This window comes from Condylostylus longicornis, unplaced genomic scaffold, assembly GCF_029603195.1.
Source record: "Condylostylus longicornis isolate FDR11 unplaced genomic scaffold, ASM2960319v2 ptg000030l, whole genome shotgun sequence".
Lineage (NCBI taxonomy): Eukaryota > Metazoa > Arthropoda > Insecta > Diptera > Dolichopodidae > Condylostylus > Condylostylus longicornis.
Genome location: NW_026577999.1, coordinates 10040470 through 10615022, shown reverse-complemented (window position 1 = coordinate 10615022; position 574553 = coordinate 10040470). Strand labels below are relative to the sequence as shown.

The 574553-nt window shown below is 23.0% G+C and overlaps 12 protein-coding genes and 1 non-coding gene across 34 annotated transcripts; 6 read left to right on the top strand and 7 right to left on the bottom strand.

Moving 5' to 3' along the window:
* Positions 1 to 48492: 48492 nt before the first annotated feature.
* Positions 48493 to 49870, bottom strand: LOC129608070 (secernin-2). The gene is made up of 4 exons (XM_055519387.1): positions 49641 to 49870; positions 49438 to 49574; positions 49100 to 49376; positions 48493 to 49039 (listed from the first exon to the last, which is right to left on the bottom strand). The coding sequence occupies exons 1-4, from the start codon at positions 49758 to 49760 to the stop codon at positions 48557 to 48559; spliced, it is 1017 nt and encodes a 338-aa protein (XP_055375362.1). The 5' UTR covers positions 49761 to 49870; the 3' UTR covers positions 48493 to 48556.
* An 891-nt stretch (positions 49871 to 50761) lies between these two features.
* Positions 50762 to 89627, top strand: LOC129608068 (uncharacterized protein DDB_G0283357). 6 transcript variants are annotated; one of them, XM_055519382.1, is made up of 14 exons: positions 50765 to 50901; positions 51230 to 51387; positions 53342 to 53910; positions 53991 to 54809; positions 54876 to 55008; positions 55064 to 55166; positions 79198 to 79690; positions 80159 to 80543; positions 81809 to 84800; positions 84862 to 85039; positions 85150 to 85302; positions 86054 to 86321; positions 87845 to 88367; positions 89487 to 89624. In XM_055519382.1, the coding sequence occupies exons 3-14, from the start codon at positions 53556 to 53558 to the stop codon at positions 89520 to 89522; spliced, it is 6438 nt and encodes a 2145-aa protein (XP_055375357.1). In that variant the 5' UTR covers positions 50765 to 50901; positions 51230 to 51387; positions 53342 to 53555; the 3' UTR covers positions 89523 to 89624. The 6 variants fall into 6 exon arrangements, with proteins under 6 accessions (XP_055375356.1, XP_055375358.1, XP_055375359.1 ...); XM_055519381.1 differs by having other exon boundaries at positions 50762 to 51387; XM_055519383.1 differs by lacking the exon at positions 87845 to 88367 and having other exon boundaries at positions 50762 to 51387; positions 89487 to 89627.
* A 6277-nt stretch (positions 89628 to 95904) lies between these two features.
* Positions 95905 to 97513, bottom strand: LOC129608014 (ELMO domain-containing protein 2). The gene is made up of 3 exons (XM_055519313.1): positions 97039 to 97513; positions 96570 to 96973; positions 95905 to 96507 (listed from the first exon to the last, which is right to left on the bottom strand). Exons 1-3 carry the CDS (start codon positions 97154 to 97156, stop codon positions 96085 to 96087), a joined length of 945 nt encoding a protein of 314 aa, XP_055375288.1. The 5' UTR covers positions 97157 to 97513; the 3' UTR covers positions 95905 to 96084.
* Positions 97514 to 102467: 4954 nt separating this feature from the next.
* LOC129608041 (pancreas transcription factor 1 subunit alpha) lies at positions 102468 to 110684 on the top strand. Its single transcript, XM_055519347.1, has 3 exons — positions 102468 to 102722; positions 103594 to 103901; positions 110156 to 110684. The coding sequence occupies exons 1-3, from the start codon at positions 102538 to 102540 to the stop codon at positions 110380 to 110382; spliced, it is 720 nt and encodes a 239-aa protein (XP_055375322.1). The 5' UTR covers positions 102468 to 102537; the 3' UTR covers positions 110383 to 110684.
* Positions 110685 to 130462: 19778 nt separating this feature from the next.
* Positions 130463 to 132371, top strand: LOC129607975 (uncharacterized). The gene is made up of 4 exons (XM_055519257.1): positions 130463 to 130707; positions 130833 to 130885; positions 131561 to 131752; positions 131819 to 132371. The coding sequence occupies exons 1-4, from the start codon at positions 130665 to 130667 to the stop codon at positions 132302 to 132304; spliced, it is 774 nt and encodes a 257-aa protein (XP_055375232.1). The 5' UTR covers positions 130463 to 130664; the 3' UTR covers positions 132305 to 132371.
* A 219-nt stretch (positions 132372 to 132590) lies between these two features.
* On the bottom strand, positions 132591 to 136057 carry LOC129607976 (uncharacterized). The gene is made up of 4 exons (XM_055519258.1): positions 135906 to 136057; positions 133976 to 134028; positions 133543 to 133731; positions 132591 to 133469 (listed from the first exon to the last, which is right to left on the bottom strand). Exons 1-4 carry the CDS (start codon positions 135946 to 135948, stop codon positions 132990 to 132992), a joined length of 765 nt encoding a protein of 254 aa, XP_055375233.1. The 5' UTR covers positions 135949 to 136057; the 3' UTR covers positions 132591 to 132989.
* Positions 136058 to 138242: 2185 nt separating this feature from the next.
* On the top strand, positions 138243 to 140472 carry LOC129607968 (solute carrier family 35 member B1 homolog). Its single transcript, XM_055519249.1, has 2 exons — positions 138243 to 139120; positions 139186 to 140472. Exons 1-2 carry the CDS (start codon positions 138454 to 138456, stop codon positions 139539 to 139541), a joined length of 1023 nt encoding a protein of 340 aa, XP_055375224.1. The 5' UTR covers positions 138243 to 138453; the 3' UTR covers positions 139542 to 140472.
* A 30930-nt stretch (positions 140473 to 171402) lies between these two features.
* LOC129607987 (uncharacterized protein MAL13P1.304) lies at positions 171403 to 407958 on the top strand. Of its 2 annotated transcripts, none has more exons than XM_055519279.1 (12): positions 171403 to 171504; positions 239242 to 241820; positions 261413 to 261522; positions 263928 to 264423; positions 264486 to 264608; positions 298756 to 298792; positions 389887 to 390017; positions 398739 to 398787; positions 404875 to 405165; positions 405243 to 405421; positions 406273 to 406476; positions 406556 to 407958. In XM_055519279.1, exons 2-12 carry the CDS (start codon positions 239874 to 239876, stop codon positions 407426 to 407428), a joined length of 4440 nt encoding a protein of 1479 aa, XP_055375254.1. In that variant the 5' UTR covers positions 171403 to 171504; positions 239242 to 239873; the 3' UTR covers positions 407429 to 407958. The 2 variants fall into 2 exon arrangements, with proteins under 2 accessions (XP_055375254.1, XP_055375253.1); XM_055519278.1 differs by lacking the exon at positions 171403 to 171504 and adding an exon at positions 181749 to 181886.
* On the bottom strand, positions 390647 to 390835 carry LOC129608192 (U11 spliceosomal RNA). The gene has a single exon (XR_008696874.1). It is a non-coding gene; the product is annotated as a U11 spliceosomal RNA (small nuclear RNA).
* A 17052-nt stretch (positions 407959 to 425010) lies between the features above and the next one.
* On the bottom strand, positions 425011 to 511356 carry LOC129608167 (RIMS-binding protein 2). Of its 13 annotated transcripts, none has more exons than XM_055519504.1 (23): positions 511285 to 511356; positions 510801 to 511069; positions 510155 to 510313; positions 489921 to 490105; positions 486849 to 486956; positions 486130 to 486216; positions 477595 to 477837; positions 474296 to 474850; positions 471830 to 472298; positions 471642 to 471759; positions 471428 to 471573; positions 471158 to 471361; positions 469203 to 469393; positions 468717 to 469118; positions 468361 to 468622; positions 468053 to 468291; positions 464355 to 464423; positions 461006 to 461431; positions 457131 to 457556; positions 456744 to 457016; positions 454748 to 455045; positions 448073 to 448140; positions 425011 to 426818 (listed from the first exon to the last, which is right to left on the bottom strand). In XM_055519504.1, exons 5-23 carry the CDS (start codon positions 486951 to 486953, stop codon positions 425985 to 425987), a joined length of 5415 nt encoding a protein of 1804 aa, XP_055375479.1. In that variant the 5' UTR covers positions 486954 to 486956; positions 489921 to 490105; positions 510155 to 510313; positions 510801 to 511069; positions 511285 to 511356; the 3' UTR covers positions 425011 to 425984. The 13 variants fall into 13 exon arrangements, with proteins under 13 accessions (XP_055375479.1, XP_055375485.1, XP_055375481.1 ...); XM_055519510.1 differs by having other exon boundaries at positions 474296 to 474579; positions 474646 to 474850; positions 510801 to 511340; XM_055519506.1 differs by lacking the exon at positions 510801 to 511069 and having other exon boundaries at positions 511285 to 511345.
* Positions 511357 to 527308: 15952 nt separating this feature from the next.
* Positions 527309 to 546049, bottom strand: LOC129607953 (uncharacterized). The gene is made up of 6 exons (XM_055519226.1): positions 545906 to 546049; positions 528774 to 528895; positions 528518 to 528709; positions 528277 to 528422; positions 527915 to 528189; positions 527309 to 527709 (listed from the first exon to the last, which is right to left on the bottom strand). Exons 2-6 carry the CDS (start codon positions 528863 to 528865, stop codon positions 527422 to 527424), a joined length of 993 nt encoding a protein of 330 aa, XP_055375201.1. The 5' UTR covers positions 528866 to 528895; positions 545906 to 546049; the 3' UTR covers positions 527309 to 527421.
* On the top strand, positions 538121 to 567165 carry LOC129607954 (alpha-tocopherol transfer protein-like). Of its 4 annotated transcripts, none has more exons than XM_055519230.1 (7): positions 538121 to 538188; positions 562504 to 562633; positions 564853 to 565001; positions 565095 to 565219; positions 565350 to 565495; positions 565555 to 565647; positions 565704 to 567165. In XM_055519230.1, exons 2-7 carry the CDS (start codon positions 562505 to 562507, stop codon positions 565887 to 565889), a joined length of 828 nt encoding a protein of 275 aa, XP_055375205.1. In that variant the 5' UTR covers positions 538121 to 538188; position 562504; the 3' UTR covers positions 565890 to 567165. The 4 variants fall into 4 exon arrangements, with proteins under 4 accessions (XP_055375205.1, XP_055375204.1, XP_055375203.1 ...); XM_055519229.1 differs by lacking the exon at positions 538121 to 538188 and adding an exon at positions 538491 to 538564; XM_055519228.1 differs by lacking the exon at positions 538121 to 538188 and adding an exon at positions 551956 to 552063.
* Positions 567166 to 568004: 839 nt separating this feature from the next.
* Positions 568005 to 573178, bottom strand: LOC129608017 (c-Myc-binding protein homolog). The gene is made up of 2 exons (XM_055519316.1): positions 573038 to 573178; positions 568005 to 569250 (listed from the first exon to the last, which is right to left on the bottom strand). Exons 1-2 carry the CDS (start codon positions 573047 to 573049, stop codon positions 568489 to 568491), a joined length of 774 nt encoding a protein of 257 aa, XP_055375291.1. The 5' UTR covers positions 573050 to 573178; the 3' UTR covers positions 568005 to 568488.
* Between the last annotated feature and the right edge of the window lie 1375 nt (positions 573179 to 574553).

Below are 574553 nucleotides of genomic sequence, written 5' to 3'. Positions count from 1 at the left end.
TAGTTTACCGACACCATAGCAAAATTAAAGAAATTCTTTATACTATGTTATAATGATAAGGTCGAGCTTTTATCATTTTAATTTAAGATTTATGTTTTTTTTAAATATCTTCAAATTTATTTTACTTCAATTTTGTTGATGTTGTTTTTTTTTTGTCGTCAAAATTACTTCAATTTTAACTTCAACTGTCACGTAATCTGGCCAGCTGGGAGAGGATTCGTTGAAAAAGTTTCGATTTAGGTTGGTGGATATGGAAATTGCATTTACTTTCTATTTTCAAAAAATTTTTGTATTTAACAATTACAAATGAGTTAGTATTAGTGATTTAAGAGAAAAATTACTAATATTCGTTACTTAGCCAACTCCTATACTCACACAGGTATAACCAAAATTAAATAAATATACGGATAACGTCAACACGTGGACAGACATAACGGTAACAATACATTAAAATATCCATAATAATATAATAGAACTTGAACATGTGTTTAATAATTGTAAATAAATAAAAAAAATAATTATATTATCAGATCGAATTTCGAAATTTGTCTAATTTCAATTACAACACTTATGACGTCTACAAAATTCACCTTAATATTTTGATGAAATTAAAAGTATTCTTAAAAAATCGTATCAGAATCATAATTATATGCATTAAATCTTATAAACTTAAAGATGAAAATGTTTCCTAATAAATTTATACTATAAAATTACTTAGGTGTAAAAAATTTCTTTCGTCGATTTTGAGAGATCATTCGACACAGCAAGGCGAGAGGCCATATGGAGAGTATTAACTAGCAGAGGAATATCACAAAAAATAACGAACCTTATACAAGCTCTATACAAAGATGTCGAAGTTAGAGTCCTCCATAATGGTAAATTGGGTGAGCTACTACGCATCGAAGCCGGTGTAAAACAGGGGTGTCTACTCTCTTCGCTACTAATCAACATAGCCCTAGACGAAATAATGCGGAAGTCAACAAGGGGTATACCACTCTAAGGGGTATACAATGGACTTTAACGAACCGCCTGGAGGATTTGGAATACGCAGATGACATCGCTCTGCTGTCCCACACACATTCAGATATGCAAGCAAAATTGAATGAGCGGTATATAAAAGCACGATCGTTCTGAAAATATATATAAGAAAAACCAAATCACTTCGAATCAACGCAGCAAACACTCTCCCCTTCGTTATAAATACAGCCGCTATACAAGATGTTGAACAATTCAACTACCTTGGCAGTATAATATCGAGAACCGAAGGGGTCAAAGAAGACGTTGAAAACAGACTAAAGCTTGCTAAGGCGGCATTCGGCAGATTATGGACCATATGTAGGTCCTCACACTTATCCAGGAATACAAAGCTGAGAATATTCAACACAAAGCAAAGGCAAAGAACAATAAAGAAAGAAATCGCCACGGCTAACATGACATAGGTGGAAGTAAAAAAAATGGCCCCTAACAGAGCTCATTGGAGAAGCTTTGTGGAAGCCCTATGCTCCCAAGGGGAGTAAAGCAGGAATAAAAACAAAGAAAAATTTCTACTTATAAGACAAAAATTCAACTATACTTAAATTCCCTACATTAATTTTGATTGAAACTTCTTAGTATATAAAATGAATTTGTATTTATGTAAACACATAAATTTTAGTATTCGTAACACTTAATATTGAACACCAACAGCACTATGTATATATGTATAACTCGGGTTGTATATATTAATTTTGATTTATAATTCAATTTCAGGGTACAAATAGTTACACTTATTGTCTGATATAATCGAAATAATGCATATGCAATATTTCAAATTTAAAATACTTGATGATGGTTATACAAGTAACATGCTCATGTATGTCATACATAATAATGTTGACAATGTATACTCGTACATGTAAATATATATATATAAATTGGAATGAAACTACAAAGATGTCATCATATGAAATTAGATTAAACTAAAACGCTATAACAATTGAATTATAGCGATTATATTTATTTTAGGAGAATTTATTGTACATTATAATTTTACAAAAGAAAAACATTTTTTTTGATATTATAGAAAAGATAAGAAAAAAACTTTAATTGGATTTTGTAAGTGAAAATTTATTTTTATTATTTTTTTTTTTTCTGAACTATTTGCCTTTTCTGGATATTTATGTACAGTTAGCTAGTTGCAAGTATAATTATATTATATAATAGAGAAACTTTTTAAATATTTTAGCGTTAAATTGTGACATTAACTTGATAAGAACTTTAATTACTTTTTCTATCAAGAGAACAAGAAAAAAATATTTTCGGAATTTTTTTTCAAATATTCTTCTATATTTTATAAAAACAATGAATTTAGCGGTGAATATTTTGCTAAATTCACATTTATACATACATACGTTAAATTAGAAAAGTTTTGTTGATATGCGGTCATTTAAATACGTACGAAAAGAAAAAATAATGAAAATAAATGTGTTGGAAAAATTCATGACGTAAGCGCACTACACTTGCAATATAATAGGCATATAATAGAACTCATGATTTTATTGAAAATTATATACTTTTAATATTACACACGTATTCAACAATAATTATTAAATCAGAAAAGTTAATATAGGAAAGTACTAGAAAACAGGAAAGTACTAATTCGAACTATTTTATATAAACATTAACTTATGATTTTTAATACTTTATTCTTGCGTTCATCATCCAACTAATTTTGGCTTTTATGTGAAGAAATTTTCTTTTTACATTGAAAACAATTTATACAATCAAAATTTATGAAGGAGAGTATAGAAAACGTATTCCAGATAAATATAAATCATACAATTTTGAAGAAATTTAAGAATATAGTTCCACTTGCCTATCACTCTGGGTATAGTCTAAGAGCATTAAAATAAAATGGTTATCTGTAATAACTAAAATTAACTTCAACTACCAAAATGAACAACTAATAAAATAAACTTGAAAATTATATGGTTTTTATGTTATTTAAGCTTTCGAAAAAATAATTTTTAAATTTCGTGTTATTTACACTTGCATGTATGTATGACATAATTATGTATGTATATGAATATTTGCTTAAACAAAACAGTAGCTTGCAAATATTTTTTATTTTTATTTGGTTAAAAAATTACGTCAAGAAATTAAATAATTACAACAAAAATTTTGTGTTTATAAAAATCTTAATTTTTACTTTATTACTTAATTTAACGAATGCCTTGTGAATACATTAAAAAACTCGGTAAATTTAAGACTAAGAAAATCCATTTTATCTCCGCACTTCATAAATATTAAAAATATTTTATTTTTTATTTTTTTTTTGTTTTCATTTTTTGGTTATTTAAATTAATTTTAAAGTACAGCACATGTACCAATTAGAAAAATTGCAATGGAAAATTTCCAAGATTTATTTGCTTAATTAGACAAAATAGTACTAAATATAATGTCAGCCTGTAAATATGCTAATTTGATTTTGGTAATATTCTATACATAAATACATACATAAGTAAATTTTGCATGTACTGATAAAATTTTATGTACAATCGAATTCTGCAACTTCATCCAGTATGCTTGATCTATAGTTTATAGAAATTAATTATGTAAGATTTTTAACTAAATTTGGTTGATAAAATCAAAAAGAAACATCATTCTATTTGTAACAGTACACCGCGACCACGTACAAGAATCCATTGTGCCCCCAACTCTGAACTTGTGGCATAGACCACAACTCTGCCGCCGAGAGCATCACACTCCATCAGAAGGTGTACTAAGAAGGTGTACATCTTCTCAAGAGAATCTGCAAGTGTTTTCATTTTCCAGGCTCAGTCTATACTGAGCTGCCTCTTAAGTCCACACCTGATTCTTGCTCAACCTTATAATCTTCTTAATACGCTTCCGGTCATAATCTCCCAGAAGCTCATTGGCCTGCCACAGTCCCGGAACACTTCTTCAGCGCTCCGACCGCCCCCTCACTGATTCTAAGATCGCAACAAAGAGTTTTATTTACTACAATAATTTATTTTCAGAAAATTTTTAATTTTTTTTTTCAAAAAATTCAAATCAATTTGATAGTTTCTTTTTTACATATAGCAAGTGTTATAATTATTGAATTTTCCTTCATATAGTTCTTTAAAAAAAAAAGCTTATGTAAAATTTTCAAATAAGGACAATGATTAATTATTTCATTAAATATTGATTGTATCTTCAATATTAAAATTGTTGTTACAACCATTTGTAACCTAACATGTATATAACACTTTAAATTGGTTGGTTCATTTTCAAAAACAAAAATTTCATGAAAAACAAATAAAAATAGAAATATTTTCATAATTAAAATTAACAAAAAGAATATAGAAAATTAGAGCAAAGTCTTTTGCATTACTCATCAATATGTTTAAATAATAAATATATATGTATTTATATATATATATATATATACATAGTAACTATTTACTCTGAGAAACGTACATATATCAAAATTATTTTTTCAAAATTTTTGATTAAAATTTTTTTTACAAAGCTAAGCAAAATTCCATTTCTTCTACGTATATGCTACCACAGTATATTATTCTAATAAAATGGAAATCGATTCCTTAAATCATTTTTGAATACAATATTGAGAAAAAAAACAGATATTTTATATCACAAATCATCATACTCAATTCCTTCTCATGTTACAAGCACATAAAATGGTATCATATACATATTTTGTCATTCTATAATTTCCATCACATATCCTTTACTTCCTTTTTATATGAAGAAAAAGAATCACATGCTTTCAATATTTATGACAATATATATACAACGTAGTATAAAAAAATATCAGGAAAAAATTACATACACATACGTATATATCCCTTTAAAGTGTCTGGGTCATAACAAGATAGAGAATATATCGATTTATCAGATAATAATTATTTATTAAAGTGATAGTGTAGTATATATAGTAATGTTACTTGTTACACATCCATATAATATACGAATATATTTTTAAATTTATACAATAATATTACATATAGAGTGTCTCCAAGTTTTGTTATTTTTTGATTTTTATATAACAAAATAAAATATTAAATAAATAAAATTCTTAATTACAAAACAAATATATTAAAAATTAAGTTCACATATAAAATAAACTTAATAGATATTTGAATAAGAGGCGGCCTTAAATATTTGTATAGCAAGAGGAAATCATTAAAACAAATATTTTGATTAACTGACTAGAATTTCACATTAATATATTGAATACAATTTTTAAGGAAAAATTTTATTGATCACCATAAAGCCTATATGAATAAAAATTCAGAAAATGGCGTTGCGGCACCATTCTTACTTCATACCACTATAAACAGTCATATTTGACACCATTCGGCTGCCTTATACTACATATGTCTTATATGCTATATATTTAAGAAAAATTTTAATAGAAATTTTATTACAAATCCAATATATTGCATCATATAAAACAATGCCTTGAAAACAAAAATTTAAGAAATTATTGTAAGATTTTAAATTAACATTTGTATTACAGCAATGGTTAAAATAATTGAAAACAATTTAGTAATTTTAAATAATTAAAAATGTTAAAATTGCATCTAAAAATCTGGCAATTACAAACTATATTCACGGTAATCACATCAATGTCATAATATTTCTAATATTTTAATTATTAAACTTTTAAGTTCTGTAAAAATACAATATACTAGTTTTAGTCAATTCCGAACAATTTAATACTGCTCTCACACAATTTAAATAAATTTCTATATAGTTGTTTAGTGGTACAGAGTTCTTAGAAAATTCTTAGAATTTGTTTAGTGACATAGAGTTCTTATAGTGTGTTAATTATTTCCATGCGCTAACATAATGTGTAAATTGTGTTAACCTTGTTAGGATTCAATATTTAACATCATTTTCATTGCATATATGTGATTGAAGTCTCTAAATTTACACTCTGTACTTACATGATTACTGTAAAAAAAATTTTAATGCTTCTTTTTAAACTATGCTATCATCACATGAATGATTAGATATCATTTTTTTTTTTTAACAAAGAAAAATTTTATAAGAATAAGAAAGAAATTTAAAAATTAATTTATACATGCATAGTAAAATTTCAAAAGAAAATTCTACAGTGTATGATTCAATAATATTGCTTCTCTCATCAATTTAAAGAAGAGGGCAAAAATTAAGTATAAAAATTCATTTTGCACTTTAAGATTAAAAAACAAACTTGAAAATTGCTTTATTTAAATTTAAGAATTTTTAAAAATTTTTGTATTCAGCAATCCAAAATCATAGTAAATCTTGTTTAATTTTCTAAAGATTTTTATTTTTCTAAAAATAGTTTTAAAAAACTCATAGCTATTTTCATGATACAATTACGAATAGTAACATTACTGAACTCATTTAAAGTTAAAAATTCATAATTTTAACTTCATCCAATTAAAATTCTTGCAAAAATCTAAAATTTCATTATATTTTTTTCATTAAAATTGTGGATTTCTGTCTTACATCCTTAGACGTCACACACTCCCATTAAATGACGAAAAACGACAATTTGATAAATCTTAGCTAATTTTTCTAGTTGAAAACTCTAATATTGTTTTAAATACTTATGAAATTGAACACTAATTAAATCTACATACGTTACGTAAATTTGTATATCACTTTTTTTAAATCTTCCATTCTGCTACAAGAAAAATGAATACGTATGAAATTCAATACGTAATTTACTTATTTTTATAATATGATCGTAGGTTGTGTATTCCATAATGAGTTTTAACCTCCTTCTGATCATCAGGTCACTTTTGTTCTATTGTCGCAGCATAAGTTGAAATTGGTCTTCAAATAGGTTATCAATTAGAATAGAACATAAAAATTAAAAGATTAAATTAAAAATTATAAACAAACATACAAAAACATTCCTTGAATTATTACAGTGCTACATTATTTCTAAAAATACACTAAATAGTGATTTTGCACTCCATAGCAGAAAAGATTGCCTCAAAATTAAAAATATAGAAAATTTTCATCTTAAATCTTTAAAATAGAATAAATCGGCAAAACAATTTTATATAAGAGAACGAATATTCGTGTATAAAAATAATAAATTCCGTTTTAGAAAAGTATAGAACATTAAGACCTAAACGCAATATAATTTTATTTCAACAATCGGAAGAGGAAGGTTTAAAAAAAAAATGTTAACACCTCATTTGGATTTTAATAAAATACTCGTAAATTGTAACACGTATGTACTCTGATATATTTTAAGTTTAAAAAGGAAATCTTTTCATATGATATACGAGTACATTTTTACAAATATTGTAAGAGATTTCTGAGAAAGTAATACAATTATCTTTTAGTTGTCTTGTTCCACCTTTATTTATGCAAAAATATTCTATTGCGCCAACATTTATTTGTATTGTGAAGAAGAAGAAGTAAATGCATACATTTTTTATTAAATGACGTATTTTATACCATATTATATGATAATGATACATAGATGGGTATATGTATTTTGGCACACCTTTGGGATATCATACCGAAGTTCATAATTGAAAATAGCAAAATATTTAAAATTTAAGAAAGGTGTTCATTTTTTCTTTTAGTTCGTTTATAATTGTAATAAGATTTCGTTTGTTAGTTAATTTGATTAACTTTCCTATATAATTTACATATTTGCTTTTTGTTAATTAAAAAAACCTTGGAGAAAACAAGAAATCTTATTGAAGGAAATTCAAGGAAACATGAAAAATATTTCATTGAAACTTCACAGCATGGAACTCGCAAATATGAGGGCTTTACAAGTGACTTTATACAATTTTGAACATAAATAAATAGTAATACAGAATACTTATAAAATATTAACATATTGCATACAACTGAGGAAGCAGTAGAAGTATGACTGAGAACACATCCATTTGAAAAGGCTTGCTGCAATGCAACAAGTTAAACTCCACACAAGATCACGACATTTTTCATGAATTGTTCTAAACTTCCAAAAGGAAATTTGCCCAAAAATTTCCTCTCATTCCCGTACATCCAAATTTTAATATTTTTGTTTTGAAAATTTATGCAACAATATCCTATGGTTTTCCAGCACAATCTTCATTTTTTTTTTGTACAAGTTTTTTTCTTGTTACTCGTGTTCGTTTTGTTTCCTTTATTGACCTACAAAATTTAATTGACATTGAAAATTTTCCTATTTTATTTTTATTATTAACACATTATGACATTTATAAGGAATTAAAAAGGAATTCTATCACGGGAAATTTTATATAATATTCACATATCCTGTAAAGGATCTAGGATTCTATTGAAAATTTAAGAAAATAAATTAAAATTTCTGTTATCGACAATAAATATAACACTTCTGTTTTTTTAATTATTTTACGTTTTCTAACGAATTAAGCAATTAAAAAAATTGCTAAGAAAAATATTGTATATAATTAATGAATATTAAAAAAAAAATATTTCCTTTATATTAAATTTCAGAAAAAGAAAACGCAATTAAAAAATAACCGGATATTTTTCTAATTAATCATTTTGTATAATTTGGAATAAATTGAAATGAAAAATTTTTTAATGAATGTTAGAGAAATTCATCTGTTTAAAAATTTTCAAAAAGTTTCTTTAAATATTTTCATAATAGTAATTCATTTGGGTTCAGGTAAATTTTTCGACGGTAAATTGATCGCTCATAACCATTATATCACCATTTTGATGCCGAAACGCTGTCAAACTTATTTGCTCTGTGAATTTTTTTTTCTATTAACTATATATTAATGAACAGGGTACTTCACCGACAAGTTAGGAGCCGTATACCACCGGGTAGAGGGTCGAAAATGGCTAAAATTTTTGTCCGGAACATAATGTTAAATCGGAACTGTTTTCGAGCTACAAAGATTTTAAAGAAATTTTGAAAAATACTTAAGTTTTATTTGCTTGCAACTTCCGTTCCAAAAAAGATAGAAATTGAAAACAAATAGTTCTTGAAAGATGTTTAAGAGGGTTTTAAATAAAGGACAGTGGATTATTTGGTTTTACATGTTTCTTCAGAAATAAAATCATTCGAACTTTGGGAAAATTCTAATTTTCCTCATCTTTTATTTTTTTAAATTTTTTTTTATCTCGACAATTTCTCATGAATTTTTTTGAAACTTTCCAAGTCCCCTTTACATAATTTTGCCCAAAATCAAAAAAGTGGGAACATTTTTATGAAAATTTAAGATGAATTCAAAGCATTCATAAAATATTAATTTACCGCAATTCAATGATTTTACGGGCGATTAATTAATCGCACATTTTACCTCCTGTTAATTTTAACAAATTTTCCTCTAAAATTTCAATCTACATCAAATTAATTTAAATAATTTTGAATTGTGTGTAATTTATTCTTATTTTATATACATTAAAAGCAATTATATATAAGCTACTGAAATATATTAAAAAATTAATATTTGCTTTCTTTATAAATCTATTGAGTAAATAGCTGACCCAATTTTATGCGCCATTTTTTTTCGAACAATACAAATCAATAAATTCAATAAATAAAAAAGAAAATTTTTTAATATTATGTAATTGAAATTTTCTAGACTTTATTTAAAATTTTTTTTTGGAAAATAACAAAAGAATTAAATTATTAAAGCCATATTGTACAATAATAATTGCCAGAATATTTCAAAAAAAAAAAATCTCATTTAAATTTTCTTCGAAAATGAAATTTAATCCTTTAAAGGATACATATTTTAACAAAATGTTATTTATACAATATAATCGTTAGTATTTAAAGGCCAGACAAAATAAACATTAAAAAAATATTGTTATATTTTTTATAGTTGTTTATATGAAGAGCAAAACAAAAGAAGAGTCAAACTTTTCACCCATATTATTCCATCATTAATTTGTACTTATATATATCAAATACACACTCAAATAAACATAAATATGTACATTGCATACATAATTTTTAATATCGCATTAAATACTCTAATAAAATTATTTAAAGACTAGAACACAAGAAGAAAATGAACAATTTTCTTTGATAATAAAAGAACCTTTCTCGTTATTCTTGTGTGTTTTAAGTAGAAAAAAAAATCACTTCAATTTTAATCAATCACCTTCCATATCATAACGGATATTTTCACTCTTGAATAGCATACATAAGACGTACATATATATAATATATAAATATGACCTTACATTCCCAAAAATTCATTTACTTAGTAATGACCGTGTCTTTCAGTCCCAAAAATTCATTTCATTGCATTCATTTTCTTATATTACAAAATTAATAAAGAAAATTTTATATAAGTTTCTTTTTTATATCTTTCATGTTTTTTTTTTGCTTTATTCAAAAGCTCATCGTTATATACATATGTACGTTATACCCATTTCAATAACAAAATGGTGAGCCTTTTATTTTTAATGGATACTAACATTTGTTTACAAATAAAATGAGAGTATAGCAAGAAAATGAAATTGTGAATTCATAAAATGTAATTTTCCTCAACTTTCTTGAAGTTCATAAAATGTTTTTTAAAAGTACATATGTTGTTCTTATTATAATATTTCTTCTTCTAAGTTTTAGAAACTTAGTCCATAAAGACTCCTTTAAAAGTCAATTAAGAGAATTATATACGAAATTTCCGAATAATTTTTCTTTTTGTACAAATTTATGTTGCATAGTTTATTCTATGTAGTGTCGAAAAAAAATCATACTCAATAAAATAAAAAGATTAAGACTGTTTAAATTTAAATACAATTTTAATAATCGTCTAAAAGTTATACAGTGGAACTTTCACATAAACAACCATTTGAATCTAAATTTGTTCGTAATATAGAGAAGATAACAAAATATGGGAAAATAAAATGAAATAGTAAATTTGCTGAAGCCATAAAAATTGTTCATTAATGGGGAGAATTCCATTTTATAGATGGTTCGATGTATGAAAGTTTTAATGTATAACAAAATAATTCGTGTTCCGTTTTCAAGGCATTGGCACATTGTGCACTTATTTATCATATGTGATATTCGTTCGGTTCCGTTTTGTGAAGCATTGATGAGGGCTTTTGGATTTTGTAGTCTTTCGAGGCCTAGGTTCGAGATATCTTAGTAACAGTTTGAGAGCCGCGAAATCAGTTGTTGCCTTTGCACTGTTACAATGTGTCAACCTTCTTGGCTTGTGTACTAACAGCACTAGTTTTAGTGCCCTAACAATAAATTATAGTTTTGAATTGTATGCATTTTTGTTTATTGTTCCTACTGTATATTGATTATATTGAACTTAACTTACTGTTTTTTAACTTACTGTTTATTTTATTCTTCATGCTTGTATTAAGAATTTCCCAAGATCCTATCCTTTCTCCGAAACTAATCAACTTTCTTAACATATGCTAATACTATTTTGTATTATGACAGATGTTGAAGTTTTCTCTCACACACTTACTTATTTAAGTTTTGAAATTTATTTTAAAGGTGAAACTGCGCCATGGCCTTAGAAAAAGTTTACATACCTTAATGTAAACTTACATAAGTTTATATACCTTAATGTTAACAGAAAAGTCAATCCCAGTCTCCTTATTTTATAAGAGACTGGAATTGAAAACGAGTCATTTAGGCTACTATACATACAAAGTGTGGCCTTAATCACACTTGAATAAATAATTCAGAAGGAAAAATAAATAAATTTAAAATTTCTTACAAAAATATTGAGCGTATGTTAGCAAATGACTTAAAACAATACTTAATGGTCCAAGATAATTATTGTACATAAACAACTATATAAATAAACTGACAGATAAACGATGGTCTTAATATAATGAAAAATTATAGGTGGTTTATTTGCCAAAAATATAAATTTAAACAATTTATGGGAAAAACGTTTCCAAATGAGAGAAATTTCAAATGAATTCAAAACCAAAGTGGAGAAAGGAAATTAAAAAAAAAAAATTTTTGTTTTGTGTTTTTATTGTATTGAACCTTCTAAAATTTTGACCTTTCTTAATGATTCAAAGTTCAAAAATCAAATTCCATAAATATTCTTGTACTTTATTAAGACTTAAAAGAATTTATTTTTAATTTATATTTGAATTAAAAAGTTAACAAAAATCAACATCTCTTTTTTTTCTAACCAAAATTAACACTTAACTTAAAGAAATAATGGACGTATGACTTGTATAAGTTACAAGTTACAAATTCTTTAATTAACCATATACTAAAAAAAAAAGGAAGTTTTGTATTTTCAATGCCTTCTAACATAAAACTTTTCTTTTAGGTTTTAATTTTATTATGACCCAAAATAAATAGAGCAAAAATTTAACCTTAATTTGGAAATATAAGGATATTAGAGGGGGAAAAAAATATATGAGCAGGTCATTTGGAAAAATTGAAAATTCATTTGATTTTAGTTTTTCCTCTTCCTATTATAAAAAAATTTGCCCCAAAAAAAAGTAAAATATTTTGTTTAATTCTTTTGTTTTTAAACTAAATCTAAGAAAAAGGTAAAATATTGACAAGGTTGTCCTTAATTATAAATTTGCTTACGTCTTCAATAAACAAAAGTTTAAATTCAACTTGGAATGAAAAAATATGTGAATAAAATAATTTATTACATATGGAGGTTTCTTGTAACCAAACATAAAATCTGTTCAGTAAATGATAAGATCTTAAAAAATTAACTTTAATTACTGAAGTAGACAACAAAAACTAGCTCCACGTAACATCGAATTATATAGATGAAAAAAATTTTATGTGGTTTTGATATTTAAGAACTGGAATTCATCGATAGCTCTTATCGATTCGCCGTTATTAAATTAATTGCAAATTATATCAATATTAAATTCTTAAATGCTCTATATATGTTCCCTTAATGCTCTATACATACTACTACCCTAACATTATTTAATCGTCTTTTGAAATAATTTTATTTCTACATTAAAGCTCATCCAAAAATCAAGAAGGAAAACTTAACGCTTTCATGCTTTCACACTTTCAATAATATGAAGTTTTATTTTTTACTTCAGTAATTTGAACCAAAAATATTTACCACCATACAAAATTTTTATATATATTTATTTGGATACGGATACAATACAATATCTAGAAGGATGAAGTATTAATAATAAAAATACCGATTTTAATCCCATAATAAAAATTTATTGTTAAACCTCTTTTATACTTTAATATTGAAACATAAAATTTTTATTTATGAATTTCTTGCTAAAGCTAAATATATACTTATCTTGGATAAATCTTTAAAAATATTTGGAGGAAAATTATGGAAACTTTTAATAAATTATATTTTCCACTTCTCGCTTGGAATACTTAAATTTCTCTTAATAAAGTATCTCTAATCGTGGTAGGCACATTAGTTCATTTTATACAATGCAATTGATTATCTAATTTTTATTAATATTCTTAGAATTACCATGTGGTTTTTTAAGTGAAAGAGCAACAATTAAAATCCAAAATAATCAGCCAATCATTATTAGTTTCAATGTCACATCAATGATAAAATTAAGAATTAATAACATTTCAATTAATACTTTCACAATTAATTACAATAGAGCACGTGCTTTATACGCTTAGCTTAGAACAATTTTTAAAATAATTTTTAATGCACTAGAAAATTCAGAAATGCAACGCACTGTTAAATCTGATCAACTTGATACTAAGAGTATTGTATGATTTTACATCTTATTGTCATATTAATTAAAATAACTTATTTGCGCAAGCAGCATGCCTGCAATATTATGTATAATGATAAATTATCTTAAAATATTAACAATAAGATTTTTTTCTCTAAATTTGTCAGATGCGTTAATGCTAATAATTATGTTGAAAAACTTCAGTTAAAACAGATTTGTCAAATACAGAACAAAACAGCATAATACAGACGCAAAAAGCTTTAAGAAACATTAGTTTGCTCTTGAAAAAATAGACTTCGAGTATTAATTTTCTCTTCGAGTATTGATTGACGGCATCATAAAACAAGGTAATATTATAATTATTACAGTTACGTTAATGCTATGTAGTATAATAAACTTAAATATGCAAAAAATAAAACAATAATAATCAAAATTTTGTTTTCAACTAAATTTATGAATGGAAAATACATTTCTAACCGGTATTAACTGAAGAAGAAAATATTGATATCAGGTGTAAAATATATCATTAATGTACGTAATACAAAATAATAAAAATACGCAAAATTGGGATCTACTTTACACAAGCTGGCATTAAAAATATTTCCGTCAAAACATCATCGTCGAATACTGCCTGCTGTGTATTACTAACTCTTGTATATAAATGATCTACTCTATATGTAGCCTTGCTTGACATCTCTTAATTAAGCCAACTGAAATCCATAAAACAGATTATTATTTACAAAGTTATTTAAGATTTAAAAAATATTTTCACAAAATCCCATCAAATAATTGCATATGCTGATGATATAGAAATCATATCAAAAAATTACAGAACTTTACTGAATACATTTGTGACATTAGAAGAAAAATCAAAAAAAATTCGGACTATTTTCATTTATTATGAAAAGAAAACAAAATATCTGAAAATATCGAAACAAGAATATAGAAGAACCGCCTAAAATATCACCATCAACAGACACAATTTTGAAGGTGTTAAAAATTTTACATACTTGGGAGCATTAATAAAAAATGGCAATAGTATGCACTCAAGCATAAAAGACAGAATAATAATTGGAAATAGAAGTTATTTTACAAATAAGAAATTATTACAATCGAAATTACTTACAATATATAAGACCATTATACGTCCAATTGTAACTTATGGATGTGAGTGCTGTAATCTTACTGTAAAAGACGAAAATAATTTACGTATATTTGAAAGAAAAATACTCCGCAAAATATTTGGTGCAAAAAGACTAGATAATGGCGAATACCAAAGAAGAACAAATGAAGAATTAAATAATATAATGAAAAACGAAGACATTCGTAAGATTTTTAAAAGCACAACGATTATGTGTGGGCAGGTTATCTAACACGTATGAATGAAAATCGAGCGCAAATTAAAATATTCAACGCGAAACCATTATATAGCCGAGCTAAAGCCAGGCCGAGAGTAAGGTGGAAAAACAATATTGAGGATGAAACCAAAAAAATTTGTATACAAAACTGGCAACATTGTGTAAAGGATCGAATTATCAAGAGAAATATTGTGAAGAAGGCTAAAGCTCACAACGAGCTGTAACGCTGAATGATGATGATGATTTACAAAGTAAATGAAAGTACATACATCTATTTCCAAAACTTCTTTAAAAGAAATAATGGTCTTCCATTTTCGATCAAACAAAAATTCCATCATTTTAATTTATTTCAAATTATTTTTTAATGATGAAAATAATCTTTAATCATTTATAAAACCACAACTTCTTTATAATATTTTTAATTTAATTAAATTATTACAAAATAATTAATATTAAATTAAAATCTCTCATTAAATCTCTTAATAAAATTCTTAAATCCTTTTATAGATATAGCTCATTTATTATCCTTTAAAGAATTAATCTAACACTTTTCTTTTCTGATTTCTTTAATATCCTTTAACAATATATTTTAATCTTCAATTTAATATTTCACTAAAAATACACAATGAAACTGTTATATATAATAAATCATTTTTTTAAATTTTCCTGTCGCCTCAAGTATCCTCTTCTGTCGCATTTTTTTTTTTTGCATTCTTATATATAGTCACATAATGCGTATAATAAAAAAAAAAATAATACATACATATATAAAAGAAAAAATGTATTAGTGACGAAATCTTTGAACCGTTTCAAAAACTATTTAATAAAATATTTTCTCATGAGCATTAAAGTTATTGTAAATAAAATATAAATTTAAAGTTTATAAAAAAAGAGATTGTAAGAGTTGGAAATACCAATATTAGGATACCAAATTTAAGTGTTCCGATGAGAGAAATTATAATTAAGTTAATCATTAGGTCAAAAGAAATTCCAAGAAAGCGGGGGAAAAATTCAAAAATTCCAATCTTGTAGAATACATTTGAAATTCTTTGCGCTCAAACTCATTTCGTTTTATATATGCTTTCAAAAGCCCTTCATATGTGTTAGATGTACAGTATACTTAGGTTAGGTTAGGTCAGTATACTTAAATATTATCACAAAAATTTAAACATAATTTTTACCCCTAAATTTTATTTTCCTTTATATTGCCTCAGATTTTTTTTTATGTATATCTACGTAGCTATAGTAAATTTCCTGAAATTATAATAAAAGTGAAATCTCTGGAACGCCTTTAAATTACAATAATAAGATCGAAATAATTAAAAATTCTATACGTGATCATCGTTTGCAATCAACCCTAACAATTAAACTAAATTTTTATATTCGATTACACACATTATGCTTTGCATCCTTGTTTTATATAAACAAATGGTTAATAATGACAATGGAAATGATTTTTTAATATCCTGTTTTCGAAAATAGTTAATTTATATATAAATTTCCTCCTTCTCTTCCTTTCTCTCTCTTTTGCTCTTGAAATATCATGAACGTAACAAAGAAAATATTTAGGCTATTCACATAAAATGAGAATCTCTTATAATAGAAAATTTCTATATGGATGCATGTACATATACATGTATGAAAAAAAGAACCTTTTTTTAAATGTGCATTTTACTGTTTTTGATTTTTATATTGTTTTGGTTTTAAACCACAAAAAGCTAGTTTATTGCATTTTGCTTCCCATATTTACGATAATCTTTTGTTACTTAGATATGATGTTGTTGTCCTTAAAAAGGAAAAAGCAAATTCAGCATTATATAATAACCGAGAAATACATTTTTTGTCGTCCTCTTTATTTCATTTTTTACCGACCGTATTGTGTATACAATAGGTAGGTTATGTGATGGCAACAAATTTTGCATATCGAGTTTTCGGTGGGAACGTACTTCTCCATAGTAGGGAAGTGTAAATAAACTATTTTTAGCAACCTGTCGGTCTGTCGGTCTGTCGGTCTGTCGGTCTGTCCGTCTGTCGGTCTGTGTGTGCACGCGTGTATCTCAAGTTCGGCTGAACCGATTTTGATGAAATTTTATATGCAAGTTTGTTTCCACCATGGCACGGATCGATCAACTTTTGGTATATATCAGGCCTCGGGAACTGCACTTTTTAGCGGGCCTGTTTTACATTTTTGAACATTTTGAAGAAAATATTCAACCGATTTACTTGAAATTTTATATATAAGCTGAGCTCGACCGTCCGCAAAAATTCGTATGTTTTGGAAGAAATCAGGCATCGGCAACTAGACGTTTACTACGGGCCAAATATACATTTTTGTGTATATAAAGAGAAATAATCAACCGATTTCATTGAAATTTAATATATGAACTCCTCGTATTAAAACAATGAACATATAAATTTTTTGGAAAGATCAGGGCTCGAGAACGGATTTGCGGGCCGATTTTACATTTTTCACCATTTTGAAGAAAGTATTCAACCGATTTACTTGAAATTTCATATATAAGCTTTGCTCGATCATACGCAAAAATTCCTAACTTTTGGAAGAAATCAGGCATCAGCAACTGGGCGTTTACTACGGGCCAAATATACATTTTTGTGTATATAAAGAGAAATAATCAACCGATTTCATTGAAATTTAATATATGAATTCCCCGTATTAAAACAATGAACATGTAAATTTTTTGGAAAGATCAGGCATCGGCAACTAGACGTTTACTACGGGCCAAATATACATTTTTGAAAATATAAAGAGAAATAATCAACCTATTTCATTCAAATTTAATATATGAATTCCTCGTATTGAAACAATGAACATATAACTTTTTTGGAGAGATCAGGGCTCGAGAACTGATTTGCGGGCCGATTTTACATTTTTCGCCATATCCACAGAACAAATTGATGGAATTTCTTGAAATTTGATATTTGAGTTCTGGTTGTTACCGAAACTAACTGGCGAGCATTTCAGGGAATTCGGGTAGCACAAAGCGAAACTCTACTAAGAGCCAAATTTACATATTTCTAGGTATGTTAACTATAAACTTACTAATGTCCTAAAAATTGGAAAGGAGTATTTAACAGACATTTTTATAATATTCTGTAACACTTTCATTTAACTAGACAATACACAATGCGGTCGGTTATGTGCTGGCCACATCAGATTTTTTTTTATTTTGCTTTCTTTAAAGTTATCCATATACAAATTATTCCATATTGTAGCTGCTGACATTCTCTCAACACAATGCAATTTAGTATGTATAAATAAATGTATGTATGCATGTAGATGCAAAAATTCAAGTTGTTTGCAATAAAAAAGACATTTATTTTCTCCTAAAAACTATTTTATGATGCGATAGGATACCACCCAAATCGTCGTTTTCATTGCACACAAAAATATAAAAGAAACAAAAAGAGAAAGTAAAATTAAAGCAGTAAACTAAGAAGTCCTTACACAAGAAAAATAAAACAAATAACATAAAGGAAGTAACACAAAATAGAGAGAAAAAAAAAATGAATCCTCTTGCTCCAACAAAAAAAAAAAATTCTCTTTTTGTATGTGAAGCAGTTAAGTCAGAAAAAATATTTGGAAGCTTTCAATTTTTTTATCATCAAAAACACAAAAAACTACCACAATGTTTTGTTGCATAATGCAAAAACAAATCTGAGTATGAAAACAAAATCATCGACCTGACATGGTTCTTTTTCTAATAATACGATATTTAAAAATTCTTAACATTAAATTTTAATTTCCAGAAACTACTTCTTATTTGTAAATCTACATAGCCATTAGGCGATTAGTTAATTAGTTACTTAAATTTAAACCTGTTAATTTTTTTTTAAATATCAACTACGTTCAAAGTAAAGACTTTATCAAAAATGCATACTTAAGGTCTAACATAAACCTTTTATTAAAGTTTAAATAAAGAAATCATTATGTAATTACATTTTTCCGACCGGCAGAGCTCATATAGGAAATTCATTGATACCTGTAAGTAATTTTCTTTTACAATTAATCTAGTGCTAAAAAAATCATATTTTTTTCAAAGTATTTAATTTAATATTAATTATAAGTCAGAAAACAATACCTCTAATATTGGACTGTATTCTGAGATGGGAATTACCAAAGCCTTTTTGATGTTTAGTCATTTAAATTCTTATTATCACGTCAGTTCCATTATCATTATAAATAAATTTTTGCCTTCATTATTTTAATCGGTTTATTATTCTATTCATTCTAATATTATACCATTGGTATTACTTTCATGCAACTAATTTAACCCTTTTCTTTCTGTTATACATTTCAATCGTAATATTAGATAAGAAATATTCTTGTTGGTTGTAGTCTACCCATTTATCCTTACGTCGTTTTTCAAAACTATATGAAACGGCAAAGGTTCTCTTATCAAACAACATAAGAAATAACATTAATTGATTTATTTAATCATATAATTCCTACAATTTCTCCTAAATGTATGCAATTTTATGATATTAAGAAAAAATTATAGTGTATAGTATTATTAATTTATTAGAGGAAAGTGTGCTTCTTCAAAAACCATTAATTTGATTCGAGTTTTTTAACATTTATGTTCGCATTACAATATTGATATTAAGTTAGATATTATGCTATTCTATTTTATGTATTCTATGATTCTATGTGATGACATTTAAAGTTGAATACTCATAGTTGTTCTTTCTTTTGTTCTATATATTGAAATAAAACGAATAATATATAAAAAAAATGAAAATCACTTCATAATGACATACACTTGTAGTTTACAGAAGATCCTTTTTTTTTATCTGCAAATAAAAAATAGGGCAAAAATACTAAAATATAAAATAAAATATATCTAGAAAAATATATGTAGATAATAGGACAAATATATGTGTATGTGGTTGTAAACATGTTCCGATATGAAAAAAAAACACTTACACTATATCCTTCAACTTTAAATAATTTTAAAGGTCATTATATTTAAGCATATAGAAAAAAATTTCTGTACTAAAAATACTTCTTTAATAAAATGATTAAATTATTTAAGTAAAAATATGTTTGAAATGCTAAAAATAAAAATTAAATTAAATTTAAAATGTTGAATATTTCATTTCACTTAAAAGACATAGAATTCTGGAATTAATCTGGAAATCTCTATAGATAACGTAGATATTTTATGAAATATAGTATAAAGAAATAAGAACATTGTTAATATTATTTATATTGTGGAATTATTCTTGAAATTTTCTAATTCTAATTCAAATTTTTTATTAAATCATCCATTGAAATTGTGTAAAATCATTATTATTATTAAGTTATAAATTTCTATTAAGTTATAAATTTCTATTTCATATTTTAAATAATGGCTGTATGTAAACCATATTTATTTTATTTTATTGAAATATTATGCTTGGTTATAAAGCATAAAAACTAAAAAACTATATAGATGGTCTGTTGCAATTCACTAAAAGCAAATTTTCATATTATTTCTAAGAAAAAATTGTAGTTTAAAAATTATTGTTACATATGTAGACAATATAATATAATATGTTTCCTAAACTTAAAGCAGATACACGAAACAGTGAGTCAATGGAAACACAAATTCATATTTATTTACAAGAAATATAATTATAGCTCGTAAGGAGTGGTTCCCAATAAATTCGCTCTCTAAATTTTTCAAACTTTTTCCTGTACTCTTCAAACGAAATCCTTGCTTTTATCGTTATATTAAAACAAATCGTTGTTAATGATCCCTATATACTGTTAAACTACACGAGGTTCTATAGGCTAACTGAAAGATTAAAAAAAAAACATTTTTACTCGGTAAGTCGGTAGTATGCACGAAATAACATAAAAATAATTGTCGGAATTCTTGAACACTTATTTTGGAATTGAACTACAGAACCTTACTTATTTTAAAGCCTCACTTGAATCCAACCTCTTATTAATCTTAACTCCAATTGAGAATTAATGATAAAGATTTTCAAATTGCATTCCATATAATAATGATCTTTTTCGATGTTCTTCTCTCTCGAAAATGTAGTGGCATTCAACAGATCAATATAGGAAATTTACCAAAATTCGGCAATGTAATATAATGCAAATACCATTATTATACTTATAAGTTTACATGCCTGACTTTATTATACTTATAAGTTTACATGCCTGACTTAAAGAATAATGACATAAAATTTTAAGTATAAGAACTAAAATCTAATTTTAAAACAAAAAAGGAAAACAAAGAAATAAATAATTTTTTTTTTAAAAACAAAGTCATATGTTTTTCATAAAATGAAAATATTATTTTAACAGACTCTAAATCATAAACTAAGTTATAAAGTTGCAAAATCTTAAAATATTTTTTTTTTTTCGGTAAACAACAAGAACAAAACAAATTGCACACACGTATGTTAAAAAAATCCTTTGATACCTAATCATTTAAACACGAATAAATGTACATGCTTCACACAAAGGACCCACTAATATATTAATATCTACACATTGAAAGAACAAATTTTTAAGGATTCTTGTTAAACTAATACTTATATTTTATAATATTATAAATCAAATTTTTATTGTATACTTATTTAAAAATATAACAATATACATGTTGTCCCACCAACAAGTTTGGAAATATTGTATGAAATTTTTTAAAATTACATGAATTTGGTCTAAATCTCTAATAACCATTTGAACATTTTAGTAATAAAAATTACGGTCAAAGAAACTGTAAGCTGAACTCTTATTATTTAAGGCTGTATAGTAAATGAGCCTCAGAATATGAATATTATAATTTAAAATATTTATTAAAACATTTGTATAAGAAACGAACACAATTAAATTTAGAAAAAATATTACTCAAGTGTTCGCATGTGAGAAAACCAGATCATAGAGATAAGTGCGTAATCGTTAACGTTCTGTTCACAAGTAATTTTTGTAGCTGGCTGCAAATATTGAACCAAATTGCAGCTGTGCTCCGTAGTTTTTACCGTAAACGATTGAATCAAGACTTAAATTCAAACTACTGAACAAAGAGAATATTTTCTCACAATACGTTAGGTTTTATGCAAGTTTCTTCAATTTACTCACAGTTTATGCAATTTTTTATATTTACAGGACAATATGTATTTTTGAAATGAACAGAAGAACTAAAAACATATGCAATTTTTTTAAAAAGGAAAAAAATTTATTGCTTTATATAATTTTTATATTATTTAATTTTCTTTTTATTATTATTGTTATTATAATATAAATATTTTAATAATATAAAAAGAATATCCTTTTCATTTACTTATACTCTTTTATTCTATTTTATTTTCATATTTTTTTATTCACTATTATGCACCACATATATAATAATCCTCCTATATATGTACTCATATATTAGTCTAGAATAAAATCACAGCCGTCATCATTGTCACCATATTTCATAATGAAAAGGATTGTGTCCAGATTCAAAATTAAAACATACTATGTAACATATTGTATATACAAATGTATACATGTATAGAATAAGAAAAAAAGCATCATAGAAAAAGGACGAAAGTTAAAATTTAAACAAAAGAAGATCTTAACAACAATAACTATACTAATGCAAGTACCATCATGAGATATATGTATGTGTATTTGTATAACAATAATCACATAATTTATACATACACATATACTTACATACAATACTATTCTTATTTAATTTTATGATTTATACGAAAAATTTCTCTTTTATTTCTATTTAAAAAACTCTTAAAGTAATAAATGATTTAAGAGTTGACTTAAGTCTAATAACACCTTATTGGCAAATTTGATAACAATAACAAAAAACGAGAAAAAAAATTATGAATACCCGCAGACCCTTTTCAAAAAGAAAAATTTAAAAAAATATTTTTTTTTTCTTTAACTATTCAGAAGTTCGTTGAACGTGCAATATCACAATTTATTACCAAATTATTATTTTTTTCTAATATAAAATTTCAATATTATAAAATTTGAAATGCATCGATGATGGGTTCGATAGAATAATAAAAAAAAAAATTAATTTTTAATATTGGAATTTTGTATAAATTTGCAAATTATTATTAAAAATTTTGTATTAAAACGAGACGTTTGTTTCTAAAATAAAAATGTTATTGTTACAAATAGGGTTATTGGAGTTTATCGAGATTATTATAGAAAAAAATCTAACGAGAACATAACACGTAACTGGTTTTTGCACTGGAAAGGCGGATATTTTTTTGGGTCGCACTTCTTTATGCGAATTATGAACCTGACAAATATAAATACCAGGGATTTAAACCGATTTATAAAAGATTCGGGCTAGTTCACGTGAGGATGGCGATATGGAGATATATGAGGATGTGGTATAACAACGGGCCTGTCTGGCTTAAGTATATCTTCTAAGAGCCAAGTCAACTTACCTACCAACCTAACACATAACCGACCGCAATTAGCATTTTTTCATTAATGTCAAGAATAGTGTCTTTTTAATTATACAAGATTTGGAAAATCTCTTTTAAATCCTCAACATAATTAGAGTTTTTCTAGTAATGTTATACCACTAAAATAATAGAAAAAGTTCATTTTTTTGTGATCCGATTTAATAAGTTTTATTTTTTTGGTTGGTTTCTTTTGCGAACAGAGTTAACAATATAAAATTTCGAGAAATTTTTTCAATTAGTTCTTTAGCTATGGCGAAAAATTTTAAATCAACTAGTAGTATAATTTTAATTTTCGAGCTCTGATATTTTAAAAAAAAATATGCTAGTTCATTGTTACACCAAGCACAATTAAAATATTAAATTGCAAGGAAGTTCGTTGATTATCTTTTTATATACGATCAAAAATGTAAACTCGACTGGTAATAAAAGTCTAAACAGCCCATTTTATGTGCATCTACCATAAATTTAAATCTGAATGAAAAGAAGTTTGAAAAATATCAAGATCTAATATTAAGCCTCAATATTACTTAGAGACTATCAATTTTTGAAATGCTGTTATTTAATAAAACAAACCTTAAGCTAAAAACTATTTGATTTTAATTATTTTTATCTGTGAATCATCCGGAATTCAAACTTTAAAATTTCAAGTTCTCTTCCTTGTTTCATACTTACATATGTAGCTATATACCAATTGTATTGTATATGAGTATAATAATATAAATCATTCATATTTTCTATTCAAACCTTAAATCATTTGCGTATCTGCTATACCCAATTTAAATATTTAATTCAAACTTAATTGCATATGTACATTTGATTTGCTTCTGGCAATACAAAAAAAAAATTTAAATCGAATGTTCGATTAATCAATGTACATATATCGAATTCAAATTAAGTTATGTGTGAAAGGCATATCGAATCATATAAAACTTGTTCGAATGTAATAATTTCAAATGATTTATTAAAATCATTTAAAGAAGAGTAACATCTTTTTTGCAATATATTTAAGGCATACTAGTATAACAAAATTTATATTAAATACTAGTACGAGTAAATAGTTTGTAAATTGTGTTCAATAATGAAATTTAATTAATAATATTTTATTCTTGATTATTTATTACAAAAATTTAATTAAATACAAATTTTAAATAAAATTTTCTATATATTTTGTTTTGTTCTACGAGTATCTCTAGAAAAAGGAAAGGATCAATTTAGTAAAAAATCGAATTTTGAGAACGTTATTCTGCTATCAAATATAACTGCTTTAGGAAATTATTATCTTAAAATTAAAAATAAATCTTTTTGTTTTCTTATTCTTCTATTGAATTTGATTATTAATATCTAAATTTAATTGAAAATTTTTCAGTAATAAAAAACAAAACAACTCTGAATTTATAAAATTTAAATTCAAAAAATTTTCCTATGTACAATAAAATATAAAAATTAGAATAAAAATTTATGAATCCTTTTATACTTAAAATTTTCCCATCTATCATAGGATTCACAAATTATTTGCAAACTAACAAATTTTCAATAAAGGCTTGATTAGAACAATATCATATAATAAAACTGTTAATATTCTCTTATTGTGACATATAAACCAAAATTAATCGTAAATCTTGGGGAATTCCTGCTCTATATCAAAACCTCAAAATATTAATAAATCGATATATACTTCTGTATTACTAATTTAATATACATATACATAGGATTCTAAGTAGTAGAAAGGTAAAATTCAAAAATATTTTTCAACATTTACAAAGCATACATATGTAGGTACTTTCCCAGAACATTATCAATCTGGTAATGATGTCAATTACATCAATCACTTCCTTTTAAAAATGACAGTCTTATTTAAATAAAGCAACTCTTATCAGCTGGTGATTTTTGTGAATGCAGTAACATACGAATAAATCCAAGAAAAATTAAAAAATGAAAATCATTTGCATTAGCAGTGAAATCTGGAATTCATGATGCTAACGTCAAAAGAGTTCAAATGTCATTCTAGAAAAGTGTCTTGCCATATAAAGAAATTAGAAAGTAACAATATAACATACAATAAATCGTAAAAAGGTTTACATTTACATAATTAAGTAAAGTTGACAATGAAAATAATTCTAATAAAAAATATTAACTGGAGACAAAAGTAATACAAATTTAATTTTCGGAGCCTTCGCAAATTTGGTTCTTAGATTTACTTCTAAATATATTTTCACCAAAATATTTGTGAATATATATACCTCTCACCATCAATTATATCTGATCAGGACCGAAAATGGAGAGCAAATTATAAATTAATTTTCATAATATATTTTTGATAAATTACCCTTTCCCACTTTTTACCCTTCCTGGTTTCTATTGAAATTCCCATAATATTGGAAAAAATCCTTCAATATCACGAGCAATGAAACAGAAATCTTTTTTTTTAAATTAATTATAGGTATTCTAAATATTAAAAGTATTTTATTATTCCGAATATCCTACAATAATTTCTTTTGTATTTCTAAAATATTTTAATTGATTAACATTGAATGTATCTATACTATGATTAATTGGACTTACACCATCCTCTTAATATATTAACTTTGCAGCTTTATAATATCATTTCGTATTAATTTTTTTGAAATTTTGCTAAAATCAAATAGTATAATTACAATCCCTTTGGGTCTAAATATTTCCTGTTAATTTATACAATTTCTTATATTATATAACACATGTATACATACACATTGTACATATATTAGAAGTGTTTAGAACAAGTGCATATAGATTTTTAAAAATTTTTCTTAAAGGCAATTTAATTTTAAGTGAAAATGCACATGTTTATTGCTTCATACTACTTACTTACTTATATCAATGCCATACATGGTAAGATAAAATAAAAATATTTTTTATAAGAAATAAAAAATGCACATTAAATAGCAATCAGTTCATAAGAAGAAATAAAAAAAAAAATTAAATTAAACCACTTATGGAAAGTAAAGAAAACATTCAAAATATAAAAGATCAGTTTAGTTTGTTTCGAATCCATCTAAAATGGCATTTCGAATTTCTATACGACAGTCTGTTATATAATCGTTCTATACAGTTACACACAACTTGACAGAACATATAGTTATATTAAAGAATTGAGTAACATAAAATGTAAAGAAAAACAACATGTTCTATAATGTTGCAGGCAGGGTCTCTTATAATTTAACAAAACTCAATTAATGTTATAGAGAAAAATTCTGTAGATTGGTTTACATGGTATAAGGCTTGAATTTTTCTTGTATCAGTTCCATTATGTGCATGTCTATATGAATAAAATATATGTAATTTCTGTAAGCAATAGCGAGAGCATTTTTGAAGGCGTTAACAATTTTGTATTTCATTACAAAAATAGAAATAAATTTATTATAATTTTTTATATACCAATCTAATATTTATGAAGCAATACAGGTGATCATATATTAATATCATATGCCAATATCAAATCAAATTATAAATATCACCTGAAATTCATTTATATAGTAAATGTACTATACATATGTATACATATATATTCCATTCATGAATCGTCGAAAATAAATGGTTATTACAGATGAATTTATGCTGTTAATATTTTAATAATATACAAGTTTATTCAATTGTGTCTAGTTTCAGAAACTAATTGAAGTCCTATTAGATGGAAATCATAAAAACCAAATCGTCCTTAAATCTCTCATTTTCCAAAATATCTGCCAGGTTGTTAAAATATTTTGTTTGGATTTGTGTGTAGTAGTTTTACAAATTATCATTAAATTTTTTTCCTCTTTCACTTCCTTCCATAAACGCGACAAGAAATTTGTGGCCAAAGCTGGATTTACGTCGCAAAAGTGATCTGATCCCTCTCAGAAGTGAGGATATCAGTGCTGTGGTAGGGGTACTAACGGGCCTTTGTCTGATCGACGAACATGCAAGGAGAATTTGCCGCCCCGCAAACGATCTTTGTAGGAGTTGCTGTGACGAGGGGGAGGATTAAACGGTGACCCATCTTCTATGCTCATGTCCGGCACTGGCGAACTCCACTACGGACTTAGCGGATGTAAGCGTTAGGAATTTGAACCGATTTTTAAAGGTTCAGATGAGGGGCTGGTTCAGATGAGGAGCGGGAGGGCCAATGTGTACTCTTCGAAGAGCCACGACGTCCAACCTAACCTAACCTCGTTCCATAAAACTAATAAAAACGACACCTGTTGGAGTGCGTGAGCAATTTACCGTCACTTTTTTCTTTTGGTGGTCAATTCTACTGATCCTTGATTCGTAATCTCCCAAAGTTTTGTATTTATTATTCATCTGGGCCAATGCCCGTCACAAATAGCTTAATCAATTGATGTATGTATATTTTTGTAAGACTTAAACCTATTTCATCTAGTTGAATTCCTATAGTTTAATTTTTTATTCATAATATTACATGAATAAACATAAGATATTTTCGATTCCTACACCTCAAATTTCTTCGGTCAAGCAAAATTAAAAAATTTATTCGTTTATATATCCATATCCATAAATATCGGCAGCATCATTTCGAAATTTCGGAATTTAAACAAGTAAATCGGTTTTTGAATTAAACTTAAATGAAGCTTAGACTTGAACGGAATAGATTCTAATTCTGGTTGCTTTAGTCTTGGTCTTAGTAAGCGCGCTCTTAGGTCTATACTTTTTAAGTTATTTTATCAATGTTTAACTATAGGTTATATAACAGTAGTTTGCCGAATTTTCTGTCTCTAAACGAAGGTAGTTTTAATTTGTAGTTTTAATTTTTTGTGCAATGTTATTTTACCTGGTAGTTGACACTTAACCCAAGCAATTCGTCTGATAATAAATTAAATTTCAATAAAAATTGAATGTATACCATTCCATTAATTTTCAATAATGATTAAATATTTTCATTCATCATCCAAAAAAATAAATTAATTTTTCTTTAAAATATTAATAAAAAAAATTTTCAATAAAATCTTTTTTTGCTTCTAAAGTATAAAGTAGAACACACGGGTTAATAATAAATAAATATTTACAAAAAAAAAACAAAATGGGGTGTAACTAATTTAATAAATACATGAACTCTATGTTATTTCGACGAATATGCTTGTTATATATTTGATTTATTATGTAATTACATAAACATGCGTTTTTTAATTGGAGTAAATTATTTTAAATTTCATGATATCCTTAGGGTGAAATCATTTTGAAAAGTAATCAAAGCTAATCAACTTATAATATAAAAATTCCCAAGACATTAACATAACCGTTTGTATATGTACTTACTTTTATGTATATCCAAAAAAAAATCTATGTATGTAATTAATAAAATAATTATAAATTCGCATGTCATGCTTCTCAATTATTAAAACAATTTTTATTATTAATTTTAAATTTATTAAATTATTTTGTAAGAATAATGTTAGTGTAGTTTTGTCAAAATATTCATATACGTATGTATATTTATGTATATATGTACATATACTTCAAAACTTCAACAGTTAATTATTAAAATTTGAAATGAAAAATATTTTGAAGCAAGACTGTAGAAATATGTAATTGAATTTTAATAATTGGTTAAATTTTTAATTTAGGTAAAATCCATAAAATAATTGTTGTATCCTAACGTTACTCATGATTTTTAGTTCAAGAATATTGAATATGACTTCATGAAGGCGTTTTGGGGCAATTTTAAGATATTGTCTCATCTAAATATGATTATCGGTAAGTCTAATTCGAATCAGAGTTTTGTCATTAGATAGGCAAAATTGCTAATCGGAATCAGTGAAGTATTTACCATTTGTGAGGCCGACTTTAGGGTATGCTTGTCAAGTTTTTCACACCATAATTTTGAGGACGGGAATGCCTCGCTTGTTGAATCTATGTTAAAAAAAAAAACAGTTTTTGCAGTTTGCTTTGAGGAGTTTAAGTTGGTCTGGTACATATAGGTTGCCGTTGCAGGAATCCACGTTTTGGTTAATCGATTTACTGCCATATATTGATTTATATTCTGATATCTCTTTTTGTGCTCGTCATTTGATTTCAATTACCCTCCTATTCGCCCTTGTCAGTTCTCTATCTAATATAAATTTTTCCTAATATTTACCATCAAATAAAATATTTTTATTTCTTAAACATCTAATTTCAATATTACGTCTTTGTAATATAGGAATTCTATGGTTTAATATCATAAATTTTAGAAAAGTTCATGGAATCCACATACATATAATTAAGAATACGAATAATGTCCTTGGCTTTTACATTTTCACGTAAAACAAATAATTTTATGCGATCATTGGTCTCTTCTTTATATAAAACATAAGTACATAATACCGCGTTTAAGTTAAGAGGCGAAAATTATATTACTACACATTTACACATAATTAATAACGATATCAGAATAAAATTATGAGGAATATAAAGGCTTGAACAAAATTAATCATGCTATTCAAATTAATTATTATTCTAATATATTATATAATTTAGTTTAATATATTCACAATAAATGTTAAAAGAATTTCATGTCATTATACTATGTTCAAATATTTGCACATAGATTCGATAGAAAAGATTAGAATTTTTTATTTTTAGAAAAAACTATTTGTAATAAGAGAAAAATGTGAAAGCTATAAAAAAATTAAATATATAAGGAAGACATCAAAAACACCTCACAAAATTTTGTACGTGCTCAAATGTATACAATTTGGAAGAGGTCCGAAAATTTATTAAATTTGATGGTATAGATTAATACGTAAATCTGGAAGTATAACTGTGTATCCGTAATATAATGACAGTCATATGAAAATAGATGCAATGCAGAAGTTTTTTCCATGTATAATAGCACATGCTATGTTGTAAAAAAATTTTTTTATTAAATGAAATTTAAAATGTCTTGCGTTCGTACAAGAGGTGCTCCACCGTCTCGTCATCTTCTGAGCAAAGACGGCAGATCTCACTCTTTGCTTTTCCCATCCTCTTCAAATGAACTAACGGATACAGTATCCAGTGAATACACCTCAAATTCGGATGGCCTCAACAAATGGAGTCGCCACTTCTCTTTGGGCAAGCCAATCAGTTTTCTTGTTACCGTCGATGCCTTTTCGGTATCAAGGTTACTTTGTTGTGCTTAGCCAGGCCATCAACAGTTTCCTCCATCAATTCGGACCCCACAAAATCAGACGAAAGTTATATAACTTTCTGTATTAAAAATAACCAGAACGAAATCTACTAATAGAAGTGCATGAAACATAATTACAACCTGCCATAAATAACATAGATTCATCCGACCAATTTTCAAAATCTAATCTAAGATCTAATTAAAACCATATTTACTTTTTTTGATAAGAGGACATCATATATATACTAAAAAAGATGTGAAATAATTATAAAGAAGCATAGGAAAATTCCATGTATAGACCCTCCAATGTTAAATTTAAAATTAATATTTTATTTATTTGACATTTTACCAAACATCAATTACCTGTACTCTCAGCAATTATCATGCGACTAATCAGAGATATAAGTAGAAATTTTTAATAAAAAATTTTACAAGTCAATTGTTTCTTCAATTAATTCAAGAAAAACAATAATATTGCAATATCAATGAGAATATTGCTGCTTCACCTATTAAAATATTATAGAAAATTAATTCCGGGTAACACTCACTTAAATATATTACAAGTTTACTCAGAACGATAAACAACAACGTTTAAAAAAGTAAAAACGCAATTTATAAAACGAAAATCTATTAACATCGCAACGCAAAAAAAAATTAAATTTATTAATTTAATAATTTCCCTTTAAATTAAATATTATATAAGAAATATTGGAATTCTTAAACATTCTTATACACTTACTTACAATATGTAATGTAGGAGTAAACACATACGAGTACTGTTCAAATATTTCAATAAATATTATTATTTTTATTGATTTTTGAAATTTGATCTTAAAACTGTTTAATAACCAAGAAATTTTTTGTATATATGTGGAAGGGTTTTCTTAATAAAAGGATATTTAAGGAAGAAAATTTAAGAATTTTTTCTATATTGTGTACACAAACTTAGAGTAAAATTATATATAAATTAATATAAGTAGATAATATATGTACATATCTATTAACAAAAGATTTACGGCATCAATCCGATAATCTTGTTTTATTTAATACTTAAATTTTTGTATATAAATATAAGAAATAAATTAGAAAAAACAATTAATTTAATTTAATTTCGAACCACATAAAAATTTTTGCAAACGATACAAGAATCTCCTATATTTCGGCACATCTCTAGCAAATATTGTGTATCTTCTATATTATTATCATAAATAGTAAATTTATGGTTATACTCGTATGCGAGTACATTCAGAACATTTATTATGACATAGTCGTATTTCTTATTTAATTCTATATTTAGAATAAATATTTATTGCATATAGAATTTTATTAAATTGAAATTTTTTATTTCAGAATGATAAAGTTAAAAATAGTATTCTTAATGAATTCCATAAGACCGTAATGTTCATCGCTCATGTATTCATTTTATGCTACTCTTTCCTCTGTTCCTGTACTACTGGATTATAGCACTGAATCATTCAAATTTATTAAAACATATTTTTAGTATAACGTTGTATTTAATTTACTTCTTTAATTATTTGTACACGTGATTTTTTCTCTTGTAAGCATGGATTCTCCTATAATTTAGAATTCCTAATTTCTCTCAATTAATTTACTTTAATTCAATCTTTATAAATGTTGTTGTTTTAAGTTGAAATTAAAATTCAATTATAATTTATTATGTATAACATTTATTTGTATTACCTACAATATACAATTAAAATTCATTTTTAATGGTCCAATCAGGAATTGTAAATTTCAATTGCAAACCTTTTCTTATATATATCAAATAATAATATGTATACGAGTATGCAAAAATTCCTTTCCCCATTAAAAATTCTACAAATTCTACTTGTGTTATATTTTTTTACTTAATTATATACATATACATTTATTATGCTTGTATGTTTTAGACGAATTTCTTCTTAATTAATTATGTTATATGACGCTGCAAATTATTTTAATCAATGACATGTACATGAAGTTTTTTTGTACAGTCATTCATGGACTACATCAATTAGGGTCCAAAAATTGATTTAATTACAAAAGTAAAATAATAAGAAATTTATCATTAAGATATGTAACATAACCTACGATAATTTTAAGATAACCAACTTCTTTTAATAATAAAAAATAAATTAATTTCGGTTAATTCTCTTTAATCTATAAAGATTCTAAGAATAACTTAAATATTCCGATTCTGAGTGACAGGTAAATTTTTATTTGTGAAAGTCAATGCAATATCACAATATGGCTACGAACACGAGTAATTTTATAATATTATATTGCTTTTGGTATTTGAATTAAAGTACTATTTTTGAAATATAATAAATTTTGATTTTATGCTTAATATAATTAAATTTTTAAAATCTACTTCTACAAAAGTTAATATCGCACCTCAAATTTTATATATAACTTATCCGAATATGAAAACATTATTATTATAACCTATTATGCCATTAATGTATAATTTCCTTTATAGTCCTTAATTTAACTCTAACTCACAATATAATATTATGTATGCTGAGCAAATTCATATTTTTTTGTAAGAAAAGCAAAAAATGTTTAAAATACAGCTCAACTGTTATACATTCTCATGGTAAATAAAAAACAAAATTGTGCAACACTATGTATAAGCAACAATAATTTCTCTAAGTAAAATAAAAAAGAGAAGAGAATAAAAATAAAGAGTAATTGAAATTTATGTCTGAAGGAAATTTTTCTCTTAAAATAAATGAGAGAGAAAGTTTCTATGGTTAAAAGCTATAATATAGGTAAAAAATAATGTATAAAATTTAAACATGCACCATAGTAAATCTTCACTTTATAAATAATTTTTAATAATTTATAATTTATAAATAATTTTTTTGTTATTTATTGAATTTTCAATTAAAGAAAATCAAAGTACATAAACAGTTGTTTTAAAATTAACTGTTTCTATTTACAACCATATATAATTTTTGTAAATATAGTGAGTTTTTTGACAAAATTGAAAAATATAATCAAAATCCCCGATAATGCGCTTTTTTTTGACAAGGTCGGACTACGTTCAAAAAAGTATTTTTTGGATGGTCGGAGTGTGGTCAAAAACGAATTTTTATGAATAAATCGGAGTACATTAAAAAACATGTATTTTGACAAGGTCCGACCTTCTGACAAGGTACGTTTTAAAAGATTTTTTGTTTGACACGGTTGCGGTACATTCAAAAAAGCATTTTTTAACAAGGTCGGCGTATGTTTAAAAACACACTTTTTAATAAGGTTTGGTTACGGTCAGAAAGGCGTTTTTTTTTAACAAGGTGGTAATACGATCAAAATCTCTATTCTATTTGAAAACACGTATTTTTTTAAGATGTTTGAGCGAAAATTTAATTTTTCAATTTAACAGGAACAACTCAAAATTCTTGCTGTAAAATTGAAAAATTCAAGTTTCACTCAAAATTTTTCTTAAAAATTTGACACAATTTATTTATTTAAATTTACTTCCTATATAGATATAATTAATATTAATCAGTTAAAGAATGAAAAAAAAATTTTTATCCCGTGGTATAATTTAAATAATTAAATTATGAAATATTTACTTCATATTCTCATTCATTCCATTAAAATTCATACAAATCCTCAATTCTGAAGTGAAATAAAAAATTTTTAGAAATTTTCCCGAATTATTAAAAAAGGTACTTTAAAATAAAATTTGAATCTTTGATAAAAAGAAAAAAACAAAAAAAAATTTATTTCCCGTAGAGACGACCTGTGATTTGAATACCCCAAAGACCCATGATTTGAATACTGTGTTCCATAGTTCCAGCTTTACTTTTTGTTATTTAAATTTAATAATTTTTTACTGGTTATAATAAGCATTATTTTTAAGCTTCTAAATTTAATATTAGATTTTCTTCTTTACAAAAATTTGAAATAATTAATTTTCGAAAGCTGAAGTCAAACCAGTATTTTAATGTTTTCTAAGGATTACGATTTACCAACTTGGGTACAAAAGCTAAGACTTGGGAATAGCTAAGAATTACTGATAATTTCTTCATACATCTCTTGCTTAGTTAATTAATATAACTTCAGAATTTTCTCTAAAATTATGACCCCTTAGAATTTCATTTACGGGTAGTAATTGTATATTTTTACAGATATTTTTATACAACAATTCTACAATATCGAAACTTAATCATTAACTTCTTCACATTATGCTCGTAAAACTTCTCAAAGACCATTTAAAATTTCAAACCAGCTCTATAATATTCTCACACCTTTATTATTATATCGTAATTCAATAATTTCTTATATCCATATATGAGGATTTTTCTATATAGATTTCCTAAAATATCAAACATAACAAGAAATGATTAAATAAAAAAAAAACAAAAAAACAATCGTCACTAATCACATAACGATCAATATGCATTTATATGCGTACAATGTGTTCATTAATTCACCTATTACATATTAATGAAAATTCTTGGACTGTATCAAATAAAATTTGACATGACTGACTACATACCTTATCGCACCTTACTACAGAATATCAAAGAAAAAAAATAAATGATTTAATTTTTTTGTTTTTTTTTTTTTTTTTTAAGGAAATATCATCAATTATGGATGAGAAAATTAATTCTTTTAATATAAGATTCAGGAAAATAGAAATCAGGAAAATAAAACTGTAAAAATCATGTAAGCTTGTAAAATAACAGCGAATTCAAGTCGAAAGATCAGGAGAATTTGTTCGCATTTTAAAAAACAAGTGACATGAGTTTTGAAAAAATTCAAATGGAACGTAAATGATTTCCAAAGGCTCCACAAGTAAGGTGATATTTTAATTATAAAGATTTGAAGTGACGTAAATTTTTTCTAATTTTAGACGTTATTTAAAACAAGTATGTAAAAGCTTTATTAGCAAACACTCTACAATGATAAATGCACCTAAAAAGACCCGAAGTATTTCAATAAACTACAACAAACTTATCCGATTTAAATTGGCGTAGCTGATCCTCGTATAATAATTACTTTTTACACATATCTCAAAATCTATAATAAAATTAATAAAGTTATTAGTATAAAATTAAAAGACAGGAGCTCTAAATCTTAAATTTTAATAATACATATAATTTGGAATATAAGCAGCTCAATAATTATTATTGAGACAGAAACAGTAAACTAGATTTTTATAAAATAACATTTATTAAAAATTATATATTTTAGAAAATTTTTTTAAATACCTCAAACATATAAAAATAATCTTGAATCTCAATTGAATTTATACTAGAAAGTTTGTATTTTATAGAAAAAATCCAATGTTCGATTATTCGTAATAAAAAGTCTTCAATTGTAATCTCATAAATATATTAGTAGGTAATGCCATACCCCAATTACAAATAATCTATTTTAAAATACAACCAGCCTAGTATAGGATAATGTGAAATTTTTAATTCAATTCATTAAAATCTATTATATAGATTGAAATTGAAGTATATATAATAAATACGACAAACATTGAAGAACTACATTACACTACACTACACTATATTCGCATCTTTCATTATGGGACAAGTAGAATTATGAATATAGAAATGAGATTATAAGTAAGCAATTTGATTTAATATGGGTCTTAAATACCTCTAAATTATAACAATCAAAATCCAGATAGCATTATTAACCTTAAATGAACACAATTAAGCGCCTTTATATATTTAATGTATTAAAAAAATAATTCGAAATTTTTATTTCTAGTATACCAGAACCCAACTTATTTCTCTATAGTCTGACTATATAAATGATAATCAATATTGGTATTAAACTATAATTTTGTTTTTTTTTTATCTTTTTTGCTTAAGACCATAAAAAATATATTTAGTATTGCATTTTACCCATATTTGGATTTAATTGGAAGATTCTATAAAATTAAAATGGCACAAAAAAAAAAATCAAGAAAATGAAAATAACCAGTCATAAACTTTGGATTCATTTTTTAACTTGGATAAATTTAAAAAATCTGCAAAAATTGTCATAATTTTAAGAAGAAAAAATAAAAATTATAATAAATATTTTTAAGTTCAAATTTGTAATTCTAAAATACATAAATATGGTCCATATAGTGCGTTACATAAAATTTAAAAAATGCAATATTTATTTTATATGAAAAGAAAGAAAAAATCTCTTTTATTAAATGATCATTATACAAAATAAATTCAATTTCATACATAGATGTATTAAATATGATATAAGAATTTAATACACGAAATTTAATGAAATTCAAAATAATTGCATTAACAAAGTAAATTTGTATATAAAGTACCTTTTGTTTAAAAAAAATTTAATTATCAAGATGCATTAGAATAAGTACAGGCTTTCATAGAATTAATTCCATATAAGAAATAAAGAATCTAATGCAGCGTATACCTAACATAAATAAACCTAAATCACACAAAAAAACTTACAACCCGCAAAATAACAAAGTTAAGCTCTTAATTTTTATGACATAAAATAAAAAAAAAAGTTAATTTCTGTATGCGTATAGCTTTGAAATTTGGTCTTTGAGAATTCGAACTATACGACTTATGAATGAATGACAATTAGGAGATGTCCAAAGAACATGGTGAAAAATTTTATAAACGTTAGAACATTAAAAAATTTTTAAATAGACTATTTATTGCTCCAATATAACTTGATTTGAAGCTGACCATACTGCCCAACTAAGATCTACAATCCAATTTAATATATAGTCGACTCAATATCATTCAATTTCCCTTATATGTAGGGGAACTTCGGGTATTGTTGACAACCTTTTATATTTTGCCATTTCACAGTTCAAAAATGGTTTTTCTAATTTTGTAAATATTTATATATCCAATGATATTAATAAAATTTATTTAGTTCAGAATTTGCAGAAGTTATGAGAGAATAACTTGATGAAGTCCACAATGGCTACTTTTGATTTTGGAAGGGTAATGTGGACCATGTGTTCGGGTAATTTGAACTACTGGGTTTTTTTTTTAATATAATATGATAATTTCGTCTTAGTACTCGTATAAATATAATAATTTATAAATAGAATAATTCATGAAATTTAATCAATAATCTCGTCGCGTTAATTCAAAATATCGTGATTCCATCTCTTGGATGTATTCAATTAATTGTTTTTCTATTTCGATAGTATATACGGGTTCTTACGACCTAGTTGAAGCACAACAATAAAAAGGGATAGTTATTCTTTTACTTAAGAAATTTGCGAGAAGCATCTATTTTTTTGGTTCAACCATTATGTTTTGTCCTTGGGACAGCAAATGCTTTTGAATCTAGCAAAAATCACATTTATTCTTTTTTAACAGCTGTTGTTGCTTCTTATAATTTCGAAAAATCGAAGTTCTTATCTTCTTTAGCATTTTCCTAAAAAATTAAATAATTTTAGCATGATACGTTAACATTTCGAATAATATGGACTAGTTCTCCAAAATACCAAAATCGCTAGTAGTCTACATTACCCCCAAACTTCTTTTTTTACTATTTTGAAAAAAAAAAACACGAAAATGTGCCTCTTTGTTTTGTTTTGTTGTCTTGGAAAGAGAAAATTTAGGGATACTTGGAAATATAAACAAATACTCGCACAACAAAAACGCTAATGAAAGAATAGTGCAATACTCACACATTAAATTTTCTGAAAAATCACTTATTACTCCAAAATTTGTAACTAAACTGAATTAAAGAGAGAAATTAGTTTTAACCCATACAGTTGCACTTTTTTTCATATTTTGACGCGTTTAATTTAGTTGAACGAATGTTAATTACTGATAAACACTGGTGGTTCACTTTAGCTGACTGGTCCACGATACCCGAAGTTTCTCTATACATATTTACAGTTATAAAATACCTGAATCTTTAAAAATAATGATTTTTATTTTAAAACTTAATGACAAAAAAATTACAAAAAATTATCTAAATAAAATCAATATTCGAATAAAAATTATTGATATAAAATAAATTTAAAAAAAATCCAGTTTTAACAAAAGCATTTAATTTCCAATTCCAATGAAAATATTATATGAGAGGTAAAAGAAAAATGAAATTTTTTACTAAAAAGAAAAAAATTTTTATTCAACAGTCAAAAATTTGTTATTGATTTCTTTAAGAATATTTTACAGTGATAACGCCGATAACACAAAATATCCTTATACAATCCTGTTAACAATATTGTTACATTATTTATATAAATATATATATAAATAGTAAAAACATTTTTAACATTTCCGATGTGAACAACCTGATTTTTTTTTTTGTAAAAAAAGCAAATTTCTTTGATTGTACGTACGTACATACCCGCAGAAAACATATGAAATATTTACCGAAAAAATTCAGTGGCAAAATTTATTATTATTATGGTTTTCTTATCCTCAATTATATTGTTAACAATAAATTTTCTATACATGTACATAACAATATAACACATAATGTATATTTCATAGTACATAATATAAATTGTATTCTACCCATATATAAGTAAATAAAGGGAAAATAATAATAAGAAATGGTTCGTGGAACCGGAAATGCAAATAATATAAAATGAATGAAAGGAGAAAATATTTTTTTGTCATATATTTTAATAAAAAAAAAAAAAAAACACCATGTTTTCTAATTCTATTATTGTAAATACGAAATTCCTTCATTTTTTATTCTTTAAATTCAATTATGTAGAAAAAAAATAAAAAAGGATGTCAACAGAAAGAAAACTAAAAATTTTGAGATAGAAATATTTAAATAGAAATTGTATATATGTAAGTATTTTTATATATCATAGGCATTTCAAATAGATCCTTTTTTTTTTTTGTTAAATAAAAATATGTAAATAAAAATATAGGTAACCTAAGTACACAATGATTGAATATAAAATAATATTCCCTAGGGAATATTAAGAATTTTTTTTTTTTTTGCGTAGATATCATATATTTTTTGTGTCATAACAATTTACAAATAGTACATTTTGATTTCAGAGACATGAACAAAAAATGGACAAAAAAAAATTAAAAAAAAAAAACACTATCAGGGTTATTGTATTATTCAAAAAAAAAAAAAAAATATTAATAATGAAAAATGGTATTGATATACCGTATACGTAAAATACGTAAACAAATTCTTAAAGTACTTATACAATATTATTCACAACAGTATTAATATTAACAGTGCACAATACGTATATTCTCACATATGTATGTGTATGGATATGACAGTTAAAAATATTCACATAATAATATTACTAGCGTTATTTTCAATGAAACTAGAACAACAACAAAAAAAAATATGTTACCGACAAAACTATATTAGAGATAGAGCAAAATGTTATATAGGTCATAACTTTTAGCTCTCATTGCACCACAACAAAAAAAGAAAAATTTTCGAGACATTTTTAAAAAAAAATCTCATTTTGACGACCTTTATCTCAAAAAGTATGGCTCGATTCTAAATAATTAGAAAAACGAAAACAAAGAGCAGTCAATCATTAGCAAAACAAGCAGCTGATGGTTATACTATGCCAAATGTTTCCAAAAATAAAAACATTTATTTATATGCACTAAAAATCTGATACATTTTTTAAACAAACTGTAACTCGAAAACGAGCATATTTACACCCCCTGAAAATAAGTATATTTTAATTTAAATTAAGAAATTATGTAATTATAAAGAATGGTATATAAATTTATTAAAATTTTATTAGAAACATAAATTTTATTCAGCTTCCTCTTCTATACGATTTAATTTAAAATCGTAAATATTAATTTTTCATATTAAAACAATACTAAATTAGCATTAAGGCAGTACTAATTTGGATAAGAAAATAATTCAGTTTTTTTAATTTTTCTCAAATTTCAAATTTGTTTTTTGGTATAGGTAATCTACATAATTATATAATTTCAAATAATTATGTTGTCTAATAAATTAGGGATTTAATATTAAATCATTAGCTGATAATCATAAGCGGAAATTAAAACCAAATAAATTTTTTACAAAAATAATTTTAAATCAAACCTTAATAGTAATCAAACCTAATAGCTTCGGATTAGCTCCCATAAGGTGTATTATATCAAACTATTTTTTCAATTTAAAGTGCAATCATACTCATACACAATTTTTACTCAATACTCACCTTTAATGTTGCCTTACCACAGCTATATCACACATATCATATATACATATTATGCATACTCTTGTATTTTAAAAAAAATGGGATAAAAATTACTTGACTTTGAGCTAAAAAAATACTATTAAAATAATTATTATTGAGTAAAACAAAAGTCAAATACTTTTCAACTCACTTTTTTTGACAAACTCTTAATAATCTCTTTAACTTGATAAAAAAAAAATTTTATGTGATTATTTTTTAAAATTTTATAGATTGGGTAAAGTTTAACAGTTTATCAAAATCTAATTTAAAATTAATTTTTTAATAAAGTTTTCAAAATCAGATCACGTGCCAATTTTTATATAATAAATGCACTTATTATTTTCTCGAAAAATCTTGTTGCTCTATAAATGCTAAAACAAACGCACATATTTTCAATAATTTTTTTTTTATATTAAATATTTTACACTATCTTGATTTGTTAACAACTGCATTTATTATATTTTTCATGTTTAATAACAACTTAAGACAAAAATGTAAAAAAATGCTTATACAAAATAAATTGTGCTATATTTTAAGTCAATTAAAAATTATATTAGTTGTAATATGTCATGTTAGTCGAACCTTCCTTTTAAGTCAGACAGGTAGTTTTTGATTTATACCTTCATTTTACACGACATCTCAATTAGTTTTAAATTATTTAGTTCTAAACGGTTAATAATTAGTCTATATTCTGTTATAACATTTAGAGTTTCTTAATATAAGATTAAAATAGTTTTTAACAATTCTTGAGAATTTTTGCTACAGAAAATTGTTTTTGTTCATAATTTTTTTTTATATTTTTATAATAAAAATAATAAATTTTATAATAAAGACTAAAATTATGAAATTTTTTTAAATCAACACACGTTTTATAAATAATTTCGCCGCGATATATATTTAAACATTATTATAGTTGAAATATCTTTAAAATTATTGACAAAATAAATTTGAAAATGATGACCTGGTTCTCGTTCAAATAACTAAATTTTTAATTTTAAAATGAAATCTTTAAATTAATAAAAACTTCAATACTGTAGTAGATCGGTCAAAGGTAGTAGATCTTTTAAAATCCTTTTAGAAAATTAATTTTGTGTAAATTTTGGACTATATAATATAATTACATTTCTAAAATAAGAACGAATTCATGTAAGTTTTTCAATAAAATTTTCTTTTACATATTTAAATGTTCTACATACACATAAGTAATTGTGAATTATAAACCAGATTTAAAAAATAAAAAAAAATTATTTTTAAAGAATTAAAAGATTAAAATTAAAAGATTAACTCTTTCAACAAATTTTTATCATGAATTGAATATCAATTATACTAGTTGCATTTAATAATATTACTCATTAAATTAATAAAAAAAAAAATAAAATTTTAATTTATTTAATTATAAAGCAAAAACGCGTAAAACATAATGCGTTTTCTTTATAAAACTTACCTGTTTTCCGAAGTGTACACATTAGAAAGAGCCTCTTATATTGGAATTAGATCAGATATGTTGTATATACAGAGTGATTCCGAAAGTAATACAACAACATATACCATTGGTTAGAAGATCGAAAATGGGTAAAACTTTTGTTCCGGACTTGATGCCAAATCTCAAGAGTTTCCCTCAAGTGGTTCCGAGTTTTTGATTATAACTTCGGTGCTGAAAAAAATAGGAACTTCAAACAAACAATTTCAGAAAGACTTATTGAAGGACTTAAAATAGAAATGCTGCTTTACTAGGCCTTACAGAAACAGTTTGTTTGAAGTTCCTATCTTTTTCAGAATAGAAGTTATAATCCAAAAACCTTGAATAAATAAACATTTCGAGAAAATTCGTTAAAATCCCTGGAACTCGGAATTTTTACCCATTTTCGATCTTCTAACCAATAGCAAATGTTGTTGTATAACTTTCTGAACCACCCTGTAAATATGCATATATTATCCGTCGCCATCATTCATGTTGTTTGTTTTTTTCAATTCATCTTTTATAAATCTTGTTGAGATTATTGTAATCTTATGTTATCTTGCTTTTGATGTTGAATGACAATATCAAATACCATCAATTTTCTGTATAACAAAAATAATGTTTAGCATTAATGTATGTAGTATATCTGTCTGTATTTGTAAAATATAATGACACTTACTATGATTTTTTACATTTTATTTACAATATCTTTGTAATCACATCATTCATAAATTTTAATTTTTTATTATTTTATCCAATTGCTACTTCCTTACAATTTTCTTTATTGAATTCAATTTTTTATTGAATTTTTAAAATACATGTTAATATATATGTACATATATGTACATATGTATGTATTATGCACATAAGTAAATAAATTTAATATCGGTAATAAAAAATTTTTTAATCGTTTATATTATAATTTTTTTTATTGCAAATATTGACTGAATTGCAATCAATTTAGAAGAAATTAAACGCGTACCTGTTCTAGTAATAAAATGGAAAGACAGCAATTGTGAAAGAAATGCTTTTGTATATTCCACAAAAAAAAATAAAATTATAAATTGTAATTTTTAAAAATTTTTTATTAAAATAAAAGCATTTTTTTCAAAGTTAACTATATTCAGAAATTAAATATAATAAAAATATATTTGTTATAGCATTAAGAATAGCAATTAATATTTTACGGGACTCTTAGTTTTAATTAAACAGCACTCTTAATTAGTTTATAAAGGAATAAAATTATAATTGGTTTCTGAAAAAAATATTAAAATTAAAATATAATCAAAAAAAATTTAAAATTTTTGTATTTCAATTAATTTTCATAAGATTTCTCTTAACTTATTCTCTCAAGAGTTCTACGTTGTTAAAATCATCGCTTATAATTTTGGTTATGGTGACCCTAAATTATTTACATAACCATATCTAATCGGAAAATATTGAAATTTAAAAACTGACACGCTTCGAAATCATATTATTAATCTTCTAGTTAATTAAATCCCATAAAGTCGAATTAGAAGAAATTTAAGCTTTGACTAAAAGCAAAAATGACAGTTATTAAAAAGGCTCCTCGATTTTAATTTCTGACCAAAAGACTGCCAGAAAAAAACTTATATATGTACATATATCTAACTTAATTAAAAAAGTTGAAAAATCTGAAAATAGTTCAAAAAGCTGCCTACAGCAGCAATATTATGCTAAAGTTTACCATCAAATTTTATTAAGTTGCCAACGCAAGTTTCTATTTAATATCATTCAGTTGATACTTTCTTATTTTAAATTAATAATAATGTTGTAATTATAGTACTGAACACAATATTGGAATTTAAATGTAAAATTTTATAAAAATTCAAATCATCTCTCTTATTTAAAATGTTAAAATATTGTGTGATTTATAATTTTTTTTGTAAGAAAACCTAGTTTAATTGCATACATAATTATAACATATTGCTAATAAATCAACCTCATGTAATATATTTTTTTTTTTAATTTTTTACATATACTCGTATATTTAGCTGCATACCTAATATAGAAATTTTCACACAAATTTTTTTTTTGCTTGGTTTTTTTTGCTCATTATTTGGTTGATTATTGTTCTGTTCGTTCTTCGTTTAATAAAACACTTTATTTACCTTTATGTACTTACACGGACACTTTACACAACAAAAATAATAAACTTATAGCACAAAAAAAAAAAAATTGATTCATAATTTATTAATTGCACAATATATCAAATTTAATTAATATTTCATAAAGATATTTTATGTGTTAACAATAATGTTTAACGAGTTATTAAAAACATGATTTATATTTATCGTCATCATTATCATCATCATCATCACAATCATATAAAAATCGAAAGCTAACAAGACAAGTAAAACACGATGGGCTGAAGATTGAAGTAAAAAAACAATTGCTTATTTTGTAAAATAAAATAAATTGAATGATTCATTTAAGATGCATTTTCAATTCATTTAATATTTACGGCACGCGATGCAATGTATACAATATAATTATGATCGTGCTGTTGAAATATTAAAAATTAATTTTGTTATATTTAGCACATATTAATTTTTTATTTTTTGTGATAACAAAAAAAAAAACTATTGATTCAAATTAAAAGATTTAATGGTAATAAAAACCAAGATTTCTTATGAATCACGAGTTGAAAATCTTTAAAAGTTTATTAAAAAATTAGGTTTCATTTTTTTTTTTCCTCTTCAAAATTCATTGACCTTTATTCATATACATATGTACATTATGAAAAAATATATAGAGAACATAAAAAAATTAATCAGTACAACGCCGCCTAGTGCCGTCTATAATACAGTAAAATGCCGCCTAGTGCCGTCTATGGCTTCGACCGCCTAACAGCGTTTTGCTTCCTGTATAGTAAAAACTAAAAGAAAACTTCAATATTTCTTCATCAATAACAACAATCAATTAGCAATTCTTTCTAAACTAGGTTTATGTACAAGTCTAATATTCATAGAAGTCATTTTAAAGTTCGATTCTTACAAAAAAAATCTCATATAATCTATAATATAAAAACGATACTTCATGTCTCTTAAGTGTGTATTTAAGAACTTCTTTTGAAAAGAAATCATTATATTATTTCTTAAATTTCTCTATTTCAAATAAAGTTCTACATAAATGGTATACGATTTGAGCTATGAATTCTTGATGTCTTAAATTATCTGGTCCTCGTAAATTAAAGTAAATTATTAAAAGGTTTTCTCTTACATAATCTGACAACACGTATAATATTATTGTGAAAAGTAAAATTCTTACTTAAATCAAGGTCAAGACCTCTAAATTTTCTAGATCATAATGTGATTACGAGAAATCAAAAAAAAATAAAAGGAATTGACTGAATAAATAGAATAATTTATTTGATTAAAAAAGAGAAAAATAGCTTTAAATAAGGAAAATAAAAAACTTTAAGTCTAGGTGATGTCTTGTATATAATTATCATTATTTTTTTTTTTGTTTTTATTTTTAATATATTGATAAATCACATGCAATATATTTTGAGAACATTGTATCTTATATGCAAAGTAATATTGTATTATGTTTATTTAATTTACATATATGTATGTATTTTGAAATATATGTAATATAAATATATTTAATAATTTAATGAAATACGATAAACGTCATCAAACATATTATTTATGTTTTAACTTTAAAAGTTTGAAAAAAATTTGATATATTTATTTATTATGAGTTTTTGTTCTTTATTGCAATTCTAAATCAAAGAATAAAATATTAAAGGCAAATCCAATTTCTGAATCAACTAAAACATTTAAGTACCTTTTTATGAGTTATATTAACCCCCTATAATTTATTAAAAATAGTAAAAATTTAATTAAAATATTCTTAAAAATATTCACTTGGCATTTAGAACTAATTACGTTAGCTCTAAAATAACATAAAAATTTCTTCTTTTTTTTTTAATTATAATACTTAAGAACATAAATTATTTAGAAAATACAAAAATAGTTTCTTGATTTGAACATAAACTAGTCGAATCACGTATATTATCGTATTTCAAAATCATGTATTTCATTATATATTTTTTTTAATTTTGTTTTGTAATCAATATTAGACGATTAAATACTGACTGTTTTTAATTGTAGACATTTTAAAACTGTTTTTGTTGAACATTTTACACAAAAGCATATAAAATTTAAGCATTATTGTTTTTAACTTGGGTATTTTAAACTTAAATATTCGATTAAATAAATTTTTATTTTTTATTTTTTGAATAGATATGATCAAACCTCAGTAATTAAATTGATTATCTCTATTATATTTAAATGCACGTAAAAATATTAAGTTCAATAAATGTGAAATTTATAAAACACAATTTAGTAATTTTAAATAAAAAAATTTATAAAATATTTAATGATGATAATATAGAAACAAATAAAAATATAATCATCCTCATTATGTTAGTCGCATACACATTCTGTTAAATTGTATGTATACAATTTTTAATTTCGAAATTATTATTACTATTTAAAAATATTACTATTTTCGAAATTTTTAAATAAGAACCCATCATGACAAGTGATGCGAGTGAATAAAATATTTAGCACTTAAACGATTTTAAATTGTTGAGTCGATTATTTAAAACATATTAAATAATTTTTCTTAACTTTAAGATTAAACGAATACTGTATTGCCGAGCAATTCGGCAACTACTACAAAATACTGAGCCACACAATTAGTACTACCGCACAATTAGTACTACAGACTGTTATAAAATTTGAAGGCTCGTCCTCACAGTTATGTTATGACTAGTTATTAATTTGATCATATCTAATAAGAAAAAATCGGTTTTTTTTTTAATTAACATGAAAATTTTGTTAAAAATTTAAAAATTATTTTTTTTTTCTTTGTGATTATAATTTTAAGTTTTTAAGATGTGTTTTTGGAATGTCGTTATTATTAAATGTTGTGTTTTTCATTATATTTATATTATTTTTAATTCTAATTTTCTACTGAATTCAAATATTTTGCAATTTTTAAAAAAAATATTCAACATAATTGATATTCGTTCAGTGTTGATAAAACAAAAATATTATTTGAATTTTCGATATTTTTAATTATTTTTTGATATTTATATAATATACATAATATATAAAAAGTATTTTGTGCCCAAGTGATAAAAGCAAATAAAAGAAAACACAATAAATGCAAGTAGGTCTAAAAAACCAAAATGTGTAACTTATACCATAAAAATTTCGTATCATTAAATTTGCAAGTAGAGTTGTAATAGACTTTTTTTTTTATATTATTTTCGTAACTTATTCAAATTTTTAATTATGATTATTAATATGAATTATTCCACTTACAAATTTTTATTTACAAAACGTTCAAATAATCTTATACAACAACATGTTGTTAAAAGGAATATTAAAACCAACTTGCCAAAAAAATATCAAATTTCTGTTTTACAGTCTTTGTCAAAATTATATTTGGTAAGCTATGTTTAATATGATACTAATATAATAAATATCGAAATTTTCATTTTAAAGCATTGTTATTATATAAGAATTATCTGTATTTTAATCTTAAATATAAATATACATCGACAAGCAAATAAATAGATCTTTATAAATTATTAAATACTAAGCTTAAGAATAACTAAAGAGAGTAGTCTACTTTCTGTCATTCTAATAAAATTCTTCAGTTAATGTAAATTTAAATGTTTCGTCATCCTCAAATCAAAGTGATGATTAAGCTTTAAAACTATGTATAAACTTGAATTTTTGTGAAAATCTCAATTAAATTTCTTTTTCATTAATAAAATTATTAAATTAATTAATTTCAAAAATGATAATTTAAATGCTTACTGATTTTTTGTTAAGAATTTCATGTTTTGCTTTCACATTTAAAATTTGAAATTATAAATTTTTTGGATATTTTTTCACAAAAAGTCCAGCAATTAAAACATTAGAAAAAGCTTGAATATTAAAAAATTAAAAGTAAGGGAATGTATATACATACATCACTTTCGATTCTTCAAAAATCTACTTTTTAGTTTTAAATTAATAATTTAATTTCGATTATGGAAATAAATGATATCACAATTTATTTTTAAAAAAAAAAGAACTTAAAAATAAAATCCGTTAAATGCATTAATAAAATAAGTTTTAAAAACTCTTATGATCATGATCAGGATTTCGGTTTTGTTTTTTTTTTTTTTTTTAAATCAAATTTCGTTTCTTTTTGAAATTATTTAAGCATATATAGACAAGCCTTTTGCTTTCATAAGGCAACTTAAGTTTTTTCTTTTTTTTTTCTAATATTTATCTTTCTATTACATTAATCTTGAGATTTAGCAGCATAAAAAATCACATTAAATTATTCGTTTAGCGATAGAATTTTACTTCAGCTTCAACACAATCCTTCATTAATTCATCTAATTCTTGATTTGGTTCTGGATTTTCGCTTAAAAATTGATTAACTTCATCAATACAAGTTGATTCTAAAGATTTTAAAAGATCGCCAATTTTTTCCCAGTTCCGTTGAGAATGTAATTTTTGAAGCATAGTCATGGAGTCTCCGTTATCTACTTTTATGGTTAAAGGAGAAATTTTCGGTGCAGGCGAAAAAATGAATGGTTTATAAACCGATTCCGATGGATTTGGCGTAGCAGTATACCAATGGCAAGAGATACCAGATGGTGTTAAAATGGAAACACTACTAGATCCAGCATCATCATTAGCGGCTGAACGTAAAATATCTAACATATTACGAAGATTGAAAGTTCCATCATCAGTTGGATTTAAACCTTCAGGCCAATTTTCTTCATTAGGAATTGAAGAAAATGATTTAGCGAAATCTAAATCATCCTGAAATTAAGTATAAGAAATGAATATTTTACATTAAAACGAATCTTAATATCAATTTACATTTCCATCCCATAAACCCAAGTCTTTTAATTTATCTCCTAAATTTTCACTTGATTTATCTATTTTTGTTGTTACTGCCAATCCATTTGATGGAATTCTGCGAAATCCTTCGATTATCTCAGCGGCCCATAACTGACCACCGGTACTAATAAGCCATGCGCTTGATGTATCGCAAACAACGAAACTATACTTAGATTCAGAATTTCCTTTTGTTTCTATTAAATTACCAATATTTTGAACTGCTTCTTCTGCTGTCGAAGAATTCTGAAGAACGTTCCTTAAAAATTTCATTTTTACGTGATTCTTTTTAAACAATAATGTATTGTAAAATTCCTTACTTTACTATATCGGTAGACTTTAAATCGTCAGACTCATTTGTAGTCCAAACAAGTCCAACAGAAACATTTTTTGCATTAGCACCACTTTCACTTCCAGAATCAAAATGCTGACTTATTATCGGGATGTCACCATCATCCTGTTTATAAAAAAAAAAATAGTCTTTAAATTTTATGATGATTCATACTAGAGTATTCTGATTTACATGGAATGAAATTTTTTGAACCTCTCCCTTTGGTTCCAATGAATTCCGACCAAATACAATTGCATTATTTTCAGTATAAGGTGGCAAAATAACAAAACAATCAGCTTTAATATTTGCCATATTTTCAATAATTTCAATTTTAAGCACCGGTTACAATTAAAAAATCTTACTTCGACAAAAATTTTATATTTAAAAAAAAATTCGAAATCTCTGACCAAATCAATTCGTTTTAATGTCTGACACTGGAAGTCGATTGGAATATGCAACTATGCCAATTTTTTACAGCAGCGCCAATGCCAACAAAGCCATTTCGTCAAATGTGACATCTGGTGTCAATTAGAATAATTTAACAAAAGGTTTTTGTTATTTTGGAAAGAGACATCTGTTGTCAGATATTTTTTAAAAGCCTACAATGAACTAATATTAAAAAATTAAAATTATTAATTTATGTATGTCGATATAGTTTAAATATTCAATGAAAATGGTTTGACTTAAAATAACAAAGGTAATTTACACATATATGTACTACATACGTATATGTACTACATATATGTACTACATTATGTATATATGTATATATACTTACATATATGTACGTCTATTAAGCTCTTTTTACATGTACGTATATTGGTTTTATGTGTATATTGGTGTTGGCAATCCAAGTTTTGGCATCTAGGATTCTAGAAGTTTAATATAAAATTTTGTATCAATATAAATTATGGCAATCGCTTTTTATACGTCGCGTTTATATATGGACAGAACTTAAGTTTTAGTTTGAATTAGTTTTGGCCCTTAACGTAACACCTGAAGCAATTAGCATGAATGCAGTTATTCAACTTTTTTTTATTAATTTTGCTGTAAGCCTCAGAATTTCTTTTTTATTTTTTATTGCATTCGATATTGGTTCTTAACAATTTTATGTTGTATAACAGTTGTCAAACAATTACAGGGCTTCGAAATGTCAAATAATTTTAATATATAGTTTGATCTCTTTTGGTCATACGAATCAATAAAATTTAGAAAATTTTCAATTTCTTCCCTTTCATTCTAATGTATTGTTTTTATAGAGACAAAATGGCGTTTCTTTAATCGGTTTATTCTTTTCGATAATAAATAAAATTCTGAAGTTCTATACAAACAAAAAAATTTTAAATAAATATTTTTTTATAAAATTTTATTGTTTGCAATGAAATACAGTAAAAACTCAAATAAAATCTTATGGAAAGTGTTGGAAAAAAATAAATTAAGTATTTTTGCAAAGGTATAAGGAGGTTGAAAAAATTTTTCACACGAGGTCCTCCCAAAAAAATAAGCAAAATAAAAAATATTTACTCAATTTTAATAAAGAAAAAAGTTTCAAATTATAAAATTTTATACATTTCTAAATAAAATAATAATGTAAATTAAAATTAAAATAATGTAGAACTTTAATTTGAAAAAAAAAAATCGTAAAAGAATAAAAGTTCTTGTAAACAATTGAAAAAAAAAAAAATTCTAATTAGTGGTATCAGTGTGTATGTGGTGCTCCCATTTGGAGGCGCGCAAAAATTTTTTGTATTCTCCCTCATTCCATTTCAATTTTTATCTAGGTAGAGCACCATCAACTAATAAAAATAAACTTAAAAAATTTCAAAATAATAAAAAGCAAATGAAATATAAATTTATTTTAGAGCACGTGATTTTTATATTACTTGAAAATAATTTTTTATATTGATGATTTTTTATCAAAGGACAAATAATTTTTTAGGTAGGTAAAATCTAAAATAATATAGTGTGTATAATATATAAAAATTTGTATATTTTTCCTTTCTTTTTAATTAAGGCGCAGGCTGCATTATTAGGATGTGTAGACATATTTGGTTGTCCTCCATACCTAATTTAGAAAATTGTTCAAGATTTTTTTTTTTTTTTTTTGATTCTGAAACGAATTGAGTACTTATATAAATTTTCCTCAAATTTTGTAAAATAATTTAATCAAATTTAAACTCTAATTTAATTAGGTTTAATTTTACAAATAATTATAAAACATAAATAGATTCCTACAGATTGGCAGATTCTTGTATGTAGGCATACTATATTATGACATGGATTTTTATCAAATTATAACTAAGAAAAAATTCTAAAGTTTTGTAAGAGAATGTGATTTTTTTTATTGAAAATTTGCAAATTAAATTATTATTTATTACAAGTATTTGAAAAGTTTTACTTTTATTACGTAAAATCGATGCTAATTATCTCAAATATATATGTAGGCACATATCCACTTATTTTCTATTATGTTAGAAGTAAATTTGTATTCTATACATCCCTGGTATACTAACATACATAAATATTTATATTATTACAGAAATTTACCATTTTATCTTGATAGGCATAGGAAGACATCTGCCATTTATACGCATATATTGAACTTATCTATTAGGTATTACTTGTGCATGTCCATTTAATTTATTTTCAGAATTGAAAATGCTTGTTTAAGTGGTTTTTAAATACATAGCTACATAATATATATATTTATCAGTAGATAAATATTTGATTGGGAATTTCAAGGCCGATGTAAAATATATATATATACATATATATATACCTATTCTAATTAGAATTTTAAATTCTATAAAAATTAATATTTAATTAATTTTACAAGCAATAATTTTTTAATATTTTTGGTATAAAATAATCCTATCAATTATTTTTTTTCAATATAGTTTTTTATTCATATCCACTTAATTCAAAATAAAATGAATCAAGTTTGTGTTTATTTCTCCCATTATCCATATGATTTTCAACCGTTCTGTCACTTTTTTTTATTATTATTATTTTTTAATGGGGTCGTTAACCCCTTTGCGACTGAATTTACTATTGGGTTGGTGCGCTGCGGCTGTTTTTAATTTTTTTTTTTGTATTTTGTTGTTTTATTACGTTTTTTTTTGTGTTTTGATTTTATAATTGATACACTTGAACTTCACTTATATACATATGTACATATTATATTAAATAGCGTGAGGCGTTTGTTTATTTGAAATATTTGGGAAATATCTACGTAGGTAGTACCTATACGTTTTCATGTTATATTTATGTTATATGATACAATCAATTTAAAATTAAAATATAAATTTACATTTTTTTATTTAGAATAAGTAGAATTATCCAACAATCAATGGTGCGAATAGAAACTTTTATTTACAATAGAAAGAACCACTTTTTTCTTAAAATTTTCACAAAATTCTAACATAAAATAGGCATTAGTCCAATTTATAGTCAAATCTTGATTGTATTAACATTAGCAAGTAGTTAGCCATTCCATATTGAAAGTTACGATAAAGGCAATACCTACTAATAACGGAAAATAAATTAAAACAAAAAATTTATAAAAAGGATAATTAATTAATTGTAGGGTGATGCTTCGTTTTGAAAATTCATTATGTGTTTTATAATAATCAAATACCGAATTCTATTGTTTAAATATAATTAAATGCAGGTCTGCAATATACATTTTTAATTACATATATACAAATATATAAATCCTCCCATAATATCACGATATTAACAACATAGACGTGTTATACATAGAAAAATTACATTTAATTCTGATTTTTAAAACCGAAAATATTATGTAAAAAATTCTCAAAATTCAAAATATCCTATCTACATATATATGTAAACAAAATAATATAATTATATTTATTCCTTTCTATTTTCAGACACAAAAACATTTGATATTTCTACAATTAACAACTAAAAAACGAACAAAAGTGGATTTGACAATCCATCAATTGTCAACCTCATAAAAAATTTTTTTTTTTTTGATTTTTTTTTTTATACAAAAGGTTTCAATGTATTACACACAATGAGACATTAAATTAACATACAGTGTTATGAGGCGGTTGACTTAAATACCAATTACTGTTGGCCAGCATGAAGGAGATGGTCGGCGGTTGTTGTGTATGTTCTGACGAGCGGGGTTGGCCTGAAAACCCACTTGTTTATTGTGATGGCCAAAATTGTACAGTAGCTGTTCATCAAGCATGCTATGGTATTGTAACAGTACCAACAGGACCATGGTATTGCCGCAAATGTGAATCTCAAGAGAGATCAGCAAGAGTTCGATGTGAACTTTGCCCGTCCCGTGATGGAGCACTTAAAAAAACAGATAACGCTGGATGGGCGCATGTTGTTTGTGCTCTTTATATACCAGAAGTTCGTTTTGGTAATGTAACAACAATGGAGCCAATAATTTTACAGTTGATTCCGCCCGAACGATATGCAAAATGTATGATAATAAAATAATGGAATATATTTATGAAACACAACTTTTTCTAATGTATATAATTTATAATTTCCTCATTTTAGCTTGTTATATATGTCAAGACATTGGGAAGTCAAGTCGCGCCACTGTAGGGGCGTGCATGCAGTGCAATAAATCTGGTTGTAAGCAGCAATTTCATGTAACTTGTGCCCAAGCATTGGGACTATTATGTGAAGAAGCTGGAAATTATTTAGACAATGTCAAATACTGTGGATATTGTCAACATCATTATAGCAAATTAAAAAAAGGTGGAAATGTAAAAACAATTCCACCCTATAAACCTATTAGCCATGACACAGATTCATCATCTGGATCTTCACCAGAAAAAGATGTGGAAGCAAATATATCTTCATCTTCAACATTAACGACTTCAATTAAAATATCAAGTTCGAATGCTAATTCCTCTTCAGGTATAGCATCGTCGAATTCTCAATCTATTTCGTCGTCTAAACAAAGAAAGTCAAGTAGCGCAAAACCCTCTGCGAGTGGACAGTTCCCCGCGATAAATAGTGGAACCAGCGCTGGAAGTAATTCAATAAATCAAACTTCCAATTCAAGTTCAAGTAAAACAAGCTCAAGTACTTCTAAAGATAAAGAGAAACATAGCAGCAAAAGTACGAGTAAATTTTCTAGTTCAAGCAAAAGTCAAGACAGAGATGGCTTAAATATGAATTCGTCATCATCTACAAGAGAAAAGAGTAGCAGCAAATATTCAAGAAGCAGTAGCAATAAAGATTCTAGTGGAAATAATAATAGTAACAGCAATATCAGTAATTCAGAGCAAGGAGGAGCTAACATGTCGATCTCATCAACAAATACGCATTCAAGTAACACTATAGTAGCGAATTCTACGCCAAAAGACGGTACTTATTTAATGAAAAATTTCGCTAATATATTAATACATATTTTGATCTTAATTTTCATTTCAGGTTTTAGTAGCTTATCCAATGATACAAGTAATGTTAATACGTCTGGTTCGAGTACAAAAAGTGGTTCAACTTCAAAAAAGAGAAAAGCAGATTCTTTAAAAGTTTCTACTGTAGAAACTATAGAAGTTAACAGGTATAATTTCATCAAAAAAAATAAAAGAAACTTATTTAAATATTGTATTTTCTAGTGCATCATTTCGAGATATTATAAAAGATGTTTCAGTTACGTTAATACCTCTTCCTATTGATAAATCAGAAGGAGGAACTGAGTTTGAAAAGGGAACCAAGAGGGTAAGTTCTTAAATTTAATTAATACACATATACATGTTATATGCAAAAAGTTTCGGCTTGATCCGATACATGTTAATTTTGATAGATTGGTTGATATTATTTACGTGTTTATGATTCTCGCAATTCTATTTATAAATATAAAGTGACTTTGTGAAGACGTAACAAATTTTAGCTACGTTCCCTTTTTCTCAAAAATCCCTTAATTTTAACATGTTAATATACTTATATATACATATACACACAAATGTAAGTAATAAAACTATATTAATTTATTAAAACTCATATTTATGCAATAAAAAACAAGTTTATACCACTGAAAGTTAGGCTAAGTAGAACTCTTAAAAACTCTTATGGGAAAATAAAAGGCAAACAACAATAACAAATAAATTTTTTTATTATGTCAAACTAAAATTAAAAAAAAAATCATAAATCATTCTGTATTGTACAAAAATTTTTCCTAAATTTGGATTATATCAAGGTTACTTTAAATTTTATCCTTTAAATTTTAAAACAAAGAGTTTCAGGTACATGTGTGCGTACAAAGGTGTCTACTTTTAAATTTTTTAAAATAATATGTAAATTAAAACGTAACTCAATTTTATCTATAAAGATTCTGAAAATTAACAAAGTATTTTTCAAAATATGACAAAGAGAAGAAAAATGGGCAAAAATAATAATTTACATTGTCTGTTAGAAATGGTAACATTTTTCATGCATGTGGAAAGAGTTTGGACCGAAAAAAATTGTTTTCATTGTTTTAAAACGTTGACAATGTTTGAAACTAAATGTTAGGCCTAAAAACCTTTCAAAATAACTAACATGTCAAATATCTAACATTTAAATTAATACAATTAAAAGAAAAATATGTGTGTGAACGTTTTTAGCTTCTTGTTTTTGTTTTGTTACAATTGTATCATGGGAATGTATTTTTGCTTTTCATTTTTTTACATATCATAAATCAATTTGGAAACTTTCCAAAATATTTATACTTATTTAGTATGACGAATTTATCATTAATTTTATATCGTAGTAAAATGATTTTTTTTGTTTTTTTTTTTAGGCCTAAAAATGGAATAATTTTCGCCGAAATTGTACTTAAAGTTTTTTCAACTTTCTAAAATGATTCAACAATAATTTTTTGTTTTGTTTTGCTATTTGACTTTATGTTTCCTTCTTCAAACGACGTCCCTTCTTTTTTATAATATTTTCACAAGTGAAACTTCATTAATTTGAAACTATAATCTCGAAAATATTTTCGTAAACATAGCAAAAGAGATTTCTAAAATTTGTAATTCACTTTTTTTGCTTTATTTTTATTTATTATTATTATAGTGTGATTAAATTTTTTTTTGTACAATTATGCAATAACAATTTATTGTTTTTAAGGATGGAGTGAAAGAAAATCGTTTTTAGAAATAGATCAGTTGGCAATTAGAACATTAGAGAATTCCAATAATTTAAATTTAGATGCACTAATATAATTTTATATTCTTATCGTTAATGAAATTTTCTAATTAAATTAATTTTTAACATTATTCCAAAAAAAAAATTGGAAAAAGAAGTGCTTTTTAATTTTAATATGTCTGCGTTTTTGTTTACTAATCGTTAAAGAAGTCTACGACCATTTGAGATACAAAACTGTATTTTTATACACAATTACTTTACGAATTATGTTCCGTCAAAGTTCCAAAAATCATGTAACTGAAAAGAAGAAGAAGAGGCGTGAAAAATTCAGTTGTTTTTAGCTCCATTCTTTTTTATTATTAAGTTTTTTCTCTATCGAATCAACGAATCAACCTTTTATTTGAACTGTTCCACTAAAAGAGAAAAAGATGAATCTAAAAGAAAATTAAATATATTTATAAGAGTATCTATGTATATATGTTTTTGTATAAATTATCAGTTTCTTCTTTTTATATCAGTTTTAAAATATGTACAAGTATATAGTAATTATGTACATAAATGATATTTATTCTCAAAATTTCGTTTTATATTTATCAATATCATTATCGTTTATTTACTACACATTACTAAAATTATTAATCTTTCATCAAGCACTATTACCACTTCTAAACATTACAAAAAAACACAAGTTTCTGAAACATACCATCAAATCAATCCAAACTCTTTCTTTTTTCTCTTCATTTATTATCGTTTTTTTGTTTTATAATTTAATTTTACTCCAAATATCTTGTCTGTATTTTCATTTCATCTTCTATTGTCTCGTCTAGATTATTTCAATAGAATATTAATGCCAAACGAACAAGTAAAAACACAAAATTTTCTTAAAAACTAATTTTATATTTTTTTAAAACAAAACAAAAAAAATTTTAGTTTTTTTTTGTTTTTGTAGTAGAAATATGAATGGAATTAGGGGGCAACGAATGGAGTTAAAAAAAATGTTTTTGTTTTGTTTCTTAGAAATACTCAGAAATAAGAAGGAGAAAGCAAAAACTAAAGTAAAAAAAAATTGTTGTGTATCTTCTTGAAAATTGAAAGATTTTATACGATACTCTGAGTATATGCCTTATATAGGCATATTCGTTTATTTACTGCAACACTAATATAACTCGAAAAATAAGATTTCTTTTTATTTGTGAAAAAATGCCAAACTCTATACCTAGATTGGAAATTTTCGCTTACCATATATTATAAAATAATGCTAGAAGAACATATTAAATCAAAACCTTTAAAATTAGGTTTTGTCAAATGTTCAAATATTGAGTTGTTTCAGTGTTGTAGCAAACTAGTGATATTTTATATATTATATAAATTAATACATCTATGGACATAACACAAAAAACACAACTAATTATTGCACATAAAATAATATAATCGAGAATTTTATGTACGTATGTATGTATATGTATGTACACAAAATTATTATATTAATAGTACATAATAAATAATAACAATGTGAATCCGATTTTAAACATTAAATAATTTATAGATTTAAATAATTAATATGCACGTGAATATAATTATTCTGCATCTCATAAATATATGTATACATATTTATTTATTTGAGTACTACATTCATTTTCTAAAAAAAAAAAGTTAAAAAGTAGTATTTATTTTTTTTAGTAGAAATCATTCGTTCGAAACACTTGTAATACTCAATACGAGTTTTAATAAGAATATCTAACTAAATACTATTGTGTGTATCTTACTGTAAGAGTAAAAGCAACAGAAAGCAAGTTTCTTCGTTACCATTATTTCACATCGCTGTTATATCATCTGAATTGTTTTTGAATCTCTAACGTTCCCCGTATATATATATGTATATGTATATACATACATACATGCATATTCATATTGTAAAAATAAAAATTTATTTTATTGAATTGGAATTCTTTTTAACTTTTTCGAATTTTATTACGTCATATTTATATCCATGCATAATTTTTAAAATGCAATAAAATATTAAAATTTATTAATTTTTTTTAATAGTAGGAAATACTTTTGTTGGGGTATTAAAAATATTATTTTGAATTTTCGAATTCTTCTTCTTCGTCTGCTTATCTCTCCTTGTTCTGTGCGGTGTCCACTAGTGGCATTGTTTGTAGGCCAGTAGGTCGTGCAATACGCCTTTTGCCTTCTATTTTACCTTGCAGGATTAATTGCAGAATATGATATTTTTCGTTACACATTGGATGACCTAAGTATGTTGTGTAAGTATGCGAATTTTCGAATTGCATACATATAATATATTCTGTACTTAAATAGATTTTTCCTCAGATTCATATTTATTGTGTATATTTACCGGAAAATAGAAATATTATTTTGAAATATTAGGTATTATTTCAAATTGCCAATTTTTAGTTAAATGGAAATTCTAATTACAATTTCAGAAATTTATAATGAGTTAATAATACAATGTTAACAATAAATTAATTACAGAAATATTCAATAAATTTTATCAGTTACGCATTAAGTCGAATAAAAATATTTGTCAGATCTTTTGGAGATAAATAAATCTGCTTAATTTTTTCAATCTTATAGTTGCATTGTTTAAAGAAATAACTATGCTAAAAATCATGTTTTTTTAGGTTCCCAGTTCTTCTGTTTTCCTTCTTTTTTTTTTTTGTATAACCAGCACATTGTTGGTTTCCTTTCTTCTACCTTTGAATGTAATAAGAAGAAAAAAAACTTAATATTTCATATACTTACATATATACCGACATATTTACCTTACTCAAAGTTTAGGCACATTAAAATTTAAAAAGCACTGTGTAGACAGTGTTTTTTTTTTAAGTATACTGCTAATACAAGCTTAATAATATTTTAACTATACCAATAGAAACAACTTATAAATGTATTGGTGGTATTCGTTGCTTTTTTTATATACCCATCATGTACATACATAATTTTGTTTTAGACAAAAGTTTTTTTTCTTTAATTTGTTTATATTAAAAGAATTTGTTTTTGTTTTACCTGAGCACACACCGTTATACGTAATTATTTATTTTTCATTTTGTTTAACTCTACCTGATACTCTTTGAAAATTTTTGTTATTCTCTAACGAATATTGTTTTAAATTATGTATACCTATGTATTTTTTAATAGTAAGTATGGTAGCTTAAAAATTTACTTAAAACCTTCTATTTTTGTATTAAATTTATATAGAGTATTTTTAGTATTTCTTTTGTGTTAACTAAAAAATTAATACATAAGCGTATACCTACTAATATTATGAAGTGAATTAACTAATGCAAAAATATTTACTAATTACCTACATTATTAATTTCATTATTTTTAAATTATTAAATTTTGAAATTTGGTGATTTACAATTCACATTCTCTACATAAATTGCACGTAAAGAATGTGCTTAAATTTTATATTCTTGATAAATTTAATTACCACCCAAACGGATCAAAATTTGAATCAAATAGTTCAAAAGCGTAAATATAATTAAAATCATTGTTAAACTCTTGCAATCTTAAACGAATTATAGTTTGTTATGTAGATATGTACATAAGCTGTGTTCATTATTATTGTACACTTGCAATAATACTAATGCAATTTATTTAAAATTTCATCCAATTTTAAAGATGCCGTTCAGGTTTTCATAAGAATTTTAAATTATCATGTAAACAAAATATTTTTGACAATGTATGTATGTATGTATTATAACACTATCCATACATAAACGTGTTTTTAAATTTTATAATTCTAGTTTTTTTTTTTCTCTCTGTATTTCCCTAAAAATTTTTAACAAATGGGGTATCCCGAATTTGACGGTTATAAGATTATTTATTTTTAGTTTTGTTTTTGCTGTCCCTCGTTGCTTAATATGTTAAGAAGTTTTACAAGGTAGGGTAGGTATTCATCTTATATTATATTCAATATTTTTGATTTTTTTTTTTGTACGTCACGATATGATTCTTAACTTATTTAAATGCATACATACATAAGATACATATATGTAGCTACTTTTAAATATTTATTTTTTTTAATAGCAACAATCTTATTTAATATTTATCATATGAGTATATAATACAACATAACACACAATATAATGTTTTGGTATGTAAATGTAAGTATATTTATGTATGTATCTAAACAAAACTGAATATTATAGACGCATACATGTACGTTATTAAATTTCTCTCCAAAATGCTCTTTAAATTATTATTCATATTCGTATGTAACCCGTAATTTTATATCTATAGTTTTATAAATGCCGCCTGCTGTTTCTTGTACTACTCTTCATCACTGATGTTTCTCGTTATGTTTTTCAACTTTATTTTTTATAACAATATATTATTGTTGTCCTTGTTACTGCTTAGTATTTTCTATTTGTAATATTATTTTCGTTTCTCATTAATATTGAATAACTGAATTTTAAAATTTACTCACCTTAATCATTTTATACTCACTTTCTCATTCATTCATTCACTCATACTATCAGTTAATTCATAGTGTAGTATAGTAACTGCAGCTATAATAAATAACATAAACATTTGAATTATTTTTTTTTTGGAATTGCCAACTTGTATTTAATAAATATAATTTGATTTAAAACTATTCAAAAATTTTAGATAATTAGAGTAAAATTATTAAATTTATTTTTGTAATTAATTCAAAAAATAATTTAATTGATATTTTAAAAAAATTTTAAAGAAATAAATATTTTAAGAATTTTTAAAAATTTAGTAGGTACAAATGCAAATCAATAATTGCAATAAGGTTTGAGGGTAAAGTCATTGACTACAGTTTCTTTCTGCAAAATGCATCTATGTGTATACACTTTCATCAAGAAATTAATAGAAAAATAAAAAATATCTCTATTTGAACTCTGTCAATCAAAAAAATTTTTTCATACATTTCAAATTAATATTTGAAAAATAACTCAGTAAAACGCTTCTAAATCAAAAAAATTCTAAACGAATTTTGATCTATTGTATAATTTTCATATTAATTTCGTTTAATTATTATAAAGTTTATGATAAATGCTATTTTTTGAATAACACTAATTGTAAATGAGTTTACTTACCATAGAATTTTTACTATTTTTTCTTATAGCAGCGAAAATTAAAGAAACATTAAAAGAAAATATAACTATAATCTTTCTATAATCTGTAATGATTTTAAAACTAAAAATTTTAGTGTCTTTCTAACAGAACAATTTAAATTTTAAATTTCTTTTCTTTCTTCTCATTAAATTTATTAATTTTTGTCATCATTTACTGTAATTTTCCTTTAGATACTATTATTCAAATTAATTTTGTTATTATAACTAAATTTTTATAAAAATGTAAGATCATAAAGAGTAGTACAGAAGTAAAATATGTTTTTGGAAATTTTTTTCTTTCAAAATTTGAAAAAGAAACAAACATCTGGCAATCTATATATTAAGTAAAAAAATTTAAAGCTACAGTAAACTGTTATTACAATACTATTGCTGTTATTCTTGTTATTATTTCTGCTTCTCTTATTTTGTTATGTCGTTGCGCTGATATTGTGTTTTGTTGTTGTGTTGTTATATTACTCGATGGCGAGTATCTCCCTTTTGTAATTTAAAAATCTACAACACAAACATAGTTTAGTGTAGACGGTCGTTCATTTCGTTTGGGATTTTGGATGAAAATTTCATTTTCGTTTCATTTCATTTAAAATTCTTTTTTTTTTTTGTATTCTTTTAATTTTTTTTTTTAGTATTTAATTATTTTTTTGTTGTCTTATTCTTTTTTTTTTTACTAAAAGAAACGCGCGTGGTGATTTCAATACTATTCTTGAATAAAAAATTTTATATTAATTCTTTTTGTTCAAATCACATACACAAAAAAAAAATAAATAAATAAATCGAAATGAATTAAAAATTTTTTAATGGAAAAAAAAAATTAATTAATAAATTAAATGTAAAAAAATTAAAATTTTATAAAAGAAGAGAAAAAAAAAATAATTATGTATAAATATAAAAAAATATTAAGAATATTTTTTATTTAAAAAATAAAAGAAAAATTACATAGATTATTACTGTGATAATTAATTAAAAAACAAATTTCAAAAATATTTTATTAAAAGAATTTATTTAAAATAACATTTTTTGTTATTTTCAATTTTAATTCAAAATTAAGTTTTTTAAAATGGGTTCAACAGAACATAATAATAATGATATTGAAATGTTAGAAATCAAAGAGCATAAAAAACATAAAAAGAAGAAACATAAAGATAAAGAAAAGGATAAAGAATTAAGAAAATCATCATTTCCACATAATTTAAAAATAAAATTTTTACTTTCATCGGTAATTATATATTTCATATTTTTATAATAATAATTTAATATTAAAAAATATTTATTTACACTGAATTTATTCTCATAAATGAATTGTAGCTCATGTTACGCATACAATCTCAAAACAGATCAAAATCATATGTTAATTATATAAAATTTCCTATAATTAGCAATTAAATTATAATTTTAAACACAATCTCTGTCAAATGTTTATAATGTTATACAAGCAAATATATGGTAAATAATAAAAAGTATACCTTACAATTATTTACTTACTTACCTTGTATATGTATACTTACATATCTATTAAAAACTTGTTTACACGTAAAGAAGATTATATTAAATGAAAATAAGTAATCAAAATGAATTTTGATTATATTGGTGAATCATTCAATTTTAAGAAGTTTATATTTTTATTATGGAGCCATATTTGATAGTTTTCAATATTTTTATAATCAGATTTTTGTTTTTATACTTTTTATAAAAAATATTTATAAACAGTACTACTATAATTTTTTATAAAATACTGTTTATAAAAAATTATTGTTTAAAACGTGAATTTAATTACAAAATATTATACAATTCAGAATTTCAGACTGTTCTTGTTATTTCAAACTGTTCATGAATTTTAACCTGAATATTTTTTATTTGACGTACTTAAATCATAGTTCAAATTTGTTATATTTTGAAATCTTTATTGTCTCTTTAATCTAAAATCTCCTTTTCATATTCTACCTAATTTTGCAAAACAACTTATTTAAAAAAAAAATATGTATTTCAAATTTAATTTAATTTTATATGGAATTTGTACATAATCATTTTAAATAAAAATGTAATAAAGTTTAGTACATATTTACTAAAAGTAAAGATCTTAAGTTAATAATTGTTAAATAAGTGTGTACTACTTACCTAACTCTATAGTATCGACTAAGTAATTAAATACAAGTAGGTACCTATGTAAATATTTTCTAATATATATTTAATAAGTAATTTCGCTTCAAATTTCTTCGAAACAATATACTTATTTTTTTTTATAAAATGTAATTGTGAATGACTAAAATTAAATAATTTACACTACTTACAGTTTACAATAAAATTATTATATTATATTTAAAAACAAATCAACAATATTATTTTTTTGTTGTTTTTAATTTTAATTCATCAATATTCTTATAAAGTAGATTATTTAACATGTACTAATGTACACAATATATAAACATATAAGTATGTGAAATAAAAATAATTTAAATGAATTTCCATTTAGATATCTAGACAGCAGTAAAGTAAATTAAAGAGAAAGAATCAAAATGGTGCAAAAGTAGTGTAAAAAAAAGGGCAACGCTGCTAAATGAAATGTGTATAGTAGAAATTGTATACATAAATATATGTACATACATAAATATGTATGTAATGTACATGGGTATAATAAATTATAGGTATTGAAATACATATTTTATTTCTATACTATTTAGAACATAAAAATAAACAAAATATTTTATAAATACAAATTATTTTTTATAATGTTATTGAAATTTTGTTTGTATAGAAAATTCATCAATATTATTAATTTAAAGATGAAAATTTTAAAATAAAAGAAAAAATTTTATAATTTATTTTTGAATAACAAAAATGTACAAATTTATCCAAATGTCTGAAATATTTTTTTTTTTAAATTTGAAATACACACAGTCTTCCCATAATAAAATCCAAAATATTAAAAATAATAATATAAGAAATGTAAAATTTGTACATGTGTGTACGCGTAAGTTTATACCGTAAATATATTTATTTTCTTTTATATATAAAAATATGAATAAAGTAAAATTGATGAAAAGAGGAAAAAATATTAAATTAAAAGCAAAAAAAAAAAACAAAACAAAGCCTTATATTACAAAATGAAGTTATAACAAGTTATTATAATATGCATATTGTACATACATATATATAAATATACATATATATAGGCATAAGATATATATTTTTATGTATATAATATGCATTCTTATATGCATATATACAAACGTATGCAATAATGGTATAAGCACGATTAACTTCAATGGGATTGCAAAACATGTGAAGGAAGTTGAATGAAATGTGAATAACAATTGAACTAAAAAGTATTATAACTATAAATCTTTATATGTACGTATGTATATATTTATAAGAATTATACGTCTATAGAACCTACATATGTATATGAACTATTTAAAATAATTAGGATGATACGATCATAATATTTTTGTGATGATGTTTAACAATACCTACTTAATTTTCATTTTTTAAATAATTTACATATATATAAAATATTCGTGACTCTAAAATTTCCAAAAATTTAGCTTACACCTTAATAATTTAACTTAATCACTGAAATTTTGAGATGACAGTAGATTATACAATTTTTTTAAAATTCATAAACCATTCAGCTTACCCCAAAATTTCTTCCATAAATTAATTCCATTCTTAACTCTTAATTAATAAATAAATTATTCTAAGCTAAGGTTGAATTTTTTACCAAAATCTTATTCTTAATATATTAAATAAGAAACAACATGTTTACTTTAATGCAATCTCAAATCATTATAATTATATGTCAAAATTTGGAAATATAAAAATTAATGAATTTTCTTCAATAAACTCATGACGTGTCTATATAATTTAATAATATTTTATTATAGCTCAAAATTATTTAAAGAATTTTTTTATTTATACAAGCATTTTGTTTATTTTTTTATACATATCCATATGTATTTCTATTTTAAATGTTTTTTGCTTTGTGATTATTGCACAACTCTAAGTATACCTAAGCACCTAACTAATTTAAGCATTGCCATGTTGAATGTATCAGCTCTAATATACTTGTCCTACAAAATCATATTCTTTTTTTGAAATATTTTAAGTGATCTTATAGCAAAAATTATTTTACTATTGATCGAAAAATAAATCAATAAAAAACATAGCCAATATACATATATAAAAATTATTGCTTAAAAAAAGCTATTAAAATATCAAAAGAAAAAAAATCGGATGCCAATTCATTTTTTACAATGCCTACAATTTTATAACTTCCTGTTGTAAAATGTGTTTTAAAATCAAAATATAAACTCAAATAAAAGCAAAACAAAAATGTGTGTTTGTTGAATCATTATACAAACTTTAATAAATAAAACAAAAAAAAATAATTTTTGATTTAATTATAACATATTTACATAATATGCAGTATAAACACTTCAATAATATCGTTGAAGACTTAAATTTATTTTTAAATTTAAAATAAAATTAAAACGAAAAAAAACCAAAAAAGTCGAATAAATTAAATAAACAAGTATGAAATTCTTGTATCATCTAAAATAATAAATTCAAAATTTATGTAATTAAAGAATATGAAAATATTTTGAAATATTAAAAAAAAACATTAATTTATATTCTTTTTATTTTAAATGTTTTCCCAACATATTGTTATTGATTCAGTAAATATTTTAATCTGCTAGTTCAATCAAAACAATTGAAATTTGAGACCATAAGTTTGCATCGAAAATTCCAATTTTTTAACAAAATTTGACAAAAATTTGATAGGTACATAATATACATATTTAGTTTCGTTAAAGTCGTATCAAAGAATGTAGAAGAAGCTCACGAAGAAGAATTATTATTATAACCTAAATTTTATACAAGTTGCGAATAACACCGTACGGCTTTTGTATCACAAGGTTGAATACACAAAATTAACTGGTTATTTTCATTTCTTTCTTTTTTTTAGAAAGAACCGGTTTAACTACTTTATAGTAAATTCTATAAATTCAAATTGCGTCGCAACTTATCTGTTTTTTTGACAAACTATTAAAATATTGAATAATTTTAGTTTTATATATGTATAATATTAAATATTTGCATTATATTAAGAACTTGAGTAATATTCTTATTTAAAGATTAATCAAAGTAGATACTCTTATTTGAATCTATAGTTCTAATTTTATTTGAATAACTTTGAAAAATGAAAACCGGGAAACTACCGATATATGTACATATGTATTCAAAGCACATATGTATTTCATTTAATTAAAGCTTTGATTAATGTACTCGTAAATCTAAAAATATCGCAATTAAAATTTTCAAAACTTGGCTTAAAATGTTTCAAATTAAAAAAATATTTACGCATAAATTTTATTTTACATGTTTATAAAACAGTTAAATAATCCGTTGTTATTGACTATTTTATGATTTCCTATTATTTTTTTCTGGCTAAATTTTTCTTATTTAGATTTTGAATATTTTTCAAAATATCTTTTCTAAAAACATAACGCATTTGTCAATTTAAAGAAAATTGTATGTTCATATATATGTAAGTATGTTATACAAATAAATAAATTAAAAATTTCGTTTGAAATATTAACGTAAATTTAGTCATCTAAGTTCCCCAAAAAAAAATAGAAAATGGTAGCGATTTTGTTAATTTATTATGAAGTCAGATTAGAATGACCTTTAAATGTTCAAAAAATTTTATGTAAAAAACATGTTACGAATGGAAATACGAGTATACATTCATATATGTACATATGTATATAAGAAACGAATCAAAATGAATTTATGAGTTGTTATGTTATGCATACATGTATGTATGTGTTATTTGTTTAATTAAACACAATATAGTGTACATTAGTATGTATAACTAATAATATTAATCAAATCCAAAAATAAAAATTACCACAAATATTTTCGCTCAGAAATAAAATTCTACATAATGTACATACATATGTAAAATTCAAATGTTAATTAAAATTAAAATTAATAAATTTTAATGAACTGGGCAAAAAATAAATATTATTTTATATTATCCTTACCAATAAAATAACTAAGCTCATTCAGCTGATTAACAGCTGGAATATAAGTATTCGAACAAATAATTATTCAATATTTAATTATTTAACAGTAATTTTTATATCACACATGTTTGACAAGCACGTTTAAAACATTTTCCTTTTTTTTAACAATTTCTCATTAAATGCAATTCACACATAATTATTTTGTTGCATCAATCTAATAAACATTACCACATTGTTGTTGTATATTTTCAACCCATCAAAAGTACAATACATCAAAATATCAAAAAAAAAAACACAGAAAAAAAATGAGTTAAAAAGGCAGCTGCTAAAGAAACAATGTGGTTTAAAATGGGAAAAGGAAGAAAAAAAAAAGAGTAAAAATAATAAAAATAGTAAAAACATAACACAAATACATACACAAAACAAACCGGCAAAACATTAAAAAAAAAAAAAAATTCAGCCTGATGTCTGACAAAATTGATGAAAGGAAAAAAGTATTTTGCTGTTTGTTTGTTTTTCTTTTGCTTCTGTTGCTTTTTTTTTTCCGTACACCTATAATATAGTTTGAGACACAAAGTGTTATACATATAAAAGTGTATGTATGTATATAAGTAAGAAAACAGAAATCGGATAATTGTGGTTTAAAAAGGATATTTTTAAAATTAAAAAATTCGAAGAAACCCCGATGACATAAAATGATGTTATGGGAATAAAAAATTATTCTAGAATAAATATTTATATAACATATTTATGTATGTAGTATGTATAAATACTTATTTTTTTCTTAAAAATAATTTTGTCCCGATTTAATTTTAGATTTTATATGTATGTATGTATGTACAAAATCCGGATATTGTAAAAAACATGTGAATATAAGTTTTCAAGGATACTGCAATAATTATAAATGGCACATTCATACATGAACTATTACAACAATACTGTTAATTCTAGAAATATTTTATTGATTTAATAACAATATTTCATAGAGCTCATAGAACAATATTTCATAGAGCCAGTAAGGAATGAATTGAATTTAAAAAATATTATGTATATACATACATATATATGAATATAACATATTGTAGATTTATTGAAAACAGATGCTCAAAATTTTTATTTTTCTGATATTTATTTGCTCAAGGTAGCTATAACAAAACTATATATGTATATATTATATATTATTGTACACTTAACTACCACAAATATGAATCATTAAAATTATTGTATTCATTTAAATCACTTCTTGTTATTGAAATTTAAGTGTCATTCACTTATTTATTTTTCTAAAATCTTAAATGAAAATCAAATAAAATTAGTGAATGACCTTTACTTTTTAAGGCTAAAAATATTGAGTTCACGTGCCCGGTTTATTATCTATGATATTTTGTAAAACGATTGAATATTTAATGTAAATATAAAATATTTTCGTAAAATAAAATTAATATAAATTTAAGTTTTTTTAGATTAAGGAAATTATATTTCTATCTCACATCTGTTTAAATTTACATTCAATTGTTCCATATAGTATTTTTAATATTTCAAAAATATTCTTATAACCTCGGAAATTTAACTAATATAATCAGTTAAAAAAACTCATGTTAATGTTGATAACATTGATAAATTTTAAATAATTTAAACATATTTTTACCACAAAAAAAAAAAAAAAAACAAATTGATAAAAAAATATTATAAACCGCAAAATTTTATTTGAATATGCAAACATTATGAGAAAATTTACCATTGTTAAGGAAATAATTGCGACTGAAATAATTGATAAAAAATTACTTATCTCACATACGTAATAAGATTTTTTAATTATTTTTTTAATATTTTGTAATATCGACCGGACATTTGCTTAAATGAATTTACTTATCAATCTACAACAGATTTTTTAGTGTTTTGTTGCATTTAGAAAAACAGCTTTTCTGTATAATTTTTAAATTATTTTCTATGTCCAAAATCTATATTTTTCTTGATTTAAAACAATAAGACTTTTTATAAATGAAGGCAGTATTCTTTATTTAAATCAAAAACTAAATACAATGACACTGCAATTTCCAAACAAAAACAAAGATTTTTCCCTGCATTTCGGTATATAAATTTTAATATTTTGACGTTGTCATTTTTTTTTTTGAAATTGACATGACAAATAACGTGATAATAACATCGTTATTACCATCCCCCTTCAAATTTCCAGCCTATTGCTAATTTTCTACGTCAAAGTCAATGCAAAAATATAAAACTAGCTCTATATAACAACTTAAATAGTAACTAATGCATTGTAATGATGCACGATTTTCTTTTCTTTGCGTTTCGAAAAGAAATTTTATACAAAACGGAATGCATAATATTGTAAAATTGTTTTAAGATAAAATACGGAACGTGATACATCATCAAAATTGCAGTTTTTTCTACAATACGGAATACTACCATATGTTTGTATTTGTTGTTTTTAAAACTTTTCAACTTTTTGTAGTTTTGGAATTTAACAAAAAAAATATTAATTATTTAAAAATTTTTATGCAACAAAAAACAAACTATAAATATTTAATTTTTTTATGTAAATACATACATACATATGTATATTATTCAACTCATAATCAGTATTTTTACATTACAGTAATAATTATATAGCTCAAAAAAATTGTATGTATTAGACGTGTTTTGGATTAAATTTTAAAAATTAAACTTAAACATAGTATATGCACATGAAGAATATAAATATCAAGACATATTTTCGTACATTATCTCCATACAAGTTGGATATACATAAGCATGTCAAATACAGTATAAATATAATAAGATAATGCAATGATTTTTGAACCTATTAACCATAAAAACCTTATTAAATAGTTTTAATAAAAAATTATAAAATCAATGGTTTACTTTATGACATGATATCATTATTATAATCTCAAATCACCCTTGCTATTTTTATTAACGTAATTATTAAAATAATGTAGGCATATATACACCCATCTTCTGTTAGTCGCATTACATGACATGATAAGTTTTTATTTCAAATACTTTCGAGTTTTTTTTAGAAAAAATTTTGTAATTACAAATTTTATACTGGAAACTGTAATATTTTTCAATAATATCTCTATAATCTTAAATGATGTGGCTAACAATAAGTCACAAAGTGATGTGAATACACTTTTGTCAATTTAAAAAAAAAAAAAAACAGATGAAATTAATTTAAAGAAAATATAGAAAATATTCAAAATTTAATGTCAGACCAAATAATTTAACATTTGTATTATACACATATGCTAACCATTTAGTATTCATACTTACTTTACTTACAACATGTTACTTACAGCACTAGTGTAGCACATTTACTTTGCAATTTAATATTTCTAATGCATATGGGACAACGCATTAAAGTCGCCCATGAAATAATTAGTGTAAACACTTTTATATAAAATTATGAGTTCTTTTGAAGCTTCAATATTGGTTTTTTGTTTTTCTAATTGTGTTCAAAAGAAACGTTACATTTTTAATCCTTTTATATTTCTCTTTTACTTGATTCATCCTTTTCTTTTTTTATTTACATACCTCTTTTTATATTTTACCATTTGCTTGAAGCATCTGGTTTGACATTACCTGGTTAAGTTAATCATTCAGTCAACAAATTGTTTTGTATTGGCGCTTTTTTTTATTCTCTTATACACAACAAGTAAGCATAGTGTACATACTCGGTATATACATACAGTATTATTTTTTTGTTAAGTGTATTGGTGGTACATTGTATGTATATGAAGATATCTGTAATCTATTTACAAAATGCAAATGACTTCCTTTAAAAAGGATAATCGTAAAAAAAAATCATACACTTTTTTAGTTCATTGCAATAAGTACAATGAAAAAATTTGGAATTGAATTTAATTATATTTTTTAGAATTTATTTCCTTTTATAACGGATATTTGATCGAAAATTAAAGTACACGTCATTTCTTTCTCATATTGCCAGTTTTATTACGTTTTTGTTAGATATTCTTACTATGTGTATGTAGATATGTTTTTATGTATAGAATATTATAATTTTATTATAAAAAATATTTTTTCATCATTGACAACAAATATAATAAATTTTTACTGCTATATTAGGGTGATTCTTAGAACTTTTTTTTTCTTTGTTTTTTTTTTTTCAAAAATAATTGACTAGAAAGGAAAATATTTCTAGAAAATATGAAACCCTTGGATATATTTTTGTATTTGTAATATAGAATGTATGTACCTATGTATATAGAATTATAAAAACTTTCATAAAAGAAAGATGGTAACAAAAAATATAATTTAGTGGTAAAACAAAACAAAAAAAAAATAACAATCACATGCAGAAAATAAAAATTGAATTACCATTATTTTTATTGCAAAAATTCGCCATCGATAAATTTTTATCTTCCCCCATAAGAAAAATTAAAAAACAAATATTTTCACATACGTACATGCAAAAGGCACATTGTATATCATGAAATTTTTCCCGTTAATATGGGTATATATAATATGTACTTAGGTAAACATGCATACACAGTTGGTTACTTTTCTGTTAAATGAACACAATACAATATTAGAAATTTTGAAAACAATACGGAAAATTAACTGTATACAGTAATTTCGCGATCAAAACCGGACAACATTATTATTAGAATTTTGAAGAAACAAGAGTCAAAGATTTCAATAGAAATTTCCTTAGTATTCGAATATTGCTCTCCGTTACCAATAATCAAATAATGTTAGTATACTTTACTTAAAATGTGCTTTCAAAAATGTTAATATAAATTTGTTTACAATTTAAATCGAACATATTTTTAATTATATTTTATTTATAATTTTTAAATGCAATTTTTTTTTTGCTGAAAGTATATCAACTGTAATGAAACTTTGTTTTTAAGACGATTTTAATGTTATCGATTAGATAATTTGTTAATTTTTTCTTATAAACCATTAGACAAGCATCACAGATCTTTGAGCTTACAAATATGTGTACATACTTACGTTGTAATGAATCACTTCCCCAAATCTACCCCAATACTATTATGAAGTAACATTAACAAACTAAAGTGACAAGTTCAATGCAGTTTTGCGTACGTACATGCTTCTGAATGAAAAACCTGTTTTAAAATTATTATTTTCAAAATATGTATTCTTTATTTTGTTCTGTAGCATTACTACAATAGTAATGCAAACTCAAATCAACTTTACATAATATTAATATAAAATAAATTAGCATTTTTTTTATATATATGATTTATGTTAAATTGCAATTAATTAACTAAACAAACAATTGTATTGAAAAAATCAAATAAGCACATAAGTTTATTCTATTTAAGTAATCCCTATGTAGACAGGGTGATTCATAAAGGCATACAACAATATATAAGATTGGTTAGAGAAAAAATTTGGGCAAGTAAAAATTTTGCGAAAATTCCCAATATTTCGGAAACCCTTAATATTTTTCACCCATTCCGGAACAAAAATTTTACATACATATTTTCGACCTTCCAAACAATGTTTAATATTCCGGTATATCTTTCTGAATCAATTTATATAAAATAACTATGTACTTATACAAATGTTCAATTAAATTGCATGAAACACTGTATATACATACGAATGATAATTTTTATATTAAACAATGAACAAACTTTCCATGTATTCTCCTAATTTTTGCAAAATGTCAAAACAATTCTACGCCGCATACATAAATAAATAATATTGTATTTTCAGTGAATGCAACTTCACTGAAATAAAAAAAAAACAAGTGCCCTTAGGTAGTTTTCAATATGAATGACTTTTACTTAAATTATAATTTTTATGACATTTATTATTCCTTGTTAAAAGCCATAAAATTTAAGTTTGTTACAAAATTGGTATTTAAACCTTTATAAAAGAGATAAAAATTTGTTCCATAACCTCGTTCTGAAATCAATTTAACATGGATCATAAAAAAGAAAACGATCCATAAAATATAAGGTTAAACAAAACGGTTCGTACTGAATTTATAATTACAAGGAAAGATATAAAAAAAACGGATATTGTTTTTGGAAAACTTCTTAGAAATACACGTGAAAATCTACTATTTCTCAATTTTTTTTTGTTTTCGGTAAAACTCGCCTTATTAGCAGCATTTTATTACTTACATGTGTACCAATAGAATTGTTAAATATGATCGAATATTGTGTCATCAATTAACCTTTTGAAACTAAAAATATATAAGAAAATGGTGTATATGTTAAGAAGATTGTAAAACTTTCAGGGTTTTATAATTCATGCTAAAATATTTCGAATCTAAAAGGAGAAGTAATAAAACATAGAAGCTTATATGCTTAATTGTTTATTTTATGCATACATATTAATAAAACTAGAAAAAATTTCCATTTAAAATTTCTTACAATTTTAGGTATCGAATTTATTTCAATTGAAATCATATGCTGCATATATATGTACAATGTATGTATATACGATCTCTCTAAACATTTAAATATAGATCTGCGTATTAAGTAGGGAAAATCATATTTAAAAGTCAATTGAACCCACGTTAGCGAAATGTTTAAAATATAAATAGAATTCTATATTTAAAATAAAATTGTCTTAATAAATAATTTTACATTGTAAGAAAAAAATATGAATGGGGTGTCATTTAAATTCATTTGAAGACAATTTTTTTTAAAATATATATTATAAATACTGATGCATTTGTTTATAAGAATTCAAAATTTTATAATAATTAATAGATATTCAATATTTAACTCAAATTTAAGCAATATATAATATGATTGTATACTTAATAATAATGAGCCTTTTACGATATAGCATAATTGTTAACAATACGTTCAAAATTATGAAAAACAACCTAATTTGAAGGAAGTTGTTACATTTGTGAATCAACTAATTTTTAAAAATTTTGTTTAGTGAAACGACTTAAATCTACTGTAATATCGTAAATTTTGACATTTAAAAAATAATATAATTTTGAAGTCTAGCTTTTTGAAGTTGCATTTTTATGCTGCGCATCGTCATTCATTCTTACCATTTTACTCATCTTTCTAAATAACATATTGTATGTATGCAAATTGTGGTTTTCTTTAATTAATCAAGTATAAAATATTTCAAATCAAATTCAAACTTTCAAATACAACCTTGAGCATTTTATTTCATTTTCAAAATGCTCTTATAAAATAGGAAAAATTGATTGTGAATGAATAACATGACCAGTAGTAGCGAACAGTTCAATTAAAATGACATGAAATCAATGTTTTTAAATTTTAAGTATTATCGAAAGTAGAAATTTAAGAGCAATTCTCTAAGTATACAAACATACCTTTGTAAGTAATTACCTGTTTCATTAGTGCCGATTCTACATACAAGTGTTTGCAGTTATTTTGTATAATATTTTTTGTTTAATACTATTATACAAACATAAGTACATAAGCATGTAGTAAATACATTTATATATACGGATTTACAAAGAAATCGAAACCTTAACTAGAACAACGAGAAATTTAACACAACGAATAATTATAACAAATTTAAACAATAATATTAACTTACTACAACAGGAAAAAAAAGTTTGCTAACACTGGTACAACAAACAAAACTTTACAAGAAAAAATATTGTACATACTCCCCTTTTAGTTAAACTGTTTTAGCATAATTTAATACCTACATAAATGTTGTTATGTGTGTACAATATACTTATATCCATACGTACCTTCACGGAAAATATGTTTCTGATATTTGATTTTTATTATTTGCTTATTAATTATTTTTCTAACAGTAAACTACCACATGCATAGAAGTTCACAGAAATTATAAAATACTTACATAATTTTTGTTTTGTAAACTTTTTAATTCATACTGGTTTGTTTGTCGTTTTTTCTTAAAAAAAAAAATATGTATAAAAAATTTTCATGAAATTTAATTTACTATTTTTTTTTTGTTTTTTTTTTTTTCATCCATATCCAAATGAATGATATGTGTTACTGTTGCTATATAATATACATATAAAACAATACAAACACATTTTACATGTATATATACATATCTATATATTTTGTATACAAATTTATATGTATGTATGTACTTAAATAATATAAGTAATAATAATGCAATAAAATTTTGTATACATGCATACATACATATATATTTTCCTATTTAGAAGTAACTTCCTAAATTGAATTTCCGTTGAAGACGTTCCTATGTATGCACGTGGAAAGGTGAGCAAATTCAAAACATATGTATGTAGTATCTACATACATATGTATGTATATGAAAAGTGATAAAATTTTGTTATAATTAAATTTCTGTATGAAGTTTTGCAAGAAATTAATGTGTACCTAATTGAGAACAATTTAAGTATTGAGAATGCATCATTATGATGGCACACATTGAGTCAGGTGAACAGAAACTAATAAGACATACGTACATACATATATACCTACATCCATGCATATTTATCCTTACAAATGCGTTACATACTTCTACACTTATTTACATATTTTTTACGTACCTAAGTAGTTATTCATAGGTACTAGGTTTCAAACCAATTCGCATATTACTTATAAATTATATTGCACAAATTATTAAATTAATTTCAATTATGAAAATTTCTATATTTACACAAACATTATAAACATTTTTACACATTTCTACATTTATACATATATTATAAAATAATTTGTAAACTACATACTACAACGTTTGATATAAATATAAAAATCTCTCAAATTGTTGAAAGTGATAAACTCAAAAAGTAAGCATATTTAAAAAGCTTTAAGCTTCTACAAACTTTTTATTTTACTTAAATTAAATTTGAAAATCCGCCAAAATCATAATATTTATGCAAATGATTACATATATGTACATACTTACATGCACACCTACATAAGTATGTACATTAAATTCTATTAAAAAAAAAACTAAAAATTTATTGTGTCTGTAATGTTTAACAATACATATAGCTATCTCAAAAAAAAGAAAAAAATTATAAATTTTTTTAAATACCTACAATATGCACAAAGTCTGTTTAACCATAAAACTATCCACTATGAGGGAATATCATAGGATACGCCATAAGATAGCAAACAACGTCCTTTTATTAAGTGTACTCATTTAATTTAAGTAATACTTTTCATTTCCGTTATGTTTTCTAGATGCCAAATTTTTATACATATATATCAATATATACAAATATATATTTACTTTTATATTTAATAAGTTCCAACAAGTTCCAATAAGTTTAAATTACGCTAAAAGCATTAAATAATTTTGAATATTCATATTAATTTTTTATTATAATCACATAAAAATTTTTTATTATAATTATTATAATCACTGAAATTTCTATCCGGTTGTAGCGCTACGAAATTAAGGTTTGACATATGGACATTTACATATTCCTGCCCAGCGTCGAATTCTAATTCGAAAAAATAAATAAATATATTAATAAAAACGCCTATCGAAGACTGTGAGGAAATATTATTAAAAATTTTAAAATCGTACATTCGTAAGGGAATCTCATAGTTGATACGGTAAACTCTATCTTATTTATTATTGTCATTACTTTATATTTGATTAATATTTTTTATTAAGAATTTTATTGTTAAATATTTAATTAAAATAATAATAATTATAGGTATATACATACATATACTTATACTTATGGACAAACAAATGCATATTTAACAGCATAAACATTTGTGCATTTTGATGAAATAATTTTATTCTTAACATTTAGATTTTGCAATAAATTCAAAATAATATTTTATTGGAGTAAACACAAATAAACAAATAAAATCAAAAGGTTAAAAGTTTGTAAAGTTAAAAAGTTCAAATTAATAATATAAAAATTTTTTATATCAATTTATATATACGCAAACATACGCACATATACACACATATGCGTATAGATACATATTTAATAGTTATGCATAATATGGTGATCTGATTATTCATATAAAAACCGAAACCTTTGACTCTCCATAAATTCTAATGGCAATAACTTTAGCAATAGTTTTTCTAACTAAGTAAACAGCAAAACATTATCAAGTGATAATATTTTTCATATAAAATTTTTCTGCTGTGCTGTGGTCAAATTTTTCTACATTTCAACTCATTTCAATACTTATATTTTCCTTTTTTTTGTTTTGTACTTGTCTAATGTTTTTTTTTAAATACATACATACATATCTATGTACAATATAATATATACATATATTTACAATCGTCGTTATCAAAATTTTATATATAAATTTTTTCATTTGTTTATTTTTTCTTTTTTATACAAAGCTATCGTAATGCTTTTACATACTTCCCATGTGGTGTTTTATTTTTATCACTAATTTTAATAATATTACCTATCAGTTTATATTTATAGAAAAATATTTAACCCTACAGTGTTTTAACCGGAAACGCTATAGTGGTGACAATGAATTTAACAAAAAGAAAGATTCAATTCTCATAAATTTGATACATTTTTTATTTTATTAAAAAATATTGTAAGTTTGAAAAAATTATTTGACATGATTTCACCAAATTAAAAAAGAGCATGGCAAAATAAATAAAAAAAAATTATTTCAATTTAAAAAAGCTCCCTGTTAGCCTTAAAGTAAAATTTAAAGTACCTACACGCTTCGATCTTTTTTTGAAACGGAAGTTATAAACAAAAAGATTCAGGTATGTCAAAATATCGTCAAATTTTCTTAAGATCCCTGTGGCTCCAAAACAGTTATGATTAGACATTATGAGCCGAACAAAAAATTTTACTAATATTTTACGGTATTATCAAATTTTTTTACGAAAAGTTTTAAACCTCTGCTTCAATTGAACTCAAACTTAATAGAATTCTTAAATAAATAGATTTTGTGAAAATTTTGTAGACCCTAATAAGTTTTTGAGCTTTTTTGCATGACCGCACACAAACAAGGATGAATCTGCTCCGAATTTAATGTGAACTAATAATAAAGTGCTGTATTACAAATCGGTTTATTAATGGGAAAACAATAAAACATTAAAGGGGTTAATATATAAATTCAAGTTTGTTTTATTATTATATTTATGTACATACATATCTCTAACTGTCTGTAACAAAAAAGAAAAAAGGGAAATAAAAAAAAAAGCTTTCAAATGGTCAGTCAGTCGTCTACAATCAATCGTCCGTCTATATTGAAATTTTGTATATACTTTTCCAATAAAAATAAACTAGTATAATGTTGTTGTTGCTATTTTGTTTAGATCAAATGATAATATTTTTTTTTTGTTTTAAATAGATTAACGTAAATATTCAAGTGCTTAACTTTTTTACATTTTTAAATTTCATATTAAAAAGAAAAATGAAATTTAAAATTCCAATATTTATATCAATGGTATGCTAAATCAAGAAGAGATTTTTTTTTGTGAAAATTTCTGTTCTGTGCCATTTTTATACACATAATATAATTTAAAAAAATTTTTTTTTTGTCATTTTAGCCAAAAACAGATTCTGGAAGCCATTCAACCCACCAGACATCACATGATTTACAACAGCAACATCAATCGAGCACAACAGTTAGTAATTTAAGTTCATCATCTTCTTCCCACCTAAAGAATTCAAATTTAGTTATTAAAGATGATAGTCGTTTAAGAACCCAATCTCCCCATGGAAATAGTAATAGTAATACAATAGCAAATAACAATATATCAGGCAGTCAAATTAGCTCTAATAACAATCAATCGACAACACCGTCTATATCGTTACCTTCAACAGGACCGGCAACCGGAGTAACGTTATTATCATCTTCATCATCATCATCATCAACGTTATCATCTTCTGTACATAATTCGAATAATAGTACTAATATAAGCGGTAATAATAGTAGCAACAACAATAATAATTCTGGTTCAACACCGAGTTTATACGTGTCGGTGCCATTATCTACAGCAAATGTACCTGGCGTTAATATACCTTCAACTGCATCCAATGGTATGTTTTATTTTATTGAAAAAGAATTGAGAACCACGTTAATTTTTTTATATATGTTTTGTTAAACGTTTCAATATTTATTTTGTATATTTTATAGTTTAAAATTATTTTATAGATAATCGTTTTCATTTTGTGACGATTTGTTATTACGCAATCGTTAACACTTCATTTTAACATAAAATATACAATTCAAATAGATTGAATAGTGTTTTCACATTTTACAAATAAAATAGTTGAAAATTAATTTAGATAAAAAATTATCAAATATATACAGATACACATATATACTCGTAAATGTATATATGTATATATTTTTAAAATAATAATATATTTTTTAAATTAGTAAATTTCATTGTAATACAATAAAGTTTATCGCATAAGATATTATATTAAATATAATTTTAGCATTCCCTTAATATCTTAACAAAACGAATTAAAAATTTAAAAAAAATGTTACTATAATTTAAGGTTCAACCAGCGGGACTGGTGGGAGTGGTGTAAGTCTAAGTAGTGTATCTTCCAGCAGTATTAACAACAGTGGGAATAATGCTGGAGGGAAACAATCACCTAGAATTTCGGGAGGATTTCCTTCTTCAACGCAGCAATTACATAACACAAATAATTTGATTGCACCTGAGCATAGTAAATCTATAATTAGTGGAAGTAGCAGCAGTGCTGCGATTCAAAGTAACAGCAGTGTTATTCAACCGATCGTTTCACCGTTAGGTTCTACAAATTCAAATTTAAGCGCGTCAAATGAAAGTGTTAATCTAACAATTAAATATGAAAAACAACCAAACTTTAGGGTAGCCAAAGTTCAAGAACAGGAATCAGGTCCAGCGAGACGATCAAGGTGATTTTTATAGAAATACATAAATACAATAAAAGTTTCAATATATTCAAAATTAAACACAAGATCAGACAAAAATTAAATTAATATTTTTTAATTTTTGCGAGATTCTTAACTTTATGTAATTTTCTTAATTTAATTATTGTTCTTATAATTATTATAATTATTATTATTATTATTATTGTGTAAACTTTTAATTTTGTACCAATAGAATTATGTTGCATTGCATTTCATTTGGTGGTTTCATGACATTAATTAAAAAATGATTTAAAATTTTTAATTTTATTCTTAGATAAAATTGCATGAATTTATAAGTTTTGAATTATTTTGCCAAGGAAATACAAAAAATGAGGGGATTAAATATTTTACTTCAAGCTTATTTTCAAAGCAACTTAAAAGAAATCTAAGAAAGATTGCATAACACAAAATGAAAAGCTAACAACGCAACTTTAAGCTTAAAAATTTTGTGTTAAAACTAATATGTTACAATAAAAGATGTTTTTATTAGTTTGCTAATTGCAATCAATTAAAATATTTTGAGTTTTTCTTTGTATATAAGTTTTCATCGTATTTTTTCAATTAACAAAAGATATTGAGATATTTTGCTATTATCGAAACTGCTTTTTGGTGATCAATTGGGCACTAGATAAATTAAATACAATATTAATTAAATTTTGAATTTAAAACTGCTGCAATTTATACATAAATACCAAAAATATTAATTAGCGATTTCTCTTAATGTTTGGTTTCTTTATTTGAGGTGCTTATTAATCCGACGTCCCGTTTTTTTAACCTTAATTTATATACATAAGTTGATATAAGTTGCAATAACTTCTCTAGTTAAATAATAAATGTTAAAATAATTTAATTTTTGTTGATATTTTTAAAATGGAATGCACTTATATATATACATATATATATATATGGTTTAATTCTTTCTCGTAATCTTTTGCATGACTAATAAGAATTTTATAAACCCCATGTTAAACAAAATGAACACATTGACACAAATTTTAGTTTTTACAAAAAAATACTGTTAATAGTTTATAATAACCAGTTCCATTTTAATTAAATTTTTAATATCTTTATTTTTTTTTCGTTTTATTTTAATTATTATTTAAAAACTTTTTAAGTTCATTGCCATTTTTTTCAAATCAATTTTGTAATTTTTATCATGCTATTGCATTTTAACTCATACTTTGACCACTTTCTTTAAAATATTTGGAAATATTAAAAAGAAACAATATTTTGCTTCCTATATAAATTAGATCTCAATCGAATGAAAGTGGATCTGCAAATCATGGCAATAGCAGTTCAAATATTAATAGTAGTTCGGTTAACGTTAGCGGTAGTAGTCATTCAAGTAATTCTAGCAAATCGCGTTCAGGAAAGAAACGTTCTTCATCTAGTATTAGTTCATCTTCAATATCGACATCCTCATCTACATCAAGTTCAGTCCAACCAAACCAACAACAACAAATAGGTTCTTCGCAAAATTTGAACTCTCAATCGTTTTCTTCAAACACTCAACGCCGAACATCAATGTCGCCGCAAAATAGTAATAGTAATAATAAATCTTTGGAGTCAAGTTCACCTCCACCTAAACAATCAAGATCCAGTAAGTCATCACATCATCAAAATCAGCAACCACAAATAATATCACGTCCATTACCACCAAATGATATGCAAATAAATAATTCACAAAAAAATAATTCAGAATCTGCAGGATCGTACGGAAGCAGTTCCAGTTCAGAAAACTTAAATCGCAATAAAAACAGCAATAACAATAATAATAATAACAGTAATAGTAATAATAATAATAATAGTAACAGAAATAATACTAAAAATATTGCTAATAATGATAGTAATAATAATATTAACGATTTTAATAATTTGAATAAAAACGACAACAACAATAATAACAGTAACAAAAATAACAGCAGTAATGATAGTAAAATTAATATTGGTAATAATATTAACGATAATAATAATAATCATAATAATAATAATAATAATAATATTAATATTAATAACGATAATGAAGATATCAGTAATAACAGAAATATGAAAAATAATAACGACAAAAATAGCATCAATAATAATATGGACGATAAAAATAATAGCAAAAATAATAATGAGAAAAATGGTAATAACAGCAATAACAAACATAATGTAGATAAAAGCATTCCTAGCAACATCGAATATAATAGTAAAAAAAATATTAGCAGCAACAGTGAAAACAGCAATGATCCGAAAAATTGCGACAGCACTGTTAGCAAAATTGTGGGTAACACCAGTAGTAATAATGATAAAATCAATATTAACGCAAGTGACGGTAATGATAAAAGTACTAATAATGACAACAATAGTAATAAAAGTAAACATAATGCCAACAGTGATCTTGTTGATAATATAAATAGAGAAGCTAAGGGTCATAGTAGTAATAATAATATTAATGATAATAATAGTAATACCAACAACACTAACAGCAATAGCAATGACGCCAGTGTCAATAGCAAAAATAACAATTATAAAAATAAGCATATTAACAATAGCAATATTAAAAATAATGATACTAATAACAATAACTTAAATAAAAATAATAATAATTGCGATAATATTACTGAAAATAGTAATAAAAATGGTAATGATAATTCCAAAAATAACGATGTTTCTAACAACAAAAAAGTTAATAATAGTAACATTTGCAACACTAACAAAAATGTTAACAACGATAATAATGCCAATACTATAAGCAATAGTAACGGCAACAGCAACGATGGCGTTAGTAGCGCTGCTAATGATAATACTAATACCAGTAACAGCAGTAAAAACATAAGATATAATAAAAATAATAATAATGATAACAACAATAAAAGTAGTAATAATAATAAAAATGTTTCTAATAACGGTAACAGTAATAAAAGCGGCAACAATAAAAATTCTAGTAGTCATACTTCGCATAATACTTCAAATATAACTAACATAAAACATTCAGAAACATTAAATACAGTTAATAGGCCTAACAAAAAATCATTACGTGGTCAGCAGTCTGAGGCCAAAAAATTGACAGATTCATCAGCTTCTAGCTCCACAATTAATGTCACTTCGTCGAACAATAATAATAATAATATTAATAACAATAATAACAATAACAATAACGCTAATAATAACAGTAATAATAATAATAACGACAGCAACAACAACAAAAGTAGCAGTAATAATAGCAATAACATTAAAAATAATAATAATAATAATAATAATAATAATATTAATAGTAATAATAATAATAATAATAACAATACTAATAATAATACTAATAATAATAATAATAATAATAATAATAATAATAATAGCAGTAGTAGTAGTAATAATAATAATAATAATAATAATAATAATAATAATAATAATAGTAATAATAATAACAATAATAATAGCAATGGTAATAATAATACTAACAACAATAATAGTAATGGTAATAATAATAATAATAATAATAATAATAATAATAACAATAACAATAAAAACAATAACAAAAATTGTAATAGTACTAGTAATAATAAGAATAATAATAATAGTAATAATAATAATAATAGTAATAATAGTAACAATAAAAATAATAATAGCAACAACAATAATAATCATTCAAATTTAACGCAATGCACTAATGACGATAATGTAACAAATAATTCCAGAACACCTGATAGTGGTAATTACTCAAATACTAGTCTATCACAAGCGAGCCTGTCTACAAGTTCGAGTTCTTTAAACAATGGTGGTCTAAAATTTTCTTATGAACCTCAAATAAATAGTGGGACACAATCATCAGCTTTAAGTCCGCCCATAGTTGATACGAATATAGGAGCTGTTATTAAAGATTCTCCCCAAAGTTCTCCTAGTTCAGAGTCAGGCTCAACAGCAAGTCGAAAACGTGGGCGCAAGTCGGGTGAAATAAGAAATAGCGCGATGCCAGTGAATAGTGTTAACGGGCCCATACCAATGGTACTAGACAGTAAATCAGATGGTATTAAACAAGAAAATAAGATATTGCAAAATGGTACGAGTACAACAGCAACTGCCAATTCTTCAAGTTCTTCAAATAGTTTAAATACTGCTCATCACATGCTTGGTAATCAAATAAATCCAAGTAGTAGTATGGCACAAAAAATGAGTGATATGGTTCATATGGAAATACAAGACCATAGTATATATTCACAAGACAATGGACCTCAGTTAATTGGAGTGCCGTTTCCAGGAAAGGTATTAAGTTTGAGTTTTGAAAATTTTTCTATTTCAACTGACTGTTTGTCTTAATTTGCAGCGGGCAACTCCAACTAATCAAACCCAAAATTCCAGTACAAATCCATTAACTTCTATGTTAACTGGAACAGCTACCTCAACTCCAAGTGGCAATACACCACAAAGTTTAGAACAATTACTAGAACGACAATGGGAACAAGGCTCCCAATTTTTAATGGAACAAGCTCAACATTTTGATAGTAAATATTTATTTTTGAATACTTTTTTCTTTATCCGAAGACATCGAAATAATAAATAATTATAATGTCTTTTGTGTAACTTATTTCTTAAATTATTATATTATTTTTAGTTGCTTCACTTTTGTCATGTTTACATCAGTTACGTACGGAAAATATTCGCTTAGAAGAACATGTTAATAGTTTGATAGCAAGACGAGATCATTTACTAGCAGTCAATGCTAGACTGGCAATACCTCTGACATCAAACAATACGCAAAATCAAGGTAAGATTGGCTATAATAAAAATAAAAAAAAATTACTAATTTATATTAAGAATTGACGAATTTTTTTTCAAGTAATTAGTTTTTGCTATGTAATACTGTCGCTTATATTATTCTTTATTCTAAAATGTTGAGGATTAACTAAATTATGTAACTTTTAAAAAATCGCTTTTATTGTTTTGTTTTTTCGTTGTAAGTGATTTTTCTAAATAGGTGATTGGAAATTTGAAAAATGATGGCAATTATATAACTTATTTAATTTTTTAAATATAAGTATTGTTATATTAATTTTTCTAATTTTGCTGAACAACTTAGAAAAACCGATTTTATTTCAAATCATATCGCAATGGGCATCAAAAGTTTTTTGTAAAAAATTTAATTTTCAAAAATGTTCAGTAAAAAGCGAAAAACTTCGATTGGAGCTTATGCAAAATTATACTTAGTAGAAAATTTGGTGACTTGATATATATTTGAAGATCAATTTTTTTTAAATAATCTTTATTAATTATTATTTGAACAAAAAAAAAAGTCTGACAACATATTTGTTAATTTTATTTACTTTTTGGTTGTTATTTAATATTTTTCATTCGTAAAATCGTTGATGAAATCAACATTTCAGCATTTAATTTTTTATTACGAAATTCAATCCTTTAATTTTTAATATACATTGTATATACACTTATTATAAAGAAAAAAGAAACACTTAGAAAATTTTCGTAGAAATTAAAAAGAAATATTGAAATAAATTCAACAGGTGCAGATGTTGCACCAACAAACATGCCACCTACTGGTGGTCCTGGTGGAGGAGGTGGTGGTGGAGCTGGTTCATCATCATCAACTTCATCATCGTCATCTTCCAATCGAGGAACAAGAAATCCTCAATCTCAAACGCCACAACAACAGCTACAGGCCCAATCTGCATCGTCTCAACCACCACAAATAGTCGAAAATGGAATTGATTTTAGACATACCTCATCGCATACGAGTGGAGCGCCCTCAGTTGGCAGTTCGAGTGCGATAAGGTAAAAAAAAATTTTCAAATTAAAATAAAAATTTATATATACATATATTCATATGAAAAAGTTTCGGAAACATATTTCAATTCTTCTTAAATTAAAATATTACTTATTTTTAAATTTTTTAATTTATTTCTTTATAAAATTTACTTCCTATAAAATATTCACTCTTCGTCCAAAATTTTTTCTGTTAAAGACGGAATTTCACTTGTTATTTGTTTGGTCACTTTGCACTATTTATTATACTTATATAATTTTTAAAGCTGAACTATATTTCTGATCATTCCACACAAAAAGGCACTTTTTTTGGAATATTAAAGTGATAAAATTATTCATTTACAATTTTACGTTTTAGTATTATCTTTAGAAGAAGTTAAGCAAATTGTTATAGATTGTGTCTTAAGATGTAGTTATTACATGAAGTAAATTCAATATATTTTAATATTTGTAGTTTTAAATAACAGTAATAATTTAATGAATTTTTTTTTAAATTTTTTGAGCTATGTTTATCATTATTTATTAAATTAAGCATTGAGAGTATGTTAATAGATTGAACTTCATTTAAAACTATAGATAATGAGAAAAATTAAATCTAAAAAACTTTTGACAAACTCAAAAAAATTTGTTTTAGGGAATGAAAATATTAAAAAATCTAAGGAAAATAATTTTGTATTTTTGATTTTCATTAATTATTTAGAAACTATTTTCTAAATTAACATTTGGTATAGCTTTAATTAAAATCACAAAATTGAATTATGCAATTCAATTTGGAAAAGTAAACTTCCGTCTTAACCCTTTAAATTTAGCAAATTCCCGATATCTAATTTGTTTTTAGTTTCCTCACACTCATAACAACATTAAATTTTCATTTATTTTACTAAAATATTGATAAAATTATATTAAATATATTAAGCTGTTTGTTGTTTCATACTTTGTACAAAAATAAAACAATTTGGCAATCACAATTTTTACTTATTTTTGTCCTCTTTTTCTTGTAATTTTTTTGTTCTTTTTTTAATTTGTTTCTTTTTTTGTGTTCTCGTACATTGAAAAAAATTAAAAAAAAAAAACCCTAAAAAAATAAAACAATGGCCCAAAATTACTTCATTCATATGTTAAAATCCTTCACCGTCATTTAATAAAATAAATAAAATAAAATTTAGACATTCATCAATATATACTTCAAACTATTTAAATTCGTCTATTAATAATGCTATAAATAATAACAGTAATACTAATAATAATAATCAAAACAATATCAACAATATTAATAACAACAATGTTAATAATAATCGAAATAACAATAATCGTAATAACACTCATAATAATAGCAATTTTAGCAATAACAGTAATAGTCAAAATAATAATCGCAATTATAATAATGATAATAATAATGATAACAGCAATAATAGTAGCAACAATAATATTTCTAATACTGAAAATATGAATAATAATAATAACAATACCGATAACAATTATGATAATAGTAATATTATTAATAATAACAATAATAACATAAATATCGATAGTAACAGCAATAATGATAATAACAGCAAAAATAATATAGAAAATGTCAGTAAAAATAATAATTATAACAATGTAAATGTAAAAAATGATAACATGAATAGTAATAATATTCCATCATCATTGCTGCCACACCCTTTACATGTTAGTAGTGCTATCGGTGGCAGTAGTGTTGGTACTATTGGAGTCGGAGGATCTAACAATACTGGCATGAGCAACATTACAAATATAAATTCGAATAGCAATAACTCTATTAACATTTCTTCCGCATCTTCTTCAATAATTGGGCGAAGAGATCATCACCAAATAATGCAATCGAATTTATCATCAATAAATTTACAATCATCATCGCCAGAGCAATTGCTAATACGTAGTGGTCGAGCTACTGCCACTGGTATAACATCTAATATTAGCAGTAGCAATCTTAATGGTGGGCTTGGTGGTGGTAGTAGTAATGTTGACCGTTCAACTTCTTCCTATCATCATAACGCCGCCGCCTCACAGTCTCCATATAGCACTATACATCAGGTAGAATTATGTTTAGATATTTTTTTTTCAATAACTTTTTATTTAAATGTTTCTTTGTTATATTTAGTGTTGCTTTAGGAAAGTTTTGTAACATATAGCAATAAAACTAAAGTTTTGCTTGGTTTTTTCAATATAATTAGTTTCTTTTTTATTTGAAAAAATTACAGAAATTGTTTTAATATCATAATTAGTATTATATATTGGCTATTTTCACATATCGATTGTATGAATTTTATATAAATTCATTTACATATCTTGAGTTCCTTGATATAGTTGTATTTAATAATGTTTTAAGTGGAAAATATCAGTTTTTAAATAGAAAAACAATTTTGGTACCTATATAAAACATCTAAAGCAGAAGGAATCACTGATAAAGAAGGGGTTATTGTTAAAAAGTATTTATCTACTGAAAGCATTAAACTATGAGTTCTTTATAGTACGTATACGTTGTACATTATGATGAACTTTTTGATATATGATTTGATGTAGTAAATTTATATAATAAAGAAATATCCTATATGTAAGACATTTTTTCTTATTTTCTATTAAAAGTGGACAAATAAATAATAAGTCAGGGGATTAACTAATTATATTATAAAAATAATAAGCAAATTTTCATAAAAAATAAGGTACTAAATAGAAGCAAATAACAAAATTAAGTATGTATTTTTGATTGTTCTATATTACTTCACGCATATTAATTGTTTTGAACCATTTTATAAAATCATTGAATATATTTTTTTTTTACATTTACATCATTAAGTTGCATTAAATTCTCTTTGAAGGTTTCCCATTTTTTAATAAAATAAAGACCAGCATTTTTCCACATTACCTTTAACAAAATAATTGTGATATCATTGAATTATCACTATTTTGGCAAAATGAATAATTTTAAAATTCCATCAAGTACTACACAAGTTTTAAAGAAGCAGAATTGTTTGTTTGCCCATGAAAAAGAAAATTCAAAATATTTCTAGATAAGTTAATTTTTAATATCAATGCATAAAAAAGGACGCTTTAATTTTAATATTAATTGCTGTATATTTATTTCTATATTAAACCAAAAAAGAACTTATTACGAAAAACTCTTTTACTCAATATTCTTTTATATGATTTCAGTCACAACTAAGAAGAGACGATCATAAGAATAGCTGAAATTCATCATCAACTATTTTGATGCGACAAAATGAAATTGACAATTTGTCAAACAATTCCATGAATAACATTAGAAATAATAGTCAAGATGAAGGTGACATAAATGAATATGAAGATCATTATGAACAACATGGCAAGAAAAAACAACAAATTGCACTCGTAAATGTTTCACCTACATCTGTAACGTCATCTTCATTGCTATCATATAGGTATAATAAACCCCTAAAAAATGAGGAAAATTTTTTACAGAGAACTTATATTTTAAACGATAATTCAATAAAAGTATCAACATCATTTAACCATGAAATTCCGAATACAAATAAAGTTGATTCAAACATTCAAAAAGCAATGTCATCACTTAATTCCCACTTGAACAGAATGGCAACAGATAATAGTTATAGCTTAGAAAATGAAGAAATAGATACAAATAACTTTTCAAACTCAGAATTTTTTTTTGATTCAATGTTCGATTCGACAACAAAACCATTTAAATCAAATTTAGCAAATTCTATTACAAATATAACAACAAAAAAATCACCAAAGAATAATAACAAAACTACAATTAAAGGTAGTAGACCAGCAAAATTTTCTATTTCAACTAAATTTTTAAGGAAACCTAGATCAATGATTAACAAAAATTTGCAACAAAATCGTTTAAAATATTTAAAAAGTAATAATGGAATAGATATCAATGGGAATTGTTGTGATGATAACAGTTATAATGATGATGATGTTAATGCCAAATCAAAAGACTTCTCTATCGATTCACTTCTTCAGAAATGAAATTTTAAAATCTTTCAAAAAATTTGTAAAATCAGTTTAATCTTTGCAAAAAATTTATTTTATATTTATCAAAAATTTCTTAAAAATAATAATGTATATCAAAATATTTCATGTATTTAAAGAAATTATTATTAACCTCAAGTCTATTAATTTGATTTAAGATAATTTTATTTATAATTTTACTACAATTTTAAATGAAATCAAAAATCAGATCACTTATTTTTAATACTTTTCTTCTGACAAAAAAAATGTATTTTTAAAGCCAATTAAAATAATGTGCAAGTTGCCACAGGTTTTATGTCACAAGGCTGTAAAAAATTTTTTAACAATTTTCTCATATTTCGTTGAATGTTTTACATATATTTACATATTTCTCTTTAAAACAACAAAAACCAAAAGATTTTTCAATTTTAAAAAATTTAAATTTTATTTTTTATATCACAGATTTGAAAATATGATTCTTGAATATGATGTAAACATTTATTTTTAGTAAAAAAATATTTCTGAAGATATTATGAATCCGAAACTTACATCCTAATTATTATTTTTATATATATTTGGAAAAGTTTAGTAATATTTTTTCCTTTCATACTTTAAACCATATAATATGTACGTAATTAGTAAAACATACATAGAGTTTTACTATTCTAAAATTATATGTTGACTGATTTTCTTTTATCAAATGAAAATTTATATTTTTCAAAATTTAATAAATTAAAAATATTAAAAAAATTAGTATGTAAAATTTTAGCATCAATTTTTTTTGTCCTATAATTGATAAATTATATTTAATTATATAAGTAATTTAAAAAATTTAATTATATTTACGTGTATGCAATGCATTTATATAATTATGTGTGTACATACATAATTATATATATTACCTCTTAAATATTAATTTAAGTTGTATACTATTCTACTGAAATTAATTAGTTTAAGTTTTAATTTAAATAAATTAAGTAAAAAAAGGAAAAAAATTATTAGTAAGAAATTTAAAAATTATAAGTAAAGGTTAATAAAAAGTTGTATTTAAATAATTTTGTCGTTCAATACTATATGTATATATAGTATATAGTATATATACTATATACTATATATATATATATATATATATATAGTATATAGCATCTATATATATATCTATATATATATTAATATTATATACATATATTCATATATATATTATATACATATATACATATATGTGGATATTTGAAGTTGTTATATTGTTACGGTTGGAATAGAACAAAGACAGAAAATTTGACAAACTATACGGAACCGGGTTACAGTAAAAGCACTTTTTTATTCTGAGTTTGGGTAACGGTTTTTAATTTAATTATTGCTCTCTGAAATATTTTAATCAGTTTACACAACACAGGACAAAGTTTCACTTCTAAATGGTGGTAATTCAATTTCAAGTTCGTTTAAGCTTAAAGGAAAATTGAATATATTGAATAATGGTAGATTTTGTTGTATCAATCAACGCCTCTGAAGAGAATTCCTAATTTTTTTTCTAACTAATAATTTTGATAGGAGATATAGTACCAGGTTGACTTTATTCTATATAAGAAAAGTCAACATTGGGAGCTTGTTTATCAAAGCCCCTGACAACTCAAATATTCCTCCAGATCTTGATCTTGTTAACACCTTAGAATTCCTTCCGTTAAGAAATAAAACAATCACTCTAATAACATCTTTTCTAATACCACTGGCCACTTTGCCAGCTTCTTTTTCTTTTCAATACCGAAGTAACACTTTCTAAGTAGTTTTTTCGTAAAATTATATTGATCGCCATCCAATGGTCGAATAACTTGAAATTTAATATTTTAGTTTATAGAATTAACATTAAGTACAGCGGAAACTGAACACAATGCTTGTAATGCGTTATTACTAAAACTTCTTAGATTGAATCCAGGTTCTTCGATCTTTCAAAAAAAAAAGTCTTTAGGAATGTTACGATATTCAACTTGAATAATATTCTACACTCAAAATTCTCATTACTTACTTAAGCAAGCTGAATTCGTTAATGTTCTTTAAATCAAAGTGACCAAAATATTAAAAGAACTGCGTTAAAGAGAAAGGTAACATGATATGAAATAATTACGCTTTCCGAATAGAAGAATCAGTAGAGTATCCCACATATATCTACATATTTATATTTATATATATACGAGTATATAGTAATACAATAGAAAAATAAATGAATATTATTTAAAAATTTAGTTACAAAACAAACAAATCAATGTTAATTATCATACAAAATTTATAAATGTTATATGCAATATCATGACAAAAATACCATTTATATATTATCGATTGGTATTAATTTGAATGTTTTATGAATATGTATTTTATTGAATGATTTTACTAATCATAGAGAAGGGATCGTTAACGTAAAAGTTTCCGCATTTAAAAAATTTCATTAAATAAAGCAACTCTTGAGTTCATTTTATTTCTGATTTTTTCCAAAAAACACACTATATAAATTTTTTATTAATGCTCTGTAAAATTTTAATTTTCTTAAAAAAAAAGATTCACATAATAATACTTGTGAATGTAAGACACATGATAATACTAGTGAATCCACCAAACTGGAATTAAATTTTTGACTGAAAAATTATTTATTCAAAAGAATTTTTAAATAAATTATATATATATATAACTAAAAAAAGCAGTAGAAGATTAAAAACTACATGAATGAATGATCAAAACTGTATAAAAGTTTTGGTAATCAAAGAGGATTTTGAAGAAAAAAAGTGAAATTGTGTCATTTTCAAATCTATGTATATGGTATAAAAGATATTACGAAACAATATAAAAATATAAGCAACAAAAAAGTTTTTAGGTTTATTACTGCTATGGTTTTAAAGAAATTTGACTCCAAAATGTAAAAACTGATGAATAAAAGATAGAACAGTGAAGAAATTTTCTATTAGCAAAATGAAATATTAAGAATTATGAACGCAATGTAAAAATATGTGTTCAACTTAAAAATAATTTGCTACTTTTGTAACGGAAGTTGTAAGAAAAAAAAACTTATGTATATTAAAATTCACCTATTTAAAATTCCTATAGTGCGGAAACGTTTCCGATTCGACTCTATGTTTCAAACAAAAATTTTTCTCATTTTGGATCGTCCACTCGATAGCATATCTTTATTAATACATATTTAGAAAAAATATAAAAATAAAATAATTTAACATTTTACTTAGTTCAACATCAATTAAATTTCTAATCAAATCCATTTTGAACATAAATTACAGTAAAAGGTATGTGAGCAAACTTAGAGGACAGTTTTTTTTTTTATACCAAATAAAATTTAATAAAAAAATTTATTTAATTTATAGCTTGCGGCAAACAATAAAATTTACAAAAATTAATATCTATTAATAAAAATAGTAAAAAAAATAGTATTAAAATAAAATGCAATTATATACAAAATGCAGAAAAATCAACAAAATAAAATTTTATAAAAAACATAACATATTTGTCTCATTTCTTCAAAATTTTTTACATAACATAATTCTAATACTAGAAAAATCAACCATATAATGTATTTAATATTTTATATATATTTGCATATACATATTTATATAAAAAAAAATTAAAATGAATACAAAAATAAGAGTTTTATAACATTACGTATATTAAACAGAAAAGTGAGTGACTTAAAATTAACTGATGATATTACAAAGAAAAAAAAAAAAATAAATAATAAAATAAATATGGAAACAAATATACATTTAACGTTAGTAAATATTAATTAACAATATCAACAAAAATTAGAATTTTTAGCATTTTACCTCGTAAATTTGTAAATTCATAGCAGATAGTGTAAAACAAAAAAATTACAATAGCTACTTGTACAACAAAAATGATTTGTTTCGTTTTGTCTTAAGCGATATTAATAATTATAGTAATTTATATGAATATATATACATATATATATTCATATAAAATATATGTAAAATATATTCTTTAAAGAAAAGTAAGATATATAAAATATTTTAAAAGAAATAAAAATACAAAGTCATATAAAAAAAAGCTGTAATATCCCAATTTAGAATAATTTAAAAAAAAATCCAAAAGATAATTTTATGTTAAAAATTTTGAATAAAAACAGCTACATTATAAAATTAATAAAAAAAAACATAAAGGAAAAAATAACTAATATTGTTCAAATACATTCGAAATAACGATTAACTCTATATACCTTATTACTGATACACCAACCATGAATAAAAATAAAAAATGTGAATAGAAAACATTTAAAAAAATATATTATATATGTTTAAATATAATACATAATATTACTAATATGAATCGATATATACATATAAAAATATAAATTATGCATATACATATAATATATAAATAAATTTATAATTAAATAGTTTAATATATCTTGTAATAAATAATTAAAGATACTGTAAAAAAGAACAAACAAGGTAAAAAATTAAATAAAATTGATTTATGAAAATAAAAAAAAAAATACATATTGTATATTTTTAATACCCTTTTAATATTTAGAAAACTGTATTAGGATAATTTATGTAATAACTTTTGTCAGAATACGCCTTTCATAAAAGCACTATACATGTGACCACAAACAAATGTTTCTCATTTAAATTATTCATAAAAAGACTTAATTTTTCCCAATATAGCGAAATTAGTATGAGTAGCTCAGTTAAATCATATTAACTGTTTTGAGTTTACATGAACATGTAATAGTAAAAAATATGTTATGATTTCGCCATTTCGTTTTTATAAAAATCTAATAGTATTTTCTTATTATTCATAAATTTTTTCACTTAATTTCAAACCAAGGTCTTTATGATATAAGAGCGTCAACCAAAATTCAAACTTTTTGGCGTCAAGTTTACATTCTATATTTTACTAAGGATTTTGGTAAACAAAACTATTTTCGACAGTTAGAATACATTTTTGCTTTGGCTTTAAAATAGTGATGAATTTTAAAGTTCGTTTTTCAAAGACAACATAAATGAACTACATAAATTATTTGTAAAATAAATCGTCAAGTTGTCAAGTTGAAAAAAAATCAAAGTGTAAAATTAACATTCTTCCTTTAAAATTTTTAAAAACAAACAGTGCTGTATTGAGAATTTTCTTTTAATTAATTCCAATAAATGCACGCGCAATATAAAAAGAACTTTTAGAAGTAGTGTGAATAGATCTACAAAAAATTCAAAATTTTGTAAAACGGGAAATCATTTTCTTCACATCAAGCATTTTATACTAGTAACAATTATGCTATAAAAATTCTTTTGGAGAAAAGTAGAAAAAAATAAACAAAGTAATTTGCAAACAAATCAAGTTCAATGATTGGAATAATCACTTTCAAGTATTATTCGAGTAATTTATAATACTAGCAAAATTAGTTTATAATTAAATTTTCTACTTGAAAATCATTTACATAATTATTATGTAGAAAAACTTAATTTTATTTGGGGCCAAATTATATAACCTAGGTAACGTCTGAAACCTAGGTGTAAATTTCCAATAAACTTAATCTATGGTAAAAAAGGTTTAATCAAACAAAAAAAAAATTTTTTTTACTAGTTTTTTATTTCCAATTCAAATAAAGTCGAATAAAATTTATTCAAAAAAAGACAAAGAAAAACTAATAATGCATAAAAAAAGTATGCAGTACTATGTATATTAAATATAAGACTTACAATTAAAGGACAGATAATTCAGCTAGAATTTTAAATACATATTTGTCAAGTAGTGCTATATACAGCATACAGATATATATATATTAAATCGATTCAACGACTAAATTTGTTTTAAAAGCTGTATTTTCCTTTTCTAGTTCTATTGATATATTTGTTTCGAAACGTTGATGAATTAGAGGAAAATCCATTATATTCCTCGGATTAGATTCAACCCAAAATCGATCAAACTCGAAAAATAAATAACAATAGAAACGATGAAAATGTGTAATATTAATTGCACGTTTGCTAACGTTGTAGAAATGTGTTTTTGCTTTACCAGAATTTATTAATTTGTAAGCCATCGATGTTAAATTAATTCCAACTATAGCAAATGTATATCCATATGTAGGATGTAGTGAATGTGATAACACATGACGAGCGGCATCATTATATTCTCTTGCAAAATACAAAAGATTTTCGAGACCTAACATACCCATTCCGCGAAAATCAGTTTTTGGATCATCACCCTAAAATAAAAAAAAAATTAAAAATATATTTGCAATATTTCATAATATAATTTTGAATTTACTTGAAATCCTATTATTTGCCATTGCTTTGTTATACGAGATTCTAAGCGATTATTTGGCATTAATAGTGCCCATAAATCAGATAATTTTCTTTCATGATCTAAATTTTCACAGTCATATTGTGTTGTTCTTAATCGTTCTATTTCAAATAAGAGTTTTCTGTAACCCCAAATTTGTTCAACACATTGACCAAATAATCTACCAAAATCTGGATGCACCTGTGGTTTAATTCTTTTAGCTTGCATAACCACTTTAACAGCTCTTTTCACTAATACATTAAACTCCTCAAAATTACAGTATTCCACTTGTAAATCTAATTCACGAGAGATAATCTTAATAGCTGGGAATTTCGATTGCTGAAGGGATCTTTCAACTTGTCTAGTGCGATGAGAACCTAATTTCGCTCCTATGAATAAAAAATATTTAGTTCATTTAAATGAAAAAAAAAAAATAAAATAATTTATTTCTTACCGTAGCACAGCCTTTGTAATTCACATAATCTAGTGAGTTGATGAAGAAACCATTTAATAAATGGTCTTAAATAATAATAAATTAATGGGGCTATATTTGATATTGTGAAAAGCAACATGGTTTCAGTATATAAGATTCTGATTAAATAAGATTATTACGAATTTTCTTGAATATGAAATTAAAATTATCGAGTACTATGGAAACTTTCAAAACTTACGATGAATCAATAAATTGATTTTATTTTAAAATTTTTTTAACATAATGATTTGCTCATTACATATGTATTATAAAAAAGTTTACAAGGTTAGTGAATTATCATAATTTTTAAACATGTTATACACAACTTTTGAATTTAAATAATAAGTGCTATTTAAAGGAAAATAAATTGATGATATAATTGACTCCGAAATACTTAAACTTCTAACTATAGAATAATGATTTACTACACTGAGATAAATGTTTTCCTCACGCAAACTTTTTTTCTTTTTTTCCATTTATTGTAAACAAAACTGCAAATGTCAAAGTCATTACTGAAAGTCTAATTTTGTGGATTTGTGGAACGAATTTAGCGACATCTACAAATCATATGTAAACAACATTTTTTATAAGTGAAAAGTTCAATAAATGTCAAACGTTTTGCTTTTTAACCGTTAGTCGTCTAGGAAAAATTGAAAAATTTTACTTTCAAAAATTTTAAAATATTTTTAATAAATAAAAAAATAATAAATAAATAAAAATTTTTAATGTAAATAAAGAGTATAACAATTTAAAATAAATTTGAAATTTGTTATTGTAGTTATAATCACTACAGTTATATAAGGTACATAAATAAAATGTGCTGTAATATTCGAACAAAGTTTGGCTACAGTAAAATAAATTTACATTATTTAAAATAGTACGCAATGAAATGTATTACAGGTAAATATCAAATAATATTTATTAATTTGTTAAAATATTTTGTTTTAATATCAGAATTAAAAATAAAAGAGCATTGCTGTGTTTATAATTAGATTTTCTCAAATGTGCAAATTTTAGGTTATGTCAGTGTTGCAACAAACAAACGATATATATGTACATAAATCTTCCTTCTATTCAGGACAATTCAATCAGTTATATAAGGATAATCACCATAGATCAAAGAATACATAATTATTTTTACATTTCATATTTATTTTATATATCATATATATTATAAGGTATATATTACAATTTTTATACAATAACATAATATATACCAAGTAAATCAATTAAAAATCCTAAAAATATAACTATTATATTAATCAAAACCCGAATAATTAGAGAAAACCAGGATATTAGGAATTGATAATCATTTCTCTCTTCAAATTATAATGGTACTCGAATTAATTAAAAACTGGTTTTGTATTATTGTTATCAATATCAATATTACGATTATTGATTGCACCAGAAATTTATTTTCTTAAACTATACTACCGATATTAATATGGTCCTATATGTGTATCTATCTCATACAATTAATCTATCTTACATAATTAATTTCATTGATTCAAATGGACGACTTTAAAAAATATAAAAAAATTTTAAAATTATCATTATATATAGAACCTTTTTTGTACTTTATTTTACATTTCTATATAGAAATCAATATTTCCATTTAATAAAGAAAAATAAAAAAAAATACCAAGTATTATTACAAGCACCATATTGGAATTATATTAAATACTTGTATGTACCAACATAATATATACAATAAACGAAATTTTATTGGCTGGAAAAAAAAATTTACAAAACTCCGCCCAATAGCAGTCTGTTATAATTTTATTTCTATTTATTCTTTCCCTTCAATACAATATTAAATGTTAAGGATAAGGGAAAAAGCACAAAAGAATAAAAATAAAAATTTCAAATTATCCTTTCATTTTATACGAAAAATAATAAAAGTGATATAATAAAGGATCCTTGAAATTTCATTTGAATGTTCACAATATTATATATAGGTACATTTTATATATTACAGTTTGTATAAGGGTATATTTATTCATATATACATCTTGTATATTGTAAATAAGACCATTATTGAAAAAAAATGAACTGATATATTGGTGATGTTAGTGATACTTCCCTTAAAGATGAATTGCATTTAAATATATTTATCAGTTTAAAGTGAACAATAGATCGGTTCGGTTTCATGAAAAAAAAAAACAGAGAAAAAGGATCAATTATATAGCGGATATACAAAAATTAAATATACAAATTATGTGAATTTATAAAATAAAAATTTATAATTTAATTATATTTTTATAATTCTTATAATTCTAAATTATTTAATAAAATTTAAAGTGATTTTATTGGAGCATATAATTAGTGAACAATTAATAATATTATATTTATACATATATATATATACATGTATATAATATTATATGTTTACAATTAAAATTTCACGGAAGTAAATATTTATCCGGCTATTATATTATGAATACAATAATATTAAAGGAGGTGTTTATAAATGTTAAAAGGAAGTCGTGTGTTCCTATTTAAATATTTTGGTCACGTGTTAGCACGACGTTCTCAATTATACGCCATCACTTTATAATTCAATTGGAATTAAGTGATTTAATGATAAAAATTATAATATAAACATTAATTTAATTATGGGTATTAGGTGAAAAAAAAAATATACAAAATTAAATAGGATAATTGATTTTGTATCTAAACAAAACAAACAATTTGAAAAAGAAAGAAATCAAGTGAGTTTTATAAATATTTAATATTAATAAATAAAATCAACAAATTCAAAAGGATATTAAATAATCGAGTATAATTGTAAATGATAAAAAAAAAAATTGGAAATAAAAAATCTTCCTCCCCAGAACCAAAATCCTTTCGAATTTTTAAAGCGATGCACTTTTTGCCAAACTATAAACTTGGAAATATAAAAAAAAATCATTGCCTTTATTGGTTCTTCTTAATAAATTTTATATAAAAATTTATTATAAATTTTACATAACATATTATGTCATATATATCATAAGAGTCAGGTTCTGTAGAGAAATGAAAGAGACTTCGATGAACCTTCTTGGTGAGTTTGTTGCGTTGATTCACTGAATGAGAAACCTATTGGTGGTTGCATCGTCATAACAAAAGATCTGCGAGAAATCGATCCCCACAAAATAGTCTCGAGGCAGAGCTTTCAGCGTGATAGGTCGGAGGGAGGGGGTATGATCCAATTGTTGGGTCTCGGTGCATTGTTGGGTCGCCTCTAGTCTAGTCTAATCTAATCTACATAATATATCGCTTTTAATTACTCGATTTCAAATTTCTTAAATATGTGAAATAGAAAACTTCCCTCAAATTTGATTAAGTAAAATAAATTTTGGTTATTGTTGCTTATATGGTGCATGAGCAGAAGCTGACAAGAAATGAATGCAGAAAACCAAAGCTGATTTTCTTCTATTCAATAGAAAAAATTTAAAATACAGTACACTAATTATTATTTGTTTTAGCTTGAATATTCTGAATTGAATAAAAAATTTAGAATAATCCCTAAATGTATGTAATTTACAATTTTAAAAAAATTGTAATTGTAATATTATTCTTATATTAAAAACATCAAATTAAAATCAAAATTAATAATTAAGGGGAGCATTTTTTTTCCATACTCATTTTTCCATCCATTGGGAACATCAGGATTTTCTACTTGACTTTAGAATCTGCTACGGCAGATTTTTCCTTTATATTAAAATAAAATTTTGATGGTTATTGATAATTATTAGTAATTTGTGTATATTTTTGTTGGTAATTGGTATTCAGTATCGAATATTGTGCATAAATGGACAATTATTTTTTATATAAACATTTTAATTATATTAAATATAATTTCTACATATAATGATCTGGTCTGAGAAAGCACATTTGAACCCGAGACTCTTTAGTTGTCAAAATCGCTCCATTCATTAGTCAGACAAGGAGAGCATATTACGTTTAGTAAATTAATAGAAATGTTTATTAAAAAAATTTTCTCTTTTATACGCGCTATGATGTCAATTTCACTTATATACAATGACAAAAAAAAAATTTTTTTTTTAAATGTTCCAGATGTTCATTTCTCAAAATCACTTTTTTATGGCCTTTACATAATATAAATTAAAAATATTATAGGTACTTAACATAAAAATTTAATTATTATCAGAAAACAAAAATAAAAATGTTAATGTCAAAATCTTTTTGAAGAATTAATCCTATTTAACAAGAAAATCAATTTAATTTTTATGTTATGAAAAATTTAATATTGAATATTGAACATTATTAATTCCCTAAAATATAATTATACACCTGGATATTTTCCCTAAATTGTTATTGTACATAATAATATATAAGATTATAAATTTTGTTATATTTTGTAAGTACATGTAGATATCTAAAGGCCCACAATTATAAATTCTTAACACTGAGTAAACAAACAAGTATATTTGACACCCTCAATATAATGCAAATAATTCTGTTATAATATAATAAAAATGTTATCATTTACTCGTATACGATTTTTACATGTTTTCTTGTATACTATAGGTTATACATTAAATGTAATTATTATTTTTTATATCATTGATTAAATATTTATTTAAAATATGTTTATTAAACACTTGAAATATCAACGAAAATCATGGTAATTAATAATTTTTTTTTTTTTATTTTCAGTTCAATTTTTTGTTATTGTAATACACAACAAATATAGTATAATAGTGAATTATTCGAATTCACGAATTCTGAATTTTGTAATTGGATAATAAAATATTTTAAGAAAAATCCCCTAATAAATGTTTATACGCAACAGTTTTAATCTAATGTGGTCATATACCAAGTATTAAGAATTTCATTGTTGAATTTCAAACTGAATGTATATCTACCTACTTCAGTAATATAATAAAGGACACGTGCAATATAACAATACTTAATAATATTATAATAACTGTAAAAGTATATGATTATTTAGAGTATAAAAGTCAAGTTTTAGTTGTATTAATAAGATCAAATTATAATTTTAGAAATTATTTTTAAAAAAAAATTGATTTTATCGAGAAATTATTTAATAAAAAAAATAAAAGGGTTTTTTTTGGAAAACAAACTTAAATTTTTTGTGTCCTATTTGGACTCACTTTATAAATTCCAAAATCATATATAGAGAAAGCAAAAGAACTCGCTAATTACTCTGTACGAGCAGATTTGCTCTTTTGAGAATGAATAAATAATAAATAAATAAAGTAAAAAAATAAATAACTTTATTAAATAATTAGAAAAATAATATAAACATGTAAAACTAAAAATTAAAAATTAAAATATTCAATTTAAACCAAAGAAAAGGAAAATATTCTAGTCAAGGAAAAAATTTTTTTTTTTATAGAAAATCTGTGATAATTTAATATACTTAGTGCATATAATTTTATTTTTTAAAAAAAAATAAATTCAATTAAAAACCAAAAATTTTAAAATTTACGCATAATTAATAAAAAAATAAAAATGTTTTCATCAATGGATAATTTTGATTTTGAAACATCAATGGTACGTCATTTTTTTGAAGGATCACATGCAACAAATGGTTCAAATTCTAGTTCAGATTTCTTTTTTGCTGATGAAAATAGTTCTGATACAGATAATTATAGTAGTGGTTTTAATAGTGATCAAGAAAATACTGAAGAGAAAAGGTAAGATTTAAAATTTTTAAAAAATTTATTTAGTAGCTTCCTCTATTTAAATTGATTATATATAAATTTGAATTTAATATAAAATTAGTAAATGAGGCGTTTTATATAGTTATAAAGAGACTGTCCTGGATGACTATTAAAATATTTAGTGTTTGTTGTATTGTAAATCAATTCAAGGGACTGAATTCAGTAGGCTGTAACTCGCTTTATTAGGCTGTAACTCGGGGGTTAAGTCTTTAGTTAGAAGTAGAATTGCTTAGGAGGTTTTGTCATTTTCAGTGTTTTATTTAAAATTCGAGTTCATATACCTCAAATGATTCTGAAATTATGAGTCAATTTTTAAAACAAGATCTTTTAGGGTCAAATTAATCCCGAAACGCTTCAAGATGAAATTCATCCCACTTCGGCTTCTTTTTACTATATATGAGCTTCCCTTACATTTCATAAATAATATTATTGTTAAATAGAACTATAAAACGAACTACAGACGAAATATTTCAAAAGATATTAAAACACCATAATGATAATATGGTGTTTTTGTAATAATTATTTGATCGTATTCTTATAAAAATTAGAAAGTTGTTTTTGTAATAATTATTTGATCGTATTCTTATCAAAATTAGAATAAATTTTAAAATTTAAAGTAAGTAAAATTAAATACAAGTAATAAACTATATTACTGCCCAACTCCCATGGAGATATTTCCAGACTTATACTTGAAACTTGGGGATATTATAAAGGCGGAAGCGCGGGGAGGCTACAATAAGTTGTGACCTGGGCGATATCCTTTTCCCCCCACTTATATATAATTAACTTTTATTTATTGTTTTTCTTTTTATATAAAAAATAATATTTTTTTTTTTTATTATAGGACACCAAAGAGTCGTCGTTTAAAATGTGCATCACAACAAGCTCAACAAAGACAAGCAGCAAATTTAAGAGAAAGAAGACGTATGCAAAGTATAAATGAAGCATTTGAAGGTTTAAGATCACATATACCAACATTACCATATGAGAAACGTTTAAGTAAAGTTGATACATTAAAATTAGCAATTGGTTATATAGCATTTTTAAGTGATATTGTACGTAAAGATAAAAATGGTAATGATACAGGATTAAGTGGATTACAAAGAAATCAAATTAAAGAGCCACCAAAGAAAATTATTTTAAGAGATCGAAGTAAGTATTATAAATTAAGAAATCATATATATATCTACAAGTACAAAAATGCGATATAGAATTTTAATAAAAAGAGAAACTTACAATTGGAAATAATATTTCCGTTTACCGACCTTAGCTTGAGAAGCCATCTTGATCTTATATTAAATTAGTAAATAATCTGGCAACAATATTTGCCTAATGTATTTTTCCAAATTAGGTATATTAGAATCTAAATTCAAAATAAAAGTCAACTAGAAAATCATTGAAATCACTTATTGTTGATTTTATTCTGAACAACTTTCTATCTAACTAGAAATTAGATTTGTTTCTGGTATTATGACCCTGAATATTAATCATTCTATTATTTTGAAAGCTGTTATCAACATCAAATGTTATCTGTGTATTTTCTGGTTTTTTGTACACCATATCCAATTTTTTGTAATATCCGTCGGATCGCTCCACTCCATCTGGGGTTAAGGTAGACTCTATATTTGGAATATTATGTGAATGACGAATATATTGTGTAAAGAGCTTCAGTTTTTATTAACAAAATTTCTAATATATGACGAAGAATGAACACATATATGGTGAATATGATCGGCACATTTAATTATATGAAAATTTTGTTGATCTGTACACTTTTTTGCCAATTAATATCTTCCTTATTGTAACTCTAAATTAACTTGTATAGTTGTATACTTCTTTGTGATTATCAGGAACTTGCAGAATCCGCTAATATATGATAATAAGCTGTAAAGAAAAACTTTAAACGCGTTTTCTATGGCTAAACGAGACGAGATAGAATGATTCTAAATATCTTATTCAAAAAAGTTAAAAACAAAATAATATTTTTTATTCTACTGTGCGTCTGGTGGTGTGCATCCGTATTGGAAATATATACATAAGGTGTAAAACACAGTTTTAATTACAGTACAATTTAATGGTTATAAATAATGAAATAGTTAAATTTTTTTGTATAATTTTTCATTTATTAATTCAAATACAAAATCACAATTTTTATGTATAATTTACTCAGTTTATTTTTTTCCTTGGAGCAAATAAATTTTATTTAATTATGCAAGAGTATTTTTTTCATTTTTTCCATTTAATTCAAACTTTTCACTCATAATTTATACATAAATTATATACAAATTATAACAATCATTCTCTTATATAATATTATGCAAGAGTCTATATAAACATCTCAATTCTTGTATAACAATTTGATAGTAAATTTCTAAACGTATATTAAGGGATGACCGTCGCTTTCGTCGCTTTAGCTTGAGTAAAAAAAACACTAAACATTTGATAAATATTATGTAAATTAGATGGAATCCCAGAGAGAGCTATATGTCCTAATAAAATTATTATATAAAATATATTTTTATTGTATATTTTGACTTATTTAATTTTATTATTAAGATAACCAAAAAAAAAAAAAAACAAAAAAAAAAAAACTCATTAAAATTCTGTTAAGAAAAAACCAAAATCAACTCCACACTAACACTAATTTTATTTGAATCAAATTTACTACAATATGTGAGCATAACCAACACGAATCGTTCAGTTCTATATGGAATTTTATTATCTAAACTACATTTCTAACTAAAATATTTCATTGACATTTTAGGTTTCAAACAGTTTTGTGAACTCTATGAATACCGTAACGATTCATACCATATACATTATTACATTTACAAAAGAATAATTTCCATTAGGGGTAAAACACATATATCACATTTTCACAAAAAAGTCCTGAAAACTACAACTAGGTATATGCACATTATTAAGCTAGGGTTCCGAAAATATCATTTGCACTATGAATTGAAGAGAAGATTCTTCAAAAATTCATCCTTTTTTTTCTGTTGTGTTGTTTTTTTTTTTAATTGTGTCTTGATTAACCAAAAACCGGAACTAATCTAATTTTTTTTTTTTTGCTTAATTCTTCTATTATTTCAATATTTCGATCATTTTTTTTTTTTTGATATATCATGCACTATTGCATGTTATTTACCTTCAATAATTCTATTTAGATTCTCTCCTTTTTTTAATAAATTTATAGAGAATCTACTAATAACTTGATTACATATGCAGTTCCTTTCATTTATCGGTTCCATATATTATGTGCTTATCTCTAGTGCCAATATTATAGTGAAATTCATTTTAAAAGAATTTTTTTTTAACCCTAAAGTGTTATTATTAACCCTAATCAGTTTGCATTTATGTAAAAATTTTCTCTAGTTTAACTCAAATATGGTCAAGTATTCTATTTGGACTTAGTTTATTTTTAGAAATTTTGCCATTTGGAAGGTTACAATGCAATGAAGCTGGGAATGATTTTTTTCTATACCCAATACTTTTGTACAATCGTGATATAAAGTAAGTATAGAGTGTTTTTGGTCGCTTATCTGTAAAAATTGAGAAAGGGTTAAACCATTAAAAAAGCTGCTAATTTGAGCTTTCTTTCACTCTTCAAAACTCTCCAAAACCATAGTAAGTTGTCCAAAATGCTTTATAAAATTATTTTATCATTATATTATTTCCAGAGATATTTTAAGTTTTGCTCTATCACACTCAGTTTACAGGGTGCAAAAACTAAAAAAATATCGCAAAAACTCCATCGAATTCAGGGAAATTACATAATTAGTGAGTAAGCTTACGTACTACTGGTATCAATGGATTTTGTTTATTTAAAAGTGAGCCTGCGGAGGTTGCGTTATAGACAACATCGTTAACCTGTCATGATTGAAATACTTTAATGTATATGTATGCAGATTTAACAAGATTGCGCTTAATGCCACATAGCCGCCGCAACCATTAATTTAATGGAAATTCTGCGATAAATTGGTTTTGATTAAGATAGAACTTTGCTGGCCGTGCAATTAAACATGATAATCTACATTACGATAGTATTTTGTCTCCAACTACTACAATATAAAATTTTTGATAAGGAAATCTATTTCACTTACTTACTTGTACAAGAAGGTTTAAATAATATTTAAGCAATCCATGGATATATTCGTAGTCATGAATATTTCCAAATTTATAATAATAGCATTAAAAACTGCTATTATTATGAATTTGACTGCAAAAAAAAAAAATTCAGTTAATATGAAATGAACGAGTGTGAGGGGAAAAGTGTGAAATTTGTAATTTGTTACGAACAGCCGGATGGTTAAATTAAATGTTTTTGAATTTACAAAAAAATTTACAAAAAAATCATAGAAATTATGATGGATTTGAAATATCACTATGAATGAAAAAAAAAAATTATATTTTTGATTAAGTTTTTAAGAGAAAGAGAGGTGATCTTGCGTAATTTTAAGGACATACACATTTACACACTTATGCATTTCTGGATTAATGACAATCGAATTTGATTTAATCAGTATAATAACAAATTGTCATGCATAATTTTGAATTGAAGGAGCAAAATATTACTTCATAAATTACAAAATAATCGTAAATTTTAAGGGCCTATTAGAAATCCAAAAGAGTAATTTCTTGTTTTTGAAATTGAAGATTAAATAAATGTTAACATTAGAAATTTGATTAAAAGTACGGTCAGTTTCTTGTATATAGTAGATATTTGCAGTCTATTGGTAATTTTGAAAAAAAAAGAATGCAGTCTATTGGTAAATTGTAAAAAAAAATTGAATTTTATTAAAGATCTATTGCGCCCCGCCTTCTCCGCGAGCAGTAGTCTATTGTGATCCACCCAACTATCCTTTCTCGTATAGATCAATGCTCCACACTCAATGAGCAAGTGTATTGGCGTCTCGTTCCGTTTCGCCGCCGTACTTGCAAGACTTATCCGTCCCTAAACCCAGTTTGCTTAGGTATTTCTTATAAACTTGCAATGTCCTCCCAAGAAACCCGTCAGAACTGTCACATTATTCCTCGGCATCTTTTATAATCGCTTTAAAGATTACGATGTCCCAGATGTGCCTCTCCATAAATTCGGCCTTTTCTCCAGCATTCTGCTTCTTAGTACCTAACAAATTTTTTCTTGGTTCAATCAAAACTAAACTACAAATTCAAAATGTTTTTATTTAAAAATATTAATTACATAGTTCTAATCACGCATATTTTCTAAAAAAAAAATTCCTACTGCACCATCATACAATAAGTAAAATGTTTCATATTGTTCCATATTGCATATTGCGTGAATTATCATTAAATTTTATACGATTTTATTTTGGATTTAATTATTATACAATATGACAGATTTGAATTTTTAAATGTAAATGTATATTGTATATAAGACAAGGAGAAAATTTTTTTAATGGGAAATAAAGTGAGTATAAAAATGGGCGTTTAAAATTTTTGACCAGGTGATTGATCATGTCATATTTTAACATTTTATATAAAAATGTTACAAGTTATCTTCATTTATTCTTGCAAAATTATTAATTTTCATAAATTTTATCTATAATATATTTTTTCTCCCTTAAAATAAATTTTTATTTTATAATATTTTTTTTTGAAATAAATTATTTTTTTCGAATCTTATTTAATGCGGTTTACATATTCGTATCATGTAAACGTCATATGTAAAAAATAAAAATTGCATGTTATTACAAAATTATATTTTGTTACAGTTGAATGGATTTCGATTTTAATGTACCTATATGTATGTATATATACCGGTAATATTTGTATATAGTATATCTTCGTATACATTACTGATAAATAATTGTAATGACTAATCATAAAATTAAAAATTTTAATTATTTTGCGCTATCTTGCCTTGCTTTCCTTTTAAATAATGAAAATACTCTAAACTACGGATTAGTTGAAATAGAATTTTGTTCTATGAGAAAAACGGGTTATATGTAGTGTACTTGTGGGAGTGTATAAGCCTATCAACCTATAAATTAACATATAAATTTGAACTAGCATTAAAAAACGTGAAGATTATACAGGAATGATTGCCGAATAGGTTCCATTTACTCTAGTATATGCCGTACCTTTGAAAATTGACACGCATTGCTTATGTTTAAATTTAGAATTATTTTAATAAATTAAATACTAACATACCAAATGAAGCCCAAATATTTAATAATATTTTACAATTCCAAAATTCAGCAAAAAATTTGAGTCGTCGAACAATTTTCTTAATACTATTCCTCTTCCTTACAATTCACTTAAATTCGCAAGTTATCGTTCCTACTATAATAAGTTCAGAATTAGATTAGAGCTAAAATTTTTCAAATACATACTTTTAATATTGTTTTGGATTAATTGGAAAATTATTATGGTTGTATAATTAACAATATGGAATATAAGTTTTAAGAAATAGTTAAAATAGTTTTGTGTATACATACTCGTATGCATACTTTAACCAAACGTTATCATTTCGTTTTTCAACTTACAAATATAATTATAAGTTAAAAAGTTATAAATACTTGTATAAAATTTTAAGAAGAAAAATTACAAGAATTACAATATATATAGATTTTACATATACAGGTGTTCAATTTAATTCTACACGCACTTTTTTATATATAGTTGGGTTCCATATATATGCACTTATTATAATATTATGTTATGTACATAACCTAACATTATTGTCTATTGTTGGTCTATTTAAAACTAAAATTATTACTAAATTGTTTTTAATATTAAATTATATATAATTTTCAGAATAATTATTAGGTTTTGAAAATAAAAAAATATTTTTTTCACAAATGCATATTGTTCATTTTGCTCTCTAAGCAAAAGTATATTGTTCCTATTCTTAATGCCCCCTCCATTTTGCTTTCTAAGTGGATTTTTAAATATAAACACTTACTAAACTTTTACAAATTCGTTTGGAAAATTATCAGTCTTATAAAAACAAAACTTCAATTTCGATTTTGTTAATAAAAGTTTGAGATATTAATTAGGTACAAAATTTTTAGACCAGCATTTTTGGTATTTGCATACAAATTATCGAAACTTTTCGAGTATTACCAGGCTTATTAAGAAATTCGCCTGTTTTATTTAGTATACTCTACGCCTACTAAAACATAATTTGTATACTATATCTCTAAGAATCGATAATATTCCCAAATCACATTGTGATAGAATAGACGCAACCGAATGTATAAAATAATAGAGTATAATTCTCTTTTCCACCCTCCCTTTGGTGTTATTTGGAAAAATTTGTTGTTCTTTTTACATTTTACATAATAACCACAATATAACACTTTTTGATAGAAAAAATTTATATCTTCAATATAAATTATTTTTCAAATTTATAAAATTTTTTTTTTTTATATAATTTCAAGGTATAGGTATGACACATTCACTGTCTTGGCATAGAAAAGGTGATCGATATCCTGGAACAAAATTATATGCACGTACATGGATACCAGAAGATCCACGTTTAAATCGAAATTTAAATAATAATCAACAATCATTAAGTCAACATTATATAAATCATTTAAATGGTAATACCAGTAACTGTTCATCAAATATTAATAACGGTGGAATCTATACAAATACAGGAATATAAATTTTTTTTCGCAAATTTTTTTTTTTGTTTCTTGTTTTTTAATTATTTAATTATTATAAATATTTTTTATTTATGTATATTATGTAAAAAAATAATGTGTCCTATTTATGTATATAAAATGAAGTATTAAGTATACTTTAAATTAGAAGCTACCCTATGGAAGAAGTGCTATGATCTCAACCTTATTTGTATAATAATTATGTATATGTATGTATAGTATATTTTTTATTAAAATTATTTATATTTATACAAAACTGTGTTAATTTTATAAAATTTAAGTTAAATCATACATATATATTGCAAAAGAATGAGCTAGTCAAAGAAAAAAATATGTTATATTAGAAATAAAATAAAATATAATATTAATTTTAAAATAAATATACAGTCGAACCTCCATAATACGAATCAAAAATTTGTAACGAAATTAGTTCGTGTTAAAGAGAGAAATCACGTTAAAAGGAAATGGAAAAAAAAAGGAAATATAATGTAAAATGTTGTGTTAGAGAGAACTTCGGGATTTTTTAATGGGAGATTTCGTGTTATAGGGGTTTGACTGTATACATAAACAAATAAATGAATTATAAGATTATATCCAATTTAAATTTAATTATTAATTGTCTTTTATTTAACGATTCGAAATTAAACCGATTATATAAATAAAGCGAAAACTTTTCAGATGGTGGCTTTTTGAGATAGATTACGAGAAAAATGCGGTTGAACTAATTCGCCATATACTATAGCGTTTCTAATTCGCATGAAATCATAGGGCCGTAATAAAACTTCGCCATCCAACTCTATTGTAGATTATTACGTGTTTTTGGGCGTCCAACATTTCTTATGTTCCTGCACTCCAATGTCCGTTTGACAGTCCTTTCGGGCGGACCTCTTAAGATGTATGTGACCAATCCAATAATATTTTTAGCTCTTAACGGTTAATAAAATTTATTCTTGACCGGTTAGCACCCACAGGTTATTATTTCTTTTACGTAAATTCTCTAAAATTTTCGTAAATTCCTATATACTGTGACTTTAATTAATCTTTAAATTTAATTTGGTTTTGTCAATAATTCAAAATTGGGAGATCGAAGCATAATAGCTAAGAAAAATAAGTTATAAGCTTTTAAAATCAATTTGAGTCGAACAACCCGAACATGAGTACGAAAGGGCCGGAATCGAAGGTCGAAAAGATGAAACAACTTCTGTACCTATAAAATAATTGTCATCGATTAAGTCTTCCGAAACAAATTTTTTGAAAAATTTCTGTGGCTCTTTATTAACATAGTAAGTAATGTTACTTTGATGTCATTGTTCCAATACACCAAATATACTAAAACATTGCTCATATTCAGGATAGATTCAAATAAAATTTAAATTCATCAACATAATAGAGGCAAGCTTTATACTACACAATTCATGTAATTGACTTACATGATCGCTATCACAAAATATAATTTTATAAATTGAAATACAAATATTTCATATTTTCAACGCATTGTTCATACATAAATAAAATAATTTTATAATCTCACATCAGTAAATACGATATAAAAAAAATATTAAATAATGTTTAGTACGAAATTCAATAGAAATCTAAAATAAGATTGACATTCTATGAAAACGTACATTGAAATTCGAAACATGAATGGTCATCTTAATTGTTGATAAATATCAGAAAAATCATTAAATTTCACTTTAAAAATGTCGACTTTGCCAGTTTTATAAATATATTTTGATAAAAATAATTAAATATTTTGTTGCATATGTCTTTATTAGTTGATTTTGTCAAACTGCGTCAATTTACATAATACCTTTACGCACATAATCAAAGATTTATGAATATAAAACGATAAGACAAACGCAATATTGACCCAAAGATTGACCCTTATACGTACATTGTGTTTCATTGATCAATTTATGATTTATGTAAAATGATAAAAGAAAAACACACGCATGACACATTTTTTTTCAAATGCATTAAATTTTTTTTCTAAACACAATTATTATTCGTCCAGCGTGCAATGGTTTTTGTTTAAGTAAATTTTAAATGGTCTCTCAAGTGTTTGAATTGATTGAAATCTAATGTTAATGAGATCGGATGTCAAAATAGTAGAATGAAAACGATGTTTTGCTATTATGATTACAATAAGGCGTTTATGTAATTTTTTTTGGAGCGGCTCAATTATTTGAAAATCTCAATAAAATTTTGAGGTAGGTACATTAAATAATGTAATATTTTTAAAGTTTAATTTCAATGGTCACATTTTTGTAAAATAAGTACTTGCGCCGCACCGTATAGGCATTGTTAATTTGTCACCGTATAACGGGACATTTGACTTAATTATACAATGCTTCAATTTGAAATCATTCTGCAAGGAAATGTAGAAAGTGAAGGGGGCTAGCCATAGTTTGAGGACGTAATAGTCCGGAAAAATAAGGTATATACACTCAAAACCGACTTAGAACATACAACTGTAAGTATATAGCACTAAAAAGTAAATAGTTCTGGTTTTAAATTGGTTTCGTAAATAAATATAAAAATATAAATAAAAATTAAAAAATAGATATAAATAAATAAATAAAAAATAAATAAAAATAAATATAATAAATATAGAGAAAGTTATTGGCTCCTGGATCGTAAGTCCAATTTGGCAATTGATAACAAAGTATTGATTTATAGCCAAATCATTAAAGTAATATGGCAATCAACTGTGGGGTTGTGCTAAGAAGACTCACATTAACAAAATTCAAACCTTACAGAATAAAGTTCTACGGGGCATGTCAAATGCGCCATGATCTATACGTAAAATGGACATCCACAGGGACTTAGGGAATTCCTTTGTTTGTAGATGATATTGGAAGTTGTGCTACATAGCATAGGGTTCGTCTAGAACATAATGTAAATATAGAAACAGCTCGACTGCTAGACAACAGTGTTATGACAAAAAGACTTAAACGAACAAGAACTTTCGATTTAAAACAAAATACCAATTTCCTTATGGAAGGTATTTAATTCCTGTACAAAAAAAACCAAATAAGCGCAGAAGTAATAGTTGGTCTGTACAACCAGTTTTATCCGTTCAGAGTTTAGGTGATTTTTTAGGGTAGAAGTCACACTGATAGCGCCATCCTTCTTCGTGTTTCGAGATTTTTTCACCTAGTAGAAAAAAAAAACCTGGTTTCGGTTTTGTTTCGGGTCTGATCAAATAACAGTTTCCAGTTTTTTTTTTTTGATAAAAAACAAAACACTGAAATGAAAATTATCTCAGCTTAAATTTCGCTTTATTTATACCCATACATGGTGTAGTTATGTTCGACATACTAAACTCCCCAACCGCTAATTCAAAAATAAATAATCTATACTTTTATAAAAGAAGGTCTTTTTTAGCAATGATTCGAACCCCATTCGGTTACATTTATTGGCCATCGTCTAAAACCAAAATTAAGCAATTCTATTAAACATATAGGAAATTTGAAATTTTTTCAAATAATTAATTTATCTATTAAAAATTTGATTATCTTATTAAAAATTCTAATTCTAGAATAACTTTAAATCTATTATATTAGATTAAACTTAATATAACTTTGTATAACACATATTAATCGATAAAATTAACTGTAATACATAAAATTTGACTGCCCTTACATCTTAATGAATGTATATATTCCATTACACAATTTTGCTTTTCTTAATACAACAAAATGAATTCTACAAGTGTTATATTTTCTATAATTTATGACGTGTTCTATATGTATATCAACTAAAATAAAATACAAAATGGAAAATCTGTCTTATATGATGATATTATGACTCGGACATTTACAAAATATATTACAAAATAATGACGATTTTCTTTCAAACCGGAAATCAATTAGAAAGGGTCAATATATTCTAAAATTCTATATCAGATATGTGTACAAAAAAAAAAGGACAAATATTTTACCGATTTTATGAATGGTGATATTATCATAAATGTATGTGTATACAGTTTTCAAAAAGGAATTTTCAAATTACTCGTATTTTGTTGATTTACACTGAATAATTTGAGTTTTTATTTCTTTTTATTATAAATTAATATTTAAAATAAAATAAAACTTCTATACAGCTGGTTTTTACATACACAATAATTTTTAACTCCAAAATTACATTTTATAGTTAAAGATTTCCCGGTACCCTTGTTGAACTCACCATATTGATCACAATACCATGCCGCATACCACCTACATGCTTGTTTTTTTTTTTGTTATACAATTTTTTTTATTTAAAATGTAATTGTTGCAAAGTGTTTGTCCTTTTTTGTACATGTACAAATTTCTGTAACCCCTTTTAACATTTCTATTACAAGAGTATAAAATTATTGTTTTGAATACTACACGTTACATATGCAGTAAATTAGTGTATGATTCTTCGGCCCTTCATATATTTGAAGTTACTTCGGTATTTTTATGACAATAGAAAGGTGAATCTTTTTTTTTTGGCAGGTGGCTGATTTATGTCGTGATGCAATATTGTTCATAATATTAAGGATATTTTATTATAACAGAAAATTTTTGATGATTTTAATAAAAACAAAAAAAAAAAAAAATTAGAAGAGAAGAAACAGGAAATAATTGCTTGTTTGATGGTGCTAAACAATAAATGATTATTACCTAATTAGCTACTGTTTTAATTTCTATTATAATTTTATAAATTTGACATTAAAGTTTGTTTTAGACAATTAATAACTTCGCATTCAATTCCGTTTAATGGGGTATAACAATTTAAACGTATATTGTTATATGTGAATAAAACTCCGAACAGAATTATAACTGCCTACATACATAGGAGCAACTAAGCCCTTTACATTTTTTTATATAGAAAATAAAAGACAAATCCTCCATATTTGAATTTATTTGGGCTAGTTTTCACTCCTGTTATGGGATTTGATTTATTTATTTATTCTATACTGTCTTAAACAAACTTCTGGAGTGTATAAATTTCTTATAGTATAAGATATTTTTCTTAATAACCCATGCGTGATTATACTAAAATTTTATTAATGTTTAAAATTTCCGATGAGGTGAAAGCTTTCGCCGTGAAAACCAGCAACCTCTTGATAAAATTCTCCTTAAACTTACTAAAATCTATCAAATATATTAGTTAGCATGTTTTTTAACTAATACTTAACATATTTTTTTTTCTGAATCGTTTATCGAGATCTGGGACCGCTTGGGTTTGGTTTCCGAAAATATCCTAGAGCAAAAGTCGTATAAAGTTCTCGCCGAAATATTTTTAAAAAATTTTTTGAATATTTCGCCAAAATCTTTCTAAAATTACCCAATAAATATTTAATAAACAATCACATTTGATGACTTTCAATTTTAGTTTAACAGAATTCAAGATAGAGCTCAAAAAATTGGATATAATTAATGGAATAAAGAGATTTTCCAAATAATTTTCCAAAACTATTATGGCAATAGTTCTAAACAACTTCACAAAGTTTCATGACCATCAGATGAGAGGTTCGTTAGTGATATATGAGGTCACATAATATTTAGTTGCCCCATAGAGAAAAGGGCAACATGGAAGTTCGTTTCCATTTGTAAATTCTTTCGGAGTAGTTTTGGAGTGTAATTTTTCCTTTAAAAGGAACGTGAACATTATAAATTAAAATATAATTTCCAAGAATTTAAAAATTCCATTCAATATAAAATTTCGAGTTTTTTAAGAAATTCCCCGTCCTCGAATCAGCCCCGTATTTATAATCAAATTAATCAAAGATGCAAAACAATCTAATTATCTATCTAAATCTGCAAAATATCTAATTACTTTAGATTTTCTAATAAACGAGTGAAATTTGTCCAGTTGCAATGGTAATGCCTGTCCAGTTACAAAAATAACTTTAACAATTTTCTATCGAAAATCAGAATTAATTTGTAATAAGTTTTATAATTTGCACCTAATTCATAAATTGCACTGTTCTACAACACTGTTATCCATACATACGAGTATATAAAATTAATAAACTGATAACTTGTTTGTATTACTCGTACATAATAAAAAATTTCCAGAATACACGCCCATTAAATTAAACCACAAAACTCTAATTACTCTCATCATTTTTTTTTTTTAAATTACTTAATTTTGCCCTCAAAAATGTTACGAATCAAATTTTGTAATTTACCCCCAAAAAAAATTTTTAACACCATTCTCTATATAATATAGAATTTTTTTTTTTACAAAGAGACTATTGTTACGAATTTGTGCACTTATAGTTTTTAACCCAATAGTCATTGAGTAAAACAGAAGAAGAATATTTCATATAAGAAAAGAATATTATTGATGCTTCATTGAACCTTTTCCAAACTAAATTATTTTATAATAGAGTGAAGTTTCATTACGATATTACAAACAATTCAATGATAACACTATACAACGACCTTTTATATTTCCTCAAATGTACCTTACTTATACTTACATATATCCTTGTTTCCAATTTGTATATTTTTGCTTAAAAAAATATTTCTTAAACCTTGTATAGACTAAATTATTGCAGCTGTAAAATTCTCAAAAAGAACAAGGAACAAAAAAAAAAAAGAAATGAAAACTAGTATACTAAAATTCATTGTTTTATCGGGAGGATAGGAAGGATATTCTTAAAAATGTAAACAAACAAATAAACAAAACGATTTCAGCTCCCATGACTAAAACATTTTGAAATGAATAAAATGAATGATGCAGTAAAATTGCGTGCAATATAAAAAAAATTAAATTTGGATTACTGCTTTTTTTCTTTGAATTGGAATGAATTTGGAAAATTGTAAATTTGGGTAAAAAAAATAGGAAAATTTTTAAAAATTTATTTTTTATCGTTTATAATGTTAAAATGGGGTTCGAGTATCTTACATTTGTTTTAAAGGACCGGGATTACAAATGTAACAAAATTTATGCACTGACCTCGATCTTTTCTTCATTTTAAATTTCTTAAATTATGAACTAACAATAATATTATTGATTGGTCTTCTATCTTAGTCCATGAAACAAAAAATTTAAAAATCACTTTGGGTCAGCCATTCCGGAAGTTAGAACTTTAGCTCAAATTCTAAATTAATTGTAATATTTTCAAAAACTTATGGATACTAGAATATGAGCACAATAAAAAATATATAAAAATTTAAAATTTTGAATAATTTTTTGGAAAATTTGAGTTCTGGTTCTAAAAGTTCACTACAACTTAGTGTATATAACCTATACGTTTATTAATTTTAACGCAGTGTCACAGCTATATTTGTAACAAACTATATAGCGAATTTTAATTCATTCATTGATTAACTTTACCTGATCTATGCTTAACAACTCTTTTGAGACACGGATGCTCAAAATAACCTTGTAATAAATCTAATTTTATTTTTTTTTTTAATTCTGTATTATTTTCAACAAATTATAATACCACAATATCCGTCAATAACCCTCGAAAAATTCCGGTGTTTATTATATGAAAACTCCCCCTTAAAATGATATTCATTTATGTTCCCTGAGAGATGAAGAATGATCCATTAATTTGATGATACAAACTAATTCTTAACTAATTTGCTTGCATTTTAATATAAACAAGAAATAAAACGAACAAAGAATGAAAATAAGAAAAAAAAAACAAGGCAAAAATAATTTTCTTATAATCTCTTATTCAGTATAAAAGGATACATTAAGGATACGATTTCAAAAATATATAGAAGAGGAAAAATTGCTTAAAAGAATTTGTAAAGAGCATGGAAACTTGTGTTATGACTATTTTGTACATACATTTTGGAAACCTCCTTTGCGTTACAAACATTTCTGTTTCAAGTGGGTGTTAATTTTGTGGGTGGATGGTGTGAAAAATTGCCATATGTTTTGGATTATATCAAGAGGAATTTTATTTAAAAAAAATTTTTATCTACAAAATTTTATTTACAATTGAAAATTTAAATTTAATTTTCTAAAAAAAAAAACATTTCTAAAAAATTGTAAAAATTTTTTTTAAATTTTAAGGTAAAGGCATTGAAAAAGGATAAGTGAAATTTGAGTAAATTTGGAAAAAGGAGATTCCGAATTTTGAAAGTGTCTCTAAAATCATATTTTTGAGAAAAAACCTGTGAATTAATTACTTGCTTTATAAATTGCTTCTTGATGCTAGATCATGAATAATCAGGTCAAATTTCGTGTTGTCTGGAAAATCACTAACATAAATTTTGAATCATTATAAGCTCACATTAAGCTATTTTATCACAACGCTTATGTATTTTATGTAAATACAAAAAATTTTGGTTTGGAATATGTTTAAGCGAGTACTTTTAAGCAAACTCATAAGTTTCAATTTGAGAATGGCTATTGCTAAACTATTAAAGTCAAAATTTTGATTCTTCAATATGGTAAAAACCATCCTCTCTATGTGATACGGAATGAATTATGCAAGAAACAAAGAAATTTTTCAAATATAAAATATAACACTAAAAATGTCGTGTCAGAACTCGTACAGATGCATATTAACGAGATTTTGTTAGAAATTTTTGTAATTTGACTCACCAATTTCACTGTATACTTAAAATGGTTTCTTCTGATTTGATTTAAATTAATATCCAAAATCTCAATGTTTCAATTTGTCTTTTATTAGCCACGTCCATGAAATATGTATGTTTAATCTTCGTCGTATATGCAACCGATTCTCAAGTACTGACACAATTGAAATTGGAATAAATTTTGTCCGTGGACCATGTTTTATAAACCAAATCTTAAATGATTCATGATTTTCTTCCATTTCTGCTGATAGCAATTTTTTTTTCTAAACTTGTTGCACGTTCTAGTTGATCAATCAGTTTTCTCCTTTTCCTTATTGGTATTTTTTTTAACGTGCTGATAAAAGTTTTTTTTTTAAATTACAAATTAAATAGCAAGCGCCATTTTTCATGGATTAATAAATGTTCAACAATTTATTTGAAATTAATTTTTTTCGAATTAATTTTGTTAAAATTTTCCTATGAAAAGTTGATCAAAAATTTTTTATTTACGTATGTGTGTACTTACTATTCCTCAGTATATTGAAGGCGCTCAGCGTATTAATGGTCTATCAAACATTTTTGGAAAAATGAGTTATTATGTTCAATAGAGCTGTAATGGTCTAAAGAATTGTTCTATACTTTTAAAATACTTAGTTTGCTCTTCTTTTCACTCTATTTTGACATAAGTTTGCTTTTGCCTTTTAAAAATTTTCTTAAAAATTAAATATTTAACATTTCAATCGTAAGTTACTCGAAATGTAATTTTTGCCACTAATGCGCTGAGCACCACATTTATAATCTGTGAGCTACAATTTGTATACGTATAATTATGGTTAAATTGCAAGGCTATCAAAAAATTTACCGAATATTTTGATAAATTTTGTAATTATTTAAATGCTCAATCTGGTGGCTCATTTTCTGTGCTCATGCCCAGTTTTGGCATAAGGAATTAGCGGAGATTCCTTGGGCAGCCTTTTTTTTTTTTGGCGAGTTAAAAACATGGCGAATATATAAGTGGCGGGGATTTAAACTGTGTTATAATTGATTCGGACTGATGCATGTCAGGGTAGGAATATGAAAACCCGGCGGCATCACAATAGGACATTTGATAACCGCGTGAACCTAATTATCATTATTAAGTGTTTTGAAAATTTCCAGAAGTAATTTACGGTGCAATTTCTATACTTAATTGAAATCGGTCAGAAATGGTGTTATTAAATTGTGACAAATTCTTCCTTATATAAATAATATTTTCTTTTACACCTTTACATTCAATAAACAACTTAATATTTTAATATTTCCGAATTAAAAATTGAAATAGGAATTAATTTTATCGTCTACCTTTGATAAAAATCAAAATTTCTCTAATATTTATTTTGTTTATTTTGATAATTCAATTATCAAAAATTTTTTTTATAGGAACCTTATCATTTTACTCTATCTATAAATACGTATATTCCGGAAGAATATTTTAATATTGTTCATATTCTAAGGATAGAATGAAATGCAGCTGAAATAATTTTCACAATTTTAACACATCAATAAATTTAATTCTTTGATGAGAATTGCTTCTAAATTTTTATATACAGTCTACATTTATTTTTTTATATAATTATCTAAATTTTAAATATATACTTGAATATAATTAAATTAATATAATATAGGGAAATCATATAATATGTGTACAAAAAAATTTGAAATCTATTCGTTTAAATCAGTCCTTACCACTTAAAACCACTTAAAAGTCCTTTTCGAGTTGATAGATACATATATATATGTACATGGGCGAAAAATAATAATAAATATAATAAGGAAAATGTTAATAATATCAGGAGATATAAAAAAAAAGCCTTAACAATCATAACAATAACAACAATAACGCCACAAAGGGATTAACTTGATTTTTACTATTTTCAAATTTTTTTTTTCTTATTTTCATGTTTCTCTTAAGTCTAGTACACACATACATACAAAAAAATATATTTAAAATTTTATAAATTAATTATATAAAATTTAATTGAAAAAAAATTTTTTTTTCTTGAAAATTTTTTTTTCATGCAATGTTGGGATCTACCTTTACATTTACTAAAAATTAGCATGACCTTTTGCATTAGTACATTTAATTTGAAAAATTATCAGCTATGTGTACTTAATAAATTATATTTAAATTTAGCCGAATTTGTAATAAAAGAAAATTTAATTATTAAATTAATTAATATTTAAAAACCAATTATACAGTAGAATCCTTATTTAATGAACGGAACAAATTACTATAACTTTTTATCTTAGACATGGATTTCTCCCATATGAATGTATACATATATGTGGGAATCCATTAAAGCTTGCAATAATTGCTGCTATAGCTATATTAAGCGAATAGAATAGAATAATTCTACAACATTATCGGTTAGTCGCGTAGAATCTAAAATATAAATTTCGTCTTAAGTTGTACTGTATAACGAAGTAATTCTTGATATAATTTAGTGTTCATAATAAAGATTTTCTAATTTTATAATCCTAAAAGCATTTATATGTATCAGATCTTGCGATTTAGAATATAATTAAAATATTTGTTATGGATATGGCAACCCTCATCCTTTTTTTAAATCAATTGAGAGAATATTAAAACGTATAACTATTATTAGCGGTAAATTTAGAAGAAAATAAAAAAAAGATTACCTCTACAAAATGAAATTTTTTTTTTTTTTTCAGATCTAAAGTATTATAACACTCTTAAGATTTGTGGTACTGATAATAGATTCAATTCTATCCCTCCTTCATTATATTTAGACTTAAATATTATATTGAAATGATTTTTTTTTTGTATATTGCGCAAGCAGATTTAGAGTTTGTCCTTTTTTTTTAAATTTGTATTATGCTGTTGTTTTTTTATTATTTTTCTTATTCGACAATTTAATAAAGCTTAATATTAAATTGTAATGAAAAGTAAAAATTAAAAGTGAATGTAGGTAATGTGTAGAAGTGATTTTTTAATTGATAGAATCAAATCGAATATTATACAATGAGGGCTTGTGTAAGCATATTTGTATACTTGATAGGATTGTTCTTAAGCTTTGATATAGGTTGGGTGAGGTTAGGTTTGTGCGGCAGCTTAACACTTAATCCAGAATTGCTGGTTGTAATATTGCTTGATCTCCATATTCCACCCTCACATGAATCAGCCTCAACTTTTTATAGACCTTCTCCTTCTCATCACAACAACTTCTACAGATATCATTCACAGATGGTGCTTCCTCATGGCATATTGTGACCGGGAACCCGAATCATGCCGATATTAAACTTCCCCGCCGCCATCTCATCGAAAGTGACTCACTAGTCTCTGTTTGTAAGGTTTTTATAATCGCCCGCCAGTCTAACTTAATTAATAAATAATAAAACTGAAATCACCCTCACCAAATCCCAATATCTTGATTCATCACTGTTTGCGTCTTAGTCGAGTGTATTTAGTGAATGTATTATATAAACTATGAAGATATTCGGTTATACCGAGGTATGTAGTTCCCAGGAGATGGTATAGTTAGTTTTTGAAACTTGGCCGCTTCTTCTGCGATTTGTAAAGGTCTATGAAGGATGCTGCTTAGCAGTGAATTCGAAAATTATAAACCGATGACCAGGAAACGAATGATCTTGAGAAACTTGCCGATTCCGTATTGCATAAGATAAGGTTGTCACGGCTCCCCGAAGGTTACAAATAGGCCAACTAGGCTTGTTGTGGTAAAAGATAAGGTTAGTACTCAAGAAAAATTCCAAAAGTAGCTTCCAATCCTTTTGTATTTATGACCGTTCCTAGATGAAGTGATGCGTGTTTACAGACTTTATGGCAAAAATAAAACTGGTTCCGGCAAATCAGGCTTTCTTTACCATGTATCGCAGATGGTGGGAGTTCTCTACAGGAGTCATAGGACAGGTATATTGACGTTCACCAGGACTTTTCACTTCTATTCTGTTCTGCAAAGAGGTAATAAAAAAGCAATTAAATTTCTATTTTATAATAAGTGTGCATGATCTTACCTTTGCGCTATTGCTGCTATAGCAGAGTTTATATTTATGCGTCCCGTTCAAGATCTTGTCTTCTCTGGTTCTTTATCTGAAGGTTGGTCATTCATAAAATACAGAACAATTTCATGAGAGTAAAATTAAATTTATAGTATGACAATAATATACTTTACAATGACATAAAACACTTGATAGATGTACATTTATATCAAGTATAAACAATATGTAGACATACAAGTATAAATTGAATAAAAACTGTTTGTAAGCACATCAATAAAATAGTATCTCTTTAATACTCTATAGTCTTTATAGTAGTATGATATATAGCGAGTTGAGAGAAAAATATGTGAAGAGAAAAAGGGAGTAAAACATCTGTCTTACCATAACGAATTTCTCACGAAGTGATTATTTCTCCTTTTTTTATTCTCTTCATTTCATAATATTGAATAAAATATGAAGCACTTATTATTATTTTTGTTGTTGCTTATTACATTTTTAATTTTATTTCTATTTCCAGTCTTTTACTTTGAAAATTTCATTTTCCATTTCTCATTTGAGAATGAAAATATGTACTTGGAGTATTTATATAACCTTATGTCTGTATAATTGTATAAAAGTGATATTTTACTAATATATTTTTAGTGATATTTTAATGGTTCATAATGTAGCACTAGCACATATTGACACACACAAAGTTATACACAACTTTTCGTCCTTTGAATTGAGTCTTTTCATAGTTTGATATTTTTAGTTTATAATTATTCCTAACAATAATATTCTTTATACATACATACATACATACATACATATCTATATATAAAATAATAAAATTTTATTGTATGATACAATCGGAAAAAGGATCAGGCAGGATATTTAAATTGAACGGTTTTTGTTTATATTCGTTGCTATGAAAATATTATTGCAATTTTTTAGTTCCCGCATTTATTTTTTTATATTTTTGTAGTTGCATTGTTCTTGTTTTTTTATTTTTTTATTATAATGTTGTTTTTTAATTGTTGTTCTAACTTTTTTTTTAATTGTGTTTTTAGTGTTGTTTTTAAATCTTTTCCACATTTTCTTTTTTTTTATTTTATTATAATAATAATTTTTTTCTATAATAAATAACAAATTGCAAGGGTTACAAATTAATAATAGGTAAATTACAAATAATATTGGGTATATATGTATGTACACATATGGGGGAATTATATAGTTGGGGGAGCAGCTACGAAGATGCATATAGATATGAAGGAATTTTATTTTTATCAGAAATGAATAATTCGAATGGGAAAATTAAAATTTGAGCAATAAAAGTATATGTGTGTGGTACTAATTAGTAGTTAATTTAATTTTTCTTTGAGTTCTAGGGGCTGTTCCATTTGCTACCGGCGGAATTACATATTACTAACCTGGCGGCCAGCTGTGTTGTCATACTCAGGTCCGATATGATCACGGACTAATGTATTCTCCTCTCGTGGCCAGTGGATTTTTTGAGTAGTTTTGAGGAGGTTTTATTCACCGATGGCTCCAAGAAACCATTCTGGAATGGGGTCGGTGCAGGAATTTTCTGCTTGACACAGGGGTTATCTTAATTGTATTTTCTTCCTAGCGAGTCGAGTGTATTTCAAGGGGAAGTTTTATCATATGTTGAAGATATGCGGGATCTTTAAGTAATGTTGCAATAGTGATGGACGTCTGGCAACCTAGTGACTGCCTACCCAACGGCTACATAATGGCGTTTGAGAGACTCTGGCGAGTCTGGAGACAACGGCATTTGCCAAGAAGTACAAAAATACGATTATTCAACGATTACGTAAAATTTATACTCTTATGTGAAATTCACAAAGTTAGAGCTGGCTAATAAAAAAAAATTGTACAAATAAAATAAAATTTCTCATAAACGAATGCTTAAAACTTATATGCCGGATAATCTAGCCAAAAAATAAGGAACTAAGAGGTCTGGGAGTTTACTAGGACAGGAACACAGACATCCAAATAAAGAAGAGAAAATGAAGGTGGATCGGTCAGAAGATCGGAGAATAACATTCAAAAGAAGTACTTATAGATTGGAATCATGAGGGTTAGCGGAAAGTGAGCAAACCGAAAGAAACGTGGCGCTCATTAGTTAAGAAAGAAATAGAAGAGAACGGCAGAACATGGCCCGAAAATTTGCTGGCCCACAATATAGAGTTAGATGGAAAAGCTTTGTTTAATGAAAAATTTTAAATATAGGTATTTAAATATAGGAAAATGTAAATATAGGTATGTGCTTATGTATCACTTAAATGAACATGCAAATTAATTACCGCCACAGGAAATAGCTCTGTTATAGAAAACCATTTCCTAAAATAAACTGTTCGGTTTTAAATCACAAACTATTCATTTTGTTTGATTTTTTATATTAAATTATTTTAAGATAAAAAATTAGAAATCTATATTTTCATAATTTGATTTCAGATATTTAAAAAAAAAATGTTTATTTAAATATTAAATATTCAAATTCAATTATTATTTTGTATTTTCCTAATTTGCATTCTATAGTACAACATTAAACAAATTAAAAAATTAGAATTCGAAAACAATAATATTTAAACACCAAATTTTTTTAAATTAAATTTTTATTATAGTATTTTTATAGTATTTAAATTAAATTTTTATGTAATTTGTAGATATTGAAATATTTCTAGGGTCATACATTGGTATGAATACTTTATTTTTTTTTATACAATTTAATCCTAATCAAATATTTGCTCAAGTATGCGCATTCATATACAATTTTTTCCTAGTTCTATACACGCATTTCCATTTAATTTTTGATCCTTGATAACAGATTTTTAAACTGCTTACACTTAAAAAAAAAAATTAAAATATTTTTAATGGAAATATCAAAATTTCATTTTTAAGTTTACATTAGTCCTTTTTAAATAACACTTATATTTTTATCTACATATGTACATATACACGGATATACAGTCGAATACGAATATATTTTAACGTTTGTATTTGGAAAATATTTTTTTTAGTTGGCTCTTATTTATTCTACATTAATTAATTAAAAGCATGGCATAAAATAAGTTCAATTTATAATTCAAATAATATTTGATATATAATGTAGTTTTTATATTTGTAGAAATATTAACCCATTAATTCTATTGGTTCACGAATGAGCGCCAAAATTTATTTTTGAATTCGTTCGAAAAAATGAAGAATTACTAAATAAGTAAGTTAGTAGTTATAATGTAATTAAGCTGAGGCTTTTCGTTTGTAATAATAATAATTTTCAATTTCGGAAGTCTCAAAGAAAAAGTAATTGAACATATATAAGTAATTAAAAACAGGTTTTCGAGAAAACAACCATATTCTCATCGAAATTTTTGGAAAGGAATAAAATTATTTAACCCAACCGTCAGCAAACTTTTGTGGGTTATGAGCTTATATATACTATTTGAGTATGATTATTGGCCACTGGAGTTTCTTAAATTACCTATACTTACAAGAAGAAGAAATGACATTTTCAACTGGCTTTATTGAATGTTTTGTATACTTATGCCTATCTATATTATCTATGATTGAGTACTAAAGCAGAATGATGGGTCGCATTTTGAAATTAAATTTTCTGCATGATGCCTAGGGGCCGCATTTTGGAGACGGATGTTAACCGATCTAAAACTTTAACTTAGTAAAATAATTTCCCAATTACCTGGATTTTGCTGTATTGCATATAATATAAAAAAAGAGAAATTCATAATTGTAACACAAATTAATATACCTAGTATGTATAGGGCCTAACACCAAAATCTAAGGTATTTGATTATTAATTTGGTCCATTAGAAAAACAGAAAACCAAAAAAAAAAAGTTATAACGGGAAATAAGAGTAATGCATCATTTTTTTTTTTCCTGGTTACATTAATGGTAACAAGGGTGTCAAAATATCAATTTTTCATATTGTTAATTCGCGGCTTATAAATACATAAGACATAATATATGAATATGAACGTACATATACGAACCTTCATAGATAATTATGAATAATATGAATGTAGGTATGTATGTAAAAATATCATTTCCTAAAATATTCTCGCAATACGGTTACCAGAAGAAAAAATTCTGTATTTTAAAATTTTTATTTAATAGACAGACAGCTGGATAAACAAGTTTCTATAAAAGTTAAATTGATCTGAAGTACTTAAATTAAGGTATGTTTGTGTCAAAATGATCAAAATGAGAATTTGAAAAATTTATATATGTGCATATGCATGTACACTATATACGGGTGATGTACGGTGTGGTAATTTTCTTGTTTTTTTTTTTTTTTTAATTTTAATTTTTATTTATAAAATGAAAAGGGAAAGGGTTTTTGTTTTCTTTAATTCTTAAAATTCTTCTTTTCTAACTAAATGCATAATACAATGAAATTTTTTTGCAACAATGTGCAGTTCTACAAGAGACACACACAGACACACAATAAAGAAAAACTATTAAAATTTCAAATTTTAATCCTTGTTTTTTTTTTTGAAATCATTTTCGTAAAAGGAGTAGTAAAAAATTCGTTCTTATATGCGTTGAACAAAAGTCAAGATTAAAATATTTTTTTGAAAAGGATTTAAAATGAAGTTTTTTTTTTAAAAAAAAAAATTTTTTTCACTATTATTATATTTAAAAATTAATTGTTAAAAGGATTATAATAACGGTGTAATGTGATTGACAATTTATACGCAATATGTGTGCACAATAGTGCTTTCTATTTTATATTAGTACAAGCATGGTACTAATAGCTTTTGCTCATATACTCTGTATACCATGCATGTACGTATTATACAAGGGTACTTAAAGTTATGTAACTACTTGCAATTACTACTCTTATTTTTGTAGCTCTTATATACCGACAATTTGTTCTGGCTTTAATTGAATGTATATAAAAGTATTTCGCAGTTTTTTCGTTTGTAACTAAAGGATATGTTTAATCACAACTAAATTGTTAGACAAAGAGAAAGAATACTAATCATTTAATGCACTATAGTTCAATACAAAAGCTATTAAGTTGTACAAAAAGAGAACATTCATATATAGTAAAGATAAAGTAAACAGAGGTGTCTTTTTTCCCCAATAAATTTACATCTTTTCTAAATAGTAAAAATTTTTCAGAAGTTATTTTGTCCAAATCTAAAAAAATTCGTTAATTATGGGAAGAATCATTTATCTAACATAAAAAGCTTCTCCGAATTGAAACGAATCTAAATTGTTATAAAACGCCTGCTTATAAATTTTTAAAGTAATTTCTTTCTTACACGACAAGTCGTAAAAGTCTCAAACAGTTTATTATTATTGACAAATGTTTTATTTTTTTAAAATAAAATTTAAATTAAACCCTTTTCCTACTCTTGAGCTATTAACTCTTAAAATCGACAAAATGTAAATTTTCGGTTCCATATTTTTTAGGTACTTATTTGAATTTTGACTGTAGCCATGTTTGAACCATGGATTTGATCGACTAAGTTTTAATATTAAATTTAATAGAAATTAATCAGAATAATCCGAGGTGACTTATAGTATAATGATACATTTTTATTTTTAATATATCCTTTAATACGCAAGCACAACTGCGTTGCTAAATTTCACAATATTCTAAATTTTTTAAACTTCCAATGTATTTTATGTAACACCATTACTTGGCCTTCAAATAATTTCTTTACGAAAACAAAAATTAAAAAAAAAAAATAATAACAAATATTTAAAAAAAGCTTCTTCCGCAAATTTTCTTTCTTCCTCTGTTCAAAATATTTAATTCTTATGAAATTTAAAAGAACTTAAAGAAACACGCGTTGTTATTCACACGTTCCAAATTAATTTGTTTTTCCTTATTATCATTTTTTTTGTTCTTGTTTTTCTATATAATTTTTCAGTTTCATATTACGAACAAGGATGGCACATGTTATTATTATTAAAAATTTTCATTATGTAGTACTTTTTATGTAGAAAGTTTTTAATTACATCTAGACTGTGCAGCATCCTAGCGAATCGGATGTCATTTGGTTGGGATCCTGCGATGTCTTAGAGCAGCTGCCGATTTGACTGCAGTCTACATGTAACAATGACTGTTAGGAGAGCATGCATTCAGGGTGATCGTTTTTGCTTTCTTTGCGAGTGTCCTGCTCTGGGTGGAGCGAGACTGGTCATTGGGGGCACAGTAAGCGTTAGGCTGGTAATCAAGCGATATTTAGACAAATTCGTCGCAAAAGGGAAAGCGGTGATGACAGGATGGTTGTAGTCAACCGGCACATACATACTAATTGGGGTGCGGCAGGCTTGTTATGATATAAAATGAACTAATCTGAATTCCCTAAAAAGCACGTCAGTTAGTGGGCAAGCACAACCCAATAAACAAGAAATTTCGACAATTAATCCCTATTAAATTGAAATATTATTAAATTTCAATCAAAGTTTTTGATTATTTCTCTGCATAAAATATATATAGGTGATTTATAAATACACGGTTCATTCTAAATGAGAACTATTTCCACCAGTTCAATACATTCCCTTTAATAAAAAATTAAATAGCATTAGATTGCTGATATGTGCGAGTCTCTTAACTATATAATTGCAAAGCTTTCAAGCAATTTTACATTTAAGATTTAAATAGTTATACATTTCCAAATCAAAAATATATACAAGTGTAATGGAGCACAAATATTTGTATTTATGTGCAAACTATTTTACATTAAATTTAACTTAATTTAGTCCACAAATCATCTTCAATTTAAATTTGACAGCACATAGTTAATTTAGTGTTTGTGCCATAACAATGTTTTGTTATATAATATATTAATCGTAAATTTGTGTACAATTATAAAATATACGTAGTTATATTAGGGTGGGTTAAATAATTTTTTTTTCTGTCAAATTAATTTGCTATAATTTGAAATGTCTTTTAAAATCAATTTCAAATTTGTAAAGCATGCACGGATTTTCATTATAAGAACTTTTTATGTGATGAGAAGAAAAAAGTGTCTTTTGTTTGCATCTGGTTGTGTTTGATAATTTTGGAAGTTCTGACTCTCACGCCTTGATTAATTATATGAATTACCTTATTTAATTTTCGTTTTACTAATTAAAGTTTAATTAGAATCAAAGCAACATAATATATAACTATTGCAATATAAATAAACACCTGTTAATTTCCCTACAGCAGTTCCTTACCCATCCACCCTAATGTGTATGTATACATCATGTATTTTATTACAGTATTTGAATTTTTGCATAATATACAAATTTACTTAATTTAGAATATTACTATTTTATGGTTTAGTAACATAAATAAAAATACTTTGTATATGCAATGTGTTTATCATACTTATACAAAATACTTGCGAAAATTAAATAAAGGAAAACGGTATTATGATATTTATACGGATATACTTTTCTATATATATGTATATATACACAATCTCTCTATGTGAAAAAATCAAATTGTATCTACTACAAATATAAATTTTAAGGGTACAATTTTTTTGTGTATAGGATGAAGAGCTTTTTAAATTTTACGACCTATATTGAAAATGTTTTAAGAGCTTCAGTTCTACAAAAATATTATAAGAATGATAACGGAATAAAGATTTTATAAAAAAAATATAAAATTTATTAAAATAAGAAATTTCGACACCAGAGCCGAAAGCCCTTTTAATAGCTATTTAGTGATTTTTTTTAAATAATTAATTTTGAACGGCATAACAATTAAATTTTAAAAATAATAATGGATAAAAGAAACCAACTCACACTTGGCACAATTTGTGATGGTTAGTGATTATTTTATTTAATTATAATTATGCATATCGGTATAAGGTCTTAAAAATTTAAGTAGTTTTTTAATTATATAACTAATTAACCGCTTAAATAATCGCTTTTATGTTTAAATTTAAAGGTGAAATTGAAATATCCTTGCTAAGAGAAGATGATGTTGAAGAAGCACTTGAGGTAAGTTCGTCAACAATATGTGTAAAATATTAATAAAGTTAAAAGAGTATATAAAATTAATTCCTTAATTTTATACTCTCTTATCTTAATATTCCAAATTAAATTAATTAAGTTTGAAAAGTTTGTTCAATGTTGAAAAATTTAATATAAAAAAAACATTGTAGATAGTTGATTCTGTATGAACAACCGATGCATATACATAGTGTAATGTAAAAGTACGCCACCTATACTCTTTATTATTAATACTCGTAGAAACAAAGTAATTTAAATTTTATTATCGAAGGATTTAAATAATTCTATTAACAATATTAAAGATGCTTACAATTAAATCTCAGTTCATTTAAATGTACAATCAAACTTAATCAAACATAATTTGAACTGATCTAACAGAACTACAATCAATTTTAAATAATTTTGTTTCAACTTTATTTGATTTAATTGAATTAAATTGAATTCAATTGAACAATGATTGAACAAAAATTTGTTTGATTAAAACTTGATTCATTATTATGTATGAAATGTATGCTATCAATCATGTGTGTTAAGTACAAATAAATGTTTTTTAATGAGAAAATTCTTTAGAACTTTTATTGAAATTATGATTTTAATGTAAAATATGTAAAATTGCCGTTAATAATAAAATTATTAATACTATGTTTTAATATTTAAAAATAGGTTCTTAAGAAATCATTTTTCATTAATGAAAATCTTTGTATTGCAACTGATGTTAATAAACCAGAAAATGAAAATGCAATTGATGAATTAACAGAATTGGCAAAGCAAATAACAAAAGATGGTATATCTGTTATAGCAAGACACATTCCTTCAAATAAAATTGCTGGTGTTGCTTTAAATAAAATTCATAAAGTATAAATTTTTCATAAAATTTTATATTTTAAATAAAAATAGTTAATTTCTTTTCTATTTTTTCAGTTTTGTCCTGACAAGAAATCTACACAAGGTGAATTTTTAGAAAATTTCTTAGATTCAACATGTAAAACAGAAAATGTTAAATGTATAACAAAATCTTTAGAAACTATGGAAGAAAAATTTAATATATTCATTGAATGGGATATTGATTGTATTGTAGAACATTTTATGTTATCAGTTTTAACAGAATTTGGAAAACGTAATATTGGTTATAATCTTTCATTATACAGTATACAATTAGCTATGGAATTAAATCAAAATACTGAAAGTATAATACGTGAATTTTTACCAATACATTTACAAAATTGTCATCCTAAAGCAATTTATGCAATTTTTACATCAAAATATTCACATAAAATTGGACAACGTCTTGGATTTGAAGATTTAGCAATTGTACCATATACAGAATTTTTTTATAAAGGACAAAAATTTTCTGATAAATTAGATCCAATTCATGAAAATTGTATACTAGGTGCAAAAAAATTTTAATTTCTTATATTAGTTGTACAATTATTATAATATTTATAAGAGTATTAAAAAATATATTCAAAGTTATATTGTTATATAAACTATATTGTATAATTTTTAGAAAGTCTTTAACTATAAATCCATGCATCAATGGTTTTTTGAACCAAAGAAATATTAGGATAATCATTAAAAATATTTATTATAGATTTTCACATAAATTCTTCTAAGTAAGCTTCGGGCTCAGCGAAAATGTCAAAATTCTTTGATTTGATCTACATTTTATAATGCGGAAAACTGAAAATTGAATAGCTCGGAATTATATTACTAGTATCATTACATTTTCTGTAATATTTCACATTCAGTATTTTAAAATTTTTTTTAATAGAAAATATTCAGGACTCTCTGTATATGACTCTGAATCTTATAACATCGTCATACATATTATCACATAAAATCACAGGAAACACCTTGTATAATTGTTTATCTTAATTTTAATGTTTATTGTATACCACATACAAAAATTATAAAAACTATTTCAATTTTTCTACATACATGTAAAAATATTAATTTCTTTTCACTTCAACACTCTATTTTAACATTCTTTATTTTGCTTTTATACAAAAATTTTAAAATTCTCTAATTAAAACTTATTTCTGTATTCAAAATTTAGTTCATTTACAATAATAACAAATTTTATATATAAATTTTAACAATCATTAATATGTAAAAAAGATTGTGTACTATCCGGATGTTGTGGACCAATACGATCTGCAAAACTTTTTCCATTAAATTTATATTCCGAAAATGGTACACGATTTAATGTTTTAAAACCAAGTTTATCACCAATTTTTTGTGAAAATTTCGAAGTAAGTAATGAACATAATCCTTTTGGTATTTTATCTTTTAAATTTGGATGAAGTTTATCAATACCAATACCTTTATTTATATTTTTAACTAATTCAATTGAATATTCACATAAAATTTTACCAAGACCACGTTTTTCAAATTCTGGTAACGTTGCTAAAAACATTATTTCAAGTACACAATCAATATTATAAATATCAAAAACATTAATTTTTTCATCCATTGAAATCATATAATTAAGTAAAGATATTGAATTTGGTGATGAACAATATTTATTTTTGAATACTTCAAAGAAAACTTCTTGTACTGTATCATCAACATACTAAAATTAAAAAAAATATATAATTTTAATATAAAATATTATACATATATGTATGTTTGTATGTAGCTCTTACTTGAATTTTATTAAAAGCAACTGAAACAATTTTCTTTGTCGGTCTATGACGTGCCATTAATGAAACACCATCTTGTCCTACAATTTTTGAAAGTAAACGTAATTCTTGACGTGCTTGTTCATTTTCTGGTAAATTTATTTCGGATCCTATAACAACGCTTTCTTTTACAAAAAATGATCGATGTAAAACCTACAAAAATATAAAACAGATATTTAAATTTTTTTTAGTTATTATTATTGGTATTATAATATTAATTATTTATTAATTAATTTTAATATTTATTTGTATAACAGAAACTGCATCCAGGGCTCTATTACACATATTAATATTAATTGATTACAAAAAATGTAAGAAGTAGTAGGTGCAATAGAGGCCCGGTTGCATAAAATTATATTATAATTTTTTATATAATTAAGTATGCATGTATACTTACATCTAAAGCTTCTTCTATATTTTCGGTTGTTATTGTACAAATTTCGAATTCTCCTGAAAATAGATAAATATATGTATATAAACTATCATTATTAACATGTATGTAATGTTTTTACAGAATTCATTTTGGTATTTAAGAAAAAAAAATAAGAACGGCGGAGACGTTATCATGAAGACGAATTTGCTCGAATTGCAAATACATAAATACTAAAATAAATGAACTCAAATTTAAGAAATTCAGCTGTTACTCTTCACTTCAGCGTATCTTAAACCCAATATACCTACGTTCTCTCTTATGAAAAATTCATATACATAATAATTACAATTAGTAAATTTATAATGTGAGTGTAAATTTTAAAGTTGATTTTCTTTTAATTAGCAAGCTAACATACCTTAAGTTTATGAACTTTCTTTATAAAAATATGCAATTACACATATAGTATGTACATATAATTATAAAAAATAATATTACAGGTATATACCTTATATATTTTCAGTAATTGTAATTTACGGGAGTAGTAATTTGCAGTAATAGAAATTTCCCATAAAATTTCCCATATTTTCTTACCATCCAATTTATATTTATATTTTAATAAAACATTTAGCAAAAAGGTTCCTATTTAAAATTATATGAATTTCTTTTATTTTAACCTTTAATCACAGCTGTGACGTCAAATTTTAGAGGAGTTAAAAATTTATACAGTGGGTAAAAAGTGGGTAAAATTTACGTCATGTCTGTAATAATACAAATATAATTTTTTTCTGTGATTAAAAGTTAATTATACACAAAAATACAACATAATCATTTTTATTTTTTCTCTTCTAAAACGAATCATTTTTGCAATTATCTTACCTTAAAACTATAATAGTTGCAATGAAATTATTGTGCATTTTTATTTATTAGATTATTCACATCATTTCAGTTAATAACAATCTTTGTACTAAAATTATAAAAAAGCTTCCTAACAAAAAGTTTTCTATATAATTCGTTTAATTATTTAAATAATTACAAACAGAATTATTTTAATATAAAAACAAAATATTTATTTTTTATTAATAAATTAAGTCACATAGTAAGAGTAGAGATAAAAATAATAAATACAATGTAGTTAATTTTTGAATACAATATTAAAAAATCAAGGTTATATGATTATCAGTACAATTATATAGATACTATATACTTCTTTTAGTGGCTGATTTGTGACGTCATAATTAAAAAAATTTTCTACTATATTGATAATTTTAATCAATTCTTCAAAATTATAATTCTTGACACTGTATACAATATAATAATTTTATGTTTTAATTTGTTATACATATGTTGATATAGCAACAAAAAAAAAAGAAACGTTTCTGTTATAAAAATTTGTTGAAATTATATCCTACATGCTTATTAATGTACTATAGTAAACGACGTGTGTAAAGTATATGTTATAGTTCTATAATATACCGTTCATTTCTACAGGTTTTCTTTTAAAATAGACAAGGTGAACCAGTAACATGGTATAATCTCTCGAGAACAGAAAGGTGGAACAATTTTTTGAAAAAATCGTTCCTGGGAGGGAGGAGGGGTAGAATGAGGGCCAGAAAACGCTGGAATGTAACCATTTATAAGTCCGTACACTTTTTTCAAAACTAAAAATTTTCAACTGGGACTTTTGTTATTTCTCGAACTCAAACAAATTTTTTTTCGAAATTTAGTATACACATACCGACATACATGTCCACATAAACATACCGACATAATGTTTACCTTAACACAAACATATAAGAACTCATTTAAAATTTTACCTTATAAAGGGCTTTTGCATTATAACAAAAACTCGTTAAAAGCAAGGAAATTAATGAACCTATACAATTTTATAACTAATGCAAATAAGAGAACCGCGATTTCAATTATATCATTTAATTATTAGTTTATATAAAGTTACCATCACAGTATGTTCCAAAACATTGTTCTTCACGTACTGCCATTTCTTATTTAATTAAATTTAAAATTACGAATAAATTTTATAATAATTATTCTCCAAAATTTACAATATTATAGTAGAAGTTGAACGACGATGTTGATCGCTTGAAAACTTAATTTATACTGATTACTGATATTATAACGTGCAGCTTTTTTCTTTACTGATATACTAGTAACAATATTTACAGAAATTGATAAATAAATTCAAAAAAAAAGAAGAAGAAGAGAAGAGAAAAGCAAAAAAAAAACAGTAATTTTAAATAAAATTTAAATAATAACCACGCTAGGAAAAAAAAATATAGTAAAATTATGTTAATTATTTTGTTAACGATACTACAATACAGATAAATATAAAATAGGCATTTAAAATTAGTTTCCAATATGATCAACTAATATTATTCTTCTTTGTAATTTTAACAATAAGTCAATAATATATATATATACATATATATATATATATATATATATACATATATATATATATATATATATAAATATTTAGTGTCTTAAAATCAACTTATGCGTGTGCACATAAATTTATTATATACATAAGAAAAACAAGATTTTCTAGAAATGAAAATGGGTACAGAAGAAAACTTGTATGAAATTTTGATTGTTATAATCTAAAATGTGGCATATTTTGTACTAAGATGTTTGCTCTTTCATACTCATAACAACTACTTATAGAGGTACACATGACATAAATATTAGTACTATTTCAAATAGTAATATAGATAAAAAGATTTTGCATTTCACTTAAATTCGTTTAATTACTTTCTCATATAGCGCGTTACGGTAACGAAGGATTATCTTTACGCCTATATAATTTTACGTTTCTATATTCTATACTATATGTAAGTAAGTAATCATACATTTTGGAATGACTGAAATAACCTTTATTACAAACTAAAATTATGTTTAAGAATACATTGAACAATTGATATTATTTTTTGTCAAATATGTATCCCATATACTTGCTACTGTCTCCTTTTTAACAATTTATTTATCAAAATTCTTATTTTGAAAAAAAATATTTTGATTTGTACTCTCAAAATAACGTGATAACAATATTGAGAAGTTTCAATGACTTATTAATTAAAATTTGTTAATTTACAATATCATAATACAAAATTGTTTTCATCATTATAATATTTTCTTCATTTTATTTGATTAATTTCTTATCAGTAAAGAAATGAAGAAATTTATGCATTTAATGCCTTCTAGCATTTATACAAATTGCATTAACTCCAATATTAATTCAAAATTTTAACTTGTGTTCATATACAGATTATATGATTTTTTACGGACACTGTCCTACGATTTATTTTCAACATTATTAATTGTAAAATGTAATGGCCGACAAGTTTGAAAGCAATTTTATTTTCATTTTTATTGCATATACTTACTTACAAATTAATTATTTTTATGTTGATTGACAGTTATTGACATTTAATGAGTAAGCCATTAAATCACATTGCATAGTAGCATTAAATTACAATGTATAAACACGAATAATAAAGCTTAATAGCTTAATAAAAAATTTCCGTGCATTTCAAAGTATTTTGTCAAATTTTTTTAAAAATAAATTATAATATTATAATTACTTATCGTTTTAGTAAATTGCACTTTTGTCTATTTTAAAATGATGATTCTTTAAAATTACATAAAATTGTAACTATTGTTGTTAATAAGCTATGCAACTTTAAGATTATTAATGTTTTTTCAAATTTAAAAATAATTTCCAATACAAGAGTTTTTATATTATATAAATGAAATCTATTTTAAAAATAAAACAATAAAAAAAACTTGTTTTACACGATTCAAAATTTCTTAACACGGTCGTATAAATTTAATTTACTTTTACCGTTAAATATCAAGATTCTACAACAATATTAATGTGTTACCTTCCAATAAAATTTTATATTAGTTTATATATGAAATTAAAGATGGCAGTGATGTTTGATTGCTGAATTATTACAGACATTGCCATATTCCCTTATATTCCCTAAATGCATGTTGTTAACCCCAACATATGAAACACATAAACTTTATTACGGAGTAAAATTTCTGTTAAACAACACAGGATTTCCAGACAAAATAATTCGTTATTTGTATCAATAAAACTAAAAAGTATATTTTTATTATTAACGAAAAATAATATTAACGCTACAAAACGTACTGTACAGTACTAACGTAAATATCACCGTACAGCTTGTAACACCGTAACCTAAATGTCATATATTATTGTCAAACTGTCAAAAATAGAAGATAAGTATATTATTGACTGACGTGTTCTAAACAAATCAGCAGCTGCGAAAAATTGCTTATTGTGCAAATAAGTACTCAGAAATATTTTTTGTAATAATGAAACTTTAAACGATTATAATCGAAACAATTTAAATTACATTTTATTTAAAAATTAATGTGTTTTTATATCACTTAAAATTGTACTTATAATTTTAAGTAATAAAGTATTTGAAATTCGATTTTAGATCAATTAAAAATTCATAATGCTACCAGAAAAATCCCGGTTCATAGTGTATGCATTGGGAATATTCTTTTGTTACTTTTATTATGGTATTATACAAGAAAAAGTTACACGTGGACGATATGGAACTCAAATAAATCCTGATGGAACAATTGGAGAAAGATTTACATTGACGTTAGCACTAGTATGGGTACAATGTATTTGCAATTGGTTATTCGCAAAAGCGATGTTATTTGTTAAACCACAGAAAGAAGACACAACACATTCTGGATATTATGCAACGTGTGCTCTTACATATTTATTAGGTTTCGTTAGCTCAAATATGGCGCTAAGGTGGGTACCGTATCCTACTCAAGTTGTAGGTAAATCTGCTAAACCAATTCCTGTAATGATATTGGCAGTTCTGGTTGGTAAAAAATCATATCCTTGGCTAAAATACTTTTGTGTCTTAATTATTGTAACTGGAGTAGTAATGTTCATGTATATCGATGGAAAATCTAGTAAGCAAATAAATGAAGATAAAGTTGCTATTGGTGAACTATTATTGTTAATGAGTTTATCAATGGATGGTATGACAGGGGCTGTACAAGAAAGAATGAGAGCATCAAGTGCACCTTCTGGTCAGCAAATGATGTTAGCCATGAATTGGTGGAGTGCATTAATTTTGGGTGCAGCACTAATATTTACAGGTATTTTATAATATTAAAATTTTTTAGTAATATCTACAAAAGTATCATATGAAAATACATTTTAGGAGAAGGAAAAGATTTTGCTGCTTTTGCTGTTCGACATCCAAATATGTTAGTTCATTTAGGTACTTTGGCTCTCGCTGGAGCACTCGGACAATTGTTTATATTTTTAATGGTTTCATGTTTTGGTCCATTATCATGTTCAGTGGTTACAACAACTAGAAAATTTTTCACAGTTTTATGTTCTGTAATATTATTCGGAAATGTTTTGAGTATGAGACAATGGTTTGGTGCCGTTTTAGTTTTTGCTGGTTTATTCGCCGATATGTTTCTTGGAAAAAAATCACATTCCCATATTAAACCACTTCCAAACAATAAATCACTAAAAAATGGGGATGAAAAAAATAAACTATTATCATAGCCCGAAGAAGTTTTTGTTTAGATTAAACTTTTTTTTTTTTATTTTCAATAATTTTTTTAGTTAAAATTTTCAAAATTTTGTTGTCTAAGTATTTAAATTTTTTATATTTTTAAGTAAATCTATAATTTAACGAACAATATTTATTTAAATTAAAGTATAACTGAAAAGAATTACTTTAAAAAAAATAAATAAAATAAGTATAAATTAAAACTAAAAAAACAATGTTTTCTAAAATAATTTTTGACTAGATAGATTAAGAAAGTAATCAAAAATGTAAAGGTACCTTCATTCTTCTTTAAAAATTTGGTTTTTTTTTTCAAAATTTGAAATATTAAGTAATTGTACAAAGTACTAATTAAAATAGTAAATTATAGAATTGCATTTAAAATATCGAATATTAAAAAAATTTAAAAAAATGTTTACACACTCTACACTCTCTACATGAAATTAAATAATTTTATTTACATCCTGATAAATTAACATATGTAACCTAAGATCCTTTTGTCTTCCAAGCTAAGTCATAATTTTGATTTTTTTCTGATTTTTCAATCGTTGGTTAAAGTTGCCAAAACGATGGTAATTGTTTTTTTTTTACATGATTTGATTAAAATTTGATGAGAATTCGATTTGCCACCGTAAATAAATTTAGTTGAATGGAAAAAAATCTAATAAAATCTAATTCTCATCAAATTTAAATCGAATGACTAATGTTTATTACTCAAAAATATACTATTAAATCCATTTCGAAGAAAATTATTAATTAGATCAGCTATAATTTCAATATTATGTTTTAAATTTTCTAAATATTTTAAATTAAAATCTATAAATTTATATAAAATACGTAAAATTCCTTTAATGTACAATAAAGTTATACAAAACAAAATGTTTATATAATACTTAGCGTTTATATGTCACAGCTTTAAGTGTACTATTTATATTATGATAAAAATATGTATTTTATATTAAATTATATCATATTAGAATAGCCAAAAAGACAATATAACTTATTGAAAATAAAGCATATGAAAAAAAAATAGCAAAAAATTTATTGGTCAATCCAAATTTTAATAGTCACATAATTTACATACATACATAAATACATATTTTAAATATTTATCTTTAAATTTTTACAAATTTTTTAATATTCAACCTGCAAAGATCGACATAATTTTTTTTTTCATGTATAAAACAATTGGTTTTAAAAGATACGCTATGGTTTTAAACTCAAAATGTTACTAAAATGATTTTTATCATCTTTCAAATAAGCGCAATGTGTGAATAACAATAAAAAAAGTACAATAATTTGCGTAAGCACAATATTACACATTGTTTTTCGCAAGACCCTGTTAATTACATACTTATTAATACAATGCAGTTTCTTGCCTTTAGAAAAAATTCAAGGATTTAATGTAAAATTCTCATTCATTCATAAAAATATTTTTAAAAGCTTTACAGAATAAACGCCAATTAAATACTAAAAATTATAAATTATTAAATAACATAAAGACTTATTGTTATTTTAATATTCATTTTCAGGTAAGTTCATTTTAATAACTAAAAAACAAACGCCCTTTTTTGAAGTGATTGATAATTTTGCGGCATATTATTGAATAACATGCTATAAAAAAAAAATTCTTACTTATTCAAATATAATAATACAAAGATATAATAAATATTTTGTGATATTTTGTGTAATAAACGAATATTTATTCATTTTTTTTTATATATAAAAAAATTAGTAAGTGTTTTACACCGTATCTATACAGATACTTAAAGTAAGTAAAGTTTAAATAGTTAAGGATTTAAAAAGAGCTTTATTGTAATCTTATCTACACTTAAATAGGATAAAGAACAAATTATTCCAGGTAAACGTGATTAAATTTAAATAATTACAAAAAAAAAAAAAAACGAAAAATATAAACTTATTTTAATTAGTCTAGAGTGGATCAGAAGATATAATTAAGCATTTTGATTAATATATAGAATTGTAACTCCATGCAAGTACCTAATGGCGAATTTTAAAAAGTTTTTAGATTGTCCTGATTTATATTATTTGGCAAGACTTAATACAAACATAATTATCAGGAAATTACTTAACAACCTGTGTATACAACTTTCCAATGAACCTTTAGGAAAAAAAGTCTAATTTGGATCTGAAAATGCTCCAAAAGCTAATTTAATTAACAAATTTCATTTTAAAAATTAAGAAAGTTTTTCTTAATACTTTCACCACTTGTAAATTTTTAGTAAAATTTTGTTGAACTCAAATGCATTATGTTAAAGTATTAAACAGAAAATCTATGATCGCCATATATTATAAAAAATATTAACTGGGACTTGATGTATACCATATTTAATTTTCAAAAAAAATTTAAAATTATTTATTAATAGTAATTTAAAATCTTAGTATATTTCATACATACATAAACACTTAATTTGTATATATTTCCTATTTGTAAGGGAGCAGCAGGTAAACTACTCCTTTTAACAACGAAATTCCAGTTGTTCTCAAACTCGCTTTCGAATTTTCTTTTAGAAAGTAAATTATGTAAGTAAACACGGTTAGAACGAACGTATACATACATAATGTACCTACATACAAATCATAATAATGTTTTATTATATTGGACCGTACTAAATGGCAGCATAATATTTTATTTTATCATAATAATATTATTATTATTATTATTATTGTATAAAAAAAGAATTTAATAATGAAACAAATCTAAATAAAATAAAATTGGCAAACTAATAATAAAAAACAAAAATAATAATAATAAAATACAAAACGAAAGCATCAAAAATTTATAAAAACAAAAATCAAATAAAAAATAATATAAAATTGTATATTAAAAGTATATACAGGGTATTACATACATTCATATACGTTAAAACAAGAATAATAAAAAACAAGAAATAAAAATAAATTTTCCTTTTCGTTAAAATATTTATGTTATATATGAACGTACATACACATATATATATATATATATATATATATCATATATATCATCTCACTGTATATGCATAAATTCATGTAAGTATATACTTGTACGTACCTACATATAAGTATAACAATTTTTTATAAAAAAAAAAGCTCATTCATTTCGGCTCTTGATATTTTTTCTGCTTCTTCTTTTCTAATTCTGTGATGCGCATAACACACAAATTTTATAGCTTAAAATATTATTAAGTTTTCTTTTTGTTTATTTTACTTTTATTTTTTTGTTATTATATTGACAGCATACCATATAATATACAAGAATAACAAGAACAACACAAACAAAAAAAAAAAGGAACACAATTTTCCAATTATTCTGTCTAAAATGACAGATAATCAGTACTTCGAGAAACCTTTAATCGGTACGAAGAAGTGCATTTTTATTTCAATAAAATAATTATTATTCATAGATTTTTGAAAATCTATATATTGAAAAAATATAATATTCTTGGAAAATTTGCAAAAATTAAATATTATAAATTTTAATTTAAAATATAAAAGTTATAAAAGTATAAAATTTAGAGAAAATAAAATTGTAGGTACCTACATAAAATATATAAATAAAATTATAATATCTACTCGCCTATTATTATTATTATTGTATATGTATATATTATATTATATATATACATAATTATTTAAAATATATTAAAAGGAAAATATTAAAATTTTTTTCTCTATATTTTTAAAATTGAAATTTAATAAAATCGCGTTTGCAACAAAAAAAAATCGCAAAACACTTTTTATCTTTTATAGCAAAAAAAATAAAATCTTAATAAAAAAATAACATACAAATAATATTAAATAATAAGAAAACAGAAAAATATAAAAAATATCAAAAAAAAACAGAGAAAAAAACGTGAATTGTATAACAGAATACCGAACGGCAATATAAGTGGAAAAATTGTGAAAATTTTGAATTTTTTTTTATCTTACAAAATAATTTAATAATAAAATTAAAAATAATTATTGAATTGTAATTTAAATAAAAAAAAAATTATAAAGAAAAATTTTATGTAATATAAAAAAAATATTGTGCTACCTATATAAATAATTAAAATCAAGTGAAAATTTCGAGGAAAACAAAGTAAGGAAAGAAAAAAAAGGAAAAATAGAAAAATAAATTTAAATTATGAAATTACATACATACATACCTATTAAATTTTTTTTGTTTGTTTTTTTTTTATTTTCTTCTTTTCTGCTTTTATTTTGTATATATCATTCATAATTGAACAGTTAATGAATAACTGTAAAAGAATTTCGGTAACCGTATATATTTTAATACAGCAATATTATTATTATACATGATATATATCATATGATATATATGATATATATCATATATATATATCATATACATTATATATATACACTATGTATGTATGCATGTGTATTTAATGCATCCATATAATGTAAATGATATTGAATTAAAAAAAAAATTAAAAAAATAAAATAAAATATTTTTAATTATTCATGATATTAATATTGTATATTTTTGTTATTATTACTACTTACTTATTATTATATACGCTTTTAAATACTAATTATAATAACTATAATATACTTGAATGAATACATATACATATATATGTATGATGTTTTTATAAACAAGTATTAAAAATTTTAAAAGATAAATTAATTAATTGAATATAATATAGCTATACTTATTGATAATATGTATATGTGTAGGTATATGCATATGAAATTTGGGTTCGGAGAGGGGCTTTAGACAATACACAGAGCGTTCATGGAAGAGGTGTATGGGAGACAATAGATCGAGGGCATGATTTCCAATATTCATTTTTTAAAACCATATATTCATTTCATTATGAAAATGGAAAAATAAAACTGCAATAGAATAGAAGTTTTTGTGGTTTTATTTTCTGAATTCTGAATTATAAAATAATTTTAATTAATACAAAATTAATTTTTGTTTGTATTATAGACAATATTATTGAATTAATCATAATAATGACAAATTATTTATTAAAATTTTATTTTTTATTGCTTTATTTTTAGTTTGTTTTGCTCTCTTAAAGCTTTCGTTTTTTTTTTATTATGGATGAAACGCATTAGAAAATACAAGAATTTTTGATAGGAAAATGCGTAAAAGAATGAAAATTTCGACTAAATAATTGTTTATTTTATATGATTTTATTTGTAATATTTATAAAAGTGTTTACTAAATAGTAGAAATTATAATAAAAAATCTAAGTCATATACGGTGACATTATAATTTTATCTCACTCAAATTAGAAATACTCTGTTTTGAGTGATCCCTTGAGTGACAAATTTAAATTTAAATAATTATTTCTATGCCTTGCCTTGCCTATAGCCTTGTCCTAGTTTAAAATAATATTTGCCCCTTTTATATAGATAAAAATATATTTGTTTTACATACACAAACACATATTGCTTAAATTAACTTAATGCTCAAAAAAATATAATAACTTTCTAATATATTAAAATATAAAATTATATATAGGTAGAGTTCAGATTACTGTGAGGTTCTAAATGCCTGTATGATGGATTATATATCACTATTATACGTTATTCATTTGTACTTCGTTTTAAACAATTTCGATTTAAACACAAACATTTTTGCTCCCAAATATTGTTTATAACGGGGACTTCAGCTGTTTATAACATGATGTACTTGTATATATAGTAGGTGTAGTTACTAAGTTTTTACTACACTATTTAAATTATAACTATTATTATTTTAATAAGATGGTTTATGTTATATATAAATTTGGATATATATACTATATTTATATAATAATATATACATATCTGCTACTATCGACCTTTTTCATCATTAATTTAATAAAAATATGTGTAATTTTGTGTTAATTAGTTCTAATTTTGTTTTAAAACTCTTCTTGCTTTCTCAAAACCATAATAAAAAAAAAAAAACAATTTGTTAATTTTTGTTTTTATTTTTTGGTCTTCCATAATATTTACAATTTTAGTTTACGGTAACAATTAATAAAAAATTTTAGTGTCACGTTTCTTATCAGAATGGTACATAGTGGTACATATAACATGTTATTATAGTCTGTAGAGTGGCCATATTGTTTAAAAATTTAAATTTATACCGTGTATTACAACTGTTATAATATGTTCCTGCAAACATATTTCGTATACACACATTGATTTTTTACATTAAAATTGAAATTCGGCTATGAAATAAAAATAATAAAAGAGAGAGAGTCGGCAAGTTTCTGTATACTGTGATTATTTTACTATCGAGATGTGATTCGAAATTTTGTATTTTCCATATTTAATGAAGTTGAATTGAAGAATATAATATGTTGTACATATATAGAATGACATATAACTGTATAGACATGCAAAGTGCATTGTTATCATCATACTTTGCGTTTTATGATTTTTGGAAATCTTACATTTTTTCTGTTAATCGTGTTTAATTGTTGAAATATGTATGTTTAGTTCAATAACGTAGTTCTTGTTTGGAATTGAAAGAAGAATAATGAACTTTTTTTTCCTAGTCTTTTTGGCAGATCTCTAATGATATTAGTTTAGGGAATTTTTAGCTCAAGTAAATATTTATGTGATACTCTAATTATTTTCAATTGAATTCCTTGATCCTATAAAATACGTTATATCCTATTAGAGAACAGCAGCGCAGTATTTTGTTCTCTTATTACAAAAAATTGTTCTAAATTTTTACATATATATACCAACATTTATACTTAATATACTTAATCATATGCGTAAGGAAAATTTTTTTTTACATAGTATAAAAAAAAACTAACAAAATATAACTGTCTTTTTTTAGATACGCTTACATCCTAAATATCCAAGAAACAGATTGTTCTTTTTTTTTTTTTGGACATCACATACAACTTTAAGATATTTTTTTCTATTGTAATTGAATGGTTGTTATTTAATGAGATCATCGCTAAAATATTGTCGCCAAATTAATGATTTAAAATGTCTATGAAAAAATTATGTTAGGAGAAAAAACACATAAAATTTTTTTATGCTTCACAGTAAAAAACACAAAAAAAAAACAAAAAGAACAATAACAAAAAATTTGTAATTCGATGTTGATGATGGAATTGGTATAATGGCAATTTTAATGATGATAATGAAAAAGTAGTTTATAGCACAGTTAATAGCACATAAAGCACGTGTGTGTATGTTCGCAATATTATGTGAATCGTTTATTTTTAATTTAATCGCATGTGAATTTGTATATAAAAGCAATTTTAACAATAAATTATTTTCTTGTTATATTTCTTTAAGGAAATTTAAATGAATAGTAGCGAAAAATTCTGTAGATCCCAGATGTATTCAAATTCATTGGTATATACGAGTATGTTACAATGTAAGGACGGCATTCCATTAAATTAAAAGTTTGAGCAGAATTCTATATATTTAATCAATTTCTATATTAATTCTTTAATATTCACTAAATTTTTATTAAACACTATGTTACATCCTATAATTTAATTAAACTATAAATATTCATTCAAGATTAACAGGAATTGTTAAAAGAATCTCATAATTTTTTATAGATTTTGTAATAAAAATATTTGCCACTTGTTGAGTAAAAGAAAAACTTTAAATCAAAGTGCCACGAATTCAAAGTAAAATTTATTATTTCTCATATCCTCAAAATTATATGACAAGGAAATGTTTTTAATATTTTATTAATTATAATGTAAAAGCATTATAATATAGCTGAGATTATTAAGCACATGAAAAATTTTTAAAATGTAAATAAAAAAATCAAATAAATGAGCTAATCGCAATTTGAGACGTTTCATAATTTGAATTTTGACTAAGCACTATCCCTTCTAGACAAGAAACCCTTTTGCGGTTTTCGGCCACATAATGTGTGTGAGCAAAGAACAAAAGAAAAATCAAGTCTTCCATGCCTTCGTCATGGTCAAGATGCTTTTAAAAAATTATGGGAATAAGTAAAAATCAAATGAAATTCTTACGAGTACCTTGTCAATTCATTGAAATATCATACTCATAAGGCTGAGACTGGAAGGCGACTACATTTGTAAATTTGGAAGTTTAGGAAAAATCTATTAATTTTTTCCTTCCAGCATTATGAAACGATAGAAGAGGAAAATGAAGGGGAAGAGGCTTTCTTTCATAGTTACAAATTGTTCGAATTCGTCAAGGGTTGGGTATTTTGGTGTCAAGGGTGCATTACAGAGGTTTACTGCATATTTAGGAGACAAAACACCCTTATACATAGGTCGTACTACATTATTACTTACATCAAATACAATTTTCCATCTACACCAGTAAACGGAATTCAATTTATTTTGAAACCATACGCTCATGGTAGCGATATATCGAGCCAACAAGCCTCTTAAATTTAATTGAGTTGGGAAGGCAGACAGGGATGTGTCTCATGTTTAGATTCTTAAAATTTTTGATGTTTCAAATTAGTAGCCCTTTTTATTCATTAGATGATCTTGTATTCATTTGATTTAATCGCTCAATTCTCATATAGAAAACCCAAACTTTTTTATTATTTTTATACACTAAAAATTTATTTACTTATGTACTCGGTGACAAATATACGCGTAATATGAAATTTAAATTTAATTTGTTTTTTTGTAAACAATTAGAGGTGATAAAAATTTAATCGTATTAGGATTTAATTTCTAATTGAACACAACCATTTGATAATGAAAAATAATTGATTTCTTTAATCTCTTTATGAACTTAATAAATAGAATTTTAATCTTATTAAAAATTTAATATACGTTTTTTTCTTTTAATCATTTATGCTGCTAGTGATTTAAATAAAACTTAATTGAAAATAATTTGTTTTAATATTCTCATTTCTTGTTCTCTACTTATATAATATATTAATAACGATTATATATATATAAATGTATGAATAATTGTATTTATATGTACATAATTTTAATATATGATAATGTGGATTCACATGGAGTATGGATGAATAATAAAAAGATCCCATTTATAAAAGAAATAATAATGTATGTAGGTTAAAAATAAAATTTTCAATATAGAAAAAAAATAAGAATAACATTTAAGAATTTTGTCGCCTAATTTACTGACCCCACATAATATTTTGTGTATGTATATGAGTGTTATTATGTGGTTGATTTTATATGTATGTACAAATATTTAATCATCTTATGAATTATTTCTTCTTCCTTTATTTTTATATATATTTAATAATATTGACTTTTTTTTATAAATTAATAGAGAAAGGACAATAAAATGAGAAAATTAAAAGAGTTTAAAAAGGAAAAGTGACAAAAAAACAAATAATAAATAACAAATTGTAAAGAGGAGCTTTCAATTGATACGATGTTGGTGGAGAATTTGCGGTGTTTTAAAAAAAAAATATCACCCACAAAATACTAAATATTTTAATTTGGGTATACCAACAACATCTCTTCTCCTCCTACAACGTTTGCTCCTACAACACTTTGATTTGATTGAATAATCAATATCCATTTTTTCGACAAGCAATTGTTTATGTATTGCAAATCCAGAATATCAAGTTGATAACAGATAAATCTTTTGTTAAAGAAGTTATATTATACATACTATATGAGAGCGTACAATTACAAAAATTACAATGCAATCAAAATTGTATTCGAGATTTTGAATTTGGTTAAAATAAATAATTCGAGCCGTTTTAATTCAATTCGGATTTTCTCAGTAAAATGTTGCTCTTTATATTATTCAAGGACTCATTCACATTTACTTCGCAAACCGTATAACAGTTTTAATCTAAAATTTTATTAAGATTTACTTCGCTGTTATACATATTACAGTTTTAATCCAAAATTTTTTTAAGATTTACTTCGCTGTTTACATATAACAGTTTTAATCTAAAATTTTATTAAGGTTTACTTCCCCCTAAAATTTTACTAACAATATTAAAGGACGCAAATCGAGCTTTCTGAACCCCAGAAAATTTTCAAAAGCTTCAATATTTGGTCACAGAAAAACTGTGAATATTTAATATAACAATAAAATTCTTGTTTTTTAAATGGTCTATTTTAGTTAGGACAATGTTGAGCTAATATGCTTCCAGATTTAGCAAAATTTTTTAAATTGTTATAAAATTTATTATATGTGAACTTTAAAATATGCAAATGATTTTTTTGATGGATGATGAATTTTCATTCGGTTCTAAACAATAAAATTATAAATATAGTAACCATTTAATGGGGAGGATAGTTTAAAAGCGTGATACAATATTACTTCTTAAGTATTTATTTATACATATAGATTATTTTCTATTCTTTTTTATTGTATAAAATTCTGTTTTATATTTTTCTATACACAATATTAAATTCTTTATACCCATATCATACTAAAATACATTTTTCATTTTCATCTTCGAAATTGTATAAAAAATATTGCAAAAAAAATTTCGTATATGATATGCTTGACTTATTTATCTTAAATGTTTCTGTTATACATATATGTGTACTTATATACATGTTCATTATATCCATATACATACGATATAAATTTTATATAAGTATAAGAATTATTAATACAAAAAGAAATTTATAAATAGTTTTGTTTTTATATACCGTACACACATACAATATGCCGAATAAAAAATAGATTCTTTATATAGATAAAATATAACAAAGAGAAAAAAAAATAATATTTTAATCCTTCAAAAACTCTTCTTTGATATTTTATAAGAGAATTTTTTCACGTTTTCAAATGAAAAACACGTGAATTGAATAAATTGAATATCAGGTGTATTATTATTAGTATTATGTATTTTATTTTATTATCATTATTATTATTATTATTGTAGAAATATAGGCTAAAAACTTATATACAAAATCCCATCTGGGATAAAAATTTTTCGTGATATCCAATTAAATAATTGGTAATGATTTAACCTAAAAGAAAACTTTATTACAAAAATTGAGAATATATTTATAATGTATGTATATATACATATGTGTGTTTATTTAATTTTGAATGTTCATTATTTTATTGCAAATATATAATTAAAAATTGATATAATTTGTTAATGAGATTTTCTAATACTATAAAAATTCAGAATGGGAAAAATTTCAGAATGACCTACGACTTTTCAGGATGTGTATAACAGTTTTTATAACTGTTATACACATTTTGAAAATTACCCTAATTCATAAGTCTTATACTATAACCCTATTTTTATATATTAATAACCTTATTTTCAGTGCAGCTCAGAATTTCTGCAAAAATTGATACATATAAACGCCTTTAAGTATGCAATTTTTTAAAATCTAAAATAACACAAATAAAAATAATTTGCCTTGATTAATAATATTTTTTTTTTTCTTAGAGAAAAATCTAAAAGCTTGTTCATGTGTCTTATTCCACTTAGTGTTTAAACTTTTTATATTCAAAACCTTTTAATTTTTAAAATATTTTTGTACAAAAAAATAAAACTTTTAATTAGCCCAAGTCTTATAATATTGCTCTTTAGTTATACAATTTGTATTTTTCAACAAAAAAAAAAATTATTATTATTCTTTAAAAATAAGCACTTTTAACATTTGAACTTTAAAAATTGAATAAATTAATTGTGTTTATTTTATATATTTTGTTTTATATTATTCAAGAACATACAGCTAGTTTGAATAATAAAAACTAATTAAAATTCAATTTTTTTTTATAATCTTATAAAAAAAAATCAACAAAAATATCAGATGAATTTTATATAAAATCAAAAATAATTTAATTAAAAATGAATTTTTCTTTTTTAATTTCTTCTCAAAATTTCAATTATGGTTTTGGTCGTTTGGTTGTCTCAAAAGATTTAAAAGTAATAAAAAAAATATTAATTACTTTTTTTTCCACTAATTTAAAAAGTTTTCTGATTTTCATTTATAATTTTCTTTTTCTCCTATTATAAAATATTTATTGTAAAATCATCAAGTATATCTAACCATAATGCCATAATTATAGTATTTTTTCAATAATTCCGATCCTTTTTTTTTTGTTTCAAATTACTTATATAATATTGGACTTAAAAATTTAATCAACAACAATAAACAAATGAGGAAAATAAAAGTACAAAAAAAAATAAAAAAAATAAAACTTGAAGAGGAAAATCCTTGAAAATTATAAAAACAATTTTCAAAACCATTTCTGTCTATATGTGTGTATGTATGTATAATAGATATAATATAATAGAGGAAAATATTTTTGTTTACGCAAAAATATAGGTACATATATTGTGTGTATAAGGAAAAACTCATTTTACCTTCAGAATTTAAAATTTTTCTTTCTTTTTTTAATTGATAATTTTTCCATGTACTTTTATTTTTTTTTTTTCGTAAATCTTACAAAATATTGCATACAAATAATGGTATTCAATTTATTAAAGCAAAGAATATGTATATAAAATCAATGTTTTGAACTCATTAATATGCGGGTAACTCTTTACTTATATATTAAAATTTATATTCTGTAAATAATTGTGGATATATACATATTTCTATAAAGTACTTATATATAGAAGATAGTATAATAAAACACTCCTATTTTTTGTTTTTACGCAATTATAGTTTTCGTTACTATAGTAAAAGGTTGGTATATTATGCACAAATTTCTAGAGCTAGACTATATATGTAAAAGAAGAAAGGAAAATTTTTCATTCAAGTAATTCACATTTTTTTCCTACATAGTAACTACATATTTCATAGTATACATATATAATAAATATACTTGCATATAGAAAATAATATATAGAACATACTTTTACAGGGTAGATAAATGTACGGATGATGCTTAATAAAGTGTCTGATTATAAAAAATCGCTATAGAAAAAGTTACTAAAACTTTTTTCTATTATTATATACGAAGAATTTTTTTTTAACCATTTTGAGGTATAGGAAGGTTTTTGAGGCCTAAATATTTACTATTAATTTTTCAATAATTTTTCAACGTCCATACTTACAGTAAAAGTAAATTTTAGTAATAATAACTGTTGCAAACAATATTAATAAATTATCTCTCTTAAAACATTAATTGCGAGAATTTTCGCTCATTTATTTTAGTTTTGAATTCGTGTTATACTAAATGGAATCGCTTGATGTCAATTTCCAATTACGATAAGTTTTTGTTTTCAAATTGATATTCAGGCATCAATGGAGGTATATGATAATATAATTCCAGTCGAGATGTACCCTTAAAAGTAAATAATTATACATAGTTTATGTATAACTGAAAAAATTGCATAAATTAAGGCGCACGATTTTTTTTTTTTTGTTACATTATTATGTAATATTTATTTGGTTATATCAGTTAAATATGTAATTTATCGATATCGGTATTATCTAAGTAAATAAAAATTTATAAATTATAAAGTAAAAATTAGTAAGTATTTAATGAGTGCAAATCACAATTTTTGAGCTTTAAACGCGAATTGCTATTATCACATTTGATTAGCATAATAATACATAATTTGATATATCAACTTCACTCCGATTTATTGATATATACCATATCTAATTTATCTCCTTATATATAAAAAGCCAAATCCCATAAAATATCTTATAGTCGATTTTTACTAGATTTACTTTTACATGTGTATGTATATTGTCTCATACAAAATTTCTTCTATTTGGCTCATTGAGTATGTAAACATGCAAAATGTTAAATGTAAAATAAAATTTTGAATTATTGTAAATACATACATATATACATAAGCTCAAATGCAATAACAGCTGTGTGAATAATTTACATTTATTCAAAGAAATTTTGTGAACTTATCAAACTCACTGCGTATTAATACACAACAATACTTAATGTTAATTTTATTTCTGTGCTTACAGACAATTAGCTTAGAGTCGAAAAAAACAAAAAATGCAAAAAAAAGAAAAGGAATTCTTTGTCTAGTACGTAAACAAAATTTCATTTTTAGACAATTAAAACATATTTATTTTTTTTTTTTATAAAATTTAATCAAAACACGTGAATAAATTTAATTTTAAATTTTTTTATTTTACATTTAACATACGGACGACCATGAAATTTTTTTTTTATGTTTATATGTATATATTTAAAGCTTAACAACTGCTATGATTTCGTCATTTCCCTAATATTTGTGAATTCGACAACTAATTTTAAAAATTCAATTTTCTATAATTTTCAATTTTCTGTTCTATTCTGTTATACATATAGAAAAATTTTCAATTTTATTCATTTTATTCAAATTATTCTATTTTTAGAATTAAAGGAAAATGATTTGGAAAATAACAAGAACAAAAAGAATAAAAAAAACATATAAGAAAAGCGAAAAACAAAAGAAATAAAATTAAAAATGCAAATTGTTGCATATAGAAAATACAAAGAAAATTTCATTTATTTCCTTTTCAACAATCATTGATTATTTTGATTTTTGTTGTTATATTTTGAAAATAAAATGTTGTCATATATGCAATATTTGTTAATTCATTCATAATGTGAAAAATTTATGGAGATTATTTGCGGAATTTATTGGAAAATTCAACATTTTCCACAAAAAGTTGTGTGCTCTTTAAAGAAGACTCCAAAAATTTAATTCACCATTGATACTATGTGAGAAATCTAAAAAACAAGCAGCAAAATGGCAGCATTTTTGGTGACTTTATTTGATTAAAAGGCAAGTGAATTAAAAACTCTGAAAAAGCAGAAAAATAATTATTTTTTTCTTCCACCATGGAATGACATGAGCAGGTCTCCTTTAGAGGCAAAATCACCGCTGAAATTAAACGTTTTCTTAATAAATTTATTTTAAAATTATTTAATTTAACATTTCTCATATTTGAACAGTAAGATTCATAGAGTTTTGGAGTTCCAATATAGTTTATTGACCATATTAAATATTTATTCAATATTATTTTCTAACTTCCTCCTTTAGTTCGACCCTCCTTTTAATGTGCTGGTTGTAAACTTAGAAAAAATATTTGATTCTATTTAATAGTTGGTGCATTAGGTTTTATACAAACCCATGAATTTTATGTTGAATCCATAATTACCCAATCAATGTTACCCATTTGTGTACAATATCCTTTAATTGACAAGTAAAATTATTTTTTTATAATTTGATTTTTTTCCATTCTAAAACACATTCGTATGTACACTTGCATTAAAAATACGTATAAGAATGGGTATGTACATATGTGTATATGTATATAAACCAATCCATTTTTCTATTTTTTTTTCAGGTAATTTGGCATTTTAAATTTTGAATTTTTAAAGTAGCTCTTTTCATATTTAAAATTTATGCCTTTTACTTACATTATTATTATGTTTTTATTTTTTTAGATTTTCTAATTAAATTATTTTATTAACAAGGAAATCTATTTAAATCTATTTAAAACACAAATTAATTTCTAGTAATTTGAAAAAAAAAATAACACTGAATAGAAAATAATTTCGTTCATTTGAATTTTTTTTTTTTGATTATTAAATATTTTAATTGAAATTAAGTACTCAAAATTCCTTGAAACTCATAATTATAGTTGAATAAATGAAATCAGTTATTGGAATTAAATGCTTGCTCGTGCTCTAATACGATCAAATTTGGAAGGCTTGCGTTAAATTGAGTACTTGTATTTCTAATTTTATTATATAAGAATAAAATTTCAAGGGCTCAGAAAATATGAATGGAAAACGCTTGCCTTGTATAATGGTTTTTTTTTTTTGATTTTATTTTTAAAGAACACTTTAAAAAATAATAAAATTGTTTTTGCAAAATAAATTTTATTGAGTTTAAGTATAGCGGCAAGTGAATGTGAAATATTTAGGTTTTTGTTTTTTGTTTACAAAAAGATTTTTGTTTTTGTATATTTACACACCTTTTTATGTTAAAAAATCAAGGATAATGAAGGCAAAATTTTGAAAGGATAAAAAAAACATTGAGTTTTATGTTTTTCTTCATTCCTTAAAATGTTGTACTTGAAATTTGTTTTCGCATTTATCATTTTGGTTTATTTGTTTTATTTTTTTAAGGTTAAAATCAATATTATGTAAATAGAAAATTTTTTTACCAATTTTAAGTTAATTTAAATATTAAAAATTTAAAATTCTCAATGCAAATTTGAAAATTTATCTCTCTATTAATAGAACTAGGCCAAGTTGTTTTAGGTTTTTTTTATGTAGAAATTTATGTGTTATGTACTTGGAAAAAAAACGTTCCATAATAATCAATATTGTAAGAACTGAAAATATGTTTTTCATAAAAATTTTAAAAAATTCAACAAAATTTATTTCTTTTTTAATGTTTGGACTCGAAAAAAAATTATTCCTTAAATGAAGACATACGAACTTTATAATAAGAAAGATTATTGCATATACCAAGGCGGCAGCGTTTTTTTTTTTTTTCTTTAATATTTATTATTGTCAATACTATTTTTAATTCTAGACACAAAATTCATATAATTAATTTGTAATTCATTATTATATCAAATTTAATAAATTCATTTGAGCTCACTTTATGAAATAAAAATTTTAAAAGATAATTTTTAAAATAATTCAAGCTTGTTTTGCTTTCTAATTTCTAGTGGTACATTATTAAGCAGCTGAACACCTTTGTAAAATAGAGTATTTTGTGTGTTATTCCTTCTTATTAAAGACAATCGAAAAATTCTGGATTACCCATAATTGTATTTCTTTGCTTTTACAACGAAGTTCAGACATTTCTTTAGATACTGTGGCAAATGGCAATAGATAGTTTTTCATATCAAAGACAAAAACCGAAACCCAATTATTCAGTCACCAAATTCTCACATGAAATGCGTAATAACATTACTCACATTGTCGCATTTGTGACATTCACTCTCATCTGCCGGTAAGTAAAGAAGTAAAATAAAGAGAAATTAGAATTCTCTTTTAAAGAAAAAATACTTTTGATAATAATTCTGTACCTGCAAGTCAAAACATCTTAAATACTAAATTTAAATTAAATATTTAATATTTAAAGATTAATTCTTGTATTATCTTTACTCTCATAGGAAACCAATTTTTCCATAATTTTATAGAAAAATTTTACTCACATATCACTTTTACAATTATACAAAAAATGTACGTATATAATAATATTTTGTAAGTAATAAAGAGTGTATATATAAATTAAGACGTTGAATATAAAAATAACTGTATTTTATTTGCCAAAAAAAAAAAACAAAATTCTACAAATTTTATGTTATACGTTTGTCAGGTTTCAAATATTTATTGATCTAGTAATTAGGCATTTTGAGCTCATACTCATTATTTGAGTTATTTATGTACAGTCATTATTTTTATTTAGTGATTGTTTTGTGCCAAATATTTATAAGTAAAAATTATATGTATATAATAATACATATACATATATAATATTTATATATACATATATTAAATATTGTATGTATGTGCATGTACCTGTTGTATAGGTGTATCTCTTATTAAAATTTACTCTAAAATTGCCAGATTGCTAAATTTATAAGCTATATAAGCTAACACTGTAAATTAAAACGAAATATGGTATGTGAAATTACATTACATATGAAAAATTTTTTATGCACTCTTCTTCAAAAAGCCGACGTTTCTGGACCGGCCCTTATATATACACTTTTGTAACGTATAGCGCCAATCTTACTGTACCATACCATATCAAACAGCCATGCTCGAAACATATCATTTTCCTAGCTCTCCCATTCCATCGGCAACTCTAATATTATCCCTGTCGTTACTATGTAGTAACCGCGGCAAGTAACCAGCTTAACTTCCTTCCAGAGAAATAAGTTTAAGGTCGAAAGACCCAGAAACACCTACAAGACTGCCTTGAGAGTGTCATCGGTCGTTCTATATTATACTCTCGAACATTTTCTGAAGCACAACAACCGACCATAGCTAAAGTGCCTTCTATATATTAAGAAAGCAGTTAACGGTCACAAATGGCAATAATTTCAAGTGAAATTTCAATTCTCGTTACCAAAACTTGAAAAATCTTGTTGCTTTTTCCGGTTGATACGTGTACTGATTATTGTGCAATGAGTGCAGCTTTTATGACCGTTGCCTGAATTGTGATATGCCTGTCAAGTATTTTTCAATTTTTATTATATATAAAAATTGCAATATAATGCCTCCTCATATGGCCTCGTCAACGCTGCTTTTAATATACTAGAGTGTTCAATATTCTGCAATTTTGAGAATTCAATTATTTTATATATCACGAATTTAGTTTCCCTAAGCCGTTTTATTTATCTAAATTATATATACTTATTATCATAAAATGAATATATATCAAATAATTATACATAAATTATTTTAAGTAAAATACTTACAATTTTTTTCAACTTTTCTACCGGCACCCGTCCAAGATTGTATATACACAATATTTTTAAAGTTAACATAGTTTTAGATAAAAAAAAAAATAAGAAAAATTTCATTTTCAAAAGTTTCTTGTTTTTTTTTTTGTTTTATTGTTGTATTGAAATAAAAGTTTTGAAGATGACCTAATCTTAAACATTTCGTGGTTGTACTTCAAGTATATACATAATAGTTTCTATATATTTACATATACAGTGTAACCTAAATTTTATTTATCTATACTCACTGTATATACACTTTAATGTTGAACTCCTTTATGATGGGTAAACAGTATACATACACATATATGTATATAAGTATATGGTACTTAAGGATTAAATATCATAATCTCTTATGAAAATATTTCAAAGTCAAGGAAGACAAAAAAAAAACAACAACAAAAAAAAATAAAGAATAAAGCGATTTTTTTTAATTAAAATCAAAATTAAAAACTTGTAAAAACTTTTTTTTTTTAATTTTTTTTTTGGATGTTCGACTTAAAAATAATATCCTTTCATATTTTTAGTAACAAATATTCAAGTCTACATATATACATAAAAAATGTAGGTGTATAATTCAAAGGTGAATAAATTATTAATTTTTTTTTTCTTTTTGAAATTCATCTCATGAATTAAAATTAATTTTTCCAAAAATTACAATAAATTAATTAACATAAAAGTTGTAAAATTTTGTAGTCAGTCATGTTTATTTGAAAAAAAAAAATTTTTTATTATAATATTCAAGGATTATTCAAGGATATTTTTATATACAAACGTATTTGCCATGAATGTAAATTTAAAGAAAGAAAAAAAACGACAATACTAAATTTTTTTACTGAAAAGAAAAACGTGCACTTTGTGGCAAAGAAATATTTACTGTATAAAGAAAATGCAAAATGAACAATTTCAGTCATAAAATTAACCTTAGACATTTAATTTGAATCAATGATTGGTGTGTCGTAAATATTTGTCGTACAGTATTCTTTTAATTATACGACAAATTATTGCTTTCAATAAATGAAAATATTTTTGAATAACATTTGAAATTTTCTTAATATATTTATAAATTCTATTTATTATTAATTTTTTATTTAACAAATGGAAAACTAAAGAAATTTTTCAATAAAATTCTAAACATTTTGTGTGACCCCATTAAAAGTTTTTGTAAAATCGATTTATTTTGAATATCGCATTTATATGATGGGTATAAAAGACGTTGGCGTGGTCAATTGAATTAACTATTCATGCATACATACACATACCAACATACATATATATTATATATTTTAAACCACGAACACTTTTTCATTTTTATACGAGTATATACACGCTTTTATATAACAATTTTTACACCATTTTATATTTTTTCTTTCAATTTCTCAATTACAATTCTTCTAAATTTTTTCTTATAATGTAGGCTATTCTTCGAAATTCTTACCTAGAATAATCATTTTTTTTTTTGTATAAATATTTAATTTCTTTACTCTAGATATTTCTTATATAAAGTTCATGAAACAATACATGCAGCTACATAATAATATGTAATAAAATTCAAAGAGTCTTTTGAAAGGATATTTTTCAATTTCATGTTTTTATTATTTTTTTTTTCTGCTCTTGTTACGTAAAACTTGTTGGTGAAAATATCACGTGGCCAATTTGACAGTCAACTTATCCTTGATAGATTTTATTCGCACATTTACAATTGAATTTTTTATGCTTTTTTTATAAAAAATATAATAACAAAAAAAAAAAAACAAAAAAGAGAGGAAAATAATAAAAATGACAGCAAAAAATGACAGAGAGAAATTGAATTTTGACTGATAGAGCGCGCATTCGCACAATTCTCTTTTGAGAAATGAAAAATCTTTTTTTAATGGATAAAGAAAGAAACCATATGTTTTTGCTACAAAACAAAAAATAAATAAATAAATAAATGAAATAACAGAGAGGTGAAGTATAAATAAAAAAATATTTTATTTTAAAATTATTTTATTTTATAAAAATTTTTATAGTTTTTAAATTAAAATTATTAATTTGCTCTATCAGATTTATTTTTACTATTTTCCATTTTACACTCACAAAATTCTTGAATTATTTAAAAATTTTTATTACATATGTAGCTGTAAAAATATGAAAAAATAAAAGAAAAAACAGCATAATGCGACTGTACTGTGAATGGATTAGGTATATAAGAGAAAAATTCTGGAATTACACATGGTTCATTCACAATTTTTTTAAAAATATATAACAAAAAAGCTTTCGATGATTATGCGCTTTCAGATCGGCATGTAAATACATACATATATATACATGCATTTAAACGAAACGGATTCATATACATATATGTACATACATTTTAAACATACGAATATAATATATGGCCATATATTCATAAGTATATTTACATATATATGTATATGAGTTATATGTTTGGATATCAATTTAATCACGGTATAAAAACCGAGTGAGGTCAACGTTTGAATAAAGTAGAGAACAGTTATATTTTGAAAGCCGGTATAAGTATAAAATATATAATAAAATTTGTGTTTTATTTTACGGCTTTTGTTTGTTAAACATGGAAAAATTTTTAAAAGTATACGAATTTCAATTATATGTAATATGTAAATATAGTAAAGAATATCCATGACTTGTAAAATAATACGTTCTACTTTTAAAAATTTAAGCATAGGTTTGCCAGCTTCTGAACAAGTTTCGACTTAACACACCAATAACGAAAGTAAAAATGTTTTATTTAATAAAATTTTTTTATTGTCACATATGATATTGCATATTTCTAGGAGGAATTTTAAAATAATTATTTTCAGAAATATCCCGTTCTGCTATCATAAAAATTGAACTAGATTGTTCATTATAATTCAATTAATCACATGTCTAGAAAATTTTAACTCTCTATCAGTTTTCTAATATTTGCTGAAAGCAAACACATACTACTTCAGGTTTCCCTGTAAATTTCAAATTTAGCTACCTATTGAAAATTTTTTTAAATTGTACACTTACTAGGGAAGTGTTCAGTTTACGACAATTTGTATTTTCAATTTTTTATAAATTCATGAATTATATATATTAGCAATTTAGTACAGTTATTCTATATATATACTATATGTGTATAACACCATTGTAAATAAATTTTATGAAATAAGTAATATGAATTACGTAATATTATTCCTGCAAAAGTTTGAAACAAATATATTTCACATTTGGTTTCTACCCATGTAACATTCAATTTCAAAATTTATATTTTTCAAATGTAGTATATAAGAGTATGTACATATATTTTTTTGCTGATAAATCAATAAATTAATTTTTTAACAAATTTATATAAACAAACCAAATATTATATAAATATTTTTAATTGGAACAAATTTCGGTAAATATTTAACGAAAATTATAAATTAATTTCACTTACATAAATACACACAAGTTTATATATTATCAAGTATATATCTGTATATTGCGGGTTGATATATATAAAAGGGTCATATTGTATACTTTTGTATAACAATATTATTTTAGTAAACAATGAGAGAGCATCATGCTATCCTTTTACATAATTCTTTTTTTACTATTCAAGAAATTTCTAACAAAATTTATTAAGTCATTTCAAAAGAGTGCAAAATACAAAAGGAAATTCAAAGCTTTTTTGAGACATCATGAACGCATGGCATGACTCATAATTTTCCGATTTACATTCATACAAATATTTATATTTAAATTTACATTGTATAATTGTGTAGGTGAATATAAATACGAATTCTATGTTAAATTTTTATAAACCACATTTTTTAGGTGGAAATAATAAAATTAAAATTTTTTTTTCTAGTTCTGTGTTATGGGTGCTCCTTAAGAAACTCTAGGCCGTCGTTTTAGAATTGTCGGAAAAAAAATATATTTTGCAAGTTATTTTGGAAATGTTATAACCGGCCTTTAGTTGCTGCTTTGGTTTTTCGCACTTTTTATGGTATTGTTGAAGTTTTTTGGACACATACACTTTATATATATGCATCTACTTGCAATGGTCTTATACGGATGTAAATTAAATTCAGAACGAAATATATTATGTTTCGAGTCAAATTTCAATTTATATAAAGAATGTAAAATTAAAACATAATATTGTATAACACAAATAACAACTAATTGAAAATTAAAAAAAAGTATGTTTACACTTCGAGCGAGAGCTTTTTTCTTCTTCTAATATTCTAAATAAATTTCGAACGGTTTTTCCCGCAATATTTTGCATTTACAATATACAATATAAAGTATGCATGCATACACATGCATAAAAATATTTTTGTATAGAGAGTTACACATATGTATACATAATGGATATGTATGCGTATATAAAAACAGAGGAAATTTTCCCCATATTATGCAATTCGAATGCAATTATTATCTATGTATGCGTATGTTATACATACATTAATGGAATGTCCTATAAGTTATTAACATTTTTTGTACAGTTATTTTTCTATATTTAATGCAGTTCATATTTGGATCAAAATTGCAGATTTTCCCTATATGAATATAAAATATTGTGAAATTAAAATTTTGATGTTATTTTTTGTTTTCTTCTTTTCTTTTTTATTTTATTTTTCAAAAACATATGTATATGTTTAAGAAAAACGTGTCATATCCATAGTTACACTAATGCATTATGCAAACGTATATGTATGTAAGTATGTGTATAAAATATAATGCATAAAAATAATATAATAAAAATTACAAGCACTCAAATACAATATTTTTCTGGGCATTATTATCAAAAAAAAAAAAAAGTGTTGCCATAGGAGAGAAATGACAAAATTCATATTATAGTTGTGTACTTATAATTTTTCTAATAAAATGGCGGTTTATAATATTCGTATCATAGTGTACGAATTCTATTTCTATATATCTTAACAATGTAATTGTTTATTTAGTATCTAGCGGGATTATATCTCTTAATCTCTTAAAATACTAAGTTATATTCCCTGCTATAGAATCTATACATACAGAACCCGCAAAATCGCAGAAACGAGTATAAAACGCTTTTAAAACAAAAGTATAGAAATTCTAGGAATTTCTATTTATATATATATGTATATGTGAATGAAGTATTTCGCATTTTCAAAAACAAAATGAAAAAGAATTTCATGAAATCGCAGAGAATGTTGGGAATTCAGAATTTTAAAGTACACCTACTATAAAATAATGTAGTAAAATTACTCCAATTTGCAAAATCTGCTCACACTATATTGGAAATATTATGCAATGAAAATTAAAAATATGGGAAAAATTTCTTTTTTTATTTATTTTCCTTATTTTTGTTTTTTTTTTGGGTTTTTTCCTTGCTTTTATATGCAGTAATGAAAATATTCGCTAGCTGTACACGCGCGAATCCTTTTTTTTTTGTGTGTTTTAAATTACAGTGCTTTAGTATCCTTTTCTTGTTTTTAAATTGTTTTGTAACTAAATGCAAAATTTGTTATTCGAATGTTTTCACAATTTAGAATTTGAATTTCTTATTAATTTTTGTCAGCACTTGTATTTTTCAATTTAATGCAAAACAGTACTTTTAAACATCTATACACCACTTTTAATATTTTAGAATCCAAAATAATATTGTTTTGTTTTTGTCTCCATTATTTCTTCTACTGAAAACATTTTATCGGAAATTAGAAGCTCTAAAAGTGGAAAAGTGAATAAACCTTCGCAAAAAAGCGTAATAACAAATAAATGAAATAAAATAAAAGGAAAGCGAAAATAAAACGCGAAAAGTAATAATAACAAAAATAATATTAATAAAAAAAAAATAATAAATAAAAAAGCATAAACAGAGAATTGAAAAAAAATTTATGCTTTCCATTTTTACCGGAATTTTCTTTCAAGAGAGAAAATTGATTTTCCTCGATTAACGCTTGAAAATTCAGAAAAAAATAAATAAATAAAGTAATTTGTAATTTTCGTGTGTGTATGTATATTATAAATAAAAATAAAATTATAATAAAAAAAATAAGAATAAAAAAATTATTCAAATTTAAATAATTTCAAAAAAAAAAGTTTAAATTAAAAATTGCGTTATAATTTTAATATTTTATTATTACCAATAGAAATAGAAAAGAAAATTATTTTAAGAGCTTTGCAAAAAAAATTAAATCAAATTTATAATAAAATTGTTATTGTATTTATTCCAATTACTATTCTAGCCTAGTATATAAGCTGTTTATTATAAAATTTAGAAAATATTTTAAAATATAAAAAAAAATATATGAAAAAATTGTGCATATTTTTGAGTGTTTTTCAAATGGAATGAAAATTTTATTATAGAAAAATAATTAAGAAAAAATTTAAGAAAAAATAAATTAAATATTGTGAAAATTTGAAAATATTTATTATAGAAAAAAATTATCTTGTTCTTTTTTTATTCAAAATCTTTAAAATAATTGAAAAAATTTATTAAAAAGCTTCAATACAAAAATATTTCAAAATTTGCAAATATTAAAAATATAAAAAAAAAAATATTTAAAAAAAATTTGTTTGTTTTTTTTATTAAAAAATTTGTATTAAATAATCTATCAAAATTTTCTCAACAACGGCATCACATAAATCAGCTTGGCGTTCACATCGTAACGGTAAGTGTAATTATACTATATAAAATGCAATTTATATTACTTTATACGGTATATAAAATCTTAGTAACATAATGTTTAAATTTTCAAACAACAACCATTTTAGTTTTCAATACACACATCTATATTTGATTTGAAAAAATTGTATATAGTTGACAGAAACGAAGATAACACTTAATTTTAATGATTTAAATTTAAAAAAAAAATGAAAATATCTAATTTAAATTTATTGCCGGAATTTTGAACTAATTTTTTGACTTTACCGAAATTATGGAAATCAACTTGTTTACTTGAAGTAAAATGCAATAAAATGGTTTAGTAAGAGTTGTAATGATCATCTCTTTATATGATTCTAATGTTCTAAAAATAAAATTCACAATTTTATGAAAAATAATATGTAAAATTTCAAAAATTTCGGCCACATAAATAAGATTTGAGTATTTGAGTAGATTTATTTCTATTATATCAAAAATATAGAAACATTTTATTACTTTATTAACACTTTCTTTCTTATATTATACGGTAGATGGATGACCTCACATTATTATTATGGCTTATATGGTATAAAGAAAAAAATTCGATCAATTTTCGAGGCACAGAAAATAAAAGTAGAGAAAGCATATTTTAAATTAACTATAGATTTAGTAATTCAGGATGGAAAAGTCAAAATTATAATTTAATTTACCTCACCTATAAACAATTTTATTAAGATGTTATAAAATAAGGAGCTTACATATTAAATTTAATAATTTTTGTTGGGCCAGCTTGATATTGGCCAATATAACATAAAGCAGTATAAATAATATTCGCTCTAATAGAATTTTATTGGAGCCAATTGGTTTTGCTCAAATCTTAAGAAGTTTTACACATTCTACCCACATTCTAAGTACATATATATATACACATGCATATATTATATTTCATATAGTTGACATTATTGAAATAAATACATACATATAAGTTTGAAATAAGTGAATTTTCCAAAATAATTGGAAATTCAATTCCAAAGTAATTGAATGATCCTTCCATATTTAAAAAAAAATTTTAAAAAAGTTCTGCTTAAATGCATTTATCATTTTTTTCGTTATAGATATAAGTACAGAACTAACCTATTCAATTTAAATATTGATGTGGACATAAAAACCTAGCCCTAATATACATACATACATACATACACATATTTCACATGTCAACAATTTGTAACAAATTTCAATTGTATAAAAAAGTTCAAAAAGTTTTTTTTTGTTTTTTTATATTTGAATGATTCCTTCGCACGTGTACACTTATTTGTATGTAGGGTCCTGTTTATAAAAATCCTATATTACATACCTATGTATATGTATACACATAATAAGAACAGGTTTTTACTACATAGAACAAGGATACAAAAAAAAAAGTTTTTTTTATTTTTCAATTTACAGTTAGTTATATGACACATAGTTAGTTATTTATACATATACGTTATTGATAGTAAAATATATTTGAGAAATAAGTGAGTATTAGTAAATTATGGTTTACGAAATTTAGACTGCAATGGAATTGGAATTTCCTCTATATAAGAATTTTCTTTTAAGGCGAATATTTTGTTGCGAATTTTATATTGAAAAAAAAATTAAATTTGTGATTTAGATCATATTAAAATTTTGTATTTTAAAATTCCAAAAACTGAGATCATGTAATAAATTTGACGCTTCTAGGTTAGGAACGAAATGACTTTCCGGCATTAATTCTATGTATTGCTTTGAAAGAGTATATTGAATTTGTAAATGCTCTAATATTCTAGCCGAAATTTTTTGAAAAATTGGCTCAAAATAATTCTACTCCAATTGACAATATCTAAAACATAGTGGACGTAAACATTTACATTGAATTGTATTTAAGAAGCAGATAACAACTAATTCTTTATTGTTTTAAAACAAAATACCATTCCAATTTTCAATTATTCTTTTAATTTAAAAGCTAAACACCTAAAAAATAACCCATTACATCCTTATAAATATATTTTTAAGGAGTCATTATTTCCATGAAATATTTAATATTTACTGGCACAAGCCTTAACAGCTTATACAAGTGTAACCATTTATATATGCCCAGCTTTTTACTGAAATCAATTCTTTATATATTAGAACATAAGAAATCAACCCCTTTTGTACACTTATTTAAAAATTATAAAATAAATTTTATAAAATAATTCTTTATTTTTACTATTATATATACTGTTATATTAAACTATTATACTATATGCACTAGTATGTATATTTAGAGTATATAGTTAGAGTAAGTACAAGACTCTTATTACATATTATTTATGTATACAAATACTTATTATATTTTAATACAGACGTATACATTTATGTTATATCCTTATATATACATAAATGCACTTAAACATGACATAAGTGAAATCATGTACAATATTTTTATATATATATTTTTTTTGTATACATTTTATTTAAAATATTTAACGGAAATGAGTTTTTGTCATGCCATTTTTTCGTCTTTTTATAGTAAATTTATTATTATTTTTAATAATTAAGGACTCTATATAAGGTTAATTATAAATGAGCCAACACAAAAATAAAATAAAAGAATATTTTTAAGCTTTTCTTTACAAAAAAATATTTTGTATGAATCAACAAGAAATTTTTCTGTAATTCAAGCAATTAAAAAGTAAATTCATCATTAAATGTGATAAAAATCCGTACTATACACCATGAGTTTAATTAATGATTTGTACAGTTCTGTAAAAATTTACAAATTTATTATATTTTATAGTTAGAAAGTTTATATTTTTGTACTTATCTAAAACAACTTTTATTAGACTTTCAAACTACACGACGTAGTGAGCTCTTTTTATAAAAATTTATTTCAAATTTCGAAATTCGTATGTTAAGTATATTAAAACCCCACAGTTCTGTAATCTGGTTTTCTCAAAATCTTCATTATATTGTTCTTCCGATGAATTAAATTAGAGTATAAAATTTTAAGAAATCCCAGTAATTTAAGACGTGATTCTGTTAAAATTTCAACATTCAAAATTGTGTACGAATACAATACCTCTCCTACCAAACAAAAAATTCACAATACTATTGCTAAAAAGTCCCCTAAAAATATGCCAGAATAATAATCATAGCGTATTAAGTGTATACTTAATAATTTTCAAAAAAAAAATATTCAATCTTTTATAAAATATTTCAGAAAAATATATTGTTTGTTTACATAACCGGAAAATATATGTAGGAAAATAAAACAGGTGTGCACATTATGGTACATAAATATCTATTAAATAATATTAAACATACACACAGTCATCTATATATATATACAAAGTACGCATTTAAAAATTGAATATATTCAACCCTTTTTCTTTAAAAATCAGAAATATATATGAATGTATGTAATTTGACATGGCTTTCAATGTATAAATTTCACTTCATTTTAAATTTTATCAAAATAAATTTTCACTTGAATAATTTTTTTTTTAAATAAATTTTCGTATATATGTATTTTGAAATACAACATATATGCATACGTATATACATATCTAATCCAATTATAAATATACATGTATATACATTGTGAATATGAAGAGCACAAGGTATAGAATTAATAAGAAATTTTCAATTTTCTATGATAGACAATTAATACTCGTATATACGTACATACATGTATGTTTATAGTTTTCTTCAGAATTAATACAGTTCTAATTAATATTGTTGGTAAACGTATGAATATTATGAATATATATGTATATATATGCACTCAATATCTCAGTAAAATTAATATATATTGTCTAATTAGGTTTAATTATTTCTAGAGAATATTAAAATTTTAAAAATTTAATTTTCCAGATATTCTGCGATTATTTTCAGTTTAGAAATGTAGGATTTTTAAAGTTTATTAAAAAAAAAGCATTAGTATGTGAATAAACCCTCGATATCAATTTCAACTAATGTAAATCACTGCATATTCAATTAAAGATTTTGCATTACAAATCCTTATAAAAACAAAAATTTATAAAATTATTATTTCAAAAAAAGAATTTTATTTGAAAGAAAAATCAATGAACTTAAAAGAAAACATTGTACATTATATATGGCGGCACTACTTCTAATATCACAAAATAAAATTGCTCTATTACAAATTTAATTTTAGAACGTATAAAGCACACGAACCTACATTTTTTTCAGCAAAAACGATTTCAATAATTTCAACATGAGAAATGTACATAGAACTCCTACATACTTGCATTATGATTATAATATTTCACATGAAATATCAAAATATTTTTTGTTAGCGTTGTCATCTCTTAACAACTCAAATCTACTATAATTTAATTCAAAAACAGCAAAAGGCGCAGTCAAAACAAAATAAAAATCCAAAATTTAATAAAATTTATGAATAGAAAATAGAGCTTTGTAGTACACGTATAACATAAGTACCTATGCATACATATGAATATATACAAATTTATAAATTTGCAATGTTGAATACATACTTATATATAGATACTCATATTAATACAAAGTAAGCTTAATTTCATCATGATACATACAAAATTCATACAAATTACATATTATATACGTATAACCATTATCATGCTAATAATTTTTTTATTTAAATATAATAAAAGAGAATTTTATTTCTCTTTCTTTAAACCTTTGTTCTTTAAAACGTTTACATGCTGTATGTCATCATTTTCATAATACCTATCAATATAACTATTGTGTACACATTCTATACATAAGACATAAAATTAAAATAAATATTGTAAATAAGAAATTTTCCAAAAGAGGATTAATATGGGAGGCAAAATATAGGGTAATTTCTCACTGAATAAACAAACCAAAGTTTAATTACATTTCATATTATTGTTTATTACAATAATATATATGTATAAGTATTTATGAGTGAAATATTAGAAATATAGGGAAACAAAAAAGCAATCAATACCCTCATAGATTTCACAAATAAAAAAAAAATTTAAAAAATATAACAAAAACAGGAAAATCAATGTAATTTTTTTTTTCTATACTTCTCGATTTTTCATTCTAACACCAATATAAAATATTAAATAAAAGCTTTACACTAGCTGAACCTCCTCCCTATATAAATGGAGTGAAAATGCAAATTTATTGATGTTCATCATTTTCCTAGCACCGATGAAATAGAGTTACCAAATAGGTTTTCTAAAACTGTGAGCATACTAAATAATAATAATCACCCTTAATGTATGCAATGCGATCGGTAATAAAAACGTGTAGTTTTTCCTTGAATGTAGGAAAATTTAATGATTTTTATAAGGTAAAAGTTAAACTTCAGATTGGAAATTCTACTGTGTCAAACTTAATTTTAGTTACCAAATTTAATTTTATAAATAGCAAAAATCTCAAGTAGTCTGTTTAAAGTCATGTATAATCATTACTGTATATATATTTATATATACATATATATATATATATATATATAGTATATATTACATATATACTGTACTATATACTATACTACATACTAAATATTATATATTATATACTATATAATCTATACTGTATACTATATACTATATACTATATACTATATACTATATACTATATAGTATATACTATAAATTATATACTATATACTATTTACTATATACTATATACTATATGCTGTATACTATATACAATATACTAACTATATACTATATATCATATAGTATATATATATATATATATATACATATATATATATATATATATATACTATATATATATATATATATATATATATATATATATATATATATATATATATATATATATATATATATATATATATATGTATTAATAATGATTATTCTTCGACATGAATTTATTTTCTATTGTAAATTTTTCTCTTTTAATATTGAGTATATCTGGCCAGCCTACATAATAAGACATATTATTATGCAATACAAAACATTGGCATGCTATATTTTTGTTACAGGTATTTGATAAAACTTTATACCTACTAAAATTTTTATGTTCTGTGTATGCTTATACAATATATATTATTTAATACAATATAATATTCTTAACATGCGAAATACTAACTTATGAGAATATATATATGCGCTTGCTTTCTATGGATATATATATATATATATATATATATATATATATATATATATATACATATATATATATACATATATATATGCTATGTATTGGTTAGGATCAATCCATACAAAAACATATTTTTTTTTTAAATTGTAATTCCGGAAATACTAGTTATTTCAAAGGCAGAATTAAAAGAACATAACATTTAGGGATGAGATTATACCCTTCAATAAATTTAAAAGATATTTAGTACTTGATGTTTATTTTTTATTGTTTCTAAAGGAATTGTTATTTTAAAAAAATATGAGTTTTCAGCAACGGTAAAGTTATATTTTATATATAATTATTTTATATTTTATATCTTTAATATAAAATATTCAAACCAAGATGCTTGTTGTCATTTCAACAATACTTAACTAAATGATGAAAAAAATAATTATAATAGCCCATATACTGAAACCCATATTTTATTATTACCATATTACAGATGTGGACGACGGACCAGGCAGTGGTGGTGGGGGTGGAGGCGGTGGAGCCGCTTTACTAGATGAAGTATCATCACAAGTAAGGCATGGGCGATTTCGTGTCACATCAGCTTCAACTGGACCACCAGAACAAACGTTAGGAAGATTTCGCCTTACGCCAACAAGTAAGTATAATTTTATCATATTAAATAATTTTATGAAAAAATCATATTATATTGTGTACACACATAATACACAATATAATATACATTTTTCAATTGCATACATTTTAACAAATCTTTCCTTGTACTGCTATATAGCAAATTATGGCGCTCCAACTTCACCCCTTTTACAAAGAGGTAGATTTGCTGTGATACCAGAAGAACCACATAGCTCACCCGCTCAACCAAAATCCCAACGTGATCGTTCACCATCACCAGAATGGGATTTTGATATTGAGGTAAGTGAAATTTTTTTTTTAATTAAAATATTGTAATTTTTTTATTACGATATTAAAAATTGTACTTGACTGAATTACTTTATAAAAAATATTTATAGTTTTTAACATTAAAAGAACAAACGAAAAATTACTTACCTACTTAATATGTGATTGTAAAAAAATTATTTTTTAAATAAAATTAACATTTTCTTGTGCTTCAATATTCTTAAAATCAAAAATATCCTTAAGTTTAATTGAAAAAATAGACAAACGCATTAAGTTTTTACCGCCTCTCGCAAAAAAAAAATTCATAAAAACAAAAACATACCGTTTTATTCTAAAGTAAAGTTGTAAACATTAAAAATAGAAGAATTCACAATGGCAGCACTATTATTGTTTTTTTTAGAAACAGCTGTTTTTACTTTGTTTCTACATTCTCCATCTCCATTCCGTTTTTCCATTCCATGTGTTTCAATGAAGCGTAATTTTGTACACTACTACATATAGTTTACACGTTGCCATATTTCATGTTGTTTATTTTTTTTTCATTTGTTTCTTTTTCTTTTTTTTGAAATTATTCCCAGTCAATAATTTTATGTGATATTTTTGTTATAATGGTTTCTATGAAAATTTCTATGAAAATTTTGTATTTTATAATATATCAAAATATATAACAATATTTAATGAAATTTTTAAGCAGAAACATTAAGCAACTCAAAAAACAAATTCGATGCCATTTATGAACTCGGATTGAGAAATTTTAAAAATTTGTTTGTGTTATTTTAGTATTTTGTTGAAAATTCTTTATTTAATATTTAACGCCATGGATGTTTTTGATAAAAAATTAAATAAATAATAAATCAAATAAATTTAAACGAATACTAAAGTGGTTCAGTAAGAACTATGTAAGTACTGCGCTATCACTACTTACAATCACTAAGTACAAATTCTAAGATTAAATCTACAATAAAGTCAATTACCTAATCTACAAGAGATATTATTAGATACAGCCAACACCTTATGTCAAAATTTAATAATTAATTAAATTATGTATGTACTTGGAAAATTGTAATCAAAATTATTAAAATTTGCTGATCGCCGCTCAAAACTTTCGTAAAATTATTAATTGTCGTCATTTTTGTTTTTGAAAATTCAGACAATAAAAGAGAGAAAATAATAGAAGGTGTTTACATATTTGAGACTCAAATTTTTCGGATTCCATTTTTTACTATTTTATGCAAAGCAAATAACTATCATATGTATATTACTATATGTGCATATATTGAACATGTCATAATATTCTTTACTACCTGGGTGATTTTGTTTCTTTTTTTTTGTTATATTGTTTTTTAATACAAAATTATTGTCATGTTTTGTTTTCCATTTTATTCTCGTTTCCTTTGTTTTTATGTGTCAGTTAGGTCAGCCGTTAACGTTCTCGTCAGCTGGTTTTGTTTTACACCACTACCAGCCGTCTTTAATATTTTGTTTTGATTATTCCATTTTTACTTTTTTTTTTCTTATACGTCTAAAATGACAGCTACGGAAGCAACCAGCCGACCAACAGTCAAATAAAATTAAAAATTTTTTTTTTTTAGTTGAGGAAGGAATCGCGTTCGTTAATGTTGTCGAAGAATTTTTGTTTTATAATAATTTACAAAATAGAAAAAGTGTTTTTTGAAAAAAGAAAAAAATTACATAGTAACAAATAAATAAATAAATGAGTGATTGAATTAAAAAAAAAAAAAATTTCGTGTAATTCTTCATCTTTGTTTTTCTTATTTGTATTAAATTTGTTTCTTATATTTTTTATGAGTATATTTATGTGAAATTTACGGCTTCCTTCAAAAAAGCAAAAAAAAAAAAAATAGAAATTTTTTATTCTTATAATTTTTAAATACTATGAATATGCGCGTATAACAGATTAATTTTTAATGGTGAAAATAAAATATTAATTTAGATGAGTAATAATTTTTAAAACGCTCATTGAAAGTTGGGATACAAAAAAAAATTTGAAGTTCAAAAAATTGCTAATAGAAGTTTTGCTTTACTGGCATAACAGTGGAAAATTTTTACAATATTTTTTGACAGTCGGAAAAAAGTCTTTTAATACTTAAAACTTAAAAAATTTGAAATTTTGATCTTACATTGCAAAGAAAAGAAAAATAATTTTGTAAAAAAAATTATATTGTATGTATTTCTTATGTATCTACATTTTATATAAAAATTTTATATAATTGAGTGAATTTTGAATATAAAAGAGTAAGGTATAACTACCTATATATTTTTTTTTTCATATGAAAACAAAAAAAATTATTCAAATTACTTATAGCAGCCACTTAATATATTTATTCATAAAAAATCACGTTTTTGGAAGCTATTTTTGTGCTATTTTAAATATTCATTTATTTTACTTGGAATAATATTAAATTAATACTACTACTAAATCATTTAACAAAAACCAAAAATTAAATGATTTCATTTGATTGTACATTATGGTGTATCCGATCCGATAAAAATTTAAAAGTGGGACACAAACAGAAAACATCTTGCGGGATTTGTTTCCAATATTATTAAGATATTTACTTTACAATATTTTTTTTTTTTACTTTATTAAGTTATTGTGTGTTTGAATCATTTAATTTGAGGTCATAATAAAAATACAAAATGCAAAAAATAAAAAAATAATTAATATCGGGGCTATAATATTGTAGCTAATTATTATTTCTTATTGTTTCTTATTTATTTTAAGTAAATATATACATACGTACTTATACCTAACCATACACTTACTTATGTATGTAAAAAAATAAGAAAAAATAATAGAAAATAAAATATTATCAGTGGAATACAAAAGCGCCTTGGAAATATTACAAAAAATGCAAAAACAAAAAGAAATATTTTGTTTTTGTTGTACATACTTACTGCTGATAAGAAAAAAAAAATGATAATTAAAAAAAAACTTATTGGAATATAAAAATTAATTTGAATCTATTTTTTTTTTAATTTTAGATTGGCTAATATATACAAATAATATAAACATACCTACTTATATGCTTTTTTTAAAAAAAAAAAAAAACGGATAGGAATCATAGAAAAGAGGCTATTGAAATTGTTACAATTGAATTTATCGGCTGAAAAATAAGGGATCCAATTGCAATCAAAATCAAGTTAATATGAAGTTAACAAAAATATTAAAATCTGTTCAATTTTAATTAAACTACAGTAAATTGCGTACTTACATGGGTACTACCTACAATGAATTGAATTTGAAATTTCTTAAGATCCGATCCGGAAGATCTATGTGTACCTACATTTATATTAATGTCAGATAAAATGTATTTACAATTTTACTATTATCTAAATTTAAAGTACGATATCATTTAAAATCGCTGGATTTTACTGTACCAAATACCTGCCAATTAAAATTATGATAACAAAGGGGATTTTCGATAAAACACGTTCGATAAATTCAAACTGCAATTTTTTCAAAAATAGAATATCCGAAAATGATATATGTATGTAGTTGTACTTAAAGTTCTAAACAAATTTTTAAGTTGTTTTGTTAACTACTGCAAAAATATTATGAATTAGAAGACGATCATAATAATAGAAAGATTTTGGATATTGAAGAATTATTCTAGAGTATGTTACAAATTTGCAAAAGTAAAATACTTATTTAGTTTCTATAGATTTTTTAAGTACCTACTTATGTGTGAAAATATTTTTTAAGATTTAATTTAGAACTTCTAGAGCACGTCTCAGATATCGAAAATCCCTTAATTGTTATTTTCTTAATTTCCATCTTATAAGTTTACTTATGTAAGAATTATTTTTTAGGATTTCATTGAATACATTTAACACCTACATATATAGCTGAGTATATTTCGAAAACCCTGATTTTTCTCAAATATAATACAAGTCATTTAAATCATCATCAAGAAAAAAGCAAATATATGAATGAGTTCATAAATTTAAGAGGATTACGGATAACATTAAATTTTTTCTGTATTATTTTTTAAATTTTATTACCTAGGTATCTATTTAAGTATAAGTATTCTCATATTATTTTATTCCGCCCATAAATATTATGCTGTATATGTACATTATATTTCATTTTAACTACATACTTAAATAAAAATATAAGCAATAATAACTTACATTTTTTTTTTGTAATATACCAATGTAATGTATAGATTTCTTGTAAACATGAAAACTTTTAACTACTGGAATTATAGAAACATATAGTATGAAATGTATGTAGGTAAGGTAGATAGGTAACTAAGTTTTACAAGACATAATGAGCTCAATTAGGTATATTTAATACTTATTTATGAACCTATATATATACATACATAAATAAGTATATGTACAAGAAAATAAAATAAATTGATTTTCATTTATTTTTACTTTAATTAAATTGCTTGTTCCTTTAGTATTTTATTTTTGATTTAAGTCGTTCAATTCAAAATTTATATAAGTATATAAGTAATTACATGCTTTAGTTATAGATTTATATTTATGTTCAATTCATTATTTTAGAAATAAAATGTTATATATAACAAGTTAAATATATCTCCTTATGTATGTAAAGTATATTATGTCAAGTATTATTGAACAAATTGTTATAAAATGAGGCAAAAATGTAGCTATAAGTACCTTTTTAAGTATAACAGTTATGTGGTGCAAGTTGCAATAATACAATTGAGTATAGTAATATTTTTTTACCAATACAATTACTTAAAATATAATTTTTTTAGGTGTCCGTCTGGTAGAAATTAAATTAAGTACAAAATCAAATTCTTTTTTGAATACTTACGTTTGATTTTCTTAAAGAAAAAGAATTATTTTCTGAGAAACAAAAATCAAAAAAATCTTCCATAAAAACCAAAAAACTAAAATAATTTTCCAATAGTTTTGCTATATTGCGTTATTGGTGTATTAAATTTAGACAAAAAATGAAAAAAAATCACGTTTTTAATATTTTAGAAAAAAAAATTTTCTCAAAATTGGTGTGTTTTTCAGTAAAGTACACAAAAAAAAAACTATAAGTATACAAGTGGAATGTATTAAATTCTTTTTGAAGTTCTATTTTTGGGTCTATTAAATGGAATGTGCTCAAAAAAATAAAATTTAAGTAAGAAACAAATAAGAAAAAAATTTTCTATTTAATTACTTATTATTACTTATACATTGATACATTTTTGTATACAATTAAGTAGGTACTCATGTACGTATACATTTCGGTTTCTCATAGATATGCGTAATATTTATATGGCAAGTACTTATTTTTTACAAAATGTACTGAAATTAACGAAAATCTGTAGAAAATAATTCAAAAGTATCTACATACCAAATTTTATAGTAAGATAGAATATTTCCTCTTTTTCAATTAGATCTTATGTATATAACAAAAATGTATTTAAAGTTTATTCCCATAAGAATATATTCAACCGTGGTAGTTCTTTGATATTTAAACTCAAATTGAGTATTAAATATTAAAAATATACTAAGTATATAAAAAGTATAAAACTTATTACTTGTTTTTTTCAGTAGAGTTTTTCAGTAGAAAATAATTAGGAATTTCAACTACAATTTTAAAAAATCATTTGTAGATAAGTAATTAAAAGTGGTCGGGATAAATATTGAAATTAAACGATTCAAAAATTAAACTGAATAATTAAGTGTCTATAAGTTGTAAGAATAAATATTTTCATTTAAAAAATATATGATTTAAAACTAACTACTTATCTTTTCTGTTTTGAATTTCATTTAAAAACAAGGAAAATTCCTTATTTTAATAAAAAAAATAAATAAATTATACTTACTTAATTAGAATTTTATTTTGTGTATCCCTTAATTGTATATTTGCAATTATTTAAGACTATAAAATTTATTATCATTTTCGCGTTTTCAATACACACACACGTACATATTATACTCTTAAATACTTGCTTATAAAACAAAGGAAAATTTCGAAATAAAACAAAAATAAAAAAAAAAACTATATAATAAAAAATATTTACTACTTTATTTAGTTAAATTAATTTGTAAAGAAGAACTTAATTTGGCGTTTTTAATTGGTTTTTGTATTCGCATTTCATTTCTAATTCTAATGTTGTTCTATTGATTTAAATTCAATAGAGAAGTTTTCAAAAGCGCCTATATATTTCAATATTATACGACAACGACGACAAATTGCTTGTTTTGCACGTAAATAAATAAGTAATTCAAAAAAAAAAAAAATTCACCTACAACAATTTTTTTTTTTTATTATTATTATTTTTTTTTAATATTTGATTTTGAATTAATTACAATACCAAGTGTATATACTTGAATAATTATGAAAATATATATTTGAAATAAATCCAAAAGAATTAAATCCGAAAAAGTTAATTATTAAAAATATTTTTATATTTTACTTAATGAATACTTACAGTAGGAATTGGAAGTATTTAATGGTTAATTATTAATATTAATTAATAGATTAGGTATAAACCGACACACTAGAATGTTTGATATACTATATTGTCTTACTCGTACATTATAGGTTTTGAGTATATTTAGTTTAGGACTTGTTAAGGAAATTTAGAGACTAATGATAACTCCTTTCAATATTACAAATATATAAAATACACTTAAGTAAATTAAAATTTTGTAAAACAACGATCCACTTATATGGTTAAACTGCTGAACTTTATGTTCGAAAGCTTTGTTATATATAGATTTGTATTTATATACTCAATATGTGTGTATGTTTCGGTAAATGATAGTATTGCATAAGAATAATTAACTATACTTAATTGACTTTGAATAATTCCTTGTATTGATTTAAAATTCTTATTTCAATTACATTTTGGGATTTTGAATATTTGAACGCAACCTGCATAAAATTTTCTCAATTTTTATTTAAGTTAAGTTGAATACATTTAGTATATAAGTATGTTTAAATTTAACTAATATATATGTAGATATATGCATGTATATGTTCATAGTTATATAGTTATACTTATTTAAATGATTTTCATTTTAATTTAATTATTAGTTGTTCTAAAATCACTCAAATTATTTGCTCATATCACTCAAACATACTTACTATATATATATATGTATATACTTATTCAATAGTTTTTCTTTAGAATGTATTTTTTATATAAAATTTTAATATATTAAAATTAAAATAAGGTGTGTTTGCTAAATAAGTAACTATATATGTACCTATTTACTTGTTTACATATTTATACTTCAATTTTTTTCGCCTTTTTTTTTTTTAATTGAACACTTAATTGTATATAAGTAGTATGAATTTTTAAACAGGTTTAAATAAAAAAAAATTAAAACTGAAAAATCAGCGACGATAGTATAAAAAAAATTTAAATAAAAAGCTTTAACATCAGCTGATTTTTAGCTGTATTATATATATAGAGGGGTAGTATATTGTTATATGTATAACAATACGAAATATTTTTAGTTACATAAAAAGTACTTTAACTATATAAGAAATTACATAAGATATAATATGTAAGTACATAGTTTGTATTATTGTAAATGTAACTTGAACTATATTGAAATTTCTAAGCATGTATATATATACTGTAGTACTTATGTACATACCCCTACATTTTTTGTACATGTTATAGATAGTGCGTTGAATCACCTGTTGAACTTTATTCAAATACTTAAAAATTTTCTTTTAGTTTTCTTTCCTTCGACATTTTTGTCTCATATACTCTTGAGTTAGTTTTCATAAATTTCTTTTTGAATATCAAAATGTAATGTATATATGTATTGTTGTATATAAGTATATATATGTATATTGTGTCAAACGCACTATTAAGATTTTGTTTTCTTCTTATTACTTAGATACTTAATAATTAATTAATTACTTAAATAAGTACTTAATTTATTAAACGATTAAGATAATAAATAAATTATCTTATAATCAATTTAAAAAATTTTAATAATAAATTGAAAATTACATATAAATTAAAATTACCCTGTATATTGCTCTTTATACTTATTCAAATTATTCTCAGAAATAAGTAATTTAAAGTTATTTGTTAGTTACTTATTTCAGTTATAACTTTTAAGTATTTATAATATTATATTTTAATTTTTAGAATTTAGGCAAATGGCTTATATTATACTGTTATACAATATTTCATATACATCAGATGTTAAAAAATTAAGTAATATTATTAAGACCTTCAAAATTCAACTTATGAATTAAATTTCAGAATTTCACCTTATGAATTAAATTTGTGGTGAACTATAGACTAAACAATTAATAAAATTTTGTTAATTTTAATTAAATTGATATTTCAGTAAGAACTTGTGCGATAATAGATATTTTTATTAATTAGGATTAACCCTGTACTTGTTATATATTTGATTGATTATATTGCAATTTTTAATTTATTACACATATAAGTATACAAATTCATAACTTCATATATACCATTTTAGATTTAGGTATACATGTGTAATACTCGTAATACAGCACGTACAAAAAAAAAAAAATTCGCGAAATTTGTGTTCCACTTTTTTTTTTTTTAACTAGTTATTAAAAATTTGTACATATATACTAAAGTATATGTTTATATTTTTATGTATACATTAACAAATAGCAATAAACCCATAATTTGAATTAAGTAGTTTACCAAAACCGTGATTGAAATTTTTTTTTTTTAAATTTAATTATACATTTGAGTAAGTATACAAGTGAATATGTGCGATGTTATATGTGCTTATATATATTCAAGCATTTATGGATATAATAACAGTTTTTGTATATATATATATATATATATATATATATCGCATTTATACTGCAAAAAATTAATAAGTTTTGAATAATTTTAAAAAATAAAATTTGTTAGTTAATTTTTATTTATATTAACCTTTAAGTAGCAATTTATAGAGAAAAATTTATGAAATTTTTTATTTTATTATTTAAAATCAGAGTAAAAACATTTCGGATTTCATTCGAATACAATTTGAAATTTGTGAATATTTTAATATTTTTTTATTTATTAAATCCATACTATTAGTAGTTTTCGTAGTTTTAATTAAATCAAGAAAAATTATTCAGTGCTTTAGAAATCTAATTATAAGTGTATATTTACAACTTATTATTCTAAATTTGAAAAGTGAAAGTAAAATCAAAATTTAATATTTTAATTAAGTACGCAAATAAATGAATTTTATTAAAATTAACAAAAAATCATATTTAGTTCAAATTTTAATAAAAATTTTATTAAGAAAAATAAAAATTTTTTGTAATTATATCAACAAGTACTTTTTCTTTGAATTACTTTAAGTACTTGATACTTAATTATTAAACGAAAAGTTAAAATAAGTACATATAAGTAACTACTCGTAAGTGCAAAATCCTTGCTTAAATAGACGAGTTGTTTATATAGTTATTTATTTATTAATTGAAATATTTAAAAAGTACTTACACAAATAGTAATTTTTTAATTTTTACATTTATTGAAATTTGTTATTTTCAATGTTCTTTTATGAGCATAACCAAATTTTAATAACGATACGAATTCGGATTACATTATAGGTAATCATTAATTTAGTGATTGTTCTACTGATGGATTTCATCAAGTACTTTCATCATCAAGTACTTTTTGCACTTGGGAAATTTAAAATTTAAGTGTGTTTAAAATAATTAAAATTTAATACCTTAATTATAATTATTCCTTAATATAATATTATAATTATAATATTATTAAAATTAATAAATTGCAAGTACTTATGTACAATGTCTATTTGTCCATTTACAATTCATATATGCATAACTACTTACTTTTGCTGTACAGTTTTAGAATTCAAAAATTAAAGTTTTTGAAAAACAAAAAAAAATTCTTAAAATTTAATACGAGTATCGATCTACTCTTCAAGTACTTATTTTGACATTTTCGTTCTTTTCAAAAAAAAATTTTTATAATCTTTTGCTTATTAAAATTTTCTATATGTATGTATACGTATGTATTGAAAATAAAACAAAAAAATTATAAATTTTTATTAATATTTTTCATGTTTTTTTTTTTTTTTTTGTTCAAGAAAGTTCAAATCGAAAATAAAATTATAATTTTTGTACTTAAAATAAGTAATTAAATGGTTTTAAACGTGATTAACTTTAATTAAAATAAAGAAATATATATATATATGAGAATAAAAGTATATAAAAACAATACTTAACAGTGTAAATTACTTGGTTACTTAAATTTTGTATTTAATTATTTTGGGATTTAGCTACTTAGTTACTTAAACTTAAAATTCTTATCAAAAATTCTACAAAGTTAATGATTTATCAAAACGGGAGGATTATATAATTTGGATATTAAATTGTTTACTTAATATTAAACAGGAAAAAAAAACAAAACATCAAGGTAAATATTTTTCTTTTCAATTTTTATTTAAATAATTTTTATTTTTAAGTTAAACAATATTTTTATATATACTTATATATTTTAAATTCCTGGATATATTCTAATTAAACAAAAAAAAAAAAAAACGAGAAAAAAGTTTGTACTTGAAAAGTTATTTTAAATATTTACTTTGAACAGAAAGGGATTAACTGTTTTTGTTTTAAATAATTGCTTCTTACTTAATTGATTATTCGAATTATTTTGAATGAAAGTATTTTTAAAATAAAGATTATTAAAGAAACAAATAAAATTCATCAAGTTGGTAACAATATAGGCGGGGAGAGAGATTAACATGAAAGATTACTCTCATGTTATCATAAGCTCTAATCATGTTTATCATGTTATCATAAGCTCTTGCTAATGTGCAAGCGGAAAACAGAAGATAGTAAATAAAGGCAGAAATTTGTTAATACTTGATGAACTGCTTCGTCAGGAAATTCATGGCTAGGCTTATGCTGATGAAATTGTCATTATCGCTAGGAGTAAGTTTGAAAGGACTCTTTGTGACATTATGCAAAGAGTTCTGCAGACATTTATTTAACCTCCGGTTTCCTCTCTACAACAAAGCCGCTCATATGAATTATGTGTAGATGTTCAGCCTCCTTCTTCCAGTGAAGGGTAGTACATAATTGCCCCGTTAAGGTTAATTTTTGCGACCTACAGTGTCCCTGTAGGGATATGAGCCGTACCTTATATGTGTCCCTGTATGTAATAGATCTTTATATATGGTAGTCGTGCACTTTTAACCCGGTTAGTATGCATAAGTATATGTTATTTAGAGTTTTAAATTTTCTAAATGAAGATTGTAAATATATAAAAATACTACTTAAGTATTAGTCATAAACTTGCTGATCAATAATATGCAAAATAAAATTAAATTTATTTTTTCAATCCCGTGAATTTTCCTAAATCAATTCCTCTATGGCGAGCATTTATCAAAATTAAAATTAAGTATATGTATGTATGTATGTTATTATTTAAGAATATTTGGAATACGATAAATATTGTTTTGTTATATAGGAAGAAAATGATCGAATTTTTAAAATTCTTTCGTTTTCTTAGTTTAGACCGCAGAGCAGAAATTTTACTATCTGTCATTGTATCTATAATTTAGTATGTTTTATATGCGGAGCAAGGTCTATTTTTAGGATCATTTCACTGGCATAGGCCTATATATTTTTTTTTTTGTAATTGAGTATAAGCATTTTTTTTTTTTTTTGTTTGTTTGTTTATCTTCATTTCGGCCATTTTTTTTTTTCTTCATAATGAGGTAAATTTAATAATAAGTAGAAAGAAAAAAATATAAATGGCAAACAAAGATAAAGGTAGGCTGAACTAAATAAAAAACAATTTTTTTTTTTCTATTTCATGATGAACATATGTTTATTTATTTTTTAAGTTTTTCTCTCTCTTTCTCTCTCTCTCTGGCATTATGCCAAAAAACAAAATTCTTTAAAATACAAAAAAAAAAAATAGAAAACAAATTGTAAAAATTTTTTTTTTGATACTTGAAAATTTTAAAGAATTTCAATTTTGTGAAGTTTAAAGAATTTAAATAATTAGAGAAAAAAAAAAAGTGCACCACCATATTTTCGATTGAATTCAAATATACTTAAATACCCTTATACATAACCCATACACACATACTCGCTTAATTTACTATGTAAATATAAAGAGATAAGATTACATAATATTTGTACACTCATAAAAAAACTCTCCAAACAGTTTCTTATCTTGAAAATTTTATAATTTAATTATTAAAATAAAAGCTTTCGAAATTTGAAATAAAATTAGAAAATTAATTACCTACTTTTTAATATTTTAGCAACATTCTAATTGATATTCAATTTATAAAAGCAACAAAGTTTTCAACATCTAATCAAATTTACAAATTATGTATTATGGTACCTATATAAACATGTATGTATGTATGTTTGTATGTATGTATGGTTATAGATTGTATTGTTGTATAATTAATTTTGGGCGTTAGATTGTTGTTAAAAACGCAACCAAACAATCAATAATTCATTTTGTCTTTTTCCTTTCTATTTAAATTTTTTTTTAATTTATAAGTAACTATTTTATTTCACATTGAACGTCACTGACCTTAACCACAAAACATACTTATGAGCTTGCGGCATTATTTATGATATTCAAAATTCAAATTTTTTTTGTTTTTGTTTTTTTAACTAATATTTTTTTTTTTGTAAGTAAGTATGTTTTAGGTAACTATTTCTTAAAAAGCTGAGCTCATTTTTATTTCTCATTCAATTCAAATAAGAAAAAAAAATTGTTTTTTCTTTTACTTTTTGTATTTGTTGTCGTCTATTTGTATTCTATACTTACTTTTACAATATGTCTGTGGTGACAAACGATAGTGACGTAAGTTAGTATGATTTTTGCAAATTGTGTAATTTTTTTTTAACAATAGGGCAAAAAAACTATAATAATAATTTTTAATATTAAATTAAAATTATATTACATAAGTACTAAATACTTAGCGAAAATTGTATTAAATATTCATAATCACCGGGTATACTTAATAATTATAAATGGAAAATGAAAAAATTACGATCATATTTAGGATCTTCGATTTCGGCTTGATGTAAATTTTCCATTTTTAGTAAATTCTAATACTCGTATTATAATCTAGTTGTAATATTGTTTGTTCATTTTACGTATTTAAACGACTTGCTTATACGTTTGTGATAATGAATGCTCGCGCATTATTCATATACCTTCTCTTCATTAAGAAAATAATCGCCGTAGCAAAATGTATTATTTAAAAATTCTTCTATAAAATTTATAGTTCTAAGTATATAAAATGTTTAAATTAATGCTTAAGTTTTTAGAGCAATTGTATTTATAATTATTAATTTTACATACTTAGTTAAAAATATTACTATTACATGTAGTCATCGATTACAAAATTCTAACAAAAATAAATACTTACATAGAGATTGAAATAAAAATTAAAGAATAAAGATAGAAAATAAATTTAAATATTAATAAAAATATTTTAAGTAAGAATTTACAACATAAAAAACACTTGACCTTCTTCTATGTTTTTGTATTGTGAATGAATAAATTTATTTGTACTTATACGTTATGTGTATACAATACATAGATATGTATACATATATATATATATATGCTCATTCATATTAACAGCAATATGAAAACTTTAACATAACTGTTTAAGTATGAGTTACCGCAAGCTATAAGAATTCCTACACAGATGCCTTTACAATTAAGATTGTAACATGCACATGTACGATAGGCTGAAGCTTTACGTTGTAAGATTGCTTAAAAAAAATGTTCTTGTAACAATACAAATAAAAAAGCTAAAATTGAGAGTATCTGGCTTATTAAATCAAAATTCAATTAATTTTGAGCTGGTTTTGTTCTAACTCTTTTAACAAGTAAATATTCCATTAAAGAACTCTGCACTTTTTATCTTATATGTAAGTGATTTGATATTAAATTTTATTATAATTATCAATTGTTAAGATTATATACATACATATATAGAGTTGAATTGATAAAGAATTTTCAATACATACATATACAATTAAATTCTCAGTGATAGCAAAATTTGATTATTAATGTATTTGTGCTATCATATCAAATGCTTTACTTATTGCAGTCATATAAAATTAAACATTAGATTAAAAAAATAAAAATTTATTATTGGTACTTCATAAAATAGATTCTGAAACAAGGGGGGAAAAAAGACGAGATTAAAAGAAGGGTTTAGAAATGCATTTACCTAAGTACTTATATACATACGAGTATAATGTGGCGATACTTAATAATAATTTGATTTGATCATTTAATAATAATTTGATTAATTCATGGCTCATATAAGCAAATATTTGATGAAAATAGTTAACCCTATGTTTAAAGTTCACTTAGCATAAATGATAATTTACACAGCCCTGCCAATTACAATCATAATTCTCTTTTACAAATTTTACTAAGGCAATGTTAAAATGTTTTTTTTTTAGTATTATGAGACCCTAAATTCAATTACTTACTCACTTAAAAGTGTTTAGGAAAGTAAGGTAACTATTATTTGCTTGTACTAATCAATTAGAACTATGTACTTAGTTAGCGTTACGTATGATTTACTTATATGTACACGAAATTAATTATACCTTTGGGATTAATTTGTATAACAATTAAATTTGTCATTGTTTGTACATTAAAAGAAAAAAGTCAATATTAGTAAATTGTGTTAGGTCAGTAACCTATAAATAAACTACGAATATATAAAATTGCGCACATTGTGCGAACGTATCAAAAATTATATGACGCGAGCCAAAAGGCAACAAAAAATGAATTGAAATAAATGAGAAATTGTTTCTACTTTGTTTGTTTTTTTCTTTTCTTTTTCTTCTTTTGGTTTGTTGCTTTCATTGTTGCTATTGTTTTAATTGTTCTCTTTAATATTTACACTTTTTTTTTCTTTTTTTTTCAATTTTCTATATAATATTAGTGTTGTTATTATTGTCTTGTTAAATATTTTTATAATTTTGTTTAATTGTCAAAAAAAGTAGGAAAAACATATTTCTTTGCATTTTCTTCTTTCATTCAAGCAATTGGAAAATTTCAAAAAAAAAAATCTAAAACGAAAGAAGAACAAAAAAAAATCTTTTTCAAAGAAAAGCGAAAAATATTTTCTTGTCAACAAAATAAAATATTTTTTTCATAAGAAAAGAAAAAATAATAATAAAAAAAATTAAAAGTAAAAATAATTACAAATAAACAAATTTTTGTACTTAATTTATACAAACAACATGAAAAATTTATGGCTAAACTAAATGTGAATGTTCCCGGCAATAATTAATGAATTGGTAAAGAAAAAAAAAAAATTTTTTTGTAAAATTGAAATTCAAAGCAATTTTTTTTTTTTTTTTGGTTAATTTTAATAAAATACTTAAGTTAAGAATCGATAAGTTAATGGACTCTTATACAACAAAACAGAATAAAAACGAAAAGAAAGAAAATTATTCTACTTACGTGTAGAACTTTTACTTACACTTACTTATTAAATACATACAATACATACACAGGTATATGTAGATTACTCAAGCAAGAATGAAAATATTTAAAATTGAATTGAAGGAGTAAGCACTTAGTGATCTTGTAAGTATTTGACATTATGAATAAACTATAAAAGTAAATATTATATTTTTAAAAATGTTGACATTATTGCCTCCATTGTTTTAAGTTTAAAAGCCCAAGTAAGAATCATTTCTCTCACATATTGTAACGTAACCAATTATATTTGTGTAAAATTTGTACTTCTTTGTTTGAAATCACAATACTTTCATAGAAGGGGAAGCCGTAATCGACATTTTTTGAGAATTTGTGTATACAATATATAAGTAATCGTTATTCTTGTGTAAGTAACCGTATTTTCGTTATAAGTCAATCAATCGCTACTTTTACAAAAGTAATCGTTACTTTTATAAAAAAAATATAATTACTCGTTAATTCCTTATAAGTATTTAAATAATCATTTCTATTTTATAACTAATTTATTTAGCGTTGTAAAAGTAATTGTTACTTGCAAAAATAATTGTTTCTTTTATATAAAAAAAATTGAAATTTTCCGTATAACAAAGTTTTATTGTTGATAAAATATTGACTTTCATACAGAATGTAACTAGTTGTACAAATTACCAAGTACTCTTAACACATTGTTTAAATAAATTGTTCTATTATTATATATATACGTACATATATGTCTGTATGTATGTATTTAATTTACTCTTAATTTACATAATATTTATACATAATTACTTATACAGCTTAAAATACTATTATATTGAACAAAATTTTTAAGTGTTTTTAATTTGCATCCACCTTGAACTTTTCTACTCAAATTTTTAATAAATTTTTTGTTTGTTTTTATTACTAAGTACCAAATTATTATAATAGTCTATTCTGACATGTGATTTTTGTACCCACGCATATTAACCTCCAATACTCTTTTCCAAGATTCTTATATTTTTTTTGTTTTGCTTTTTCTATTTATGTAAGTAATTTACTCGTTTTTTGTTTCGCGCAGTAACTATAAAGCAATCAAGGAAAAATAGTGAAAAAAAATGTGACGTCATCATTACTTTTGTATACGTAAAACAAAAAGAAATAATTTTTAACTTCACAATAAACTTAAAATAATAAGAAATGAATGCTATAACAAAAAAAAAAAGAGTGTAGAAAATAAAAATTTAAAAATTTCAAATCTATCGAAACCTGACATGGTACTTTTTTGTGGTAGTCTTTCTTAGAATTTTTTTTTCCTATTTCTTTTTTTTTTTTTTAAAAAAAGTAAACAATTTTTTTTTCTTTTTGAAGTTTTCTAAAATTTCTTCAGTAGAGAAAAATGTTTTTGTTTTTTTTTATATTTTTGGTAAGGAATATGGTATTGATTTGGTGTGACCCTGAACTTCAAAATATTCATTGAAAAAAAAAAAACCAAATTATTGTTTCTTTTAAATGTTGTTGAACTTTATTTTTGCTTTGAAGATTTGTGGCTATTGTCTTTTGGTTTTACTATATTTATAAAATAATAAAAATTTTTGGAGTCCAAAGGTTTGATTCGGATTTTTGTCTAAAAATTAAACAATAGCTTCCTAGATTTCAAAAATATCAAAATATTTTAATTTTATTTAATAATTCAAAAATTGACAATTAAATTTCATATTTGGCATCTAGTTGAACTTGATGGGCCTTTGTACATTCGCATTCTTAACAATACTGCATTTGTCAACAGTTTGCAACAGTTACATTTGCATAAAAGTTCAAATATACACTAGTATTTTGCATCAGTTGTCAGTTTGAGTATGTGAATAAAAAATTTAATTTAAACTTGTTTTCAAGAGGTAAACAATAAACATTTTAAAGTAAAATTGTTTAAATTCTCAGAGTAATTCTTGGTTTAGCAACGTGTTAAGCGTTTACATAAAAAGTTCCTAATTTATATATAGATGAAAGAGTACACAAAGGGAGTGGAATAGGAAATAACAGCACCCAAAGAAAATAAATGTACAAAGGTCCAATAGTCACTGTATAGAATCTTAAATCAAAACAATTTGATGCAGTGAGTTTTCTAGTTGGAAAAAAAAAATTGTTCCAATATTAATGTTCGAATTAGGACAATAAAATTAGAGGCAACTACCTAAAGATCTAAAACTTTTATATACATATATGTACTTACATATGTATATATATTTATATTTAAATAATTTAAGTTAAATTTAAGATTTTCTTAACAAGTACTTAAAAATTGTTCAAATGCTTAAATTGTAAAATAAAATTTTAAGTACTTACTTACTATTATTTGATAATAAATTTTTCACAAAAATAAAATATACTTTCTTAATTATTTTTATGCAAGCAAGTTAGTATATGAATAAAAATAAAAGATAATCGTGATTCGATAATAAAAATAATTTAAAATTAGAATAAAAATTAGCACAGTTTTATTCAAAAAATAAATTAACTGTCATATGAAATTCAATATTTTATTAAGTATATTTGTGCATATGTGTGTGTGTATATTGTGTAGTTAAGTGCTAAAAATTAATAAAAATATTTATTTTTGTAATCAATAAGAAATTCTGGGCGCTACTAGAATTAAAATATATTAACAACTACATTAAATAATTATAAGTAAGTAGTTAAATTCATATGATTACGTATGAGTAATTAAGTATACTTACGTCAAAAATGTAATTTATGACGTTTCGCGAATTACATGAAACTGATGGCTGTACGTCTACTATTGAATTATTTACTGACAAAATGAAACTAAGTAAGTAGTTTTTTTTTTTCATTTATTATTTTGTAGAAAAGTTGTCGAGTTGTCTTAGATTACTCAAGCCCTTGTATTTTCCAAATTTTGCTAAAAGATCTAACTTAAAATATTTGAAGAGAATTAATACCAAAAAATTGTATATACTTACGTATTTAACTTGAAGAAATTATAGTGGATAATTTTATAGAATAACTTAAGGATATTCTTTAAGATCAAACCATAAATTTAATTTGAGTGTCATATATTATAAGCTACTGTATATTGTTACTTCCTTGTGTGTTAGGTGTTGGGATTCGGGGGAAAAAATGTATACGTACACTAACCGCACTTAAGTATTTACTCAAAAAAAGAAAATAATAAATCTTTCAAAAAGAATAATTTAATAATTATTACGATATAAAAATGATTTTAATAATAATAAAAGAAAATATTTAAATTTGGAGATTTTAAGTAGAACATTTAAAATTTTTATTAGTTTATCAAGTTTAAATTTTAAAAATAACTCATAAATTGTATTTTACAATGTTTTCAGTCAGTTAAAAATAATAAAATTTTTATAAAATAAAAATGGTTCAAAGCTATAAATTTTAATAAAATATGAAAGAAATACGGAAATTTCTTGAACTATTTTTACCTTAATTTTATTGTATACATGTATAACGAAGTATGTGTATAACAAGTACATAAGATAATATGTATAATGATTTGACAATGTTGTAAAAATGTCTTAAGCTCACGTGTTTCTTTTTTAAATTTTTTCCGTGAATTCCAAGAAAAAATTTGCAATGTTAAAATTTATTGTTTTAAATTTATAGTAAGTAAGTGTGTACATACATAATATATGTATGTACAGGTATACTGAAATAAGAAATTAAATTATCCATTTAATTTTCATTAATTACAAGTATTAAGTATAAATTGATTTAAATCTTCATTTTCACATTAACAAAATAAGGTCATGTATGTAGCTGTGGTAAACCCAAGTCAATTTGTATTTTGTTACTGTTTATGAGTATTTTTCAAGAATTTTAGGTGCCAATGTGTTAAAGAAATTTATTCAGCATAACCTGTAGAATTATCGACCGGGTTTAGGTTAGGTTACCCGTTGTGGTACCGCCAAATCTCTGCTTCTCGTCCCCTCATCCTCAAAGATCGGCTCAAACCCTTAACGCTTACATTCGCCAAGTCCGCAGCGCGTCCGAAGAAATAAGATCCAAAAAAATCTCTGCCTGAAGCCCGCCAACGTCGGATATGAGTATAGAAGATGGGTGGGCCACCGTTTCCTCCTCCCCTTCATCACAGCAGCTCCTACGAAAATTTTTTAGGGAGGGGGGGGCGGTCCATTCTCATTGCATGTTCGCCAATCAGACAATGGTCCGTCAGAACCCCTACCACAGCGCTGAATATCCTCCCGTCTGAAAGAGATCAGATCCCTTGTTCGATGCAAATCTAGCTTTGGCCACAAATTCCTTGTCGCGTTACACGTTGCTGCATTAGCTCATCTAAGGTTGATCGACGGGGCTTAGATAATATTAATATAGTGGCTTCGAAAGTTTTCCTTGGTTTGCGTGTTCTATAAAAATTTACAAATTTTGTGAGTGATTAGACCAGATTGCAAGTGGTAAGATCGCCATTGTTTTCTTCCATCTTATGTTGTGACTTTGTGCTATCTTCTATGGGTGTTACCTACCTATTCATCAATGCGGACCATAGCAGTTTCGATAGCATAGCCGATAAGAGGAAACTTCTGCTGGGCTGTTCTTTTGATGAGTTCCTTAACTTTGTATAAGTTTTTTTTTGTGTCGAAGCAATCATTACTTTTGTGCAAGTAGTTGCGTCCCATTTGAATATTTAAGTAATTGTTACCTTTGTGCAAGTAACCATCACTTTTAAATAAATAAGTACGTAATCATTACTTTTCTCTTTATCCAAAAACTCCGACTCGTCAGAATTTTTTATTGATTATAAAAACAAAATCATCACTTTTATATTTAGTTCAAATCAATGAGACACAAGTACTTATTCACTTAATTAATTCGTTTCAAAAATTTATCTTTTATTTTACATGTAATTATCTTAACTCATGTAATTCTTACACTTTTAACTGTTATATACTTTAGCTATAATATATCACACGCTTTGTGTTAAATCAAGCGTTGAATTATTTCCAAAATTATGGAAATACTTAACGATTAATACAGGCAACAGGAAATTAACTGTTACCCTGTGGTTTATGTTTATTGTTACAATTTAGTTGCGCAGTATGAAACTTCCTTTAATTGTAATAGTAAAACCATTAAAAAATATTTCTTTATTTTTATTTTATATGTGAAACATGAAGTCATTGAAATATGATAGTTAACTATTTAATCAAACATATGTTTATTTGGTTGTTATATTTGGATGAATATTTCTACTGTTTTAGTAGAAATTTTTGTATTGTTTGCTAAATTTAAAAATGATGTAAAGTTCATTTGAATTTTCCTTTTTTGTGTTTATTTTTAATTTTAAAAATTGAATTTTGTTTTCATTTGCATGTATGTATGTATGGGTGATAAGTAATTATAATTGGATTGAATTGGAAAATTTAAAAGAATACGAAATGAAAAAAATTGTTTGTCATCATTTAAATTCAAATTTTTTTTCTATGAAAATAGTTTATATACACCCAAACTTACTATTCCAATGCCGATTTTGGGTGGTTTTTATTTAAATAAGATTTTTATAATTTTTAACTAGGTCTAACCAGTCATATTAATTTAAACTATGTATATTACTTATTTTTAGTACACTTATATTATTACTCAACCGTTTGTATTTTATTTTCATAAAAATTCTAGGAAATTTAACTTCAACGTGAAATGATATCATAATACGATCAACTTTAAGTGTGATCTTCGATAGAATACATATTATATAGAGATTGATGACGTGATTTTTTGCTTATTTTCAGTTAGGTATGCTTATATAGCAGATTTACTTTGTAAAACTGTAGGTATAACTTAAATTCTTAGTCTTATTTTTAATTTATTTTATAAATTTAAAAATTTTTTTCTTCGCTTTTAAAGTTGTATAGACTCTAGAAGAGAATAACTATTACGCTACAAGGATTTTATTAATAAAACTACTTAATTGATTTTATCTTTGAAATTCGACAGTATCTTTGAACTCACACTTATATTCTAAATACTTATATGAAATTTATACAATACTTACTTAATCTATAATTTTTTTAAAAACTATTCAATTGTTATAGTTTAAAGATTATTAATTGTTGTTTTTCTAATTTATTTTATGATAAGACTATAGTCAATTATGATTCATTGCTTAAAAGATTATTTTTTCAATAAGTATAGTTTATAATTTTAATTCGCCATTAGTACAAATTTTTATGAAATTCAAAAATTTTTTTATAATTTAATTTAATAATATATTTTTAAAACTGATTTTAAATGTATTTTTATAACAAATCTATTAATAACTAAAATGTTATGATAATTTTTTAAATTAAAATTTACTTTTTAATTATCAATGCTATGTTAAATAATAAATTGAATTAACAATTTTTATTAATATTATAAAATCAATCAATTTACATATTAAAATAATTATTAATAATAACGCCTCGTGGTAGAAAAAAAATTAGAAAATTTAGCCATAAGAACGGATTATAGATTGTTTTGCACACAGGCAACACTTCATACATGCAATACGTATACGTACACAACTCCACATATAAGTATATATGCATACATATTTCTCCCTAAGTAATTCGGATGAGAATATTTTACTTACTAAAATAAAAAATGGACAATAAGAGTAAAAAATGTATTGTTTACGTTATTTAAAAAAATTCACTATTTTTAGTCATAAATTAAAATTTAAATGTAAAAACTTACAAGCTAAAAATAATTTAATTAATCATAATATTATATTTTACAGTAGTAAGAGTTTCTACTCATTTCATCCAAAAATAAATTTTATAATTAAAAAAATAAAATATTTAAAATTAATCACAGCAATTGTCATTTGGCATTTTCTTTTGTTTTTTGTTGTACCGATCACTGTTAAGAATATTTCGAGGAAATGTCATAAGTACAATGTTTTATTTATTATTTTTTATTTAAATATTTACGTTAAATAATGTTGACTTACATATATATTTCCGTATTTACCCTAAATATACCTACATTATATAAAAATACAATAATCAAAATACTAACGTATAAGTATGGTTCAGAAACAACTTTTTTTAAGGTATTCATAGAGAATAATCTATTATTTAATTTGTAAATTGAAATTGTAGTTCGATTATGAGAAAAATGTACAATCGGTGAAATCCCGGTTTTCTTATTTTAATTTGTGATTTAATAATTAAAAACATTACTCACTTAAGCATGGCCATACCAAACTATTGTAGCAGAAAGTTATTTTCTTTAATTGTGACAACTATAACACAACTGATATGAAAATTTTGACTGATAAAAAATCTTACTCTCTTGTAAGTACTTACTTATACTTACTTGTTAAATTAAATACTTCGTCCTCATTCAAAAGAATTTTAATTAATGTAAACAACATTCATTAGAATTAAATTAATAAGTAAACAAGTAAAAATGTAAAATTCTAAGAATTAAAACTTTAACCCCCATAATATTAATAAATTTTAAAATTATTCAATTGGTTCACGTGCTGAAACCAAATTTACATTTTGTAATTTCTTTTGATTGAATTGAAAATTGATGAAAAGGGCAAAATAAAATTTATACTTAAGTACATATTTTATTACAAAACTTTGGCTAAATACTTATACTTCTTCAACCTTACCGGTTTCCGAAGTTGTTTCAAGATCTTGTAACTTAACTTGATCTGCATTTCAGCAAATTTTTGAACTTCATTAATTCTAAAATTTAAGAATATTAAGTATAAATTTTATTGTATTATGGAACTTGATTTTGTGTGTTACGTTTTATATTTTACATTTACCTTTATTAATATTAGAACAAGTACAAAGTTACTAGATAACCAATTAGAATTTCTCTATTTTTTATTTAAATAAGTAAATTCCTATAAAAAGAAAGTATAACACATTTAACATTATATTTTCCTTATTTACTTACGTCTATGTTTTAAAATAATTTTTTTTGTATTTTTTTAAGTTCACTAAAGTTTTAAACTAACAGAGACTGATTATTTTCAAATACACATTCATGATGAACTTTTATTGATTAAAATACCATTAAATACATTTAAGTCAATGTTCACTATTTTGTAATTACAATACCTATAAAATTTACTTAAAACTTTATGTTTGTGTGTGAATTTTTATAATACTAATGAAAAATTGTGATTAATGTTTAAAAATTAAAGGTTAAATATATTAATTAACTCAGCTATATTCGTAAATCTCGCCATATTGTCTACAATATTCCGTAAAATATGCAAAAACAAAAATGTAAGAAAAAAAAATTAAGAAAAAAACAATAATGTTCTACTCTGTAATTTGCCAAAAGTTTTTAATTTTTATATTTACTTATTGTATACACACACATATATGTATATAACATTCCATATATATGTATCTTTTTAATCTAAAATTACTTTTTTATGATGAACTCGTATGATTTAAATCTAATTACAATACTTCAATATTATAATGAAGGAAAAAAAAGCTGACAATTATATTTTGCTAGCATATTTAACGTACATATGTACATACATAAAAATATATAATTGCTTGTGTGTGTGGGTAATTATTTTTTCTATTATAATAACTAATTATTTTAGTAAAAGGTATTATAAATATCGTTCTCGATTTGCAAACACAATTAGTATTTGTCAGGTTTTATAATTATAATAACGTTTTAATACATATACATTTTCATACACATAATTTTCATATATATTTTGTTTGTTTCCAGCGTCTGAGCGAGAATTCAGTACTTATTTGTATAATACTCTTAAATTTGCAATAGCTAACTCCAAAATCGATTTCCAACAAATTATTATTACTTCTTACAAATTTTGCTCTAAAAGTTTCGCAATAGTTAAATATTAAAAAATCTTATGTTGCCCGAGAAATGTTGCTGAACACTGGATTTTGAACTACATATAATATATATTGTTACCCCTATTACCCCTATACAATTTTGCCAACACTTTTACTTATTGTTTTAATTCCTATGTAATTTAAATTTTAGGACAATATTGATGATCTCCTCCCTTGTAATCCCCCCTTTCATGTATAATTCAAAACTAATTTAAGATTTTTCTTGTATCCTATAGTACCTTGAAGGTATGAAAACCCAGATAATAAAAATGTCTTCATTTATTTTAGTTATGTAGATATGACACGATATACATACATATGTATATTATAAAAGTATATTGTTCTATCTTATGATATTTATATTAAGGTTACGTTTTTACATGTACGTATGTGTATGTTACGTATGTTAAATATACTAGTTGTGTTGTTAAAATATATTTTAATAATAATTGGTAATGTGTTTGTTTTCAGATGACAGCCAGCTGTTGAATTGATTATAGTTTATTTAACATCAATTCAGTTCAGATTTTTTTTTTCGTTTTTGACAGCTTTTCTTTCTGATACGATGACAAGACTGAGAGTTCTTTGTCATGTTTCTTTTATTGTTTCTTTTCTTTTTATTTTAGATCTATATGCCCCACATAGTTGTTTGTGTTAAATTGTCAACATGTATACATACATATATGTATATTTAGTTGTCGCAGTTGTGTTATACATACTGTGTACATTCTTATATTTATTTATAATTTTTTTTTTTTGTATTTTTACATTTTACAGAAAGCTTTTACATTATTTTAATTTTAATTTTATTTTTTTGTTTGTTTCAACTTTTTATTTACATTTTTAATTTAGATAATCTTCCATACATTTTTATAGGTTATGTTAATACAAAGAAAAAAAAAAATAGTTTAAAATTGAGGAAATTTCCATAAATTTATTATTTTATTTTAATTTTAATACTGAAATTTTCCTTTACACAATTTTTTATTTTATAATATTATATTTACAATGTTGTTATTCTTGTAGTGTTTGTAAATAAATAAATAAATAAATAATAAATATATTAAGTACTAATGTTTGTTTTAAAATATTATTAATGCTCATGGTATTTAGTGAAAATTTATATTATTCTAATTCTAATATTAAAATACTTTAAATTTTCATATATGTATACATATATATATGTACATACATAAAATTATTGATAGCAAATATTGTAGATAAGTTAAGTTAGTACTTAAGTATTAAGCTTTATATACAACACTAAGGGATTTTTATATATAAAGTCAAACTCGTGTAAGGAGGTGGAGACGGGGGATAAGAGAGCTCGAGAAATACATTTACGATTTGCATATGTTTTAGGTAATTACATATCGAACAACAATTATAAGTATATACTCAGTTACTTTTCTAAAAAGAAATGTCATATTGTGGCAAAAAATGCTCTGGAGAGAGAGAAGCATGCCGAAAGTTATGGAAGTAGTAGTGGGAGTAGGGTGAGAAGAGAAAATATAGCAAAAATTCCGTTATTCTTACGTACTTTGTGAACAGCCTTTTCATAGCCTGTACAATATATAATATATATGTATGTACATATGCAAGAATAAATGCATGTACAATTGTAAGCATATACACAAATATAAATTCACAATGTCTATTGAAATTACTTGTATATTGTAATTACAATAATTACTAGTACTTTTAAGATTGAGTTATCAAAATTTTTGATAACAGTCGTAGCTCAATTTCAAATTCATAAAGTCCAAAGATAAGAAAGAATTTTCAATTAGACAAGAATTTGTTCAATTGTATGTACATTTCTTTGTTGTTTATTTTTGATTTTATTAAGTAATAATTATTTTTATTTTTTTTTTGTCTAATCAAAATGCTCTGGTATTTTGATTACAAATTTATAATTTTTTTTTTATTTTCAAATTCAACGCAAACTTATTCAATGCGTCTGGTTATTTTCCAATTAGAAAGAGAAAACAAAACAAAAAAAACATAAAATTTACTTAAATTATATGTTGCGGGAAAAAATAAAAATAAAAATATTTTTAAAGGCCAATGCATTAGATATGTGTGCATGCATATATACATATGTACATACAATGTATAAATGTATGAGTACATATGTTATGAATACGTAATTAAATATTTACATAATCAATTGTACATACATATATGTATAAATATTATTATTTTATGATATTTTACTAGTTCGTCCAGACTATTTGGTCACATTGAAATTGATTTGAATTTCATTGAATTTTATTTGACTATATTATGTATGACCTGAATATTTTATTATTTATGTAATTTTATAATGTATGTATGTATATACGTATAAATGTATATAATATACACATAGATAGGTAATTGAATATGATAATTGATTAGCGAAGAAATGAAATACATATATAGAATACTTAAATGCAAGTACATAATATACACAGTGTGTATGTATGTATGTGTACGTAATTATATATTATGGATTTATTTAAAGAATGTAACATAAATTTTGAAAGTGAGAGTGTAACTATGTACATATTTTGCTCCAAAAGGAATTTATGTACATATGTGCATATATGGGTCACAACGCCGGATCTATCATATATGGAAAATAAGCATTTAGAACGAAATAAAATTTAAGAAATAAATTCAAATTATTTACTTATTTTCGAATTTGAAAGTAGATCGCTCGTTTTAGCAAAAAATTTACTTACTCAACCAATTAATTTTGCTTAACTACTCTACAACTGACAAAACAACTTCTTTTACGTTTTAAGATGAACAATTTAAGATAATTTTTTTTCTCCTTCCTCAATTAATTTATGCATATGTATATAATTTCTTTCATTTTTGTAAATGATTAATTTTCTATCAGAACAAAATTATAATAAAGTAGAAAAAAAAAATTTCAAAACAAATTAAAAATACAAGCTATCAAGAAATCGTTTTCTTAGCAAAAATTAAAAAAAAAAATATCCAAAAAAAAACAAAACTAAAATGGCTGAAATGATGATTCCATAATAATTATTTTTAGAGTGATTCCAAAATTCTCTTGTGTATATTTTTTTGTTCATGTCAAAAGAATAAAAAAACAAAAGTTTCAAAAGAATATTATCGTCACATGAATTGTCTAAAAAAATATTAATTATATTAGAATTAATCAAAAAAACTTAATAATAATAAATTAATAAAGCAAGGTACATAATATGTAACATTTTTTGAAATGAATAATTCATGAGTAGGTAAACAATGGCCCGCAATGTATACGTACTTATTTGTGCATCTATGTATGTACATATGTATATACTGAAGTGATTTGAGTTTTGTTACCTTGTAATCGTCCGTTTGTGAGTTTGCTGATAAAACTTTTTACGATAAATTTTTTTGAGAAAAGTTGTACTTATACCTATTCCGGTTAAATAATAATTGTACAATACGGTTATTTTATTAGAAATTATTTCTCTCTCCCCCCCACCCATATAAAATTTTTCTAACAAAAATTCGACACTTTACAAGACACTCCGAATTTATTAATTACTATCGTTACGATATCTTTTTCTTATATAGGATGAACGTGTAACGTGATTTAATGTCTTGGGAGCAGAAAGGTGGGACAATTTCCCACAGGGTGGGGAGTGGGCGCAAATGAATATTTAACTCCAGATGAAAATTTTTGGTTTCGACAAAAAGATATATCGACTTAAATGGATATAATTTTCATAATTATTAACCGATTTAAAAAATTAATTTACAATCAAAACCTTAAAGGTTTGTGGTTTGCTCTTTGTGGTTCTTAAAGTATACTCGCTAATTGCAATTACTACAAGTCTTGTAAAATTAGCCGAAAATTTGATTAAGTAATTAGTAGGAATTAAGAGAACTATTTTTACTGTTTTTTTAAAGACAAATTTTCTAATATAAATTTAAAAGACAAAAAATTATTGTTGTTCTGCTCTGTGTTTAAAATGAAAATTTTTTTAAAAATATTTTCTAATACTTACTTACTTATAAAGACGATTTTGTACTAGAATTTTGTTTTTGTCCTATTTAATTGCTTACGTTTTATAACATACTTATAATTTAGTTATAAGTATGTTATGAGTAGAATAAATTTTTTTTTTGTTTTTGGAGGTGGTTTTAATATTTAAAATTTGGACAGATAGAATTTCTAATTTACTTATTCTAAGAATTTATTTTGACAATCATTTTATTAGTATGATAAATTATTATTGTACGCTTGTATAGTAGAACTATAATATTATAATTCTGTATAGAAAAACTCTCATTCTATATTATTGCTAAATATCTATATACAAATTTTTGACGTCGAAGAACGTAAACATGTCATTTTATTTATTTAGATTTTAAAATTTCATGCAAAAATACTTAAGAAATACTTATGATACTTAAATACACTAAATTAGTTATAACTATATTAACAGTATACGTATTCATTATATTAGTTGATTTTTAATAGATTTAATTAAAATCACTAAGATTTCACAAAAGTATTCTTATAAGTATGATTATCATAATTTGTACTGCTTATATTTAAATAACAAGGCTTACGGGAGAGGCAACAGAGAGAGGTTGGACAATGCTTACGTCTAAATTTTATTTCATTTAAAAATGACACGTTTTATTGTTTCTAAAAAAAATTTCTGAGCTTAAAATCTTATTCTCACTTACATAACCTGCGACAAAAAAAAAAGATTAATTTCTAACAATCTTTTTGTTTTGCTTAAAAACGATTAAGGTCTATTGAAATTGGCATATTCGAATGATATATTAGTTTTGTTCATGTACATATTTTATACCCTTATTTAAGTATCGTTCTTGTTTTTTTATGTTTTCAAAGAACATTTTTATTGTTTGGAATTCTATCACATTTTTTCTTAGCAGGTTTAGATTTTTTTGTATTATATCTATGCTTTGGAACCGAATGAAGACAAAAATATAACAAAAAACATGAGCATAAGAATATTGTTGTTTTATACTTTTATTATATTTAGTAAGTATAAATAAGTAAGTAGTTATAGACGTTTTTTTATTTCGCATCAAATTTTTACAACGTTTTAAAGATTTATGGATATGGATTCAATTCTATTAGTCGAATTTTATTTTATTGAGCATGTATAGTTTATGTTTCATTTATAAAAGAACACAAATCAGTTTTAAAGGGAAATCAGTTTTGTTAAGAATATTACAATACAAGTTGGTTCAATTTTATGATTTGTAAATATAGTTACGAGTATACATATTTTGGTAAATCGTAGGGCTCTATTTATTTTTTATAACTCTTTAGTATTTTTGAAATGTTTGAATTTTACTTTACTACTTACATACTTTAATGTATAAGAGCAGTTCTTTTGTCATGAAGTCATTTTTTATTTGTTGATACACTGTACGTAACTGTATTCCTTTGATTAACTGAATAGGTAGAATGACACTTTCACAGATGGTGATGTAGCTAAATGATGTTCCTGTTGTGATTTTGCAGAAATACTCTGTTTCTTCGGGCAGTTGAACTCCTATTTTGTAGAAGAATTTTTTATTCGTATTTCTTTTTGTTAATCAATACGGGTTCTGTTTTAAAGGGCGATATTTCAAAAGTAACTATATTGGTGGTACAGTTTGTTAATAGACAGCTAAAGCTGTAAATGGCGAGGGTCAACTCGTCACCGTATAAAATATTAGCGATTCTTTTCATACATATGTACTTATATAGGAAAATAGAACATTTTCCAATTTTGGTATGATGTTCTAACATTTCTAATTTCTCTAACTGCTCGTTTTGAAGACATTGAATTTGAAATTAAAAAATTATCAAATTACGAAATTAAAATCGAAGAGAACGACCAGCGTATATAAATTTTGTTTTCAACATAATCAAAATATTTCGCATGTTTTTGAAATTTAGAACGTCTAAATTAATAGACGCTATACTTATGTTTTTTTTTTTGCTGATATTTTTTTGTAAATTTTTAAGATGGTTATCAATTAAATTTTTTGGTTTTCAAATGAAAGAAGATGATAACACAAAAATAAAAGTAAAATTTAGTAGTAGAAAAGCTTTCAAAATCTAAAACCAGTTTAACAAGTTTGAAACGCTATTTTTTTTGTAATTTCGTACTATTTTCTCTTTCCTTTATGATTTTTTTTGCTTTTTTAACTAATTTATGTTTTTTTACTAAAAAATGAAAAAAAAAATCGTTGATATAAATTTAATAATGTATTCAGGTGGCTGCCTCATTTTTTTTTTGTTGTCATTTAAATTAATTGAAGTAACAAACATTGTAATTAACTTTATATACAGAGAAAAATTATATGTATTATTTAATCCTTGTATAAACAGATGTACATATTTACTTATTTATATACCTAAATTGTATGAAAATTATTCGCATATGGTAAATTGTAAATTGGCAGGTGTGTAGTTGAATTTTTAATTTTATAATTTTTAATGATAATAATAAATTTTGAGTTACGTAATAAATTCAAAAAAAAAAAAAATAAATTGGATTTAAATAAAAATTATGCCTAAACAAAAAAAATTTAAAATTGATATTATTTAAATATTGGGATTAATAATTAAGTACAATAATTTGGGGAAGGAATTGCCAACTTTTTTCAATTGAAATCTAATTTATTCAACTGCTTAAGTATTTAGAAATTTTAGCCATCATCTTTGAAAATATTCGTAATTAAGTTGGAGAATTTTGATTTTGACTTTTTTTGACCGTAAAATACCGTCAGAACAGAAAAAACGGTAAAATTTTATTTCGAGAGAAGCTGAAAAAATTTGAAGGAAGTGTTAAATTTAAATGAGGTCAATCAAATTAAATGCCCAATTTTGGAAAATAATGTCCCTTCACTTCTATATTTCTATCTCTTCTATATTTCTGGGGCTGAAATCAATAATGAATGAAAGAGAGTCTCTGTGCCAAATATGCTTTACTTAATGTTCCTTTTATTTTCTACAAATTTGTAATTTAATAACACTTAAAATATTTCGTAAATCTTAACATTACTAAGTATAATAATTTAATATTTATTGTCTTGAACGCTAACAAAAATTGTGTATATATCAGCTTTGTATTAAAATTAAACAAAAACTAATTTGTACAATTTTTTATTATTGTAGACAGAGAAATACGAGTATAATTAAATATATTTTTATTAATTAAATACATACGTACTTATACATAATTAGTAATTCTTATATAATTCATCTACTTATAATAATAATAATTTTTCCATTATAATTGAACAATACTTACTAATTAAAAAAGGATGATGAAGGCGAAAATAATAAGTATGAGTAAGTACTAAGGAATGATTAAGTAACTAAAGTTGATTAAGTAACTGAGGAATAGAATTTATTCTTTCTATTATGCTTATTATTTTGTCTTTCATAGAAATTCAAATTTATTACTTAATTACTTAAAGCTATAGTGGCAATTATAACATCTATTTTTGATATTGTAAGGAATGACATTACAATTTGACAATATAAAATGTCATCACTAAAAGTATTTCTCAAAACAAAATATTTTCCTATAAAAGTATACTTATTGCTTTGCCTAAGTAATGGTGTTGTATGTGTATAAAATTGTCACTTGTATATCCATGTATATGTATATATACAAGTGGTAAATATTTTTAATTATACATGTGTAAAGCGAAAATTGCAATGATTTGACAAAATAATGAAAAAAATATTGAAATTATTTTTTTTTCATGTCTTTTTTTCTTTTTTAATTTTTGTTTATTAGAAAATAAAATTTGTGACGAGCTTGGTATTTACGAGAAAAGAAAAATATTAAAAATATATACCTTGCATTTTTCATTTTATTTTTCGCAATATTTCTTTTACTTAAAATTCACAATATTTCTTTTACTGTTATTTGATTCAGTGGTTATCAGATTGTAAATTGACCATATTGAAATCAAAATGCAACTTGTTTTATAAAATCTATTGTGCTGCCCTCTAAACGTCTGCCATTTTTTCGAGCCCTCATGTTTTTAATGAATTTGAAAAACTTTTTTGATGCAATTAGTAGGACCGACGTGTTCGTTAGCGGAGATACACCTAGGCAGCCCCTCTTGCTATTGATGAATGGTGTATGTTCTCTCAGCGTATAAGTGTGTGTCTCCACCTTCTAACGTGTCACAAAATGATATATGGTTTTAGTATATTTTAATAATAATTTCCTGGTTTTCAGCTTTAATTACGGCCAATTACCATGAATAAAAAAAAAATTAGTGAAAACTTTTTATACATAGTTCAAATTTTAAAATTAAATCAATGTCAAAATTTGAAAATTTCTTAAGAAATATTTTGTTCTATTTAAATGTAAAAATTTTCCAAAATTTTTTTTATATCTCATAAGTATATAAATCACTTTTATGATAAGTTTTTAGTTTATTATTCTTAAGAAAACGTTGACTTTTTATTCTAATTTATAGAGTTTAATCATTTACGAACTAAAATAACAATTGTAATAAAATTAAAGTGGGTGGTGACATTATTAAATTTGAAATTAATTAGGAAATTTGTCATTTTTAACAACATCAAATACACATTTGAGGTTTTTAATTTTAAAGCAAAATTAGTAATTATTACTTTGTATTTTTCCACTTCCCTCAAAATTGCTTTCTTTAGTAATTCATTTAAAATATTCTTACTTTTCTGAAATCAAATGAAATCATTGTTTTTTTATATTTTTTTTCTTTGAAGACTAAATTATTATAATTAAAAATTAATTTGCCGCAAAAATGATTTACTAAATTTCATATTTAATGACTAAATATTAGAATACTGAGTGTATCATTTCAGTTACTTCTACTCTGTCTGTACTTTTGATTTTGTACCAAATTCTTTTACCCTATACGATTTGAATTAATTTATCTTGCTCTTTAAAAAAAAAGAAAACATTTTAGTACCCAAAAATACATTTTCAATTAAATTGGAAAAAAAAAATTTTTTTTTTTGAATTTTAAATTTTAAAAAAAAAATAACAATACTTTGAGAAATTATTCAAAAAATCTTATATTTTTGTCTACCTTTATGTGAATGTACACACATACATATTGTGTACAAGTATACAAAGTGAAAATCGTAATCAATTTTCACCTTATAATTTTTCGTTTTTGTTGTTTTTTTTTGCTTAAAATTTTAATTTATTTTTTATTTTTAAAGAAAAAATGTTTTTAATAAATTATTCTTAGAAAATAAAATAATAATAATAATAACAATATAGGCATATTATATTTTTATATAATAACCTGAAAATATATCATGGATGATATACAGTGTCGATTATATATTTTTGGCACAGCTGTAATTGATTTGTGTTATCTACAAATTTCCGACTGTGGCGGCACAAAAAATGTCTATTGAATATTTCAAGAAATCAAAGTACTTTATTGATTAAACTTCTATTTATCAGGTCGCATCCAATAATAACAAAGCTTTACGATTTGATTTTGAATTGATTAACAAAGATCGATTTGGCAATACTGTTATACTGAAAAAAAATTTACTTGAAAATCTTAAATTTTCAAAATTTTGTTATCAGTTTTCTACAGGCTTTGATAATTTTGAAATTACCCACAATTACGAATAATTTAAAGGACACGGATCAAACCTTTTTTCTTTAAAATTATATTATTCTTAATTCAAAATTGATTGTGACTTAAAAAATTTGAAATTATCGGCTACATATTTAATTGAGGCGTTTTCAAAATTCAAAGAACTGAAACAAAATAAAAATGGAAAATTTAGAATCGAACAATTAAAGTCAAGGTTTAACGAATGAATTTTACTTAAAACAATTCATGCTGTTACCTGTTCCTACAAAACTGTTCTCTATTGTAAATACTTATTTAAACCAAACCAATGCAAATATGTATTGTGTTTGCACAAAGTATACACTAAAAATAGAGCTGATAAATTAAAGTAAAAATATAAGTATATAAAAAAAATTATTTTTGTTCATTTTAAATTTGTATAAAAGTATAAAAATTTTAAAAAAGAAAAAAAAAATAGAAACAGAAAACAAACAAAAAAGTTTTCATTTTTGTGAAAAGCACAATGACTATTTTCGTACAGTTAGCGAACATTCGCTTTTATTGATGCCAATTTGTCTAGCATTTTGTCATTCGTCATTGACTGACATCGGTCAATTGGAAAATTATAATTTTATTTTTCTTTTCTATTCTTATACTTACTTATATGTACAAATGTGAGTATATATAAGTTATACAAATTTTCATATGTATTGTGTATATACAGTGCTACATTTTATTTAAATATGTACCTATAGCAGTATAGAAATGTGTACATATGTTTATTAACTTGTCTACTTCTGTATAACAATATTGCAAAATATTTAAAAAAATTTAATGATAAAAAGCTATAAGAAGTATGTACATATGTGTTGTTAGCGAGAAAAAAAATTTCGAAATTTTAATATCGCTTATTTATATGTAACTAGCTTCATTTTATTAGCAAAAATTATCTATGCTATGATATACATGTATATATACTTACTTTATTACAAAAAAGTTGTAAGTGGTTTATGTAATAAATGATTATTTTATAAGCTCATTTTGTACGTATGTATGTATGTACATACTTAGTTTTGCTTAATTACATATTGAGATTTTTACTCATTATATTCAAATGCAAGTTGTATAATTTCGAAATATATTAAATACTATGGTATATATGTACATAATAAGTATGAGAAATTTTTTTAGTTTTAAATAAAGTTTATGAATATATACATACTTATATACATTCATACGTACACATTTCATTAAGTGTAATAATACAATAACTAATAAGTACATATACTTACATACATATGTACAAGGAAAGTTAATTATAACTAGATTATGAAGAAAAATAATAATTTGCTAGTGATTTCAGGGAATTTGATCTTATTAATTACTTTTTTTTTTGAATAGCGAAGAATGCAATTTATAATGTAAGTAATTTTTTTGATAAATTACTTAACAAATATACTTAGTATTTTGATAGCATTATAATGAATACATATATTTTAAGTAATAATTACTTACATATATTTGAATTCAAATAGCAAATTATATGTAATTTAATCTGTTAAAAAAAAAAATATACCAAATTTTTTATAATATTTTTCTAAGTAACTAGGTGACTATTGTTCTTCATTGTTATTATTTACGAAATTATTATTTACTTTCACATTTCAAATATAATAAGTATAAGATTATTTTGCAGTATAACAGAAAGAGAAAGAGAAGAAATATAATGTAATATGGTATTTGATTATCCTGCTGAGATTTTTTGAGTACTTAAAATGTAAAATAATTTTCCTATTCTGTTGGGAAGAATTCACGTAATTATTCATTTATTTTATTTATAAAATTAACTGGCAATTCCTTGTATTAGTGAACTGTATATACACATATGAGTATGATAATTGTCCAATTTATAAAATATATGTATATACCAAATATACATATATTTGGTATATGTTTTCATCAATTAGAAATATTTAATATTGCGTTACAAAAAATTAAATACCGGAAATAAAATTTGGAATTTACACACATTAACACTCACGCATTGCGTTTATTTTCTTAACACTTTCCAATTTTAACTTCCTCCGATAATTAAAACTTAAATTTATTTTCATTATTTTTTGATGAATTTTCAAATTTATATAAATATTATTTTTAAAATTAGATTTTTTATTTTAAAAATATGTATGAACTTATTATGTAAAAGTGAGCACTAAGCAGTTTTATAATAAATCAATCTAAAAGAAGTTCTGCAATAAATTTTTAAAAATTCCCTATGAAATTTAAATTTTCTAAATATGTACTCGTATGTATAATAAAAGTACTTTAATTTAGAAACTACATACATACATACATATATTAAAAGCTGATTTTTTTAATTTATTTATAATCTTAATTAACTTGTTCAATTTTGGAAATAAATAATAATTATTGACAAAATACTTAATCATAATGAAATTTTATTTTGATCTCCTTCTAAATGTTTATTTTACATAAAATTAAGAGAAGAATTTTGTGAGGAAACCGATATCGTATAACAATATTAAAAAAAAAAGTTTATTGTGTAAATATAAACATTCAACATGATTGCCTCTTATCAAAAAATACGACATGAAAAAGTCAAAAAAGATAAAGAAAAAACATAAGTAGGTATACGAAAAATATGAAAATATTTGATGAATTACCTATGTATTTGAATTTATGACGTAATCAACTTAATTAATCGCCTGTTCTGAAATTTTGTTGTTATTGTAAAAAATGATTTAAATAATTCAGTGCCGAGTGTTTAATATGATGGGGAAATGTTACAAAAAGCAGCTGCGATGACTCAGAGTGAAATCGTCCCCTTCTCCTTGTGTCTGAAATATCGGTAGGTATTCTAAAATGACGAAATATCGAACTAACTGCTAGTAAACAATATATTTTATTTTAACTAAAATTTTTATTTGAAAAATAAAACCCGGACAACTTAGTTTCTCTTTAATAAATTTCCGTATTAAAACAAACAAAAAAGAGTTTCTTAATATGGTAACACTTTAATAAAATAAAAAAAAATATTTTGTTTTGTTTGCCAATTTTGAATTCAATTATTTTCTACAAATAGGCTTTTTCAACAAAAATTCATATACCTACAAAACTTTAAAAAACAAAAAAAAAAATCGTCCAGAAGAAAATAAACAAAATTTTAAAAACAATTTTTTTTTTCTTTCTGAAGTTTCCCGTGTGGGGTATGAAGGGGAAAAATCTTGTGTGCCAAATGTGAGGCTTATATCTTTACTAAAAAAAAAGTTATCACACCCGTTAATTCTTATGTAGCCACATTGACCATTACCAATCGTCAAATTTATAGAACCAAATTACAGAATTTACAGAACCAAAGGTAATTGCAGAAACAGAACTAAGGCCGCGAAAAGCAACGGCGGATGATTTCCGTTATTAACTGGGAACAAAACCGGAACGTCAAAATCAACTCTTCAGTATTTCGCATACTTATAATGTTATACACACATGGAAATAATTGATGTCAAAAAGAACTGCCAGCAGTAAAATTGGAATTGAGGCTAGTTTAACGTCGGCAGTGAAATTAGCGGCGGTAATTTCGCTTGATTTTGGAGCATCCCATTTAAACGAGTGTATTCGGTATGAATTTTGACATTCCGCCGCGATAAGTTGCTGTTTCTATTTCCAACTTTACTAAAGTTGAAAGCAGAAACAGCTATACAAAGGTTAATATTACAAAAATATGAAAACCGAGAAAAATAGAAATTGAAACGGGAAAGTAACGCTATGCTTTTTTAAACTTTTGCTTTGATAAATTTTCTATATTTTGTTTTATGCTTTTGTTTTTATTAAAATTTTTTTTTTACAATGAACTGTTTTTATAGTTTAAAATAACAGTAAAGAAAAATAGTTAATTTTCGAAGAGAAAAAGATCATGTGATCGACAAATGATGAATTTTATAAAAAAAAAAAAATTTTTTTTTATTTCCTGTTAAATGGAAAATAATTATTTTTGTTTTTAACTTTCTTTGTTTGAAAATTTGATGTTTTTAAAATAAATTTCCTTAAAATTATACGCGCTATTTAAAGTATAACGAAATTATTGAAAACGGTGATTTGTAGCGCCGGCAATGATGAAAGCCAGTTCTGTATTTGAAAAATTATTAATAAAGTACTTAATTTTGTTTGTGTTTCACGCATTCATTAATTTGTTACTTGTAAGAAAATTAGTTCATTAATTAAAATTAAAAATTTTTGAAATTTTAATTATTTTAATTGATATAATTTTGCCATTAAATTCAAAATTTAATGACAAATGGATCAGAATTTAAGACTATCCAAATAAACCTTCAAATAAGTGTACGACTTCAAATACTTAATTAGGATATTTAAATATTGTAATATTAGGGGCAAGTAGGTAATTATTTGTACTTATTTAGGCTTAAGTACTCGGAAAAATGTAGATAAAAATCGGTTCCATAAAATTGACTCTTACATAATAGGTATCATGGAAAACTTAATTAAGTGTTAAGTGAACCAAATGAGTTTTATATACATAACTACATACATGTGTTACAATCAGAAATCTCTTATAGCTGAAACCATTTAAAGTTTAAGATATTCTTTGGATAACACAGATATATTGTTTAATTGTCGTTCTTTAACATTCGCTCATTATTCTAAAAATGCTAAAGCTCAAAATTATAAATCCAAGAATTTTGACTGTATTTTAAAATAATGTCGTAATAAATTAAGTCGCAAACTTAAAACTTCCCTCCCTTGTAATTTATTTTTTCTACCCATATTTCCCAAAAACTCAATTTTCTTCAATTTATTGATCCTAAGTATTGTACATATTAATAAAGTGGGTTTATTGCTAGCTTAACTTATTTACCATCTTTAACCAGACATTTTAAATCTAAATTTTTAATTTGAAAGGATAATCTTGTCTTTATGTATAATTCATGCCATAAATAATTTTTTTAAGATAAGATAAAATATTTGACATTATCTAATTTTAATACCTTTATAATTTAAGTGTGTTCATGTATATATGTATACATATATGTATATATATCAATATTTAAAATTTTAAATTTCTCTTTATTATTTACACAAATAATATTGAAATATTTTTGTTGTACTTAATATTAATCCTTCTGTCTTTTGCTTATGTTCGAATTTTCTGATTAGAATTTTAAGGCGGGAATTAAATTATTACACAGCTGCGACTTCTAAATTAAATAGCTTAAATTATATATGTACATATTTCTCTGTTTATTATTTTGTTAAATTATTATTAGAAATTGTTTCATCTTTATATTTTGAGAGCAATCAACCTCTTTAGAAGATAGAATAAGAATATTCTTAGTTAAATTATGCTTGGAATTAGACTTGTTGGTTAAATACCCATTATAATTAATATTTAGATCAGCTTCAGCTGCAATATTTATATTTTCTAATAAATGAGTTTAAAATTATATAAAAGACAATTTGTCTGTACTACTTAAAAAAACTTTTTTAAAAATAGTTTTTTTTATTACTTACATATATTCACTATCATTCGATATTCACTATCATGTCGAATCAATAAAATTTCATTCGATTTAACTTATCAGGGAGTAAAATTAAGTTTTTCACCTCAATAATTTTCAGTATATTAATTAATTTGTTGATTAAAAGAAAATTACATAAGTAAGTAAATTTTAATAGAAAAATTCAATAAATTGTGATTTAAAGCATGATTTATTGTGGTTTATGAGATTTACTCATAAGTATTTCATTGTTTCTTCGAAAATAAATTGTTAAGAAACTAGTTATTTTAATAAACAGATAATGGATAATAAACATAGTTAATAAGTGTAGCCGAGTAGGACAAAATTTGAACAATAATTCAAAAAATCGTCTAGATTGCATCGCTTTATGTGTTAATTGAAATGCTATGCAAAGCTTCCACTTTATTCCATTGGTTCTTTTAATGTACTTATTTCTCAAAAATTGAATTGCTTATTTAGAAAGAATAAACTGACCAAATTTTTAGCTCATTACAATTACTTATGAAGATTTTTGATTTAGAAGCAAGTACTTATGTATATTGAAAATTATTACGATCAACATGCCTCACTTATGCAAGGCGGTTGTAGTGTTAAAAGCACTTAATCATTAAAATATTTTAAAAGTGTAATTATAAGCTCATAGAGAATTACACTATCCGGTTTTTAAGAAAAATTTTTGTTTCTAATCGAGTTTTCTACTCATGTACGTTAAAAAAACAAACAAAAAATGATAAAAATTAAGTACAAACGAAATTTCGAGTAGATAATTTTGTTTCAACTGGATTGAAATATAATTAATGATAGCTGCTGCAATGTCAAAATTGAGTATTACTGTTTTGGTTGTAACCGATTTTATTTATAAGCGCGCGAATTACGAAAAGATTGTAAAAAATTTTGTAAAATCAATTTTGCTTTGCTAATATAAAGGAGTTTTAATTTCATGTGAGCTTTTCTTATATCCGTGTTCGACTGTAGATTGTACAACTGTAATTACTGCACATACTTACTTATATGCAAAATAAATTTTATGGCAACAAAATTACTTAATTTTTATCAAAAAAATTTTTTTATTCTTTTTATAATTTTTATAAATAAAAATTTTATTATTGTTTATAAGTAATTTAGATTAAAAGAATAATAATAAAATTTTCTTCTCACTCAAATTTAAAAATACGAGTATATCAGAAATTTAGATTACGTTTAAGTAAATGGTTTTTTTATTCTCAACAAAATTAAAATAAATTTTTTTTTTCAAAATAATTTTCTCATTAAAATTTACTTATATTACTTATTTGCATGTGTATACGTGTATGTGCCTTTTTTTAACTACTGATAAATTAAATCAAGTAAAATAAAAAAAAAATTCTTGAACCAGACAAAAAGTCAAGTTTGCTTTATTTTAATGTATGTACCTATGTATCTACTTTAAAGACATACATATGTACATATGTACGTAAAAATGTAAGTTTTAGGAACATATAGTAGAATTATTTTTACACAATATCATGCTCACTTAATTATTTACTTGCTTATATATACACTTACTATGTATATACATATTACATGTATTGTAAGATATTGTATATAAAATCGAGTAATGGCATTAAATAGCAGTCATTAATATTGTATGGTAACTGATATTATTTTAAAGGTAATTTAATAATAGAATTTAAATATAACAAAGGTACTTAATAAATTAAAAATATCATTTAAAATAATTTTGGTTTCAGATTTAAGTACTTAAACCTATAAATATATGTATGTATATGCAAAGTACATACGATTTCATACATAAGTATAAATAAATGAAAATTTAAATGATATTAAATTTTGTTTTGAAGTTTTTATAATAGCTATCAGTAATAAAATATTCATATAATTAAATTAAACTGTTATATTTCATAATAGTCGATGGGTTAATGACCATGTGTGAATAGAGACTTTAGTATATATTATAATGCTATATGATTTTTTTTTAATAACAAGTAAATAAGTAATCATAAAAATAATGGATTTAAGGTTGAGTTGTGCATTTAGAGGAGATTTGTGCATCTAGAAGCTATATCTAAGGAAATTTCTTCATATTTGGAATTCAGATATTGCAAAATTAGTATATTATATAGTTAATATTCTCATATTCTTACTTATTGTATAATTTTTATTTAGCGAAGCCTGTTATTCAAGTTCTATTTACACATATAACTAACATAGGAAAAAAAAGGAAACTGAAACTGAAATACAAGAAACAAGTTACTTACTATTAGATAAGTAAATTAGTAATAAATTAGAATTTGTGCGGAGGCACAATATTTAAAATAAATTATATATACTTAATAATAAATATATAAAGAAATATAAGTATAGGTACTTACATATTTTAAAATTAAAACAAGTATTCAATTCAATTTATTATTCATTTTCCTATTGAATATTCAAATAAATAATTAAAAAACGAAAGCAATCACCCTGATATTTGAATTTTAAGTTTTCCTTAAATAGTATTGACACTTTTTAATTACAGTTCATTAGTACTTAGATATTAACATTGTGATATAAATGTCATAGATGCAAAATTTCCGGAACAACTCTATTATCTTTGTTAACTTAACTCTCTTGCAAGGCACTTACTACATGCTAAGTTTAAAATTTCATAAAATATTCTTTCTGTTATATAAAACTTTGAAAAGACACCCATGAGTGTTATTACCAACAGTTCGGGCCAATTTGTATATAATACTTATTTTTGAATATCTTTCTGGACGTTGTTTGTTTCTCAAAAGTCTTTTGATCTATTCGATTTCTTCAGTGTTCCGACTCTAAGTGTTTTTCATTTCTCTTCTTTTTTCTTTGTAAATCTGTGAAGGGTTATGAGCTGAACAAAAAAAAAACATTTAGCTCTCATCAACATTATTCGCTTGCTCATTTCATTCTCTGCTTAAAATTTACATGTTCCGGAGTTTAACGCAATTTTTCCAGATAATTTTTTATGCTTCTCCAGAGACCAATACATTACAGAAAAAGAAATTGAACGTGAACTCAAACACTGTGATGGTCATTTTATAATTAGAATAATAAGTAAGTTATTATTTAAATGTAGCCAAAATTATGAAAATTAAAAATATTTCACCTCAAGTTTTTATTTAATGCAAAATAAGTAATGAAAATTATCAAATATTTTTAAAAAGTGAATCATAACTCGCAATAAATCCGTGTTGTTTGCATTATTGTCTAAAGTATAATTTAATGAGTTTTACACACATATACACAGCATATTACATGTTGTATATTTTGAACAAAAACCCGAAAGAAAATCAATTCACATAATTAAATATTTAATTATTACACCCATACATACGTGTACATAATAAATATATATATAGGTGCTTACAAATATTTTCACATGGGTTGGGTAGACAATATATAAAATAATTCGCTACATTATTGTAAAGTTGAATATAAAAATTAAATAAAAATAACGTAAACCTTGAGTCATTCTTTTGAGTCATTTTTTTGTGCGAATTTTGATTGTTAAATCATTAAAAAAAAAATAATTTCATTTTTAAATTTTAACTTTTCAATCAAAGAGTCTATTAGCCCAATTTTCATTTTCAAGGTATTCATTTTATGGATAAAGTAATAAAATGTTCATAGGCGCACTTGTGAATTACAAAAAAAAAATTTTTTTTTAAATTTTATTAAAAATCTCATGTATAAATTATATAATGTACAAATGTATGTAAAGTATGTACATATATATTAACTTTGTTGTTATATAACCATAAAATTTATTTCGTATGAGTACATAGGCACATACGTTTTTGCTATAAAATCCGTTTTTAGTTTATAATTCGCTTTAATGGGAAAGAAAATTGAAAAAAAAAAAATCGCAATTTTTCCTTCATGTTTTTCAATGTATGTGGACCCATGAACTGAACATGTGTTCATTTGGTGATTTGTCGTTCATATGGTGAGATGGCGTTCAATTATAATGCATACTTAATGAAATTTTTTGAATTTTTATTATTAAAATTTTTCATTTCTTATCGTAATAAAAAATTTTATTATAATCATGGATTTTTCTCACTTGCTCCAATTAATTGCAAAATGGGAATTGAAGTTACACTATCAAAATGTTTATATATAAAAAATATTGTTAATAGCAGAAAATAAAAATATATTTTTATTTATTTTTATTTATTTTTAACCTATATAGTGTAAGTATGTCATATTTGATTTCGAAATTTTCCTAGGAAAAAATTACTAATATTTTTTTATAGTAAATAGTTAATCATTAGAAACAAAAAAATGTAAACAACATTAAAGCATATTTAATTTTGAAATGTGCATAAATAAAGGTGAGAATTTACTTTTCTTTGTCGTTTTAGACATTAGATATGAAAAGCAAAGCAAAAAGAAAACAAAACCAAAAAAAAAATTTTCCCACCTGATGATAATTTTCTTTTTCCGAAAATAAAAAAAAAAAATTTTTTTTTTGTTAAGTGCTCTGGTTGAAAAGGCAGAATAATAAATATTCATATGTGTTTGTATATTACGTATGTATGCATGTATTTTTGTTCACATATGTGTTATGGCTAAGGTGACCATAATTTGTAAGCAAAATGTAGGACACAAAAGAGACATTGGATTATACTATAATAAATAAATATGAAATTATTATGACAGTGACAATTCCATGTATTTTTGGAGAATCTCTGTCAATTTTTAAAAAATCGGTCTTTTAAAGTAAAAAAATAAAAAACAGTAAGTACAAAAAACTTCCTCTAAGAAAATAAGCAAATAAATTAAGAGCAAACAACATAATATACCGTATAGTAAAGTACCGTATAGTAAAATTTATCATAGTAAATGGTCACTGTAGCCTATGTTTAGTAACAGTGTTTTGGAAAATTATTGGTGAATAAATAAAATTATGTTTAAAATTCTATAAGTAATTTGTACTTGTTTTCTTGGTGAAAATTTGTCCAAAATTTGATATTTTCTGATACAATTGCAGTTTTTTTCTAACTAGCTTGAGTTTGTTTTGTTATATACAATTGAAAGGATTTTGTCAGTACACTTGATAATTGATTTTGTCGGGTCTTAGCAAAACAATGATTTAAGATTTGCAGATCAATTTCAATTAGCTATGACACAAAATTTTAGACTTTACAAAGATTTACGGTAAAACACAATTTTTAAATTATTTTATCCGAATTACATGCATATGTACATAATATATGAATTTGTATATTATTGTATTACTTGCTTAATGCAGGTAAAAATACAAATCAAACACACCAAAAATATAATGTTACTCTACTTTAGTAGACTCTATAGGTATACTCTTAATATAACATTAATATGGTATGTAACTGTTAATTTTTTCTATTATCTATTATTGTTTTTATTATAATGTCTATATATTTGTATTTAAATACATTTTAGTCATAATGAAATCAAAAGTGTTTATCTTTTAAGAAATGTAGGTACTTGGATACAATATTATGTATATTTTTTGGAGCAATCTACATAATATCAATACTTACCTATGTACATGTGAGCAGACTATTTGATTGCATATTTGGTTTTTTACATAATTATTGAATTTACTTGAAAAAGAGGTGGTAGTTACTGCCTTAGCTGTATGGATAATGTTATGCTCAATTATAATTTATGTATGTATATATTGTTACATATTTGTGTTTGTAAGTAATTAATACAGATTATTCTTGAGAAATAGAAACAAAAAAAAAATATATTTTTATCAATCTTGTGTCTTAATTATCAAGATCAAATAATTTTAAATCAGTAATGAGAATTCTATAAATTAATTTATAAATTAGTACTTAAGTATTGCAGCATTTAGTATACAAGATCAATGTTACGTTCGTTACCAATACAAAATTGTGATTTATTTTTCTAAACCCATTTTCATTCAGTGTGTTCTCAAATTAATTTCAACACGCGAATATGAAAACATACTCATTTCATATTTATTCAAACATACGTATGAGTACAACGAAATCTACTAATTTGAGATTGCCCCCCCACTAAGTGAGTATGAATATATATAAAGAAAATTTATTCCAAGATTTATTTTTTTCTGGCAGAATGTTAAGAAGGTATTTTAATATACATATCACGTTGAAAACGACACTCAAAAAAATATGACAAACAAAAAAAAATAAAATATATTTAATGATAAACAACAGTAAAAATAAAAAATTAAAAAAAAATAACAGTAAAAATTTGACAGGAAAATATTCAAAATGGAATTTTTGAAATTAGTCACGGCACGGTTGATTATTTTAAAGTGTCAAATTCATGGTCATTTAATATATTTATGATTATTTTTATTATCAGTTATACTTATATTTTTGATATACATATACATACATACATACACTTCTTCAATATATAATAATTTTATTTTAAGTATATTTGTACATTTAAATGTTATACATTAATAAATATTAAATATACATTGTATGTAGTACAGTTATTAATAAAATTTTTGAATACGTCCATAAGTAAATGTATGTATAGATTTTGTAAATATGAACAATTTTTAAAAATGTCAACATTGTTGACATAAATTTCAATATTTGCGAGTATTCTTGTTTGAAAAATGTGCTTAAATGAAGATGAACCGGTAAAAAAGCCGGGGGGCGGACTACTGTTTTTAATTTTTTGATTTATAATTTGTTATTTGTTTTAATATTTTTATTATTTTGGGAGTGTGGAGAAATTAAAATCGGGTGGGTATTGAAATCAATAGTTTTAAAGTAGCGCATTTAATTCTTATAATTTTAGTTATAAAAGTTACATTATTAATTAAAACTTTAAAGATTATACCATGTATTACATAAAAATATTTTTATATTGTGTCACTAATGAACTAAGCATTAAACATAAAAATTACATACATATGCTTCTGTATATAATATTATAATATTAATTTGTTTTACAAAATATTCATACAAATCCCAAAGATATACATACATAAATTTTTGTATGTATGTATATAGGTATGTACATATATATCCACATAAAATAAAAATTTACTTGCTTCATTGCCGAGAATATTTATTTACAAGCATAAATTTAAATAAATTACAAGTATATGCATAAAAATTTTAAGAGTAACTAATTAGAAAAACACCGTTAATTTGTTAAATATTTTTATATGTGTGTATATAAATAAACAACAATATTATGTTATTATAACTTGTAATTTAAGTACAATTTTATATTTATTATGTGTATATATAAGCACATTAATACATATACACTAATAAACCCTTATAAGCGGTAAATAAGGGTCATGAAAGTAATGAATGTTCAGTAAGGTGTAGGTGAAGGTTAACAATATTGAATGAAATATAAAAAAAAGCACGTGCTTTTATTTTGTTATTTATTTTTTTCATCTATTTTTATGAACTTATTGATTTGTTTTTGAGTGAATAACTAATTGTTTTATTACTCGTATACATACCCAAATATATATATATATTTAAATATATGTATATACATATGAAAATTATTTATTTATGTAGTTATTCAAAATTTTATAACAACCAGTACGTATACAGTCGGGTCTTCACAACACGAATCACCATTTTGCCAGAAAATTAGTTCGTTTTAAAGAGAATTCACATTAAGATGTACGCAAAACAAAATACGAATTAGTTTCGTTTTAAGAGAATTTCGGCTAAAAAGAATTTGTATTTGGAAATTTTGTGTTATATAAGCAATTGTTATCAAATTGACGTGAAAATTATTCGTGTTAAGGAATAGGTAAAGTGTTTTGTTTTACGACAATTCATGTTACAAGGATTTGACTGTATAATACGTAAATACTTATACATATATGTAAACGTATATGGAAGTATATATATATACATATATCTACATATGTAAGTATACAATAATGAAGTGCCAAACAGGTTTTTAATTTAAAAATATTAAATTCCTCTCTATTATTAATATTAATTAATTACTGTCGATTTAGATATATATAATTTTTATATATTTATTTATGTATGATGTGAATGGGCGTATATACGTATATATATATATATACATATATATCCAATATATGTATATATATGAGAATATAATATGTAAATTAAATTTTTATTAAAGATTAATTGTAATTAGCACTTCGACGCTTGGTTCAATCAAGTTATTGCATAATATTTAATTACTTTTTTCGAACATAGTCTTACATATATCTATACGTGAATGGTTATTTGATAAACTAATTTAACTTTTTTTTTATATTAAATTTAATTAACTATATTTAATGCCGGTCAGTATACTTTTTCATTTAAATTTTTTATGAATATTTAGTAAATAAAATAGAAAAAAATACTAATTGTGTTTAATTTGTTAAACTTCAAAAGTTTTACCAGCTTTTTTCTAAATTACAGTTAAATCCAGTTTAATATACTCAGTTGATTATAAAACAGTGCGAATTTGACATTAGCAAGTGCAAAATTTTTATTACTATTGACTTGTAATTTTTCAATACTTTACAAAGTGTACATACTTACTGTCATATGTTTCAACTTAATGACGATCGCTAGGTATAATAACACACTGCATACACATATTTGCTCATTTGTTTGATTTTTTTTCCCCTTATTCCACTTTGGAGTATTAGAGCCTTTCACTTAACTTTTAAAGTCAAGTTTCAGTTTAATAAGACATTAAGCTCAATAGGTGACTGGGCACTAGCCTTTCGACGTTTTGCTTTTTATATTAAATACTGAAGCCTATTGGTATTTATTGTTTATTTTTAATTGGTATTCATTATCGAATATTATATGGGCATATGGGTAAACCTGAGACAGTTCGGTTAAAGGAACCTAACTAATACCATTGCCAGTTTGACTAACAGTATCACCTTAACTAATAATATTGAATTATACATAGTTATTGGATGAATGTATGCGTAAATAGTTATTGGATTCTTGATAAATGTATACGTACTGAAATAAGAATATTTAAGTCACATGAACATTAAATACACCATATTATTTATTTGCATACTTAATTTTTAAAGTACCTAAATTAATTATATATTGATATTATCGTCAGTTAATATTAAATTATTTTTGTACACATAAGTACTATACTTAAGTAAAATTGTACGCATTCTTTTAAATTTTGACGTAGGTCGCATGTTTGTATGTATATAATATAACATTAATATTTTGGGTCAAAGAATCTCATTTCATTATTTATTTGTTTAATTTCTTTCTTTAAACATAAAAGGATAAGTATTAAATTTTTATGTAAATATTAAAAGAAATATAATTTTAATTCTTATTGAAAATAACGCATAAGTATATTGTGTGTTTGAAACACAAATAGTTAAAGAAGCCATACTTGGCTTAAAATATGACTTAATTGTTATTTGGAATTTATAATTCACAATTATCACAAGTTTGTAGGTGATTTTTAAAATTTTCTTTGCAATTTAAATATCGAAAATTTTAATCTACTTTTTTTTTTTTTTGCTTTTTGCAAAATAATGAGGAAAAAACATAAATCTAAATGAATAAGTACATAAAATATAAAATTAAATAAATAATATTTTAAAATGTTATTTATTTATTTAAAAAAAAATTTTTTGTTTGTTAACTTGATAAATATTTTGATAAACTCCTGTACTGTTTACTAATTTATTTGCAAAATACATTTTTTATACAATATTTTTTAGTACATTTTCCATTTTCAAATTTTTTTTTATTGGAATTTATTTGAGAAAAATAGCAAAACATAAACATATTCCTAATTACTTACGTATGTATGTATGTATGTATGTATGTACTTACTCATTGACGAAATTAAATTTAGATTTTCCTAAGAGTTTATTTTATTGTAAATTTGAAATTTGCACTTAGTTTGTTTCTTATACAGGAATGTAATTCTCCTAATTGATCCGGAGTATTAGGGAATAAGTAGTTTGTAAATGAAACTGTGTTTTGAATGAAAATTCATGGTTGTAAATCCGAAGCCTGGTTGTAACGACGAACTTGTAAATTTAATTGTAATAGTTATTGAAGAATCCAAATGAAATTGCTGTTAACTCGCCTTTTTTTGTAAAGGCCGTTTTAGCTTTGTGTCTTATGTCCTGAAATGTGAAACACTATAAAGTGGTAAAAATCTATTGAGCACATCAAAAAATGTATTGAGCACATCATTAAAAATTAATATTTTTAATTTTTACTAGCTTGCTTTTTTTTCAGTACATATGTATGTATTCCAGTGAGTATCGTAGAAATTCAATAGAACAAAAAATTGAATAAATATTCGACTTCCATGTTTTAATATTTTTGAGTTATAAATTATAAAATTTTATGCATAAATAAAAAAAAAAAAATCTGTGCTTATTCATTAATAATTTTTAATTCTTAAGAAAAATTCTTATTATATTTAAAGTGTGGATATGTACGTGTGTATAATACATACTATGTATTTTTCTAAAAACGTAAGTAAGTCCATTTGATACAATAATTAATGCTTAATTAAATACACATTGTTTACCACATTTCTATGAACATATGTACATGTGAACAAAATAAATTGAAGAGCAGGCAAAAAATATGAAATTTCAATGAAGATTCAAAACAATATGCAAAAATATTTTTTAAAGCTTCAAATTTTTTTTTTTACTTAATTTGTTGCTAATTGTTATAAAACTTTGTTGGTATGTATTTTGAGAACCCCCACATACATATAAATTCTTGTTTGTAGCACACATCGCATATACATTACATATATTACATATACATATGTATATACATTGCATATACATATTATAGAATGATATAAAAATAAATAATATGTACAGCCGGACCTCCTTAAAAATTTGTACTAGTTTGCCAATTTCGTATTATAGAGGCATCTACCGTCAAAACGACGTGAAAAATTTTTGTGTTAGGGAGAACATACATACATACATATGTATACACATAATATAAAACTAGCTTTGATTAGACGATTGCTTTACTTGGATAATTTTAACAGAAGTATAAGGGTTTGATGATACATCCGAAGTTTACTTAATTGGAAAACTATGCCCGAAGTTGTATAAATTTCACTTGAAAACTTATTTCGAATGCTTACAAAAAAAAAACTTTGATATTTTCCATTACAAATTCATATAATTTGGGAACTTCAACTTACATTGTTTACCTACTTACATGTATGTATGTATGTATGTATACTTAATTTTTAATTTGAAAGTTAGAGTTAGCAAGCCATAATTACTGTTAATTAAATTTAAAAGTAAGGAATTCCCAAATTTTAAAGTTATATTAAGCTTTCAACATTAGACAATTACTTTTAAATTAGAAGTTCATTATTTTTAATTTTCGATACGCCACGCTAAATCTATTATTTTTTACATACATACATATGTACATATATGTATGTATGTATAAACGTGCGAATATAAATTTGTTAAAATTCTTGTCTACGTATGTATGTGTATACATATAAATTAATGTATATGCATAATATTTCTTATTGAATATACTATTGTTTATACATACATAATATATACATATGTATATGTAAGTATCAATTCATTTTTTTTATTTTTGATATTTTCAAGCAATAGTCAAACATGATGAATGTGGTGTTTAACATGCCAATTTCCCTTAAAAAAATACTAAAATGTTTACATACTCATACATATGTATGAAAAATATTTGGATACCGCTATCAATCGATTTGTTTATTGCTAATGTACATACTTATGTATAAATCTATGAAATCAACATTCAAAATTTATTTTAATATTTTTTTTATTGTTGGTAATTTATTTCGCATACAATTATTCGTATAATCATTCCATACATAAGTTTGTGTGTATGTATTTATAAAAATTAATTTTGATATATTTACATACATACATACATATGTATGTATGTATGTGCTTGAGTAATAAAATATTCTCTAATCTTTATTATTTCCGAGCTAGTGTAACTTTAACCTTGAAAAATTATTTAATTTTTTTTTGTTCTTTCTTTTTTTTGTTTTTTTTTTTGTTATTGTTTGATATTTCAACTTATATGCATACATACATATATATAATATATATATACATTTATTTTTTATATTTTTATTTTGTTTTTAATAATCGATCAGCTGACGGATAAGAAAAAAAAAAATTTTTTTGATCTGAATTCAGAACGGATTGTCATTTTTGTTTGTGTGGTTTTGGTGTAGATAAATAAGCTATAATTATTATATGAATATTATACCGTATATTATTTTATATACATACATATATATGTATATTACTGCTATATACGTTAGTTATATGTATATATGCACACGTTTTTAATTTTATAATATAAAAATATACAGTTACATATATACACTCGTTAACAAAAATTTGGGAAAACTCTATCATACCCTACTGAAGTGTTACTACTTATACATACATATACTGTACCCAAAGCAGTAATATTATGTAAAATGTGAGGTTAATATCCAACATTTTTGAAATATGTACATCTCATTTGCTTTCTTTACTGAAGGGTTAGTTCAAATTTGGATAATGTCCGAAAGTTTAATATAATATTACTGGAACAGACACTGTGTTAGCTGAATTTAAAGGCAATTTCAAAAATCTTTTTCCCAACATTTCATATAATGTAATAGTTAGTAACTAAATGGCAGACTTTGTATTCTTTTTTTTTATTTTATAATTTTTTAATAAAAGCAAAATCATTTAAGATGATATTTTTTTTTTAATAGATTTAATTCAAAGTCGAATTCAATGAATTATTTAATTTTAATTAATGCAATATTAATTTTATTGTTTACATTTTTGTATACGTCAACAAATTGTTGCATGACATTTTATTATTAACTGTAAAGTTTATTAATTATTACAATTTTACGGTGTTCAATGCAACTATAGTCTAATATTTATGAGATTAATAGTAAAAATTTTTTACTTTTATCAATTTTTAGTACGAAATTTCTGTCAAATTTGCTTTAAGCGTTTCTGTCAAATTTTGTATTCTTTTGTTGTAACAAATAAGTTTTTTTTTTCAGTTTACCAAAATCGTGTACTGAGTATATCATACTTATGTATTATCTGCATCTTATACCAGGAAATATTTAAATTTTAATATTACTTAAGTAGATATTTAAAGTTTCAAATGTACATACAGATATACATACATATATTTGTTAACATTTCAATTCCGGAATAAATTTTTAAACATTTTTAAATTTGACTACAAAAAAAAATTCAATGATTAACTACTTTATACATAAGTAATATAGAGTTATCGTTTTATTTAAGATAAAAAAAAATTAAACGTTTTTTTTCCGGTAAATGTTAGAAAAAAGTTTGTTGCCGGCAAATTTGGCTTGTTTTTTTCTATATTTAAATTGAAGTGATTACTAAATATTTATTTTTTATTTTCCGGATCTAATGTGATGCATTTATATAGGCGGTTATTTAAATTTATTTTATACTTATTTGTACTTAATGTACCCCCATATATAGAATAGAACATTGCAATTAAAATGTATACTTGGACTAAATAAGTGTTGCCATCTACACATATACGTCTGATATGGAAACATGTAGGAATAATTACGTCAAATATTTTACTATATTTAATATAAAAGGCTTATACTTATAATAAGTAAAACAAGAAACTCTTTGTTCTATTTTTTCTTATACTTTAATTTTTTTTTTTAATTTATCTGATCTAATGCCGCATTCCAAATATTTAAAATGTCGTTTATAAAAAGCATTGAAAAAAAAATTATATTTAGTTGTACTTATAAATTATTTGTATATAAGTACTTGCGAGTATACATATGTAGGTTTATATATTATTTTTAGTATATAAATATATATACATCTACATAAATAACTATAAATACTTAAATAGGAATATTATAAGATTTTATTATCGGTTTTAAAAATCTTTTTTTTACTTGCCGTCTTTAACTTCTACATATGCATATACATACATACATACATACAAATTTATAGTCCTAAGTAATAATTTTTCAAATCAATCAAAAATCAATGAATCGTATTGTAAAGTAGATATGTACATGCATTCATACATACATATAAACATAAAATATTTTTTTTTTCTAAATTGACTCAATATTGTCCATACATATGGACATTGTACGTAGACTTACCCAACTGTAATAAAAAAAAATTATATTTGTTCATAAAATGTTCATACTCATTTACCTACATTATGTAGTAAAATAAATAAACAATCTTATAAAGCGGCCGGGATATATATACATATGTGTACATATACATACTCATAAAAAAATTAAGAAAAAAATTAATGTATATTTCTATTGATTAGTTCAAGTTGCTTTAGATATACATATGTACATAATGTTATAATAAATATTTACTTAAAATAAAATAAATGATAAAATAATTTATGTTTACGTATGTATGTAAAAAAAACAAGTAGAAAGTGTAATTATAATTGAAACTTCATTTCAGTTCTTTGCCATAAAAGTTATACTACTCTTTCATACGCATCTCTTTCATACATTTCTTATTTCATACTTGTATTTCTGTTTCTAAATGAACTATACAAAGGTAGATTAAGCTCTTACGAATATGCACTGCTTAAAAAATCTTAAAAATTTACTCTCAAGTTAACATAAGTATTATAAGTTACTGTTAACATAAGTATTATACAATTATTTTTTACATACGATAAATCAAATTTATTCGTAGTGTTGTACGAAAACACTCCATGACTTTGTCTGACGTGACGGAAAATAATAGAAAATACTGTATCATACTTCTTGTAAGGCTTTTAAACATCATGCAATGTTTTAAACATCAGCTAATTTTTATTAAAATTTTTTGTCGAAAGTTTAAAACCAACATGTTTGTTACATGTTTGATGAAAGAAATAAATCTGTAGAAAAGGTTTGGGGTGTATAATGCTTTTACATTATACAATTAAATTAGTTTACTAATTTAAACTTAATTTTCAAAATCTAATAAAAATTTTTAGTTTCAACAATGTTTCATATACAATACCGTAAGCAACTATAAAAATTTTTCAATCATGCAGTCCATCATACAATATATGTACATAACTGTAATCATACACTGTATAAGATAAGGTATGCAATAAAATGTGTAGAAAAACCAATTTTTTCTAAATTTATTACTTAAGCCAATATACATACATAAAAGTACTTGAACATACATAGATAGTAGTAGTGTACTTAAAAAAACAGTAAATTATACGGTTATTTTATGATTTTATGTTTTATTTTGCGGCATTCAATGCAATCACTTTGATGCATCACATACGAGTACAATTATCCGTTTGATTGAATGATAATAAGAGAAAGAAAGAGACAAAGAATAAAATTGATTTGACATGAAATGTCAGTTTTTTTCTTGCTGTTTTTTGTGTTTTTTTATGAAATGCGTAATCGTCAGGTAACCATCTGGTTTTTTCTTTTTAAACTGTCATTTTTTTTTTATTTTCATATTGTTTAAAAATTGTATTAGAAGCAATAAAAAAATTTAATTTTTCATTCACCTATTGATTAATTAGCACATTTTTTTTTCTTCTTTTAAAAATTGATTTAATTCGCAGAATTTTGAAAAGAATTGAATATTTGAGTTTTTTTTTTTTGTTTTCATATGAGAAATTATGTAACATTTTCCTGTTCGCACATTTTCCAATTATAAATCGAATGCATTTTTATTTCCTCAAATGAAAAAAAAAATTTTAAAAATTTTGCTTATATGGTGAGTTTTGCGAAAAAAAAAACAAAAGAAAAAAAAGAAAAAACTATAATCGGTCGATAAATAATTATAAGTACTTACACATACATACATTCATTCATAACTCGAATGCGTCTGTGAAAATTAGTCGAAATGAATTAATATCGAATTTTTAATACGAAATTTGATATAGGGGCTGATTATTACGGTTGAGTAGAGATTGCAAGGTAATGTGGCACTCTGTTGTTCGATTATTCTATAGCTTAAAGCTCTTGGATCACAGCATACACTTGTTACTAAAATTTACAGAATTTTTGAAATTTGAGTGTATGCCTAGATTAGTCATTATGAAAATTAAATGCAAATTACATTTTGTTTATATTTTCAAAAATTCTCCATACTTACGAATATTTTATATCCACCTTTAAGCCAACTTTTTTCCATTACTTATTGAATATTTTGTCAGTTAAAATTTCCACATCACGTTCGCATTATTACGAATTGTTTTTCATGTAATAAGACGAATGATTGCGCCGCGTCAATGTTTACAGTACGCATATAAGTACACGATTTGTAAATTTATTAAAAAACATTTAAACAATGTTTTATAATATCATATGGTATTGAATATTAAATAATTAAAATTTTTCCTTCCTAATTTAATTTTTGGCCCAACATTTCATTCAACAATAATTACTTATTCATTATACTTAATGTTATATTAATATTTGTAAGTAGATGTATAACAAAGCTACAGAATATTTGCTCATATACAAGTTTACTTATGAAAGTTATTTATGAAAAAAAAAATAACGCGGAAAAGATAAACTTAAACAAAAATTTCAAATTTTTTAACATAAGAATGATTTCCGTTCGGCAAACTTAGTCTGATTTATTAAACAAAAAAAAAAAATAAATTATTGAAAGAAAATTTCAATAACAAACTTAATAAGGTAATTTAGAAAATGTAATGGAATTTCTGTTTCTTATAACAGAAGAAAAAAAAATTAAATTTTTTAATTGCTATTATCTAAAATGGATTTGAAATGGGAATTTGTTTAACTTAAATGAGAACGAGGCGGGTTGGTTTAAAGAAGTTTGATACTCGTACCGTAATAAACCTTTATTTAAAACCATTGAAAATAAATGAGAACAAAGAAAAATCGGATGTGGTCAGCACATAAATGAACGCAAAGTGTATTATCCAGTTCAGATATTAGTAAGCTTTTAGTTAACATTCCTCGAAAAATGTAAGTTTGGCTCTTGGTAGAGTTCCGATTTGTACCATTCGAGTTCCCTGAAAAATTCACCAGTTTTTTGAACTCAAATATTAATTTACAAGAAATTTCATCAATTATTTCGGTTGATATGAGAAAGAACAAAAAATAATCGGCCAATAGTTTGGTATCCGACTTCTGATCTTTCACAAAAAATTATAGGTTTACTGTTTCAACAACTACAATTTAAGCATTGAATTTCAAGGAAATAAATTGATTATTCCTCTTTTTATGCGCAAAAATATAAAATCGGCTTACAAAAGAGTCCAGTTTCCGATGCCAAAAATTGATCAATCGGCGAAATGGCCGAAATAAACTCATATATAAAATTTCAATAAAATCAGTTGAGTCGAACTTGAGATACTATTATGAATAAGTGTTTTCCAATCGAAAATCCAAAATTTGGTGGCATCACTTAACCTACCTTATAGTATTCAATGCGGGGTCGGTAAAGAAGTGATATACAATAAATGCTGTTATTTGTTTGAGTAATTATGTGATGTAATTTTTTAAATAGACCTGTAGTTTGTTGATTAAGGTAAGAGGCTATTCTAAAAATTATTATAATTCTTATGTAAATAAAAGAAATTAGATAATATTTATTGTTTAATATCTAGATAAGTAATACTTGCTGGAAGTCTTTACGTGCCATTGCAAAAAATATTTAATTTGACTGTTGTTTACTGAAAGTTAATATGTATCTCACCAAAAATTCAGAACTTTTCAACACGTTGGGCACTATTTTAGCATTTCGTACATGTTCCTATTTTGCTCATTTCTAATACTGGTTTTAAACTGTCTCTAAAAATTTTTTATATTTTCATATTAAAAAATTCTGCAAACAATAAAAATCTTTATCTAACTTACTCTATACTTAACCTAGTTAAAATATGTTACGTAATTTTCCACGGATATAGTCAGTCTGTCTCAATTCCATAACAACTCCTCGTTGTAGTAGAATATGTGCTATATTAAACCATTTTTACCAAATCCTTTGTGCTCTCGATTTCTAAAATTTTTATATCACTTTCAAAAGTATTGTTATACAGCAGTATTTATTTTATTACTTAATTAAATAACTATTTCATATTTGTTATAAGTAAGTATTTTTAGAGATCATTGTAAATATTTTCTTTTTTCATATTTTATTTAAACAATAATTATATTGTAACTTATTTCGTACACGTGCCGTCATTTTAAAAGAAAATATAAAAAATATAAAGTTGCAACTCGAAATCTAAAATGGAAATATTTTTTTTTATACTTCATTTTTATAATAGTTTTAGTTATTTGTACTATAAGAGTAAATGTTGTCATACTAAGTATAAGAGGTTTATATGTGTTTAGTTATAAATAAGATTTTGCATTCTAAAACGTAAATTTTAAATTATAATAACTTTTTTATAATTTTTTACTTATTTTAATGTTATAAATTTGTTTCAATACATTGTTGCATTGATTGAAAATCATTAGCACGTCTAGTAATTATTTGCGATTAATTTTTTAAACAGGAGTAAACCGCTTGCTGACGTACTTTTAATTGATGTTGTGTCAAGCTTGTATAATATAATTTTGTATGGGTTGAAAACGAAAAATTTAACAAAATGGTTGTATTGATTTGCTGTAGGAAGTTATTAGTGGTACCGCATTGCATACAACAAAGGCGGTATTGGAATTGTCATTTGTAAATGCGATGAATTAGTCAACTTTTAGGGATATATGTATATTAGACCCCACTAACTAAATCTTTGAAATAAGCTTTTAGAAGTTTAAACCATATTTTAGGTAACAATTGACTAATTTTCTTAAAATATTATGTCTCATCTCTACTTATGCATTGGTCGAGTTATGCAATAACTTTTTCGAGGAAATTAAGATTACTTGGGAAATTCGTACAACGCGTGCGATCATCATACTTTTTTTATTATTTAAAACAAAACAATATTAAAAAATTAATTATCTATTGTTAATTTAATTAATTTATTTATTTTTGTTTAAAGTAATGTTCGTGTGACTCATACATACTTACATAAGTAAATGTATATTTTATTTATTTATTTATTTTTAAGAAAAACGAGTTAAAATATGGAAAATTGTATAAGAAAAAACAAAACAAACTATCAATTCCTTTCAAAAAAGTATTGTTTGCATATCTTGCCTGCGGGTATCAAGCTCGTTTCTAGTGGATAAATGCCTCTTGCGGCATGAGCGGCAAAGAATCTCAATCATTGGTGACTAATAATTTAATGATGATCAGGTCAACCCCTATCAATAATTATGTTAAAAGACAAATTACAGCGCTAGTTAAGGAACTCGCCAAAGGAACAGCCGAGCAGAAGTTTAAGCTTATCATCAATGCTTTCGATGACCTATACCCTAATACAGGCCATGAAGATTTCTCTCAGTTTGGTTACACTCAAAGAAGAAAGAACAGTGCCACGATATAAGATAGCAAGATGCACCAGCTAGTTCACACATCCGACGCGAAAATAATTCTAATTGAAATAAAAGATTAAAAACTGAACAAACTTATAGAAAAATGAACAAGCAAGAAACTAGAATAAATAATGGGTTAATAGCGGTTTTAATTTTTTTTGTAGTATGACTAAAACTATTTTATGCTTAACTGTCTTCATACATGATTTAAACGTGTGTTTTTTATTAATTGAATTTATAAAACAGTACTTGCCTATACATAAAAAAAACAATGACATAAGTCAACTGTGCATGTATTGCAGTTTCAAAGTTAACTCTTAAATTTTGAAAGGCAGTCAGCTATAGTTTGGTAAACGTTAACTTTCGTTGATGAGATTGAAGTAGCGGGAGAAAGCAAGAAGTTTTTCTAATTTATATAAATTTCTATATATAATGTAGTTCTATACAGCTCCATAATAACGAGAGAAGCAAATCACTAATATTCTCTACAGTTTTGGTCAATAAAACACAATGTGCTTCAATTAAATAAACAAACAGTTTTTGCTGTAGTTATTATTTACTTTAATTATGTAAAATACATAACGTGAACTTAATTATTATTATAAAACTTGTGGTCTATTTACTTGATTTTCTTTTCATTTTCATAATACTTTAGATTTAAGTATTTAGTTCATATATTATAGTTCATATATTATGTATGTATGTAAGCACATGAACGACAATATTTTAGTGGCATATTGTACAAAATGTATTCTATATCATAAATAAAATTAAAATTAATTACGCATATCATTTATTAAAGCAAAGACTCTTACTTAATCTACTGTAATATGTAAGTTTATATAAGAATCGAATGAAAGAGTGAGAAGAGAAGAATTATTTAATTGATATCATATAATGGAAAAAATACTCATGATTTTTCTCTTTTCTGTTTTGTTTTTACTTTTTGTTTGTCATAATTTTAAATTAATTTGTTATTCTCGAATTCTTATTTATACAAACATTTATAAAAAAAAATTGTTCATTAATTTAATGCTATACAAATATACATACATATTCATACATTTCTACACTTTGACATACATATATAATAAACTGTAATACATCGTAAATATGTGTAAATGAATAAAAAATCATTCTGTTTGGTACGATATATGTACTTAAATTATGTCAGCTTGAGTATATACCGTTTAGTAAAATACAGCAAAATCTGTCAAAATTTGACTCTAGGACTCGCAGAAACGTATTGTTGCCGGAAAAAAGCAAATGGCAAAATATTCAGTACTAAAAAGACATTAAAAATTTAATAGCAAATAAAAATTGAAAAACATTGCTATTATTCCTTTTATTTATTAATTCGCTTAAGACGCTATGAAGATCGAGAAATTTAGAAAAGCTGTCGGTTTTGTAATTGTATTTTAAGGCTGTCCAAATCGGAAAATAAACTTAAATTCCTTGCGAATTCACCAATATCCAAATTTTGCTGTACACATATTTAAGTTAACACATATGTACATGTATATGCAAACATACAGACCAAAAATACAAAATATCTACAAAGATAAGGCACTGGTAAACTGCAATTTAATAAAGTCTTGCATGTGTAGGCATGTATGTGTATAAAATAAAATATTAAAAAAAATTTTTTTTAACGAAAATACGAGTGAATTGCATATTATGCTATTTTTTTAAAAACACTTATACACATGTATTTATGTGAGTATGTATTCGAAGAAAAATGAAATAATTATGATACACTTGAGAAATAACGGGAAAAACCTCATTTTTAATTGACCAATTTCCATTAAAATTCAAAATTAATCTTATTTTCTAAGTTTTTAGATATTTTATACTGTTACTTTGTCTGTCTGTCATACATAAATAGTGACAAAGTGGCATTTAAAATGACTCGCTTTGATGTAATTCAAAAAAATGTGCTGAAAAATGCTTTTATCCGTGTAGTATTTGAAGAATAGTTCCAAAAATCTTTATAATCAAAGCGTCCGAATTATAAATCCCAAGTCATTATATACATATGTATATACATTCCTTAATTTCTTGAAAACTGACTAGCGCAGGTTTTTTTCCATAGGTTCTGATGTTATCAAGCTTATAATAAGTGCTTACGTTATTTCAATTTTATCGCAAATATTTCAAAACTATTCTAAGTGATTATTTTAACTACAAAACTTAACAATAAAATTAATTAAAAATTTAAAGAATATTTTATTTATTTTTTAATTATTTGCAATTAATAAATTGTTTTAATTATTTTCTTATAAGAGGCAATTAAATAATTATTGAAAATTTATAAATGAAAAAAAAATTAATATTGTTAAACACGCGATAATTGTAGAAAATATTGCGATAAGCCCGAAAGGCTTCTTTAATTAACCTAATAAAGTTACTTGATTTTTCTTTATGTTTAATATAACACATATAAATACACGTATACATATATATAATATAAGCGAATATATGTATGTACATATATGTAAAATAATATTGTGTTGTTTTAATAAATATTGTGACGGATATATTTTAATAAAAAGTCATGGACTTATTTATAGCTAATATCAATAATTTTTAGGCATTTAGGCTATTGTTGATATATGTATATTCAAACGGCCTCTAATTAGGTTGAAGATTAAAACCAATAACATACATAAATATGTACTAGTTAAACCAAGATTTTAAATTAATAACATTAAAAAAAGAGTCAAGAAGAACGGTTGATAGTATGTGATTAACAGTATTTCGGGATTGAATTGAGCTATCACCGAATACTGAGTTAATGCCGAAAATTTGGCTATCTTAAAATTAGTTTTCCGTTCTAAAATAATAAAAAGCTTTCAATAATTTAGCTATGTTGTTCTTACTAACTCATATCTTTATTTTTTATTTCTCTTTTTGACTGTCACATTATTTTAGAGATGATTGGAAATGATTAATAAACACAACAGACAGCAAACTAATTTTTTTATTGTGATGATACAAAATAGTGACAATTACATCATAAATTGAATTCAATCTAAATTCATTTAAAAAAAATGTGTAATAAAAAATGACAAGATAAAAAAAACCTGATGGGATCAGCACATGACCCATGATGGGATTAAAATAGTTAATATACGGTTGCATACCATAGAGAAATGCGTTTCCACTGAAAACTCGTCATTCGAAATTTGATGCGGTAATATCAATTCCTTTATTGTATGAAAGGCGGTCGGGTAAAATAAAGAAATTTGAGTTTCTTCTTTAAGTTTCGCTTTGAAAGGGTTGGTAATTAAAATGTTTTACATATATTTGAAGCATACATATATTAGAAGTTTCTTAAATAAAATAGTTCTAACTTTTACAGTTTAATTTCAAAATTACTGTTTAAAATACATATACATGATAATCCATATACAGTTCTCCCCGGTTAAATGCACCACGCTTAATTGATTTTCCCCTTTTATTGAACGAAAAACTAAGGCAACTTTAAATCCCTATTAAAATATACATGAATAATATCGTTTAATTGAGTCCCGTTTAATTGAACAACTCGCTTAAATGAATCTCTTTTTTTGGTATTACCTTATAAAAACTGTGAAAAATTCCCCTGTTTATTGACCTGATAATTTGTTTTTATTTTTGATATGAAATATGTATTTATTTTTAATTTTTGTTATGTTATGTGATATAAAAATATTATAGTTTACATATTTTGAATTTGAATTCACAGTTACATTACTTAGATGGATTTAAAATGATGAAAAATTTAAGTTTTAAAATTTTGAAATAAAGAAAAATTTAAGTTTTTAAATTTTGAAATAAAAAAAAATTTGAGTTTTAGTATTTCATTAGTGTATCCCCTATTTTAAATATAGCTTTTTACCTAGGATATTTTGATAAGTATATGTAATAGGATATGCTTCCTATTGTTTTTATTAATTTTATGCAGTAGCAGGATCAAATTCGTTTTTGCACCTGATCTTCAATAGCGAGTATTCGTTTTCATGCGTAAACGATTCAGTTAAAAAAATTCGTTTTATTGCACCAATTGTTCAATTAAACGGGATTTTTTTAATTGATTTACCCGCTTAATTGATACAAAAAGTGTGCAACTTTTCTCGGTTCAATTAACCGGGGAGAACTGTATACCTAATTAGAAGGCATTAGTTCTAAATAAAACATTGAACGCTCATTATTATATTTTCTTATTATATAAGTAATTAAGCTTTGACTTCATAAGAAATAAGAATGTATAAAAGAAAATTTTTAATTCTTTTCATTACAAAATATTTGAATGCTATTTTCTTTATAAAATAAGTTTTGCTTATCTTTATAATAAAATTGTCGTATTTAATTTTCACTTAAATTATTTGTTTATATGTATAAAAAAAAATATTTGTTCTATATAGAGCTATTGAAGCTTACAACTTACAGCACAATAAATAAAGAAATAAAATAAAGAAAAGTTTAAATTGGACGGAAACTCGATTGTATAATGAACCGATCGATTGCGGTTTGAAATAAAAAATTACTATACATGTGTGTATTTAGAGTGTTTCATATAGTGATATGCGGGCCTATATATGTACATACAATTGTGAAGACCTTCTTTTATAAGGGAAAAAACAAATTTTTCAATAATTGGTCTTCTATTGCAACCGATTAAGGAAGTAGAACTTAAAAAAGAAAACATTTTTTTTCGGGTGACTTTAGGTAAAGTAAACTATAATTTTTGATGTGTCAGGCATAACTGCAAATTTAGGTATAATTGTACCACCTATCCAATGATAAGGGGTCAAGAGGCTATTCAACAAGTGTACGAAGAATTTTTTAGGACTTCAAAAAATGAATTTTAAAAAAATTTTAATTTTTTTTTTTAACAACAGTTTTTTTTTTTTTTCGGTGACATAACAAGACACCTATTCAAAATTATTCAAGATTGAGAGAGGTACACTTGGAGCTTTTAATATTAAGTCATAACACACATTTTGGAGTACTAGTTCACTTTGTAGTGGTACATTGATATATGCTATGTTGCGCTTCTTAACGTTCATATATGTAAGTCATTGCACGACAGAGAACACCTTGTACATAAATTAACTTACAAATATATACATTTATGTTATACATGTACATGTGTGTGTTTGTAATCGAGTTCTCAATTATTATTGAAAGAGTTTTTATAATGTCTTATATTATTATTAATTTTTCTTTTTTTTTTTAAATTGATAGATAAAATTGTTATAATAATAAATTTAGCTTTATTGTTTAAATAATCATTTTTGAAATTTTATTTGTTTCTTCTTTTTCAATTTCTCACTTTAAAAATTGCATTATTTAACATTGAATGCAGTCAATTCAATGAAAATGATGAGTAATTAAATAAGAAAAGAAAAAATAAAAAAATAATTTTTCTAGTATTTTCTGGTAATAATGCAAGTGGAATTTTCTCTCTTTGTTTTAATTTTTTTTTTGTTTTGGAGAATTTAATCAAAATTTTATGGACGAAAGAAGGAAAAATTTCTCTCCTTTTATTATACTTAATTAATTAATTAAGTAGATCAATTTTTTGCAGTTATTGCGGATAAATAAAAGCTTTGAGTTTAGTTTTTTTTTTGTCTTCAAAATTTCAAATTTATTTCAAACAAATTTTCCATAGCATTTCTTTTCAAAAGTAATTCATTTGCTTTGTATTTAACTACTTGGTTTCTTGCTACCACTTTAAAATTTGATAATATTTAAAAAAAAAACTAAAGTGAATAATTTTGAGTATTAATTTAATTATTGATTTATTAAAATATTAAATTGGATTATCAGAACTAATATACATGAGGGTTTATTTAACTTAACTTTGCTAACTAATCTACATATATAGCAAGTAGGTGGTTTATTTTCCGGAGATTTTGTATTTATTTTATTTTCTACATAAATAGTGTTATTGAGTAAGAATTATTTGAAAAGAGTACATGGAATTGCTTTGATAATATTTGTAAAATTATAATAGTTTTTGAAATTTAATATTTTAAAATTCTATTTCAAAGTGATATTTTCTTTAAGAATTATAAAAAAATGCATATTTGTCATGTATATACTCGTACAAAAATATAGTGAAATCAAAATAACTGTGAAATAACAAATAATTCAATAATAAGTAAGAAGTTCAAATACCTATATAATTTTGTTAAATTATTTTGCACTCTGTAGTGAGCCATGAAAATCTTTCACACGCTGCGTAATAAGTATATGTAGTTCTGTGCTTCAAAATTTGAGATTTCAATACTAGCTTAGACATTGTTGGTATATTACAATAAGAAAATGAAAACTTAGGGAAAGAAATCTCCTGAATATTGCAAGAAATTTTTTTTTATTATACAAGTTTTAAGAAAATAATCTCTTTTTCCACTATTCCTTCTTTCTTTCAACAATGGGGAAGATACATACGTATAATTTATAATATCACGCATATCCAAAATACGAAAGTTAAAATAGAGGCTCCCAAAAAATAAACAGGGGGATACCACAGTGTAAAAGATGTCAACGTTATGGCCATTCTATAAAGTTTTGCAGCAGGGAAGCGACATACCTGACAGCTTTCTGAAACTGGATGTGTATTTCACTCCACAGGTAAGCCGACCTATTGGCCCACAGATCTTAACAAAACACCTGATCTCTTGGATTTCTTTATAACAAAAAGAGTGGAAGAAAATTTCACCACTGTCGAGGGCAGCTATGATTTTGAATCCGATCATTCTGCGGTAATCCAAAAAGTGAGCGAGAAGGTGTTGAAAAAAGAAGCCTTCTATCTTTAACGCGACTACGGATTGGAAAAGTTTTAAGTTAAACTTGAAAGTGAGAATAGACCCAAATGCAGTACTGAATACAGAAGACGATGTAGAAGCAGCCGTAGAAAAATTTACGAAAGATATACAAAATTCAGCATGGGAAAGCACAAATTCCAGCACAGAACGAAAATTTGGTTACTATTATCACAGACACATAATAGATGATAAGCCAAAAACGTGAAGCCAGGAGAAGGTGGCAGCAAACACGAGATCCAGCAGATAAGGTCACTATTATTTAAAAGTGGCAGTAGAATTTCAGCGCATCAGTTTGGGTTCAGAAAGAAACACTCACCGATAGAACAAGTTCATCGAATAAAAAATATTATTGAAGAAGCTCTGGAAGAAAAATGTTCCTCAGTGTTTCTTGATGTGGCACACGGATTCGATAAAGTATGGCATGAAGATTTTCTTTACAAATTGCATAGGATTTTACTAAAAAACTTCGTTGAAATAATAGAATCCTACTTGGCAGAAAGAGTCTTTTATATCAAGTAAGGGAAAGATAGATCTCAGTTGAAAAACATACAAGCAAGTGTTCCTCAAGACAGTATCTTAGGACCAGTTTTGTATCTGCTGTTTACTAGTGATATTCCGAAGATGGTTCATATAACGATGGCAACTTTTGCGAACGACACAGCAGTTCTAGCAGTTGCAAAAAACGTAAACGAAAGCTACGTATTAACTACAAAGGGCCACTAATAAGATTTCCCAGTGGTTTAAAAGTTGAAAAATCAAATTAAATGAATCCAAATCTTCAAACATCAACTTTATCAACAAAAAAGTAGAAACACCTCTCCGGGTTTCAATAAATAACGTTACTATTCTACATGAAAATTCAGCCAAATACCTAGGAATGCCAAGAAAAAGAAGGCTGTAAATCTAGCAACAAAATTTTGATCTACAATCAAATATTAAAGGCGGTCTGGGCTTTTGTGCTAATATTCAGATATGGAGTTGTGCAAAGCTACTTCATATTCAAACGTTTCAAAATAGAGTAATACGCAATATGGTCGGCATTCTCTGGTACGTTCGTAATACTGATATAAATAGGGATCTCAGGATTCCTTTCATTACAGACAAAATAAGGAAAAGGGCTGGCCATAAAATTCGTCTTGCCCAACACGTCAACGAAGAGATTTGAAAATTTTGTTAGACGACTCAAACGAACGAAACCCTTTGAAATGTGTTAGGATAACATTTATTAACCATCAAATATTCCCAATGGAATTCTTGTAGATCATAGAGTTCTTTAAAAAAAAAAATAAATTTTCGGTCAAATTTATATTAATGGTTAGTTTGATGACTAATTTTAGTTTAAACAACAATGGAAAGTTTTAGTGACCTTAAAGTGGCACAGTACTTCAACCCGCGCCCCAGTAAGCGGCCACTGAATTCTCTGTCGATTATTTCGTCCAATCGAAAAAAAAAGAAAAAAATTATGCGGGTTAATGATAATTTTCATTTAACATAGTGTAAAATGTGCTGTATAAATTTTCTAATACAAGCATTATTTTTCATTATACTTACTTAATTTTTGTAACATTTTTCGAATAAATATAAAACGTGATATTTTAGCCGTATCAGTGTTTAAATACCTCAATCTGGTTTTAATTTGAAAGACTTCATTACTGGATTTTTATTAATAATTTAATAAAAAATGAACAATTAAATTCCAAGAATCTCACAATTTTTACACAAAAGAAAAAATATTGCTATTATATAAAATTATAAAATAAACTGAGGGGTGTGTAAACATGATAATCAACATTTTAGCTGTCAAAATTAAAATTAATCATTTATGATACAATTAAAAAATCATTTATAATAAATATTTCACGTAAATAATTTTATAATTTCGAAGATCAATAGAATAAATCCAGGGTTTAAAGTATACAACCATTACTTTTTTTTTTGTTTAATTAATTTGAAAATTAATATTTTTTTTTAATTTAATTTCATTTTACTATTACAGATTTTACATGAGAAAAATGTTCTAAATATGATTTGTTGAATAATATTTTTGAATCACTTAAGCACCATTGTGAATTAATTATATTTATCAAGTGCCTCAAATAAAATATTTATTATTGTAGTTATACAAAAAGAAATTATAATAAGAAATAAAATTACAAGTTATTTACAATAAAATTTAAGAAAAAAGAAGAAGAAACAGGCAATTTTCCCTTAAAAATAAAACAAATGTTTACAAATTATATTCGATCAATGATCAATCAAAATCTCTTAATAGAAATTCAAATTTATTTAATTACCACTGCAGTTGGTGGATAAAAAAATAAACCAAAAAATCCAAAAATCTGAAATAAAAACATAAAATAAATGTTTAAACTTAAACAAAAAATAAAAATATATTTTTACATAATTTGACAATATTTCAAATTTTAAAATAATTAACAAAAAAAGGGAAATATAAAGGACTTAAAAATTTTATATACAAAGGATCCAAATAACATAAAGTACAAAATAATTCAACAAGAAATATAAAAAAAAATTGATTTCATTTTTAATATTTATACAAAATTAAGAAAAAAAGGAATTTTATATAATATAATATAATATAAAAGAAATTGGCGGAATTAAACACAGATGGCACCAGCTGATGACGCACTTAAACTTAATGAAAACTCTAAAACCCACAAGAATTTCTCATCAGATACAAATCTATCAGATATAGTTGGGGATCTTAGTCAAAGTAATAAAAGTTTAGACATGATACCAGAAAAATCACAAAATATTACCGTTGTTACCGTTGTTGGTGGTGGCAGTGGTGGTGGTGGTGGTTGTACCAACAATAATAATTTTATTGAAGCAAAAAATGTTGCTTTTAACAAAAATTTTTCTATATTACAACAACAAACAACAATAAAAAGTAATAATGAAATTGGAACATCAACATCAGAAACTATGCAACATAATGTTGCAACAAATAATAATAATAACAATAATAAAAATGATAAACTTGCCAAAGATATTGATGAATTAGCGAAAATCTATCATGAAGAACATGATGAATTAATTAAAGGTAAAACATGTGCTACTGTTACCAATACCACTATAACATCAAACATATCTAAAAATAATAATAATAATGATAATATTATTAATTCAAGTATCATTAATACGGATAATGAAGATGCCGGTGAAGATGCTGATGATGAAGATGAATTTGAAAGAGTTTTTGAAAATTCAATGCAAAATTTAGAAAAAAATATGGATAATTATGAATCATCAAGTTCTGAAAATTCAGATTGTGAATATTGTGATACAGAACCTCCATCTACTAATATTATAAATACAAATTATGAATATAAATCGGGTAATAATTATATTAAAAATATGATTAATAATTTACCATCAATTAATCAAAGTGGCGGTTTAACAATTGAAACACCACCAATTAAAATCAAATCAAATGGTAATACAATATATCGTACTCGAGCTGAAAAATTAAGAGAAAATGAATTAAAGGAATCAAATAATAAAAATAATGATGGATCAGATATTAGTGATTCAGATGAAGATTGTCCAAATAAAATAATTGATGAAATTGCTAAATCACCGAAATTATTACCAAATGAAATGTTAAATAATCATAAAATATTTTTATTTAGACCATTTAGTTTACCATTTCAAGAACGTCGACGTTTATCACAATGTAAAGAAGAAGATGAAAATGAAGATTGTGATAATAATAAAATTTCATCACAAAAATCTGATCCAACTGTTCAAACAAATACAAATGATTTAATAAATCCAAGAAGAGAAAGAAATTCATATAAAAATTTACGATCTCCACCAGTACCTGAAAGTCAATTAATGTCAGAAAAATTTAAAGAATTAGAACGTCTTCGAGATCAATTTCGACGAAAATTAGAAGAGATTCATCCATCAACAATTGGATCAGAATCATTAGAAATTGATAATACAAATATTATTAATAATAATATGGGCACAAATTCAAATAGTACAAATAATAATTTAAATCCAAAGGTTTATAAAGGTAAATTTGTTGTTACAAAAGCTGAAGATCCATCATCACAAATATTAAATAATCAAACAACAAATAATATAATTAATAATAATAATGTTAATAATGATAATAAAAATAATAATAAAAATATAATACAAAATGATGTTCCAAAATTACGTTCTGAAGCTGTTAAATTAAGAAGTTTACAACCACAAATGAATTCCTTTACAATACATTTTCCGAATAGTAAAGGTATTAGTGGACATACAAGAATACAAAGTTTATTTGGACCAAAAACAAATGAAAATAATAATGATAATACAAATATAAATAATCATAATATTAATAATAATGATTTAAAAAGGCATACAGTATCATTTCAACCACATTTAGATAAAAAATTTTTTGATACATCATTAGTTGAAATACGTCCAATATCTGATAGTACAAAATCATTAGATAATTGTGATAGTATTAAAAAAATTACTGATGATTTACATAATATATGGGTACCGAGACCATCTAATAGTGTTACGCCTGCATCATCAAAAACATCAGTTGATGTAAGTAATTTTTCCAATTTCTTTTTCTTTATAATAATTTTTATAAATTTGAAAGTAAATTCAGTCAAGTACAATTTATATTTTAATATTAAATTTTAATATAAAATTATGTATTAAAATTTTTAATGTTAAGTATAGTAAGACTTAAAATGCATTAAAAAACAAGCAACAGTGTCGCGAATCTAATATACGGCGTAAGTAATTCAACTTTGGATCATCTTATCGTTCATTTCGGCCGGAATATAACCAGAAACATATTCAATAAAGAGTTCCAGTTGATCCGAAATTGTCGATGTAAATAGAAAATTTCATGTGCCCTCCAAGAGCTGAGTTAGATTCGTTTGATTCAGGCGCTCGATTGTGAGGTGTAATACGTGAAGTGGTTAGTTTTTTTAGAATTTATAAGTAAAGTAAAAATTATGTTCCATTTCTGAAAGGAACCATTGCAACATCTGAAAAATCATCGTATGAAAATATTTTTCTGGTTTCTTAGGCTAATTTACAACAACTTACAATTCAATCTAATTCGTTCGTTCTATTTTTGATAAAAATTAATAAATGGTACCTTGCGTAAAATATTTAATCAACAATATTAATAAATTTTTCAAATTAATAATTTTACCTACTTAATAATATTAATTAGATTTTCTTCGTTTTAAACAAAAAAAATTTTTAATTTTCTATTTTTGTTAACACCATAAAGACCTCCTCCTTCTTCGATTTCAAAAACACTCAATTTATCTTCGCAATTTATTACTTTTTATTATGCGTATAATGAGAAAGACAAAATGAAAAAACAAGAAATGAAATTGAATTCCGAAAATAAATTCATCGTCAATCACATACATGACAGAATAGCTCCTTTCTGAATTTCCTTTCACGAATTTCCATGTTTTTTGGACACCGAAACCAAAAAAAGCAAATCATTTACACCATACGACTGAAATCGTATAAGTACACATGTTTTTTATTTTTTTGTTTTTTTATTCTTATTAAATAACGCACAGTGATATTTTAAATTAGAGACACTATACTAAAATAGATAATAGGAGTGGTAAATATTTAGTTACCACTATAAACTATTTAGGCAACTAAAATAATACATTTTTAAATTGTAAATTGCAGAGCTTTTGAGTCCTAACGCTTAAGTCTGAATCTTATAGCTTTTTCTGTCTTCTTGTTATCCTTGTTTCCAAAAAGGGAGCTAAAGAAAACGGAGGCGTTAAAAAATTTCAAATATGAAGTAGAAGTTTTTTTGCTATAAAGAAGTTGAAGCTTTTTAATTTAGCGCACCTTAGCAAGTACATAAAATATGAAGCGCCGTCAAATCCTCCGTACAGTGTAATACGTGTAATAAGATGATCTGTAAGATCATCAAACCAAGAAAATATTGGTTCACTTGACAACTATTCTCGTCAAAAAGTCTGTTATTATACAAAACTCTTTACTGTTCATCGCTCCTACCTCCATAACTATCAACAGCTTCTTTTTTCCTTTTAGTCTGTTATTTTGGTAGTATTACTTCAACTCGATATTCGTACATCTAGATAATCAGCTTAGCTGCTATCCATGATAATGATATAAAATCAGTTCTACAGTATTTTGCATAAAATGTCACACAAACACGGGAGCAGATGATGTCAAAAAAAAAAATGCCAGTGATAAAATAGGAATTTAGACAAATTTACTGAGGGCGGCGAAATTCGCGGTGGTAATTTCTATGCAACAGTGTGTGTACAAAATTATGTGTATTCCAAATAAATTCGGACATTTCGTCGCAGAATATTATCGCCTTTGTTCTGTTTTCAACTTAGGTGTACCTTCGGACTATGGGAGAGCATTTTCAGGGCCGCCGTGTTTATTATTATTTTAACTCCCCTACACCAATTTTATAGGGGCAAAATTGCTAGAAAACTAAATAACTTTCTCATATTTTCTTTTTCTTTAATTGCTACATGTATTATTCAAAATTTAAATTATTCAAAATCAAAAAATTTTGCGAACACTAATGGAATTTCCAAATCTTTTATGTTATTTGTTTTAAAAAATGATTCACAATAAGAAGAAAATAATAAAATTAAAAATCGAATATTATTCAATGGAATCGAATTGCTCGGCATACGACAAAAATATCAATTTAGACAAATTAAAATAATAATAATAATAAAATAAAATGAGAGTCAAAATAAAACAAAAAAAAAAATGCTTATAATAAATTAAAAATAAATTAATTTAATTGAAAAGTATTATTGTTATTATGAAGAAATTCTCGTGTTGTTTATTCACGATCAATAAAAATTAATTAAAATGCTTGTATTATAAGATGTCTTCTGTCAATTTATTTACTTAAAATATAATTCAAAGATATATTAGTGTATTAGCTCATACATTTAGTACAAATATACCCATAATACACATACATTTACGTACACATATTAGTATTGAAATATTTAATTAAAATTAAGGAAAAAAAAGAAAATGGTAGAGGAAATTGTGTTGTAATAAAATTTTATGAAATCAACTAAGATTTTTTTTTTGTTTTGTTTTTACATAAAACCCGACCAATTTAAATAGAAAAAAAAGTTTTCCTATAAAATTTATGATTATCTATTCTATAATATTTTATAATAAAAAAAAAAGTTTTTGAATTTTTTATTATGGAATCAGTGGCTGACGTATATTTGTAAATTAGAAGTAATGTTTTGTGTATGTTCAACTAAGAGTCTACTAAGACAACTATTTTAAATCGATTTACTTAATTTGACTGAATTTAATTTTATTTGAAAACGAATGCATGAAAATAATATGAAAATTTTGAATTTTTTACAATTTACCATAAAGCTGTGACAAAATATTGAAAGACAATCTGGTGAAAAACATCAACTATTTCAAAATTTCGTAATTTTGCATTGATTAGAAAAGAATCTTGAAATTCCGACTCCGATATTGGCTATCGGAGCTTAAACAATCGATTATTCTTATAATTCTAATTGAAAATTTTTGTTAACAGTTGAGAATTTTTTAGATTCCGCAATTCAGTGGCAACTATAATTCAACACATTATTTCACTGAAAATTCGGTAATCTTCTAATATTTAATTGGACTAAAGTAAACCCTATAAATTAAATTGCTCAAGAATATTTATTTGTTGATGCTTGTTGTATATATATGATTCACGTGGAAGTTTTGTAATTTTGAACCAATGACCTTTTATTATTGTTTGTGTGCTGACAAAGTATTTAACTCGAAATTTTAATATTTTCATTTAAATAATAGCTATGATATTAGAAAAAAATTTATGAGAAAAACTAATAATTCGTTATTTTACAATATTAATGAGAATAGTTTGCATTTGTGGTAGTTCTCCAAAAATTTGTCGTAATGCTACAATGAAATTTGGAATGTGGCACTAACCAAAATTGGGTTTTATAAAAAGGCACACAATAAATTTCAGAAATAAATTTTCTTTGACCGGTACAAATTACCATTGAAGGTCGCTTGGTACTTACTACACTTTTTCGGTTTGCCGTTTTCAAATTTTATTGTACAAAAATGAACTCATTTGAAATTTATGGTCTAAAAGCTACCGAAAAGAATTTTTTATTACTATGACTTCCAAAATGCAGTAACCCGGTATTAATCTACAATTCAGCAATTCACACTTATAAGCTGAATTGTGTATATTTATGTCGCATGACTGTATTTTAGAAGTCAAGGTATTTAAGAATATTAGTAAATGATTAAGTTAGACGCAAAAAGTGAAAATTTCAACTCTAAGACATGACAAATTGTTAAATTGTGAATAAATTGGCCGCAGTTTGAAATTGTTATGTAAGCAGCGACAGCCAACCAAAAATCGAAAGCATTTTCGACTTTTTTTAATTAATATATTTTTCAACACCCTGTTCTTTACAATATTGTAAGTTATAAATATAATTTTAAACTTTTCTCTAATATTTATCACTCTTTCCCGAAAAAAAAATAATTTAATTATAAAAATTCTTGAAAATTTTGACGAAAAGGAGTGATGTATACTGTCTATGTATTTAGAAACATGACGGTGCACATATTGTATAAGAAGACATACTCATTTGTACATGCATATTTTGTTTTTGTTTATAATCCGGATAAATACAGACCTTCTGGCGACTAAAATAATAATTTTTTGAATTTATTTTTGTTTTTTTTTTATATTTGTATTTAATAAGAATTTTTCTCGAAATTGCATAAATACAATTTGTAAATTGTTTATTTTTAAAACCAGATAATTCTGAATTTTAAGAGTTTACACAAAAGAAAAGAAATTAAAAAAGAATTTCGGGGGTATTTACTTTGGGGTTTGCTTTTTTTTTTAAATAAAACTAAATTACATATTTTATAATAAATTACGTTTATTGATGTATACGTGTTTAGTTATTTTAGATTTAAAAATCAACAAAAATACCAAAATTCAGAATGTGAACAGCATATAATCGAACACATCTTGTTTTTACGATACTTAAAATGCAATGGAATGATGCTGAAAAACGGTAAAGTTCAGAAATAGGCTGAAATTAAAAAGCTGCAGCCAACCGCTGTTACAAACATTTTCGTTAGTGAAATTTCACAAAATAAACTTGATACTATTGCAACACTTTCCATACTGTAAGTATGCAATGCGGGCGGTAAAAATATTTTTGTTTAGTTTTGATAAAATCTAAACAAAAATAATTATGCGTAACAAACGATTTAAGAACGATTAACGAATTTATAATTAAAAAATTTCACAAAACATAAATTTATTTTATAATATTGGAAAATCTCTGTTAAATTTGAATGTTTATATAAGTAGTCATTTTGTCAAAATTCGTTGAATTTTAACATTAACAATTGATTATTGTTAGTTGAGGAAAAGATTCCTTGCAAACTTAATTTTTTTTAATATGTGATGTAGTTGAGTTCTGATCAATACGAGGGTTGTACTTTATAGAACACGCTCAGTTTTCTTATATCATTTTAATTTCACTGCTGGTGAACCCTTATTATCCAATTATTTAATAATTTTATAAATATTATTCTTGTCTTTCCTTGTTGGAACCACAAAAACTCCTATTATCATGCGAGAATTAATAACAATAAATAATAACCGGCATTTTTAAATTATGTAGTTTTAATCTCTCTCAGAACTTTAAATACAATATGCATACATCTACAAAAATACAAACAAATATACCCATATTTATAGCACATTTATTTTTTTAGGGGGGGGGGGGGGCGGGAAATGTCGCCTACAAATTCATGTATGCATATACCTACATACATACTATTTATTTAAAAGAAAATCTTTTGTTTAAAAAGAAAATGCTTTTAAATGAAGAAAAAAGAAAAATTGGAATATGAAAAAGAAATTGTACTTTGAATTTTTTCTGTATTTTTCTAAATTTTTAATTTCTTCGGAAAAAAACCAAAAAAACAATAATAAATTTTAAAGTAATTGAAAATAATTTTCAAAAATACAAAAAAAAAAAAAACACTCTCTTTTCTCTTTATTTAATTTGAGCTTTGTTCTTCTATTTTACACACACTTATACGTACTAATTATTGCTAATTTTTTTTTCTTTTGAAAAAAATTTCTGAAAATTTTTAATCAGTTCTATAATGGTTTATTAAGAGACTATAACATGTTTTATATTCTAAATTCTACATATTAAGTCTTACGAAAAGAAATTTTTTTTCTAAATAAAAGCTTGGAACAAAATTCAATTGTGCTCAACGTCCTTAAATTTAATGATTTTTCAATCGCGGATAATTAAAATTTTTTGCATTATATAAAAAATTCTTATCAAGTATCTGTGATTATCTTCATATATAAGTGAAAAGAATTTAATTAATTAATAATTTTGTCAAATAGAAATGGAAAATTTCAGAGGAAAAAAATTATTTCATATTACGTTAATCACTACATTTATATATTTTGATTCTACCGTTGAATTTTCACTTGTACAGGTAAGATTTTCACATTGTAAAATGAAAAAATTATAATATTATTATTTTAAATGTGCTCATATTGTGTGTGTGTGTACATTTCAATTATAAAATATTTTATTATTAAATAACCTAAAAATTATTATAAAGCGGATGTTTATCTACTCATAAGTGTTTGTATACGGCTATGATCACATGAACAGGTGTACTTGCATATATAAATTTTATTTTAAATTATAAAATTATTATTTAAAATTAAGTACATACATTCTAAATATGTTACAAAAGTAACATTTGTAATTAGATATAAAAAATCCGGAAAATATTTAAAAAATTTTCTATGTATGCATAATAAATAATTCTCTTAATTTATTTAAAATGTTATTTTAGTTTATTTTGCATTGTTTCACCCAATTAAATTTTTATGCTTAGTTTTTATTTTCATTTTTGTTTTTCCTTTTTCTTTTTTGGATAATTTCATTTTTACACAAATTATTACTATACACACATACATATATGCATATTTATATATTTAATTTCTCTCTTTGTTTTTATTTATTAAAAACAAAACTTTATTTTAGTATAAATAGTTTAGTTGCCAATATTCGGTATATGAATAAAATGTAATCATATATAATTAAATGAATACAATAGGCGAACTATAGTGGAAAATTTTATAATATAAAATATGAGTAATTTTTAGATTAATATTAAAAATAGTAAATAAAGCTCATTAATTTGTTTTGATTACAAAACTATACTAATGAAAAAAAAATTGTACTCATACAACAATAATATGATTAGTAATCAAAAATTGTAATTGTAGCTAATTAAAAATTGTACAAAACAACTATTCTTTTTTACCATCCGCATTGCATACACAAGGGAGTTTTCAATTTTGCATATCGAGTTTTCGGTTGGAACGTATTTTTCCATAGTAGTGAGGCTTAAATAAATTATTTTTAGGGAGATATCGGTCAGTTTGTCTGTTTGTATCTACACGCGTGTATCTGAAATTCGGTTAAATAGATTTAATTTTATAAGTATATGGGTTTATTTTTGTTATTTCACGAATTGATCAATTTTTAAAATATATCAAGGCTCGGGAATTGGACTTTTTCACGGGTAGATCTTAAATTTTTGCGCATATAAAGAGAAATAATCAACAAATTTTCTTCTTGAGTTCTGATTGTTACCGAATCTAAGAGCCAAATTTAAGTTTTTCGAGCTTTCTTTTTTTTTTTTTTTTTTTTTTTTTTTTTCCTTTGTTCACTCCTAGAAGGAGCATAGGGCTAGTGCATGATTTCTCATGCACTAGTTTCATAGCGTCATAGGGTTTAACTAGGTAGATGACTAGCCTGCCGTAGTTTTTATTTATATATTAATTATTTGAGGTTATTAATATTTACTATTTATTTTTCTTAGTTTTTTTTAATATCGAATATTAGGAATATTTGAAAATTACTTGTAATTTAATATTTTTATTAGTATTGTATATTAAGTTATAATAATATTGAATATAATTTTTATAGTGACCTGACCGGGGTTTGAACCCGAGACCCTTCGGTTAAAGGACCGGTGCCATAACCACTGCACCAATGGTCAGATATTTCGAGCTTTCTAATGTCCTTAAAATTGCCAAAAAGTATGTTTAAAACGTCACCACCGTATGTGCTGATCACGTCAGATTTTTATAATTTACAATGTTTGTTAATTAACAATAATTGCCTATTATGCATCAATCGAAATATTGAATACATGAAAATTATAAAGCATTAAGAAAATGTAATCATCGATTACATTTCATGTATTCAAATAATTTTCTCCAAAATCAATTGTATTTTTATGTGTAGTTTTACATTTATGTTTTAAAGTAAAAATTTCTTCGATATTCTTGAATTTCTTAAACTTTGTACTTAAAATTTTAGAGATTTAACAAAATACGTCTAATTTTATTTTACAAATTTAAATATCAAATTTATACTAAGTAATATAATTCAAAAGATTCACAAATATGAAAAGAAGATAAGTTTAGGTAGCCGCATAATTCTTTTAATACAATTTTGTTATTATTAATATTAGATGAATTAATACAAAACTCAGTATTAAGCTCACATTCCAATTTTCAGCTTTAAACAGACATATAAATTGAGTTCTGCAACATTGTCGCCTCAATATTGAATTTTTTAATTTCATATTAATAGTGTATTGCTATCAGTTTTTAATAAGTATACTTATACTTTGTAAAAGTGTAAATAATAAATTTTATTTACATTTTGTATAACAATAAACTGATAAAATTATAATCGTGATTTTAAACGAAACAAAAATATAAAGTACAAATACCTACTGTATTTAATTCCATACATACATGCTGACATAAATATATAAGTACTTACATTTTATACCCATTAAATATTACAATCACACAAGTAATAATTCAATGCATATATGTAAAAAAAAAAACCAAAAACCATTAAAAACATTCCAATTGGAAAGTGATTTTTTTTTTTTCATTGGATTGCATTGCAGCATTGTTGCAAAGCAACTGCATTGTTGTTAAAATTAATGTTGAATTTTTGTTTTTTTTATTTTATTCTTCTTGTTTTTTTCTTATATTCTTTATTTTGCTCGCTGTTACTTAAATATTATTATACAAACATGCATATCTTAATTTCACCACCTAAATCGCGTCATTTTACTACATAATATTCATGTATTCAGTATAGATACTTTGTAAACAAAAAATTTACGATATCAGCTGACTGATAAAAACAAAAAATAAAGAAATGGCAATAATAAAAATGTAAAAAATGCAATAAACAAGGAAAAGCATAAAAAAAACGAATAAAAAGAAAAAAGCAAAACGCGCATGTTAATTTTTTTTCAGTGTTTTTAAGTTTTTCTTTAATTCGAAACGGTATAAAAAATTTACTTTCCCATTCGTAATTAAAGCACAAAGCATGAACCCTTGAAAACGGGATTTTTTTATAACTGATATGCCCCCAAGGTTGAATCAAAAACTATAAATTTTTCTCTGTGCAATCAAACTGGGTGAACTGTACATATAATATGTGTCCGTACTTAAACCTTCAAATGACACATTTGACGCATTTCTAAATAAATATTTAAAATGGTAATTTTAAAATTTAATATTATAATTGCAGAGTGAATTATGATTGTAGATAGACACAGAACTCACAGATTACAGTTAATTTAAATACGCCAATACATAATACGATATTTAATATAATACGATAAAATAATACGATATTTAAATATTGTACTAGAACTGTCGAGCATAATAATAACAAAATCATTTATTTCAATTAATTTTATATTAATTAGCCAATTGTCCCAAAGCCATAAGTGTTTTATGAAAATTTAACCTATAGTAGACTGGATTAAACTAAAAACTTTTTTGTTGTTCTTGCATATTATTTATAATAATATTTTCGAGTATTTAATTTAATTCTTTGATTGCGGTAAATATGAAAATTAAAACAAAACAAAAAACATATGAGTAAAATAATAAATAAAAATAAAAAACTAAAAAAACAAGGATAAGTCATCGTCCTATTAATTGTATAAAATTGCCTTGTCACTTGTATGTATGTACATATAATGATTCACTTGTGTATGTTTTTGTAATCTGATCAACAAATTCCATTGTTTTAATTTATTATTATACCTATTTTAAAATTAATTATGTATTTACAATTTAAATGTTAAAATGTATTTAAGCTATTACATTATAAGCTAGTATATTTTTTTCATTTCATATACCTTAATTCTTTATTCATTCTGCACAATGTTTTCGACTGAACATTGAACTGAAATTTGAATTTGAAAACCATTTAGGTCATCATCAGGGAATTGTTTAACTCAAAAAATTTTAAATAAATCGGCGTAACTCTACATTTCTTATTACCAATCATTGTCACCGTGTAGTCATATAAATTTTGTCAAATTTTAATTCACATTGGCTAAAGGGGGGTGAAAAGGTAAATGTATTGTATGATAAAATTTAATTTTTCCAATTATTCTAAAAGAAATATTAGCAGCGTCATCTGTTTTACAATAAAATTAACTTGTATGTGACTTATTCAGTTATTGGCATTATAAATCAATTCTGACATAATAAACAATTTTTTTTATATATTCAAATTTGATCAAATACGCAAGAAAACGAAAAGTGAAAGAAAAAATATTAAAAGATTTTCAAGGAAAAATTGGAAATTTAAGAATAACCTTTTTAACTTTCACTTTTTAAATGCTCCCAAGACGCTAATAAATTATTCAACAAACAATTTTCTCGTTTTTTTTTTCATTTTCGAAACATTTTCGAAACATTTTCCAAAATATACAAACAAAAAAAAAAATTATTTTTGATTTTCTTACGAAAAATATTTAATAAGACATTTTTATTATAATTAGTTTATTTTATGAAGAAAAAAAAAATGTAAATAAAAATTCACCCAAAAGGTTTCCAAAACAACGGCAACGGCAATAGCTACTTCAACGTCAACAAATTATTGCAATTTTCATTCATTTTCAAATTCTTTTAAACACAAATTTCAGTTTTTATCTTTTTGTCTCGTTTTCTTTTTCCAATATTTCGATTTCAACGGCACACAAATGAAAAAAAAATAACTTTTTTTTTATTTTTTTCAAGCAATGCCCGCTCACTGTAGATCTAAACGATCTTTTGATTACAAGAAAAAAAGAGAATGAGAAAAAAATGCCATTTACATGAAAACACGTGCTGCTTTGCTTACTATAAATGACACCACCAATTATCCATCACATTATTCCTTCATATTAATCGTATTCGTATATAGGTATACATACTATGCATACTCGTATATGCGCATGCAATGTGTGCGTACGATTGTATATATATTGCACAATCACATTAACATTCTATGTTTACGATTTACGTGCGGCATAAATCCATTAAATTCTTCACATGTTTTATAAAACAAAAATAATAAATAAAAATAAAAAATATTTTTTTTTTTTTGTTGCCCCTTTCGTTGTCTTCTTTCCAACATATAAATGCACATATTATGTATGTATGTAAGTATGTATATATATGCATTTATGAATAAGTTTTAATACGCGCATAATCATTAAAATTTTTGGAACAGGTCCGTATTTATTAGATAATCTGTAAAAGATTAAAAAAATTAAAAATATTATTTTTGATATTAATAAAAAAAATTAGAAATTATGTTTATATTATATTTGAATTATTTAAATATTTATACAGTAATCCCTCACATAAAATCTAGACGATCCGACAGAAGAAAAATCTCGATATTAAATCATTAGAGTTTTTAATACCTCTTTCTATCTTTTGGGTATTTAAATTTCGTTAGAAGCCTTTCTTTTTCTGTAAAAACTACGTATAAACCTCGATTTGAGTCATCCAGGAGAAATTTAAATTTCCCAAGAGAATTAACGAGATTAAGCGAGAGGAATTACTGTATTTCAGTTTTTTTTTAATTTATAATTGCGAATAGCTTGAACTCTTTATTTACATAAATTTTTAAAGTTAAGCGCGTAATGTACAATTTTTATGAAAATTTCCTATTCAAATTAAAATTGAATTTGTAAATAGAATTGTATATTTGTATGTGTTTATTATATTATTACAATTATAACAATTGATTTTCGAAATTCACATTCAAATAGTATGATGGTGAATAATTCTAAATAGTACTGAGAATTAACAATCAAAATACCCATATATGATTGGACCAAGAAGAAATTAAAATACAAGAGAACAATAATTAAATAGTAATATTTTATAACAGTAAATTTGAAATGTGATGACATTATACTCTAATCGCATAATATATAGCATCACATTCCTAAATTAAATATTATAAATATTTGTAAATGAAATTTGTGATTAGGTATAGAATGTCTGAATCAATCAGAATTTTTTAAATTAATTTCGAAAAATTGCATACTTTTAGGATAAGTATAAATTTTTTTTTTTTGTAATATTGTTTTTGTTTTCTCAATTATTTATTAAACATACAAGTAAATAGTTAAGTAAATTCAAATTTATACAAAATTAGCAAAAATTCGAAAATTAAAAAATTATAAAATTTTTAGAATAATTGTATTCCAAGAGAGGGTTCAACTCATATTATTCAAAATTATGAAGAATTTCAGTATAGAGTCTCGAAATTTTCAAGATTTTTTACAGATTCTCAAATTTATTACTTGAAGCAAGTTGGTCTTCGGAAATATGAATGAATTTTGTGTTATAATCCTTTATAAGTAATTAACAATTATTAGAAATCAAGAATATTTACTAGGCTTGTGAGTAAATATTGGCACATTAAAATAAAAATAATTAAATTATTCAATATTGAGTAATTGGTAAACAAAATGTCCTTCTTTCATAATCGTATATTATATAAGACATTGAAAAGTACGTACATGTGATGAATGAAAAACTAAAATGTAGTAATAAAATATACAAGAAATCTATGAGAATCACTTACACATATCACAATAATGACATTCATATCTTATTTTGTATATATTTAATATTTAATTTATATGATATCCATGAATCCGCAAACCTTCAATCATTTATTGTACTTATGCAGTTTGCCTCATTTTTTCTTTATTATTAGACTTTAAATTGCAATATTCTATCGTCGTCTTTACGGCTCCCTATTTATACATATATGATATATATTTGTTAAATAATAGTTTAATATTAAATTGATGCTTTAAAAACAATTTAATTTACTTATCACATACATTTATAGTATAATGTAGTATAACACAACAAATGTCTAGAGGATTATTAGAGGAGTGTATGCAAATAAAAGATGTGTTTTATTACGTTCAAGAATATGTCCATTAATTGCAAACATATACACATTTATATATGTGCTCACATAATATATATGATTAAATTGATAAGGAAAGCTTAATATGATTCGTAAAATTTTGTAAAGCTTTTATGTATATGTAAGTTTCGTATCGGTATTTAAATAAATCCTGTATCATTTAATGAAAGTATATACGCGTACTTGTAAGAGATTAACAAACACAAATCACTTAATTTGTAATTCCTTAGAAAAGGGTCAGTGATTATCAGCGAGTAATAAAGATTTCCATATTTATTGCATAATTGATTTTTCTTGAAAATGAGTACAAACTGCGGGAATATTTTGTTGAAAAAACATGATTTAATGCGATTAGTAATTTTAAGATTATACTGAAACGAAATGGTTCTTTGTATTATTTTGTGTTTTAATAGCAATAAATTTTAATAAGGAAATCATTTTTCTGTATTTGTTGAACTCAATATTTATGCTATTAAGGTTTTTGTTAAAAAAAAAAAGAAAAGTCATAAAAGAAATCAAAAGAAATTTTTTAAAATTTTTTATGATAAATTAATTTCTGTTTTCCTCATTCTGTTTTCCATAAGTATATGACGTAATTTAAGAAATTCTTATAGAACCAAAATGAATATTGGATTGTGATTAATTGCCTAAAAATTACGCAGTTTAATAAGATGAAAAAAAAACAACTGATGTGAAAAGCACATGACCAAACGCTTTGTATATATTAAAAAAAATGAAATTTTTTATATCATCTTGTTTCATTAGAAGTGTGGGGTTTCGACCGGGTGCTCTAAAGAGTACACGGATCTTTTAGGTCATGGTATATCATCGCCCTATTTCGCAATCTACAATCTACAATCATCTTGGACATCGTCATAAATATGAAATCGAGAGATGTGGACTGAATTCCTGATGCCTCATGTGTTTCAAAATTTGATTAAATATGATAATATCTGTAACTATTAAAATACTACAGTTAAAAGTCACAGTATCTGGTTTCTGTACGTTTATCTGAAAATTCTGTTGAAAATTCAATTAATTAAAATTTGTAATCAGCGATATCAGTAATTTTATTACTGTATATGAAATGTGATCGATCAAAATATTATTTGCGATTTGTGTCAATATTAATGATCGAACTATCGTAGTTAAGTTGAAAGTATTGTATAAATAATTCAAAAAATTACTGAATATTCCGGCCCTTTAATTTTTCATATAAAAGAACGTATACATTTGATTCACATATGCAATTGCAAATATGCTTGTTTTTGGGAAAAAATTGTTAATTCTTTTTGTAAAAAATTAGTGACTTGTTAGTCATTACTTCTAAATATTATTAAAAATTTTTGATTTACAAATTTCATCACGACGATTTTGAGAAGTGTAAGATGAAATGAACTTAAAATGCTTGTACATGAACTTAAAATGTTTGTACATTTCATGCTTGTACTCATGGAAACCTCAACAGTGCACTAGTACATATCCAGAAAAAAAAATAAATTTTCCTTGAAATATTAAAAATATTTTTTCTTTGACTAAAATCTAAAAATATAAAAATTTATTTTTTTTTTAAACTATTTAAGGTAAGTGTCGCTAATACTGACAGTGGCGGTAATACTGACATATATGAGGTTTTTTATAATTATTAAGAGATTTTCTCTATACAACATATATATATTTTTTTATTTCTAGATAAATTCAAATTATCGCAATACTTTCTTTTACTTAGTTTTGAAATAACTCCAAAATATTGAGAATAAATCAGTTTTGTTTCCATAGACATAGCAAAAGCGGGTTGGACTGGAGAATTTCTTATTTTTTTTGCTTAATTTTTCCAAATTTGTTTTTATTGTTTTTTGATTTATGTGAGGGTTAAAATTATATGTATTTATATTAAATTAAATATTTTGATTATTTTTTATCTTATTTTATAAGTTATTCGGAGTAAAAACGTTAAATAAATAAGAATTTTAACAAATAATTTCTGTCAGTATTAGAAACATCTAAAATTCGACCCTGCTTCTATTACTGATATATGTGTCAGTAATACGTCTAAAATCCATATTTTTAAAAATGTTGTCATATTTAAAATATTTAAATTTTTATTTTCGTATTTATTTAATTAAAATCGAATTTGAATTTTCTTTCTAATGTCCGAATTCTGACACTAAGAATTCATTATAGTTTCGGAGTATTTTAGCTTTAAAAACTAGTGTCAGTAATAGGTTCTAAAATGGGTCAGTATTATGTACAAAATTATGTCAGTATAAAGTTTTGATTTTGATATTCATTTTAGTTAATTAAAATACTTTCTTTATACTTTAAAATTCTTTAAATTATTTCTGTCGAATCAAAATCGATTATATTTGTGAAAACCTATATCTGACGCCGACCTTTTTACCTTTTTAATAGTGATATTCGTCTGATAAATTTTGTGTCAATATTGTGTACAATACTGTCAATAAAACAGTACAATTCGCCTTCTAATAAAAAGCTTTAAAATTATGGTAAACGTTAACGTCATAACAAATATCACAATGGAAATGGTTCTCTTTGAATAAGAATAGTAGTCCTTTTTAATATCCCAAAATGTTGTTAAAAAATTAAGAATGGGTTGCTCTCGTTACGTAGCTAATACATAAATAGTCTTTGTAAAACAAAAAGCAGCTTAGAATAGGCATATCAATTTCTTGTGATATGGGTACATCATATTTTAGGTATTATTTATAAGAATACATCTGTAGCAAATATTACTTATAATACTTTATAAAAAATTATATAATTTCGAATTAGATTTTCATAAATATCTTTTAAAAATTTTTATTTATTCATTGTTTCATATTAAGACTACTATAGTAAAAGTACATTCTACAGTAATAATAAATTCAAATCAGCTGAATTTCACATATTTTTACCTTTAATTCAATAAAAAATATGTTTTTAATTTTTGTTTGAATTATATTTTGATTCATTTTTAATTTTTTTTTAAATAAGTTGAAATATCCATGGAAATCTAAATTATTATTCCATTTTTATTGAATAATATCATTTTAACCATTTTAAACCATTACTCATATATAGAATATGGATTACAGCATATAAAATTACATTGTCAGTATTAGGAACACAAACTGTCAGTAATAGACACAAACATTTGTGGATATGTCAATATTAGGAACATTTTTTCTTTTCATCTTTAATCGAAAAATTATGAATTAAAAAATATTTTGATTAAATAATTTTATAAAAAACATTATTCTCAATTATCGAAATTATTCAAAAAATTGGAAACACGATCATTTATTGTGTCCCACATATAAAATATCTCACGCCAAAGTTGAATTTGTTGCGAAATATGTCAGTAATAGGGACACTTACCTTATATAAATCGTTGTTCTGTACCTCTATAATCAAGATAATTAAATTTAATAGATGATTCGGTATGAACGCTTAACTATTCTTTTGCAAATATTTAATACGTAATCAAAACTAAAATATAAAAGATAATTTTCTTCATTTTTATTTACTTGTTTTATTGACTATTAAACAATTAGTTAATTGTATTTGTTACTTAATCATGATAAAACTTAACCATTAAAATCTCTATTTATTCTCTATCTATATTGTTAATATACACGCCCATCATTCAATTATAATCAGTTTCTTATATCAAACTATTTGAATGATTTTCTATTATTAATTTTATATAGAACTTTATACATACACATTGTCACATTCATTTATATATGTACGTGCATATTGCATTTATTGCCATGAATGTTTGCTATATACTTGTTTGTACTAAACTAGTACGTGCATATAATGGGTATAGGAAATTACTACTGTGCAAATGTTAAAATATTTGCTATTCTATTTCTCTCTTTAAATATTAGTTTTTATATAGAATTATTATTATTACGAGTAATGAAATTATTATTGAATTTGTAAAATTGCGAAAGGTATAGAGAACACTCAAATAAGAAAGGCGAGTGTTGTACTTGAAGAAATAATGAAATAAAAGGTGTGGTTCAGGAAGAAATTAAAATTTTAATTCTTAATATTTTGGATTTGCAAGCATTTCCATCTCTCAAAATTTACGGTATAAAATTGCTAAAGTTTTCGGTACTTGTTAGAAAAACAATTGTCGTTCTCTTCTGCTCGTCTTCCGAATTTTCTTACATAAATGTGTATTCGTTCCCCTTGGCTTTAGGTGTAGAATCGTGATGGCGTTAATTTGCATTTCCTTTTCATATTAAAATATTTAAGAATAAAAAAATATTTGGAAATACTATTGGTAAAACTAAATAAATCTTCACGGCCTCATATAATTACACTTTAGAATAGATTGGATTAATTATACAAGAGCATTAGATTTACCTATTGCGTCACTTCGGCTAAAGCATTCCCCTTTGAGATCTAATTCTCTAATTAGTTCTTTTGGTGACCGACCGTCTGGAGTTTTTTCTTCGAAAGTGTATAGTATAGTAACTGAAAAGTTTTCCTCCCTTGTTAATCAAAGCTTCACATTCCTACCAAAAGGTGTGTCAAGCTGTTCTTTTTACACTTGCAAATTTTGTATAACTTTATTTAACATATGAAAAATTAAATTAAATTTTAACATTTGTATGAATGAGTCAAATAACGAAGGTTAAATGATAATTAGCCCGTAAGGTTTTAATTGCAATCATAAAATAAAACTATAAGGCTATGTTGCTCACACACACGCGCTTGTATATATATTTATAATTTTCTGCATAACAAGGACATTCAAAAACAAAACTACAACAGCAAAATATTTCATGTTTTAATTTAAGTTTTAAGATTTTTCTTTTTTTCGATATTCTTGTTAATTATAACGTAAAATGACTGACATTTTGATTATTTGTTAAGTATATTTTTGATTGACCTGACCTGCTTACTAAAAAAAAAAAATTCTTTTAATTTATGAATAATCTATATTTAGATATCGCAGTTACCTTAAAATATTGCATTATTCTAGGTTATTTGTGTATAATACTTACGTGATATGTTCGATACTTTATTAACCTTAAAAAAATCACAATAAAAAAATCAAATAACCAATTTCTTTTATAATTTGTGGACATTATTTTTATGTATGACAATTATTTTCCTCATTCACAGAGTGTACCGCTTTAACTGACAGTACTCCTAAGTTATCGTAAATAAGCAAGAAATACCCGTAATTTTGGAAAATTGTTATATGACAATGTTCAGTAGAAAATTATTTAAGTACAATTTTTAAAATAAATGAGCTCCGGTACGACAACATATTACTAAAATGCGTGCAATATAATAGAAATACCGCAAATATTTTAAAATTTTCATATTTGACAGTTCTAATTTGATAAGAAAATTATCATAACAATTGATTAATGAGAATGAATATGACTTAGTGTTGCCATTGAGCATGCAATATTTTTTGAATTGAATTGATCGTTCACAATAGAAAATTTATTATGTAATTCCCATTTATAATACAAGAGAACCCCACGTGTTTTTGGGAAACATAAATTGTCAGATTAAAATCCCGGAATACCTTATTGCATGTACTTGAACTCACATACATACATGTGCATTTATTCATACCCGATATCGTATATATATATGTGAAGTACCTTATTATAATAAAAAAAAAATTTCAACTTTTCGTGTCAATTTGGTATGAAAAGGAAATTGATTTTATGGTTTTTCAATTTTTAATCAAAGTTAAAAAGTTTGATAGAAAAAAATCAATTTTGTAAGTTGTTGTTTTTTTTTTTGTCTTCTTATCATGATTAAATTTATTTTTTCTTCTTCTCTTTCTTTCAAGTTTTGTAAAACATGTCCTTGCTGATTTTTTTTCTCCCCCTGAAAGGGATTCTTAAATTTAAATAGTTACGGGTTGTTTGTTATTATAATTTAAGTATAATATGCGCATAGAAACTTATAAAAATGTAAATGGGAGTCAATAACTTACGCTTGGAATATATTTTCAAATTTTGGATTTTTTATAACTTAGAAGGTATTATATTTAAAATATAGCTTGAGTAAGATAGTAAAGGGAATGGAGGTCGATCTATAATTGCTTAGCGGACTCATTAGGGATACGGTGACGCTGGAGAGCGTGAATCATGTTTTCCGTGAATGTTTGTTGTTGATGAGAAAAAGAAAGCGTGCTTCAGGTGGCGATTGTTTAATTCGTGATAGGGAGGTTGGTTGTTTAATCTAGTTTATAGGATCTTAATTTTTTCGAATGCGGTATTATCGACACGAGGGTGGTCAATTATTAAACTGAAGTCGATTAATATTCCTAGCGGCGTTTCGCTATTGGCTTGAGTGACCAGATGGGCCTTTCCCCCATTCTTCGAGTAAAGCTGAGATAAAATTGTGATGAAGTTAACTCTCCAATCATAGTATCTTTTTCTGAACATGTGCGACATCTGTGTACCAAATTTTACAAAATTTTATTGTCAAATATTCTCTATTTTCTCATATTTCTATTATTACTTTCGTAACAGTTCTCTTTGATGTAACAAATATCTTGTTATTGCTTATGAAATTATAAAATTAAACCCAATTCAGGTTCATTCTGCTATAGTTACTGAATTCCTTAAGTAATTCTTATAAGAAATTCCAATTTAAATATGCTTTGTATTTTTGAATTTTTTTTTTCTATTGTCAAATTCAAAATTTATCAAAAAGGAATTTTATTTTAATTTTTATAAATTTTTTTTTTTGTTTTTTATTCAGGATCAAGATGGTAATAAATCGGCTACACCATCAAGACCTTCAAGTGCACCAGCTGAACCAAATGCTAAAGCTGCACGTAAAGCATCTAAAAAAATGGAAAAAGAGGCCAGGTATGTATGGAAAATTTTAAAATAAAATTTAAAATTTTGAAAAAAATTAAAAATGAAAAAAAATTTTTTGCCGTTTTAAGTAACTTTTGCCTTATGCTTAATTTTTTTCTATTACCGGGGTCAAAATATGTAATTACTATTTAACCGATGCCCATTGGCAACATTTTGCATTTTCAGACGTATATTTAATCAATTAAGAAGCTCGAATTTAATTGATAAATAGCAAAAAATTAGGTGTGCCCAGCTTAATTTTTAAACTCTATTTGCCGTGTTCCTTTTTGAGTTTTTATTTTGGAGAAAAATGGAAGAGAATATTGATTGATTGTAAAGAAGTTTTCGTTTCGAAATGGAAATTGAAATTGAATTCTATCCTATTTTATATACCATATATGTATGCTGAAATTTGTGCGACATAGAATCCGTTAATTTGCAACTCTCCACAGAATTTTTCTAAACTCCATGTTCCATATAAAAGTTTGTAATTAATTGAGGGAAGCAGTCAATGAGTTATGATCCAATACTAATAACAATAATTTATTGTAACTGCAAATGGTAGCTTGTCAAAACAAATTTATTTGGTCTCTCACGTAATTTTTTTTACTCACACATTTTAAATTTTATTGTAGAGTATTTCATTTCTTTGTAAACTATTCGGGAACATTACATAATTTACTATGAATTTTTTTTTTCATAGTTTTCCATTTTGGATTAACATTTTCGTAGTGACCTTCATAATACAAAAAAAAATACAAAAACCAAAAGCAAACATTGTGTTTTTTCTGTAAAAAAGACTAAAAAGGACTTTATATGTCCTTTTCACATACGATAAAAAAATTGTTTTTTTCTTTCTCTAATGAATGGTTTATAGCGTAGAAAAATTGCATGTTGTGTTTAAAATTCGATTGTTATATTAAAAAATATTTCGGATCGCTGTTAAATTCTTCGCTCTATATAGAAAATTTAAACACCAAAATGGAATAATAAAAATGGCATGTTGTCGTCGCGGTTTAGAATGTAAAAAAAAAAGAAGCAAAATAGAAAGAAGAAAATTTTTATTTTATGAAGTCATACCTAAGAATATTCAGAGGTGTAATAGTGTACAAAAAAAAACAGAAAAAGGGAAAATACAACCAACGCTTTTGGAACTGAACAAGAACATATCACCTTTTCCCAAGGACAAAAACTTCTGTTTTGGTGTTTTTCATTTACTTAAATTTTTTTTCGAATAAAAGAATTTTTTCTATTTTTTTTTGGTAGTTGGTTTCAGATTAAAACGTGTAGGATATGGTGGCAAATTTTTGATTGGTGGAGTCAGAGAGAGAAGAAGTGAAAAAGTTTTACCAAAACAAAATTATTTTCATGTAAAAATGATGACGCTTGATAATTTCTTTTTGGTTTTAATGTGTGAAACTTTTTTTGTTTTTTGTTTTACAAAAATTTTCTACGAATTTTCCTTTTCAGAATGAAATTTCAATTTTAATGATAGGTGATTTGTAACCTTCAAAATAATTTACTTGTTATAATTTTTCTATTCTCTAATTTTTTGAAGTTGAAAGGCCTTTTAGAATCAGTCAAGGTCAAAATTATTTATAGTGATTACGATATTTTTGGTTTTTTTTGTTTTGGTAAAATTATGCGTTCTTTTCATAAATTAATTGGTAAAATTCTATTTACCTTTTTTTTTTCAATTTTATTTTAATTTACGTTGTTTATTTTCCAGTATGTGAACAAAATAATTATTTACTCGAAAATAATATTGAAAAGTCCATTTTAAACAAAGGGTAATTGGAGCAAAAATTTAACTGATTCAATCATAAGGTAAACGCGAACATTTTTTGTGGCTCGAAAGACTGCAAGTTTGCCTCCGTGAGAGCAAAGTCCTTCCTCCTAGTATTTCTCTTCTTTTACAAGCGAGAGCACCACACTTTGGATGTTTTGGTCTACTTTCCCAGTCCAGGGAGCTAAGTTGTCCTCTAAGTCTGCAGTGCCCCGACACGGATTCTTGGTCAACCCTATAATCTTCTTAAATCGCTTCTGATCATAATTTCCCGGAAACCCCCTGACCTATCTAGCGCTCACACCGCCTCCTCTGCCTCATTTCATTCTGCATCTACGTGAAAAACTGCCTAACTTAAAAACTAAGGTGAAGTATCACTTTCCAAATTTGTAAGTTTAAAAACAAGATGTCCAATTCAAAACATATACGACTTTGAGAATATTTAAAGTTCAAATTCGTTCCATAATGCAAATTCAATTCTACGCTACAAAAGTGCAAATTTTGTGAATTAGGTCCATTTGCTAAATGCTTGCTAATTAGATTAATTTATTATTATATTACAAAAATATTAATTCTAAAACTGTAAATTGACTATATTTTTTCAAATTTATTTTATTATATAATATAGACGACAAGAAAAAGAACTTCGTAATAAAGAAAAAGAAGCACGTAAACGATTAGAACGTGAACAAGCAAAATTAGAAAAATTAAATCGTAATTCAGAGAAAATGGCACGTAGTACAGAACGTTTAGCACCACGTTCTGGTTCATTAGAACGTCGTCGTAGCGGTGATGAATCACCAGTACTTAATCAATCAACTGTACATGGTATAGCAAGTCCAAATAGAAGACCAACAATATTTGATGTATTTAGACCGAGAACAAAATCAGATACAAAACGTAAAGAAAAAGATGCAGCATTACATAGTGGTTCAGAAAAAGATAATAGTAGTACAAGTAGTAATCATAGCGGTTCCGGTGGTATTATGAAAGCAATGAAACATGCTGTTCAAAATACAGTTGGACATCATCGGCATCATCATAATCATCAAGCAACTAGTGAAAAACCATCTGTTAAATATAGAGATGGTTCAGCACATCCACATCCTGGTAGTGATGCACAGGTAAAAAAAAACATTTTTTTTTTAATTTACAATTGTTAAATTGATTTAAAAATAATTTTTAGTATTATCATACTGTGACAGCTGTTAGAAGAGCAGATGTTTCACGTTCTCCAATGACAAAAGTTATGGATTTGTTTAGGTATCGTTCTAATTCAGCAGTAAATGAAGCTGATAAAAGAAAAGCGGTAAGTTTTAAATTTTCTTCTCTTAAATCTTTTATTAATTAAAATTTAAAATAAACTGAAAATTTTTTTTAATCCCGTATACCTACCTAATTTTCGAATTTCAATATTTAAGAAACGAATTTTTTAACGTTAATTTTATGTACTCATGATTTAGTCTAAGACACAAACCACGAAAAATTATTCTTAATAATTTTATTTAAACAATTGTTTTCTCTACAATACAATAGAGGCGCTAAAATCGTTAGAAAGTGTTTTTAAATTCAGAATTATTTTTTTCAGATCAGAAAACAATGATTAGAATAATATTTTTTATTACAGTTTATTACAGTCGAGAAAATTAATGAAGATTTAATTATTATATAAAATAATAGTTAATTAATTGATAAAATTAATTAATTTGCGTCTGTATACTTATATTATATAATTAATTCAGTAGAAATGTGAATGTATGTGAAGTTATAAGGCACACCAGTTGTTTGAATAGGCTAATGGCAGACATGCACAATAACGAAATTGATTTTAATTAAGCTTTAATAGTATTTATTTGATAAATTCTTATCTTATCTAATTGTATTGAAATTTTTATTATTATTTTAAATCATTCATAATTGGGAAATTAACTACAGCAGTTTAGTTTTAATTGACTATAGCACTCTGTGGGTAATTCTTCATGTTTCTTTCAATATTACTTTAAATATTTAGAAAAATTATGAAAAATATCTTTTATTTCTTATTCAATGATTTAATTTATGATCAATAATCTCAATAGATTTTTTAACCAAAACTTCCGTATGTCTACTTTTTGATTTGCACCTACAGAATATGCGAAATTTCTCTTAATATTCCTGCAATATTAAATTTAAAAGCATAAGAATGAATGCTTAGTAAAATTTATAGCTAATTCAAGTGCTCTTTCTTAATCAGTGATTTTTATTAATTATTCTGAAAAATGGATCAAATAATTTATTCAATACAATTTTATTACAATTTCTAATACTTCAAGTAACCATAATTTTTAAATTTTCATTAAAAATAAATTATATATTTTATTTTCAATTTAATTCATAAAATTAATCATTAATATATTTTTTTTCCTATTAATTTTATCAAGCACTTTAATTTCGAAATTAAAGGGTTTCATTCTTATTAAATTTTTCATGTAGTTTACCTCTAGCTAGAGGGTAGTCAGTTAGTTGCTCAAATAATTGCTCAATCAAATAATCTTTTGTAAAGTAAAAAACAAATAGTTATGAAAGGTCATGAAAAAAAAAATTATTATTGGTAGTTAAAACAAAACAATTCGGTTATAATTAAATTGTACTGATAAAAAAAAATAAAATCTAAATGGTTTTTATCAAAGAAACCTGAATTTTGTTATTTAATTTTCATCAAAGCGGAAATAATAGATTTAATATACTCATAATAATTTAATAATAAAAATTTTTGTAATTGTAAAAATAATTTAAGAATCATTAGACCATTTTTTCAGTGGAAAATTATTTTATTAAATTCTTTTATTACTTTTATTAGACTTATTTAAGAACTTGATTGAAGTTTTCCAAATTGAAAAAATTATCCAATTTGAAATTTAAAGTTTCGCCTCTTCTTAAGGTTGTGCAAGTCAATTTCAAAAATTTTGCTTAAGTTCTTCTTTATTCTTAATTATTGTTGCTTATTCTTCAATAGGGTGTTGTCTTGCCGAAATCCTTTGCATAGCTGTAAATTTTGTGTTTGTTTCATATTTGTGCTGTTGAATAAAGTATCACAGTTTTTACATTTTATCATTCGACAGGAGTCGCAACACATTTATAATTAAAAACTAAAATTAAAAGAAACATATCAGACTGCAATATTTTTGAGTGGCATGAATCAATTGTTAATTTCTACTTTTTCTTCATACTTTTATCAAAATTTAATGACTAATACTTAAGAACATCTTGATTATTAAATTTTGATAATAAAAAATTCAATGAAATAATTTAATTCATCGGTATTAGTTTCTAAAAATAACCAACACTTCATTAAGAAATTCCAATTATAAATATTTTAAAATAAAATTTTTTTTTTTTTATAATTTTATTAAGTTTTTAATTGGTCACTTAATCTTAATAATTATTGTTTTTATTACACAAAATATTTTTAGTAGACTGGTAGCATAAATGTCTAATATAGTTTATATTTCTAATATGAAAAGAGTTTGGGTGTTTACCACAATGCAGAACTAACGTCAAATTGACTTATTCAGTAATTAAAACAGTATTGTTGAATGATTCAAGTTGACGTTAGATCTGGATTCTGAAAGGCGTCGTTTATACAGAAACGAAAAATGATTAAAAACTGTGAAAAAATTTTAATGAAAAAAAAAACTGTATTGAAAAATTTTAATGAAAAATTAGTCCTATATTGGATTACGAATTCATGAGAATTTTCATTTCTTCCAAAAAATTCGGGTTTACCAATTCATAAGAATTTGTCTGTTTTAATATACCAGATGAGTTTTAAGGTGATATGAATGTATTACATAAATTTTTGGAAAGTACATGTGTATGTACTTTAATTGCACAGAAAACCCGAATTACCGAATTCCGAAGACATTTGCATTTAGTCAGGAGCAAGTTCTAAAATTTAAGTCTCTTTCTGGTTTTTCGATTTTGCAGTTGTGTTTAATCAAACTTATAATTTATTTTTTTTTTTTTCAAATGTTTTTTGCTATTTTTGATAAAATTCTACTTTTCATCAATATTTAATTTTCGTGAAAATAAACTAAATGTCATTAGCTTGTAGCCCCTTCTAATTGACCCTGTATATATTGACAATATTGCAATTGAAACAATTAAAATTTAAAATTATTTTAACTTCTTATTAAATTACCTTTAATTATTAATTAATGAATTAATTTGGTTTGTTTCGCATAATATAATCTTTATTATTTAATTAATACCGTTAGCAGCACACATTCCTAGAAAATTATTATTAAAACAAATATGATTTAAAGAGAATAGAAATATTTTGCTTTTTATCAGTTTATTAAACAGGTTTGTAAAATTTATTTTATTAACTATATAATGTAATAAATAATGAAGTATAAATATGAATGTATTCATGTTGCATATATGTAATATACGTCCGATTGTAACTGGTGAGAAAAACTACATGTTCGCTCTTAAACACTTTTAAGATAATAAAATATGGTTTACATTTACAATACTAGAATTACATATATTGTTTTATTATTACGTAATTGTGGTTTACCTTAGAAGATAAAAATAAAAAACAAAAACAAATATAATGTAATAAAGAGTAGAAATTTCTATTTGACGATCATTTTTTTACAATTAAAATTATTAAAATGCGCAATTTAATTTTGATTGAAAATTTTTTTTTTTTTAAATTTTTCAATTATAAAAATTTATTTTATAGAATTTATTGCATACTTATTGGAGCATTTTTCAAAATTTTTAAATTTAATTATTCCCAGTAGAATCTCCATTTTATTTTTTAATTTTATTTGATAATTGAATTTATTAAAAATCAACCTAATGAAAAATAAATGTTTTCAATCAATTTTCCTTAAAGAAGTCAGGTACTGCAATACTCCTAAAATTGCAAATTAATTATAAAAAAGTGTTTGGCTCAATATTTTTCTATTTACATAAAATGGTGTGTAAGGATTTGTGTCTGGAATTTTAATATTCCTGCAAAAAATTACATAATTCTCAAAATATTTTTGTAATAATCACGATCAATAATAATTGATTTAGCATTTTATATAAGTATTATGAAAAAATTCAAAATGATCAGTCAAAATCAACTTACTAAATATAGAACAGGATTGACCAGCAAAATTTATATTAAATTAAACATTATTGACAGAATTGAACAAGTTTACAAAAAAAAAAAACAGAGAAAAAAAAAGAAAATAAAAATTCCGCTTTTTGATTTTCGTGTATAGAAAAGAAAGAAAGAACAACAAAAACACACGCTTTTCTCTCCAATTTTTTTTTCTCTTACTACTGTTACTCTACTCTTTGTAAAAAACTTTGTTATCTTTTATTTTCTCTTTCTCTTTTTTTTTTTTTTTTTGATATTAAATTGTGATAATTTCAGTTTTGTTTTGACTGTCGTCGCATATACTACAAAAAAAATAAATGTAAAAAAAAAAATTATTTACTTATTTTATTTTCGGTGTTTTACCTCTCTTTTTTTTTACTATTGTAAATGTCATAAATGATCGTTTCATTATCTTGTTTGTATATTTTTTTCGTGTGTTTCAAGTGCCGGTTACCTGTTTTATTTTTCGATGCAGTAATAACGGAAGCCAAAAATAAAAATTAATTTTTTTCCGATTTTGAAAAATTGTAAAATAAAATATTTTATCTTTAATTCCTTATTATTTATTAGAAATTAATAAGAAAATTAATATTATAAAATAATAAAAATAATTATATAAAACCTAAATTTTGATACAAGTGATAAAGAATTTAAAATTAATTTAATTGCTATTTTAATTTTTTTTACAAAAAATATTGAAATTTTATTTTCATTTAAATAAAGTGAGTTAATTTTAAATAATTAAAAATGTCGCTTTGTTGAGTAAAAGTGTAAACTATTAAGCGCGAATACTTGTGTTGTACTTATTTCATGAAAGCCAATTTTTCCAACACTTTATACATTTCAAATGGCTTAAACAGAAAGATAAAATTTGTTTTTGTCGACATTGATAATTTTTGTTAAATATAACAATTATTGGATTTGATTTATTTCTTAATAATTAAAGTTGTTTACATGAAGTTAATTACAATGAATTATTAAAATAATTAAATTTTAAAATTAAAAATGAAAGAAATGTGTAGTTTTCAATAAATTTCCTTAAGTGCGCAGTGATTATTTCATATACCTATTTAATTTATATAATATTATCTACTATTATTAATTGTATAACAAAATATTGTGTGATTACAAAACATAGAATCAAAGATCAAAATTAAGAATTTATAAAAAAAAAAAATTTAAATTTTTTATTATTATTAATTAAAAGCAAAGAGAAAAATCTAAATCAACTTACATAAAATAGTTTAATTAATTTTTTATTTTACTACTAATAAATTACTTAAAATAGTTTTGAATGTTAAGAGCTCAACTATCGCAATATTAAAAAAATTTTTATTTTTGTTTTTTTAAATCAAAAATATTCCATTTTATATGTAAACATAGTAAAATGAATGAGCAAAAATCCTCCCTGAAAAATAAAAAAAAAACTTAAATACAAACCAGTTTCCATAAACAAACAAATTTTTTTTTTAATAGCAATAAAAAACAGAAAAATAAAATTTAATACCATAATAAAATTTAATTTTTTTTTCTTATTTTCAATAAAAATTATTCAATTATGACGTCGTATAGTCTAAATCGAAAATTTCTATAACTGAATCCAGAAACTGTTCGAACTAGAAATGCCATACACCGCCATTCTTATAGTTTCTACAAGTATATATATTGATTGCACGCATGTCTCCTAGGATTCTACAAAAATTTTTGGTTTAAATAAGTTGTAACATTAAATTTTTGCTAAATTTATATAATTATTCATTAAAAATAGAGTTTTAAAAAGGGCCAAAATCTCTTCTTCTTAATTTATTAAAAAATTCCTCTATGACTCTTAATAATTTAATATTGAGACAATGAGGCAGTCTCTTATAAAATTTAAAGTGAATGAAATTAAAATTTGCTTTCAGGTTTTAAGGAAATGTAGTAGGGCACTAAAAATTTAATAGTAGATTCTTTCAGACTTTTTTGAGACCGTATAGGAAATAAAATAATTTCTTCAATAATCTTAAAGACTACTGCAAATCTGTTTATAATCAGGTATAGTTGTGTTATGTATTTAGTATTAAAATAGTCCAGCTCTTTAGTCTTGACAAATATCTAAAAACATTTTATTAGGTTTATCGTAAACATGAATGCATTTCAATTGTGTTATAATACGGAAATATTTTAGAATGTACCTACTTAGATCATACTCGTATACAAGGTACGTATAGTTGGTTGCAGCTCGAAATTTAAAATACGTATAGAAAACATTAAATGCCATAGATTTAAAATTAATGAATAATAAAAACAATGAAATATGTCATCTTTCTGATATAATTTTAAAATTCGAAAATGTTCTTAATTGGAAATATTTAATTAATTTATTTTAAAATTCAAATTATTTACAACAGACAACAGTTCAAATGAGACAAGCTTTTGTAAATATTTTTATGTCAAATCAATATTATGTATGTACCTGTGTTATTCTATAACAAACAAGTATTTTCGTTAAAAAAAAGTAAACAAAAATGTCAATAATTATCTTTTGAATGAAAACATCTGGAAATTTTATTGGCATTATAAGTGTCATCATCATAATTAAAATCGAATTTATTTATCTTAAAAAACCAAGCTCTTCTTATGTAGATAAGCTATACATAATTAATATTATTTACTTTTTTGTAAATTAAGATTATGCAAACCTGTGTATGTTAGAACGCACATTATATGTCAACTGCTTGTGAATTGTCAAAATTATGTTGCATTTATTTGAAAATTTCAAGTGTCATTTGCATAAATTTAAAATATTTTAATTTTTCTTTACTTAAATCCTAATTAATTTTAAATTTACAATGTTACTTTTTATTTATTCAATATTCAATAACTTTAATTTATTTAATATTTAATTAGTAATTTATTTGTTTAACACAATAGATTTGTTAATATTGTAAATGACATGCAGTTTCGAAATATTTTAAATAGTTTGTGATGAACAATTTCAATTTAAACAAGCAAGTTTTTTGTGTAAGGCCGTTATTCTTTTTAAAATCACTTAAAAGTCGTTAATCTTCGAAGAATCCAGACAACATTTTAATTTCGCTCAACAATAGTTGTTTAACTTCGAAAGAAGTTATGATCTTTATAATCTCGTATGACCCCTATAGGGAAGACTTATTTAAGCATTCATTAAAAAAAGTAGTGAGCCAAGTTTTCTTTATTGCAGCTCCTGGAATATGTTTTTTTGGTATAGCTTGGATGAGTAACGCATATTTAAGCCCCCTTTAATCCTATATCATATGATTCTCATCATTATGGATTTTATTTTTCCAAATTATTTCATGCAATTTTCATTGTTTTCTTTACAGAAGCTATACATTTAATATATACTCGTATATACACCATATTGTCTACTTATCCTAGACATACATTAATATTGTAAACAATATTGTAAAAGCGGGAATAAAATCATATTTGAGTTTGAATTAAAAAAGAAAATATGCGATTAACATTATCATAGTGTTGATAACATTAATAAAATATACGTAAAAGCGGTTTAATCCAGATGCTTAAAAGTTCAAATTCATAAAAAAACAAATGACATCGCATTATATTAATTTTGATCTAGCAATTAAAGTTAAGTATGTATACGTCAGTAGCATGTAGATATATTGTAGTAGTGTCATCAACAACATTATATAGAAAATACCCATATGTGCGATTAGCAAGTTGTATTGCAAAATATTTAATGAAATAAAACAATACTACGATGTGATCTTTTTATGAGATAGGGACAGATAAGTGATAGAAGAGATTAGAGGTGGTTGGATCAGAAAAAAAAAAATTGCTTTTATATATGTGTTATACGTTTGATGAAAAGTCTTAAACAACGTATGATTTTTAATTTAATTATTTTTTTTATATGCTTAATACTGACATACATACACTTGATTGATTATGCTCGAGTAAAAAAAAATAATTTTAATAAATTTTAAAATAATTTTGAAATTAAATATAAAGTAAATATTTTAAAATGTTTGTGAAGAATTAACTGAAGAAACTTCTTTAAAAATTCAAATTATCTGAGTTAATTAGCAAATTTAAATAAAATAAAATTCATTTTGTACTTTTTATAAAATTCTAATTTTATTGTTGACATTTCTATTGTCAAAATTGTTCAGAAATATTTTGTGACAGTACCTATGAATAATGTAATATGAGAACTATGACAATGTATATACTTATAGGAATTTGGAATAGAAATAAAGTTTAAAATTATTCGGGTAATAATAATTATATAAGTATAATAGTTGCTGTATAACAATACTGTACCATCGCTTAATACACCAACTGTATATCATCTATATCTGTACGTTTTAAGTCATTGTAAGAAAATCGACACATTTTCATATCTGTGTTTTCAATTTTAAAAAAATTGTTATACTGTCATATTTTTAATAAGTGTAAAACTTAAACAATAATATCAATATATTTTTATATTCTTAATTTACAACAATTTTTTATATGATAAGTAGAAAGTTCTTTAATTATAGTATGTATTTTAAATACTATATGTAAAGTGATTTAGTATGCTACTTACCTAAATACGTAATATATTCATAAATAGAGCAAATAGAGCATACTAGATCAAATAAACAAATTTATTTGTCGAATCGAAGACTGAAATTCTTTGAACTATGCTGAAAAATTTTTAAATATTTTTGAAATTTTCTTCAAATATACCGGTTATACTCTCGCTCATGTAAGGGAATAGTATTTTTGCAGTCGTTTTCTAAATATCAGTTCTACATCAAGTAGTTTATTTGTTCACAAATCAAAAAGCCGTCATCACTCTCCCGATTTATTAACAATTAAAAATTTATTCGGTAATTTATTTCCCTGTCTGCTAGATGTCACTCTAAAATTTTATTATAAAATCGTATGTCGTTCATCATTTTGATTCACTCAGTACATACATATACAAGTATTTAATGTGAATGCATTTATGTTTACTGTATGTAATAATTAAGTATATATGAATATGTATGAAAAATACTTATTTACACAAATTTCAAGGTTAAGTCAATATAAGTAATAATAAAAAAAAGGTAGTCGCTATTTTAACTCAATTCATTTCATTTTATTTACTTTGTCATACATATTTTTATTTACATTATTTACATATAAAATTCATGTTACTTGTTTTTGGTTTTTTTTTTATAATAAAATTTATTTAATATTCGTAATTTGTTTGTTTTGTTTTTCTTTTTTGTAATGATTGTTGTTGCCTTTATTTTTATTGTCGTTTTTTTATAACATGTAGTAGAATATTTGCGTAGGTTAATGATAACACAGTCAAAATTGAACGTGCAATCGTAATTTAGTTAATTGAAACAATTCAACGATAAGTCCACCCACTTTAGAATAATATATAAAAAAAACACCATATTAGATAAAAGAATAAAGAAAAATTTTCAATTTTTCATCACTTTTGCAAGAAAAAAAAACAAAATTTTCGTGATTTCGTGTTTTAAGTGAACTAAATGATTTTTTATTTTATGTTTTCTTGTTTTTGTTCTCTTATTTAAATTTAATTTACGTGCTGTCTTCGTAATTGACATTTATTAAATTTACATTTATTAAGAAGACGCATTGCATACCATAAGGGAGGTTATGTGATGGCACCAAATTTTGAATTGCGAATTTTTCTACGGAAAACGCACTTACGCATGGTGGGAAAGGGTAAATAATTGGCAGCACTTTTTGATTACGATATTTTACGACAACACAATTTATTTGACAATGACGTTTTCTAATCAACTGACAAATTTGAATTAATTTGGCTTAGATTACTTCTAAGTAGCTTACTATAATTTATCGATTATTTCAAAAATTATTTAAATATCAATACGAAATTATTGAAAAGTGTAAACAAAAATTAAAGTATAAAGTCATCTAGTGTTTTACAACATAAAAGAGCGGCTGTCACGATTTATTAAATGCTTTTTCATTCGATTTAAGTGCAATGCATAGTTTTAGTGCTGTTAGGCTGTTTTTCACAAATTCCCCAAATTTATTTAACACTATAATAGTAAACTGTTTTAACATATGATCCTGTATATCTTATTTCTTGTTTACTATTACAAAAATAAATTCGAAATTTATAAAAATCATTCAACATTTAATTGATAATTTCATAAAATTTACAATAAATTATAAACAACATGTGAAATGAAATTAAAGTTAGAATTTAGAGTTTAGGCAAAAAAAAATTATTATTATCTCTCTCTGTGTGCTTTAATAATTTATTTGTTTAAAGTTTAACTTCCTGAAGCTTGCAAAATAAAAATTTATGTACAATATATTTTGTTTATTGTACATACTTATATACGAACGTGTGTTCATCCATTGACGTCAGCCAGTATCCGTGAATTAAAAATCAAAATTTAAGAGCTTATTTTGTTTTATGTTTAAATTCATAAATACTACGTATAAATTAAAGTTACTATAAAGGCACAGCATTCAGTACAATGTGAAAGTATTTAAATTAAAAGAAATTTGGTTTTATATTGAAAAAGAAATGTACAGTAAAACCGCGGTTTTTAAACTCTGCTAGAATTGTACAAGAGAAGGAAAAGTAACGACAGAAGGGATATGAGAAACCCTTATGTATGCAGTTTAAAAATTTGGTTTGCTTCCAAATATCTGACTAAAAATTTTCTAATTAATGGAAGTATAATTTTCGTTTTGCTGTTTAATATCAATGAAATTCGGCAAATCCGAAGAAATTCCCGAAACAAAAAACTAATTACTAAAGAGTTCAAGAAAATAATATTCTTATAATATTAGGGAGTGTAATTTTATGTATAAAACATTAATCTGCGTTCTTTTTGTCGAATTAAACTGTCAATAAATAGTTAATGACGTTCGTGTTCAGATTACTATTACAAATGAAGTGTTGAATTCAAATTAAATAACTTTGAACAATAAGTTGAGCATAAAGAGTATTCATTGTAACATTTAATTTTCTCAATTTCATAGATCAAATCGTACTAAAATTTCTTTAAACATAAAAGGTGATAGAGGTACCTAAAAGAGAAAATTATATAAATGAAAGATTTAAAATGGAATAATTTCAGAAATTTTAATAGAAAAAACAAGAAATGTTTTTATTTATATTTTATTTGACATTTCTATAACAATCATATTTTAAAATATTCTGTAAAATACACAATTTTTTTCTTTAAGAAATATTTTATTCCATTTTACGTTTATAATAGCTTAAATTAACTTTTGATCTACATGTAAACCTATAAAATCTTGTCTAAGATGCTAAAAATTTGGTTCGAAAAAATTCCGTATTTCGAGTTTGAATGATTATTGTCTCAGTCCCGAAAGATTTCTCTGATTCCCGTCTCAGTTTTCAAAAATATTGCCACTGCGTTTAAAATGTTACTGTCAACTGCATTTATTCACAAATGCTTTGTTTCACATATATATGAGCAGTTCACATATCAGTGTCTTCAGCCGTGAAAATTGTACAATACAATCATTGTAATCTAAACGACATCTAAACTTTTGAGTGGGAAACTTTTTAATTGTTTTCATTCTCATTTAATGATTCGTCTTTTTCGGGATTTGAAGCACATAACTTACAGTTAGTAGGATCAAACTTAATCTTTTGTTTTAATATTTTGCTTGAAAACATGTTTTTGTTTTTAATAATTTTTTTTAATATAAAAATAAGAATAAACAAAAAATCATGAACAGATGATAAAAACCAAAGGATAAAAAGAACAATAGTACATTGACATTAATTATAGAAGAATTTTTTTTTTGAATAAAATGAATATTTTTTTTTTGATAATTTTAATTTTAATGTTATTTATCAAATAGCAACTATATGTGTTTTTCATATACTTAACATAATGAATATGATTATTAAAATTATTATTAGATTATTAGTCTTTTTTATTATAATCTTGTGCAAATAATTAATTTTATTCAAATGTGGTAACAGAAAGAGTTTTTATTTTCAATAATTTTATATAATATTATCTTGATAATTTATACAATGTTTATATTTTACGGTGATTATAATAAATTAATAACAATAATCGATGACAAATAAAACTGCGATTATCAATTATCGATTTGTTTTTGAACAATGCTGGAATTTACGTACAGCATGTTAACAAATTTATAATACAATGGTGAAATTAAATTCTAGTAGAAAACAAATGGGAGCTGCCATATTGCATAATTTGTTTTGTTCCGTAATCATTCCGTTTTCATACTATTCAATCACTTGTTTATTAAGGGGAACAATTATGCTAAGGTGCATTTGATTTTTTATTAAAATTATTGTATGTTTTACTGATTATGTATGGTTAAATTGAAAATTTCACTTGAAAAAAACCCAAACAAACGAATTTATTATTAGAATAGATCAAAAATAAATCATTTAAGTATGTACTTAATTATTTAGATTAAAATCTAATAATAGATCTACACACTCAAATTTAAAATATTTTGATGTACATATTTTGTATACGGTTATTAATAGTGTTATTAAAACATTTTAAAAATTTTATGACAATTTTTATGTTTTAAATTGCACATATCTATACTTATACATGAATACTTATATCACTAAAAATTCAAAAAAAGACACACTCACTCTTTAAATTAGTGTGAGAATTAATGTTCAATAAAATTGGGTTCTACATAAATTATTTATAGTTTTTTATTTTGCCATTTTATATTTAAAGGTCATTAATAATGATTTAATTAAAGTGCAACATGCAGAAAATTTGTTTATAGAATTTTATTTTTGAAAATTTATTTCTGTTTTTAAAATGACGTTCATATTTTTCATATGATTTGAAAATAGTCAAAAATAAAATTATAATTAATTATTAGCGAAAGTTGCTGAATATAAATGCATAATAATATACACAGTATTTTGATTTTTGCTCAACCCTATAATCCTTTTGAATCGCTTCTGTTCATAATTTCCTAGAAGCTCCTTGGCATATTGCAACCCTGGAAGACTTCTTCAGTACTCTGATCACCTCCGCTCTGATTTCTTATTTAGTTTCCTACGAACTGTATGTGGTCCGATTCCACAGGAAGGCGTATTCCGCCTAATTCATTGTGGTTATCAAGGCAACTCGATAACCGTCGCGGAGGATACCGAAAACGAATTCAGCGCCCCGATGGAGGCCCGGCTATCCGACACAGTTATTATCTTCTTTCCACGTTAGGGGTGGATTCTGTTGTGTCTTTCAGGAATACATTATAATAGTAAAACAGTTTGGCGGCGCATGTCAATATACTAAAAATTTGTTCCCTCTTCCATGCTAGAAGACGACGATTAAATGAATGTCGTTGCCAAGCCGTTGTAATGCGCTTTAGATATCGTAATGAATTAATTAATGGAATGACAGGATAGTTTAACTTAATGTGGTCATCTTAGCTTAATAACTGGATTTTGAGAATTTGGTACCCCTACGAGTTATGCGTAGAAGTACTATTTAAGTTTTGTTTGAAAAGAAGGGCTCTAGTATGAACGTGAACTATGCATTATGCAATTAAGAAATTATGATAAAATATTTGCTTCGACGAAAGTATCTGATATTGCTTTGTCGGACTGAGTTATTAAAATTTCTCTTGTCTATATTATAAATGTAATAAAAGTTCTAAACAAACACAATTATACATAAATACCCTTCTGTTCCACTTTTCTTAATTTTTCAATTATTTTTAATTTTGTAATTGAATTAATTTTTTAAAATATCGTAGAAGAAAATAAAAATTTATGTAAATTTTTTTAAATATTTTTCAATGCCGTCTAATAATTACTGTAATTATAAGATATTTAAATATAATTCTATTCAATATATACCAAATATATATGTAACGAATACATAGAGCTATACACTTTTCATAAATCATCTTAAAAATAAATTACAATATCTAGCGAAAATTTAACTAGCAATCGTTAATTACAAACAAGTTAAGAAAAAATATTTTATTTATTTTTTATTCTTTTTATATAACAATTAATTACAATCGCGAGAAAGGTACTTTAATTCATACATATTTACTAATGAACAATAATTAAATAAAGTTACTTAATTCATTTGTTTTTTGGTACATATACACATACTCGTATATATATGTGTAATTAATACTCTTATTAAGTAAATAAAAAGTAATTAGTCACATGATCGTTATATTTTTACGTTATCACTACAATAGCAATTGTTTACTTTTACATTCTTTATTTAATTTTATATTTTTGAAATATTTAATTGTTTGTAATTGATAATAAGTAAAAATTGTGTGGAAAATTATTTTCCCATTATTTAAGAATGCAAAATTCTTTTAATTTTGTAGGAAATAATGTAAACATATAGGAAACTATTTAAATATTTAATCAGGTGATTAAATTACTCAAAGTGTTGAAAATTAATAAACCATAATGTGATTGAATATAATCTGGAATGAAAGTAAAAAATTACATGTATCTCAATTGGGTGTGAATATTTTTTATTATAACATCCCGCACGTGACTTAATAATAAATTGGTTTTAGCGTATAAAACTACTAGAATTAAATTTGAATGCAAAAATTGATTACGTCATTTTGTATAGGTACACTTACAAATTACATGACTACTAAATATTTTCGAACATAATAAAGACTCCGAAAACGACTATTTTTTTTTTTTATTAAAGCACATTCTGAATTTCGAGTATTAACATACTTTTTCCAGCACTCCTTATTTTATAATACAAGTAATACGAGCAAGACGTCAATTGTTGCCGGTTGTCCAATATAAATCAATTTTTGAATGGAGATAACCGTAGTAAACCCAAAATAATTGAAAGTAAATAAGTAGTGGAAATTTGTAAAATCATGGTTGATCATTGACAGATCCATTGGACGTTTGACAGTTCCATTAGTTTTTTTTGACAGACTCATTTATTAAAATCAATTTATTTCAATAACTCGATGATTATCAGTGAAATCTCAACTGAACCAAAATGAGAACATACTCGTCATTAATGTCAAAAATTAATCAATCGTATGACAGCTCATTTGACAGTTAATCTTTTCGTAAATAAGAAAAACACCCTATACCTACATGAACAAAAATTTTTCTACTCTAAACTTACTTATAGTTTTTATCGAACAGAGCAGTTTTTCACTTACCTTTAATAAATTTTTTTTCTCTCATTAAGATCTTAAATAAACATAAACAAATTCATTAAATAAAAATCATATTAAAAATTTTGTAGTTCTATTCATGGAAACTAATAAAAACCGAAAAAGCAAAAATAAATCTTTTGAAGAAATTTAATGCAAACTTTTAAATATTTGCGTTCATTTTCTATTCTTTTTATTTATTCCCTTTAATAAAACATTGTAAAAGGAAATGGTGTTGTTTTTAAAATGAATACTTAAAATAAATAAATAAATTTGTTTGTTAGTGATTTATAAGCATATACATAACATACATACATACATACATGCTTATTATTTATGTATTCTTACCGTATTAAATTGTTTTTAAGAAGTAAATAAACATTTTGCAAAATTCAATTAAGGTTTTTGTTTCTTTTTTACAGTAGAACTACAGAACGTGATTTTTTTTTTAAAGGCTAAAACAATGTTAATTTCGATTATTGATAGTTACAATTTAATTATTAAATGAAATAATGGAAAATTAACACGTCTGTGAATTTTTATTTTACTTACAGCCGCTTTTGAATAATTTAATTCACAATGTTATAGAACTTTAAAGAAATAAAACGGCGAGCCCATTAAATTTTTATTGAAAAATTATTTTACATTCAAATTAATTTTCTTACTATGTAGTTTATTATGCGAATTATGTAAAAATTGTTGTTATAAAAGATGTTCAATATTAAAGTTTATTTATTGTGAATAATTAAATTTATTTATTGTGACTTTTATGGAATAAATATTTTAAAATGAAATATAAATTACATTCAAAGGCCAATGATAATATGAAGCCCTTTAAATTGCAATTTTTATATAAATTCACGGTTTCGGATAGTACTAACACAGTATTTGAAAGCTTCTTGAACAACTTACGACAAAGGTTTATAGGTAGCTACATGCGTTTGGTTATAGATTATTCACAGAAGCAGGGCAAACCTTTATTATAAGTCATCTTAGAGCAGCTCTATTTGGAGCCGTTGAAATATTGTTTTTTATCTGGAACCCCAAGATGTATGCAATTTTTTTTGTAATTCAAAATAAGTAGGGCTTCTTGCTCTACAACTAAGTATTTAAAAAAAATAATAGTTTTCCGTAAGTTTTTATAAAATTTATTTGTTTAACATTGTTAATGAATTTATTTATTCCAATTAATTTGAAAGTCTATTATTCAGGATTCATAAAAACTTACAAATATTTTCATAAGATTAAAATTTATGCATTCAAATTATTTCAATATTTTAAACCCCAATTGAAAATTTAAATATTTTTTAAAAATTTTTATCATACTATTTGTTTAAATAATTTGATAAATATTTTTATCTTATAAAATTCATAAATTAAGACAAACTTCCCTATACTTTCTTATATTTTGAAAATTTAATAATTATTAAGTAGCTATCTGCACCTTTTTTCAAATAATTATCACATATTTTGTATATATATTGAAATTTTCTTGTATCTTTATTTGCTAACACAGAAGTCTACTGTCTTTATTTGCCTTATAAATGATGACATTGTCCTCATTTAAGTTCATATACATAAATTGAATATTGATGGCGCAATTAGTATATTAAACTTATTTTTGTACATAAGTATGTGTATATGGAAAAGTTTAAATTAAAGAAACAATTTTTTTTTTTTAAATAAACGAAAGCCCCCAATATGATAATTTACTTTTTTTTTTAGTTTTTTTTTTTATTTAACATAAACTTTGTTTTTGTCTCTTGTTTATTATAAAAAAATGTGTGTTTGTTTTACAATCATACTAATGAGATATTGGACTGAAATTATATAGTAAATTTGGACTTACTCCCAATTTTCTAAACTAGGCCACTTAATTGGTGATCACTTAAACGGGGCCGTTGTGTTAATAATCGGAATTCTTTTTCGTATATACACTCATTCGAATTAGCCCGGATTTTTTAAAAATCACTTATGATCTTTAGTATTTTATAATTTAAGAAGAATTGCACATCTTAAGCACTGAACAAGCTCATATCCATTTTACATTTCTAAATTTTCATCGGCACAACAGTATATATATGCAAAAGTCGTGTAGTAGCATGATCGTATGATCGTGAAATATTGATTGTATGATCAATATTTTTTTTTTGTGTGATATAAAACTTCTTATTGAAAGTAAATCTATCCATGAGGAAGAATTTCCTGGTCGCATTACATGTCGTTTAATTTTCCCCACTTACGATTAATTTCCTCTATATTATCGCGGTGCAATGCCGTATAACCCATTGTTAACGTGAAATTTTGTATAACTAATTAACTCTTCTTATAGTAGTAGTAGTTGCACTATAATAAAAATCTACAGTAACCAACAGAGTGTAAATCATTTGAAAGAGCTTGACTCCATTCTAGAACCAAAAATTTAATTAAAACATTTTTGGAAAAAAAAATAAAGATTTAGATTGCTCACATTTTAATCTTCACACCCTGTACACATACACGCATAAATATATCTAAATATTTTAATTCCCCCTCAATTGAACTTTAAATTGAATTAAGTGATTAAGGTAAAGTAAGGTAATTTCGTCATGTTAAGGGACTTTTTCGGTTTTTTAACGATGTATTTCGAAGAGTTAATGTGTGTGCAATAAAAGTATCATTTTTTGTTAGTTTGGAATGTTGACAAAATTATTTTTAACTTTTTCAGACAGTTACTTTGTGAATTATTATATTTTTTTAAATTTTAAAATATCTCCAAATGTCATGTAATTTCGTCAGCAAAAACTTTGAGTTTTTAATTTCGTCATGTGGAGTTGCTAATTTCGTCATGGCAAAAAAAAACTAGGTTTTAATACAATTCATTGGACTAAAATAAAAAATAATGCAAATTTAAACTGTGTATATCGTAAATAATAACTATCCGGTAACAATTTTGAAAAAAAAGCATGACAAAATTTGAACAATTCAAAAACTATGTAAAATTTTAATTTCGTCAGCACGCTATTTAAGTATTACATTCCGCCGCCTCACAAAATATGGTTGTAAATAAAATTTTAGTAAAAATTAGTTTTAAATTTAATAGTTTTTTTAGATATTGTGCAGAACTGTTATATTTGTCAAATTTAACATTTCAATTTTTCTTTTTCTCGTGTTTTTATCATTATTTGTAGAAAAACTTTGCCAATCTACATTTTTCGTTACTATTAAAATAGATCGTACCGGTGATACCTGAATAAAATATAACTGACGAAATTTTATATTTTGGCTAGAAACACTGTAAATAAAAGTTCTGCATTCAATTTGTTTTAATATTTTAAGTTTCAAAAGTAAATATTCATATTTTAAAATGTTTTAATAAACCACTTAATTTCGTCATTCTGACGAAATAATCTCCAACTCCAAAAAATTTGGTTGGTAATTTCGTCACTTAACTTTTATTTTTTAATATTTCACTTTTTCAATTTTTTTCTTATTAATAATGTTTTTTTAAGTTTAATTTGTCAAAATATAAGCAAATATGTAAGAAATTACACATATTTCAACAGATATACCCTTAAGAAACTTTCTACTTTTCTTAATGAAAACGCTAAGAAAAAGCAAAAATTTGCCCCGGTATTTTTTTCAGTAATTAAGAATGTCTTTTAAAATTAATTTATTCTAATTTTTTAAAATTTAAGAACGGATCTTCTCACTTCAAGTATATTTAAAAACAAAAATGTTTAAAGATTATTGAAAATAGATGGGGTTTCCTAATATTTGACAAATATGTGAAGGAAGTGCGACCTATGACGAAATTAAATGCACTGACGAAATTACCTTACTTTACCTTACCCAAAATAATAATTCGATGATTATTACTACGCTATATATACGATAATGATAATTTAATTTGAAAAAGGTCAGAAGTGTATGATCTCTTCATATACACATACATACAATATCGGAAATATTTAAATTGAAAATTTTAATTGTATACTTATTTCAGTGAGATGTTAACTGTAATTTTATATTACAGTAAAATAAAAACAACAAAAAAAAAATCACTTAAAATTTTTCTTAATTTCGTCAACGCAAGTAATGAACGTATTTTGGTTGATCATACGATCTCCTATAAAAATTTAATTGAGATTTTAATCGAATATCTCACGTTCTTCAAGGCAAAACGTATATCGTTAGTTTAATAAAAAAAATTAAAAAACAAAATAATTCCCGTAATATCATTCATATCGTATATAATAAATTAGATGTTTTGTTAAAATAAGTGGCTAAATGTACGAGTACAAATGTATGTAGTGGAATAATATAAGTGCCTGTTTGTAAATCCAAAATAATTTGTTGTTATTTCCGTTTAAAATGTACTTGTATATATATAAGTACAAATAGTACACATTATATCGTACCCGTTAAGTGCAAAATCTTATATATAAAACGAAAATTATTAAGAAAATTTTATTAAAATTTATTTCACTTGAAAAATATGAAATGAAAAATAAGAATTTTTTTTTTTTATTAAGCATTAAAACAACAAAATGGAAAATTATGCTTAGGAATAGCTCAATTTATACTTTATAGTTTATTAAATAAGTTGAAGTGCAATAATAAATTGAAACAAAGTAGCAATAAAGGAAAACAATTTTTTTTTCATTAAGCAATTTTGAAACACGATACTTTTTCTTCTTTGTGCCTCCCACAAAGATAATTTACGATAAAATCCTAAATAAATTGTTGTTTACAATTGAAAAAATCACTGATCTCTGGAAAAACTGAACGGACAGAAATTTATATGAAATTTCAAATTTTTTTTGTTTATATTTTTTCAATACTGAATGCGATTAGCTAAAAAGTCTATGTAATGAAAGAACAATAAAGTGGCGTAATAATTTTTGAGGTTAATTGGTGATTAGCTTTTTGATTTGTTTCTGTTATTTTGCTTTTTCATCTTTGAATATTTCAACAAAGTTTTGAAAAAAAAAAAGTAAAGATCGCGATCACTTTGTAAATAAATTCTTTTTTGTTTTTAGATTCGTCATGATTTCTGAAATTTTTCTTTAAGAAACTCTTGTCTAATTATGTATTAACTTTAAGATAAACTGTACCTATAAATTCGGGACTCAGCGAACTGAAGAAATCAAAATGAGTTCCAACGTTTGTGCGTTCCTTCCATTATTTCTAAAATCACTTGAATATTCCCAATAAGTAGCTCGCGAATTCAAAATTGACCAAATATTGTATGTCAAAATTTGCCAGTACGTCAAAATATATATATATATATATATAGATGTCAAAATGAATACCAAATTTTTAAATATTTCAAAAATTGAATCTTATTCTAGGAACTAAATATTTGACATATAATTTTCTGAAATTTAATAAGGGTCATTGATTTTCAGTATGTTTACTAGAAGGAATATAGAAAGTGTAAAGATCTTACAGTACATCAGAATACGCACTTAGTCTTATACTACATTAATACAAATTTAATTTAAAATTATTTTACGATAATGTGCACGATTTAAAACAACATTCATATTATAAGTATGACCAACTTGTATGTGAAAAATTTAATGTCTATAATATTTTTTACATTTTAGTATAGACAAATTGTTAAAACAACTTCTCATACACAATATTTTTTTATCATACATGTATGTACTCTCATATATATACAATCGATATTTTAAATATAACCATATTGAGAGGAAATCGTGCGTCTCAGATTTTTTTTTTTAATCTTTTTATGATTAAATACCATTTTTGTACATTTGAAATGATTTAATAAACTCACCTTGAATGTCCAGAAAATAAAAAGAATTGAATAAAATTACAATTAAAACAAAAATTTATATTTTTTTTTTGTATCAGCAACTAGAAACGAATAATAGCAATTTTTTACTGAAATCTAATTGAAAATTGTTAAGTTGAGCTGGGAAGCAATAGAAAAATAACTTACTTAATTTATAATTTAATAAATTTTCCGAAGGATTTAACGATTTTTTTTTTTGTATAATAAAGCTGACATTCACAAAATGTTTGTATGATTTTTCATCTGCTATAGGAAGAAATTTTTGACAATTATTGTATTATCTAAGAGCTTACATGTTCGATTATTGAATTTCGGCTAATTTCGGGAGGCGATAAAGAAATTGTCAAAATGTCAAAATATTTGAGATAACCTTAACATTATTAGAATACATTGTTTCAGTTCGGGGAACACAAAAATTGCTTGCGATTTCAACCCAATAAATTGTTTAATAATCGAATTTTTGAATATTTTTAAGACCAAAGTTATTTAAAGGAGAAAAGGAAGTATGCAAATATTTTCTTCTCTAGGGAACAATTTTTGCCATCTATCTTTACAAAATGAAATTATTGAATACATTTTATAGAATTTTGCTGCCAATTTGCTAAAAACAAGCAAAAATATTTAGATTTCATTAAAAATGATGTTTACTTTTCTAATTAAATTGAAATTTGTAAATGAGTACTTTTTAAATATTTACTTATTTTGCTGTACAAATTCACATTCATCGAGTAATTTTTATCCAAAAAAACAAAAAAATCTTTAACCAGATTACCTTGAAACTTAAAAAAATTATCCAATAAATTCTTGTATATGTATGGTATAGGTATGTTGTTTGTGTGCAAGTCTATATGTCATGCTAAATGGAAAATATTTACCAGTTTATAATTTAACTATATTGTAATTTAACAAAAACAACAATCACACAAACCGAACTGAACTTTATAAGTATATATGCACATTTCTCTAGCCTGGGTGCATGTACCGTCAATGACTTTTAAAGCATATAAGAGATTCTGTTTTTCTTTTTTTATCTTTCTTAAACAGTTTTCATCTTACATATTTTTTTAATAGGTCAAATATTTTATTTTTTAAATTTTATTCTTGTTTTGCTGCGACATTATTTTATTTTTCTTGTTATTATTTAATCAATAGCAATGGATCGTATTATATACTGTATATCTTACTATATATAGAAGAATACACGTTTGTATGAATGAATGAACAATGAAAATGCAATGCAGTAACAATATGTATAAATAAAGCTGGTCTGGAATCTATATTGGATGCTATTGCTATATACTCGTATAACTACATTTTATTATTAATATTTTTTATATACTCACTTACATATAAGGCGAGGGCAATTCTGGTTATAGAAGTAAAAATATTTTTGTATTTATTTTACTGTCGCAGATTTAAACTTGAAGAAAATAATTTTTTATTTTTTAATATGAATTATTATAATAATTAATTCATGTACTTATGTCAGTGCTCATGTGAATATTACTGGCATCGATCTTTTATAAATATGGTGAAGTGTAGGGGAAAAAAACTGGATTCGTTTCCCTCGTGCGCTATTTAATTTATTAATATTAATTACAATAATATTTTCAGAAAATATTTTTTCCATATATAATCTGTGTGTGTCCATATATACATATACTATTGGACATGATAATTTTCACGATCGACGCATTATAAGTATAATAGCGGTATCCGAAGACAATAATATTATATACTGACATTTAATTATATAATAATAAATATAATGATTCGGTGTTTTTTGTAGAGTTTTTTAAGAAAGGTCATAACAGTATGTATATGTACGTTACTGTGAGTTTCAAAATAGTTATAAACATCCTGATTCATTTTTATGAACAAAACAGAATTGTTACGAAAAAATTGTACGATATAAGTAGATGTCTTACAGAACGGATCTTACTACGATGTAGTAATTGTTTACGATATAGTAATTAAAATAGATACTACGAAATAGTAATTAAAAATCGTTCTTACATACACTAGAAAATTGTGCTTAAAAAATGTATGTAAAAATTTAAATCTTAAATTAATATTTAATTTTTGAAATAACTCCAATCATAACTCTGTGTTTATTTGTATATATATAGTATTTTCACAACAATACGGTCACAACAAGAAATATCGAAAATACTATTTTTATACTAAGTACTACTTTTCAATAATTTATACTACTTTTCAATAGATTCTACAAAATAATTTGTTCAACTGTATCTGTCATATTTTGAAATAAATTTGCCTTCGTATTTTAATACATTTTCATTTCTAAAAGTGAATAACTTCAATACTTTTCTAATATCGTAAAAAAATATATACATACATATTTTTACGATAAATGTGGATTATCGTAAATATATGAAATATCGTAAAAATATTTTTAAATTACAAACATAAAAATTTCATTACTTATGGTGTTGTTCTGCAAGTTCAATAAATATGAATATAAGCATATAAGCATACATACTTTAAAATTCATTTCCGATAAATCAATAAAAAAAAATAATTTTTAAATAATTTTATAAAAATAAGAAAGTTAATACAATAACATTTTTTATTCTCTAAAAGCAAGTGTGTACCAGTATGACGTTAAAAATTTGTTTATTTATAAAAAATATTTTGTGGTCATACGGTGACACAACAATGAACTTTATTTGTTATAACAATGAAATGTCACTTTAGCTTGCTGTTGTTGTTGTTGTTCTTGACGTTTTTGTATTGTTGTAGCCAGTCATTCAAAATAAATTACAATTTAAATTTGTACGTACTTGGTATGTATGGATGTGCAGTGCATATTTGTATGACATTTTTCCAATAAATATCAAGAATTAAAAAAAAAATTTTTTTATTCTACAATTTATACATTTTATGTACATTCAACCAACAATTTTTTTTTTAAATTCATTTCCCTATTAATAATTATATATACATATGTATATATATATATATATATTTACTCTTTAAAAATGCTTGTGATTTTATTTTCTTCAATTTAAAATGACAGTTTATGGAAGGACAATTCTAATGGAATTTTTCTGTCTATATTTTGACATTGTCAATTGAACACTTATACAAACAATGCACTATTTACACTCATTTGAAAGTACGTTAGTACATTTGTGTTCTATTTATCTTAAAGTACAAATTAGTTGTGTTGGACAAGTAGATGATGTTACTATACTATTTTATTTTTTTAGGTAAATAATTCTTAACATACTATTTTAGTATTAATATTCCTTTATATACTATACACTATTTTAGTATTATTGTTTATATAAATAGATTTCTTTGTTCAAATCTTTTTAAATATAGTTTGCTTGAAAATTTTTTTGAAAAACACAATCGTAGGAATAAATTTAAAAAAAAAAAATTTATAATTGCAAAATATTAATATGTCAGCATTTCAGAAATAGTACATTATCGTAATTATGCTGATCGCGATATTACAGTAAGACGATTTTTAAATTTAGATTAATTTAATTTGATTAGGATCAAATATGAAATACTGAAATTTGCGTTATGAAAACCGAAATTTTTCCCAGATTGATTGAGCGAAGCATGTGTCCGGTATTGGCTTACGTTTATTAAATGAGATAATGTTCTAACTCAAAATTTCTCAAATTTTAAAATATTTACAAAATTTTTCATTTAGGGAAATTCATAGGACTTTTTCTTCAACAAATCTTCTTAGTCTAAAATCAAGTTTAACATTTTCAATGTTTTGCACGAAAATTTTAAAATTTAAATATAATTTTTTGCATTTTTAATTTTTCACTATATTTGTTTTAGAATTTCTTGTTACTAACTTGCTATTTGAATTCTAAAAAACACTAAAAAAAAAACAAATCTCACAATATTTTTGAAACAAATAATAATTTTTTTTTGATTCTTTTTTAAATTGAGAAAAAAAAAGTTCCTTCTAAATATTTATTATAAAATAAATTAAAATAAAAATAAAATATTAACAAGATTATTGTTTAAATTAGTCAGTAATATTGCCAAGATCGAATTTGAAATCCAAAAGAGAACTTTTACTTTGTTTTTTCATCTTTTGATCTTATAATAAGTGTTTTGTATATGCTGTGAAATAAATTAATTCAGCAGACAGAAATTTTTAAATTAAGGATGCTAAAGCTCATATCAAAGATTTAAAACAAAATTAAATTAATATTTTATGACATGGAAATTATGACAGGAAATTTGATGTTTTATTCTGTCTTTTTTTTTTGTTTTGAATTTTGCATAATTAAATGTATTAAAAATTCTGGAATTAATGGTGTATACAAAATTTTAAAAATATTCGCTGAGAAAAATGCAAATATTTATTTTTGAAAATTAAAATTTTAAATGAAATATCACGTATCTTTCGGTGTTAAAATATGAAATAAATTTATTTATTTTGATTTTTAACATCAATTGTCATAAGTGAACAATGTTTAACTTGTTATAAATTTTCAATATAACATTATACACATGTATGTATAGTTATATAAAATTAGGAAAAAAGTAAGTTTTGGTCTTACTTTAGGAAAAAAAATCTGATGTAGTCAGCACATAGTCAATAATAAGTGTGTTGTCTAGTTTCGTGTTAAAATGTTGCATAAAATTATGAAACACTTCTTTCAAATTTTAAGAACGAAAGTAAGCTTTTAGTTAACATTCCTAGAAAAATATGAATTTGGCTCTTAGTAGAGTTTCAATTTATGCCAACCGAATTCCGTGAAAAGTTCGTCATTTACTTCCGAACTCAAATTTATGCTTCAACAAATTCCTTCCAATTAGTTCATAAGTTCATTGTTTTAACACTCTGACTTTTCATATTAGGTTCAAAGGAAAACGATTTCTTTTATACTTATACGTTAAATGTAAATTTTGCTCGTAGTAAACAGGGTGGTTTGTCGTACTGTTAAACGAAGTTTACATATAAAATTGCAATTATCAAAAAGTTAAAATCGACCCGTAGTGAAGATTCCTGGGAGCGACTTGCGTGCACAGTAAAAATAAAAATCTAATTCAAATTTGGAAGATCCAAACTCTTTCCGTTTTCCGATAAACACATCCAAAATTTCTTCTGTTTTTTAGTAAGCATCAAAAAATGTGCATCTAAAATCGCTTAAATCGCAATTCAAATGAAAAATATAACATGTTCAATAATACTTCCTTCCTGGCTATGTATACAAATATTGTATGTACTTAGAATTAGAACGTCTAATAAAATCAACTTGAATTATAATCAAAAACAAAAATTTTCTCCTAGCATAATTTATAGTATATAAGAAGCGGTAATATTTTTGACAATATTTCATTCTATTCTATTTTAATTTATACATTTACATATTTTGAACACATTTAAACACATCTATGTTTAGAAATTTAAATGTAATTTGAATAAAATAAGCTCAATTCACTCTTATAAACTCAAATGATCGGATGTAACAAATTTTTGATATAAATTACAATGAGCATTATACCATTTTATTAAACTTACCATGAAATTGAATTGAATCACTTAATTAAAATTTTTTTTTCTTTTTCAATATAATTTACTATATTATGTATGCGTTTATGAGAGAAACTCCGTCTTCTAGTTTAGTGAAACCAGAAATACACAACTATTTGGAAAATAATCTATGATTCATTTCACAATAATTTTAAAATATTTTATAATTAAAATTTCTACGATGAAATACTTCTTAATCTAGATTATTCGTTTAAGTAAATCTACAAAAATTTCGTGTTGAAAGCAATTTCATGCGGAAAAGGCTTAATACTCAAATGGCCACATTGAAATTGTGAATTGAAGTAAGTAATTCAATGTGGAAGCCTGTCATCTTAAGCATATAAGAATGTACTGTAAAGGCTCCACATATTTATTTTCATTTCATTATTGTATCATCTTCCAATTTTAATTTTTAACCTGTTTTTGTATTTTATTATCCTTTTTTTGTTATTTTCGAAACATTTAATTTAAATATTGTGTAAACAAATTAAATTGTCTTTCTCCTATATCAACATACTTATATATTAGGTAGATAAAAACAAATAAATTTATTTTGTTAATAAAAGCATAGCATCATTTTAAATAAAATTAACAATAAATTGTATTTGACGCCTCCATATTAAAAAATTTATTTAAATTAAAAAAAAAAATTCTTTTATCATATTTCGAATTTTTTTTTGAGCAAAAATAATTTACGCATTTCGATTATTTTGTTCTCATATTATCTTGTCCATAAATTAATATAATTAATTAATTATGACAATGTAATCCGATTTGAATCGAAATGGTGTTGTATAGAGCAGAATTTCGTTCATAACATTCCACACATATTCAGTAAATGTGTGGAACATTCTGAACAAAATTTAATATATTTAATTATTAAGTTTAAATAATTTACAATATTCCTTACATTTAATTAATTCATGTGGATAAAAGAATTATTATTTATTTAATTTGTTTTCAATTTTAATTTAAAAAATTGCATAAACATAGGGGTCAATATGCCAATACCAATAAATCAAATATAATTTTAATTTTTGCATTCATCTTTTAATTCTCAATTAGAATTTAGTATAAGTATATAGAAATTTCGGAATAATTTAGCCCTGCAAGTAAAATATTTCGATATCATCCCATTTTTTATACTCAGAATTAGGAGATATGAATTAGAACATGATAATAAGAGGAAGTATTATTCAAATTGTCTGATTAGTGCGACTTAAATTAGCATATCAAAAAAATTAGGTATTTAATTTAATAGCTATGCAATTAATTCAATGTGTAAAACAAAATGTATATCAAATTATATTAAAACATATATAACATAACATATACTATTGTACAAGGTTTGTTAAATTTAATAACTGGTATTTATTAGAAGATAGATATTATTATCTATAGTTTCGATTAACTCTAGATGTTTCTAATCATGTGATGAGGGACTAGCACTAAGCACAAAAAAAAATGCTATTATACATACAAACGACTACTCCAATCCAGGCTAATAGCCAGTTCAATAAAACTTAGAATATATACAAGACGTTAATTCAACTAGTACTAACATATAGCTGTGAAACATAAACCATGACAACTAGTGACGAGGAAAAGTTAAAAATATTTGAAAGAAAACTGCTCTGAAAAAAATTTTGTCCAAAATTAAATGAAAACGGGTATTATGAAATAAGATCAAATTAGGAGCTAGAAGAACTAATTGATGGCAAAAATATTGTCAAATATATTGAGGGATACAGACTAAGATGGGCGGGATACGTATCTCGAATCCCAGGACATCAAGCGCAGCAAAGAATTTTAGATGCAAGACCATACAACTGATTGTAGAAGAATTTGGGGTCCATGATTGGAGGAAAGCTGCCCAGAACCGTGAGGTCAAGGAGCTGTAGAACCAAAAGATGATGATGACGATGAATTTGCATGGCAAGCGTTGTTACTATTCTTAATAATGCTCTAAAATATTTCATGCACTATGTTATATAACGAAGAGTTTAATGACTTTTTAGTGCATGATTAAAATTATTGACAAAATTTATTTTACAAACTGTTAATTGTTATTCATCCTTAATTCATATAAGTAGAATATTTTTAATACATCCGCACCAATTGCACTTTCCAAAAATCTATAACATAGTTTTAATATTTTTTATATTTTTCAATTATAAAATTAAGATTTAAAGTTTAACAGATAAAAATGATAATGGAAATCCAAAAATTGTCGACCTATATTTTTTTGCTGCATCGCAGATTTTTTTCTTTTATTTTGTAAAAAGCAAAAATACGTTCTTAAATTTTTTAATATTTATTTTTGACATACAACACCTATATATTAACTTTAATTTTTTTTTAAATTCTACTTAAAATAAAAATGAAATATAAATTTTCCGATGTACGAGTAATTGATGTAATAACAATGTGTGGCTTTTATAAAAGCTTATTAGGTCCGTAATACTAAAATTAAAAAAAAAAAATTAATTATTCCAATGAATTTGTAATTCTTAGCACGCTTTTATGAATAAGTCAAAGATTTAAATTATGAACTTTTGTCTAGATTGCTGTCTTGTGTTGCATTTTAATATTTTAATAAATAATTCTATACATATATAGATTTTTATTCTATTTTATTAAGGATGATGAGTGACGAGTTTAAAAAACATATTTAAAATATTTTATTCGAATTTATTTAAAATCACAAAGTGTCTGTAATAAAATTTAAAAATTTTCAATTTTTTCAATTGAATGATTAAGAAAATTACAAAAAAAAATTTTCAAAAAAAATTATAAAAGGTTTTGTTTTTGAAATTATTACTAAATTGCTTTTGGTAATAATTTTAAACACTTAACCCATATTTCTTAGCGAATTACTTAATGTTCACCATTGTTATAGAATTAACCACCATATTAAATGATATCTGTAATATTAATTCCCGCCTTAAATAAATAAATTGGTGAATTTAGTTGAAACATAAAATCACGTGTAATTTTTTACATTCCGAAAGAATAACCAACAAAATTAAAATAAAATAAATTTTATGTTATTTGGAAATTATTGTTCTGCCATCAAAATTATAAGTATAGTAAAAAAAGTAATCAAAAGCAAAATAAGAAAACCAGAGAAATAAAAAATGCGTGACAAAATTTAAATAAAAAAATTTTGTTTTCGTTATTTTAATTGTTGTCTTAAATAATATGATGAAAAATGTTATTCGAATTAAATAAATTAAAATAAAAGAGAATCATAAATATTTTCAGCATCATAAGAGCTACAATGTGATCTCATCTTACTACATAGACTACCTATAAATTTTATAAGATTCATGTATAGAATTACAATCAAAAATCAAATACAGGTCAATATGAAATATTCAATTACAATTGAACAATATTTTAGCTAACAAAATGAGTATTCAAAAATATTAAAAGCTTAATTCAAAAATATTTCATATACAAAAGAAAAATTAAAATATTTTTGCTCATTCATAGTTATTTTACTGCATTTACAATTAAGCGAAAGCAAGTGTACACGAATGAAACAATAACAAAACAAAAATGATAATCAATAAATAACGCAAACAATTACACCAACATACTTACAATAAAAGCACGTGCTCATTTCTCATATTATTTTATCAACAAGTAGGTAGCTCTACAACAACAAAAACAAAAAAAAACAAATATAACAAAAAGAAAGGAAAACAATAAAAGTTTAAAAAAGCTTTTCGAATAAGACAAAAAGCAAAAAATAATTTTAAGCGATTACCCCGCCATCTATATTGCGATAGTTGAGTTAAATTTATTTTATTAAAGAACAAAGTTTGAAAAAAGTTGAAAAATAAAATTTGTTCTTATTTTTTTTTTTAGTTAACTTAGATTTCCCGTTCAATTTCAAATTTTTTAAAAATAAAATGTGACAATAATAACGGTATTTTTAAATTTTAATATAATTTTTTAAATATTTTTAAATAAGTTGAAACAAAGAAAGTTGATTAAATCATAAAAAATACAATAAAAATAGTGAACTTTTTATAACACTTAATTATTTAAACAAAATATATGTATGAATATATATACGTGTATATTAATATATAACGAAGTGAATATAATATTTAATTAAAAAAAAAAAAAATCAAAATTATTAAATAAAAATGTCGGCTGTGAAAAAATGGATACGTGGTCAAACCTCATCGATATCAAATAAATCTCATCATATAGATCCGTCACGTCAAAGAGGTCGTTCACAATCACTTGATGTTCAAGCATTAGAAAGAACTGGTGTACGTTTAATTCTTCAACAAAATCAAGGATTACCGAATAATAATCATAATAATAGTAATCAAGCAGCTATTCAAACTTTATCAGTACACAATGTCTTCCAACAAAATTTAATAATACAAAATGTAAATTTTTATTATTTTTTATTGTTTTATTCGATAATTATTCTAGGCAATATTAATTTCACCCAATACGAGAAACGCAGTATTTTTTGAAAACGTCAAATAATTACTGTAATCCGACAAAAATCAAAAACTCAGTAGCATTTTTATCTATAACAATTGACATATGACCTGGAAAGACATGACAAAGTCATCATGCAATTTGGCATTCTCAAAGAGTACCTACTCTTAATAAAATTTAAAATGAATTTATTTGCCTCATATTCCTGTCAACTCTTCTAAAATTTCCAACGATCAAAACATAAAAAAATTTATTCACAATAATATTGCGTATTAGATTTTTTTTCATCCACGTGGTAATTGTATAATTTTTGCTTCACATAATTTTTCAAATGGCAAAATTTTAATGTCTTGTTTTACATAAATAGAAAAACAAATACAATGTGTTAATTCTCATGACCATTATTAATTGTTAGAGACAATTTAATTCACAATTTGTTTTTTTTTTTTGTTCTCATACAAATTCAATGTGGTGGCGATATGCGGCGTACTATCACAATAGTAGAAAACCAATGTGTCTGTTTTGTGTGCTATTCAATGTTAATCAACATTATTAAAATTTTTTTTTCTCTAAAAATTAAAAAAAATTTCTTTTCTTATTTTTAATTTCCTTTTTTGTTTGTTTTTGTATTTTAGTTTTAGAAAATAGTTGGATTACCTCATCTTTCGCCTTTTTTTTTTTGCGCAAAAGTAAATTTGTACTTATTTTTTTTATTTGTTTTTTCATTCTTTTAATTTAATTCGTTTTGCTAAAAAGTATTTCCAAGTGGATGTAGAAATTTTATTATTCCGTTTATACTTACTTATTCAATCGGCGAAAATTCATAGTCTTTTGCTCAACTGTTCAAAATGTGCAAACTCGCCAAATAAGCTCTTAATTTTCCTTTGTTCTCTAGGTATCGTTGAACTCTTTGGAAATTTTAGTATTGCAAAAGCAACGAAGTTCAGAGTTCTAACTAGTTACGAAAATAAAAGCATAATTTGGATGATTGAAAGTTAAAATCCACGCAATGGGTCTTTTTCAGAGCATTGAATTATTTAGCAATAGTGATATTTATCGAAAAAGTTTCAAATACGAATCATTACTATAAATTGGTTTGTGTTTATAATAATAATATCGAAAATTTTACGATAATTATTACTATCACCTAATGGTTTGATACTTAGAATAAGCTTCAATATAGGTTTGATCTTTAATCCACTAATAAAATTTCTTTACAATTTTCACTATTCTGAAATTTCCATTCTCACAAATGAAAACGTCATAAATTCAGTAAATATTCGAAAACACCCTATAATTATTGTGAACAATTCTAAAAATTTTTTTTCATTATTTCAATATTTTTTACTTTTTCGTATTCTTAACATGTTGACAGCAATCTCTTTATTTATGGGCATTAATATATATACATATATATATATATTTGTAGTTTAAAGACCGAATTCTTATGTCGAAAGCTGCGTTTTTTCGTCTTATTTTTTCGTTTTTTATTTTCTAGTCTCTGTTAATTTTCTTTAAATATTTTTAGTTTGTTTTTTTGTTTTCTATGTTTTTTTTGCTTTATTTATTTTCGTTTTTAATTTTCTTCTTCTGTGGGTGTGTGTTTGAACTTAACCATTTTTTAGTCAGTCAAGGTTAACTGGGTTTAATTTTTAGTAAAACTTCTAAAAACAGCAAAATTAGAAAACAAGAATGGATAAAAAATTTTTTTTGTATTTTATTAATGATAATTTTTTTTTTTTTTTGGATAAAATTAGAAAGCCTTTTAATTAAAAAACAACAAAACGCTTATCAGGGTACACAAAAAAAAAAAAGACAATAAATTTTATGTAAGCGGAAATGGGACGACGTAAGACGAAATGAAATCTAAAAGAAAATCTTGATATCGTAAAATTGTAATGTTAATTGTAATAAAATTAAGATACTAATATAAAATAAAAGATACTTATAGGTAAATAATTAGTTGAAAATTAATTAGGATCCCGTTCCAACTATTTGTTTAAGCTTTAGTGAAGTAAAATTACTTTTACTAATTAAAAGACTGCTAACACAGCACACAAAATACAAATTATATTTTTATATCCAATTTAATATTTTCAGTAGCTCAGGGTTAATTTTTAAGTGAAAATAATATTCAATATCAAGGGCAATAACTGACACATACATAATATTCGAGACACACGCATTATCGTTGCTCGACCATTCCACAAATTTTTCCAAAAAATCCAAATCATTGATTTTAGCAATGAGTCAATTTTCTTCAATTCAATAATAATATAATTGTAACGCTTTCGAATATGCAAACGTATATAATAAAAATATTAATTGATTAAAATGTCATTGAAATCCTTGTATTTCAGCACGTACATTTTATTTCCGTCTGTAAAATTCTGATTAAATGTAAACGTGCCACAAATCACAGTTGATTCGTTGAATCATTTACTTTATTTGCTTCCTTTGACTTAATATATGTATAACTGAAAATATACCTTATACTAAATGCCTATAATATTCGTACTTATTCGTATATAAGAATCCCGAAATATATAAATAGAGCAATGCAAAATTAAACCGCAAAAATAAAAATATAGTCGAAAAAAAATTTACTTTAAGAAGAATTTTTTTTTATAGTATAAAAGATAGTGATAAAATACGATAATTTCAAGGATAATGAATTTATGATTCTATATATTTATGCATGTATATCGTATACTTATACATGCAAAATTATTTATTTTCATTATCGTAAAGTAATTAAAATGAGAAAATTAATTATAAAATGAAAAACATTTGCAAAAGGTTCTATGGATGTTTATGGTCAATTGCAAAATATTGAGAACTTCTGCATGAGTGTGTTTATTTATATGAGGTTATATATATATATACAAACACGTGTTTAGTCAAGTACAAGAATATTATAATAATATACAGTGCTCATATCTTGTAGGGCGTTTATATACACACCATAGCATATCTAAGGTTAATACTACAGGAATAATATGAGAGAACTCCTAAAATTATGTTATATACCCCAGTTTTACGACCCAGTCAAATTTTTCAGAAATAGATTGTTTTTGACTTCATTAACCAAAACTAAATTAATATAAATTTAAAATTTACGCCTATAAATCGTTTTTAATAATTTTCGGCAATATTTGACTTTAGTCGATAAAAATTCCGACTATAAATTGTAATTTTACTGAATTTATAATAAATAACAAAATTAACAAAATTTTCAGTTTATTTTGAACACCTTCGCAAAATAATAATTCAATTATTTCTATAATTATAATTTTAATTCTATTTTTTTTTTATTTTAGAGAGCTGCTGCACATCAACAATTACTTGCCGCTCAAAGTAAGTCTTTTAAAATTTTAGCTATATTTTTTTATTTTTAAATTAAAATTTTTGCAAGTACCTCTTTATTTTATTTCTAAATATTTAAAATGTTTTCAAATTTAAACATAATGTTATACTCTAGCTGAGAACGTCTGAGTAAATTTTAGAGAATATTCGACTTCAATATGAATTAATTTTCTTCTTTTAATTGGAAAGTGATTTAATTTTCATAATTATTCAAAATAGTTCTAAATTCATAATTCTCGAAAATTTTAATTTATTCTTGAATTTGTAGCCCGTCTTTTGAGTATCCTTTTAATAAGAACTCTCTCAAATTCAATAATAATAAAGAACAATATTGAAATGAATAAAAATTTCATTAGAAATTTGGCGATTAATGTTTTAAAAGTTATTTTCAATGTTTCATTTTCAGTGTTTCATTCTCAATGTTTCATTGAATTTCTATTTTATATACTAAATGCTTAAAATCGGTTAACTTTTGTTGGTCTGAAAACAAATTATTCACAAATTATTTAGCTAAATAGAATTTTTCATAGTACAAACTACATAGTGTTCACTAGATAGAAACTTCACGATATTTAATACCGTTACTCTTAAATATACATACTTATGTCAAATTTTATAAGTTTAAACTCATTGAAATATTGAAGGCATTATTGCTTTTAAGTGGTACAAGTATAGAGTTGTTACAGTTTCATTTTTGAATATTAAAGCAATTATATTTTTGGAATTAAACGGCAATACTATGAAAGAAAAAAATTATTTATGTTTTATTTAGTAAAGTATACAATTTAAATTTTATTCACTTTGTGATACCAAAAAATATTCAAAATGTGCCTATATTATGCTTGAATATTAAAATAATTATTTTTCGTAATATATTTTAGCAATATTAATTATAATTTACTGAAATAAATTAAATTTTATTATAAAATTCATTACGGATTTAAAAGAAAAACACTTTTGTTAATAAAAACTAATTTAAAATCGTGTAAAAAGTCACATTTCGTGAAATTTTTGAGAAAAATAAAATTTTCGTCTCTATTTTTTTTTTTTTATAAATTTTAAATTAGAACAAATTTGTGTGTTATAAATTGCGATTTGTGTGAATTTTAAAGAGAAAAGTGATTTTAATTTTAGAAAATTGTTGTGGCAGGTAAGTAAATTTTAAATTTTACATATAAAAATATTTTTAAATATAATTTTGTATACACAATTCTTTGCCAAATTTTCAAAAAAAAAAAAAATTGGCCGGTTGCTCTGCTGTAGCAATACTCTGACTCATTTTAATTCATTTTATATATACAGTATATTATAAATTCGGAAAATTTTGCCTATTTATAGAAATGGGCAAAATTTCTTTTGTTGTATTTACTGCCTAGTGGTTTCTCAACATTCAAAAATCTATTTGAGTGAAGATTTATTAAATTTGACCAAAGTACAAGAGCAAAGCCTATATTAAATTGTGTTATATTAAATCAAATTGTGTTATATTAATAAAGTAAATTGGGAAGCCTCAGTTCATGTTCATGGAAATCGAAATTTAATTTTTGAATGACATGCGTACTATAATTTTGAGAAGATCATTCAAACGAACTGACAATAACTTGTAAGTTATTACAAATTTTTATTCTTCTTGCATTTTAAAAAGTTTTAAAATTACTCTATTATTAATGAAAAGGAAATAGAGCTCCTTTTCACTCTAATTTTCCATAAATATTTGTTTGCCAATAAAATATTTATTTTTACTTCATATCAGTTTTTATATGGTATTGACAATAATTAAAGGTGAATTTATATCTGGGAAAAATGTCTTGTGTATAACAGTAAAGAGTAATATTTTTGCTTTTTGCAACATTATAGCAATTACTTTCCGTTTCTTTGTATTTATTTCTTTGTCACCTCACCTGCACTGTTTAAAATATATATATATATATAGAGAGAGGAATTGAATTATTTTGTGTTTTTCTTTTATTCATTGTTGATATTAACTTTTTAATATCCTTGATGATAACTTGATGAGTAAATATACATACATATACTTAAATGTGTCAGTATAACAATATATTTAAAATATGTATACTCATATGAATTTGTAATACAGTAATTTCCTTACAAGATTTCAAGGAATTTTAAATTTCAAAATAAATTACACAAGGATAACACAAGTATACATGGACAATAACATATTAATTTACTCATGTATATATGTACATATGTACAATGTTGTTTCACAATAAATATTTTAATTCTTATAGTACATATATATAATATTATTTAAAAAAATCACATTTTATCATTTCTAATCTCTTATATAAATTATGTCTCATAATTTTAATCACCTTTTTTAATAACTTTTTTGAATAAGAGAGTTCTGAAGAATCGAATACCATAAAACCATAAAGTTCCTATAATAAAAAATAAATTGTTATTTTATACATTCAATCTTCGGTTGACTTTCATAATCTTGGCTCTTTTAGAATACCCATCGTCTAAAATTATAGAAGAAAAATTTATTCCCGGTATCGTATAGATAGGCTATTATTGGGAATCGAGTTGAAACCCTTTTGAAAACAGCTTGCGTTGTTTTATGTTGAAAAAACGCTATATATTTTAAATTACAAAATCGATTGTTATTTAGTATGAATGGTCTATTAATGAATGTGTGGTTTTCTGCTTCGTCATAAGGCTGATTTTGATTAAGCTTCACGTTTCGTTAAAGAAAATATCCTAAAAACAAATACTTTTATTATTTTCGCATAATGGACGTAAATGCATACATAACTGCAATTTTTTAATGCCTTACAATATTTATATATGTATATAGTAAATACTCCATAATATTATCATACATACCTACACACACATATAAGCAATTCACTTAAAAACAAACAATTTTTTGTTTCTTTTTTTATAACTTTACTATTTTATAACAAATTTCAAGGTTAAAAAATAAAAATACAACTTTATTTAAAAAATACTACAAACAAAAACAAAAACTTTTTGATATATATTTTTTTTTTTTTATAACCCCATTTTTACCTCGCATTCCGTTATTATGGAACAGATGCCCTTGAATTTGCATTTCATTCATTCATTCACATTTTTATTATATACCTACGTAATAATATCGAGTAGCGTTGAATTTCCAGCTGTACATATACCAATACTTGTATAACACAATATATTTGGTACAAAACCGTAGAATAAAATTGCCATACACACAAAATAAAGTACTTACATATAAAGATTATCTGGCGTCCTTTTTTTTTTCTTATTTTCTACTCTTCAACAATGTTTTGAATAGAACTCTCAACTGTACTTTTTTCCTATACCATATTATTCGATTTCTATAAAATGTAATTTTTTACCTAACTATTCGAAGAAGCACAAAGTAGATATCAAAAAACAAAATAACAAATGATGGCGGCCTCTGCGTCGAGAAACGAGTTTGCTTAATGAAATGAGTGAATGCATCAGCGCCTTCTATATTATTTTAGTTTCACTTTCCATTTCGTTTCAAACTTCATGCATTATATGCAATATAAGTATAATACATTCTATATATCAATCTCCAATCTAAATGATTATAATAAAATATAAAGCATAGCATTATTAAGAGAATAAGAACAAAAAAAAATTTTGTAAACAATTCACGACCAGACTCCATTTTAAAAAATTAAATACTCATGATGTATGTTTGTAGGAATATAGTACAGAAACAAAAAAAAAACGGAATGAATAACGTTATTTTTTGTTTATTTATATTATGATGCTTGTTTTTTTAATGTGTATAACACATATATACATACACCACCTATAGTTGTTTACATGAAATTACATACATACATATATGTATGTGCATATGTAAAAATGAAGTCATGATATCAACAAAAAAAGCCTGAAATTTGACCTTGTCCTTCACCGAAATATTGATAATGGGTATCATAATAATAAATCTGCATTTTATACATGTACGTATGTGGTTGTGTATAAAAACATGTGAATGAATTGATAGTATAAGTGTATGTTCAATATAATAATTTCAATATATAATTTGAATTTAGTATGCATACTCGTATATGCTATGTACGTAAGAATGTCGTTCTATAGGAAAATTACAATTAATTTTTATTTTCATATAAGTATGACTAAGTTAGGCAGTAAGTTTAAGATGTGTATTGAAAAAAGCAAGCTTTAAATATTTATACACATAGTCTAAAAGGAAATTGTTATTGAAAATCGAAATCGTGAATTCGAAATTCCTCACAAAATATTGATAATTGATGCCAAATTAACCTAAACTCTATATGTACTTCTGCAAAGACTGTTTGAAGTTCTAGTGAGAGAAAGTAATCCCTAAATGTATTCAATTTACATCTACATAGCTCCGTTCCGATTATATGTGAAAAACCATTTTAGTTTGACTGCCAGACCAAATTCTTTTTAAGTTTTGTACAGGTATTAATATTGTTCTTTTAAAATTATTTCTTTCATATTCCTCCTAAATTTATGCAAAAAAAGCTTAGTTTTAGGTAAATAATTGGAATAGAACATTTTGTTATTTAAAACCTTTTAATTGCAAGTGTTAGCTTTTGACTCAAAATGTTTAAAGTGAAACGTTCTACTTCGGTTTTATCGATCACAATTTAAGTATGTCATAACTCTATACATATAATGTAAATACATTACCAAAAACCGGTTTTTTTTTTACTTAAATAACCCTTTCGATAGGAAATTTTAAACTTGTTTTTAAAAAACTTAAATATTTTATGAAATTATTGAGAATTTAATGTAAAAATAAATTCTTAACATTGAATTAGATTTAATTTTGTATGTGTACGCTTAATACACACAAATACGAGTACAATAAATGAAGAGATTAAAGGATGTAATAAAGAGAGAAATATAAGTTGTTAATATTTGCAAATTCTGCAGTTGTAATAAAATGTAGAATGTTTGGAAGGTACTATATTCACAAAAAATGGGGTTTTGCAAATAATAGCATCAGGGGATAATAGCAATACAAGATGATCTGAAAACATATGATACGAGTATACGTGCGTTATATAGAGAATAGTAATCAATGTAAACTTGCGATTGTGTAAGTGGTATGATGGATAAGAGCTTGTGCGATTGACGACTTGCTATAATTAAAAATTTTCTTAAAATTTCAAAATATAAATTCAATTTATGTATATCTTAAAATTCAAATGTTCTTGTAATAGTTTGTGAAATATAAATTTAAGTAACACTTTTGTGAATTTAAGAACCTCTTATGTGATACCGAAATGGCAGCATTAATACAATATTTAGTTTACAGTTTTACTACAGCTCTGATATCACCGCTATTGATTGTTTACATATTTTTGAAAACTTTATAAAACCGTAAAAAGTTTTCAATATTCTAAAGTGTTTCGAGTCTTAAATAAGGAAATTAAATCAAATAACGGTAATTAAATTGAAATTCAAACAAAATATTTTATGAATCAAAACAAAGTTTCGAAAAACAGATGTTTTGACAAAAAAAGTGGGCATGGATGTGCAATAAATAATTTTTGTGGTTTGACCGGTATTTTCGATAAAATACAACGGAAGTTTTTTTTTTTGTTTGAATATTAAAATTTGTTATTTTTTTTTTATTTTTTATAATTTAAAATAAACTTTTCCATAAACACTTTCATATACACACAAATAATTTCGTAAATATTTCATTTCAAATTTATTCAAGTTCAAGTTCAAATTTTCGTCATCTATCAAAATAGACATTTGAAATATTAATTTTAAAATTCTTTTAAGTTTATGCTTATAAGCGCCACCATACATAATTATGCTTGAGTACATAAGGCAACATTTTTGCATGTTTAATGAAACGAACAATTGGTGAATTTTATACTTGTAAACATATGCAAAAAATATTTGTGTTTGATCGTAAAATATTATTAATATTATGATTCATATACATTATTCATACATAGTTATATACATTACATTACCAGAATACCGGCAATGACATTCTGAAAAAGTAAAAAGGGAAATTTATTAAAAAGAATAAAAGTTTTAAAAATTATAGAGAAAATTATTTCAAATGTATGAAAAGTAGTCAAAAATCATGTGATCGAAAAATTAATGTCAACTTACGTAACTTCTTACAGTAGTCGCCATATAACTTCATAAATAATTTTGGAGGTATAAGGCGACTTTGTCATGTTTAGACGTATAATAATGAAAATTCGCATTAATGAGTGGTGCGATAACGCTGCCATTCTAGTAAAATATTGCTGCAATGCCAAGTTCAAAATGAATTTTCATTTAACATTTTCAAAATACAATATACATACAAAAATCAAATCCAATCAAGCTTAGTAATGGAACCATTCTGAAAAATATTAGAATTGATATTTTTTTGTTAATATGTCAAATAGCTTTCGAAAAGCATTCGTACGAGTATCGAAGAATTGACGTGACCGTGTCTCTAATTTTACATAATTTTTATTTTTTATTTGAATACAAAATAATATTTTTGGATATTTTTATTTAAAAAAAAAATAGAAATAATAAATTATCTAAAAATATATAAGAGAAAATTTTTATTTTAAAGGTAAATAACGAATTCTTTTAGTTAATTAAATACTAAAATAAAAACAAAAAAAAAAATTAAATTAGTAAGAAAAATTTTCATGTTTTATTTATGAACGAGTCTATGTCTCTCAGTCAAAAGAGACCTTGATATACTTTTGTATATAAAATTAAATGTGTTATACATATAGTTATAGGCAACTAGTATACTATATTAAACAAAATATATTCATTTTACACTAATCTCAAATTTAATATTGTGCCTAAAATAATTAAGTAACGCAAATAATATTTTTGTTTAAAACAGGCTGTTTAGTTTACTTTAGAATGCAGTTATAAATTATAATTATCAACCGTAATCGTATATGAGGGGCTCAGAAGCAAAGTAGCCTAATTCTCACTCCCAAAATCTTTGTTTGTTAAAAATGTATACATATAAAATTGTGTGAAAAAAAAAAATGAAATCTTCCTAAAAAAAAATGAGAACTAAAACTCTTAGTCTTTTCTTTTCGAAAAAAATCATAATATGAAAGATTTTAAATAGAAAGAAAATAAAATTTAAATATCATTTATCTCGGTTAAAAAAATTTATGTGGATTAGGCCGTTTTACTTCTGGGTTTCTTTCCATGTGTCTTACGGTTTTTTGATAAAAACTTAATTTCAAAATAACAATAGGCGTCTTTACCAGAATTTAGTTCTAACCTCAATTTTGACTTACGGGAAACAATTAAAATTAAATTCCCATGAATGAATATAGTTGGCCTTAGTTTTGCAATTTAATAGATAACCAATATTTTACTGAAACCAAAAAAAATTTTAAGAAAACATGCAGCTATTAACAATATGCATCAGCTTCAACACCAATGACAGAAAAAAAGGCATATTATATCTATCCATACAAGATATTGACAGGTTGCAATTTTTAAAAATTCCGTAAGCTCCCTACTCTATTACGCTACGTTTTATAAGCCCTCTATATACTAAAACAAAAATTAGTATAAAAATTTTAAATAAAAATAGATCTACGTATTTGATCTTGTTTTCGATAATTATAATTTTAATATTATTCAAAATTTTAATTTTAACAAAAAATTTTTTTATATTTTCATTTTAAAATCATCTATGAAAATTAATTTATTTTGTTATAACAATAAATTAACACCAGCTAAAGAATATTAATAAACCATAACCTTTCCTAGGTATACTCTCCAAACATGTTATTAATCATAACAATTTAACTTTTAAATTATATACTAAAAAAAAAAAAAATAAATGATGAGTATTGTGTATAATTTTATTTAGTTTAAAAATTAAATATAATTTGTATAGTTAGTCTGAGATTAAAATGGTATGTTTACAGAGTATGTGCTATAATGAATCGACAATAAAATTAGCAACATTTTATATAGAGAAATTATGATCCTTTAATTATAAAATAAGTAGTATGTTAATTAAATAAATCGATTATCTGACTAAATATATAATTTGTTTGAGCCTCCGGACTTGTTATTTTCCGAATTTTTTGTAGACTTTTTTGTATAATTTGCTATTTATTTATTAATTTTTGTATTTCAATTTCTGAAAATCCCGACATTATTTAAAAATTATTGCAATTATTCTCAAAATTTTTTGTAAGATTTTTTATTTATCCATTTGATTTTATTCTATTTTCAGTAACTTAAATATTAACTACGTTAATTAATCATTTTTTAACAATCGGATCGGTTGGTATACTAAGTCACTAAGTTGGATATTAATTTAATTAATTGAATTGTTTTTGGAAGAGATTTTATGCTAATTTAAGTGTTACAAATTTGATTTAATAAATTATTTTAATTAAATTGCTTTAACAGATTAAAATTTTTTTAGTGTTTTATCATTTTAATTTGAATAAATTTGCAATAAAAATTAAATTTCAATTAAAAATTCTCCGTGTCAAATTTAATTTATCGAATTTTTTATTGTCTTTCATCTTATTCTTCTATTCGGTGTTGATTTATTGATAAAAATCGTGTTTACAAAATATCGTAAATTCAATCTAAATATTTTTGGGTCCTGAAATTTGTGATCAAATTTAATTCCTTTCTATATGTACATACACATGTATGTACTTTTAGTAATACAATACTATAATGGTCCATCAACCAAATTTGTTTCATTTGAAAAATTTGTACTTGTTTATTTTATGTAAAGAAAAACACATAATTACTCATAATTTATGACCTTGCTGCCGAATACAATAAAATTAATCGATATTTATATAAAAATCTTAAAGTTATACACAGTTGAACAAATAAAATATTTTTTTATACAAAGTATTTATGTATACTATTGTCTGTCAATCATTTTATATATTGTCACAAAAAAATAAATAAAGTACATACATATTATACTTACCACCATTAAAATATAAAATTCTTGTTCTAAATTTTTTTTTTTATTTTCCAATTGTTTTATTACAATACAATACATATGTGCTAAAAGCATATGGTCCCATCAATCTTCGATAATATAACAAAATCCTCCTTTATTCCATAATTTCTCCATTATTTTTTTGTCTTCAAAAAAATCGGTCTTAATTGCAAAATTAATCATACAGAGTGTCTTAAAATTTAGACACAGTGTTCTATTTATGTAGGTTTCATTTAGTTTTATGATTTTAAGAAAAAAAAATGACTGGAAAGTGTTTTTTGAATAAATTAAGTTATTAAATAAATTCATAACTTCTTAACTGAGTCTCGTATATTGGTCAAATTTGACCATCTACGTGACTTAGTTAAGAAGTTATGTAATAAAATTAAAATAGAATTACAAACTACCGGGCGAATCATTGCAAAATAATAAAAGCCATTGCAAAATAATAAAATTTAATACTTGTTTTTCATTTACATACCTCCCCATTTGTCCGACAAATTATTGTTTGAAATTTTGCAACCAAAAACAATAAAGTGTGAACGTTTGAATTATTTTTTTAAGGGGCTTTTATGAGACATTGTGTATAATTATTTTAAAATCAAATAATTTGGTATATACATACAAAAATATTATATTATGTATAGATTAACTACATATTTGTTATAATATTTTCGATGAAGTGAAGTGTTAAAAAAACCACTGAAAATAATAGTTAAATATTTTTTTTTATCACAAAATTTTAGCAAGTGGTTTTAAATTTCACATTGTTTGAGAAAGTTTTTGTTATTTTTTTTTTTCTCCAACGTTCTCAAAGAATACTGTTTCAATTTTTTTTTTGGCAACATTGGTGATATCATCTGAAGAGAATCTCAAAAAGAAAAAAAAAATATTCAAAATGTACGTACAAACTTACATGTACATAAATTTTGTTTTGGGATGGTATGTGTGTGTGTACATATACCATCCTAAATTGTAAAAGTATATAATGTCTGCGTACTCGGATAAGTATTGGAATGGTTATATAACACTTTCTTTTTTTTCTTCGTATACACAATATTCAATGGTAATAAGAAAAAACAGTGTAACTAAAAATTCGTCCAGTTTTAAATAAACTTTAATTTCTGGAATTTAAATCGTGTTTGTGGGATAAGGTTAATTAGGAAATTCGTTTTAGTAGTTTCTAAACTCAACTAAAGGCCCATTTAATGAAAACTCAACGAAAGGTGAGTTCTACAAGTATACTTATTTCTTGTTAAGTACATATATTTTTTATTATGTCACAAATGTGTAAATTTAGATAACTTATCTAAAAGTTATGCCCCAAAAGAAGGGCATAATGTACATAGAGAGGCCGCGATCTCCCCTTCAAAATTTCAACTTTTACAATATTTCAGAACAAACACATTTCTCAAATTGCCATCTTTCTACAACATTTACAACATTATACTAATGAAAACCTAAAATTTCTTTCCTGAAAACAATCAGATTTATATTCGTATAACATCCATTCTTGGAATACCATGTACTCACCACTATAAACGTGCACCGTACAAATTCATTAGTATTAGTATGCTAAAGAGCTACTTAACAATAACTGACATTTGTTTTGTTTTTTGAAGAAAAGCTACATATACATACAGTTACAAATGTAGGTTTGTATATTTTTTTCCTCTAGTTCTAAATGTATGTATGTATGTATGTACTTAAATTGAAAATTTCATTCGGATCTTTCATTTTAAAATTCCTTCCTTTTCTTTTTCAATAAAAGAAACGCAATTAATAATCTTATGGGATTTTTTTTTTCGTTAAAAAATAAAATAAAAGAAATAAAGTGAACGCCAAAAATATGCGGCGCAAAAAAATTTTGGAGCTTTTTTTTTTACTCGTATTTTAATTTTATATTTTATTATTATTTTCTCTATTTTATTATATTGTATACAGATTATTATAACATTTTTAATATTTTATTTTGGCCTAATAACAATAATATTTAAATTTTAGAAGGTGTCTGAGTCATTTTATCATGGGGTCATTAGTTGAGTTTCGTGAGCATTCAATGTTAACACATTTCTTTTATAATATAACATCAGTGTAGGTGCACATGTACTTGAAAACAAGTGCTAGAATTTAATTTTTGAAATTGTTGTGCTGGAAATAAAATTTGTCGATTTTTAAATTGTGAATTTTAATGAAATCTCACCTCTCCATTTTTATTGTTCGAAATTATCAAGTAGAAATAAACAATAATTACACAATGGACCTACTCGTATTTTTTTTTCATATCCAATTGTTATGTTTTAATAAAAAAAAAACTTGTTTTTAAAAAAAAAAGAAAAAAAAAAAAAGAAAAATTGGAAAGCTTTTAAAAAGATCATTAAAAAAATAGACAATAACAGAATAGTTTTTTTTAGTATGTATAGAAAATCAGAAAAGAAATTTTTATGTATATTTTTTGTATGTGTGTTTATTTAATCAAATATACGATGTTCACACATAGCTATAATGTATATCTATACGAATAAAACAAAACTATGAGAAAAATAAAACTGAAAATTTTAAATTTGGCAAAAGAAGAAAACGAATTATTTTTTTGTTTTTATTTTAAAGTTTTTATGGCCTAAATGAAAAAAGACAAGTCAATAAACAAATTTAAATAAAAAAAATTTTAACTTTTTAAAAAAAATACTTGTGCGTTTTAATTTTAATTACAAAAATTTACTGATATACACAAATATGTAGAAACTCTCGTTATTATAGGCCTCTTCACAAACGCATAGCTTATAGCGATATATATGTGTTCATAAACAATGCGGCTAGCCTAGTTTATTTATAAACATGGCTAATTTTTCGAAATTCAACGAAATTAATATGAGTAGGGCAGTTAAATCATATGAAATGTTTCGATTTTATAGAGTGGCTAATATATATTGATAATAATGTAGAATTAAATATGTAGTTCCTAAAAAATATAGAATTAAATATGTAGTGCTTGAAGTCATCATTCCCAAATAAGGGATTTGTCATCTTAATGTCAAATTAATGCCATTTTAATGTCAAATTAATATCAATAAGTACTAAGGTTATAATGCGAGATTTCCTACTTTAGTTCCAATATATAAATAGGTTTTCCTTCATTATAAGAATGACCTTAAAATCTTTTCAATTGACTTTGCCACAAATTTCCCTTAAAACATTCGTTTACATTTCTTTCTTTAAAAATTCTTAAAAAAAAAAAAAAATCATTTTCTTCGGAAACTAAATTGTTTACTAAATTTTTTATTTTGTATTTAATTTTTATTTTATATGTACGAAAATATAATATTGTTTTTTTTTTCTTGCAAATATATAATTCGGGTTAGATAATGATAAATATAGTAAAAACACATTCATACATGGAAGATTCACTGGTCGTCATAACTTTTTTGAACTATAAAATTCAAATAAATATTAAATTTATTATTTACCTTGTTATATTTTTTATTAATATTTTTAATATTATTTTAATTTATGCAAAATAATTATTTTAATGAATATTTTATAATATATAGAAAATTATTATATTTTTAATAACAATGTGATGAGATGCTATTTTTAAATAAGAAATTTGTTAACTAGCTATTTTTTTATGAAAATATTTTTTTAATTGTAAAATTACAGACAATTACAGGCCATATGGTCTTGTTTAAAGGCAAACACAATTAATTTTTAAGTTCAACGATAACATTTTTATTTTGTTTTGTTAGACTAATTTGCAAATTTAATAATTTTACATTTTAATAGTGGTTTCTTTGATACAGATGTCTATACTCAAAAACTCTTTATGAACCTACTATTTTAAAAAAAAAATTTAGATTCATAAAAATATTTTTTATTTTAATATAAACTTTGAAACTTAATATTTTTTTATACATAAATTTTTTAAGAATTTTTTCTAAAAAAAATTTCAGATTCTGGGGTTTAGAATCGATACATATTGTACGTATTTAAATTTTATTTAAGTGAAAATTCTCAAAAAATTTACGATATAAATAAATTACGATAAAGAATTTACGATACAAGGATTTTAGAATATACCTACATATGCGCGTATGTACATATATATGCATATAATTTTTTTTTTATTTATTTAATAAATGTCATTTTATTTCCCCACCCCCCTTTTTCCTAATATTTATTTATTATGTTTTTTATAGTTGTAGATAACTATCTCTATCTATGCATATTTTGATTGTTCACTTTCCAGAACCAAATAAATCATACAATCAGCTGTTATAATTGATCATATGATGGCCTTGTATTTATAATGAACATATGATCCTGTTAATCACTGACGTTTAAAACATAGAAATTTCAAGTATTTGCATTTGAAACCTTTTTTTAAGTATGTGTTCGTATATCGTAGAAATCAAATTGCATTTACAATAGAAATTTGATTGACTCTTTCTGTCTATATACAATAATTTGTGTGATCGTAAAATATTGGAATCTTCAAAAATGTATGACGTTGTCATTATTTTGGGAAACATTTTGTCGCCAGTAATATGGTCAAATTATTTACTTTTGATGCCAGGTTTGGTATGAAAGTTTTCTATTTTTATTCGAGCTTCAAGTTCATGTTTTAAAAATAATTAACTATTTTATAAAATATAAATATGAAAAACTTTATTGTGTTGACAATTTATATTTTATTTTTAATTTTTATTGTTTATACTGCCATATACATTATGTATGTATAATATGTGGGTAGTGTTTATAAAAACGTTAATAAATATATAGAAAGTAAGAGAAGTCTGATTAAATATACTTTGTCTCGTTTATATTTTGATTTCCCCGTGTCAATATATTCACAAATTAATATAAATAAATATGTACACATATGCACGTATGTATGTATGTATATACATGTATACCTACCTACATGCTTATCTAGCTTCCATTCTCGTGATTATTTTTATGAAAACTCGTGTTGAACAATAATAATTTTTAAAAATGATAATTTTTATTTTTTAAACAAATATAAGTAGTAGAGAAGGTAAGCAGAGAAGGTAGATAATTTTACGATTAACAGTACTAAGCCATCACTAATAAAATTATTAATGGAAAAAAACCTTTAACACATATGCATAAATAAATTAATCTTCTTGTTTTACATTTATTTTCAATTTTTTATATGGGTGTTTTACACATGTTTTACAGGTATATGTAAAATGTAACTGTATATATATATATGTATGTATGTATATATAAAATATAAGAATATTGAATCTTGAAATTATAAACAATAAATTTTTTTTTTTTCAAAAAATTTCCTTGACTTTTACTAATTATCTTTTAGTATGCGTGTCAGCGTGTGTAAAACTGTAAACCTATAAAAGAAAATTTTTTTTCTAATTGGAAAATCTATATACCACAATAAGACCGACTACCAACGCCTTCTAGGGTATTCTCTTAGATTCAGCATAAAGTAAACAAAAAAAAAACACATAAAATACAAAAACAAAATAATATAACAGCAAAAAAACAAGAAAAAAAAATCGTGCTTACGTGCCAAAAGTCTCGTGTTCACTTTATAATATAAACATAATTTTTATATTTTTCTCTTTCTAACACATCAAATTCAATTTAATAACATTTATGCTGTTGTATGCTACTTACTTCAGAAATTATGTTGTCTGTATTATTGAATTTTCTCTTGAAAACAAAAACTCATTTAATTTCATGCTAATCAGCTAAAAAGAGACAAATATATGTATTTAGAAATGAAATGGTAATAAAAAATACTATATTAAATAATGTTATATTGTATTTTAATATGCAGGCAGAGTGAAAATTAGGATCTCGTGTTTTCCATTCCAATATAAATATATTTTTATTTTAATTTTTCACTCATAATGAAAGGAAAATTGTTTTTCCCTCTTCCTCTATCTATTTATAGATGGATGTGCCATGAAAGAAAATATATTTAAGTAAGTGGTTAATCAGATAAAATTTAATGTTATATTTATAGATACTAATTATTTGTATATATATGTGTATATGAATAATTAGACGTTATTATTGCACTTTTTACCTGTATTGAAAATAGATGCGAAAATATAAATTGTAAATGCATATTTTTGAAATCAGTTGCTGATGGACACCACTATAGACTATGCCATAAATATAATGTGATATGCTTACAAACACTATAACTATTTAAGTGTATAGACTTGTTTATAACTGTTATATATAAATTACCATTTATGAGAGAATCCAAATAAAAAGCAGTAAGTGTATGAATGAGTAAAAATAGTTTTTGAAAATACCGTCACTTATTTCTATTACGTTGTACGTGCATTTAAATTCACTGATTATCGTATATGCATAATTTGCTTTTATAACATTTAATTTTATCCAATAAATATTACACTTGTTAATTTGAAAGATTGTGCTACTATACAAATATCGATTAATTATTTAAACTTTTTTCATCTTATTGCACATTTCCGAATACAAACAAAATATAAAATGACAAAAAATTATAAAATTCCAGCCTATTTATATTTTTTTAATCAGTCCACTGTTGCTGTAACCTTAAAAATATTTTCGAAATTCACCTCACTTAAAAAATACTTACTATTAAAATAAAAATGTACCTACAACGTTGAATCCAATTAGAAATAAACCAAAAAAAAAAAACAACAAAAAAAAATTATTAGCCAGTGGGGAACAAATGGGAAAAAATTATGTTTAATGTCTTTCAAACACAATAACAAAACATTAATTTTAGTATTGAATGCACAAAATATGTATATGAAAATATTCGATTTATAAGTAATTTATTAAATATTTTTATACACACATATACAAATCATATAATAATAGGATATCGAATTATTATACAATTTCGAAAAGGAATAATAGACCAGACTTAGAATAATTCATTTAATGCTGTCATACAATATTAATCTACAATACTTTTTATCTCATTTTTAGCTGAATATGAAAAGTAACGCGTATAACATCTACTTACATACAATACATCATACTCATACATAAGTATAACATAATTCAGTACGAGAAAAAAAAATATTACTCATTTGTTAATGTATAATAAAATTGATACACATGCAAACGATTCGAGAGGAATTTTGAGTGAGAATTTATAAAGAATTTATTTGTAAATATACTTGGAAATAAAACTATATGCCGGTATGAAAATGAAATATACGGAATTATATCAAGAAATACATAAGCATATTATGGAGAAATGAGAGCATAAAACCGCTCTTTGGTATTTCTTGTTAACCTTTTATTTCTATGCAATAAATTATATGCATGGACATCGAGAGAATGAGAATGTGAAAAACAGGCCCATTACGTTTGATATTGAAATAAGCTGTAAAGTCTACAACTGTTTAATCTCATAAATTTTTTGAGAATATTGTTTCTTTATCAATTTTTAATTGAAAAATTTCAATTATCAATATTTTTTACGTTTAATAGTTAAAAAAGTACTACTAAATTTATTTAAAATAATTGGTTTATACTCTTTTATATAAAATCAAATGCCAATACAAAAATATGCAGAGAATGAGAATAAAATGTCATTAATTTTTATCATAGTTGGTATCGATTTCTGCTAGGTATGTAAAGTTTTTGTAATCAAATGAGTAAAGTACGAGCGGAACAAGGAAATCTGAGTAAATTGTAATACTTACAAGAAATCTAAGAACTCTAATAAAAGTATCATATCATACTTTTCAACAAAAAATTTATAACATCTGACAACTTCGAATTATGTCAAATTGTAATTGTGTTTGTATATTTGCCTAATATTATAGTTTATGCTTTCATTATTCACTCACATAATTCATGTTTTTTGCTCTTGAGTGAAATTCTTAATCTAATTTTTTAAATGTGTTAGTTAGTATTACAGCCAAGGCCCTTTTTTAATATTTTTTTGCTATAGTAAGGGATTATGTTTTGATATTTACTTTATGTTTTTATATTTTCGTTTTTGTTATACGTATTGATTGTATTTTTTGCAAAACAAATATTTTTATTAAAATTTTTGAAATAATTTTTATGCTGCTTTATAAATTTATAAAAATTTTATAAGTATTTTTATGTAATGTGAGTACATACTTGCAATTATTCTAATATTTTATTAAACTAATAAATTCATTTTTCAAAATATGTATATGTATCTGCCTCTCTTCTCGTACTCTTAATGTTCTATTCTAGATTTTATTATTTTGGCTGTCAGTGAATTGACAAAATTAATATTCATATTTGTATAATATTTTTATTTTGAATTTCAGTTGTGTTGGTAAAAAATTTTTTTTATGTATTAGTGTGAAAGGTAAACTTTTTCAAGAAAACAAAAATATTCTTTAATAACTTAACTCAGTTTGAATTGAGTCGAACTATTGTAAAGTTGATTTTTACGGTGTAAAAAGAAAAAATTGTTATATTTAATATTAAAATATTGTAAATTGTGAATATTTATATAAAAATAGTAATAATAAAAAACAAAAAATATTGAATTTTATGTTATAAACAAAAGCTAAAAAAAAAATCTTGTCAAAGAATTCTTTGTCTTCTCTGAAAGAACTTAAAAAATTTTCATTTTTGTAATTTGATTGAATTGAGTGAAATTATAAGAAAGAAGGCAAATTAAAATTTTCCTTCTGTTTACAAAAAATAATTTGAAGAGTTTTTAGAAAAAAATATACCTACATATATTATGTGTACATGTATATAAATTTTTACCAAAAACCGGTTGGTTTCTAATTTGTTATACATAGAAATTCATTGTTGTTTGTTACTACATAATATAAGATATGTATATAGATTGAAAAATATCTTCCAATATTACAGTTTATATAACAATTTAAATGATTCTTTGTAGAGCTTAAAAATTTCTTAATTATATAGAGTCAAGAGCATCTATTATAAAGGAGGACCCCCCTCTTGACAAAATTAATATATTCTTAAAAGTGTTTAATAAAAATAACAAAATTGTTCTACTCAATAAATAATATAATACTTTAAGAAAAATAATAAGTGATTTTTAAATTAAAGTCATTAATAAATAAAATTTGAATTTGAATTTTAAAATTAATATTTGCATTAATAAATTAATATAATAATAAATTTTTCATAATTTAATAAAATTTATAATAATTAAGAATAAATTGTAATTATATAAGCATTTTTTGAGATTCAGTTAATAATAATTGTTTTTTTTTTCAATTGAAATTATGTGCTATATTATATAATTGATTATATACAGCCTATATACAGATTAAATATAAAAATAAAATATATATACACTAAAGTTAATATATTAAAAATTGATTTGATGAGAAGATATACAATATATATATAAGAGTCACACTCTTAGATAATTGAAGTGTAAGTAAAATTTTTAATTAGTGAAAGAAGAAACAATATACTAATCTTAGTTTTAATGGTCCAATTCATTTACTTATTGGCCATTTTATATTTAATATATGAGTATTAAATGAGTACTCATAGAAGCACAATATGAGATAAAAAATAAAAAATAACATATGTAATTATTTTAAATTAAAATCGGAACTTAAATTTTATGGAATTAAAATTTTATTTTTAAATATTTTAGATTGAATATCTTACACACTTTATATCAGATGTCTATAAGTCGAAAAACCCAATTTGAACAACTTTTATTTAAGTAATAAATTTTTGGATGTTGCGGTTAAAAAAATGTACTAGACAATAAATAAAAGACAATAAGAAGTACAATTTTGTATTAATTTTAATAAGTATATATATAGGAAAAATATGTAAGTTTGAAAAAAAAAAAATTTTTGAATATTTTCCCAGAATTTCAGTATTTTTGTATATTTTTTCATTTTCTCGGTATTTTCGAACTATTTTCATATATACGTATATTATACATGAGTATTAATGATGTTCATTACCATTAAAATTATTGGAACTTCCTAAAATAAAATTAATTATCATTATTATAAAAGCATATAAGTAGCAACAATAAAAATTCCGACATTAATGTACTCAAAAAAATTTTTAATTTTAAAAAAATCAAAAATCTGGCTGTATTAAATTGAAAATTATATTCAAAATTCGATCGTACTAAGTATAATATGAAAAAAATTAAATGCGTTTTGTAAATGAGCTAAAAATTTCTCATTTAGAACGTTCATATAGAAATTTTATTTTGAGTATCGTTTTTATAAATTTTTAATCATCTTCCATCACATATTCAGACTTGCCTGCCTCACTTGCCAGCTGAAACTTATCTACTTTACAAGTAAAACCAATAAAGCCATTAATGCCATAATTTTCTTAACTACATTCAGTTTAACAAGTTCTTAACTGAGTATAAGTATTTACATAATACACCATCTTATTACTCCTGTTACATTATTCCAAATTGGCGTTATTATTTAAATTAAATTAAGTAATATGAGTTATAATTTTCATTAAATTCAGTTTAGTTCTATTGTAAATTTTAATTTCATAAAAAATTAAATACAAGGGCTTATGTAGCTCTATATTGAATATTTTAATTTTGTTCAGATTTTTCTACGATACTTACAGATTTTTCTACGATACATAAACTGATTTATTACATAAAGTGTCATATACATAATGTATAATTATTGCATCATTATTATTAATTTATTTTAATTTTAAATTTTAAATTCCATAAAATTTAAATCCGGACTTCATTTGTATTTTAAATTTTTTTTTTTTATTTTTTCATTATTTTACTATTTTTTAATTGTTAAAAACGTTGTAAATATATTTCACAATTAAAAACAAAAAACAAAATTATTTAAAAAATATTAGAAGAATTAATTAAAATGTTTATGCCGCAGAATTAAAATTTAGCAAAAAAAAATAACAAAAAAATACCATCAAAACAATTTATCTTTTTTTTTTTTTAAATATTCATTCAAGGTATTAAGAAAGATTCAATATTATAAATAATTTTTATTTGGTTCACATATAAAACACTTTAATTTTTATGGATTTGTATATATATATATATATACGTATATATATACCCACATTTCTGATTATAATAATTCCATAAGCATTGTATTTTCTTAATAAACTAATAATATAATCTTGTAGTATGCCTACATACTCTTAAAATTAATATACAAACTATTATACAAAGTATTATACAAGTACTGCATTTAATATTTTTTTGTATATGTATAAGTGCCAATGAATATATTTGAAAACATGAATTGAATTATAATTTATAATACCTACATACATATATGTATATTCACAAAAAATAAATTTATATGTACTTATATTAAAATAGCCCTTGTCCTTCTAACAGACTATTACCCTATATTATATTCTACTCTAGTTTTAGGCTGTAAAATTTTTTTTTATAAATATTTAGAATTTAAAATATTTTTATAATAAAATTAGTTTTTTTTTTTAATGTTTAAATTAAACAAAATGAACATGCAGAAAATTACAATAGGGCGCGTACAAGTACTTAAATAAATTTGAAAATGAATAAGTAGTAGAATTTTTATTAAAAAATATTCAATATACTTAGGGTTAGTACGAGTAGAATTTTTATATTGTGCATACTGTGTATATATGTACATTTGCGTATACATATTTCAAAATTTTATTATATAGGAAGAAAGAACAATGTAAAACGATAATTATTTGCAATTTTTATTATTTTCGTGATAAATTGAATATTTTGGGACAATTTTTTAATAAACAACAGTTCAACTTCTATATATAAGTAACAACAATTATATAAGTAATAGGTACCACTGCTATTTCAACTCTAACATAATTATTTAGTTTTCCTGAGAAAAAAAAATTTTATATAAAAATAAATGGCTACGTGGCGTGGGAGGGAGGAGGGGGGGGGGCATGGGGCAGGGATGTAGTAAAAAAATTTAATTAAATAATATATTCTAATTTTACACTATAAGTATAAGAAAATAATTGCTCCTTAATTAATAAGCGAAATTTTATTGTGTACCCATGTTTATAACATGGGTAGAGTGAATATTTTCTTAGTAGCTTTAAGAATTGGGTAGGAGTAAAATTTCCTACAGGACTTACTTAATGTTAGTTTGAAAAATTTTTTTTCGCTTGATTTTCGGACGGGTTCTTGAAAGAAGTATAAACTGTTAAGTATATAAAAAGGAGAACAAACAGTTTTCTAGAGCATATTTACGATAAAGAAGATTTTCAAATAAAAGTTGGAGGCAATGGTAATTAGTAATAATTTCTTATTCATTTATAAATCCATATAGATTTGAAATCATTTGATTAACATAAAATTTTCTTCAAATTTATTAAAATTTTTTCTTGTAAACTCTTTTATAATTTGCTTATCGCAAGAGAAAATTTTCTTTGAACCATAAGATAATCACGTGAATATTTAAATTTTTGTTTTTCAAATTTTAAATTATATTTATTTTCAGAATTTTTTATGATCCTTGACATTCAATTTATCATATCGTATTTAAAATTTTATATATACCATTAATAAAAATTTCTGGTACATTTATTAAATATTTCTTTAAAATATAAAGAAATAAAATCATAGACGATTTTATGAGTACCAAGATGATTAATATCTTAAATTTTAATGTCCCAAATTGAAACTACATAAGTATTACAATATAAAATTTATAATATTACATTAAAAACTATTAAAAAACAGAATACAATACAATATATGTAGCTTTTATGCAATTTCATGGCATAATCTTATACAATTTAAAATTTCTCTATATAGTCAGCCCATATATATATGTACATGTATATATACAAACATACAAAGAGTTGTTGGAAATTTCTCTTAAATTCCATTAAAAATAATTTTGAAATATTTTTTACATACATTAATAAAATTGTTGATTTCATATAAGTACTGGCTAAAAAGCATCCATAAAAATAATAAAATAATAATCAAAATATTTTTTGGTACTCTTAAATGAATCACCCACCATACTATTATACTATTCTCATATAATAACCAGTCTTCAAAGAAAGAGGAAGTATGTATAAATTTTTGTACATTATATTAATTTTTGTTATAAAATATATATTTTTTTTTTCATTGAAATATTTCATAAATATTGCACCATTTTTTTGAGCTTTGTATTGTAATATTAAAATTTTACCATGTATATTGATAACTATACTATGTTATACTTGTTTGTGTATGTGTATAAATTTAATAAATACATATGTATACAAAATCATTTAATAGCTCTTCTAATATCGAATTTATTCATAATATTTTCCTCTTTCTATACCTGCAAAACATTAAAATATTTTGTATTCTGTGTGTATCGGTCAGTGTACGCTTATGTGTAATATGTGTGATGCTGTTTGTTTTCCGCTTATATAGTATGTTGATTATGAATCACCTCACCTGTAGAAAAAATTTTTGTTTTTGTTTTGTTAATAAATAACCGTTTCTCTATTTATCATTCGTTTATTTTGATTTAATTTTTTTATTATTTTCCTCTTCTTGTTTTTCTTACATTTGGAACGTTTCTTTCTCTTTTCATTCTTTCCGTTTTATTTTCCATTTTAGTTGGTTCTAAAGTTATACTTCATAGAAATCGCATTACTGCATTTCCGTCTTTCATTTATTTTAATAATTTCTAAAAAGAAAAAAATATAAATTTAAATTTAAGAAAAATTCTTTAAAGAGAAAATTACTTAATTTTTTTTTTAAAAATATAACGAATGGTTCTTTTAATTCACAATAATTCAAACATTTTCATTTATAATTAGTTATGTATGTGTACATGTAATAAAATCACAATAAAGCCTAAGAAAATGGCAGATCTCTTAATTATACATATTACAAATGACGGTATAATTGTAAACAACAACAACAATTTGTAATTTCGTGTAATTTCGTTAATATAACAGTTTCAAAATTTCGTGTACCATTAAATAATTAAGTGAATTGAAGTAGAACTGCTGTTAATTTTAATTTTTTATATTCAAATTATGAATATGTAAATATAATTTAATGCATTGTCATGACTTATAGCTTTATAACACTATATAACATTAAGTGAATAATTCAAATTAAGTAAAAATATCACAATAGAAATTTTCCATACACCTTATTATAGTAACATTATAATATTTTTCTGTGTGTGTTTAGAATTTCACACACAACAATTTCATTTCAAATCTAATTCACATTAATTATGTTCTATTGTTAATAATTATAATATATCACATGACCAAATTTTTTTTTATTTATTTAATAAAACATTTTTTTAGTTAATTATATAATTCCCATAGAAAAATTTTAATTTGATGGAAAAAAATGCAAAAATATTCTTACGTTTTATTTTTTTTATGTAATATGAGGAAGCAATGTTTGATATATGTATACCAATTGAATCGCATTTATTTCGTTTTTTTTTATTTTTCAAAATTCGTGTGCTATATTATGTAATTTGACAATTTGTTATTCGATTGCTAGAAAATTGAAAGAGTACGCCGCAACAAACAAATCTAAAATATTTCTAATTTTATTTTTTTTCTCTCTCTCTCTTTTACTCTCTCGAATAATTCGAACTTAAATGCAAAGTTTTTTAGAAAAATAATATCATTGTCAACTTGATCTTGTTTCTGATACTTGCATAAAAGTGTGTACGACCACGCTTATCGAAATGGAATTTTAATAATATTAAGTGACAAATATGCAATGCATTGAAGAATATTGTGAATTACATTGTTATTTGATAAGTTTTGCATGGTTTGGTATGGTTTATTTGTAATATCTTCTTGCTCAATTCGAAAACATGGTCATATTTTTGTGTTTGTTTAAGTATTGAATTCAGTTTATAAACTGTTTTTTTTTTTCTGTTAATTTTGAAAGCGGATATTCAAAACGGAAGTTTATTCATTTTGAAAAAAAAATACTGAATAATGAAAAAGAAAAAAAATAATTACTTATTTTGTGAAAATTATTTATTAATTAAGGTAATTATTATTGACAAAATTTGTTCAAATGTAAACTTGTTTGTTTACGAGTTTTAGCTATTTTCAAATTATTAATTAATTTTACTAGGATGTGGCACAAAAAATACGCAGCAAATATTAATGAAGAATGAAGAAATTAATTGACAGATGAAGAGAATAGTTTGACATATAGCGAGAAAGTAATTTGACAGATAGCGTTATTCTGATTTTTAATTGAATCGGCCTTTTTGTGTTTTATTTTGCTAGTAATATTTTTGTATTTCACTTAATATTTTTCGAATTTATTATGAAGAAATATGTTACCAAAAATGCAATTTACCTCCTCTGAGTGCGGAACATGTCTTACAACACCCGCTTGAAACTCACCCTCCTACTGAACTCGAGCATATAAAACTATTTATAAAGCCTTAAAGACTGCAAGACAGAAGAGAAATGCTCTCTTATGTTCCGTGGCGGGATATTTAATTATTAATTCTTCGAAATTTTTCGTATTCTTAAGAACTTTTTGAAGATATGTCTTCAATTTCGAATTATTCATTTATATGTATGAATAATTCGAAATTGAAACAGACATATACCTACATAAGTAATACATAATTATATAGAAATTGAAGATAAATAAAATTTTTATTCAAATTAATTATAAATAATCATCAAAAATTTAAATAATTATTTTGAGTAAGTAATCAAAAAAAAAAAATATTTATAATTTGCGAAAATGACTTTTTGATTGTTTTTTTTTTTTGTTTTTTGCAAAAAAAATAAATTGAAGTAATTTGGAAAGAATAAGAGGCGAAAATAAAAAGAAAAACTTTTTTAATATTTTTTTAATTTGAATTTTTTGCCAACAATATTTTTTTTGTTTTCTCTTCTTTTCTTTTACGTATTATTTGTAAAAATGGACATTGATTAATGTCATTTGTCAAAATTATTTATAAAAGAATACATACATACATAACATATATATGGTAATATACACGTACGTACAAATATGGAAATATTATTGTGGCATTAATAATTTTGGATAAATTTTATTTACCCAATTGTAAATCAAGAATTCGGCTTAAGAAATCACCGTCATTCATTTGAAAAGAAGTGGTTGTTGATTGTTGGTGGCTTTAAATTTTAATTCAATTTCAGATATTCGCGAATTAAGTTTTTTGAATTGGTAAAGACGAAAGTTTTTATCCCAATTTCATATAAATAAAATGCGGCTTTCTGGTTTATGGCTAACAAGTGTTTATTAAATTTTATAAAAATTTAATAAACACAAAAATAACATTAAAAAATTCTTTTGAATATAAAATCAAATTTAATTTAAAAGAACAATTTTCTTCTAATAAGGTTACAAAATTTTCATTTCTCGGGATTAATTTATAATCCTATTTTCTGTTGTTTTTTTTTTTTTATTGAACAATATTTCTTCGTCAATAATGAAATAAATATAAAATAAATGTTGTTAAAATCTTTGTTGTAAACATCCAAAATCATTTTTGTATCTAAATAGAAAAATGTAGAAAAATTTAACAAAATTTAATTAAAAGAACCATAAAATTTGCTATCAAAATGAGCGTTAATATTAAAGGTTTATGCCATTAAAATGTCTTTAATAAATTCTCAAATCTCCGAAAAATTACTTTAATAATGTAATATAAATAGATTGAGATATACACATATATATATACATTAAGTTTATATATAAAATAATTTTGCCCTTCAATATATTTAATTAGGGTATTAGTAGCAACAAGGGCAAAAATATTATATGAGAAATATCCCTATTGTCCTTTTATTTTTATTGAATTTAGTTAATGTTTATTCATTGTAAAATTTTGAAGACAATGAATTTTTTATTCTAATTTGTTAAAGGACACTTTATTTTAATTTGATTTGACTATGAAATCGATGTTCATTGCTATGAGGAGAATGAGGATCATGCTGAACCACATGCTGAAATGAACAGTGTGACAAAAATACCCCCGAATTCTAAACTTTTAAATTTACAAATCACAATAAAATTGTTGAAAATACCGGAATATCGAATTTCTTGAGCAATTTAATTAGCATTACATGTTACACCAAATACTTATTATGTTCCTTAGAAACATTGAAATTAACCGGTTCGCAGTCTACAGTCTACTCTTTATAACCATAAAGAAACTTCACGTTTCATGGTAATTCATTTAATAAAACCAAAAATATCCTTGAATAAATAATTTTCTCCTTTTTTTTTTGTAAATATTTTTTGTTTTCTCATTAAATTTATTCCTTTATTTCAATGCTAAAACGTAGGAGAGAGAAAAATTAAAAAGGATTTTATTACTTTTCATTATTTGATTGGCATTTATAATAATTTTTAACACTTTCATTGCTCACTTCTCTATACATCTATACCATAATATTAATTTCTATAATTTTTAATAAATATTTTCTCTTTAAAGGATTCTTTCGTTTCATTCAACACAATTTATTTTATTATTTGATGTGAGTGTGAGTATAGAAGAGATGAAAATATTTAAGTTTTATCGGTGAAAAGATAATCTTTTTATTATAAAAATTTTTCCGAAAAATCATTTTATAATTTTATAGTTGTCCTACCATCTCAAATTTTAAATGTATTTTCTAATTTATTTATTAGATTTTCTTTTTAAGATATTTATGAAATAGAATTAAAAAGTATATACTTACATATATATATTGTTAAGGACATTTTTAGGACATTTATTAAAAAGAAATTTTATTTGTCGATTTTGTTGGTATTAACAAAAGAATTTCGTTTTAATAAAAAGAAAAATTAATTTAAAATTTTATTTTTATGTATAAAATAAAAATAGATGAGGAAAACATAATTTTGAAGTGAAAGAGAAAAAGAATTTAATGGGAAAATTAAGTATAAGATTTTCCTTTTAAATTTATTAAATTTCTAAGAAAAATTTAATAAATTAGGGATTAATATGTTGGGTGTTCTGTTTAAGAAAATCTTCAATAAGGAAAATTTTTAAGAGAAATTTTCTCATTTTCATTTAAACATTTAAAATTTTCCATTGAAATTGGTGTCGCAGGTGTTCCTAGAACGAAAAATCTGTTTGCTGGAAATTTGATTAAGTTTCCTCGTTTTCTTTGAGTTTCAAAAAATTATATAAAAGTTCTTACGTATTTCATAAAAATGCAGTATGGTATACTGCATACGTACTTTATCAAAGCTGATTTTCTTCTAATTAAGACAAAAAACATTAAAATTAGAAATATTATACCTGCCTTGATTTAAAATTAAATTTTTTTAAATTAATTATAAACTAAACTTATATTTGTTTTAATTCTTAAAACTGGTCAAATAATTAATTTAAAGAGCCAAGTAACTACGTTACCTTCATCAGGAGGCAGTTCTTTTTTTATTTGTTTATTTGCATGCTTTCGTGAACTTGTCTCCTGTATTTTCCTTTCACCTCTTTTAATACTTTCGAGTTGTCTTTCGTAATTTTGTGATCCGTTTCATAAATGTGTTTTGTAACCATTGAATCGAAATTCCGGTTAATTACAACTCTTCTTGTACGTTTTACCTCACTTAAATGTTCCTTAGGCCTTGTTGTAACAGGTCTCTTCATTTGACCTATGTAAAGTTTGTCCCAATTATTGCATTCGATTTTGTATATATGCACCACATCTTTCATGTTTCTTCAATTTATTCTTAGCCGAATTTAACAAGTTCCTCAGTTGGTATTTACTATTGGTTTCCAATTAAAAATGGCGGCGTTTTCAAAAGAAATAAAGAAATTATTGTAATTAGTTTTGTTTGTTTTGGAATTCTTTTGTGCACAATTCGCACATAGATTATTTAATTCAAGTATATTTAATGCTACTTAATAAAGAAATGGTATGATAGCGCTAATTAATTAAATTAAGTATTTGATTTTAATTTTGAAAAAAAAGTTAATGATAAGATTATAATCTTAACTATGATTAAATTTTACTTATTAAAAATTTATATTTGAACTTGTATTTTGAGTTTTTTTACCAACTAAATTACTAAAAAATTGTTCATAATCCGCAGGACATAATAATTTTTCTAAATATTTATTTTTAGTTTTTAATCACCTAACAAGTATACGTATATATTTATTAGGTATAAGTACCTAAGTGTGTTGTTTACTTAGTACGTTCTAATCTTAATCAATCAAAGTTTTGGCATGCATTTTTCTCTTTAATGTTGAGATTTTTTTTTTTAAATTAGAAAATGTATGACGAATATTGAAAATAACCTTGAATTAACAAAACAAAACTAAGTATTTTATTTTTGTAAAATATTTAAACAAAACAAAAACATTAACATGTTTTTGAAAGAGAAACAAGTGAAAGGAAGTGATTGATTTTCCACATTAAATCCTGAGGATATTACAGAATTTTTTTTTTCTATTGTTATTGTCACATTCTATTTTATTTTCTTTTTTTTTCTTATTTGCATTAGTGCTATTACAATTACTTAGTTCTAAATGTACAAGGTTGTTTTCAGATATTAGAAATGAGTGTGTTGTGTGCGGTATGTGGCATCAGCTTGCCGTTTATAATTTTTAAAATTTTAAATTTAGTTTTTTATTTTGTAATTTTTTAAAACTTAACTTCTCTGCAGTGTAGCTTTTGAAATTTCAAAATTTCAAGATTAGCGTTTTGAACCTAACTGTAAAAATAGCTTATTGTATTGAATGAATTTTACAAGACTGACGTAACAATTCCTTACATTTCACTGGTTATACTAGACGAATCAATTGAGAGTGGTGAGTGAAATCTAAATTAAATTTATAACCCACAAAAATTATCAAAGGAAATTCTTTGTTCAAATCACAGGCAAAACTTTACCCCTTCTCCACATGAATCTTTTCAAAATCAAATAAATAAGACACAGCACAGTTTTCATAGAATCGTGAATATCCTACAGTGTTAATGACAAATCCTACACATTTTTTATATATGAAAACAGATTTTTTTTTATTTTCCCGCCCTAAAGTTAGAAAAATGTTTTCATTATAAAAAGGACATTTTTTACTTGATTTTTTTGTTGTTTGTTTTTTTTTATTTTTTGTTACATAACTTTTATACATACTTATACGTATTTAATAAAAAATTCTTAGTATATTTAAAATGTATGTGTGTATGTGTGAATATTTTTGTATGTTTTGATCTGAAAGCATAAAATGATTTTGTTTTTTCTTTTGTTCTTACTTTTGAAATTTTACAAAAAGGACATGTTATTAAATTATTGGGTTGTTTTCTATCACAGTTTTAACTAAATTATTTGTTATTAATTTTTTAAAATAAGGAGCCATTTTACATTTTTTAAAAACACACTATTCACGTAATTTTATGCGTAGAATTGAACGCGTTTTTTATTTCAAATTCTAAAATAATTCTAGAATTTAATTTAGAATAAGTATCTACATATAATTTTTAAATATTAAATGATTGCATTTGATAAAATCGTGCATATTACTCTTATAACTGCTTAAAAATACTTGGAAATAATTTGTTTTGTAAATAAATTTTGTTATGAATATAAAGCCATCTATCGGAATAAAGGTGCATCACTCTTGTTTTCACAAAAAGAGAATGATTATAAATTCTCTTCAATATAAGGATTAAACAATATGTATTCTCTTAAAAATGGAGGGCGTTTTGTAGTGAAAACTGGCGCATACCGTAAGAGAACTTTATTTGTGCATTATTATAAGGTAAATGAGTTTACAACCATTTCTGATCTATATTGGATATTGTCAATGACGCAAATTACTCTCTCTAATTGTAGAAGGCGTCGTTGTACTATTAATACAAGTAGTTCAAGAGTCCTATACTTGCTTCGTTATTTTAAATTCGTCAATGTATAATCTTATTCATTTATATTGTACATTAATGTGTATACACTCTCATACAATGAGAGTTGAAATTATATTTCCTATATTTAATTTTATGCTTATAATTTAAATTAATCGTACATATATGTATAGTTACTTACATAAAGTGTTCAAAATATTTGTTCAATATTCAAAAATATTTATAGAATTATTTAATAAAAATAAAATAGTTTACTTACAGTTCATAAACTTAACATTTTAATTATCTTATTTACCGTCTCTGAGACAAAATTAAAAGTATTATACATTGTAAATGTATAAGTGTACACGTGTGCAAATAAATATTATATAGCATACCTATATATATACTAATATTGTATGATTGTTACTGTAGAACATAACATGGGCTTAAATCTATTAAAAATATGTTAAATTTGAAGAAAAATAAAAACTTAGAACATGGCAATGTGTAGGTTTTGCTATTTTTTCCAAATATACCTAAGTACTTGCTTGTTTGTTTATTTTTAAAGTTAAAAAGGTTAAAGCACTGTTAATTTATTGACAAGGTCATTATAAATAACGTATAAAGTGGTATAAATAAAGGTATACAGAGAGGGTATATTCAAAAATATCTCAATAAATACAAAAGAGGCTTACAATTTTACAATAATATTGAATTTTTTTTTTTGATGTAAGAAAGAAAAAACAGGCGATATAACAAGGTATAAAAAAATTACATAATGATTTTCTAGAAAAATCTTAAAAATTTAGAGAGCATATATGTAGGTAAAATTCATAAGATGAATTCAACATTGTTCATTTTTAATGATTCTAAAACTATACTAAACTGTCCATTTACGGCCATTTGTAACGCAACCAGTCTTTTGATTATATCAAAAGTGTATACACTTATGCTATTTTTAGTGTATATATGTATATGTATATGAATACATAAGTATGTAAACTCGAGACATATGAAGGTCATTAAACCAAAAAATTTTGTAAATAACTAATTTATGATACTCGTAGCGATTTTTACAAATTGTCATAAAATTTTACAATATTGTGTTCGTATTAGAATTTGTAATAAAAAAAAAAAATTTAATGGCATTAATTAAATTTTGTTTTTGTCGCACGCGTTTATCTTCAGATTATAATATTAAAAATTTTATATTTTTTCTATCTAATTATATATTATTTGATAAATTTTATATTTTAAGTTTCGTGACTATTAAATTTCGCCATACTTGGTTACTTTATTAAAAATAAAATTTATTACTGGGTCTGATGTAAAAACAAAATTTTCCAAATTTGTGCTTATAATTTGAGTTGATGTTATTTCAATGAATGTTGTGCAGACAGATTTTTGTTGCTCTTTTCAAAATTAAACTCACTAGATAATTTTTATTTTTACAGTATAATAAAAAATTTCAATGCTGCCAGTGTAAAAAGTAAACGAAAGAATAATGAAGAGGCTTAATAACAAAATCGTGCTGTGAATTCTAATACCGCTCAGATCATGACAAAAATTATATCCAACAGTACAGTGTATAGCTCAATGTCCAATACTAAAAAATTAATAATTAATAATCGATATCTCAGTTACCATACAACTGCATTTTAATATGAATTAGAAAAAGCTCCCTAAAATAATAGCGACGTAACAGTTGTAAATAATTATATGCAATATAAAAATACGTCATAGCTGATACAATCAATAAAACACATCTAAACTCACTATCATGATAAAATTTAAAGATTGTGTATATTTGTAATAGCATCTACTGAATTATGGGAATAAGAGTAAGATATGGTATTGAAAATCTTTGAACTCTGTCTATATGTGACTAATAGAAGCACAAAAATTTCAAAATGAATCATTAAATTTATAAGATCGTCTGATGTTTAAGATTTTATCTTTCACACTCTTATCATGCTGTTTACTCTTTCTTTAAAAAATTGTGTTATTAATTTTATTAAAATATCAGGTGGTTTGTGTTTCTATATAAAATAAATTTCAAGGTTATAGATTGTACGAGAACTTTCAGTGAATTAAAATAAAGCACAAAGTTCAAAATACTTTTTTAATTAATAATTTATAATAATTTATAAAATATATTATTTCATAAAGTTCATTAGTTTTGCTTTATAATGAAAGCAAACACAGCTGTTTGAAATTACTCATTCTAAATACAAAACTAATATAATTGCTTAATTGAACATAAGTAATTCTAAAAAGTTTGTCATTAATTGTTTCTGAAATTAAAAATTTTATTTTAGTTACAAGTAAGCCAAGTGTTTTATAATTAATTAAAAATTTCAGTTTTAACTCGAAATAATTCAAAGGTTCTTGGACAGTACTGTGGAAGCCTGTGTTCATTTTATGTAGAAAAATAAGGTATAGGGCAGTTGGTTAATACTTCTCCGTTTTGTGTTCAACAAAAAGTGTTATTAAAGTGTTAAATTTCTTAAATAAAAATATGAAGCCTCCATCTACCGGAAAAAATTTACGTAATAATACTCCTCTCAATTATCTTTTCCACAAACTGGTGTAATTAGGAAAGCTATACTTCTAGAACGTTGTACGTTTAGAGTATTATATGCCCCTAAATGGGCTGCTGTTGGGAATTGTGTTGTCAAAAGTTGGGAATTCTATATCAAATTTAAAATTTTCATTCACTAAAGCAGTATCAATACCTTGTTCACTGGTTATCTTATTAAAATCTTATTACGAATGCGGAAAATTAGAACTTTTTTTTTTCTTCTATATCTTATTAAATTTTAAAAATAGAATTATTAATTTTCTAATAATTTGTTGAAATCAATAGCAGCTATTTTATTTTTTTTTTATATCCAACATAAACAATTTTTGTTTTTTTTTATTGAAATATATAAAAAAACGTGCTTTTATAAAATTCTATATTCTAAAAATGCGGAAAACTTAAAATTTTAAATATAAAAAAAAAATGTGATAAACAAGAAAATTTAAAAAAAAAATAAATTATCATTAATTTTAAAATATTCTAGAATGTTTGAAAAACACAAAAAGAATTTGAAAAGAACTTTGTTTCTAATTTAAGTATTTCAAGCTTTTAATAAAATATAAAAAAAAATACTTACTATAATTATGACGATTTTATGTGAGGTTCTTTAAATTTAATCAGACCAGCCTAAACATTAAAAATTTTAATTCTTTGTTTTAGTTCAACAAATTAGTGATCGATCAGGTTCTTGGATTGTACTTGTAAATTTTCATTATGAGTAATTTTTTTTTTAAATTTTTCTAAATTCTAAATTTAAGTCTTCGTATTTTTTGTTTAGAATCTTTTAATAAATTGCAAATAATTTGGTATTTTTTTTTGTTTTTCTAAAAAATTCTTGTTGGATTAACTACTTTATAATTGTTCGGGCATGCTTTGTGCGCGTGTTCGAATTTATTGTCAAATATTGCTAATTAAAATATTATGAGTAAGTAATTATTTTTCACATATAATTAATAACAATTAATAATAACTGTTTCATATTCATAGTAATATAATTAATTACTATTTAATTTATTAATTAGAAGAATGTTCAGTGATTTAAATTACTGTCACCCATAAAACATAAGAATGAATTACTTCATTCATTCGGGATTTATTTTGCGAATATAGTCCATCCGAAACGCATTCACAATGAGAATGAATCGAATAAGCTTGAATTCACAATGGCAATTAAAATTTCATTTAAATTTTAAAAATTTCATTTCAAACAAGTTTAAAGTCCAGAAGGTTTGAAACTGGTTCAAAAATACCTTATCATTCATTTTATACTTAAATTAATCATTATGCTTATAAATGTTATTAATTAATATTAAAATGATTGAAATTATTTTTTTTTTTTGTTATTTTTATTAAATATTATTTTAAAGCCGGCAATTTTTTTTGTTTTCTAATTTTAATGAAAACCCGATTTTATTGAACAAAGTCAAGTTGAATTATATGAAAAGTTTAAGGTTGTTTGTCACCTAAGTAATTTTTTTTTTTTGTTTAATAAATACAAATGTATATTGCTTTGCAATATTGTTATGAATAATAAAAATTTTTGAATAATTTTATTTAAATATTTTTTTGAATTTTATCGATTATTTTGGATTTTAGTAAAGGCAATTGCCGCAATCAGTTTACTGCTTGTTCGGTATAGTTGACTAAATCTAGCATAATGGAGCTCAGGGTAGTTTTACTATTCTTTATTTTTCAAATCAGCGTAGATTTCTTCTAGTCGTAGAACATTTCATTTCTAATATAAAAGCAATTGTTTGTAAACAAAATTTACTCAATAATAAAATTTAATAGCTAAGCCATAAAACTAAAAATATAGATCAAATTTTTAAAAATTAACCAAAAATTTTATTAGAATAAATTAAATAATATTGTTTTTTGAATTATTTGGTTCGGTCTAGTACGGTGATCTTTGTTTCTATAGATAAACTAGTACTATAATATTGCTGTATGAAATATAAAGTAAATAAATATTCCTAATAAGTATTATTTCTACAGTGTGTTGTGTTGTTAATTGTGCACATATAAAAAAAATTTTAAATGTTTTAATTGAATTTAATTAAAAACAAAAAAATAAATAAAATCAACAAAATAAAAATTTGTTTTTCAGAATTATTGCGTCTTTTTATATTTTTACTTGTTTTGTTTGTTAAGTGTAATACAAAAATTGTTGTCTTTTTTATTCGGTATTGAATTTCAATGATTTTATAAGCCTTTTGTATTTACCAATAATTACATAATAAAAATATATATTTAAAACTCTTTTAGTAGAAATATTGATATTCCGATTGTTGAATAAAACCGAACAGAATTAACAGAACTGAAATTTAAAACGAAATGAAATTTATAGGAGGATTAATTTTCTTGTAAAAAACAGAAAATTTTTTTTAAAACGATGCTCTTATTTATGAATTGGAGTTGAAAGGGTTAAGATTAAAATACTGTGTAAATACTAATAATACACTTGAATATTTTAATAATTTTTTTGTCCATATATGGAAACAATAATATTATTCATGTCAGTTTAGATAAAATTGAGACACAATTGAATTTAATCTTCAAGGTTCTTTTGAATAATATTATGTTATCTGTTATAAAATATCTGCGATTAACGTAAAGAATATAGGGAATTATTATTATATAGGAATATATTTATTTTGTTTACAAAATTTGTCTGATACTATTAAATTAATTTTGAAACGATATTTACGCTTCAGAACAAGATAACATTGTTTTCTTATTCTTATACGCACAAGAACAATAAATATATATATATATATGTAGGCTCTCATTTAATACGAGTGCGGTTTTACGCACGTATCTCTATACACGTATCTGTGATATATTTATTGACGTAAAGGACAATATGACGTTTAAATAAGATATACTAATTAATGCTAGTCGTATGAGCTAGTATATTATACTTACATCATCAAACATAAAAGCACATTAAATTTATATTAAAAATTCATATTCCGAATTTTTTCGGAGTAATTCTTTTCGGAGTTTTTTTTCGGAATAACTCCGAATTTCATTAATTTTAAAGATTCTGTTAAAATTGCATTGTACATTAGATAATATCTCATTTAAAGTAGTATTTTTTTAAATTTTAGTTTTAATTTACAAGTTGAAGCGTTAAATATGCAAATATAGTCTCGTAATTGTTTATAAAAATATTTTTGATATACATATATACGATTTTTTCATTCTGATACCTCATAGTTGGCATTGTAAATTTTGTATTCTTTTCTTGTTTGTATATAAAAAGTGGTAATGAAAGACCGGTAGGCATTAAACTTGCTTCTCTGATAACTTGTAATATAGTGTCGCCAAAATATTTAAGTAAAAAACCAAAAAAATTCCACAACAAAAATTCGAAACATCAACCTACCCAATTGGACTATGAAACTATTTAAAAATTTGTGTACGTTAATCACTATAGCGGTGTATTTTTTCAATATTTATAAAAAAAAAAAACAAGTTTAAATTTTTATCTTTAAGTTCAAACAAACAAACTGGTATTGCAAGAATTTTTTAAAATATTTAACAAACATGAAAAAATTGTTTTGAAAAAAGTTCTAGAAAAATCTTAAAAACTTTTTCTCATTTTTATTAATTAATCGAGATCAAAGCCATAAACCAGTTTTCTTTTTGCCAAATTTGAGTAATTATAATATTAAAATTAGTTTTTTTTTTTTGAAGTAGTAGTAGAATTTGCAAGTATGAATCACAATTTATTTTTTTTTTGCAAATGAATATTGGAAATTAATAAAATTTTAAAATTTATGACATTTTTTTTTTAAATTTAAATTTTGTATCAAGATTTTTTGGGCACAAGCAAGATGTCTAAGATATTATTTAACTAATTAATTTGAAAAAAACAATTTAATTTTTAATCAATTAAGAAATTTTTAAGAAATATGTTGCTGCGGTGTATGTTGATCACGTTTTGCTCTGCGATATACACATATACATGTATGATTAGGTTGTTTCTACAATAAAGATTTATGTTTAAATATTTCGCAGAAAAGAATTTTTCTTGCTGGATTGGGTGTCTAATTGAATTGGTATCACTGTGCCGTAGAATCCAGCAAAATTCTTATTTAAACTCATGGTTCAGTTATAACACGAAGCATTCGTGAAGAAAAACCATTAAAACAACGAATATGAACAAAAATTATTTGTAAAAGATTATAGACAACTGTAAATTGAACATTTCACAATAACAATCCTAACGCAATAATTATATTTCAAAAAAAAAATTGTTTATTTCTTTAAAACTTTTCACAAAATTATTGAAGCAGAATAATTAAATGGCGCTAAAAATTTCACATTCAATTTCCTGATTAGTCAGCTGAATAAAAAACATTATATGTAAGTATGTAAATAAAATCGATATAAATTAAAGCTATACAAGTTCTTTATTACCATGTCTTACACTCCAATTGTATTAATTTTATTAAAGAAATTAAATTATTTTTAATGACTGGACACATTTTTTAATTACAATTTAAATTTGAAAACTTATTTGGTGTAAATTTTAATGGCACATTTAACCTTGACATATATATATATGTACATATATAAATAAAATTAATTTTTTAAATTTTATCATCCCATTTTGTGTTTTATGTAAATTTTTATTGTTATCGAATTTAAATTTTTAAAATTATTTAAAAATTAATTAAAATATTTGAAATGAAGTTTACAATAAAATTTTAATATTAAAAGTGATTAAATGTTAAATTAGTTAAGGTAATTAATTAGTTTCCTATATTGTAGAAATTTAAGTATGCGGAAATGTTATTTTTCGCCCAACTAATTTATTTTAAAAATTATGCGAAAATTTTAAAAAAATCAATTGAATAATTATAGTGAAACAAATTCTATTCTATTTATTCTAAGCTAAAATAAGAAGAAATTTAGAATATCGGAATTAATTTATAAGAATTTAAGAATAAGGGAAGCATGTCTTACTAAATTATTAATACAATGTGTAGTTGTTTAATTAATAATGGAAATTTCTTCATACAACTGCAAAACAGATGGATGAGGTAATGAAAGGAATGAGTTCAAGGTAGAAAAATAAAAAAAAAAATTTCACCTTAAATTGGACTCGACCTACCGCTTTCTAGTAGGACGCTTTATCAACTGAGTTATAGAGGTATAAAGAAATTGCCGACAAAATATTCTTCACATTGCTTTATACTGTAATCCACGCAGGTCTTATTTACAAAAATGTGTTCATTATAACATCCAACACTCAAAATTAAAGTTAATATTTTAATGATATAAACTTTTTTAATGTGAATTTGACATTCGAACCGATAAATTTTCGCAATATATGTAGATTAAATTTAACTTGAATAAATTATTTTGATAGCACAATCATATGTGGATATTTAATCGTATATAATCGTATAATCATAATGATTCCGATTCTTTTACCGAAAATGAACAAAAACAAAAATTCATCTTCGAAACGCTGAAAATGTTTTTGTGTTTAAATAATTGATTAAATCATTCTGGTAAATTTCTTGACTTACAATCTTCCTTTGTGTTGAAGCAAAAAAATAAACAGCCCTTTGAGTTTTCTTTGTTTTAAACACAAAGATTATTTTTGGAAATGAAAAATGGATTACAAAAAATTGAAATTTTGTACATAAAACAAAAAAACAAGAAGGCGAAGTTGAAAGAGAATTCTGTTTTTTTTTTAACTTTTCTTGTTTTAAAATATTATTCTCCATAAAAAAATATAAAAAAATTAAAAATAAAATTTAATTTAATTTTATACCTCATATTTTTATTTTGTTTTTATTTAAATAAAAAATTATTTTGTTTTTAAACTTTATGAATTTAAAATAAGCAATAAATTTGTTCTTTCTTTTTTTAAATATTTTACATAAATTTTAAATTTCATCATTCACAATAGCCTATAAGAAAAATTATTTATTCATTGTGATTAACCTATAAAAAAAAAGTTGTTTATATTCTCTGGTTGATTTTATTATAATTATTATTTATTGTTAATGTAAGCATATAGTGAATTAAATTAAATGAGAATTTATTATTATTATTATTATTATTATTAAAATTACTAACACAATCATGAAAAGTAATAAAACATGTACAATATCTTCAAAATATTGACTAAGTGAAATCTCCACTAACACAGTACTATTGTAAATATATGAAATTTTAGGAAGAATAAATTGAAAACTTAAATTATAACCTGCCGGTTAGTAACAGAACTATTTCTAAAAAATAACAAAACAATAAATAGGCTTAGCTACTATTATACCAGTAGTTCGGAAAATCGGAACAATATATACGGGGCTATTGGATATGCCAATAAACTATGTTGAGCAAATTATTATTTTTTTAATAGCACAATGGCATTAATATTTTAAATAACTCCGAAATTACTCTAAATAAATTTATATTTAAATAAAACTAAATATTTATTTTTATAAATTCATAATTTTGTGTCATGAAAAAATCTCTGAATTAATTAATTAATTTCTCTTTTGCATTTATCAAAATTTATAAGATTGAATTCATATTAAATCTGCAATCTGACAATTTCTCAAAACAATTAAATCGCAATATTAATAATAAATTTTTCTTTTTGCATTTTTCTAATTTAATTCATTATTCAATTTTAAAACAATATTTAATAATTTATTAATAAATATTATAAAATTATATTTGAATCACGTTATTTGAACTTCTTAAAGCTTATATGTACATACTTTTGTACATATATATGTATATATATATATATATATATATATATATATATATATATATATATATATATATATATATATATGTATATATATAAATGTTTTAAAGTGATTTTAATGAATTTTTAATTAATAAGAATTGCTAATAAAAGGCAACGTATATAAAAATAAAATTTTATTAATTAAGAAGTATAAATGCAATAATTTTTTTATTATTTTAATTTACAATTATTTTTAGCACTTTTCCAAAAATTTTTTGAAAAAAAGTGCTTATTAGTTTCACTCTGTCCGTCCGTCCGTCCGTCCGTCCGTCCGTCTGTCCGTGTGTCTGTTTACAAAACTTCTACATTCTTAAAGATAGAAAGCTGAAATTTAATACGTACATAGATCTTTACTAGAAACTTATTTTTGTAGAACAAAATTTTTACCTATCTCCCCCCCTCTAGAAGTTATACCCCCCCAAAGCACTAAAAATGGCCTATTTTAACTATATGTTGCAATGAAACCATAAGCATTTTTGAAATTTTGCAAACGCAGAAAGGCAGTGGCTTGCTTCCCCTACCGCGGTATACTATAGTTAAACTTTAGAAAAACAAAATGGCCGTTCAAATTTACCGTTATCTAAAGTCCTTTTTTTCCAAATATTTAATGTCGTTTTTCTTCTAGACCCCAGCCTGCAGAAGCTTGAAATTTTAGGGGCTTTTAGACATTAACAATTAGTTCATTTTGTTAGAAGAAAATTTTTTTCCATCTCCACCCCCTCTCAAGTTATGGCCTCTTGAAATTTGTAAAATTTGCATTTTTGACACCTTATATTTCTGAAACCACCAGTTTTTTCAAATTTCTATAAACGAAAAAAGTTAACGGTAAATTCCATGACATTAAAAAATATAATTATTTTTCTTAACTCACACAATTAACCCTTAAAATCGAGCATTATGTTAACCCCTGTTTATATTAAATTTTGCTTTATTTCAAAGACTGCATAAATGGTTCATCCTAAATATATGCAATCCTAGAAATAGTTTCGTTTATAAATGAAAATAATTTTAATAGTGTGGTCGATATACATAGACTGTTTTTAAAAGCAGTATTTTCACTTGTTGAAGGGAAAAGTGCTACAATACAAACCATTGGTTTGACCCAACTTTATTTCTTATAACATGCATAATTTCATACTATTAAGTAATTTGAACAGATGTAATTTTGAAAACTTATTTGAGCTCTGGCAGATATGCAATTTTTAGTTTTCCAATTACAGTTTGATTCCAAATAATTGAGCGCAAACTTAAGCAACTTTAGCTATTTAAAATTATTAAATTGCTATCAATTTATAAAATATTAGAAAATGTTTGATTGCTTACTTGTATGCAATCATACAGTAGCATGTGTAGACGTTAGAATATAAACCTACGAAGTAATCAAACAGTTGAACTAAAAATTGCATGTCTGCCAGAACCCTTATCCATTTTATTGATGTGCATTTAAAAAAATAAAATTCAAAAGTCAAAAATCCTCGAAAATATTTGGATACGCCGACAATACTGAAACTTAATGAGTTTTAAAATGGCAAAAGAAATTTTTAATAAAATTTTGTTTTCATAATTTATTTTGCAAGAATAAAAAAAAAAATTATAATTTATTAATTAAATATTGGACAAGTAAAAGGGCAATAAAAATTTATATTAAAAATTTTATTAAAAAAAAAATAAATTTTCTATTCCCTATATAAAAAAATTAATATTAATTATTGAATATTTCTATGTGATTATCAAATTGTATTAATAACACTTATTAGCTAATTGTATAAATTTTTGATTTAATAAGCATGAAGCCATATTCAAATCGTATTTACAAATTCCAGACACCCATTTACAAATTCCAAGCTGGAAGTAGTATAAAATAAGTTTATATTAATAGAATAATTGCGTATAGCAAATTCCCTACTATACTAAATTCCCTATAGTACATGTTTGGTATCTCTTATTGTGAATAGATTTACATTCGCCAATATTTTTACGCAATAGCATCATTGAACAATATTGATAGTATTTTATAGAAAATGATCACAATAAATTGAAAAAATCCCGTACACACTTATAAATCAAATCAATTGAAAATGTTGACAAATATTCTGTTTCAAATGTTTACAAACAAAATAACTTAAATATGATTAATTTTCAGTGTTTATTGTTGTTTTCAGTGTGTCATAGAAATTTCGTTGATACTCGTATTTTGTCGGAAAAAAACTCTTGTTTTCAAATTATTCTTTTGAAATTACGAAATGTAATAAATTTTTATATTTGTTTTCTGAAATTTTTTATGTAAAAATATTTTGAAAACAAATAATTTTCTGTTTATAAATAACTTTAGAATAAACAAATTTATAATTCTTATAAGTATTAATGTACATGTACTTGCTAACAAGAGAATTATAATGTTATGCAAGATATTTGAGCACTTACCTACATACAGAGATACATTTTTGTATATATATAAATTGTGCACCATGAAAAAATAAAAAAAAAGAGCTTTAGTATACAGTTTACAAAATAATAAGAAAAAAAAACTCATTAGCATAAGGAAAATGTAGAAAATAAAATGCAAGTTCCTTAATGAACTTTATTGTTAAGGTTCGCATTTTAAATTTTTGAATAAATTAATTGCTAGTTAAAAATTATTCTCATTTTCTTTTCTTCTTTTTCTTATGGTAATACAAAATATCATTCATTGCAAAATTACGTGTAATTTTTTCATATGATTTTATAATAAATTTTAAATAGAACAAATTTTAAAGGCATTTTATGGTTTATAATAATTTTTTACTATATAAATGTTATGCAACAATCAAAATATTTACATATTTTGTAATTTTAAATTCATTAATCTATATTTGTATTTTATAGAATGATTACTAAATATTTTATAATAGTACGGCACATTTAATCCGAATGAATATACTTTGTTAATACTAAAATATACTTTGTTTGTGTGAAGTAAAAGAATTATTACAGTACTTGATTATTAAGTATCTTTTTCAAAAAAAATGCTGCTTATTTCTTTTTATTGAAAATCGACAAAATCTGTCAAATTTATTTATTTTATATTATTTTTTTCTGTTCAATTTAACATTTTAATCTGCATGGTAGTGTTTAGCTACGAGGAAGTTCCGCAGATGAGTAATATGATATTTCCTTTCACATAATTATGACATTTTACCACTACACATATACTTTTCTTCGGTTATGAACCGATAATGACAGCCAACGAATAGTTTGACAGATGAAGCAGAAAAATTGAGAAATGATGAACGCGATTTGACAGATAATCTTTCCTTGCATGAATTTTTTGCAAAAACAGTAATTTGACAATTCATATTGTAATTGCATAAGAATAGCACATTTTCCTGCTGACGCTAACTTAAATTATTGCTTAAAATAAGTTATTTTTAAAGAGTCCATATACATAAATATTTAAAGTGTTACCGTTGTGCTCATATTATTGGGTAATTACGTGTAAATGTAATCATAATTAATTTATTCGCATAAAATTTTATCAATTAAATTAGTCACATGTTGCATTAGTCACATTTTAAATAATATTATTGTTGCAAAAACTTATTGTTGTTTACCATTACAACTGTTCTTATTATTGGTCATTAAAAAAGAAAATCAGCATAAAAAAAAACTAAATGTTTTTAAACTTTGGTTAAAGTCTATCAGGTATTTTTTAATAAATTTAAAAACCTTGCAATTAATGTTAATAAAACCTTGCAATTAATGTTAATAAACGCGAATATAGAGAAAAAATTATTTAAGAATGCAAAAAAAAAAAAACAAAATATTTTCATTAAAATAAACAGAATTTTGATTTATTTTTTCTCTCTTTTTATTCTGTTTATTCTTAATTTAAACGTGCATATTTTGTGGTGGCGCACCATTAGTTTTTTTTTCTCTATTTTTTGATTGGTTAAACTAGAAGGCATGCCATAATAATTCTTTGCACGTTTCAACATTGTAAGCTCATTCATTAATTTGCATATATGTTTGTTTCATATAAAAACAATAAAAATTATTGTTTATGATAAATTTTAATTAAAATAAAACGCTCAGATAGTTTAAAATTCGAAAATTGTAAGTTAATGTTATTTTCTTATAAACATGTTTATTTTTATCAGAGACGCAGTATATACCCACATACATATGTTAAATTTAATAATAATTATATTTATTAAGGAGTGCTTTGTTTTTTATAATTTTCAAAATTTAAAATATGACGCCAAATTTAATGACAATGCACTTTAATATTGGTATATGTGTTGTATTACATTTTCGGAATAAAATTTACATTTATTCAGTCACATTTTATTTAAATAAGCATTAAATTATATACAAAAATACATACTTGTATAAGCATATAATACATAAATACACACATATATACTTAAAGTTAATAATATACGATCGATCATAGGAGTCGTATGATGACTGTAAAATGACAATAAATAAATTGAATTGTAACATCTGATATTCCAGTTTGTTAATTTTGCAATATAATTTATTTAATATTCAATTTAATAAATCTTAGTACATACATACATAGAAACATATGTATAAACATAATACCGTAATACGCATATTGATTTTGTGTACTCACAAAAATTTGTGTTATGTAAGTTGAATAACAAAATTGATAACTATCTACATGTGTGTACATACTGTGTACTTTCATATGGTATGCACATATTTATGTAATATCTACATTAATACATATTTATACATGTAAGACTAGAATAATGTTATTAAAATGCTTTCATAATTATTTCTGTACTTTTCTTTTTTAAAAAATTCAACGCAACATGTTGTAAATACAGTTACAACATGTTGTAAACAATTTATATAGCAACTTTATTTTTTTTGCATGATTTAAATTCTAATTCATTTATAGCTCTAAAACAGCCCTTGGACATCAAAAATTATTTACAAATTTTATGGATTAGATTATTAGATGGCGTTCTATTTTATGTATCAAACAAATTTAACGAAACGTTTATACTTTCATTATAATTTAATTAAATCAAACGAAATCAATGAACAAGTTGGATACGATTAAAGTCACTTGATATTTTCATTAAATATATTTTATATTAATGGAAACTCACACTCCACCTATATTTTATTTTTCTTAAAATTATAAACGATTAATTTATTAAATTATTGTATAGCAGTATGACGAACATTTTTATTTGTATTATAATATATTTGTAATCCTATGGAGAACATAATGTTTATCTGTGTATCAAATCAGAAAATAAATTTTCATGATATTGAATGTCTTATTTAAGGATTATTTTTTTTAATATCCTTATTTTCAATTTTATAAAAAAATATATTTATATTATGTACACACAAACATATATACAACGTATAATAGATACTGTTTTTACATGTTTAATATTTCATACATTATTCTATTTTGTATTGTTAACGAAGATATATTGCAGAGTAATATCTGAAAATCAAATATGTATAATCATTATTTAAACAGTAACTTAATTTAATTTTGGTACATATGTATTATGTGGATTATGCATTTGCAAGTGTACATATGTATGTTAGTTCTAACAAATTCTCAAGTGTAAGAAAAACGTATGAAATCATACATGTATCTAGTATGATTAACATGTATGATTTATGTATGATACGAGAAAAATTTGCATTAAAAATATTCTTGTAAAATATAATTAGGTCTTGTAAGATTTGCTCTGTAACTTTTAACATTTTATAAATAAGTAGATATTTTACGTTAAGGTGTGAATGTATGTGAGTGTATGTGAGTGTATGTGAGTGTATGACAAATAACAAACAATATAATAAATTACGACCATGTTTGTCACAATATTAGTTTTTTCTTCTCTTGCTTATTTTTTCGTTTTCATTTACCTGATAAATACTGAAAGCAAATGTGGTTATCTATTTTTTTTTTTTTTAATTTTTAGTTTAAGAAAAAAATTTTAAATTTTTTATTTTTCTAGTGATCAACAATAAAATATTTTTTTTAAATAATGAATGAAAAATACCTTGAAATTCTATGAATAATCTTAAGAGAGATTCTTAAGTAATGGGATTTACCAGCAAGTAATTGATAATAGCATAATTGTATAGTGTAAATTAATTAATTCAAATTTTAATTACGTTAATTAAAATTATATTGCTTATACTAGCAGAGGTTTCATTGCTTTAAAAGGATATTTGAGGTTCTATTATGTTTAAAAAAATAAATTGATTTCATCCAGAATTATTTGAAATTGTTATTATTAAATTGCTATTTAGTTTAACACGGCCGTGTTTCTGAATTTCGAAAAGAATTCCAGTATTAATGGAAATTTGGAAGAGCACTTAACCCTTCATATATCCTTCATATTATTAAATCTTAAAATTCTGAAATATATGAAAATTTCCTTGCTCCAATATGCAACAAATAAAAAATAATTGAATCCTTGAATAAAATAAAAACAATTTTATATAGAATACACGAAAAAAAACAGCTCACATAATAATAATCAAATTCATTTATGTAAGTGTTATCATTGAAATTAAAAATTTAAAAATCTAAAATCACCACATAATTTCTAAAGGACACAAAAAAAAAAAACAAAGAACGGAAAATTTGGGTTTTTTCTTTTTGTGGTTTAATTTTTATCTTTAAAATTTTTTACTGCAAGCAATACAAACATAATTTCGTATAGAATATTACAAAAAAAAAATTAATATATTTAAATACATGTGTTTGTGTGTGTTAAAATATTCTCATATTATAGTGAAGGAAAACGCCGTAGGTTATGCAACAGACATTTTTCCAAGTATTTTTTTTTTCACCCTAAATGTTTTTTTTTTTTTTCATAAAAATTATTAAAAAAAAAAATATAAATTTTCCACTATCCTTGGAAAAATTGCGATTCATTTTTATTATAGTTTATTTGTTTTATTTTTTTTTCTATATATCACCCATCAACTATATTATATAATACATATAAACATATATACTTATATAAAGTATGGTATATATGAAAATGTTAAGAATTTGATTTACAGTCTGAAGGTTTAGAATCTTAAAAATAGAATTTTCACCTGCGTCTTAGAGTTTTCATGTTTTTTTTTAATTATGATTTTAGTAAAACTAGAAATGTATAACATTATAAATTTAGAAATATTTTATGAAAAACTACAATAGTTTGAAAAAATTTATGGTATATTTTTTTTTTGCGTAAAATTTTTGGATAAAATTTCACATTTACCTTGATTTGTTGAAATTTTTCAAAAAAAATATTTGATAACTTTGACGGATTCCAGAATTTTAATGTGATGAAATTTTGTATAACAGTTAATTTATTAATATTCAAAAAGTAGGTACTATAAGTATAGTTACATATTATAATGTCTAGCATTAGCATTATAGAACTGCGCCATTTTAATAAGTCGTTTTGAAAATTTAATATCTCTACTTTAATAAATCAAATTGCAAATGAATTTATTCAAGGATATAACAGTTTGATGCATTTATATTAATGTTTATAAGAATATATATAGAATATATTTCTCTATATATATTTCCTTCTTAATTTATAATCTGCAAAATTTCCGTATACACTATATATAATACTACTTAATATAGTTGAACTTTTAACATTTCCAAGAAACAATTCTTATATAATATGTGTTCTCTTGCAAAATATTTGATTTTCTCTTATTAATGGTCTTTGTATATAAATATAAATATAATATAATTGAAAATTTTAATAAATAAAAGATTTATGGAGAATCAAGATTGATTGATGAATATTATTGAACCATTAGAAACACATAATAATATTTTAGTTAAATAAAATATATGAAGAAAATTTTTATTGACGTGTACTGGTTTGACTCATTTACAGCCCACTGTATGAAATTTGACCATGATATTACTTTATTATTTTTGGAATTTTAAAATTTTAGATGAAATTCTGAAAAATGAGAATGAGATTGTATATATATATATATTTTTTATAAAATTTTCATAAAGTTGCAATTTTAATTTAAGCACGACTCGTCTATTAATCGGTTAAATATTTATTCATTATCCATTTTCAATGATAATAATGAAAAGAATAAGTACTTATTGCAAAAAATTGAAAAATTTAAAAATTCGATTTTAATTAAAGAAAATTTAAGAAATTTCAAATTTAATGAAATTTCATGGAAAAGGACTCATGAATTCTCAAAGTTTCTACTCAAATTACACCTAATGGCATTAACAGTCAGCAATTTGTACCTTTTTGTGTTAAATACAAACATTAAATTTATTTAAAACATTAATTCATATTTTATGTATGTATGTATGAAGCATTGTAGTCATTTTAGTCCTTAAAAGGTTCACTGTTTTTATTCTATTTTTTTTTAATTTGTCATTATCAATAACTCTTCCATCAGTTAAAAACAAAATTGAAGAATTTTATTATAAAAAAAGAAAAGAAAACGAGAAATTCATAGAAAGGATTTTAATTTATTTTTTGTTGATTTATTATTAAATTTGAGTTTTTTTATTATAAATATCCTTTTTTTATGCGAATGTACGTATGTACATGTATTTGTATATGTATACAAAATTCGAATGGAAGGTTTTTCGATAATTCTCTTTAATGGTCCTTTCTTTCGATTTATTTACTTTTAATATTTTTGAATATTTTCAGCCAGCCATTGGAGGCAGACTGTGACAGAGTGTATAGGTGTGTGTATGTCAACACTTTCTTTATAATTTTGGTAAAAGCAAAAAAAAATTTTTTTTTTTTTTGGACATTTTTTTATTTTAACAATTTATTATGTTTAAACAGATGCTTTTGTTTTTAGTATGTCGTGACAAATATTTAAGGACCTTGCGCTTCTTATATTTATTCGCGTATTATTTTGTATTTATTTTATTAAAGAATTTAAAAAAATTTTTATATATAATTGGGGTATACAATTTTTAAAGCCCCAAAAAGGGTAAATTTAGTTTTTTTCCAAAATAATTACAAAATTTAAAGACACTTGGCTTTAAATGGGTAAAAGTTTCTTTGTTAACTTGTTACTAAATTATGATTTTTATTACTCTTACTCTATAAGAGAATTTTCAACTCCAAAAAGGAGGTATTCAAATAAAAATAAGCTTAATACTTGTCAATTATAACTTGAATTACTTAAATTAATAAGAAAATTATTCAGAGGACATTATTGCCCTTTTTCGTTTTATTAGTCTGAAATTAAATTCATTAATCATTTTTTAGGAAGCATGTAATCAATTTGTCTAAGAAACTCGGTTGCTCTGTATGGAATATTTTATTACAAAAGTAAATATTTATGTCATGAAAGGTGAATAGAGACAAATATAATATTTCCAATTCAATTTAATAAATTGAATAATAAAAATTTTCTTATACAATTAACAATTTAAAAGTTTTTATTTGTTAAAACATTTTAAAATCTCATTTAATTAATGCTTAACAATTCTATTCACAGGTTTTCAAAGTATATTGTAATATTCCGAGTGAATGAGAGTTCAGAAGTAAATGATATTTTTTTCAAATTGTCTAACATAAATTCCAATTAACTAAGACATTGGATTTAAAATAATTTTGAAGAATTTGCAATAAGAATCCTGTAATTGATTGAAAACATGTAATAATTTCTTCTTAAAATGGATGGGAACTAAAATCCCTAATTTAAATTTTATTTTTTCGAATTTTTAATTAAATTTGCCTTTATCTAAAAAGGCAAATTTTGTATGTTACAGAATTTAAATATTTAACGTCAAGACCAATATCTTTCGAAAATTTTAATTTAGAATAAGAGAGAATAAGATTTTGGTGTCTCCTAATATTCTTTACAATGTTTGAAGCATGCCTATGTAATAAAGATTTCGATTATACCTCTTAAAAAAGAAATAAAACTTTAGTCAGTTATGCTTAACTAATAAAATCTAATCAAAGGTTGAGCTATTCATAAAATTTAAATTTTTAATATGCTTTTAAATTTTAAAGTAGAAAATTTAATTAACAAATTTTTACAACTCATAATTTATTACACATTTTTATGTACATATAATGTATGCCCCGCTATACATACATACATGTACCCTATGACGACCAAATTATAAAGCTTGTCAATAATAATTAATGAAAAAATAATATTTTGTGTCATTCTAATTCTTACGCTATCATATTAAAATCTATGTGTGTGTGTGTGTATTTATTTAGAGTTTTACTAATTTATGCGTGTGTGTATATATATATTAATTATAATGCTCATAAATTTATGGAAAATTACAATAAAAGTTGTGTGTATGCAAAAATTTTAATATTTATGAGCAATTTTTTTTTTTTTTGATATAATATGTACGAAAAGTTTAATGTGTTTCTGTCTATGAATTTTGTATTTATACCTGTATAAAGGTATGTTCGACGGGGATTATAAATTTGTTAATCTGTTCGTAAAGCTTTGAAATAAATCTTGAGTTGATTTAGTCATGTCTGTTCGTTTCAACTATCAGTCAAAACAAATTAATTTAAGTTATCGGAATTGTCAGAACTCTATATGATTCGGAACGCAGTGGTTCGGATAACTATATTATATATTTTATCCCAAAAGTTATTCGATTATACTTCAAATAGCAATGAGATTGTCGTATTTCTTACATGCAAATATGCGAACTGTTTGCTACATACAATTTCAAAAGTTAGTTGATAATATATTTCGGAAATTATTGGAAACTACATGGCTGACATGGCAAATGAATATTATGATATAATATGGTCATTATTTTCGATAAATGTCTTTGACATCATATGAGTTGATGTAGTAACTGCCATATATGTTTGTATTTATACAATCGAATATACTGAAAGGTACAGTAAGGCATACGTTAAAACAGAAGCTTTTATAACGCAGTATGGCAATTTTCATAATATGTTCTCAAAATAATTCATTAGTACGGGTGACTTGGAGTTGACACGGTCAACTCATTCTTGTTTCTTTTTAAATTTTTAAATTTTTTACTAAAGTATAAAAATAAAATTTATGTGTAGTGATTAGTGACTAAAATTAACAGTAGAAACGGCATGTAAATTACCTACCCCACTTAATGAAGGTTAAAAAATTTGTTTTTATTTTTGTTTTTTATTGTTATTATTTCAAATACAAGTCGATAAATAAACAATTTTTATTGTTGTATTTAAGCAGTTTTCTTATTTTTATTTTTTTTTTTTTCAATTCGGATCATAAACTTTTTTTTGTACTACTTCGTATAATTAAGCGCGATTTTATAAGCGAAATGTAAACAAATTTAAATTTAAATTAATTTAAATTTTTTGCATATATACATATACATATATATACGTGCACATATAAGTGAGTAGTAAAATGTGAGTTAAAAATAAATTTGTATGAATAAGTAGTAAAAAAAAAAGTTTATTATGCGATATTGTAATTAAAACAGAAAATGAAGGTGAATTGTTTTTTTTGAAAACAAAATAATTGTGATAAAAATAGGCGCCCATAAAATTAAAAAAAAAGAAAAAAAAATTAAAAAGAATAAAGAGAAACGATTAGATTTTTCGATAAATAAGGTGAAAATGTTTTTAGCTTAAATTGTAGGTGTTATTTGAAAATAATAATCTTCTCGCTTTTGCAAAATAAGTAATAAGTGTATAGTTTAAAAGTAGGCTCTTCTTAAGAGGCGGAAATTTTTAAAATAGGGAGAAGTCTCAAAAATTTAACCATTAACAATTTTAATTTTCAAACCTTAAATAATAATTTTAAATAAGTATGAACAAATATTGAAGGCAATTCAAGAGTATACCACGTGGAATTCGAGATTCAAGTAAATTCTTTGCATATTTATTATATAAAAAATATTTTATCTAACGTTATTGTATCTAGTACCTACCCTGTTTTACAAATCTATGGAAAATTTTTCAAATATTTTTAGTATACTTTTTTCACGCATCATTAACTATAATAAAAATGTCTGTAGTCTTGTAATTAAAATACAATCTAAAAACTTGTTATATTTTATTTTCTTAAATTAATATTTAATATAACATTATGTTATATAAAAGATTAAATTTAATTATATGATTTGCTCCCTATACTAACACAATTTCGAATAGCAATCTTGTAAAATATATAAAATGGATATTCTATATAGAAATCTTAATAATTTTGTAAAGTAAAATTTAAAGAAGAGCAAAAATTAAAAATATATTCATAAAATTTATAATAAAAATAAAATTTTATTGATCTAATTATAATTTATTATTATTCTTAGTATTACGAACGAATCATAGAGGAATAATTTTAATTTAATATGAGAAATCAATGAATTATAAAAGAATTTTATTGACATTTTCTATAAATTTTCTATATATTTTTTTTCTATAAGAAAAAAAATTTTTTATTTATTTTCCAAAAAAACCATATATGAAGAAAAATCCTTGAAGTGTAAATTATAAAACCCAATTTTTAAAATAAAAATTATATAAAACTTTTCGGTTTGTTTTAAAATTAAAATTAAATTCTATAAGTAAAATTTCTAAAATTTTTTCATTGTCTAGAGAACTAGCCAGCCGCATATAAGCTGCTATATTTGAATGAATTTGTAATGGTGAAAAGATCATACATTTTATATGTATACATTAAATACATTAAATATATATGTATATATATATATATATTATATTAGAAATTAAATGGAAATTTTTCCTTTAAATTGAATTTAGGTTTAGATTTCATTTTTAAGAGAATTTCGTGTTTACGAATGGAAATTATTTGAAATTTTCAAAAAATTCAATTTTGTCGTTCACAATATTATTTACATTTTTGTAGAGATTCACGATTATTTATAAAATTTCCACCACATTATATACATACGATTTCCAAGATTAATATTATTATTGTCAGAATATTAAAAAATTATGCAAAATTTTCCAAATGAATTTTAAAATTTTATTCTAAATGATGCTGTTATAGCGGGTTTAAAAGCAATTAAATAAATTTTTAAGTTTTGAAATATTCTAAAATTTTTTATATATTGTTAATTATATTTCATATTTCTGATTTATACTACTCGTACTATATATATGGCTAAGTTTTATAGAAGAAAATGCACATTTCAATTATTCTTATATGCACGGTACAAGCCTCAATTTTCTTCATATCACTATAGTGATTTACAGTCTTAAATAATTTATTATACAAATTAAGTTCAATTAAAAATGATTCTAAATTATTTATTATATATTAAATTCTAATTTATAAATATATATGTATGTATATAAAATATGGAATACACATTCATTTCAATTGAAATTTAACTTTGAAATTGAAGGGCTAAAATAAAATCATTTGTATATTGTTTGTATATTCAAAATGCACATAAATACGTTCATATAATATATAACAATAGGTATTTTTGCATCTGAACTGTATAACTTACAACATAAATCTAGATACGTGTACAATAATGTCAGGCAAAGCATTCAAACTAAATTGAGTCTTTAATTTAGTTGATAAGACAGACGATTTTGATTACCTTAATTATTATTGTTGTCGGTTGTATGTATATAAATGTCATGCGAAATAAAAAAAAAAAAAATTAAAATAAAATATTTCTTAACGTTTAACAATAAAATTTAATTTAACAAAAACACAAAAAATTTTTAAAAATAAATTTGTCAATTGATATTGTTTTTTTTTTTGTGCAAAATTAATTTTTATTTTTATATAGCTCAAAGTATGCGAAAATTGTTCAAAAATGAATTCTTGTTAATATTGGGGTATAAGAAATGCAGCATTTGTGCCGCCCCCCTTTCCATATTACAATAGAAGTAAGAATTAATTTATCTACGATTTATTAATTTTTTTTTAAAAATTTGCATGTTAGTGCTTTAAGGCTAGGTTATAGTTCTACCTGTAAAATAAATAACATGTTCGAAATGACAGGAATGAATTTTTGGCTTCTATATTAATTTTTGATCAATATTTTACTGATTATTACAAAAAAATGATTGCCAATTTAAGAATATGTTGATTTAGAGATGAGTACGCAAGGGTTAATTATTAAATGTTTGAAAGTTATTAACTCTTAACAGTCATAATAATTAGCTAAATTATTGTGTATTTTAGCAGACTGTATATATAAAGCTTTAAATTTTACTTTTCTATTGAGTAAAAAATATTTTTTCACATGCTACCACTTTTGTACAATGTACACATAAGGGTTAATTATACTCTTACAACTAATTTATTAAAATTTTTTTACAAATTTTCAAATTAATATTAACTAAAATGGAGAACACTTTGTAAAACTTTCTAATGGATTCTAGTGAAAATTTATATTTTTAATTTTGTGAAAAGTGATAATTTTCTGAGAATAAAAGTTAAGTAAATTTTCCCTTTATTTCTTTTTATAAACAAAACTTCATTGTTAAACTTTTCTAAAAAAATTTAAAACCTTTTACATATTGTTTAATTAAAATAAATTTTAATGCATTTACAAACAACACCACTTTTGTTCAAGTCATAAAATATTTTAGAAAATTCGAATTAAATTCGAAACTCAACTTTTATATTGTTGTGCATTTATGGAGCTATATAAAAAGTGGAAAATTAATTTAATAATGTTGTTTTTCAAATATGTTATTTGCAAAAGTGCAAGTTATTTAAAAAAAAATTTTATTCTATTTCTTTTTTTTTTGTTTTAGTTGTCGCTTTCAGCCAATTTAGTAAATATATTGCCCAATTAAGTAATACATTTTTGTTATACTTAGCTGAGAATGAAATTTATTGAGATTTTTTGTGAAATAGTGTAAATACATAATATATTATTAAGAAAATGTTATCTGACCCTCTTATCATTATAGTTGTCACAAAAAAAAAATTGATAAATAAATTCTATATTGTGACATTCTAAGCACGTTTTTAAAGTTTACTTCTTAGAATTTGAAAGAACAAATTTACGTATCTCTTATAATTTGAAATTGAATTTGTATAAGGGAAAAATATGATAATCCGCTGTGTTCTGAAATTCACAATTTGGGAAAATAGCTATACGATTAAAATTGGATTTAATGTTCTGCAATATTAAAATGAAATTATTTTTGTTTATAAATTCAGTAATTTTAGGCACTCTAATTTAAATTCACACTCATAATTTCATAAAAAATTTATTACAATACGTGTGGCAATACATGGCAATTTTCGAAATCAAGTAAAATGAAGAACAGCAAATTTGAAATCGAGTTGCAATTGAAACCGAACACGCTTTCACTAAATTTTGTTTTCAGAACAAGAGCTGATTATTCAATGTTTTGAATCACATAAATAAAATGGATTTCAGTCGGAATATTTGCATATTACGTGTTCAACATTGTTTTCCAAAGCTATATACAATACCGGACAGTCAATATAAACAATATTATTAAAGCACTTTTAACTAAAAATAATACAAAAGTTTCAAATTGAATGATATTGGCAGCCATTTGGTATATGATTAAAAGTATGATACCGCAACACTTCCCAGAGCAGATCCATAATTAATAATATTAGTAAAAATAAATAATTGGAAGCCTTGTTAGGTTATAAATCTCGCCACAGTCAAATCTCAATTCAAGCTGAATCGTTTCCACATTGATTATTGTAAAGCGCCACAAGTGAAATGTTAAAAATAAAAACATCAAGACTATCACCCTGTATGAATTAAAATTAATTCAAACAAAAGTTTTTGCTGTTATTTAAAATTTTTTTATAAATATTTGCATTATTTTATGGTAATTTACATATTTTAATTATAAATTTTCAAATTACATTTTATCCATGCATCAAATTATTTCATTGGTCGCCAATATTATGGGATCAAAAAACTAATCGGACATTATTATACATAAGTATACAAACTTATTTATTTATCTTTTTAAGTTCATTACAAATTTTGTAATGAGATTTTTGTTCTTTTTTCATTATTTTGCTTTGATAATCTATGAAATGTCATTTTATATGATAAGTTTTTAAATTAGAAAATAAAAAAAATACGTCATACATACATACAAGTTGACTGACATGGAATGCCAATGTTATAAACATTTAATATAAAAGGAAATATGCACAAACATACACGTATAAAAATGTCATATACGCATACGGTGCAAATTTTTTTCTCGTAATTAACCTTACAGTCAGTGCAGATGAAGGAAATTTTTTTTGAATTAATTTTTAAAATTTCTATTAAATGTTATTAATAATTTAAATGGTTTATGCAGTTCAAAATTTTTATTATGAGAAATTTACGCCAAGATGTTATTGGACTCTCAAAATATTATTCTCTATAATAATAATTTTATTCATAGGATTTGAATGTCATTTCATTATGCTTTTTCTTAATACAAAATCCCGGTTAATGGCGTTTTAAATGTGACAGTATAGTACATTTATAAGATATTTTACATGACAGCATCTGTTAAACATTTGACATTTTTGCATATTATGTGACATTTCGTTAAAATTTAACATTGAGCAATCAAAATTATTTTTCAAAAATGAATTAAAACTGTAATAATTTTTATCATTGCTTTATTAATTAAATTTAATATAATTTTCAAAATAAATAATTAATCTTCAAAATAAAAAAAAAAAACAAAAAAATACATAATTAAAATTAGAAATTTTGTTTATTTAGTTTTGTTTTATTTGTTTTTACAATAGTCAAATGAGAAAGAAAAATTTTAAATGCATGCACGTGACATGGCCTTTGAATTTTTTATCTCTTTAATATTTTACACAATATTTATTTTGTATACTTATACACATATATATGTATGTATGTTTTTATATTTATTTTAATTAAGTATATATATATATATATATATATATATATATATATATATATATATATATATATAATATTAATGTCAATCACATGCTGCCATTTAAAAAAAAATATTCCTCATTTCATGACAATGAATTTTATTTGTATATTATTCTGAGAATATACTATGTAGATATATGTACGTTAGTGTTCTTTTTCATTATTTTCGTACCCTAGAACGAATATTAATGTAATTTTTATTATTCTATAGGGAAAAATTAAAATTCTTTACAATAGTAAATGTGGGTGATTTTCGTTGAATTTAAAGAAAATTCGTCTGTATTCAATTCTGTTAATAATATTTATATTTGATGGCTCAAATTAATACTTTTCGAATAAAATTCGAAAAAAAAACTAATAGTTTTTGAACAAAATTCGTACAAAACTTTTAGTTTTTACGATCAAAATACAAAATCTTATTTGGAATCAGGCAAATTTAATTTCAATTTGTTTCCGATTAATTTTATTAAATAACGAATTTTGATTTCGCTCAAATTTGATTAATTTTTATCCTATACATTAAAACGTATTGTAGCATACTTTTAGGAGTGCAATATAAAAAAATTCGTAAATAATGCATTCGCAACTCACTGTTCTGTTTAAATTCTATAAAACGAAAAGTATAAACAAGATTGACCAATTGTCAAACAATTTATTTATTTATTTATTTTTGTTATATAAAAATATTATTCTTTTATTTCAATATTCAAAGTCCAAATATCAAACTAAAGATGAAAATCTATATCTAATCATATACACAGTGCATATATATAGAACAATTTGTGCTCTGTTCAAAATTTGTGATTCTAAGTGTCTTTTTTTTTTTTCTTTTTATGGAATTATTATGAATTACGTAATGAAATTCAACTATAATAATGATTTTTTTTTTTCTTAACGCATATTCAAACTATTTTTATTAATAAGTCTTTTATTTTTTTATATATTATATGAACATATGCATGTTCATGTGATATATAAAAAAATTTTCACCATATTATGTGAGACATGAGAAAAAGAAGCTTTTATTCGTCTTACAAAAAAATAAAGAAGAAAAATTAAAATAAAATAATTTTTTCATGAGAAGAAAATTCTAAAGAAAAATAAAAATTTACGATATGATGTGACAAACAAAATGACCTTAGAAAAAAAATAAAACAAACAAAAGAGACGAAAAATGGTCATTACAAGGATAAAATGAATTACAAAAAAAAAAAAAAATGTAGTAGAAAAACTTGAAATTTTCATTGTTTTTTCACGACTTAAATGATGTAAAATAAAAAAAATTTCTTTCTTTTTTTTATAATTAACATTTAGAGAAAACAAAAACGGAATTAGTCATTAAAAAAGGGAAATTATGTTTTTTTTGTTTCTTTCTTTTGGTTTTTTTTTTTTTTTTTGTAATTTTTCATACAAGTACATGCTATTGTTTAGTAATTTATTAAGTTAAAATTAAAGAGAAACAATGAGAGAATTTAAAATTGTAAAATGAGAATTTTAATGTGTAAATGAGCAGTATTGAATTGAGCACAAATACAAACTGCATTTGATTACTTGAAAAGTTTGAGCAAGAAAATTGAGAAATTTGAAGCCTATTGAAATATTTTTGAAAATATCAGCAAAATCATTTGTAAAAAATCTCAGAGAATATTATTTTGTAGTTAAGTACTATAATAATAACTAATACAAGGTGATTTTAAAATTTTATTGTTATTAATAAATTTGAAATATTAAAGAGGAAATTTCTATTATTGTGTAATAAAGAAAATCCTGTTGGATTAAGAACTGAGTTGTACGCTATTCACTTTTGTATCATGCATGTTTGAGTGCAATTAAAATAAATTAAAATTATTTAATGCTTATATTTAGGGTGTTTATACCAGTTATAACAATAAATTGTATAAAAAATTTTTCAAAATAAATTAATTTCTAATGAATTTTTTTTTATAAATAAAAATCTTCAAATCTTGTAAGAGAGCTCTTTGAAAAGAGAAATAATGGAGAAATATGAAAAATTTTTTATTTTTACAAAATTTATTTTTGTAAATCTTTGTTTTTTTTTTTTTTTTTTTTTTTGTTATATAAATTTGCAATTCATTTTACATACGACAATTCTGCTGTGGGAGTAGAATTGATTTAAAAATAGACTTAATATTTTTTTATAGGTCGATATTTTTTTTCCCTCTAAATTGATGTTAAATTATCTGTTAAATAACGTTCTCATGCTCAGATATTCTTGAATACAGATAAATGCAAAAAATTCTTTACAATAAAAATTTTAATATAAAAGAAAAAAATATTTATTTTTAATAATAATTGAATAGTCCAATTAAAAAAAAAAAAAAAAATTTTAAACAATAGAAAAATATTTTATGAAAAAAAGAGGGAAATTAAGGACATTAATAAAAAGGATTTTAATTTTAATGGCATAAGTATAGAATATTTTTTATTTACTAATTAAGTATTACTTTTAATTATGGAATTTTTAGAAAATTACTTTTCATATATACGCATATATTGTGAATTATTACAAATATTCAAAACAATTTCAAAGTATATGAGAGTTACGAAGAGTAAAAACAAGTAAATGAGTTAACAACAAAAATTTTGAGTAAATTCACCTTTAAAAGATGTCAAATTTTATAGAGTGTTGTTTGAATAAGAGAAATACCCTGGTTTTTTCCCCCTCCCGTTCCCTCCCTTTTGTTAGTTATTAGGCAGGTTTAATTTTAGCTATTAAGTTATAAAATAATTTCAAAAGAGGTTTTTCGTTCCTTTTCTCTTACATATCTTCCCATAAATTTTAGTAAATTCGTCGAAAAAAAAAAGTTCAAATGTATATTATATTAAAGTTGTAAGGTGAAAACCGATCACTACATAAAGCATAAATGTAAAAATATTGTAAATTGCTAGTTGGAACAATAAATGTTAAAATGTTAAAAAAAAAAAAGAATAAGAGAAATTAAATTAAGGAGTTTAATTTTTTAACACAGTTTGAACACATAGCTCTGAGTAAGAGCACAAAATTATTCATAATTATTTTATAAATTAATGTAGTATTAAATGTGAATTTATAAAATGATTGCCATTAAAGAATTTGCAAAAATATCTAGAATTTAATTTCTGCATAATTTCCCTTTTTTAAAGAAATTTTTTTTCTTAAATTTAAAATTATGGAAAATTTTTCAAAATTTTATGTAAATTCAAAATGCTTCAATTCCGTTTTTTTTTTTTTGTGGAAGCCTTGGAATATTCTCTTTTTTGCAAATTAAATCAAATGCCCTTAAAAAATCTACAATGTCGATGACTTTTCAAGGTTCATTTATGAATAAGATTTACGAAAAATGTTTATAAATTTATTTCCTTCCACTATCACATTAATTTTAGTATTTTATTTAATTTTTTTTTTTCGAAATATTTATTTTGTATAATTTTTGCTGATATTTTTGATGCAGATGTTTATTTTATTTATAAAATTTAAAGAAAATATTTTAATGATCAAATTTTATTTTTCTTGTTTCATTAAATGTACACAAATACAAGCTGAATGGAAATTTTCTTTTTAATAAAAAGCAAAAAATAATTTACTAGGAATTTTATTTTTTTATTAGAAAACAAAAAACAAGTAATTTTTTAGTATTAAAAAAATATAAAATAAAAAAATTTTTTCTGTTGATGGGAAAATTTTCCATTATTTTTCTTTAAAAATTAAAATTTCATTTTCCCGAGTTTTTATTTGAAATTTTAATTAAAATATATTTTGGATTATATTTTTCATTTTTAATATTTTGTTGTCGATTAAAATAATTCGAAGTTACTATACTTCTTACATAGAAAAGTAGTAACCAAAATTTGTCTCAAAATACGCAATATAATTTGAAAAGAAAATAATAATTTTATTAAATTTCGCCTCCACATATATACACAAACAATTGTAATTGAGAAATAATAAAAATATTTTTAATGCATAACCCCACCTACAACTTCATTTTATATAGATTGGCTAGATTAAATATAGAAAAAATAAAATACATTTTAAAATAATGAATTTGTAATTGCGGCTTGTTGTACAATAATAAAATTCTAAATTTAATTTAAATAATAAGAAAATAATTATTTTTAAACTGGTTTTCTTTTCTCTCTTATAAAATTTTTATTATTCATATTTTTAGTATATGAGTGGGTTGCAATAATGCGATCATTTAATTATTTGCAATTCTACAAATTAAAAAATATTTTAAATTTAATTTTTTTTTTGAATTTTACTGAAAAAAATTTTAAGTATGCCATTTGAGTCTTTAATTAACATTATTTTTGAATAATTAAAAATATAAATTTTGTACGTTATACTCTCATAATATAAATATGAATGAACTTTCAATCCGAGGAAATACCGAAAGCAGTTATATATGCGCAATAAAATATGCACAAAATTAGTTTTGACTAATTGAATTTTTAGATTCAGTTAATTGATTTCGAAACATACTTTTTAAGGTTTTTGGTCAGCACTAAGTTCTTAGTCGATTTGATCGATATTACAAGTCAATTGTGCCAATTGTAATAATTATATTGCGAATCCTGTTAAAATAGCAGTCATTTGAGAACGTCCGTTTACAGCTAACATATAACAGAATTGATAACGCCAACTCCACTTCAACTAGTTTTTTTTACTAAAATTAACCTAATATTAAGAATTTTGTCGTTCTTTTAATAAGAGCAAATTTAATATTATAATGATTAACTTTGGTTGAAAATTTTTTTCCCCCTCATTCGGGATCGAGCCCCTTAGGCTCTCCTCACGTCGACCTATAGGATCTTTTGTGATTCCCGGTATACTTTTAATCATTGCTTATATATGATCTACAATTTTCTTAATTTTCCAGAATATTTTAATTTCGATTGTAATCTGTTATTTATTACCGTAAAGGAAGAGAAACAAAACGTTCCTTTCCAAATCGAAAAAAAAATATTAATAATATTAATTTATATAAAGAACACGTTTACAAATAAATAGATATATACAAAAATTAAATATCCTTTTTCCCCTAAATTATTTATATTAAATATTCAATGATAATTTAAGGAAGAGGCATAAAATTAAAATAAAAATTATTTACTTTTGTTTTTTCTTGAAAAATTTATGCAAAAGTTTATTTTCCTAGAAAATATTCTGGAAAAGTGAGTGGCACAACTCTTATTTCTTATATAGTTTATTGCTTTTATAATTAAACTTAACTTATATAGATTTTTGCTACAAAAATTCAAATTTGTGTAATCTTGATCTGAATGTTAATTCGTATTTTTTGTCCATTATTCATCAAAATTTTATTATAGAAACATTTCATATAGAAAAATTTTTAAATCCTCTTTCAAATTTGGAATTTGAATAGCTTTCATTAAACACTGACTATAACATAAATTTCATTTGATCTATTTTGAATAGTTAAGAATAAAGTTTTTCGTTCAACAAAAAATGGTTTTTAATTACATAGTCTGTATCGTAAAAGTGTTTATGCAAATTTAAGGCTGTTCTTTTATAATTACGGCTGATTAGAGTGAATAGGATCAATTTGTAATGTGTATGGTTCTCACTAATTAAATACTTAAATTGTTATCACAAATGTTTAATTTTTTTTTTTAAATTGTTAACAGAAAAAAATTTTTATTTCAAAAAAATTTCTTAACATTAACGTAAATTTTTCAAATTCTTAAAATTTTATTCTTTATAAGAAATATTAGAAAAAATTTCAAAAATTTTACATGTTTATTTATGTCTTTGGGCTTAGGATAAATCCCATGGAAATTTCTAGAATATATGTGAAAAAAATGATCTTCTTTCATATTATTCTGTATGAAATTCAAAGCCATTATGCGTCATCATAAAATATAATTCTTGTTATAAAAGAGGTCAGTCAGTTGATGATCATATTTTATATGTATGTAAGTCTATGTGTTAAATATTAAAATATATATATAAATTTTTATATGTAACCATAGACTTATTTACCTTTTTATAGATGTAAGAAAAAAAAAAGAGTATTTTACTGTTTATAGGGTATACATTATGGCGTTATCCTTTGTAAACCCCATTCTATATTTTATGTTCATGTGTATGTGTGTAAATGTATCCTGTTATATTAACTGTAATATAACGCATGTGTGTTTAATGAGCAGAGCAAAGGAAAGAATTCAAAACTTGGTTTTTTTTTTATTGTTTGCTCTCCTTTTTGACTAACTAGGTGGAGTAGTAAGAGTAGACCTATTAATTTTATTACACGTGCAGAAGAAATTTTGTTTTTCTTTTCAGGTTTTCTTTTACAATTTCTCTGTAAAATTCAAATAACTCGTGCATGTAAAAAAAAAAGTTTTAAATTTTATATAAAATATTATTGCTATGCCTTTATAAAAGTAAAAAAAAAAATTTATTATGTAATGAAAATTTTAATTTTCTTAAGCAATTTCATAGATAAAAACCATTTTCTTTTTGAATATTTCGATGGACAACTTGATATTTTTTTTTGCTCCTTTAAATTTTCTGTTAAATTTCTATTTGATTGCTGGAAGGCAAAAAAGTAATAAACATTAAAATAAATTTTTTTTTCCCCAAAAATCTTTAATGTCCTTGCATTTAAAGCCTATATAAAATTTGCTTCATGTCTAAGAATATTATTGAATTTTATATAAGGTTGCAGAAAATAAAAATTCTATTAAATTTTTCTTCATATTACGGAATTAATAGGTTTAGCGAATTATGGCGAGTTCGCAAATTTGTCGAAAACTTTTGAGTTGGAGAATTCGCTAAGTTTTGGGATTATTCGCTAAGTTTTGGCATTACGAACTTACAGTTCCGAATACCAAACTGCCATATTCGAAAATCTCATGTGAATTCTTAATATTTAATAAGCCTATAAACGTGATTATACGTAATTAATTTTTGTTTGAATGATGAAAATTATCAAATTGCTTGAATGAATCATTTTAAATTAAACTATCATAGTGCGTGCAAAATTTACATTTGCTACTAATATTAAAATTATTAGTATACGCAGTTTCTGTGTATCCAATTAATTATCATAAGATGGTGTTAATTTATTTGGTTTACCTATAAAATTATATATGTATGTGTATCTTAACAATTTTAAAGAATCCATTATTTAAATCACTAGTTTTTGCTTTTTTTTTTATCACATTTGCTATTATTTTTAGGCTATTTATAAATTTTGAATTAGTTGTTCCGTTGTACATAATCATATGAAAATCCGAAAATTAAATTTTCTAAACAATTGATTCAAAATAAAGAAGCGTTACAAGACACCCGGCAACAGATTTTTCACTATTGGAATTTTTCTAATTTATTTGAAGTAATTTTAAGCGAAAAAATTTGCATTTTTCATTTGTTTTAAACTAAAATTGAGAAATTTGCGAATATTTTAAAAATTTCAAAAAATATTGCATATATTTAGGCGACTAATATAAGAGCTTATATTGAATACATTAATCATATTTAATTTCCGTTATTATTTTAATTTTTTCTTGAATTTTGTTAGAAAATGCTTCAAAAATATTGTAAAATTTTGCAAATTTCCAAATTATTATTTTTATATTGCTAAATAATCATCAAAATGAAATCATATTTCAATTCAAGAGTTCAAGGACTTTTTTCAAATTTATTAAAAGCATCAAAATTTGATTTTATTAAAAATAATGAATTTTTTTTTGTTTTATCAATTCATTAGCATTTTTTCATCATAAAATTCGTTTTTAGTATAATAAAAAGCCACGTGCGATTTAAGGAGTCATAAATTTATTTGAAAATAATATTGTAACTCACATAGTCACCATAGATAAGAGTCATTTGTAAAAATTTGATTTTGATTTTCTTTTTCGAAAATCACATTTATATTTTACTAAATTTCATTTAAGGACGCCACATCTTTTTAATTTCCTCCTCTATATATGCTATAAATTTCTATATAAATGTGTACATACTTGTATTTTACACTAATATCTATTATGTGGGTACATAACATTATTTTCTCTTTAAAAAAAAAATTATTCCATAAAAAAATCAATTTAGAAACGTGAGTGAAAAATTTTGAAATAGATAAAAAGTATGGAGGGAAAATGCTTGCCTTTTAATGTTTTTACAAGCATAAAAAATTTTTTATCAGAGTTTGCTGAGAGGGCATTTTCATTCTTGTTTTGTTTGTTTTCTTCTTTATGTAAATGTGTCAGATTTATCACTTGTATTGTATAAGATATTGTAAAAAATCTTCTCATCTATATATGTACATTAAGTAGAAAAATTTTGCTTTCCTTTTTGTTTTTTTTTTTTTGCTGCTAGATGCTCATTAAATTTGAAAGGAACACACGAATAACATGATATTTTATTTTTTTTTTTTGGGTGAAGAGAATTATCGTAGATGGGACAATAATGATTTTAGTCATCTATATTAATAAATAGAAGAATATAAAATTTTATATAGACAGCATATTAAGATGCAAGTATATTTGTTTTTGTTAAAAGTCCTTGATTATTTCATGTAAATTTTCATGTATGGTACTTATTAAATATAATGTAAAGAGAAAATATTTGCTTATACTATGTAATGGAGGAAGATTAATACAGCTTACAACAAAATTTGAAAAAAATTTGGAATACAATTAAATTTACTCTGTTCTGTCTGTGCCTCTTACAAAATCCCTTCACTTTTGATTAAAAGAAATTGGAATTATAAACAAATAGGTTTTTGTTTCTTACAGCCAAGCTGTTTCTTTAAATAAAATGCCTTTAAAGAATACTATATACTACATCCTTTCTTGAAGTTGTCAAATTTAAACAAATTTCCAATACTAAATATCTTATTTTATCCGTCTAATTTATTTAATCGTTTTTAGCAATATAATAACCTTTAATTTTGGGGTTTCTCCTAAAAATATGCAATTTTTTGTAACATTGAAATTAAGAAGTTTAATTAAATAAAACATAAATTATTCTTAAATGAATTAAATTATTTAAAGGAAATGTGCTACTTTATATACTATTGCTTTGGTTCACCATTATTCCGGCATTTTTCAGAAAAATTTTTCTAACTTGTATAAAAATTGACTGATTTTCTTGTATTATTTTACTTAAACCACTAAATATGTGTGATACATGGTAACTTTTCTAAATATTTAATTTGAAGTCTTTTAAATTTTTGAATACTTCTATCTTGATAAAAAGATAAAAGGTCAAAGAAACTCAAAAAATTAGTATTTTTACGAAAATGACTATTCTTTAATAACAAGGAACGAAGCTTAAAAATTCAATCAAACTTTCGAATATTTAATCAATATCATGACAAAAACGATGTTAAATTTAATTAAAGTAAGAAGAGTCTGAAAAACGAAAAATATTCTTTTGTACTTTTTATTTTTGATTTGTAAAATTATTAAGGTCAGGGTTTTCGGTTTCATCCGGTAAAAAACAATTTACATTTTTTTTTATTAACATAAATTTTCTTGAATTTCAACATGTTTTTTTTTTAATACCCTACCCTGAATATTAACTTCAAAGTTTGTGCTAATACATATAACGTATTATTAAGCTCAAGCGTTGATTGAGCTACACGAAATATGGCAGTTGTGTGTGCAATTACAATTCCAGTTGAATGTTCTGTGAAATGACTTGATAAGAGTAGCTGCCGTACAACTTTAACCGCTATTTTAAGTATTTTAAAAATCTAAATTTTATCAAATTGTCAAAGTGTAAGGTAAAGTGTAAAAATTTTTTTAGCAACAAAATAACAAGCTACGTCGAACTTTTCAATTATTGCTGATTTGCACTAAATTTTTTTTTTATTCGAAATTCCGAAAATTATTCGAAATTAAATATATATTGAATTATAACTTTTTGTTTATTGTGTAAAAGTGAAATTTTATCTTCGATTGTTATAGATTTGAAAAAAAAAAATTAAATTATTAATTGCAAAAATTTTGAAATATGAGAACCGAATTGAAATTAAAAAAAAACAATTGTCGGTTTCGAACAAAATATGTTAAATTCGAATTTCGCAAAGGAAAAAAAAATTACAATTTTTTTTCATTAATTTTTTTTTTTTATTTATTTATTATAAACATTGATATTGAACGTGATATTCACGAGCATTTGAAGTGATTAAGGCGGAATTTTAAATTAAAATTGTTTGACTTTTTTGATTTCAACACATTTTTATATTATGAATCAGAAAGAGTTCGAATGAAGTTAAAAATTGCAAAAATTTAATATTTTATAAGAATATTTATAATCAAAAGAATGTTATGTGATTAAATTACATGACTTTATTTCACAATTATATCGATTTACAAGAAAATTGAGTTTTTATAATAAAAATTAATATTAGTGAAAATTGCATACCTTTAGGAGTTTTTTTTTTTTTTTTTTTAATGCCTTCAGAAATCAAATACATTCATGAAAATACATAGAACACACATTCAAGAACTTAAGTCGTAGTTACAGTCGTAATTTTATTGCTTTAAACAGCCTAAAAATAGGCAAAACTATATTACATATTAAAATTTCATAAAATTTTTAATCGATAATTTGAATTTGAATAAAATCAACAAAATTTCATGATATCATCTAAAATGCAAACAAAAGATAGAATCTTAATTACCATTTTAATCTCAAGTATAATTAATTAAAAAATTATTCATTTTTTCCCTTATACACATTGTTGCCATCTTTTGTATAATGGCCTTGAACTTCAAAGCATAATACTTAACAAAAATTATCCATTTTGTTATTCATTATTATATATATATATGTAAAGTGTTCACGTATAAGTAAAAGTAGAATTAAAAATCCTTCCAAGTACTTTCAAAAAGGTCAATATGGATGGAAAATTAAATCTCCGTGACAATGATATAAGTTTTATCTAATTTTTATAAATCTAGATTAATCTTTTGTAATAGAATTTCTTTTTCTTATTCCCTCTTCCTCTCTTAATATATTAATTGCTATTAATTGTAATATTTAGTTAATTTGATTCAGTAGAAGATTATATACGAACAAATCTTAAAAACACAAAATATTTTAAATATAAGAAGGGAAGAGAGAGCAAACTGATTATCAATCTAAAATATTTAATTCTCTCATTTATTCAACACAACACACGCATAAACATAAAAATTAAATAATTTCCAATATCATCTCATATGATTGATTTCTCTGGAATTAAATTACATTGAAATAATTTTTTTTTGAATAAAAATTTTATATAGGATTGGAAAAATTTTTAAAGCATAAAAGCAAATGAAACGAAAATAAATTGATTGATTTTATGTGTGTGTGTGTTTTGGGTTTTATTCAAATAACTTCTTAATATTCCAAAAAAAAAAATATAGGATTTGTAACACAAAAAAAAAAGGATAAAATAAAAAAATTTATTATGAATCTAATAATAGCTGCTTATTTAATTCACGTGGGTGTAAGAATAGCGAGAAAGTCTTGCTTATTTATTTTAAATAAAGCCTTTCGCATAATTTAAGCACAAAAGCAAAATTAATGCTTATTTCTTTATATATATACGCCCTATTCTTATATGACTTCAAAAAAAAAAAAAATATAAGATTTATGAAATTGAATTTATTTCTGGCATGAATCAGTTTAGCTGCCACACGTTCATATCATTTGGGAGGAAAGGGAATTCAAAAAGATTTCTCATACAAATTAAATGTTTATTAAAACTTAAAGTGCTTAAATTGTTTTATTTAATTTTTCTAAGGCTTAATTGCAAACATGATATTGCTTGATGAGTATCGAAAGAAAATTTCTCAATGATTTCTAAAACAAATATTGTAAAGCTATAGGTAACTTTATGGTTTTTAACTAGCTAGACTCTGAATATTCAAACTTCTTAAGTATTGGCTTTTTCCTTCTTTTGTGCTTTAAAATTTTCTTAATACAATATTTTGCTGTTAATTGTACCAGAAGGACTTCAAATTGCTAATCAAACAATTTAATTTAAAGAATTCCCAAATTTGTATTTAATTGTTTAAAAACAATTACCAAACAAACCTTATAAAATTTTTCAAGTTAAATCAACAAAAACCTTAATAACACAATAACAAAATATAAAATTTTTTTGTTTTTGTAAACCATTTGGAATATAATATGGGTCTGTGTATAGAGAGAATTTTGAAAAGGCAGAAATCTTGTTTACACAATTCTCAAGGATTTCAGAGAATTCAAAAGTACAGCGAATTTTCCAAATTTAATGGTTTCTAATACGGTTCAAATACTTTTTCTTTCTTCTGGTTTGAGAATTTTCTAGAAAAAACCAGAAAATTTCTGTTTCAGTTTTTTTATTACAGAGGCACATGTTTCTTTTGTAACGATGTTTTGCTTGTTTTTATCTTTTTATAAAAATATCCTTTATTGTATAAAATACAAAATGATTTTATTATTATGTTTTTTTCTTTTAATATTGAACGTGCGTATTGTCACAGTCTACACATTATTTGGTGTTATAAGAACATTTGAACTTCAGAAAAGTCAAATATTTTGTAACTCAAGATTACATCAGCCTCTACAATGCTTTAAAAAATTTTCAGTCTTACGTAATAATGTAAATATTTTTTTTGTTTACTTGTTTGTTTACTTGTTTGTTGCGAATTTTAAATGTCACTTGAAAATTTTAAAAATATTTTTTTTTTTCTTCAATTTTCTAAAGTCCAAAAAAGCAATTTTTTGTTTATTGAAGAAAAAAAAAATTTGTCTCATTTCAATGGTATTTGCCTGCAAAAGAAAACAAAAGAGAAAAATATAAGAAATTTTGGAAAGTATCCAAGGGGGAAAGTTCTGATGTTTTATTCATTTTCGAATGTGATTATTTTTCCAACTATTTTTAATATTAATAACACTAACTGAATAAAATGTCATATGTTAAAGAAATTTTCATATTAATTTTGTTATATTGACAAAATATGAAATTTATAATTCTATAATAATATTGTAGAAAATAGTTCTATTTTATCTGTAGGGCAATAAAATTAATGAAAGAAAGTTATAAATTGTTATACTGAAAATGATATACGTGATCTAAATTTGTTAGAAATTCTCAATATTTACATTAGTTCAAGAATATTGAATTTTGAAATATAAAATTATTCAACTTGTCCTAAATAATGCTTTCTTCCAAAGCAATAATTAATAATAACTGGAAATACCACTTGACACTTCAATCAAACTATAGCAAATAGTACTATATTTTACTGATGGTACATTGCGCACAACAAATATCAAATTCTTTTATAAAAAAAACGAGGAACAAAAAACAATTTTTAAAATTTCACTTGTGCCATCTATCTATTCACAAGTCTTTCTCAATAATAACTATTTTGCTTTCCTAACAGTGTAAAGTGCTATAAAATATAAGCACTAGAAAACTTTTTAAATTAATGTTTATTCAATTTGGAATAATTGTTAACTGTTATACACAAAATATTTATCGAAAATTAATTACTTTTACAAACAATTTATACTCACACATTTTTCTCAATAAGAAAAGTTTTTTGTACAAATTTTGAAAATTCATTCCTAATAATGAAACACAAAATATAACAAAATCCACAAAAATATAAATTATAATTTTTGAAATAATTTTTTTTTTGTATTTTAATTAAATTTCACATGATCATAAATCATACATTATTATATTATATAACAATAAATTTCCGGAATCGAATATTACATAACGCACATTATATTTATTTATTTTTTTCTCTTATATAAGAGAAAATCAAATGTGCGTCCTTATGTACACACACACTTTTATATAATCTATAATATTTATAATATTGAAGTATATTGGAGCATATTGTGTGCATATATGTATGTACAGGAAAATTATTATATACACTTTTATATTATGTGTATAACAAATATGTGGTTGTACGTATATATATGAAAAACTTTCATCTTCATTTTAACTATAAATTGAGGACATTGTACTTTGTTGCACTCCCAAGGACGTTCTATTATTGTACTATACAATATGTATATTACTCAAAGTGATTGTGTAAAATGCCAAATTTTTTATTTCGAAAAAAAAAATTTATTTATATACATTGCCAGGTTTTTTTTTTTTAATATTCCTCCTTCTTAAAAAGGAAAACGTCCGCAATATTGTATTAAATGAGTTTATAAATATTTGTTGTTTACTTAATATACAATGTACAATGTATAGTGTATAACAGAAAAGTAAAAATGTTATAATATTAAAATATTAAATAGGTTATCCTGCTCTCTCTCTCAAAATCTTTAGTAAACATATTGTATAAAAGTAGCAAATTTTGAGTTCAATATACTTTGAATATTAAATATTCACAATGCAAAGCAGTATAACATTATACACTAATTATAAAAGCCAGTATTTTCTAGAATGAGAAAAATATAGAAGTAATAATTTCGAAATGAAATTATTTGTAAACTCTTAAGGTATATGCAAAATTGAAATTTATTTAATTATCAAATGTAATCAAGTTTAATTCATTAGGGAATTAATTTTAATATCAAAGATTAATTAAAATAGTTGCAAATTACTGAAATTTTTAATTAAGTACAATAGTAACTTGATTATAAATACAAAAACCAGAGAAAAAATCTTAAAATATAAAAGTTTAGGCAACTTTGTTGCAAATTAATTAAATGTATCTAACAACATATTCGTATTTGTTGCTGACTACATTATTTTGTAGTCAGGAAATTTTTGTATCAAAGCATTTAAAACAATACTCGGGCTGTACATATGAACACAAAAATTGATTTTTTTCTATTTGATTTCATATCATCCTTCGTTATTCTTCTATACGAATTGGCTCACTATATAAGGTCCCATAAAATCTATATACATATGTATTTTGCAGTATTCCTTCTCATATTTGAGTTTTTTTTTTTTTTTTGGCTATGTGTATGATGAGTTCATTGTAGTAAAAATTTTTTAATACAAGCAAAAACAATTCGAGTATATACCAAAAAATTTTCATTGAAAAATACATAAAATTTTATTTTTTTAATTCTTGTTTTATTTACAGCATATATAGGGGGCTTATAAGTATGTGTGTGTATGAACTTAGAACCTAACTATGAAATTTCATTAAATTTTTTATTCATTTTACGTTCTTTTTTTCTTTTTACAATTCGAATATGCGCAATACAAAAAATTTTTTTTTCTTATATACTCTAGTATATAAGTAGTAAATAGGGAAGGTCCTTTTGTATTAAAGAGTAAAATAAGGCAAAAATTACAGTTGAAAAAGGATCTCAATTGTACTGTGAGTGTAGGTTCCTTCATTTAATCACTAGAAAAGAAGAGAGATAGAAATAGAAAATTATAAGAAAAATGAAAAAAAAAAAAAAATTGAAAATCAGTTTTGAGAAAAAATATTGTGGAGTGGGAACCGAAATGAATAGGAGAACAGAAATTCATGATTTCTTAGATAGCAAAAATTTTCCTCGTTTTCTCCGTTATATAGGGAAAATGTGAAAAATTTTCCATTCTAAAAGATTTCACTTGAAATTTTTTTTTTGGTTTTTTTTTTGATATTTTGGTTATTTTTTTTTTTTTTTCATTGTGTGGTGGATTTGTTGTGGCTTTTTGGTTGTGGTCTTGATTTTACAATTTTTTTTATCTTTAAAATTTTTTTTTTTTGTATTGTAGTGGTGTACAAGAATAAATTTTTGCGTTTAAAAAAATTATTTTTATTTGAAAAGGACAACATTGATTTTTATTATAAGAAATGAAAAATTTTAGTTAATGCGAATATTGTGTAGGCCCGTACAGAGGATATACATTTGAAATTAAATATTATTCAGAAATTTCCGATTTTTTCAAGTAAACGCTGTCTTAACAATGTTTAATATCCAAGACGCCTTAATATATGCAACAAAAAAAAAAATCTACTTAACTTAATGAATTTCTATGAAATATGAAAAGTGAAAATTCGAATGGCATCTATATACCTACATGATTATGTAATCGTTTTTTTTGCGTTTCTCAGTTTATTATTTAGGAAAGGAATGAAGAAAAAATAACAAGGATTCTCAATTTTATATAGAGAAATCACGTTTATACAAAGTGTTATTGTAATTTTTTTTTTTTTAAAATACACTTATATTGTGAATATAGATTGTGAATATAGAATTTTGCATTATAGTATATCTTTTATGTTTGTATTTGTGTGTATGTGTAGTTGGTTTTGTGAAATATATAGAACCTAAAAATATCTTTAGAAAAGCTAAAATATTCCCTCGTGACAATATGAGTATACCTATATTATTTAATATTATATATAACGCTTGTTATACTTATACATATATAGAAAAAATAAAATTCAGCGCACATGATTTTCATGTGCTTAAAAATTCTCTTTTTGTTTAGGTTCTTAAGTGTTTTGTGATATTAAAAATTTAGAAGTGATTTCTTGCTGTCTTATATAAATTTATTATTATTTTTTATTCATTTTGTGAAAAGGACATGAAATGTTTTTTTTTTTTGTTTTTCGGAAGAGAATATTTACGACTCATTTATTTTATTTATTTTATTAATTTATTCTGTTCTTTTTGTATTTATTAGGCGGAGAATAATACCCTGAAATTAGGTCAACTTTTATATTATAACAATAAAAATGAGAGAATGTTAATTTTCCCCATCTAATGTATAGTTTTGGTAATTTTTGAAAATTATGTACGATTATTGATTAAGTTTTCTTTAATTCAATTAACAAAAGGAAAAAGAGACTATGAAAAAATTCATATGAAAATGTCCTTGGAGTTTACAATTATTTTTTTTTTGTTTTCTTTTATTTTAATTATATATTTACTTTGATTTCCTTTACAAAAGTATATATAGTAACAAAATTGCTACAAATTATTCTGATCTCCTCATACCTTTAAAATTCAAATGATATAAGTAAATGATGGCGACATTACGCAGCTTTTTTTTTTGTTAAAAAAATTGAAAAAAATTTTTTCTTCTACTGCGTTTTTCTTGTTCTTATTTTTCTCTCTTCCTCTATTCCTCTTTTTCTCATTTCACATATAGATATAGGATTCCCCGAAAATGAATTTATTGCTTTGGTTTTCTCTTATTCTTTTATATTATGATCCTTTTGGAAATTTTTGTTGTATTGTATTGTATTAGGTCAGGCAGGATACATATAAAATTTTCTTTTAAATAAGACTTGGATATAGTATTGTTATAAATGTTGTGATTATAGTTAGAAAACGTAAATCATAATGGTTACAGTAAATGAAAACAAAAGAAAAAATAAAAACGAAAGAGGAGGTGGAATACTTGAACGAAAAATTTCCATTTAAAAAATTTCATTCTACCAAATGAAAACATTTTCAATTTTAATATTGCCAGCAATAAGATAAGATGTGAAAATAATTTATTTTGTTATTCACAAAATAAATGTGTTGGAGTGTTTTATAAGAATTTCTAAATATATATATAGAATAAAAAAAAATTTTTTTACGCGCAATTACTTAAATATTCTAAAATAGCAAAAATTTTTGTTTACTATTGTGAATTTTATTTATAAATCGTGCATATGATTTACAAAATTATGTCATAGAGTGGTTGACAATATTTAAGATTAAATCTTTTTTTTATTTAATAAACTAGAAAATATTGGTGTTTTAATTTAAAATTGAGGAGTCCGGGGGGACAGGTATAAAAAAAAATTCATAAATATTATGATAATTATTTTTTTTTTTGTAATTGTGGATTCTTATTATATAAACATTATTGTGGGTGAATAATTTTATGAGTTAATTTAAATATTTTAGATTAAATACAATTTATAAATTTTATTAAATTAAATTTGTTGTTAAATGTTTTTAAAAGCAGACAAAAATTAGTCATTTATAATAAACAAAACCATTAAAAAATATATAAAAATATTTTATATTAAGTGTATAACAGTTTTCTATTATATATGTACGAGTATGAACGAACTTATAGACATTATTTGTTTATATTTTTATGTTTTAGTATTGAAATATTAGAATAAAAAATCGATAAATCTTTGTTATACAATATTAACACTTTAAATTATATTTTTAATAAAATTTGATAATTATCGTTAACTTTAATGGTAATAGCCTGCTGGACCATATATTATGCTGCAATTAATTAATAATTTTTTTAACAATTAATATATTTAAAATTACAGTACTAAATACTTGTAGTTGTATTTGTAAATTTTAAAACCACAATTATTTTAAGACGCAATAAGCAAATTTTTTTTAAATGGTATAGTTATTAATATTTAATTTCTGAATCCTTAATATCTATACCCGAAAACATGTGCGCCTCAATGTTTGCAAAAATGTAAGTGTATATCCGAACGTAAACAATAACAAATCTCTTCGTTTTTTCAGTTTTATTCGTATCACGTAGTGCATTTTACATAATTGATATATAAATGTATAAAAGTTTCTTATAATATAACATTATCAACAATCTAAAATAATTTAAAACGCATTTCATTTTTATTTAAATATTCATAAAATAAACAAATATAACAAAACGCGTTACGCGCCTATAATTATGTTATGTATATAAATAAGGTTTTAAAATAAAATTTAAAGCAAAAACATTTTGATATTTTCTAAATAATTAAGTAAAACTAAAATGTAAACTAAATATAATATTAAAATTCAAATAAAAAATGAAATTTGAAGAAAGTATTTGAATTAATACAACAGTCCCTCTCTCTCTTCCTACAAATAGTATTTTCTCTCTCTTCTTATGTTAAATATGAATAATTCGTATGTGAAGGACATTACATTTTATTCCAATTTCCTAGAGAAAATTTATTAATAAGACGCCACAAATACATAAATTTCTTAAGTATAATATCAATATATTAACAATTCAATCACAATGAACAATGATTTAGAAATTCACAGGAAATTAAATAATTTAATAATGAAATCTTGTCCCAAATCCTCTTATTTCATATTACAATTCATATATTAAGTTAATTGATTAGAAATTTATTACATATATAGACAAAATGAAATTCATATTCTCTCTTATATAATTGCTATAGTTAATTAATTTAATTATCTTAATTTCCCAAAAGAGAAAAAATTCATTTTAATCTTAACATAAATTTTGATGAAGAAAAAATATTTACCTTCAGAGTATGAGAAAAATCTTAGAAAGTAATTTTATACCGCAATACGTACACATACACAGGCACATTATATATATATATAATAATATGTTTTTATATTTTTCAAATAAATTTCTATAAAATTTTATTTGTAATTATTTTTTTTTCTCATTTTCGAATATTTGAAATTTTAAAAGATCAAAAACAAAACAAATTATTTGATTATCTTAAATTTTGTATCCGAAATTTTTACAATTTAAATTATTGTTTTCTTGAATATAAATACAGAAAAATCTCGATATAATTACTGTCAGTCTCATATGCAACAAATATTTCGGTACGAATAAATAGTTGTATAAGAGAATATAGATTCTGCAATGAACAAATGAGGCAAAAATTATGTTGAACAAAAATAGTTCCATCAAACTGATTCTATATAGTATAGACTTGGAAATTTCAAATAACCAGCTGAAATTTTTTCTTTTTTAACTTTTTGCTATTAATTTGTGTTCAGAATCTTATTCGTAAAAAGCACTCTCCTGTATATTTTAGTCAATTTAACTAAAATTATTTTTATTTACCAAATTCATGTTGATAATAAAAATGTCTGATATTTCATTTTTTGTTTTTATTTATTTAGAATAAATTAACATGAATAAAAGTACTTATAAAATAAAAAATTTCAGTTGCGCAATTATAAGCTCAGTACACAATAATATGAACTTTTTTTTTTTAATACTTATACGATATATAAAATTTATTTAAATATTGTTATATTGAAATTAAGAAAACAAAAATTTAGAATAAATATGAAAAAATTCCAAAAAAAAAAATTTTTTAATTATTTTCTTTAAACAGTTTAAACATTAAGAAGAAAATAAATATTTTTTTTTTACCTTAAAATTTTACAATAATATTTTTGGCATCTAGTTATACCTCATAGGGAATTATTTATTATTGATCATTGGGGAATAAAATATAATTTCATATTGCACTTAAAATGTTCTTGTTGAGCACTAGGTTAAGCAATTTAATTAACATTAATTTTCCAATTTTGCTAAATTATCTAAAATAAATATGGCGATCCAATTCTAAGGCAATTTAACGGTATTTCTAAATTAAATTGGGCCACAAAGTGATTCAGGAGAGAAGACTTCAACTTTTTCAAAAATTTTTTAAAATATTTTTAAATTTGCACAATTTCGTATACCGTACTGTTGTATATCATGCATAAATTTTTTGCAAAAAATGGAATTTAAATTTTCTTATTTATTTTGTTCTCTTAAATATTTTAAATTATAGAAAAATTTTAAAAATTTATTTCAAATTAAAAGTCTATTCTATGAATTTTAATATATTTAAATTTTGTTTTTAAATTCGTATATAACAATTCGTATATCATCTATACCTAATGCTACAAATTTCGTGCAAAAATAAAAATAATTTAATTGAAAATGGTATACAGGGTAAGTCGATTGTGTATAGGCCCACCCCTAGTGGTGCAAAAATTATTTCTTATACTCGTAGCGGTGAATTGAATTATACCACCATGTAGATACGAGTATTGTCTAGTTAGGGAACAAATTGTTGAACACCGACACTATATTGCAACTGGTTTAAGAAAAAGAGGTAAAATTTCTAAAAGGCAACTCTTCAAGGCAAAAATTTTTTTTGACTGACATTATTGAAAGTAGTCTTTAACTTTGGCTCTGTGAGATATAATGAATTTAAGCAAATAGTTTTTGCTTTATAATTAAGTTCAAATTTTAAGAGACCTTAGCAGTTTATTCGAAAATTCTAATTCTGTATTATGAATTCTAATTTTATTTGTTTAATTGTTTAAATTAATTGTATATGATTGCAAAGAAATATGTATAATTGTATGTATTGAAAATATGACAATAAAAATTTTAAAGAATTTTTCTATAGAAAAAATATGGTTTCTGTTTATTTATTCTTAAAAATTATTAATTAAATATTTTAATTGATTATAAAATAATTAATATTAGTATAGATTATTAATTTTAATGTTATTTACATAAAAAGTTCATTAAAAATTAGAAATTTTAAGGTAGCACAAATGTTATACATAAAATGTATTGAGAACTAAGAACTTATCAAGGCTAATTTAATTTTTTCGAGTATTTTGTAATTAAATATTTATTTAATTACAGTAATATCAATAAAGTATAAATATGTATGAAAGTATATAAGGAGGTAAATATTGTAATTGTTTTGAAGAATATTTCTTGATATTAAATTGCCCAATTGAAATTTTCGGCTTTAAAAATTTTATAAAATTCACTTTTAATTATGTTTGATAAAACATTTGACGCAAAATATACTGAAAATTGTGAAATTATTCCTAAAAAAGTACTTCAATAATTAATATTGTATATTGTATATGTATGTACTATTAATAACACAATTATTATGTACTATAGATAGATTAAAAAATTGTGATATGAATTTGATAATCTACTTTCATTCATTAATCACTACTATATGATAATATTGTGCCATAATGATAACGTCTATACAAAAAATATTATAAAGTAATAATGTTCGAAATCAAACATGTCTCTCATACAAGCCTTTAATACCTGCATTTAATTAATGTATGTATGTCTTTTTCAAAAGAATATTTATATGCAATATGTATTTATACAAACAGCAACAAATTGTGTGTGTTTTTAATACTATATTAAGTATAAAAATTTCGATTGTGCTTAGATTATTAAATTGTATAATGTGCATTCAATTATTATTAGAATTTTATTAAAATTAATAACCACCTCCCCTATCCTACACAAAATTATTATGGAACTGTAAAAACAATTTTTGTGAGTTGAATGATTTTCATTTTCAATTTATAAGATGTGTTAGACAATAAACAAATACACAAATACATATTTCTCTATTAATTAATACAATAATGATTATTATTATACCTAAGTATTTTGTTTACATTTCTTGTATATGTATGTGTAAAAGTAAATAATCATAATATAATAAATAATAATAATATTTATTTTCGTAACTTAAATAAAACTAAAGATAACAATAATGAAATTAAAAGTGAACTACATAATATTCAAACTTGCAATTATATATATTTGTGTGTTTTATATATAGTGTATATATTTGCATTTATATTATATATACAAATCACATTACTGAACAAAAACAAAAGACCACTTTATAATTTGTGGTAAATTTTAAAGACAATCAAAAAAATATGATGAAAATTAAAAAAAATTTCATTGGATTTTTGGAAACAGGAGAAAATTATATTATTCACTATTTTAGTAATTGTATATTTAGGGATTTTGAAAGCAAATGTACACATATAAGATGTTTGTATAGAATAAAAAATTTAATTTGCCAAAGTAATTTTAAAAAATTGTTAGCTACTATATTGAATTGATCTGGATGAAAATCGAATTTCGGAAAGTATAAATGGTCTTGAGAGCTCTGTTTCCAAAGCGCATTTGAAGATAGTGAAATATTGATCTTTTACAGTTCTTGTCAAAATTTAAAATATCGTTCACTAAATAATTCATATGTCATAGTTGTCGACAAGATTTTATTAAAGCCTGACACTTCTAAGAAATCGCTAAGCAGTGTGCATGCTAAGCGAACCTTAATTTTTTTTTTTTTTTTATAAAATTCTCAAAGAGAAAAGTAAAAACTATTTGAGTTTAACATTTTTATTTATTTATAAATTTCTTATCAATGTGCGACGCTTTAATACAATTTACAATTTTCATAAATAAATGAAGACCTCAATGATTTTCTTTATTATTTATTTACTTCGCGTTTTATCAGCGTCTTCTATTTCTTTTTTTTTTCTTTAAAGTTTTTTTTTTATCAAATGATAACAAAATGAAGTAAAACAAAAAAAAAAAAATTTTTTTTTTCTTTATACCTTTTTCCTTTAACAAGCAAACGAATTATTTTTTTTTGCTCATAAAAAATTAAGAGAGAGAAAAATAATTGAACACAAAAAAAAAAAAAAAAACGAAAAATTAATAAAACAAAAATATTAAGGTTATAGAAGGTCAAAGTAATATTAAAATCGAGTTCAGATAACACCAAATGTGTTGTAATGTTAACAAAAAACAAAACACAATTTTTGTTTTTTTTTTTTTTTCAAAAGAAACTCGTGGGTGAGAAGGAGTGTCAGATTTTATATTTCAAAAATTTTGGTTGTCATTATTAAATTTTATTTTAAAAAAATACAAAAATTTATTTTTGTTATTTTCATACGATTAATATTGAAAAATAAAACGTGTTTCAACTAATAAAAAAAATTCAAAAAATAAAGAGAATAAAAAAAAAAATATTTCTTTGTTGCATACGATAGGGTTAATGACACTTAAGTTTAGTTTGACATATTTGTGCATAAACAAAAATGGTAGCTTACGTTTCAATACAAGTATGAATGAATGAATGTAAACAACATTATTTTATTTATAATTTTCTCTCATCTACACGCTATAATGCAGGAATTTTTTAAAAATTTGTTTTACAATACAAAACATTATAGAAAAATTTTAAATTCACAATAGGTATTTTGGAGTACAATTCACATTGTAAATATTTTGTTCCATTAAAATCGAAAAAATTTCTAATATATCTAATTAATTTCTAGTTCCATCCAATTTACTCTAAATAATTACTAATAAATTTAACAGAAAATTTTTTAGGGAAATTAAATGCGATTATTATAAAAATTTTTGATCTTTTCACCAGTAAATTTACATAAGGTTTATATGTATATTTGTATATTAAATTAATATAGGCATTTGAAGAAAAAATATTTGATGATGGTGCATTTATTTTTAGTCATACATACATAGTCAGTCTCAGTTTTATTTGGTCAACTATTTAACATAAATTAGCATTGAAATTTAAAGATCTACATATAACATTATAGATAACTGTTTAAATCTACATATGGTATACACACTAAACTAAGCATTTGTATGTATATATGTATGTATGTATAAAGAAATCATGTTGTTTGACGATGATGTTTAAAAAAATTTTTTTTTTTATTCGATTAACTGTGTAAAAATTAGCATTTCCTTTTATATTTTTTTATAGATTTTATGTAAGTAGTCTGACACATCTATATTATTATACATGTATAACAATATAATCTAAATTCAATTTTTTATTAAATTTAATACAGAAAAAAAAAGGCATAATAATAGTAAAAATTTTATATTTTTCACTATTTTTAAGTGTTTTGTTTACAATTTTTATGAAAAAGAATTCATTTTTTTTTTATTTCACATACAATATGATGGTTGTAATAAAAAATAATCATCTATACTTACATATTATTTTTTACAAGCTATTCAGCATAATTAAAAAGCTTTAACAGTCAAAATATCACATTTTTGTTGGTCGTCAATATTTATACGGGAAGATTATGTAGAAGCCATAGGTAAATGGAAATAAAATTACGTTTTAATTAATATTGTTATATATGCCATAAATATATTATATTTATTAAAAATTACCTAGATTACTTTAGATTAGGAAAATGATATTTAAATTTAAGCTACTATTTGTATATAAAAATAACTATATGCTACTGACCGTCATAATATATGACGATACGCGGCTGTTATGATAAGTTTGAGAACAAGAGTTCGATATACGATATTTTGTAGTTTACTTACATTACTTAGAAACGAAAAATTTCATATACGAGTATAACGAAATTTCCATTTCAAAATCTTTAAATTGAATGAGAATAAATTTAAAAAAATTGACACTGATAAATGGAGCATAAAAAATATGTCACTTTTACCAACTATAAGAACAATCAAATTTCTTTGTATAACGAACAGTTCATATGACAAATTCTGTACTCTATGCTCTCAATTAGTCGTGCGATTGTGAGATTTTAATATAATAAAATACGTTTGTTCTCATTAAAAAACTATAAAATTTTTTAATATTCTTATGTATACCAATAAAACTTATAATATTGCACATTGAAATGTTATAAGAGTCTTGTCGATTCACGGTTAAGTATAATACATTTTATTTTTACATAATTGCTATGCTACATACACACATATAAAATCGTATTACATTCTTTTTAAAAAAATGCTTTCTTCATTTTCCAAAACAGAAATGTCCACAACACAATACCTTTATACATATATACAATGTAATATTACTCCATAATATTATGTCACAAAAATAACAAAATTTTAATTTTTGACAAATTCACAATAATTTAATAATAAAATGTGAATTTGTATTCATTATTTTTTGTACACAATATATGCGTTGTGTATTTCAATAATCATTTTGGAAACTTTGCAAGGAATTTTCCAAGAACATTGGGTGTATGTACTTTTATTTTATTTTTTTTTTTTTTGTATTTAAATTATTGAGACATTTGTAAACAAACAGATCTATAACGACCTTGCTATATAAATTGGGCATTTGCAAAGAATTATTTTTCAAAATAGATTTTAATTCCTCTATTAAAATTTTTGTTATTCATTCGTTTCTTGTCGTTTTGTTTCTTTTCTTATTTTTTGAAATAAAAATTTTTTTTTAAGATCTCTTTTCTTTTTTGAATTTCATTTATTTCCTCTTCCTTTGATGTATACGCGTATATTTTACATATATACATATATGTAAGTATTATTTATTTGTTTTTTTGTTTCTTATTAAAATTTTAAAAATAATTCACTTATTATAAATTTTTCACACACGAAGGTGAACCTTAAGTAGATTTATGTAGTTAATTTTAGAAGGCGATAAATTATTTCATTATAATGACTTTATTAGAAAAAAAAAACAACAACTTAAAAATTCCGAATGACAATAAATTTTAATATTTTTTCAGGGAATTTAATTCGCTCCAAAAAATTTTTCTCAAAGACATAATTAACAATTGAGAATTAACGTTAAATACCTCACATAAAATCTTAAATATCGTGAATTGAACATTCAACTTACTCAAACGTCAGTCTTATGATTAGTTATTTTATATTCCGTAATTTTACTGCACCCTCAGTTTAGTACATGTGCTCGTCATACGAAACGACCCATACAAATTATATAAAAATAAAATTTTAATTTTTTTATAATATTTTTTTTTTTTGTCAATTTTTAACTTAGTAATTTATTTTTGTTAGTATGCGATCATATTATTAAAATTTTATTTTAAAAACCGGCAAATCTCTCTCTCTTTCTCTCTCTCTCTTTTGATCTTTTACTCTCCCGAACTCTTTAATTAAATGAAATGAGTAGTGGCTGTATGTGAATAAAAATAACATTAAATTTTCAGTCAATTTTTGTCTTTTCTAATAGATAGTAGTAAAAAAAGAAAGAATAATATATTTCTGAATATTAAATATATTCAGACACCAAACTGAATTAAATTATATACATATAATATAAAAACAGTAAACGGATACCTTAATAAATAAAAATGTACACATAAGTAGATCAACATTAATTTTATTATAATTAAATTTTTATTTTTCGATCTTGTTTTTTTTGTTATATATAAAATTAAATATACAATATACAAACTTATGTGTTATAAGTTGATATAAATAAATGTGTGTGTTTGTATTAATCATGTATAATATTAGACAAATAAATAAAATGAAAAAATATAATTGTTAAAATTTTGGGTCAACATCAACGTCAACAATAAAGTAGACATAGCCCGTATAGCAAAATAATATTTGTAGAATAATAGAGAAAATAATTTAGAATTTAAATTATTTTCTTTTCTTTTAGTAAATATTCAAAAAAAAAATTTTTTTTTTGATAAAATTTTACATTTATTTTTTTTTTAATAAATGTGGTGTTTACATAAGCGAGCCTATATACCTATGTGAATTTTTTAATAATAGTGTGTTTGTTAATAGATATCAATAACATTAATTACATAACAAAATTAAAATTTTATAAAAAATTATTTTAATTAATTTTATATACATACATATTACGTAATATATTAATAAAATAAAAAAATTTTAATTTTTAAATTATATAAATTTATTTAATATTATTAAATAATACGAGAATATTGTTCCTTAAAATTATTAATAACGGAGAAAAAAATAAATATAATATTTATAAAAATACATATACAAATTTGCAAATACATATACATTCAAGTCTATAGATGGACTCTTATACTTCTATAGTACAAGAAAAACAAAAATTAAAAGTTTTGTCAAATAAGCATCTGCACGTAAAAAATAAAAATTTCAACAATCAAATGACATATTATAAGGCACGTGTTAAAATTATTGTTATGACGTCATTAGACGCCTATTCGGCTACATATGCTATCACCTTGTATTAAATTTAATGAATAAACATAGAAAAATGATAAATGATCTTTTGCTTTTGTTGTTCTTTCTTTTCCTCGTGTATAATTTTTTTTTGATAATTTCTGTATTTATTTCAATTTTGACATTATTGTTATAATTTAATTTTCAAATTAATATTGCTTTTTTTATATAAAAATTAAAAAATTAGTTCAAAACTCATTTCGGTTGATTTAGTTTGTGCTAAGAGCATAAAATAATGTGTGTTTAAGATTTAATTAAGTGTGTAATTAAAACTTTTAAAATTATTTAATTCTTAAATGTTTACATTTAAATTTTTTAAAATAATCAAATGATTCCTAATTTATTTTTATAAAAAAAAAATTATTTTATATTAACATTATCTGTGAATCAAAATTTATCAAGTATGTAGGTGGGGACATACTGAAAGACCTTATTTGAAGAATAAATGTTCAAAATTAAAGATAAATTCAATTAAATTGCATAAACTAAAAGTAAATTGAATAAATAGTATTCTTTTGGATTTCAGAATGACAGATTTCAATGCCGAATTTCAATTTTTTGTTCTTTAAAAGAATCATAATTGTTTTATAATTGTAAAGAAACTGATTTTTTATATAAATTTTATTAGATGTAAACTTACTGTGGAATTATTAATAATTTTCCTAACTGACAAAATAATTTTTATTTTATTTCGAAACTTTTATAAATTTTATAAATTAACGTAAATTATTTCGCATCTACAAACACTTGTGCGTAAATTTTTGCAAACGAAATTCTATATTTAATATTATTTATACAAAAATATGTGTGTTTGAGTACGTGTATCTTTGTATTTCTCTTAATTTTATTGCTTAGATCAAAATATAGAATATTTTTCTCAATTTATTTTAATTTTCAAAGTTGAATAAAATATACTCACCTACCTATATACTCTTATCTATGAATATATTTTAAAATTTAAGGAACATTTTTTATAGCTTTTGATATACTACATTATATTTGATACTTACACACATACACTTGCTCCTATTATTTCGTTTATGCCTATGTGTACTACATATATTTCAAATACATACATAAATTGATATAGTTATATTTTTTTTTGTGTACTTATACAATAATATTGTGTATTTGTTTCAAACCACAATGTGAATTACTTGAATTATTTGAAAGTCACATTTAAATAAAAAAAATTAATAATATTACATATATAGAAAATAAAATACAAAAAGGCAACAAAAAAACAAAAATAAATTTTTCTCACCGCGTGTTACGAATATTGAAATAAAATTTATACACTTAACGTACCTATGTACCTGAGCTTTTATCTTCTATGTATGAATGTAGAGTAATATTGATATTCAACACTAAAATGTACCATACGGTAATATTATGTCTACATACTTATATAATATAATATTAATAAAAAAAACATAATTTTTTAAAGACGCAAAAAAAGTAAAAGTAGAAAAAAACAAAAAGTGAAATTGCAAATTTATAATTTTAATATACAAAAAAAATATTTAAGTATGTTGTACGAATGTGTATTATAATATGTATAACAAAAAATTTTTATTTGAGTGACAGATGTACGTACATATATGTATGTACATTATATGTTTATATATTTAGACACCTGAAGTTATAATTTATTGTTTGATAACCTCAATTTAGATGAAAATTTATTTAAAATTTAATTTTTGTTGTTCTTTTTATTAAAAACTTTTTTTTTTATAATTTAAATAATGATTATAATTAATTATTAAAAGAAAAAAATTTTTTTTTACTCATTTCTATTATTTTAGCCCAATTAAAAACTTCATCTTCTTACCACTCATACACGAAGAGAATTCGTGTGTTTCCGCAAAATTTTTTCGAATGAAGTTTTTTTTTTGTATAAATGCTAGAGAAAAATTCCATAATGAAATTGTCTCCTTTCTACTCATAATTATGGTACATATGTACATATATTTACGTATTTCGGTACATTTAAGGTTATATGAAATTTATTAACCCTGTTAGGTTTTTCGTTATTATTTCTATGATGGTTTACTCTTTTCCATGGCAAATTGAGGAAATTAATATTTCTTCTTAATAAACGTGGAAATATAAAATAAAATTAAGTAAAAATATAAGAGTCATGTTGTGCTTTCTATTATTTACAATTTTAAATTACAAGTCAATTTGTAAACAATGATTTTAGAATCAAAAATGTTGTTATAAGTAATTGTTCATTTGTAATGAAAAATTAGTTATGGATCAGAATTTGTTATGAAATCTATGTATTTAGTTATATAACGTATTTAAGTATACTGTTACTACTACAAAGCATAAAATGTATTTTTCAAAACAACTCATAAAATAAAGGTACTCCGTGTTTGCAAATAATCTAAATTAAATTTTTTTTGATTCGAAATTACTTACCAAAGCGATTAATTTGAAATCTATTATTATTATATTAATTTAATATTGAAAAGGTATAACACTAAATTTATTGACTATGTTATACTTATATTATTTTAAATTCATTTGTTATACTTCCATAAAAATATGAATTTTATATATATCAAGACGATTATATTTTTAATACTTAATAAATTCATGCTTATGTTATCTTTTCTATATAAACATTAATAACAATAATAATTATAATAGATAATAACTCCTATATATGTGGTAAAGATGCGACGCAATTATTTTTCGCGTATATATGCATACATACATATATTCCATATGATGGAATAAACAAAGTCTAAAGATAGTATAAAATAGCCGGCGATAAATTATTTACTCTTAATCTTTTTACCATTTTTAATTACTTAAAATTGTTCAATTATTATTATTATTGATAATTATTAAGTATTTATCACTTAAGTACTTGTGTATTAAAATAAAAGCAAAAAAAAAAATGTTAATGGAATGGAATTATTTTGTAAATTAAATTTAAAGAGTGCCACATGCTAATTTAATCTTGTCTACAGTTAAAAGGAGATTAAATTAACGAAATTCGGAAAATTTTTACAAAGTATTTAAAAAAACTGTTGATAATTTAAGAGCAATAATAATATGTGTATTAAAAATATTATCTATAAATATTTAAAAATTCTATTTTTAAATTTAGCTATTTATCGTTGAAAATAAGCACTTATACTTAAAAATATACGTACGTATTTTAATTATCTGGTATTAAAGGAGTTAATAATATTAAAAATCAATTAATGATCATTAATCATATTACTTATAAATATGTAGTTTAAATAGTGTCATTGTGTATATAGTTTATAGTGATATATAGAAGACAAATTTTGTAATTACATAATAGGACTATTTTTTTTGAGTGACGCTGCTTTAAATTAAAAAAAAATTTATACTCACTATAGCGCCCTTCAAAAAAGTAGCTTGTTATGTTATTAGAAAAATTGTCTCCTGTATAACACTATAAACTATGTATATACACAATGGTATAGTGCTTAATATTGTTATACATAAAATTTTGAAGAATCTTATACTAATTACTAATACCTACATATATATTTACGTACATATACATATGTATGTATAAGAGCATGTAATTATTTCAAGTATAGACACACATCTACAATACACATGCACAAATGGCTACATTCGATAATATTAGGAATAACACTGTTATTAGATAAATAACCACTTTGCATGCAATTTGAATGTATGTATAGTCGATAATTTGCTATAATATATTATTGATATGGAAATTTTATTAAAAGATAAAATTACAATATTACATTACATGTTTAATACCTATTTTAATATTTCTACATTCACATAATAAAATTATATAAATAGCTTTTTGAAATGCAAACAATAAAATATGCATTGTAAATATAGTGAACGTAACATGATTAACAGTATAACCGAAAAACTATACCAGTATACGAGTATATAAAATATTACGTTATTTGAATATTAAGTTTTAATAGTGTATACATGTATGTATATAGTATAAGAAAAAAAGAAAAACGAAAAATCTTGTTAATAACTTTGACTCCATTGCAGGGCATTCAACTCTCAACAATTTTGTATGAAGAGAAAAAAAAAAAATTGAAATTGTTAACTCGTGTGAAAAAGTCATTTTTAAGTTTCTAATTTCTTTTATATTTTTCTTTTTATATTTAAATTCATATAAATACTATCCAACTTTTATATATTTTTTATTTTAAGATAAAATCAAAAAATAATACTCATTTAACTTGCATACGTACACATACACAGAAATTTTTGTTTACAATTTACATGTGGAAATTTTGTATATTTTTAGTTTTCTATAGACAAGACAAGTTGGAATGCACATGTTCACTTCATATTATTTAGATCAATGTTGGATATTTATTATAAAAATTTACTGATTGTAGTTATTTTGCATTTATATTGTGCATAATTTGTAAATATTGTAAGAGTATATTAAATTAATTTGATTGTATGCGTTTATAGCAGAAAATTTAAAATTTTATTAAAGGAAGGTATGCATAATAACTTGAATTATGAGAGCGAAATTACTTGAATTATGAGAGCGGAATGACGTAATAATTATTATAGAGTAGTCTATTGCATACTTCTTGGGGTAGTATTATATAAAAGTGTATTCTTAGAGTCATGTAATATTTTTCGATCCCGTGCGTAAAAATATAATTTAAATTTTAATTTAATTAGCTAAATAATTTTAAAATAATTCTATAGTAGAAATCAGTAGCATATTTTTATGTTGATGTTGACATTAACGTAGGTCTCTTTATTTCTGTATATATATTGTATTTATATGTATTATATGTGTAAACTTACCCTGAATCGATGGTTCATGCTCGAATACAATAAAATACAGCATTGAAATTAATTCTTAAAATATAATAAAATTAATATAAGTACATAAGTAATTATTATTGGTGAAATATATTTACAAAATATCGATAACCTTTTTTAATTATTCACATACATAGGTGTATTTGCATAGATCTTTTGTCTATCTATGTTTTTATACAAAATATATACATATATATTTATCTGTGGTTACAAGTAAAAGCTGCCTAAATTTTATTTGACATGCGAAAAACTAAATTTTAAATTTACTTAAAGCACAGTTTTTCAAATTGGTACGTTTTTCCTTGAAACCACAAAGTTGTGTACTTGTACATGTTCAACAGGTATTCATTTATTATTTTTTTAATTTTAATTTTTAAATTTTTTTGTTTTAGATATATTTGACGTTGTATTTATCGTAAAAATCATTATCAAAAAAAAAAAATACAAGTGAAATTGCTTGAGCTTAGTATTCATATGGCAAAAATTAATGTAATTTATAAAAATTTTATCAAAAAATAAATAAAAACATTGAAAAAAAATCAAACAACAAGAAACACAGCCGTACGCATTTTTGTTTATTCTCTCAGCACAACAATTTGATTGGCAACTTAAAAGAGGAATTTACTTAAAAATTGTATTGAAAAAAAAATTAATTGGGCATTTTAAATAAAAAACAAAATTATAAAATAATATTTTTAAAAATGCATATGGCTGCAATAAAACGACAGTCATTGTTATCATCAATATGAAGTAAACCACTTTCAAATCATAGTTAACAAGACGAGTTTTATAAACAAAAAAAAATAAAAATCATTTTATGCATAAAAAATAATCATAATTTCAAATTGAGTGTTATTTTTTAAATACATAAAGAATCAACAAATACATTGACATTTTTTTGTGTATAAAAACATATATGAAATTTATATATAAAGAAAATAGAACAAAAAACAAAAACCAAAAATTCCACCTTTATTTTTTTTTACAAAACCAAAAAACCAATAACAATAAACGCGTTTTGATAAAAATATTTTCAAAATGCACGGGATATCACATTTAATACGACAACATGCGCTGGATAAACAATCTAGTACTGATAGTTGGCATTCAAGCCGTGGCTCAAACCTATCTACAGTATGTGATAGAAATCGTGATACAAGTAATTTTTTAAAACAATTTGATGCACCATACAGGATGCCTAGTATTAGTTCAGGAAGTAGTGATGATTCTGGTGATGAATCACCAAACTGGTCAAAAGGTAAAAAAAAATATAATATTAATTTATATAATATATTAATTTTAATAATTTTATTTTTTTAGATAAAGAAAAGCTTTTGACATCAAGCCCACAACCAGTTCCGGATTCATGTAGATCAATAAGTAATCATTTTCGGAATTCACCAAATTATCCAAATTGTTTAGGTGTTAAAAGTTCCTATGATAGTTATGGCAGTAGTTTAAAACGTACACCATCATCTAAACGTAGTATTTTATTAGATAGATCTAACAGTCCCAGTATATATAACGTATATAAAAAAATATCGTGTGTTGGCAATATTTTCTAATTTTCATTTTGTTTTTGCATTTTAGAATCGGCGGCATTCTGTTGATCCATATGGTTCACCAACACAAGCAGCCGGATATTTTCCACATGATTTAGATGATATATATGAAAATCATGCTGATCATCAATATTATACATATAGTGCCACATATAATCCAAAACAAAATGAACGTCCCTCTATAAATTCAATATTTCATCGTGTTAATGCAGCACATTCACTTGATGATTACAACTCACATTCTCCATATTCATCATATAATCGTTATCATAGCGTTGATGGTCATGACCGTTTACCATATCGTGGACGTTTTGATAATTCAATATTTGCAAAAAGTTTATCAAGTAGTAATTCACAAAATAGTAATACAAGTGATTCGGATAAAGATAAATCAAATAAAAAGAATAGTAATAATGATAGTGGTCATCATGGACATCATCATCATCATCACCATCATCATCATCATCATTCAATACAAGAGATGTTTAAACATTTAGGGAAAAAAGTTCATATATGGCCAAGAAAATCACATGAATCAAATTCAGTTATGAATTCACCATTAGTTAATGAAGATTCCAGTGAAGATCGTTTTCGTAAACGTGCTAAAAGTTTAGATGTGAATTTTCATAGTAATAAGATATTAAATGACTGTGAAGCAACCTATAAGGTTTATGAGAAGATATTAAAGGAAGGTAAATTAATCATTCATCATGGTACATAATCAAGATGGTCTTATGTTATATATGAATATAAAAACAAAATTTTTAAGTTCTTTAAAGCAATTATTTAGAAGATTTTCCTTCATTTTGAAAATGTTGTGCAAATAAATTTCAACATCTTGTTAGAGGAAAAAAATCCTTATGATAAGAATCCTTAAAATATAGATTTTTTTTTGTTATTTTACAAACATTCTTTTGTTATAAATCCTACGATTTTTTTTTTTCATTTTTTTTTTTTTTGTTACGTAATATTCCAAATATTCAAGTATTTAAAAATAATTTGGGTACTTGCAAAAATTTTATTTTAGAGCAAATATTTTTCTTTTTTATTTTTTTTTTAAATTTTTATCAAACGTTTTCATGAAATTTAATTTTATTATTTTCAATTTTTGTTTAGGTGCACATATGCGAAGAGCTTCAGCTGATTTAGAAAAACGTAGAGCATCAATAGGCGTAACAAGAGGCTTAAGGGCAGATGGTACATTAGATCCACATCATGCAGCAATATTATTTAGGGATTCAAGAGGGGTAAGTCAATTTGCTACTGATAAAGTGAAATTTAAATTCAATTCATTCAGTTTATATTATATGAACTCGTTGCTTTGCAAATATGTGTATAAAAAATTGTGGACATATTTTCGTATCTTCACGTTCAATGTTGATTCACATAAATTGTATGGTCAACTAGGTGTTTCGTTTTAATTCAAAAATGCAATTTAAACGGTGTAAAACCAAACTTCTCTCCTACTTTATAAAAATTATGAATTAAAAAACAGTTTTTTTTAAAAAATGTTAAGTTCTATAATGTTAAAAATATGAAATTTTGTTCTTTATTATAAGCCATATAGATTTTTTATAAAGCCATAAGAAAACGAACAATTATCACTGGCAACACTCCAATATATTTGTATGTAATAACAATTATATTAAAAAAAGCTTTTAAGAATAAAAAGTTGATAATGTTCAATTTGAAATTCACCATATTGCAATGCAATATAATTTACTATGAAAGGTTTGTGTCCGTAGTAAATATTATTTTATATGGGTTTCAAAACATGCTATTTTCAACTATTATAAAAAGCAGCTTTACACCTCTGTTTTGAATACAAAAATTTAGCAATAAATTTGTAAATTTTTTTTATTTTTAATTATTCAGAAGAGGCGTCGGCGCAAAAGTAGCAGCTAACAGCCTCCTGTTACAAAAATTTTATGCTGAGTATGTCCTGATAACCATACTCCACTATAGAAATCAAAGATTTAGCCAGAAATTTTTGGCTATTGATAACTATAATGCGTTATTTACTACATTTAGAAAAAAAAACATAGTAGTAACGAGCACCCTTTTATTGCTTTTAAATATAAAAGTTTTTATTATTATAGATTTTGTTTCAAAATTTATCTGTGAGTTTTATATATTAACTGAAATTTATATTTTTATCTGTATTGGTTACTATATTTACATACAAAGAAACGTGGATATTTTAATGTTATGCATTTCATTAAAGGAATTTCATGCTTTCAGCACTTTTTGTGCAATACAGAATGCGAATTTGTTTTTATAAAATTATTTATTTGCTTTTTAATTCATTAAATTAATTTTAATAAATTTAATTTACTTATAACATTTTATAATAAATTAATTGTAATAAAAAAATTAAAATTTCATGATCGTAAGATAGTGCCAATTTACGTTCTTGGTTCAACAATTGAACTAAACTGCATTTTTTGTTAGGCCAAGTCTACATACAATGTTTGGTATTTTGTAATTTAGAACAAACAATTTTAATTTTAAAATTACCATTTAATTAGAATATAAATATAAGAATAATTCTAATACAACAATTTTACTTAGAATTTCACAGTACGTACATCCGTGCAATAAATAGTTACGTAATTTCCTATGTTATGTGACGCCATGCTTTTATTATTATAATATCCGGCAACAGTTGTTTTACAACTAAAATAAATACATAAATTCTTTCATATTTGCCTTTAATCCGTAATTCGTTTTTGGGATTATGTACATATAATATGCACATCCTGCTTGTGTCTTGCTTTTTTTTGAATTTATTCAACCCAAATTATTCCTGAGTTGTTATACACATGCACTAGTATCAAAGATACTGGTTTTTAGTTGAAATATTTGAAAAAATTCTTAAAATTCAAGTTTCAGACATAAATGCAAGTGTACGTAGGTAGATGTGCAAGTCTTAATGAAATCAATACTGGTCTGATAAGTTTTTTTTTTTCATTTTTAAATTTGAGTAGTTTAAATTGAACTACATTTTTTTGTTTTAATATAAAAATAAGAAAATAAAGGTCAGATTTTATTTTATTCATAATATCGTATAAAAAATAAATATATTTTTTTAATTATAAGTGCATAAACCTTAAAGAACATAAGTCATCATTTTTTTGTTTTTGTATTTTTCGAATATTAGTTTGAAAGCACCATACTAAAAGAACAAATAAATAAAAATAAAACAAAATATTTATGCTTACCTTCATTTTACAGATTCATATAATATGTGAAATTCGTGACTATATTAAACAACTTTGTATGATTTTTACGCTACTATTTTAATTATATTATTGTTTTCTTTTTGTATCAATTAATAAATGACCGTAACCATGAAAATTTTTAAAATAACAATGCAATACAAAAGTTTTGAACTATAAATTTTATTTCTTTGACAACGGTACATACATATATTTTCTGTGATTGTATCAGTCAAAACAGCTTTCCACAGTGTTTTATAAAATTCACGTGTTGAGAATATGACGTTAGATTCTCGCCAAGAATTACAAGATCTTTCGCTCTATGCTATTTGACATAATTTTTTTCCAGTTTTCAATACTCGTATTTTTAAACTGCACTGTAACTGCTATACATAACACAAAAACGTGTACATATTTATTTATAATTTTTTTTTGCAACACGATTTTTAGAAAAAAATGCGGCTACTGTATACATTTTTTATTTATATATCAAATGACATTGGCAATGATCATAACGAATAAATTTTATTTAATAACAAAGAATTATGTATTTTTAACTATATAATTAAATATCTTACCTATGTGATTAAAAACTCCATTAGCAGGTGTGGAAATGAGCCAGTAAAATTTTTTTCAAAAAGATTTAGCGAACTCCTCTTAAATCTGGGCTTTTTGCAGTACTTTATTGTCAGCGATTTTGCAAATTTTTGCTTGCCTATTGTCTTTGATAGTATACAGTTTAAAATTATTCTTTTTCTATAGTAAATAAGGGTGAATTAACAATTTTGACAACAAACTAATAATTGACCAGTGATTTTGTTAAAAAATATATTAAACTCACCACTGCTTTATAACAATTATAGGATAAGATTTTTTAAATATTTGAATACGCTTGATTTAAAAACAGTCCGATATTAAATATGTGTAAATTTAATTTATAATCAATTGTGTTAAATTTATATTTATGCAAATAATCAAAATGAGAATCAATAAAAATTTTTCATTTGCTGATGATTCATTTTAAATAACACAGTTTAAAATTACGAAATTCTAATTTTAATTTTAATATTATAAAATTTTGTTTGGTTATAATATTTTTTTTTTATTTAAATTTAATTAGAATACCAATGCTAAATTTCATTGTGAACATTGTACATTATAAATGTATGTTGATATAAAAAATTTCACATTGTATATAGCTATACTCTTAAATTTTAATTTAGGAATATACAACGGTACAACCATAACTAGATTTTATAATTTAAATATGGTTTTTAATAACTTGTTAAAAAATTAAAAGTTTGTCTCTTGTAAAACTTAAACTTATTAAAGATTAAGAATTTATTTGATAATGTTTTAATTTGATTACTTGAAACTATACATATACGAATTTTGACTTAGATCGTTATTCCTTAGTACCACTGAATTATTAATTATTTTATACATCAACAATATAAATAGTTGTTAAATTCTAGTGAAACGTAGTCTCTTTAAGCTCTAAAATTTTCCCAAAATTTTAAATCATTTTTATTTATTTTATTTTTGCAAATCACTTTTATTAATCTCTAAATATGATTTTACAAATTATTAATATAAAAAATTGTGTAAAATTCAAGTTGAACAACATTAAATTCACAATAAAATTATCTTATTAAATATAGATTTTATTGTGAATTTATTATAATATTTTCTATTTATACTAAAAATATTTGAATTAAATTTCAATTTTAAATTGACATTGTATTGCAAACATTGTTTATTTATTTATCATTTATTTATTTATTTATTATTTATATTAAAAAGTTTTCTATATATACAATTAAAATTTTAAAAATTATTTTTGAATCGCGCAGTAATATTATATGTGCTATACATTCACAATAAATGAAAAAAGATTTTTGCATTTATTAGCGGCTTTTAATAAGCTTTAATTATGATCAATTGATCATAAATTTCTTTCTTCAAATAAAAATTCAGTACATTCATACAAAGATTATTTACATTATGTGTGTATATAAAAAAAATTTTTGATATTTTTTTTTTAAATATTTTTTCGTATTTCTCTTATACTCATTGAATTTATTTACTAATATTGTTAATTGCTGTTTTTGTTTTTGTTTTTTTCACATAAACTTGAAATCTTCGCGTGTTGGAATTAAGTAGTATAAAGTAATGCATTCGTACATAGTAAAAATAAAGAAGAAAAACTACAATAACAGTTCTTATACAATATACGAAATTGATTAAATCAATTTGAAATAGTACCTACACTATGGGACTATGATAGTAAAAATCAGTATAATTTTAACTTTAAACGTGATTGGTTGTGTTTTATATTTATTTTTTTTTTTGTAATTTTATAAACATAAAGTATAATCGGCATTAATTCTCATAAATTTTCTCTTTTTGTTCTTACTGGAATATTATTGCTGTTACGGAATTTTTATTATTCGAAAAATTTTATATTTAAAATTTATTTTCGGGCACTGTCTCAGATTTTTTTTTTAATTTTCAATAATATTTTCGGCAATTTGTTTATTTTTATAATATTCTTCATACTTAATCAATATTTATTTTTAATATTAAAATATATTTGAATTAATTTTCACTATTTTGGTGTTAGAAAGTTGTAAATATTTAAGTTTTAAATAATCTGTGCACATGATTTTGTGAAAGGGTTGCAAATTATTTTATTGTATGACAGACACTTTATATTACTGTAGTATAGAATTTTTGTTAAAAATTTGAAATAAAATGCAAAGTTATTGTATAAGATACTTATAAGAATTCAATATAAACTAAAATTTCAAATAATTAATCGCATTTAATCAATTACTCGTTTTTTCGATTATTGGCGAATATTATCGAATTTGACGAATATTTCCGAAAATTGTTTAAATAAACGTGTTTCACTATTTACCTGATTCAATTAGATACAATTATGTATATAATTCAACAATTATTGCAAAATAATGAAAATTTAAATATTTTGTAATAAAAAATGTTCAGGGCAATAATAATTACCATAATTACAATAATAATTATATAAAAAATTATAATTTTTTTTTCTCTTTATGTTAAAGCTAAAATCCATGTTTAAAAAATCAATTATCATTGCAAAAAGTGTAAAAATTTCATTGAAAAAATCAAAATTCAATAAAAATTTTAACTATAAAATGAAATGATAAATTTAAATTGCAAAACTAATTAAGAAAATTACAAAAAAAAAAAATTCATGTTATAAAGAATTTTGAAAACAAAACAAAAAAAAATTTAAAATAAAAATAGAAAAAACGGTAAAATGTTCCGTCGTATGTCATTAGTGGATTCATGCCCACCTGTATCTTCAACACTATCAGTATTACCAAAAAGACGTCCTAGTCATAAAAATGCTCAAACACAAACTAGCAAATATCAGCCACCGCAAATTATTATTGATCATGTACCACAACAATATCTTATAGCATTTGAAAAATATCGTAAATCACGTTCATTAAATTCATCACCAGAATATTTAAATGTTAAAAAGAAATTATCATTAGATAATACTAGTAATTCTAGTATGTCTTCATATGAAGAAATTTCATATGATGATACTAAATTTTATTTAGAAGATAGTAATACAACTAATCGAACATTATTATCATCATCATCATCATCGAATTCGAATTCGAATTCATCAAATTATAATGGATATTTATCAACAGAAAATATATCATCTCCACGATGGTATTCTAGACTTGGTAATACATTAAGACGTAGTGCTATTTGGAGAAGACATAAATTATCTAAAGTAAGTTTAAAGACCTATGAATATTAATTAAGACCTCTACAGGACTAATGAGTGATTGATAATAGTAATTGGGTTTAGTTTTTAAGAATTATGAATGGTAAATACAGAAAAAGGTGCAAATTTGGATATAGTTTCTGTTTGATTGCATGTATCTTCACATAAAAACATTATTCATGAATATATTCTAAGGATTTGATTTCGAATAAATATTTTTCGCAAAATTCGATGTATTTAATACAACTTGAATAAATTTTGTTTTTCGAAGCTGCAATTTATGTATTACGAAATATTCAATATAAGCAAGAAATTTGACTTATCCACAAGAAAATTAATTAGATTTACCATCCTTTCTGTGCGGCCACTTTAAAAAATAGATATTGAACGACAAAAGAAGCCATTGCTTGCCCAACTCAATCTTATCTCCTTATTTAACATAAAATGTTATATACATAAAACAATAAACGTTGTTCTATTTTACAATTGACTTGAGAATTAAAAATAAAATTAATTATCTCAACACGTTTTTAAAATAAAATTAATCATAACTTTCACTTAATTACTAATGCTATGTAATAGTTAATAAATTGAATTAATTAGAAGGGAATTTTTCCATTTCTTTACATAATGTTAGAATGTATACATTTATTTACTACTTACAAATTATATTCAATTTGTTAGGTATGCGATAATTATTCTAATTGCTCTATTAAAACAAAGTTATAAAGCTTTTTAATTATAAAATTAAATAAACACCTTGTTTTAAAAATAGCACCAAATTTAAAAAATTTACGCAAAAATTTTTTTTTAATAATAATGCGTGTATTTGTACACGTAAAATTTCGGAATCTTATTGTGATGTCATCATTATTATTTAATATTTTTATATATTAAAATATTCCAATTAATAATCTTTATTCCGTGATATAAAATTCCATTTAACTATATATAAGAAAACTATTGATCATCTAAGTGATATGTAAGATTTACATAAATTCAATCGTTGTGTACGGAGTCATAAAATTTTTGTAGTAAATGGAAATTCCAAAGAGTTATGAATTAGCGTCATAAAGAAATCGTGAAATTATTATTGTTTTGATTTCAAAATTAAGGTCAATAATTTAGTCATACTCATATTGAAAAATCGAATTTTATCTGTTGATTATCTCAGGCTAAGAACTTGATAATCAAATATGTATTTCATATTTTTCAAAAATTATCGATTACATTTGTATTAAATCTAGTAAATATATTTTTTGCGAAAGTAATTTCCCTGAATTGCACATGGAATACTTTTAAATCCAGAAATATTCTGGATATTCTTGTGTAATGTGCAGTTACTAATTTATTATGCAGTTATATACTCATATTATTTTGTAAAATTCGACGATTATTTTATATTTTACTGTTATGTGTTAAAATAAAATGAAACCTTTGTAGAATTTTGGTTTTACTATGACGTTTTTATTAACATTATTATTATTTTTGTTAAATTAATAATTATGGTTTTTTCCACAAGTTAAATTCTACATAAATCATAGAGATTAATGAATTGAACACAATTTTAAATGAAAATAAAAATAAAAATATATTGTAGAATGTAGATGAATAATAATATAACAATAATGTAAATATTGCTTATATTAAATTCATATCTCTAACTAGAATTTGTATTACACTGTCTACATACGTAATACATTGTGTGCATAGAGGATAAATACCTAGAAAAATAAAACTTTTTAATTTAACGCGATTCATAACGCGATTCGTAACAAATTTTACAGAAATTATAATTTAAATTAAATAATTCTCATTAATAATTATTGTTTTCCACATGTTTTCAGCTATTTAATAAATTTTATATAGCAATAATTCAAAATTGTTACAAATCCCGGATTTTGTGAAAACTATGGAATATATTTTGATTTTTTTAATTTATTCATTTCGTAGCAATTTCTTTAGCGGAATATTATATTTTTAATGGGGTAATAATTGCGGTATATGTTAAACTTCATTTTAAATTTTTATTTTCCTATAAAATAGAAAAATTACACATTTACGATTATCATTTTTAGTGCGTCATATAATATGTTTGTTCTTACTCAAATTTTACTTGCTTTAATATTATTTGTTCATCTGTGATGCTTGAATACTTAAGTATATAAAATAAAAGTTTCTTAAACAAAAGGGATGATCCGATTTATCTTCTTGGAATTTTCTTTTCAAATTAATTTTAAAAATTGTTGATGATGCCTGAATATCCAAATCATTTCACATGCACATACTAAATTTAAATTTTCAAGATCCAATTGAAAATAATAGTAAATTTGTGTCTATTAATCCGAAATTTATTACCATATAGTGTATAGATGGAAAAATTATACAGTACATACCCACATCTGTTGTATTACTGCTTACTTTCACAATTACTTTAGGAAATTTCTTAAAAAGTGATCTTTATAATTTTCTTTTTATTCAATTCTAAATTAACTTAAATTGATTTTGATTGAATTTGAAAGAAAGAAAACAATATGAAAATTAAAAAATATTGTCTTTTTTAAGCGGGCTATTTATTTGTGTGTGTGTGAGTGTAGTTAAAGTCTATTTTCATAAATCAAATAGTAAATAGCTAGTAATTAAATTATCGTTATTGTTTCTTTTTTTTTAAATTTTAAGAAAATTTAAATATGAAAAATATTTTATTGGACAATATTCTATATGAGTATGCAAAATGAATCAAAACGTATTTATTAATTGATTATTTGAATTGTTCCCGAAAATTTATTCGAGGCATTTCCGCTATTTAAATACATACACATATAAAATTACAATAAAACTGCAATATTATCGAGTTAATTAAATTGGAAATTGAATTTAAATAAAATTAAAATATTAATGCTATATTGAAATTTCTGAGAAATTTAAGTGATTTCAAATAATTTTTTTTGTTATTTTTACAGTTACCAGTGGCAGATCCATTCTTAGAAAAAGTTAGCCTTTCAGATTTAGGTAAGTTATTGCAAGCATACATATGGTTTTTTTTTTTTGAATACATATGTATATGAAAAATCTGTTGCATATTTGACAAGCCTTAAAATGTTAATGTCGGAATTTTTTTTTCCTTAAATGGTAAATTTATATAATAATCAAATTACTTTACATAATAATTGCTGTAGAGGCACTAATTACGAGTATACTCAAACAAATGTCCAAATTAAAATAAATTGAAAGAATTTAATTCTTATTTAATTTTGACATTTCTATGTCATTTTGACAATTCTATGTGTATTTTGACTGTTAACTACTTTATTAATTAATCAAAAATTCGATTGTCTCAGATCAAACGTAATCAGTATATCAAAAATACGACATATATTCGTATATATATATGGTATGGGAGACGAATGATTGAAATGTGGGTGCAATACTCGCTTTTATTAAGTCAGAAGCAACATTGCAATAGAATAATCATGTTAATCTGTTTTTTTATAATAATAATGACATTATCTCAATAATCATTGAAATCCTACATGAGAGCCACCAGTATTACATCAGATTATGACCACAAAATATTAACATTTTGCAATACAAAAATTTAACAAAACTATAAAATAATTCACAAAAATTAATTAAATATAAAAATTAAAAAAAAAATTTTAAAATTTTATAATTTATTTAATTATATAATTGTACATGAATGTTATTGTACTCACATTTTTACCCTTATACATTTAAAGCGCTATAATATTATTAGAATATTTAATCAAGATTTCATATGCGGTAAATTAACAATATCTTGCCAAATAAAAAAAAATTTAAGCATTTTAGCAAATTATCTAATATTATAAATTATGGTGTATATAAAATCATTAATATTTATTTAATTAATTGTTCCGTTAAATTAAATGCATCGCAAAATAATTTTTATAATTATAAATTTTCTAAATATTCTATACCTTTGATTTCTTATACATACACAAAATATACTTATACTATATGAATGTATGTATGGGTATGTGTTTAAATACTGTTTAAATTGAAATATGTATGTAGGTATTAAAGATTTTATATTATATTTTTTTAATTTGCCAAAAGTTAATTAAAATATTGATAATATTACTCGAGACATCTTATATTGCCAAAAATTTTCTCTTCATAGAATTTCAAAACAAAAAAATTCTTTAAATATTTTTAAAGGAAAAAAAAAATTAGTACAAGATTTTTTCGACATTAAAAGAACAAATTTAAAATTATTTTGGCATGATGCATTTTCTCCCTCATTTTACAGCTCATATACTACATTTAGTCGAATTTGATTCTTTTTTCAATTTAATATAGTCAACCATTCGAAAAAGCTAATTTCTTGCTTTCCTAAAAATTTATTAAACTCACTTCCATTTTAGGTTAAAAACCATAACAGTTTTAACTCTTCGAATCTAATGTGATTTTATATTGAATTCCTACAAAATTTCGACAGAAGTTAATTTTAACTTGTACTTTAGTGATAACTTGCAGATCAAATACTACTATCAGAGCCCCGTATAGAGTTTTTCTTCAAATTTCTAAAAAAAAATAACCTGTATTTAAATTTGTACCTAGCTATTTTTAATAGTAATCAAATAGTAAATTAAATTTCACCAAGTTTCACTAAAAATACCAGCTACATAAAATTATAATACCAGAAAATCTTCATAAAGAATTTCGTTTTTTCGACTAGTACCAACGACGACAGAATAATTTATTCCAATTTATCTATATATGATGATAGCACGTGGCTTATATACATACAATATAGAAATATATATTTTTCTTTATAAACCTAAATATATAATATTAAGAAGAACATATTTTAGTACTTAATAAAATTGTCATGAATGTATGTGTTGGCGCTATGTCGAAATCAAATAAAATTCAAAAAATTTGTAAAACAAAAATTAAAAATAAACAAATAAATCACTTAAATAATTAAATATCAACAAACAATAATATAAATATGTATGTAGATATATGTAATAATATATTATGCTTCTTATTAATAATTATAATTAATTATTACAAATTTTATAAAGAGAAAAAAATTTTGTTCAAAAACTATTCAAATTTTTATTAGTTTAGAAAATTGAAAAAATTTTCCAATACACACATATAAATGAAATGCTACGCTACTTCATAAACTATTTGTTATAAAAATTATACTCTCTTCATTCTTATCTTGAATTGATGTGAAATTAATGGCTTTTATAAATAAATTCATTATAAATTAAATAATTATGTTTCGTCGTCTACTATTCGCATCTATTTTGATTTCACCTGATTTTGACCTTTAACACCTCAAAAATTGAAAATGAATTCAACATTAGCTTGTGTGTATATAGATGTGTACATAGTTAAAAAAATTATTTGACGTGAACAGCAGCGCCAATTACTAATCTAATAATCTAATTTTTTATTTTTTTTTAAGATGTAAAATTGAAAAGACTTTGAAATTGTAAAAAAAGAAAGAATTTTAGAGGTTAATATATTCAATTGAGCTGTCTATCAGCTGTTATCAGTTTTATGTGATGTTTTCGTTGGAAACAATCATTCATTTATTGTGAATATGTATGAAAATGTATGTGTATATAATTTTATTTTGATTAATTAAGCAATAGGCTCGATGTTTGGCTAATTTAACGTATTTTGAATTTCGATTAAAAATTTCACCATATCATTAAATTGTATTAATCGTTATCCCAGATACCTCATAGAGATTTCATTCATAAGTATGTATAATACATACATAATGGACACTAATTATGCTAGGCCTTTTCATGAACTCAGTATATCGCGATAGATGGCGAAAACTGCACTATATTTGTGTCCATAATGTTCCTAATCTTAGAAACATTATAAATTTTAGCAACATTAAGATTTATTCGAAAAAAATTTTCATACATACTGTACATATATTTATGCATAACATACATATATAATAAATTTATAAAAAAAATTTTAATTCTCCAAATGACATAATATACATACATACATAAATATATATGCCAATACTTGTGTGCTTTCAGTACTATAAATTTTATTTTATCTCGGGAAATACTATAGAGCATTTTGCAATTTTAACGCTTACTTCTATTTTCTATATTGTTCTCTAAGTCATATGATGTAAGAATATCAATATATGTATGTATGCATATAATCATGTATGTATGTTGTTCTTATTGACCGACTGGTACCCAAATTATATTTAGAAAACAAATTTTTTCTTTCTTTCTTTTTAAATTTGTCAGCTGTTTTTAAAAAAAAAAAAATTTCTCAAAGTTACCATTTTATTTTAAAATTTAGTTTTTAATTGATGATTTATTTTTTTTTGTACAAATTAAATTTGTATAATCTATTAGATTAGACTATTAAATTTGAAAATCTTAATTTGAATTTATAATTTTTGAGATTTTCAAATAAAATTTGGAAATTCAAAATATATTAAATCGGCATACTGGGAAGGATAACGACAAGGATTAAAAATATAACTTCGAATTCCGGAATTTAAAATATTTATAGCCAAGTGTAAATTACTATCAAAGGCTAAAAAAAGTTGGTATTCTACTAGTATATGCACAAATTTTCTGTATTATTTTGTTACAGAAAAACTTTGTATATGAAAGTACGTATAACAGCAATAAAATCAAGTTTGCGACTTTGTATTTTGACTTATGGCATTGTTCTCGCAAACGTACGATATATATAGCTCCCAAGCGTGTTTATATTTTTCATAAAAATATCATTCCGAAAGACATAGTTCTAAATTTACATTTCTTCTATGTTAACAATAGTACAATATAAAAATGTTTTTTTTTTTCTATCAATTTATTCTTCAATTAATTTACATACTTTCGATTAATAAAAAGTTGTTTAAAAGCACAAAATATTTTCTCAGATATATGGTCACTCTATTATCATTATTTTTATTATTATCTTATATATGTGTGTGTATGTAAATTTTTTCTATCTACTTCTTGCAGCCTCACAAAATATATATTATTTACTTTTATATTCTTATGTATGTATATCTACATGTGTTTTATTTGTCACTGTATACATATAGTAAACATAACTAATATAGCTTTGTATGAATATTTTTCTACATACATATACACTATGAATTAAATTCAACGTCATGAAAAATAAATAACAAAAAAAAAACATTTATAAAGAATCACATGAAAAATCATTATTGCAATATTTTAGGCAAGCAACAGTGAGTGCTACTATCACACTTAGCAATATTGATTAAGCTGATCTCAGTTAATTTTTTTTTCGGATCTAAAAAAAATAGAAGGCGGAAAAAGCTTTACTATAAAAAAAAAATTTTTTTTTTTAGTTCGGTTCATACCGTGTCGTAGTACAATTTACAATTTTTAAAAGTACCGTTTAATACTAAAAAAAAAAACTATCAATTGTACTCAATTATTCAAGAGAACATAAAAAATTATTTGTAATATTTAAAAAATTTTGCGCAATATTTTTTTTTATTTCATCTACTTTTAAATTTATTTCCTTTGAGAGAGAATAGAAAGAGCGCAAATTCATAATTTCGTCTCTTATGAATTTAAAATTAATAAAATAATTAAAAAAATTAACTACAATTATTTATTTTTATCTTATTATTTTTAATAATTTAAAAATTTTGAGTGTTTTTTTCTAATTTGAAATTTGAGCATTAATAATTAATTGAATTTAGTGCATAAGTACTGGCATAACAATAATAATATGAGAGTTTGTGTTTCTCATGAGTAAAAAATAAAAAAAAAATAATATTATCCGCATTATACCTGCTTGCTTATACCGAAACGTACTTGCATATCTACGCACACATATTTTCATATATCCGCTTTAAAAAAAAATTTTTTTTGCAAAAAAATAATTTTCAAATTAAAAATAAATATTAAAAATAAAACACGCGTTTCCTAAATTTAAATTGATGAGTAATAAATAAATTTTTATTTTATTTTTTGAGTGAAAAATTTGATCAAAAGAATTTTTTTTTTATTTTATGTACGAGTGAGTGATTTTAATATTATATATATGCTATAAATGCTTGTGTACAAAGAAGACGACGTGTGCATGAAAGGCGAGAGCATATTATCACTATAGAGAAGACGACTCATCTATTAGTGTTATTTTTATTATTATTATTTTTTTTTGTTTTCGCATTCATTATAAAAATAACAAATAATAAAAATTTAAATATTTTTTTGAGCACTTTGGATTATCATTTGTCGACTGTCTTTAGTACATCGCGAATAAAATATGTAAAAAAAAAATTAAAATAAAAAAAACACACAAGAAGAAAAAAAAATAGTGTATATTTTTAGTGATTTGTGCTTCAAGATCAAAGCAATTATTTTTTTTTTTTTATTCAAATAAATTTTTAGTTTAAATCTTAAGAAATACATAATTAATGAATTTTGCCGCGAGAGAGAAAAACTCGAGAATATAGAACAATAATAAAAGAAAAAAACATAAATTATTTTATTAAAATATTTTATGCAATATAAAATTTAAAAAATTGAATAAGTTTAATTTAATAATTAAAAATAAATGAGAGAGCAATTTGTAATGAAAATTTAAAAAATAAATAAAATTAAACGAATAATTTTAATTAAATAATTTTAATTTTAAAAAAAAAATTTAATTTTGTTTTAATATTAAAATAAAAAATAAAATAAAAATCGCAAAACCCGATGCTACAACTTCATTTTTATTCAAATTATGCTGGTCGTTTAGTACTTGGTGGTAATAAAAATGACTATTGGTCATCTGATGTTTACCCAATTGAAAGTATTAAAGAATTTGAAAAAGTTTCTGAGGCCTGGAAACGTTTATTAGCTAATTTATTGAAACGAGGTTTGAAAAATTCAATTAAAATTGAAAAAATTAAATAACAAATTTGAATTATTTTAAAACTGAAATTCAAATAAAATTTGATCAAATAGCACAGATTTTTCAAAAAAAAAAAACAAAAAATTATTTTATATTATTCATTTTATTTATTTTAATTTACTAATATTTCTAATTTTCTTTTTTTTTTTTTCTTAATTGCAGAAGAAGATGAATCACAAATATTTGTTAAATTCTTTCGTTTTCATAAGTGCTATGATTTAATACCAACGTCAGCTAAATTAGTCGTATTTGATACTCAATTATTAGTTAAAAAAGCATTTTATGCATTAGTATATAATGGTGTTAGAGCAGCTCCATTATGGGATTCACAAAAACAACAATTTGTTGGTATGCTAACAATAACAGATTTTATTAAAATATTACAAATGTATTATACATCTGCGAATTCATCAATGGATCAGTTAGAGGAACATAAATTAGATACATGGAGAAGTAAGTTTTCTTACAAAATTATTTCTTTCAATTAAATAATTTGAAATTAAATTTTTTTTTTTTTTATAAAATTTTAGGTGTTCTTCATAACCAAGTAATGCCTTTAGTCAGCATTGGACCTGATGCATCATTATTTGATGCTATAAAAACATTAATACATAATAGAATTCATCGATTACCGGTTATAGATCCGCTGACAGGAAATGTTTTATATATATTGACACATAAACGAATACTTAGGTTCCTGTTCTTATATGTAAGTTATATCAACACATCACATACAATCAAATTCATATGTATGTATATAACATAATTTTGTTATATAAAATAAAAAATTCAGCTGGAATAGAAAATAAATTTGAATTCAATGTCTCTAGATTAATACGGAAGTAAAAAATATAAATTTAATCTGTTTATAATCTTAAGTATATAAGAATCAAACTTACTTTCTTTTTTTTTTGATTAAGCTTAAGTTTTACAATTTTAACTAGAATACATAATGTAACTGGTTCCCTAGCTTATATACAATTTTAATTATATAAAATACAAGGATATTTTAAATTAAAAGTTTGAAAGTAATTTTTCCTTGGAAATTATTTATTATTTTATAAATAATTCCCCAATTGCTATTAGTATTTTCAAATAATTTTCAAAATTTTTATTTATATTAACAATTATTTTGTTATACAATTAATTCAATCAGCTGATGTTATAATGATTTTAGTAAATATTAAAAAAAAAGTTTTCGAATTGAGTTAATGAAATTTTTTAATTCACTTTTTAATTAAAAATATCGCCTCCCTCTACTGCTCATGTTTTATATAAAAAATATACATACATTATGAAAGTAAATAAGTAATAGAATTAATATTGAATAAGTATTTGTAAAAAATTTATAATTTTTGCCTAATATTACTGTTTTTTTTTTATATTATTGTATTCTAAAAACTTGTTTGGTAATTCCGAACTTCGCAATTACTTTTAAAAATTATAATTTAATTGTGATAATAATTATAATTTACATTTATTATTATTTATATGATAATTGTTTCAAATAATATTAATAATAATTAATTAATTATGTTTCTTTTTTTACCATTTTTCTAGATTAATGAATTACCAAAGCCATCATATATGCAAAAGAAATTACGAGATTTGAAAATTGGAACATATAACAATATTGAAACAGCGACATCTGAAACTAGTATAATAGCGGCTTTAAAGAAATTCGTTGAGCGAAGAGTTTCAGCGCTTCCATTGGTAGATTCTGAAGGAAGGCTAATTGATATATATGCAAAATTCGATGTGATCGTAAGTTTCAAAAAAGAATTTTTATTTAAAAAAAAAAAGTTACTTAAACTAATGCAAATTTTTCTTTTCAATATTTTAGAATTTAGCAGCAGAAAAAACATACAACGATTTAGATGTATCATTACGTAAAGCAAATGAACATCGTAACGAATGGTTTGAAGGTGTTCAAAAATGTCGTTTAGATGAAACATTATATACAATTATGGAACGTATTGTTAGAGCTGAAGTACATCGTTTAGTTGTTGTTGATGATAATCAAAAAGTTATTGGAATAATCTCTTTATCCGATATATTATTATATTTAGTTTTAAGACCAACTGGTGAGGGTATGGGTGGATCTGAACAATCTCTAAGAGAATCAGATCCAATATTACAAAGTAAAAGTTCATTAGATGATGATGATGATGTTAGTACAATGCCTGCTACTGAAGTACCAACAGGTGATGATGATAATAATAAAACACCATCCGGTTCAACGGGATCAAGAAGTTTTGCTGAAGATATTCAAGAAGAAAATGGTGTTATTAATAATAATGAAAATATAATGAATAATAAAAATAAAAATAATAATTCTGATGATAAATTAAATAATAATAATAATAATAGTAATAATAATAGCGAAGCAGATGGTGATAATAGTAACGATAGTCGCAATAATAGTGATAATCAATTGAAAAATATCAATAATAAAGATTATGATAATGAGGACGATGATAAAAAATTAAATGAAAAAAATATGGGTGATAAATTATTAGATGATATTGTTGGTGACAGTGGTGCAGATGATAACACCGATAATTCCAAAGATTTAGTAGAAGATCAAAAACAATTAATTGAAAATTGTATTTTAAAGAAAGATAAATCTGATGAGGATGTACAATCTTTAAAAGCGGAGGATAATAATATTATTTCAGTACCAGCTGTACGTGAAGTTGGCTTGGTTAGCGAATAAAATGATTATAAAATAAAAATAAATAAAACAAAAAAAAAAATTTGAATTTTTTTTTTTTTTTCTTATCAAATAAGTTTTACACATTATACACACACAATTTTGTAATTATAATTATTATTATTGAAAAAAAAATAAAAAAAAAAACAACAACAACATACATACATATTTAATATACAAAAAATATAATTATATATAAAAAAAAAAAAGAAATAAAAAAATTAAAATAAAAACAAAGTTGAAATTATTTATTAGAGAAAATTTTCCAAATTTTAAAGATAATAATTTTTTTTTTTAAATATTTATATTAAATTATAAGCAGAATAAATTATTAATTATATTAAAAATTTATTGTAGATCTTTTATCAATCATTTATTGAAATTTTAATTTAATTTAATTATTTAAAAAGCATTTAAATTTGCTACTAAATAAATAGAAATAAACCAAATTTATATTCAAATATTGATTAAAGAAGAAGATTATTTTTTTTTATAAGAAACTAAAATATTGAATAATTTTAAAATGAATTAAACGTTTGTTTTTTAATAGAAGAAATCTGATTGTGTCTTATTGATTCTTCATAATAAGAAAATTAAATTTATTTGCATTAAAAAATTATACGAGACACTAGTGTATTTGTTAGAAATTCAAAATATGTTTTCAGTATAAATTTTACAAATTTACGAAATTTGTTTTTGATATTTTATTTTACATAAAATTTTTTGTATTAAATTCAAAAAATAAAATGTAAATACAATAATTTTATTTAATTATTCAATATAACAAAAATAAATTTAGTATTTCAATAATAAGTTCAAAAAACGACACTTTAAAATATTAATTAAATAAAAATATTCCATAAATAAATAAAAATCTTTAATGAAGATTTAACAATTAAATTGAAAAATAAGTAAAAATTAATTTATTTTGCTAGTAATTTAATATAATAAATTTTAATATTTTAATTTTAAATACAAAATTTTATTTTTGATAATTTTTAAAAATAAAAATCATATTATGTTTTACAAAATATTGAAAAAAATATAGCAAATTTTCATTTAAAATAAAAATAAAAAAATATATAAGATAAAAATTAAAATTAAAATTAATTTTCATTTCGTATGCTCTAAAATGTTAATTATATTTATGTATAACTACCTATTTTTAATACAATATATATAGAATAATTGTAAATAATTTTATGTATTTATTTTTATAAATTCAAATTATTTTATATTTATTGTAATTTAAATAGATTTTTGGCTATTTTAACAATTTAAATTCATATAAATTACCTAAAAATTATTATAATGCTCGTATATTTTATACACATACGATATTTAAATTTATTTTAAAGAAAATTTCTTTAAATAAGAAATAAGTTATTAATTTTAACTAAAATATAATCTATGGAATTTTGTTAATATTAAAATTAAAATATACAAAAATCAAATGGAATTGATTATAATTTTTTTAATTATTTAAATTTACCAATTTAATGAAAACAATGAAAATTTTATTAAATTATAAGGCAAAAAAAAATTATGTTATTTGTTAATTTTTTTATATTTGTTTTTAATTCATCTATTAAATAATAACTTACCAATTATCTCATAATTGAAAAAAAATTGATTTTTGTGTAGAAAAAAATTTCTGAAAAACTTTAATTAAAAAATAATATAATTTAATAATCCATTATATTCTGTTAGTCGTATCATTTGAGGTTATGGGGTATTATTGAAAAAGTATTGTGGTTTTCAGTATAGAATTTCAAATTTTGAAATATATTTTATTTTGAAAAGCTCAATTGATCATGCCAACTGATGCGGCTAACTACTTAATAACATAGTCGAATGAAATGGGCTTATATTAATTGTTCTATAAAGAATTTAGCCAGTTGTAAACATAAAAGAAATGAAAAAAAAACTAGAAAAATTTTATTGAAATAATATTTTTGTTATTTTTAATTGTATTAATTTTAATAATAAAATTCAAAATTATGTCTTAATTATTTTAACATAAATATTGTATAACATGGCATACGAAATGTAAATCTATTAAATATTTTTAATTTATACTTTTTACATTTTTTTCTCTCCAAACTTCAATACGTGTATTTTTAAATAAAATATTTTTACAAAACAAAAAAAAAAATTATTTTCTTTAAAATTATTGTAATTACACTTACAATTATTTATTCTCGATCTAATATTATAATAAATTTTAAAATTATTAGATCAAAACGGAAAAATATAATAAATTTTACTTTCAAGTCCAACCACTTAGAAAAACTTTAGAAAATTAATTAAAAAGAATTGAAGAAATCAATAAAGAAAATAAAAAAAAAAAAATAAATATTTTTTCATAAAATTAAACAATAATTATATTTATAGATTAATAATTTTAGAAATAAATAATAAAATAAAATTACTAATATATTATTAATTATGGTAAAGAAAAATGTTTTGTTTTTTTTTTTTTTTTTTTGAAAATATAAATAAAATAAAAACAAATTCCTAGAATTAGTATAACTAAAGCTAAAATTTAAGATTAATTGGTAATTATTTAATAAAAAAGAAAAAATAAGAATAAAGTTAAAAATAATAGTGTTGACATTATTAAAAAAAATTTAAAACAAATTATATAAATTTAAAAAAAAAAAAAAAGCAGAATACAAAGAAAACACGAAATATTAAAAAACAAAAAAAAAAAAATATTAAATAAATTCGCTTGAGTTTTCATTTTTTGGTGTATTTTATTTTTAAAATTAAATAAATTTAAATTTTCAGATTCCTATGAAAACTACATTTACACTAACTATTAAGAAAACTTAAAATTATACAATTTTGTAGATCTCAAGTAAAAGAAATGCAAAACTTGTCCAAGGAAAAACTCTTACATAATTAAGAAAACAACCTAAGAAATTATTTATTTTTCATAATTATTCTTTACAATTTCTAGATGAAAGCGATTTTTTCCAAAATAGCTTATAGGGGGGTTTTTGTTTATTCAGTTCTAGAATAGTTTTAACTTGTAGTACGTTCGAAAACTCATGCTATATACACTGAAAATATAGATCGTTGAGAAATTACTGCTTCCAATAAAGTGCATTCGAAAATTCAATCTACAATAAAGAAATGTTAGAAATGTAGCGTAGACCTCTAGTATTAATTTTGTCGCTACTTTATTTTTTTTTTTTTTTTTTTTTAAATTTAAAATTCAAAAAGAAATTTTAAATTTAAAAATGTCATATTCAGATATTGAAGAATTATTAAAGTAAGTTTTCTTTAAGTTTTATTAAAATTTCCTTATTTTGCAGCGAATTGGGAAGCGAAAAATATTGAGATACAATTTCATAAATAATATCATTTCTATTATTTTCGAATAATAGGTTATTTAAAAGTTTCAGAATTTGTAGACTGCGTATAAACAAAAAAAAACTTAGCTAAAGTTTTTACAATACTGTTTAACGTTGCATTTTAGAAATTTTAGTTCTATAATGTAGAACTTTGGAGCGCACCGTGCATAAACGAAAGCCCCTCGTATTTGACATAATATGCTGGTATCAGTTCTAAGTTTTCGCACATTTCAAAGTTTGCAATTGTAAGCAAACTTTGAAATTTTGTCTTTCATTTAGAGATTTCCTTCAAAATTACTTTCAGAAACTTTCTTTCTTTTTTTGAAATACTTACATGTGGCCCCAGTAAGTGCAACAAAATATGTATGCATTATAATACAAGTAATATTCCAGACCAGTAAACCTTATACGTAGTATATTTTTATTGTAAATTTTGGTATTAATGATTTATTCCGAAATTTAAAATATTTATTGCGAATAGTTCTATGAATTCGCCACACGTAACAAGTGTACCTACAAATTTACGCTGAACTTTTCAAATTTCCTAGATTACTGTATATAGCATGAACAGCTAATTGAATCGTATAAATTTACTGAAATCATCAACATTTTCATTCACCTGAATAAAATCAAGTCCAAAATTAAAAATTTTTTATTGAAAAACAAAATATTTTTCAATAATATCCCGTCCGCTCAAATGATGCTACTAACAGAATCGGGGTGCTTAAATTATGATCTGACATACATACATATATGTAATGTAATTTAATTTTTGTACAGACTTAGTTACTTCAATTTTTAATTATTTTTCATACAATAGAAATCCTATATACATTTCTGACATTACTAAATACATATGTCTATTTACGTTAGGTATGTAATTTAATAAAACTAAATGTCTATTTAAATCGTCACCTGAGTGGAATTTTAATACATACACCATTTTCGTAATTTTTGGACTTTAGAAAACTTTCAAAAATTTTCGGGGGTAACTTTTCAGAATATGCAATCCGTTTTTCGCTATATCATATAGAGTTTAATAGATATACAGTTATATAACATTATTTTGATCCATCTTAATTTTAGATTTTAACAATAAGGTGATACATACGCAATATGTTTTTGACAGTTGTATAAAAACTTTTGCTATTTTGAATTTGCAATTTGTGTTCATGAACGAAAATTGTCGTTAACAAAAAAAAAAATTCATTTATTTTGGGCCAAATAGTGAAAAATTCTATTTCAGGAAAAATAAAAATTAAGAAAAACAAAAAGAAATTTTGTTATGTTTAAGTACAACAACAATTAACAAACGAATTCCTAAAAAAACACTGCAAAAACTAGTAAAAAAATAGTAGAGCAGATTTTAACTTCACTAGCCATAATAATTAAAATATTTTTGTGATAGATTAGCAATGTTTATGAACAAACTTAATTAGCAAAATTTTGTTTGTGAACCCAAATACAGTGCAGTTTTCGCTATATTTCGCTATAATACTGCGTTTATAATACTGCGATTTGTAAAACACATTTTGATCTCATAGAGCCTTATTCTAGTTGTCGCGTCATTTACGTGACATTTTTCGTTGTCGCTGTCACATCATTTGAAATGTGGTATTCTGGTTGTCGAGTGACGTGAGTGCGAGAAATAATCGAAAATGAAACGTTTCAATTGAAATTGATACATTTTAAAAAGAAATTTCGGCGAGTAAAGTTGAAACTAAAAAAAAAATTTTCAGTGTATATATTTATATTTTTAAATAATAAAAAATGTCATTTGCATTATGGTTTACGAATTCATCTGATTCCGGTAGTGATAAAATTAAAAAAAAAACAACAAGAATCGAAAGATTTAAGATCAGCAATAGCTCTAATCCATCGGATTTGCCAAAGTTTTTCTAGTAAATTAGTTGCAAACATTTTATTAATAAAATTAATAATGAGTTATAAACTATTACAGACTTCCAAAGGCGTTCTCTGTCATGAAATTTCATATTCTTCAAATTTTTCACGCTAAAAACAAAAATTAAATTATATATTTTATGACTTAATTTATGTATAAAATTAATTTTTTTATGATTTTGTTAAATTGTTTTGTTTTAACTTGCATTTTTGGTGTATCCTTCTTTCTTGTCACTTGTAAATACTTTTCGACAAAAAACGTCGTTTCATTACGACATATCTCGCATTAGAACGACAACTGGAATATGACTGAAATTCCCCGAATTCCGGCTATTCCCCGACGATAGTCACTGCGATCACCGCTTAGAATATCAAATTCAAGTCGTAACGACAATTGTCACTCTACTTCGGTTTCAAAGTTCGTTTCTATGAATTGTAAGTAATTTAATATTGTATACTAGACAATAAAATTTTATTTAATAAATAAAACAAATGTTTTTTTTTTTTTATATTCATTGAAAAAAATATATTATGCTGTTTAGTTTAGTTTTACATCAAATAAAATTTAAAAATAAAAAATTAAAATTGCTAATCGTTTTTATTTAATTATTTATTTTCTTTTTTTTTTTCTCTTCTTCTTCTTGTTTGTTATATTTATTTATTAATTATTATTCTTTTTTTTTGTTATTTTATTATTTTAGGTGAAGTTTTTGTTTTTTTTTGTCATTAATTATTTTCATATACACACAATATAATATTTGGTATACGGAAAAGGAAAAATTTGAAACTGTTGCAAGATTGAAAAAATATTGTTGTTATAAGTTGGTTAGCATATTTTGTTTTTTTATAAATTTGATATTAAATATAAATTTATTAATAAATTAATTATTGTTTTTTTTTTTTGTTGTTTTTAAGCAGGATTAAACATCATTTTATTTAGTTTTTTTAATAATAGTTTTTTTTTTTTGAAAATTCTCTTTATTTTTTTTATTTTTAATTTAATAGTTCATTTAATTTTTTTTTTATATTTTCTGGTTAAGGTACGAATATATTAAAGCGTTTTGAGTTGTATTTTTTTTTTTTTTTGTTATTTTAGAATATTTTTATGAATATATTAGAATATTATATATTTTGTTTTTTCTAAATTTTTTGTTTTTTTTTTTATATAAAAAATTTAACATACAATATTATTCAACTTTCTAAAATATATCGAAGTATATAAGATCGAAGTTATTAATTTCAATATTAAGTTCCAAATTAAAATGAAATTAATTAACAGAATTGCAATTACTTAGCAACACAAAAATAATAAGGGTACGCTGTTATATAAAATAGAAGTGTTATATAAAATTGAATTGTATAATTACAATGAGTTCATGTTATACTCATAATAATAAAGGGTAATAAAGGAAATTTCAAAATAGAATGAATTTTTTTTTAAACAATATTTTTAATGTACTCTTATTATTTTAAATAATTTTTATTATTAAATTTATAATTTTATATTAATATGAGTTTTTTTTTTTTTGTATTTGTTGTTATGATTAACAAGGAACTACAATATTAAGACGGATATTAAAAATAATAAAATATTTCATGAATAAATAAAATAATCCCGTAAATGATTCCATTATAAAAATATTTAAAATATGGAATTTTTAAATTTTGCAAAAATTTGAAAAATGACAATAATTTGATTTAATTGTTGAAAATATTTGTCATTTTTATTGATTTATTGATAAAAGGCTGCAAATTAATTTTGAAATAAATTAAAAATTAATTTTATAATTTAAGAAACAAAACTTAGAATTATTATAAATACTTAGAGCAGCTGATTTAATTTTCTAAAATATTTTTTTTTTTTTTTATATATATTATTGAATAATAAATTTTTAAATATAGTTTTGAGTATAATATATTAAAGTAAAATTTATTTCGAAATTTTTAGTTATAAAAGTATGCGTAAGCTTCTAAAATTTAAAAAAATTTTTTATGTGAAAGAATTCATGGCTAAACATGAATTTTCCAATCGCAGCTCTTTACTTTTTTTTAAATGATTAAATGAAAAAAAAAAAATAATCTAATAATTTTTATTATTTTATATATACGTTTTATAAAACCAAGAAAATTACATATATTTGATTAATTTTAAATATTTAAAAATTATTAATTTTTTTACAAGATAAAAAAGAAAAAAACTTGTAAAAAAAAATGCATACAACCTTATCATGCCTTAGCCCAGAAATTCGGAGACGTAATGATTCGATCAATCAGAAGATTCCGAATATAATTCGGTTAATTCCGAACTACATATACTAGAATTCCAGTATATTGCATTGGTTACATTGTAATTGTATGAATTATGTCCGTTATGTAAATTAAAATCTAGCAAAGAAATATTCTGTCATTACCAATAATTTTTAAAAATTGCTATTTTCGTTCTATTCTTATAAATTTTTTATAATTTTGGGTTTTTTTCGATAATTTTATATTTAAAAAATGAATTTATTGTATTTTAATTAATACAAGAAATAAGAATATTTATTGTATTAAGCTTTCAGAAATGTAAATATAAATATAAAAATTTAATTTGAAAACTAATATGAAATTTGTTTTCATTTTCAAAATTTTCAAAAATAGTGCTGCCTTTGCAAATTCATAATCTCTACAATTTGAAATACGCGATATAGATTTAAAATCTACTATATTCGTAAATTTACGATAAAAATAAAATCATAATCGTAATTTTGTTCATAAGCATGATCATAATAGTGTTTATGATCGTAATTTTTAGAAATCTACAAGTAAAATTCATATGATAAGGCTGTTTAAATTAAAATTAAAAGAAATATATGTAAATGTTTTTTTTGATAAACAATTAAATAATTAAATTACAAATATAAAACAGATATAATATATTAATAATTTTTATATACTATAAAAGTATATAATATATTTTTAATTACATAAAAAGTATTTTTAGCAAAATTAATCAAATTTTAAAATAGAATAAAAATTTAAAAGAGAATCTAATTAATAATAGCATTTTTTTACGATATTTTTGTATAGAAAAAATTTTGAATTGTAAATAATATTTTTAATATTTAAAAATAAAATCAATAAATTTATTAAAAATCGTAAATTTAAAAAAAAATCATATAAAAAATTAAATTTGATTTCCTCAAAAAAAAAAAAAAATATCGGCCTTTTATATAATTTCAACAAAATTTAATTATTATAATTTAAATATAATAAAAACAAAATATTAAATAATAAATATATAATATATATAATATATGTATATATATAAATAATTTTATAGATTTTATTAAAGTATAATAATATAATCTTACAACAGTTCTTAAAATTATTCCTTTAATGTATATAACACATATATATATATATACGTAGATATATATAAATATGTTTGTATATATATATATGCATTTGTATATATATATTAGAATGTAAATTATTTTTATAATATATATATATATATATATATATATATATATAACATAATACATAAGTATATACATACATATGAATGTATATTATGTACAATATGATTAATTGTGTTCGCTATATATATTTTATAGGAGCGTTGTTTTTTTTTTCTTATATTTTTTGTTTTTTTATATATTGGTAATATTTATAATATTTATTATTCAATTTATTTTTTATTTTGATATTAGTTTTTTTTTATTCTTTTTTTTGTATTTTATTTGATTTTGTATGCTTGTTTTGTGTTTGTTTAGTTGATGATTTTTTTTTTATTCATTATTATTGTTTATTATTTGTATTTTTTTTTTTTTAAATTAAAATTACAATAAATTGTTTTTTTTTTATTTTTTTTTTTTCATTTTTGGTTTTTAGATACACATATGTACAATGTTCTTTCTTTCTTTTATTTTTGTTTCTTTGTTTTTTTTTTGGTTTATTTTATTTTTAATAAATTTTCTTCATTTTTTTATAATATTTTGTATATTTTTTTGTTTTGTTTTTTTATAAATATTTATTTATTTTGTTTTTTAACGCTTAAAGGATGAATTTTATATGAGATATATATAATAATTATGTATACAATATTATGGTATTTTTTTTTTTGTATTTTGTTTTTGTTTTCTTCCATTTTTATATTATTTTAATAATTATATAATAAGATTTTTTTTGTTGTTTTATTTATAATGAATTTAATAAGAAATTTTAATAAAAATAATTGTTGTTTTTTTTTATATTAATATAGAAAAGAAAAAAAAATTATTTTTTTAAATTATAGATGAAAAAAAAAATTAATTAAATATGTAAATATAATTAGTATGGTTGTCATTTTGTAAGCATTTAATATAAATACATTAAAGTTTTTATGTAAGAATATCTAAAGATAAAAAAGAATTTGTTTTATTCTATTGTAATATATACATAAAAATATCTATACATATATATATAGATATGTATATATAATATATAACTTATGCATATATAGATGTTATATATCATATATATATATATATATATACATGTGATATATTATATATATCACATTATATATAACATATATCATATATATCATATATATCGTATATATATCATATATATATGTAATACATATCATATATATCATGTATATATCATATACATACAATATATATATATATATATATATATATATATATATATATATATATATATATATATATATATATATATATATATATATATATAATCATATATATGTTATATATATGTATGTACATTTTATGTATATACAACTTTATAATATTCTTATTTGGAATATTTATAATTTATATACATATATATATATATATATATTTATTTGATAGTATATTGAAAATATGTATATATATGTATATATGTTTTACGTATGTATTTATAAATATATATATATATATATAAATTTAATTTTGTTGTTGTAGTTTTCTTTTATTTTGTATATTTCAAAAAATTTTTTTTGTTTTTTTTTTTTTTTGAAGATTATTTAAGAGATAAATAACAGTAATATAGTTTTATTTGTTGTTTTTATTATGTTATATAGTATAATGTTTTTGTTTTAATAAAAGATGGGCATATTAAAAGGTATATAATATACAATATATTTATATATATATATATATATATTTCATGTACATAAAAAGAGTTTCATAAAACAGTGTTAATTTGTGTAAATGTGTAAATTTTTCATTAAATTTTTTTAAATTAAATTTTATTTTAAATTAATTTTTAGTTTACTTAATTCTGATTTAAATTATTGTTAAATTTTGATTATGTATTTTGGTTTTTGTTGTTTGTTTTTTATTAAATGTTTTTCTTTGTTTTGTTTTTGTTTTGGTTTGGTATTTTGAATTGTTTGTTTTAAATGTTTCTTCTTTTCTTATTTTTATTTAATACTCGTATATATGGTATGTATACTTATGTATATATGTATGAGAAATGATTTTGGATAATATGTACATATGTATGTGTAGTAAATATTTGTTTTCATAAAAAGAAAATAAAGAATTGCATCGAATGATTTTTGGTACCAGTTTATAACTTTTTCCTTCTTTCTATTTTTTCTTTTCTTCTATTTTTTTTTTTAAAATCACTTCACATTTCCAGACTCCATAAAAATTAAAATAGTAAATGTTTTCTTATATGTTTCTATGTATGTATTGAAAATAAATTTTTATTTAAATTTAAGTAAATTGCTCGCAATTAAAAAAGATCTTTATAATATTCAAAAAAATTTTGGACTCAAAAAAAGAAGGCCAAAATTATAAATTTTTTTTAATGTATTAAAAGAAAGCCCCTTTTTTATTCGGACTTCTTAAAGGAAGTCTTTAAGGAATTGTAAAGAACTTATTGTTCTTTACAATTTCGGATAAATTTCAATATTTTAGAAAAATATTTTTGAATAAAAAATTTATTTTATGAGGAGGAAGCAAGAAATGTAGTTGAACTAGCTACTAAAAAGAAAAGAGAAGAATAGTGTGGAAATGTGAAAATTAATTTATTTTCATATATCATTATACTCTTTTTTTCAATGTTTCTGAAATTGTGTATATAAATTTTAAATAATAATTTCTTAAATATTTTATTATTATAATCTAAAAATTATTATTACTTCTTTTCGAATTTCCTTGATTTTTAATTTAAATATTATATATAGTAAAATGTCAAGTATTTTAAATAATTGCATATATATATATATAAAAAATTATGATAAATATAATATTATTAAGCTCATAAATAATTTCAGTTTATTTCAGAAAAAAAAAATTATTTTTAAATTAAAAAAAAATTGAATGTATGTGTACGAGAACGTTTAAAGAATTTTGTATAACAGTTACATATATGTATAGTTTAAAACATTAGTATAATGTTTTTAATATATATATTTTGAGAAATTCAATGAATAAAATGTCCATTTTTAATATTCAAATTTATTAATTATTTTACAATGAAAACTATATATGTTATATTTATTGAAAGATACAAGTATAATGCATAAATTATTGTATAATAAAAGAGATTTTATTGCCTTGAGGAACATATTTTTTTAAGCTTTATAGTTTGAAATTTTATTTTTTTCATATCTTTTTATTAAAACTTAAAATTAATACTTTTTTTTCTATTCAACATACACATATTATGTATATAATTTGTGCATAATATCTCCGTTCTTTCTTTTATATACTTTTCATTGGTTCTCAATATAAAAATTATTAAAATTATTAATTTTATAAGAAAATCAAGTAATTATTATTTAAAATTTCTTAATTATCTTCTTGATATAAAATAGTTGAAAAAAATAAATAAAATTTAAATAATAATTCGCAAGTTTAATATTACATATAATAATTATTATATATTTTGAAGAAAAAATATTAAAATGCAAAAAGATGGATAATTTGTATAACATTATTATTTACGTTATTATGAAAAACGAATATATTTATAAATTTTGTGTATTGTATTTATATGTAACGTATAATTAATAAGTGTGTATGTGTAATTTTTATAGTTTAAATATTTATAATATGCGCTATATATATATGAAATGTTATATAAGAAGTCTATACAGAATACAAATTTTAAAATGATATAAATTTTAAAATCACTTCCTATTTGAATAAATCGTAAAAAAAAAAAACGAAATTATATTGCAGTTAAGTATATAATTTGACATTTATTCGTGTTATTCGCCCTATAGGTCCCAAATATATTTAAAAATTTACATATGATTTTTTTTTAATTACCCGTCAGTTTATAATTTATTTTACTACTATAATTTACTAAATTCAAAATAAAATTTATTAACTAAAAATATTGATAATTTTTGAAAAATATGAAAAACTAAAAAAAAATATTTTTTATAACAAATTTTAATTGTTCCTATAAAGCTTATATATATAAATATAAGCTTTTTATTTATTATTACATTAGGTTATTAAGAATTACCCATATTCTTTAAAACGTCTCTTTTGTTGGAATGCGATAAAAGTATAAAAATTTTGAATACATAACTTCCAAATTTCGAAAATTCATTCTAGATCGTTTCCCAGTGCATATATCAAGAGCATGCAACAGACGTAAGTCATGTATTCCAACGATTACAACAAGTCATGTTATTTACGTTGCTAACGCAATTAATTATTATATTAGTTTTTGTTTTGTATTTTTTAAAGGCTGACACATTAGTGATTTTTATACTATGTGAAAAAATAAGTGACAAAAAAACACTCCTTTTAATTTAGAAATTATAAATTTTTTGCTTTATTGAAATAATTTTTAAAAATGTCAATTGCGAAAATTACTTAACCGTCATAAATGTACAGATGATAATCATTTGCAAAATTAAGCGAGTGACGTGACTAATATGATCATCAAATGTTTGACATATTGTACTGGAAAACAATATGAAAACTAGATATTTGGAAAACTACAATCCCATTACTTAAATAAATGCACCCACCACTCTGGACAATATGGACAATATACATAAAATATTTGTATGTTATAACAGGTATAATTTTATACAACATGGTTTGTATTAAAAAAATTTATAAAAAACTTATTTTTATCACAAAATTTTTTTTTATGAAAAAATTAGACTATTTTAGTTATTTAATATTTTACCACCCTCAGTTCAACTAAATGGTTATGATTTTAGTTTTAAATTTGAATGGTACGAAATTGTATAAGAAGGGTAAAAGAACAAAGTATATAAGCATGTAGTGTATGCACTAATGTAGATTAAGAAAGGAAAATTTTTACAAATGAATTTTTCTTGAAAACATTTTCAGTGGTATTATAAAAAAGTCAAGGAAATTTTGTTTTTTTTTTTTTTCTTAAAAAAGATATGTTTAAAGTTGGATTTGCTAAATTGAATTTTTCTGATGTTTTCGAGGTTATTATTTTATTATTTTTTATTTTGTTATATTTTTTTTTTGTACTTTTGTAACATTTTATAAAATAATTAGGGATGTTAAGGAGTTTGATAGTTTGTAAAATGAAATTTCATTTAATATTGCATAATTTTAGGGATATTGGAAAATTTCGTATGAATACAAACAAAAACGTAGATTTAACTAACGGATAATTAAAATTCTAACATATTTTTATAAATACATATTTTCATATACATACATATACATACATATATATAAATAAGAATATAATATTATGAATATGTGGGTGAAGGGGGGGGGGGGGGTAAAAACTGATTTTTCAAAATGATTTGGTTTTTTGTTGAAATTTATAAATTGTAAATGTTTTTTAAAATGTTTTTTTTTTGAGTAAAATTTGTGTTTTTCTTTTTAAATTAATTTAAAGAATTTATTAAGTTTATTTTCTCTTTTACTTTTGGTTTATTTTTTGTCTCTTTATATTTTTCTTATAAAAAATTTTTCATGATATTTTAAATTTTATTGTAATTTTAATATTAAATCGTTTATTTTGTATTATAAGTTTTTATTTTATTCATTTATTTTTTATATTATATTATTAATAAAAAAATTTAATAGAAAAAGGAGAATGAAAGTACGCATATTTTTTAGAAAAGGAGAAAAAGGGAAAATATAGAAAAAACATTGCAATACAAATAATTTTTATATTTTTTATTTTTAAAGAGAAAACGGCATTTTCCTAAAATAAATATCAAAAATATCAAATAAAAAACAAGTTTTTATAACAAAATTAATATAATCACTCATATATTAGTGGAATGACTTGACGTTATGGGTTATTATTCAAAAATTCTGAAATTTTCTAAACAAAATCAATCATGAAATTTGAAGTTCTATACTGAAAATAAAAATTCTTTTCAGTAATATCCAATCACTCTATGTGATTCGACTAACAGAATAGGTATGCGTGAACGTGTATTGTCGTCTTTTCAAACTTAAAAAAAACAACGAGTGTACAGAAATTATAGATGAATTATTCAAATTGAAAAATTTATTAATTTTGTTTTGTTTTTTTTTTTTGCATCATAAACGCAAGCTAATGCACAAAGTATCTTTCAAAGTATCATTTGAATTTCAATTGATTCTTCAATTCTGTGCATATATATGCAACAATTGACTAAAGTTATAACTGTAACACTACTATATTATGTTTAACCACAATCTATCTGTACATTTTACACACGTAACAATCTATATATTGAACTTTGAATTTTTGCAGATTTTTGTGTATATAAAATGCTGAACTCTAAAATTTGCTGTATTGCGATATGTCTGTACAATTGAAGTTAGGAAAAAAATACATTTCTCAAATTTTGTATGAGTACAAGATCGTGTCAGTACAAGATTTCCAGTAATACGCAGTGTCAATGCAAAAAGTGGTAATATCTTGTTAAAAAAGTACTTGTTTTTATAAATGAAATTATTTGTTAATTAAATTTGATATTTTGATATACTTTATAGTCGTTTCCCATTTCTTTTTTGGTTTCTTTTTAAAACGTATAAGTTAGACACAAAAATTAAAAAAAAAATTAATTTTATTATAAATTTATTAAGCATACCATATTCTCTATGTGTATATATATACATATATATATATAATATACATAAAATGTATATAATATAAACATATATATCATTTAATAATATATATATAATTAATGTATATATATATTATATAAATATAAATGATATATATATATATGTATCATTTATATTTATTTATATAAAATATATATACATATATATAAAATATATATATGAGGTATATATATGTAATATATATATGTATATACATACTACATATATAAGATATATATATATATATATATATATATATATATATATGTATATATATATGTATATATATTCATATATTTATATGCATGTTTTGATATTTTTATATTTTATTAAGCAAAGCTAGATAGAAAATTTTTTTCCTTGATATATATATATTTGTTATACATATATATTATATATAACAATTATATATATATAGTTTGCATTTCTTTTACAGATTTTTAATAGTATTTTTAACTACAGTAAAGATTTTTTTTTTATTTTTTATTTTGTTTATTCTATCAGTAATTAATAACCTTACGTTTTTTTTATTTTACAATTTTATCTTAATGTTTTATTTAGTAAAATTGCTAACTTTTGTTAGTAAAATTGTATTTTTTTTTTCAACACAATTTTACATCATTGTCTTTGGATATGTGGTCACCAAATATATTATCATATATATATAAAAAAAAAAACAGACTAAAATTTTTCATTTTATATTTTGAAAAGAGGTAAAGAAAACATATTTCAATAAATTTTAATAAGTTCAATAATGGAAATATGAAAAATTATAAAAAATTGATGATTTGCGGATACACGCATAGAAAACTAGAAAAAGTTTTTGGAAAAATTTTAAATAAAATAATATTGTAAGATGGAAACTGTAGTTTTTTATTAAACATTTGCAGTAAATATTTGAAAATTGAATTATTTGTTTATTGTTTACTAAAGTGGATGATTTCAAAAATGCAGTATAAAAAAATTTACTCCATTGTAAAAATTTTTTTAGTTATGATTTTCAAAAACAATAAATTTTTATGATAACAAACAAATTTCGAAATTAAATATTACAATAAAATATTTTTAATTTAATAGGAGATTGAAAAATATTTTCTATTTTTAAGACTATTAATAAAACTGTGTTGCAAAATTAACCTAACTGAAATTAAAGTAGTGAACAAGGCATTTTAAATTTTCTTATCAACGATAAATTTGATTTTCTGTCAAATTTTATGAAAAGAAGAGCTAAATCACTAAAATTTTGTGTTCTTATTAGAAATATGCGCTCATTTATGCCAAACATTTTTGCACAACATTATGTATACAAACGTCAAAAACTTTTGAAAAACATTTTTTGAATATAATATTGTAAAATTTCACGTTTCTACTGCAATTTTGAAAACAGGAATTTATGCAAATAAAATTTGATTAGCAAAATATCATAGCCAAACAATTACTGCTTTTAATTAAATATTTTTGTAAAAACATTTAGACTTAGTTGATGACATAACGAAATGTCTGTACCCATTTTAGAATTAAATTATTGAATTAAAAAGTATAAATAATTGAATAATTATTATAAGTATGTAGATATGTAGACAATCTACATAATATTTAAAAAGAAAAGGTGTTTCCATTTATTTGGAAGAAGCCGATTTTGAACTTTCATATATTGTATAAATTAATTTTGTAAAATATTTTCTGTTTTATTTTAAATGTAAAATTAAATGAAAACTTTTAATGTTATAATTATGTTAAATATATGTAGTTTTGTTTGTATTCAAATATATTATGTAATTTATGTATAATTTTCGCAATTCTTTTGTTGTGAATTTTTGATAATTTGAGAAAATATGAGAAATTTGAAAAGCATAATACGAAATATTGAGATTTTTTTAGAAAATTTTTACAACTTTTTGAAGATATTTTTTTTTTTCATTATTTTTGCATTCTTTTTCCTTTTTTATTACTTTTTTTTTTGTTTTTGAAATTTTGATATTATTACACATGTATATTATGTTGTATAGGTAAGATATATACATATATATATATTTTTTTTTATTGCATATTGTTGTGTCTTGTTCAAATGTATGAAGTTTTAATTTAGTAGTAAATATATTTTTTATTTATATCTATTTAGACATATATATATATTATAGATATATTTAATATATATATATATATATATATTTGATAATATTGTTTCCAAAATTTATCTATTTATTTATTTTTTTTTTTAAATTATCTATTACAGTATATTGTGTCGCATCTATTAATTTATGTAAATAGGTTTGCAATATATATATATTATATTTTTATATATATATATATATATATATATATATATATATATATATTAATCATTTGTATATATGTATGTTTATTTAAAACTTCCTTTAAAATAAAGAAAGTATTTATTATTGTTATTATTTTATTTATGTTTTAATTTTTATTATTTTTTTTTTGTTTGTTTTTGTCTTTGAACGAGGGAAAGGTTCCTTGTGCTGTCTATATATGCAAATTTTCAATTTCAGTTATTTTTATTTATTTGTTAATTTTTTTTTATTTTGTTTTTAATAATAGTGTGATTTTTTTATTATTATTTTTTTTTTGTTTTTCAAATACATTTTTTATCTACTATGGTTTGTTGTTTTTTTTTTTGTTTTTTTTTATACTTTTTATATTTGATCAATTTATTTAATTAATTAGAGACTTAATTATTATGATATTTTAAGTACGATTTTTTTTACTTTCTTGTAATATTTATTTATAATAATAATTTTTTTTTGTTTTTTTTTTTGTAATTTCAATATTTTTTTTAATTAATTTTTAATTTAATAATTTATTATATATAAATGGTCAACGACAACAGCAGAAAATATGTGCGTAACAAAAATAAACAAATCAATATTTTATTCATTATCGATTTTTTATCATAATAATGTACATAACTATAAATATATCATTATTGTATTTTATTTTATTTATTTATTTTTTCTTTTGAATTTATTTATATATATATACATATATATATATTTTTTAAAATATTTTTCATCTTTTTTTGTATTGGTTTCTGTTATATAATTTTAATTTATTATCAATATAATAAAAATGTATATTATAATAATAATAATAAATATTACTATTATAATATATAACAAAATTTTCAATAGCAAACATTAACAGTATATTGATTATAATAATAATAATAATAAATTTAATAATAATATAATTAATAATTATTATTGGTGGGCTACTACATGGCCAGGGTTATTTACCACCAAAACCAAATCTTCCAAAAATTGAGTCTTTTGCTTTTGATAACATATCACCACCAGGTACTGCTGACGCTGCTGCTGATAATGTTCCCATAAGGCCGCCACCACCAGATGGTGGAGGCTGTTGTGGTTGTTGTGGTTGTTGTCCTGGCTGTTGTCCCGGTTGCTGTTGTTGTTGTTGCTGCTGTTGTTGCTGCTGCTGTTGTTGTTGTCCACCACCACCAAATAAACTACCAAGACCAAGACCAGAAGACTGCTGTTGTTGTGGCTGTTGCTGTTGCTGCATCGGCTGCGTACCTTGTTGGGGGGCTGCTTGTTGAGGTTGTTTACTTCCAAGAAGACCCCCTGTAGCAGCCTTTGTAGCACCAGAAAGTAAACTAGTAGCACCTGAAAATAGTCCCCCGGATGATTGTGTCGTTACTGGTGGTTGTTGTGGTTGTTGCTGTTGTTGTTGTTGCTGTTGGGGCATCATACCTGGCTGTTGCATCATACCAGGTTGCTGTTGTTGTGTCATACCTGGTTGTTGCATCATGCCAGGTTGTTGCATCATTCCAGGTTGTTGCTGTTGTTGTTGCATCATACCGGGTTGTTGCTGTTGTTGTTGTTGTTGTGGCATCATACCAGGCTGTTGTTGTTGTTGTGGCATCATGCCAGGCTGTTGCTGTTGTTGTTGTGGCATCATACCGGGTTGTTGTTGTTGTTGTTGTGGCATCATACCAGGTTGTTGTTGTTGTTGTGTTTGCATCATACCAGGTTGCTGTTGTTGCATCATACCTGGTTGTTGCATTCCCATATTACCACCTATTCCTGTTTTCCCCTGCATCCCCTATAGGAAATGTATTAATAAGCGTTATTATTGATTATAGTAGAAAACGGAAACCAAAATTAAATAAATAAAAAAGTTAAATAAAAACCCCACCGCCCCACTCATTTTCATTTAACAACAATTTTTCAATTTTTTTATTTTTATTTTTTTTTTTTTTTTTGTATAAATTTACTTTCTTATTTATTTAAATATTGTTAAAAAAAATATTTAATAAAATGAGTAATTATTTAAAAAAAGTTTTAAATTTAATAAAAAAATTTCATTTTGAATATATGAAAAAATTTCCGTCAGCTAAGTATTTAAATATTTAAGATTAAAAAAACTTTTCAAGAATGGATTGAATATGCAAAATTTGTGTTCTGTATATAAATATTAGAAAATTATAACTATAAAAATATTTAAATGTATAATAATGTTATAAAATTAAATATGTAAAAATAAATAAATGAAAATAATTAACAACTTCAATTTAAATATGACAAAATGTATTGTAAAAATTATGAGCTATAACTGAATGATATTAAAGAGGAAGTATTATTATATAATATAAAATTATTTTACTAAACAAAAAATTAAAAAAAAAAAATAAATAAATAAATTTGTACGAACTAGCAATATTATAATTTAATCAAATAAAAACTTCATAAATATTTTATTAATTTATTAAACTATCATACAGACTGTTTGCAAAATATTTTTATATAATTTGAGATTAAGTAATTTTTTAATAAAATATTTCTTAATAAAAATATTATTATTTATAATTTTAAATTTTGGCTTATAAATTATTAATTCTACATTTTTTTATTTTTAATTAAAAATATAAAATTCTCGTTTTTACATAATAGTTTTACTCAAATTATATTTCACTCCCGCAATATAGGTGTGATTATTACAAAAATAATTTTTATGGAAATTTTTGAATCAAATTAATCCGTAATTGGATTTTATTTTTATGTGCCGATGAATTAAATAAAATTATGTATAAACTTTAAAATAAAAAAAAACATTACAACAATAATAATTAGTAAAACAATGTGCCAAATTGATGCTAAATTAAATTCATGTTAAAAATGAATTATTGATTATGTAATTTGTACTAAAATAATATTTATAAGCCTTTACTTTTTTCTTACTCCTTGTCCATATAGTAAAGCTATAATCTGTTTCTAAATAAATACACAATACTTTTATATATATTAACAATATATTACTTTTACAATATATTACTATTAAGAATTAAAATTTATAACTCGTTCCCTTAGTAATTAAATTATTTTTGCCCAACAATTTAAAATGTACTAAAAAATCTTTTGCTGACTGAGATCACGTCAGAAATATTCTATTCTTTTGTCATAAAAATATAAAATGAAGAGTAATTTTAAGATTAATGTATGCATTATTATAAAACAAACACACTCAATTTAGATAGCACCGTTCTAATATGAGATTTCAAACGTTTTATTTAATAAAAAAATTTATTTTTATTTGAAAACATTGGATTTGTTATTCTTATCAAAAATAATGTTTTAGAATACTAAAAAATCTAAATAATAATTGATTATGAATACTAGACAAATCTTTCTTATACTTTTATATTCATATAAAATAACGAAAACTTTTAAAAATTTTCGTGTTCTTAAAGAAATTTTTAAAAAAGTAAAAAATTCTTACATTCAGGAGCTTTTCCTTGAAAACTAAAACTATCAATTACCGGAAAATGCCGATTTTCACGCTTTATTGAAAGGCTCCGAAATTATTGGTAAGTAAAATTTATTTGTTTAAAGAAAAATTCTGAAACCTGTTCTTTCCTAACAAGACGATAACTCGAGAATAGCAATATCGGAACCCGTCAAAAATTAAATTTGTTAAACGAAATTGATTTAAGAGTCACAGTTAGATGGTTTTCAATTGTATTTCAATTTTTCTTCAACAAAAATAGATCAATTTAAGCAATTATTATTTTTAATAGAAAATTTAATTTTTTAAGAGATCTGAAATCCAAAACAAACTTCCAGTCATCGAAATTTAATTATCAAAATTACTGCAATTAATATTTTATTATGTAAAATGCATTTGACCCTTTAAATTAAAAAAAAAAAAATAATCTTTTAATTAGATTTACTTTTACATGCAATGAAATTTAAAAATAAAATTCAATAATTATAAAAGAAAAACAAGGTAAAAATTTAGTTTTTTTTTTTGAACGCAAAATTTTTATTTGTTATGTTCTCAAATATATATATATATATATATATATAGTTAAAACTTTATAATATAAGAATTAAAATGGCATGCATAATATTAGTGTTTTCTTTCATTTCAAATAATATTTTAAATATAATTTGTATTGTAACAAATAATCATTAATTTTTATAATATAAAATATGAATATTTTTTATTACCATAAAAAAAAACAAAATTAAAATTTTATGAATTAAATGAGAAGCTATATATTTAAGTATTAGTATATAAGTATGGAAAAATTATGAAAAACAAAAATTTAATAGCAATTTGAACAAAAAAAAAATATAAATTAATTATAGGAAAACAAAAACAAAAGGGAGCAAAATATTATAAACTAAATTATAAAATTATAACACATGATTTATGAGCAAAGTTACTAAATCATTTTTATATTATGTCAATGCAAACTACTTGTTTAAACTCAACGTTTATGTAACGTCATAAAATATTACCAATTAATATGACATATTATGTTATATACGTGTATACAATTAGTTATATTCTGCAAGATATAGTTATATAGTCGTGTGATACTTATACATATGATTTATCAATGTGACATTATTTTTGTTGCAACGTACAAAACTATATTTATTTATATGTATATTATGAAAACGTCATCTACTCCATATTTTTTAATTTGCTATAATTTTAATCAATATTCCATAATATTAATTAAGAAATATCTACTATACATACTACGTTAAAAATATTTAATATTTGCACTTTTTACTCTACCAATACAGTCTTTTAGTTTCTTATAGGTAGGAAATATTTGAATTATTCATAATCAATTATTATTGTAATGTAAGTTTGTTTTTAAAACTGCAAACAAAATTTTCATAGTGCTAACATAAAATTATACATTTTTAAAATAAAATAAAATCTGGTTTAATTTTTTTTTTTGTAAAAAGAACAAAATATTTACTGTGTTACAAAATATTTTACCTATGTACGTGTTCTATGATGAGTTTTTACTGAACTACTATATAAATATATTTTGACAGTAATACGAAAGAGTAATCGTTTTTTAATAATGTTTGCAAAAATGCGATTGCTCTCTCCTATCTCACCGTTTAGTACAATAAAAAAAAAAAAGAGATCTACAAAAATATTTATTCAATGAATTTTTTTTTTGGAATCACACTAAGTCCTGGAGTTACGACATTGTTTGGAACCAAAAATTTAAGCCACATCTCGCATATTATGTTTTCGTATATTAAAAATAATATACGAAAACAAAAATTCTGTTTTTCAGTCTTTATTAATTAAAAAATATAAAAACTAAACATAAAAACGATTATATTTAATTTAAACCAAATTATAAGAAAGAAACCAAAATCAATAACATTTTAACAAAAAACAAACTAAATAAACAACATTTGTAGTTGCGTACATAACTGGGTACGCATCCAATCAGAAATTAAATTAAATAATTTAAAACTTAAATAAACTTTAAGATATTAAGTGTAATCTCTGCAAATTTATATCAAATTTTTCGAAAATTTCCACAGCTTTGCTTATATGTGTAGTCTAACGTTACTCAATAAGTTTCAAAATTTAAGTGTCCAAACAATTTTGTTCGATTCACGATTAGAATTCAAAATTTTTTAATGTCATATTACGAAATTTATGCCGCAAGGCGAAAAAAAATAACTTGAATAGTCGTAACAAGAAATGTTGTATTAAGAGACGTCGTCTCTCGAGAAATTAGTGTAATTGCATTAATCGTTAAATATATTTTTTACGAAAACTGCTTCATGGAGAACAACTATATTGTTAATATTAAAAATAAATTTAGGATTATTTACGAATTTAATTTAAATTAATTAAATTTAATAAATTTTATTGAAATATTTTCACTATAAATAAACTTTTTGTATAATTTTTTTCTCATAATAGTTAAATAAAGAAAACGTTAAAACGTTTTAAAAATTTTGACACATCGTACATTAAGTAATTTTAAAATGTTTTACTATGACTGCAGTTCCTGCCCAAAATATTTATGTAACAATAATATTTAAAATTTAAAATTAAGAGGATTTGCGATAATTCAGACATACACTGAAAATTCTAAATTAAATTTTAAAAAGTCTTTTCACACATACGTGCAAATCTGCAAAAACTGAATATTAATGTTGCAGATTTGTAATATATTCGAGAAATTTTTTTAATACTGAACATTTTTCTATTATGCAGAAGTTATAAAGAACTAACTTTCGAACGTGTTATTTTTTGCAGATTTTGCAGTTTAGCAACTTTCGAACTATTTATTTACTTTTTATTAAGACGTAAATTAGAATTGAATTATCAAAAATCCCTTAATAAAGAAGAAGTTCTGGTCAATTTTTTTTGTCTTTTTTTTACAAAATATTGTGATAAGAATAAAATGTATTCCATTTTTTTTTAAATAATGGGTGATTTTGTTTCAGTTTTTTTGTTTTTTTTTCTTTTCAGTTTTTGACAACTCTAGTACACGTAAGTTATTGTCAATGCTTAATTAATTCGGTTTGATTTAAAAAGCTTTCAAAATATTCATTTTTAAAGTAATTCATTCATTCAAAAAATTTCGAGTAATACGTCATTTTACGTTTCATTTTATTTAATTTTTAAATAAAATTAATAAATTTAAAAAAAATATTTTAAATAAATTTAATACGTTATTTTACATAAAATTTTATTTTATCATTTTACGTTGTGGGTTTTGTAAATTGTATTAATGATACAAAATTTTATAAATTGACCATATTGAATGGTTTGTGATATTCTAACGATTTCATTGTGCGAATTTTGTTACGTAAAATCAGTTAAAATGTTTTTTTTTTTAATTAAATTTTGAAAAATAGACAAATTGTAACGATAAATGTATACCGACCGATTTCTATAAAAATGATATGCAAATTTGCAGTTTATCTTTTCCTATTATATTTAATTTTAAAAAACACACCTATAAAGATTCACCCATTATTTTTATATTATTTAAAATAATTATTAATAAATCAATATAATAATGAAGATAATACCAACTATATTCTTATTAAATTCATCGGCACAAAAAAAAAATTAATTATAATTTATAGGCTTTGTATGTATTTGGCGAATTTACTAAGGAATTTGCTATTTTGTGGCAATTTGATATAATGTATAGCGAAATATTAAAAAAATAATGATTTTATGTTAAAGAATAATTTTATTATACGTAATTTACTTTAAAATACTGTCAATACTGTACAATACTACCATCGCGTAAGAAAATTAGCAAGCCAAATTCATTTGCCACACATTATGTCAAATCCTAGCGAATTCCCCAGGCTATAAGAATTTGACAATTTGGTGAATAAGCCAAATACATATGTAATTAAATTTAATAAATATAGCAGAATTTCGAATATTAATTAATATGTTAAGCAAAATACTTCTGTCCTAAACATACGATTGTTTAATATTAAATATTACTTCATATATTAATAATGTATATATAATAATTATTATAGTAATCCATTATTTTATTTGAAAAGGTTGTTTTGTATTTATGCATATAGTCATTATGAATTATAAAAATTTATGATTTCTCTTTATGTTTGCTATAAGATTTTTTGATTCTTCCTTGCAAATATTTTAATTATAATTATTACTATGAATATTAATTAATTTAATTATTTACTCTACTTTTTTATTAACAACTCAAAGGAAAACCAAGAGAAAAAAATAATTCAAACAAAACATAAAAAATAATTTTTAATAATATTATGTAACATTATGTTTATAGTAAACGCTAGCAATAGTAAACGTAATCAATAAGCTAAAATAAAATATTTTTGTTTTTCAGTTAAATGTCTATAGTAAAATGGAAATATTTAAAGGTTGAACAAAATATTTACGAATTTTAAATGAAAGGTATGTTATTAGAAAATCTTTTTATTATTTTTTTTTTTGGAATCAATGAGGAAATGTAAAAACTTTAACTATGTATTTTAATTAAAGAATACTACAGTAATTTTTAACTTATTTTATATTAAATATGTAGGTATATACAAAAGGAGAATGTTTTTATGAGTTAATTTCATATGAATAAAAAAATTTGGATATAAAGAGTGATTTTTTAATGTTTCAAATTTAAATTTAAAGAAAAATACAGAAAAATTGCCAAATTCGCATGTAATTTTCATTTAAATAGAAAAATCAATCATTGCCATATTACTTTTTAAACATAATTTCATATAAATGCTTATTGGATAATTTTTCAGCCGAATTTGAATAAATCCCGCCGAAATCGCGCATCACCCGAAGTATCACAAACTACAAGTTCAATATTGCTAATTTAATATAAGTACTTATAGTAATTGAAGCGCTGTCATCAATATAGACAAGAGATTTTATTTAGCCCTCAAGAAAATTATCTCGAAATTCCATGACTTGAAAGTCTTATTCGGGTGCCACCATTGCATGGAGAAATAACAAATCAAACTTAATAAATTTGACATTGGATGTGAAAGTGTGAAAAATAAAAGCAAGAAATATCAAACAGTAAAAAAATCACCCATTACAAAGATAGATAATTATCAATTATAAGAAAGTTACGAATGAATATTAGATGAATATAGGATGGAAATTAAATTATTAATGTATTATTATTATGTATGTATATATTATTTATTATTAATCTAAAATATTTATGAAATCTTGAAGGGTAACTTTCAATTCTTAATACACATCTGATTATACTATTTGTTTTTCTTTTAAGATTTAAATATAAAAGCTTTTAAAATTAACTTTTTTTTTCATTCAATCTCAAGAATATTTTGAACATGAACTATTTGAAATTTTGTTATAAAAAAAATAAATCCCTCAATTACTTGTGAATAAATTTTAAAGAAAGGTTGTTTCATTTACTTCAATATATTAGTATTATTTCCGGAATAAAAATTAATTTGATTTTCATGAAAATAATGTTACTTTCCCAGAACATAATCAATATGACAATCATGTCAATCACTTTCATTTGTAAATGACAGTCATATGCAAATATGTGTCAGTTAATGTTTTATAATTTATAAATAAAAATCTTTTCCATCTTCCTTGTTTTCCTTTTCTACATCAAAATCGGCCACTTATAAGACAAATGGTAAAACAAAATGCTAAAAAAAAATCAAAAAATTACAATCATTTGCGTTAGCAACAAATACCGGAATAGCGTCATTAGTATTTAAATTCATGGTTTTTGCCAATTGTATACAAATGATGTTACGGAAAAGTGACAAAAATTCTGATCAAAATCAATTTGTTTTTTTTTTTTTAAATTGGATTAAGGAAACGTGTCATAAAGAGTATGTTAGTAAACTATATTAGACATATAAATATGACATATATATATATAAAATTTAAGAATGAAACATAGATCGCAAATTCGATAAATTACTTAAAATATTGAATAAAATCAAAAAAGTAAATACAACGTACATTATTGCATAAGTGTTGCTGATGCGCGATCATTATAATTATGCAACAACTTGCTGTTGAATAGCATCCATCATTACGTTTACAGTTTAATTTGTTTGATTTAAGCTAATAAATTTGAATTTTAGACACTGGTTTTTGAACAATTCGATTTTTAATTAATTTTTATTGTTGTAGCGAAATTTCTTGTATTGAATTAATATCGCAAAGTTTATTATATAACTGACATAAAAGTATTTTTTGAACACTTTTTAATTATGCTGTTAGTAACAATGTTGTCACATTTTCACATTGTTTACTTATTGATTGCACCCTTTTATTTAATTTTCATATTATAAGTATAACAAATTCGTAAATTAAAATAAATATTAGACTAAAAAAAAATTAAAATATATTTTTTTTTAAACTGAAGCTTTATAATAATTTTTTTAAAATAAAATTATTAGACCTTATATTTTAAAAATTTAAAGGAATTGTAAAACTTTGCAGTTAAAACACTTTTAAAATCTTTAGTAAAATTGAAACTGTTATATATTTTTCTATTTTGTAACCCTAATTAAGGAACCCTAATTTATTTTTAATTATTTGATATAAATAAGAAAAAATTAGAAATTGTGTTTCAATTATTTTATTTGTTTATCCTGTCAATATAATATTATACTTTGCATATGCATTCCATTTATTTATTATACATACTTTTTTCGCAATATTTTATATTCAATATCTTTTTCCTTTCAAAATTATACATAGAAAACAACTTGGAATATAAAATATACTATTATTTTAATGAAGTTTGTAAAAAAAAAGGTAACAACATTATTTTAAGATGAAAAAAAATGTAAATGCCAAGAAATGTTTTACAAAATATGAATTATTTTTATTTATATTTTAAATACATTTAAATATAAATATATATAATTATCATATATATAGATATATATGTATAATATGAAACTATATAAGGAGTGGGCGGGTAGTTTCAAAATGCATAAAATTATATATAAACGGTCTTTTTTATATAAGTTTTATAATAATATATTTAATTATTATTAATTTTTTTTTTTTGTAATATAAAATTAAAAACCAAAAAGACTAAGTATATATGTAACTAAATTTTCAAAAATTATTTTTTTTTTTATTTTATTAAAAATATTAAAAATAAAAAAGGAACACAAGTATAAAAATGAATATAATAATATATATTGATATATATATGATATATATGTAAATATGTAAATGAAAAAATAAGAAAAATAAAAAAAAAACATTCTAATGAACTTTTAAGAAGTAAAAAATTAAAAAAAAAAAAATAGTTTCGCAACAAGTATTTTATAAATATTAAAGAAGTATGAGTTTATGGTATATATAAAAAAATATTTATATGTAATAAATGTTGAAATATATATGAGATATATATGTATTATACACACATATATATATATAATTTATATATATACACATGCAATATATCTACATATATATATATATTTTACATATATTTTTTATGTATGTATGTATGAACTCTTAAACCAACTGAACTGAAACATAATAATATATGGTTCATTTCAATTTAAAAAAAAAATGTATATATATTATGTATTTAATTAATATTATTATTTAATTCTTTTCTTTAAAATATTAACATAGGTACCGTGACATTGTAATTGTTCATACAAGAGAAACTATTCAATCCGATACACTATTTATTAAATATAAAATCTTCCCGATGAAATGTCAAATTTTGTAAAATATTATAAACTATTACCCTGTTTATCTGGCAGCTTCAAATGTGGTTAAAGCCTATTTTATAGTATCTATATAAATGTTAATTGATATAAAGTCGACTTCAATCAAGTTAATTAGAAAAATCTTGTTTACTTGACTTGAAATTTTGAAATAAAAACACCTCTTGAAAATGACAAAACATAGTTTTTTTTTGTCATTTGTTAGATTTATATAGTCATAAATAGATTTTGTATTATCATTATTATATTTATTATTATATATTATCTTTCAAGCTGAAATAGAGATAGCGCAACGTGAGTTTCGAACTAATTTCGAGTCAAGTGTTCAAGCTGTCATATAAACGAGGTAATTGTTTTGAGAATATTTTTATTTTGTATTCTTTTTTTCAATTTCTTTTATTTTTATTTACTTATTTCAAAAAATTATTTTTGGCATATAAAAAAAAATTATTCCCCATACACAATACAATGTGAAAGGCGAAACTATTTATTTTTACCCAAATATTCTAGTTTTTTTTGTGAAATAAATGTCATTCATTTAACTCTACATACCTATTTTTTATATCGACAAATATTTGGATACATAAAATGACAATGCATATTCCATATATATCGGACAAATATGTTGTAGACACACTGTAAATTTTTTTTTAAGTTTCATTTATAATTATGAAACAGACATTATATATCCGGTATACAATTACAATGTCAAGGGTTAATAAAAATAAATTTTGTCATTTGAATTTAAATTTTCATTATAGTATAATTAAAAACAATTTTAATTTTTGGTTGAAAAATATTTTGTATTAAAATTTTTTGTTTTAAATAAATTTTTAAAGAAAAGTTTTAAAATTTACAAATCAAATATATAATTTTAAATTTAAAATATATTATGTATATGTATATATATTTTTTGTTATATTAATTATTATTAATTATAAATCAACTTACGCAGATATAATAGATCGTTATTGAAGATTTTCTTTTTACAAAATTTATATATATATATGAAAAATTAATTGAATAAAATTTAAATATCAAATACGCATATAAATACCAGAATAATGTAATTATATTAGCAATACAATAGTATATAAAAAATTTCATAAAAAAAACAAACAAACAAACAAACAAAAAAGAAATAATTTTTTTTATTTACTGTAAGAATTTTTTTCTATTTTATAGACAATAAAAAGTACATTAAATATTTAATTAGAAAAAATTTACAAAAATATTTTAAAAACATCAAGAAGAGTTGAAAACAACAATTTTTACTATAAGATTTAAACAAAAAATAAAAATTATACAGTACCTATATAACAATATCTTCAATATATTTAAAGTTAGTCTCTAATCTCACTATACTATAGCTAAAAGAGAAATTCCCAAAGTATGGATTTGAAAATATACTCATACAATTTTAAATTTTTAACACAGTCCCGATTAGTATAACCAGGGCTATGTTTGTAACAAAACAATATTTGATAAGAATAAAAATAAGAAAAAATTTGAAAAAATAAAAAATTTTCAGTTTTTCTCTTTACTATTTTTGGTTCTTCTTGTCAAGGAAAGAGAAGTAACGTACACGTAAGTTTTTTCTTAGTTACTTAGAATTCTTCATATTAGAAATGTAAATTAAATTCAATAACATAATATATAGAAATATATAAAATTATACTTGCAATAATATTCAACATTCATTTATGTAGGTATATATATAGATTATTAAAATGAATAACAGACAGCATTAGTAGAAGGGACAGTTTGTTTCTATGTTGTAAGTATATTTTGCGAAATCTATTAATTTAAAATTTTTAATGTATTTTTATGAATAAAAATTTTGACAATCTGTAAATTATATATAAGAAATTTATAGTCGATCTTGTGTTATTTTGTTATATTTAAATGAAAATAGAAAAAAAAACATAATATAAGTACATGTATAAGGGAAAATTATTATAGTACAGTTATAAATTGACGTACAAATATAAAATATTTATTTTATATTTAATTACACATTACGAACGAAATACATATTTCGAAAACTAAAAGGAAAATTCACATATTATTCTTATAATATTGATTGACATCTATAATATTAGAATTAAAAATATATAACAATTATTTACATATATAGCTATATATTATATTATGTATAATATAATATTGTACATAGAGTTGAAAAAAATAATATTTTGTAATATATAAGTTATTTGAAAATTATGAAATATTAAATTGTTTTTTTTTTTTTCTTTTTTTTTGAATTTTTAAGTATTTATACAATAATTGTTATAATCAAATTGTTATACAGAGTGAAAAATTTTGAAAAAAAAGATTTGTTTGGCAATTGAAACCAAAAAGCTAAAAGTTTATAGGTAGTATTATTGATTTAAAGAAAATTAAAGCTAAAATTATACATATATGTATATATATATATCTATAAAGCATTTAATGGTTATTATGTGTATATATATATAGATTTATATAGAATGTAATTTGTTTATGCCGACCATGCTTTATTATTGTCTTTTTAAAATTGATTAGAAAATAGAGGAAGGAATTTTTTTTTTAATTTTTGTTAAGGTAGTTAGTTTAGTTCTCTATTACACAGTAAAGCTATGCATATATATATATGTATTGTATAAAAATTTAAAGAAACGTTTAAAATAAAAAAAAAATTATTATTTTCAACATACCTACATATTATATTTCTGTTCATCAAAAACGTTGATATTACCTAATAACGAATTTAATCAATTATAAATTGAAATTGTTATAATATGAATAAAAAATAATTTAATTCTAACTATTTGTATATATATATGTGTATATATATACTTTCTTATATAACATTCTTATATAATTCTTTTCATATTATATAACTAAAAAATATTTTTTTTATATATTATTATTATTTTTATTTATAAATGTCAAACAAAAAAAAACGGAATAATTGATTAAAACAAAATTAAATGAAATAAGAATAAGATCAATTCAGTTTAACGTTGAAAAAAATTTCAACACTATTTAAAAATGTCATTTTATTGATACCCTAAAGTATTCGTCACATACTTTTGTGGGCCACTCGAGTTTCTTACATTATCTACTTACATATAAAAAAAAATAAAAATCAAAAATATTTTTAATGTTTTTTTATTATTTTTTTATCGATGTTTACTGCGTAAGAACTGCAACTGCGTAAAAAATGCAACAGCAATTACATTACCATGTAAACGTAAAAAATTTTTTTTATAACAACAACCAGTGTAAATAGGCAGAACAATAGTAAAAATTGTATTTTTCGATTATCAGAAATGATGTTTTCAACTGTCTTTGGTTCATATGTCTTGACAAAATATAATAAATTTGTACGAATAAAAATCGAATATTTTGTTGTTCTTGCAAGCAGAATGATAAGTCGCATTTTGAAGTTGAATAAGCCGCATGTGACCCATGGGTCGCACTTGACCGACGATTGCCTTAAAAAATTCTAAAATATATGCATATTAACTTATTGTGATCGGTGAAGTGAATACAAACTTGCCAATTTAATCTATTAAAAAATTATATTATCATAACATAAAAATAATAAACACGATAAATAAAAACTTATTTATTTTGATTTTTAATTTCATTCGTAATGATAATTCCCGATCGTAATAGTAAAAGTTCATATTCGCCAAAAATTTCATTCCCTTAGCGGATCATAAGTAAATAGTATTAGTTGCGTACACGCACACGTACCAATTGTCACCAATTGGTTCTTTCTTTTTTTTTAGGAGATTTTAGTCAATTATGTTAATAACTTTACAAATTTTTCTTACACGCATAATTCACAAAATGTGTTTCTTAAATTTTCAGAACGCAACCATTAACTATTGTGAACTTTTTTTAATTATTCTGTTTATTGACACTTAAATTGTCAAAATATTTTACATGTCATTTACAAAAACTATAAGTTAACTGAAAATAATAGTTCACAGAGATTTTTACGAAATTTAATTTTCTTAAAAAAATTGGAATGGAATTAATTTAAGATAAATGTGACACCTAACTGAACATTGATCTAAAATAAGGAGAAATATGGAAAAAAAAGTGAAAAATGAACATTATTTTATTGTAAGTAAAATTGAAACTTTAATTTTTTGAAATGTTTTGAAAATTTCTTCGTGAGCCGCAACCGTGTACGTAGCGCTTTTCTACACGAGTACATTAAAAATCTAATATTTTTTTCTTTTTATCAATTTTTTAGTTAAAATTTCAACAAATTAGTTAAACTGAATAAAAATCTTTTAAAATATTCTTTTTTTACAGACAATTCTCATAATAATTTGTATTGGAAATTGCTTTGTATGTGAAATTAATGAGATTTATCTGCATAAATTTTTAAAAATATAACATTTTTTTAAATATAATAAAGGAAAAATTCAATTCATAAAAAAAACAAACTAAAATTTTAAGAAAAACAAAAACTCTTATATACAAAAGATTAAATATGACCTGTAAACTTTAAAAAGTTGAAAATGAAAAACAAAATTTACAGTCAAATAAAATTTTTTAATTATAAAAATATTTAGATATTAATATTTTCAATTAAACTATAGCGATTTTTAATTGATCTATTGATGTATATGTATGTATAGTAAAAAGAAGAGTAAAGAAGCGAATGAAATATACTTATTTTTATATACGTTTGTACATATTGTTAACCAAGAGTATAGTAGGTGTATTAAAATTTTAGATTTTTAATAGTTACCGTTTAATAAATATTCTGTAAATGAATTCAATTTAACAAAACAAAAAACTGGTGATTGCAGACAGTTATTTTAATATACTTAGTTATTAAATGTTATTTATTTTATGTGAAATATACAGTGTTCTAAAAATTGTCTATTTTTAAAATATGAGATTAAAGTTTTTTGTATAATTTTATATTTATGATTTTATTTCCCAATATTTGGTAAATGGACAATTAATTTATATCTTAAAATGGAAAAAAATAACCTTATTTTTTTTTATTGAAAATTATAATAGTAAGAATAGCAAAATAATAAAATATATAAATTAAAAATGGTGGTGTTCCGTAATGTCAAAGTTTTGAAGCAGTCTTAAAACCGAATTTAAATGCAGAAGTAAATACAATAACACTGCATTGCAAACAAAAACAAATTTTGCTTTTTTGTTATTTTTAGGTTTACTACAGAATAATAATCATCAAAGTTCGCGTTCCTTTATAATACGAAATACTGCCAATGTTAACTATTACACGAGCTTCTATAAAAGAATAGAAAATATGTAGCTATATAAAAGATTAATTTTTTATACTTAAAGTAAAATGAGAGAAAAAAAATTAAATTCAACACAAATCCGTTGCAGAAAAGTTATATAACACATATGTGTGTGTATTGTATATATAGGGAAGAAATTGAAATTTACAGAAAGAAAAACACACACAATAAGTAATTTTCATTCGAATTTCATGCATTTGCTAAGAAAAATAAAAAAATTATATTCATCTTAAATCTTCGTTTATAGTTTAAATTTTTAAACATGACGTTTTAGTGATATTTTCTTTAATTATAATAGTTATATCATTTTATAAATTTCATTATCAATTTCATTTATATATTGAAGTTCTTTATATTATGTATATATTTATAAAAAATATGAATAAATTGATTTTATTCAAAGCAAACCAAGTTCTATAATATTCCGTAAAAAAAACACCGTTGTGCTTTCGTTTTTCTAATTCCAAGACTCTATATATTCTTCAATTAAATAAAGTATTTATTATCCTATTCACTAAAATACTATAAATTCTTAAGAAAAGCATCCTTTTATATGTGTTAACTAGAAATTCTCATAATAAATTATAAATTATTTTAGATAATGAAATTATATAGTATCAAATATAGATCTTAGTTTGCTCATAAATTACTAAATCATTTGAAATTGTAAACGTGTGTAAATGACTGCTTTTCTTAAATTTTTTAACCTTAATTTAAACTTTATTTTTGATCTTTTAGCATAGAACATCAGTCAACATACGTGAATACACAATTCAAGAAGAAAACTCACAATAATAAGATTCTGGAGGATATATACTAGGGTTAAAGCAACAAATTCTTGATAAAATATTAAATATTAAAAAATTTCAAAGAATATTTCTGGAAATCTATTGCTTCAATATTTTGGCATATTTATATACATATTTATTTGACTGGGTATATAATTGAATTAAAATTACATAAATACAGGAAATGGAGTATCTTAAGATTTCTACATGGTGAAAAAATTTTGAAATCGACAAATCAGCGTTTACCTAATTACCAATAACAAAGCTATGGGAATTACCTTGGTATTTTATAATTGTTAAATTATATTTAACAATACCTTCAAAAACAATAATGTTCCTTTTACAAACATTTTAGGAAGAAAAGGTTGAAAGGAAATCAAACAAATCTTTTTTAATTAATTTGAGTGCCTACTTCTTCATGGGCCTTTCCCAGTATGTCAAATGCATGCAACTGACGTTAGTCATGAATCCCAAGGCAACATGACGCTAGCGTCATAAATCCCAACATATGTTGCTAACGCAATTGATTGTCATTTTAGTTTTTTTTTCGCATGTTTTTAAAGGCTAATGCATAAGTGATTTGTTTGAAAATTGCTCAAATTACAGGTGATTGTCATTTGCTAAATCAAGCGATTGACGTAATTGACATGATCGTCAAATCTTTGACATACTGGGAAAGGGCCCATTATCAAGATCACTTATATGCCTATTCATAAATTTGTTTTTTGGTTTAAATTTAATTTTTGGAAAAAATAAAAAGGAAATTGCTGTGTTGGATGTTTTTATTGCTAAATCAAATTGTGTATGGGAATTCTATTCACTGCACGTTAATCATTAATTTAGTTTAATTTTTTTTTTGTATTTTATCTGTTAATCTCGTAATCATTTATCATGAATATTGTAAAAAAAATTACAAAATTAATAAATAATTTTTAATATTGTTTTAAATAATTTTTTATATTGAAATTAATTTAAGGCAAGCTTAAATAAAACGGCACAAATATATGTATATGATTTTTAAATTTAAATAAATTTTTAAATATTTAATTTCAAATTGATTGAATTGCCTTTTAAAAAATACTGAAAATTTAAATTCGAAAATATTAGATTTTTTACTTATATACAGTATTTATAAATTTATTAAAATTTTCATAATATGAAAATTATTCAAATTACATTTATAATTCCTTATAGAAACGTATATATATTTATTTATATACAGTATTTATAATATATAAATTTACATATATTTTAATTATAATGAAATTATATACCTTTGTTTTCCTAAGAATAATTTATTTGAATTTTAGAAAAAAAAATTAATTTTGTTTTTTAATATACACTTTATTAAGATTTTTTTTTATTTATTTAATATGCAAAGCAAAAAAAGTATTATTATAAAATATTTTCTTATTGAAAGATTATATAATATAAAGCTTATTTAGAAAACGCCGAATTTTATGCAATTCTATATTAAAATAGTTTGGAAAAAGTAATTAATTTGAGAAAATACAAAAAAAAAACAAATGAAATAAAAATTATATGAAATTTATAGATTAAAATAGGAAAATGGAATAAAAAAACGATTCATCGGAAAAAAATCTCTTAGATTAAGACACAAAAATTGTATATATAGAAGAAAAACATAAAGACTTTAAAGATTGTTGAAACATACTTGAAAGTAATTTATGTTTTGAATATAAAAAAAGTATTAAATTAACCCTTAAATTTCGAAGTAAAATTAATAAGTTTTTATTTTTACTATAATATAGTTTAATAAAAAGCCAAAAATGAAAAACTTTTTTAAGAAGAATATTTAAGAATATGTTAAATATTAATATTAAGTAAAATATTATGTTTTATTGTAACAGTAATTTTATATTATAAAAAATATTATTTTAATAATAATTCAAATATCTTAATATACAAAATATAATTATTATTAAAAAATATTTAGTATTATTAGCAAAAAAAAAACAAAATGAAACAACTATTATAAAATATTGAAATGAAACTTTTAATAGAAACCAGTCTTATTTAATTGCACCTGGGTTGTATACTCTTTTAACTGACCGACCTCATCAACGGTAGATGAACCAACTTAATACACATTGAAAATTAAAATAAAATGTAAGAAGAATACAAAATATAACTAAAATTTAAACTAGTTAAAATTGTATGCAATTTTTGAAAATTAAATAAAATCAGTTTCTATAACCGAAAGAATATGAAATTTTATATTAGTTTAAAATCACATATTTTAAAATTTAATTAAAATATTTAAGGGTTAATTGCCAAGTGTTTTTATCTTTTTAAAACATGTATAAAAATTTTTTTTTTTTTTTGTAATTCTAATATAAAGTTGAAGGTTATGCCATAAATATAGAAAAAATTCAAAAAATTTTTTGGTGCAAAAGTGATGTTAACACATTTTTTGTTTGCAAATAATTTTTGTCTTTAATTTTGCTTGTATATATAATATAAATTTGTCAAACACGTAATATTGTATAAAATGTTATGTTAGATAAAATTTTGTTTTTATTAATATGTATATATATACAATAAATTTTTGTTTTAATGTTGTTTATTGAGTTTGAATATGAAATTTTGTATTTTTTTTTGCAAATAAAATGCAATGTATTTTAATATATTTACCTAATAAATAATTTTATTATTGTTATTCAAAAATAATGGTAAATGAATTGAAAATATGTTATGAGGTTATTATAATAAAATTTTGTAAATCATATATATGATAATATTCACGAAAATTATGTGATGTATTTGCGATATTTTAAATGTGGTTCATATATTTTATAAATTTTTCAGTATAATTCTGTAAGTCTATAAATTTGTTAAATTGTCTATTACAAAAAATATTTTTGTTCGAAATTTCTTTTACGAAAATTTAATTTTTTATTTCACTAAATTTTTTAAAATTAAATTTAAAATTAAAAAAAAAAATATGTAAAACTTAATTTAAATAAAAAATAAAAATAAACTATAAATATCTCAATTATATACGAATGTAGGTATACTTAAAATGTTCGATATACAAAATTATAAATTATTTAATAACATTTTCATAATATATAAGATTAGAATTGAATTAAAGTAATTTGTGGGTATGTGTATGTATTTTTTTAAATAATATTTGCCCCTTTATATTTCATAAAAATTTAATGTAACATAAGTATTTAATGTAAATATTGTATATGTAATAATATAAAAATGATAGTAAATAATAAGTAATAGTTATTTACTCATAATACTTCATTTTGAAAATTTTTAATCTTCAAATTATTTTATTGAATATGAAAAATACTTAATATAAAAATTTATTTAAATTATAAAATATTCGAAAAAAAAATATGATTTTTTATTCAAAGAACTGGAAAATCTTTTAAAATTGTATATGAAAATATGAATTTTATGTTTATGACTTGAGTGATTTTTTTGAAGTGCTTATATAGTAGAAACATACATATAATGTGATGAAAAATCAAACATATGTATTTATAATTATAATATATAATATGTGATGTGCTATGGAAAGCATTTACTATTATTTATATAATAATATAACAGTGTAAATAATTTTAATCGGTTTTTTAAAAAAAATTTACAAAGAAATACCGTTCATATGCCATTAATTATGGCAACTCTCTAAGATGATAATTGTAAAATAAAATCTAAGATAACCATATCAATATATATGTATATATTATAATGCATGTATGTTAATTAATACGACGTTTTGATTATTGACATAAAATATGACAAATATTTTATATTTTATTAAAAAATTAATGGGAAATTCTCAATATGAAATATAGCTAAATCTTAAATTTTTTTTTCAAAATGAATGATTATATTAAGAGAATAATATAAAATGATTAATTCTATATATATTTATATATGTATTCTACATACATATATATATATATAAAGTTTTAATAAAATTCAATGAAACGTTTTTTTATACTGAAATATATTACGAATATTTATCTTTATATATATATATATATATAATAATATATTTTGTTAAAACGAACGCTCTACATAAAAGCGCTCTACAAATCTTACATATTTTTTTAGCATAATATCAAAATTTTGCAGTAACTGTATATAGAGCCATTTCATTTGTATTTAATTCTATCAATAACAAGGTATCAAAAAAAAAACAAAACAAAAACTGTTATACTACTTTATGATTATTATGCAGGGCAAATACTAAATTGTATAAAATATAACAAATCTATTCAAATAAAATACAAAATGATTAAAAAGAAAGAAAAAAATGAGGTTTAATTATAACAAAAAATAATATATTCAAATAAAAATATTATCTTTGTATTAAAATGAAATTTTATTTCTATATGAAATAAATATACTAATATTTTCTTACAATTTATATTCTTTATTTTTGAAGTTAAAATTGAATTAAAAAAAAACAGAAATGAATTTATAAAAAAAAGTGTTTTAATGATAATTTCACATATTGATAATTTTATTTATTTCTTTTTTTTTTAAATTATAAAATGTGAGTTAAAGTCGCATATAAGTGTTAAATAAGTTTTCAAAATACAGTCAAAAAAAATAGTGGGCTGGTGGGTGTTTTCATTTAAACCTTTTTTATTTTATTTTTTTCTTTTCTTTTATTATTTTTTTTTTTTCATATTCAGAAATATTTCCAATAGAATATCTATTGTTTAAAATTTAAATTATAAAAAAAAAACGTATTTTAATTTAAATTTCTTTTTAATAATTAATTAAGTTAATTTGAACTCTTTTTGTTATTTATTTTAATTAGCTTTTTCTATATAGTTGAAAATTTTCAAATGAAAAATTTATAGTGATTTTCATAAACACAATATACATTGCGATTCATATCGCAATCGGAATTAATCTCTGTTTATAAAATATTCATATAAGCATAAAATATTGAAAATCAATTTTTGTTCATAAATATTTCAAATTTATAATCAAGAAAAAAAAACGTTATACTGTGATGACAAGCACAGTCAAATCATCTGTATTGTTATATTTTAAATACAACTGCCAAAACTAGGCGTTTGTATATTGCGTGTTCTGTTTGCTGTATTGTTTGCTGTATTGTTTACTCTTATTGTGTTTATGAAAATCTCTAGTATGTTTATTTTCTTTTTGTCTTTCCTTACAAAAAACAAAACAATATTGTAAGGTAAATAAAAAACTATGTATACATATGCAAATATAATTAGATATAATATGACATTTATATAATGATATATGTATGATTTCATGTTACTGTGTCTACTTGTTGGCAAATAATTAATAAATTTTAATTTTATATATTTTATGTTTTTAATAATTTTCTGAACATCATATAGATATGTTGTATATGATATTTATATAGAGAATGTTTAATTAAAGAGTACCTTATGAATAATTATAAATGTAAAAAAAAATTATAAATCGAGTTTTGTAAATAATTTCATATGTATACATAGAAAACATTTTTAAATTTTTGTTTTATTTAATATTTGAGTTTAGTAAATAAATAACTTTTTTTTACTTATATTTAACTTATATCTGTGTTTTTAATATGACTTGATTTCTTGATATTAATATTAAAATCTTAATGTTTTTTTTTTTTTTGTTTTGTTGTTGTAATTTTGAAAATACGCTTTTATTTTTTTATTTTGTTTCTTTTGAGAAAGTTTTTAGATAAAGTAGTTTTTAGTTACCTGAGTTTGGTGATCGAGGGCAGAAATGCCCGTGTTGTCTAACAGTGTAGGGGAAGTAGGGCGAGCATCTAGCAACAAACAACATGAAGACTCGACATTTATCACAGCAGAGCAAAAATCACGAAAGTATAATTCACAAAACAAAAAAAAAACCAAAAAAAAACTAAAAAAAGTACTTTCAAACAAATTCTTTCTTTAAAATTAATGGTTTCCATTCAAAACGATTATAATTTTGTAACTTCTTTTACTTTAAATTTTTTTTTTACGTATTTATAAAAATTTTAAATTAATTAAAAAAAAAAAAACAATTTATCAAACAGTCAATCTACAATAAAGAGTTTGGATTTTATTAAATATTTTTTTATTTTAAAAAAATATTCGACTTTTTGATTTTTGTCTTTAATTTTCTTTCAACAGTTTAATTTCTTATGGTAAATTATTAAATATACGCATAATATTTAATAACAATATACGAAATTCAAATATTTTACAAAAATTTTATATATTAAATATTAAAAATTTAATATTACATATACATTTACATAAGAAAAAAATTAAAACATTTAATTTGTTGTAAAATAATAAAAGAAAAAAATTTGAATATGCACTTATATTATAATTTAATTTAACAATTATTTTATTTAATTAAAACATATTCATATATATGTAATATAAAACTACAAATAAATATACTAAATATTAATTTGTTACTATGCATATAATATTGTATTCATTGTGTTAATTTAAAAGAGAAAATAATGTTACATGTAATGGTTTGAAAAGAAAATAACAATTTTAATATCAGCGTATTTTGACATATTTTTGGCATTTTTATTATTTAGTTTTTTTTTAATTAAATTTCTAATATAATATACAAATTTATATGTTGTATTACTGTTATTGAATTTAAATGAAGATTCAAATTACGGTCTTTAATCATTGCCGTTCAATTTGATAGTCGTCATTAATAAATGAATTATTAAAACTAGTTGCTATAGTGTATTGCACTTTGTTCGTTAAATTATGAGGAAAAGGCGACTGATGAAACCCTTTATCGTTCAATCATTTTTTGTTTAATGAAAGGAAAAGTTTTTATTAATTGAATTTAGTGCGGCTAAGTAAAAATATTTCAGTAAAATTTGAAATTAAAGAGATAAAGATGAAAAAAAAAGCTTTTTCAGCAAAAAATCAAAATTAAAAATAATTTTTGTTTAGAAATTAATTTAGATCTTTATTTTATAGGCAAAAAGCAGCAGTGACAAAGAAAATTTTTAAAGATAAGAGATAACATTTTACATGTTAAAAGAAGAGGATTAATCCTTTTAAAATAAACTTAAAAAAAATTGAAATAAATTTTCAGTTTTGACTTTTTGATACTGACAGTCCATCTAAAACTTTAAAAAGAAACAGTAGTTTAATAAATTTCGTAACATCCGATAAGTTCATTTTTTCTCTCATTCACTTGACAATGATGACAACGACCTGTTTTAGCAAATTGTTAAATTCAAGATATATTAATAAATGCATATTTATGAAGATTAAGAAAAACCAATTATAGTTATATTAAATATAATCATATATAAATTGATTTTGCAAAATTTATTATTTTAACAAGCTAAATTGTTATGCGATTGAAAATAAAACAGGCAAATAGTTTTTGGAATATTCATTAAGATTTGCTGGAATAATTTTCTATTTAAATTACAATTAGAAAATATTGAATATAGAAGTGCACTGCAAAATATTTGTTCTTATTATACAATCTATCTAATCTATGAATTATACAGAATTTTTGAAAAGTGAGTTTAAAAAGCGTATGCCTACATGTTTCTACATGTATACACTTAAAAAATGTAATATATATACGTATACATATAGGAAATTCATCCATATATATCATTGATAAGTGTTTAATATTTATGTAACCAGTTTTACGAAAATGTAATTATTTTTTTGTATAAAATTATCTGATTATGTAAGGATATTGTGATATATAAGAGTTTAAAATTTATATGTATAAGAACCTTAAGGTATGGGTATTGAAATATCGCAAAACATGTGTAAAATTTAATATCAATTAGTATAATAATATAAAAATTTAATAAAACGAAAATAAAAGTTAAACATTGATATAATTTATTGTTTCTATACAGCGCATAAAACACATTGTAAAAATTACAAAATTTAATCTACTATACATAAAATGTAAAGTAATATAAAAATGTATTTATATTGTATTTATATATAAAATAATATAAATATGTTCTATTAATTAATATTATGTACGTATATATAGATTTTATTTAATAATTAGAAAATTTTAAAAATAAATAAACAAATAAAAACCAAAAATGTCTATAACATCCAAATTATATTTATATTTTATATATAACGTAACATTTTATAATACGGTATATCTGACTTCCATAATTGCAAATAAAACGTAAACTTTGCAAAATATCATGTTCCATTGCAAATAAAGAGACATCGACAAAACTTTCCGTTTCATATTGTTTAAAAACGTTTTTAATTGCACAAGAAAAAGTCGTCAAGCTATCAGAATGTATTGTAGTAGATTTTTATTAAAAGTAGTATATTTACTTGTTGAAAGAAAAGGTTCCTACTTTACAAATCATTGATTTGACTTAACTTTACATTGCAATTTTTGCATAAATTGTAATGAATGAGTTCAGGATGAATAGTTACGATAAAGGGAAAAAGTCATATCATCGAGTCATATGAACTATGAGGGGTATTTTGATTAGCGCCGAACTTTAAGCTGATTTTTGACAAAATTTTTCTGCTGTTGGATAAGTTCTTAGAATAATACGACTCTAACAATAGATTGATATTATCTACGAAACTGTAGAGTTTGCAATATTACAATTTCGCTCAAAAAGCTGCAGTTAAAGAGGCATAATTAGGAGTAAAAATAAATGATTGAAATTAAATTCCAAAAAAATTTGATGGTAAAAAAGTTCTTTTAACAGCTTTATGATGTGGTTTTTTATATTAAGAACGTGGAAGCCAGGATATTTATTCGAAAATAATTAACATAACATAATTAATTTATGATATATCCAATATAATTAAAATAATATGAAATATGGGTACATATAGATACACACTTTTATTGTAAATTGACTATAGTTATAATTTTTTTTACTTCAAGTTTTAAAATTGATTTACCGGATTTTTACATTTTAAATTAAAGTTTAATTTAATTGTATATTTATATATGTTACTTTTTTAGTTTTTTTTCTTTTTTTTCTATTTTGTTTAAAATATATATATAAATATATGTCTTATGTATTAGATAAACCATATCAAAATAAAAGAAATATTAAAAAAAAAGTGAGTTTTTCCTTATATGAGTATAAATAGTTTTTTTTTTTTTGTTTTTCTATGAAATATCAATATCATTTATATAAATAAATATATATAATATATAATGTAGTATATAAAATAGAAAGTTTTGTTTATATGGTGCGCACACATTTAACACTTAAAGCATCCGGCGTACTTTTACTTTATATATATATATATATTTTTAATCATTTTGGAAATTATGAATGATATATGTACGTATATATATTGTACATATATATGCATGTATATTTGCATCTTATATAAATATATATATATATAGATATATATATATATATATATATATATATATATATATATGTTTATATAATAAATAAGAATAATGAAAATACTAATTCCCAAGTATATATACATATATAATAAATTCTGTCTTATGAATGTACATATATACCTTTATTAAAATACATAATATTATATTAGATTTAAAAGTTTTTTTTTATTTTATATTAAAACGTGTATGTGTATGTGTATATGCATCACTCGTTTTGCATAAAATATAGTAAAATAATCCAAAAAATATAGGGATTTCCGCAGCTTGCCGTAAAATATTATGAAACGCCGTACTATTGCACTACAGCAAAATTTATATGCAGTGAAAATTTTTATGCCTCTTAAAAGTGCAAATTCTCTCTACAAAAAATTATCGTACTCGCAAAAACTAAGAGTAAAAACAAAAATGATATTTAATTTTCGCATTGAAAAGTTTCTATCGACCGTTCACTAACTTAGTTGAAGAACATTTTGTTTGCTTTTTCCTTTTTTTTACAATAATAATATCAAGCTGCCGAAACCCCTTATGATTTTTTTACATAAAAGATTTTTTAAAGAAGTTTTCAATCTATTTATATTGCAAATTAAAAAGAAAACAAAGCTTTCTTATTTTTATAATATTTTTGTATTTAATTTTTATAGGAAAATAAAATTGGAAATTGTAGTTTTTCTTATATATTATAACAACATATTATACTTTTCAGGTTATATATATTACTATATAAATGATTGATATATATATACACACACATTTAAACGATATATCAAAACATAATAAAATAATAAAAAATTATAAGAGACTTATATTTTAAAAATCCATTATAAATTTTTTTATTTGGCTTCGTTTTAATTAATAAAATACTTAAAAATGTTGGTTATTACAAGTTATATGTATATATATGTATATATTTATAATATATATATATACATTTATAAAATATACATAGTATGTTGTAGATTAATATTAGAAGAATTTGTGTGATATTCTTTTCTTTCGAATAAATTTTTTTAAGTAAAAAAACATAATTTATATATTTATATTAAATTATATAATTAAAATATAATATTTTAATATAAAATACATATTTATTTTGTATAAAATATCAGGAAAAGTTACTCATTTTATATAAAAGCAAGTTTTGTATTTTATTTGTATAAGAAAGAATTAGTTTTAAAAATTTATATAATTATGTAGTATACAAGAAATCTACTTGTTATAGAAAATAAAAGAAATATTAAGAAAAATAAAATAATATTAATGAATATTAAATTAAATTTTATAAATAAGAATAATTCAAGGGAATTAATCTTATATATATAACTATATAACAAGATAATAAAAAAAATTAATCCAGTTTTCCGATAATATTAAAATAAAATTTAACAATTTCATTTTTATATATCACAAATTTATTAAAAAAAAGTGAAAAAAATTTTCATTTTACTCTTTTATACAGTATATGCACATAAACTATATGATTGAATTTGTTAAATTATTACTTTTTATCAAATAATAATTTAATAAAACTTAATTTTATTCACTTTTCAGATAAACTAGTTATAATATTATGTAAAATATGTATAATATGATTTTAGAAATTGAGCAATTAATACAACATATTGTATAATGGAATTTCTATTAAATTTTTTTTTGTTTTGAAAAAACGTTTTAAGTTTCTAAATTAATTTTACGATTTAATAGTTTTATTGTATTTTAAAAAAAAAACATACAAATACACTTTTGAAAGTACACTTGAAAGTACATTTATTGTACAATAAGTTATATTTTTGTTTTTAAATTTTAAAATAAATTATATTTAATTAAATATAAATATTGAACATATGAATTTAAAGCCTAACTAGGGACAAAGCCTAGGCTTAGGGCAAAACCAAGAGTTTTTAAATATTAGTTTAAATTTTCTTATGAATATTTTAATTCTTTGAATGCATTTTGTGTGTTTGAAATTTTTATATTACATTAAAGATTAAATTATAATGGCCACAGTTCATTTAAAAATAATTTATGCTTTTGCAAAATTAAACTAAATATGTTTCTCGATTTTTATAAAATAGTAAAAAAACAATTGCAGGAAAAGGTATTTTCACAATAATGTGTACTTTTATACTTGGTTGGAAAAAAATTGTAATATTTTTATAAATCATAATTTTTTAGTATTACAAAATATCCGAATTCAATATTAAAAAAGTCAGTCATAATTTATAAAGTTCTATATAAATTAAATTTTGATGAAAAATTTTTATAATAAAATTCAATTTCATTTTTAGGCCATTATAGACGCAAATAATATTGATAAATGCTGGTACTTAAAGATATTTTTTAATTGTATTACTAATAAATATTGTAATTTAATTATCTTTGATAATTTGTAAAATACTGAATACCAAATATGTATAAAACTGAAAATGTATACAACTTTGCTTGTTTCTTTTTTAATATTCGAACGTTATATAAAGAAAGATCATTTAATTTCAGCTCATTAAAAAAAATGTAGGAATTTCATATTAATTACATAATTTTTCAAAAGTTTTTCAAATAATTTTTGAATATCTACAATAATATTGAGGTATTTATATAATATATTAAGAGATTTAAAAGTTATTTTTGTACAAAGTGTTTAAATTTAATTAAAAAACAAAATAAAGAAAAAATAGATAATTTTTGATTAAATTATATAGAAGAAATATACATAATTAAATTATATAAACATACTTGTTTGGTTTTGGATTATTTAAAAAATTAAAAACAAAATTAAACATTAAAAAATTATGACAAATATAGTATAATAAATTTAATACAAAATAAAAATTCATATACTTATATTTTTATATTAAATATATATATACGTTTGCATTATATATTTTTTAAAATTATAAACATTTTAAAAATAAACTAAAAATAAAATCAGTTTTATTATAATTTTTTTTCCTTTTTTTATACATAAATATATGAATAAAAAAAAAAAGCCAAAAATTTTTTATTTGAAACAAGAAACATACCTTTCCTTCCCGGTGGGCCTCTTTGATTCATTGCGCCAGGCATCATATTATCTCTAGGTGGTGGTGGTGGTCCTCTAGCTCCAGGACCTTGACCTCTACCTCGATTATTTAAATTACGTTGTGCAGCTACTGGTCCACCTGGTCCCATTTGATTACTATATTGATCTGGAGCTTCTGTTAAGAAATTAGATGGTACAAGACCTCTAACACCATCTAATTCACCCATATAAAATCCATCTTCATCCATATCACCATATACAAGTATTACTTCACCAGTTTTGAAACTTAATTCAACTTGCTGTGTTCATAAAAGAATATAAAAATTGTAGTTTAAATATTAATATTATTTATGTATACACAGGTACAATAAAGAATTTAAAAAATATATAAGTAAATCCTTGAGTTCCATATTCCAAGAATAAAATGTTTACACTACAATGTTTCAAGTTTTATATTTTATACCAATAGTTTTTTTTTTTTCTTATTTTCACGTTTCATATTTTAAAGTACTATTTGATTACAATGCAAAACAACCTTTTATTAAGAGAGTAATATGAAAGGTTTAAAGTATTAAACGTAATATTAAAATTTATCTTTTCCAATATGAAATTCAAGGTCTATGATTTAAAATTTAATTTAAAAAAGTATATTGTGTTATGAAATGAGAATATATATTATATAATATTTAATGTACGATATATTTATACATACAAATATATAAGTATATTTTTGAATTTAATATATATAGAGTTTTGTTTTAATAGTATAATATAAATTTGAGTAGTGAAATTTATTTTAGTTAAGTTGATATAGTTAAATTTTTAAAGTGGGAAAATCTATGATAGTTTATAATATAGAACTGACATAGTACATATATATATTTAGTATATTTTTAAGAAATTGTTTTCAATATTAAAGAGTATATTTTGTTTACATTACAAAATAACAAAAAAATATAAAACAAAAATTAAAATTCTCTTTTACATTATTCAATATGAATATATTTAAATAATTTGTTTACAATTTTCAAATAAAAATAAAAAAAAAAATAAAATATTTAAAGATATTATTATATTAGGTAATTATTTCTTATATATTTTTCATGTTTGATTTTTCTATGGTGTTTAAAAATTCATTTTGTATAAGTTGTCAAGTTTTTTATTTTGAATTAATCAAAATGTTCTTTTATATTTTTGTTTTATCATATTATTTATAATATAATATGGAAAGCTTACATCAAGGTTCTAAGCAAAATTTCATCATCCACCAAGGATCCATTCCGGGATGGGATTATAGGGGGAAAAGTTAGAAAACATCATTATTATTTTAATTGAAAATACTTTTGTTGATATTTTTTTTTTACTTTTTTTTTTACTTTTAAGAAATAGCATGCATTTGACATTTAAAATATGTTTTTACATGCCCTTCATCTAAAATTTAAATGGACATCTTAAAAACATTTATACAAAAATTATTTGCTATAATAATTCTTTTTTCTCTGTAACATAGAATATTTTAAAGCGCTTTTTATAAATCTATTATAATTGAATTATTATTCAAAATGTTGAAGAAAATATAATTTTACATATTTTGAATATTAAAAAAAAAACCAATTTTATATAATGCATTATTATATAAAATTTTTATAACAGTATGAAAATAATTTGAAATATTTTGTATTTTGATTATTTATGATTCAAAGAAGATATACCTAAAACTTTAGTATATTTTTGCGAGCTGGCAAGTTTTTTTATAATATCTTTATAAAATATTATTCAATATAATATTAAAAATATTTATTATAATAAAAATATATATATACTAATATATACATAGAATAAATTTGAAACATACAATATATATGAGGCAAAACATTTACGCTAAAACAAATATATATTTAACCTATAGATATACATATATGTACATATAAATATTTAACTTTAAACTTATTATTACACATTTAATGATATATACATATATAAAATATTAAACTCACTTCAGCATCTACATTCGGACTAAGTTCTTGTGGATCATAATCATACATTGCTATCATACGTTTAACTGGCATATTAGCATAAATATCACCCCATCTGTCTCTACTTACTCCACGAACACTTTGTTGTGTTGTTTGTGTTGGTGGTCCCGCAGGACCACCTTGAGCACCAACTTGACTTTCATCAATTTCAGTTACCATATTATGTGGAACGTATCCACGTCGACCTCTCAATTCACCCCAATAGAAACCATCTGGATCTTTATCACCATAAACCTAAAATAAATGCAAAACTTTTAACTTTTGAATTAAAAAACAAAAGGACATAATACAATGATTCTTTAAATAACAAAAAATATTGAAATCGTATTTTGTTTAAAATAAATTAACCTTAATGGTATCACCCTCTTGAAAAGGTAATTCTTCTTCACATCCATCCGGATTTGGACTCATTGTACTGGGGTCATAATCAAACATAGCAATGAAATATCTAGGTTTCTTTTGTCCTTGCTGTGTTTGCATAGGACCCCTTTGGGCGGGCATTGGTCCTCTTTGATTTTGATTACGTAATTGCTGTTGTTGTTGCTGTTGTGCTGTTGGTCCTCCAGGACCATAATATGGTTGATTTGGATTTTGTGGTCGTATCTGTTGTCCACCCATTTGTTGTCCCATAGGTTGTTGGCCCATTGGTTGCTGACCCATTTGTTGTTGTCCCATTTGTTGACCCATCTGTTGTCCCATTTGCTGACCCATCTGTTGTTGCCCCATTTGCTGTCCCATTGGTTGTTGCATTCTTTGACCAGGTTGTTGGTAACCCTATTAAATTACAATTTTAATTATTAAACTTATTTTTTCAAAATTGTATTTTCACATAAAAGATTTCAATCCACAATCGTTTTTTTCTCTTTTTTTTTTTTTTATTTTTCTTTTGCAGAAAATAAGAAGGGAAACAGATAATAACAGTTACATATATTTCGTGTGTACATATATAAGCCAATTACATAAGTGTGAGTGTTTAAAATATAACTTAAATATTATAATTCAAAAATAAAACAAAAACAAATTTGATGTGTTTGTAGGTACAGAAATTAGAAATAAAAGTTAAAAAATGCAAAAATTTTAAGTTAATTTTAAAATTTTCTAATTACATACCAAAAATGAATAAATAATATAATAGTTTTATATATTTTTAGTGAGATTACATATTGTTTAATGTGATTATTATAAAAGGAATATTCGCACTGGTTCTAAAAACAAAAAATAAATATTACACACCATACACACAAGAAAGTTGTAAGAGAAATTGTGTATATTAAAATTAAAATGATTTAGTTTTTTACAGAATGTTGTTTGTTCAGTTTTCATAAAATCTACTTGTTTTTTCAAATGAATGGATTATTGTTAATAAATTTTCTTATATCTAAATTTAAACTATAAATTTGTTCCTTACAATGGGTGCAATTTTAATGAATATTTCCTTCTTGATTTTTTTTTTAATAGTTCAAGCAAAATTTTTGTTAAAATAATTTATAACTTGTGTTTTATACTAAGTATTTTATGATTAAATTTTATTACATCTGTTTAATAAAAGAGAATTCTTGAAATAAATAAAAATATATTTTGTTGGGGAAATTTGTAATATGAAAAAATTTTATTGAGTAACTGAATTGTAGCAATAAACAATAAAAATTTAATGATTTTAATGCCTCTATGTCATAAATTGAAAACTATACCGCGGTATAATTTAGTCATGTACATGCAATTTTAATGCTGAAAAATGGAATTTATATAATGCCGATTTTCAGTTTACAACAATAAGACTTCTTAATCTCTATAACTTATAATAAACAAAAATAATTTATTTAAATTATAACAAAAACCAAATAACATGATATTAAATCGGATAAAAAATTAAATTACTTGAAAATGTTTTGAAACAAAAGTCTATCTCGTTTAAGTCAAAAAAGACTTTTAATGTTCTTATATGACTTATACTACGTATGTATGCGCATTAAAAGAAGTTTTCTTTATTTTAAAAACATCCAAAAACTGCAGATTTGGAAAATGTTACTCGTATTATAACATCTTGATTTTCGCTTTAAAAATTGAAAATTCATTTTTATTTTTTGGAAATGATAGAAATATATGAATTTAAGTAATATTAGCGTCAAAGAAGTCGAGATATAAAAGCCAAGCATAAGAAAACTTATTCATAAGAAAATATTTGAGTTTAATTATTTTTCAATTATTTAAACAACACTACGATAACTCTAATTTGTAAGGTGTTGGTTTTTATGCAAAATTTTATTTTAAATGTTTACTTTTATTTGTAATGTGGAATATGTCTTTTTTTTAATAAAATAAATAATTGAACACAATTTTTGTGTAAAAAGTTTCTGACTTTCATTCAGAAATTAAAAAAAATTATGATCTGTTTTTGTTTGATATACAAAAACTTTGGAAATGTACATATATAGTAAAATAATAGTTAATAATAATAGTATGTATAAGTATAGTAGAATTGAAAACAAGTGAAAAAAATAATTATTAAAATAATATTGTGCATGAATTTCGTTTTAACTTATAATTATTTTCAATATTATTGATTATGCATATTTTTTATTAATATACATTCATATTTAATATAAAGGACATGCATATTTAAGTAGATATTCTTAATTGAAATTTTTTAATTAATAAAAAAAAAATTAAGATTAATACTTAAAGTGTTTACATTTGAATAAATTTATGCAATCATATCCTAAGATAGTAGAAATACAAATATCATTAATAATTATTATTATATTTAATACTATATAGTTTTATTTTACAATTATTTCAGTATATTACGTTATTTATGTACATAAATGTATAATATTGTAAAAAATTCCGTTAAATATATAAAATAATAAATTGTATATAAATTGGTATTTTTATTCCAGTTCGGGAATGTCATTTTGTTTGGATTCAATGATAAATCGAAAATATAAAAATGAATAAATATATAAAAATTTTTAAAACATAATTATATGAGAAATGTAAAATTGTCAAATAAAAAGAAAATAAAAAAGCTTAAAAGCATAATTTTTCTTTTTCATAAAAACCATGAAAATTTTGCGATCACTCATTATGTTTTTTTTGCAAATTTTAATTTAATTTAAACAAATAATAATACATAATTTACGAATAAAACAAATATGCTATGGAATCTTTCAAATTTATAACTTTAATATAACTTAATTGTAAGACATAGCGAAAATGTATATGGTTTTAGGACAAGGCAAGTTTTCATAATTTTTATGTTTCGAATGGAAGGGGACTTTCGATAATGCAGATATGCTTTAGAACTTTTAGCACGCTACGATTTCCGAACATAATTCTTTTGTAGTAGATAGGTATTTATCGAAAATGCTACGTCTTTGTAGTTTTAATTTATCGAGCATACTTTATATTATTAGGATCTAAACTAGAACTGAATTTTTAAAAATCCCGGAAAATAATAATCTAAAATCTATTTCTATTAAGAATAAATTAAAAATAGTAATATGCGCACATAATTATTGTACGATGTTATAGATATTGAGTTTAAATTGAAGTAAAAAAAAAAAGGGGAATTTTTCAATATTATAAAGTTAATTGTATTAATAATATGCAATTAAGATTTTGGTAAAGTTATACATTTGAAAAGAATTCCTTCTTTGAGAACGAAAAAAGAATTACAAGTATTTCATCGCAAGCTTCTTTCTAAAGTTTACACTATATTAAATATTTCTTAAACTGTTTTCTATTATATCAATTTAAATTCAAGTCGTTAAGAAATAGTCTGCATTTATTAAGGAATATAATTAAATAATATAGCTAATAATAATAATAAAAGTGACATATATATAAAGGTTTTTTTCTATATAGCATTAGATCTCAGTATCTCACAATAATTCTCACAAGCAATATTGGATATTTAATTTTTCTTTTAATTTATGAGTCTACTGACTTTTTCGTTTTTAATGATTTTGGTTTTTTGTTTGTTTTTTTATTTTGAAAAAATGAAACCTTCCACATCAAAAATACTTAATAGGAAACATTAAAAATAAATAAAAAATAAAATAAAACATCTAGAAAATCTTAAAAACACATCAAAAATATCACAATTTAATAATTAATGTATATAGCTTCGAAGTTATAAAAGAAGCGAAAACAACTATATAGACTCATCGTAGCGTATTCTATATAATATTTTTAAGGCACTCAGTATTATAATTTCTGACCTGAAGCCCGGGTGTCTGTTGATTTAATTGCGTTTGCTGTTGTAATTGCTGTTGTTGTTGAGTTAATGGCTGCTGTTGCTGATACGAAAGTGGTTGATATTGTGTTGTTTGTGGTTGATATTGAGTCGTTTGTGGTTGATATTGAGTTGTTTGTGGATGATGTGGCTGCGATTGTGATTGTTGTTGTTGTTGTTGTTGTTGTTGATATAAACTCAGACTTTGATCATTTTGGTATAAATCACCATGAAGACCTAAATTACCATCTTTAGTAATTTCAATTGCAGGAACACCAGTTCCAGTTGTATTTGGATATCCAGGAGCATTTGGATATTTAGGTTGTTGAGATTGTTGAGAATGTGACTGTTGTTGCAATTGCTGATTTTGTAATTGTTGATTTTGTAATTGCTGTTGATTTTGATTTGCCGTCTATATTAAAGTTTAGAGTTCGAACCAGTGGTGTTTATATAAACAAAATGAATAATTTTTTTTTTAAAACATAAATACGAAAATTAATTTTAAAATACCACATTTAAAATTAGTTCACGTTTAAAAATTAAAAAAACAAGTCAATCCAATTTAAAAAAGAAAAAAAAAACGAATAAATTATTTTTTTAAGTAATAAAATATTAAGAAATATGTGTAAACTTTGGTACATTTATAAAAAATTTATGTTATAGAATTTTATTTATTTGTTCCTGCAATAATTTCTATAAAGATGAATGTGAATAAAATTAATTGTTTTAAAATGTGATATATATTATGAGTTATGTTTAACTATACATACATATTAAATAATTTTACATGTTTTAGCTTGTAGATCTAAAGTTAAATAAAATTCCATTTTTATTTGTAAATGCTAGTTATAGCGGTTAAATACATTTTTTATAGTAACTACTACAAATTATTTATGTACAATTAAATATATAATCGTTATATTTTTAATTTTAATTATACATATTTTTCAAAGTATTATACATATCGAATTAAAATTGAATTTTTTAATTATATTTATTATGCAGATTAAAGCTTTATTAATATAACACTAAACTTTACTTAAGCAGATTATTTGATTTAGGCAAAAAAAAGACTTATTATTTCATATAGGTTATATAAAAATTGTATACTACTTATATATTTAAGAATTGCTTTATTGATTGATCGAATTAACATTTTGTTAATTTAATTTAATAATTAATAAACAAAAAAATAATAGCTATAATAATTTATTAAGAGTTTATTTTGGACATTTTTTAAATTTTTTGTTTAAAACTTTTATATCAAAAATTTGGCAAATGTGAACATTATTATAAGACCGTTCATTATTTTTAAACATTGTTATGTAATACACATAATGTATGTTACATATTTTAATTTTTATATTAATTTACAATTCTAGCATTAAACAAAAGGATCAATCAATTGAGTTTTATTTATAAACTTGTTTAACTTTTACTATATAAATTACATATATTATTAATATGAAACAAAATGAAATTTGAAAACATTTCGTGCGTTTTTCAAATAATTTATAAATTTATTTGTTAGACGGTTTTGTTAAATTTTCTTGTATAAAAAGATTTGCTCGATTTTTTCGCTATGCCATTTATTTTTACACTGCGTACTCAAATCGTACGGTTTCTGTACATAGGCTAATAACGCTAATTAATTAACAACAAAAACTTCGAAATTATTATTTTACAATGTTGTCAATTTACCAAATTTCATTCCATTTTTGAGATTTCTATTATACTTCTAATTTTCTTATTTTTAATTGTTACAACTACTTTGCAGGAAAACATAATTTTTGCCTCTATAATAAAATTAATACCTTAAAGGAAAAATTCTAACTCTTTAGACAAAAATAAAACAATAATCTAATAAAATAAGTCTTTATAACAGAAAATACTAAAACAAAATCAAAAACATATATAAAATCACCTTCCAACATTAAATTTAAGGTATATAAAGACACTGTCCTATAAGAGCAACAATAAGTAAGAGCCACAATATTTCTGTTAAAGAGCTCAGCGTTTCATTTATTATGGAAATGTTTTTTAAAATGATTCGTTTTCTTATATATTGATCAAGTATACAGTTTTAATATTATTTTAACTCTTACATTTTTTATCTACAATTAATAGATCTACAATAATAGAATTAATAAATCTACGGTACAATTAGTAGTATTATGAATTTGGTGGATTTTTTCCATTAATTACAAAATATTTCAAAATTTTTTCTTATTTTGAATTGAGGGTTTTTTCCATAAACCTTTTACGTGTTAAATATTCAGTGTACTTCAATTAAAAAATTATATTCAAAGAGAAAATCTCAAAAAGAAAACTGCAACAGATTTTTCCTTAATGTGGTTTCAATAAAAAAAAATATCTTGACTGAAAGCGAAATATTTAATAACTTGTCAGTATTCGAATGCTCATATCAAATAAATTTTAATTCGTTTTTATAAACTATAATTTTATAATATTCAATTTTTTAGAAAAACTTACTTAATAATTTTAATTATCAATATGCATTTACGCAATAATCTTATCAAAAATTTATTATTAGCGAAATACAATATTACTCTTTATTGACGAAATACAATATTACTTGACCTAATTTTATCGTAAAAATATGCATTACTTGAGCTAATAAAATATTATTTAAAAAAAATGAGATGTTCAAAAAATTTTTAAATAATATGCCATTACCTCAAGTAGCATATATAGAAAATATTGTTGATTATAAAAATTTAAAGTATTTTCTTCTATTATCCTTTATCATTTCAAAAGATATATAATGTTGGTATATACATAAATACATTTAAGTATATGCCTACTGAATTACTAATATAGTTAATGCTCAACATTTATTTACTAAACTAAAATAAATATATATTACATCATTATACTTTATTTATATTAATTACAATACAAGTACTTATAGCTTCTAGTTTATGATTTTTACTGATTATTTTTTCCATTTGATTACAGATTATCATTTAATATTGAAATTAAAATATTTTATTTATTAAAAATATTTCATATAATTATATTTCTTTTTCTTTAAATAAATATGAAAATAAATAATAAGAAATAAATTAATTAACAAAAAAACTAATGGTTTTTTTAAACTTTATTTTTAAAATTGTTAAATACTTTAAATAATTCGACTTAAAAAAAAAACATAAATATAAATTAAAAAAATTCTAAAAAAGAAAATAAATATACTTTCTGTTTAGTTTTGTAAAACTGTTATTGTTTATGTATTAATTAAAGGATTGTTTCTTGTTTTTTTTTTTGCTTTTTGAATTTTTTTTTTTGTAGTAGGTTGATGAAAGAAAACTTACGTTGGCTTGTGGTTTTGAAAAGAGGCCTCCAAACAGCCCTGTAGTCCATTTACCAATACCTGTATCAGTCTGTGTTGGATCAATTTTATATAAGTTTGGAAAATGAAACATATACATATTTAGAAATATATAAAATGTAAAGTGATTTTGCTTTTTTTTAGTTTCTAGTTTACAGTTTTAATTATCTATAAGTTTATAATGTTTTTGTAATGAGGCAATATACATATTAATAAGGGAAAACGAAAAAAAAAAATAAAATTATTTTCTGTTTCAAATTATAAACAATTATTTAAAACATACAAAATATATTATAATAATAATTATGTAGTATAAGTTTATTGAGAAAATTTTAAAAAAAAAAAAAGTGAACACTCTACATATCGTGATTGTAATGTTTTCATAGCAAGTTCCTATAACTAGAGAATTAAATGGAAAATAAATATTAACGGAGCCAACACACTTCTATGTATTTAACATTTGTGTTGTATTTTTTCAAAATAATATTTACAAAATTTTTTGCCCCCAAAAATACATATTAAATAAATAAATATAATTCATTTGGTTAGTTTAGTAAAATATGCATAGCATTTGTCAGCGATGTAGGTATTAACAGAGAGTTTTACATATAGGATTTGGCAATAGATCCGCTTGAATGGCGATACTTTGTAACCACGAATTTAATTCAGTCCAATTTCATTAAGTGCTGATTCACGTCACGAAAGTAATTTATATTAATAATACTTTGTATAATTTCAACAGTTAAAAGATTTTAAAAAAATTTATGAAATTATTTTTCTAATTTATTTAAAGCTATATATGTATAACTTTATTATTAAAGGAAATAACTTTTTGTTCAAAACGGACAGCGTTATTTTCTATATCACAACGGTTGAAACAAAGAAATTAAAAAAAATTCTGAAATGCTTTTAAAAAATATTGGAATTAGATTTTTTTTTTAATTTTAATTCACTGGATTTTTTTTTTATTGCTGCAGGTTTAACAATTTTTTTTTTTTTTAAATTTTGATATTACTTAATAATAAAGTTCGGTTAAATCAGTTTGCCTTGCAAAGGAGCACTTTTCTCTTAACCAAGTGAAAATACTGCTTTTGAAAACAGTAAATTATTTAAATTGCTTTAAGAACAAGACAAAAAAAAAATAGAAAGAGTTGTTAAAATAATGGAAGAAGAATTCAAGGGTTAATTACGCGGCTTTGTAAAAATAATTATATTTTTTGATGGAATGGTATTTGCCGTTAATTGTCTGCATTTATAAAAATTAGAAATGTTTGCACTTTCGGATACATGAACATTTCGGGACGATAACATACTTTGTTACATAACTACGGAATCTAAATTTCTAGTATTCATTTAAAGATCTATAAAATTTCAACTTTCTACCTTGAAGGATGTAGAAGTTTTGCAAAGCGATACAGAGCCAGACAGATGGACGAATGGACACAACGAAACTAATAATAATTTTAATGTATTTTAATTATTTAAACTGAATGTCTACTTTTTAAAAGGCCCTTGAAATATATCTTATAGCCAAATATTTAAATTACAATCATCGATGTGTAGTGCATTTGATATAATAATGAAATATTCAAACTGCAAAAATATAAATTATTTTTTTAGTTTTTTTTTTTATATTTGCAAATATGCTGCAATGTAGCTTTTCTTTTACAAAATAAATAATATATTATTTAAAGAAAAACTATTACATTTCTTTTTATTAATATGTATTATATAAATAAAATAGAAGCAAAATTCCAAAAGTAAATTAAAGAAATTAACAAAAAATAGGTAACACAAAGTAATAATAATAATATATAAAAATAAAAATAATTAAATATTTATTTTATATATTCATATAATATGTATAAATTATTCTCATGCTAAATTCATAAATTTTCTAATTGTTTTTTTGCATATATATATATATGTTTTAAATTCTAATTTTTTTATAATTATTATGATAATAATAATAAATATATTAATAATAAATATAATTATAATAATAAATATAATATTAAAATAAAGAAAATTTACTCCTATTAAGTTACATACGATCGGTATATAATTTTATAATTAAAATAATATATAAAAATTTCATATATAATTATAAATATGTTTTTTAAATACATACATACATTTTTTCAATAATACTGTCATTAAACAATAATTCCATAATTTTTTTTTATTTATTAACTGTAATTATTAATTGTTAGGCCTTTCTTATCCTTTAATTAATTTTATACGTTATAGATATAAATTTCGTTTATACCATTAATTTTTGACTATAAAAACTAAAACTATTAGTTTTTTGCTCTGTTATTGTTTAAGATATAATTAATTTTTATTTTTGATAATGTTTTATACGAATTAAGTATGTATAGTAAAAATAAAAAATACTATTTTAATTTTATTTTCACTTTTCTTAATATCAAAATCGTATACATGATATACTACCATGTAAATGAGGACTGACTACCATAATTTTATTTGCTTTGTTTTTTTTTCGATGTTGAAAAATAAATATGTGACTCTTTTTATCAACAAATTAATTAAAAAAAAAATTGATGGTAAGCATTTCTTTAAAAAATGGAATTTGACAAAAAAAGTGATGGTGGTTACTTTTACTTTAATTTTTTTATTTTTAACTTTTTTTTTATACTAAATATGTAAATTCTAATTTAAGAATAAAGTTAAGTGCTGTTTATATAATTATCAACTTGTATATAATTATATTATGTTAATTACAATTTAAAGTGGATGTATGTAAGTATATACGTGTAAGTATGTAAATAAAAAAATTATATATAGCTGCTTAGCAAAATATTTTTAAAAATTTAAAAATTAAAAATAAAAATAAATGTCCTCTTTTTTGTTTTGTTTTAAATTTCAAAATTTTTCCAATCTTACACATTTTTATTTTTCTTTTTTTTTTTATCTTGCTAATTTTTTGCAGATAAATAATAAAAATATATATTCCTATGTATATAGAAAAATTATACATTGAAAAAAAGCGAAAAAGCATAACTAAAATTTATAAAATATTAAAGTAGAAATAAATTATATTTTCTATAATATTAAAATTTTTGGTTATTTTATTTTTTTCGTCTTGGTGTTAAATAAAAGTTAAGTTTTATATTTTTGTATTTTAAAATTGTGTATAATTCACTTTAGATAATATCAATGGTGCCAAACCGTCGCTTGTCAACAAATGTTTTAAGACGTTGTATGTCTTAACGTTATAGATATACTCCAAATAAAGTATACTCAAGAACTCGAAAAATTAAGCTTTCAAAAAAAATTTACTGATGAATTGGATCCTGAACAAATATTATAATTGAATGTCAAATTTCAGTCAATTCAGTTAATGTTAGGAGAAAATCCCTTTCCTTTATTTCCTTTCACTTAAAATAATAAAAACTACTGAAAATTTTTTTTCTATATTTAAATTTGTGCTTTAAGAAATATTAACTGAATGACGATCACAATATAGTAATGATTGAATTTATTTGAATATTATTTATATATGTATGTGAGTGAGTTTACTTAACTTTCATTTAACTTTTAAATATTATATAACATAAAAATGAAATAAAATGAAACTTATAATTTTGAATTCTAAGCAATAAAAACAGAACATCTTTTACTGGGAATTACTAAAACTTTGAATTTTTTAAAACTGACCTGTTGTTGTTGGCCTGGTTGCCCAGGTTGCATTTGTTGGCCAGGTTGCATAGGTTGCATTTGTTGTTGCATTTGACCATCTTGCATCATTTCATCATGATGATCTAACATCTGTTGGTTCATTGGAACACCCGGTTGCATAGGTCCCTGTGGGCGTATTGGTTGCATTTGTTGATTTCTCATATGAGGTGGTAAAGTACTTTGAGGAGCATTACGTCTTGCCGCAGTTCGAACTACATCTAAAATAAACAATTTTTAAGTGCTGAAAATTATTTGAATAATTCATAAACTTTTTGATGATTTTATACTTGGAATTGGAATTGGTGCACTATCTGCTGATTGTGAATCGCGTGATTTGGTTCTAACAGTGACTGCTCTTGGATTAAGTCCAACTAATTTTCCTATATCTATTAGTGCATGATCACCAGTTGGTGAATCAACGTCGGTAACCTTTTTACCGTCAGCATAAACTGCATAACCGGTTACAGGTCCAGATTGTGGTGGTCGATTAACTGGCTGCCATGTTACAAGTAATGTACCATCTTGGGGTCCAGCCTCAAGTTGTATTTCCTTGTAAATACATAATTTAAGAAATTAAAAATTTTAATATGAAACAAATAATAAATTTTAATATGAAACAGATAAAATTACAAAAAATACAGACTTGCGGTGGATCTGGCAGTCCTTTTGTTAAGGTCCTAAAATCTGCATATGCTCCAGGAGCTTCTTCAGGTGGTGGTCCAGGCGGTGGAGCTTGTCCAGGTGCTCTTAAGTGTTTAGCTCTAACAGTGACACGGTATTGAGTACTTGGCGCTAAACCAGTAATTGTGTGACGATAAACTCCGGGTTTAACCGTTCTTACTTCTACATTATTTACACAAACTACATGTTGATGATTTGAATTGGCTGGTAGCCATGATATTACAGCAGATGAACACGTTATGTGAGTAGCTCTAACAGCAGATGGTCCTAAATGTGCAGTGTCTCGGCCTATAATCATTGTGCACGCCGCATCTCGTGAAGTTCTACGATTTATTGTTACACTTCTTACACTTATTCTATGTGGCTAATATTTAAAAAAAAAAAATATATATATATATATATTTTATATGCAAAGTATGTTCGCTTTTATATTGTGCATTAAACTTACCCGTGTTGAATCAACTCCTTCCACAAGTGCTCTAGTTCGTTCATTTGCTTTAACAGTTACTTTAAGGACATTATCTACATATACATGATAACTTTCAATATTATTATAACCAGGGGGTTCAGCTGGTGACCATCCAATTAGAACACTTTTATTCAACTGCCTTTCCAACGTTAAATGTTTTGGAGCAGGAACTAACACGGAGAACATAAGAGTTACTGTGGGTCAAATCGTATAATAATATCGATAATATGGCTTGTTTTTCAATCGTATATGTGTCACAAGAATAACAAAATACTCACTTACTATATGTATAATATATTCACTAAACATTAATCTATGTGTTATATTTACAATGATCTAAAATATTTATTTTCCATATTTTTCAATTAAAATTTGTTCGAGATTGAATATATTTTGAATACAATTTTAGGTTAAAGTGCTAAAATATTGTGTTAAATGAAATTTTATCACATGCTTTAGAACAAAAAGTATTGTTTTAATAATTTGTGTTTTTTCACTAGCCAAAACCAATTATTGGATTTTTGCCCTAGCAAACAATTATTTCTGTTGTTTTTTCATTGGTAACATTTAACATTGATATAAAGTGACACTTATACATCTTACGTAATATACAAATAAAATTTGGCCTATATACCAACGACAATTAGAAACTTCTCTAGCACTATACATTGAAGGTCGTTTAAACGCCCTTATTTTAGACGAGTGAATCGAAATTTGTTTGTGTGAAAAATAAACTTTTTTGAATAGATCGTTCTGTGAAAAATGTTTTACTTGCAATAAAAAATGAAAAATATACCACACAAATATAACCTGTTGAGCAGCTAAAGCATCCTTGCAATTAAATATTTTGATTTATATGAAAATATTGAACTCAACTTTTATCCTTAAAATTAAATGTAAAATTCGAGCACCTTAATAGAATGATTTCGGAATTATTTTCGTTATAAATTTGAAATAAAAAATGTACATATGGAAGTACATATATTATCCCATTGTGTGTATAGTAATAAAATGAAAAAATTATAATTCACTAGCGCCCTATCGAAAAAAGAAGTTTTTTGTGTGATTACAAAAATTGTTTTCTGTATATCACTATAAACTATAAGACACAAGTAAGCAGCATATCAAAAGAACTATTGAGGCATTTAGTTTACAACAGATTATACATTTTCCAACGAGAGTAACCAGTTCTTCTTCTACACTTATAGATTATGTAAATTGCTCTTTACCTGAAATTAGTCAAATTTGTGTTGAATGTAGAGCTGACTGTTCGTTATCAGATCATCTAGCTATTGGAATAAAAATCGATGGGAATGAAAAACATTATTTCGAAAAAACAGAAATCCACTCAATCAAAATTGATAAAGAAAAATTGGATAATTTTTTGACAGCTGAACACTTTCAAAATATTTGTTGCATCGATGATGTTAGTGTGTGTGGAAATTTATTTAAAATTACTATTGACAAGGCAGCAGAATTATTTAAAAAGAAATTTTTTGTTGGACCAAGTAAACAGGAATGGTTCAATAACGAATTAAAAGAATTAAACGAAAATAAAATAGAAGCTTATAATCGTGCAGCAATATCTAATGACGAAACCTTATGGTCAATTTATAAAAATATTAGAAACGAGTATAATTTTAAGATAAAGTATATACACAATGATTATATTTAAAGTCTATACAGATTCCACAGCAACGATCACAATCATTTTAACAATTTTTGTATTCGAATACTAACTTTACTTTACGAGACTCTCCCCGTGTTTAGTAAAAATATTTGTGGAATTATGAAAGAAATGTAATCTTCTAAAATAGTTTCTGTCATTCGTATATAAGCATAATTTCATGTTTTTGAAATATATGTAAGCCAATTTTTATTAAAAACTTGAAATTTGTCATTAAAATATTGAAAACTATATCTTTTACACTTACTACTATCAGCCTCATCTTCTGTTTGGTCTGGACCAAAGTCTGTTGCAACTTCACTTAATCTAGCTAAGTCTTCAGTGGTATGCGTTAGTAAAGGATTGTTGGGCGGTAAAGGAGGCAATGGTGCTGGATCTAATGGTATAGGAGCATCATCTGCATCTCTTAACGTTGAAAGTACAGCCTGATGGAACTCCAATAAATCTTCACCTAATATTTTAAAGATAACAATTAAAATGTAAAATTTTTTAAACTTTTAGGGCAAATCAGTATTACCTATCAGCCTTTGAACAAATGTTGCTGGAACTAAACCTCTTCTTCCGTCAAGTAATTCAGCATCAAAATAACCTCCTTGTGGTTCACCATTTCCCCATACTAATAGGTAATCACCAGCACAAAGTGATAATTCGCCCTCAGCTTCTCTAAAAGTTCGTAAAATTACAAAGTAAATAATATTAATTTGAATAATATTGAAAAAATGAACTCTTACTCTGGTGGATCATATGTAAATCGAGCAATAAAAACACAACAACGTCCTTTTCCTGGAATATCAAGCATATCTACAGTTGGCTCACCAGTTCCATTTAAAGCAAAGTTATGACCTCTAGCTGCGTTGTAAGAAAATTGGTTATGATAAATTAATAACTATATTATTATTAGATAAATTAATTAACTTACTATCCAGATCTAGCGCACCAAATCCATAAGAACGCTGTGCATGCATATATGTTGGATTGACTGTATCACTGTAACCATCTAAACCCCATGGTGGTATCGGGGAACATGGTGAACTACGATTAGCAAAACGTCCAACAGCTAAATCAATATCATCTAAAGTTTTGAGCTTGCTGCTTAATATAGGATTTGTATACGTTGGATAAGATGAACTAACACCATATGATGATGGCAAGGACCCAATTAGACTAGATGAGATTCCGCCGCTTAATGGAAATATTGTTGGATTTGCCCCAGCAGTTCCAGTTAATCCAAGTACTGAACTAGCTGCACCAGTTCCAATAACGCTACTAATTAATGGATGTGTATATGAGGAAACCGCTGGGGCACCGCTTAAACCTAAAGTATAACTTGCAGATCCTGATGGTAAATTGTATGAATTGTGGAGTGATAGGACGGGCATTGTTGTGCTCTGAAATATTTTTGTTATAAGTTTACGGCGTATTTTAATTTTAATATGTTTTCAATAATTAATATTATAAGTATGTATATATTAATTGAAATTTATTTAACGTCAAATAATTAAAAAAAAAATAAATTTTGATGATTGTTTATATAATCTTGATTTTATGTTGTTTATAGTATATTAAGTCAAATTTTATTAAACGAATTAACATTTTTTGTTTTATTATAAAATAATTTATTTTTGATAAGCTACAAATTTTTTGTAGAATATAGATAAAAACTTTTATTTTTGTTCTCAAAAATTTGGGGGGTTCAAAAATGTATATATAAACCCGTTTAAAAGTACTTAATATTATTTTTAGTTTTAGCAATATTTGCTAGCATCAATGAAAAATTAATACAAAATTTCGAAAAATAGAAAAAACCTTTGTTATTCAAAAAGATTAATTTCTTTTCCAATACATAAAAATTTAATAGAATTTAAAGATATTATTAAATAAAAATGCTTGAATTTAAAATATGAAATTTAAAATGACATCTAGAATTAGTAGAATATTCATTAGTAAATACTACCGACATACATAAGTGAACATTATAGTAAATCTTTTGAAGTTGAAAACCAAAAGGTAACAAATATTTAAAAAAAATATTTTTGTTTTGGTCTTTTACGTAATAATAAAGAAGTGTGATAATCAATTGTAGCCTCAAAAATAAAGTATTTCAATTTTGTTTTGACTTTTTATGTTACATATGTTAGATTACAATATGATTGCAGTGTTTTTCTAAAGTTAATAGGATGTGTATTATATTTATTTTTAAACTATAAAAGTTAACCTATAATTTTACCCTTCCGAATTAGCATCATTAATATACCTATAATTCTTAGAATTAAAATAATTTATAATTATGAATATTTTATATTAAGAATTTTTGTTTTTTTCTTTTCTATATAATGTTTAATATTATAATAGAATGCAATATATAATTATTTAAAAATTAATAGTTTAAAACTCTCTAACTATATAATTTAAATATATTTTAAAACTACACTAAATAACTTAACTTAAAAACTTGTAATAAGAAAAAAACAATATCCAAAATTTAAATTAAAATTTAATTTAATTTATTTATAAATAGTAATGTTTTAAGTTTTTTATAAATTTTATATATAATAATTTTATAAACTTCTATGTTTTGTTTTTAATCAATTAATTATAATATATGTAATTATTATAATGTTGTCTATAAAATATTAAAACTTTTTTTTAAAAACAACATGCATTAGGTATGGACAAAAGAACAAAAATAAGTTGTTTAATTTCACTTAATGATAGTATTAAACTGTTATACAAAAAAATAAATTTGAAAACAATTTATGATTTTTTAAATATGAAATTATTTCTAATAATTAAATATTATTTGGTATATTTTTTATGTTACACCTTTGCTTAAATAATATATAATTTTATTTTAACCAAATCAAGAAATACTGATGTAAATCGATCCTAAATGATTTCTTTATATTACGTATAATATTATGAGCGTGCGCTTATTTAAAAAAAAATGATTGGATCTGTATGCTTATAACTTTTGCAATTTCTACCTAATATACTTTTTAAAAATTTAAATCTATGTAACTTAATTTACAACATATACTATATTAAATAGTTATATAAATAATGAATGTTTAAATGATTTTAATTGCTAAAAAAACGTTACTTTTCTGTATATTGAATGGAAATGCAAAAAGATGAAAGAAGCGAAAATAACCTTATTCAATAAAGGAGTATATATGAACATCAATATACACATGAACATACATAACAAATTTTAGTATATATATGTGAAATATTGTTCATAGTATACACCCTTCATGTACATTGATATAGATATTATATATAAAGTCTTATATATATATATATATATATATATATATATATACGTACATATTTGTATATATATGTTTTGGTATATGCATACATATATTTATTGAATATATCACACCTGACTTAAGGGTGGCATGGTCGTTATTGGATGCGCCCTCCCAGGTAACGGTGATACATGAACACCACTTGTTCCCGCCGCTAATATTTTTTCAGTTGCTGATGTAATACCACTTAAAGCTGTTGTATCGATACCATGACTACTTATACTTGAAGTTATTCCTATTGAATTTGTGCCACCTATACCAGATATTGCTGAACTAACACCACTAACCCCAGTTATTCCAGATGTACCAGTACCAGTTACTGATGATACATTTGCACCAGTTAACGCTGAACTTAAACCTGGAATACCAGAGTAACCACCTGATATGCCAGATGTATAACCATGAAGTGAAGTATGTCCAGTACCTTGTGTCGTATATATTGATGATGTTGGTTGAAATGATACACCACTGCTAACACCACTGCTGACACCACTTATAACACTAGTTTCTTTTCCAATTGTAGATGAATAACCAGATATTGAGCTAGATGTCATTATTGAACTTGGCAATATGGTTGATGCAGTATTTGTTGTACGCGGGTGCTCCAATTCAGCTAAAATACGATTGTCCTATAACAAAATATTGTGAAAAAGGATCACGAAATGAAAGTTAGAAAAAGTCTAATATATTTTTTTGCTTTTTTTTTATATTTTTATTTTGCATTTCTTTATTTTTTATGAACTTCATATAAATAATTCATACTATTTGTATAGAAACTAAACTAATAACAGTAATAATAATAATTGATTATAAATCAATTTCAAAAAAAAAAATTAAATTTAAAAGAAAACTCTAACATCAAACTATTTTTATTATTAAATTATAATAAAATACATATTTAAATTTAATATTTAAAAGAAAGTAAAAAATAAATAAAAAAAAAGCTAGAACTTTCAATACATTTAATATAATATTAACTAAATATTAATGATTGATTTTAAGGAAAATTTTTATTCCTGTTCTAATTTTTCTCTCTATATTTTAAATTTTCTAAGTTTTTTTAAACAAAATTCTAAATCTAGCGATACCTTTAAATTTATATAATTGAAAAAAAATCACGTGCTTTCAATTTTTGTAGATTATAAATTGTGCATGAATAAAGGAATATATTTAACTAAATTATTTAAAACTATGTAGATATTACATATGTAAAGCATTCCGTATATATAAATTTTATGTAAACATATATATAAGTACTTGATTTCAAATATTTTTAAAATATTATTAAAATACTTATATGTTTTATAAAAAATTAAAACAAATTAAAACGAAGATTTACCAATTTGCTGGGTTATTGCCATTATTAACCAGCATATCTGAGACCTAATAGTTAATTATTATTAATAATACATAAATCCTATATCTTTTGTATATGTAATCTCTGCTTTGTGCTTCTAGTAACGAACAAAACTACACGAAATCGAAATAATTTCTACGTCTGTACTTATTTCTCAATTGACCTAATTAAACTTTATTTGAGTAAATAAACATGACATTTACGTTACAGTAAGATTTCCTTTGAAAAGTATAAAAGAAATCATTTGTATAAAACAAATCATGAACTACAACCCTTAACAAAATATATGTAAGGTACTGCGTGTTGTTTTGGAAGAGTAATAATATAACTTTATTACTCAGTAAGAGCAACGAGTTTTCAATTAGTAATACAAAACTATCATTTGTATTCCTTAAACACTGCTCTGGTTAGTTTACTAATTGTTCTGAAAATGCCAAATTTCCAATAATTATTTTTATTTTTTTTTCAAATTTGCTCTGATTAGTTTTTGTGATTTTTTATTTATAAAATGGTTCTAATATAACAAAGTAAGTGCGGTTGCACATTCCTCTTAAATTATCAACAAGTAAAAGTTAACAAAATGTATTTTAGCATAACCAGATAAGTGCAGTTTTTTTGCTATTTGAAAGCCAAAACTTTTCTAAAGATTCGATTGTGAGATACAATATCATAATTTTATTTAAAAATTCGATTTCCCTTGAAATTGCAACTATATCAACTAAAAAATATTAACAACTGCAAACTTGTTAGATTTTTGAAAATCATTGTATAGGAACTATGCCGTTTTTAAATAAAAGATCTACTTATTTCCAATTCGCTAGTGTAGGTACTCTTTACATTATTTTGCATTGTGATATCTGCCTATCACACACGGTAATATTAAACTATTCTTATCGTGGTTCTTACGGCATAGTTTTCGTGGTTATATTTTCTTACAAATCAAAGAAAATGATCAATTTTTGTTTTTTTTTTTTTTCAAAACAATTTCAAAATAATTTTTAAGTTATATTGTTCTTTTAAAACTCACAGAACTTATAATTAATTATCAATTTCTTATTTTAATAGGCGATTAAAATATTTTTAAAATATTTTACTTAGTACGTGAATTTAAATGCTCTATTCAATGTATTTAAATATAATACGTCGTAGGTGCGTACCAAATAATATACTTCTAAAACAAAAATAGTTACCTACCTACCTAATTATTTCATACCAAAATAAAAGAGTATAGATTATTGAGTCTAATACTTTTCTATTTAAATATAATAGTAATATGTTGGTTTAAAGTTTTTGCGCAATTTTAAATTAAAATAAATTTAGCTAATTAAAAATAAATAAGATATTTTTTAGACAAATAGACTGCTTAAGCCTGCCTCGTTTGAATTGAACTGAAATCATTTGATCTTTAAACAATTTTAAATTGCTTAAAGTAAACTAAATATTGAAGAGCTTATAACTCTTAAAATCAAAAAACCTTAAAAAATAACACTATAATTCCATAATAATTAAATATATTATTTCAAATTAAAATAAAATTTAGCATGCCTTAGTAAAAAACAACTTCAAAACTCTACATGCTATTTATATAAATCTAAAAAAAATTGAATTGAATAAAACTTTGGTAAGGTAGGTAGGCATGTATGTATGTTTGTTCTAATTATTAACAATGAATGTAATATTTCGTAACACAATCATTTTTAATTTCTCTATTTGATGTTTCTAATCTTGTAAGTATAAGGTATAATTTTTATGTCAAATGGTAAAAATTTAGTAGTTGGTTGGATTTAAAGTTTATTACATACTATGTACTTATGGTATATGTACATACTATGTACATACATGTATTAAAAAAATTTTTTGTTAACTTCACTTTGTGTCCTACAAACTTTTTGGTTTTACGAAAATATAAAACGAAAATTAATTTTTTATAAAACAGAAAAAAAATTAAAAAATAAAATTAAGTAGGTACTAATAAATCAAAAATAAAAACATTTCTAATGAATCTAATACACATACGTTAGCAATTGATAAACGTGCCTGTTCAATCTTTGCCATTATTTTGTCGATTTCAGAACCTTGACTACTTTCACTTGTAGTAACTGCAAATGTTACTGATGTTGTTCCTGATGTTGGCGCCATTGTTACGGAAGTTGATGTTGCAGTCGTTGAAGTTGCCGAAGTTGTGCGTCCAGAACGAGACTTTAAAGCTGAAGATAATTCCAACTGAAGCTCCTCACATCTTACTGTTTCTAATGCGGCCTATACACATATACATATACATACGATTTTTGTGATTATTACGGATTCTTTTTAATTTTATAAATATTTAATTATTGTTGTAGCTTTTATTTTCGAATTAATAAAACTTATTTAAAGCTTCTTATTTTATTTCTGAAGGCATTACAACTTTTTAGTCAAATTTTTAATAAGTTCTTCCCAAAAACAAAAAAAAATCTAGCACATTATGAGATGATTTGATGATGTGAATAAATGTAACGGCAATTTGATTACTATGACATGACAAATAAATGATAGTCAGTAAATCATGTTATGACAATTAGATGATAATTATATACAAATGACAATAAGTACATCAAACTTTATGCAAATACAGTATGTAAACAAAACAAAAATGCAAATTATGTGCGAAAATCGATTCTCAAAAATTCCAAGTGCTTCTTACATTATTTAATTAGGATACTCGTATAACTAAGAAGTCGACTGTCTTAAATAAAGCCAAAGTAACTGCAATAATGATTTTAATATGTAGGTAATAAAAAAAAGAAGTTAAACAAGTCACCAGCGTCAATTTACTGTTTACCTTTTACGATAACAAGAAACCACTGTCAAATTTTCAAACTAATACAATTTTGTATTACAAAAGAAAGTAAAAACAATGCCCGTTCGATCTATTCTGTACATCTTTTCTATAGCTGTGGTTTTTCTTCAAACTAAAACGAGTGAAAATTTACCTTCACAATACAAAAAACTTTTGTATATAATATGACGTCATAATTTGAAAGCTGCGCGAAATTCAATTTGTGGCCACCTCTCTAAATCTATCTAACGCAACCATAGTTATTTATATAAAGTATAAAATCACGGAAGATTTAATTGGAAAAATAATGAGCGATTTTTTGCGGCGACATGTTGAAATTCATATGGTAAGTTCATGCTGTTCATCCACTATGAACTCAGGTCCCTCATCACGTTAACAACAGAGCAAGTTTTCAAACTGTTAGGCCGTTAGTGGACTAGTTACTAAAAAATTTTAATGTTTATGGGCGTAGCTTTATAGTATAGTCTAAAATCGTATTTTACCGCTTTCGGTTTTTCAACATCATCTTCCATGCGTATGACATTATTATATACGCAAAATTCTAAATCTGGAATAGATTGGTGCGTCAGTGTAGCAACGAGCTGATGTCTTTTAGATGAATATTTGCATTTTTGACATTTTATTTTTATTTTAGTACAGCTTTTTTCTCTCTTTCAAAAACTTGAATCAACTTCAACTTTAGTACGGAGCTTTTTTAAAACGTCAAATGTTCATGTACTGAAATCCTATCATTACATGATCTGTCAAAAAAGTAAAAAATGTATCACTGCACTTGTCAAAAAAAGTAAAAAAATGTATCATAACAAAAAAAACGATCAGTTTTTTTCAGACGAGTCAACGAATTATCAAGGGAAAAAAAGTTCGACATTAAATAGCTCAAATCCGAAGAACCAAAAAATCCAGTTTAAGCAGTTGAGAAATGAGTTTACCATTCGTTGTTGTTTTGGTTTGACTACGGAAATCATTCGCCGTTGCCGTTCACCACCTAGGCTTTGCTTTTACAACTAAAGACACTGCTTTTTTATACCATAACCTACTAAAAGGTTTGTTTTTAAATTTAGTTTAAATTATTTAAGAAAATATTTGAAATTTCAATTCGTACTTCGGGATAATTTAAATATGGATTAAATTAAAGATAATAAACTTACAAAAATAAAATCTGAATCAAATATATCATAAATATGCACATGTAAGTTTTCTTGATTGAAATTTATTGCCAAGGTATTTTTCTTTACTCATATTTTCCACGCAGCTGTTAGAAAAAATTAAACCAGCTGAACTTTAATAACTATGAAATAATAAAGCTTAATGAGACAATAGATTACGGAAACCAACACCAATAATACAGTAACAATATGTTGCATAACAAACAATTTAAAAATAAACTCAGTTCGGAAAACATCCAGGTAGCTAGTTTTTGAACAATTTCCTGTAAAAATTGTTCCGTTCTGTTAAATATGACCTTTCTCCAGTTGCAATATGTGTCTCTAACTTACATATGTATCTGTATAAGGGCTGTGTCATAGAGTAACAAATATCACATGTTTTACAGGAAATTGAAGATTCACTATTTTATATTTAAAATCAATTAAATCTTAGGTTCGGTTTCCGAGAAAAAACTCGTCGGTATAAAAATTTTTGTTTTTTTCTAAATTTCTAAATTTAAATTATTGCAATTTTTTTGTTTTAGATGCGCTTCCATGAGAAGTAACAGCACCTACAAAATTTTGCTTAGTATCTAGAAAGGAAGGAAAGAATTTACAAACAAATTTCAAATAAAAAATCGTGTATTGTTTTATAGGTCCTTGGAGAAAAATAGTATCTTATTGTATGCGAAAATGATCGCAATAGGAAAACGACATAATAGTAGTGAAAACTAAGCACCTACCTGTATGTACATATGTATGTATCAAAGTACAATAAAATATTGTATTTTATTGGAAAAGTTACATTAAAATAGGGAATTATTTAACTCTTATCTCATGATAGATGCAAGGGTCAATTACAATAAATAAATTAAAATATATATAATCATAAAACAAAATTATATTTTCATACATACAGATTATATGTATGTAGATGCATTGCAAAAAATGATTTTCTAATGTAAATTAATTCGGCATAAAATTTTTTTCGTAATTTATAAATGAAATTATTCGAATAAGTTAGTATAAATAGAAATTCATAATTTGCCTTTCATTGATATTTTACATACATAGGTAGATATATTATGTACATATATTTTCTAAGAATATCATTGTACAAGCACAATAGTCTTTATTTATTTTTTGTATTTTTTTCCAACAAATATTTATATTCTGTTTAATTTCATATAAGCATCTATGATTTTTTGGGGCGCAATTCTGCTTATATTCGAATTATGCGCTCAGATCTCAAGGCAGGCTCAGGTCTTCAGTTTTCTCATAGCTATTAACAAATAAGTTGCTGCAAATGTGTACATTGTATCTTATAACACGTTAGAATAATAAGATTAATTATTTACGATAAAATATAATTTTCAGTTAAAAAGCTTAAAATTTTCTTTCATATTAGCAAATATGAAAAAAATTTTAAAAGCTTCATCAAGAAATTACAATGTGCATATACATGTAGCTATTAGAATTTTTCCAAATTTACTTAACTTTTGTTTATATAGCCATCAAAGATTTTCCTAATAGAAAAATTTAAATACATACATTAATATGCTCTGTTTTTTCAAACTTACTTTTTTTTATGAAACGTTGACTTCGAAATCAATTTTGTATAAAATAAATTCAATATTAAAAATATTACATACATGACCTTATTATAGAAATGCAAAAATATTTGATCATTTTATCAAAAACAAACAGCAAAAAAGGATAAATAAAAAATAGGACATGAAATCATTAAAAAATAATGAAATTTTGACACGAAATTGAAAAGCGAGCTATTTTATGAAAGTTAAAAAAAAAATTTGAACACTTGCTTTTTTGTTGTAACTTAAATATAATATACAATGTATATAAATATATACAAGTACACTTTATATGATAAAATAAGAAAGAAAAATTTTTATGTAAGAACAAAATCAATTGAATTTTTTAAATTTAATACATACAAATGACAATATAATTTTTATGCAATAATAAAAAAATTTTTTTATATACATATATTCAAAATATTTAGCAAAAAAGATAGCAATGAACATCATCTTAAGCTTTTATAACTTATGTTTTTTGAAAAAAATTTTATTAACACGATCAAAATTAAATTGAAATAATGAAAATGCTTAAGTGAAAGTACAAAAATAAATTACAAAAAAATATAAAAAAAAATTAATTCAATCAATTACATCATAATTAAATTTAAGAAAAAAAATGCCAAGTTTATTTTTACGCATTCATGGACCTAGGGGATGGGCAACCAATTATTCTGGCAATATATTTATGAACCATGCATATTAGAAATGCACATTCGCATATTATGCTAAAATAATTGAAAATGTGGCGCATATCCCGAATATAAAAGTTTTCTTTAAATTTGTAATTTTATTATAGTTACATATATATATGTACATACATATTTTAACAGCACCATTAAAAAAAAAAATTAAATAGCCCCTTCGTCGGCAAATGCGTTAATAATAATATTATAAACATGGAAACCAAAAACATACATACATATATTAAATATTTACTTCTTATGAACTAAAGTTTACATTTTTAAGCAATTTGTATTCTTTCTTTTTTTTCGTTTTAGCATTAATATTTTACGGTGATAAATTTTGTTTAATAAAGAAAAAATAACATAAAAAACAACGTGTTATGTAATATAGGTATATATACATTATGTAATGAATGCAAATATAAGTATATATTATGTCGAAATATATACGTATGGAGGATTTAATTAATTTACTAATTTTTTTCCCTTTTTCAAAATATGAAAAGAGATGCTATTACAGAACAACAAAAAAAAAAAATGAAATAGTACACTGAAAAAAATATTTTTTTTAATTATTTTTGATTTTTTCAAATTAATTATAGATTTGGATGAATATTATATTAATTAATAATTATAATTGCATATAATGTACATATTTGTATTTAATTAATTATGTCAACCTGGTTTAGAATTAAATTTATTAATTTAGTTTAATAAATTAAACACTAATTTGTTTAATTAAACTTAAAGAAGGTTCTTTAGTAAAATTGACGTCTGTGCTTTTAAACATTTTTGTTTATTTTAGTTTTAAAATTAACTAGCTTTCATTTTAGTTTTTAATTTTCATATCTTTCTGTTAATATATTAATATATATTGTGTTATGGTGGAAATTTTTACTAATAATAATAATTCTAAATATTTACAACTCGGAGTTTTACTAATTATAATAACTAAAATTAATTTAAGAATATATTTTTCACATATACCTTCAATATATTGTTTAAAATTATAATACTTAATTTGAATTTTTTCGATATTGAAGTTCGAAGTTCGTTTTAACTCAAAAACAATTAAAAATTAATTTATTTTATAACTCCAATTTACTTTAATTGGAATTTTAGAATAACTCAAAATTATGTATTTCAATGAAAAATTAAATTTCGAAAATGAATTTGAGCATAATTTTTATAGAATTATAATTGTAATCATAATCAAACCTTTAATACACAATTTAATATTATAAATGCAGTTTTCTAACACATAATTAATTAATCAGATAGGTTTTATATGTAATATAAAAATTAATATTAATATTTCTGCTATTTATGTATTCGTTTCTATTCTTGTATATGTAATTAAAAATTTAATGAAAAATATTTTTATTATGCGTTTATAAGTAAATGTATATAATAGTTTTTTAATATTAAACAATTTTAAATGTCCCTTTATTGTTTTAAATTAAAATTTTCAAAAATGCATGTTTAATATTAACTTTATATGATATGATAATATTAAAAATATTTTGAAATAAGAAATGCTTTTCTTTTTTCCCCATAAATCTATACATAATTTTATTAAAGAAAGCATTTCTAATCAATTTGTTTTATATTAGTTATTTTTTAATATCATTCGCAAATTAATTGAATTAAAAAAATTAAAAAAAAAAAACATTATATCTATTTTCTTTTCCAATAAATTCAATTGAAAAACATGCAATTTTTTGTTATATTAATTTTTTAAATAATTTTAATAAAATTTTAATAATATTTATTGAAAATTTACTTTTAATATATGAATATAAAGTGAATACGAAATTCGGGTTATTTTTTTTCAATTAAAATTTGAAATTAATAACAATTCGAACTTTTTACTATTTAATTAACCATAATCTTAAGTTAACAAATTTAATGTACCATATATTTAATAGTTGACTACTTTTAAAATTTTAGTGCATAAAACAATTTTAAATTATAAGTATTTTTTAATTATAATTCTAATATACTTGGTTTTTAAAAATTAAAAATAAAAAGGACATATTCATGTTAAAATAATGAAAATTTGAAAGTTTGAATTATCTACCAAAATTAATGAATTTGTAGTTTTGAAAATTACATTAATTTATTTAAAAGTAATTATTCACTCTTACAAAATGAACAATTAATGAAATTCAAACAATAATAGCTCATAGTACGTATTACAATACAAAAGTTAAGTATTGTATATAGGTAGTTAGAATAAAATTAATTTTGGAATAAAATGTGGAAAATATTAAATGAAGTTCTCACTTTCAAATATAAAATGAATAAATAATGACTAACGAGATACGCAATACGCACTTCACTTTCTTCTCACTCGGTGAACAAAAAGAAAGCGAGATACACGATGAAGCTTCATACAATTAATTTCATCGACATACGTTCCACAAGCTATTATTGATACTAAGTAATTGTATTGTTTTTTGTATAAATTATAAAGATAAATTCGTTTTTCTTTTACATAAATATGAAAATAAATAAATATTTGTTTTACATTATTTTTTACATAATACTATATTGATGTCTGCAATTGAATTTTTTTGCAATTATTTTGCAAGGTGTGATATGAAAAATAATTTTAATGATATTTTGATATTGTGTATCTTTGTGTTATTGAAATTCCAGTAAATGGGATTAAATATATATGTTTTATGATAAAATAATATTTTAAAAAAGTTTTTATATAATTTAAAAGTATTTAATTTTTTAAAAGAATAACCTGTTTTCATATATTTCAATATTTTTGTTTTTCATTTTAGTAATTCTTAATTTAATAAATTGTAGTTCACTATAAACTGTTTTGTAATTTTTTTAGTACTTTGAAGCCTGGAAAATTAATTTTACCCTTTAATTATAAACGTATACCTAATTTGTTCATTTCCATATTTTGTCATTTAAATGTTTGTAATTCGAATAAAAATCAAAAATTTAATGTTTTATGCACTTTGAATTCAATTGATTATGTATTAATAAAATTTGGAAAATCATTAAGTATAAAAATATACTCTTATTTTTATTTACATTAATATAAACTATATATATAGTGATTTATAAAGCACATTACATATAGTTTATAAAAAAATTTAATTTTTGAATTTTGTTGCACACCAAAAATTATTGCGTGTGGAAATTTCAATAGAAAATCATGTGTAAGTTTAATTGCTATTGAAGTTATTTGAATTTATATTTTATATTTCAAATACTACCTATATATTATACATATATAATATTTGTTTTTTAATTAACTCATAAATTAGAAATTAAGGTTGTAAAATTTATTTCTAAATTTGCAGCATTTTTTTTATTATTATATAAGTATATGAATTGCCATTTTGTCAAAAGTAAAAATAAATAGATTAATTTTTTAATATTATTAGAGATAATAATATTAGATTTAGGGTGTAGTAATACTAGATTACAGACGCAAAAAATTTTTAATAATGTAAAACTTTAGTAAAAATCACAATAAATTGCAGTAAATGTCGCAGTGAATACAATGTTTATTAAAATTTAATTCATTTATATTTCAATTAATGTTTTAAATAAATAATAAAAATATGTTTTTATTAATCTTTTATAAAAAGCATCCATAGAAAATAAATAACATAGTGAGAGCTTATTTGGTTACAATTACGACGTATATGTATGTACGTCAATTCGCAAGAAGAAAAAAAATAAATTTTTATTTTACGTCTGTTTTCGTTTTTCTTTCCTTTGACATAAGTATATATATATATATGCATGAAAATAATTTAACAAACAAAGGTACATTATGTAAGCAAAATTGTTAAAGTGAAATCCTAAATAATTCTCAATTATTATAGAATTTGTAATAATTTGAGTTCTTTAAGTTTAATTACAGTCATACGTTTTTGTTTTTGTTATTCAATTTTTAGTTTAATAAATATTTTTAATATTTTTAATATACATATACATGTCTTTAATTGTTATACATATAATATAATGAAAATTTCACTGATATTGCAATTGCTCTGCGCATTCAAAAAAAGAAGTGCTGTGCAAAAAAATAATTTTATATTTGTTTCAGTGTATAAATTATCGCTTTGTTACATTGAGAAAAAAGTTTGCTTTTCTTTAAATTTTTTTTTTTTATGTAATTAGTAAATTTTTATGTATAATATAAAAATAGGATAGATTTTTTGATGTAATTTTTTTTGTTTGTTTTATTGGTTTTTTTTATAATGTTTTTTTTCTTTATTATTGTTTTTTAATGCTAACAAAAAACACACCTTTTTTTCTAATTCACGAGCTCTAGACTTCAAAGACTCTATAGTTTCTGTATCAGATTTTCCGGATCTTAGCTGGGCGAGAGCTTCCTGTAAAACATACCATGCCAACCCATTTATAAAAAAATATTTTATTTTTGAGCTTTTTTGTTTTTTTTTTTTTTTTATTATTTAATTCTTTTGGGGGTTATTTTTTAAAAATTCATAATTAAATATTATGATTTGTCTTATTATATTTGTTTTGCAGTTTTGAGATAATTTTTTTAATTTAAATTATAATTTTTTGTGTTTTTTTTTTCAAAGGAAAATCGAACACTTAATTTTCCATATTTTTTTATTTTAATAAAAAAATAAATAATTATTGTATGTTAATATATTTGAAAATGTATTGTAAGTGTGTATATAAATTGTGAAAGTTTATTAGTTTTGATGGGAAAAGTTTAAAATGTTAATTTTGTTCTTTTTTAACTTTAGTTGTGTATAAAAAACAGAATAGAAGTATTAAATTTTTTTTTATAGTTGTAAAGTTTTTTATGTTTAGTTTTTCCTTTTTTCATTTTTTGTTTTTTCAAATAAACTTTTATATAGAAAAAGGCATACACTTTTATAAAAGTTGAGATAATTTTAAAGTCACAAGTATATAAAATACACAAAGTATATTGAAAAACAAAAATATATAGAAAAAAAAAATGAATAAATAAACACTGATCGAATTTGCTTACCTGATGTGCTCGTTCTGCTTCACTTCTTCTTGCTTCTGCTTCTCGTAATTGTAAACTGAGTGAGTCTAACATTGCGTCAGACACTCCCAGTGGGTCGTATGACATCGTCTACAAGAAGAAAATGTATAGTAAAATTATTATAGAATTAAAAATATGTACGTATTGCATATATACGTATACACATATGTAATTTTATGTTTGAAAAACTTAAGCATTTAGAAAAGTTTTTCTAAAATTTTACAAAAATAAGAAAGTTTCTTTTTTTTTATACAGTTTTTTTATAGTTTAAGAACTAATGCCATTTGAGTATCAGCATAGGAATTCAAATTCTTATTATTAAAATTTTATATTATCCAGATTAATTATAGTTATATATAATGTTTAAAAATTTAAAGTATTGCTATCTTTTATAAATAAAATTTATTTTTAAAATATTCTCAAGGGGCATAAGGTAATGAAAACCTTAAAAATATACGAGTATAAGAATACCTTTCATGCACTGCAAAAGAAAAAAAAACCTAAGGAGTTTAGTTAAAATATAAATGTTGCATAAATATGCGTATGCTATGTACGAGTAAATGCGTTTGAATCTTCTTGTTTTCTTATTACATTGGTCATATGCTCAGCGTTATCAGGCTTTACTCACAAATTTTGTAATATAAAAAATGAAGTATACTACGAAGAAGAACTTAGCAGTCAAATTTTAGCTAAAAAGTAGGTCAGAGTCAAACACTTTACAATGCCATTGCAAAAATTTTGCCACTTGGGATAACAGCATTATAATTTGAATTGCATCAAATTCTGCAATGACCAATTGGAAAATAGTAACAAAATAAGATATTAAAGTCCGTAAATCAACATTAAAAAGAATATATTCATATCTATAATAATGAAAAACTTCTTTATTCACAAGCAAAAGAGACTATCATAGACAAAATATCGCATAAACTGGAATATTAACTTGAAATTCTCTAAGAATAATATTAAACTTCTTAGTGTAACATCTTAATCTGCGAGACAAAATTAAATTTAGAAAGAAAAAGTTAAGTTTTGAAAATTAAAAGCGCAATTTGTTGAAAAAAATTGTATTCCACAGTCCAGTAGGTAGACTTATGAAAAAATTTTAGGTTCAGTTTTCTGACAAGTTCAAGATTTTTTTCATAACGTATAGCTCGATTTTCTAGCAAAAGAGTATCGAATGTGAAATTTAGTACTCATATAAAGAATATCTTTCGAAAGAAAACACTTTATCGGCCACTTTATATATGTAATAATTGTATTACAGGCAAAAAAATTAAAAAAATATATATATTTTTATTTTTATTCAGTTGTATCTTGACCAAAAAAAAAAACTCAAAATATAAATTTATAATTCTTTTAACATTTAATTAAATTTCGTGTTTTAAAAAAAATAACAAAAATTCAATATCACACCATTTTAAAATTAATTTTCTCACATTTTTCACTCTTAACATTAAATAATTCTGAAACTAAATTACAGTGCACCTACATTCTCTTTAAGTTTAGACAAAAAATATAACTTATTGTTGATTTGCCACGTACCGTAACGTATAAGTATATAATATACAAAGAATAAAATTGTATGCAATATAAAAACTTGAGTGCAAAGTGTTAATAAATTTTATAAATGATTGTTGACAGTTTTTTTTTTTTTAAAAAAAACTTTTTAAACATCTGTTGCCAGTTGTAATAAGAAATATGAAAAATTGCAAAACAAGTACATACAAAAATTCCCCACTAGATTATTGTCTTCATTTATATTTTTCCACTTAAAGTTAACAGTTTTTGTAAGAATGTTATTGTATTTTTTTCCTTTCATAATACGTGTAAAGGTATTAAAAAAATATTGTGAATGAGGTTATGTTGTTTTTTGTTTTTCCCTTATTTATACATATATACATATATATATATATGTAATTCACTTGTTCTTTGAACATAATTGTCTTATTAAGTGCATATCCAGATAATATACTTACATTTATAAGTATAAATTTTATTGTATATCTAATAATGTTCTTTATACTTGCAATTAAATGAAAAACTAACCAGATCTCTTGCAGGTACAATATAAAATACATATTTTGAATTACAATAAAATTGTGTTGAGTGTTTAGTGTTCTTAAGTAGAGTTTTTGTTTTAAAATATCAACTTCAAAATTTAATTGAAAGTTTTTGAAAAAAAATTCAGCTAATCAGATGTGTATATTGTAAAAATACATTGTAAGACAATTAAGTGTTACTAAATATCCCTTCAAGAAGTATATATACTGTATATATAAAAAATTTAATGCTAAGCGTTATTTAAGTTATAATCATATTATATTTATTATATTAGTTTAAGCACAATGAAAAATAAATTGCTTCAGTTTATCTATGTAGGTATCAAATTGCTCAACAAAAATTAAGAGAAGCGTGAATTTCAAAAAACTGTAACAGTTTTCGAAAGATAAGAAGCTAAATATTAACATCTTGAGAGGCAATAAGTTAGAAGGAGAGAGAAATTAGGAAGGATTTTTATATGACAAAATAAACTAGTTTGTAATTTTATACCAACTGTTGGAATCTAACACTAAAAGATAAATTACGTCACAAATTGGAGGTCTTTATTGAGCTGAAAAAAAATTGCTAAAAAAAATTTATATATTTTCGAAATTATTAGCCCATATATGTATAAAACAAACTAGCTAATTTTGGTGCGATTATGGGTCAAATCGCGGAAATTGGCTCATTACCAATCAGCAAATTTATTTATGTATATTTTTTAATATTTTCTTCAATTGCATATAAATAATTATTTAAATATTTCAAGATTAGATGCCCTTATAACACATATCTAATTACTTTTTAAGATGTCAAAGTACGCTTTGATTTGTGGATTTTATTCAATTTATATTTAAATAAAATAATTTGCTGAATATAATTAATTCGCACAATATACATACAATAAAGAAGAAAAACATAAAACTAATTATATAAATTTATTAAAATTTAAATATGTATATGCATAATTGCATATATTATAATAAATTTTAAAAAAATTTACATACATACCTTAAAATTAATTAAATTGGTGTATTTGATATCCTCACAGTGTTATAAAAATTACAGCACTGCTACGATTGAATTGCTATTTCGTCCTATGGTCGTTCAGCATTCTTGTTATTTAAACTTTTCATATATATTTTTCTATATACATACATATGTATATATTGTATAATATCTTAAGTTACCTTCACCTTAAAATTAAATATTAAATTTAATTTAATGTTATATAGTAAAAAAAAAAATAAAATTATTCATTTTAGTTATTTTTTTTTATAAAATATATTAAAAAAAATTTATATTAAAATTTAAAGAATTTTCTATTTCCTTTTAATTTTTTTTTGTACATTATTCAAAAAGTCTACTAAGTTTGAAAGTAAAATATTGGATTTAATTTTCATATAAATTTTCTTAATGTAAAATGAAAAATTATTTTTGACAATTTTTCATATATGTATGTATGTACAAACATAATGCAATCCAACTACTTTTTCCGGTAAGCTTATATATTTAAATTTAATAAAGTAAGTTTTTTAACTTATAGTTTATACACATTCATATAATAAGTTGAATGGTTCATATACATATACATACATGTTCCAAATTTATTTATATAAATATATATATAATAGTAATATATATACATATAATGGTAATATATATAATAGTAAAACAGCAACAGGTTGCTTATAAAATCAATTTTTCTTTTAAAAATATAAGTAATAATAATTTCCACTTTTATAATTGAAACGAATAAAATTCTAAGTAGTAAACTAATAAAAACAAATTGTATTAAACAATAATATATTTGATAGATTTTAGTATTTAATAGCCAAAAAATTATTTGTTTACACGATTATATGAAATTCTCAAACTGTTATATAACAAAAGAAAAAAAAAGTAAAAAAAAAGTATGTCAGTATCTTTTCTTTCAAAAATTAATAAAAAGAGACAGCTACGTTAAAAGTCAGGGGACCGATCAATAATATTTCTTAAACAAAATCAAATTTTACTAAGCGCATTATGTGAGCTCAGTAAAAAACACTGATTGCAAGATTTAATTTTTGAAATACATATTAAAAAAAAATAATCAAAGTAAATATATCAATAAAAATCGAATTCAAAATCGACAATTTCATGATTAAAAATAAGAATAGAATTGGTTTATAAATTTTAAAACAAAATCCTAATTCATTCTAATATTTATTTTAAGAGACTATATAATAATACAACGTACCGGCTGTTGGGTAGCAATAGCTAAACATTAACAGTAATAAATATTAAAATTATATATGCATATATATACACATATATTTCAAAATTAAAAATATTGAACATGTTGAGAAACTGTTATATGTGACTGAAAATCAAATACTGTTATACTTTTTTATATACTCATATAATAATAAATTATCAATGTTACAATAAAAATTTTTTTTCGGTTTTTTTTTTTTGTTTTAAACAAAATGACTGCAACTCTGACTAACGTTTCCGAAATTTTTGTAAACTCACGTAATATTTTTCTGAGTAATCGGAAACATTAAATGCAAATTTAACAAACTTATTTTATTGGAAAAAAAAGAATATTATTTTGCTAAATAAATTTCAGTTGAACGGGAAAATACATAAGGAAAAAAAGAAAAACTGGCTATGTATTTGAAATTATAGAAAAAAACAATATCCTGGTCATATTTGTATTATTTCTTTAATAATTTATTTTAAGTGGCGAATAGTATGTTAAAAAATCAATAATATAAATTATATGATGTTAGAAAACTATTTTGTAATGCTATCTTTTAATCTAAAATTTTAGCAACTCCTTAACGTCGCACAAGTTAATTTTGTTCATTAATCAATTTTAAAGATTTTTTAGACCTATTAGTTCATTTAATAATTAAGATATAAATTATAATAATATTTATATTATTGACCTTTTTTTTTGAAAATTTCAGAATGTTAATTTTGAAAATTAGATTTTATTAAAATAATTCAATAATAAATTATATTTTATTGCATACATTCGAAGAGAATATTAGAAAAATACATTTAAAAAAAAATTTGTTATACAAAATAATTACAGGAGTAAAATTAGTATAACGGTTAAACAGTTAAATTAGTTAAGAAATGCAATTTAAATTAGCCAAATATAAGAAGAAAAAGTTCCCTTAATCTCATAATATATTAAAAGTTCAATAAAACAAATAATTTTACAAAAAGATATTAAAATTTAAATTTTGCCAAATTTAAGTGTCATAACACTGAGATCAAATGTTTTTTGTATAAAAAAGATTTATATTGAAAATTTCCGAAATTTTCTGAAAAATCTGCTCCTGGTTAAAAATTAGTTTGAAAATTCAATTGAAATATAAAAAAAACCGAAGAAAATTAAAAATAGGCGTATAGCCTGTACATGTATAATCTACACATATTTCAAAAAATCGTCCACATTTTGATTCTTGATTTTGACTGTAGCTGTTTTATTTAAAAAATAATATCGGACATATATTGGCTACTCAAAAAGGAAGGGTTGGCTGCAAAAAAATTAACAGACGATCGGCCTAATGTCTGCATAATATAGACTGTTATAAATACATTTGCAGCACTTTCTTGCAGCGCAGTTTCTATTAATAATGCAAAGTAAAATTTTAATTTTTACCATATGTATTGTCATTTTTTTTTATATTAATTCAAAAAACATTTTAAATAATGTGCTTAAAAAAAGAATGAAATATTTAAATTAAGCAAATATCTCTAAGCGAAATAAAAAGCTGTTATACTCAAATAATTTTTTAATTTTTAATTTTTTTTTTGTGCTGAAAGGAACTGATATTTATAAATATACGAACAACAATGAAAAATTATGATCAACTTTTTAAAATTCAAAAATCTTTAATTATCGTCCTTTCTGCTGTGTATTTAAAATTTTACAAAAGCGAAAATTTTTTCTTACACCCATTTGGAAATTTTTCAATTTTTTTTTTCAATTATAACTTAAGGGATAAGAATTGCAATATTGTATAAAGAAATATTTTGCATTTCAATGAATAAAAAAAAATTTTAATATTGTGATTTTTGTTTCTCTTTTAAATTATACTATGACTACATAGCTTCATAAATATCGGTGTAAACTATTTGAAAAAAAATAGAGAAATAAAATATAAGTAGTGAGCAACAAGAATCTCTTAATAATTTATTTGTTATATGAATAAAATATATATATTCTGGTTTTTTTCCCACTTCTTCGGTATTTTATAATATTTTGAATGGAGCTATTAAAAAGTAATTTATAATATTTTTCTTTTGATTCAAAAAAAAAATAATGATCAAATAAAATATAAAAATAAAATCTAAATTTATAATAGTATGCAATGCAATAAAGTGCGGTAGTGAAATTAAAATCAATAAATTATATATATGTATATATATCGATATTATCGATTTAATTTGAATATATCATTAAGTTAATAAATTATGTATGAATGAATGAATAATAACGAGTAAATAAATTAAAGGAAATTTAATAAAATTAAGGATCAAATCAATCAAAATGATTTGGAAAGTAGCACATTTTTCTTTATAGAAATCAAAATGAAAATTACTCGTAATGTGTTCTCTTAAATGTGTCCTCTTAAATATAAAAGATGACATACTCGTATTCTCTAAATAATCGAATTAGATTTTTTATTTAAGTCAGTCACTGCCTTTATAGAAATTTGATAAATCTGGTATAGTTTCAAAAGAAATGGATAGCTGCAATGCATTGTAAGAATTGTACAAAATGCTTTCAATGTTAAAAGTAACAAGTTACAAATTTTTTTGTATAAAACTTAAAAATCTTTTAGAACAAATGATTTGTTTTGCAATATCTCATGTAAAATAAAAGATTTTTTAACGTTTGATAACTTAAAACTTAAACGAGAAAAATAGAGTTGAAATTGTCAACTCTGTAATACCCGTACGAATTTGTTATCCTATACGTCCAAATAAATATGCCATAACTGACTAAGGGACAGACTATGACTTTAAGTTGCCGTATTACCATATTAATTTATGCAAAATTTCAGTACTGTGTTTTTCAAAATACTGTCTGTGCCAAACTACTATTAAAGTTGCATGGCAGCTACCAAAAGGAGCCAAGAAATTTTAATGAATTTTATGAAGCACATCGGCTCTACTAATGTATTTGCTTCGAACATACGTTCGTACGGGTATAAAAACTGTACCGATTTCTATTTTTAAGCCCTTAAAAATGATATACAATATTGTATTTTTTTTTGAATCACGGTATACAATATAATATTATATCAGTAACTGTATACACTTAGACATGCATTGAGTGTAATATCAAGTACCGATAAAACTTGTAACTGTACTGTGCCGATATGAAAGCAATTTATAAAAAAAAAAGTTTTTCATAATCTGAAATTTTTTATATTTATACACAATTAATATTTTTTATATAAAAATAAATTTATATATATTTATATATATATATATATATATATATATATATATATATATATTTTTTTTTTTTAATTTGTATTGAATTGTATTGAATTTAGCTTCAAGTGATGTGAAAATGAGCATATATTCATCGTTTCTAATCAATTAAAAAAGTATTTGTACTTTTTTTTATACATATTAAATATGTGTATTTTAATATTAATAGGGTTGCTCATTTCATGGCATGTTTTTAGTAGTCTTGTTTTTGTGACACACATATTATTATATTTATAAGAACTGTCATCTAAACTCTCAAGAGATGAGCTCAAAGTTTATATGCCAATTTGAAATACAAACCTTGTGGTATATTTGTGAAAAGTTGACGTTTTTTTGTTAAGGCGCACGTTATTATAAAAGTTATATGAATGGTAATATCGAAATTTTATATGTTAGCACTTTTTTTATTTACTTTTGCAACCAAAAAATACGGTGAACCCTATATTACGATATATGTATGTATAAAGTAAATAAAATATTTTTCGAGTTTTTTTTTATTGATTTCAAAATAAAATAATTGAATAGAAAGGGAGGCATATTGTGTTTGCTTTTGAAACAATAATGAATGTCTACAACTTTTATAATAAATTTATGTACCTTTACTTTATATACTTTAATTTGTGTGTATGTAAAAGTTAATAAATTAATTTTTTGTATACATACTTATATACATATATATTTTGTGACAGTATACATACTGCACATGTTTGTAAATTGTATTTTTTTTTAATAAAACCGTTTTTATGATAGAAAACACAATTTTTCAAAAACTCAAGGACATGACAATAATAAATTTTACTATGTTAATATAGTTTGAAAGAGGGTTAGAGTATAGAGAAAGAAAACAAAACGTTTAATATAAATTCAAATCTTAAAAAAGTTTTTTTCTAATAATTGATCAAACTCAATTACATAAGATGTAATTGAATTTATTTGAAAGTTACTTTATATTTTTTATAGAAAAAAATTTAAATTTAAAAGATTTTTTTAAATTCAATTATTACACTCATATAAAATCATATAGGTTATTCGAATGAAATACTCGTAAAATAAAATTTTCGCTGCATTTTCTCACTCCACAGAGAAACAAAAATTAAAAATGAACGAGGATAGTTAGAATTGAACGTGCCAACTCTGAGACCCCTTTACGAATTAATGATTTTAAAAGTTGTATGATAATTGCAACTGTGTCATACTTATGTATATGTTCTTTATATGTATAGTGTTATTTTATGTATAATGTACTTATATAGTAGTTACCCCTTATAAACTCATACTATATTCTCGGGCTAGAGAAATAGCTTCAATAGTTAATTACAGTTTCAATTGTTTCCATGATATATGGCCAAACAACTATTGAAGTTGTCTGGCAATTAGTCAAGAAGTTTCAACGAATTTTATCAAATGTATAAACAGCCCTAATAAAATATTTGATTCTGCAATGCTGTAGCTTCTATAATTTGTGCGGTATCGTAAGCGCTTAACGATACCTCGAAAGCTTTTACTGAAAATAATGGCCCTTTCATTATATATAGTCTGCATAAACAGGCAATTAAACATGTCTGCCTTTAAAAATTTTAAGGTATTAGAAATAAAATCCATTTGATTCGATTATTTACAATTTTGTGTTGATATAAAAATACAGGCATGCAATTAAAATAACATACAAAATTATATAAACATAGAACATACACCCATTTTCTAAATTGCATACAATTTCAAATTTGGGTTTTACGTTCACGCAAAAACCTTTTAAAATTGCAAAAAAATTTCATAATAATTAATTTTATGTAAAATTCTTATATATATACCCAGTAAGTAAATAAAAATTTTTAGCAACTTCCGTTTAATTTCCCTCATGTAATATTCTATAATAATTAGAAAATGGAACATTTGACCACAGAATATTTTCCAAAAAACGAAAATTTAATTAAATTTATACTATCTACATGTGTAGATGTATAAATACAGGTATATAAGATAGAATTTACTTGTAAATTTAAAATATTATTTTTTACCTAATATGAATTTTAATGTAATTATTGTAGGGACATTTAATAATTCAAAGATATTACTGTAAAATTTTCTGACAATATTTTTACCATGTAAATGCAATTCGGAAGAAATTTTATTATAATTTTAAGTATGTGAACATTTCTTCTTCCTTTAGGATTGTATGCTAGTACTTGTCAGATTACAGAACCTACTTTACTCATTTTGGCTTTTTTCTTTTCATCTGAACTTAGACTAGTCCTAAACCTATTATATTTATTATTCTCTCATTGTTCTTCTGGGTGAAAATATAAGAGATATTAATCTCAGACAGATACCTATTTCAAGCACTTGTAATTTTTGCATTTTAATTTACGATAAAAGTCACGTCTCCTTAAGCGTAATATTTACAGGCAAATACAGTCTCATAGATTTTCATGCTCTATTTTTTTTTATATAAACGTCGGTTGCAAGTACACTGTATTCAAGTCACTTTAACTGTTCTTCATTTTCGTATGCTGTAAGCGTATTGGTACTTGTTTTGCTGATTTCGTTCGAAGGCACTTCAACATTTTCAATCAAAATATTAATGGTAATCCGAATTTCTGCTGCTTAATGTAAATAAGTAATCCATGTCCGGTTAATCTTCTTCTAAATGCACAGTTTTTTCCTTGGCATATTGTGAGGGAAGTAAAATATTTACTACTACTCAATAAAACGATATATTACATTTGAATTTTTGGAGAAATTCGGCGTCACTCGATTATGCTATGACTAATTGCTTCAAAAGCTTAGTCAAAATTTATCAATTTTCCACATAATAAGGAAATCCGTTCCACTAACTCTTCGCATTTGTTCACCTTAAAGTGATTGAATTTTTCATCCACTTCTAGTTTGAAGAAAATTATGCATATCTTTCTCTGATTGAAGAGTTTATCAAACCGAATGCTTAGTTTTTTGTTAGTGACCACTGCAACTATAACTCTGGCACCATCTTTTAATGTTGTATTACCGTTTCAGTTTCCGTAATTGGTTAGATCTCTCATCAAGCACTCTCTTTGTACTTGCACCATATTTTTTTTTTATAACTTAAGTTGTTCCAAACGGCAGCTTCCAACAGTTCGATAATTTAATTTGTATTCTGGTTTACTATGATGATGGGGTATTTGTTACTCGTTCTTCCGAATTAGTTTCTAGATGTTATCTAATACGAAGTGTTGCTTTGATTTATTTATTTAACTTTCTCCTATATAAATAAGTATTACGCATTTTTAGTGTTATTTCCGTTCTGTAACCATTTGAGATTTAATAAATGCATAAAATTTTTTTCACATCTTTCTTACATGTAAGAACCTCAAAAAATTACTTATGTGTCTAAAAATAAAGAATCGAAAATATAATTCTTTTTTGTACCTATATTAAAATTGTACAATCTAGAGCTGTTATATTCTTTGTCAAATTGTATAGAAAAATTCATAGAATTTGAGAAAAATTTTTACTACTCAACGCAGTGTTATCTTGTTCGCAATTATCTTTTATTAACACAGAAAAAAAAAAAGGTTGTGTAATTTTACAAAATTTCATTGGTGGACAAATCTTTTCTGCCTATACATTTTTCATTGTAAATTTCTGTAATAAATTTTTATTGTACAGTCTCATTTCTGTGTATATCTAAACGAAAATAATCAGAAATTTTTTATTTTTATTACTCTCATATATACATAAAAGTCAATAGGTCCTTTTAATATTTGATTCTTAACGATTATTTATAATAAAAACTATATATACACACACATGTTCATAAATGTAATGTACTTTTATTTTTCATTTTTCATCATTTCAATAAGTGGATTATGTATACATAGAGACGTACATACATACATTTATAAATAAGGAAGCGAGCAAGTATTTATAAATATTTTCGTATTATACTTGTACTTAACAATATTAAAAAAAAACATGATTTTACCTTATTCACCTTTAACATTTTATGTAATTCAATTAGAAAAAAAAATACTTTATACAAATAATTTTTTACAATATAATAAAATTACAAAATATTCCAAATTAACCATTTAAATGAAATGTGTATTCGATATTATTAGAAGTCGTTGAAAGCACAATAAATTTAATATAAAAAAAAAAGAGGAACAAAGAAAACAAAGAAAATATTAAATAAAATTAAAATTGGCAACCAAAGGTAAGTACCAAATGAGCAACAGGTTGAATATTTTTTTTCCACTATAAATGAAAAACAAGTGACAAAATTTCTATTTTATTATTATTTTTTTTTTTCTTCCTTTCTAAATAATAATATGCATGAATTAAGTAAATAAAATAAAATAAAAAAAAAACCGAGTCAATAATAATAAAAAAAAAAAAAACAATGGAAAGCTTTTTAAATTTTTAAAGTTCATTGTCATGATTGACCCCATATAATTTTATTTACTTTTGATTTTATAGTTATACACTATATATACACAATATATACACGGTACACCTTTGGCTCACAGTTTTATTATTTTTATTCATGCATGCATGCGGTGGTGATATACGATCATAAAAAAATGTTGTTTTTTTTTGAAAAATCTCATAAAAGAAAAACTTCCTTGAAAATTTAATAAAAATATAAAAGAAAACCGTTGTATACGGTTTATGTTTTGTTATTTTTTTATTTCTATTCAAAATCCGTTATAGTCTAGCCACTTTCTTTGCCAAATTGAAACAAAAAAATATTTTTTCTAAAGTTTTACAAATAAAAATTCACAAGTAGAACCGCCACAAATAAATTTCAATGGTGCTAGAGTAGCGCAGAAAATATATCTAAAAATGACTCAGGATGTCAAGTTAAGATAAAAGGTACCTGCCAGGAGAAAAAAATAAAATTAGAAAATAAATATAGAGAAAACTATTCTTCAAGTCAGCTCGGCTCGTAAAGTCGTAAATGTGAATTGTAAATTAAACAACATACAACAATGTAGGGGGTTGTGCCAAGCATATGAAACAAATAAACATTCCAGAACATGGTTCCTCATAGTATGGTAGATGCTCCCTGATATATGTACAGCAATAGTTACATTCATAGGGATTTTAGTATCTCTGGAACAAGTGAGAAGAGATAAAGAAGTGTGCCATTAAACTTTGATCGGGTTTGGAACAGCATGTAAATATTGTGGCTTCCATGAAACAAATTAGAGTCCTCGATTTAGTCCAAAGTGTTGACAAATAATTAGTCAGTTTGGCTGGTTTTAGCGCACTACGACTACTTAGATTCCTTTCAAATCTTAAAAAAAAGTATTTATAAAAAACTTTTATAATTTAAACTGGAAATTTAATTGCAATGAACTTCACGACTATTGTATTGAATCTCATTACAATTAAAAAAATAAATAATTTGCTTTCGATCCAATTAGCGTCATAACCACATACATATACATTCGCTGCAAAGTATATGAGTATATGAAATTGGATGCTAGCTGGATGTAAACAGAAAAAGAAAAGATTTCATTCTTGAAGACAATTTAAATTTATGAGAATGTGTTAAGTGTTGCCAATGTACGAATATATTTCGATAAATAATCAAATTTAAAGTCATTCTAGTTCATGTAGTTTGTTATTATTCGGAAAACTATTTATGTTTCCACAACGATAATAAATATAGGGATACAAGTTTATGGGGCTTACGCTCTTGTATTTTTGTTCTGGTGATTCATTTTTATTTCCTTATTAGAGGAACAAAAGCATAAAAGTAAATAAAACTGAAGGACTGTTCAATTTATTTTATACCATATTATTTTTAATAATAAATTTGAATAACCGATTGTATTGCTGTATATAGTGTTGAAAATCTTTTATACATTAAGCAATATTACACTTCATGTAGATAAAAAGTTTTCTTCATAAATTATTTATGATGTGCCGCATCAGTTTCTTTTTATACAAATTCCATATATAAATTACACACAATATTCTATATAAGTTTATTGTAGTTTATATAATTTATTTTTATGCGGGTGTATAAATAATTTACATAATGTAAGAATTATGATATTGGTATAATAGAATTTTATATACAGAAAATAAAAAAAAATCCTAATCAATAATGCATATAGCATATAAATTGCAACTCTAATGGGAGTAATCAAGTTAAATATGATTTTTTTTAAGTTTTTGACATTTCACACGTGATTCATTACACAGTTATCAACGTCAAAATGACTTAGCTCAATACTCTCTTGATTTATTTCGTTATAGGTTATGAAAAATATCTTGTTTACATATAATACATTGATTATCTTGTGTTGGTAGTAATTTCGAAAGACATAATTAGAAATGGACATTTTGAGTAGCGAAACAACATTTACATCAAATAACATTTGAAAAGTAAATGTTAGCAATTGATTTTTATTGATTTTTGGTGGAAATAGTTTTATTTCATAGAAAGCTTAAAGATTTGTTGAGGTCAAAACAAAATTTCTCAAAAAGTTTTGCTTTGTTATTACCGAAAACATTGCATACAATAAGGAAGGTTATGTAATGTCACCAAATTTCGAATATCGAATTTTCGGTGGGAACTTACTTTTAAAGAGATGTCGGACTGTCGATATTGTGTGTGCACGCGTGTATTTTAAGTTCAGCTAAACGATTTTTATGAAATTTTATATGTATGTGTGTTTATTTTGATTATGTCACGGATTGGTCAATTTTTGGGATATATCTGCTGGAATTGGGAACTACATCTTTTTGCACACCGATTTTAAATTTTTGTGTATATAAAAATAACCAACCAATGAAATTTAAAATCCAGAAATTGAAGATTTTACATTTTTTCATACCTACGGAACGGATTGATAGAATTTCTTAAAATTTTATATAAAAGTGTATATAATATAAAAGTGAACTTTTTATAGAACTTGAGTGGCAAAAAACGAAATTATACTTAAAGCCAAATTTACACTTTTCTAATTAAGTTCTTAAAATCGATAGAAAGGAAGGCGTTTTCATAATCTTTTGTAATACTTTTGACAAACTAGCCAAATTGTATTCGGTTATGTGCTGATCACATCATAGATTTTTTTAACTAAGTTATACATTGTCTACTAATCTATATGCAATTATTATCCACATTACTCGTATAAGAATCAATATTAAATGTAAGAAAAATATCAAAATAAGCACATAATATTTGCTATATTGTATATTACATATATGGTACATAAAGTACACAAATTGTGTTGTCTAATATTTCTTAAAAGAACTTTCAAGTAGGTACTCCTATATGAAAATTAATCACATCTTGCAAACAATTTTTAAACTAATAATGCCTGCTGAATCATCAAAATCAATGAAAGCAATATATTTTTTTATACATTTCTAGTATACCAGACAAATACACTTAATGTCAATTTTTATTAGACATATTCGAAATTAATATTTTCGAATTAAATAATGAGTAATCGTAAATAAAATTTTATTTTGTAAATTAAATTCTTAATTTATTGTTCTGCAAATATTTATAATGAAAAATTAGACCAGTTTTTCCTCTTTTATATAATATTTCGAAAATACTCATGTTCTTTTTAAAAGGTTAAGAACAAAGTTCAAGAAACATTTTCAATTTACAATAATATTAAAAGTCAATAATATTATAAAAGAATTATACAATATACGTTACACTTATTCATGTAATTTCAACAAACACACACACACATTTTAAAAAAGTTCATACGCGTTAAAATCAATGATAAAATAACTCTTGAAACACTATATATGTATGCACATATGAAAAATTCTAACTAATATAATGTATATGGATGTATATGTATACCTAAGTTCATTATCCTTCAATAATTTGATAACTTTGAAGGACAATCAAATGAATAATATAAAGGTAAAAAATTCATTTTTTTTGCAAAACAAAACCAAAAAAAATCTTTACATGTATATTGATATAACAATCGATATTATAAGATTATACGAAATATTTAACTAGTTTGTAGATACATGAATTATATATGTACATAAAAATGTATGAAAAAAACGTATTATAACAGTTTAATAGTCAATTATTGATTCGTTCCTTTTAAAGGAGTCTATTTTAAAGTAATATGTAAAAAGAATTTTATTTACTGACAATATCGTAATTGTTACCCCATGTATAGTCTAATATCATAGTTGTAAATTCTATATCGTAAATTTTATAAATGCAATTTACGATACACAGTGAAAACGTAAACATTACAATTAAAAAATGTTGGCCCTTTTCTCACTAAATTTTGACGATAAACATTTTCTAACAGTTATGGCTGTAATTTTTTTTCGAATATAGCTTAAAAATGATAGCTTAGAGATAGTATCATAACTTACAATTATAAAACTGAATTATGTGTAATATTACAAAGAATCTATATCTACTTTTTAATGTTATATAAACTTGAGAATTTTTCTCTTTGAAGTTATATACGGGTAAAAAGCTTTACGAAGCTACCTACTGTAACTATTCGTTACACCCGGACCGTTACATATGTGTTTAGAATATTATATACCCTTAAATGGAACACTATATTTTAGTTATTGGACAATTTTAATTAAAAAAAAATTTTTTTAATACGATAAAATAAAGTTTTTGAATCAAAAAACAATTGAATTTTTTTTTTTGCTTTATTTTTAAGTAAACCAATTACAACTATAATTATATTATTTCTTGTTTATATATATATATATACGACCACATCAAAACTCATATTCTATTTCTGGCATTAAGTATACATATGTATATATATCACTTAACATATATCACAAATTAAACAAGTCTGTTTATACGATAAAACAACAAAAATTAAAGTACACATTATGTTTTATCGATTTTTAATTCTTTTTTTTTTATTATTGTTTATTTCCATTTTTTTTTTATATTTTAAGAGAATTAAATGTTGCATCATTTGTCATTATAGGCTTGCCTTCATTTAACAAAGTAATAAAAATCAATATAACTAAAATAGTTATGTAAATTTCTTTTTTACCTAGAGTTCAAGAAATCCTCACATTTTAAATGAATGTGTTATAGAGATAGATGTATATATGAAAATTAGAAAAATCTTTGACATCTTCAGGTTTTGACAATTGTTATAATGTCAATAATCATTTCTAGTATAAAATAATAATTTGTTATTATAGAATGTAGGTATTCTGGAATTTGACGTTTCATATTTACATATCAGTTATATCTCATGGGGAATGAATAATTATAAAACAGGACACAATGATATACGTATGTGTTCTATATTATATAAATGTTATATTTATTTCGAAAACTGCATTTAATAAAAAAATTTTTTGAATTTTTGAAATTATCACAATATTTGCCTTAATTTTGAAAGTAGTTATAACCTGTAATTGTTATTAAAAATCAAAACAAACATATGTATATGTAAGTATCTATAACGAAAGGATATTTTTATGTAAGATGAATTTTATTGCAATTTTAAAATTTATTAATATTGCTGTATTCAATTGACTTAAGTTCTTAAGAAACGATAATAAGAAGGTAAAATATTTAATTTTTGAAATATAAATATGTTTTTCTACCGAATTTCATATAGGATGTTGTTAATACAAAAATCGAATTTTATAATATTTGAGATTGTTGTTGAATTTATATTTTATTTTTAAAATTTCTAAATTTAAAGAATAGTTCAAAGCTATTATCTTAATTAATAGACTAACATACAATTTTTACATAAAAAATTTTATTAAGTATTCTAACTTTAAAAAATAGGTTTTCATTCCCTCAAACATTATTTCATTCTTTAATATCTTATTTTTAATATTCAAATGAGTTAGCAAGTAGAATTTCGATTCTTAAATAACGTAGCAAATGCAAATTATAAATTTCTTTTTAAAATTTTATAAGTCTTCAATTTAAACTTAAAAAGTTAACCATTTGGAGTAAGTACTTTGTAAGTTAACCTATAAGTATGCAATTTTTGTTTAATTGTTTTGTTTGTAATATTTTGTTGTATTTACACAAAAAAATGAAATTTTCTTAATATACTTAAAATAGGCCTTAAAAAAAATATTTAATTTAGTTAATTTCAATTTAATTGAATAAATATTTTTTGAAAATTTATAAATTTCAATTAATTTTGTTAAAAAGATAAGTAAGAATAAGAAAAATTCTAGTAAAAAATTGTGATTAAATCTTTACTCGGTTAGGGTTTTTTTAATTTTGTATAAAAAAGTAATAGAAAATACTGCTTATTTACTTATATAAAACTACAAATTTGTAATATAATATTGTGTGGTCGTCTTTTATACGTAATTTAAATTAATTTATTGCATTGTGTAGGCAACATTACGTCACCGTTTATGTTGCAATAATATCAAAATTTATTTTCAAATTTTATTTTTTTTTTTTTGTTAATGACGCATGTGTGATTATACTAAAGAGAAATTCTTTTTATTCATAAAAAAAAAACTGTAATATTTAAGAATTCAATTTTTTTCATGTGTAGAACAAAAATTAAATATTTTACTGTGTAATATTGAATGAAATTTGAAATGAATATAACATTAACTTTCAAAATTATAAACTAAAAATAATTGTATAACAGTTTATTATATTAATTATATAATATAAACAGTTATAACGAAAATTAAAAAAAAAATTTTTTGCAACATTAAATGAAATCAAAAATGTTTTTAATAATTACTAAAATTAATAAAATTTTTAATCGATAAAATCAGTTCAATTCACTTGTATTATTCGGCTATTTACAAATATTTAAATGGAAAATCTCTCAATTAAATAATTCCCATTTACTTATGTGTATATATATATATATATATATATATATTTGTACATATATATATGTAAAGTATAATGTGTAATATTTAAAAATCTAGACTTTTTAAATCTTTTCATATATATATACTTAATGCTTGATATGTAAAATGTTAAGTAAAAACAAAAATACAAAAAAAAATGAAGTATAAAAAAAAAACACTATAAAAAAATTCAACACGCTCATTTGAAAAAAAAAATCAAAAAACCCAAAAACCGTATACAATTTTTTCTATTGCATATTAAAAATTTTATCTTAGTATTAGTATAAAATTTTCGTTTATACACACTTATACATATAATTAAATAATATTATATACAATTATATTTTATATTTACATACATATGTGCTTATATATGTATGTATGTATGTCAATTTATTTTCTATATATGAATAGAAAGTTTTTTTTTTAATATTATATATAAAAAGTTCATTCATCAAAAAATTGATAATATAAGTAAGAATGTTTTTTGTCTTAATTGTTCTTTATCGTATCTATTTTTCTATGATTAAAGATTTTTCAGATTTTTCAAAAAAAAAATATTGTAATTAATTATGAATTATTAAATTGTATTGTATATGTACAATTCTCCAAAAACTTATTTGCTATTATATTAAGTAAGGGAAATACGAAAATTATGTCATTGACTTTTTAAATTAAAAATTAATCTATTTTTCACAAGAAATAATTAGATTATTTGGAAAAATGCTTTTCTTTTCGTTGCAATTAATCTTAATTTTCGAATTCTATAAAATTCCAAAACTGAATGAACTCTCACAATAAAATTAATGTTATATTTCTAATTATGTATATATATATAAATGATATTAAAATATTAAATAATAATTTCAATAATTTTCAGCTATTTCAATTTCAAATAGAATTTTTCTCTATATAATGTGTATTTAATTTGATAAAAAAAAAAGATTATCATGATTAGATTTAATTTTTGTTTTTTCGATTTGCCTTATATTGTCCCTCATTCAACTTTAATAGCTTATATAAAATACCAAAAAATTTTTTTTTATAATAACTATTAATAACCTATATCCATTTTCATAACCCTCTCTCTGCGTATCTATATTATCATTTTTCAGAATTTTATTTATTTTATATAAGTGTGTATTTTATATTTACAATTTTCTATCTAGTTATTTACAATATAAAATTTGTATGTATATTTGGCTATGTATTTAACATTTAAATTAGTTGAACTTAGTAAAACAAAAATTTCCTCTAAAAAATATCCTTATAGAGAACAAACAGAAAAAAAATATTTTATTTCATGTTTCAATTTCATTCTATTTCATTTCATTTCGATTCCAAATCATTTTCTCAAAATTTACTCTTTAATTATTAAAATATTGTCTCTTTTTTTTTCTATTGTGTAACGGTAACTACATTTACACATTGAAAAATATCATTAATAATGTATATGTGTATATAATTAAGTGTATATATAATTATATATGCATATTACGGATGAAAAAACAAAACACTACAATACTATACAAACAATGTACGCACGCATATAAACAAATAAAAATTAAAATAAAGAAAAACTATTTTAATTCTAATAAAATACAAAGAACAGTTATAAGAAAAAAAAAGACAAAAAAAAAACAGTTATGATTACACTTTCCACTTTCCTAAAATGCCAAGGTATTATTATGAGAATTTAATTTGAAAAATAAAAAAAAATTTTTGAAAGAGATATGAAAAATATATTAAAGAGCTTTTAATGTAAAAGCTTTTTTTTCACCCTGTTAAATTTTATAATAATTTTCTTCATTTTACATACTTTTTATTTATATGTATAGGGTGTTAAAGCTTAAAATTGATACTTGATTTTTGAACAAATATTTATTTTCAATAGATTCAATAAATTCAATTAATTGCTTTCATTTTTTTTTTGCAAATATTTTTTATATTTTAATTTCATTAATATTATATTGAAAATTTTTAATATTTTATTCAAAATTTTATTGTATACGCATTTGAAATTAAAAAAATAACTGAGTATTTTCGAAATATTTACTGAGATTTTTATTTTAGTGTATTCTTAATATGTCATATGTTTAATAAAAAGTGTAAATGTATGTCATTAGCTTAATAAAAATACGGGAATAGACATAAAGTTAACAGTGTTATTGCTACACATATATTTAGAATTAGTGGCAACAGAGATGTTAATAATTTTCCCTGTAAATATTTACCCTGATAATCATATTTGTTTAGACGATTTTCAGCACTGTAGTCTTAACAATTATGCTAGACAAGGCTAAACCAATTTTTAAATTATATAACAATTATCATAATGACTAGTGCCATTCATAATGATTTCAGCGAAAATAATAATCCTATATTGGTATATGTTTATTTAAGCAAAATTACAGCCCTATATTTTCTATTTTTGAAGTTGTAAAGCAACTATTTAACATGAGATTTTAAACAAACTGAAGCTTTTATTTATTTACATTAAAAATTTACGAAAACTTTCAAGAGCTTTATAATAATTGGCTTCAGAGATATTACAAACCAGCTTTCTAAATTGTGTCTTGTAGCTATCAGCGAACTATTATCTCGATAAATTCCAAATTAAATAAAGTTTTGGGCGATTACATTTTTATTTCCTTTTGTGAAAATTGGACGAATTCAGTTAAATTATTTTTTAAGCAATACGCTTAAAGCATAACGACGAAACTTTTCTTTTACACAACGACGTTGCCAAATTGATTCAAAATTCGGCGTTAGGATCATTTCTAGGAAAGACCATTTCTAAGAAATGTAAGTTTACAAAATATACTATATTCGTACAGGCATAATTATTAAATTATATATTATTTTAAAAATAATCTATTAAATATGACACAAATAGTTTTTATTACATAAAATTATTAATATAATATACGTATATTAAGTTTGATATACTCGTACAATATTTTGGACCATTTCTTTTAAGAATATATATAGACATAACAACCCAAATTTACCTACAAAAGTAATTTCTTTATACGTTATTATAAGAGTGCTTAATTGCTTACTCTAAAGTTTTCCCTTAATGTACATTTAAAAAAAACGGTTACATTATGATACAAAAATCTTAACACATTGAATTCGAGACACAATATAACCTTTATTGTTATGAAATCTTGATGTAATATAATGCCATTTATTTTGTATTAAACATCTGTTATACAAGGTCTGTACAATGCTTTGGAGCCTACAAATTTGGAGCCTTCGCAAGACTCATTTCCAAAAAACTCTCGGAATCAAAGTTATAGCTTTTGGCGAAATCTTTTCAACGATATTCCGTATATTTGCTGATTTTCAGTTTTGGTATAAAAGAACTCAAAAGGGGGCTTAAAAATTTTGCTATCAAAAAAAACTTTCTTTTGAAACAATCACAAGATCTCGATATTTCTCTAAACAATTTCTCAAATTTTTATATAGTGAGCGGATGAGCGGTTTATTAGTGAGAACCATATATGCGTACATTTAACATTTAAATGTATACAAATAAAATTTCATATTAAAAATTTTGACGCATTTTAAGATATATAAAAAATGAATAAACTCTTCATTTCAATCAATTCTCGAAAATCATAAATGACTGAAATGAAAAATAATATTGAAATAATATGAAAAAAAATTTATAATGCAATTGATAATTCAAATCAAAATGAAGACATGATTTTTTTAATTCTCCGATTTAATCAAAAACGAGTACATTATTATATGTACAATAAAAATTGGTATATATATATATATATGTATATATATATATATATATATATATATATATATATATATATATATATATATATATATATACATATATGTATATATATATTAGCTAATACATAATTAATTATGTATTTGTTATATATGTAGGTATTTTAAATACTTCATACATAATTTCTATATATTGGAAACAGGAAAACAGTAATATATGTAAATTTATTTTTTTGTTTTTAAAAGAAGAAATTTTAATTTTCTGAGCGAGTATAATATAAAGGATAATTTAAAGAATTTAAAAAACAAAACATCAATCCTTAAACATCACCCTGTTTACATGGTATATTGTGGATATACATATATACATATTGTGTGTTTCTTACATATGAATAATTACTCTTCATTTGTTTTTTTGTTTTTTGTATATATATATATGTAAATAGAATATTTTGTATTTTCGCCATATCACATATAAGTTCAAAATGTTGATATATATATATATATATGTAACCAGTATATATATAAAAATGACAGTAGGAAAAAAAAAGTAAAAAAAAAAGAAAAAATCGAATAAAATAACTATTTTTAGAATTTTGAATAAGAATTTGCATGTTTTTGCTTTTGTTTTTCGCCTTCTTTTTAACTTTTTCTTACCCCTAGAACGATAAAATATCGCAATTTCGTCACTTTGTATAAGTAACATATTCATATACATATACTGAATTTTTTAAATAATTAACTATCTACACATATAGATATAAATGTGGTATATATATATATATATATATAGGGTATATATATGTATAAATATATATGATATATATGTATAAATATATATGATATATATGTATGTATATATATAAATTTTAAATTTTACTATAAAAATAAAGTATTTGAAATTTTTTTAAAAATTTGAAATTTGCTTACGAAAATTCTTTAAATTTTTTGGGACTTTTTTGATATTGTTTATACAGTAGTCAAATTTGAAATAGAGGATAGATAGAGAGAGGACGTGGAGAGGGGGAGAATACTCTTATATATTTATTTTATAACAAATAATTTGATTTTTTCATTTTGTTTTAATATTTTTTACTTTTAATAAAAAATTTCTTTTTTATTTGTCTCATTTTTATTAAATAATTAATTTGAATTTTTTTTGACATATTCACCTTTATCTTTTATTTTTTGCCTTTCCGATAAAATATAAGAAAAACTAAAATGATTTTTTTTTATCTAGGTCACGACTTTGCAATTTTTTCCTCTTTTTTTTTGTATTTTATACTTTTCTTTTCTTTAAGCTTTTCCAAAATCACTCTTTTTCTTTTGAACTAAAACCAAAAAAAAAAATAAAAAATTATTTATTTTTTTTTTCATTAAAATTTTGATTTTTAATAAAATTTTTTTATATTTTTTTTGATTAATTATTAAAATAAATGAAAAAAAAATATTTTTTATATACGCTTTTTCCTTTACGAGGAGAAAATCAAAAAAAAAATAATAATAACGAAAAATCACTTCTTACTGAGTGGCAAAAAAAAAAAAACAACAAAAAACAAAAAAAAAAGAACTTTTTTTTTAACTTCTTTCTCTCCTTCTCTTTCTAACTTATTGTATTTTTCATATATCGGAAAATTTTATGTATCCCAAAAAATTTTCAATTCCATATATAAAAAATTTAATGTGCTATTTTAAGCAAGAAGAAAAAAAAGAACAAAAAAAAAACGAATTTTCATAATTTTTTTCACTTTTTTCCTATATTTTTTTCTTTGAATAATTTTTTAATAATTTTAAAACAAAATTTTTCTAATTAATTACTTTTTTTTATTAATTTGATTTAAAATTTTTATTTTCTATTCTTATATGTGTATATATGTGTGTGTATTATAAATGAATAAATCGCCCACTTTTTTATGGGATTTTTCACAATGGCTGTGAAAAAAAAGTACTGTGAACTTTTACACTTTTTTTTATTTCTTTACTGCTGCCACTAAATTCTTTTTTTTCATTTTTCTTTAACTTAAAGTACTAAAATAATGAATTTTTATAAATTTTTCCATTTTCCATAATTTTTTTTCCTCCAATTTCTAAGTTAAGAAGTAAATTAGAAAATTTTTTTTTATTAAAATTTTTTTTCTTTTCTTTATATTTTATATGTATATGTATGTATTTTAATTTTATTATTATTATAATTTTTTTTTTTCTTGTAAAATCTTAAAAGATTAAACGGCCCGCCCGCCCCAAAAAAATATAAAAAAAAAAATGGGTCAAATATGGTCCGCTATCGTTACGGAATACTAACTATATAACTCTTATGGCGACGGCCGATTAAAGTTTTCAAAATTCTGAAACATCGATTTTAAGGTTGAAGAAAAACTAAAAAGAAAATTGGTATATAGGAAAATGTAAAAAGGGACAAAAGAAAAAAAATGAAATGTGAAATGTTTTAAATTTCATTGTTCACACAAGTTTGTATGATTGTTATTTGTAGAAAAAAAACTGAATCTGACATTTAACAAATACATACATATATGCTTATTATATTGAAATAAAAAACAAAAAAAAAATCCTTTTTATATACTAAAGGTAAAGCTACACTTTACAATTGAAAAAGAGGAGTTTTCACATTTTTTTGTATAACAGTTATAAGAATTATATTTTTCTCCGTGTAAGAATTTGATTAATTCATTTTTATTTTTAAAATTTTCTAAATATATTTTTAAAAAATCCATTTTCAAAACTTTCAGAAAATTTTGAGATGCTCGTACCTATTTAGTTTCTTCTTCTTGACCGTTTCTCTGTATATCGCCGTTTACAAATCCTATAATATTTCTCAAAACACAAATTTTCTCGAACTTTTATTTCTTTGACACTATACAAGCTTCTTTTTTTACCACTATAAGTTCTTTTAATACTATAAGCTCCTTTAAAATTATAGAAACTAGATTTACACTATATAAAAGCATAATGAATGAAAGAATATTCCTATATATAATAAAAGTTAACTGTTATACGTTTAACTTAGATACGGTTTTTTTGCTGAAATAATAATATAAAAATATAAGAATTTTAATTTCAATCTGTTTGAAAAAGAAAATAGTGTAAAATTATATAAATTTTAAGTTGACATTCTTGAATGATAGTTGTATGACACCTTCGAGTAAATGTACGAGTATAAACCATAAAATAAATTAATAAATCAAAATTTGAATTAAAATATTCAAATTGTAAAAAATAATAATTTTATTTATTTGATGATTTATAAAATTTTTTTGAAAATTTTTTAAAATTAAAGAATTACTCCTTATTATGCTATATTGCATGTATAACATTTAAAGAAATTCTCTTGATAGTTCTTATAATACAATACACGAAATAATAAAATCATTACCAATAAAAAATTAAAATTAAAATCAATTATAAATATTTATAATTGATTAAAAATATAAAAATTAAAATTAATTAATTTTAATTTTTTTTTTAATTAAAATCATTTATAAATATTTTATTAAAAAAAATATGCAATTCAAATTAACAGTATAACAGTTTTTAGTTTTTGTTTATACAGAATAAATTTACTGTCAAAAGCTTACTATTATATTGTATATCAAATAATTTATTTAATTACCCTATATACCTTAAAAGTAATTTAACAATAAAATGTCAAAATGTCAAATAAAAAATATGTACGTACACTTTATTATACATAATTCATATTACACAAACACATACATACATATAAATATTAAAATATAATGTGAACTTTATCATAATGACACAAGATAATAGAATTTCTCAATTTTTGCCTATCTACACGTAATAGTAAAACAAAAAAAAATATTAATATACATTTTTAAAATTATAATACAATGCACTCAATAAAATGAATATGTATTTGTGTGTATAGGAATTTGTGAATGTATAAATAAAGATACAAAAAAAAACAATTTAATTGTTATTATGAACTTAACTCTCAATGTTATATTTAATTCTCTATAAAATTATTTACTCTTAACTTGTAAAAGAATTGTGAAGAAAATAAGAGTATAATTTCCCTATTACACAAAAAGGGAAATTATTAAACTTTTGATATTGTACAAAAATGTGTTACATTACAACATTATTGATTTGTGCGCATGATATATACTCATTATACAATAAATTATTATTTATAAAATTTATATAAGAGAAAAATAATGAGAAATCCAAGAATATAATATGTTATATATATATATATATAGAAGAGAGTTTTCGATTGAAAATGTAATGTACTATAAATTAAATGAAACAGAATGAAAACGTTATGAAACGAAATTCACTACCACAACATTTCATTATTAGGGATATTATAAATTTTTTATGTTATACATAGATATAATTGCTGTTATATAGTTTTTTTTCTGTTATATTTTATTGTATTTTTTTTTTATTTTTCTAATTTTTGTTTTTCTTTTTTATTGTATTCATAGGTATGTATTTTCATTCCACCTTATCTTTTTAATATAATCTGACAATACAAAATATACCTCGTATCCTTTGTTTCTTATCATACTTATTTTATACATTTAAATATATATATATATATATATGTATATTGATGTGTATTTTATTTTATTAGAAATATATCAGCATAAATACAATCCTAATGTATATATATATGTACATGTACATATTGTGTATTGAATATAGTATAAATCCTACGTGTATACTTAATTCATTAAGATTTGTGGAAACATGCGCAAATTTTTTTATATTTCGATAAGAAAATGGTAAAAAAAAATAAGAAATAAAATAAAAAAAATTATAATGAAAAAAAAAATGCGAATGAAAATATTAAAAAATCAAGAACGAAAAAAAAAATAAAATAAAACGGTTGTCGTATTACAGATTTTATTACAAATATACATACACTTTTTTATAATATTGTCATTTATTCCCATAATATATATATATATAGAGAGAGAGTAGAGCAGCAGATTTTTCATAATGAAAAAGAATTAAATATATATAATTATACATGTATATATACTTGTATTATAAGTATATCTGTATGTCGGTATATATATATTGTACATGGTAAATGTGATGAGGGAAAAAACCATTTATGTGTTCTGTAAAAAAATTTTTTCTCTTCTTTTCTATTTTATAATGTTTATTTATTTATTTTTTTTTCCTTTTATAACTTTTAGCATAATATGCTCGCATATTATTATATTTTGTATATGCGTAAAGTGATATGTACTAATATTTAATATACATGATATATATATTTACTTATATATTGTATATATACATTTATAAAGCACATACATAATTTGTTTTATTAATTTTATTGATAGATATCAATCATAATATTGTTATAATACTGTTATAATACTATTATAACACTATATATAATACTATAACAATATATTATTCTAACACTATATATATGTTATATATATATACAACATATAAATATGACATGTGAATTAAATATAAATAAATTTATATTATATAATATAATGTAAATATGTGTGTGTCACATATGGGTATATAGCTACATATATATGTAACATAAGTACATTCATAAAATAAAAAATGTTATGATTAGTTTTTCAGTTTTTTTCTTGGTTTTTCTTCTATAACTTCTCTATAAAGACATTTTTATTTTTAATATGCACAACATACCGTTTTAAACTTTTCTATTAAATTTTGGTTTCTACTTTGGTTTTTTTTTGTAATATTTTGTATATAGCATATTTGTTCATCGACTTTTTTTTTTCTTTTTGTTGTTTCTTATTTCTTTCTAACATTTTTTGTATTCATTTAATAATATATAAAATGATAATTTTCTATTTTTTTTTATAATATTGCATAATAAAGTACAATAAACGATGACAAAAAATAAATAAATATATAAGAATATATAAAAGAAAAATAAAATAAGAAAAACAAAGCAACAAATATGAAAATAAGTAGCTAAAATTAGAAAGTTTTAAAGGATATTAGAAAACTTTATGCAATTCTCATATGTGCGTTAGACTAACATATATACATTTCTTTTATTTATTTTAATTTTATTAGATTTAATTTTTTGTGCTAGTATATGTGAATATACATATTTATATACAGAGTATAATTTTCAATATGATTTTGAAAATATGAATTTGTTTTATAATTTTAATTCTTTTTTTTTTGTAATGAATTTTAAAATTTATAATAAAAAAATAATTATATAATGTAATCGGGCACGAGCAAATAGAGGTATATTTATTAAAGGTATACATGTATAACAATTCTTTTTTATGAAAATAGAGATTTGTTTCTTACAAAAACAAAAGTGCTATACGTTTATTTTGTTTCGATTAACACCGCTGACTTGACGCTAAGCCAGTGATGTTACCCGTAAGCCTTTTAAACCAACAATTTTGATTACCTATTTAACTAATTCTACTACCGGTTAAAAACTCCAAATCATGCTACTTCTTCTGGTTTTAAAGTTAGCCATACACATACATAAGTAGGATAGTAAGAAATAATGATTCTTTTTATCTACACACGCAATTTTAGTTAGGGTGACTAAACAACTTCAGAACTATTTATACTATTAAGGATACCCCCGCTTCGCATTTACACAATAAGCGCTAAACCGTTTAGTCCCCTTAAAGGCAGAAGATGGCAGATTTCTGTGTCTGTGATAAAATTTATCTGATAACAAAGTCAAATATTTTCATGGTAGACTAACTAGATTAGAAATTATATTATTGTAATTAAATAATTTTTTCGTAAAAAAGTTCACTTGTAACTCAATTACAGCTATAATATTCAAAATTTAAAATTTGAGTAGTAGAGTATGTACTGCTTTTGAATATAGACAAAAAAATTTAAAATAATTCGAAAAATATTTCAATTTTGTCACATTACTTTTATAAAATTAAATAATTTTATTATAAATTCTTGATTGTACTAGAGTTAAAAATAAAAATTTTGTTGAGTTTTATAAAAAATATGTAAAAATAAAAGAAATTTTCTATATACCATTATTTACCTTGTTGTAACTATTGTAGCACTAACAACATTTTATATAACAATTTCATTGTCGACTTATTGATTTACCGGATTTGAAATATTGCGTAAGAATTGCCGAAAAGTTAATAATATTTAAATAATAATTTCATAAAAATATTTAATCAAAAACATAAATCAAAGTTTCGTTTTTTTTTTGCAATTGATTAATATAGCAATTTTCGAAATAATATTTAGATAGCAGCAGTTTTAGTTTGCGTGTTTAATAAATATTTTCCATTATTATTTTATACTTTTTATCAAATAATAATAATTATTATTCACGCAAGAATATTATTGATAATTTAGTTAGATAACTAAAAACGAAATACATATGTATATGTAGATGAAATATTTTTATGAAAGCAAAAAATTAGAAAAGTATAATTTACAAGTATAAAACAATAATTTTAAGTTGATAATCAAAATAAAATTTTCAATAAAATTAACATAACAATTACATTAAGAATGTTATAATCAAAGAAAATATTTTAATAATAAGTAGCTTCACTTATTCCGTTTTGTTGAAATTTCTTGAAATAATCTAAAAACTGTGAAAATTGTAAAGGAACAGATGATATAATAAGAATTCTATACAAGTAGAGGAATAAAATTAAATGTTATAAATGAGCAGATGCACACACACACACATCTTGAGGGCTCACTTTGTAATTGAGCATTACGATTTGTCACTTTCTTAAAATACGAAATATTTTAATTAAAAAATATATTTCGGTACCTACACATTTTAGGTATCAGAAGCCGGAACGAGTTATGCACAAGAAGCCGTAACTAGTTAATTTGAATAAATTAACACCCTATGATCCTGTATTTGACGCACCAAAATACAAAACTTCAAATAAATCTGAAAAATTGAAAAAAATTTTTTTTTGTTTTTTGGGATTGCAATTTTACAGTGGTAAAAACATGTGAGTTGTACATTTATAATCATTTTTTTATTATATTAAGGCTCGTAAATGAATTCTCGATCATCTCGTTCATATGTAAATACATTTAATAACTTCTAACTCTTTTATTAAAGTTACTCTTTTATTACAGTTACTTATATTACAGGATGTGAAGATATTGCATGCAGTTTCTGTATTCTGTACAAGCAAAAATTGAAACTACTTATCATTATAGGTATACTTTGATTATAATTTAAAAAAATTAAATATTTCAGCAATATTTGTAAGAATAAACCAGATTTACGTTATGTAACGTATATTTTTTTAGAAATATTTTCGTATAATTTTTAAATTAAAAGATTTTAGTAATTCATAAATTCGCGGTGTTATTATTTTCGAAATTTACATATATTTACATTTATAATTTCTTAAAAATTATTTAAAAAGAAAGTTATTAAAATTAATTAAATTACTTTTAAGAACATTTTTAAAAAAAATGTCCCTATTAATTTCACTGTCTGTCGGCCTGCTTACAAAATATGTACAAATTTTAAAGGTAGAACAATGAAATTTTTTACACAAATATAAATTTTATCGAAAATGTGGTTTCCCTAAAATCAGTTTTACAATTTAACTCCCACAGGTTATGCATATATTTCCCTAAAATCACGTAAATGCACATTCTTACTGCATTCAAGTTTAAAGAAATTTTGAAATTCTTTAATTGCAGAAAGTTGCGAAATTTTTTTTTCTATAATTGAAGCATATACAAGAAAAGGCTGGCCTGAATAAGCTTTATACTTTAAAGCGTATTTTCGATAATTCTTACATAATTTTCATTCTATAAGTCGATTCGGCAGAAGCTTCAAATTTGATTTCAGTTTAAGATTTTATTTTATTCTTTAATTTCTTTAATAAATTTCTTCATTTAACATAAAATTTGTCTACTAATTCTCTATAGAATTAGTCACAAATCATAAAATCTCATAATGATAATAAATTTTATCTGGACCTCACACATTATATAACTAAGTTAAATCAGTTTCTACCACAGTTTGTAATTCAATTATAATAGCATATTTGGTATATATATATATGATGTGCATATACGAACTTTACAAAGCTATTCGATTTAAATTCAAATTTTCTTCTTTTTTTTCTTCAAATTTACATAATTGAATAAAATTTTATTTTACCTGTATACATACATATATACACATAATACCTTATTAGAAAAATTCCTTTTACCCATTTTACAAATTTATTGATAAATGAAGGATGATTACTCAAAGCTACAATTTATGAAGAAGAAGGAAGAAGAAGAAAAGGAAAGAAAAGGAAATCTTTTATCAAATCAAATTATTAAAGTAGGTGAATTTTAAAATATGAAACATTATATACTTACATTTACATCCATACATATATATATATATATATATACAAATATTTTAATAAATGTATAACAATATTACATGCGGTATGTTTGTGTTTACGAATATTTAAATACGGTTTGTGTTATACGTATTGTGCTTGTATATCTAAACAAATAACACATAAGATTTATAACAATCAATGAATACGCTTTTAAATGTATATTATTCTCTTTATATAATATTATGTATATATGCGTATATATTCATATATATATGGTATATATCAATATATTTATTTCGGGGCATATACATTTATACCTTAATCCAAAATAACAAATTTTATTTAAAGTTTTTTTTTTGTGTTTTTTTTTTACACATTTTTTTGTTACAACTATTAACGGTTTGTTACAAAGCCAATATTTAAAATATATAAGTGACCTATATCTAAAATTAAATATATATATATATATATATACATATATTTATGTATAAATATTATGTATATTTTTAATATAATATCAATATATATGAAATGCATAAATATATAGTGATGACCTAAAAATAAAGAGGCAATTTTCTATAAATATATATTATACATATATACTGCAAATTTATGTATTATATATCCTGTATATATATTGTATTTGTTTGCTAGTACATAGTATAACAATTTTTCATCTTTATTATATTATTTATACATTTAGTACGGAAATTTTTGTCACGATTGAAGTGCAAATTTAATTTATATTTTTAATTTACCTACATAAATATACTTTTATATATATATATATATATATATACATATATATATACCTTAAAGAACATATAATTATTATATATTTTATTCTTTAAGAAATTTTGCAAAATTTTTACAAAAATTTAATATACTTTAAAAAAAAAAATGATTAGTCAGGCATTAATCGAATCCGTTTGCAGTACAATTTTTATATAGCCTAGGGCAACCGAAATTTTTTTTTTTATAAAATCCATTGAATCTGATCTAATATCGTTATATACGGTGGTAATTTCCGGTACAAATAATTTTTTATCGTAAAATGTATAAGTATACTTAAATAAATTTTTATTTCTTTCAAAAGTCGTGGAATGCAATTACAAATGCTTATACATTGTTCTCTGTTTTTGGAAGTATATAAAAAATCCATACAGTAGCGCGTTTGGTATATAAGTAATGATGGCTCATATTTCTATCCCAGGTGTAATCCGATTTAAAATATTATTTAATAATAATTTTACATTAATTGTTCACAATTACAGCATAGAATTTTGCGTTTTATGGTGTGTGTTTGTTACATGGAGACTTCACGGCATGTGCAAATAAATAATAATGGAAAAACAAAAATGTAAATGACAAAACTACAAAGTAATTATGAGTCGACAAGTCATAAATATTTATTTTGTATAGAGGAACTTCGGGTATTGTGGACCACCCTTTTATTTTGCCATTTATTTTCAGCAACTTTAAGCTGTCACAGTCCAAACATGGTTTTTTTATTTGGGTAAGTATTTACAAACCTAATGACATAAGTAAAATTTATTTAGTTCGGAATTTACAGAACTTATGAGAGAATAAGTGGATGAAGTCCAAAATAACTATTGATTTTGAAAGGGTAATGTGGACCATGTGTTTGGGGTGTGTTCCTCTACTTGTACCAAGTCAAGTAAGTAATATTTGAGTTGTATAATAAGGACATAAGAATTTAGTTATTTAGACACATAGAATTGTTATGTCTAGTTTATGTTAGAATTGTTGTGTTCCAAAATTTTCTACATTAAAATTATATACTTTATACAATATACTCTTAAATTATTTTAAAAAGGAATGCATTCTACTCTTAATGACTTTTTTTTTCTATATTTAAAATTTGAAATCAATATTGAAAACAATTATGCATTCAATCAAAAAGCGTCTGATATAATTATAACCTCAATTTTAATATTTTATACATACATACATATGAGATTCATTCATATATATATGTGTATATATACACAACATTCATTTATATACATATTGAAAAAATATTTTTAAACTTTCCTCTATTAAAATTCTATATATATAGTCATTTAAAACTTTAAATTTAATATTCTAAAAAAAAAATTCTAAACTCTATATTCGCATATACGTACGTTATATATAAACAGTTACAATAATATCTTGCTTTTGAACTTATTTTTATATTATATATTCGTGTAAAAATATACATACATACTGTACAATATTTTACATTCTAGAATCTAGAATCTAGACAGTATGAAGTTTTTTATATTTTTTTTCTTGCTTTTTGCATTTTAATATTTTTCAATATAAAATTCTGAAACTATCATGTAAAAATATTCATACACACAATATTGTATATATAGTATACACGTACAGATTTATATATATATATATATATATATATTAATTACATAAAATAGGTATATAGGGAATAGAAAGGTTAATGAAATTTTTTCTCATAATTCTTTCATTTTTTTTTATTTTTATTTTTTTTTTTTTTTGCGGTACACCATTATAACTCGTTTCCTTATCATTTAAAAATTAATTTGACGCAGCGCAATGAAAACATCAAAGTGTATATACATATATATCAATATATACTAACAAGAAAAACAAAAACAGAATACATTAATAAATAAAATAAAAGGAAAGGAATGGAAGGGAAAGGGAAAGGAACTATTTTCAAACTTAATTTTTTTTTATCTTACAATTTTTTTAAATAATATTATGTATATAATTTTATATAGGTATATATATATAATTAAATAATGCATATATATATATATATATTCGCATATAGATTTATTTATTGCATTCAATGTGTATGTTATATACAACAATAATAATGTTGGTGAAAAGTGAACTAAAACAGTAAAAATTGGGTCACAATCTCATAATACAGATATATATATGTACTATATATATATATATATATATATATATATATATATACATATACATATATATAAGAAATTAATTAAACGCCAAAAAAAAACAAGAAAAAATTGCAATTCTCTCTTTTCTTTTTTTTGTTTTTTTTTTTTAATTTAATTTACAAACTGTAGAATCATTGGTAAAAGTTTACTTTATACTTGCAATTATTCTCAAAAAAACAAAAATAATAAATTTTACTTTATTCTTATATTGCTATTTTCCAAAAATTTTATATGCACTTTATACATTTTATGTACATACATACATACAGACATATAATAAGAATATAAAATATCCTTAACAAAAAAAAAATTGGCATTTAAATAAATACGGGGAACTAAAGTATGAAAAAAAAAATTTTTTTTTTCCGTGTAGACAACCCCAAAATTTCAATTTTTTTAAAGCATTTTTTCTCTTTTAATATACAGGCTTTTCCATTTTCACAAAATTTTTATTCACAAAATTTTACAATGTGTCTTCTTACTGCATGTTTTTATGTGAGAAATGAAGGATGTTTTTTTTTTCTGTCATTTCATGCAATATCCATTTCCAGTTGAAAAAGATTAATAAACCGATTCTTTTTTTTTTTTTTTTGGAACATAAAAAACACATAAATATTTTGAAATCTTGGAAAAGAAAAACATTTTAAATTTTATATGTAGTGTGTAAAATGTTGCAATATGCCAAAACATAAATTTGGAAAAAAAAATAATAAAATTTTTATTTTTTTTTTTTGTTATTTTTTTTATTTTGAATCAATTTGAATGGCCCAAAACTTTTAAACTTTAATAGGATTATAATTAAAGAATTTGTTAGCTATAGTTGGTTGATAAAAAGCATTTATTGAGATAATAAAATTAATATGAAAAAATTGCATATATTTAGGCGAAAATTTTTAATACACAATTTTTAATATTAAAAATTAATTTGAATTTTATTGTAAATTTTTACAGTAATATTAATTAACTCGAATTAAAATTGTATAAATTGAATAATTAATTGACAAGGATAGAGGAGTATAACAGATTTTGTATAAGCCTACTAGGTGTGGAATAGTATAATAATTCCCCCAAAATAATAATGTTTACTATATAACAAACCAATTATGTTGTGAGCGTTAATGATATTGTAAACATACTGAATTTTACATCTATTTTTAAGAGAGTTTTATATTTCACTTGTTCACCTTCGGTACCACAAATTCTGGTGAAATGATTTTTAAAAAAATTTACATTTAAATAATAAATATTTGGTATAGGTAACAAAATATGATTTGATTGTTGGTAATAACAGGTCGGCATCAACTCAAATATTACTATGCGCTTTATAAATAATAAGAAAATAATTAATAGACTTCATTCTTTTCGCAATTAATCAATTAAAATTTAAACAACAAGAGCGATTATATGAGTATGTGTAGTTGACTCTTACCATATTAGCTATATTTTAGAATAATTATAAATTTAAAATAATTTTTTAAATTTTTTCTATTCTCTAAGAATATTTTTTTAACTAAATTTTCGTAAAGATTATAATAAAGACTAAAATAAGATTATCAATTATTTATAAATATTAAATATTAGAAAAACAATTATACTAAGAGTACTTTAGTGACTAATTAAAAAGGATCAAACAATCAATAACTTTGCAATACAGAAGAAAACAATTATTCATTATATATGTATATTTAATTGTATTTAAAACTGAAAATTTCCATTAAATTTAATAAGACCAAAATCATGTACATAATTATATGGTTATCCTTAAAATTTTAATATTTTAAAATAAATTTCCAAATGCAAAAAGATCATTTCATCTAAAATTCATTACATTATCTTAAATCAATTATTTCACTTAAACATTAAAAATATAAAATGTGAATATTTTAATAAAATATACACGAGTACATAAAAATAATAAAAAAAAATTTATTGGATAAATACCAATGATGTCACCTATATTATATAAAAAGACCAAAAGTTGAAGTTTTCAAATTATTTACAATATAAAAAAATCTAGATTACACAGAAAATCTTATAAAATGCAAAAGAAGAAAATAAAAATATTTTTCTTGAATTCTTTCCAATTGAAACGGAAGTATCTTCCTTTTTTTTACCATTTTATCCTTTTTAATTCAAAAAACTAAAAAAAGGAGAAATCTCTTAAAAATTATTGTACCGTAATATTGATTACCGTAATAATAATTTTTAAATTAAAAATCTTTTAGAAAACTTTGAACTTCTTAAAATATTAATAATTAAAAATAAAATTAAGGAAATTTTCTTAAAATTCATTGAAAATTCTTAGCCTGTTATGAATTATTGTACTTATAGGACAAGATTTATGTCCCATAATTATGAGACAAAATTTTCCCATATTAATGAGGCAAGTCCTATTATTCAGAAACAAATTTCCTGCTTTATGTCTGCTAAATCAGAGCAAATCTTGACGGACCACCAAAACAAAATTTCAAATTATATAAAAATAAATATTTTTTTTTATTTTTAAACAACAAAAATTACAATTTCTGTAACAGAGAAAAATTTTAAGCAAAATTTTCATATAAATAACAGAACGAATTTTAGTTGACCGACTTTAGAATGGTGTCAACATCTTCATACAAGAAGATTACACCAAAAAAACAAAACGAAGCAAAAATAAAATGAAAATAAAAGAAAATTCATGCAAGACTAAATGACAACAAAAAAAAAAATTTATGAAAATTTATGCGTTTCCACAAAATTTTTAAAAACGAAATTAAAAGAAAACGAAAACTTCAATTTTCATTCTTTTTATTTTATTGCGGTTCTTAGCTTTTAAAAGATTTTTAAAACTTTCAATTCTAATATTGATATTTTGTTTATAATGAACAATAAATGTTATTGTTTCATGTTGTTACTCCTTACAGATCAGTAGATAGGATAGAAGGAGATCTTATTTGAATAAAGCAGCAAAGAGACTAGAACAGTATCCAGAAAATATCATATAGGAATAATGTTAAAGCAGGAGGATAATTTGAAAATCACAATAAAATATATAAAGACCGTTCCATGCATGAAGTATCTAGAAGATCCAATCCATGAAACCGAAATGTAAAATAAAGCCCACAGGAGAACTAAAAGAAAAAAAAAACAAATTTATGGATTAAATATATTAGTGTTACAATGAAATTTGAAATGTAATGAGAAAAGCAGTCCCAGATTGTATTCATAGTAGTATGATCGCTGGTTTTGCAAGGTATAGTCAGTCATCTTGATAACAAAGAGTTAATAAGTTGTCTCACAATAAATATGTATATAGTTTTTTCTTAATCTCAACTTCATACTTCAGTTTACTCGAATTCAAAAAACAATTGTTATAATTCTAGAATAGGCACAATAATTTGATTAATTAAACTGGTTGAACTCATTCAATATGTGAAAATGAAAATTTATTTTGAAAATCAATTTTCTCTTAAATAACATCTTAAATTTCCGCATTACAAATATTAAGATTTGCTCTCAACTTTTTACATTACAGAATTTTAAGCATGTCAATCTAAATTTTTTGTCCGATTTTCGTTCTTATAGTTTTCCAGTCCTCTCAATTTATGATTGTCCTTATTTATATATTATGTATAAATATATAGAAAACTTTTTAACTGTATTGGCAGTGCTAGACATCCTCTGGTTATCAAGATAAAAATTTTTATTTTTATAGAGTAAAAATTTTTTGGCATTTAAAAATGAGTACAATAATATTTACTCCTTTCTTTTCTTTTGGTGCTTGTGTTAACTAAGACTCTTAAATTTTTTCATTATAATTATTTTTTTATATGCTTTTTTTTAAATAAAATGGCTATAATAAATTTTAAGAAATTATATGTATATGAAAATTTTTAAATTGATTTGTTCAATGACCCCTTTCTCTAAACTAAATCTTTAAAAAAAGGCTCATAAAATACTCGTATTCAGATATTGATTTTAACCCAAAAAAAAGTATGTATATATATACAAATGTAGAGCGGATTAAAATTTAATATGTAAATCTGTATATTGTAAGTTTAGAGCTGTAAAAATTATAATTATATAAATATTATTAAACATAGATTATAGCGAAATAGTTAAATTAAAATTTTGGAAATAAAATTTATTTGAGTTGCAATATCGTATGATAAATTTGTTATACGAATTGGGTGATGCTCAAAATTTTGAAAATTTTTTTAAAGAGAATATTTTACAAACCTATAATAAATAAGTCCTGTGAAATTTAATTCATAAACAAGAAAGAATAGAAAAGAGTTATGCAATGAGTTTAATAAGATAAATCGCGAAAAATGCCAAATATGTCAATTAAATTTAGAAGTAATAGGCAACACAAATTTAGTGTCTAGTGAGTCTAGATCAGAATTTTTAAGTAATTTAAGTAATTGTCTTCGAAAATTTAAATAATTTTCTTATTTGATTGTTACTTGCAAGAAATGAGGAAAGTTCATTTATAACACCCTAATTTATAACAAGTTACAAAAGAAATTTAAATTACCTTATATCCACATTATATTTAGTTTCTACTTTTTTAAAATTTTAATTGAATAGTGAAATTATGAAATTATGTCATAAAACATAAAATATTTAATAGTTTTCTATTCAGACCGTTTATATTTTATAATTATATAATTAAATTAAAAAAAATTATAACACATTATATAAACATAAGTAATGCCCCATTTCCGATTATATTCATAATATATTGTACATACATACATACATATAAATTTATCACATTTATATCTGTTCCATTTTAAATCCTCGTTCTAAAAATTTACACATGCACTCCATATTTATGCTGTGTATACACACATACATATGTATAGTGTGTTTATATAATGTAGTCTTTAGTCGTGAAAATATTCTTTAAAGAAAAGATTTTATAAAATAAACAACAAAGATTATAAAATAAAAAAAAAACAAAAATAATTTTCAAAGAGTAAAAAATTATGAAACAATAAAATTTCTTATAGAAAATAGAAAAATATAGAAAAAAAAAACGTAATTCTATAGAGCATTTTTTAACCTTGAAACGTTAACTAACCTACATTTAAAATAATTATATTATTTACTCTTTACATTATATATGTGTGTGTTCATTGAATTAATTATAATTTGTGTTCCCTAATGGTGAGTTTTATATACAAACCTATATGATTGTATATGCATGTATATTAGTGTTTTTATATATGAATATAATTGCATATAGAGGCTGCATTTTAAATTGTTTTGAAGGTGATTTATATATGTTTTTATTTGTACAAAAAATATGTATATACTATGAGCGTATACGATATATTGCAATTGTGAATGAATTGCATATTAAATTTTAAAAATTTTTCCAAACATTCTCGTACAAGAGATTAAAGCGTTTTGTTCAAAAACAAGAAATTTGAATACATAGTTATACTCGGGTATATTTCCCCCTCCCTTTTTAAGTTATACTGAAATGAATTAAAATCTACTAATTTTTATTTGAAAAATCACATTATTTCTGAAATTTTATTTTTCACTCGAAAATATTTTAATCTATCTTATATTTTAATTTAAATGAAGAAGATTTATTTAAAAATAGAGTTTTTTTGAAGATTTTTTATTGTCTCTAAATATTTTTATTTAAATATTTTATATTAGATTTATTAAATACGATTAACTGGACTCGTAAGTCTATTAGAAATTATAATTCTGTTAGATATAGCTAGTAATAAATTTCTAAAGAAAATTTCTAGCAATTAAAAAATTATGGAATGGAGCTTAATTCTTAAAATTGCATAAATTTAGGCAAAAAAGAAAAACGAAGAGATGTGAAAAATTTCAATTTTTTTTAAATAATTTTTATATACGAAGCATTCTAATTGAGAAGTTACTGCAAATCTTGTAAATTACTATGGAAAAACTAGTAATTTGGAAATTTTATTATCAATTCGAAAGTACTGATCTACGATTTTAATTTAATATATGTACCTCTGATTAACCTTTTCTTTATTCGAAATGAAAATTCAATTTTAATTAGTTTTATTAAAAAAAAACTTATTCTTTTTTTTTCTCTCTCTTATAAATTATAAATAATGATTATATAAATATAAAAAATATAATATTATTTTAAAACATTTCACTAAAAAGAAGATTATTTCAATCAACTTCTAAAGAACTAAATTTAGTTGCCATTTTAGCCATTTCACTACAACCAGTTTCTTCTACAACAATTTCTCCCTTTTCAATAACATTCTTCATTGTTGAAGCACCACTTGAAGTTGATGTTGCTGTTGTCACTAGTGATCCTGATGCTGTTTTTCCTTTACTATCTGTTGATGGTTTTGTTAAAGCACTTTCAATAAGCCATTGCCGATATCTTCTTTCAATCATATGACGTTGATGTTTATGCATTTTTTCAAGACGTTCTAATGGGCCACCATAATCCTACGGAAAAAAAGGGAGACATTTTATGTATTTCTAAAAATTATGAATTAAATCAATAAATAAATATTGGATAGAGATTTAATTTCTCTATTTTATAAATAAAATTTTTAATGTTGATGTAATTTAACATTAAAAAAATTATCGGAACTTGCAGTATTTTGCATATTCCGGATTAAATTAATTAAATATTTTATAAATAATTTACCACTGGTAATAATTCACTAGGCAAAACATCGGATGGTCCCAATGATGTAAATTTCAATAAAGACATTAATTCACCGCGCATTAAAGGTTTAACTAATGTCATTATTTGATTAATGAAGAATGACGTATGAACAATATAAATTTTTTTCAATCTAACTGGATGTGCTTCTTGTATATATGCCATAAATGTACGTAATGGTCCAAGTTGTATTCTGGTTAAATGTCCAAATCTTAAACCTTTCATATCAAATACGACTACATATCCTTCAGTAATTCCTAAAAATATAATAATTTTATAAAAAACATATTTCATGCAATTAATCTATTAGGGATAGATTAACAAAATTAAATATAATGTCATACCGTCTTCACTTATTCTGACATCATTAAACATACAAAAAGCTTTAATTGCATTCCCAAAATGCATTTTTGATGGATCTGAATCTGATAAACGATATACTAAAATATTATAACCTTCTGGTGTTTTAAGAGGCAAACCGACCATATGCCTGTAAAATTTAAAAAAAATGGAAAAATATTTATTAACATTTAATCTTAAATCTCGTCTAATTTCAAAATTTGATTTAAAGTTAGTGAAACTTACGTCATATCATATACGAATTGAATTTCTTCTAACATCATATCACGATTATCAAATAAATCTGGAGAACTTAAACGTATCTGAACGTATCGTAATAGAGCTCTTTTACTACTTGGTACATCACCATAACAGGCATGAACAAATAAATATGCATGATTTTTCGTAAATTTTGAAAAACGAGATTGAGCTTTCATCCTAAAATTATATAATATGTATATGTATATAAAAATAATAATTATTTATTTAATATTAAATTTACCACTCATAAACTTCATCTACAGCTGGTTGATATTCTTGAGGGATTGGAACAACTTCCGGATGATCCAAAAACGGTTGTGGTAATAAACTCATTTTTGTTTATTATTTTATTAAATTTAAAAACTGAAATGAGAGAAAAAAAATTTATAAATTTAAATATAAAAAACTTTGATTTTAAATTTGACGTTTATATGTCATTTATTCTTTTAAAAATTTTTTGAATTATAAATTTATTTAAAATAATAATATTATTATGTATGTGTCACCTATTTCATATTTTATGCTCTTTGTATGTATAAATATTGATCTCAAATTGTTAAATGTTCCCAGTTCTCTTTTCACATCATTCAAAATTTTCCCAAAATTTATTGTATGTAATTTTTGTTTTGAAATTTTGAAAAAAATTGAAAATTTGACAATTGAATTTCATGAGATGACAATCTCATTCGATGTTCAACTGTTTGAGCATGTAAGAGATTAATTAATTTAGCAAAGCGGAGAAAAAAAACTGAATGAGTTAAGTGAGAGATCAGAAATCGGCAAAGCTTTGTACGGAAAATAACTACGTATTTCCAGTCCAGACTTCAGAAATGAAATGTTCATAATAATATCGGAGGTATTCATAAACAATTTAGTGTAGTCTCTTAGTGTTAAGTTATGAAATGGAAGTGAGAAATGTTTGACGTCAAGATATAAATTTGGTTTGTTGACAACATTTTCGCAATAAAATTTGCAAAAGAAGGAATTTAAAAACATTAATGATGAACAATGTCAGTATAGAGAAAGCACTACTTTATACCAGAGAAAAAATGATGCTTGAAGCAGAAGAGATTATTACAGTCGACGGAGCTATAAATATCGGTTATCAAGCGCACTAACAAAATTCAATAAAAAGAAGAAATTAAAAACGGAGCGAGAAGATAAAAGCATATTGTACTCGTAATACAAACAGAAAATGATATTCAAAGTGCAATAAACATAAGATGGGGTTGACTTAGCTGATTAAATGATAATCGATTAAATTAGGTGTTTTGGTGACTTTCATTTAATTACATTAAAAATTTAATATTTTAATTTTTGATTTACCGATTTTCAAAAACCAACCAACATGTTGAACATGTTGGCGAGTGAATGGAATTTTTTACAATTTTATAAAAATTACAACAAGTTTTATTAATAAATTTAAATCAACAAATTGAAAAAAAAATCGTTTTAATGAATGATTTTAAAAAATAAATAATTTTCAATGGTTATCCACTATTCTTTTTATTTTTTTTATGTTATACGGTTTAAAAATTTTGTTTAAAAACCTTAAATAATTAAAAGTACAATAATTTAAAAAAAATTCCTTTAATGAAATTTAATGCATAAAATGAACGTGACGTGACATTTGTGTATTGTGTACTTTGACATAATTCAATTTTGGCACGTTTCTCTCTTAAAAACCAATAAATATTTTATTTTGAATAATTCACAAATACTATATACAAGACTTTATGTATTTATATTTATTGTTGTACCTTTCACATTATTTACTTAGATTAGATTGTAATTTGACATAAAAATTTGATTATCATTCGTGCATGGTACAGAAAGCAAAAATTAATGTATACAGAATAATAGTGAATAATATTGTAACCATATAGGATTGTAAACAAGCAGGTTTTTGTCTAATAAATGATGAAATCGCTTAAAATGATTTTGTTATTAAATAACTATTTTAAAATACGAAAAAAATGAAATATTTTAGTTAATCTTTCATTGTTTCATTGTCAATTAAATATGAATCACATCAAATTTTCAATATCTGTAGCGGTCATTATTATAACTAAAATAATAATTATATGTTTATCGTAAAATCTAATTTTCGTAGCATCCCTATGAATACCGCTACCTATTCTAAATTCTTATTATATAAGCAATATGTTTCTATTTCGTCTCTTTCATTATTAGTTCAACAGTTAAGCAGTGTAGTTTGTAGTGCCACTAGGTTTAGTACAATATAATATAAAATTAATTTAACATTATAAAAAGTATTCTTAATAAACAATAAAATGGCGGTAATAGTGGTAATATCTCTCAATAATATCCAATTTATGTAAAATATTTGCTTTCCACTAATTTATTTTGGGATTTGTGGGATCAGAGACACCAGAGTCATTGCTTTAAAGTTTGATTATATTATGCAAATTAAAATAATTACGATTCGATTTCTGTACAACACGAAGTCAATATGAGGCATGTTGCTGCTCATTTCCGTGCCCAAAACTGTTTATAATTTATTAATTTTTCAATATTAGCCTATGCTTATGCAATTCAATTATTGAGAAACATTAATATTGTTGCATAATATTTGATCATTAAATTTCTACATTTTAATTTTAGCTATATTTTTTAATTAATTAATAATAAAATAATAAAATTTATTAGACTTCCTCATAAAATAATAATTTTTAATTCATACAAATTTTTATTACATTATTTTATTATATAATTAAAAGTATACAAAATAAACATATATGTAAAAGCTTTACCAACACATTTTAAGATCAATAAACTCAGATAACTTTTTATGTGTTTCTAGAAACTTTTTTTTTTATTTTATTGTCTCATACCGATTACATACAATGTATATTTTCATATTTATTTGCTTATTAAAATAAAAATCATTTTTTTTTATATTTGAATAGACTTCCATGACTTCCAAATATTGTATTATTTATTTCTACTTCAGAGACAACGCAAATGCAATAAAACACAAGTACTGTGATTATTTGCACACACTACATCAAATATAGTAATGGTAGCATAATGGTCATACTGAGTTATAAAATTGTTTTTGGATAAAAATTCTATGGAATTTGCCAAAAAAAATGATAAATTAAAAAGAGAAAAAAAGTTTATTTTAAAAATATTTTTATATTTTTTTTATTTAAACAATCAAAATATTTTTTTCCTGTATTTAAATTTTAATAAAATTTAAGGCGGAATGCAATTAATTTTTATGGGATTTTTTATAGGAAATCCAAAAATTTATTATCTGGGTTTTTAAAGTACAGTTCAAAGTTTTCAAAAACAGATTCAGTTTGCCGAGGTTTTCCGGAATGAATGGAAATTTATTTTGATCAAAAAAAATCATAACAAAATTCGTTAATTCGCTTAAATTATCGACTTAAATCGGAAACCGAGTTATATTACAAAGCTATCATAACGCTTAACGGAGGGGCAAAATAATTCTCCTGATGGTTTCTTCGAATAGTTCAGTAATTCTATAAGTAAAACACGTCCTCATATAAAGCCGGAAATCAATTATTCGAGACCAGGAAAATTTTTTTAAATTTCCTACTTTGACTCGTTCCTGTGCCCACGTCATTCAATTTTAATTAAGATATTTAAAAATAAATAAACAACTACTTAGATGTTGTTATTGTTATGTAATTTGTATACTTATATACAGATACAAAAGCTTTTAATAACATAGTCACATATATACGATATACATTTATTTACACAATTATTTAGGGTAATTTAATTCTAAATTTCATAAGAAAAAAAAATATTGTAAGTATGCAATTAAAAATCACTTATAATTTTAAAATAATTCGAAAAATTTCACTTACATAAACTAAAAAAGATATATAAACAAATCAAAGTACACATAATGAAAAGGTATATATATATAAAAAATCTATATATACACATATATTAACGCATGTATACGGAAAAAGAAATAAAAGAGAAATATTGAATAAAATTATGAATGAAAGTTGTTTAAACTAATAAATAAAATAATATTAGAGATTACAAGCTTGATAAAACAAGTTTTTGCGTCACACATTCTAAGAAATAAACAGAAAAAACAGCCTATCTGCCTTCGTAATACCTTTAATTTTTTCATTTCAACTGTATAATTATTATACTCGTATAGTCACAAATTTTTTTTGAAAAGCTTTGAATAAATTACTTCATTATTGCATATATATATGTTACACGGACTTTTCATTTCTAAATATTTGTATATATTAAACCGAAGTAGGGTAAACACTTAATTTTCAGGAAAAAAATTGAAAGAGAGAGGGCAATTATATGGAGAATTGTTTACGACAATCCAAGCATGTTCTAAAAGTTATATGTACGGGAAAGAACTAAATGAACGCTTTTCCGGACCTGCAAGCTATATAGGTATTACCAAATAAGAACACACCATATGAAGTTGTGTCTGGCGAGTAGAGAATTTCTTGAAATAAGGACAGTCTCAGGAGAGTACTTTAGACGGTATCTGATATTGTTCGAACGGAAGGGAACACAATTATAATAATGCGCCGAAATTCAATGTTAGTCAAAGTTTAAAAATTTTTTTTTGAAACCTCTATTGAGAATTTTTGAAACATGACGCTGAACAAAATTTGTAGAACTTTTAGAGAACTTTTCAATAATATGCCGCAAAATCATAAAAATATTTTAATATTTGGAAGGAAACAGACTTGTGTTTAAACGTTGTGTTTAAACTCATTTTATATTAAACAGTTAAAAAAACTGAGAGCAATAAGAAAACTGCCGAATTATAGTGAAACGAATTTATAAACTTTAACTAATAATATTTAAATATGTGCTTAAACTAAATCAAATCCTATAATATCTACACATGTTTGTCTTAATACAAATTTGAAAAAAGAGCATAGCATTTCTTTTATCCAAAGCAATTATTTAATATTTGAATTTCTCAACCTGGATATTATCTTACATCATAAATGATATCCGTGACATAATCTGCATCAACTAACATTCCGTTAGTCATCTTATTAAAAATTCATTCAAAGTATGCCACATTTTTTTTTCTTTTTTTTTTTTTGATAAAAACTTGAAATGTAAATAACATTTTTTTTTAATTCAACAGCTTATGGAATTCATTAATATTTTAGTATATATACATATGTATATAATATGTTTTTTTATATTTATATATTTTTATAATTATATAATTTTAAAATATTTGTGAATAAGTTAACGATCTCAGAAATAATATTAATATTCACATATTAAATTTTAATTAAAACAAACAAAACTGAGCATTTAAATTGTTATTGTATGCTGTTATAGATAATTGCAACTGTTCTACAAACTTTAATGTATAACAAACATAACATAATGATTTTAATTGTTCACTCCAGTTTTATATTATTATCGTCGACATGACAATTTTGATTTAATTACTAGCCAAAAATTGATTGTTACAAGAGGTTAATTCCATTCCGATTTCTAATCAAAACCGATTTTTAATTGTTGCCATTCTCTAAACTCATGGTTAGTACCCGTTGGTGTCATGAATACATATTTGTGTTATAATTTCAAAGTGGATACCTTTTAGTGAAAATTACTGTTTTTCTTTTATTGAAGTTATTCTACATTATTACTATAGGATGTGAAATATTTGTGCTTAAAAATTCAGTAGTCTAGAACTTATTTTTTCTATTTTTCCCTTACTCCTCTTGGAGATATAGAACTTCCACTTGACATCGACACCTCGTTCTCTTTTAATCCCATTTTATTCTCCCCATTTTCCGGTTCTAACTTTGCATGATCTACACCAAATGTTCTTGGAGCGTCCGAGTCTTAGACTGTGTCCAATTCAACTCTACTTTCTTCTTATTTGACTATCCATTGGTTCCTCGCCTACTATTATCCAGAGGTTTTCTTATATTATATATGTTGGCCAGAACATTCGGCATATTATTCTGAGGCATCTATTAATGAATACTTACAACTTCTGACTGACGAATTTAATACAGGCCCAGAATATCTTGGATGCTTCTCTATATCGGTTGTAGTTTTGTCAAACGCTGCTCTTACTTTCTTTAGTCTGTTGTCTCCTTCTAGTCGTTGTCTTTTGTTAGGCCTGGGCATGAGGTATTGCTGCCAGAAGCTCTTGACGAACTCTCTTTTTTGGCTATTGAGTTCCAGACTGATTGTACTAGTGAAGTTAATTTTCATCTGGGTGTTGAGTGAGATTCCAGATTATGCTCTGTCTCTATAAGCAGACGATTTGTAGTAAGTTATCTAGTACGATTGTAAAGAGTATGTTGATTTCCGGATAAAGTGGTAAATTCCTCGCTTATTTTTAATTTATGTATTACCGCGAGCTCAGCTTCCTCTAGGACTAATAGTATCTCTTATAACCCAAATAAAAAATTAGGTTTCAAAACAAATATAAGAGAAGTGTTACGAACTGTACTTAAGCCGTGTTTGTATACTTAAAAATTAACATATTTATTTTTACTGAGAAAACTTGAATAAATTTTCTCGAAAATTTTAGAACAATTTGAACTAGAAACTTCATATTGCTATATTAAGCACATCACCCTAACTACTGCACATAAAATTCAATTTAATAGTATAAAATTTAATTGCTTTTTAAAATTTTTGAAATTTTTTTATTATTGCGGGATTAAAATTAAAACTACTTAAGATAATAATTAAAAATAAGTAACGATTTCAAGGACTTCAAATCTAATTCACAAAATAATAATTAATCGAGTTTTTATATTTTATACTTACAATGTTTCAATTTTAAATCTATATTTAATTTCAAATTACATGAGAAAAGTGTGGCTTTTAATACTCGTTCTTAATAAAATTTATTATTTCCGGTGATTAAATTTTTTAACAAATTTTACAACCTATGCAGAATTTAACTTTTAATTTGTTTTTGAATTCCGACTTTTAATATTTTAGTGGGAAACATTAATTTTATAAAATAGACATTCTATTATTTTTAATAGTTTATTTGGTTACTTAAACGAAACAATATTAAATTTATTGTGAAACTTTTTTTATAGCGCTTTTTATTATAGTTTAATTCTCTTCAAAAAATTTTCCATAATTCAAAATTTTAAGAAGATTTATCATTTGCCTTTCTGAAGTGATAATGAAATTTACTTTCATTGTTATGAAAGTGTCCATTAAGATGATCTACGAAAATGTAAATTTTGTCTACTTGTAGTAGAAGTCCACTTGATTGAACTTCTAAAAAATTTGAATTTTACTGTATCAAATATGAAGAAAATTCATCTTTTTTAAAATAATTAAAAAAGTAAAGTCGGCCATTAGTAAAGGTCTACTCCTAAGACCTGATATATCCCAAAACTTCATCAAAGCATCCCATTTCCAAAATAAAGTTAAATATTAATTTTCGTGAAAATCTATTAAGTCGAGGTTTCGATGCAGGAGTGCTAAGGCAAACAGACGGATAAACATCCATTTAATTCAAAACAAACAAACCTGTATTTTTAATATTCAATAATTTAATGAAATGTTATATAATTTAAATATATATGTATATCTATATATATAAATTTGAATTAAAATTAAATGCAACAATATGTTATTAAATGTTATAGGGTAAATAAATGTGTAAAATGTTTAACACTCTATATAACACTTCTATTTCGTTCATATAGATGTAATTTGCAAATATTCGCATGTAGATTATTATATTAAAATAAACATATAATTTAATTATACAAATATAGATGTAAAAATTTTTCTTAGAAAATAATGACATAACAGAAAATATTCCAGTTAATTATCAATATGCATGTACGAGTATACATACGTACGTACATATGTATACTACTTTTATCTTATGTGTACATTGAACTGGTTATACATGCATGCGTATATATTATAATAATAATCAACGTAATTGAAAAATAAAATTTCATGATGTCATAAAAATAAAAATCAACTGTTATAAAATAATTATACATTACACTATTTTTCTCTATAACAACAACAAAAATTACAACAACGAAATTTAATTTTTAAATGAACTACTAAATAAATTTATATTTCTAGAAATTATTCTTATGTATGTATGTTAATATTAAAAATAAATCATACACTTGAAACCATTTTTTCTGTAACCAACGCACTACCCTCTAATAACAATAATGCACTACATACATACATAATATTATGATGCTCATCACAGAGTACGTATGTGTATAACAAATACACACATATTTGAATTCTTATTCACAAAAATTCCGATCCCTCACTTATATTTTGTACATTTACAATAAAACTGCATTTCTGGTTTCAATTTGTTCGTCTACCCAATCTGTTCGTCTGCAAGACTTGTGTATCTATATTAAAATATAAAACTGAACTTTTTTTTACATATTTCCTTGGTTATGAACTTATTACTGTAGAAGAAATTTTTTTTCAATACCTTTCCCCCTCTACGGATTTGTCGTTTTTAAAAACTTTCCAAAATTTCGAAAACTCGTGTTTACTTGAAATCGTAAACGGTAAATTTTTATCATTTTACTACGGCTTTTTTTATACCCTGTACATTCAGTGAATGGTACATTAACTTTAGTATGAAAGTTAATGGACGGTAATTGGGCAAATTCGGACGACGATTTCGGGTAGCTGAAGGTACAACTCACAGAGATTATTTTGAATGTTACAAAAAATAATAAAGGTATTAATTACGTTATACATATCCTGAATATTACAAGAGAATGGTAGCATTGATTCGGGTATCTGCCGTACAACCCTAAAAGCTTATATTAAATTATTGAAAAAATAATAAAGGCCAATAACATAAACCAGATTATATCCTGGATGTTTTTGTGGAATGGCTTGACATATTCGGTAAGCTGCCATACAATTGCAAAAATAATAAAGTTAGATTCATGAAACTTGGCAGTCATATACCCGATTACAGGACAAACATAAATTCCTGCGGTTTTTAGATTAAATAGTTTGAGAGGTTCAAGTAACTGCAATATAACCATAAAAGTTAATTTTATAGCGTTTGAACAAAAACTAGCTTCAAATATTTCAAAAACAAGTTTTTGTACTCAGATTGTCGAGGTGGTGGTTTAGATCGACTGAACCGTTTTTAGTTGTTCTAAGGGAATTTTTATCTCATCCGAAACTTTTGCAATAATTATTATTAAAATTTATGCAACAATTCGTTTGGAAATTTGCTATTTTACAGATCTACATTGATTTGATTCGAATTTTATTAATATTGAAAATATTTTCACTACTTATTACTATTTCTACATAATTACAGTCCTACATATACATTCATTTTATGAGTATCATTGTTTACATTCCATAAGTATTACATTTTCTTTTAAATCAGTTTCGTAATAGAAATCAAAAGTTAATAACTAAAATGAATTAAGTGCTTATTCATATATTCATTAAAGATTGAATGAAAAAAGAAATACTAAGGCAAAATTTATTCACAATAATATTGTACTCACTCGAATTTTTCAATTTATTTATTTTATTTAATATTTACTTAAAAAAATTTAAAGTGGTATACATATAATTTTTTTTAATTAAAATAAAAATAATAGCTATGAAGAAGCCATTAATCGATTAACAGTCCATTCACGGTAGAATAATAGTCGTAATTGGTAAAAATAAAATAGAAACAAAATTTTTTAAATATAAAAAGTGCTCAAGCGGTCTCACCACTTGTGATATTTATTAAGAAATAAATAAATTGTTATAATTGATTTTGTGCGTATTAATTTTTTATTTTCTGTTTTGGAAATTTAAATCAGATTTAATATTAAATTAGAAATATCAATTTTTATAAATTTGAATAATCGAAATAAAAATGGAATATTTGAAATTTCCGGTATTAGATATAAGAATTTCTCTGAAAATTTGTTTTAAACCTCATTTTAGTCGTTAAGTGTAAGCTAACAGTAATCAGAAACATGTGTAATTAAAATCGATTTTATGGACTTTGGACAAATAGTTTTGGTAAACTTTTATTAACACTTTTTTAATTCCACCATATAAAAGAAATTTATTCTGTATAGCTACTTTACTAAAATATTATCAACTAAAACTCTATCAAGTTCTTCGCTTTAATCTTTTGAATCTTTTATTTTAAAAAGAAAATTAAAACGCATATGAGAATGCTTGTTAAGAAAATATTCTAGAAAGTAAATTAAAAAATACTTATAACTAGTAACCCCCTGACGTTTTTTTTCTTAAATAACATTATCATTAAGTTTTATTAACATGCTTGTCGCTTGAGTATATTACAGCCAAATCATTAGCATACATTAATATCTTTCAATTCAAATAATATTCCGATAGCTAATTTACGTAGCAATTGAACAACGTAAGGTCCAGTGAACTTCACTGAAGAACTCCAAAATCAATTGCTGAAATTTCACAGTGTATTTTTTTGATACTCTGTAAATTGTGTTCTATTTGTTAAGTAACTTTCGAATCAGTCTTGCGGAGCACGAGTAATTCCCAATTTATATAGAATTCTCAGTAGAATAAAATCAAAGGCTTCCGTCAGGTCAAAAAAAATTAGTTATTGCTACTTCTTTGTGTTGGTTAAATTCAAGTTGAATAGAAGCTATAATGTCAAATAGAATTGTTGATGTATTAAAATTCAACAATTTGAAGTTAGAAAATATTTTTTGGTTTAAAACCGTTTTAGTTTTTAAATTTTTTTTCAATATTGATTTGGTATACGTTATTTTTTGAGTACATACATAATTATAATAAATTTTGAAATTCATTGATTCAAAACAAATTAATTTTGATCAGCATGTAATTTTGATTAATTTTATTATACTTATATGTGTTCGCCTTTTCATGTTCGTGTAATTTGATGTATAACTATATGAACATCTTAAAATCACTCTAACTTGTAACAAATATTTTTGGAATTTTAATTCCCGCTGCATATTATATAGGAGGTATAATAAATTTGTCGCGATGAATGTGACACCATGGACGTAGTTTATTTGCGACCCCGTATGGTATTATATATCCGTGCTCAGAATGAAATTCAAATTCGAAGTGTCCTCTAACCGTGTGAATGATCATCGATCTGTTATTGAAGCGCCCATTTGAGAACGCAAAAATATAGAGACTTGAAATTCGACATAAATGAATATTTTTAATGCACACAAATCAGTATTGGAAATTAACAAAATTGTCTCAGTGAAACTAGTATCTCCTGTACAGAGTTCCGGTAGGATTTTTAAAAAAAGTTCAAGCTGCAGGTCATTGGAAAATTTTTCAAACTTTTGATTGACGATTGCGAACATCGGTCCTCCCTTTCCTACCTATTTAAGTTGAAAATATCCCGTGTTTGTAAAAATCTTAAAAGTTTGTAAAACAAGTTTTCAAAATGTTGCTTTAAAATTTCGAGATTTTTTTTTTGGGAAAAATTAAATTAAAATTTAAATTAATTTTTTATATTATTTTAAACTACAACATAATTTTGTTTTTATCTATTTTGATTAAAACTAAAAGATAAATAAGCATCGCGTGTAATTTTCGTTTTGCAACCATGTAAAAAACAAAACAGTCTACAAAATTTTTTTTTTATCACAAAAATTTTAGTATGTAGGTTTACAAAAACAAATAGTAACGAAATTTTTGTAAATTTAATTTATCTTCATAGTGACACACTCTAAATTATTGATATATTAATTTAGACAAAATTTATACTGTATCAGTTACAACGCCTGTTTGGAAATATTTAAATTTCGCAAAATTCTTAAAGTGCATAAAAGCCTAGGTATTTATAGAAAAACATGACCGATTTCAGATAATAAAAAAAAACAAAATAATTTTATTTGAAAATTTCAAAACTTGTTTGCAATATTTTTTTTTATAAAAAAAATGTTCGTATAATGCTTTTTTTATGGTAAATATATAATAAATCCATTTTTAAGAGAATATCAAATTTATTTTCGAAAATTTAATAAAGTATAAATTACAATTCTGTTAAGTTTCAAGCAAATAAAAGCAAAGTTGTATAACAAAAATAAATGTGTTATACTTTGAATTTGAAAATTTATCAAATTTAAGGATTTAATTCAATTTAAGGCAGTCAGGTATTCATTCTAGATCAGGAACCTAGAATGAATTAAGAAAGACAAAACTGATTTTATTTCATTAATCATTCTAATTACTTAAGTCTGTGATAAAATATTCGGGCGGCTTCCCCGACTGCGTATACAAGAAAAAATAATGGCAATTTTTAGTTATTACTATATTTGGAACCATATTCTACAAATGTAGTGTTCAATATTAGTTCTAAACGTAGTGACACTGCCTATTTAAGTTATGTAGACCAACGATTTTATTTTAACCAAACAAAATTTAATCCAAAAACCTTTAATAACAGCTTCTTGGTACAAGCCTATGTATCAATTCATTGCCACATGTATAATAGAATAAATTTCGGGCACTCTTATTGGAAAAGCGCTTAAATAATGATTTTAGAATTAAAAATTCGTATTAATTCTATACGTTATGGAAATTTTCGATAATTTACTCTTAAAATAATTTAAATTTGAAGAATTTTCATTAATTACCCTTTGTCAATTTTAATAAAAAAATTTTTATTTTTTCCGACAAAGTATTATTTTGAATACCGATCAAAAAATGTCATATAATTATTATCAGTTTCACAATAATTTATTAAATAGCAAAGACAAGCGAATTTTAATAATCGTTTTTATTCTAAATTCATGTAAAAATGAACTTGTTAAGGTAAAAAGAGAAAGAAAACTAAAATTTCTTTCACATGTTTTTTTTTGTCGTTTTTGCCGACATTGTAAAACATTGACAATAACACACTCATTCCGCACGTGAGTTCATTCCTAAGAATTTCGTATACACATTTTATGCCAGTATTTAAAATTTTACATGTCAAAAGAGAAGAGAAAAGAGAAATTATAATTACATTGTACATTCAACAAAATGTGTGTGTTATACAAAAAAAAATTTAATAAAAATATTTTTTTTTTTGTTTTTTTAATATTTCTGCATAATTTTAAAAATTTTTATAGGGTTGTGTAAAATAAGACGAAACAACTAAGTATATGGTGTATTTGAAGAAATCATATTTGAAGAAAGTGTATTTTTAATTTTAAACGGCCCTCTGTTTATACCAAAATGAAGCTGAATACATAATTTTAAAACTTGCTGCAATGAATGGATTTCTAAAGCCTGTTTATTAGAAGTTTGTTAATTTTCTTTGAACTGGGTCAATAACCTGGGTCATTTTCATGAACTGGGTCACTATAGTAATATTTACCTAACATTTTCTTCGGTACCATAGCTAACACTTTAATATGCCGAAATATGTTCGAACATTAAATTGTTGTACTCCTTCCTGGCTTTGAAAGCGGAATTATTAAAGAAGAGTAATCCAAGTTTAATTCAAATTTTGCATTCTTTTATGATTATATTTTACTATTACAATTACGAAAATAAATACGTGATTAACACGTGCATTTGTTTGTTATTATCGGAGAGGAAACAATTTTTCAAGAACATTATGCATTAACAATTTAAATTTGTTAACATCGGATAAATTGTGATAAATTAAATGTCACGTTTCAACTATAGATGCACTTCTAGTCTTTTCCGTTTTATAATATAAAATACTCGTACTCGCACAATCTATTAATAATGCACTTTAATATAATATAAATAATGCAATTTTTAAATAAGTTCAGACACTCTAACCACATTAATTATAGATTCGGTTAATATTATATTTATTATATATACAGGGTTGTCTGGAAAAAAGAACAATAGCTAACTTTTGCGAGATATCTAAGGTTTTTGAAAAATTTTCAGTTTTCTAATTTAAAATTTCATGTTTAAGCAATTTTTATTCAAAAACTGCAATTGTGACAACAACCATTGACACTGGCTTTATGTAGATCTATTAACTGTGAAAAAAAGTTTTAAGCAATATGTCGCTCTATAACTTCAATAGCTTCAAAGCTGTTATGGATATTTGTTCGGCCGAAGTTTTTTAATCTAATTTTATTTAACCCTCAAAAGTTGCCCATACATCTCTCAGATCTCCCACCTCCACCGCAAACAACATTTTTCCTAAAATACTTCAAGATCGAGAACGACCATAGCTGCCTATCTTAACCCACCCCTCTTCCAAAATCTAATATTTTGCTAGAAATTGCTTGTCATCTCATATGAAACACTCTGGTAAATACTTTGCGCCTGTAAAAGGAATGAATATAAGGTCTAGTTTTAATCAGTAGACATACATATATGTTAAAATTAAGTGATAATCGTGGGTTAATAATTCTCATGTTATGCAATCATATTAAAATTATAAATAACCGGATAAGTACAATATTAAATTAATTTTAATGTTATAACTTGAAATTAAAAGTTAAAAGCCATTTAACTGGTAATTGAAAACAAAATTCAAGTTTTTTTTTTAATTAACCAACATACTTTTTGCACAGATTCAACCGGACATCATTTCAATGTAAAGGATTCTTTATTGTAGTCTTAAATACATAAAATTTTAATAATATGCACGTATGAGTATGGTAAATGTGACATACACGTATTTACATAAAATATTGTTTTGCATACAATTGTTTCTTTGAATCTCAATATTATTAATGTTTTAATTTCAAATTAAAATTGACATTTCGTATAATTTTCAAATATTTCGTATTTCAATTTAATTTAAATTAAAAATATCACGAAAGTCGTGTTTAATTAAAGTTCTGTTTTATTTATTACATTAAAGCTATTACATTGTATCGTAAAACATAAGTATATAAAATATATTTTAGAATATTTTTGAAAATATTAAAATTATATTGAAATATAAAGAGTTGCCATTACTCAAGTGTTTTAAATTACATTTCACGCTGTGAAAATATAATTTTCCAATGTTTCAATCTATATGCTAGATGAGCAATATTAAAATTTATTTGATCTACAGACCTCCAAAGAAATATGTGTCACATTGTACGATCTCGGTGGTCAATTTACAAGTCCAAAATACAAAACTAATTGCCCATGCATTACCTAATTTATAATAATTATTTGGAAAAATTTTGGAGCATTTCCCGGTCGTCATTCTCTTTATGGCAAACCAAAATGAGTCAAATTGAATTGTCAAAACATGAAAATCCAAACAACAATAAAATCAAAGCATTCATACGATAGTTAATTAAGAAATATTACCAGCACGTAACTTGTTATCAATTAATACACATTTGCACATAATATACGAAAATAACTATGTTTATGCATGTTTACGCACGAAATATAGGCATATTTGCGCATAAATTAATGAATGTATGTCAAATTTCTAATTAAAAAATATAATTAAAATATATTATATAAATTATGTACATTATTTTATTTATACCTTCACGCCACAATTGATATTACACCTCTCTAATATGCAATCATTATTAATGTATATTACATAAGTTTCTATAATTTATTTCTTCATATAATTTAAAATAATTAATTAACTGAGTATTGTACCTTGTACATAATATTCGATATATAGAATTATAATACTGAGAGCACATTTTGTGAAATCGATATTTCGTATTCCCGCAACATAACTGTATTAACTCATATATATTTGATTTTTTAGGTTTTGAGATTATTGTTTTAAAATAATATGTACTTGTCAATTGACTCTATAAAGTATTTAAAATAATAGGTTTTTATTAGCCCATTTTATCTGCAATTATTTTAACTTTTGTCACAGGGGTGTGATTTCAATCAAATAGCATGTAATTTTCTCTACATTCACACAAAATCAAATTTTAAATTATTTTTTTCCAATTGTCATTTGGAAAGAAATAAAAATTTATATACGAAAATTAAATTAAAATTTCAAAATATAGCTAGGTTAATATACTGAACAGTTTAAACAGTACTAATTTAAGTTTAATATTAAGTATTTAAAAAAAAAATATATTTGTGATGAGGCAGTCAATTATAATATTTTACAAAATGATTAAATTTTTATTTTAATATTTGATTTTATATTTTTATACATACATGCACATACATATATATATGCAAATATACAAATATTAAAAATTTGGTTTTTTTAGGTTGAATTTAAACTGAACATTAGCAATAATGACAACAAAAGATTTATAACAATTTTATAATGAATTAGCAAAAAGAAAAAATTAAATACAATTTTTTAAATTTATTATTTAGAAAGCGTTTCCTCTGAAAAAAAGTACCCACCGACAAAAAAAAATTATTATTATTATTGTAGTAATTTGATATGGTGCCACCTGTCGCTGTAAAGTATGTAAGAAATTTTTTTTCGGTTGTCTAATTTAATGTATGTATATATGCATACATACGTTTATAATATATAAGATGATTATATATACATATATGTATAATTTGTACATGATGAGTGCCGTGCTCAAAAAAAATTTTTTTTTTAATAAAAATAGAGAAAAAATCTCTTATACACTTCAAAAATTTTATTACAAAACAAAATTTTTTTTTTGAAAATAATCACCAGAGTTACTGATCTATTAAATATGTAGTAAATCTTCTACATTTAAAAAAAAAATACATAATAGCAAGTACGTTAATCTGTACTTAATTTAAAATTCCTAATAGATTTGGTATATGTAACAATTTTTTGGATGCTGTAATTATTATTTTGAACAAAACAACTGTTAATTATACGAGTATGTAGTCAAAACTGTTTTCCTTTTAAAGCTATTATAGAGAGTTGTTGCGCGGTAAGACCCATTTTTTATATTCACAGTATAATATAATTTCTTATATGAATAAAATTTACAAAAATAAAATAGTAAAATAATATTCGTTAGTATTTTTCGTATTTTACTTATAGTTTTTATGCTATAGATAATTAACGACGACATTAATCTACTACATTAAATTTACAACTGATTACATTTTGAATTTGATTACATTTTAAGACAAGTCATAGCTGCAACACTGATGATCACTCAAAAATAAGAAAAAGAAAGGGATTATCATATTTATTATAAAGCAATAGATTTGAATAAAAATAAAGTAGATATTCGTAGTGGCACGTACATACATATGCACATTAACAATTTAATTTTTGTAAATTACATACATATAGATAATACATAACTACAGATATGGAAATATATTATTTTCAAATTAAAATCAATATTATGAATTTTCCGTTTATGAAATTACGAAATAATGAATAAAAATTAATTTAAAATTACACATACATATACTTATGTATGTACAAATATTCATATATTATTTTAAGTGCACTTATATACTCCAACATACCTATAATTATAATTTGTTTATTATAAAATATAAAAATTCCAAAACACTTTCACAATATCTTTGAGCGCATAGTCAAGTCTCAAATAAAAAATATTTTTATTGCTTAATACAAAATTTTATTAAAAAATTTTTTAATTTTTTATTTTATTTCCTAAATATTGCAATTCACAATAAACAAAAAATTAAAACTTAAAAAATGTTGCACAGTTGACTAATCACATTTATATGACAATTTATTATTTTTTTTTTTTTTTTTTTTTTAAATATTAAAAATGCTCAAAGAAAAGCAGCAAGTAAACAAAAATAAATTTTTCTGTGGAACGGTACTTGTCAACATATGTACATACATGTATACTTAAAAATTTTCAATTCTTGTTTAAAACAAAACAACTTAAGAAAAAAAAATTCACTTTTATTTTCTTTTTAATTAAATATTTCTATATCCCCAATTATTTAATAAAAAAAAAAGCGGAAAAAAAATTTTAAAGTAGCGGTAATATAGAAATCTTCGCGCCGCGAAGGTTTAACTTTGACTGGAAATGAATGGATGGATACACTTACGCTTTCTTTAGGAATTACAAAAAAAGAAAAAAAAGCAGAAAACAAAAACAGAAAACAAGGAAAAACAAAAATGTTATTTTTTTTTTTTATTTACCTCAGTAAAAATTTTTTTAATAAATCTGAGCAAAAAAACAAAAAACATTAAAAAAGCACAAGTATGAATCGCATAGCGCAATATTCAGTAACTAAAAGTAAAAATGAAGAAAAAGAAAAACAAAAGAGGAAAAAAAATAACGTACGATTTTACAAGAAAACCAGCCATCAGCGCAATCTTTTAATTTTCTGTTTTTATTTTTCATTTTTCTTCTTTTTTTTTTTTTTTTTTGCTTTACTTCATGAAAATGTTTACGTTACGTTATATGATTTTTCTTTACTAACTATACTCGTAAATATTGTTGATTATATACTTAGCAGTACATACTACCTCTATATAGTAAGCTTAGTAAGTAAACTAACTAGGTAACAACCAAGAAACTTTGAAATATTACATTAAAAAATTATTTTTTGTTTTGTTTTTTTAATCTGTAAAATTTTAGAGTTAATAAAAATTAAGTATGGATACACAATAGTAGAGTACATTATAATGACAAAATATTAAAATTAAATTTGCAAAAAAATTTACTTTTGAATATTTTTGTTCCCATTTGAGTTCCCATTTGACTAATACATATGTGTAGTTGTTTAAATAATAAGGATTGTGCCTATTACACTAATAATACAGAACAGATGAATAACGTAATTAAAGGAACGAGTTAAAGGCAGAAAAATTAAAAAAAATTTTCTTCTCGAATTTGTGTTGGTATTTTTTGTTAAGGAAACCATAAAACTTAACGAAGAATACAAAATAGAGAGGTCTGAGGCTTCACTTATTATGGTTAAAACTAAGTTTACTAAGCAATCAATGTTTACCTTAGTATACTGCCCCCCGAGATCTTTATGTATAAGGAAGGTAACGAAAATGCCAAACATGTAGATTGGAGCTAAAGAAAAACTTCAACCAGGAATAGAAAATTAAGGATTCTTCATTAAGTTCGACTTATTCGACTTATTCTCCTACAGACACCAACGAAATCCCGGATTTTATTGATTTGTTTTATCTCCAAAAAGATTTTACCCAAGTTTTTTTAAAATTTGGAAGATAATTTGGATTTGAATTCAGATCACTCTGCTGTTATATTGAACTTTGGTGACAGATAAGGCAAACCCACTTTGTTTAACATAACCACAGATTGGTTAAGCTGTAAACATGATATTATTAGAGATTTAAATATAATGCGGCCCAACAGATTAAAGATCAATTAGATTCAGAAGTGGAAAGTTTTATTAATTTGATAAAACGGTATATACGAAACCCAAACTAAAATAACAAGAAGAGAATTTATGTATTATGAGAGATAAAAGGAAGAAAGAAATTCATGAGAGAGGAAATAATGCTGCAAGCACAAATTGAATTTTTTTCTCAAAAAATCAAAAATATTTCAAAGGATTTGATTTAAAAAAAAAATATTGTAAATATTTAAAGATTTTATTGATATTTGCAAAATTCAAAAACAAATGATTTTATACAAAAAAAAAAAAAAAACAAAAAAATAGCCCGTTTCAACTCAATAAATTCTCTCAATTGCGATTTTTCGACAATTTAGTGTGCTTAATTAAAATTAAAAATAATATTAAATTGATTAAATTCTGTTCAAGTATCTTGTAAACTATTTGTTTATTTAGTCGCAGGTCAATGATTTTAAAATTTTATTTTGTTTTCCTTATAAATAAAAAATGTTATAAGATAAACGAAATAAAAAAAAATATGCATACAGTGTACGATGATGAAAATTTATACAGTAAACTAAATATAAAAGAAAAATTTACTATTTAGGAAAAACAAATAATTTTTAGCAGACATTCATTATATGAATTAGAAGTGTAAATAAATGCTATACGAACCACTATGTGTTTAAGCTTCTGAAGAAAATTTTTAAGATCCAATGTGGATCACAATACAATTTTGCCAAATTAGTCGGAAGTATTAACAGAAATGTCAATTTTACGTTATTACCCGGTCTCTTTTTAAACTATCAGTGAATGTTCTTTTTAACTTAATTTCAGTTGCATTTTGGTCTACATACATTTTTCAGTGCAAATCTTTATGCAATACATTAACACAATTCCTACCGAAAATTCACGTATACCTATTGCTAACGCGGCCGGTCAAATTACCGGTCTTTCACAACTTATACTTTTCAATATTGAATGCAGACCAGTAGCCAGTCGCACTTGTTATAAATGGGCTTCTCAACTGTACATTTTCCGCATACGTACTTTTTACATTTTATTCAGATTTTATTCGTCTTATTATCTTTACAATATCTTATCTCACATGTTTTCCGTTGACGGGAACTTGTACTTGAAGTTGCGATAGGTATTGGTTGATTTTCTTTGCTTATCTTCTGTTTCGTTTGTAACAAATTTATAGTTTTGGCATTGAGTCTTAGAGAAAAACTATTACAATCGTACCACCGGTCAATAGGCCGGTCGTGGTAAGTAAGACAGGCTACAATTTTTTCTCAGAAAATAAACAATAAAAAAATAAGTGAATATTGAAAAATGTATCATATATACATATATATGAGGAAAAATCATAAAGTTCAAAGGCGATTCGCTTACATTGAATGTAGGAAATTCCAGTTGAAAATCTAAAAACGGGCATTTGGCCAGGCCCGGTAGGAATAGTGTTAATACTTTTTTTCCTATTGCCTAGGGGTTTAGGAGCACAGGGTTTGTGCATGATATCGTAGATAGCCATACCGCAGTTTTGTGCGTCATTGGGATCTTAAACAGATAGATGACCAACCAGCTTGCCGTAGACATTAATACTTACTTACTTATATTAACAATAATATAATTTTGTGAAAAAAAGAAAATTGAAAAGATTTATAATGAGTAACAAAATTAATTTCTATAGTATTTGAAGTCCATTTTTACTTACCAAATAAATATAATTCCATCTCATGTTTTTTAAAGCTTACGTAAATACAAAATAATTGTACAATTAAATTTTGATAACTACATATATATACTAAAATCAATTATATACAATTATATTTAAAACTGGTTCTATATATATATATATATTTATATATTTAAAAGACGTAAATTAATCCATATTTTTAACCAGTTCTCAAATTTACCTTATATGAATCATTAAAAATTTTTTTAAATAATTAAAAAAAAAACACATACACACAATTTTTTATTTATTTCAGTTTTCTTTTTAAATGATTTACATTATGTATATACATACATACATAGAAAGTAAAAATATAAAAATTAAAATTTCCTTAAAATAATTTTAACAAATTCAATTGTATTAGCCAAATATTTCCTATAAGATCTTTAGTTTTCTCTAATTATAGTAATAAACTTAAAAGGTAATAATTTTGTCTTCCGAACCTAAAAACAAATATTTTAAAATTTTAAAATCAATAATTTTTCATAACATTTGAAGTTATTTCTTAATAAATTAAAATTACAATTAAATAATTTTATTGATAATGATTTCTTTTTCATTATAAGAGTTTTTTTTTCAATCATAGCCATTGTTACCATTTTTATTCATACATTAATAACTCTAGTAATTAAAATAATTAACAAAAACTTCTAATTATTTTATATAAATATGCTAATTAATAATAATTATAACAAAATTCTTGTATATACAGGGTGATTCAGTAAAGAGTACAATATTATATGCTATCTTTTAGGGTATCATCGTTTAGAGGGTATCATTTAAAATTTTCAAAAATTTCTTACGAAATTATCGAATTATTTTTCGAAAAAGAACCGGGATTTTTCTCAAAATTCTTGGTATTCCGAAAGTATATAAAATACGAAATATGTATTGATTTCAATCGCTTTACTAGTTCTTTCAAAAATTGTTTGTGCGAACTCTGTACCTTTTCCATAAGGAAAGTTATAAGCAAAAAAGCTTGAGCTAGTAAAAATTCTTGAAAATATCTGTAACTGAGTCATCATTGAGATTTGGCACCTAGTTCTAAGCAAAAATTTTACCCATTTTTAATACATTAAACGATGACGTATTATATATTGCACTCCTTACCGATTCACACCCTGTATATATGAAATTTAAAAATTATATCATTACCATTTTATTATAATCAAAGTTATTATACATATTCTAATCTTTAATAAGTACATATACATATATAATGTTCATAATTAATATTTTATAAGGATAAAATTAATTATAATGTTTTTAATATACGGAAAAAACCCTAATTATTAGTGAAATACTTACCTAAACATATAATTTTAGAAGTGCTTTTAATAACACCTAAATGAATTTTTTCTTTTAAAGCGTTATGAGTCAAAGAACATAATTTTAATTAAATCAACAAGAAACTTGCATTAATTACAATCTAAATTATATTAAAAATTTTATTAACATACAATTCTAGAAATTTATTTTTTCAATTATTTCATATTCATTAAGTATATATTTAAATATGTGTGTGTATGTATGTGTTTACGGTCACAACTTTTATAAAATATTGAATTTGAATTTGTAAATTTCCTTTGAATTCATCAACTCAATTACATTATATTTGCATTTACTTTTCAATATTTATTTTCTTTTCAATTTTTTTTTTTAAATTATATTTAAAAATTGATTTTAAAGTAGAATTTTTTGTTTTTGTTATAATTTGTTTGTTAATATATACTTAGAAATTGTGAAAAATTTTTTTAATATTTTGCAAAATAAATGAAAACACAATTGATTATAAATTATTCGAAATCATTTGGCAAATAAAATAATTGAAAATTTAATTCTACAGAACACCTTTAAAAAAAAATTCGTTCACACACCACCAGAATTAAAGTTGTACCTTCTGCGCTCATTAATTTCTCTGTATTATATAAAGAAAATTAATTTTGTAAATTTTGGAAAATCATAATGATAAAATGATGAGGATTACGATGGGGTTATGTATAAGTTCTTCTTGCAAATCAATTCCATAACTTACGATCAAACTACATTAAAATATTTGATTGAATTGAATTGAATGAACCCAGAGGAAAGCAAATTAAATATGAAACTTAGCAATTTGAAGATTCTATATTTTGAACAAAATGCTTTTTAACAGTATCGCAATTTACAACTTGAAACTCATATACCTGAACCTGAAATTCATATCCAAAAAAAAATTTCGTAAATATTTTAATTCCAAAACTATCAAAGCATAACCTGATTGTCTGATATCAAAATGTTAAAATTTTAAAGTACAAAGCTCAACTATAGTTTTTTTTTGTTTTTTTATTTTTTAATATTTTAAAAAAAAAATAATTCTTCCTTTTTGCTTTGCAACAACAACGTGAAAGTTTTAAAAATTTTTTTTTCAATTTTTTTTTTAATTTTAAATTGAACTTAAAGGTGTAAATAGGTACTTGAATATAACGGAATAAAATCATATATTTCAAAATATAAAACAAATTTTGAAACCCTTTTAAATTTGAAATAAGTGTGAGCCCTAACATATACAATACAAAATCATTAAAAATAAATGAAAATATTTTAAAATCAAGTAAGTTGAAATATTTATTAAATTTCCTTTATTCTAGTCATAAGTAACTAGCCATAAACTTGTAAATTTGTAAGGGTAAAAGATGTACAAGGCTTAAGTTCCTTTTATTGATTAACATGTAATTTCTTAAGGTTAATATTCAATAGAAAATCGCCTACAAAATTAAATATGCTTACAAACATGGAACTATAGAGTCTTACATTTATATGTATACTAAAAATATAGAAAGAGAATTAAACAATAATTTTGAGAAAGAAAATTACGATCAAAGTTTAGTACAAATTTTTATTTTAATTACCACATTCAGCTTCTTATAATTAATTTACTTATTTATTTTAAAAATGAATTCTTAAAGTCATTGGACTATTTATTATTATTTAAATTCATAAAATTAAATTAAAATCTAAATCATCCACAATTTATGACATTTTGAACTTATTTTTTTTAAATTTACTTAATTATATTACGCACACACTACACTTATTATATTATTCAATTGAATTTGTTTATTTTTTACAATATTATAAAATTTCACTAAAAAAAAAATAAAAACATTTAAATTATAACCTTTGATTTATTCTAAAATATTTATCGAAAATAAAGAAAATTAAAAATTTATTATTCATTCTACTAAAATAATTAACGAAAAACAAAACAAAAATTAAATTACATTAATAAGGGGCATGAAATTAAGTCAATACACAACCTTGAGACTCTTTATACATATATGTAGATTTGCACGTAATTGCGTAGCAGGTATTCCTATATACATACAATTGCAAATAAACACAAGAACAAGTGCATTCAGTCGGTTTTGTTTTTTAGAAAATCATCGCGGATATGCAAGAAAACATAATTAGCAATTTATTAAAATACATAAAAAAATTTAATTACCATTTTTTGGTTTCCAGATTTTTTTATTTTGTTCTATATTTGAAAATTTTACCTACTATAAAATCCCAACAATTAAATGACGTTTAAGCTATAATAATCAGCCGCACTAAAACAAGTTTTACATTTCTGCGATAAAAGTAAGCGATAAAAAAATGCCTGTTTAATTTTAAAACATAAAAATTACACGTTGCGGGATAAAAACATCCATTTTTATACTTTTTTTTTTAAAAGACATTGAAAAATCTTTTAAAAAGATATTGAACCAATAATTCGTTTATTTCATTCCTATGGACAAGTCAAATGTATTCGCATAGGTATTTTCGCCTATATGTATGCAATTTATTTAATTTTTTTAATATTAAACGTAAAATTTTAAAAATTATTATGTAGGTTTCTTTATACAAGACAAAATTAAAAAATAACTTGATTTTTATAATTTTTTCGTTTTTAATAATTTTAAAAAATAAGTCGAGGCTAGTTTTAAAATAACTTGATTTAAAAAATACCTAAGTTATTTTTTGACAATGTCAAAGTATATATAAAAATTAATACAATTTAATTAAAATTGAATGCAGTTTCGTGAACATACCTAATAAATCAATAATTTACCATTCTTATATACAAAACAAATAGATATAAAAACGTCCTTATATCAATAAAAATATTCAATATACGGTATGAGTAAATACAGAATTTTAATATATTTACGATATCATAAATATCGTAATTATATCGTAAAAATATTTACGATATTGAAGTCTGTTACATATTTAATATTTACTACATCATTTAGAAAATATCATTTGAAGGCAAAGTACATACATTTTATGTACCTTGCCTTTAAACTTTTAATTCACTAAGTGAGATGAAATGAAATTTTCATGCATAGTTGTATCATTGTTTTATATAAATATCAAATCCGAACAACAGTGTTATAAGCTATAGTTCAAATACAAGCATACCTGACGCTTAATATTATTGTGAATGAAAAATCACTTTGTATATAAATTACAAAATTCAACATTTCATACAAATTATAAATAGTTTGAAATAACAAATAAAGAAGCCCATTATATAACAATTTTAATTTTCAGTTGATTTGTAATAGCTTATACGATTTTTTTTTCCTTTTCAACTTTATAATTAATTTTTGTTATTTTATTTTTTTTTTACATTCATAGATAATCATAAAAATCTTAGATTGGTAATTGTGAACACCTGCCATGCAAATTACATTATAGAAATCTCAAAATATAAGAGATTTTCTCTTTAAAAATTTTTTGGAAAAAAAAAAAAAAACTTAAAAAATTTCATTTAAAAAATTATCTAGAAATAATTACAAATTTAAGTTAAACAAGTTTTTAATTTCTTACATACGATCAATACTATATTTTGTATATATTTCATTTTTGCTATATAGCATATCGAACAAAGATAATTGGCTAATATTGTGTATACACAAATTCAAATATAAAAGTATATATAATATATATATTATATATTGTATATTATACAAGTAGTATATAAATATAAATTGTGTTTATGCGAAAAATGTAATCATAGAAAAATTTTTTTGCAAAACAAACTACAATACTAGGTACTTTCAAATGCTTCTCCTATTCTCTAAAAATTTATATTACATAAAATCATCAAATTTATAACTGTTTTAATAATATGAAAATAATTAAGAATTATTAAAATTTAAGAAAATTCCAGGATTCTATTTATATCCTACTAGCTCGAACTTCCGTTTATTTTTTTCACCATATTCTATTAAGATGCTTATGTAAGATGTGATAATGAAAATAATGTAAAAATAAACAAGGTAATCAAGTAAAATATGTAGGTATAAATATACAAAACTTGTTCATTAATGTAATAAGAAAATTAACTATGCATACATATACTTATAATTCTATATTTTCTTAATAGATGGCGGGAATTTTTTATTTCTTTACAAACTAGATTCTTTCTATTTATATATAATTTTTATTAACAAAATTTCCTTTGGCATTTTTGGATATGTGAGTACATGCAAGATGATAATTGTTTGTGATAAAATTGCTGTGTACATATTTTATATTGTAAGTTTTTAATATTTTAATGACCTGAAATTTATTTTCGTTATAAATAAAAAATTGTATTCAACATTAAAAATTAATTTTATGTTTTATTTGAATGGAAAATTTTAATACATTGGAACGGAAATTTTTTATTTAAATTTTAATTTGATATTTTTTAGTCGTAATTGAAAAATTCACGTAAATTAAAAAATTATTTTATATTTTGATTGTTTTGGAGTCCTTAAACAAGAATATAATAAAAATTTTTTTATTTATTTTTTTTATTTTTCCTAAAAGGTCATTAACTCTTTTGACAATAGGCTGGTTTGAAACTCAATAGGCTTTTTATTACAAAGGTTACTGTAGAAATTAATTATACGAGTACCTAATAAAATCAAACAAATATACTAAAATTCGAAAAAGTACTTAAATTGCATAGTAGTATAATAATTTTGGCGGTATTGTTATAATTTAGTTTATAAATTTCAATAATATGTCTTCGTTTTGGAATCAAAAACATTCAATATGACTTCAATATATGAATTTTTCTTAGGCTTTGAATTACAGAACATATACTCCATGAAAACCTATGTATGCATTCACGATTTCAAGTGCCCAAAATTTTTAAACAAATTTACTTTAAATGATTCTATTTTCATACCATACATTTTCATTTTGCATGTCTATACTTTTACAATGGCAATAAGAAAACTTACAAGATTTAAAATTTACACAGGAAAAAAATTAAACATTAATTCTAAACGAAAACTTGTAAATCATAATATGTTGGAGAAATTCACAGTAATATTAACATATTATATGTTACTTTAGAAAAAAAAAATAACTTTGTTTTCATTTTTCTTTGTTTTTTTGCAATTTCTTAGCATATACCTCTACATAATTATGCGGATGTGATGTCACAAGATAATATGCAATATTATTTAAAAATATAATATATACATACATATATATTATATTTACATACGTTTACAAGAAAAATTGTTGAATCAGATATAATCTTATTTTCCAAAATATATGTACATTACATTTTTGCAAAAAAAAATTAAATAAATAAAAATACTATCTGTATATAAATTTTTAACTAGTTTTTCCATAATAATGCATAAACAAGTCCCAGTACCCTGTCAAACGGGTTTCCCACTTATGGTACATTTATATTTTTAATAAACCACTTTATAACGTAATCATCAGATAGTAACCATAATTATTACGTGTATCTTTATGTATACATAAAATGTCCATATAATATTCATGATATACATGTGTATGTATACATATGTATGCTCATGTGAATATAAAAATATAATAATAAATAATCATTATATCTACATAATTTATATATTTTTTCATATATGTATATAATTATTTATTTATGTATGATATACGAAAACATTTATCATGTGAACGAAGACAAAAAAAAAATAGAAACACAGTACAGGTTGTTGTTATGATTGTAATGTAAATGCAAAAAAAAAAAACAAAAGTAGGTATTTGTTTTACAAAGGAAAATACTAAAAATAAGAATAAAAAGATTTGATTTGAGCAACTCAAAGATTTTTGAAAAAAATTGTTAATTTATAGGCGTAACTACGAGTAATATTGTAAAATACGCTTTGAATTCTTTTGTTCTAAATCGTCCTAAATCGATGTTGCAGTTAACAATAATGTATTTTAATGTTGTCAACAATTTTGTCGACGTTTGTAGCGTAGCCGATAATGCAAACAACAAATGTCCCGTAATTAATAATGTCAATTGCCTGTCGTATTCTTAAAATTTAGTATTCTTGTAACAAAAAAATTTTTAACTGCTGATTTCATTTTTGTTGCAAAATGGAAATTTTGAATGGTATTAGTTAATATTGTTTACTTATATAATATTTATAAGCAAAATGTCAAATTCATATTGTCAAAAATAATTTGTTAATAAACCAGTTATCAACCGATTGCATACAAAAGTTCTATACGAAAGTTGATGTGCAGAATTTTTTTTCGCATAAATTATTGATTGCAAGTTGGTGGCGGTCAAATGCAGTTTTTGTCGATCAGTAGTTGACATTATCGTTGACAGAGCAGTTGACAGAGATATGATATAAAAGTTATACATGTTAAAATTATTTTATTATTGCTAAAGTTAACTTAAAGAAAATATTACTTTTTGTTATTCAATTAAAATTATTTGATATAAATTTAATAATTAATTTGACAAATCACTTTATAAAATGTCAAAAATAATTTAAAAAATGACTCGAATTGTGAAGTCATTTCATAGAGTTATAATGAATTTTAAGAAAGTATAGATAAAAAATTCTTGTCCTAGTCCTGCGTTATAAACAAAATTGGAAATTAATTATAAATATTTTAAGTATACGTAAAAATAAAGCCATATAGTTAATCATTATAATTTTATCAATGAAAGAAATAAAAAAAATTATATAACTAAAATGTAATGTTCCTATGAGTACCTATAGATTGAAAAAATTCCATTTGCACTATCATAAAAAAATTATTACGATTTTTTTTTTATATAATAATTCAGAAACAATTATTATTAATTTAATTTTTCTATTATAACACCAAATTGAAGAACAAAATTATCAGTTTTCAATATTTGGTTGTTTGAAGATTAAAATTTTGTGTGAAAAATTTGCTTTAAAATTTAAAATTAAAATTATGGCAAGTCTTTATTGTACATTAAGCAATTAAAAATCAAATATGTGTATGTGCAAATAATTAAGTAAAATATAATTAAAACACACTAGAAGTAAAATTTTCAAGTAATTTTTCTTATTTTTTTCTGATATTTAACTAACACATTGCAAATGACCAAGTCACTAATTTTAATTTTGAAAATTGTAAAAACCTTACACGTACATTATTTCAAATATTAAATAAACCTATGTATACTAGCTTTAATATATATATATATACATTGAAAGTTATGTAAAAGAACACTATAAGTTTTACCATCATTATAATTATGTATTATATAAATTTTAACGTATGGGTTTGGGCAAAACATTAGCCACTTCTACTTAAAATAAAGTCATTTAAAATTATTTAAGGAAACTTGCATTTTTACAATATTCACCTTTTGTTTTTTATTTTATTTTTATTTCGTATAATATACAAAATGTTTAAGAATAGATACCTACAATTTTTCCCTCGTTTCCGCCAAATTTTACTGTGAAATATAAAAATATATTCAATATATTTTCCAATATGTTCAATAATTTTTGTCAAAGAAATTACAATAAAAAAAAAACAATCAACCGAATCTATGATCTCGTCGGAGGGGGAGAATTTAAACATTGTATTTCAACATTAAAGGAGAATAAAACCGAATTCTATTTTAAAAACTAGAATAAAATTTTGAACTTCCCCAGAATTGCACATTAACTATATTTAAAAAAATTTCCGTCTTATTCGCCTTAATCCAAATGTTATTAAATTCCTATACAATATAAATAAAATTTACTAAAACTTTAGTTTTTATTTTCTTTACTTTATATAAGTTATTTTTTTTTTAGATTCATTAAATTTTTCGACTTTATTTTTTATTTTTTAAGAAAATAAAAATTTTAATTGAATACAGGTTAAATACAAATTGTTGTACCTTATCGCTCACAAATACTTTATTAACAATTAATATATCTTAAAGTTGTCAGACAAGTTATTTTTAGGACCATTACTATATAAGTACATGATTTTACTTACAGTATACATATAAAACTATATTGGAGTTCTTTGCATAAATTAAATGTATTTATATATATATATATATATATTTATATATATCATAACAAATTCGTAGATATTAGAACAGAATAATTTTTATGTACGTATGTATATAAAAGAGGCTTTTTTTTATATTTATACATGAGACGGCATAAAAATCAAGTCTCGGTAAAAAATAAAAAATGCGGTTTATTGGCAATGACCTATTTATAATAATATTAATATTTATATTTACATATATACACACACTTTGTTATTAATTTTATATTTTGATTAGAATAAAATTTGAACAAGTTCTCACAATAATTTTAATTAAGTAATTATTTTATTTAAAAAAAAAAAACGCATTTTTATTATTTAAGCTATAATTATTTTTTTAAGTCTCTCAAGTTAAAATGAACAAAAGCGACACCTGCTAATAAAAATTCTAAATATATATATTTTATATTAAAAGATTTATTTGTATAACACATATTTTAACTTACATAAATTTAATTTTTATTAAAATAAAATTTAGCATAGATTAATTGCATAATTGCAATTTAATAAAATATTTTATAAACGTGTAAACATGTGAAATATTTTTTTTTTATTGAATACTCTTGTATTTAATTAATGTAAATATTTATATAATTAAATTTTTTTTCGTATATAAAACAATATTATATATAAGTATTATTTATATTCTTATCACAAATCAAATAAATAAGATAAATTTAATCAAATACTTATTAGCTCTTGTCAAAAATATCCCTGTAAAAAAAATCCTTATCAACCATGAAAATTCTTATCATATATATTTCAATTATTCATGAATATAACAAATTAAATAATGAGTTTAACAAATAACATATTAAATTATTTAATTAATTTTGAAAATAAAATCTATTTCAAAGAAACTTCATTACCATATTTATTTTACTGAAACAGTAGAGCTCTTAAAATCTATATTCGTACGAAATTTCTAATAGTTAGAATTACTTAATTAAAAAACAAAACTGGTGATATACTCGTGAATAAAAATTTATGCTATACTATTAGTATATACTACTTTTGTAGTATATTAATAGCATTACTTTTGTGATTACTTTAAAAATTTTATTATATGAAATTTTTATGTAAAATATGTGTTTGACATTATTCCAAAACTCAGTTATATAATGTATTATAAACAAGTAAAATAATAACATAAATTATAGAAGAGATTTTTGCATTTTTCATTTTTGTGTTTTCAATTGAATATTTTCTCCATGTATGTAAGTTTAATCCTTTTGTTTTCAACTACAGCCAAAATAGAATAAATTTCGTTTGTTTTGTAATATCGGAAAATATGAAGAAAATTTATAATGTTTAATATGGCATCCATATCTCCAATATAAATATGTTGAATAGTTGAACTTTAATTTAACTAGACCAAGCCGATCAGATAAATTTAGAAATGTTATTAAATACAAGTATGTAGTTTGAAAAGTTATAAACAATGAAAAATACTTTATGTGCGTATGACATGAAACACGTTATGTGCTCCTATGTGCATATAATACATAAAAATGAATTTTTAAGAGAGGGTATAATCATATTTTCAAAGCAATATCGTTTTATATATTGTCAATTCTATTTATTGTATAAATGTTGTCTTCAAACATTTTGTTATTATGTACAAGTTTATAATTACTATAACAATAATAATTAACTCATATGCACAAAATAAACAAAAAAAAAAACAATGTAAAGCTAATTAAAATAAAATTAAAAAGTAATATGCTTAAATTTTAAAACATAAATTACGGTAATCACATTTTAAACATAAAATCTATTATATGGTGAAAAAAAATCTAAAGTATAAAAATTATAATTTAAAGTAATTACTCGTGCATATTAGATAAGTGTATATTTTATACTGTTTGACACATATTATTATATTTAGTTATATATATATACATAAAATTCGTTTATTGTATATAAAATTGAACAATATGCTTAACAAGTGGCATTAAAAATCTCGTGTGTTTATACTATAAGTAATATTCCAGTTATGAAAGTTTTGTAATGAAAATAGTCAACAAAGCTAACACCAAATGCTATTTCCAAATAAATTATGTATATACGAATTAGTATATTTTTAATTTAAATATAATTTTGTAAAATAATTATTAAATAATAAATTAAATAAAGTTGAAGGAAAATCAAATATCACATAATATATAGCTGTTAAAATCAAAATCTTACTATTTTTTGCAAACTAGCAATTGTAAAACGTGAATTTGTACCCAGTCTAACAGATCAACTATCAATCAACTATGAAAAATTAAATATATTTTTAATATTAAATCTATACATATCGCTCATTTGCTGCAACAATCACATAAATCAATTAATACACACTTTAAAATTTATTTTTCTCAAATATGCAAGTTTTGAGTTATATCAGTATTGCGCCAAACAAGCGATATGTAAAAATTAAAAACTATTAGAACTATGATTTTATATCATTACAAATTCCATATAATCAAATGCAATGAATACATTCTAATGAGTATATAAAATTGAGTACATGCAATGAGTAATATAAATTAAAATAATTAAAATAATTTAAAAAATAAATCTTCTTTTTCGAATTTAATTACAAAAAAACTGGCGACTATAATTAAAATTATGCAAAAGCATTATGCTCAATAATGAATACAAAATAAGAATTTTTAATTTCAAATATATAAGATAAGTAATTAATATTTAACAATTACTACAAAAAAAAAATCTAATTTATTTGTTTAAAATTAAAAAAAAATTAATTAAAAATCTTCTCACATAATAAAAATGTAAAACAAGAAATTTTTAAAATTAAATGTTTTCATAACTTCAGTCAAGTTAGTAAAACTGTAATACTCTTATATAATAATTTTTTTTTATTATTTAATTTTTATACTTTATTAAAGTAAAAAAATATGCAAAAATATTTTTTACCTTATTACTATTTTCAACAACACAATTTTTATGATTATTATAAGTGTTACTAGTATATATGAAATTTTATAATAGTCCTCTTATATTATGTATAAATGAGTAGTATATTAAAATGCATATTATGTATTATGTTATATACTCACCCATGGATTATATATATATATATATACATAATATATAACTATATTTACTTACTTTGTACTTGTAACATATTATTACTAAACATTAAAAAAAAAACTATAGGTACCTACTTCTAAAATATTAACGAAACAAAAGTTTATTGATCTGATAAACGTATAACAGAAACAGAAGTTGTCTTAAAAGTAAATTCATTCATTCATATAATATCAAATTAAAAAGGTTAAAGCGCATATTTTATATACATATACACATATATATATACTATTATAAGCATATATTTCTGAATCATACTCATTCATACATAAAGATATATTGAACTATAAGTGTATATTAAGAAGAACTTAAATTTTTTTTAATTATTTATTTTATAACATAAAAGAATTTCCATAAAGGAAGGTGCAAATATTTTAAAAATTAAGAGATAAAATTAATATAAAACTTATTCAGTGTGTGCATATATGAAATAAATTCCTAAATAAGGTATTATTAGTTTTTACACGAATTTTATATTTTAACCTTAATTTCCACATTAATTATAATTACTTTAATAAAAATTATATTTAAAAAAAAAAATGATATAATAAATTTTTTGTGAATTTTTTTTTTTTTTTTTTTGCTTCAGTATGGAATCATTTAATATGGAATATAATTTAGATGAAGCTTTAGAACGTCTAAATATTAAAAAAGATGAATTGGATTCAATGAGAGAAAATTTACCAGATAATTGTCCTAGCAATATCACTGATAAACAAGTAAGTTTCTGTTTTTTTTTTTTATATTTTAAAAAATAGGAAAAAAAAATATGTTTAAAAAATATTTAAAATAGAAAATATATTGTTATTAAATATTCCTGTTGTTTAATAAATTAATTGTAAAAAAAAATTAGAAAATTATAATCATTAATGAAAAGGATTGAAGGACATCGCAAAAACTTTAAATATTCTAATTTTATATATTGTATGTAAAATTATAGATATTGAAAAAATCTGGTTAAAAATTTGAAAACAAATATTTTACAGATTTGTAAATTGGATATTTGCAAATAATTTTTTATTCGCATAACACACGTTATAGTGCCTAATAAGAACCTAATAAAATATTAAATTAAGTATTTCATTTTATTTTAGAAAGAAGAAGGTATTCCTAAAATAATTGATGGCGTTATTTTGTTAATTTTTTAAACTTAATGAGTACTTAAAAAAGATTATTACAATTGTTTGAAAAACTATGTAATTCTAAATATTTATATTTATACCACAACGGGCCTGGATGGCCTATGCGTACGCTTCATATGGGATCGTGTTAATCTAAATAATAAAATCAGCATTAAAAATATTTTTAAATTTTCATACTTACTCGTAATTTTTATAAAATTGTGTTTTTCAATAATTCTTATAACTATAAATCTCATTCTTGACATATTTTGATTATTTAAAATTATTTTTGAAAATTTCTTAAAATTCAATTATATCCTATTATAATATATTTCATTATAAATTTCCAAATTTATTTTCACAAAACCTTGTAATTTTTTTAAATAATTTTCTTTGATAACCTTTTAGGGTTCAACTTTAATTCTGAAATTTTAAATTAGTATTTATTCATTAATCGTACTCTACTTATATTAAAATATATTGTGTAATAAAAATTTAATTTCTAATTAAAAAATCGAATTTAGAATGCAATTTCAGCTAGAAATTAAAAAAATTTTTAATTTTATTAAAAATACGTATGTATTTTAATATTGTATTTAAAGTATAAAATTATTTCATTCTTTGTTAACAAAAGTCCAATGTCAAATACCATTTTAATTTTAAAATTATGTAAATTATATTTCATGCGCCCAAAACTTAATAATAGCTACCATAAAGAATAACAATACATTATTTGTAATTTAAATTTGTTCATGAACTTGCACTATGATCAAAAAGTAAAAGTTTTTTTTTGGATTTTGTTTTATAAATTTACTTTCAACATTTTAAATGCCATTTTGTTGATCTATATACCATCTATACTATGTATTGTAAATAAGTATTTATTTTGTTTAACTCCAATTGAAAATTTTGTATTCAAAATTAACATGTACAATATTTAAATAATATTTTTTTGTTACTTTATTCTATTAAAGTCATTATATCATTAATATTCATAAAATGTTACCTAAAGACCTTAACCAGTGTTACATTTAGACTCCTGGTTTTTTGTCATATTAGATTGTATTATATGTACAAATTTATAAATATAATTTTACATACATATGTGCACATTACATTTCCTTTAATACACTACATTTTTATACGTAATTTTGTTATAGAGTAGATTATTTTTTTATTAGTTATTCTCAATACCATAAATGTTCGCAATTTTAATTCAATTTTAAAGTATATTTATAATTATACATTGATTTTAATAATATTTTAATTACTCTACTATGTGAATAATTGCAAAATAGGAATTCTTTATACTTAAATTTATTTTATATTTACTTAATTTTAGGTTGTTTACCTTATTTTTTTACATTGTTTACATTTTGTACTTACACACCTTAAATTCGAAACGCAAACTGAATTTATGAATTTGCTAATGAAATATAGAATAACTTCAATTACCTTGCTAGTCAATTTTTAATAAAAAAAATTTTAAAAAATAAAATGTAAAGAATATTATTTATATATGTATGTATGTAATTAATTAAAGGAAACAGAATGAGTGGAAAGAAAACTAAATTTATAATTTTGCAATGAGCTTTAAATATTTTGGTAAATTTTTTTAGATGTACACTTTATTTATTTACCAGCAAAATTATTCTATTTGAATATTGAATATTTTCTCAAAATTAATATTATTAAATTTTTATCTTTTTTATTTTTCATGTACAATGCCTTTATACATAAAAAATATTTGGTACATAATATGCACATAAGTTTCTATTAAATTATTATTTTTTTCTTTTTTTATATTACTCCCGAAGCTGCTTCTATTTTTTAATGCTTGTAATTTTAAAACCGAATATGCATTGAATGTTATTAAAATTTATTATAATTGTCGGAAAAATGCTCCTGAACATTTTGATAATCGTGATCCTTATAGCGACGAAATTCAACAATGTTTAGAAAATCAGTAAGTATTTTACATATTTAAATTAATTATTTTTATTAATAATAAATTTTTTTAAAAATTCATTAATAATTTTTGTTTTAATGCAAAATCTAGATATTATATCCCAATACCACCATATGAAAAAGGAGGATATTTAATAGTTTACCATCAATTACAAAATTCAACGCCATCAAATTATATATTTACAAACGCTGTAAAAACCTACTGCATGACAATAGGTACATACATAATTTGTTTTTTTTTCTTTTTTTTTGGATTATCATAAAAAATTATTTATAATTAATTTAGTATTAATTTTCAATAAAAAACATACATACCAGTTTATTATTATTTAATAAACATTTTCAGATTACGCTATTCAAAAATATGGTCCTGCACCTGGAGTTATTTTTATTTTTGATATGAAAACAGTTCGATTAATGCATCTTTTTCAAGCAAAAATTTCTGGTATTAAGAAATTATTAACATATTTGCAATATGGTCTTCCAGCAAAAGTATATTTAACAATTTAAAAAATTAATCAAAACTAATTTTTATTTTAATATTCAAACAGGTTGCTCGCATACATGTACTGAACACAAGTTCAATTTTTAATCGTATATTAACAATGATTAAACCATTTCTCCAAAAAGAACTTCTTGAAATTGTAATTTTTTAAAACAAGTAATGAATTTTTTTATTTATTTACATTATATATTTTAGATTCATACTCATCCTACCGATATGGATTACGAAGAATTCTTTAAAAAATGGATTCCTAAAACACATATGCCATCAGATTATGGTGGTGATATGCCCTCAGTTGAAGAATTACATTTCGATTTTTGTAAAGAGATTGTACTTAAAAAAGAATTTTTTGATGCAGAAGAAAAACAAAGGAAGCCTTAGCTTATCTATAAAATATGTACATATATTTAAAACAAGAATTTAATTTCCACAGTCGTGCCATTAAATAGGAAATAAAAACAAAACATGCTAGTACAAATTATTCGGACATTTAATCAAACTTTAAAAACTTAATTTCCTCATTTAAAAGCCTCTTTCAAATAAAAATACTTACGTTTTTATGCTTGTCATTGGTCGTTGCTGATTTCTCTAAAATACACAATTTACGTTACATGTTTCAAATATCCAACCAAGTATAAGTTGAAACATTTTTGAATAATTACCAAAGTAGACAATATTGTAGAATACATTAGATTATAAAATTCAATGATGCATACATAGCATATGTATGAGAAATAAAAAAACAAATATTTAGTTTTTCTTGTTCTATATTGTACCACAGAGTTGAAAAGGCACAAATTACTAATTCCAATTTGATTTATTATTAATATTGTGCTCTAAACTCAAACGCAGAATTAAAAAACACTTTCAATTAGTGCTAGGATACAATAGTTTCTTATTAGCAAAACAAATAGAATATATAAATTTCTTGTTACTACAATTAAAGAGCAATTAATTTTTTTTTAATTTAAATTTTAAAGAAAATTAAATTTTAATTATTTCTTTTTCAAATTTAGATTTTTTTTTAAATCAAAAATTACATTTATGAAATTTAATTCAATAACCATACACATTTTGGTAATTAAATTTAAATATTTGTAACAATTTACTTTTCTTATATTATTGTATAATACGTATATTATGTATAAAGTTGATAGTTACAGTATATAATATAAGATTTATATTTTTGTTTTTGTTAAATGAACTATGATATGGAATGTATAATAACTTGTTTGGATGTCATGATTTATTCTTTAAAATTTTAACTCTCTAATAATAAAATGTATTAACAAAAACTAAAATTTCTATTTTGCATATTGCTTACATTAATTAGCTAAGATTTTATCAATTTATTATTGCAAGTTATTAATGTACTGAAATTACTTACTGACATTTTTTACAAAAATTATAATTGTTATACTTCATTTCTAAATGATAAAACAATTTAACGTTTAAAAATGAAAGAAATTGTTAATGAACTTCATTACGTACTATGTTCATATTTATAAATATAAAATGTATTTATGGACGCATTTATAATTTTTTATAAACTCTGTTGTTAGCATTTTTAAGATTTTAATCACGACATCTTAATTTTTAGTATACGCATTTTATAAAAAAAAAAATATGATATTAAAAAAATTTTAAATATTAAAAAAAGAAACATTTTGATCCTAAGGACGGAGTCGTTTTTATTTATAAAGAAAATAAATTTTCCTTGTTTTTTTTTTTTCTTTTTTTGTAATACATTTTTATAGTTTCTTTTCTCATACAAAATTTATTGTAGTGAATATAAAGCGCTAGGAATAAATTTAATTTAAATTGTCAAAATATTAACTTTAGTATTTCAAATGTATTAATTCACATATTAACATTAAAGATTTAATATTTAAATTTCCATTAACATCATTATATATAATTCAAGTTAATAGCTATAAACTTATCATTTAAGTTTTCATTAAATTTTTCCCTTATTTCATTTAATATTGCAATTAAGAACTAGAAATATTGCAGTTAAAAATGAATTTCTCACATTACTTATTTCATTTTTCCAAAAAAAAAATATATGTTTTAATTGAGCATAAAATTTTTATAAAAGATAAAAGAAGAATATAAACTTTAATTCAATTTGTAATTTTCATTTGTTGCAAATGCAAGAATTTATAATATTGCCAAAAACGGAATCAAAATTATAATCAATCAAAAAACCAAATTATAAATCAGGTTTGGCATTTTTTATTAAAAAAAATTTAATAAAATTTGTATTTATTAAGTAATTCATATCTTAAAATCAAAATTTTATACCTTAAAAAATATTAAAAAGTCTTGAGAAAATGATTCATAACTCATTTTAAATTATAAAAAAATTAATTTAATTATACAGAATTTTGATTTAAATTCTAAAAAATGTATTTAAACATATTTCACATATTTAATAAGTAGTTTCTAACTAAAAGATTTCTAAAAATTTTTATATTATTCAGTTCAAATTTAATTTTCCTTCTTGTTTTTATATCATTTGTGTAACTCATTTAAAGCTTATGATATGAATAGTAATTTTCTATATACTTATAACAATTATTTAATTTTTGGTTACATATTTACCTATTACTATTTTAAATATTAGAGATTTTCATAAAAATGATTTTGGTAATCGAAAATTAATATAAATTATATTAAAGCAAAAAAAAAAGCAAATAAAATAAAAAAAAATAAAAACTTTTTCCAAGCAAAAATTAAATAATATTCAATAACATTTTATAAAACTTAATATGTATAAAAAATTAAAAACAAAAACTAAAACTTCTTCTTAAAAAAAAATAAACAATTTAAAAAAACAATTTATTTAAGACACAGAATCTTAAGAAGCTTAAAATTTATAAAGTATTTTTGAGCAACTACTTTGAAAAATATATATAGGTTTTTTTTTAAACATGTGTAAAATTTAACACTTTTTTATATATCCCTTTCAATTTAACATTTATTTTTTGGCCTCATCTGCTTTATTTTCTTCAGCGGGAGGTTTTTCTGTGTTTGTACTTTCTTCTGGTTCAGTTGATTTTACAGTTTCAATATTGTCTTTTGTGCTTGTTTCAGAAACATTAGCTTCAGATTTAACATTAGAAGTACTGGTAACTTCTTCATCCTTTTTTACACCAACTTCAACTGTTTTCTCTTCTTCTGAATTTTTGGCATTTTCCGATTCTGTGTTTTCTTTTGCTTCTGGAGCTTCAACATTATTGCTATCTGGTAATGTTGAGCTTTCAGAATTTCCAATGGTTTTCTCAGAACTAGAAACTTCTGATTTTTGTTCCAATTTGATTGGATTAACATTTTCACCTTGCTGTATTTCAGAAAATGATGAAATCTGATCTCCAACTGTACTGTTAACATCATTATTTTGTTCAGATGTATCTGATTCTACAGGTTCTTGTTTTACATCAACAAGTGTTTCAATTTTGTTAACTGACTCCTGATTGACAATTTTTGAAGAAGTTTGCAATTTTTCAATAATACATTTTAATTCGGCTATTTCATTACGAGAATCTTCCAATTCTTTTTTCAAGCATTCATACTGATCCTTTTGCAATAATGTATGGCCCAAATTTTCAAAAATAAATTGTATTGCATTTTCGGGTCGTTCTTGTGTATTGAAAAGCTTTATCAAAACTTTTGTAAATTCATCAATAACCCCACTACGTTCTAAATATTTACGGAATTCATCACGTCTAGAATCAATTGGCTGCAATTTAAAATTTGAAATAATTTTATATATTTCTGTGTAAAATTGGAATTTACATATGTAAGTATATATCTAGAAATGAGCATTTGTTAAATAAATTAAAATATTTGTTTTAATTTTGAAAATATTTGTTTTAATTTTGAAAAAATTTATTTTAATTTTGCAGTCTAACATAAATTTAGCAAAAAAATGTTCACAATTATGCAACCAAAGTACCTAAGAATTTGCTTAATAATTTAATTTGAAATAATACAATCATACAATAAAGAATTTTTCAAAATCCTAGCAATGATCTTAATATTGACTGTTATATTCCGTCAAAACAAAATTTAACCTTGTCGTTAATTAGATTTTCGATGTCACTAACAGTTATGCATAGTTAAATTAATGTATATGTAGTAAATTCAAGGTATACATTTTACATTACATGTTAAAGCAAAACTCCTAACTATTATTAATAAATTTTTAATACCCGCAGTTAGAGAAATGTGGGTATTAAAGCAAATTTTTTAAGAAGGAGGTTGTTCAAAATTGAATTTAATATTGATTTTATATATGTATATGTATGTACTTGGCATTTGAATAACAAAAATTGGAGAAATAACGAAAAATGAGGGAAGGATAAAAAAGTGATTATAAGTTAAAAGAAAATTTCACTTATTCATCATACATCAACATTCTTTTTCAATGTTAAAACTAAGCATACATATTACATAAGTGATTTTCAACAGTTAAGAATGTAAAGCTCTAAAATTCGTAATATTATTTACCCTCAGAAAATTATTGAAATTGTTCATGTACCTACATATTTATCAATATAAGACTTTTGAGTGCATTCCCTGATTTCATTTATATAAATTAAATCAGAAATATTTCCGCAAATTGTTATACGTTTTAAAACCTATTTAATTTAAAGTAAATTTCAAAAATTTTGAAAAACTCTGTTAAATAAAAGGTAAATCATGAATGCAAAACCTAAAAATTATTTGATAAAATAGCGCTAGTTATTTTTTTGTACTTTTTCAAATTTGTGTTATGTGATTTAAAATAATTTTTCAAATATGTTAAATTATTATTTTATAATTGGTGTAAACTTATAAAATTTTTTTTTAGTTCTATTGCAAGTGTTGAAAATTATTGGATATAAAATATTAAATATAATTGTTGTTTTTGAAATTGAAAAATCAAAATTCTTTCCCAAAATTTTTTTATTATAACTTGATCAAAACTTCGAGAACTTACGCAGAAGGTAAATTTATCGAAGAATGAATGTAAAATTTAATTACGTACATATGCCATATATACATATATGTATGTACATATATTTAATTAAAACAAAAACTGGATATTATACTTATTTAGCTAATGAAGTGGTAAGTTTTGATTTTAAAAATTTTTAACCAAACACACCATGTATATTAGCAAAAAAAAAAGAAATAATAACATGTTACTTCAATTATAAAAAATTTTGAAAATTTTTTTTTTATATTTTATTAACTCTTACTTTTTTATCCGTTTTCGATTCCATATATGTATGTATTTAATAATCAGTTAAACGAAAATTTATTTTATTTAATATAGCAATATTTACAAGTCTAATTCTTACTAAGTTTAAAATTAAACTGCTGACGAAATTATTTCCCTTTTCATTTTTGTTCTATCAAATTTTCAATATAAATAAAAGTAACTGTGGTAACAATTGAACCAAAACAATAAAAACAAAATTAATTCATATTAATAACGGTGAATACAAGTAGTCAGTAGTGACTTTTTAATAATGACTGTTATTTTAATATTTATTAAAACAAAATATTAACCATAAATACATAGCCATTGTGTATGCATATTTTTAAGGAAGAAGGGGTAATTTAAGAATCGTATATAATTAAACCAACTGATATGCAAGTTGATTCTATGAAGAGTACAATATCATATACCATTGTTTAGGGTACTTCGAAAAATGAATAAAACTTTTTATCAAGAACTAAATATCAAGACGAAAAATAATAGGAATATGTCGGTTGCAAATATGTACATAGGTCTAGAATTACTATATTTTGCTTGAAATATTTAAAATCACCCTGTGAATACATACGTACATACTCATTTATGAAAATAACAAACAATAGAAAAACTAAAATTTCTGTAAATTATTAATAAAAGCGCAATATGTAATATTTCTCACCAATTTCAAATGACTCGCTGTGCTGGCACCACAGAAATAACACAAATAAAGTGTCTTTTTTGATTTGAATGAAATTTTAAAAACTTTTGGTGGAAAATAGTCTTATTTTTAGAAAAATATTTTTATCAGGTTCCGATTTTTTATTAAAGATAATAATAATTGCCTTTCTATATTCATACATAATATTATATATAGGTAGTTAGTTATGAATAATGCTTAAATAAATATCCATTTGTAACCAGGTATATGTACGTACGATATTTTTTCGTTATCTCCATCACATAAAACGGAATTATAATGTATTGTAAATATTATCGGAACCATAAACAAAGCACAATGTATTAACATACATACCTACATTATATATGTAGGTATATCACATATCTCGCTAATCTTTAAATGGAAATAAAAGCAAAAACACAAATATCATGCGAAAAAGTGTTAAAAAGTGTAATATGAGTAGTAGCCGAATTAAACCAGGCCATGCTCTATAAAAAGTTCGAATATTATGTATATATACATATACATGTGCAGGTAAGTATTTAAGTAGGTACATACATACCTAATAAATATATGATATGGGCATGATTAGGTTCTATTATACATATATCCTACATGTGTATGTATGTATTTATGTAGACCAATTATACATAGTCTTAAATATACTTTTTAAGTCCTTTCTCTAACCAATTCGTTTTTTTAGTCCAAATGTTTTTTTTATAAGCAATTAAAAGTATTCATAGTGCACAAATCACAAGCATACTAAATAACTGTAAAAAACAAAATAATTGGAATTTTTACATATGTATGTACATCCAAAGGAAATCTGTTTAAAAAATAAATTATGACACCACTTATACGTAATACAAACAGTACCTTTACTTTGATTGTTTTCAATGTTTAAATGAAAATCACATTATCGAGAGTTTTAAAGAAACAAAAATTTTAAGTTTTGTAGATGCAATATGAAAACTTGTTGCGATCTTACTTAAAAAAATTTCTAAGATTTTTGCCACGAAATCCAAAACAAGATAGGGCCTATTTGTACATGGCTACAAAACTTGATAAACTTGCTGTGTAAATATGTATACAAGTATGTATATTTAAAAATTTGGTTACGTTACTAGGTATCATTTTATTTGAATATGTTAATAATGTGGTTACATACACATAACACATTTTGTGTATGCCCATATACATATGAATTTATGTATGTATGTATGTATATATAAACCTTCATTTGGTACAAATCAATTAACAGAAACAGATATAGGAAAACTTGCAAAATATGTGTATTACAATGTAAAATAAACTTTTACTTTTTAAATGCATTTATCTTATCAATATTTGTTCCTTTGTTTCACATTAAGCCTCATTACCACTAAATTGAACTTATTTCATAACAAAAGCATTCACTAATTTTTTTAAATCTTTACATTTAAGTCATTTATTTCCAATATGTAGTTTTCTATTTATACAATGAATTTTGAAAGAGCAAAATTAAACTCAAACCAACGCTAAACATTTTTTTTTACAGTTAAATCCCAAATTTACTTACTAATTTAATTTATTAATTAATTTAATCCTCAATATTATATTTACCTTAAATGACATTATGTATAAAACTTTAAAAAAAAACTCTTAATAGTTATAAATAAAATTTAAAAACTGTTAAATTAATCAATTTCCAAAGCTAACCACAAAAAATTTAATATTTAAAAATTGCGGCTGCGTAAAATTTGACAACTTTTTGGCAAGTTTTTTGTAATTCAAATGTCATTTTCTTCATAAATCAAATTTCCCAATAAACATAAGTTTAAAATTATACAATTAGTTTTAGTGACATCTTGTGGTAAAAAATAAAAATGTAAAAAAAAAATTAAAGTGAGATATGTTGTTAAAAAAAATACCAAATGAATTCTTCTTAGTTCATTTTAAAAATGCCAATTTTTTTTTAAATTTTATTATAATTAAGTAGCAGAAAGATAAATTTAAGTTCTACCAAAAAAAAAACTATTGGAGTCTCTTGAACAATATTTTCATAGTTAAGTTATCTAATTATAAAGTTTCTGTAAATTTATTTGATTAACCTGTGCTCTACAAAACATTTTATATTTGCTCACTGATGGATTCATTGCGACTAAACTGTTATATAATTGAATATTAACTTCTAGTAATGAAAAATACTTCAGTGCCTTTGTGATGATCACGATTGAACCTATATGACTAAATACTCCTAAATGGCTGTATGCAAAAGTTCATCATGAGCGCGCGTCGGTGGATGAATTTTTAAATCATTCTATATAATAAGAACATATAAAAGTAAAAAAAATAAAATTTTTATTTAAGCTCCTTAAAATTCAACAAAATCACCCACAATGAAAAAGCACCTACTCATATACGAAATATGAAACCAATAATGCATACACCATATAATAGCAAGAAGAAAAAAGAATAAAAGATTTTCTTTCTGTTTTAAAACACTCTTAAATTTCGTTCACCTGTTTGCATGTAAAAATTAATTTAGTGCAGGTAACAATTTCAATTTCAATCTCGTCAATTGATTTTCTTTATTTTTCTTCTTTTTTGAAACATTCTTTGTAATAGTCTCATACAAGAAAAAAAAGTATATTGTGGTTTGATGACCTTCTGAAAACTCTATATCTAATTCAAAGAGTTTTAAATGTAGAAAACAAGGCAAAAACAAAGGAAATTTTTTCTTAACGCAACTATGTGCCAAAAGTTTTATATTGCATAGTAATTTGCAATTTCTTTACTCTTTCAATAATTTTATTTTTCGTACATACATATACACTTACATAAAATAATACAATTCGGTATGCTATAGTGAATTATAAAGAAATCATGAGTATGTGGCTATAACTTTAAATTTTCTTTTAAACAAAACAAAAAAATTATTTCGTATATAAAAGGATATTTGGAAATGAGTTCAAGTAATCGAGTACAAACCTATAAATATTTTTACTTCATAGTAGTTATATGCATATACATTATGTACATATGCATATGTGTATATTTATAATAAAATAGCATGCATTAACTTTAATGCAAAATAAGGTGTTTTGTGGCATTATTTTTTAACATTTAATATGACTTC

Coding starts and splice junctions, on each gene's coding strand:
- LOC129608070 (XM_055519387.1), bottom strand. CDS start 49,760: ATGGCAAATATTAAAGCTGATTGTTTTGTTATTTTGCCACCTTATACT. Junction 49,575..49,640: donor TTCAAAAAATTTCATTCCAT/GTAAATCAGAAT, acceptor TTTTATAAACAG/GATGATGGTGACATCCCGAT. Junction 49,377..49,437: donor AAGTCTACCGATATAGTAAA/GTAAGGAATTTT, acceptor GAAATTTTTAAG/GAACGTTCTTCAGAATTCTT.
- LOC129608068 (XM_055519381.1), top strand. CDS start 53,556: ATGAAGGAGATGGTCGGCGGTTGTTGTGTATGTTCTGACGAGCGGGGT. Junction 55,167..79,197: donor TTGAAAAGGGAACCAAGAGG/GTAAGTTCTTAA, acceptor TTGTCATTTTAG/CCAAAAACAGATTCTGGAAG. Junction 86,322..87,844: donor GGCAGTTCGAGTGCGATAAG/GTAAAAAAAAAT, acceptor AAATATCGATAG/TAACAGCAATAATGATAATA.
- LOC129608014 (XM_055519313.1), bottom strand. CDS start 97,156: ATGTTGCTTTTCACAATATCAAATATAGCCCCATTAATTTATTATTAT. Junction 96,974..97,038: donor ATTACAAAGGCTGTGCTACG/GTAAGAAATAAA, acceptor TTTTATTCATAG/GAGCGAAATTAGGTTCTCAT. Junction 96,508..96,569: donor GGCAAATAATAGGATTTCAA/GTAAATTCAAAA, acceptor TTTTTATTTTAG/GGTGATGATCCAAAAACTGA.
- LOC129608041 (XM_055519347.1), top strand. CDS start 102,538: ATGTTTTCATCAATGGATAATTTTGATTTTGAAACATCAATGGTACGT. Junction 102,723..103,593: donor GAAAATACTGAAGAGAAAAG/GTAAGATTTAAA, acceptor TTTTTATTATAG/GACACCAAAGAGTCGTCGTT. Junction 103,902..110,155: donor AATTATTTTAAGAGATCGAA/GTAAGTATTATA, acceptor TATAATTTCAAG/GTATAGGTATGACACATTCA.
- LOC129607975 (XM_055519257.1), top strand. CDS start 130,665: ATGGATAAAAGAAACCAACTCACACTTGGCACAATTTGTGATG. Junction 130,886..131,560: donor ATGTTGAAGAAGCACTTGAG/GTAAGTTCGTCA, acceptor ATTTAAAAATAG/GTTCTTAAGAAATCATTTTT. Junction 131,753..131,818: donor CTTTAAATAAAATTCATAAA/GTATAAATTTTT, acceptor CTATTTTTTCAG/TTTTGTCCTGACAAGAAATC.
- LOC129607976 (XM_055519258.1), bottom strand. CDS start 135,948: ATGGCAGTACGTGAAGAACAATGTTTTGGAACATACTGTGATG. Junction 134,029..135,905: donor TTTTGGAACATACTGTGATG/GTAACTTTATAT, acceptor ATCTATTTTCAG/GAGAATTCGAAATTTGTACA. Junction 133,470..133,542: donor TTGCTTTTAATAAAATTCAA/GTAAGAGCTACA, acceptor TTTTAATTTTAG/TATGTTGATGATACAGTACA.
- LOC129607968 (XM_055519249.1), top strand. CDS start 138,454: ATGCTACCAGAAAAATCCCGGTTCATAGTGTATGCATTGGGAATATTC. Junction 139,121..139,185: donor TGCAGCACTAATATTTACAG/GTATTTTATAAT, acceptor AATACATTTTAG/GAGAAGGAAAAGATTTTGCT.
- LOC129607987 (XM_055519279.1), top strand. CDS start 239,874: ATGGCACCAGCTGATGACGCACTTAAACTTAATGAAAACTCTAAAACC. Junction 298,793..389,886: donor ACAATTACTTGCCGCTCAAA/GTAAGTCTTTTA, acceptor ATTTTTGTTTAG/GTGCACATATGCGAAGAGCT. Junction 398,788..404,874: donor AGTTAGCCTTTCAGATTTAG/GTAAGTTATTGC, acceptor TCTTAATTGCAG/AAGAAGATGAATCACAAATA.
- LOC129608167 (XM_055519504.1), bottom strand. CDS start 486,953: ATGTCATACGACCCACTGGGAGTGTCTGACGCAATGTTAGACTCACTC. Junction 464,424..468,052: donor AACCAGGCCAACAACAACAG/GTCAGTTTTAAA, acceptor GATCCAACACAG/ACTGATACAGGTATTGGTAA. Junction 461,432..464,354: donor TTTCAAAACCACAAGCCAAC/GTAAGTTTTCTT, acceptor ACTTTAATATAG/ACGGCAAATCAAAATCAACA.
- LOC129607953 (XM_055519226.1), bottom strand. CDS start 528,865: ATGAGTTTATTACCACAACCGTTTTTGGATCATCCGGAAGTTGTTCCA. Junction 528,423..528,517: donor CAATTCGTATATGATATGAC/GTAAGTTTCACT, acceptor TAAATTTTACAG/GCATATGGTCGGTTTGCCTC. Junction 527,710..527,914: donor CTAGTGAATTATTACCAGTG/GTAAATTATTTA, acceptor TTTTTTCCGTAG/GATTATGGTGGCCCATTAGA.
- LOC129607954 (XM_055519230.1), top strand. CDS start 562,505: ATGGAATCATTTAATATGGAATATAATTTAGATGAAGCTTTAGAACGT. Junction 565,002..565,094: donor CAACAATGTTTAGAAAATCA/GTAAGTATTTTA, acceptor TGCAAAATCTAG/ATATTATATCCCAATACCAC. Junction 565,220..565,349: donor AACCTACTGCATGACAATAG/GTACATACATAA, acceptor AAACATTTTCAG/ATTACGCTATTCAAAAATAT.